The sequence below is a fragment of the Strix aluco genome, chromosome 7, assembly GCF_031877795.1.
Source record: "Strix aluco isolate bStrAlu1 chromosome 7, bStrAlu1.hap1, whole genome shotgun sequence".
NCBI classification, from domain to species: domain Eukaryota; kingdom Metazoa; phylum Chordata; class Aves; order Strigiformes; family Strigidae; genus Strix; species Strix aluco.
In genome coordinates this window covers 11,971,291-12,548,006 of record NC_133937.1, presented here as the reverse complement: position 1 = coordinate 12,548,006, position 576,716 = coordinate 11,971,291, and the positions used below count along the sequence as shown (strand labels likewise).

At 36.9% G+C, this 576,716-nt stretch overlaps 1 protein-coding gene across 1 annotated transcript; it reads left to right on the top strand.

Annotated features, from left to right (window-relative positions):
• The first annotated feature begins 93,494 nt into the window (after window positions 1–93,494).
• On the top strand, window positions 93,495–511,448 carry NRG3 (neuregulin 3). Its single transcript, XM_074830488.1, has 9 exons — window positions 93,495–94,188; window positions 266,161–266,290; window positions 397,505–397,578; window positions 436,732–436,758; window positions 480,965–481,067; window positions 486,164–486,290; window positions 494,523–494,650; window positions 502,261–502,431; window positions 508,200–511,448. Exons 1-9 carry the CDS (start codon window positions 93,495–93,497, stop codon window positions 508,705–508,707), a joined length of 1,962 nt encoding a protein of 653 aa, XP_074686589.1. The 3' UTR covers window positions 508,708–511,448.
• The last annotated feature ends 65,268 nt before the right edge of the window (window positions 511,449–576,716 follow it).

Below are 576,716 nucleotides of genomic sequence, written 5' to 3'. Positions count from 1 at the left end.
TTTACATGAAAATCAGTCTTGTGGTCTCAGGGCAAAAGTGATTTAGGGGTGAAAAGGAATTTATTGGTCTGTGAATCAATGTAATGCTGAACTGATTAAGGGTATGCAAAAAATCAATCATATTAATCTTCATTGAGGAATTCATGAAGTCAAAATATTTTTAATTACTGGCTGTGGGCAGAAAGTTAGCACTGGTTGTTTATAATCATCACAAGGATTCAATATTACTATTGTTATTGGACTTTTCTTCCCCTCAAAATATGTTCAGTAAGACCTAACTTGTTAATCAAAGCGAGTTTGATTTCAGCAACTAAATTATAAAGCACAGCAACAAGACTATTTTTGTCTCAATTGTTTTTCTCTTCATTTTCTCTGCCTCTTTAAATATCCATCTTTAAAAGGTAATATTTTCTCAAGACTGAGGCTCACAGTAAGCTGTATTAACTGAATGATAAAAGAATGCTTGTGTGTAAAACCAGGGAGTGCTGGTGAGAGATCTTCCTATGAAGCAAATGGCTTAAACACCTCTGAACCAGCAGTGATACTCTGGAAAGGCCTTTTACAGCCTCAGGGTATTTTTGCCTCAACTCCAGCGTAACTATTCTGCAGTCATCAAGTACGCTTCTGTAGATAGCCAAGTTTTCTGCATTCTTAACAATTACACAGGTTATTTCTGGAACAACAAATATAAACTCACTCCAGGCTCTTGACAAACCTGCAAATAATTGACAGTCAGTTTGGCACACTAATAATACCTATAATAATACAAATATAATTTCCAGCTAAGGAAAAAGCTCGTGTACTTCATGCCAAAACAGTAATTTGGGAATGGAATAGATCATTCTGCTTTAAAAGTAAAAAAAAAGGGGGGAAAATTTTGTCTTAAAAGAAAAGCAAAATAAATTGTTATTCACAAATCTGTTGGAAAAGGAAGACTAGGAATAGTGTTCACATTTTAAATAGTCAAAGTAATATTGTTTACACAACACAAGATGTAAAATGCTGGCTTCAGTTTGCACTTCTCAAAAGAACATCTTGTTCCTTTACTATGGTTTCAGCTGCTCTTGGTCAGTCTTCTGTGGATTCTCTGCCTGCTTTTGGAAGTAATAGCCATTTCCCAGAAGATGATCTGGAAATTTTGTGTCCTATGTTGCAAGTAAACACCTTAGGGAATAAATCTTTTCTCTTGCCCAATTTCTGACCAGTGTCCAAGGCACAATGAAGAGAGAGGCTCAAAATGCCTCAGGGGAAGGGTGGCACTGATGTCAAACTTGCTCTGCCCAGGGATTTCTTTTGGGCTGTCAGTTAAATGGAAGTTTCAGAAACCACACTACCATTTTCCCCCCTCAGTTTCTTCCTTTTTGATAAAAAAGTCAGACTTAACTCAAATTCCTAAATTTACCCAGAAGTTCATTAAAAATTGCCCAGTTTTCTCTCTCAATCATACTATACTGCAGTTTCATTAGAAACTCTGTGCAAGGAGTACTTCTAAGTAATAGTATATGTAGAGTTAATTTATTATTTTTTATAAACAATTAACCAAACACTAAGATAATTTAGTAGCTATAGAGTAGGAAACCTTTCACCAAATCCAGATCAAAGTAATTATGGCCAATGGCTGTTGTCTTGTGGTCTGTGAAGTAAATTGCTGAGAACAGCAATAAAAATAAAATAAAAAACCGCAAAACCTGTCCTCTCCACTGATTTACACTTCGCACAAAATATATACTGCTATTCTAGGGATTTGTAGTTTTCAGATTATAAAGAATGTTTTGTGGGCTTTTAGCATGACATCAGACAATTTATAGTGTTATCACATCTAATATGGGCAAAACATTTGTCAGTTTACATGGATGAAAATGCAGAACAGTATGAGAACTTACTTGCAGTTTAAACTGAATAGAAATTTACTTAATGACTTACTGTTATTATTTGAGAAATAATAAAGAGAAGTAGTAATGAAGTCTTGTTAAGTATTACAGTACACTACTTTAAAGAAAGGCTTAAGATAACAGAAAAGATTATCAGATGTTGTCTTTCCCCTTTCACCTAATAATCTAAGACTGGTAGCTAGTCCTGTCCAGTGCAAAAGAAGACCAAATTTTATCATGTAAAATGTTTTGGGGTGATTACATCCCCATGTTGCTAAGAGCTTCACCCAGTGGCTCCTGAAGTGCCTTAGTTGATGTGGGTGCTTTGGACTACTTTCCAGAGTGTGGCTTGTAAAGATGAACAGGGATTTGGTTTGGGGTAGCTGGGTGGGTGGGTGGGTGGGGAGGAGAGGGCTGAGGTTTTCAGCCATCCCTAAGGAGGTAAAAATGAAGGCAGGACTGTCCTTTCCAGTGATGTTTGTGGACTTTGGTGAATGTAAACCAGCCTTGAGATCATGTCTTCAAGGTACTGTCAGTAAACCTAGAGTAAATTCATGAAAATTACTGGGATCACCTGGAATGAATTCAAGAACCAAACTCAGAATATCTGGACCTTCAGGAAATGGGTTTCCCAGACAACCTCTCCTGGGATTTCTATGAGTAGAGAGAGTTTGAAAATAACTTTCAGATTTTTGCTTTCTTTTCCTTAATGAGACTTAACTGCCCTTTTATGCAAGTTATAATTTTGTTAGTGTATTCAGACAAGTCCTAGTCAACTATTAGTGGTTACTTTAATGAATGTATTATTAGTTAAAATTAGCATAGCAGGAAGGGAGGCGAAATAAAGGAGACAAAGATGTCTATCAGCACTTCCAGTTAAAAATACAGGACCTACCACCAAAAACTTGAGTTGAAGCTTTTAATGGTCTACCGAGTTCAACACAGCAGATATGTAATATGCATAGCACAGCTCTCCAAGTTAAAAATCGCTAGTAGTGCAGATGGTGGTTACTCCACTTTTTTTTATTTTGTTTCCATCAGAGGACATTGCACTGCATTAAGAGCTGTCGTCAGCTCTGCCCTAAGGGCTGGGGGAGATCCAGTTGACCTTCTGCATAAACACAATTGTACAAAGCTGTACCTTGCACTGATGTACAAACTGCATTGGATGAAAGCTGCAGCTCTGGCCTAAGGATTTTCCAAGCCCTTGTGATTGTTCTCCAGAAATACTCACAGGTTCTGACTAATGATATTCTTCTTCAGATCAGATCTTCTAACTATATTATATGTTAATTAAATTTTTTAAATTTTTGTTTACATCTTTCTCCTTCAAAGGTATACTTACTTATTCTATTTACGTGTAAAGTTTCTACAGATCACAAACCTTTTAAATTTAATTTACTTTTGTTCTCTGGGACTTTTAGGATTTCTTGGTCACAGTCTCCAGTATGTTTTGTCTGGAAAAATTCTAACTGAAAGGAATAACCTTTTACAGGGTGCTCAGAATGCTCTAATTTTACTTTCTTTCGTCCTCCCTTTTTTCCTAGCAATTCTGATGCTAAGCTGTCCTCTCTCTTGTTGGCCTTTTCTATTTTTACAGTCTGTACTGAAGCCAAATGCTGCGATATATTTAGAATATTAATGGATGTACAAACAAAATCAACTGTGCAATTAAAACTTTATGGGAATCTGTGGCCTTTGCTTACCTAATTGCTGTTATTTGTTGTTCTATGTAAAGTTCCTTTTTGTTTATATAAATGTGATCAAAAAAAGTGAGAAAGGTCCTTTCTCATTTTGGCTTTCTACCTTCTTAGGTGGGAAGAGGATCACATGCTATGTCAGGGAGAATGTGGCTGTTCATGAATGAACCCCACCTGGATCAGTGACTAAATTTCTAATGAATCTTTGCCTGTCATATCTGAAATCTTACAAAAGCAGAGAAATTGTAGTTTTAAAAATATGGCTTCAGTGATATTTTTTTTATTCAACAGCAGCAATTCTTTCTCCTTTCAGACCTTCCTGTTTGTTGCAGGTTCACTTTTCCAGTTATTTAGGATGAAGTATAATTTATCATATCTACCTATCATCTGTTACCTCACCCTTCTTAGCATCATGTGCATTTCAATGATAAATAAAGTGATCTAAAAAAAAAAAAAAAATTTACTTTTACAGCGATGACCTAATCTCTGTGTTTACAGCAGATTGACTGTGTAAAGGATGTAGACAAGAACCAACTCCTAAACTGATTACAAACAAATAGAATAGCTTTAGAGGTTAAGGTTTCTGCAGTGGGTGTTTACTAAATATTCATTATTACATATATTACATATTTTTATATGTTTATATAGTTCATACTATATAGAGAGCACTTTGGAAAATTGAAGAGAAGCTTTATCTGAAATTCATCACAAAATGGCAGAAAGCAGTATCTGTGGTGTTTTTTCTCACAGTTTCCTCTAGTTGCCCCCCTCCCCAGTTTATGTTTAAGAACATAAGGCTTAAAATGCTACTCTGATATGGAGGGATTAGAATGTCTAAATCATAAATGTCTATCTATAGCCATAAATGTCTATACATGAAATTAATGCAGAAAAATAGATGTCTCTATTAGTAAATAATATTTTAATGGGAAATTTTAGAAAGAAGTTGAGTTTAAAGGGTTCTGAATATAATAATAAACAGTTAAAGAGAACATAAATGTTTACATTAATGGTTGGGAAGAAAGGATGTAACTCTTGTTATTGACAACATACAACTTTTGAATTTCATAATTCTATAATATTTTAGAAAACATGCTCTACATCAAATCTGCCACCTAGTTTTTTACAGAGCGAGATTGTCTTCTAAAATATCTAGAATATAGAGCGTGTCAATGTTGAAAAAAACCTTTTATCCAGGGTATTTCTCTCTGTCACTTCAGCCAGTCTCTCAGCCAAATTCAGTTTCCTCCTGGCCTAAAATGGCAGCAGCATCTCTGGCAGGATCTGGTGGCTAGAAGGGTGACAGCTACTGCAACTGTCCCAAACGTTGCTGCCTTGCTGTATGTGCTGGTCTCCCAAGACAGTTCCTAGTGCTGCAGGGTGGGAATGTCTTCAGAGAAATTTTACAAGGATTGGTGTGTTGCTGCTGTATTCCAGATAAATTGCCTTGGGATAATAAAGACAACATAGTATACAGGATATATAGTACAGGCAATAATCTGTACTATACTTTATTACTATAGACAATAGTAAATGCATGAGCTGTCTGCATGTGAAATACATAGCAGTTATTAAACACTGAAATGGAAGGACTTAACTTTGGAAAGAAACTGAAAGTGCCTCACCTCTGGTCTTAATTAACTAACTCTGAATTAAAATATAGAATTGACTGATTTTAAATTATGTCAGTCATTCTGGGGGGAATGCCATATTAACACTATTAAGAAGAAAATTCTCCTAGAAAGCCGTTGTTGCCACAGTCCATTTTGGATTTGGAGGCTGGGCTTGAAATACAGAATGTTTTAATTATTTTCCAGATGCTTTCTAATACAAAGCTAAAACCCTTCTGTTATCCAATGTCAGAGTTTTACACTTTATTCAGCCTAAAACATAACTATGTATCTGACCTTATATATTAACAATCTTTTAAAATGGAGATTACTGTAATAGTCAAAGAATCATGTGGCTTCAAAATTTACAATCATATTATATTTTTTTCCAAAAGTTTTTTGCAAGGAATTGAAGCAATTATTTTCTGGGCATACACATTGTTTACTGAATTATTTTTAAACAAGTTACTCAAATCTCAATTTCATGTTCCTCAAGGCTCAGCCTGAGCATGGTGTTTAGGAAATGAATAAAACCCCAAATCACAGCCTACTTATTTACATGTCTTTACTCTCCTGCTTATAATATAATTTTTAGACTTATTTCATCATCCATCTAAGATATTACCAAAAAATGTTTGTAAAGTATTAGTAGCTAGGTGTTGTAAGTAAAAATGCAGTCATCTTACTAGTTCTACTCAGCAGTATACTGAAGACTCTGAACAGCTGTCACTATTCTCTTCATTGGTATCATACTGTCTGAAGACTGAGTTTTTCTAAGTATTTGATTGCTGAAGTGTTGAATTTTGGAAATCAAGATTTTTCAGGGGAAAATTGATTTGAATCAACTGCACTGTAGAAAATCTGCTGTGAAGAATGGGAGGTCTCTAAAAGATAATGGTAAGAAAAATATTTTCCTACAGTTCTGAAGCCCATGAACAAAACTGAAGCCAGAGTGAGTAAACAGTAGTAGCGTGACATTTGTTTCTAGAGAAAGGTTTTAAAACACACAGTTAAAGATTTTGGATGTTTGAGAATGAATGTTTCTTCTTTTTTAACTGCAGTTAAAATTTTGATAGCAACTATGTAGAAGAAAAAAATTCCATATTTGTGTTTTCAAAAAAAATCAAAAAACATGGCATGGATAAACACACAGAAACTAACCCAGGTAACTGGGGAATTTAAAATATTATGACAAATACATAGTTTATACATCAATAGAAAGACCAAAGCAGTAATAACCCTTTATCCCTTATTAACTCTCGTAGATCTGGAATCTGAGATAGAACTTTTTTCAAACAGTGGGAGAGCTGCAAGATATGAAAATAACTAGATCCAGCACCCACCGTTAAGCAATTTTAAACTTTACTGTTAGGAAGGGATTAAGTGTTATATTGTCTTCTCATATTTTTTCAGGTGCCTGATATGGACTGCAGTCTCTGCACTAAATTCCCTGTTTTCAGCTCTCTCTGCCCTTTCATCCAAATGACACTAACAAGGTGGTGCCTTTCCTGCCTCTTCCCCAGCTTCTACTACAGCGTTTTTCTCTTTCTTGGCTAAATGGAAGGTTGCTTTGTGTACTGGAGACTTTTCTCTCTCTCAAACCTTCCAAAGTCTTTACACATAAGAAATGATAATGAGCAACAGTAACATGACAAGCACCCCAATACACCCACCACAAATGCCCACAAATAATGGTTTGATGTGTGAGTTTCCAGCTCACTTCTGTGGTCCTACTCCAATATTAGTGCTAAAGATAATGCTTAAGTGCCTTGGTGATTAAAGACTTAACACCACGATTTCGTTCTCTGTAATAGGGACCAAATTCCAGACTCCTTATTTGTGTGGGTCAATGAATCAGTATGAGGTTAAAGATTATTAATGTTTATTTACATTTTATGTCACTTTCCACTCTGTTCTTCTCTTTACTCATAACTTCATCTCTCTCAAGAGACACTGTAACTGGCAGACACGGATGTATGTGGAGCGTCACTGGAAAAAACAATGGTTATAGAAATGCACACCTAATTTAGCAAATACCATGTGAATAATAGTAGCAATTTTATCTAAGTGATGAGACCATACTGCAATACACAGGTATAAATCTCTGCAAAAAACTTCCTAGATTTTCTTTTTCTAATAGTTCAGTGGATTTTAGTAGAGAATCCTTAAATACTTCCAAAATATTAGTATGTCTGGTCCTTCCCCTCCTCCACAGTGATGTGATTGAAGCCCAAGATACATATTTTAGAAAATGAATTTTGTCCTTGAATTGGTAGAGCATCTCAAGTGGAAAATCACAGGTAAGGATAAAAGACTCACAAACATATTTGTTGTAGCTTTAAATACTTTTAGATCACCTTACAGTCCCATATTGGGAAATACCATTTTCTGATATTGTAAGATTAAGGAATATCAAATTTGGAAGACAACTACTGTACTTACAATACCATTAGTCCTGTTTCATTGGTACTAGTTCTAGGTTCAATTTTAAAATAAACTTTCTTTGCTTGAAAAAATTGACATTTTTGGAAAGAAAAAATTGTTAACTTCATGTGAAGTTTTTGATCAGTGAACACCTTTTTCTGGAGAAATCCTGGAGAAATTTCTTCCCTTATTTTTTTCAAATGAAAAATAAATATTTTAAAACTGCTAAGTGCTTTCCTATTAAAAGAAAAATCTATTGGCTTAAAAATGTTACCATATGTTATCATATACCCATTCAGTAATTTGTTTTACTAGGAAAGATAAGAAGTGAATATATACAGGAATATGCACATTAAATCAAGAATTTTATTTAAGGTACAGTATAGTTTTAGAGAATGGCAAATAGTCATTTGCTTACCTGTGGGGGTGAATAGTCAGTGCGTTATAAGGGAGAAAGGAAAAGTCCTTGGTAATTAATGCAGTGTCATCATGGACATGTTTGTAAGATTATACACAAAGGTATAAATGTTATGTATGATTTAGCATATACAAATAAATTCAATGTGAACACTTGGTTTATAACAACTGCTTCTCCTGAGCCTGCAGACCTGGTTGCTAACACTCTAAGCAACAGCCAGATTTTAGGGGCTAGAGAGAAGCCACTCATGAATTTGGGAACATCCACTTCTCACACACCCACAGATGCATTGGAGTTCTTATAGATATGCCCTCTGCAAAACTTTTCGTGTCTTTTCTGTATGCTATTCTTCCCACCTACTACTTTTGTATACGCTGGTGTTTCCAAAGACCTTACGTAGGTATCATTTGAGCAATTTAAGGTGTTCTAAAGTCTGTATTAGTGTTTTGACTAATGTAATGTATCGAGCTCTAAGTGCAGAAATATGACGTTCTCTGAGTTTTTCAGAATCATAAGACTTTTGTATAAAGTTTGCCTCCCCTCAGTTTAGCCTTATTCTAATTTGGCTTGACTTTTTTTTTTCCTTCCCCTACTGAAATCTATCCTAAATCCTAAACTGTTTAATCTTTCATTGTCTAGTTTCTGTTTTGCACAGACAAAAGTGTGCAGTTAAGCATGTGGTTTTGTTTGGCTAGCTGATCTTTAATACATCTGTATATTACCTAGTGTATATTACAGCTATTATTATGAACAAGCATTTACATAAAATGTAAACTTACAAGGTTTTTTAGATCAGTAAAACATGTTCTCTGCCTCAAGACACTTGGGATCTGTATTAAGCAAGACAAACGCTGAGGCTCAGGAGAAGTATTTGGGAAATGTGAAGAGTGCATTAGGATAATTTAAGAGGCACTGAAGGGAAGAATCTTGGCACTAAAGGCTTGGGAACATGGAAAGAATTCTTGGCAGATGAAGGCAATAAAGGCATTCCAAGTGTGGGCAGCTAATCTGACAAAGCTTAGGCAAAATATTTGAAGAAAGTAAAAGGTTTAGGAAAGTCTAAAAATTAATGTGAGAAAGTTGGAGAAAGCTGAGGTAGAATTGAAAGCAAAAGGATTTGTGTGATGGAAAAGCCTTATACACAAAGCTTTATTTGTATATACACATATTTCTGATGTCTATACATCAGAAAGGTAAGTTTTGAATTTGATGCAATCAGAAATAGAAAGTCAATGGAATTTTCAAGAGGTAAGTCAACCTTTTATGCTGTGCTGCAGAATCTGTGCTCTATACGTACTCCCAAGACAGATGATATGCAGAGCTGACATGCTAAGGTGGCTGTGCGCTTTTACTTGAGCAAATACACATATTTCTGGATTACTGTACAACATGGACAATTCATATGGATACAAAATGTACATATGTAGTGGAGGAGAAGTGAAGGCAATAGCTATACATTCTGAAAAAAATGTTGATCCTATTGATGAGATAGTTGTGTGGTGTGCAACAATTACAGAGTATGCATATATTCAGCATAAAAGCTAATGTATCTCATTTGTCTGTTTATACTATATGAGTCAAAACAACAGTCTAGCTCTTGAAAGACAGTTGCTCTAACATGGGCTTCTGTAGACATTCATCATGTTAAGAAATGGAAAAGGAAATAATATAAGTATTCCCACATACATCATACAACCTTTGTTGACCAGTAGAAAGTATTACATAAATACATAAATAAATAAATTCAACACAAAATCCTTTCAAAGCTAGGTTATTGTTGATCTATTGTTGCTTTGACTTCACAGGCAAATTGCACGTTTGCATATGCCATTGTGATTATCCTCCACTCTGCTTTATCACTCAGCCAGTCCAAACTGTTAGAATAAGTTTGGGATTTATTGCTAAAGTTCTTGTTACCCTTATCCATTATCACTGTGATCAAATCCTATTCCATCCTCAAAGTTTAAAAAAATACTAGTCAAACCAAAGCCCTTTCTTGTGGTTTTTCATATGTCATAGTTTATCCTACACACAGCCAGAATGCCTCACAAAAATACTCCTGCAGGAATCTGTATTGATTGTCATACTGTGTGGCTTTGCTATACTGGCTGTTGTTCGGTAACCGATGTATAGTGTATATCTGCTTCGCTGAAATCAGTATGATCAAAATTCTATTTTGTTCAGCTATTAGCATATATATCTTCCATTTCTTCTCTCTCTTTATCTGAAGCAATGCATCAGAAGGCCTTTTTCTAGAAGGAACAGTGCTTCACCTTCTCTTCTAATTCAATTTGTTGAATGCAGGCAAGAGAGGGAAATTTCAAGAGGAAAATTGCTAATATAGTATCCTGTTGAGAATATTCTTCAACTGCAGGGTGGCACACATTTCTTTGAAGGCGCTTTAAAAAATAACTTACTATGAGATCACTGTACCAAATTAGAAATGGACAGCTGTACTCATCTAGTAATTCCCTCTTTAAGGGCGCACTCTTCTGTTTTAAGAACTTGAATTCTTCTTCATTTGAATCTGGTTTAAGAATTTCTGTTTAATTATTAGGTAATAGCTAATAGAATTTTAATAACATTTGTAAATTGTATTTGAGACCAAGAGGTAATTCTATAAAATGAGAGAAATAGTGACATGACTTTACCAGGTTAGATATGTCTGTCTCAGAAAGTGTGTTGTTCTGGACTCCTAATAGTGCAAACAAAAGTGGCTTACTGCCTAAAACTGATGGTAATTCAATGATGTCTCCTGGTTCAGTTTTGCCTGTGGGATTTCCAGATGTATGTACTATTAAGAGGTATGAATATGAGATACCATCACAGAACATTCCATTCTGATTCATCTTCTGACTTCAGTGTGAGTGAACTGATTTAGGAAAGGATGAGGATTTTGGATTACATGTTGATTTAAATGAAAAGCTTTAATAAATAGACTGCAGAGGTTGGTAAAAATACAGCCTTTCTTCATGGTTGGATGTATACAATTCTGAGTGACTCTATAACCACATAAATATTGGTATGATCACTTATTATCCATCAAATCAATTGGTCTTTAGTTCCCTGTCAATATCTCAAGTTGTTCAATATACATAGCTGTCAGTGTGTATTCTATAATTTCCTGCTCAACAGCAAGAACGTCTATCCAGCTTCTCCAGGCCTGGGACCTGTTATATCTTCTGAATGTCTTGTTGTCACTGTGTTTTAATTTTGATGTAACTAATCATGTCATCCATTTTGCATTTCCTTGAAATGAGGAGGATAATGCTTTCATGCTTCCTCAGATTATTTAAATTATAAATTCTTTGGGACTTTTTCTTCTTTCTGGTTTCCAAGTGATATCAGGTATATTTCAGCTGGGGCCTCTTGGTGTGTAAGTAGTGAAATAGATAGTGAAAGGATTCAGTTCTCACTTCTGTTTCATCTTTATCTGATTTATGTATTTTCATCGGGGATTTTTCATTAAATGAAGTACAACTTCCAACACTGTTTCATGTAATCCTTGTTCTTCACCAATTCCACAGTGTTTACTGAAAACAAAACTAGGATTTTTAGAGAGAAATAGTGTAGCTTGGTCATAAGTGCCACAAAGACCACACAACGTGAAACCAATCCACGTGGGTGTTTATTATTTTAATTTTAAGTTAGCATCATTCTAATGGTGTGCTTCATGGTAGGTGCCCTGTCACCTTTCCATTGTAGGTGTTATGACTTGGTAGAAATTGCTTTTTGTATTGGAAACTGTTGTCTTTCATGATGATTAGCATTGTTTAGCAACAATATGTTGTACATGAAAAAGGTTTTTGTCCTGAATTCAGGACCTTAGAACAGAGTAGTCTTTTGTGTTTAGAAGAGCAACAGAACCTTAAGAAAACTGAGAACAGTAACCCCTTGAATTGTTCACATGTGCCAACTGTCTTTATTACTCCGTTTCCGAAAAAAAGGATGAATTAGTTCTTAAAAGGACAATATCAATATTGTAAGGGGAGAATAAAAGCTGTGAGTAGCCAGGGTTAGGACTGCACTACCAAGATGAAATTTACCTTTACATCCTGGCTTTCCAAACTCTGTGTAATCATCTTTGATGCCAAAACCCCCAACTTTGACTACCTAATAGCTATGTGATATATATGTGAAAATCATAACTTTAAATGAGGGCAGCTTGCTAGCAAACCTAAGCAAAGGGAGCCACCTCCACCCACCTTCAATATCTTTACTTGCTAAAACATCGTTTTAAAATCATGCTGTTCTTTTTCTGTTGACTTTTTTAAAGCTGTATTTTAAAAGCCCCAGCTGAACCCAACAGCGGTCAAGACACTGCTGCATAGGTACTGGACAAAACATCCTTCCAAAAAGGTATCATCTGTGCCCCGGAGTCTAAGCAGACTGAATAGAAAACATAAGCAACTAGGGGGAAAAAAAAGAAATGTAATCCTGCTTTGCAAATGGGAAGAGAAACATGAACAGATCTAAGGTAATGATGTAGACAATATTTCACCTTACCACTGAGAGTAGTTCAAACAGCGTTAAATTGCCATGGACTGAACCCTGCAACACTGGCATGGGTTAGCTCATTAGTTCTGCTGAGAGAGATGGTGTAATACAGATTTTGTCTATTGGACACATGAACTGGAGTTTGCTGCATACTTGATTTGGACATTCCAGTTTAAGACTCTGCACTACTCTCTGGTGAGCTGTTTAAACATGCTCAGAGGCTGTATAAATAAGTCTATGACAAAGATACGAGTTTTCCCCAGATCCCCCAATGTCCTCTTCATTGCCAAACACATCTGTTTGATACTCTTGCTGCTGAATTTCCCTTTTGTATTTTTCTGTTGATCATACTATTTGCCATCTATCGAACACACGTATAATGGGGTAACACAGACTAACAAAAGCCATGGTCTTATTGCGTTGGAAAGGCAATAAAGAAGATATGGTGAGACAAAAAATGTCTCAGTTTAAAGTTACAAATAAATTTTCATCTTATCCATCTGTGGTCTGTCTCTCTCTACATGTGTATGTTTAAGATAACAGACTGTTATCTTAACAGTCTGAATAATCTGGTTTTTGTTTGCATATCTGTTAGCAAAAGTCATATTATCTGGCTGGCATTTTGCTTACTAGGCTAATCTCTACCTGACTACTTATTGACCTTTTTCCCTCTGTTTTTACCTGCTTGCTTGCCTGCCTGCTGCTGCTTCTGAATAGTGTTGTTTTCATTTGCTACACCAACTTGTCTGTATAATGAAAGAGCTTTTTTTGCTGGTTTTAAACACATTTCTGATGCATTTCAGGTAGCTATTCTTGCTTGCTTGTTCAAGTCACTGCTGTTGTACTAAAGGGAGCATGAGAAACACCATAGCTGCGATCAGCTCACTCTAGGTGGCACTAGTAGACACAGCAAATGCCTCTAATTCACTGTAAGTAGGGTGAAGTTGATACAGCATTGCAATTTCACTGCAGCGACATATGGCAGACAGTGCAAATTTCAGGTAGGCAAGCACTGACCTGTCTCTGTCTAACCACAGTCTTTAACACCTGCAAAACGCCAGTTAAAAACGTTCTGGAAATAGTGATAACTGCTTGATGCAGCAGTAGGCATTTGCACAGCTGCATTATTATTTTTACTATAAGGTTACTTTCTAATTTCCTTTTCTGTCTGTTTTATGAAACACCTATTTTATGATTAAATGTGACTCTTCTATTGTACTCACATAATGCCTTTATCTTTTAACACTTCAACTATCCTGAACTTCCTTCTTCAGAATATCAGATTCCATGCAGGGAAAAGGGGAAAGAAATTCTCTTCAAAATGACAATGAGGAGAAACCAGGGAGGGATGTCAGCTCAAAAAACAAGCCTGACATACTATTTCCTCTTCATATTCTGCAGTCTTCCTTCACTTAAAATTGCAGACTGGATTCTGCTCTGAGGAGAGTATTGTCTCTTGCTGGTTTGGTTTTTTGTTTTTTTTTGTTGGTATTGTGACACATTTCTGCAATGGTAGCCAATCAAATGAAATATTGAACAAGTGTTTTAAAGAATTATATTTTATGTAGTTTTCTCCCAATTCTTTTTTCTGCTTCTATAAGGAAAAACTGCCAATTTTGATCTCGTTTTCACCTCAGTTAAATCAGATAATACAGGACTGGGTACAGAGGTTTACAAAGCCAGGCTGATACTATGTAATCTGTTCATGTGCCATCAAAAGAGAAAGCATGTCAAGTATTAAGTGCATAGGTTAGATAGGATAGTGATGATTAGGGCAGGAACTGTAAAAACATGAACACGGACCACTAGTTGACCACTTACCCATGCAGCTATTGAGGGGATGTTGAGAAAATTCCCTTAACAATCTTGTTAAACCCACTTTGATTGTAAAGGATGACTATTGCATTTTACCTCCCTGAGGCCTTAATATGCTGAAGCAGGCAAGCTGTGCAGTTTTACAGGAGGATATAGACTCCTAAAAATAAATTAATTGTATATGATTTTTCATGCTGACAGATGCTAGAGTTCTGATGAACAGTTTTATGCATGATGTTCTGGCTTTTCCAACCTAATTTGGCCATAATTTTTTACTTCCCATCTGAATATGTAAAATAATGTACAGAAATACAATCTGTTGTTCTTAAAGTCAGAATAATTTCTGCTAGTCATACGCTCGGAAAGAAGCATTATCCAGAGCATGAGGCTAAGACTGAAGGAAAGTTCAGTGAATGTTACATTTTCACTGTGGCCTCAGATAGGTATTTAGGATTGTATTTGAAAATGTTTGAAGATACTGGCAGAATTTTCAAAACCACTCTCATAACTTCTATGGAAAACCTATTTTTATCAATCTGTATGTTTAGGTACCTAATTACTTTTGAAAATTTACCTTTATCTTTTCTTTGATGTACTTTCTTCTGCATCTTGTCCCTTATGAAGACAAAAGACTTCTGTTCTGAGAAATCTAGAAATGGATGAGATGGAGGTGGAGTACAGTCTGTTGTTGTAATTGGATTGTGGCTCCTGTAGGTTCTTCAGCATCTATATTAGGCACTTATCATGCATTACACATTATTTTTTTTTTCAATTTTTCTACTATAACCAGCATAAGGGGAACTTCAGATGGCCAACACCACAAAAGACAACAGAAAATCTCCCAAGAAGTCTGAGATCATTCAGATGACGTTCACTTTAGACAATGCGTGTGAGGAAAAATTAATACTAATTTTGCATATAAAAGAATAGTTTCTGAGAAGACTACTAACATTAGATATGAGACCTCAAGTTTTTCACAGACAGTCCTGTGAAAATATTGGCTCAGGTCTTTGTAGTCATTAAATTATAACCAAATTAAATGTAAGGATTTTCCAATTTCTTTTAGAATTTCTTATATGGAATAAAATAGATATCATTATTGTTTTACTTAGTAAATTCATGGTGTGACCACATCTTGTATGCTTTATAGTTATTGTTTTCAACTCCAAAAAACATATATAAAAGCTTAGACAGAGGATTAAAGAAGGATGACAAGGTCTGTCAAGTATATGGAATGGCATCTGTGTGAGGGAAGACTACGTAGGATTTCCCAAGCTAAAAAAACCAGATGTGGCAACTAAAAATATATTTATGTATCAGTTAGGGATATGTGATATATTGCTATGATGGGAATGTTTAGAAGACTGACAAATTAGAATTGCTGTAGGTAACTATCAGACTTCAAGAGTGTATTGAGAGAGATTCAGCAGGAATCTGACTAGGATCCAAAATTTTCCTTTAATGATACAGCAGGGAAGGACTTTTAAAACTACAGACAATATCCAAGGCTTGAAAAAGTAAAGAAATTGGGTTTTTTTAAAAAAAAATAGGCAATTTTGTGATAGTAAATATGAAGTTACAGACTTAGCAATAGTCAATTGCATAAATATAAAATTGGATGTGACTGCCTGGGTAATTTTTCTAAAGACAAAGGTCTGATTACATGTCAGCCATGATTTCTCACTGAGAAAAAGGTGACCAAAATCATTCTGAGATGCATAAACAAAAGTATAATTGGCAAAATGTTAAATAATACAGCTGTAAATTCTCAGTTAAAAAATTGTGGTGAGTCTACATTCATCACAACGTGAAGCAATTGCAGAAGTACTAGACAAACCAATGAAAACAATTACAGTTACAGAAAATTGAGCTTGTGAAGAAAGGTTGCAGAAATTGATGTGAAGGTGACTGAAGGAAGGCATAAATTTTAAGTATTTAAAAAAAGATTTAGGAAAACTATTTTCCACATTTTAACCTAAGTTATATACCTCCATTATGCAAGTTAGTTTGGAATAGGGTAGGAGATCTCTGCTTTAAAAAAGTTTAATGAATTACACAGCCTGTCTTCAGCACCAGTTCCAATATTGTTATCTTTGATATAGCTGAACCACTATTAGCAACTGCAGGAATGGTTAAAGCTAAGGTAAAGCTAAAACATCACTGATCAAAATTCATTCATTGGTTGTTTTCCATGAACAATTATAATCTTTCCTGTCAAGAGCCTCTCAGCTGATACACAGTTTCATGGTTTCAGTTGCCTGGGATGGTTACTGGTTTCAAAGCCTAATTTTGCCTGCCTTTGCAATAACCATCACCCATTTGGAAGCAGGCAAGCCACAGGGCAAGTCAGGCACAACAAGGGCCACACAGGCCACAGGGGCACCGACTGCCTCAGCCTACAGGGCAGAGCCTCTTTTGGTGAGTTTTCTCCATATCAGCAGTGTTCAGCCTGCCTTTGGGAAGGACCCTTCATTCATGGTTCCATCATTCACATCAATAGCAGTTAATAGCTCATGTTTACTCGCACAGGATGTTGCTGAGAAGGCAGAGGCTCTTTATTTTCCAGGCTGGCAGTTTTTTGGATCAGCTCTGATCTGACTTAGCGGTAGTTTGCAGTACAGAGCCTGTCCTGCCAAGAGTGATCAATGATCTCCTGTGGGTTATCAATTGTGGTCACTATTCCATCTTGATCATAGCTGATTTGTCATCATCTTGGGATTGTACAGGCCGCAAGATCTGCTGTTGTAACAAATTTTCAATAATTCCGCATACCTGGTGTTAGTACCCCGTTATGATGTTCCAGCACTATCCCATGTTGTTAGGATATGAACATGCAGGCTGCCATGCTGTAAATCTCTTCACAATTTCTACTTCTGATGTCTGTTTATTTTCATATTAAGATTACACATGCCTTGGAGAATGCTAAAATGGTAGAGAAGAGAGGAATCATTTTCACTAATTCCAAGTCCACGTTTTCTATTTCTGCAAGATAACACTAATAATTTGCTGTGTCTGCTATTTTATTGTCCATGCTAGAATTCTAGATGACTGATGTAATATCAGCTTCTTTTAACAGGCAATGTCTTCTGTGTTATGTAGATCATTGCTGTACCACAGCTTCACTACCAGAACTTTATTTGTTTCTGCAAACCTGAACTTTTTAGAGCTAATCCTACCGGTGATTTCATGCCAGCATATTAGACACACATATGTATCAGGTGATAAATACTTTTGGCTGACTAACAGTATACTTTGTTTAACTTACTGTTGCAATATGCAAACTTTTACTAGACTGAAATCTCTCAAAGGCTAGGCATAGTTTTCGTGTGACCTGCAGAGTCACTTCAATATGGCTTTTATATGAAAGGCAAGTGCACTATGAATTGTACCAAAGGCAAGAGTGAGACAATGAAATGGTGTGGCCAAGTTATTTCAATTCTTTACTTTCTTTGTAGTTTCCATGTATTGTAGGCAGGATTGCAGTTAGAATACGTTGCTTATGTGGGGTATGGGGCACTCTCTGAAGTTGATGCTCAATGCACTGGAACTGAGGCACAGCTATATACCTGGCATATAGGTGCCTATCTTCAGTTAGGTGGTAGGTAGGGTCCTAACTATTTTTGAGGCTATAGACTTCAGTAATTTGGATGACTGGCCAAATATTTTTATCCTTTATTTCCCTTGAAATTGCTAATGCTCCATTCAGAATTCCATACCCACTTATCCTCAGGAATGAATTGATATAGTTGCAGGAGGTTTATGCACAGGGCTGGATCATGTTGTGTCCAAACAAAGGATCACTGGTAGGAAAATGAGCTGGAGCTCTGTCTTATCTGTCAGGAACAAGTCAAGTACAAGAAGCTTTTTTTGAGGCAGCGTGGGAATTGAATCCCTCCTCCTACTGTGTTGTTTGTGTAGATGATTAGTACATGACTTTGATAACAGAACTTATTTGTGGGACAGAGTTTATTACTGGATAGAAGAACACCTGTGTATCATCTACCTTATGGCAAATTGCAACAAAAACATTATTTTTCTCAGGAGCTCCTTTGTGGGTACTCCTTAATGAGCACAGTGTTACTTCCTTTATCTGTATTACTGAATGGAATAACCATCTTTATAATATGACTGTATAATTTAAGCTTGTTCAAATGTTTTCGGATCATACTTATGATTTCCTGATAATTTGTGGGTTTATTAATCAAAATTTAGTGTTGAAGGAACTATTAAGATAATAATGTTAGAAAGACTATATTAGGAACTGTACAGAGCCCTCAGCAGACTCAGTCTGAGTGGGGCAAGACAGGACCTTCCTGCATACACAGTCTGCTGTGATATGCCCTGTGGTGGGTGTGATGCACAGCACCAGACAAATGTTAAAGAGAGGGATTCTGCAACCTCTTGTAAATTTACATCTACTAGAAGACAAAACAGAGATGGTTGCCTCATTGCACTAAACTTTCTTGGTATATCATGTCAGAAGTAGAAAAAATTCCTTGGTTCTGTTTTACTTCTGGGTAAACTTAGCTCCAAGTCATAGTAAAAAAAGTATTGTATATAAATTTGATACCAACTGGAGCAATAAGATTGCTTGGTCCTGTGGGTTGTTTTTCCAGCAAATTGATCCTGGCTGTGCTGCAAAGTCAACGCACCTTAAGGTACAGCTGAGAGGACTGGGACTTGTGGCTGTATAATACTCTAACTGAATTGCCCTGAAAACCCACTAAATATACTTTGCTAAATATAACTTGCCTTTCTAGTTTTAAAGTTACATGAGTAGACAGAACTACAGACATTGTGAGTGCAACCAGTGGAGGTGACATGCTCAGACACCTCAGTTACCATAAGATCTGAGATTACTAAATAACAGGTTAAAATGCTGTTGTAGGAATCTCTCACACAATGCTCAGTGAAGCAGTTTTATATATGAACTGAACACTATGGACAGACACTATTAAAAAATTTACCAAAGTTGGGCTCTTAAATCCATATTTAGACAGCCAACAAAGTGACTTGTTTCCCCCCGAAGTGCCAAATACCCAGCAATTTCCATTAAATTCCCTTAAAACTGTGCAAAGTCACCAGGGCCCCATTGGCCCCTTGCTCAATGTAAGCTCAGCATCCCTCAACAGCAGTGTAAGTCAGTGTGGAACTCGCATATTTCAGTCAAGCCAGAATCAAGTAAAGCAAATAATCCTTACTGGTTTATTAATCTGTAGCTGTTTGCATACATTTAGTTTTCATTTTCCTCCCTTAACATGCTAGACTGGTGCAATTAAGTCTTACACAAAAATTTGCAAAAACACACGAGAGAAAAAGCAAGCAAGACATGTAAATATGTTAGAAAAAAACTGAGTAAGGAAAACTGAGAGAAGAATAAATCTTATTTCAATGAAATCAGAGTATGAAAGGATTTTTCACTAAGAATCTAAAGAAGAGGATAAGCTGAGATAGCTGGCTGAGTATGTGGGCAAGTTAGTGCTTATTGTGATAAATGTTGTTTATGTACACACCAGCAGGAAGTAAACTGAGATTGCTTTTTCTTTACTTAAATCCTGGGAGTGAAGCATTTGAACACTTGCTGATCTGAAAGTATTGAGATTAATAGGGTTAATTTTTCCTTTTAAAAAAAGACAAACACCCCCTCACCCCAACATTCATGAAGCCACTAATGAAGGACTAGAGACCCAGAACCTGCCTAGGGATTGAAATGAGCTCTTTGGCAGTAACTAACAGTGAGCACTAGCAATAGATTTTATATGGTTGTGAACTAATGTGTAGATATTATAAACGATCAACACAAGTAATCATAAGATTATTAACAGTTTAACCAGATAGCTTAAAATTAATGTGTTTTTCTTTTTTCTGTATACATTGGAAGTATGATGAACCTAACTTATGATTTCATATATTTTTTTTCAGGTGGCAATCCATAGTATTCTAATGAAACAATTTAAAACTGGCATTGAATTTCAGGTCTTAATAATAAAAATTACAAAATGCTTAATCTGGTGTTAACGTAATCTTAACCTAGATCTTGGAGAATCTCTCTGTCTTTTTTCATTATTGTTTCCTTTATATTTGTTTTCTAGTTCTATAGTGAGAGAGTTAAGAAGGTCGTTCTGACCAAATGGCTGTAATATCTCATATTTCTATTTGGCAATTCTTCCAAGTGGCTGTTTGATCGTAGCTGTATACTACAGATGTCTTCCCATTTAGAATAAACTGCAACTGGCTGCATGACTGTTCTACATAAATCTGAGTGCATTTAGGCTTCTGATAAAAGTGTCCAATAAACTTTGGGCTCCATCATAAAAATGAGCTGGGGTGTCATTCTTTCCAATGTCTTCTTTTGGGACCAATATTAGCAACATGAGTGTTCCAGGGCTTGTTATAACAACTGGAATTCATTTCTATATGTTGCTGTAAATATCTATGCCTTTCTGCCCCTGATTTGATGTAATGTTACTAATAGATAAAAGCAAGATATTTTATTTAAAGAACGTGACAAGACTCTATTTCCAGTGGTTATAAAGAATAGTCTAGCACTTGCTAGTGAACAATATATGCTGTTGCTTCCTGTGTAGATTTTTAATAGATGTTTGCATTTACATTTCCTACCTGAAGGCGAAACGGTAGTTAAGGAAAAAAAAAAAATCAAAAATCATATCAAATATATCTTTCTATATTGAAAACAAATGTATAGAGTCCCTTGAAAAGAATATATTTCAGATGTGTTCTTTGCCAGAATAGCATTCAGGCAAATGGCTATTTAGGCCATTACCACAGATGCAAAATGATTGTAGAATTCCACAGCTATGGGGAAGACTTTTAATTATATTATCGTTTACAGTAATAATTACGTGTAAAGAATATACACAGAGAGCTACAGGCTGTTATTTGTACACAAGTATTTATCTTTTTACAAATACTTATTTGTGGAGTATTGCTATATTTTATATCTACAAAAAAGATCATATACTTGTCTGGCATTTGATGAACATTCTTAGATTTGAGTATAAAATGTGGACTGTTGTCTACTTTTATGTCTAAAACTTAGATTAGTGGGTTAGTTAAAGTGAAGTTTTATCTATTTTTGGAACTCTTGGATTCAGTAAGAATAATAAGCCAAAGTCTAAACAAAGTTTTGCCAAATTTTGTTCATTCAGGTTTGGACAGTAGGACTGAAAAGAATAAACACTTTCAGGTATGCTCTCTTCCACAGAACTCCTTTCCTTTTTTTTTCCCTCGGGTTTGAGCACTAGCTTTGTAACTATCATCCTGATACCTAATTTAAATATTTTAGAATAGGTGTTTGAAATTTTGGATTCATATGGAGACCAATGAAAGATTATCTGCAACATTGGAATACTGTTCAGCAGGAGGGTTATGACTATTACTTGTTTCCTTGGGTTCAGGTTGTTTTTGCTTTAGCCTGAGATGATACTGATTTGTAAGGACTTTTTTCCTTCTTGTAGTTGCACACAATGAATTATCTGAACAAATAATACTGTTCTTGACAGTACTACTGGGAACTCAGTTGCTAGTAAAGCATGCAGTAAAGCTGCCTTCCAGCATGGTCTTGCAAAGTCTATAGAAGACAAAAATCTAGTCTTCAGTGTCTTTCAACACACAAACATTCAGTAAACCAGTCTGTCCTGGAAAATGCAGCTAAATCTTTTAAGTGCTGTATTTATTCACTAAAAAGGCTTTTTACATGCTGCTAGTAGAAACCAGAATCTATAACATAAGGGAATTAAAAAAAAAAAAAAGTGGGAAACATGGACTAGAATCACATCTGAATATATAATGTAAATTAAGACATCTCCAACAGGACATTATCCTACTGCTGCTTCCTTTTTTTTCTTTTCAGTCAGGTTGGTATTATATTGATTGTCACATTACTCTGAGTTTTTTTGGTTTTTCTTTTGTCCAGAAGCTTGTACAAGGAATTCATATGCATATTGCTCTAGTTAGATAGGTTAGGCTTTCTTGGAGCTCATGTATTTCCTTTTGAAAAACAGAATCTACATGTGGTCATTTTTAGAAGTTATATTGTTAAAATAGTTATAAACTTGTATCTCTAAAATGTTTGTTGATGATGCCCATATGGTATTAGGAAGGCTCATTAATCAGTTTTTCTAATAAACTGAAGGTGGCTCAGTAAATTTCTAGCTAATGCATTTTGTAAATACTACCATGATTATACATTTCACTGAGTTGTTATAAAATGATTTGTTCCCCTGACATTCTTGTAAGTGAGAAGTACTAGCTCAGATGTTCTTATCAAGAGGGAAAGGTTAAATTAACAACTGATTCAGTCAGTCTTTCACCCTTCATTAGTAGTGAATTAATTTCTTAAAGAAATGAAAGATCCTCTTGAGTTGTTTAATGTGTAAAATTCATTTTAAACACGCATAGGTCCTCATCTGTTTACAGGATAATATGTTAATGGTGAGGTTTAAAAAGTATGTATCCTTCACAAATGGCTAATCATGCTAAATTGCAAGACCTTCACTCTACCCTGGCTCTGCAGTAAAAGCTAAAAACATTCACAGGTTAGTAAAGTTGGTTTTCACAAGGAGGCATTCTATTTGGAGTAAACATTTGCTATGTTAGTACTGTATAAATAGGATATGGTATTTTTAATTAATTTATAGGACTAGCATTTTAGTGTTTCAGAAGGTGGCAGTGATAGGCCTAGAAATTATTACTGTGGTTTTACTTACAAAGTACTGGAGAATAAGGGTTCTCATCTGCTTCCATAATAAATGAGGAAAGAGTGCTTTCCATACAGAAAATATTTTTAAAACCTATTCAAATATTTGACTAAACATATGCGATCTCAGACAGTTCTCTTATAAATAAGATAAGATCAAATAGTAGAGCAAGAGGTCTTAAAGGTATTTCTTATGTTTCCTTAAATGATACTGGTGACTCACTAGGTCATTCTTCTTTTGAATCAGTTTTGAACCAATGTTTCATAAAGTACTAGTGGGAAGTTAGTGTGGGAAGTGCTCTTTCAGATGAGACCATATGCGGCCATGAAAGTTTCCCCCGTTCTCTCTTCAAGAGTAAGATTCAGAGGTTTGGATTTTTGTTTTGCCTTGATTCATTTCATTCCACCTACTGCATCTAAAAATGACTGCTGTAGTTTTAATTACAGTAGCCATTCCTTTATTTAAAAAATGAACAAAACCGAAGTCTTGATTAGTGTTTTCTCATGTGAGGTCCATTGAATTGTATCCTTTATATGTTTGCAGTACTGTAAAATGAAACTGGAATCCATAATTCAGCCTACAAAATTTTTTTATTTCTTTAAGACTAGGAAGAGGTGCTGTCTTTTATTATTCTTATTAAATACATGTAGGCCATGCAACAGCCTTTGCTATATTTTAAATTATGGCAGGCTATGTGAAGGTATTTTTGTTCTGTTTTTTCCAGTAAGGTTTGTTGCTTCGATTAGATGAGGATTTTTTTTGATAGAAAGATGTTTCTATCTGTATAATTTATAATTCAGTGTGTGAAAAACAACACAAAGAACATGCTAATTATTTGATATTTTCTTTTTTTTATTGGATCAAATATGCATATATCATTCCCCTAAGGCATCTGAATAGATAAAAGTACTGTGTATAATGGCACACTTACCTGGTAAATATTCAGCTACTCTGCATAGCAGTTTGTTCTGTTCAATACCATCTGGCAGCTGCAAGAAGGAAAAAAAATTGCCAGCTATATCTGCGGGTAACCTTCCTGTTACTTCACTAATACCATCCAGTATGTCATGGCTGAAATATTTTTCATGGTTAATTTATTGACAACACACAGAATGCACGGAATTTCTTTCAGAGTGTTATTGTTGAAACAATTCTGAGATCCTTGATTTGATAGCAGAATCATGAAGTTGAGCTAATATGTCAGCCTTCATTCATATTATTGTTGTGATTAATCAAAAGAGGCTAAAAAGATGAGGCCTTTGGCATGGTTTCTATAATCTAAATATAGACATTGAAAAAGCAAGCAGCAAGTTTTTGGAAAAAGACTTGGAAGGAGCAATGAAACATTCAGAAAACCTGAAAAAATTTAGGTATATTTTAGGATCAGATGTTGTTGGGTTTATGCTGCTCCATCTGCTTCCATATTAGAGAAGCTGAAATGAGACAGGGAGGGAAAAAAAAAAATCTTTAAATGTTTATTGATATTTTCAGTTGATGTGTTCAAGTATGTTTGTATACTGACTAATTTTGATGAACATTCGTGTATTCCAATTACACCAAGTCATGAGTTCACAGGCAAACATTTTGAATGGAAACTTATGAATGTATGAAATTTTGAAATACAATTCAAAATCAAAAAACCACCATAGATAATTTTCTATATAAAGGTGAAGAAATTTATCAAATTCTTTTTCTTCGCTTCAGGTTCAATGCACAGACCTGTTTGCTTAGTCAAGTAGTTGAGGAGATGAGAATTGGAGGAAATTGAGAGAATTGTGATAGGAGTGAAGGGGAACATGGGAAAATGTTGGGAATATAGTGGGAGGGAGAAATGAAACTTTCTCTCACAGAAAATTAGATTACTTATACAGGAATTATAGCAGACATTGACCTAAAGTACTTTGTGAGTCACAGTTTGATTTTTGGGCTCGATTCTCTAACTCTGTGTGTAAAACGGCTGTCCACACCTGTATATGGTACCACAAGCACAAACCACAAGCAAACAAGAAAGGTGGCTAGGAGCAAACATGTATACTGTGATTATTCAAAACTTTGAAGAAGATTAGCCCTCTGTTAATATGTCCATGTGTCAGCACAGCAGGTACTTTTCAATATCAGAGAGCGAGCTAAGTTGACAAATATCAGCGTAAACTAGCTTTGGACCTTCCTGCCTAAGTTCATTATAAAATGGTGGTTTCAATCAATCTATTTCACTTTAATTCAGAACCTGGTATCCACATACATTGCTCTAAGGTATAATGCCCTCTCTGTGGCTGCTAAGGGACTGACCCATAGACTAATTTAATCATAGCACTGTACATCTCTTGATGCATACGGAATCCTATGGGATTACAAGAGAGAACAGTGTCATGGACAAAAATGTAACTTTGTTTTGGTGATGACTGCAAGCTCCTAGAGTAAGAGAATCTTTTCTTCTTTGTTTTACCTTTAAAAAAGAAAGCAATTCTGTGATAACTTAGTTCTTTTAGGAATGTCTTAATCACTGTGATTTAAATCGATTCCACTGTCAGATCACTGAAACTTTTGTGTATTTCCCTAGCTACTGTTACATATTAAAAGTCCAGTGATACTGAATCTAAATTGTGAAGTTTCTCACAAATGCAACATATTGTTCAGCAAGGAATAAAGAATAAAGAAAATAGACAGAGCTTGTCAGGACACGTTACAGTTCTGAATTGTATACCCTTCTTTGCCTAATGTGGGGGTTTTATGCAACCTTAATTGGAATGAAATGTTTATAACAAATATTTAATCAGGATTCAGTGATTAAATAGGCAAATTTAATTTTGCTGTCATTATTTTTTCCTAGGTAATCAATGCAGATGTGATTTAATGACAAAGTCTAATTGAGTACTTTCATTTTGTGAAAAGAAAATTAAAAGGAGAATATTCACTTTTTAAATTAGAAGTAATGATGGAGGAACAGGACAATTCCTGGGGATTAATGACTATCTGAGAAAGCTTAAGGCTCAAGCCTTAGCCGTGGGCTGTTAACCTCAGGTGGTCATTAATTCTTCAAATAATGCTCCATGCCCTGATCATTATTACAACTAAACAGTGATGGAGTAGCAAGTTTCAGCAATTAAACCATCAGCAATATTTTTAAATGCACATTTTTCTCTCCCACTTGGATATCCTGACACAAAGCAAAGAATGAATCAAACCATTGTTAGTATTCAGGCAAACCCTTGGTGTTTTTCTTAATTTGTATGATCTATCATTGAGGACATGCCACATTATATGACTGCATTTGTTGAGCCACACGTTGTTGTCCCGGTAGCTCTGCCCCACACACATTAAATATATGACTGGATGTATACATCTCTAGGGAGCCTTGAAACTTACACAGATTCTTGTTCTGTCTCTCAAGAATGATGTAGATGCCACTGGCTTAGCTGGTATCAAAATTACAGCGTAAGTAGCATCCTCCTGTCTTCGCTGTTCTACATGCTATTCTCCCCATTCTTCTGCAATTAACTGTGTAGCTAAACCTTATATTGCTACATTCTTTGAGGCTGTTGGGCGGCCTCATTAGTCAAAGGAGAAGCAAGACAGAATCCCCTACAACCTAAAGCTAGAACTTGTTAAAAACAGTGTACAAGCCTGTACCAACCTATCGCTGGTTTGGTATGGCTTTTTTGATACGGCTTCACGCAGCAATTTTGGATGATCTGCAGCTAGAGATTTACTCAGTTCTATGAAGAGGCAAAAGATCTCATACTATTGCTTTCAGTTTGAATTCTAGCCATGTTAGGCTAAATTTTCCTGTAACTAGCATTACATTTACACATACTATATACTTGGTTCACATACAGAGAGTTTACAAATACCCCCAAGTCTTGGCAAAACATGCAGTCTTCGCTAAAGTCAGTCAGTAAGTGGTTCAGAAACAACTGTTGAAATGTTTCAGAATTTTACTGCTGAAACATTTCAGCCTATGAGTCAAGGCCAGATTAACAGACAAAAGCAGCTAATCCAAAAATCAGCACTTTATGCCTGACTGGAACAAACAGACTAATGAAGCGTGTAGAGGTAGGTAGGTCTCAGTAAGATGTTAATAACATATCTGCAAAGAGGTGAGCCAGTCATGGTGAGCCACTTTCTAGACCGACTTCAGGTGAGAAAAGGACCAAGAATTGCTGGAAACATATCCTAATTAGCAAAATCATTATCACAGTGTCATTGTGGACATAGCACATACAGCATAGGTAGCACACCAAAGCATTTTGGTGTCATCTGCTGGTTTAAAGTGCAGCATGTATGAGAATGTATGGCCTGCAGAATAAGCATATGAAGGTTAAAATGTATTATGTTTCTTGTTTTACATAACTTTGAGTTTTAACTTATTAGTTTCATTTACATTAATACAAATGTGAGTATAATAGAATAAATTATTTTTGAATTAATGTAAAACAATAAAAACTGTAAGGCAGCTTTGATTATTTAAGTTGATTATAATAGTTAAATGTTGACAGGATAATGCATTCACCATTTATTCCACTGAATAATAAATCTTTTGTTGCAGTTCTCTGCTTGTCAAAATAACGCTCTCTATTTTAAAATAGTCTCTACTGAAACATGCATTTGTGGTTGTGATCTCCCATAGCTGCTGCAAGGAGGAATAAATTGTATGCTTGCACATTTTGCCAGTCCATCAGCATGTTGGCATCATATACAACATAAGCATTAATGGCAGCAAAGTTAGAGTTATGGTTGCTACTATCTCCCCTGACTACATGGTCCATCTTTGTTCCATGTCAGTCATAATACTTGGAAGTTAGAATTTTTAAAAAATATTTCTTCCTGAACTAGTGTTTAATAGAATTCTTCTCCTTATGATCTTCCAGCAGAGTCATTAGTGGGAAAATAACAGCTGCCCTTTAGTGATTACTATGGAGATCCCAGCATACTGTGCTTGGGGAGAAGGGGAACGACTCCATGTGTGTGTATCTGTGGCAATAAAAGTGTGGTTTAAAATGAGAAATAAGCCTAAACCTACTCTGATCCATCTATTTCACAGGTATTTTCACAGATTTTTTATCTCATACCCCCATTTGATCTTGTTCATATGGGTAACACAGCATGGTATGGGCAGCAGGTCTGAGTGTAATTTCTTCAATCTCTCTGCAATAAATGACAAGATATTCAAGGCCTCATTTCTGTGTTGGAGTTCAAGTAAAGTACTGCTACTTATCTAGCTGTTCCCTAAAAATGGAGGCAACTTCCAAGTAGTCCCTTGGATGGTGTGTGAAAAGAATGTCTTGCAGATCACTTGTGATTTTGGAAGATTATAGCATTAGTTTGCACCCACGATGGACTCTAGATATCTCTGATAGTTTCTGGCTAAGTGAAAATTATTGTAAAATAACAAAATATATCAGATATGTCTATAACATGAAAACAATAAACATATTAGAATTCAATTCCTTACTGTTGAACCCTGAATGTTTGAATTTCACAAGGGGTCTTCTTTTTACTTTTTGTAAGTGAAATCTTATTTACCAAAACATATTTCAATTACCAAAAGCTTTGATTTGTATATTTTCAAATTTTTGCTAGATTGATCTCTCTGTGGTAATATTTCCTTTTTCTCCACAGACAATGTTTGATAGTCTAGTCAAGCAGAACATCTGATACTCAATCAATTTTTTTAGGGAGGTGAGGGTGGTAACAAAGAGATTTGGGGTTTCTAGCTCTTTCAAAGTCCCGAGTTTCAAGAAGTACTGAAGGCTATCCTCCAGAAATGAAGCCATATAAGGGGGGTTAAATAAGCCTCCACTGCCTTCCTCCTCTTTCATTCTGTGAACTTTGGAAAAATCATCATGGTCATCTGAGCTCATGCCAAGTCACACAGTGATTAAGACTGGTTTGGATGCTGCTATCAGTTCTTAGACTTCCAATAAAGTATATCTTCTTAGCAGTTAGGGCATCTTAGCCAGTTATCTCTGTTTATATATTTAATGTTTTGCTCTTCTTTCCTAGTATTCAGTAGGTTTTAATAGTAGTTTAGACCTGTGTATTGGTGCTTCTGATAATATCTATTTTTATGTTTGTGATTACAGTTAAAATGATTATATTTCTGTAGATGGCCTGTGACACTCAGGCTCAGACTTATATAAAAGTGTCAGGCTTGATGGCTGTGGAATATTTTCTCTGATTAAATTAAAACTTTGTAACAAAAAAAGGTTGGGTTTTTTTTTTTTCTCTTTAAACTCATGATTTAATCCTACTTTGTTTGAAATTTTTTAAAATTTATTTCCCAACAATAGGGAAACTCCATATTCTGTGTATAATCAAACATACTTTTTATATTTTGCATTATAATTTAAAAGTAATTAAATTAATTTAAAACAAGCATTCAATTTTATAACTTTCTAAAATATATTAAGTATAACAAATAAAATTCATTTTTACAATTATAAAAAGAAAGGGAGAAAGAATTGCTATCTGTGTTGATCTGTCCCTCAGTATTATCAAGAAGGGGTGCTTAATTTTTAAAAACATCCACAAGACTTCTGGTGCTGTAAATGATCTTTATTACACAAATTGACCAAAATCCACCAGGGAGCACATTCAGGTTAATACTTGGAGGAAAGACCCTAATGCGTCTCTATATGGCAGAGATATGCATTATTTTCTTTCCTGAAGAGTACATAATAAAACCTTTCATAAAGCTGGCTTTACTTTTATATCCACAAGTTTGCCACCTTTCACAGCTCTCATTCAAGGAAAAAAAAACCTTTATTGGTTTGATTCTTGTCTATTATCTTGATTCAAAGTCTGCTAACAACAAGAGAAGGTCTATTATTAGTTTAAATGAGTTGAACTGGCCTGCATCACTGCGGGTATTCAGCAGCTTCTGTGGATTTGTGTGTCAGACGTCATTCACAAACAGAAAAATATAAATCATGGTAGTTTACTGAGTGCTGGTGAGGGCTGGTATACAAAATACAGTAGAACCGAGGAGCTTTCAAACATACATTATGTCAGCATTGCAGCTAAGGTATCTGGCTGTATGCGGCTGCAGGTATACAGATGTGGTTTTGATCTCGTTAGCTTGGGGTAACTATAGAGGTGGCAGAGACGTTGGCTGAGGAGCTGTTGTGAATCCTTTTACAGTGCCAGGGGCCAGCTTGTGCAGCTGCGACTACTGTTGGCAGCTAGGTAAAAAGTAGCTTCATTTTGTCATCAAAAACTTTTCAACAGTGAGAACTGGGAAAAGAGTAATTCCAAAGATTAGTTTACTGAAAGCGTATAATAGCAAGCAATAAATCCTAGACAGATTTGGTGAAATAATTTCCTACAAGTGTGGGAAGTAACTTAGAGACTAGGAGTAACACTGTGTGGTGTCTTCTACCTAACACGCTGACAAGTCACTTCTATTTTCTATGCATTAGTTTGTTTCTAGAATAATTGGTATTGACTGTCTTAATTAAATTCATTAGCTAAGTTGAGCAGAGGTCACTTTATAATAACTGATGGAAATTCTCTACTTTTCATTTCATTTGTCATTCTATTATAGAATAAAGATCAGACGGGGGAAGGAGAAGGCAAAAGAATTCAAATGCTGCAAGTTCCTCACAGTGTTTCCAGTTGCAGCTGGCAGAGATATATTGACTTCAACTTGCTTTGACTCAACAAAAAAAGTGAGTTGCATAGCCAATGAATATACTTGTGTCCAAGAATCATCAGTTAAGACTCATGAATGCCAATCCATGAGATTAGAATCTGACTTTAAGCTATTGTTCGTGATATTAAGACTGAAGAGATGTGTTTTCCTTCTCAGATAATGGACCCAAACAGGAGCGATTGCAAAGTAGCGTGGGAGACATTATCTGAGTTCAGTTTATACTATTCTGTAGATAGGTAGAAGTGTAAGGCTATAACTTCATGACTCCTTATCTCTTACAGGGTTTCAAGTAACAACATGTGAGTTTGACTTTCTCTGTTTTACGCATTGGGAATGTAAGAAGTGACAATATGTTTAGTGTTTATAAATGCAGAAAGTAGTTCCCAACACTAGCTTTTCCTTCCCTGAGGCAGCTCTGCCTCCTCTGTTTCCTTCTTTATCCTGTACAAGGATATTTCTGTGCTCCATGCAAAACAATTCCTTTATACCAGAGAGTTAAAAGTAATACTGAATTCTGTGTGATCATATGAAGTAAAAATTAAAGCTTTTGCCCATAATATTTTGTTACCATTGTGTGTTTAGTCATTGCTGAACCTATAAATGAGCAGAAATCTTCATCAGAAAATCTAGTTGACCTATAGGGTATTTTGACGTGATTAATATTCAGGCACTTGAAAGATGAAATCATAGAATGGATTATGTTGGGGAGAGCTCACTGGAATTTATATATAGTGAAATTCTGGAGTGTAACCATTCATACTAACCAATGCCCTTTCTGTAAGAGACTATCTCAACTTATAGTGAAAGATACAGAACACATTCCTCCTTCTTCTCCTTTATGGGTCATCTTTATCTTCATTAAAATATGGATTAAGATTCTTATCCTCCTTCTTTATCTCCATTAAACCACTATCACTTAAGACAAATTTTGTCCCCCTGGTTGGTTTTTAGTGTTATTGGGCTTTTCTGGTGTAGAGGAGTATATGAAATTTTCAGCTTTCAACTTTTCATCCAGATAGTTGTTTGGAAAATCCTGTGATGCTTTTGTGCAGAGAAACCAAGATTTTTCTCTTTTTTACTTTTTCTACCTCTACAGTATAAGTGATCTTTTCCTCTGACCACTGATCTCTTCCCAAGAAATTAAAAATTTATAAAATATTAGGACATTGTGCTGGTTTGGGGATAGAGTTAATTTTCTTCCTAGTAGCTGGTATGGGGCTATGTTTTGGATTTGTGCTAAAATCAGTGTTGGTAACACAGGGATGTTTTTGTTACTGCTGAGCAGAGCTTACACAAAGTCAAGGCCTTTCCTGCCTCTCACCCCACCCCACCAGCAAGGAGGCTGGGGGTGCACAAGAAGCTGGGAGGGGACACAGCCAGGACAGTTGACCCCAACTGAGCACAGGGATATCCCAGACCATATGGTGTCATGCTCAGCAGATAAAGCTGGGGGAAGAAGAAGGAAGGGGGGGACGTTCAGAGCGATGGTGTTTGTCTTCCCAAGGGACTGTTACATGTGATGGAGCCCGGCTTTCCTGGAGATGGCTGAACACCTGCCTGCCGGAGGGAAGTGGTGAATGAATTCCTTGTTTTGCTTTGCTTGCCTGTATGGCTTTTGCTTTACCTGTTAAATTGTCTTTATCTCAACCCACGAGTTTTCTCACTTTTACTCTTCTGATTCTTTCCCCCATGCTGCTGAGGGGGAGTGAGCAAGTGGCTGGGTGGTGCTTAGTTGCTGGCTGGGGTTAAACCGCAAGAGCCATTCATTCAGTTGGCTTTTTTCTGTGTGGTTTCTTAGCAAAGAAGGCATTTCTTCTCACACTATATGTGGAATGTACTTCATATTGTGTGTTTCAGCCAGCAGTTTAAACACACCTCTTGATGGGTAAAACATGAATGGCAGTCTTACTGGCCCATCTGCTTAAAGTATTTTTGAAGTGCTGTAGCACAAGCCATAATATTTATGAATTTTGTATTCATTTGGATAGTGACAACATTTTTAACTTTAGCTCTTATTTTGTTTCTGGTTTTATTGCCATAAAGATGAAATACCTCAGAAAGGAAAACATACTGGAGCCTAATTCTGCAGAAAAAGGCAAAACTTTGCATTGAATAAGCAATTGTTTGAGGTTTTTTCCTTTGCATTTTCCTATCAAAAAACCCCATATGCCCTGAAAAGTTTGGGAGCAATTTTCATACCTTTGGAAGCATAAAGCCTAAGTCTGCCTAGTTGAGTCATCAGAGTTGAGAGTAAACCCACAAAAACTAATATAGCTCCAGCAGCGTGCAGCATACAGCAGTATGTAACTAATGTAACAGAGCTTTGAAGTTGGGCTTACTGATAGTGGTCATTCTCTTCAAATTAGTTTATAGACAGTGCCAGATAAGATTATTGAAAATCAAAAAAGCCTCCAGCATAATGAGTATTTTACTGAGCCAAATATTCATAATGTAAAAACAAGTTATTCTAGCTCTCACACCATGCATCCAAAATAAGTATAATGCAACCAAACCTGTCTTTGAATAAATGCAGCAGAATATGATTAAAAGTACAGTAATCAGTAGGTTATTTAGCTCTCATTAACTTTCTTTTTTCTGTCGTCATATTCTTCTTAATATGCCTTCAGGTTCTTCTTAGCAAAATATATTTTTAATTTCTAAGCACGCTTTCTTCAGCTTGCATCATGCACTACAGTTTATGCATATATGAATCCGGAAATTAATGTAACCTGTTTGTACATTTATCAGATTATATCTACCCCATTAGTCTCCATTATGTAATGGTTCCTTATGTATCTGCTGTGCTGACCTCATCTATCAGTGGGCCCACAATGGAAAAGATTCTCCTGTTTCCAGTAATATAAATTACTCTTTAGCCCAGGTTATGCCTTCAAGTTGATATAACAGTATTATTCAAGAGTGAAGTTACTTGTGTTCAGACATATTTTTAGTATATAACATCCCAATCCTACACCAAGTCTAACAAGACAGGAACATGGAGTCCCTAGGGTCCAACAGCAGGATGAGTGTGTAAGTATAATCAAAATTGACAGTTTTGAACATTAATGATTAGAAAATTAGTGGCTAATTCATTCAAGCTTCATTCGTGTTTTTTACGTAGCAGATACATTAAAGGCAAGTTAGAAAATTAGTTCTGAAACAAAAAATATTTTCAGGACTTTTAAATTCTAATCCTAAAATAAAAATTATTTTATTTTACATCAAATACCTTAAAATCAATTCAAAGTGAGCTAAATATGTTCTGGGGATTGCAAAAATGTATATATAGATGTGGAATTGTCATGTCCATTTTCTTCCAATTTGGTTTAAATATATTCAAATGAACACTCAACATGAAACATTATTACAGAGAGTAACATGGTCTCTTTGTGTCATTAATGTGCATCTCTTTCCTTTGTAGTTTGATAGTTCTTAGGATAATGGAATGTTTTTTCCTGCAATTTAAACAGTTTGAATAATTTTTAGATATATTTCAGCTGCTTGTATGCCGAATTAGAAGTATGATTGTGAAATGAATGTTGTAAACTCTGATTCTGTTCTGTCTTAGGAACTATGAGGTAAAATATACTCAGTGGACAAATAACAGTTTTACATGCGATGAATACCTAAGTATTTTTGCAATTATAATACTTCATTATTTTCTTCAGTTTAATGTTATTTAGCTGTATGCTGTGTTTTAATTCTCTGTGCTAAAGACTAGATGGTTGGTATATTCAATATTTTGTGAAGTTATTGTAATATATGAAATTTGTTTAATTTGGACAAGGTCTGGGATTTTTTTTTTCCTTAAGCTTAAATTCAAATCTCCCTATAAATTCAAATCTCTACTCTTACATAATGGCTACTAGACATATCACACCACTCTTTGGAGGTAACCATGGCATCCATGTATTAAAAAAGTGTCAACTGTTTATTCTTTTTCTTCTTCACCCCACTTTAACTCCTTATATGTTGGATTATAAACAGGACATATACTGTCCTATATCCTCTGTATATATCCTTTTACTGTCCTGGGGACCTGTGGCACCTGCAGGCAGTAATATATGTGAGTAAATTTCAGAGGGACTGTTTTGTAAAGGAGTTGGAATAAGGGGTCCTAGTTGGTGTATTACCAATAACTTGGGTTTTTTTGCATTTGGGTCATCTTTTCCCAGAGAGGAAAATGACTGCTTTAAAGCAAATCACAGCAAGCACCATCACACGACAGTGACAAACACCCTCCCCAGGCAGTGGCCTCTGATTAGTGTCAGACTCATTCCAACCTGCATCTCACTCCTACTGTGCTTCTTTAGGCAATGTTCAAAGCCAGATTTAGCTGATTAATGCCAACATAACTGACTAAAGTTTCTCATAGTTCAAATCCTTTCAGTAGTATGGATGTCATGCATCATCTTAGGTATGAGTAGCAGTGAATTAAAAGGTAAGAACCCTGCTTGCTCTCCAACCCTAACTACTTAGCCAGCAGAAACAATTCCATACTGAAATAAGAAAGCTGTTTTTATCAAAAAAATGTCATACAACATTTTGTGTTTTGGAATTCACAATGTTATTTTTTCACTTAGAGAAAAAAATAATACTTACAATAAACATTTTCAGCCAATACAGGAAGAGGATGAGAGCAAATCTTCAGATCATGTGATTTCCATTGAGAGGAGAATTAGGGATTATTTTAGAATTTCTCACAAGTTCTTACTTTTATTGCTATCATGCCTGGTTCTTCTTCTCCGCTGACACATCTGGCACCTCTTACTTTTTCTGGCATCAACAACTGACTCTGTCAGTGTACATAAGAAGCTGGTAACTGTCTCGTGTCCCCTTATAGATTATGAATCCTAAGCCAAGGCTTCTTCAAGTCAGAGAGGGATTTCTAAACTAAGAAAGTCCTAGGAAATTAATTTTGGGGAACGTCTAGTATAACTCAAGTCCTGTGTGGAATCAGCTGAAATAAAACATGCTGGTACCTAGCTTAACTCCTACATTTGAATAATTAGTGATGGTTTTTAATAGCTATTTTTTATAGTTTATGGTTGATTGTGCACTATGATAGTGACTTCTTGTGTCTTGTATACTTTTTCCTATTTGAAGGGCATCATTCAATATAGTATCCGTATGACTTCATTAAAATGTTATTTAAAATGGAATATTCTACAGCAGTCATCATTTTTATAAAACAGTCCATGTATTTATTAATGTTTGCAAAGATCAAAAACTTGAGAAAATAATATTGCAAATATAAAATATCTAGCTTACTGTCTCAAGTATTTTAAATGTATTGTAAACCTCAGATAGAAAGAGCTAGTAAACCAGCTGACATAAACTCCATTATTCTATTGACACTGTGAAAAATATATAGAGAACTAAAAATTAAGTATATTATCAGGTAATCCATAACCAGATACCATTGTAACAACAGGCATGTGCTTTTTGTGGTGTTCATGATAAAGCAATACGGACAATCAGTTCACTTCATTAAAAAGGTACACCATAATGAAGAGATGAAAACCCAGTGCTGTTTAATATTATCTTTACAATGGATTACATTGTGGTATTGGATTTGTTTTTTTGGGGTTGGGTTGTTTTGGGTTTTTTTGCAAGTGAAGATTTTGTAATTTGTAGAATAAACTTGACAGGCAAAGGCAATGTTAAGATTTTTCAGACAAAGGCAAGCACTGTTTCAACAGGTATGTTGGTATGTATGGCCCTTAAAGAAACAGGAAAAATTTGTACATTCAGGACGATTGATGAGATGATCCATAGCAGACTTTTGCAAATTCTTTTAAAAAACAAAATAGTAAGGGTAGTTTTGCTGTTATGGATGGTACCTGAGTTGTTTTGGCTTGGTGATGCCATATAAAATACCTTCCCTTTCCTTCCATTATTTATTTATATGGTATTTTGCACTATGAGAGCATTAGAGGCAGTTACAGAGGGCAAGCCTTCAATGTTATTTTCTCATTCTGTCTTTTCTGGCAAATCTTCTCTAAGTGAAATAATTTTGGACTTAGTACTATAAAACAGTTGCCAGCACAAGTGGCTAGAAACTGTTTCTTCTGATGGTTTCTCAGGTTTTCCTTTCTCTTTTTGTAGGAGCTTTCTTGCTCATTTTTATTCAAAATAATAGAAAAGAAAGACTAATTAGCCAAGACAAAGCTTCCCTTCCCACACACTTACAAGAGCTCAACCCAAGCCAAACTTTATTTAAAACTGGAAAACTAACTATGTTCATTGATTCATTCTGAAAAAGGAAGTGGATACACAGAGAAAATCAGGGGGGTTTTAACCTATATTTGCAAAATCTAGTATAGTTGAATTTAAACCATCAGGTTTTAGGAATTTTACAGAGCACTCAACCTATGAAATCCAATTCTCAAAATTTTTAATTTACTCTGTAATTAATTTATATTTAACTCTTTATTTCTGATTGGGTCTTTATTTTGTAATACATAAAGGATGATATCCACTAGTCTAAAATGAATTCAGAATTTGAATTTGTTAAACTCATAGTGCAGTTCTTAATTGGATCTGGAAATGTTTGTTCCACTGGAGAGAAACTATGCAGAAACTTATCTCTAAAATTAGGATTTTGTGAAGTAATGAAGGGCCTAAGGATGTTTAGTTCAGGATAGAGTAGATGAATTGAACTGTATATTTTTAGTCAGAACATGGAAATGGACCATAAAAAAAAAAGGTGTTGTCAGTGTTAGGATATGCACAACCCTTTCTGATGGCCTTCTGTATGAGAATTCCCTTTAAATAATTGATTCAGAAACAATCTAAAGGCCATTCAGCTGTATCGCCATCCAATTATGTTGGCGATGTTTCCGTTTTGTAAAATGTTTTCTTTATTTCTGAAGTAGGATTTTACATGCAACTTGATATTTTTGTTCCCCTTAATAATGCACATTTCTTGAATGGTCCTTTCGATGAAAAAGAAAATATACCTGAGTTGCTAAGGTAGTTTATCTTGTCCCACAAATTCTTATTAAAGAGGAGAAACAAAGCACCTTTGTGGGAAAAGTAACGACACAAACAGCTAAATTAGGATACAAATTTCTGGAAAACAGTAGCTCATTTGGCCAAGAAGAAGACAAAGAGAATACTGTCTTGTGAAACAAAGTAAACAGAGTTAAGAATGGATTCATGACCAGATTTATGGGCAAAGAGTGGAGGCAAAAAACCCAAAACACCCAAAAGCAAAACAAAATGAATATGATACAGGTAACTATAAGTAAAAATTAAACATGAGGCTGCATTTCGATTATGCTTCCTTGAGCACCATTTTGAATTAGGTTAGAAGAATAATATTGAAAGTCTATCGGGAAATAAATAATGGTGGCTTAGTACTTTGTGCCCAGTATAACCTGATAAAATGCTTTTATATTAAGGATTTAAAGGAAAAACATCTTGTATCCAGTCTAATATTTATTTCACTGTTCTGTACCCTTTGGAAGTATAAAGAGATCATCCAGTCTCACCTATGCGTCACAAACTTTTAAATGTCACCCCATTATCATTAACTTGATACTACAACTGCGTTTAAACTAAAATCTTCCAAAGGCCAAAGAAAGAAACCTGGGCACCACCAATTTAAGGGCAGAGAATTTAGAAGATTACTTATACCATATAAAAGAACACCACGGTGGGTTTTTAATCCATTTTAGTTATGGACAAGTTCTTCTCAAGTTTTTTTGTATACCCATGCTTATCATCTGGATTTTAGCTTGATTAAACTCTTTTCCACTAATTTATCACCTGGAAATTTGCAAGGACAAAGTAGCTCATTGTATCCAGTTAAAACAGGCAATTAAAAGGAATTGTTACTATGGTCATGTCACACGATGAAATCCAAAACAAACGTACTGAACATACTCAAGGAGTAAAAGGTAGTACAGCCACATTGGCCAACCTGAGGTAATTAGTTTTTGCCAAGAGTAAGTGCACTTGTAATACATTTGGTTATGCTGCTTCCAGGATGTTTGCAGCTATTCTTCTACTGCCTCGTGTGGGTGTATCAGTTCAGCTGGCACCAGATTACAAGTCTCTTCTCTGTGATCTGTCAGTGATTCTCCCAGTGAACACAGGGTTTAGAGTCCTAAAGAGAGATTTTAGTGCTGTAGCAGTTTAATCACTCTCAGTGCATATTTTATTAACAAAAAGAGGTTTGGGTCCTTCTGAAAACAAATCTTATGTGATTGCGCTTTTTGTGTATCTCTGTGCTTTCTTATAGAGACACTTGAATTTGATATATAATTTCAACCAGAAGGCAATAACGGTAGGAAGACAAACCTGAGAGGGGGTGAAAGATAAGAATTGGAGGCTAGGTTTTCACAAACTAAAAAGATTTAACCACAAATAGTGCAGAGCTTCTTACAGGAAAATCAGCATTCTCACAGGAAGACCAATGCTTTTTAGGCAACTAGGCACTTGTTCATGCTCTCTAGTTCACTTGTGAGAGTGGGTAGCAGCATGTTTTCTTCAGTCCTGTATAGAAATGTGGATCATCATGGATTTCCATTTTGTACGTCCAGGAAGGAATTGATACAGGACTTGCTTAGTGCCTTGAAACTTTCCTTGATGCTTCCCCAAAGCTGTCCTTCCTGCATTGCACAGTGACAGTGGCTGCAGGTTTCCAGTCTCACCTGCCCTTGTCTATGGGAGAAAGTCTAGGCTGACCCTGACTTAGAAGACAAGAATATATATGTCTGCCTGTCATCCTTATTCCTCCCTTCCTCCATTCCTCTTTCCTTTTCCTTTTCCTAAGAGCTAAGCAACTTACTGACCTTGCTTAGCAAAAGTTGTGTCTAATTTCCACTGAAATTAGTGACACAGTTCCTACTAGCTTCTATGGGAGTAGTAGCAGGTTGCAAGTTATTGACTGCTTTCTGAGGTTATGGCCATAATCTATGGAAATTGGCACATTTCTAATAACTTCAGTGGAGCTTTGTTGATTTGTAAGTGTTGGTCTGAAATCATCACATGTTAATGCCTTTAAATTAAAAAAATTGAAATTGTAATAGCATAAGGATTCATCAAAGTAAAATGGAAAAGAAATAATTTAAATTTTGAGAGAGATTTTTTAACATACTTAGATTTAATGCTTCAGATACCACATGAAGAAAATTCCCATCTAGCAGCTAGCTGCCTTGAAGTCAGCTTCAAGATAGAGAGTAAATCCCACATGAAGAGACACCTAGCTTTTAGTGTGCATCTCCCATGGTCACTCACCAATAGATGATCCAGGACTTGTTCTTCTGAATTAAGGTCTGAGCTTAATGAAGGTGAATTAAGCATTCATTCCTTTTAGAGCAGTGCTCTAGTTGATACCAATGGCTTTCAGAGAGGCCAGCAATGAACAAAAATGGTGGTCAGCCTGCCACCAGCCTTTCTCTTCATTAGATCAGTGCAAGTCAACTTGGCAAGATATAATGCTCAACAGAACAAAAATGTGTATAGGATGACACTATCACATCACTTCTAAAGAACAGGTATTCCAAATGTGCCAAACAGCATTCTGAGACCAACTTAGCTTTTTGACAACGCCTTTTTCAGTATAGAGTTTCCTGTCCTCTATGTTCGTTCTCACCTCTGCTGTCTTTCCACCTTGGACACAGTCGCTTGTTCAGGAATTTTCTCCCTTTTCCTTGTTTCAAAATTTCTTAAAGTATATAACCCTTCAAACTTTTTTTAAGTGAGAGTCACCATTTTTCAGCATGTTATGCTACCAAATTAGGAACAATGCTTCACAGTAGTTATCAGACAGTAGTTACTTTCAAAACAGAATGATCATTGGAAGTATGACAAGTTTGACTTTGTCACTTTGGCAAAGTATCACAATTGGTAAACATTGATAAAATCTGAGGATTAACTTGAACAATTTAAAGTTACCAGTCTGACATGGGGAAGCCTAGCATGAGATGTGTTTATCTTCCATGTTTGGTATCTTAAACAAGAGTCACTGCAGATGGTACTAGCCTTTCTTGGAGAGTTTAAAATATCATTTTACTTATTGTAGCAGTTAGCTAGTCCTTGGAGGTCAGAATTAGGTAATCCTCCCATTCTGTTTAATCTATATAAAGGTGTGTAAAGCTACATGACAGTTTTACAGAGAACTTTAAATATGGTAAGTATGATTGTCTTACTGACCACAAAGGTGAAGTGTGGTTAGTGTTGTGCGGAAATCATGCTTCCTTCATTCGAAACTGAGTTTAAAAAGAGAAAGGGTCATCAAATGAAAGATGATTCCAGAAGGAAAATACAGCTCCAACAGCTACCAGCAATAAAAACTGTCTGATAAGTATTTTAGGAAATTCAGAAATATTAGCTGCTGAAGGAGTCTGTAACAGAACATGGGACTGTGGATAGAGCAATCATTCATCATTTAACATCTGAATCATTTCTTGCTGACTAAAGAGAAATACATATCAGAGAAGTCAAATAATCCTTTCCCGTTATTATATATGATTCATGAATTCCAGATATTATACAAATGCATCATTAATCTAAAAGGAAGTAGTGTTTGTCAAAATAGCATTTAAATAGTGTTTAAAATAGCATTTAAAATTATTTTCAAAGTAATTGTGAATTTTTTTCAATATGTTTACATATTTAAAACCACCCTTTCAGACAATATCAGGATTTTTGTAATGTAACTGCCATACAAATATTCAGAATCTTGTCTGCACTTTACATTTTTACAAATGTTTACATTTCTCCTGTGGAATAAAAAACATACAATCTCCTATCAAAGATGAATAAATTTTATAATTAAAAGTGTGAAGGAACTAACATTAAAACCTTTTTGTGGCATCTGTACTTACCCTTAGTTTATTCAGTGCCTATATATTCAGAGATTTAGACTGAAGATACATGATATATGAGCAAGATTTTTTAGACGTTTGCAAAAATGTAGTTGCTGATGATACAAAAGGAGTTAAGTTCATCTATGAGGTCTCCAATTGTTTTGTTTGCTCATGAAAGCGAGAGAAGGTTTTGGCACTTTGTCACTGACAAGCTCCTCACAGCTGACCCTGCTTTCAGCAGGAAGCAGCACTAGATGATCTACTGAGGTCACGTCCAACCTGAATTTTCCTCTGATCTTTTTGGTACCTAGTTAGGAGTGAAGGAAAGAGATTCTGGGATGAAATGTGATGCTGTTTTATATCCTTAACTGTCCTAAGAGGGTTTTTGCATGTGTTTTAGAAGCTTTCGAGATCATCCATGGAAACAATTTTTGCATGTAGAAAGTAATTTAGGTAGTTATTTGAGAGATAGCTTTGACCTTGAGGTTTGTTCGTCTTATGTGAAAGAGCAAAAGTAGTTAATTGTCAAGCAATTCTCAAGGTGACTGAAGTGTTTGTTAGGATTTATAATGAAGTGTTATGTAATCTAGTCATAAGGAATATTTATTTTCTAGCTGGGGAAGTATGAAACATAGAAATTGGAGCACATGCATCCTGACTTGGTCTTAATCCCTGCTTTTGTACAATGCATGTGCTATGATGAAATACAGTAGTAGCAGGATTTGCACTATATTAAATGTGCTTTTGCTGATAGGGAAACACTGTTTGACCAGACTTTGGAATTATTTTGATACCCATGTGTAATTATTTCAAAGCATCCCGTAGAAATTTTTGGGATTTGTTACTGTCACTAGATCTGAATGTAGTAAAGTGAATCTCTGATGTGATATCTAATACACTTCTGGGTTTAAAAAGGTTAGCAAAACTTCCAGCTTTGCACCCAAATGCATCAGTACCTTTGTGTTCACAAAAGTGGATCTGGAGGTTTCTTTCTTTCTTTTGTTGAAAGGAAGTAGGATCCTACTACACTAGGCACTAGACTGGAAGTCAGGACTTCCCTGCTTGTGTCACAGACTTTCTGTGTGGCCCTGGACAAGTCATTTGATTCCCACCACTGCTGTTTTCCATTGAAACTAGAAATGTTGCTTTTCTATTTCAAATAGTAGTTTAAGAAAATATGTATTAATCATGTTTGAGATATTAAGATGTAATGCTGATAGGTGACTATAAAGTAGTGAACACATTCTTATTGAAAGTTGAGTTTTGTATGTAAATTACTTAACTCAGTAATTCCTTTAGGAATTTTCTATTAGAAAGGAATCCAACAAAAAAAATTCTTATCTTGAGCCTAAAAATATTCATAATTTGGCAGCAGAAAACAAAATCAGGAATACCTTTAGCCTTAAATCTACCTGTTGAGTTCATGGTATGTCTAAAAACAGGTTAATTTCAGGAAACAAATCTTGATACTTCTGGTTTAGAATTCAAAAATCAGTGAAAGTCACCTGTCATCATCTTAACTCTCAACTGAAGGTTCTCAGATAATGCTTATATTGTAAAGTAAAGAGGCAATACTTATCCTGTTACCTGCATTATTAACACAAGTAATATATATGGTATGGCTTGTATCATTAATACTGTATTACTTGTATTACAAGCATTACGGTTCTAGGTCTCTCAGTGGCTCAAGCTGGAGAAAACTATTTAAAGAAGTCCCTGACTCAGTGGTGCCAACAAAAAGTTTATATTATATTCTGATGTATAGATTTATGAACATCTCAAATTTTTGGTGGCTTTTAAGAACTCTTCTCCAATACTCCTCTATCTGCTGATCTGGCAGAGGCTTGTAAGTGAGACTTGCAGGCATTGAAATGTTGCTTAGCAATTTGCCGAAGCCATAGTTTTTCTATTGCTCTCCTGATGTGACTGAAATTCACCCATTTATGTTTAAGTATGACAATATGAACAAGCAGAAATAACCACTATTTGTTTTATCATGTCTCTGGGACAAATTTGTTAGTTGTATTTCTGTGATGAAAGGACTGCTGCATTTAGTGCTTTGAGTTTTTAAATCTTACACACTCCGTGCCTGAGTATTGACAAATGCAGTACTCTAACACCTTATTTATTTTTTGTTGAAACTAGAAGCTTGCTTTGCCTCCCTCTTCTTGATTCTTGTTGATGTCAGACAAATTTACATGGATGATTGCTCCCTTAGCATGCTTATCTATCACCATAACTGTGAGATATCACCATCAGTGCAAACCAGAAGAGATCACCCAAATACTGCTATTTATTTAAAGGACACGTTAACCTTCAAAATCTGATTTATTCTTTATTTACACATCCATGGAATTCCATGCATTTGTAACATTTTTATATACACTGTTCCCATGAAGCAGGTGACTTCAGTTCTAATGCCTCATTTTTCTGAGTATCTGAATCTTGTTGCTGCTATATCAAGCCTGCTGAATTTCTGGTTTTGTAGGAAGATGTGCAACCAAAGCATAAAAGTCTACATTTGTTTATATTAAATGTTTGAAACATTTTTTTGAATGAGATCTCATGGGAAATTAGGAAACAGTTATGTGATGTCAGAATTTTTTTTCCTATTTGCTTAATTTCTTGGGGTTTTTTTGGTTTGTTTATGTTCTTTCTCCTTGTGCACAGAGTGTACCACTTACCTGTAACTGAATCCGGCAGTTTATCTGGTCTGATAAGGGTTCTGTTCAGTGTGGTGTTGTCAGATGGTCCACAGTAGGTTCCTGTTTCATTCATGCAATGAGAGGTCACCTGAGCACCATTATCTGTGGAGGAATTGCTCATCATGATCATTGTTGTTCTGGTAGGAATTCTCCTTATTGCTCCCTCCCTCACTGACACAGTATGATGGCACTCTGTAGTCCCTCTGAGTCAGCTGTCATCTCCTATTTATCATTCCTCTTCAAATAGGTCTGTGCATTTGACTGGTGCACATTCCCATGGGATATGAATAAGCTTCGGAACCTTCCTCGGACCAATAAGTCTGATCCTTGTGCATGTTCATACTGAGCGTTCTTCATATTGTCATCTGAGTTTAAAATTTCCAGGTTGAATAAGTTCGTTCATGCTGTTGAGGTTAGTTTCTACTTATGTCTCTTCAAAGGCTAAGTAGATATACAAGCAAAAAGAAATACAGCAAAATAAATAGAGTGCCCTTCAGATTTTTTTAACTATGTAAAATTCACAGAAGTCTTAATGGCGAGAGTTTGAAAGGAATTTTAATTATCCAACTCCCATTTGAGACTTTGAAAAATCTTCCTTCTGTCTTTAACCATTATAATAATTCTTAAATCACATGTTCCTCCCCCACTTCCTGGAGGCAGTCAGCACACCAGACAGTTGAAAATACAGTACAGTTTCAAATATAATGACATCATCATTACAAGCTGACCCAATCAGCACCTGTTTTGGCATCCTCTTCACAAGTAATCTTGAAAAGCTACAATACTGTATTGAATAGTAACTAGAGAAGCTGGTCAAGGAAAAACAATTTATTTAGTGACAGCACTGAGGTTTCTGGGTTTTTTTCTTTCATGATAAAACATTCTGAATGTTTCCATGTATCTGAAATAGAATTAATTGAAAAATTTAGATTTTCAGCTTAGGTCTCCTCTGTATATCAATTGAAAAAAGACTGCACCCTGGACCAGTTAAATTGCTATTGTTTTATGGTACTTTTCTATTTGGCTGGAAAAACATTATTCAATTTAAAAACCTTTAGATGAAACCGCTTTGACCAGCTCTTAAAGGTAATCCCTTTACCATCTATTTTAATAAGTAATTTTAATAGCCGTTACACAATATGTGAAGAAAAGGGTTATCCTCTAAAAGAAGACCCCAAACTAATCATAATGGTAGACTAGATTCAAAACGAAGACTAGTAAGACCATAACTGTCCATAGTAAAACTATACATTGAAGCTTTTTACAAAATACACAGAGAAATGTTAGACCCTTATAAATGGCATTTACACAAGCCAGTGCTCAAACAAAATGTTTAGTATTATGCGCTTTTTCCCAATGAATTCATGCACTCAACTGACTTGACTCAAAGCTCTGGACCCTCTTATGGAACTGGATATTCAGAGGAAGCAAGTCTTTCCTTCAAAAAATATCTTGAGGGTTGAAGTTTTAACTAAACTGTATTAGGAATGTTAGTGGCTAGAATGTTTTCAAGTGCTATGAGGCTAAGCTCTTTCATTTGCTTAATGCGGCTTTCTTGTTCTCTCACATCCTAAAAGAGTGTCCAAATTTCCATGATATACAGTAATCCAGGCAAGACATCGCCAAGATTTTCCAGAGAAGCAGTTGGTTATGTATGAACTGGCTCCACCCACAACCCAAATGTTTGCGTAGATCACTGGTCCATAAAATATTTGGGCCCTAATTGCCACACCTTCTCCATCTCTCAGCAGATACAACTGCTGGGCTACTAGAGAGAAAGGATGTAACCATGAGCAGCTTACTGTTTTGAGTGGTATCAGAGAGATAGATCAGCTTTTAAAATCATCATCATTCTTAACATATTTTCTATATTCTCATTTGGTTAGAGTTTAACCTGTCTGATTATATCAAGGCACTTTCTTAGAAATGTGGCAGTTCATCATATACCATGATAGAAGGAATATAGTTGCTAACACCCTGTTAACAGACGATAAAATTGGAAATTGCTGATCTGATTTTGAAAATTATTCAAAAACTGTTACCTCTTCTGGAGTAAGACAGTACTTTTCTTTGAGCTGTTCATGTGAAAATCTTTGGTTTCCATTTTAGCAAGGACACCCAAGGAATTTTCTGATGGCAGCCGGCCGAGTCTATTTCCATATCTCTCTCTTCACTCTGGGGGTAAGGAGCCTGCAGTTTTTATTAATCTCAGAACAGAGAATATCAGTGAAGGGCTGCCAGGATGAGTGACAGACGAGAGATCAACTTTTAAATGCATAGTCAAATCAAATATATGTTTTCTAGAAGACGAAGAAATGGGAACAGAACCTCAGACATCTTGTTTGGATTGAATCTTTATCATTCATTTAAAGTATATTAACTTGAAATGATGGATGTAATTTACCATAAGTAGAGTTGTAATTTCTGACTGACTAGAAGCAGAAGGAAAACTTTTAGAATAAGGCTGAACTTCAGAAACCTACATCTCATTTGCATTTAACAGGTATATTGAATCCCTCTTTCTCAGCAGAATGATAGCTAGTGGTGCATCAGGAGTTCTTAAGTGTTACTTGTTGATTTGGTGGTAGCTAAAAAAATGATTTTCCTGTCATTGTCAAAAAAATATTGATATATAAAGTAATTAGCTACTGTCATATAATAGGATGCATTTTAAACTTATAAAATTGCATATTTAATTATCTTTTTCTTGAAATCCACAGTTACAAAGTTCCAATAATGGATTGTAAAATGTCTACAAAAATGTTCTTGACTTTTCAAGAATGTGTCTTGTGTCTATTTTCATTTGTTTTTACGGCTGCAGGAAACCTAGATTTCAAATGAGTCTCTAGCATGGACCAAGAACCCTTAACAGTGTGTATTGCTCATTTAACACCACCACAGATGATGAAAAATACACTTTCATCCTAGTTTTGGAAGGTTTCAGGGGAATCTGTGTTCAAAAGTAGCCATGATTTATAGTCATAATTGAATGTGCCAATACCAAATCTGTAGTTCAGACAAAATTTTGCGTTTACTGGCAAACTAACACAAGTGATTGGAAATCTCAGTTAAGGTGAAGTAGCAACTAAAATATGATTAGTTTTTATTATAAGGTGAGGCAAATGGAAGATCAACTACAATAGCTGCTGCATAATTAAGGTGCAGAGTGTTGTTATGGGAAAAAGATATATTTTGAAGCTTTCAGAATATGATTTTAATGACTACACCTGGGTTAAAGGTTAAATTCTCTCTTTAACATTTGTCAGCAAGACCTTGAGTGTCATTAGCATAGTTGAAAATATTAAAGATCACCATTTCGCTTTTCTTCCAGAAAATGTGGTGCAGCCCAGCTGGTGTTCTAATTTCTGTTACTTCAGTTTCTTTGAATAACTATCTACTCTTATAAGATAGATTCTTTTAAAAGAAAATTTTAAATGAGGGTTTTAATTGAAGGTAGAGTGTTACAAAATATATAGATCAAAATATAAACATGAGTGAAACTAATTCATAAATCCTGTTTTGGAGTAACACCTTTATGTTTCTGCTATTACTGTGCTGAAAAACAGTTATGACATATCATGCCTTACTTTCCTCTTTAGAGTGGTTTTTTAGCTTAACATATAGAAAGTTCTTTGTAGTTATTTTGGGTTGGCTTTTGTAGGAGTATGCTTCCGTAGCCTAAAGTAAAATCTCTTAATTGCCGGCAGGACAGAATGTGTAGTGCATTTTATGTATTGAATCTTAATTATTTCATCCATATGTATAGTCCCATCTGCTTAAGCATGCTGCACTCAAAGAACAGGGGGCCTTCTTCCTTCTTCCCCCACCTTGAAGATGATTTCAACAAAGCAGCATAATTTGTTCCAAAGAAATGCAATTCATTCTTTCTTGTAACGGACCTGGATGGGGTGATCAATGGTTAGCTGTAATTGCAACTGCTCCCTAGTATGGTACAGTTTAATTCCATTGTTTGTAGTGACACATATCTAGCAGTAGGGTTACAGTCCTATTGGCTGTCTCCCCATGTTAAATACAATATAGAAGTTTATAGTATCTGAAATTTCCCTCCCTAAACAACTTTGCAGATCAAAATCTAAAGCCACTCTGGGAAAATATGTGAGGCTCTTTCAGGAAAATATTGAGTAATGTGAGTTTGCTTGGTATCAGTTATACCCATATTATTCAAATCTGTTCATTGGGCTGCTTAGAGCAAGCAGGGTGGGTCATTCATTTTTTAAGCTCTTCTGCTGAGATAATTATTCACAAGATTTGCATAGGAGTGTGTCAAGACGGTGATGATATAAGATTGTATTTATGGGTGTTTAGTACATTTAGATCTGTTAGAATTTTGTGTGTGCATGTGCATAGAATTTCAGATAGGGATTTTGAATAAATTAATAAATATTGTGAAAAACACCAGATGAATTGGTTTTGCCATGGAAACCTGAGAATTCACTTGAAATTTATATAAGTAATATAAAATGTTTTACCATTTTTATCCTGTGGTGATACTGTTGGTAAGACGTGTCATTTATGGCATGCTATTTAGAAGGTATGAGAGAAACAGAGAGCTTTCTACATTCTTGAAGGTTGAATGGATTGCTAAACAAATTTTAAGCAGCTTATGCATTCAAGCACAGCTGCAGAACTTCAGTAATGACTGTATTTATTGTACAAAAAGTACTGAACCACAGCAACGTTCTACACTGATTTGACCATAATATGCTCTTCTAAGGAAACACAAATGGTGGATTCTTTGGGGGGGGGGGGGGGAAGTTTTGGGAATATGCTGTTTGTTGTAAGAAATTACTTTTTTAGAGGAAAATATTTTGCTAACCTGTGTTCTGAATTCACTGCTCAGGTTAAAGCCCTGGACATTTGACTGTAACCACCAGCATTGTTACATACTCCAGAATTTTCAACATTTGATATAGCTGTCTTGATATAAATTCTCTGTTTTCCTAAGCAATAGTGTTAAATCTACACCTTTTTATAATCCCCCTTTTACTGAAAAGGACATTGAGGTACAGTAATTTACCCATCTCATAAGTTCATTGTAGAAATAAGTAACATGTAAATTTGCTAATTGGTTTCCATTTTTTCTTTGGATGTTGGTCTTTGATAGATCTAAGCCAGACCATACAGAATTTCATTTTTCCAAGTTACTAGCATCTTACACCTCTGGTCAAACTGGAAATATCAAAAGAATGGGTTTTTATATGGTATTTTGGATTATGTTTCTATTTCTGATTATACCAATACTTATGCAGGAAGCTGAAAATGGGGAGGGGGGAATGAAAATGGGGTTTTTTCTTTCAATCATCTTTTATTTTTTTAATACAGTTGGACCTTCAGAATTAAAGATCATGCTTGCTTTTCATAGTAAATATGAATACCTTATTTCCCTTCTATTTCTAGAAGGAAAAAATACTTTTTTATTTTCTTAGAGTCAAGGTAATTATTTTGAAAGATGAAGCAGGAACATTTTGATTACTTTCAAAAGGTTGCCAGTTCTATTTTGTCAAGTTTTATCTCTTAGAGAGGACATGCTCCTGAATTTGTTTCCCTCTGAGCCTCAGAAAAGGAATAGCACTCATGTCCTTCTAACTCTAGAAACATGCACATATCTTGGACTTTTTAGCAAAACCCAGAAGATGTATACATCTCCATGGATGTTTTAACGGTGTTGTAGAAAAAAATGTATTGCACAGAAATAATATAACATGAACCCAGCCCACAGTTATGAAAACAAAACAAGAGTCATTGTCAGAAAAAAATTTAAAAGTAGAGTTCCATATGGTCTTTCTGTAAAAATTTTGCAATAGTGAGAGAAATTTCCTGGGGTTTTTTTATTATAAATATAATCTAAGATTTCAAATAGAAAACCAAGTAAAAGAAAACCACTGAGGAAGTCAAATTGTATTGTGAACTAGTAATATTGAAAAAATTTACTGGGTTAGAAGGACTGTTAGTGAAAATCATAATTATCCTTACTTTGTTATTCTGCCACGATTTTGCTGTTATTAGAAGTAGTACTTAAGATCATTGGAAGAACTGAAGGTCATTAAAAAACATAGAGGAAAAATTATTTGTCTCTATTTTTAAAAAGAGGATGTCTTAAGTTCATCGCAATTTCCCTATTATTTTCTGTCACACACAGAAATTAGAATAAAAAAGAAACACTGAAGGATTTCTTTAAAAAATCTAATAGAAGGGGTTAATAGTGTAACCTGGTTTCGAGAGTGTTAATAGTGTAACCTGGTTTTGAGAACATGTACTGAAAGGTTAAAAATACAAGCACACAAACACACACATACAAACTTTATCATCCTAAATCAGCTTTAAAAACATATGGCATTTTATTCTCTTAGTCTGTCAGTTTGAAGATGATTGGGATATTTAATATAAAATTTATTAATCTTTAATAAAACTTCTGGTTAAAAATCTTAGTATTCATGTAAAGTAAAATTAGTATGCACGTAAAGACTTCTCTAATTCCTCTTGCTCTTATAACTGAAAGGTCATGCCTGGACAAGAATGTGTTCTCAGAATAACTAGGAACACGGTCATGCATCACCAGAAAAAGTGTAAGTTACTCTTTTCTTAAAGATTCAATGACAAGCTATCTCCATGCATTCAAATACCTGTTCTACTGGTAAACAGGAGAGATACCCTGATATGTTATGGTGAGCCAAATGAAATGCTTGCCTATATTTAGTCATTGAGAGAACAGTTGTTTTTGTAACCAGACAATAAGGACAGTCAGGTCAGTTGTGATGAGCTAGAATTTCTCATTCTTTTCACATCTTTCACATCTCAGTTCAAATGATGACTTCTAACCCTCAGGTTTTCTTCTTGATTCCCTGATTAGCTCACATAGTCCTGGTATCTTAAAACTATTTACAGAGAGAATTATCAGATAATTTAGCTGCTCTTCAGGTGTTGGATACCTATGATACAGTCCAAATGAGTGTGTAGTTTAAGCAAGATCTTCTCAAATGACTAGTTTTGCTTTACTTTTTCCCCCACCACCTACATGTTTCTATTCCCAGCCTTCAAAAGGATCTTTCAGTATCCAGTATCTAGAAAAAGAGTTCCTGTCAGGTTAGAGAAGCTGTACCACAGATACAGGTAGAGTGTAATAAAAGTCTATCCTATCAGGTTTTTCTGCTCACTGGTCTCTAAACATGACAGAAATATGTCTATTTTGTAACTAGCTGCTGCCTTCTAAATCTTGTAGGCTGTAAGTAGTTTCTTTAAAAAGCTGTTCTAGTGTCATTTCTTTTTCTGCCTGATCTGGCCTTGAGTAAAAGGGCATAAAAAGATGGTTGCAAAAATAAGTGGAAGGGAAAACATAGCAAGAAATTTAAAATGTTTGCACAAGCAAATTACAGGAATCAAAAAAAGCATGAATCTGCATACACATTTTTTATCATTTTGACACACAAGAGGTAGGGGGTATGCTATCTTGGCTTAAAAGGAGCTTTCAACAATTAGCCCTCTAGTAAAGTAAAATAGCATCATGTAAGATAATAAAAATTACAAACGTAATGCAGAGAAAGCAAAAAAACCCCATTTTCATTTAATGGAAAAGAAATTCAAGTAATTGCGTAGAGCCTTGCTGTTCCCTGAATCATCAAACCAAATAACCTTGTGCACTATTAAATAACATCATTTAATTATATACACTTTTCTATTAAAATTTTACTTGTCCGTGTAGAAGAACATACCACTATGTTGAGCATAACCGCATTCTATTATTTCTCTTTGCAAACATAGTCATGTCTTCCTGAGCTATATACACCTGTGACTTAGTGATGGTGTCTATATCACAGTTTTACCGTAGTTAGTGTTTGCAGAACTCTAGTTCAAGTGCTGCTCTAATAATCTGATGAAAGTCCTTTGGAGATAATAGCAAGAGGTGAAATGTTATAGGGGACTTTAAAGTGTGAAAATAGAAAGTTACAATAAAGTGAGGACTAGTCAGGGATTTTTAATTTAAAAGTAACTGGATAACTGTGAATGTTAAAACTTTAAGATACAGACATGATTTCTTTCAGCTGTATACATAACGTTGCCTTTCTCCTACATTGCCCTTGAATTATAGCTTTGAAAAATTCAGAAACTGTACATTTTTACATCTAAATCCTAATATCTAACAAGGAAATCTTCTACTTTATCAGCTATCAGTTTATAGAACATCATATTTCCTTGGAACCTGCCCCCCTGCCTTATCACACAGAATGACATTGGACTCTCATTCATGATCTGTTTGCTATTGATTTGCATTATGGGAACTTGTGAACTTATTAGGGGAATAGTATTCCTCTTTCTCTCTTTTTAATGAAAAAAAAAAGAACTGTTTGCATGGGCCAAACCAATGCCCACTGTTCCTTTCTTAAAGCTTCCACAGACCTTGCATGTTCCTTCAGCTGTCAGGTGTCTAGAATAAAATCATAATATTAAAGAAAACACTGTTATAATTATTTTGACCGATTAGCACATAGGAGAATGGATTTAATTACTTTTTTTTTTTTTTTTTAATGTCAGACTTAAAGTAACTGGAATGGCAATAGATATTGAGCCAAGTAAATAACTGTCTGGTGTGATTTGTTGGGGGGCAGAGGGAATTATTTTTGGATGACATGAACTTTCATGGTTTTGGTTTTAGATCTGGAATAAAATACATTGGAATAAGACATGTCATCTATTCTGTTGGCAAGGCGTTTATATGCAAAGCAGATTTTTTTTTTTAATTTCATACTTCTGTTAAACTAAATAATTTGTAATCATACATGTTTATACTTATATACAGGTAGATAAGTATATTACAATTATAGCAGAACTAGAAAGGGAATATTGAAAAGCATTGAAGATATCGTGATATAAGATATCATGGTAGATACTGTTCAAAGTATTTATGGTAGTAATGTCATGATTATATACATGCACACAGTATATAATTTTAGTCTGATATTTTACAAATTATTTTATAAAAGCTGCATACTCCTTCAGTGTGAAAGCACAGTTAAAAATTAACATTTTCATATTTCATAAGTCCTAAAGCAAAAAAGTTACAAAATTATGCATGCTTTAAATGATATGTGACACTTTAAATTTTCATTAAATAATTTAATCCTCATTGAAAAGACAAATTTGTTTTTAACAATCCACTAATTTCACTAGAGTCAGAAGTTTTTTAAATGCTAATGATGACCAGAAAAAAACTGCAGTAGGGGCTTATTTCTGATGTATTTGAAAAATAGTCACATCTTTACATAATACTTGTTCTTTCTTAATGGGGAAAGATGGAAGAAAAGGTAATTTTTAGTAATTTTATGGGGCACTCACTTGTTAACACCTTTTATCTGGTTGCCCATCTTTTTCCATTCCATCAACCCACACTTTCCCTTTCTTTTGGATTCAGTTTTTCTGAAATGCTTCATGCTTTTCTGTGTTTGATTCAGTGTTTTGTTCAGATTCTTCACTGTTGTTGCTCCAATAAAATTGGTTATAAAATTTTCAGTACCAGGTTTTTGTAAAGCATCTGATTGCCTACAGCAATATCACCCAAGGCTGTTGTCTTGCTTGATTTTTATTATTAGCTAAGCAGAGATTGACTAGTCAGCATTTGTATAGAAACCCTCTAGGTAAGAAAGAGACGCTGTGAAGCACGAAAAGGAGGATTCATTATCACACACCCCTTTTCTATTTCCTTCAACATTGGCTTAATGCTGCAGTTTGGTCATATTGGTAGGGTTATACATACAAGAGTATGATCAGTTAGTTGATACGAGTGACAGAATCATTTATCAATTAAGGTTTTAAACTAATGCTCAGAAGTCTGCAAAATATACAGTTTCTCTGTATTCAGCTATAAAATAAGCAGCCTATGTAACACATTATTTTTCACAACCCTTCTCTGTCCCCTCTGTTCATATTCCTCAAACAAGATAATGTTTATTCCTTTGTGAGTATGGGAGCTCTAAACCAGTAGAGGTTCAACCTTATTCAAGGCCCCTAGAAATTAACTGTAATCTGTACTGTGAGGATATACAGATGTATGATTTTTAAGGTAAAGCAGGAGACCCTTAATTCCCAGTGCCAAGTTACAGAGTCATTCTATTTAAAAGTATTCTTAGGCTTGAAATTGTGCCTGTGTCCACACTTCAGGCTTTTTGCTCATGAGTGATCTGATAAATTTCATAGGGATAACTGGCCCATGGATTCTTCAAGAAGTTATGGATGCTTGTACAAAAAGTAATTTTCTTCTCCCCCCATAATAACTGAATCCCAGAGGAGATATCAATGAGGTCTTTGTAAGCAACTGTAATACTGGCAAAAATGCCATCTATGGGATTTTTCATGGGAATAAGGGAAGAGTAAAGGAACAAAAAAATTAATGAACAATTTTGTGAGTTCAGAGATGGTTGAAATTATGGGTAGGTGGATTTCACCAGAGTATAAGGTGACAGTGTTTCATCTTTCTTTGGTTTGAAGTTGTGCTCACAATCTCGATATGGCTGAAGTACTGCCACGTGGTTACACTACCACTTACTTCAGCTCTGTGGTGCTTGCATAATTGCTGATTTAAGTGGCAAGTTAGCATATGATAATATGACTCTTCTCTCCTTGGCAGATGAATAAACTGGAAACTGAAATTTTTCATCCTTTTTATTTGAATGTAGATTTTCCTCTTTTCTAATCTGAGGAAAAATTATGATCCTTAAGTGCAGAAAATGTTGAAAAAAAATCACTTTCACAACTCCAAATTTGCTAACTCCTAACAATGATAAGTAAATCTGGATATATGATTTAATTAATATTTTTTTAAATTTTCATGTTAATTTTTCTCATTTTTATTTCTTATTCATCATGCATTCCTTGGATCTCATAATGGTCTCTCTCATTTTTTTCTGTTTCCATCCCTCCAGTGTATCTATTTGGAGGTCTGGGTTTGGGTTCCGGTGTCCGTCCCCCTTATTAAAGAAAGCAACTCGACAGTCACAATTTCAAACAGTATACTAGAGCAATGATGATAGATTAATGAAACATCAAAGTGTGGTATGCTGAATGTGTTTAAATTTTAATTGATTCTTGAGTTAAAAAGAAACACAGCTACTATCTTATTTCCATAAATGTATACATAAAGAAATAGCACCTATAAGAATGTTAACATGAAGAGTGAGTTAGAACAGCAAATGATTACTAGCATGCACAGCTTTACAAGTTATGGTAATTCTCATCTCACTTGCAAAGGAAATCAATATATCTCAGATAAATCATTTTGCCTTCTAATTATTATTTGCAGGAATTCAGTACTTCCATTCTTTTGCAGAAACACTGACAACTGAGTCATAAATGCATTTGAATAATTTCTGTCCATTTCTATGTATTGCATAAATCAAGACTAACAACCTGCAGGTTTTTGGGATTTTGTCTTTGTCCAAATTACAGACTTATTATATTGCAAATAGTTTGCATGTTTATTTAACATTTTCAGAAAGTTTATTGAAAACAAATTATACATTGAAATAAGACATCTGATGCTTGATTCACAAAGTAACATTTTGATACATTTTTATTGTGTTACAATGTTTTGTGTATCAATATTATAAGGTCCCTAGCGTAGTATAATTTTCATTTTGTGATGTTAGACCTACATACACTTTATTTTCATTTGTAGGTTTTAAAAATTATTTAATATAACACTGTAAGAACAGCAATATTGATTCAGCTTAAAGGTGTTGACAAGGAGTTGTTGATTTGATAAATATTTCTAACATTGAGATATTAAGTAGCTTAAATACTATACATACATAATCATGAGTTTTAAATTTGAGTTTCCAAATATTTTTAAAGTCAATTTGTGTTGTATCAATTACCAAGTGAGAAAACTTTTGCAAATCTAGATTTCTACCCATTTTCTGGTGATTAATATGGAGGTATAATTGCAGTTATCACACACTGGACTTACCTGGAATTTCTCAGTATTCAGGTGTAAACCACACTGCTTTGCAACATGCCAGAGAGGTGTCGTGACTGGTACTAGTGACCAGATGATACTTTGTTTCCTCAGTCCATGATGCCACCTCTAATGCAAGTCTGCACAAATATGCCAATGCACATGGGCAGCAAAAGCAGAGCATGCCTTTTTATGTGCCAGGTCATTCACAGACAGGATTATCATGAGACAAGTTTAAAGGATCAAATATTGAGGATCAAATATTTAAAGGATCAAATATTGTCCTTTTGCAATAAGAGAGTAATGTTCTAAAAAGAGGAAACAACAACATGTATTAAAATATACTTAATAGCTATACTTAACACTCTTTTTATGAATGTCATATCATATGTAGGTCCCTCTTTTTTTCTTACAGTAAGCCAAAATATCTCTCAGTTTTGTCTCTAGTGTTTTTCATGTCCCTTATCTAAGATGTTACTGGCTCCTCCTCTTCCTGCCTCTGTACCATCATTCTTCCTGTTATGGAAAAGATAGGATCACAGGCATGTTGAAACTATGCTCTTTTTTCTTATGTTCATTCTAGTCCTCATTTTTCTAGTTTCTTGTGACTGACAGGGAGTGCTTCTGGACTACACTGGTGTGCATTACTTGTTTTCCCTTTTTTCTGGATGTTCCAATTACATATTCAAATGGTTTTCCTGGTTGCAGGTTGCTACAACGCTTGATAAAATCCTTGGACTTTTGAAAACTCTTGTTAAAATGCTATGCATAATATTATGAAAATTAATAAATGCACAGTTCTTAGTAGATGCAGAACTGTGCCTCCCTGCGCATCATACAATGAATTCACATGATATCCTGAGTGCTGACATTTGAGGGATAGCAGCTTACACTGAGTTCAGGTGTCCCCTCTGCCTAGCTCTGAGATACTGATGTTTTTACAGAATCTACTCAAGGTGCAGTGTCACAATAATATACATATTTAAAATCTGCAATAGGTGCATGTAACCCCTAGTAGAAGGGGTACCAAGGTAGTAAAGTGTTCTCTCTATTCTGCCCAAGAAGAGATTGAAATTAGAGATAGATGATTGATTACAACAATGATAATGGATAAGGAGCTGACCTCAGCTACAAACAGGGGCAGAGCAGATGGTAGAGGCGTATGTTATGTCCTCTTATGTTAGGTAAACACAATGGCTGTCTCTCTCCCTTCAAACACCATTTATTTAGCAATAACCTTACCCATTTTCAATAATGGCTCAATCTGTGCAAGAAAAGAATTCAGTCTGTGCTACTACCATCTTCCCTCCCCCTGATGAATGCTTTTACTTCTTCCTCATTTTCGTTGACTTCAGTGCAGCCTTTAGCATCATGCCCCTTTCTAAGATATATAGAGATTTCTTTCTTTACAGTTTAGTTTCATTTTTGTGCACTTTACTGTTCTGCTATGCTTTTGTGTGTATGTTTGTATGTGTTGGCTTACCTGCACCAAGACCTTCCCTGCCGATGTTTACAAAAGCTTATTTTGTGATCTGCATTAACCTTCATCAATTTATTGTTCCCTGCAACTCCACATACACAGAGATAATACAGTGCACTTCTGGGTTGAAATTTCAATGTCTTGTAAAAAATCTGAGCTTTCTAAAAATGCAGTAATGTTAAGAATGTTAGTGAAAGGCTATGTGCATAAGTTTAGTGCAGGTTTCTTTACTCTGCATGTCGAAATACAGCACAGAGATTTTGGGGAACATCTGTTTTCATTCTTACCTCTGTTTTGGCTGGTCATTTTCTACTGATATTTATCTGTTTTCCTATTTACCACCTTGCAGTTGCTGCTGTGAGAATCCCTGGCATCTGGGATAACTTTATGACATCTCTCTGCCTTTAGAAATCCCCTGAAAATATATGCTTCCTCTGTCTTCTTAAGTATTCACCTTTCTTTTTACTTTTACTTACTTTCTTACCATTGCTATTGTATCATTTAGCCTAAAGCACTCTGAGACATAGTTTGTACACTATGCAAAATAGTTATATTGTGTCTTATTAGGGAACCATAGGTCCTCACATGTAGTAGTTATAAAGGAAATCACAAGTTGGTTAGATACGGTATTCAGGCAGTCATTATTTCAGTATTTGACAGAGAAAAGAATAGATAAATATTAGACAGTTAATACTGTAGATTCTTTGACTAAACCTTTTTTACTTGATGTTACAGCTCTCTTCAACTACTTTTTATTATTTTCCTTTTCTTTCTTATGAGACATATAAAGAAAAGACTATTGCCACCTGAGACAAAAATGAGTTTGTCTTGAATGATATGTAACACCATTTAAATGCAATCATTCTATGAATGAAACTTACTTTAAAGATAAATTGAGGAAATTGTTTGGAGGGAGTCAACCATTTCATAGTAATAAAAGAGAGCAAACACTGTTGCACAGAATAATACAACAGTTGGATAAATACTTACAAGATAGCAAGAGTTAACTATTTTGAATCAATTTCTGAGCCTTTTCCTTGATATCCATAATTCATGTCTGAGGAGAAGGATTTACACATTAAAGTTTTGGATAAGCTACCACAAAGAAATGGGTTGTCTGACATAGAAAGAAACTCAAAGGGGAAAATATGGGTTAATTAGGTATGTAGCAATCTGTAGATATCTGATCTCAGGGCTCTTGAAGTGAAAACCTGAGCTTATGTGACTTAAACATGATATTCAGAAAAAAAGGTGACAGCTAATGAAAATAAATAGGGCAATTTTAAAGGAGTGTTGTGGATCCACTATTTTGTTTAGAAGTTTGTGGGGTCTGTGGTAAAGCTGTATAAGTTTAAATGAGCTTTAGTCAATAGATTCACTAGATAGGAAAAATATGCTAGAGGGAGTTTCAGTTCTCATGCTGAGTGAGGACGATATTAATATATCGTGAGCATTTAACATACACTTACTATGATGGATTTCTATGTGGCTGACTGTTGCAATCTGCTTCTCTTCTGCTTTAAGATTTTAAGATTTTTTTCCCAATCTCCTTCCATCCAAAACAGTTTTCTTGACAGCATTTGAAATCAAATCGTGTGCCACAAATCTCTCTACTTCCTTAGGTGACTGGTACTGGAGCTCAAGCCGTGCAGTTTTGGGGGGAAAGAACAGCACAACATAATCCCTTGTAATCATCTCTTGCTCCCAACAAGGCAGTTCAGTGTGCTGTGTTTCTTCCTGTCAAAACCAAGTTTTTGTTCAGGTTCAGGATATTCATCTGTGGATCAATGTCCAGAAAAGGAAAAAAGGATAAGAGAAGAGATAGACAGGAAATTGTAAAGACACAAAAAGCCTTGCAGAACTTTGAGCAGTTATGTGGGTTTATTCCTCAAGTGCATTCGTTCAGAAAAGCTGCAGCCTATGCATTTCCTAGAATTGTTCTGAGAGTTTAGTGTGTTTAATTTTTGGTCCCTGTCACTGATAGACATTTATTATGTTCAGAAATTCTACACAGTTAAATTTTTAATGTATCATTTTTAATGTTGGGGTTTTTAATTTTTTAAGGAACTTACGAGTCTGGGGTTCAGTTTAACAGACAAAGGAAATGAATCAGCACTGGTTTGAAACATAAGAATTTGGAGATGTTTGCTCAGTAAGATGCCAGATTCAGAACAGATTAATACCTAGTAATGCAAATGGCATGCAAAGGGTGTGAACACCTGAGAGATACACTGACATCAAAATCTGCTGTGACTTAGGCTGATATCATCAGGGAACGGATTTGGGGCTTTGATTCTTGCTGGGTTTTTTTCACATATTCGAGGAGAGTGCTTTAATCTTTAATGTTAAATAAAAAATGTTTGGAAAGTGACTCCTGGCTCCAAGGCAGGCTGTGCAAACTGACCGACACCCATACAACTAGAGCAGACTGTTTGCAACTACTGATGCAGGCCTCGGACCAGGATGAGGACACAGGAAGCAGAAACACTACTAATATAAATACTTAGGCATCCCTCAAAGCTTGCCTAGGATATTGTGTAGGAGACAGTTTTAGCTGTCCCAAACGGACATGAGAGCTAAACCAACAGTTAAGCACTGTAAATGACAAGAGGTCCAATACTTGACTTTCTCTGTAGCTCACCTTTATTTATCAGTATTGATGGAGCCAGAGTGTCTGCTGTACAAGGACCTACACAGTCCGGGCTTCTTGTAGTCAGTGAACCAGACTTTTATGAGATATCTGAGGAAGCAAACTCACTGATTTGTTTATCTTGCTGAATAGATAGGGTTCTCTTCATCAAGGATCTAGTCCCTAACGAAGTTTCCATCAGCATTGTCTTAAAGCATATGGGTATGGAAAGACCTTATTACAAAGACTCAGAAAGAAGAGTACAAAATACCAACTGTTAGGTTGCTAAATTAGCTAAACAGGATATAAGTAAATATATAGATATTACTATCTTGTAGTTAAATACAATACAAAATGTGTGGGTTTTGGCTTTCCAAGCAACAAAAGAATAGTGTAATGCTGATTCTGCATTTCTTCCTTGCTGTCTAGAGCATAATTATTATAGAAACTAAGTACTTAACCAAAACACCTAAAGTCATTCACCACCTAGAATAATTTTAATAACTATTTCCTAGGTTTGGGATTTTTTTTTCATCTTTTCCAGAGAGGTAAAAAATCTTTTTTCATCTAAGTAAGTGCACTATATTTAAACCCTGTGTAAACATTTATTAAGGATAAGCTATATGGATTTTAGGAGCTAAATGGATTTTTCCATCGGAATTTTAAAGTTCCACACAATTAAACACACATTGTGGGCAGTGTGGTGTGTTTGTTTGTTTGTTCTGCAATGGACTTTGGTTTGTATGAGGCATTTCCAGTTGACTACATATTCTTTATTAGCTCAACTGATCTTTTAGAGCCCTTATTGCCAATTCTATGCAAACTGCATGTAATTAATCAACCTATTTCTTTTGTTTTGTTCCATCACAAAACACATCTTTACATTCTTTAAAGTCTTAAAGATGTTAAAGTCTCTGAAATTTTGGGGGGGAAAATTATTACATAAATGGAGGACACAATTTCATGAAATGTCTCCGTGTGAGGTGAATCAGCTGGTGTATGATTACTTATGTTTTTTCATGTCTACATAAAGGCTAATCAAATTCTTAAGGCATCTGTGTAGACATGCATGGGATTGTTCTGTGGTGTACAAGACCAACATTTCTTGACAGATATAAAAGAAAGACATAATATCTTTAACTGCCTTATAAAGAGAGGGATTTATCAGTGGGCTTGGATGCAGAATATTCCGATATGCTGAAACTGAAGTTTCTTTTCTAGGATGTGTCTCAGCACCTACCAGACGGAGTCACAAGTCCATCAGCCCCAAACAGATTTTCTGTTTATAGTACCTTAGTTGCTCATGCTTGAAAAAGCTGCAGTGAAACAAGGCTACCTTACAAGTGGTTGTCTCAACCTTTAATTTATGGCAGCAGTAGTGGAAGGATGCTGATTCAAAGACCTCTAGTGTTTTCTTTAAGTCAGTATTTCTCCTCTCCAGCTTAGTATTTGTCTCATCATGAGGATTTGTCCTACTTTTCTACTCTCATCTAATGGATCAGGCATGCAGGGAATGAGAATTAATTTGCAAGTAAATATAAATAAAATTTAACAAAACATGTTAACTCTCAGGCAATCTCCTTTAACTGCCATGTTGTGAGATTGAAAATAACTGTGTATATGTAACATTTTAAATGACATTATAAATTGTTATAAATCCAGGCCGGGTATATGCTTATAGAAAGGTGGGTACTTATGAATATAGGACACACAAGTAGTTATTACTGGGGCAGATGCTGCATTCTACTAAGAACATCCTAATTATATAAGAAGGCCTACACGGTTTTGATGTCATTTCCTGAAATGGCACCATGTGTGTAAGATGTGTAATTTCAGGGATGGAGTGACAAATAAGCAGTTGGCTGATTACTAATACAGTAATTTTAGATTCTCTAATTGTGATGAGTAATAGTCACCCAACTTCACCTCTTGCCAAAAATCTGTCTCTGGCACCTAACTTAATTCCATTGATATGTGTTTTTTTGTCACTGTTCTAAGTAATCCCACTGGAAAGCTTTTGATACAAAGTAGTCCAGGTAGGATGCAGTACAATGAGGAGTAAGGGCAGAGGACAATTCAGTGATGATAAGGAATGTCAATCCATTGAGAATCCCCTGCACATTCATGAAGCTCTATCTCTAAGCTACTTGTCTCTTTGCCTTTCGAGCACTCTTTCGTAACTACAGTATCTCAGGATTTGGAGGGACTGGTGTTTATTCCTCTTTCTTTTTTCCTGTACTTTTGAAAAATATGAACGGTTTTGATAAGCTGTGGGAATGAGCAAGCAAGAGGTGCTACTGTTAAAGAAACATATGGTGATGGAAAACAAGTGGAAAGGGAGGACAGAAGAGGATAGGACTCTGAGGCTCGTGGGGAACTAGAGAGGATCCATAAAACAATTGTATGCCTGTGAACAACAAACACAGGATGATGTGAGGAGATGCACTTACATAGTGATATCACAAAGAATGAGACCACTGTGCTAACCTTGAATGTCGTGATTTCCTTGAAAGGGTATTTTGCTTTGTTCTGTCACAAAGGATATTGCATTCCAAATGACATTTAAAAAGCATCATTCAAAACAGCATTTTTTATTTCCTATAACAGAGCATGCAAATAAATTTAGCAGGTGTTATTAGAGCTGGTAGGGGGTGGAAGACGAATTAAAATTGCTGATAGGGATTTTCTCAGTGTGCCACTGCTGGGATCCTGCAGAGACTAGACAGTCTTAGTTAAAGCTGCAGTATGCTTGCTCTTTATGGGAAATCTATCTCTTTTTATATTATCTCACCTGTGAAATCTATTTACAGAAGAGGAATTTTCCATTCACCTTCCCCTAAGATCATTTTATTTTGTTGCTCAAAGTGGAAGGGCAGTCTGCAGCTATGTATGTTAAACCGGTGAGATTCGTTATCAGGAATATAAATGAAACATTTTCCTACAAGCTCACCTTTCTCATTTTCTGTGTAGGTCTAGAAAGTTCATTGAATGGACTGTTCACACACTACAAGCTATTACACTCTGTCACTTTTAGCTTGCTTTCATTTTCTTTTCTTTTTCCTTAACACATGTTTGCCTAAAAGTAGGCCAGCATGATAGATTGTGGACTAAAATACTTTTATATCCCATGTTCTGGATTTTCCAGATTTAAAAGCACTCTGAAAAACACTGTGCTTACAAGAAAACCGGCATATTCAATTTATTGTTTTCTATTGTCTTCAGTAGAATTTATTCTGAATATGAAAAAACAGTTCCTGAAACAGGAAAATTTGCCTTAAAGTTCTTTTGCAGATTCCTTATTTTTTGGGAAGAGAAGGATATTTATTCTCAGAAAATATACACTTCTTGATGGTATTGCTATGAAGAAATGGGTAACAACTCTAGAATGAAGTTGACACTGGTGAAATGACATGACTCTTTCCTGCTGAAAAGATATGGTTTTTCAGATCCTTTCTTTTCTGATGATTAAATTCCCATTCTGCTCTCCTGAAAATATCCCTGAACTCCTCCCCCCCACACACACTTTTCCCATCTTGTTGCTGAAGCTTGTTCCTACTTTTCTGGAGCAAATCCATCTCCCACTGTCAGTGGCTTAATCGGGATATCTCTTAGAATAGGAACTTGACCAGGATTTCTGTGAAGATAATGAATTGTTTTCCACAAGCAGCATTCTGAATGCTGAACTCATCAGTACAGCCCCTTCAGTTACTTTCCTAGCAGGACAAGAGACTACAGGCAGGGAGACATTTTCTTGCTCTAAATTCACTTTGTGCCTTAATAATACTGTGCAGGGATGAGTTTTTAGCATTTTGACTGTGAAAGGGGTTAAACTGTTTGCAAACCTCTGCATATTCCCTGTCCTCTCCATTGCACACCGCAACCTTATTGACACTACTGACAGAAGCCTCTGCAAGCTGCTGGGAAAACACAACAAACCTTGCCCTTTGAGTCAGGCTGCTGCTTCTTGCAAAATGCCACACCATGACCAGTAACGTCTGTGTACTCGCAGGTTAGGAAAGAACACGTTGCTATTGCTGGTCAGTAATTAAACAGCCAGCAGTGATTGAATCTGACAAGCAGAAGCTAACTGTGCACTTGCTATCTTTGTATTTTTTTTAAAAACTATGCAAAAGTAAATGCAAATTACATTGCCTGTAGGCATTTTGGATAGTGTCAGTGGGACCACGTTTTCTGTAGAGCATATATTGTTTTTTAATGAGCCTCATATGCCCTTCCTTTCGTTTTTTTCCTCTCTTTCCTGGTAATCGAGAGAACAACTGTGAACCATAATTGCGCCTTTCATATTTACAGTGTTCATATTGTCTGTGTCCTAAATAGTTAGCTTTATGAGCAAAAGAGGGAGTGTTTTTCCCCCTCCTATTCTTTGCCTTACTAAGAAAACACTTTCTATGAAATCTGAGTTGATGTCTCCCCTGCTATCACACTGCTTAAGTGACACTGAGAGAGTGTGGATTAAAATTGTGAAGTGAGGAAACAGAAATTGAAAAAACTAATCTTAAGTTACTTTTTGGTCTTGGCTTCTCTTTGATTCATTAAATCTTTTTTCTGAAATTGCTGTTAAGGAACAAGAAAATAAGCTATACTGAGCAACCCATTTGCAGGCAGAAATAATCAAGAATTGTAAAATACCTTGTTTCTTTTGCTACTCACAGGAGGAAATATTTTAGCATCTCTTGTGGATTAAAACATAGAAACAAATAAACAAAATTCAAATTATTTCCATGCCCTACAAAAGGTTTTAAAGGTATTTTTGATTTCATGGAGGCAATATATGGACTCATTCTTCACTAATTACTCTGTATTATGCTGTTAAACTATTAAAATCAATGCGATTCAATCTTAACTCTTAAAATTCACATTTACTCGAATAGAATTGGACCATTTTTTCTATTTCAAAGTCTGTCCCAGTAGAATTAAGTTACATAATGTTATGCAGAATTACAGCACTGATTTCACCCTGTTCCAAACTCGTTTCTTAAAACTAAAGAAACATTAATAAGGCAATAATGAAGTGGAAAAAGATAATACATTTAATAGAATTCAGTGAGGTTATATACTCACTGGTACAGATAGTACTATGCATTTTTGCAGGAAAATAAAAGAAAGAAAAAAGAAGTGTTACTTTTGCCCATCAAGGTTGACACCTTGGACGTCTCCATATGCCTTCTATTCCTTACAAAGCTGCAACATCACAAAGATAAATGTTCATACTTCCTACATGTTTCTGTTGAAATGACTTTGAAGATTTCCAAATACAAAATATGTCCTTTATCAATAAAGAACTTATACTAAATAAGAGTATTTCTAAATCAGTGATTCAGAATATTTATTGACACTTGCAATGACCATAGAGTTTTTTGTACAAAATATTCATATTTCTGTCTTGAAAGATAATATTAGTGCTATATTCATATTTTGCAAATGGAAGCCAAACAGAAACCTTTTTGTGCAGAAGCCTGGCATTTGCATTTGTGCACAGAATTATTTTCTGAGATGTATTGAAAGCTTTTCATTTCATGATCAGAGCGTTATTGATTGTTGGAAAGGTTTTATATTTCTTGCTTTTTGTTGTGTTTTGGTTTTTTTTTTTTCTAATACTGTAGTGTTGTTGCAAAGATTTGTTTTTCAGTGATTGCTGAGAAATCATTGTGGAAAAATGTATTGAGAAAAATAACCAAAGATAATTTCTATGTTTTCAGCAGAAATAGTGGAAGACTAAACTGTACTTTTTCAGCATAAAATAAGAAAATCTAAATCCCTTTTTTCCCCTTTTATATTGGATTTTCTAAATACAGAATTGTGCTACAGTCAGGAATGAGTGCCTACTATATTAGTACTCCCATCTGACATCAAGGAGAATGTAGAATAATAAATTGCTAAGCACAAAGACAGGAAAGGCAATGTTACAGTTGGGAAGTTGCATAAGACTTCATAGCAAAAAAAAGAACATGGAAAATACATAATTTTCAAAAATAACACAAGTGAAATAAGCATTTTAATGCTTTGAAAGAATACTGACTGCCAAGTTGAGAAGGATTGTGTTGATTCATTAATCATCCTGAACCTATAATAGCATTTTCATATGAAAATTAGCAATCTGAACTTTTTTTGTATATGTAAGGTCAATCCACATAGTATATTCAGTTATGTTGTAGGAGTTCATCTAATTACAACATGATAGTTCCACAGAGGAAGTGAAACTAAACTCTGGTAAACCATGTGTAATTTGTTAAAACGTAGAATAGAATATCAAGGTTAATGTGCCTGTTGCTATAAAAAAAGGGTTTGGATTCATTAAAGGATAGTTTAAAGATCCATGTTTTCAAATACTTACAAATTTGCAAATCTTTAGCAGTTCTGGATGAAAATATGTTGAGCGCTTCATGGAAGTTTATTTTTATTTCAGCCATTTTCATTCACTTGAGTAAGCCATTTATTTTTCAGGCATACAATGGTCAAGTGTGCGCCAGTGGAGAGAAATGACATGACACATAAAGACTTTTCAGAAATGTACTTAATATTTTCATTGATGAAAAATTTAAATAAATAGATCCAAGAACAACTAGAGGGTTCATGTGGATCCAGTATAATTGGACTATTTGGTACATGAGATAAAAGACAAAAGAAGGATATGCATTGTGAACAGGTGGTTCTTATTAGGCTTTTATTTTGTGTAAATGCAATTAAATATTGGGTGATGCTAGATGACATTAAATCAGGGAAAATCCATCATCCGGAGTTAGGTGGGAAGTTACGGCTCAAACTGAACTATACTTAGAGAAAGGTCTGGAGGTCTCGGTGAAGTGGCAGTGCACATTAGTATATGTAATTCCGTCCAGAATATTTTTTTGGGGGGGGGGGGGGGGGGGGGGGGGGGCAGAAGAGAGATATTCTAATAAAATGGTAACAACAGCCATTATAAAGCCATCCCCATTTTTTTTTTCTTTTTGGCATGCTGACGAAGGTGAGACTTGGTAGGAATTTCTCCAGTTATCCTCAAGGTTTAAGCTGTTCTCATATCTTTGAACTACTTAATCATTCTGTGTATAATTCAGAATTAGGACTTTCAAGGAGTATTAGCTACTTAGCTTCTTTTAGCTTTAATTGGAATTTGGAAAACTAACTTCTGGCTCTTTATAATGATCAATGAATAGCAGCATCTTTAGCTGTTTAGCTTATTTATAAAGTGTGCTATTGCATTTACCACTCATATGCTCTTCATACTTCCATCCTCTCTGTGATGACACAGGCATGTCTGCTCAGCAGTCCTGCAGGCAGACTTTAACTGGTTAGTCCAGCTACTCCAGGAGCTCACCACAGGCTGGCAGCTGAGAATTTATGCAGCTTTTCAAGGAGGTTTTGCAGCTATGCTGACCTGTATACCTCTGTAGCAATAATGATCTATATAGCCAGCTAATTTAAAAGGATCTGGGTATCCTTACAAGAGGCAGTATAGACAGAAAAAGAGGGAATTGTTTTGCTAGTTGTTATATGATCTTGCTAGGTCATGATTAAAGTACTAACACCTGAGAAGATAAAGGAGACCAGAGCATGCTAGTAGTTCAGAGGGCATTCCCTGGGAGTTTGCAACTTTCCTTATTGGACTTGGAAAATATGTAGGCAAGAGATTGACTTCACAAGCCTTCACAAGCAGCTGGTATACCTGGAATATAAAGACACAGACAAAAGTACAACCACAAATCTGTTTCCACAGTCTGTAGGATTAAGCTGTGCTGATATTCTCTCACTTTGCTTTATTTAAAATTCACACACCATTAAATTGAATTGAACTTGCCATTAAAAGTTGCCTTTCTCTTAGGACTCAATTCTACTTGAAGCTGGCAGCAAAATCTCTGTGGTTCAGAACATTCTGTACATGACAGAAATAGGTGGAGCTGGTTGGTATAGATATGCTATATTTAATTTTCTAAATTTTTTTCATTCTAAATAAACTATAAACATACATGCTTCTTAAACCCATGTGCCTTTTATTTGCAGTCTTCAATTTCACTTTACACCTTGCTCTCATAATTAATTTGACTGTTCTGAATGTGTGATAGTCAAAACTACTTTTCTGTGACTTAAATTACAGTTCACATCAGTATTATTGGGAAAATTCCTTCTTCTGGATAACTGTAAGGTAGTATCAGGGTTGGAATATGACTTTGCAGTTACAGTAATTCAGATATTCCTAAATGTTAGACTTTGTTACAGCTGAGAAAGGTTAGACATAATGCCATGCTGTTCAAGGATATGCTCCAAATACTCAAGGAACAACTTGTCTCTTCCTAAATATGTTTTTCAAAACTGCATTCCTAATCCTCTATTGATTTTGGTAAGGATAATATGTTACATAAATACTAAACATCATACTATAAATGAAATCCAAGCTTTTAATGGATATAATAAACATATAATATTTATAGTTTAAACTCAAATATTGTCACACTATATCCAATACCTGTATGTGCTTTTAAGTTCTGAAGAGTTGTTCTCAAGACAGCAGGAGTCTGTTCTTGTCTGAGATATTCTGTTGTGTGTAATATGGCATCTTGCTTAATCAACTAATGTATATATGTGGGCAAGCACAGCAGGTGACTTTTGAAGACAGGTGGTAGCACAGCTACACCTCAGATTTTAATGGTGGTGAGGGGAGTGGGAGGAGAGAAGAAAGTTCCAAAGAATGCTCTACCCACCTACTTTGAATTTCATTTTTCAGGCACATAGTGATGAATCAAGTTTGCTAATTTTTCAGTTTCTGGTGCTTATTCCCTGTCCTGTATTCTGTTCCTCTCAGGGATGCTAGAAAGGGCAGGTTTTGTTTCTTGCACAGACTTGTAAAAAGTCTTTTCTTTGTTTGAACAGAATTGTATGAATCTAGTCAACTCTTCAGTATTGAAAACTGGAAAGTTCAAAGTTTCCTTTTTTCATTCAGTGGCCAAACAGGAAACAAACCAAAATATTTTGAAGTTAAAAAAAAACAGATTTTTTTGTGAATTTGTGAAAATTTATATATTTTGGTGTTGGCGTAGAGTGCTTTGTAGTACCAAGAACAAGGTGTTCTCGCTCATTTGTGAGTTATCAATGCTTACTCTAATTTTAGAAGCGTTCAGGTTTTGAAAATACCATCACATATGAAGTCTTTAAATATACTGTTTAGAAAAATGTCAGAATTTTCAGCTAAAGCTATTTCTCAAAGTCTTGCCAAAATTAAAAGAATATTAATCATTTCAGCATCCTGTCATCAAATAGTTTGCATAATTTAAACAATAAACAACCATTGTTTGACTAGTCTCAAATGTTCTAGTATCTTTTGAGGGGTAAGTAAAACCATATCAGCTGTCGCCAGCAAGTATTACAATTGAGCGAAAAAGGGACAGAAGGTCAGGCTAGACAGATGCCTGTACTTTGTTTAAAAAAGTTAATACTCAAATAGAAAGTTACGAATTAATTTCTATTTAGCTTTATTGGAAAACTGGCAACCATATTTTGGAGAGCTTTGTTTAAAAACATTATCAAAACACTGCTATGAAATTGTGGAAATAAGGGTACTTATAATATGAAGGGTTTCCTTCCACCTTTTTGGCTTATCACCTGTTAAACTGACAGAACAGAACAATTGCTGCCAGCTAACAACAGGTTTTTGAAGCTTGTTGCCATTCTCAATGCGATACATGAATTGGTCCTTTTCTCCAGCTGTCACATTTTATTAGCTATTCCAATTCACTTTGCTTGCACGAGGTCTTTTTTCCTTGTAGTTTTGATATAGTTCTGATGCTATTTTAAAATCGCACCAAACTGTGAACTCGTAGTAACTAGTAACACTTGAAAGACAAGATGCTACCTGCAAAATGTGATACTGATTTATTATTGTGACAGGTTACAAGAATGCTTTTTGATGTTTTCAAAATATGCCTCCCACTTTGGACATGGGATTTCATAAAAGTTCTTTCAAGAATTCCCTTTGTAATGGGAATTCCAGTTCACATAAGACTAAAGTGAAAGCAAAGCAAATGACAAGAAGACAGATGACATAGGCATTTTTAAAAGCCTCATGTGTGCTGGGAGTTAACTTTTGTGTTGCATTCTTTATGAGCAGGGGATGTATTGGATAGCTGTTGGCTGGGACAAGATGTTTAATTGGATGGTACTTTCACTAACTTCCTGCATACTGTGGATCAACTTACTTAAAATGAGAATAATGTATATCCTATCCTCCATGCATGTTGCATTTAGACTTTTCTATTTGGACTACAAAACTTCTGCCACTTCAGGGGATGTTCACATTGCAGGAATACTTTGTTCTCCTTTACACATGAGCAGAGACAGTCTGGGTGGAAAACATCAAGTCAGATAATCTGGTAAGGATGGTAATGGGCGATGGAACCTCTGTGACTGTAAACCCCAGTGCTGCTAGTGAAATGAGTATTCATTCTGTCAACTGCTGACCAAAAGATTTTCAAGGCTTTTTAAAAATTTTCATCTTTCCCCAGGGAGTTTTTTGTATGTGTGTATGCTCATACTAACCAGGAAAACCTAGTCACAGATTGATGGAAAGAAATCTACTTACATTTCTAGATTTTAACTGCAAATTAAGCAAGATGTGTGTATGCAAAACATACACACTGTGGGATCATGATCCATAATTAGGGCTCCTATAAAAGAAATGCCCATCCATACACTAATGAATTATATTTGCTTTAAGTGTGTATGTGTATCTAGAAATGTATACAGTAAAACAACAGTAGGTGGGGCTCTATCATTTATTCAGTAATTAACTTTTTTGCTTTTCTGAGATGAACTAAATGCTGTTTCCACGGAGGACCCAAGGTGTAGTCATGGATATGTAACAGAGCCAACTAAACTGCTGGGTTATCTAACATTTTGCACCCTGATCACCCATGCTCTCCAGCCTTTTGTGGCTGCTATCTACCCTTTTCTTATTTACCTTTGGAGAGGAAGGCAATTAAAAAAGCCTTCAAAAAGCTTCTTTTTACTTTCTTTATCGGTTTATAAAATGCTATTGAAGACTGCCTACTATGAAGTATGAAACTTTCCAGAGAAAAGAAATTCATGTTTTCTTCTCCTTAAACATTAAATGCCTCAGAAAACACCAACTAGCATGTGATGGCTGCTTGTTGTCATTAAGGTTAAAAGCAGCAGGCCTTTGGCTGTTCCATGGCATCTTTTCTTTGGAAAAGCAGTGTTTTCCTTACTAGTAGCAACAGGCTTTCCAAGAAGCAGCCTGTTCCTTCCCATTCTCCCTCCTTGGCTGATTCTCTCTTTAAGTCTTTTTTACTAGGAATACTTCTCACTAGCCTGTTCCCAAGATCTGATTCCTGTTTACCAAAAATATAAAGCAATATAAAATACAGCATTTTTACAGAAGAGGCTCCAAAGCCTCCAACATTTAATAGATCTTTTAGATCTTTCTTTACTCCTCACAAAGCTGTAACAGTAATGTTCTTTAGTGGGGAAGGACTTGGTGAAGATTTGCTTCCCATGGGTTTTTAATCTTTTAAAGGTAGTGACAACCTACCGTGACAAGGGGCTACTGTTGCCCTTATGTATATTTGCAAGCTATTCCTTGATCAAAAAGTTGGAAGGATGTATATTCATCATTCCAGAAAGTTTTGTCCAGCACCTCACTGATGTGCCTGGATGGGACATCAAAGCTCAGGAACTGAGAACTGTGAATATGTGTTTGTGCAGAGAACTGTACCCAAACCCCTGCCTTTCTTAGTTCTTTTAAATTCTGAATCTTTCTATGCTTTCAAATTCCTATTTTAATAAGATATTTTTTCTAATTTTGAAGCTCAGATATGCAGTATGACAGAAATAATAAAACCTCTCCATACCAGAGAAACATCACAGCAGTACTTTGTGATAAAGGTAAATGGTTCTGATCCCACCTCAAATCCTTCATGAAATGAGGGGATTTTGCTGTTGGGAATGATCATTTTACCATGAAAACATTGAACATTCCCTCTGACAATTGCAAATGTATGGAAATTCGCACCTGTGCTCTGGAGGTGGAATTTCACAATTCTTACAGTGAATATCTGCTTTCTCTGACAGAAATGGCAAATGTTTCACCCTGGAGCAATTACACAAGTGCCCATGAAAATATCAGTTTTCACACACAGGTACTCAGAGAGGAATAGTTTGAGTGCTAGCCAAATGAAGCACCAGAATGAGGCCACATCTGGGAATAGAATACTCCATTCTTTCCTGTTAAAGGAAAAAAATATATTTTAAATGATTGTACTTCTCAAAGACAGGGTACACAGGGTACTACTCTGTATCAGCCGTTCACTAAGAGTGATAAATGTGTATTACTGCAAGCGTCTTTCTATACGTCTCTAACTACATTGGATGACACCACTTCAACTGTGCTCTGACTAAAAATACAGCTTTACATCTAAAGTTCCATCTGTGTTGTTGTAATGTAATTCAGCTGCAGAATGCAAACTCCTGTTTCACTGACTCCCTGTATCTTTGTACTGAGAAATATCAAGGAGAGTGAAGCAGAGAACAATTCTGTCCATATATGAGATATTCTCATATAATGTCCTAATCTGGAAATCGTTTTTGTTGAACAAGGGAAAAAGTCAAACAAATGAGGGGAAAAAAACCTAATTAATAAAAAATTGGGCTCAGGAGGGCCAATTCAATATTTCTCTTTAACATTTCATCCAGCATTTCAATCTGGGTAGAGAAAAGCAATTCCATTTTAAAGAAGCTTTAAAAAATTTGGTTGCCTTCCAATTTGAAACAAATGCTCAAATCTGAATATTTTCTACTGGGCCCAATTAGAATTGCAGGGTGAGCCTGTCTGGGAGGCTGTGCTTGAACACAGAAACTAAAAGGCTGGAAATTCCAGACTCCAAAAATACCTGCGTGGCTGCAAGTGAGGTAGCTCAGAGCTGCTGGCTCTAAAAATAGGAGCAAGCGAAAGCCTGCTGCCTGCTGGTGTGTCTGATCTAAGTTCTGCTCAGCTCCAGCTGACCCTGTGAGTGTTCATTGTTGACTCTAATAGACACGAGACTAAGTCTCAGATAGTACAAACTGTTCTAAATCTCTTCTTGATCTTTCCAGATTTCTATGTGAATATGTGGATTCCAATTTGGTTTACCCTGATTTTTCCTTCAATTGAATTGTGGAATTCAATTTTGGAAAACAAATAAGTAAATGCCTGAGGTTACCACAGTCTTCTAAGATTTTAGATGCATTTTATCTATCTGAAATGCTTTACTGGTTCTTATCGTGATTAGTAACACAGGTTACATTATGTTTTGGAAGCATTGGCTGTAAAACATATGAAAGACTGCTTGTAAAAATGTTAGAACAGTAAAGGACTTCTTCCAATGAAAAAATTGGTCCAGAATGTTGTGGGGTCTTAAATGGATTCAGAAAACAATATTCTTTAAGGATTCTCATTTCTGTTGGGTGAAGATTTCCTGGTAGGTGCTGTCACTGCAGGTATATATTAGGTGAGATTAACAGTTATAATAACTTCTACAGGAAGGTGCCGTGTGTGATATGGCAATTGGTATTTGTGAAAAGCTATCTGGCTACTTGAAGACCTGCATACAGATGTGTGGTCCTATTCCCTACACAGACTTAAAAAGGCATAATTTGTCCTTATTCCCTGTATTTATTATCGATTATCCCTTCTAAGAATCGTGTTTCCCATTGACAATTTACATTTCCCTTCAAGAACTTTTTGTGTAGCTTTAGGATACTAAAACTTCATTAAGCTATTAATCATTTTTCAAGCCTTTTTTTTTGCATGATATGCCAATACCTAATTACCACTGCTACTCTGAGGTGCTTCAAGCTGTGTGCCTTTTTCTTTACATACAGCAGGTGAAAACACCCACATTGTATTAAAACTATCTTGCTTTCTCCTGCATTTAAACAATAATCATGCCATCAAAGCAGAAGTTAGTGACTAGAACAACATTTAAGGATGGATCCTGCCCTGCTGAAATTATATTGAAATTATGTTCACTGTCTTATACCTCATTCTTCTGTAAAAGAAAGTTATACATGGATTTAGTCTACTGCTGTCCTTTCTATGACAAAGCAAGAATAGTATTTAAGAGGTTCCCAAACTCCTAGCCAAGACCTATTATAATCCCGAAAAGAAGCATACAAAGTGTAAATTAAACCAAAAGTCTTTGTTTTCTATAAAATTGGGGGAAAAATGGATCTAAGAATTTTATCAAATGCAATAATATGTTTTACTAACTGCAGTAATGTTATCCTGATTCACACAGTGACTGGAGAACAGTGTCTTCCAAAAGATTCTAATACTGTTCTAGTAAATAAACTCTCAATAATTATTCATGTTATAGAAGAGCCTGAAGGTCTAGCCAAGATAGACAACTGATTGTGTGAGGAAAGTTTGCGTGCAACAGTTTCACCTTGAGGGCTTTGTGACCTGTACTAACAAAATGGAAAAAGAGCAGTGAAAGTACTTGCTCTTTCGTTATGCAGCTAGGCCAAGAGCTTTCACGTAGGAAACGTGGAAGCTAGCAGAGAACTGAACTGTAAACTGAAGTCTGCAATATTCCTGCCAATGGGTTAAGCTTTGTAATGGACACCAAGCCTTGGGTTGGCTCATGTCTTGGTCCTGGCCATGTGAATGAAGATGCCTGTAGATGGAGAATCTCAAGGTGAAAGCTGGGAAGTAACTGAGTCAGGGCCACTGCAAGGAAACTATTACCAGTCCTGGAAGTAAAAGGCCTTGCCAAAGAATGAAATTATGCTGTATTGGAAATAGGACTAAATTCCTCCTTTTGATCAAATTCACTTTCCAATTTTAATTCAAAGTAGATGAAGCTTTCATTCTCTTCAGTACAAATAATGATTTTTCCAGGTTATCCTTTTTGTTCGTTCATTGTCAGTGATTAGGTCTTGATTAGGTCACTTCTTGAATCTTAGACTTTCTGTTAAAGGCCTGTACCAGAGTAGAAGTGGCACTGAGGGGGAAACAGTTAATTCTGATAGGAGGATTTTAGAATGTCCAGTTGCAGACGCACAGAATGATCAGGTCAAAGCTTATAGATCAAAAAGCAACAGACAATTTTACATTTGTACCATCTATGGCAAAATGATTAAACAAACTCTGTGAAGGATTCTTGGTTGGACTGAATCCACCAAGTGTCCTAGAAAGCAATTAGTCTGTTCTGTAGCACATGCTGCAGGCCAGACACTTCAAAAGAACAAAAAAAAAAAAAAAAGTAACAAAAAAGTGGAAAGGGAAAAGGGAAAGAGAGGGAGAGGAAGGAAAACAGTAAATGCCTCTGAAGAATCTGAGTCTCTGCCAAACAAATGCCTTCAGTGTTAGATGCAACCTGCCAGGTAGGTATTTGACACCGTATAAAAAATGTGTTGGCAGTGTACAAGAAGTAACATTACAGATCTGATAGGCATACTGCAAAACCTGCAAGAAAAGTTATCTGTGCATTTCATAGCATTTTGACACAATTCACACACTAACAGCAGAACTGTACTTGGCATCACCTCTTCAAAATGCACACCTCGCTGAAGAATCAAACAGGGAACCTCTATTAGTCTCTGCTGAGCACAATGTGTGATGAAGCCACGCATAATGACATACTCCTGAACTCACACATAACATGTCCTCTGTGCATTTTGGTCTGTGTCTGCGCAAGGTTAAAACTCTAGCAACTGGAGGGACTGTTAGTAGGCCAAACAGATTGAAGTATCACTCTGCCCTGAGCTCCTTATTCGGGCTTGTTGCATTAGAGCTGTGGTACTGGGTAGAGGGCTCATGAGCTGTTTCCTCAGGGCAGAGAGGCCTTACCCCTGATTCTGTGGCAACATCAAAAGCTCTGTCTAGATGTATAGGATAGCAACGTTTTCCAGATTCTTACAGCAGCATTTAACTTGGGCACTGTGATTACAATTACAAGGCAAAATGCTACTTGTCTGAGGGGATAGAAGGTTGCAAGTGAAAGATAATTTTGTCTTGCTACACAGAAGGCACATGTGTTGTGTAGTTAGATGACTTTTAGGATTGCTCTGGCAAACATGTCTGCTTAGTGTGTTAAAAGAATGCTAGCACAAGTGGTTTAAGAATAAACGGGTACCATTGGCTAAAATCTAGACAGATTGGATACAGTTGCTCAGGATGATATGGATCTATGTGTTTGTGGCTGTATAATGGATGTGTAAATTATGTAATGTCCCATGATGGCAGACTGTACATCAATACTCTTACATTTATGCATTAATACAAAACTATGGTTTACAGCCTGTCAGGATGATATGCTAACAGTTTAAGTACAGAGACCTCATACAGTAAGGCAATTAGGTAAATTAAGTACATAAGCTTGTGTCTAATTTTATGCCTGGGACCAATTACAATGATATCAAGAAAACTGCTTCCATGTTAAATTCTAGTCACTGCCCAGCCCTGGAAGTATTCTACAAAGAGCATTGCAGTAGTACTGTATATGCCTGTGACAGGGTTTTCTGAACTGAAATCCACCACAGCTCCTTAAATAATATACACTAGGAAAGACTCTGCCATGTCCTGGCACTTGATGCTACCAGCTACTAGTCTGTTTTTGCAGGTTAGTGGGAAAAGCACCTCATCTAGATTTTCTGAACTCATGTTAGGTTGTAGACAAAAGAGTTTCTGCAGCCCTATTATTTGGCCATGTTGTTTCCCAGAGAAACATGTCTCTCATTTACTACCATTATCAGAGGCTTCTCAGTATGAGGTAAAAAAAAAAAAAAAAAAGTGTTATTAATGATAAATTTAGCAACACAATGCCAAAAGCAAATTGTAAAAGAATAGGAAATTCAAATGAAATCCATCATCAGCTTCTTGTCCTACCTATGCCTTTTTTTTAAAGGTATCAGTCTACTGTGGAAGCCAAGACGTCCATTCAGCAGTATCCCATCTCTGTAATAACAGTTACCATCTTTCAGAGTATTCTTCTGTCACTAGGTTTCCTTCCTGCAGTTTTTGTTTTCTACCAATTGCTAGTCCTCTGTAACTAGCTAAAACCTCCCTCTGCTAAACTGGGGGCTCTCAGTCTGCTGTAGTTGTAGTTGAGCTGTGCAGACATATTGATAGCATATTCTGTGGACATGTTAATAGCACACCCATGAGCTTTGATGAGGAGGATTCCCATGTAATCTGTACAGAGGATCGTTGGAATCCTGATTAATCTATGCATTTACTTTTTCTGTTAAGAAAAAGTCAGTTGAACTGCATTCATAAACCAATGAAGTAATATTTATTAATCATAAAAGTTATTCTTGTCCTCAGCATGCCACAGTTTCATTTGTCTTTTGTTTTAGTAGCATTGCTTAGAGCACCCATGATGTATTTATCAACAGTGCTGTTTTTAGGGTTAGTATGTCATACAAATACTGCAAAAATACTGATTTAACTCAGTGCCTGTTAGAAGGCTGAGATTTGGTTGACTAGATATTACAGTTCCAACACCAACATTTTTATAGGAAAGAAATACCATTTTATACACCAGATGGTGAGAGAATGTTACAGGGTTTTTTTTAAGTCCATTACCCATGCAAAAAGGCACTAGTTCTATACACTTACTTCCACTTTCCTTAAAACACACTATGCATTCTACAATGCTATTGGAAACCTGAGTTTTCCACTAGTTCTACAGATACCAAAATGTTAATTTTGCAGGCTTACTTGCCTTGAGCTGGGCCTGTAGTATGAGTGGACCATGTGAGCATCCAAGCAGCAGCTGTGTGATGAAATAGAGCTTGTCAAGTATGACTATTAGAAAATATTTAAAGTGCTTTTCAGCTGCATCTTGCTTAAAACTATTCAAGTGTTAACCCCCTGAAGTCTTTTATTACTGACAGGAATTATTAATAAATGAAGGTAAAGGTATATGAACAAAACACTGTATATAATAACTTAGTCTACAAACTACAAAATATTTAAGACCGAAGAAACTGATTTACAGGATAGAAGAAATGAAAAAGTGGTGGAAGAGATTACTTGTCTCATTGTCTCACCCACTCATACACAGACTGTGCCTGACCTAATCCATTATCCTGTCATCACTGCCATATAGCAACAGAATATCATTTTTTTATTAAAAGCCAGAAATTTAAGCTTTAGAGGAAACAAAATAAAAATGCATAACTTAAAATCTCTGCCACTAGCTAGATTTGTGTTCTGCTCCTCAGGAAAAAAAATGCACTGTAATTTAGCTTTAGAAAAATGGCCCTTGGATTCAAATAATGGGTCAGAACTCAGCTAAGTTCTGCTATGATACCACGTATCTGTAAAATATTATCCAAAATATATCCATTACAAGTGGAATCTAATTAAAAGTCTAAAAATTACAATTTCTAGTATATGAAGTGGCCATTTTTTTCCCTGTGGACAATTTTAATTTGGCCATAAATAATATGTTGAAATACTTCATTCTGAACACACAACCTTAGAGAGTTGTTCCATCCTCCAGATATTTGTATTTAACTCTATAAGAGAATAAGTTAGGAAAAAAAAAAGTTTGGAAGTGTAGAAATATCTCTGTATGCAATTCACTATTTCAGTGCTTTCATGTCCACCTTTTCAGTCACTCAGCATCCCTTTGATGAATTCCACAAAACTAACCAAGTAAAAAATAAGCTATATTAATATATTGGAGAAAGGCTTTTGGTCTCTACATATTCATTCTTTGGGAACTAATTAAAATTGATTTTGCTGCTCTTGGCTTTTAATGCCATCCTACATTGTTACTGCTTTTTCCTATGATTATTTCATACTTCTGAATCAGGGATCTCATGTAACTGGTGCCTGGCAGGTTTGACACCCATAATTTTTTCGTCATAAATATTTAGGTTTTCTGAGAGAGCTTAACTTTATTTAAATACATTGAAAAAACTGTTATGGTGTAGGTGTCACTCAATTTGATCTAGTAAGTTGTGTGGTGTGGTGTCCTAACAAGCCACTATTTGTATGCAAAGCACTGCAATTAGAGTCATTTTCTTTGCTAGTGATTCTGAACTTGAAAGAAAAACAAACTAGAATAAAAATGCAAACTCTTTATACCCCAGTATACTATACATTATTTGAATATAAAACCTGACCTTCATAGCTTCAGAAGAAAGAAGAAATAATACTTTGTCCTGCTCTCAGTTTGAATATGCTCTTTTTTCCCCGGAACTATTTTTCTGGTTCTTTTTGATTTCCAGCTACCTTGACCATAGATGTATCTTCTTAATGTTTCTCAAGATTCTCAGAGAGATGAGGACTTTACAATACGTTTAAAACTGAGCAATCTAAGTCTCTTGTTATTTTCTGAAAATAGTAAGCATGGCCACTCATGAGCTAACAGGTATTCAGATTGTGTAGGAATGGCTCTTACAGTAAGTCTGACTTTTATCTGAGTTGCTTGACCAAACTGCAAACTTCATAGAAGTTTGATAATAAGAATATAGAATGTTCTACATTAATAAGAAAGATCCCTTTAATTCAATAGACTCAGTATGAAACATCTAACTCTAAATTACTGCATTGCTATAGGTGACATTTTGGAACAATTTCAAAAATACCTTATTCAGAATTTTTCTGTTTAGAATTAGCTCAAAAGGGTGGGTATTTTTTGTTTGTGTCAGTTTATAAAAATAAAGAAGACCCAATAGCAAAGGCAATAACCTGCTGCACAGCTCAGTTTGAAAGGTGACTGCCAAACCAAAAATCTCACTGTAATAAGAAAGATGACAGAACAAAAGAAATACATTTCATTAAATGGTGATTTTCCTTATCTTACTGGCTTTGATGAAGAAAATAATTTCTCATTAAAAATCTTTTTGGTTCAGTAAGTAAAGGCATGGAATGTTGTGGAGAAGGAACCCCCCACGCCACCACTCAGAGAAGTACTCTGGTTAGGCTGGGAACACTTCTGCTGGCTTTTTGGGGGATACAGCACATATCCTGAACAAGGTAGGGGGAAGTAGGTTTCCCCACTGTTTATACAACTTATTCTTCATATATCTGAAATAGATGATAATGATAGCTGCTGAACAGCAAGCAGCACCTTGCCTCTTGGAGGACACTGCTGCACCACCACGGTCTTGTGGCAAGGAACATGGCATTTGTGTTGCTTCCTTTTCACAAGAGAGAGTACTGTCAAAATATAATAACAATGACATCATATGATGTACAGTACAAGTCTGTCTTACTATCACTGTTTTGGTTTTAGCGCATTTTGCTTCAGGACTTCCTGAGCTAGTAGCACTCAGTGAAAATTTGCTGTCTCCTCCTACAGACAAGTAATCTCAACAGTTTCACTTTTAAACTTGAGTCAGTTCTCAGTTGCTCTGTGAAGAATGTAAGTAAAATCATGTTCCTGTTGAAATACAGAGAAGCTCTGCTATTGACCACAGCTGGGACTGGATTTCACCCTATGATGCTGTCAAGTTTTTGACATTTATATGCTATCCTCACTTCTTGAATCATGATTGCAACTAAAATGTAGCAATGTTTAAAAAGAAGGAATGTGTTTTTCCATTTGCATAACTTTAATGATTGAACTGATTGAGCTTAACATTTCCTTCAAAGTTCCCACTTTGGCTGGCATTGCTAGCATTGAAACTGCAAATATATATCTCAAAAGGAACATATTTTTAGAAAGTTTTATGCGATAGGAAATGGGGTCTTAAGATGAAAAGTGCTTTTCATCTTGGCAGTAATTTTTATCTCGCTTGTGTATGTAAGCAATGTGCTGTGGAGGAAGTCAGACTGTGTGTATGTTATTAGCTATATGTACACATTTTCCTGCTTGATTTTTTTTTCTAACTCAATCGAAAGAAGTTTTTAGGATGAACAAATAGGAGATGAAGCAAGGACCAGAGTCAAGACACCCTTCTGTACATTACCTCCTAAGAATTAATGGTGAGACTGTTACTGGGGAAGTAATTAAAATTATATCACTGCTTTATCAAAAGGATGCTTAATCATTAAAAGCTTCCTCATTTAGAATAGAAAGGCAGCTCAGTATTTAAGGACCGTTTGCACAAAACCAGTGAATGAAGATAGTGACTCTGAAGGATAGATTTACAACAACTAGGATACCCCAATGTTTGTGAGATGCAATAGGTTTTCTGAGACCAAAGGTTATAGATTTTCTGTTCTTTGTATACTTTTGAATTTATATACAGCATATGGGGGGGCGGGGGGGGGGGGGGGGGGAGCAGTTTTCATTTCAAAAGCTGCTTGAGCTGGTTGTCTCAAGCTGCTAGAGGAGTTTCTTGTAGGTGCCAGTACAGGTTGGCCTGTTGCACAGCAGGGCTGAGAAATGGAGGCTGAATTTGAGGACTTCGTTTAAAACAGCTGAATCTAGGGCATATCCTCAAGAGCACAGAAGTAATGAAATCTATAAGCTGATCTTTCCCTGCCTTCAGAGGGAGGGCAGCAACATCTACAGTAGAGGTTCTTCTTCATTCACAGCATGAACAGTTATATAAGGTAAATTTATACCATGTATTGTGCTTGCCAGCTCTTGATGCCGAAAACTAAATCAGGGTTTATCACCTAAAGCATGCCTCTGCCTCCTGGTCACACATCTGGTTTTGGCCCAAACTATATACAAGAATGCAGTATGTAGGGTAAAATAGCTCAGGGATAACAATACATCTTGACTTCTAAAATTATAGAAATAAAGTTGACCTTTACTTTCAGGCACCTAAATTTGTGAATGTAAGGTTTATACAGAATTCATGCAATTGACTGGTGATTTTAATGGAAGTAGAAGATCTGCAGCACTTTTGACACTGGTGCTTTATATAAGATGTTCAAATAAACATTGAAAATGAGGATTTAAAGCACTCAGGTTTGAACAATGTTTTGCTGTATTGTGAATGTAATTTTGTACTACATTCTACTGTAGAAATACAGCAAGTGAAGAAATAGCAGTAGAAGCTTATGCAGAGACCTTGGGGACACTCATGATTCCCTGACCACAGGTCTGGATGATCAGGGAGCTAGAGCAACAAATTTTGAAATCTTTGTTTCTGGTCTCTGAGTTCTGAGTACAGATTTACCATTCTGCTGAGCCTGATTCCCTGATTATAGACAGATTCACTGGAGAGGTTTCCCCTTAAAATAGGTTCGGTTTCCCAAAACAGATGAAGGGAAATGTGGATGGCTGTAGAACAAATGAATAGCCGAGCAGTGTATGAAGTCTAGGCACTTAGCCTTTGCTGACAGCTGTTTTAAATAAAAATCTTCATTTTGCACAGAAAAGAGATACAGAAATTCTGATCCTGCTTTGTGATTGGGAGCTTACATGATTTTGTTCTTGAAAGACCCATTTTATAGCTGTTTGTTTAGGAATTCCTCCATGCATCCCAGCTGATGGCGAGAGACTCACTTCAATGTCTGACTGCCAGAATAGCCTGGTACATCATGGATGTGTAATTTGACCTTAAAATATGATTCAATAAAGCGGTTCTGTATTGTGTTGCTTCTAAAACCAGGAATATATGTACATGTGTATTTGTACGCAAAACTGAGCTGTGTGACTTTGTTTAACAGCTGATTGGTGGCTGCTTTGGTATCAAATGGGACAAAGTCATAGAGGTTTGTTCCACAGCTATGGTATGTACTCTTCTGTTTACTCCACAGCTTTAACATCTTCTTCCTCAAATACATATCTACATTTACAGACACATACATATATGTCTACATTTATATAGATGGATACATATATAAAAGCTTTGCCACTCTCCCTTTAGATCTGTTAGTAGCATTAAAAATGTAATTTTGTAGGGAAAGAAAGGGTTTAAAGTAAAGCAAGCCTTGTATGACTGAAAGCTTGTTTTCTTTAGCCAACTAGCTCAGCTGATCTGGTAAAAAAAACCCCAAAAACAAACCCAAAAGAAAACAAACTCTTTCAATAAACCTTACATCTCTTTGTTTATCATGCTTACTATTATTAAAACATCAGAGTATGCAAGGTATATTATTATTGGTATAATATTGTTTATTAAATATTCAGACCCTGATTATTGAACTGTAGAGAATTACTACCATGATGAGGGCTGTGCATAGATGTATTCATAGTATACACAAAGAAATACAGTATTACAATTCAGAATTACTAACTGGGACTTTAGATCAACTAATTCATCTCTAGTTTTCCACTGGACAAATAAATGTCAGCAGCTACAGTGTTAGTAAGTGGAAACATAGACTTGTACATTGGTACTTAATTAGACTAAGGTTGAACCCTAGCTTTTTTTTGAAAAGTCTACTATTTTTAAAGCTCTGAGGTTGAAAGTTAGACTAACTGTTGGTATTTCTATTGCTTTCAAAATGCTAAAATTTTCAGAGTACATTCTTTTTTTTTTTTTTTCTCTCTTTTATCACAGCTTTTTAATACAATAAATTTTGTATATAAAAAGGCAGGTATTTATCAATTAACATTTCATCTCTTGTTCTCTTTGAAATATTTATTCAGCAGCTCTCTTGCTCTAGGCATTGTTTTACTTCTTATTGTCCCTCCATAGTGTCTTTCCACGTGCAGTTAAATTGAAATCATAGAATCACAGAATCGTAGAATCATAGAATACTTTGGGTTGGAGGGGACCTCTAAAGGTCATCTAGTCCAACCCCCCTGCAATAAGCAGGGACATCTTCAACTAGATCAGGTTGGTCAGAGCCCCATCCAGCCTGACCACGAATGTTTTCAGGGATGGGGCATCTACCACCTCTCTGGGCAACTTGTTCCAGTGTTTCACCACCCTCATAGTAAAAAATGTCTTTCTTATATCTAGTCTAAATCTACCCTCTTTTAGTTTAAAACCATTACCCCTTATCCTAGCACAACATGCCCTGCTAAAAAGTTTGTCCTCATCTTTCTTATGGGCCCCGTTTAAGTACTGAAAGGCTGCAATAAGTTCTCCCCACAGCCTTCTCTTCTCCAGGCTGAACAACCCCAACTCTCTCAGCCTTTCTTCACAGGAGAGGTGTTCCATCTCTCTGATCATTTTTGTGGCCCTGCTCTGGACCTGCTCCAACAGGTCCATGTCTCTTCTGTGCTGAGGGCCCCAGAGCTGGACACAGGACTCCAGGTGGGGTCTCACAAGAGTGGAGTAGAGGGGGAGAATCCCCTCCCTCGACCTGCTGGCCACACTTCTCTTGATGCCGCCCAGGACACAGTTGGCTTTCTGGGCTGCAAGCACACATTGCTTTTCATCCACCAGTACCCCCAAGTCCTTCTTGGCAGCACTGCTCTCAACCACTCGCCCAGCCTGTATTTGTGCTTGGGATTACCTCAACCTATGTGCAGGACCTTGCACTTGGCCTTGTTGAACTTCATGAGGTTTGCACAGGCCAACTTCTCAAGCTTGTCCAGGTCCCTCTGGACGGCACATCCCTTCCCTTCAGCATGTCCACACAGGTTGGTGTCATCTGCAAACTGAGGGTGCACTGTCCATGTCATTGATGAAGATATTAAACAGTACTGGTCCCAGTACAGACCCCTGAGGGACACCACTTTTCACTGATCTCCATCTGGACATTGAGCCACTACCCTCTGAATGCAACCATCCAACCAATTCCTCATTCACCAAACAGTCTACCCATCAAATCCATCTCTCTCCAATTTAGAGAGAAGGATGGTGTGGGGGACTGTGTCAAAGGCCTTACAGAACTCCAGATAGATAACACCCGTAGCTCTTCCATTGTCCACTGATGTGGTGACTCCATCCTAGAAGGCCACTAGGTTAGTCAGGCATGCTGGCTGACTAACCCTTGGTGAAGCCATGCTGGCTGTATTGAATTACCTCCCTGTCCTCCATGTGCCTTAGCATAGCTTCCAGGAGGCCATGATCTTCCCAGGCACAGAGGTGAGGCTGACAGAACGGTAGTTCCCAGGGTCCTCCTTTCTATCCTTTTTAAAAATGGCTGCAATGTTTCCCTTTTTCCAGTCACCAGGAACTTCACCTGACTGTCATGACTTCAGCCAATTCCCTCAGGACTCTGGGATGCATCTCGTCAGGTCCCATAGACTTATGTATGTATATATAAGTTATACATAAATACATACATAAATACACAACAGTGATGAAAAGACAATTCTCATCTCATTTATTTTTCATGACTAAGCTGTTTTAGGCCAGATACAGAATAGTTTCTCATAGTTACACAGGGGTGCTAAGAAACAGTTTAACTCCTGTGTTGGAGAAAGAAAAAAAAAAAAAGGTTTTTCTACATAGCTGAAATCCACCAAGAGGTGAAGTGCTTGGAAAATTTGAATGATTTCATGGACGTCGCAAAGCTTTAAAGATGAAAGATCCAGCTTTTCTTCCTGATTAAGCTATGAGAATTATGAGATCCTGTGGGCTTTTTCTTCTTCAAAGGGTCATTCAAATATAACTCTAAGGACAGATCCCACGAAACTATTTCCATGAAGTTTGATAGAATTAATTCCTTTTGTATTACATGGAAGGATAAGGAGACTGCTCCCCTTGGCTTGCTCTACCTGTTGCTGTTCTGGACATTCAGGGCAGCTTTTAAAGAGGTACCTGCTAAGCTGCTGAAGCTCCTAAGTAGTGGGAGTCTGATGTCCAAAAACACATTAATAGCATTCATTACTTTTGATATAATTCTTCCAGGCAATTGCCTTACATTTGATATCAATTAGGTCATTTCAGGAATAAATGCTGCTTAACTGATGTATTAGGGTATGGAAATCTGGCCTCCATGGAACAGATTCTGTCCTGGAACATTTGGAAGCAGCTGCTGTCGTCTATGGGAGAGCCAGACCGGTACATCAGGGAAAGTATGGGTCAGCGTTGTTCAGCATTGCTACCTTTGAACAATTCAAGGTTAAAAACATGAATTTCCAAACTTGTTACATACAGGTTTGAATGTCAATGGCTGATTCTGACATTTTGAATACAAGAAGTACTGTTTCAGGTTGAACTCACGCAAGCTGAATATGACCAATTCCCCCTGACAACAGCCCAAACAAACCACTGATAATAGAGCTGTGAAAAGCACCATTACAGAACTTTACTAAAGTGAAATGAAAGAACTCACAACAACAAAGTAGTAAGGAAACATCGTTCTAAATATAAGGAAATTGTGATAAAAGAACTTAACCAAGACTTAAAAGCAAATCCATAGCTGGACTGGCTTACTCAGTCTGGGCACTTAGTCTGTACCACAATAAAACATTCTGGTAAAAATAAATTTCTGGATGAATGCTAATACTATGAAGAAAATTCCAAGTTCATTTCCTCAGGATTTACACAAAATTAATTGCTCATAGCAGTTTCTCTTGTCACTGCTTTTCTATGTGTTAAAATTGGCAGCAATATTTGGATTGATCAGTCATTTGTTTGGTCATTCTTGGCAGAGAAGCCAGTCCTTTTGGATGTAATTTAATTGCTGGGGCTGATGAGGAAGTTTTAATCTATCTCTGCTCCTATATACTTTGGACCTCGCGAGAGCATTAAATTTATTTGAAGTTATACTTTATCCATCGCTATGTTATTCCTCCCTATGATATAGATTTCCAGTGCTTCTGTAGCCCTGCTTTGTCTTTAATCACTGGAATCACTTTACAAAATAATTGAAATAATTTATTTAAATATAAAATATTTTTAACATAATAGCTATGATGAATATACTATTTATCCAAAGACTGTGACAGAAGGTGATTTTATTTACCATCAAAACTAATCAAGACTTAAAAAAAAATCAGTATTAGAAAGCAATTGTAGTTTTAGAGAAGGCAATGATTTAAGGCTTAGTTCGAAGTCATCTGGAGGTGCACTATTTGCCCTGTGGTGTTACCCTTGCAGATTTACCATTTTAAAGATCATTCATCTCTGAAACTGAAGTAGGTGAAACTAATTTAGCATCTGGATGCCTCATGCTCTTCTTAAATTTGACAGTCTCTGTTACTTTGGGTTAATTTCCGAGGAAAACTCAGAAAGAATATGCTGGACGCTTCAGACCTGTTAGTGGAGGAGTTTCCAGGGTTGTGCCTCTGCAACAGAGCTACTGCTGGAGGCTGCTGGCACACATCCTTGCCCATCCCTGGGGCTGTAGGGGAGAGGAGGACCCAGACAAGCACTCACCTTTCTCTCAGGTACATTTTAAGAGTTTGTAACTTACTCTCTTTGCCCCTTTGGTAGCGTATGGAAATCACTGCAAAAACAATAGTTTCTTTGTCACCTTCCTACAAAGACTAAAGCTTCTACAATGGACAGCAGAACTAAAGGTATTTAAATCTTTATCCATTATTCCATGCAACAGACTGCTAAAAGCGGGAACATTTCCAAAATGTCCCATGTCATGTGACAATATCCACAGCCAGACCATTCACCAAGCAACACCCAGTAGCAGTGTTCTCTGCACTAGGCAGCAAACAATTTTGGAAAGGAAAAGGAAAGATGCCCAAGTCTGAAATACAGTATATATTCCCTTTCTGCCTGATGAATTGGTATTGAGTGTACTAATTGGGATGGAAAAGTGTAGATTTTCAGGAAAAAAAAAAGGAAGTGAGTCATAATAGTAAATAATTTTAATTTTCTTTTCTGTTGATGACTGATTGCTTCATAGGCTTTCTCACTTGGTGTTGTCATAATTTTCTCCTAAATCTTGGTTTAGGGCTTAGTCCAAGATAGAGTGCAATATACTGAAAGATTTCTGCTAACTTCATCATGCTTTGGAGAAAGCCCTTTTGATGGCATTTTCCATCTTTGCTTTCAAATATTTCTTCCCCTGGCATCCTAAATTCTGTTATGTTGCAGTGACTTCAGTATATCGCAAGGGCATTGTTAAGACTAGTCACTATATTTCTCAGTCTGAAATCATTAAGTGTGTTCTTAAGGGACATACAATAACACTAAAATCAGAATTTAAAAATTACTTTGATTTTACTCTTGACAAACAGAATTTCTCCTATTGAGTATTTGGCTTGATAAAAAGTGAGTCAGGACTTCAGGATTTCAGTTATTTAGTAATAAATTCCTCCAAGGAAAGTATTCCCTTTACTAATATTTCCTGATTGAAACATGTTTTGTAGGATTTGGGATGTGGGATTTTTTGTTAATGTCATCACGTATTTCAATTAATCATTATGAACCATGCCAAAATAAACATTTGAATTGTATATATTCATTGGCATACACTCAAGTGTAATTCTAAATATTTAGTGGCAGCCCTGGCATCTGCAAATAGGCTACACATGATTTGAAAAACTGACAACATGCTGACTGTTGAGGAGGAATCAGCATACCTGCACTGTTTGAAAGGATAGCTATTTTATCCAATTAATCCATTAGCTATGGGATTGTTATTCAGAGTTTATATTGCAGTGAGAGAGAGCAGACTCTTCTCCTTATCCCAAAATTAACTGTCACTCATCTCACACCTGTCCGAGACTGACATAATGCTGACTGGCAGCTTACTAACGTCCCAAATGGCTGCCGTGCTTTTGAACTCTGTGGTGGATTTCTCACTTGCTGCGTCTTGTGCCATTCCTCCCAGGTATCAGGAGTATTCATAACATCCTGTGTAAAAATACAAGGAGGAATACTTTGGGCTCTACGTTATGCACAGGTATGTAGCCCAAGTCTTTTGACAACAATAAAACTTAGTCAGTTTGTCTTGCCTAATGGCTATTTTAGCAATCAGAGTGGGAAAGAGTACTTGTTCTCAGCACTGGTTAATGGGATCAGTGGAATGCTTTTTATATGTTTCACGTGGAAGAAAGAATAGAGTTACACACCGACCTCAGACAAAAAGCAAGGGTTTCCTTGACAGTGAACCAACCATTAGGGACACATGTATGTTGTAGCCGAGCTGGGGTTGAAAGCTAAGAGGAAGAATGAAGTAAAGAATATTCAAATGCCTAGTTTGGGAAAATACCGCAGCAGCATAACACCTATTGATATAATCAGCCCCAGTTCTAGCATCCTTTATTTGTGAAATCCTGTTCTGTTTGCCACATCCAATTGCCAAACTGCCAGAACACAGCAAGTGAGATGGGTGCTGGAGGAACTCATAACTTTGAGAGACTGTTTATGCTATCAGCAGCTGATAGCACCATAAAGTGAAGTAACTGTAGAGGTTTTGTTGCTCACAGCTTCAGGTATTATTTACATGAATTAACAATGAATGTCTTCAGAGATTTTGTAAAGTTGGAGTGGAAAGAAAGGCTTCTAACTGCGTGTATATGTGGGATTGGAATATCGGCATCTCACATGCATATTGTTTTGGTGCCAAAAGGGACGTGGCTCCAAAAGGGTCTTAAGTTCCAATTTTGAATTTCTGTTTCTTTTGTTGGCTATTCTGAGAATAGTTATCCTGAGATTCCTAGGACTGATTCCATTATAACGGTTAAAGAAAATCTAACTCCTTTAACTCATCTATTACATTTCACTATCTGAAGACTATGTGGCTGTACGTGGTTCTGCTGTATGGAGGCACGTGTGAAGCCAGTCAGGAACAGCACCCTTGTAAGAGAACCATTAGCTGTGGCATACCTACTGCACAGCCAAAACGTAACCCCCCTGTGACAAACAAAGTAATATATGCATAAACAGTGTATCTGTTATGTGTGTGTCACACCAGTCCTTAAGAAAATACTTCTGACTCCACCGTAGATAAATAATTTTATTCCATCCCAGTCACAGATGTTCTTGAGGAGATACTAAGGATTTCTTTGCATATTATGAAGAAAAATCAAGAAAAATAAATTCTATGTTGTTTTCGGATCATGATAAACATATTTCCAGAAAAAGTAGAAGAGTTGGCCTATGATACAGAATGAGTAGGAAGAAATGCAAGTGAAATTTACCAAATACCTACGTAAATTAGAATTAATGCACTGCACAGATTCGGTTTAACAAGAGTGGGCTGATTTGAAAAACTGATTATGATTTGAATATTAATTTTTGAGGACAGAGAAATCATCTAGAAGCATTCAGAGACTGTATTTTTGTACACATCATAACATTTTGATTCATGACTAAATTATTACAGGAGGAGGTTTCCATACATTGCCTGCACTCAGGTGTCTGTCTAGGCGTATGGCATTTTTTATTTTTTTTAACTGAAGGATAACCTATTTGAAATACATTTGCATTTACTGTGGGTTTAAGGGAAAGCTGCTTTGAGCTTCCTGTATCAAGATCCATGCCATTTCATATTTTTAGACCAAAGAACTTTCTTCAAAGGGGATAATAGTAAGATCCTCATAAACTTATCAGGGTAATACCTGTTTTCAAGTAATTCACTTAAGTAAGGCATATTGAAAGCATTCCACAATCAATTTCAAGAATAGTTTGTCAACCCTCAATGATAAGAATGGGAAATTGTAAGAAAAGAAGCCTGAAAATCTTTACTCATAATACGGGAAGTCTTTCAATATTAAACAATGAAATGACTACACTAGAGTCATCTTAATGGTATCACATCCTGATGTCCATTAGAACCATTACAAAATTTAGGAGCTGACAGCTTGAAAATCTGACTGGGGGGAAGAAATGCAGCTGAGACAGATGAAACACTGAAAGACTTCAGGACATACTTGTGAGAAAAATAAAAGCTCTCTGTCTTGTGAGGGTTGTAAAACATTTTTGTTGTGTTCTGTTCTTCCAAGAAGCATGTACAAATTGTTTGAGAATGAATACAAAGAATGATTTGTATCGAGCTTAGTGGACAGCAATATGGTTGTGGAAGAGGTAAGAGCTAAAAGACATTTGTACAGACACTGCAGAGCCCAGAGCAGGACAAAGGTATTCACAGTTTGCAAGGAAGGTGAGGACAGCGCAGGACAGGCGCTCACCGCTGAAAGCACCTGGTTCTGGTGCACCTGTACAGGGCAATGCTCGTGTGGCTGTTTCTAAATGCTTTCTCCTAATCTTTCTGCCTACTCATTGTTTTCCAATGCCAAGGTGCTTTTTGATGAGAAAGAGTTTAACAGTACACTTACCTGATAAGCCACTTCCACAGGTTTTCCTGATAGCTGTTAGCATAGACCTTAAAGAAGCTGCCAAACCCCAGTTGGATTTCTTGAAGTGACAACAATCTAGGCATCTATTTGTAATAGGCATGATTTATAATATCTATATAATATATATTGATATTATATTATAAATTAACATTCATTCTGAAGAAAAATTCAAGCAGATGTGTTTCAGTTGCAGTATTTTATTTTCTATATTTGTCTGTGTATATACAGAACAAATGTGTTTCACAGTTTGTTTCCAACGTCTCTGCTCAATTATTTTGTATAAATATTAATATGCTTTTAAATACACGACTAAGGAAATTATATTTATGTGTCAATACCAGGAAATGACACCGATGAGGTAACATATGAAAACATCTGTACATCTATCATTTTAGAGACCGTTTTCTGGAAGTTTGAAAGTGATGATAAAACCACTTTTTGGTAGACTGCTGTTAACCCTTCAGTGACCACCCTAGCAGTTGAAATGTGTGACCAGTAAGTGAATGGAAAGCACACACCGTGTTGACCACAGTGAACTTGGAGTGCACCTCGGGAGCAGCTCAAAAAGGTAGTTTCAATAGTAAAACTTGTCTGGCAGCGTCCTGAGAGCTGCAGCCTCCATACGTGCCTGCGCCATCGGTCGCCCCCGGCTGCTGAAAAAGACTGTCCTTGTGTTGCAGGTGTCTGGTGGGTTTTGTTTTCCTTTAGGGAATCCCTTTTAGAAACAACAACAAAACGCTGCTTATTGTTAGTTATCAGACAGCATCAGCGTCGGAAAACATCTGGTCCTGAGCCCTGGTCTTTCGCCCGCAGCCCTCTCCCAAGGCGTCTCCACCTCCCTCACGCACACGCGCACCCCTCGCCGCTCCCTCCACTCGGGGCTTCTGTCACGGAGAGCCGCAGACGTTGCATTGCTACCACAGGATGGGTTCAGGCGCTCCCCCCCGCCCCTTCTTTTCTCTTTTTCTTTTCTTTCCTTTCCTTGGCTCCGCTTGCTGTAGCATACACCCTCCCGAGGGGTTTGCCTGGATCATTTATTTATCCTGTGCGCATTAAGAAACCACCATTAGGCTTTGGTGGGAGGCGCCTTAGTTTCTGCGCGCTAGCCTGCCTCCCTTGCGCTGCGATAGGAATACACAATTGAACACAAGCTGCAAGCTTGGCAGGAGCTGCCTTCTGCGTGCCTATTTATTTGCCGGATCCGTATTTTTTTGCCGACTGGGTCATTGCCGCCCCCCCCTCCAGGGTTTCAGTCTTTGGTTGTGGTGGTTTTGGTTTTGGTTTTGGTTTTGTTTTGGTTTTTTTTTTTTTTTTTTTTGTGTGCGTGTGTGGATTTTTTTTTTTTTTTTTCCGGGAATCCTCGCCGGAGTTTCGATGCCGGGTCGGACTTAGCGCGGGCGCGGAGGAGCTGCGCGGAGCCGTGCCTCCTGCCCCCGGGCCCCGCCCGCGGATCGGCCTCCCTGGCCCGGCGCCGGCCGCGGGTTGGCCGCGGGGCCGCGGAGTGGCGGGTGCGCTGCGCCGCCGCCGCCTCCCCGCGGAGCAGCCGAGGATGCTGCTGCGCCGCGGCCGGGCATAGGCAGGAGCCGAGCGGGCGGGGGAGGGAGCGGAGGGACGGAAGGAAGGAAGGAAAGACGGAACGAAAAGCTCCCCCAGCCCCGAGGGGAGAGGAACAGGAGGAGAGGCGAGAAGGAGCGTGAATGTGAAGGAATGTGCCAGCCCGCCGCCGGAGCCGCCCGCTTGGGATAAAAAAAAAAAATAAATCGAGGAGGCTGATTCTTGCGACTTACTACACGGAGAAAAAAAAAAAAAAAAAGCAAAAAGCAAAGCAAAACCTGAGAGCGGAGGAAGAAGAAGGAGAGCGAAGAGGCTGAAGCGGGCAGCGCAAGAGGCGGACGCCCAGCGGATGGCGCGGCCGTCCCCCTGACTCCGCGGCCGCGGGAGGCTGCGCGGGGCGGCGCGGCGCGGGCCGTGCCATGCCGGCGGCGTGACTGAGCGGGGCGCTCCCGCCGCCCGCCCCGCTGCGCCGCGCTCCCCTCCGCCCCGCTCCGCTCGGCTCGGCTCCGCGCCGCTCGCCTCCGCCCCCCTCCGCCGCATGCCGCCGGCAGCCGCGGCGCGCTGATGCCCCGGGGCCGCGGCGGCCCTGCGGACGGCCCCTAGGATGAGCGAGGGGGCTGCCGGCGCCGCGGCGCCCGGGGCGGCGGAGGCGGCCGCGGCGGGGGGCCCGGGCGGGGATGGGGCCGGGGCGCCGCCGCGGGAGCTGCGCTGCAGCGACTGCATCGTCTGGAACCGGCAGCAGACGTGGCTGTGCGTGGTGCCCCTCTTCATCGGCTTCATCGGCCTGGGGCTCAGCCTCATGCTCCTCAAGTGGATCGTGGTGGGCTCCGTCAAGGAGTACGTCCCCACCGAGCTGATGGACGCCAAGGGCGTGGGGCAGGACCCCTTCTTCCTCTCCAAGCCCACCGCCCCCCCCCGCGGCGCGGAGACCACCGCCGCCGCCACGCCGCGGCCGCCCAGTCGCGTCAGCCCCCGCCTCACCACGATGAGCCGGGCTCCCCCGCGGCCCCCCGGCACCCGCGGCCCGGCGCGGAGCGGCCCGCGGCCCACCGCGGCGCGGCACCCCGCCGCGCCCCACACGGCGCCGCCCGCCAGCGGCCCCCCCGGCACCGCCGGCCGCGGCGCCCGCCCGCCGCCCGCCGCCCCCAGCACCCCGCCGCTGCCCGCCTGGCCCACTGCGGCACACGCTACCTCCTCCTACAAGATCTACGTCCACGACTCGGCGCCGTCCTGGACCTTGTCTCCCTTCCAGGAGTCCACCACCACCACGCCGGAGGCCAGCACGACCCCCAAAACCCGTAAGTAGAGCAGCCGCCCCGCGCCCTCGGGGCGCCCGCGCCGCGCCGGCCGCTTCCTCGCCTCTGCCGCTCGGAGCGCGGGGTCCGCCGAGCGCCGGCGGGGCCGGGCCGATGCCTCGGTCGGAGGCTGCCGCCGCCGCCTCTCGGGGACGCGCGGGGCTCCCGTGCGGCCGCTGCCCTGCGGGGGGCCGGAGAGCTCCCAAGTTTGCGCTTCTTTCCTCCCTCCCCCGCTTGCGCCCCCCCCAAGTTCCCCGCTTGTGTGATGGATGGTGAGGCAGGAGCAGCCATTTGAAGGGACTAGAGTTCGCTGTGGTTTTTAGGACAGATGCAGACCCCCCCGCTTTCCCCTTCCCGGCTGGGCTGCGGAAAGCGGTCGGGAGGTGCTGGGAGGTGCCTGAGCGGGAGGGACAGTTGATGACCCTCCCGGCAGCGGGTCCCACGGGGGCCGGTGGGGAGAGTGGACCTCGGGAGGTGCGGGGCGGGTTGTGCCTGTGCCTCTGCGCCGGTGAGGGAGTTGGGCTTTCACACAGTCGTCTCCCTTGAAATAGCTGGGAGCGGGCTCCGGAGGATGCTCCCTCCGTCCCAGCGCCCGGCTCCTCAAAGAGCCGCCGCCAGCTTCGCCAGGAAGGAGCCCCGGCCGCGCCGCCAATATGCAGACGCAGCCAAACGCTTTCCCGGCTCCCGTGTGTAGCCACAGCACTGTCTTGCTGTAACTGAATATTTTTTTGAAGCGGAGGGGGGGCTGGATCCCCGATTGATGCTCGGTGGCTGGCCCTTCCCACCCTCCCAGGCGCTAACCTAAGGATTCAGGCTCAATCTGAAAATTCATTTGGTCTGGGTGCATCAACTTTCAGCTTCTCGTAAAGGTTATCTAGGACAAATGCAATCCGTGCCAGAAGAGCTCCCGCGTGGTGCTATTTAGTGAAATGCTCAATTATAGTGTATTGTAGTCATCTTCTGCGTTTTCTTGGATGCAGCAGAGGAAATGAGGAGCCGTGTGTCCTCCATTAACTCTTAGTTGCTTCTGCTAGGAACGGCGATTCAATTGAATGCTACCACCTGAATTGCTTCTACAGCCCAGGGCTCGCCTTTTGCATGCTAATGTATGGCTATTCTGCTAGAGGATTTTGTTAGCAAGTCATTTGAACTTTATTTTGTCCGTTAAATCTATTTGCTGATGAGCCCCAAGGCAGAGAGTGTATGCAGAACGAACCGATCTTGTGAATTGACAAAATCGGGAGAACAGCAAATTGGATGTGTATGTGTGGGTGGGTGGGTGTGCAGGTGGCGGATGGCTGGGAATGATTACGAATAAAACTATCACTAAATCAGAAGAGCAAACAAGGCAGTGACTCGTTTCCCCAGTGTCTGCTACAGTAATTGAGAGAGAACTGTCCCTTACAGGTGTGTCTCAGCCTGCCTGCTCTGTAGGTATAACCGAAGCAAGTCAGATGCTACCAGAAGGAAAATCTTTTGTGGAGCTGAACCCTACCCCTTTCACTTAGGCGTAGGGAGCTTTATAGGGCGCTTCTTAAAAACAAAACAGCAAAGGGAACCTGATTTTCAACCTGTGTCTCTGTTGTCAAGCCTTGTGTGAACCAGAGATGTTCGTTCCATGGTGTTTCAAACTGCTGTGACCTGTGTGTGTCTGAAATGCTGCCTGGGCTTGCCAGGTGGGATCTGCCAGGGTCTAAATGCTCCCTTGCAATCTCTTTCTTTCTCCCTTTTCCATCTTTTTGGGTATGTAAGAGAAGTCTACAGCAATTTCCGCCCCTCTGTGCTGTCTCCTTACAAGGTATAGAAGGCAAGAATATCCTGATTAATAAATAATGTCCAGCTGGCAGGACTCTCCTCCATGCAAGACGCACGAAGGAAGCAGAAAACCCACAATCTTGAAAATGTTCCTGGCAGTTGCAGAGTCTGGTAACTATTATTTGTTTTAGGGAGACTGTTAATACCAGTTGCAGAGTCTGGTAACTATTATTTGTTTTAGGGAGACTGTTAATACCTTTTACAGCAGGGTGTTTCCCCTCATTAAGTACAGCTCAGTTATAGGATGAAATGCAAGAAGTGAAAATCCGGCAGAAATTGACCCTGTTTGGGCACATTGATAGCAGAGATTATCATTAATGGAAGATTAAATAGATTACATAAAAAAGGATTTGAATTTTTAGGGCATGTGGAAATTTTTTTTAAAGCCTACAGCTGTACTTTCCTGATACATACAAGCACCTCAGGATACATGTAAAATTCTCTGAGGCTGCAGTATCCACTGGAGGGGAGAGGGAGAAGAAATGCAGTGTTTCTGCCGTGAAGTGCTGACACGGCGTGACCCCAAAGCAAGTGTCTGCATCTGCCACTAACAGCTCTTAGGAAGAAAGGGATTCTTTTTTAAACAAATTCATCCTCATTTCCCAGGTTGAGCTGCATGTTCCTTCTGTGCCCGTTGCTCCAGCTGCTATTGAAATGAAAGTCGTGGATCCCATTGTACCGTGTGAATACAAATCTGATATGACAAACCTGATGCCCCAGCTTTCAAAATAGTGCACGCCCTTGTGTGATCCTCTGGCTTGGCAAGGCACATATGTGGGCAGGAGTCATAGGTTATTTAGCATTTCACAGCTTTTAAGAAAAGAGGCAGCTGTATTTATGCTGGTTCATGTTGCAGTTTATTTAATTGTTTTAACACGTTAAAACGTGCTCAAAATATGACTTAGGAAAATGGAAGGCAAATCAGAAGTCGTTTCTCCAGAAAGCCAGATGATTGCCCACCTGAAGTAAATGTTGGTAAAGCCTTTTCTCTTGTGTGTATTCATCTGAGGAGATGTTGTGAAATCTCTCTTTTTTTGTGGGTGTGCATAATGACAATAATTCTTGGTTGTGTTTCACTCAAAGTCAAGCTATCTGTTAGCTGTTTTGAAAGTTCTTCATGAAGATCCTTCAGGTTCTGACTAAGCAAAAGCCACTTACTCATCAAATCTTTCTCTGTGTCTTGTGCCTGCATGTGTTTCTCATGATCATGCACGGACTATGGCTTTTCAGCATGAGCCTCTTTATCCAGTGCTCAACATAAAAATCAATCGTTGATTTAGAAGGACAGTCCAGCCTGTAGATCAGAAAAAGCAACCAACTGACTGGAACACACCAGTGAAGTTTTATTTTTATCAAGCCATTGGTTTCATTTCTAAAGAGTCATGCCCTGATTTTTCCAATATGCATTTTTCATGGTATTCTGGGTTCTTCGGTAATGTTATTATCTTTAAATTGAGATGCTGTACTTGTAAGAATTCCTGTGTGAATTCAGGTATGAAATAGCGCTGTGGTTTCTCTGGTGTTCATAGGACCAAAGGCTAACACAGAGAACTGAGGTCAGGCAGGTGGGGCTCAACTAATGCATAGTAACCAAGGAAAGAGATGTTACAGAACTCATAATCAACATGTCTTGTGAAGTCCAGTTGCGACCTTTTTTGATGAGTCCAGACTGCAGCCTGAGTGTACTTTGATTTCCTGCTAAACATTTTCTGGTCCAGTCGTTTATCCTAGTCATATCTCAGTCTGTTTCTTATGCACGGCATGGGTTCAAGTAACAAGCATCTGGCAGATGAACTGTTACCAACAATGACATTTTGGTAAAAGCTGTTTGTTTTATTTTGCACTGACTCAAATATCTTTTTCACATTAAGGATGACACTTAGATGGAACTGCGGGGTTTTCACCAACTGGAGGGTGTTGTGGGAGGTGCCAAACCATAGTAAAACCAGATCTACTCTTCCCAGAGCTCTAAAACGTTCTGCCAACAAATGACATGTATCTGCGAACACTTCACATTATGATCATGAGCTGTCATTGAAATTGAGGGGAGCACACATGACAGTAAAGCACGTGCCTTTTAGCATTGACTAAGATTACAAATTGATAAATAACTGACATATTAATGCATCAAAAGCTGTTGAATTGGAAAACAAAATACTGACGTGAACAACTGGGATTTCTAAAAGCATTTGCTGCTGCTTCATTCCCACTTACTTTCTATTCACATACCATGAGTCAACGTACCACAGACATGATTAGATTTGTTTCCCATCTTAAATACTTGTCAACAGGAGGGCTACCGTCAAGATAAAAATCATAAATACAGAATTGTAGTCACACCACTAAAGTGGAAGGTTTTGTGATTTTATTTTATTTTTAATATTTTACAGCTATAACTTGCTTCATCTGCTTCAGTTAAGTTGGATGACCCTGGACTTAATTCTGTTTTCCATTTATAATCCTCTTTATAGTTAGGAAGTAGTGCAGTTATCACTGAGTTCATAAGGAAGTGGAATGTCTAAGTTAAGTCCCACTCACAAATATGTACATTGATTCCGTTCAGATATATTTCCTCTCTGTTCCTTTTGTTGAAGTGTTTGTTGGAACCCCATGGCCTAGGAGAGCTTTCACAGCACTGGTATGATGAGAGGAAGGGATATGGCTGAAATTACTCCATGCTGCCTTTTATCCCCGAAGAAAATTCTTTTGGGGGCGGTAAGGATTCTCATTACATTGATTTAACCTGTGATCACTGGTAAAAGCAAAGCCTTGCATTTTATTTGGCATATTTTTTTAGCATCTATACAAGGACATTATGTGATATATTATATCTTGACAACAGAATACCATTATTAAATTAAAGTATTGATTCATTGCAAAGTATTATGCTAAAGTAATGTCAGTGGTTTGTCTAAACCCACAGAAAATGGAAATTAAAAATTAAAGCAAAAGACCTGTCTCTATCTACAGTATTGTGTCTCGTGTTACAGTACATTTATCATCTGACTCATTGCTTTGAAACCTCCTGCAAAGCCCAGTAAATACACGGATTGGTATGGATTTGGCTTTGACTTTATCTTTAAATTGTATAGCTCATGTGGCTTTCAGGAGGTACCCAAAACATACTAGTGTTTGGTTTTGCTGATTTCTTCCATGATTTGTTTGGAAACACACTGCACAAGGAAAAGTGCCTAGTAAAATCTTGTAGGATTAGCTGGTCACAAATATAAATAAATAAATTAAACCCAGGGACTTCTACATTTCTCTGAGCCTGGTGATTTCTTTTTGAGATTCATTGTGGTTTGAACAAGTTTGCAATACTCCAGTCTTAACTATGCACCTGTGCGCACACACACGTGCACACGTGTGCAGAATACAAGCAGGTATTTGTACATTTGCAGAGTACCTGTTTTCGAGGGGGATCAGGACCTCAAAGACTGTAGCAACTTCAGGATCGGTCTTTGCTAAGCAAAACAGCTACTTTGGTTGTGGTGCTTGTCTTTGCAGTGTAGTTCAGAAAAGAAACCTGGAGGTTGCATTGTAGCGAACTAGACTGAATGCCAAGTTCAAGTGCATCTTTTTTAATTTCGAAGTCTCTTCATCTTTTTTAATTTGGAAGTGTCTTTCAGGTTCTGCTGTGTGGAAGGGATTCATTGTTACTGTTAAGGATAGGTACATTTTCTTTTTGCATTGCAGGGGTAGGCAAAACACAGGAAAAACAGCGAGATACTTTGTGTTATGGAGATGATTTCTTACTCTAAGGGACTTAGTTCTTGGATCAATAAGGTGAGGGTTAGAAGTGTCATTTAATAAGGCAGCTGTGCTCCAGATCAAAACTGGGGCTCTGTTTTCTCATTGCTCAGAACTCAACTTCAAAGGCGGACAGCTCTTAAACCTGCTTTCATACTTTTACCTTCCCCTTCATACCTAATCTCAAGGCACTCCACCGAGTAAAGTACATTTTCAGTGAAGGAAAGTACTCCCTGTGAGGGCTGACCAGATGGACTTGCCAGGCGAGGGCACTTCTGACCAGGACAAGACAGGATGAGCGTTCAAATGGCTTCTAGGGAGCACACAGAGAAAGTAAATGCACATAGGTAAACAGGTGCTTTTTCAGTGAGTTTTTACTTTTTATCACACAGGTTTCTGGGGCCCCTTGGTAAAATGCATTCAAGAGGAGAAAAATGGTTAAAGCAGGAAAATTAACATAGCAACTGCATTTATAAATTTCAGTGTCCACAGAAGAAAAACCTAATTGGTCAGCTCTTCCTGGTGAAATTTGATGGTAGCAGGGAAAAATAAAGTTACTAAATGCTTATTCCTAACTGTTTAAATATTTGTTTCTGAAACTTTATCAATAAGCTCAATATTACTTCAGTAACATTTAAAAATATACATAAGTAAAACCTACAAAATTCTTCCAGTATTCCATATTTTCTGTCCCCCAAGGGCAGTATTTAGCATTTCCAAAGTTATGTTTCTCATCTGGCATGTAAATAGGAGGAGTCCATGACTTTCAGGTCTCTTTTACAACATAGTACTCCTGAATTTTTTTCTTTTTTTGTGGTATAGTTCTGATGACTGCTGACTACTATAGGAGACAAACTATTCAGCTTCAAAGATAATTTGCTTCATATCATGTTTAGCAACTGATTTTTAAGTCCAAATTGAATTATGTTTTTTCCTCAGAGCAGTTTGATTTTTGTATTTCTGCAAGAATTAAATCTTTGGGAAAAGCTCCGGTAGAATGGGAGAGGCTTGTTGTCCAATAAAAACGCAACTGGGTAAAAAGATGAAGTGAAGCCTTGGTCTGAAATACCTGAAGAAATTCCTGCTTTAGTCACTGTAAAATATGCCCAGCAACTTGGAAACTCTCCTCTTTTTGCTTTAACATCTCCTTTTTGTGTGTTACTTTTGGGTTTTATGGCTTTTCTTTTCCTTTTAAAATTTGAATTAATCTCTTGTCGGTTCTAAGGGCCCTACAGTTGTGTCCCCATCCCGCCCCCCCCCCCCCCCCCCCCTTGTATTTTGTGCTCACAGGGAAGATGCACATTAGCAATGCATATATGTTGGCAATGTGGTAGGTGCTCTTTTAGAAAAAAGAATTAGTATTTTAATTTGTATGAAAAGGGCTTTCACTGAGGCATTTTGTAACTTTGTTAGCAAAGAACTGAGGTAAAAATATCCGGTAGTATTCAGTGTAGAAGTTGTGTTTCTACAGCACATTAAGTAGTTTAGAGTCTTTGGTTTTTATAATGAGATTGGTTGCTGTATGGCCCAATTCTGCAAACATATAGGCCCAATTTAGAGTGTGCAAGAGATGCCTTCTCTCTTTTGTAGAGTTATGCATCTGCAGAATCAGGGTCAATTTATGTGAACATCTGTGTGATTAAGTCTGTTACTGTGTCTTAGATTGCAGCGTGAATGCTTACAAACATGCCTGTGTAAATAAATGTACATCAGCTTTAAAGTGCTGCTTTTAAAAAGTTGTCAGCATTATTTAAATGTGCTTTTTAGAACTGAGTTTCCATTAGTTGCGTTTTCTGTGTGTGTGTTTAGCAGTACCTGAAAAATATACCATTATCTTGTTTGTTCTTTGCCCTGAAGTAAGTTCTGTAGTAAAATCTTTGTACTCTGGGGGAGTACAGCTGCTTAGCTGTAGACTGTCACAAGACATGCAGGTCATGAATTTTTTGCACATCACTTAAATTAGTCCCTTACCCGATTTTTAATTTTTTTTTATATTATTGCAGAAGATAATACTTCTGCTTTTGTACAGTTTTCCCTGTATTACTTCCACAGCTAGATATATACCAACACTGACTTTTTCCTAAAGCTTATAGATAGAGTTTTCTAAAACGTTAGAGATGGCAAGTTGTTATTTTCTGAAACTAAAATTATGACATTGTTCATTTCACAACATCACTACTGTTAAAGTTCAAGATTCTAGTTCAGTAGGAACTGAGCCTTGATTTCTGGTTGTTACCAGATAGAGGGGCTATAGTACTGTGTAACAGCAAAGCATTAAATTAGTATTAATAGCAAATAGCCTCTTTTCCAGATCTGATTATTCTCCCTGATGTCAGAACTTGTAAAGCAAACGTTTGAGATAAGATGGGGTTATTCTCTTGGAAGGGCTTTGGTGGTCTGTTTTTACTGCAATGACAAGGGGGTTTTTTCTAACGTGGTTGGCAAGGAAGGTAGAAAATGTACCATCTAGCCTGCAGTTGCTGTGCTGCTTCTAAATGTAATCAGGACTTTAACAAAAACAAAACCCATGTATCCAAAAATGTTGCTAACCTGCAAAACTGTGCTGCATTGTGCAATGCTAATATTTACTTATGTCTCCCAGTTTAATGCATAATAAAACAGCATTTCCAATAGTGTGCTCAGAGTGGCTGAGAATTGTAGGTAGCTAACCTTTTCAGTGGTAATACTGTTGAATATTAAAAAAAAGGTGTAGGGAATCTTTTTTTCTTCTTTCCCCAGTGAATTACAATACAAGTGGTCAGAGGGTTATCATTATAATAGTACTAAGCTATCCCAGAAGTTTTGACTTGGGATTGATTGTGTAATACTTGCTAAAAACGATCTAATAATTGTCTTCCAAAGGGGTATGCTTTGTTAGTGGTTTTTTAAGAGTAGTGTTGTGTGGCGAGGAAATGAATTTTCTTGTTCACTGTGTCAGTGAATTTACAAAAGAGAATCAGGGCTTTTGTTTGAAACCTAGAGATAAGCTGCACTGAAATGGTACGGTGATTTTCCTGGCATTTAACAGTATCAAATATGAAGACTTTGCACTGTCAGGGTTCAGTGGGCAGAGGGTTCAGGAATTTAACTGAGGGGATTATTCTGATGAGTGTCAGTGCTCCTGATTTAGAAGGGTAGAGGTACTTTTATAATTATTTCATAAGTAGCTAAACCACATTAGTCTTTAGCCTGAAATCTGTCCCAGCTACATAAGGGTCATAGCGTTAAAGTTCAATCCTCTCTATTTTTCTTTTTTTAAAATAACTAAAAAGCCAAAATGCCGTGCATAAATACATACAACAGTGACTTTTTCCTTAAGCAGTTTGGGTTTCTTTAGGTTTTATATATCAATCTTTATTTTATAACTTGTGTTAATAGAGCATACCATGCATTTTACAGGGTCAGCTGCTATTTATAAGACTGTATCTCAATGTAATAAAGTTGATTGTAATTAGTTTACATCAATCAAAATGTTAGAAAAATCCAGATTGCAAACTAAAACAATTTATAAATTGTATTATCTAACAGGTGAAAATACTGGTTTTATAACATACACACTTTTAAATTCACTGATTACCTCAAAGCAATGTAGAAAATATGCAATCTGCTGCTAAACTGAGACTATGTACTTCTGCTGCAGATTTTGATAGTGCATGTAGGCTCTCTTCCTACCAAAGCTGCTCTGTTAGGAGGTTGTAACTTTGTCTTAACTGTCTTAACCTTCTGAGCTGTGAAGATGATGACCTTGATGCTCATAATGATAATAAAAACAGCAAAGAAAATGCAAGATTTACAGGATACTTCAAGTCACAGGATTTACAGTCCAAAGGCTCAATTGTACTGGGGAAGGTGAATATTTGCCACTTGGTAACTGCTGTCACCTTGCCTTAGAGAAGAAGGGTGGCAGATGGGCAGTGGAGATGACAGGGTGAGCTGTACCCGTCCTACACTCCTGCGCAAGAAGCTCTTCAGCACGTTTTGGCGTGATCTGGGAAGTCACAGCCTTTGCCTTGGCTCTGTCAGCATTAACTATCCTGCCTTGTTCTCTACAAAAGCACAGAGGGAAAGAAGTGTTTCTAATACCTTTTTATATCTGGAGCATATTCATTACAGAGGCTTACTTAGTCCTAAATGAAAAGCAAGAATAGTAACTTAATATTTTGAATTGGTTTTAGAAATATCTGCCTGCAATAGGGAATTCTTACAGGTTTTAGTTCTTGGATGGCTGGATTTAATCTGAATTTATGAAGCTGAAAAGTTAGTGTGTGATATATTTAAGAGGGGAAGAAAGAAGAGTCTGATACTGTAATTGTTATTTTATAGGAGATTGAAGAGATCACTTGCATCTACTGAATTTCAGTAATTGGATACACTACAAGGCTTGATTGCATCTTGTGTTTACATACATTTGAAAAGCTATCCTCTATTACCTTGGCAAATGTAGGGGATTTGTAGCCAGCCACAGCTTCACAGCTGTAAGGTGCATTTATAAATGTGAACAAACACAGTTTGAGGAGCTGCTGAGTAACAGCTCCTTATTCCTGCTTTGTTTATAGTGCATATTTTGGAAACATGAACGGGTATTTATTCAAGTTTTATAATTAAAATACATTTATCCCGGATTTTAACAATGATCCTTGCTGATGAGAGATGTACCTGTAGAAAATGAAGTGTACTGAACACGCCTAAGCTAAAAGTCCCTACTGTAAAGAGATTATTTTGGGTAGAGTCCTACAGCGAAGATGAGGTGTGCTAGGTAATAAAAAGATGAATAATTCTTGTGAGATGTTTTATTTGGATACTGTGAGAATTTTGTCTGTTTAAAAGCAGTGTGGGTTTATTAGGGAGCTTATTTTTTTAAATGCTTTTACGAAGATACTGTAAGATTAATTAAATACATTGCATTTGAACTATTTAATTGGAGATTATTTTTCAACCATCCCTTAATGTTCTAACACTCCTGTAATATTTTTTCAGGTTTGTAATCCTGTTTATAAATGCAGTCTATATGACAGCATAGACTCTTGGACATTTTCCTTAACAAATGCTACTTAAAAATAAATTTACTGTATTTTGTGTGATGAAATAGACTTAGAAACTGAGGAACTCATCTCATATGTAACTGAGTATTCAGTGGGAGCTGTAGGCTGCTCTTCAGTTCTGTAAGAATCACAGCAAGAAGCAGGGTAGACCACAGACAGGCACTAGACTGAATGTTTTACGTGAGAACTAATAATTAAAGCTTGTTAAAGAATTTAGAGTCCAAACATAATGAAGCTCTTCTAATTATCACCAGATTTTGGGCCAACTCTGCAAAGCGGTAATTAAAACCTTCTGAGTTCAGTTCTGCATAAATGAAGGTTGGAATAATCAAAACACATAAATAAAGGAAATAGGGAGGATATCAGATTAAATATATGTGATATGTCATTTCAGTAATAGTTATGGAAAATAAGTTGATGTAAAAAAACCCAACAAACCCCAAACCCCAAATGCAGTATCAGAGATTCAGCGTTATTTCATGTATCTGTTAGTTTGTATAATGATTTTCTACATTACAGAGCAAAATAGCTTTTCCCACTAGGTATTGAAAAAGCATATCTCATAGTGCATGGATGGAGCTACTTTGTGTGAAGACAGTGCTCAGGCTTGAATAAACTTCTGTGCTGCACTATTGTCTTTGGAACTCTGCCCTGCTCTGCCCTTTTTTGTTACAACTGACTGAAATTAAGCTTGGCTTTCCAATTCTACCAGAAAAAGGGTGACTTTGACAGTATAGAGCTATTATAATAGACAACTGCTATAGAATGACTTCATTTTCACAATTTCAACTTGCTTATTAGTCTGCAATTCATCCCCAAAAGTTGTTCAAGCCTCCAGGAAAGTAACAGACCATAGATCATTGTTGCAGGAAGTTAGGAGACCAGGAGTGGTCACTTATTTTTCTTAAGCTCAGGTTTTCTTATTTGTGAAATAAAGACATGGTGAAGAGGTACAGATGAGAAACGAGAGGTTTGTTGTAATGAATGTTCAAAGAATAATAAGGAAATACACTTCACAAGTCTTATTTTAAATTTCAGAAAGTACCTGATATCCTTGATTGCGCCATTAGTTGAGTGTGTGATCATTTTCAATAATTTTCTGGCAGTCAAATCTATTAGACTTTAGTATTGAAGAGAAAGGGACAGAAGCTTTTACTTTTTTAGGTGATTTAAAAACACATCTCCAAATATAGCCAAGATATGTCCCTGAATAACAGGGGTGTATCTGACAGCAGGGTAGGGTTTTATGTGAGACACCCTAACAAGCCAGTTACTCTAGTTCATAATTCTTTATTTTTGTCCTGCAGTGAGTTGAATCAGGTTTGAATTTGGGACACTCATTAGGCCAAAACCTGCCATTATGACAACCCGATTTAAATCTTTTTAGCTTAACTTTTTAGTCAGTTGTCACTGGGAATTTTAGTAACTACTATGTCTTATATTGCTGTCTTGTTATATTTTAGAAGTGAAGTGTTATTGTTGCCATATCTCACATCAAAAGGAAGAAACACTTTCAGTATGGTGTAGTCTTCTATAGATAGAGTCAAAATGCTCTCTGAGTAGGTGGGATCCTTAGCCAAATCCAAACCCAATGAGATAAGTGAGAATAAGTGGGCTCTAGATAACATTTAAAATAAACAGTTAGAAAGGAGTGACTTGCTTAGCCTCGTCTGTTGTTCTGCATTTGCTCATAGTTGACTTTTATTAAACGTAGCTGTGCTGATCTGTTAAAAAAATAAATCTGTTCTAACAATAATGTATTTATTAGAGGGGTTCTCATATGCAAAATGAGACAAGGTTTGTAGGAAAGCTATTCTAGTAGACCAACTAATACAATTGGAGAAAAATTGGCAAATGCTTTTTCTGTGTCTTTTAGAGGTGATGTAATGGATTGCCCTTTCACTTTTCAACCTCCTTCCAATAGTAGGATTCTAACATCAACAGAGTTTTAGGTATTCTTTTTTAATTAACTGAAAGTGTTTTTCATAACTTGAACTGATATACTTAGCTTTGAAGTTTAGATAGGAAAGTGTTGTCCTTGCTAAGTGTTGTCCTGTTTGCTTATTTACCCTGCTGTTAGGTTTGGGGTTTAAAAACAATGTCAGTGTCACAGAAACTTACTAAAGGTGAGTAAGAAACTGTTTATCATCTTAAAATTCTCATACATTCAGATTGTCTTCGTAGTTCGGAGAAAGGTTTAGTATCATTAGTTATTACTGAAGATTAATACTGTGTTAACACCTAGATGTATGACCCCAACACAGGCATTCACGTTGAAGGCTCACTCTTGAATTTCAAAGCTTATATGAAATGATTTATATGTGCTTGAAAATATGTTTTGGTAATAGCCTTTTTAATGCCTTTAGGACATTTAATTGCCATTAAGTGGCATAATCTGCTGTTTGGAATGGAGAGCTGGGAGTATTTTGGTTGCAAATAGGATAATGAAATGGATTGAAAACAAGGAGGAGTAATAAATGAATGGATCTGTACTATTAACAACGAGCTTGGGCTCGGCATCCTATTTATGACCGGAGTATAAGGTGTACACCACCTAAGGTGGTGGGATGTCTTTTCCCCAGGCAATCATGCGGTTGACTACATGTAGTAGTCTGTCTAGGGACTGATCCTGTCCCTGCTGAAGTAGTATTAAAGCTGTGTTATTTTTAATATTAGTGGATTAAGCCTGCGAATCTTCATTTGTTACTACTGAAGTCAGTGGAAGCTCTGCATGTGGGATACATTCAAACTCTGTCTGGCACTGTCATGGAATGCCCATTTTACTGAACGGTGGGCTAGTATCTGTGTAAAAGGTTTTTGACAGGGTTTTTATATTCTGCATGACTCTCAGTGGTTCTGTCAATCTTCATTTGTAACACTTACATCATCATCTCATTACATGAACATCAAAGCACTGAAAAAGTTTGTGGTTTCAGATGGTTTTGCTTTAAAAATAACATAAAAGTTAAATCTTCCCAAGTGGTATGCCCCCTTCATTTCTATATATTTCAGTTGTGATCATGTTGCAGGGTACTCAGTTGGGACTCAGATAAGCATTAGGAGAAACTAAATTATTTTTGTGAGGGTCTCAGTTTGAAGTGCTTGCCTTGCCTTGGAATTTTCTTGGGGATCTGCAAGTGCAGCTTTGTTAATGCCATTTGTCATTTGTAAAGAAAGCTGCACTGTAAACTTCAGGTCTTAAAAGGATAGAGTATGTAAAACACAAAAAATTAAGTTTGTGAGATACATTGTTGAAGTAAGGTAATGCTTACACGTATTTGTAAGTTAAGACAGCATTTATCTAAGCAACTGCTGCACTGATCTTGCGGAATCAAAGACCTCCTCAGTGACTATTTTGAGCCAATATTTACTCTAGTATGAAACAAATGGCTAATATAGGTAGACTCCTGGTATCCCAAATAATCCTGCTTGTGTCTAATATTTTTTGTGAGCTTCATGTAAGAGGTGTGCGTGGTTAGATTTTCCCTTCAGAAGTCTCCATTTGAGAAAAGTCTTCAGAAAGCAAAGTCTTAGAGTTTTGCAGCTTCAGGTTGAAACAGTTCTACAAGAACCGAACTTCCAGAGTTTTCAAGGTCATTGCTTAGTAAGGATTTACATTAAAAAAGGTAAAAGTTTCAAGCTCTTTATTAAACAATTCAGACCCGACCTCCCCCCCCGCTCCTCCCTCTGCCCCGGTTCTCCGAAGTCCCAGGTACTTTCTCTGTAAACCATGTGAAACTGTACCAAATGACCGACTTCTCATAGAGGCAAGCAGTTGATTGTGTAACGAGTATGCATAGTGACTGTGAAATGTATCACAGAAAGTGGGATTTTTAGATGATTTTGTAAACACACCTAAAATAAAAAAAAAATCACGCAGTATATTTAGAGTTTTTTCATGAAATGAAGATATGATGAAAGGAGGATTTGGTACTGCACATTTTTAAAATTAACTGTAGTTTTGGGCTTAATCTTGCAATAGGCATGAAATCTAATATATTCTGCTATATTTGCTTCTCAAAGCACAGACTGTAATAATGATGTAGAAATTTCATTGATGGGTTCTGTAGAATCTTTTAAATAGGGACATGTAACAGTTATTCCCAGGTGATGTATTATTTGGAGGATGTGTACACAATAAACCTAACAGAAGCTGTCTTTCTGCATTTCTTTTTTTGATATATGCTATGCTACCTGTGTTTTAGTGATGTAGTGAAATTGTGAATGCTGTTTTCAGTGTTCTGAGCTGATTCTTCCATTGTTGCTGTTTCGTTAAGCTTTTCCAGAAACACCCAGAGAGAACAGGACAGTAGAGGTAGGAGTAGAGGTCTTGTGCTTAGAGGGAGTGAGAAAGACAGATTTAGAAGCTTAGGAGATCAGAAAAAACACTGGAATTGTATGTGTTGTGAAGATTTAGCATGCTTTCTCATAGGCTGAATTTATTATGATAAAACTCCTGCCAGTAGGTGAATTATTGAAGAGCTGAGAAGGGAATTGCCCCAGGACGATACACTGTGCCCACAACCAGGTTGATACAGTCTGCGATCAAGTCCTGTTGTTCTCTCCTGCAGGATCCTGTAGTATTTCTCCCAGGGATTCTCCTGGGATGGGTGGCACTACTGAAAAGAAAGAAATAATGTGAATTAGACAAAGAATTCCACATATCATGGGCCATTTTAGTGCATCTTTTCAATTTCCCCAACAGAAAGATTTCCTGGTTGAACCTGTTTTTTTGTCCGCGCTGCCTCTGCACTCTGAGTTGAATGAACATTTCATTGTCATCATTGTCACTTGAGTGTGGTATGCTCCACCACCCCTGAACCTTGTTGAAAAGCTGCCCTAAGTCTCATTGAACAGAGAATTGTGCCCCAGAAGATCATGCTCACCATAATGGTGCTCACAACATTCTTATTTTTCTTGCAGTGGTATTTCATCCAAAATGCTAGTTTTCAAACAATATATCATGAAGAGCACCCGTGTCTCTTAAAATTCTACCTAATAGGAAAAGAATTCTAAGTTCATAGTAACTACATAAGACACTCTGAAAGTCCAGTAGTGGCATTGTGTTTTGCCCTGTACCATCTGTTTTGCCTCAGTTTCCATTTCTCTGCTGCTTGCTGTATTAGAGTCAAAAATACTAAAGAAGGCAACTGCAAACCTTACATTTGATGCTTGCTTCCAGTTAAGCAGAGAGTAACACTTCTGTATTCAAAACTTGCTTAATTTTGAGAATTAACCTTACAGGTCTTTTCTAGTCTACAAAAATCATCTGAAAATCTTTGGAGAGAGAAATGTGTGGAATATCTTGGCCCACCTTTGTTTGTGAGAGTCAAAGGTATAGTTAGATATCTGTTCATGATTACCTGTTTGTTCTGGTTTTGTTTTTTTCACTGGATTGTATTTTATTTTTCGGCAAATGCCCTGGAATTCGCAATGAGCTTTAGAAAGTAATTTTCTAGAACCTTTTCCTGATGCTTCTTGTATGTAAGTGCTTCACTTTTTCTATAAGTGGTTCCTACTGGAAATATAAAGTTTGTAGGAGATGTTTCTCCATCATATTCTGTGGTAAAGATCAATGCACAGAAGTAATTTATTTTATCTGCAGTATCCATAATTTATGCCTGATCTTTTAGTGGAACATCTGATTCTTTCATAGCCTTCCTGTGACTGATACACTTAAATGCCTTATTTATTGCCTTTACCTAATAGCTTTTAAAATTTTCTTGGTTTTCTGAATAATTTGCTCAGGCTAGATTTTATTTTTGAAAGGATGTATTGTCATTTAACTTGCTGTCTTCCCCTGCTTTGTTCTGTCTCTCTCAGGGAGCGAAGAATTCCATACCTTCCTGAATAAGATTATGATGTTATTTGAAATTCTTATATTTTATATTCTCAGGCTTTCCCCCTTCCATTTAATTTCCTTTTTCCTTTTTTTTCTAGCTTCCCAAGCCTTTTCAAAAGCTTTACCTGTTATTTGTAATGGCTGTTGTCTTCTTTGTCATCCCTCTCTTCTGTCATAACTGAGCTGCATCATACTCTTAATGTTTTTGAATCAGCTTCTGATTTTCTGTGAGAATCCAGTCAAAACTGATCGCCTGGTATCCTTTACTTTCTGTTTGGAGAAGCAGCTGTTTAATGTGCTGAAGATTTGCTGCTAGAAATAACAGAATAGTCACTATAAGAATACAGTCACATTTTCCCCTGTTTATTGTGTTCTGTGATCTTCTAAGTGGTCACAGTGGGGTAGAATTTTCTGTATTTGCTTGCATCCGTCAGGTAGAAAGTTGTCAAGTTACCCACTGTCCTCTGAGTCTTTTCTTACCTTATTTTATGAGCAAGAGTTTGAAGACTTTTTTTCAGCTTTAACAATGTTCACGTTCCTGTCTGCTGGCATTTTCACATGATCGTTGCATTTAAGTGAGTAACTTTTATATTAACTTTACACATTGAGAGTGTATTTTCTGTTACACGTGGGGATAAAATATTTGCAAATGACCCCTAGAAATAAATGTTTTCTTAGAATAGATCTGTCTTCCAAATTCTATGTTGTGATTCTTTAAATGACATTCTTGCTATGAATCTACTGCATAAACGTGGCATTTTCCTAAGTATTGCATAGTGCTTAAGTAGATGGATTCATGCAGTCAGCCCTTCCGATAAGCAAGTCCTTATCCTTCATGTTCCCTGCCAGTTCACACATGGCTGTGGATACTTCTGGGGTTTCTTTTCTCTCTCTCTGGACATCTGAAAGCTGTAATTACAATTACATGAATGGTTTGATGACTGAGCAGCAGTCAGAGCAGTCTGACTCTGATGAAGGATCAATTTCCTCTTGGTTTCTTCGTTTAGAAGATCCTCATTTGGAGAGAATGCCAAGGACGCTTTGATATGGTTTCCTGTGTTTTGCCGCTTCAGCGCTTCTTTCCATTACAATACGTTGATTTTACAGTGGCCGAATTTGTCTTCTGAGGGCCAAATACATCACCAGGATAGCAGGTTAAATCATTCTATCCTCTCCTCAACATGTGGGGTAGTTTCTGTCTTAATTCACCTGTAACTGCTTCTTGGTTATATGTAAATTGGTTAGGATATATGTACTGCTACATTTTTACTTTGGAAGTTGGTGTTTGTGGGTGTATGTCTCTAACTTCAATAGAGAAAAAGGTTATATTTTTTTAAATTGTTATCCAGATAATTTTTTTAATGACTTTTCGTCACTTTAGATCATTATCTGGTACTATAAAATTCTAATATAATAATTTGGGTAGAGAGGATGTGTATTCTGAATGACAGATGTCTTCAAAAACACTGTTCCATAATTTTAAAAGGCATCCATTTTTCACTTAAAAATAAGATGTCCTGGCTTTATGATACTTTTCTGCTTCCCAAGGAATAATGCAAACTTCTCAGAGTATTTATTTTTATAATTTAGCACCTTTTTGACACTTTCCACTTTTGCATTTAATGTTCTTGCTGGTTTCCAGAAATTATGATCCAAGTGGCTATTTCAATGCACTAAGAACTTTAAGAACTACAGTAGGTTGCCTTTATTCCTTAGACACGATACTAACTAAGCTTTATTTTGATCAGTAAGTTTGTAGTGGCTTTATTTTTCTCTGGAGCAGGTAATTGACTGAAGAATAACACCATTTTGAAAGAAAAAGCCTTTTACATTTTCTTCACATTCCTCAACACTAGGAGAAGATACAGCAATATTGTATTTAAAAGGACAATACAGAATTTAAAAAATAGAACATTTTATTGCATATTAGATAGCACCATGTTGTGTTTAATATGCTCGTGGGATCCTTTTTTATTTGTAGATGTGTAACATGTTCTAATATGTATGAATACATTTGTTTTTTCAGAGGTCATTTGCAATAAAACTTCTACTGTACACAGCTGAACTGTTTCATACTGTACTTAATCACTTTTCTTGGTTATGTGATTAACACATATCGCCACAAGTCATATGCAGCCTTAACAGTGGTTCTGCAGAACTCAGCATAAACATCTATCAAGTAAAATAGCCCCTTACATGTAAGGTCATGAGTTAGAACAATGTTAAAATGGTAGCATAGAAAGTATGGGATTAGTTGTTTAAACGAGTGTCCTAATCTGTTAAAGTTCTGAACAAACAGTGATTCTTATTATGTCTAGCCCCAGCTATTCACCATCAAACATTGCTGATAAAAATGTCATCTGGACTTAGTCTCCATTCCTTTTCTTTATTGGAAACATTGGCCTATCTTTATTTCTTGATGTATTTCTCTGAGTAGTAGACATAACTTAAATAAAAACTGTATTTTCAAATTTGTAAAGGGTTCTGTGACATCATAAGCTTTAGTATGCTCATTTTAAAATATCTTTAATGATTTGCCCGGAATGGTCTCTGAAAATGCAGAATACTAGCAATATGTTTATCTAATTTGATAAATGTGGGTCTATTATTGTTTGCCTGTTGAAAAATTATTTTTGTCCACCAATTTGAATGCCCACTTATATTATTTTACTGTCTAACCTTTACATTCAATTGTTTTTTGTAGGCTAAAAATGTTATTTTCTGAGTTACTGTGACGTAAGGTTGCAATTTCCATGGTATGTACTTCATACAGTAGTGTGTGGCCTCCAACTTTTCTTCTTATCTTCTCTGACCGCATTGATTCACTTGAGTTATACCACTGCAGTTTTTTTAACAAAGTATTTGTAAGTTTTGTGGTGTGAGGGGGGCTGTGATGGTTTGGAGTTTTTTTGTATTTGCCCCTTTCTGTTTTGGAGATCAGTGTGAATTCCTGCAATCACAAAAGCAGAGCCTACCAACTAGTTCCTCTCCTTGTCTTCTCAAGTTTCATCTTCAGTGCAGGATCAGTTAGAAGATTTGTAACACCCTGTTGCCCAGTCTTTGAACTTCCACAAAGGCAGTTTTATTGTAGTGTTTCACAGTCCTTACTGTTGGAAAGTTTTTCTAATGTCTAATATGACACTACTTTTGTTGTTCTTTCTGAGGTGCACAGGTAGAATAGATGATACCCTTTGCATCAGTTTGGCATCCTTTTTTGTTGTTTATTTGTTGTCTCGCTGTTTTTAAGATTTGTTAGTCATTTGTTTTCTGTGCTGTGTGGTTGATCAGTTCTGCTTAAGCATCATACCTTGTGTTTGTCCTGGTTGAAGAACTTCGAGTGTTTTAGATCATTATCTGCAATCGATAATTTTATCTCTTTGTTGTCAGCAGAACTCTAATTGAAAGTCTTCAAGTGAACTACTTCTATGGCAATGGGAAGCAAAATGAGTTGTTTAACAATGTATAAGGGAGATATTAATGTTTTTAGTTATTCTGTGAAATGAATATCCGTATTCTGTGTTTTTCCAAGGTCCATCACTGTCCTAGAACCTTATTAATTTATATTAACTTCATACTAGTTTAGCTGTACCCCTTTTAGTGGTTGCATCTGAAAAAATTCTAGCTGAGACAATCAAGATTTTAACAAGGTGAGAAAAATAATGTGTTTCTATTTTACTGTTTATCTGGCATGATATGAGCACTGCAATTTTAATGAATCTCAACCACTTAATAAGAGTGTTTTATACCCTTTTATATAATAGGAGATCATATTACAAAGCAAAATTGAAACACAACAGTAGTCTCTTTAATTTTTATGAATCTTAAGAGGGTTTTTTTTTTTTACTATAATGATCCATTTTCCTGTGTAGTTTTTTTTTTTTTCTGCAGCACATAAAACAGGAAGGTGTAGACCTGCAGTTGACAATATCCATCTGATATATTTATTTTAACTGGATTTAAAAGTTTTAGTACTTTGTATGATCTTTAATGGGTTACAGGTTGAATAACTCTAAGAAGCCTTAAAGACCTGGTTTGATGACTTGCTTAGTGCTTCTTCCAAGAGCAATTTGTAGAGATTAGGATTTAGTGGGATATTATTGGAGGATTAGCAATTACTTTTTAAGGCATTCTGAGTTGACAGCTAATGGATAGCTTTCCCTGATAGCTCTTTTATAGTCCACTGCAGCTGGATAAAAATCAATGAGAAAGTGAACTTAAGTTTGTTTATACATTAAGTTTGGTTTTAACAGATGAGTTTGGCTGCTGTAGTAACTTGCTTAATATGTTGTCCCCATCTATCATGATCTAGATAACCTCAATTAACACACTGATTAATCCTCAAGTTCTTCTTCAGTAGTTCCCTTCTTGACTGCACAATGTGAAGGTGAGTGCTCCCGGCATGTCTGAGCAGACAGAACACATGCTCATCAATACCCAGATAAATAGAGCCTGAAGAAAGGAACACTCTTTTCCTCGTATTTCCTGCCCTCCCTATGTGCAAAATAAAACTGTAGCTACGTTAATTTTTGTATTTGTTTTTTCTTTATCTGTTCTACATTTTGCTATTTGAACTTAAAACAAGTATCTGCCTTGAACTTTAGTGTTAGCTGGGAATCCCAAAGCACATTTCAAATGTCATCATAGAAATAGCAAACATGGTATAAAATGGCTTTATTTTTAAAGATTGATAAATGGGAGTGAAAAAAACTATGTAGCTGTCAATTATGCAAGACTTTTTGTGAGGAAGCCACAGCCCTCATTTCGAATCTGCTAGTATTCCCATAGCTGTAATCTAATTTAAGCATTCTGGTTCTTAACTTTAGCTGTCATATCTATTGAATGTTGATTGGGGGGCAGTTCTTCCCTTTAAAAGTTAGTGACACACAATAAATACCATCCAATATTAGGTTGCAATATTTTCACCATTTATGTAGGAACAAGCATTTATTTATTTCTTTGTTTTATGCCTTCACTTAGTTTATAAAGGTGAAAAAAACCCACAATACATTTGGGAAGAGTCCAATAAAAATGTCTTTATTTTTTTTCCCCCTTCTGAGCAGGAACTAGCTATGGACCTGTTTCTCTGCAGTAGGAAGGATTAAGAAAAAAAGGTTTTAGTAAGAAATTTATGAAGAAACTAAATGTTCATGTTGAGTGAATAATATTTAAGAGAAGGCTACAGGGAAAATGATCTAGACATTTTTATAAATTTTTATAAATTCAAGAATTTAATGCGTGGGTGAGATATTACAAGAAACTACAAAATAAGCCATTTTATACCACAAAAAAGTATCCATTTTACTTTTAAAATTTTGCTTTAAGTAATAATGATCCAGAGCTTTACTGAATAACCAAACAAAAGCCTCTAGGTTGCTGTTGTGAGAAACATTTCCTGTCCTGCCATGCCTTTGTAGGATGCAGCTGTGACACAGTGTTAGCAATGCTACATCTGACAAATTGCAGAAATAGAGTTGGAATTTGCAATTTTTTTTGGTGGGTTTTATGATGCAGTTTCATTTGTACTTTCATTTGTTTCCTAATACTGATGGTGGATTCTCTTTGAAACACAACATGAACTAGACCTTAAGTCTGGGAGACTTTAACTTCCCAGACATCTGCTGGAAATACAACACAGCAGAGCAGGACCAGTCCCGGAGATTCCTGGAATGTGTGGCAGATAACTTCCTAACACAGCTGGTGAGTGAACTGACCAGAGAAGGTGCCCTGCCGAACCTCCTCTTTGTGAACAGAGAAGGACTGGTAGATGATGTGATGGTTTGAGGCCCACTTGGGCACAGCAATCATGAAATAATAAGAGTTCTCTATTCTTAGAGAGGCCAGGAGAGGGGGCAGCAGAACTGACATCCTGGACTTCCAGAGGTCTGACTTGTTTAGTCACCTGCTTGACAGAATCCCTTGGGAGATGGTCCTGAAGGGTATAGGGGTCCAGGAAGGCTGGGCACTCTTTAAGAAGAAAGTCTTAATGGCACAGGAGCAGGTGATCCCCAGGTGCTGTAAGAGAAGCCGGCAGCAGAGAAGACCACCCTGGCTAAACAGGGAGCTTTGGCTGCAACTCAGGGAGAAAAGGAGAGTTTACAGCTTTTGGAAGAAGGGGCTAGCAACTCAAAATGATTGCAAAGATGCTGTGAGGCTATGCAGGGCAGAAATCAGGAGGTCTAAAGCCCAGCTAGAAACTAATCCGGCTTCAACAATCAAGGATAACAAGAAATGTTTCTATAAGTATGTCAACAGTAAAAGAAAGACCAGGGAAAGTCTCCATTCCCTGCTAGACACGGGAGGAAACATGGTAACAAGTGATGAGGAAAAGGCTGAGGTGCTTAATGCCTTCTTTGCCTCAGTCTTAATAACAAGACTAGTTGTATTGAGGGAATCCAGCCTCCTCAGCCAGAAGACAGAGACTGGGAGAACGACCCCCCCGCAATCCAGGAGGAGACAGTCAGTGACCTGCTGCATCACATAGACATACACAAGTCTATGGCACTGGATGGAATACACCCAAGGGTGCTGAAGGAGCTGGCTGGGGTGCTCGCCAAGCCACTTTCCATCATTTCCCAGCAGTCCTGGCTGACTGGGGAGGTCCCGACAGATTGGAAATTGGCCAATGTGACACCCATTATATAAGAAGGGTCGGAAGGATGATCCAGGAAATTGCAGGCCTGTCAGCTTGACTTTGGTGCCCGGGAAGCTGATGGAGCAGCTCATCCTGAGTACCATCATACAACACGTGCGGGACAACCAGATGATTAGGCCCAGTCAGCATGGGTTTATGAAAGGCAGGTCCTGCTTGACAAACCTGATCTCCTTCTACGACAGGGCGACCTGCTTGTTGGATGAGGGAAAGGCTGTGGATATTGTCTACCTTGACTTTAGTAAGGCCTTTGACACCATTTCCCACAGCATCCTCCTGGCGAAACTGGCTGCTTGTGGCTTGGATGATCGCACGCTCTGCTGGGTAAAAAACTGGCTGGATGGCCGGGCCCAAAGAGTTGTGGTGATTGGAGTTAAATCCAGTTGGCGGCTGGTCACAAGTGGTGTCCCCCAGGGCTTGGTTTTGGGGCCACTCCTGTTTAACATCTTTATTGATGATCTAGACAAGGGGATCGAGTGCACCCTCAGTAAGTTTGCAGATGACACCAAGTTGGGTGGGAGTGTTGATCGGCTCGAGGGTAGGGAGGCTCTGCAGAGAGACCTGGACAGGCTGGAGCGATGGGCTAAGGCCAACTGTAGGAGCTTCAATAAGGCCAAATGCCGGGTGCTGCACTTGGGCCACAACAACCCCCAGCAGCGCTACAGGCTTGGGGAGGAGTGGCTGGAGAGCTGCCAGTCAGAGAGGGACCTGGGGGTGTTGATTGACAGCCGGCTGAGCATGAGCCAGCAGTGTGCCCAGGTGGCCAAGAAGGCCAATGGCATCTTGGCTTGTATCAGCAATAGCGTGGCCAGCAGGGACAGGGAAGTGATCTTCCCCCTGTACTCGGCACTGGTGAGGCCGCACCTCGATGACTGTGTTCAGTTTTGGGCCCCTCACTACAAAAAGGACATTGAATTACTCGAGCGTGTCCAGAGAAGGGCAACGAAGCTGGTGAAGGGTCTGGAGCACATGTCGTACGAGGAGCCGCTGAGGGAACTGGGGTTGTTTAGTCTGGAGAAGAGGAGGCTGAGAGGAGACCTCATCGCCCTCTACAACTACCTGAAAGGAGGGTGCAGAGAGCTGGGGATGAGTCTCTTAAACCAAGTAATAAGCCATAGGACAAGAAGTAATGGCCTCAAGTTGCGCCAGGGAAGGTTTAGACCGGATATTAGGAAGCATTTCTTTCCAGAAGGGGTTGTTAGGCGTTGGAATGGGCTGCCCAGGGAGGTGGTGGAGTCCCCATCCCTGGAGGTGTTTAAGAGTCGGGTTGACATAGCGCTGAGGGATCTGGTGTAGTTGGGAACTGTCAGTGTTAGGTTACTGGTTGGACTGGATGATCTTCAAGGTCCTTTCCAACCTAGATGATTCTGTGATAGATAGCAAACATATATTCCTAAGATCTGATTGAACGTTAGAATGTGTATCTTGTTTAGAAATAATTTTCCCTGGTGGACCTAATTTAGTTTATAGGTTTATTTTCTAATATATGCTTAGAATTTTAAAACAAATTACAATATATAATCTTTCTAAACAAACTTGTTATACTGAAATGGTAGTTCTAAGTGTCTTTAAGCTTTGTTTTCCACAAAACCAGATATTAATCCTTACTAAGCCAGAAAATGGATCTAAACATAAGTCTTCCCTGTCTTTGGTGGTATTTGCCCGAGTAGTTTCCTGTGTTTCTGCGACTTCTTACAGTACCAGATTGCAAAACTCTTACTCAGTTTCTAATGTAGAAGACCAGTGTGGTGCTCTCATCCATTCCTGCCTTTTGACCCCTGCAGCCTGGGGGATGCTCCAGGGGTTTGCGACGTGTGCTGACATGCCCAGGGCTTCCTGCAGCGCAGGCCTGCTCAAAGCATCAAGTGCAATCTAAAATCTTTAATGTCATTTGAACATATCTCTGCCTTTGCCACTTCACCTGTGGTTCTGCTGATGGCAGACACCTTTTAAGAGTATGTTAATGCTAGAAGTAGTTTTAAAATATTTTAAAAGCAATTCAATGATTAATCTACTGTTATTATTATTAGAAGAATATTTTAAGCAGAAACTAGGCAGTTTGTCTCAGTTAAAACAAGAGTTTGGAAAGCATTACTTCATCCCTAACAACAGAGAAACATGTCTGGAGCTTCTTTACAGAAGCAGTCTTTAAATTTAGCAGCACTGTGAGTGTCTCAGAGCCCTGCTACCTAAGAGCATGTGATTTAAATAGGACATGGAAGTCCAGGTTCTTAACAGGGAGGGTGGTACGTCAGTGATACCACAGCTCAAATGCTTTGACATATTTTCACCTTTGGGAGTTAACAACACTGAATTCAGGGTGTGTATAGCCTCCCTTGCAGAATTTCTGTAACTCATCAATTGAGCGTATTTGTTACTCCCAATCTTCTGCACTGGAAATATTTTTAATAAGCACACCCCTGATGCCATAGAGCCCTATTTATTCAATGATCGTAATGCTGACTTAGCATATTGAAGCAAAAACTTCCGTTAAATCTTTTGAGTCTAGCACCAAACTGAAAAACCTGCAGACAGGAAAGATGAGCAAACATTTCTTCTTAGGTAGCAAGTTTCATTCTAGCCAGGGGAAATCCTTACAGCACTGTTTGGTTTCTTGCAGGAGAGCACAGGTTAGCCTGGAGGACTGTTAAGAGCTGGGCTGTCAGCCTGCTCCACTGAATAGTTGATTTTCTCTTTCTTATTTTGTTGCTGTTAAGATGTTTTGTTTTTAAAGCACCTGAGGAAGGGACTTCCACTGTTGTAGCTGAAATTTTTGGTAGCAGAAGATTCTTTAGTGTAGTAGACAAAGTGAAAACATGCAAGAGTGGAGGCTGAAATTCTGAATGTTCAAATTGGAAACAGTTTTCCCAGCCATATAGAGATACTTGAAAGTGAAGACTTGTGGTGATAGGACCCAACCTAGTATTTGGTAGTGTACAAAATTCATCCTCAGCAGTCTTTAAAACAAACATTTAGAGATTATTGTTTTCAGTAATGTTTATCAACTTTGAGACAATCTGTCAATTTCTACAACAATACTGCTAAGCTGTAATGGCATGTAGGAATACATATAAAGAGCAAAACTTGTGCTTCAATCTCAAACCCTGTTTAAAGCTTTGTTGTAGATTTCTGTGACACTCCTGGTAGCCTTCAGTTGCATGTATGGATACATGTAAAGAACGAAGTTTGCACTTCAACCTCAGGCCATTCTAAAAGTTTCATTGCAGAGTGATGGCTGTGTGTGATGTTCCAGTAGTAGAAGTCTCTGCTCAGGAATGAGAGTTTTCAGAAGTGTTTGGGTTACTCTTACTAACAGGTATTTAGTCAGACTGGAGTGTCCTCTGAAGCATGGCATCTTTAAATGCCATCTTTGGAAAAAACTGTTTCTCAGCTCTTACCTGTAAAGTCAAACTTTTCCTGATTGTTTTCATTTCAGATCATGTGTGGGCTGTAAACCATACTTCATAAGTCTACCCTAATTCAAGCAGTATAATTCAGTTTCAACTGCAGGTATTTGTACTCTGTATCTAATTGATATTTTTACTTTTTTTCCCCCCTGAAAATGGTGACATTTGAGTTCATAATTTATTTCTAATGCAATATAGATACAGACCATTTTTTTCTAAAGAAATTAATCATACAGCTCTTCAAATTTGTCATGGGGCTAGGGTTTGACTTTCACCCCAGATAGTTGTATTTTTGATAGTTACTTCTGTAGATGCTTTAAAAAAATCAGAAGCACTTACAAAATATAAAAACTTAATTCACTATTCAAGTTTTGATATCTTTCCAAATAATCCTTTGCTGACTAGTCACTCTGATATAAAATTTCAGCTTACTGGCTGCCTTACCTCCTATCACTCTACAGTTTTAGGAGACCTGGGAAAGAGGTCCCTTTTTCATGACCCGTGTTTAATGTATTAAGAGGCAGTACAGAGATGGTGTTTCTCTACTTCTGATAGGCATTTTAAAGTCCAGGTCACGGAAGGTCCTTGTTTGGCTGCTGCTGATGAACAGTTGTGTCCTGTACCTTCTCTTTCTGCTTTCCTGGGAGGAGCTCAGCCTTGCTGTTGCTATCCCAGGTTGGAGGCAGCAGACTTGATGTTCTTTCTTACTGCAGTCTCTCGATGTTGGTCATTACCCAGAGATTAGTTTCAGATCATTAGCCCAGAAATAGCCAAACATCCCATCCCTTCAGCTTTCCTATCACTTTGGTAATTTGCAAGGTTCACCATGTCTCCTAAGGAATATTGTTTCTGGAGTTTTGTTATTTTTCTTATTTGCCTAGTAAATGTTAGTAATATCCTCACAATTTCATCTCTTTCCTTTTAGCAATTGTCAGCCCCACACTGATCGTTTTTAAGATTATCTAATTGTATATGCAAAACATACCACTTATTACAGGACTTAATTTCATTATATCTGCATGTAAGTCCATCATGACTACTACCATTATAAGGCTTTAATTTGAATTTTTAATAAGGGCTTTGATCCTGAAAATAATTACAAGCATTCAATTATAATTGTGTATTATCAATGTATATTATGTATGTATATTATTATGCAGAGAGCTTAGTCACATGCAAGTTACTAATGTACAAGTACTTGCATAATTAAATCCTTATTTTATCAACTTTTGGAAACATGCTATTATTACCATATATGCAGTAACATTTTTCAAGGGTACCCAATTTTCTTTTCAGTAGTGATTTAGACACTTAGCAGCCTTAGCCCTAGAAGGGGAATATTTATCCTCCTAAGTGTGTGTAAGTGATTTTGGTGCTGTGGCAGAAGCCATCCCTTTCAACTTAATGGTTGTGACTTGAATAATTGATTGATAATAGACCCGCATGCACACACATTTTGCTTTCTTCATTACTGAGGTGCAGCCTCTGCTGACAGAACATACACTTACATTTTAACTATTTGCAAAATGGGATCTAACAGCTGAGGAATATAGTACCTAATTAGTTCAGTAATACTACATTTTTCCTCATTGCAAATTAAAAAAGGTGCCTTGAAATATATCAGCGTACCTGTGCCTTTATGAAAGTGTAAAGTACAAGTACATGCAGTAAAACTTTCCCGTCTAGTTGGTTTGCTCCCCCTCCCCCCCCCTTTCAATATTTTTTCAATATGGAAAGAAAAATAAGGCTGAGAGAATTCTTTGATAAGAATACAAACTTTTTTTGACCTAGAGCATCCCTTTGCTTTTGGGGAGTATCCAAGAAGAATATTTATATGATTATATCTCAGCTCTCAAAACGTGAAAAGATGTTTCTAGTTCAGCTCAGTAGTTGGTTCTCAGGGAGCCTTTTTTCCCCAGTCTGCCTTTCAAGTTAGGTGTTATTCCTCATGGACCCCACAGGATTTTCCTCTGCCCCATACCCTGCCTTGGAAGACGAGTAGAATAAATGTAGCACACTTCTTGGCATACTGTCTCTCCCTTGTTTATCTCTTTTGAGAATGAGGAAAGGATTCATGTTGTCTTAGGTAATAACGTTCTATGAGTTCTTTAGTGTTTTATGCAAAATACTTACAGCTACCTTAGATTACATAGAAGACCCTCATTCTGCTGTGCTGCTGTTAATCTCAGTCACTGATCACTGAACTAAAAGTGCTTATGAGAATTTTGTTCGATGAGTAAAAACACAGTATGGTCAGTGTTACAGAGTAAACACGGCATACTTGCCAGTTTAATATATAAATATATGTATGTGAAAGCAGTTAGGAGGGAATGGAGTAGGAGGTAATACTGAAACATAAGAATACCAGTGATAATTGGGAACTGTGCAAATCTGATTCATTAGATGCCAAAGAATACAACTCATTAATCATAAAAGAGAATTTATTTGGATTAAAAAAATGTGATTAAAAAGGGAAGTTAATCAACAAGGGAGTAATAAGGATGAACAATAAATAGATAAAAATGGAAAAGCTGAGAGCACTGCATGTTAGGAAATGGGAAAGAGCTAAATGATATCAGTGTAACTAAAAAAACGGATATGAATTATTATAGTTTTCTTTACAAACTGGCAGCAATGAAATTCTAAAAATGGCATCAGTCTAATCATATCTAGGTTTGCTAAAGAACAGTGGAAACAAGGCTAAAAATAAAAGTTTTCAAAAAACACTTGAGAAGGGGAAAACTGTATTTCATACAGAGATAATTAAATACTCTTGATTTTTACAAGTAACTAACTAATGTGTTGAATAATTTGATATACAGTTGAAAAATTTTGGCCTGTAGGTCTAGGTAGCTTGCAGCAAAAAAGAATATTTCATCTCTGGATAAGGAGTTTTCTGAATGACTAGTGTGGATTTTTAATCAGTTAAGGTATCCTACATACGTTCAAAAAGTCTTGTGAATGACTACTAATATTTAAACCCCATAAATACTAGGATAGGTATAGGGGAGGTAAAGTGACAGCCATTTTGGAGAAAATCATGGTAAAGCTAATATCGAAACAGCTGGTAGTTAACCAGCAGTAATCTGATTGTAGTAGTGGAAAGGAAGTCCTGTCTGATCAGTAATATTCTGAGAGAATCTCAAATCTGGCCAATTTATGCCTTTGCCTTTGCATCATTCACTTCATTTTGTCACTCGGCATTGCAGAAAAAGGGACATAATGCTTTTGAGTGAACAAATGGTTTACAAAATTGATGTATGTATCATGTAAATCCGTGTTAAACAGACCAAAAAAATAAAAACCAGAACAACTGATCTCTAGAAGGTCTTGGGGGAGCAGTCTCAGCATGGTGCTTGCTCTGGTGTATGAAAGAAAGTGCAGGTCCTTCTATCTAATGAGGGAATTAGAGATGTTCAGATGAATGTTATACTTGTGTGCTTGAATTCTTCTCAAGTACAGATTTCCTCCAGGTTTGAATCTTGACCTCTTTGCACATTTTCAGTTCTGATCCCACTCAGACCTACTTAGCTAATGAGGTATAAGATCATTGCCAGAGGTGGAAAGACTGTGGCACATCAGAATTCACAGTAATGTTGTTTTACACTTGAGTGGAAGTAGCAGTGAAGGAGTTGCCAAATATGCTGTGCTTTACAATTAATATTTTAAGTACGTGTTGAAGATGCCTGTGTCGTTTTCTGTTCTTCACTACTCTGTTGCTGTATGATGCATTAAAGAGCAATAAATATATTTTTTTCAGGTATAATTAAAAATCTGTTATGCTGCATGTTACACTTCTCTGTTTTGCAGGTGACTAACTGTAATAGCTAAAGAATTTTGGTTAGGCTTAATGTTAAGTTGAATTTTTTTTAATTAAACCTGTACTCAGTATTTTTTATGACAGTTTTTCCTTATCTTGAGGCAATGTGCATGACAAATGATATCAAAAGAATCTACAGGATAACTTCTAGAGTAAAAACTGTGCTGATATCTGGTATAGTTAGCCTAAATTGTATTGGTAGTTTAAAAATGCTTTTTCTGTATAATTCTTCTCCATTTTATGTATATTCTTACCCTTAGGAAGGAATTAGTTCTTCACTCATAATCCATTATATGTATTTCTGCTGATTCTTATCATTGGAACATACATCTTAGCATTGATGTTGCTGATTGTTTTAGGTTTTGATTTTTGGTGGCAAATGACGTGAACCAAGTCAAATCCATGCCCTTTACAATGAAAGGAAAGACATACAACCCATGCAACATCCATCCCTTAGTTCTTTATTATCTCTCAAAGCGGTATTGGCACTGGTACGGAATAAACATGTTATCCCTGTTGTACTGCACTAAGCAGAACCGTCTGTTTCTTTATGCAGATTGTTTTAAGAGTGATGAATCGATAACAGAAGCAGGGAGGGAGCATGGTGCTTCAGCTGGAAATGTGGTCTGTGTGCAGTTGATATGTCAGTTCCCTTCAGTGGTACCACAGGAGCACATGATAAGAGCATGCTGCTCCTTTATTGAATGGAGCTCCCTGCAAATCACTTCCGCAACCGAGTGCTTAGTCCTCCTTGTGGCAATATGGGGCATTCTTCTGTGTGTGTCCCTCCCTGCTGGGTGCATGTGCTGCTAGAGCAAAAAATGTTAGGTGAGTGTGTGTAATTTTAGACAAGATAGCTAAAATTTAAGTGCCTCTAATTCAAAACTGCATTATATGTACCCAGCACGGAATTACGTAAATCAGTGGTAATTTAAACAGTACTGCAGTCAGTCTGTGTAGAATATTCTAGAGGAAATACAGATAGCTGGAACTTCCTCATTGTATGACTTAATTACGTTGCTGAGTGTGCATCTGTCAGATATACATGTAATTGTTATTTGCCACCTCGTTGACATTTTACAGGGCTTTCTTGTGTATCAGTGATAATGCTGAGCTCTCCAAGTTGGAATGAACAATTGAGATGTTTCAGCCTACCAGAATGATTCATTTGTTAGTTAGCACCTGAAAATTACTAGTCTCAGGGGAAGTGTTAAGGAATAATTAATAATTTTCATATAATTAACAGAAAATGCTACAAATCCTGTCACTTTCTAGATGCCAAGTCAAGTGGGGTGTGTTGCTGTAGAACATTGCAGCTGTGAGTAACTGGGTTTAGTAGTAGAATACTGGTTTAAACCTGATTTAGAAATATCACTATGCTCATTACTTTTAAGTCCCCCACTGGATTTGATTCACTCAGAAGAATTTGTCTTTCAGATACCACTGCTGATGCTCAGGGCACAGATCCCTGGCCTGCCGTGTCAAGAGCAACTATTCAATCAGAGGTAGGCTTCCCGTATTTCAGCCCTTCTTGATTCCAATTGAAGTGAGTGTTCCTGGATAAGAGCAGCAAATTGCAGGAATCTGGCTTAACGCATTGATGACTTTGTCCCTGTGCTTTCTTTTTTTCCCTAGGTATACTTGAATACTTTGAGCTGAATTCCTCACATAGGGTGCTCTCACATGGGAATTGTTTAAAATACTTCTCTAGAGTGTCTTTAAAACAGAATAAAACTTCCTTTTTTAGATCATTAATTTCTCTGAAGTTTCCACCTAAGAACAGTTTTCAAATAAAATTCAAGATGGAGTCACTGCCAAGCATTGTGTTTGTTATGTGGGTCTGGAAGTCATGAAGTACTGGGAACTCTGCAAAAGCAGGTTTGGTCCTACTGAGGAGTCTTTTAAACTGAATAAGGAAGATGCAGGAACCTCTAATCTTGTCTTCTGCCTGGAGAATGATGTGTAAAAAAACTTCAGTTGCTCAAACTGTGGTTTCAGGCTAGGGACAGAAATAGAGGAATTGCACTCATACGGATGGGTATATGTGATGGGATGTGTATTATACAGAGTAGGTACAATAAAAATGTTAGTCATTGGACTTCCACTTTTTCCATATCCTACCTTTCCTGGTGTGTGTTTTGCTGGAGGCTCACAGACAAGGTACAGAACTCCTATAAAATCTTCAGTATTGCCATGTCCTCAACTATTTTCTGTCTGCCTTTCCACCAGTCTCTGAGCCTCAGCTTTCTGGTATTTGTCATTTATCAAGTGGTCCGTTAGGTCTGTTTCCATCTGAGTTCTATGCTATAATACATCCATTTTATGGATGGAGAAACTAAGTCGCAGTTGATTTAACTTCCGGAGGGTAATCAGTGTGTAGAGTACAGAGGCTGTTTTGTTTACAGAACCACAAATGTAAATTGGTTTTCTGTGATAAATTTGGGAACAGTGTGAACTTGACAAACTTACCCTCATGTCACTAGTGAGAAATTTATCCTTATTTGCTCCATGCCTACTGCTTCTCTCTGGTTTTACCTGTGTAGAGATGCTGCCGGGCTGTGAGTATCAGCCGAGCACAGAGAAGGGGGTGAACATGACCGGGGACCTGGCAGTCGCATTGCTCTCTAAAATCCCAACTCTGAAAACAGAGACTGGACTCCGATTCTTCAGAAATACTTGACTTCTATAAAAACTGGCAGAACTTGAGTCAAACCATCTGTGGGTTAGTATATGACAGTATTGCAAACGTTGGTGTCTGCCCTAATGATTTAAGCTCCAACTTCTGAAATTGGACAATAATTTGATGAAAGCAAAGATAATATATTTCAGTTGGAATTTCTAAATGAGTAATATCCTTAAAGCCCTGAACACATTAAAAAATAATAATAAAAAGTTCTGATGTTTGAATGTTTGCTGTTGTCAGGAGAGCTCCTTGCAGTTTGTTTTCCCTTGTTCTCACACTCTTGCCATTGGTAGCCAGTGTTAATATTAAAAGGAAAAGATAAAAGGACACTAGGACTTCAAATTTAGTTGGTATTGTTTTATATTACCAACATCTTAGAAGATCATAGTATCATTTAACAGTTTGTTGGCACTGAAAGAATGTTACTTATAATGTAATTTATACAAGTATAAATGAACCTGCAGGTGTCTTGCCCAAAAGGTAACTTGGGCATCGCTTTAGGTCTGCTCTGCAGTAGTGGGTGCTGTTGTTACTATATCTGACATATGTCATTCAGATGACTACATCTGAAATAGGGAGAGGAAATGCTGCTATGGAGCTTTGAGGAGAGGTGACGGCTATTGATGCAATGCCCAGGATAAAAGCCTCATTTCTCACTCAGTGTCAAGAGGTGCAATAATAATTATTCAAGGCAGTTATTGTACAAACTGTGGTCTGAAACAACTGGGGGTTTTTTTGGCTTTTTTGTCAAAGAGCTAATACAAGGCTCATTTTTCATACAATCCCAGTCAGTGTATAAAAGACTTCTCAGTGCAGACTTTATATAAACATTAATATTTTTTCTCATAACATTTAATTCTCTGAACATTATAGCAGATTTTTTGGTGAATTTAACGCACACACAAATTAGCATATATGATTCACTTCGATAACAAAGGAAAATTCATTCTAATTTTTCCTGTTGAAGAGTTGGTTGTCCTTAGAAAAATGCCTATAACGAAGATAATGAACAGGAAGTTAGGTCACTGGACAGTATAAAAAAGTTGGCATCAGCCATATCCAAGGTCCTTACTCTACATGCTTAGTGAGTAATATGGTTATCTTCAAAACAGTAAAACAGGTGTCACATTGGTTTTGACCTGCCATATAGGATATAACTTTAGTTGGGACAAACAAACAAACAATGGATGTATTTTTAAATTTTTAGGTCAAAGCTGAAAGCTTTCTTAGCTCACTAAAGAGCCAGACATGCATGGAAATATTAGTTGAATATTACAAATAAGACACACATTTGTCACACATTTGAAAGGGTAAAGATTTTACATGTTCTGAAAATCTCTTTACTTGAGCATTCAAATTCTCACTGAGTTACAGAGGTAAAAATGCTGCATAATAATCTAGCTAAAATGCAGGTAACAGCAGCATGTTCTCTACGCGTTTTATGGAGACCTTGTAGAATATATAGGGCACCACTCTGAGTAGCATGAGAAATGAGAGGGATAGATGTAGTTCTTCTTTGCCAGCAGACGATGAGTGTGCTTAGGATTAAAAAAGAATATTCCCTGTACCTCCATGTCCTGCACTAAGAATGTGGTATTGAGGTCTTTAGAACATTAAAGCAAAGATGTGTTATTTTAGGAGATTAGAAACTCAGAAAAGAAATTGATCCATACTAGCACTCTCGTAGATTGAGGGAAATCCAGCTTCATGTTTGCATCTCCTGATTTATAGTCGGCAGAGGCTCTGAGGAGTCTGAAATATCCTGCTGTGTTGCCAATTTTCATAATTTCATTCTGATTTATCTGGTACTCGGAACTTTTTTCAGGGGTCCTGGGTTCTTTGTTTTATTTGAAAATCTAGGCTTTCTTTTTTTCCTTTTCTTTTTTTCTTCTTTTTTCTCTTGTTTCTGGAGTCAGTTGTTATCATGGTAACTATAGTCAAGTAAATATTTTTTTTCCCACTCTTCCAAATAGAGAAATAGCTACAGACTAGCTAATAAACTTTATAAACTTTAAATGAGGTTAACACAAAAATGTTAACACTTAATCATCAAGTGCTATGAAAAGAACATGAGAATGGAGAATCTGCTGAATAGCTGTTAGGGAGGGCAACTCTGGTGAAAAAAAATAAATGAGATTAACCAACCCCCATTTATAAACTTGTAGATTTAAAATCACCTGAAATCTTCATGGTGTTCTACTCTGGCCTCTGGTCTAGAGAGACATAGAAGTTCATCCTGTAATTTGTTCTTACTGGATCAAAAGATACACTTTTTGCAAGCCATGTTATAAAAGTTTTCCAAAGCCAACCAAATCACTTGGTCCATGCATCCTAGTAACTTTTGGGAAACTTGTATTTTTAGCTGCAAGAATACTTCTGGTGTCAATCAGGGCCTGATGCAAAGGTTGCGAAGTTGGATTTAGCTATATTAACCTGTAATCTTGAGTTAAAGATTTTGTGTGCTGGAGGTTGTGTAAATGTGTAAAACCTTGCACACTCAAGCTCATAAAAGCCTGCTTTTGTGTCATTTTAAATAGACCTGATGATGTTATTCTATTCACATTTAAAGGAAGATACTCTTACAAAGTTCAGTGAGAATCCATCCCTCAGGTGTTTATTTTGTTTTATGCAATTTTGAGGAAAGGTTGGCTGTCTTTAAATCATAGGGAAATTTTGTTTGATATTGACCCATTTTAATCCTGCGATATTCAAATTGTCATGTTAAATATTGCTAGTCATTTCATTCTTGCAGTTACTGTTTCTTGTATTTTTAAAAAGAAAACCTTTTCCAATATTGTTTTATAGTTTTTAATCTGTTTCTCTGCATGGTAAATTACTCTTACTCCTTACTAATCCCAGAAGTTAAGGGAAGCTGTTTTCTTTTTCCTTCAGGCTACCTGATGATCCCTGAGCAACCTGATCTCATTATACCTGCTCTGAGCAGGGTCTTGGACTAGGTGGCCCCTAGGGAAGTCCCTTCTAATCGGAACTGCTCTATCATTCTATCATATAGGAAACATTGATTCCATAATGCAGTAAAACCTTTTATGAGCTAGTAGCTAGTAGCCATAAGGGAGGATTATGGATTGGTCATTTATGATTAGTGAATGGCTGCTCTAGAGCAACAGGGCTAGCAGGGACAGGAATTCTCAGCAAGCATGGGCACAAATCAACATCTTTGAGATGTTTGGGGAAAATGTTCTTTTCAGTGCTTTGGGTTTTTTTTTTTTTTTTTTAAACAGCTATTGGCATGTATATTTATTTTGAGTCTGCTTTTGCAGTAATCTTATCTCTATGAGTGATTACAAGTATAAAAATACACAGCTTGCTGAAGTAATTAATAGTGTGAAGTGGTTTGTAATTTCAAATAAGTATAATATTTATTTTCAATTACTTCTTTAACACATCACACATTTTTTCTGAGATGTAATGGATCTAGTACATCAGTTCTTGAGCTCCAGGGGAGAAGCACTGTTTTCCCAGTGTGTAATGGTGCCTCATTTTGACCTGCAACTTTCATATATACATATATGTATATTTAAATATCATCCTTTCTTTTTTTTTTTACCTTATATTTGTTTACCTGTACTTATCCCATTGGTCATCAAAACAAACCCCTTACCAAGGTACTTCTGTTTGTTAACAGTTCCCTGTGTTGTGTTGTCATACAGAGTTGTTCAAAATTCTGGAATGTTTTCTGAACTTTAGAGTGTAAAATTGGAAGGGCAGGGTTCTTTCCTTCTAGCCTGAGCCCCTTTGCAGTCAGTGAGAACTCTATATGTAGTAAAGTCTGGCCAAGTACATCCATATACATCCAATGCAATTAATTTTTTATGTTGTGGTGATTTTCTTTGACATAAATTTGGGTGCTGTGCCATCAGAGGAGGGCTGGATTCAACCAGCTGTCAAAACGGGGATCAAAGTCTACTCACGTTATTGTTTGTTCTGTCCTTGTTGTTCCATGACACTGTTGGTTTTATTTTGGCAATGAAGGTGTGCCCTTTTAAAAAGAGAAGGTTGTCTTCAGCCCCACATCCTCAGTCTAGGTTGTGGCCACCTCCCCCTGCCAGATGTATTTCTATTTAAATCATTGAGTCAGATACAGTATTTTGCAATAAAACGTATATGCATTCACCATTCTCCCATTCATCATAGGTGAGGTATTTTTGTTTTGACTGAAAGCTGTTTTCTTTTGTTCCCTGATGCATTAATATTTCATAAATGTACAAGGTTGTTACTTAGTTTTGTTAATAGATTTCTGTCATCAGCCAGAAGCATGACATGGAAGTCTCTGTGCAAAAAGCAATTTATTCAGTTCACCATTCATCTTGTATTAGTTTTTTGTGTCTATGAAATGTATCAATGGGATTTCATCATTAACGCTGATGCTTGTACCTTGTTCCTTGCAGAGGTTTTGTTTGTTGTTTCAAACAATTTTAAAAAATATTACAAAGATAATTTTAAAATGTTGTGGTGTTTAAGGTGTTGTGTAATTCAGTGGGAGCATTAAGAAATAGTTTGAAACTCCTATTAAGATTTATAAAGAATTCTTCAGAAAAGAGGTTTCTAATTGTTTCCTAAGCATTTACAATATAAAGAAAATTTACTTGTTTTTTAACATTATTCTTAGTCCAAGAGATCAGGCCATAAAAAGAGCTGTTTGTATTGAAGTTCGTTGTGCAAATCTGAAATGTCAAAAATGACTGTTTTTAGAGGTCTGAATACAGATGAAGGAAAACAAGCTTTTCAATAAAGATTTATTTCCATCCTCCAGTAGGTGAAATGTAGGTAGGCGGATATCACTATAAACTGGTAGAGAGGAGTAAATATCAAATTAGGCACAAATCGGCATTTGCAACAGAGAACACTGGAGGAAAGAGACTAAACCACCCTGCCCAGCGATTTCTATTTCTTATTTTTTCTAGTTCAGAATGAAGAGAGATGTTGAGGAAACCTCATGTTGCTGCTTTCTGCTCAGTGGAGAGACTAGAAGGCTCTGTCTTTACTGCTGTCCATGCAGCATGTTGCATGAGCAGTAATACTAAGATAATTGTGTGACACACGGTGACTATAAACTTCCTTAACTAGAGGTGTGCTGTGTGTCTGTTTATCTGCTGAAAGCTTAGACACTAAACATATGGAGTTGTGCTGGGTGTATTTGTTATAAAATTAGAAGCTTTTCTGTTTAATTCATTTAAAAAGTGAATTAAGAACCCTAAAATGTTAATTTCACAAGACCTTATTAACAATTCTAATTCAGGGAACCTTTATTAAAGTTCTCCCTAATTTTCTGGCAGTGCATAGGGTCCTGTTGGGCACAGCTGAGATAGCTGGAACTTGCCTCTTCCATCAGTTACCGTAACCAAGCAGGAGTCAGGCATGATTTCTATGGGGAGCATCATTTACCATGAAAGGAGTAGCTGTTAGTCCTTATCTGGGGGACAGCAGGGTCATCCTGTCAAAGGCACCGCACTGACAAGGGGGAGTGCAGGTGAAGACACACTGAAACAATTGGGAAATGAGGAGATGGACTGGTCCCACAGCTGTACAGCTACCTGCTGGGCACCCTTCCCATATCAGCTGGTCAGTCCACAGCCTAGGAGCACCACCTTGCTTTTTCCTCACGTCCTTGAGACAACTGATAGAAACTGCAAATTCAGAAATTCATCTTAGCTCTGTACCAAGAAAGGGACATCAGCATTTGTGTGTCTACTTTATTAAGCGGAAGAATTTAAACTTTTGGGAGATTTGCTAAACATATGGCTAAGTTCTCCCCTGAAGCTATTTAAACTCGTAATATGGCTTCTCTCAGAAAAATTGCTATTGCTTGGGTATGTGCATATTGGTTTTTCAAGATGTATAATAAGGTAAAACTCTCCACTTTACTGGAGAGTTAAAATGAATCCATAAAGTTGAATCTTATAAATATTCTCTATTTTGACTGGCTAGATATTTCACCTCTTTCCTGCAGGTTGTAAACAGGAGAGAATAGGAATTGCCAACAAATCAAATTACAGAACATTGAAAGTGTCAGAGTGGTAGTGTTCATTATGCTCGTTCACAGAATATATGGGTCATTAAAATTCTGATATTGCTTCAGAAAGACAGAGTTTGTAATGAGAATTAAAAAAAGCCATTACTTGCATTTCACTTTCTGGCAATGATTGTTTGGAAAATTAAGGATAATACCAAAATGATTACCTGTTTCTCATGGAGTCTTAGGTTTTCAATCCTAAATGCCCTGCCTAACTGAAGTGCTAGATATAGCACATTCTGAAGAGGTGCAGTGAAAAAGTTCTGATCTTTCTGGAATTACAAGTAAACGGCTTTCACATTCTGGCTACAAATTTTCTCATCATTTCAAGTCCTTCAAGTTTCTTTTTTCTTAGGATGAAATGGCTCTTCTTTTTAAGAAAACTATGTTTTGAAATGTTTTTCATGCAGAATAGATTTTTTTTTTTTTTTTTTTAAATTTGAGATTACTTAAGCTTATGCTAGGGTTGTGCTAGATGCTCGCTTTTGATACAAAAGTGTATGTGCATACACACTCAAACCCCTTTTTCCAAGAATCATAAAGTCAGGTGAAATTCATCTGGCCCTTTTTTCTTTACAAATCAGTACATACAAGTTCATTACACAAGTAATTAACAGAATATTGTCTTAACCACCTATGTGTTAGTGATGTTCATGTTCTCATGTCAGTTATGAATGCCAGTCTGATTGTCTTTGCACATCAGTGATCCCTTTGTATGACTCTTTCAAGTGCTACTTGAAACAGTATAACTGCTATTTTACCTGCTTCTCTTGAGGAGACAAGTTTGTACCAAAATAGATGAAATGTCTGTTTCTGGCCTTGTCTGTGGACGTCACTGAACGATTCCATACTTCACACTTTGCAGCATCAGCTGGTCTCTGCAAGAGGTGTATCAGCACCAGCGAATTTGTGCAGTCCCTGAGTCTACAAACACAGCTGGCAAAATGCTTAAACATTTTAAGCACTTCTCAGCGGTCTGTTCATGGACACTTTCTTGGTCTGTCCCAGGTTTCTGAAATGCCAGTGCAACTCTCCACCTCCAGCTTTCTATCTTAAGTGGCAATAAAGTACTTCACATCCTTTTTATAATCTTGTCTGTCTTTAACAGTCTAAAATCCTGGAAACACAGCTCTGTGAATATTTCCTAAGTCTTAATGGGAAAGAAATACCACAACAATAGCTTTTTTTATGTTTTTCTGGAGTGGTCTAGTAATTTTCAAGGACTGTCGACATTATATAAGCTGCTGAACTGTTGTGTTTCTGTTGTGAAGAAAAACCTCTACTTGGAACCATCAACTTTTTCACCTTACTGAACATGGCCCCCTGTTGTATCAGGTTGTCCTGTGTGCAGTACACTTAATTTATTGTTTGAAAACATGCCTTGTCATTCTCTTAAGATGGTATTATGTTCAGAATAAAGCTGTAGATTGTTACAAGAATGCTTAAACTAATACAGTAAAATCACATAGCAGGTAATTTGAGGGCTAGGAGAGCCACTTATTTGCAAATTCTAAAGGAATGGTAGCCACTCTTCATGAGTCCTGCCTCTGTAGTGAACAACTACTGGGTAGTGAAAAAGCGGGACAAGTGCTGTTATTTCCTACGCCTCTCCAGATGCGATCAGTGATATGGGTAGTGAAGTGCAAACTAATTGCAGCTGCAACTTGGTCTGTGATTGATTTTTAACTAAGTGTGTAGAACAGAAATGAATTGCGTTTAAAGAAGAATGCAGTGTAAGAGGTTTTGCTTATTTAATGGGTTTCCACTCATCATAATTTGATGCATCAGGTATCCAACTCTGTGATTTTGTGTTTTATTCCAGAATTGCAGGAAATGTTTATATCCAACCCTTTTTATTTACACTAACCAAAAATTTCAAAGAGCCTTTTATTCCAGCAAATCAAAGCATAAACATTAGAGATGATCTCTGGGCATTTTAAAAGTGAGAAAATAAAATGTGACTGCTTACACTAAATTGTATTTGTAGATGGGATGAACACAGCTCTTAAAATGGAATATATTCACTGGAGGAAAAGGCATGTTTATGTTTACTGATCTGAAGTAACCTTTATGATAGGTCAGTAAACATTTCAGTGATTTTTAGCAACTTTGTAAAAGGATGTTTTTTTTTTTTTTAAACCCTAAGGTATTCAGGGAATGAAATTATTACTATACTATGTCAGAAAAAAAACCCCAACATTTTGTTTTAAAATGGTGCTTGTATAGATGAGTAAGAAAGAAAAAAAAAAGTGCAGTTTTGTACAGTGCATCCCTAAATATTATAGGATACAATCAATTTAAATCTGATGTAACTTTAAAACAGTTAAATTCAATCACTGTTGAAGCTTCCTGTTCACTGTCTCTTCGTGTCAGATTTCTAAAATTTTGTCATAATAGATATGTTGTGTAGAATGACCTTCAAGATCCAAGAACCCAGAAGAACTAGGACTGTTTAAGCAGCGTAGGGATAGCAGCATAGATGCATGATAATCGTTTGTCTTTCTGATCACTGGCCATGATGACTGCTGGACACCAAGGTGCATAAGCTACTTCTACTTTGGGAGAGTGCATTTAGAAGCCACCATATGTAAATGTAGCTTTATATTTTGACGGAATGTGGAATTATGTTTTATTTCCCTGATTCTGAGAGAAGGGAATTTGGATGCTAGTCAGCAAAGCCCTACATTTCAAGAAAACTTACAGTTGCCTTTGGACCTCAATGATTTACTTAACAGAAGATGCTTTTCTGTATCTATCTGTCTAGGATGCAAAGTGCCTGTAAATAGGTAACTTTGAGAAGTTCAGTGTTAGACTACACTGGAGAAGGGGGAAGAAGAAGGAAAAGGGACTAGGAGAGGTAAATAAAGTATGCTGGAGATGTGAAGACTATGGTTTTAATGTGTCTCACTATCTCACCTCTGTCTAAAACATTTTATCTCATCTCTGTCTAAAAATTCAGAAGAATTTTGCATACCTGCTCCTAATTCTCTTAATTGACAACAGAAAAAGCTTAATAGACTAGTTTAGATGTAGATGTGTACACCATAGATGTTGGATAGAGGAATCCCATGTTCTTTTTCTCTCACAAATCTTAGTCCAACTCAGAAGCAAGTCCTATGTGTGTGAAGCACACAGATAAACTGGTGGCAGGTAACTACAACGTGAGAGACGAGGCAGAGGGATGTTTTGCATCATTTGGGATACTTTACTTTCTTATTAAGCTGCACTTTGCAGTCCGAATGTATAAACCCCTTTAATCAATTGTGCCAAGCGCATTCAGTTTATGAGCTGCTGATGATTAACATGTCAGGCCTGAGGAATTGTGAATTCATGTTCTCAAATTTTATGTCCTAGTGGTTTAAATGATTTTGTTTTTTTTCTTTGATTTTTCTTGTTTGTTTGCTAAACATATCACAAAAATATTTACAAACTTATTGGCAAATATATTTATTATTTCAGACGGTAACAGAAAATCCATCAGCTAGCTTACTTGAGAATTTCAGCATAATGTGATGGAAGTGATCCAAATAGTTTGCAAGTATTGAGTATAAGATCGAGTTCATTCTGGATATAAATATCATTCAAGTTAATAGTTCAGTTTGGCTTTCACTGTGCGAGAGAGTCACCCATTTTGTCATAAATAATAACCCAGAGTAGATGAGAAGCAGAAATGAAAAGTTAAAAGGTAAGAGGTAAAGCACTAAAAAAAAAATATATTTTTTTTTTCTTCTCTATCTGTAGTATTTCAGTCTACTTGCTATCTCTTAATAGAGTGTTAATCCTTTCAAATTTTGCTGGATAATGTGTGATAGTTCCAGGATACATTTTTTTTTTTTTAACCTGATAAGGACACGTCCTTCAACTTGATTTGTGGTAGCGGAGGTAAAATGTCAGTGATTTATCCACTGTCCTTAGGCTTCTTGTGAAAGGTTTCTTTAACACACCTTTGTTATGTATTGTTTTGTTAACTCTTTCATTTATGTGTTAGACAGCTGGTTATTAAATTAAAGAAGTCTTTTGTTTCCTCATTACAGTTGATAATGCTGAAAGATAGCAATGCTGACATTTGATTTCTAATTTTCAAAGGTATCTTCAGGCCTTCTGGGGTCATGTATATCATATCCTTGACTGGAGTCTTTCCATGTAAAAATATCCCCATTTCAGACTTAGTTTCAGAGGTGAGACAGACAATAATCCTTTTGATTGTTCTCCCTTTGTCATCATAGATTCCCTGGGTTAATATGTCTGCCCATCTTCTCTGACCCTGTCTGTTACAGTTTATGACTTTGATTTCGGAGTCTGACCTTTTTTGTTTTGCCTTGTTGCCATCAAAGAAAAGGGGAAATGTTTTAGATTACTAAAAGCTATGTTTCTTTTTTTGTTTGTATAACTTCAAAGGAGACTTACACCTTACAAATTTACAAAAGTCCTTTATGCTTTTGAAATGCACACATGTAAAATTAGTGGTTGCTGTTGCTTTTCAGAAGACAAGTGGTCAGCTGAAATCAAAGAAGAGAAGGAAATAGGTGCAACTCTGGCTTGTTTTCTCTCACATTATGTAATATAATAACTCATTTATAACATGCAAAAGGAAACTAGATTACACTTATTCACAGATTTGCAGGAAACAGATATCCATAGCATTTTAATGTTGAATTTTTATTCGAATTTTTGAAGGATGCTTTTCTTGAAGCAGCTACTATGTAGGTTACATTCCTACATTATTAACAATGTAACTTGAACGAAAATCTAGGAAGTTTAATATTTTAAAAAACCTCTATCTGAAGGTATCTTACTATTTCAGACAAAGAATACTTGGTCTTTTGTTGATTTTCATACACAGATGAAGTTCCATGCTTTGTTCCTATCCAAGCGGAAGAGAGTATGTACTGTCCACCTTACGTCAGCAGTCTGAGTGATGTGAACCACTCACAAGGACTGAGCTCTTAGTAAAATACTTTAATATTAAACCTTCTGTTGAAAATCTTTGCTATGGCCAGGACATTAGTTGGCAGTATTTGTCTCATGTATCTGCTACTTCTAGCAGATACTTAATTTCAGTACCATTTACCTCAGTAAATAAGAAACTTGATGGTAAGTAGTTTCTCAATTATTCACTATGTATCAGAAATTTCAGCCATGTATTTTCTCTCACTTTTTTTCATAATACATGGATCATGAGGCATAATTTCAAAAAGCATCTGAGGAGGAGGTGTGTTACTGACCTTGACAAACCATTAAACATGTACATTTATTGAAGATTATAACTTTACACCAAAAGTTTTAGGTTTTGTGAAAGAAAGTAAGCTCTAGTGTATGATAATGCCATAGAAATATGTTTTCAAGCACTAATTGGAAAATGTAAATTTCTATTGAAATCAGAGTATGTTATTCTGAAATGTAGTATTTTTTTCAGAATTTCACTGAAAGGAAATGGCTTACTTTTATGTTGTTTAATGGAACATTTAGCTGTATTATGTCTATACTTAAGCAGTATAACTTCATAGATTAAACTCTGTGGATGACACCATATTTTAAAAGTACAAGAACTGAAAGATCTTTCTCTTTTATTGAAACAGTGTTTTCATTGATATTTAAACACGATGCTGGAGAGCCAGTAAGAATGTATATATTTGTCTAAAGCTCATGTTTTTTCATAGGTTTTCTCATAATGCTTTTTGTGCTATCAAAATGCAATTCACAAAAGCTTAATACAGTTCTCTAGCTTATTCTAGCATTAGGCTGTATCAAAACCGAAACAATATCTAAACATATGCATTTAAGATGGAATCTCTTTCTAGCTAGACTAGCCAATCCCACCTCCTCTAGGTCTAGGAAGATGAATTTCCTGTATTTCACAGAAAGTTTCAAAGATAAACATTATCTAACAATAAAGAAAGTTTGTAATAGACTCTGCACAGGATTGTTAATGTATACCTTTTTTGTTAAAAAAAGCCTTTTTTTTTTTTTTTTCAATTGTAAGACTGTCATCTTATGCTTTTCCACTGTATGATACAAACGCATACAGTTCCATAGCTGAAAATACTCTCAGCCTGTATGAGAGAAATCAACGCAAAATCACCTGGAGTCTCCGTAAGGAGTAACCAGAACGGGTGCCATTGCTTTCGCAGAGTGGAGTGAGGTACAGGGAAGAGGGAAGTGGTGCCGGTGCTCATCTGTTGTCAAGCTGGAGATCAGCCACTGGAAAAGTCATGTCCCAGTGAGTTGGAAGTCCCTGTACTACTCTCTGAGATCATTGGATCTTCACAGACATGACATGTATGATGTTCTGCATTATATAAAAGATGTTGTGGATTGGGTTTTGTTCAGTTTTTGTGCTTTTGAAATACTGAATAACTGTTGAAATATGATGTGCTTTTTTGAATGTCTTACAAATTTACTTAGAGCCTTAGGAATAATTGTTGCATAAGTCTCTATCAGACACATTTCCAGCAAAATACACCAATTCATTAAATGGCTGTGTATACATTTAAAGGACTGCAGGCTCTCCTAATTCTTTCCCTTGTTCCCCTTTCTGTAAACCTGAATTTAGTATTTATCATATTTTTTTTCCTTTTTTCTCTTCTGTTTTTACTCTTGCATCCTTAATTGATACCACCTTGCTACGTGGTTTTACAAACAAACTTCTTGTTTCATTGGTTCTATGTGCCAAGAAGAACCTGTCTGAATGAAAAATAATTAAAAGGGAATAGTAAGTTAGTCTTTTAGGCTGCATAAATTGGCTTTCATTTCCTAAACCATTTTAAGTGACAGTAAGTATTTCACTTGAATTTCGGGGCTCTGATGAGTCACCTTTTATGTGGGCATTATGATGGTACTGTTGATGCCTCACTATGACAGTCTTAATATAGCTGTAATTATGCTCAAACTATTCAATAAGTAAAATCATTGTGTTAATCTGTCTGTTTTCTTTCCAGGCTCCCACAGAAACATTTAACTCAGTTCTTTCTCATGTTCACCTTATTCTTACACCACACTTTTGCAGGGATTGGGGAGTGGAAGTATCAGATGGAGTTGTTCAGAAATCCTGATTCATACTTGGTAGCTGCTCCTTGCCCTCATGCTTTTGTTTTTTCCATTTCGGTAATTCAGGTGCAGTAACCATTGTATCTCCGTCAAACTCATACCTGTACCTGTCTATCAGTGATAGCAGATCAGTAGCAACCATGCTGGTAATTTCAGTAATAAACTCCTGTTTGACCTGTATGATGGAACAATAAAACTGCCTTTCTCACACTCTTGTCTAAATGTATTCACGAGGCCGCTACACATAGACTACAGCTGAAGCACATGGCTTTGAATATTGAGTACAAATATCTTAATATTTTGATAACATTAATAATCTGTATTTTATAATTAATTACTTAATAATTTAGAAGGGTAAAAGCCTTTAATAAAATTTAGAAGAATTTATTGCCCTTTCTGTGATTGTAGAAAGCATGAACTACCTTAGTAGAAATGCCTTTAATGCATGTACCTTGATTAAGTAATAGGCTCATGAATTAATTTAATAGTTATTTTGCAATCTTCTGAATTCCTTCTGACCCTGATTGCTATAAGAATTAGTTAAGTATGCCATGCGTGTGTATATTACATATTATTAAAAAAATAAAAGGAGACTAAAAATCTTGAAGTTATACCACTGACTTTAAAGGGACATAAGATAAAGTTAATTCTTTGCAATTTCTGTCATGCAATAATTTATTTAAGAATGTTTCTTGGAATCCAGTCCAGTAGACTACAAGTAGTATTTTTACAGATAAGAACCATATGGGATACAGTGCCAAATGGGGCTTTAACAAAGCAGAATGCCTCACATGTCTTCTCAGTTCCCATAGAGTGCAGCTTTGTTGTGCAACACATTTATTTTGCTGACTCTAGTTGAATTAGTAATTCCTTGCCTTTCTCATATAGCTGGAATATGTTTTCATATCTAAAACCAACCAATATAATGAACCTAACAAAGCAGTCTGTGAATTTATATATGCAGTGACCATGAATACTGGAGTTATTTTCTAATGTGATGTATAAAATAATCCAGTAATTCATTATAAAAGAATCATGGTTCCCATGTGGTTTATAAGGTAGGTTTTTTTTTTTAAATCTACTTTAGATCCTATGGAGTATGCTTACTTGATAATCAGTTAGCATTTATTGACAACAATGTGTGTGTTTGCCTTTATACCTTAGTACCATCATACTTGTTGCAAGCAACAGAAACCTAAGTCGTTTTGTTACTTTTTCTTATGAAGTCATCTCTACCTTTTGAATTGAAATAATAAAAGTACCTCTAATAAAAACATTGGAACTTCCACTGCTATCTTTTGAGGAATGAAATCCATCACAGATCCAGAGAACTGAAAGAAAATGCTTCTCTGTCCCATTTGGGCTCTGATGCTTAACAGTTGTCTAGCTGAAGGGACAAAATGTTGGATCTTTTTCTGGTGCTTTTAGCATTTTAAAACTGGTATGATCTCCTGTAACTCTTCCTGTGTGCTTACAGGAAATTCCTAGTGTCAAAAGTATAAAGTATATGAACAAAAGTAAAGGAGATTTTTTTGTATAGAGATGTTTTGGAGTACAGTCTCTCTGGTCCCTGATAGATATGTAAGCTGACAAAATGGACTTTGAATATTGTTGAGCACATTGGCACCATAGCCAAAAATGCCTTGAGAATAATTTCCTGAGGTCTTCCCAGATCTTTTATATCAATCAATAAATTTAAAAATAGATAAATATTAATTTTTAAATTTTAGATGAGTACATATATGGCTGTCACCAGAACTTACACTTTAGCAAAAGTTATCTGTTGTAAACTTTCCCTATGCATTGAGATAATTTTAATCCATTTGAACATAGGTACTTTATCTTTACATTTCAGTTTAAGTAGTCAAGTGTGATGACACTTCTTTATATATCGGTGATTAATCTATTTCTTTTCTTGTTACAGTTCTTGGATGTGAGATTGACTTTCATTGTCACAAAACTTAGAATATCTATTTTTTATAGAGTCTCAAGTTAGGAAGACATCTGCCACTGCTATTCATGCTGCACTTAATCACATTTTTTCACTGTTTTTAGAAGTGGTAATTCTGGATCTTTCTCTTTTCCTAAGCACAGATTTGATATAATTTACAAATAGTTCTCTGAGTTACATATTTATTGATAAGTATTAAATAACTTAAAAAATCAGGTTACAAAATATCTTTTTAGAATAATTATTACAATGGAGACACAAAGTATGTGGAATGCAACAAAGTTCCACATCTGACCAATATTCATGGCTGGTCATGTGCTCTGAATAAACTAAAGGCACCTATGTTTTTCTTGAATAAAGTATAATTTGATTTTCATAAAAATAAGCTTGGTAATAATAGTTTATTGCTTTGATTCAGAATATAGAATATAAAGAGAAAATTAGTTTGAATTACAGTAAGTCTTGAGTCAAAAGTATTGGTTTAAAAAAATGTCAGTGGTATTTATATCGTATCTTTCTAAATCCCTAACCTTGCAGTCAATTAATGTGTTTATAGGGTTTTGTTCAGAGTAAATACATTGGGCAGAGTCCTGGCTGCCCTGAAATCAATGTTAGTTCCATTCATTTCATTAGTGCTTATTGACTTAAGTAGATTTATTCATCTGCTCAAGGTAGACGTAACGTTTATTTTTCCTGCTGAATAAACACTAATTTTGAAAGTTTTCCTTTTATGAGTCTTAGTTTATACACAGCCTCTTCATTTATCTGCATGAAAATGTTCAAATATGAGGATCCTAATCTGTGCATGTTAGTTTATAAAGATGACTTCAGTCCTTCTGCATTTCAGGCATCATTGAAGCCTGTGGGAGCTGGAGGTGTTTAGTGCTTTTCAGAAGTTTTCAATATGAAATCTAATTCTAAAAGGACTGAATAAATTAGCTATTTTTCCTCCGTACAATATGGCTTTTAAACACTGAATGAGCTATACGACGTGCAAATGTGCACTGAACATGGTTTAGTCCTAAAATAGAAATTATACTAAACTGCTACCATACATTTTTCTAAATTGAGAACATAATTTGTGAATTACTGAAGAACTCTTGAGCATGGCTTGAGGGAGTCCACCATTGGTGCTGCAAAGCAATTGTACTTTCAAAGGGTTAAATAGATGATAATACAAGACCAGAAATTAGTTCTTGTTTGTGCTTTTCCCCATCTCCAAAGTTAAAGACTAGTTCTATGCATTTATACTTTCACTATGTGTGTCTGGTGTTTGTCTTGCTCATATTCATTGTCACAACACAGTGTAGCTGTATGTCCATAGCAACTTTTAAAAGGAAATTATGGTGCAATTCAATCCAGACACCCCCCCCCCCCCCTTTTGTTTACTCATTTAAGGATGAATCATTCAAGCTGTCCTTCAGTCTGTGTAGAAAAATAAGCAAACATCATTTCTCTTGTGCATGGCAAAGCAATGTTTTTAGGTCTGTGTCAATTACTTTATTCCAAATCAGTCTGCACTTCCCTCCAGCTGGCAGTTAGAGCTGTTATTTGATAATCAGCATTAACTCTGTCAAATAAAATGCAGAAGTTATGACTCCATCTTGACTTGAAATATGTAAGTATGCCTAAATCTTCCCCCCCCCCCCCCCCCCCAGTAGCTCCTCATAGTGCAGCTTGCGCTCAGCGGAGTAGGATTCCTAGCAGCAGTTCAGGTTCACACCTTCCTAATGAAGATGCAGTTATCTGTAACAGGTTGATCTGATGGAATGCATAGAGTATCTCATGTGCTAGCCAGAACATTTTGGAAGTGATGCCATTTTTCTTTCTTTGGTTTAGTTGATTTTTTTAGTTTCTGGTTTGCTGACTTAGTGTGAAATGGAAAATTAGCATTTCTAGGCCTAGGATTATACCTAAGTTTTTACTTTCACACCAAATTTCAAGAAATTATTAGTTATAGAAATTGTATGATAAAAAGTCTAGATGATAATTTTTAATGAAAAGGTCTCAATAGGCCACAAGCAAATCAGTGGCATTTTTATTTCATTTGGTTTTAACACGTTTAAATTAGAATATGTGCAGAAAGTTGAGGCATACAAGTAATTCTGACACAACTGGAGTTGATGTAGAGTATGTTGCAGATGTTCTTTCTACGTAGCTAAAGGGAATATGTTTATTTTATAACTTCTTGTTTGTCTGGAATATTCCTTTGAGACTTTGTGTTCTCAGAGTTAACTGCCTGGGATCCTGGTATAATTCTAGTTTCCAAATATCATTTTAATCCTCTCATAGGACTAAACAAAAGGAAATAAAAATACTTCCTTTATCTTTTTTTGAGGTGCAGATTTCAGCATGCTAATCCATTTGTTCAGGCTTGCAGAGCACAAAAAGTTTGAGTGATTTTGCTGAATCCAATTAAGTTATACATAGTGTAATTAGAGATATCACAACAAATGATGAGAAATGAGAGAGTTTATTTCAGATTGAGTACCTTAAACTCTTTAGCACTTAGTTTTTGAAACCTTTTAGCAGTATATATCTTGAAGTTACATTTTGTGATTTGAGGAGGACAAAATACATTTTTTTTAAAAAGCAACAAAGTCTGACACTTGAGATCCTTGCATTCTGAACATCTGCTTTTGGTAAAATAGCAGGATTTAATGACACTACTAGCATGTAAAGCTGTCTTGTCTCTGTTTTCTTGAGTATCCACATATATGAGGAAGACAAGTTTATATTGCTTCAATACGAAAGATAAAATGAAGCTGTATCATGCATGAAGATAAAAGATATAAAATACAATATGCAACTTGAAAATATATAAAAGTTTTCATATTACATTGGGAATATGAATATTAAAAATTGTAAGCCAGATAAGATTAGCTTGGCAATTTCTACCTGTAATAAAATAGGAAATGTAGAGTTAATTTCTATGTTCTTAGAAACCGGAACTTATAAGCAGTAAGAACAAATGGAAATTGTAGTGCAAAAATAATTACTCTGATCTTCATTCATGAGTTTGAAGTAGGCTTTGCCGATCTTTTAGTCCAGCTTTTCTCTATCCCATATTTTCATAAAATCAGAAATGTCTGATGAGGAGTCCACAAATACATCACAAATGGTGGGACAATGGGTGCAGTGTTTCTAGGATAAATTAGAGTACTTAAATTGGTTTTACCTAAAATCACCTTTACTGTGTTTGCTGCCATATATTTTATAGTTGTATTAATGCTTGAGTTGTAATTGCAATTAGTCTAGTAGTTGGCATGAAATAGTGAATAAAACTGCTGATCAGGACTAACTTTTCATTACATATACATAAGCATATATATTAATATATGTAATAGAAATGTCTGAATGTTTTTGACAGTTTTACAGTCCGTATATATAAATACAAGTATAAATATTTATATATGTATGATTTTATATATATTATATTTGTATATGTATGTATATACATTTCAGCAAAAGTAACAGAATTATTTTCTCCTAGAATATTTTTAGCTCTCTTCTAATCAGATCTTTAAATCCTAGGTCCAGAATCAGGCTTTATATTCACATTATCTTTAGCCAATAGTAGTGTATCCATATAAAATCAGGAAATAAGTAGTGGGTGTAAGCTATCCTGCGTGCAATGTTGAATTTTACCATAGTGAATAAACTTTATCATTTCTGTTGTATTCCTTTGAAGTTCATGCTCTCTCAGAAGCTTTCCTTGGGTATGTGCATGCTTCAGTATTTCATGTGTTCATTCACCAAGAAATACAGCAATAATTCTTCTGTATGTGCATTTATTGTCCATTAAGACACCCTGTGTAAATACTCCTTGAGCTAGAATAGTGAGAGCATAAGCACCCTGCTTAACTTAGGGTGGGTCTCTAATTACTTCAGTCTGTCAGCACCTTGGTTTTCTCTACAAATTCTGTCACACACTTCTCATTGACTGGCAGTAAAATGAGCGGAAGTCAACTAGAACAAGGGCTTCAGCTTCTAGAAGTCATCAAATGATAAATCTGCTTCTGTATGAAATATTTTTCTTAAATTTCTTTCTTTTGCTTCAAGGTAATACAGTTTTGTTTGGATAGGACAGTGAGGGGTAGCAATGTTTACCTTCACACAGGTAAAGATTTTTTTTCAAGAATCAGATTCAGTAGGTGCCTGTCTGACTTCATGAAACTTTTTGAAGTTTTCTAGCCATTGTGGAAGCTAAACTCTGCCAATAAACATGTAGCTCAACAGACCTGGTTGTGAAATAACAGTCAAAAATACACAGACATTCTTATATCTTTTTCCTGTGATTTGATATATGAGGAACCTTGGCTTACGAAGTTTACAGGATGTGCATTTATATGAACTTTATCCCTTTTCTGAGTTGTGGTATTTTTTGCAAGCAGCATGGAGGATTTATCATGCAGTAGTTTTCACATTTTGTGTAGCAGTGTTATTTTTCTAATGTATACAGATACGATTTTCCACTTCAGCAGGGTAATAATGCCTCAAGGGAATGACATGTATAAATTGAAATTACAGCCAAAGAGGGGACACTGTGCTGTTCTAAATGTTTCTGGTAAATATGAGGTTAGATATAGCCTGATTGCTGGCCATATGTTTGAACAGCTCTGGAAGCAAGATCACCACAAGGCCATCAGGGAGGATTTAGATGGATGATTTCCACAGCTTGCTTTGAGGAGGCAGAGATGAGTGAGAGATCTGACCATGCCTTTTTCAAACAGTGGCACTGGCTCTGAGTACTGTAAACTGATGGGACACTGCAGCGTGGGAGTATGGGGGTTCTAGTCTGGCTGCAGTTAGAACATGCAGATGATGAAAAGAGTAAGGTGATAAAATCACTATAGTGATTCGAGATTGTACACATTGTACTGCATCCAAGATAGTTCTCTGCCATCAAATGAAAGATCTTGTCTAAGCTGCTTTAGTTAGCTTCATGTTCAGTAAGGATTGACTACAAATCCTCACACGTGTCCAGCCTATATGGCAGAGTCAGGGTTATCAAGATTTGCAAGCTTTTGGAACAAATAAATCCCCTGTATTTATACAGACAGATAGAAATCTCTATGTATATAGCTAGCAATTTGTCTCCTGACTAATCTAAATAACTACCTTTGCATCATGTGAAATGTCTGTAAGATCTATAAGATTTTGGTACAGCTTTTCTCAGTGCTGGGATTGGAACGTACAGGGAAGGATGCATTCAGTGCAGCTGGACTGTAAACAGGACAAATAGTCAAATAAGGAAAAGTTTCTGGGTGGAAGTATTGACAGTAAAAAGGCTCATACTGAAATCAGTCAGGCATACAATTATCTTTTGAAAGTAATGGTTGAAATCATGTAAGAATTGTTATACAAGATTATTATTAGTCCATTTTTCAATATAGAATTTAAGACAAATTTCAAAGGAATGACAGAACTCCTTATGTTAGTAGCAATACAGGCTTGAAAGTTTTCCTCAAAGTAGAGGTCAGGTCAGAGAGAGAGGGTGGAGCTGACTCCTTCATCTTGCTCTGGAGGAGATGGCAACTACTAGTCTTCATGAAGAATTGCTGTCATTGAGAGCAGCATATATTGTGATACTGATTGAGGTCTGTTTCTGCAGACCTAAGAAAGTAGGAATAGTATCAAGATGTTGAGTATTAATAGTGATATGAGCAAAATTAATAGATGGGAACTTTTTTGAAAGCTACATGAACTCGAGGTATTCAAATTGCAAGTAATTATGTGCATGAGGTTTTTTTTTTTTCAGCCGCAGCATAATAATTTGAAAAATTCCCTGTGATTTTAAGGCTTTTATTATATTCTGTAATTCACTTTATAAACTGTAACTGTTAGCTTTAGGGAGGAAGTTTTGTACCATGTTAAAAATGTGCAAAATGTAGAGCCATTATAAATGAATTTTCTTTTTCAGATCATATATGTTAAAAAATTTCTTCCTTGGAACTGCTTTGAATGCTGATAAACCCACCGATTTCAATTAAATTATCCGTAGCAGCTTGATGCATTTTTTTTGCAAAACATTCTGGCTGTGTCTGTGACCTGCTTGCATTTAATAAATGTCTTATTTTTGTTTTGACATTTATTTAAAATACTTCTGGTTAAAAAATGAATTTAGAAGATACTTAATGAAATGCAATTTTCACATACCTTGTAAAAACAAATCAATCTTTGGGGTTTTTTTCAAATGAAATTTAAGTCAACATAATGTTTTAACAGACATTGCTAGGGCTTATATTCTTTGGTGTGTACATTAAAAGTCTTCTTAGTAGGATACTATCTATTAATTAATTCTGCCCATTATCAGTATTTTGCTGCTATGTAAAATGAGACATGTCTACAAAGTCTAATTCATCAGAAATACTGTAAAAAGTCTGTGGAAGATTCAAGATTAGAGTCCAAATGTTGTTGTGGTAATACAGTACTGACAATTTTATTTCCTCTTGTAAGAAAAGGCAGAAGTGAGATTGGCCTGTTGATCACAGGAGAATTGAATTTAATGCAGATGTAGTTGTTAGGGATCAGTCATACTTTAGCAATTAAGCACTCTGTGTAAGATAAGGATTAATCCTAAGAAAACATTACTGATATTAAAATCCTAAGTTATTACTTACTGTTGTAAGTCACCTAGTAAGACTGAAGAAGAAATACCTTAAAACTTATTTTGCCTGTGCTATGGAACTTTGTTAAGAATACACAAAGGCACACAGGAAAAGTTGTACTGATATGAGCTGTGCTTTACTAAATGTCCTTGAGATCCCAGTCTAACTTTTAAACAGGCAAACAAAATTAACCTAAAAACCCCCACACTATTTCCTCTTGTCCAATGTTTTCACTATTTAAAGAAAAAATTCAGAAAAAATAAATAAGAAAGAAATCATAGAATCATAGAATGGTTTGTGTTGGAAGGGACCTTAAAGACCATCTAGTCCCAAACTCCTGCCATGGGCAGGGACACCTTCCACTAGACCAGGTTGCTCAAAGCCCCGTCCAACCTGGCCTTGAACACTGCCAGGGAGGGGGCAGCCACAGCTTCTCTGGGCAACCTGTCCCAGTGCCTCACCACCCTCACAGGAAAGAATTTCTTCCTTATAGTTAATGTAGATCTACCCTCTTTCAGTTTAAAACTGTTACCCCTCATCCTATCCCTACACCCCCTGATAAAGAGTCCCTCCCCAGCTTTCCTGTAGCCCCTTTAAGTACTGGAAGGCTGCTATAAGGTCTCCCTGGACCCTTCTCTTCTCCAGGCTGCACAACCCCAACTCTCTCAGCCTGTCCTCATAAGGGAGGTGCTCCAGCCCTCTGATCATCTTCATGGCCTCCTCTGGACCTGCTCAAGCAGGTCTGTGTCCTTCTTATGTTGGGAGCCCCCGAGCTGGACACAGCACTGGAGAGGGGGGCGTCTCATGAGAGTGGAGTAGAGGGGGAGAATCCCCTTCCTCGACCTGCTGGCCACACTTCTCTTGATGCAGCCCAGGAGACGGTTGGCTTTCTGGGCTGTGAGTGCACATTGCTGGGTCATCACCCAGCCTGTATTTGTGCTTGGGATTGCCCTGACCCATGTGCAGAATCTTGCACTTGGCCTTGTTGAACTCCGTGAGGTTTGCAGCGGCCCACCTCTCCAGCCTGTCCAGGTCCCTCTGGATGGCACATCCCTTCCCTCCAGCGTGTCGACCGCACCACACAGCTTGGTGTTGTTGGCAAACTTGCTGAGGGTGCACTCGATCCCACTGTCTGTGTTGCCAGCAAAGATGCTAAACAGCGCTGATTCCAACACTGACCCCTGAGGAACACTACTTATAACTGGTAGATATATAAATCAGAAATAAAACAGAAAATTTAAACATAAGGCAAAATTTTGCTAACTTGTAGCAACTGTGTGGTGTGTCAAGTGGGGAGGGAGTGGTGACCTCTTGGAAGATGTCATTTAAAAGAAAGTCTCGTTGTTAAGAATAACCTAGAAACCAGGAAGTAAAATTTTATTTGAAATTTTATGGGTGCCATCTCACATATTTACCTTTATGTACCATAAAATACCTACTTGTATATAAATAATGAGAGATAAAAATTATTTTCAGATAAATATTACTTATTCTATATTCTATGAATGGAGAAAATATTGTTTCAATGTTTAATTATTACATTATTTTTAGTCTTCTGAATAATTAAAGCATGCATTTAAAAATAATTAGTCTATTTATAAAGTAACTGTACCTCTTTTTCAGTATGCTAGCATCTATCAATTTATTAAAAAAGAAAATCCCTAACTTCATTTAAATAATAACAGATACCTTTTTATTACTTCAGGAGAGTGATATGTTCAGTTAAAAATAAATCCCTGTTTTATAACCCTGAGACACTCAGTCCTCTCAAACGTTAGGTGTTGTCTACTGACATGCCTTGGTAAGGAGAAATATTCCCCTTCACAGCCTGTCGCAGCCTGCATGTTCTCCCCAATTCCTGTTTGAAATGCCACGTTTTCCTAACATTATACTACAACCTGTATGAACAGCTATAAAATGCTTCAAAGAAGACGGTGAAGAAGGAGCTTTATAAGTGGTATGCACTTACCCATCTCACTTATGGGGCAAGATCCAAATGAGAGAAAAAAGCGAAATGGGACAGCTAACTATTGTAGACTTCAGCTCACAAAGAAGATTTTGTTTTTAAGTAAGATGTCCTGTGGACATCATTAGACCGTTATTAGCAGTATACAATTATCAAGTAAAGGTCTGAGAACGTATAGGATTCAGGCATAAATGTTAGGTCAAAGCTAAGTTTCCATAACACACCTGCAGTTGAAAAGACTTTCTAACTATGGAAGAAGCAAGTTTGGAGCAGTGGAGACACAAAACCTGTCCAGCAATAACTTTGAGAGTGTTTGAGATTATTCTCAAGAGTGAGAAGGGAAAACCAGCATGAAGCCTGATCCATATTATATTTTTCCTCCAAGTCCTCTTCAATTTATATTGAAAATAATATTTGTCATACTGGGCTTTTTGAGTGAGAGTTTCAGTAGGACACAAGGAAAGGAACCATGAACAGGTATCATTAAAGCTTTAGCTATATACAGAGGTCTAGTCAAAGCACATACCTTAAAGAGGACTGATCTAATGGTCTCAAATATCCAAATAGTTGCTTTGATTTTGCAGTATTGTTACAAGTGCGGAAGATAAGCAGTTTCACTAAGTGAAAAAAAAATCTGTGGTGCTATTGATGTGCTCCAGCTGAGATGTACGTGGCATTTAAAAGATGTAGTGTGGAGCCAAAGCTGCCAATTTCATCATAAAATGTACCAATTTTGCCTAGTTAAAACCCATTAGTTGGCTGAACTCTTGCACACTGGTTATGTTTCAGGAAGTTATTTTTGAATGTCAAGTACTTGCTTGGGCAGTCAGATTTTTCTTACAAATTTCTCAAGGTTAGTGAGGCCATCCTGTGTTTCTTGTGAGTGCTTTGCCAATTCTCATGCAGTGTGGAGACAGACAGAAGTATTGGAGGCAGGTGCTATTTTGAAGTCTTTGTTTTAATAATAGTATTCTTGGATATCTTTATGAGGCTGGTTTTCTTTAGACTAAGTATTGATTTACGTATTTAGTAAACTGGTATAAAAGAGTTTTGTATAACAGGATTGTCAAATAAAGGAAGCATTCTGAAGACATTACTGTATCATTTCCATGTGTCCCACTGATCTAGGAGACAATAATTATTGTGTACCAGGGATTTGAAAGGGCCATAAGCATGGCATGATGCTAGAGCAGGAATTGCCTCATGTTATCTATCTTCAGAAGATGAACTCTCTCATTTCATTTACAAGAGAAATCGAGGAGGATATTAACCAAGAGATTGTATTAGGTAATTTTCAGGGCTCATTTCATTATTTAAATATATAACAAAGCTAATTCAATATGCAGATGTGAAGACACCTTTACTTTTATCTTCTCTGTGCTCTGGGGTTTATTCTGGCATCTGGCTTACACTCAAGTACAACTGAACTTTTTGCTAGTGTTTGCAGCAGACTAATTAGTCTCCTCTGGGAGGCATCTGGTTAGCTCTCTTTAAAGACCTGCTACCTGGTCCTTCCCAAACACGTGGTGACATATGGAAGGGCAGCTGCAGAATAGCTTAATGTCTTTCTGGGCAAGATGTGGAGAAGGAAAGGAGATTGTGTGTCTTCCATCCCAATTTACCTTTCTTCATGGCAGATAATGAAATAAGTGCCTAGATGTACATGATCTTCCTGTATTTCTAAATTGTTTTTAAAAAAGATTGCTGTTGTGCTAGTCAAGAATGAGGACAAATACCCATCTTTGGGTCAAACTTTTGGTGTTAGTATACATATGGAATTCCGCAAACTTGTTCTGCAGGAGGAAGATTAACACTGATACTGTCATGCTCCTTCCTGTTAGTATGTTTCATGCTTATTTTATTAAATTTCCATATTGTAGCATGTGCAACATTTACACAAGGTAAATTTTATAAGCCAAAGCTGATTCAGTGTGTACAATACAGAAATAATTGATTAGATGTAAGTCTAATAGTCTGACAACTTTGAAGTCATTTACAGGACTTTTTTCGTCTTTTAATGACGTTTGATTCCTGAAAGAACTGTGGTAAGTGTTTTCACAGGAAAAACAGTGAGGTTAGATTATTGGAGTGGATTTTGTGGTTGTTGATTGGTTTTGGTTTGTTTGGGTTTTTTTAATAGCAAAGTGAGTAACGTGATGCCGGCACAAAGCACTTATTGAACTGTTATGGAGAAAAGTACAGGTAGACCATACAAGCTAACAGTGGATGTTAAATATAGAGAGGTATAATTTCAAATTATTTGGGTTATAAACCAGGACAAGTATGGCATTTCAGAGGCACTGAAGAAGGTAAGTATTTAAATGTTTATACCTATAATCAGCCACATGAAGATTGTCATTCACACGTAATACATGTAAATGTAATACATCACAGTGGTGATTGTATTTCAGTGTTGATATTTGATATTGATGTGAATTGATATGAATTGAGTAAGAAATGGCAGTTTCACTTCAAGTGAACTTTAAGTATTTCAGGAAATTTTATTCTTGTGAAGAGTCAACCCTGAAAAATTTATGTCCCTGAACATTATAAAGAAAAATTAATGATCTTAAGAACATTAAAAATGTGTTTGTGTGAATATCTATTTCATATTTCTCATTTAAATTTAAACCTTTTTCCTTAAAATATAAAAGGCTTTGAAGTTTGAATTAATTTCAGAATTCATGTGATCTAGCTTTACTTTCAAAATGTAGAAGCAGGCTATTTATGAAATTAACCTTATACCATAAATGGAGTTCATTTAATCAATTAACTCTTCCAGTGAAAAATGCTTGTTAAGAAATACATAAAGAAGAAATATCATACCTTTAGCAAGCAATGCTCTGTAGGCTGAGAAGGAAAGCTGACATCTGAAACAATTGGAAGTATTTGGGTTTTGCACTCAGGAGTTGTTTAGTTGTCAATGAGATGCATTTCACTGTATAGTTGTGATGTTTGGAATTACCCTGTCCTCTATTTGCAAGTAAGAAAATACAGCTAAAGAGAGGATAAGATAATCTTCATGTCAAGTAAGATAGGCACGATAAGTAGGAAAATCATCTCTCCCCATAGTACAGCAGTTGTGTCCACTTCAGGGTTATGCAACACAGCTACAGATGTTACATTTTCAGGTTCAGAAGCTTGTGAGTTCTCTCCTGTTGGTTTGGGAGTAGTCTGATTTTTGTTTTAAACTGCAATTTTTTTTGTGACTGAAACAAAAGAAACTTTTAATGTGAAGTGCACAAAAGGTTTTTACTTTAAAAAGGTTTTTTAAACATGCCAAAAATACGAGTTGTCTAAAATCCGCATGATGGCCAGCAGGAAGGACTCGATGGATGTTTACAGTAGTGGCATATGTAGCTCTGTGGATGTGGAGGCACTCTGCAGTGTCTCAGTTCAGGAACCACTGCTGTGAGTTTCATTTAAAAGACCTGTCAACTACTTCTAGGTAAGTTTTCATTATTGGATTCCAGATCTGCTGGAACAGCTTACTTTGACCAGTTCTTGTTCCCGCTGCAACTAATCACAGACTCTTAAGCACTTGGACCTCACTGGGAGAATAGCTTCCTCCACATAGGGATTATTGACTCCTCCTGCCACAGACTAACGAGATCAGCATTCCAGGAGGATGTGTCAGAGTTGTAGAGGGAAGCCTTTTGCAGTAAACCATTTGGTCCTCAGGTCTCCTCTGCACCAAATGTTTTTAATAAAATATCTGTGCCTGGGGATTCTACAGACTGCAAGAAGTAATCTTCTGACAAACCAGAAGGAAATCCCTTTCTTCTTGTCATTCTTGAAAAAGCAATAATGATGGAATAAAATGTGGCCAAAATTATAATTTTGTCTGTTGCTATTCTTGAGTACTACCAGATTCTTGCAACTTCTGTGTTACTGATAGGGAAAGTGAGATGTGTTTTGAAGTGCAGAATATTACTTGTTCCAAACCTTCACTTTGGTTTCTGAAATGGGTAAATTTAGAGGAGAAAAAAGAAGCAAAAATGGACTAGGTATCTCTGTAATTGCTTTCATACCTATCAGCAGATACCCTGAGTGCAAGTAATTTGGCAGAACTGCCAGGTTAGGTGAAGAAACAATAAGCAGCTTTTTTCCGCTAGGCTGGACTCTTCCAGCTAGTAAGAATATTAGCAGATAAAGCTAACAAACTGTAGCTGTACAGGGAGATTTAAATCAGCCTAGTATTATTAAAGGATACTCAGGTATACATACTGCGAAAATGAGAACGTGCCATTTCTTGTGTTTTGCATCTAGAGGTTTACTCATCCTGTTACCAGTATAGTGTAATGGGAGAAGATGTGGTGGACAGGATGAGTACATTCCAAGCCTTGCAGAATCTGTTTTCTGTGTTTGTGTGCCCATTAGGTGCCTGGTTTGAAAATCCGCTAGAACATTTTTTGCTGAAAGCACAAGAGTATCTTTGTAGGCAGGACAAACTGATACTGAAGGATATACTCTAAAGTAATTTCTTTGTTGGCATGTGGAAGGAAGTCTTGAGCTCTTGAGCAGCTCAGATATGTAGGGAATGGATAATAAAGTGCTGATAATTTTACTTCATTCTTCTTTAAATCAGATACTTAAATGCTGAATGTATCACTCAAGAACATGTTATGGACTTGTAGCACCTTGTGGAGGACTGCAGGTCCAAAAATCAATGATGACGTTCCCAGGGATTGCAAATGTCATAATGTTATTTGAAGTGCCTTTTAACATGTCATGCACCAACCCTGGTGTAAGCTTTTAATGTGTCTCAGCACCGTAGTACTAGTGATTTGGAGGACAGTGCTAGACATTGTTAATGTTGCAGCAGATCTATAAAATGAAAACTGGACTTAGGCAAAACACATGTAATTTGACATTTTTAGTGGAAAATGTTTAATTTTCACATCTTGAAGCAACTTGCTAATGATAGTAATAAGAGAAGCAAGGATTCTTTATTTGCATTTTTTCATTTACATTTCTTGATTTAAAATTACTAATTTAAAAAGCACCTCATCCTGAAATCATTACCTGGCTCATTTCTTTAGGTCACTACTGCTAAAATTACAACATACTGATGGAATTACTAGAAGGATCTTTTTTTATGGAAAGGTAGGGAAGTGTGGGTAGATAACCTGGGGGAAGTTAATCGTGATGCTTTATTTGCTAATTGTTAGGATTTTTGCTTGTGTTCTTGTACATATAAATTGAATTCATTATGACAGTTATGTTCAGTTCATTAATGCATATCCAGCAAGTAGGCAGAAAAAAGGGGTACAGAAAAGTCATCTCATCTGTTACATCTGACTCAGATATTTAAAACCATGGGATATTTTTATTATTTAAAGGTCATTCTTGAAAGCTTTTATGAAATTTTAGTCACATCTGTTGTCACTAATTGGCGCTGTGTAGTTTTACACTCCACAATTCACTAAGGAGGTGGAAGTTGGTGTTAAATCTGATGAATGTGTGCTTATTTCAGTAGGCAGTTCCAGGACAATGATTTGAAATATTTCAGAAGTCACAAAAAGTGCAGAGCAGTGGGCAGATGCCATGTAGGCTTTTCACAGTCACCACTGAAAGACACAAATTGCCATCTCTCAAACAACCGTGTTGCTTCCCACAGTGAGGGATATAATCATATTAATGGAAACTGCCTTTGTATTTGCACAATCTAACACGAACTTTTGCTTGTATAGTTTTTCTAATCGATGTGTAGTAAGTAGAACAAGAATTTTTTTCCTTTTTTTTTTTTCTTTATGATAAAATCTCCTTTGATTGAAACTTAAATGTAGCTGCTTTTTCTCAGTGTCATTATTTACAAAGAGATTCAAAGCTGTGCCTCTGGAGTTTGCATGTGTTGCCGACAAACAAGATGTTATATGAAAATAGCCCCGAGACTTAAAGAAAGATGTTGAGTTGCATTTTCTTAGTAAATATATTCATTTCCTCTTGGAAGGGAAGATTTAGGATAGTTCTGTGTTCAGTCTTACAAGGCAATGCTAGAATCTAGTCTAAGAAAATAACATTTGCAAATGCTGTATCTGGGTAATTTTCTGATTGCTGTCAACAAGAAAAAAAAAAGGAATTGAAAACAGAATAAAGCAAACAAGTTAAACCTCAAACAAAAATAAATCCTCAAACTTCTAAATCTTAGAGATAGTGGTCTTGGTTCCTTCACAGGCTACTTAGGTGGATTGGATTCTGCTGAGTTTGTTCAGGAATTCAAGGGAGAAAAGCAGTATAAAAACTTACAGTGAAGTTGTCTGGGTAGAAAACTACTTTCCATGTCCATTAAAAGATCTGTCTCAATAATAAGTATTGGGTAAGAATTTGAATAGAACAAAACTTCTTGAGTTGAACTAGTTATATCAATTTATGCTGTGAATTCAGTTAATAAGCAACTTGATAGCGGGATCTCATGGAAGATTTCATTGTATTTGCTATCTTAAAATGAGTGGGACTAGTTTGTGGACAAGTACCCAAGTTTGTGGGATCTGCATCCTTGAAGGTATTTAAAACTTGGCTGATGGGTCCCTGAACATCCTTATCTAACCTGGCATTAGCCCCACTAGCAGGGGATGGACCAGATGACCTACAAAGATCTCTTCCAGATTTTCTATTCTTCCAGAATTATTCTGTGATCCTGTACTAATCCACTCTATTTCCACTTGCATCTTTCCCTACCAAAAACGTTGTACTGAGTTTGGTCAATATAGTATACAGAAGTATAATTGTGTAATCTCTTCTTATCTTTACAGGTAACACACTGTCTTGTATAGTTCTCCTGGAAAAATAGGTTCTGCTGTGTGTTATTTTTTTAAAAACTTCCTGAGTCAAACAAACAAAACTAACCAGGTCTGTCAGACTGGATTTAAATGTTAGGTACTGTTCATGGACAGAAAGCAGTATTATATAAAATGCTGAATTGTATACTGAAGGGTCATGGAAGTTACTGTACTTTAGAGCTTCTTGATTTTTTTGACAGTTACAGCTGTTAACGTATTTACTGCTGATGAGAGGAAGTAAGATGTATTTATGTGGTAAATGTAAATGTGACCTTAGAGTGAAGCCTGTTTTATTCTATCTTAAAAAAAAAGGGGGGAGAAAGGATGCCAATATCTTCTGCTTTCAGGTTTGCCAGTGTTTCCTAAATTCTGCTAGCTTCTGTTTCCTCAGTGTTGAATCCAAACACATTATTCATAGTAACAATTTCCATTTCTGTTGTTTATTGGGAGAGGCATGCTGATGTAATTACAGAGAGGGAATGGGCACTTCTAATCTATAGTGCTGTCCTTAAGTCATACCAGTGGCTATCCCAGCACGAAGACAGTGCAGACAATAAGAAGTGAAAATGTGATCCCATTATTTCTGCAGACTGCTCTGAGGCACGGCATTAGAAAGCACCACCATTCTTGCAAAGCCTGAACATCTCCAATGTTACTACCTCATCAGTCAGATCTGGTTTCATTTACTCAATAAGTCAACTAAAGTATCCTAGCTGGGAGCTCTTCAGAGAAATACTAAATTATGCTAACTTCAAATTTGACCTATCATAAATAATTAAGTAATGTAATTATTGAGGCTGTTTCCCTGGATGTGTTAACAGTAGATTTAGCATTCCAATTTACAGGCAGCTCTAAATCTATGTTTGTTGAAGATGCTTTGATCAGTACACTGTCAGATAAGATTTACAGTGGCACAAGAATAACCTGATAAAGTAGGACAATAGTTTTTCATAAATTAATACCAGTGATTACATACTGAAAATATTGTAACCTGCATGAAAGATCAAAGTAGTAAATGTACTGCATTGAGATAAACTACTTTGTTTTGAATTTAGTACTTTGAGAGTTTTTGTATTTCGTATTCTAGAAAAGCATAAATTCTGTGACATCTCACAAGACAGTCCTTACCTGCTGCCAATAGGTGTGGTGATTACTAGGGGGACCTTAATGCGTTTATTTATAACAGCATTTTTCCCTCTAATTATTATGTGATTGTTTGGGGTTTTTTCCAGTTTCTCCTTTGATTAGCCACCCAGTTGAGTTCTGTGAAGTGTTTGGAGAGGAAGGAACAGAACCTTGTGTCTGCGTACTTGTAAGATATGCTGCTTCACTTTTGTTGAGAAGGTACAGTGGTGTCTGCTGCCCCTCTACTTAATCAGGCACTGAGCTGGCCAGTCTTTCATTTAAAGCAAAGCCAAACCAATTTTACCAATACTAACAAAAGGGTGGTTTGTCAAGGGGATGAAATGCTGCTAAAATAGAATACATGATATAATTAAATCTTCATTAAACCCACTCTCAGGACATGGCACGCTACCTTTCAATCTGAACAAGTCAGGTATGTCTTAAAATTTTGAAGATTTAAATTCAAAGATTAAACATTTAAGCATCTAAATGCTTACAGTCAGACAGATATTTGCTGCCTCAATAAAGACTCTTTGGTCCAGTCCATTGATGTGTTTGTGCAGGGTGGGGTGGATAATCTGGCTAGTCTGGTGACTCCATACTGTTGGAGTTAATTTCTGTTTGGTCTGTCAGGACACACAGAGAATCAGGAGAGGGATGAAGATAGACGCTACTACTTTGCTTCTTCTGTGTGCTGTAATTTTAGGGTCAGGAACATAACGTTCTCCATTGTAATTGAACATGTGGCTATTGACATCTTAAACTCTTTTCTGCCTTCCTGCTCTACAGGCTCCACTTGTCTTCCCCCCACTCTCGCCTTCCACTCCTTTTCTCTGATACATCTTATTGTCATTGGGCTGCTTTCACCTTTAGGAAAGGTAAACACTGCTAGGAAAGATTATGGTTTCCCATTATGGTTTGGGTGGGTTTTTTGTGTGTGTGCTTGTCACTTTAGGACTGGGAGGAGGGGGAAGGGAAGACTGTACTTACCTGTCAAGAATAAACACCCTACTTTCCCACTGACCCGTTATCTAAAACTTCAGACAGTCTGGGAGTCCCAGGCGCACCATCCCACGAGGTAGTCCTTGCAACAGCTCGGTGCTGGATATAGCTGCTGCCCGGTGCCATAACTTCCTCTGTGTGCTGCATACAGCTGGTTGTCTTGGTTGGTGGTTTCCTGAGGGCGCCCTAGCACTGGGGAGCCCTCAAGATGCTGGTCTTCCTGTGAGGGCCCCTTAGGGCACTTGCCCTACCCAACATCAGGCTAATGTCATGGCCTATCTCCTTGTCACCACGGGGAAGAAGTCGACCCATGGGATGTCCCAGTCCCCAGAGGGGAGTGCTGGGGCTCTTTGTGTGGGGCTGGCTGACAGGAACACACAGGAGGCGTGGGGGAGTGCGTCACAGGGTCTCTTCTCTGCCCTGCTGCTGCATAAGCACATAAAAACACTTTAGCTCCACCTTCCCCTGCTCGAGATCTGATGCTGTGAATTGCTCCCACTGCAGAGAGGGAAAGGAGACAGCCGTTTGCAGTATGTCAGTCATACTTTCCCATCTTCCGACTGATAGGGTTTGGCTGATTTGAGAGAGCATACGCAATGCAGGCTTGGAAAAGGATGCGCGTGAGTGCGGGGAGCTGGCATGAGTGATCGCATCCTAACGTTGCTGTCGTTCTTCAGTCTCCCCCAGACAGCAGTCACTCTTCTTGCCTGTACCAGCCACTTATTCGTTCACAGCACAAATGTTCTTGTTTATATGACAATGCTAATTGAAAGAGCTGTTCCAACTTCAGTAGCTATTTGTTTGGTTATATCACAGACAGTAACTTCTAACTTAATAAACCAAACAGACAAATGTTCAGGAGTTACTACAGCAGTGTAAAAGTGCTTGTTGTTTTCCCCAGTGTGGCAATGTGTATCCAAAATACAATCCCCACCTGCAGCCAGTATGTACATGTTGAGAAAGGATGTTCTTAATCGCTCTCATCCCTGATCTTCTATAGAGTTAATTTAAATGAAAGGTAGCCTAGTTTGGCTTAGGAAAGTGTAGTTCTCGCAGATTCTACAAAGAGTTATTGTAGCCTCCTAATCTGTTTTTCAATTCCCCGTACCTTTTGAATATCAAATTTACAAAAAAAGTGATAGAATTCTTACTATCAATTTACTCATATTATTAAGCCATACTGATGCTTTTAAAAGCCATGGTAAGTATATACCCCAGGCGCGGCTGGATACTCTTGTACTAGAGATTGTATCCATCATTGTACACAGGCGAACCACCAGAAAGTAGGTGTAACCTGCAGGGTTAGATTTATGAGGATTATGTGGCAGATGGAGGAAAGCTTTGTGCCTTTTTCATTATATGCATCCTTCTTCAAATCCCAGTGCTTTCAGTGCTGCATCTTTCTGTCATGCGGACTTCAGGCATTGATCACTTGCTATTTTACAGTATGAAATCCTCAATTCTAGTTACAGATTTAATTTCCTGTAGAAAAGGAATTGTGGCCAAGGATGCTAATGTTCGATTCAGCTGGTTTATTTCAGACTGCAAGAGAGAAGGTGAGGAGCTTGGATCTAGAAATGAATCATGGCTACTTTGCACTATTGTCAGCCACTGTGAGCATGTTTTGACCTTAGACCAGGTTAGAGGTAAGTCTTATTAGCAGTACTGATTTGCAAACAGGTAGATCCTCTGACAACAGTAATGAAAGCCAGAAGACTGATTTTTTGCCAGTGTAACTGGAGCAGAAATGTCTACTTTATTGTTTTACAGCATGGTATTTGAAATACAGCTTTCTCATGCTGGTGCACACATTTATTAGTACTAAATCATACCAGAGGAGAAGGCATCTTTATTCTCCGTTCCATTTTAGCTGGGCAGGCAGTCTAAAAGTCTGGATGGTTTTATAGTGGTTACTTTCTGGAAAGCAGTGTCAGGGTTAATACTGTACAATGTGAGCTAGTATCTGTCACTTCTTAATTATTCGAGTAGTAGATAGCATTTGAAATTTCTCAGTTGCTGCTGTTAGACAAAAGAATTGCTAAAAATAATGTGGTGTTTTGTTTTGTTTTTTTTAAAAGGCCAGTCATACTAACTTGCTGTTTCTGGGATTTTTTGTAGATAAACCAAAGATTTTCATTCCATCTTCAGTTTCTTAGTGTTTAGTGCTGCCATCTGATAAACCAAGTAAGCATAGATGTACCAGGGAGATATAAATGTTTAATAACAAAATAGCTATTCTGAGTAGTTTTCTATATGATTTCTGTAGGTGCCAGTGTTTTCTATTAGCTGTGCATTTGTTTGAAACTTATTGGAAGAATCTGGCAGCAGGTGCTGTTTAATAAATGATGCCAATCTGCCAGACACCATCAGATGCTAGGCACAGCCTGTTTGGAAAAGGTGAGGTTTTTAAGGAACTGCCCATTATGGTTTCTTAAAATTTCCACTTTTTCTTTACCACATGCTGTCCTTGCTGAATATATGAGAACTACAGTAGAGTGATGATGTGGATACTTTGAGGAGAGTATCGTGTTATGATTTATCATATATATATGATTCAAGGAATCATTTGTTCATGTACTGACCACTGAGGGCAGTTGCACAGATTCAGGTCCAGCATCTTTGGGTGCTCCTAAGATCCTGTATCAGGGTCACAGAGAGCAGGTGCAAACACTGGCTTTTTATAGACCGTCCTTTGATGTGAGTTACTGCGTGTGTCCAGTGTCCCCTGACTGGTCTTGGGGATCTCACTGTGCTTCTGCCTTTTGGCCCTTTCCTGGGAGCGGCGGCGGTGCTGCGTGTGTGCCAGGGTGCTGGGCTGCCCCTGGGCCAGGGGAGCTGGGTCTGCCAGCCAGCACGCTGCTCGGCCGAGGAGCACGAGGGAAAGACAGTGGCTTCCAGTGGGCTGCTGACTCTGCTGCTCCCGAGATGCGCAGTTAATGTTGGCTCTGCCAGCGAGGTAGTTGCTTTACAGTCATTTAAAGCCAAGTTTTTTCCTCACAGATCCACCAATAATTCATCTGTACCTGGGTGTTTGAACACTCAATCACCATAAATTTGTGTAACCAGACAGCCAGGTTTCTGAGGCAACCTCAGAAGTCCCCGATGAGATGTTCAGGTATCTGATATGCATGTGTAATTATCGTTTTGGGTATTGTTGCAGCTTGCATAGGTAGACCATTAGCTGTGCTTACACAAACTGATAAAAAAAATAAACACTGATCCTGTTTTTAAGTGTAACTCCGTGTAACTTTAAAAAAATGACAAAAAAAGACATTCGACCTGCCCTGCCCGCCCCCCCCTCATTGAAATGTATTGCATTTAAATAGCAGAATTGAGTCATGCAGGTTAACACTTTTGGAAATTTTCTAATTATTTTTACATGTACAACAGAATTCCAGTGCAAATGCAGTTGATTTGAGAGAAATAATTAGTGCGCCAAAGATGTGATGACAACTGAGAGAGTGCAACGAAATGTTCCAACTTCCATTAGAAAATAATGACCTTCTTGGCTGAGTAAAAGTATTTTAATTAAACACCAACAATTCATAATAATAAGTGAACCTATTAGCCATGAAATTTGATTTGCTCATCATGGACTGTTCACTTCTGTATTTCAGACAAAAATGAATATGCATATCATTTCAAGCCTAATGTTGTGTACTGTTTTAAAATACTACTGTAGCATTTCTGTGGATTAGGCAAGTGAAGCTTTAAACACTTTTTCAGAAGAAGTTGCCACATGGTTGACAAGAATCAGTAGCTAACAGTGCTGTTCTTTATGTCTGATGCTTCAGTGGGAACTTGACTGGCTCCAATTTGTTGTCTGTGTAGCAATAGAAAAGCAATTGCTTCCTCGATTGGTTCCATCTCTTTTTGGTGGCCTTTACCATCAGGGAAGCCAAATGAGAAAATATCCTTAATGGAGTCAAAATATTTTCAAAATTGAAAATTATTTGCATGAATTGTACTCCAGTCTTGTTAACAGCATTTTGGAAGCCGCTAATAACAGACTTTCTACTTTATTACCAACAGTGAAACAGTAGTAGGGCTTTTCAGACAGACTTGTAGGAAAAAAAAAAAAGGATTCCATACTTGCAATTTTTGTAAAAAATGATTTATTTGCTAGAAGCTCAGCCCTGTTTTATGTAGGGAGATGCACCCTTTAGCTTCCTGCAGAATTATTACAAGATTTAACTGCTATGTGACCTCTTTTGTGGCAAGTTAAAAGAATGCAAATGTCAGGCTTTCACTTGCAAGTCTTAAGTTGTCGCTATGCGGGTTCATATGATTTGAAAATGTTTCAGGCACAAATGGGGCACTTGCACACTGATAGATCATCACAAATGATTAGTGGAAAAGTGAGGCATGGGCAACATTTATAATTGAGCAGCTTTGGGTCTAATTCTATTCCCACTGAAATAGAAAACAATTACAGTTTGCTTACTCAAAGAAGAATCACAGTTGGGAACTACAACATGACACAAGGGAGGTGCAAAGGGACTTGAGTGCATTTTCTGCTTCTGTGACTTTGTCTTTTATGTCAGGAGAGTAACTGAACTAAGGACATATTCAGTAATTTGAGGTTCTCTGTGAAAAGATTAAACTCTAGAATTTTGCGCTGAAGTGCAAGGCAGGGATTTCTTAACTAGAAGGGTGTTTGCCTGCTTTTGTCTTGGTGAATGACTTGGTTTTTCATTGGTTGTATAGTGAAGCAGCTGCAGCTCTACGACTCTTGCACAAGAGGTCTTTTCCCTTGCCACTATGAATTTGTATTTCTTTGACCAGCTGCCAGGAGCTCTTCTTTACCTCCTTGACACATGTTGCCGTGTCCTTTAAAAACAGTGGTTGTCTCTCCATTCACTGCTGAATCTCATCACCTTCAGTTATCTGTAAATTCTGTTGTGTGCAAAAATGCTATTTTTTTAAAATGACTAATCATGATCTAGAAAAGCAGCACTGAAATTGTTTTAAAAAACTTCATTAAGTATAGCTGACCTACGATTCAGGTGAATTTCTCATCTGTTACATGTGAGTAACAGATGTTATTTTGAGCATCACCATGTTGAATTCTGTGGTTGTACAATTGTTGCCTTCAGATTTGCATTTATAGTTACTGTAAGTGTATTATTAACTCATTATTGAAATAAATAGTGTGATACTTTGTAACCCTTTGGTCCTGCCTCTTCCATGAAAGCACTACATAATAAAAGCCAACTTTTAGAAAGAATAATGAAAGAAAGTTGTAATTTGCTGATCTAAAAAAGTCCCCGAAAATGACAACAAAGTAGGCCATCATTTTGCATTGCATTTTGAGACATTTGAAATGTTTGTATGAAGAAGGGTTACCTTGGTGTAATATCACTTCAGCTTTTTAGATATAGTTTAAAAAAAATAGGATTTTTGATAAAAATAATTTTAACTACTTTATCATGTTCAGATTTCCTATGGAACCTAAATATGTGTGTGTGGGGGGGTTTCGTGCTATTGTATTTATTGTTTCATATTTACCAAAATGTGAAAAACGTCCATTTTATGCAGACTATAAGGGAGACAAAGTCCAGGAGAGGAAATCATCAAAAAATTAATGAACTGGAAAAATGTAAATACATTGCATCTTTAATGCATAAATAAGCTGTTTTGTGTTCCTAAGGCCATTAGATCTTAAGGCCCAATGTTTTAGCTTCCTGCATAGAATCATCAGACTTTAATATTGGTATTCCCTTTCAACTCTGGAAGATTTCCTCTCTGATTTCCATATTAGCATTTGGTAGATACAGCATTTAACATTCAGTATGCTGTGAAGATAAGAAAGGGTTGAACACAGCTCTGAGGAGACTTGAATGATTGCTTTGTATGACCACAGATATATCATTTGCATGAATTGATAGCGAGAGATGTTTGACTACAGTTCATCTTCAGGAAAAAATAGTGACATTTGAAATATTAGCGTGACATAACAAATTGAGAGACTACTTCAAAACTAAGAATTAATATCTCAGTGGAAAAATTACATTTAACTCCATGGTGGTGAATTCAGTCATGTGAGTGCGCACCTTATAAGCATGAGTTTACACTGCAAAAATGGTCACTCTGCTTTGGTCTGTGTCTGCTCTGAAGAAGACTACAATAGTGTGCATGCATATGATCCTTTCAAATGCATCTGGAAACCTGAAGACCTTTCTAGCTGCTACGTTATATCTGACCATCATGCTATATTGGCAAATTGAAAGGCATTAAGACCCATTCAGAGGGAAATAACAATTATAGGGGAATAGAAGGATTTCACTTAGAATGAATGACTAAACTTACGTATTTATTGCACATCTTCATATCATAAATTACAATATTTTGAGTTACATTTTTTTAGAACTCTTACCAAAATATTTTTGATCCATACCAGGAATCCCTTAAATTCTACCTTGGTATAAAAAATAGTAGTAATAGTGAAGTCTGGGGGTTAGGGAACATTCTACAAGTAGTAGAAGAATATAAGCATTAAAATAATGTTAGTATAATAATACAACAATATAACAATACTAGCAAAAAATTGCTAATACTAATTACTAACAATAGTGGAAAAATCTGTGCTGAATGTCAAGAAAAACTTACTGAGGGGAAGGTTCCTGGAATGTCTTCCTGCGAAACTAAAGTACCAGTTCTTTACACCACTTGAGACTTCCTTAAAATTAAATATTTTTCTTATTGGAAATAGTCTTTGTACATAATATGATAAACTGTATTATTTAATAATAGTAGTAAATATTGACACTCACCAAAAAAAAAAAAAAAATGCATGCATCCTCCAGTGTATTCTGTTTATCTGATTCATTAAGGGAAAAAAAAGGAGTACAAATGTATATTGGCATACAAAGGACATGAGGAGAGAGCAGAAAGAGAAATGTAAAGATGAAAGAAACATTTGCTGCCTGTTAAGTTCCTGGAGATTTATTTTTCCTCTGTGCTTCCGTGAAAGAGAGAGAATGATGACACAGAATAGTAAAACGTGCATATTACCCTTTTTTATATACAGTTTTAAAGGTAAACCAAGGGCAATCAAAGCGTCTTTACCAGCACTGTTGAACCCCAGGCTTTGGGAACAAAAATCCAGGTCAATGCAAACACAGACCGACTGTCAGTGAAGGAAGAGTTGGTATGCAAACCATTACAGGAGCTTGACGGCTACAAATTGATGGGCCCTGACATTATCCACCCGAGGGAGTTAAGAGAGCTGGCTGACGTTGTTGCAAGGCTGCTCTCCATAGTATTTGAGAAAGCTGTGGAGATCAGTGAATGTCCCAGGAGACTGGAAGAAGTGTACATGTCACCCCCATGTACAAGAAGGGCTTAAAGGAGGATCTGGGAAATTATAAGCCCATCAGTCTTACTTCAATCCCTGGGAAAGTTATGGAATGAATCCTCCTGGGGGCTATCACAAGTCAAAAGAAGCATGTGATTGGGAAAGGCCAGCATGGATTCACCAAGGGCAAATTGTGCTTGATAAACCTGGTTGCCTTCTACGACAAAATAACCTGCTTGGTTGTTGTGGGGAGAGCGGCGGACATCGTCTACCTGGATTTCTCCAAGGCTTTTGATACGGTTTCCCACAGCCTCCTCCTAGAGAAACTGATGTGTTATGGTCTAGACAAGTGGTCTGTGCAGTGGGTGGGGAACGGGCTGACAGGCTGCACCCAGAGGGTGCTGGTAAATAGCTCCTTTTCAAAATGGCAACCTGTCACACGCGGGGTCCCCCAGGGATCAATATGGGGCCCAACACTGTTTAATATCTCCATGAGTGATCTGCATCATGAGATCAAGTTTACCCTGATGAAGTTTGATGGTGATACCAAACTGAGTGGGGAAGCAGACACTATGGAAGGGAGAGCCACCCTGCAGGAGGACGTGGCTAGGCTGGAAGAGTGGGCTAACAAGAACTTTATGAAGTTCAACAAGGACAAGCGCAAGGTCTTGCACCTGAGAAAACATAATCCAGGAGTGCAGCACAGGCTGGGATCTAGGTGGCTGGGGAGCAGCTCTGTGCAAAGGGCCCTGGAGGTCCTGGTAGACAACAAGCTCAACAGGAGCAAACAGTGTGCTGCTGCGGCAAAGAAAGCCAACAGGACTCTGGGTTGCACCAACAAGGGCATCACCAGCAGAGATAAAGAAGTCATTATCCCTCTCTACTCAGTGCTTGTCAGGCCACAGCTGGAATACCACATTCAGTTTTGGTCCTCGCTACACAAAAAAGCCGTGAACACGCTGGAGAGGGTCCAGAAGAGGAACCCAAAGATGATCAAAGCCTGGGAAGCCTGCTGTATGAGGAAAGGCTGAGAGAACTGGGTTTGTTCAGCCTTGAGAAGAGAAGGCTTAGAGGAGACCTTCTCACCATGTTCCATGAGTACAAAGAAGATGGAGACTTCCTTTTTATAAGGAGTCACGTAAAAAAGACCAAGGGTAATAGGTGCAAGTTAATCCTGGGAGATTCTGCTTGGACACAAGAGGAAAATTTTTCACCATGAGAACAATCAGCCACTGGAATAATCTCCTGAGGGAAGTGGTGGATTCCCCAGCATTGGATGCTTTTAAGGTTCAGCTAGACAGGATGGTGGGCCATCTTGTCTAGAGTGTGCTTTTGCCAAGAAAGGTTGGACCAGATGATCCCTGAGGTCCCTTCCAACTTGGTATTCTATGATTCTGTGAGCCTGTCTTGAATATTATAATTTGGCTTTAAATTCAGATGTTGAGGAGAACAGTTTCCTTAGCTCAACACATCTGTAAATTCTTTCTGTATTCTTACTTCACAGGCATCATGCTGAAAAGTAAGTAGTTAAAAGAAGTTGCTTCACATTTTTGCATCCTAAAGGATTTTCTGATGTTTTGTTTTTGTCATATCACTGAGGATGTTCCTAAAGAGAACTGGTACTTGATCAATAAAACATTTACTGAATACACTTTAAACTGAAGCTATACTGTTGCTGGAAAAGGAACGCATTTGGAGTTAAATTAATAATTACTATTAGCTAAAATTAATAAATATTTTAACAGAGATAATGCAGAAGGGCTGTATAGGAAAACAGGAATTTCCTATTTTAAAGTCTGCCTACAGTCAGCCAATTGCGATTGCTTGACTTTCAGCTGTGAATTCGATTCGCCATATGGCATGGGAATAAGAGAGTTAGGCTTACCACAGGAAGGTGGTGTTGATATGCAGACTAAAATGGAAAATCAGATTTCCTTCCCAGATCACTGTAAAGAGTGTGTTGGATGTTGAATTGAGACTCTGTTGTGGCAGGCAAGTGTACAAATTCTGTTTAATGTGGGTTTCATTCTTTCAGACCATGTCTTGAAACCTGCTGATGCTGTTAGGAAGACCATTAATGCTTTTTGGTTATTTTGTTGGATGGTTTGTTTGTTCCTGGTTTTTCTGAGCTGTCTTCTGAAGTTGACATGAAGAGTCCAAGTGATGCTACTTATCCTTGTCTGTATAATTAAACTTAACTGGTCCAGTATAGAAATAATCTTTTCAGGGTTTTTTAAACCCCTTTTTTCTGAGCTTTTTTCTCAGTAACTAAAGATGGAGTGTATGACAAAAATAAAAGCACAAATTTTATTCTGGTTGGACAAATACATTGATACACATCCATCCTATGAAGTCATGCTTTTTTTAATGGAGACTAGAGCTTAGTTCCATTTAATTAATCACACTGTACAGAGAATCCTACTTCAAAGCAAAACAAAACAACATTATCGTCCTGGTTTTGATTGGGATAGAGTTAATTTTCTTCCTACTAGCTGATAATGGTGTTGTGTTTGGGATTTAGTATGAGAATTATGTTGGTAACACACCAACATTTTTAGCTGCTGCTAAGTAGTGTTTATACTAAGTCAAAGACTTTTCAGCTTCTCATGCCTTGACAGTGAAAAGGCTGGAGGAGCACAGGAAGGCAGCCAGGATAGCTGACCCCAACTGGCCAGAGGGATATTCCATACCATATGATGCCATCCATGCTCAGTAAATAAACTGGGGGGAAAGCTGGCTGGGGACTGCTTCTTGGGAGCTGACTGGGCATCGGCTGGCGAGTGTTGAGCAATTGCATTGTGCATCACTTGTTTTGTATATTCTAATTCTTCTTCTTACCGTTATTATTATTTTCTTCTTTTTTTGTCCTACTAAACTGTCTTTATTTCAACCCACAAGTTTGTTGGTTTTTTTTTTTTTTTTCCCGACTCTCTCCCACACCCCGCTGCGGGGGGGGGAGTGAGCGAGTGGCTGTGTGATGCTTAGTTTCTGACTGGGGTTAAACCATGACAATTATGCAGTGATTATATGCATCAAAGTAGCTTTGTTGATAATCCACTCTATTCCTGTCTTTTGAGTATATGATGTTTCTGAGCTATGTAGAGAAGAAAATCACTTTAAAAACTCTGAGGAGCTATTATAAATGAGTGGACGTGTCTGGACATGTTAAATCCCTTGTCTTGGCAGTCTGGTAAGCTTTGCGGTGAGCCTTTTGTTTGTCAGTTTTCTGGTGTCAGCATGAGCTGTGCCGGACAAGCCTAACGTGATGGATGACTTCGGTTTTGGCTGGATCAGACTCTGTCTGAAGAGGTCCATCTGGAGTATTCCCCTAAAATTACTTTCCACTCCTACACTTGAGATTTTTAGCATGGAAGTTGACTGCAGTGTAAACCAGCAGTAAGCAGAAGGCCTTATGGGTGGCAGGTTCTTGTTTGGAGATACAGCCTCTGATGCACTGTTCTACAGTGTAAAAATTTTGTAGATCTGTTCGTGTACTCTGAAGCTCTGCATAGCAAAATTAAGCCTGCAGACAGTGGTTATACTCTCAGTTGTGTTCCAAAGATAATAGATTGAAAACCATTTTTTCTGATGTACTCAAACTTACAAATCCTTAAGCATAGAGGGAAAAGTTCTAAACCAAAATGTGTTAGATCTAGTCTCTTTGAAAGTGGGAATTCTGCTGCAGTATTTATTGTACAATATTTGACTTCATAAAAAGAGCTGAAACAGCTTTTAGATTTATAAATGCATCAATGTTATAAAAATGTGCTGGTAGTTGCAAAGTTTCTGTATTAGCAAGCAAATACATTTGATTAAGTGACCATCTGGTAAAATGTTTGTTACCAGTGAAAACACTGAATTTTGGATTTTGCATGTGCCAAGTAAAATGTGGGTAAGAGTTATAGCTGCATAAATTGAGTGGGCAGTAATTGGACCATATACCTTTCAAGCCTACTCCTATCAATCTAAATAAATATTGTTATTCTCAAAGCCATTTTGCTTAGCTGATCTACTCCATCTACAGTCAGTTATTTCACCACATTCAGTTTGGTAAAATTTCTGTGAAGAATGATTTGGCTTTGTGTATTTGCATCTGTACAAGGTGGATGACCTAATTTTTGGTAGGATTAACACAGACATAATTAGGCCCAGTGTTCCATGCATAAACCATGATCTGAGTGAGCCCCATCGTCATACACACCAGACCTCAGTGTCACAGCGTTTGGAAAGGTTCTCACCGATGTGGTAAAATGACTTGTGGATAAAAAGGATGTGTAGTTTTGGCTACCGTATTGTCCTTCCCAGAGCTCCCCTGGTGCTGTGGCTTTTGTTGCCTGGCATGCTAATAATAACAAATTCAGTAGTAATTGCAAAAATTGTCAAAGAAAAAAACGATTTTTGGAAGAGTTGCTGTGACTTCAGTTCATTGAGAAGTGTAGAAACATAATATGTTTGCTGTTTTCACCATTAACACATCAATGGCTGTGTCATCAATAGCAGTTATATTTTTCTCTCATAGCCCCTGGAGCACCTGTAGCCTTTTCAGGAAACCTTCAGCATTCATTTGTAAGATATCAACATGTCAAAAAGGTAAAATATTTAAAATAGGAAATGTCACAATGTGCTGTTTTAATATTTCTATAAAATGAACCTGGAACCCATACTTGTCCTCCTTCCTTTTTTATTTCTTGCTGTTTTGAACAATATGTTTTTTGAGGCCTATTATTTTATTCCTATAAAAATGAAAATATGAAAAAGGTTTAATATTTGTCCTGCATTGTATTACATATTGATACCTGTGGGAGAGTGGGAAAACTAGATATCAGTACTATATTCAGTTTTATCTTTGATCCCAGCCAGTTTTGAAGTGTGATTGCCAGAGGTGAAAACCAAATTGTTTTTACAGCAAGAACTATTCTAATGCAGGGAATGCAGTATCAGTTGTTCTGTTCATAATTTACCATGTACATCACTATGTCTTCATTTCATGTACTCATGGAATGAGTAATGAAGTGGTGGTTATTTTATAACTCCATCTCCTTCTCCCTGACATTAAATATTGAAGCTACAAGCCCTTTCTGAGAATAATGAGATGAGGAGCTTAGAGTTGTTTCTTTGATAAACAAAACACTGCAGTAAATACAAATTAATCAGAATTCTGTGGATTCCATTTATAAATTAGAGGACACTTTTAGAAAAGGTGCTCTGTGAATACTGTGCTCCTTGACATCCTATAGCACTTTTAAAAATAGTTATGAAATTGCTAGAAATAGTTGCCTATGGGTTGCTGAACTTAGCTCTTACTCAAACTGAAAGATGCTGTGAGCAAGTAAGAAGAAAGCTGAAGACATGGCCATTAGTTTCTTTAAAAATGTAAAAGGAGTGATGAATAGATGCATTTTATTTCCCACTGCTAAGAATGCAATTCTTGCTTTCCTATTATGAGTGTTAGAAGTCTATAATCTCTGTTATTTTTCTTTAAGTGGAGGATGATGATAGAATACCTTTCACTAGTATTTCTGGTGCAATTCTATTGAAAATGTTCAAAATGAGGTCTTTGGATTTATTTCAGCCAAGCTATACTGACTGACTTGGAAGTGATGATCAGTCGCAGGATTGAATCCAGGGAGGAACCTAGATGAAAATCTTGTAGCATACAAACCAGTGTTGTCTATATTTTGAGGTGTGTTGCTTGCTGTGAACCAGAGTGGATTTGTACTGTCAGTGCCTTACACCATGATGCATGGGGATTTACACATCACACATCAGCTAGGGGCCATTGCAATTGTCAGTCTGGCTAGCCAGCTGTCAAAATGCTTTCAGTCCACTCACTGCTTGGTTTTAAGGAAGTGGGCAAGAAATTAACTACAGAGAGGGCAAAGGGCTATTCCAGTTTACTGTGACACTTCAAAACTCAAATGCATTGAAGCACTATGCCACCAAGTCACACCTAATGTATGACTTGATCATCAACAGTTGCAGAATGCATACAGTAATTCAAATGTCTACTACAAATAAGCAAATTACAGTGAAGTGAGTTTCAATCAGATTTTAAGCATTCTACTGTGTTGTTTCTTGGATCCTTGTGTTGTTCCTTGTCTTTAAGTCAGGACCATCTCTTGTTTTTTCTTTTCTCCTTTGATTCCATCAACATTTTAAGCTCCTGGGTTAAACTGATTTTTATCCTGTCCAGTCAGTGTCCACCACAGGCAGCTGACTCACTTCACATTTTCCCCCATTTATTGCAGTCTTCTGGCTGCCTCAATCTAGTTCATGTTATCACTGAATTCAGTTAAATGCAAGAACACATCCTTTGTTGCAAGGTATGCTTTGCCTTTTCTTGTTTAGCAAACGTATGACCAGGTTATTCTGGGAGCTGCAATACGTCTAAATTAACAGTATCTCCCATTGCAGTACAATATGATGAAACTTGTGACATTCTCCAAACACTGTTAGGAATCTTTAACACTAATATTGGTGTTTTCTTTCTTTTTTTTTTTTTCCCACTCATATGCAACATTTATAGTAAAGGAAACACATCAGATTAGTGTGCATTAAAAGCAGCATTTTGCTTTTTGACAACATATCTCAAATTATGTAATAAATCACCCCCCCCAGCTGCAGTAAAGTGCATTGGATCAAATTACATATATTTTGCTATCACTTCAAATTAGAATTATAGCATACTTTCTAATGACATCCCTATGTATTTCAGCTTTTATACAGTGGTATATGTACATATACCATGCAGATACTTTAAAATATCATCAATCAAAATTTCCAGAAATACAGAGTTTTGGGCAACTGCTGACAATGCATGCCATTCACATTTTTGGACTTAGTGCCTGATAGTGTCCTTCTAGAAAACAGTGCTAATGAAGATCTTCCAGCTTACAAATATGCTTGTTTTTCCAATAATGTTCACAAAATATACACTCTACATGGTGACTGCAGGATGCATAAAGTAAAATATAAGATAGCCACCTGTGTAAATATTAATTGAAGTAACCTGCTTGGAGAAGGGGTGTGTGGATGGGTGGTGTGTGTGTGTTTGTGTGAGAAATCCCCAAAAGGGATATTTCAAACTGAGGCAGGAATGTGGCAGGGAAAAGAGTGTTAGGACCTTGGAACTTTTCTGGGGAGGGAAAAAACCCAAAACAAAACAAAAGAAAAAGACATTGCAGCTATTTGAAGTGTGATGTTCCATAGCAGTCAATTCTGTGATAATTTAGATAATTAGGAGGAAGCCTTGACTGCAAGATCCTTGCTCAGCCCTAGTAATGCCCCAGGTAGTTTGTGCTGTGCATCTGCTTAGCAAAGCCCAGACCATTTGTGTTGGTGTATTCCATTCACAGCCCAGGCTGGGATGTGGCATCTGCAAGATAAAATGCATCTCTTTTAAGTCATTTAAGCCTTGTTGCAATACATTCATTGTTCTTTAGTTGCCATGTAAGCTTTCTTCAAGATGTAATGTTATACTTTGCAGCTACTTCTGTGTAACGAATAGAGTTGAGTAAAATTAAGAATTTCCTACTGAAATGGTGACATTTCAACTCAAGAATCTTTTTTCTCTTCTGTTATTGTTTTTCCTTGCCATGCCAAAAATTCTCCTTAGCATTTTCTAGCCAGATGAGAAGTGCTTAATTCAGACAGAACATTTCTTTTTTTAATACTCATATATTAACAGTAGTTTCATTGTTTACCTGTTTCTGTTGGAAAACTTCCAGATTTCTCTCTCCTGCTTAAGTTATGCCACAAAGAGATCCTCTAGAAATACAGAGCTGTAAACAGCAGACTTTGTGACAGGAGCTCACCTGAAAGTTCATGCCTCAGAAGTTCCAGTCTTTCAGCTCACTGATGAATGGTGACTAATGAACTGGAATGCTCTGTCTGCCAGCAGCGTGCACACTTCTCAGCCGCCTTCTCTGAAAGGATACGGACTTTGCTTAGGCATGGCATCTTGTGTTTGGGTCAGATCATACAACGTGATTTATCTTCTATGAATGCTACTTTATATTTTGTTTGTCTGGGAAATAAGATTGAGTTGAATGGCTAAAAAGGTGGAAAGGTATTGACTGTTATTGCGTTCAGTAAACAATGCTGGAATAGAAAAAATTTTGCCTTTTATATGGTTGTAGTAATAAAAATGTGTCAAAATAGCAAAGGTAAAGAGCTCTGAGATTTTCAAGGAGAGGATCTCTAAAAATGGATATTTTCTTGTACATTCAAAAAGTTAGCTCTGAGCGGAGACATGCTAATCTTTTTCATAAATGTCAGATTTATAGGTGGTTCTTTGGGCCTTTTCTAAGCTTATTTTAAAAATCAAATGGGTCTAGTCTTCCTTGATGATAATCCTATGCAGCTACAGAAAAATGAATTGACTTTCAGTATCGATGTGCCTATTTCTGCCCAGGCTGTAGAAGGAAGACATGTTTTTTATTGATTTGGCTATGAATTTCCCAGATTCTTGATGAGCACAAATGAAAGAACCACTCTGGAGGTAGTTCTGAATCAGCAAGGGAACTAGTACCACTGCCTTGGCCAGACTCTTTTGTTTCTTCACTGTATGAATTATACATTGGATTACCATCACAGTAATTAGAACAGGATCCAGCTATTAATGCATGACCTATAGTAAGAGGGTTGTTCCTTGGAGTGCTACATCTCTGCATAATGGTAAAAGAAGAGGTTTATATAATTATAGAGGAAGGTTGACAGGGCTGAAACCTTTAACAGTACTGGAAGTTCTTGTGTGTCCAGAAGGATGTTGTGCTTGTTTCTGTCAGAAGAACAAATGAAAAGGGATTCAGGAGAAAGATGCAGAAGAACTATTAGCTGATGTTTAAGGCCATGTTAGGGCAGAATTGCGCAGTATTTTGCAGTGGTCTGACAGAAGGCAGCTGGGTTGCTTGGGGCTTTAAAAATTCTGGATACTTCACTTACAAGCCTATTGGGAAACTGTCTGTTAGGGTACTGAGGAGTGGTTTGAAATTTAACCTCCAGGAGATACAGAGTTACTAACAGAGATACAGGCCATCTATAGGACACTTTGCAGGACCAGGCATCTTTCTCTGAAAAAATACTGTATTGCATAAGACTGGATTCTCTTCTCTGTCACTATGGTCAAATGGTTTCAGTGCTACTACTCCTGATGACTCACAGGTGTTTTTGTAACAGAGGAAGTTAATGCTTCATAGATAGCTTCTCCTGCTTTTTGTTTAATTTGTTTTTCTCACACACACACATATTTAATATGGAAGCTTGATGTTTTTGAAGCTTTTGTGTTGATAACAGAAGAAAACATGAGTATGTCTTTCAGAAAGAATAAAATCTTAAATAAGATGCGGTGTCATTCTCCAAAATGGATCCTTCCAGTAATATGGTTGTTCTCCCACTCCCTCTTTATGCTAGTAGATAAGATGAACTTATTATTTCAACTTTGTCATAAACTGGATTTACTCTCTGGTTTTAAGCAGATCTAAATCACATTGTCAGCATGCTCCTTTGTACTAGCATCCTTTAAAAAAATAATAAATCTTTATAGCTTTGTTGTATCCAGCCAAAGGCAGAGATAAGGCTGAGCCATTTCTTTTATGTATGTAATTTAAAAATCAGCAGAGAATATTTCTTTCACAGGAATCAATAAAGTATGAATATAAAATGGTCAGGTGATAGCAACAGTGTGATGCAGAGGATTAGTGACTTCTCCTTTTATTATCAGGGACTGAGTTCAAGCTTACATACAACAAATCAGAAATAATATTGTGCTGCATGGGCTTTAGTAGTATTGAACGAAAAGAGCTAATGTGTATAATACCCCAGTCCAGCTGGGAGATATTAAGCACTACTCTAATCTCTTGCTTTCTGCTCAGATCAACTATGGATTCTCAGTCTAGTACTTGGTTGTTGATCATTCTTTACCATCAGGATAAGTCTTCTCCACAGCAACAGAAAATTAATTTTAGCAAATTCATATTTTTATGTGCTCATGAAGTAGCAGTTCTTCTTTTAGGTGTGGTTCCAGGCAGGCTCTTGGCAGATGCATCAATGATGAAGTGAAGAGGGGCTGAGCAGTCTCCTGCTGGGAAGGGGAGCGTAGCTAATTCCAGTTCATTAGGGAGGGACCCCAACTGGCACCCTTCTCCTCAATCTTTGACAGTGGTGGTTGCTATGGAAACTTTCCTAGGAATGAACTCTTTTAGCGTTTAAATGAATAAGCTGAAAATTCTGTCTTATTTTTCTAACAGTATCTAATTTTCTTTGGGATAAGCAAACTACGAATGGATTCAACAGTCTATCGATCCAGCCTCCAGAAAATACATTAAATAGATTCACTGTGCTGTGTACATTTAAATATGGCTGTTTGCTTGTCTAGAAAGCATACAGACAAGGGCAGAGCATGGCCTTGATATTCTAACTCCACTCACAGTTTTAATTACACCTCTGAAAGAACTATGAATTACCTTGTGAAACATCAGTTAATACCACAAATAATTAGCTTTGATAAATCCAGTGAGTTGGGCACTCCTAAGTAATTGCTTTGTTTCACCTGAGAGATTTTTGCATTTCAGTGGTGGGTTAGCAATTCCCATGCATGGTTTGTAAATCTGCTTGTAAACACTTTGGGAATGAATACAATCAGGAGTAGCTAAGGAGGAGTACATGGGTTGCACGGGTACCCATAATGATCTGGGAGAAGGAAAAACGTTATGTTAGCATGAGATTGACTTCAGCGTGAGCAGTGGCAGTATTTGAATAAGTAGGAATTTAAATCAACTCTGATTTATCAGAAGAAGTGGGACATGAAGGATCTCTACAGCTTGCCAAACCTATTTGAGGTAATACTGCCTACTTATGCAGTTCAGTTCCACAGAATGATAGCATCTCACCTGTTCATGTGCAGAAGTAGGCTTTGAAGAGGCCAGCCATAAAATACTTTAACTTTACAAGTGGATCATCAATTTCAAAAATTTCTGAAGACAGAAATGGAACATTATCTACTTGTGGGCAGGGGGAATTTCTGTGTGCAAGCCAAAGTTCATATTACCAGACCAGTCTTGATGAACAAGCACAGACATTTATAATCAAGCAGTAATAATGGACTGATGACTGATGGCTTCAGTCACCTTCACTTAGGGTGTTGTGTTGTATAGGATAGGTTTGTCTGATAACCTCTGCAACATCTGGCATAGAACACTTATTAAGTTGCATCTGTTTTAAAGCCATCTGAGTTTTTAGTCAAAACTTTTAAGGCAGTATCTGCCGCATTCCAAGTCTTGACAAAACAGGCCTAGTCGGGATAAACACAAGTCATGTCTAGTGGAGATTTTTTCAAATGTGATAGCTTCTAGTTCATTATTCTGGAGATTTACATACAAAAGAAATAGGAAGGCAGTAAAACTGCAGTAGTGCTGACACCAGCGTAAAAGATGAATGCTTAGTACAGCAAAGTGATGGAGAGCGCATAATTGTGTTCCCAATCACCTGAGCTGAAAGACATTTTTAAGTGAAAAATTCATTCAGAGACCCGAATTTTGGCTGCACTTCCAGTGTCGTGCACTGTAGAGGGTAACACAGAAGATTCAATTTATGCTATAAGAAACTCTAAAACAGATCATTGCACAAGTACAATTTACTGTATTAAAAGAAAAAGAGCAAAAAATTCTCCAATAGAGTTGACGTGAGGGACTTACATAGCCTTCTTTCCCTATATTTGAATAACGTTTCAGAGATTTGCAAACCTATTGAAAACTGTTTTCGTGTTCAAAAGCTCTGTCAACTGGAATAATAGAATTATCGAGTAAACTGTGCTTTTCCTGAGGTTTATGATGTTTTTGTCATGCCAAATTTATCTGCCTTTTTTCTGCACCTGAAAGTTAAACTCGTGTTCTCTTTTTTGTTGTTTTGCTTTCTTGTAATTCCTTAAACAAAGAAAACTATAGTTATCTATCAGCTCTGGAGGAAATAGCAGTTTTACCAATTTAAGTTTTACCTCCTTTTTAGTTTCTTAAACTGATTCCATTGTTCTGATTAGTTAGTACCTTTTAAAGATGGAATTCAAAGTAGACTCTCCTAAATTGTTTTACATGTTTCCATTATTCCATGTAAACAATGAGATATCAGGCTCCTACTTAAGGAGTTCATGTGACTTAGCCTTCTGATAGACTTATCCTTCTAACCTATTCCCCCAAGAGGGAAACACTTAATGCATCAAGAAAAGGTAAGGACTGCACAGGAACTAGAGTCGAGTCATATGTTCCCTGATCCAATAGAGAATCATTGTCATTCCCTACGTCGTGGGAAAATGGATGTTCGGTCCTGCGAAACCATTTTTACTCCATTAGTTTACTTCTTCTAGCTGTTGGTATGTCTGCTGTTCTAGCACCCCGTGCTCTTCGGTGGAGTACAGTGGATAACCAGGGGCCCATGCCCACGGTAGGGGGAGGCAGCACTGCTGCCTGCAGTGTCATGACCCTGCCTGCTCTTCAGCTTCCTTCCCTCAGAGAATAAAACCTGTTAGAAGCCTGGCAACATTTTCGATGTTAGAAAAAGTATAAAATTATCAGTATAATTCCTTTTTTTTTTGATCTCCAGATAAGTATAAAAAGTTGAGCTTTCTTCTGTGTAAGTAATCAATCTTTTATCTTTATCTGCTTTTAAGATTTTGACAGGCTTGTTATTTTTTATCTGTTTGCATTTTGTATGAACTGTTTCAGCCAGCATAAACTTACATAACGTTTTTAATCTTTCCTTGTTTTTAAAGATGAAGGAATTCAAAAGTAAGGAAAAATAATGACTGTTTTTATGTAGGCTTTGCCTTTTTATAAATGTTGGCTGTTTAAATCTCCAAGAATTGTTTAGACTGTAAACCTGAGGTTTTTTAGGGAAAATGATTTGTGTCCTGTTTATCAGTTGACAGTTTGCTGATTCCACCCATGAAGGCTTTTATTTAGAGAAACAACAGGACTTGATACCACCTGCTTCTGAGTAATTGCTATCTCTGCAGACTTGGTCTGATGCTTGTGACTAGTAGCTGGAGATCAAAGTCTCCCTTTTTATTCTTAGCATGTACAAGAATCTTCATCTTTCTAGCTTGGTTTGTGAGTATCTCACACAAAAAGCATGACTTGAGTAAAGTAGCTCATTAGTAAGAATGTGTTATCTAATCTGAAAACAAACCATACTTTTTGGAAAGAGTTTTGGTTATGAAAATGGGGCGGAGGAAGGTTTCAGTAACTTGGGGCATCAATCTGTTTTGGAAAAAAAACATTAGAAAGTAAGAGAGGAGCCTGCAGAGTAGTATATGGTCATTGTGTGTGTCTTTATTTTTATTCACAAATATTAATGGTTGAGTGCAAATTAGGTGTTGTTGTATGACTATAAAGATTTGCCTGAATACATTTGTCCTACACAGTCATCTGTGCTTAGTTATAGAGGGGGAAAAAAAGTTAAAAGGCAAGCAGATGAATTATTTTATTTCCATATTTGGACTTACAACTTTGTCTTTTTTCTCCCAAAGCAAAAATTGCCTTGCTCAGATGGGACAGGAGTAGGTCAATGGCACTGTGGTCCTGAGAGAGGCGCGATGCAGCTGCAAAGGCTTCTGCTGCAGACAGGCATAATCTGCACCCAGGAGGTTCCCTCCTGGGATGTCAGTCATGTGTAGCTGCTTGTACAACTTCTGCTAGCATGCAGCAGCCTCCTCCCTACTGCTTGGCTGGGTGAGGCTTCATCCATGAAACCACTCCTCTGTTCCCCCAGTATAGTGCGCTTTCTTAGTAACCAGGAGCGTGGTTTTCTCCCATATATGCGCGAGGGACGAGATCTTGATGATAAGTATCAACATTTCTCTCTTGGTAGCTTCTATGTGATAGCAAGGAGGTTTGGAGATAGATTGATTTCTTCAAGAACTGAGCATGCTTTTCGTTTTTGATCTAATCTGATCATCATCATATGTATTTGCGTACATAGCGTCTTGTGTTTGGAACACACCTTGAAGTGCAACACGGGACAAATTCCGTGTTTATAGCTCTTTTCACTGGCAACTTCCCTATATCCAAGACTTTGTGAGAAGTCTCCTTTTCTTTCTTTCCTCCCTTCCTGCCTGTCTTTCTTTCCTACAATTGTTTATATTAAATCTTGTGTTTATGTAAACCAAGACAACTCTTAACTCTTATTCATTGGTTTTGGGTATTATTAAAGAATCGATAAAATATATATAATAGAGCCTCCAGTGGGCCTCTAAACAGCTGACATCTTCCAGGGACTTAGCTCTATTTACCAAGTAAACAGAGGGCTTGTGCCAGTGGGCAGAACAAAAAGTTGGAGTTAAACTAAAGAAACATAATACATTTTATCTAGAAGTTTGAATTTCACTGCTCAACAAAGTCAGCCAGATTTGAATAATTATTCCGATGAATATTTCATGTCCTTAATTTCTTGGTTACTTGGTAAGAAAGGTCAAAAGACTGGAGCAAGGCTTTTATCTTACATGCCAAAAAGAGCTTGTTTGTTTGACTGTAGCAGTTGAAGCAAAGGATCGTGGTGATACAATTCTTAGCATCTTACCTGAACCTGGAGCTTCAGTCCATTTGGGATTGTCATCATTAACAGACACACTTTGTTGTCCCGTTGGATTTGAAGAGATGTCTGAACTGTGGAAGTGCTGTCTCTTCACTTGCAGTTTTAAACATCATGAAAAAAACCCCATGAGCAAAGTATTTGGAAATAACAAGTATTGTGAATGGTGATACCAGGCAGATGCAATGTGACTTATAAATAGATAGCTTCTTTGTCTCTTAAAAACAGATGTGTACAGCAAATGCTATCAGTATTCCATAAGGATCTGTGTACTTTGTTCAAAAATGCAGATGACATGAAGCAATAAGCCTACTAAAGCTCAAGTTGCAATAAAGCAGAAACCAGAGTGCGCTGTGCATTGTGGATAGTATTCCTGTGGATGGGTAGTGTATATGCTGTTTTATAAAGGTAAGGCATAGGTGTTATTGAAAAACAAATAGGAGTACTGCTTTTTCCAACATGCACCCTTCATCAAATATTAAGTTTGGTTTTATGTTGAGTGTTACCTTTCCCTCTGTCCAGACTTCCAGTAATTTCCAGTTAGTTCCCTACCCCATCAAAGTATTTTTTCTTGCTGTTCAGTTAGAGCTTTTTAAAAAATTAGTTTTTCTCTGAATAATTTTATTCAGTTTTTTAAATTTGTGAAACAGGACTCATTTTTCAGCCTTACTCTTTTTGTCTGGAATGCATATAAGGAGATTTTTAAAACAAAGCTATAGATTCCCTTTCCCACCTAATGGCTGATTCAGAACTGCATTAATGCATATGTGGAGTTTTATTTGAATTGTCACAGGGACACTGAGTTGTCATGTTTCTTTCAACATTTGTGAATGTAATTCAGTTGTGCCTTGCTTCTGTGGTACATTTGTGTTTAGTTATTGTTATTAACCTAAGGTAAAAAGCCCTAACAGGGACAACCAGGACTCAGCTTTCCACTTAGAAGAGGTGAACAAATAGAGCTGGGTTCTTTTCTGGATTTTTAGTTTTATAAACCAGCCTTTACAATCTCTTAAATAAATTTTTAGTAGCTTTTAGAAATAATTTTGGACAGATCTGGAGGAACCTCTATATTTTTAAATGAAAAGTTGGTTGGTTGTGTGCAAGCAAATACAGAAAATTTATTTACAAAAATAAATTAGAAGTAATTTATAGGAGCTTGTGATGCTAGTCAAAGTAAACTGCATTTAATTTTCACGATGATCAATCTACAATTACCCTCTACAACTACCTGAAAGGAGGTTGCAGAGAGCTGGGGATGAGTCTCTTTAACCAAGTAACAAGCGATAGGACAAGAGGTAATGGCCTCAAGTTGTGCCAGGGAAGGTTTAGACTGGATGTTCGGAAGCATTTCTTTACAGAACGGCTTATTAGGCGTTGGAATGGGCTGCCCAGGGCAGTGGTGGAGTCCCCATCCCTGGAGGTGTTTAAGAGTCGGGTTGACATAGCGCTGAGGGATCTGGTGTAGTTGGGAACTGTCAGTGTTAGGTTAATGGTTGGACTGGAAGATCTTCAAGGTCCTTTCCAACCTAGATGATTCTGTGATTCTGTAATCTGAGCTTTATCAATCATCTATCAATAACATTTTGATTTGAGGTGTTATGAATCAAAGTTGGATTTATAGTAATTCATGTGATCCTGTGTAAGACATTTGTTTGAATTATCAGTGACCAAATTAAATTCAAGAAGTGTGTTTCTGTTTAAAGCTTTAAAATCTCCTAAGTGAGCTTGGAGTCACAGAGCTGTCATTTTCTGCCCAAACTGGGAGTTGACAGAACTCGTTGGTTGAAGGACTGTTATTGCTTCTGGCAATACTTATTTATCCAAATAAAGTGACAGTTACCTAAACCCAAAAGACTAACAAATGAACTCAGTGGAAGAAGATGTACCTTTTGTGTCTCGCAGGTTTAACACATTTGATAATGACGAATTGTATTAGATTAATTGTAGACCTTAAAATTTACAATCAGTAATTCACCTCCTTATCAATAGATCTGAACCATTTCAGATTGTTTCAGAAAAATAATGAATTTCTTTACTATTTAGTCTAAATGCCTATAGTTTTTGCAAATAAAAACACTACTTCAAAATAAAGTAATTCTAAGGATTTTTAGGGAGATTAAGGCATCTGCATACGTCTATGAAGCAAGCATTTCTTTTCACAAAAAAATTAGCAAGAAGGAATTTTGGATAGTGTTTTTTTCATCTGTGTTATTATATCTTGAAAAATACTGCTTGTCAAGCTGTGCCACAGCTGTCCTTTCACAAGCAGGATAAGTTGAAAAAAATAATTAGGGTCGTGGATTTTGTTACCTCTTCCGTGCAAGGTAAAATTTGTATGCGTAGGTTACATCAGCTTGGTTTATGTTCTGTGGCCACAATCTTTTTTTCCTCATAGGAGCAGTGGTTTGCTGGAAATAAGTTGTTTGTGTTTAGAAAACTGAAGTTAGGTGAGAATAAAGTGGAATATAATTTTAAGAGGTTTATGCTGGATGCTAGTCCTAAAGATCCTGGCAGTACTGTCTGCTTTGATCACCTCCAAGCCACACGTGTCTCCAGGGGCTGCCGACAGCACTCCAATGTTCTAACCCCCATGTATTGGCTCACGGTGCCATGTGCAGCTTCTGCCTGGGCTGCTGTGTGCTGCTCTCGTTTCAGACAGAATCTAATTATTATTCTGTATTCCTCTTCACTCATAAGACTTTTTTTGCTAGCAGTTACCCCCTGGCAAGAGTCTGCCTCTGTGTTTAGATTGTACTCCATCCTTTTTGTGCCCTACAACCATTCAAAGAGATAACACTCCCCCATTTCCTCAGTTAAGTTCTTCCTTTATTTTTAGAACCTAAAACATTCTCTCCTGAGATCCTATTTACAAACAACTACTGTGCTAACTACGGTAAAGCTAAAGGCAATTCAAGATTTCTCTCACCATGATGCTAATATTCCTTAAAAGTCCTAGATGTAAAAGATCCAAAAAAATGTTGCAGGTTCTGTTTGTGTTTATCCATTGTTCAGTCTCCCTGCTGGGATTGCCAATGGGGCTGGTGCACCCAAGCAACCACTGGAACATTAAATTAAGAAAATAGTAACATTGTGAACCTATTCAGTTATTTTTAAACCAAGTTTGAATATAGACAATGTACTACTGGGCATAGAGATGAAATACTTTTTTTCAGTTTTAGTACCTCACATCTATTGTATCACTGTCTTAAAATTTTGAGGTGGGGTGGTTGGGTGTTGTTTTGTTTTGATCTCCCTCACTTGATTGGTTTGTATTATACCCTCTCATTTTCACTGAATATTTTCTTCCTCACATATTACAGGCCAGAGTTTATCTAAAAATATTTAACTAATAACTCTTACTGGTGTTAGTCTTACCAAAATCCTTACTGTATTGCAGGGTCTATCTAGAAAAAAATAAATGCTTAACAATGTGAATGCCTAAATTTTTGCTTTGTAAGCCAGGCTGGAATTCGGTTGTCTAGAGAATTGTGCACATAAAAACTGGTAGTTAGATTTTGTGTATTTCTTAAATACCAAGAAACAACCAAATGACAGACCTAAAACTAATTCTGGATTACCACCTTGTTTTAACCTGAATATCCCATTTCAAGTTAGTATGCTCTGTAAGAAGTATAATTGATTTTGGAAATAATGTTAACTACAGGAACAAACCCACTCCTGTCAGTGTAGATGCTGAAAACTGTTTTCAGTTTAGTAAAATAGCTGCTCAAAATGCATTGTGCTTTAAGGTGCATACTTAAAATTCTCTTTTTGTGCTTTGAGACTGTAAAATGAAAGGCGCTTTAATTGCAGAGTTATTATGAGGCATGTGGTGGATTTTTCAGGAACTGTGACAGAAGAGTGGCAGACAGTAGGTGTAAGTCTTTTCCAAGTGATGGACATAGTCCAGAGTTATTGTTCCCTGGGACAAGTGATGTTTGTTTTCATAACAAGTGGTAGCATTTATCATAGGCTATTTACTTGCCCAGATGTAAAAAAAATGATGACAGTCAACATAGCATTGCATTACAGTACAACAATCCAGTTAGGAGGAATACTTCAGTAAGTGCACGAACAGCTATGACAAGTGGCTTATATGCTAAATGCAATGCCCTGTGAGTGGCTACAAACCAAACAGCTGTGTTACGGTGTTGATCTCTTATTAGTTTTACAGATCCTATTTTCTTCTTAAAGTGCTCATACACTTGTTTGTCTATCCCTGTGCTGGTTACCAGCCTTTTACTGGATTAAACGATTTGACATGACTGAATATGAAATCATGGGAGATTTAGAAGAAATTTGCTTTGTCCTTTTATAACATGATTTCTATTCCAAGAAGAAGAACTTGGTATTTGATACATGTTTTGAACTGAAATTAATTCCCTGGAAATTATTTCAGCATCCTGCTATGAGCTCTCTCTGGTTTACTTCTATCTTCCAATAGGAAAGCAGTTAGTCATTGCAGTCATAAGGGCCATAAATAATGATATGTTAAGAGAGAGAGAGGGGGAATTGACACACAAACTGTATCTCCAGTACCATTGCTTGCGGCTCTATGGAAAAATAAGCTTGATAGTTTACAGAAGATAGTCTCTATATATACCAAAAGCGTGGTTCTGCAGCCTTCACAGTAGCTGGTTAGGCTAGTTAATAACTAGTCTTTAACCTTAGAGTCTAACAAGTGGGCTTAATAATAACTATTCACTTTAATTGGTATTCTGACTGGGAAAGAAGTACTTTTCAGTGTCAGAAAATTTATTGGAATTGGATCAATTCACTAGATGCACTATTTTACAGGACTTTTTTGGCCACGTCTCACTGGAGAACTCCATGCAGAGACTGTCTCACATGACCTATCCCACACAGCTTATTAAGGAGTAGGAAAGATGGGCACAATCACAGTCTTTGCTGTAGGGCATTACAGCTTACTTTTGCTTTGAACAGTCACAGCACACAGTGCAGCCTGCCAAGAGGCCACTATAACATCTAAGCATACAATTAACTGTAAGAGTGTGAGTAATCTCATCGTTTTTCAGTGAAGCATTTAAGCACGTGTTTATGGTTAATGATTAGGTCCAGATGAAAGCTGTAAGATGATCTATGATTAAAGTTAAACATATGTTTGTGTGCTTTCTTGAAGAGGAATGAAATTATTCAAATGCTTTAGCACTGTGGGTCACCTCACAGTACTATATTTGCCAGATTTAGCTATCAGATTCTCCAGTGGAATAATTTTAAAAATGTTCTGAATGTGTGAGGTTCAAATACATTATTCTAAATTCTCTTACCTAGCTGTTTTGGTCTGAATTTTGGTAAGAGTATTTGTACTCTGTCCCTAGAATGAATCCAAAGTGCTGATGAGGAATAATTTGGCTAGTTGTGAGGAAGAATTTGGCTAGTTGAGGTCCAGTTCCTAGACTCAGAATCTGACCCTGTAATAGTATACTAACTAAAACACTCTCCACCAACTTCTTTCCAATAAGTCCTTTTTGAAAGTGTGGTTGGCAGTTGCCTTTCAGTGGAAAAAAGCACACACTGCTTTTATGGGGGTAAAGGGGAGAATTCAGGAAAGATACGGATTAAAATCACTTTGGGCTTTGAGTTGTAATATTTTTTATGTTTAGAAATAAAATTCAAAAAATACACTGTGAGTGAACTTTCCTAATGAATACTCTAAGGCGAAATGCTATGTAAATGATGGGGATTTTGAGGATAGTAGTTGAAAATAGGTTAAGATAGTCTGCCCTCCCTAACAAAAAGTGCACTATAATTTCTTAATAACAGTTCTGGGATCTGCTGATGTTGTGACAACTTTTCCCCAGGCTGCCAGAAGACACACAAGTGACTGCCACAATCCCATCCCTAACACCTGACACACATAGGAGAACCTGAGAGGAGTTCCCCATGTACTTGCTCTATTGGATTCTTTTCTTGGAGGCATATAGGTTATTTTGTTGTTTAGAAGGGGTTTTTTAGTGTTGCTCTGCTGCTTCTAAATGTATGTAGGAAGGCAGAGAGGGAACGCTCACCTTTGGCACTCTGCTTCTTGAGAGTTGTCTTTGGCAGACCAAAAGTCAGCAGTTTTTGTAACATAGGAAACCAATTAATAAAAAACTGGATGTATTATATGAAATTTTCAAAATGTTTCATTCAAAAAATTCAACCCTGTTTCTTTGAAAGTCAGGCTTATAACTAGATTGTTAAGAGTAATTTCTTCACTTCTTCAAAGTTTTCAGTGAAATATGGCTGATCTTATACCTGATCTTCAAAAGTTCATTCCATTTATTTTATTAAATACATTGTCCCTTCTGTAGTATTTATGACACAAAGCATTTTTATCCATGTAAAGTGAAGAAAGAAATAGAATGATGTGAGAGTTATAAAAAAAAATATTGTTGTTTTTGTTCTTGGCAGACACTTAGTGTAATCTATAGGATACAGGTTATAAAATATGGGGATTAAAGAGGGGCCTAAACCCCAAACTAGGATTTTCTGAGATCCATGTGTGAATTTTCTCTGGAGGCTGGATCTTAACACCAACCTCACAAGGGTATGATAATCTAGAGTTTTGCTTCTTTACTTGTCTCTTTTTATAAATTAATTATGGGTCTGCTCTCTGTCCTAGAACAAAACCATCTCTTTGTTGACACTAAATGCAAAATGGATCCTCAAAGTCGTTTTTTTTTACATAGGTGAGCTAGAAAGAGGGACTAGAGCTTCCTAATTATACACTGGGACTTCCTACTGGTCAAGCCTGAGTATTTGTAGAGCATGTTAAATTTCACCAATTCAAAACCCCTAGCAGTCCTTCCCCAGGTTTAACCTGCTTCAGAGGCCATACTCTGGCTTCTGCCTAGTCAGGGGAGAAGGTGGAAGTCAGGGAAACAGAGCCTGGAAATTTTAAAGGCATCTGACCAACTTCATAATACAAAAATTAAAAAAATGAATCAAGGTACTAAGTGATAAGTCAATAATTTTAATTGCTTATGCCAGAATATGGATAGGCAAGAAGGCCATAATGGTTTTGTGGGCTCTTTCCCGCAGAATCTCAGCTAGCTCTGCTGCCTTGGTGCACTGAAGAAAACATGCTGCATTAAATAGGTTTGATGGAAAATGTGTTTTCATTGTGCATCAATTTAGGATATTAATTCTTACTGAATCACATTCTGTTTTCTGGCTGCATTTACTGAATGCCACTATTATGTTGTAACAGTATTACAGACTTTTATTTTACGTAAAACTGCTTACACATTATTTGTGATATTTATTTGGAGACAGATGATGGGAAAAACATATTAGGTAAAACTGAATTATGTTGCCAAGCTGTAGACTCTCAGTGTTTATAAACTGAGACAGTTGAAAACAATTTAAAAGCAAAATTCATACTTCTTACAATCTTCAGTTTCCACGCTGTTGTCACTCTCAAAACAACATTTCATATTCTGACAGTTAAAATTTGATTCACATTCTTCCCCAAATAAACATAATCTTCAGGTTCGTATTGGATTTGTTGTTTTATTTTTATGGACCTACACGCGAGTGTTTTCAGTGAGTGCTTGTGAGTATACTTGCTAACACTTTTCCACGGTAGACACCAGTTAATGTCTCCACAGAAGATAACAAAATTGTAATGGGACCTTTTGAGGCTCAGTCTGCACTGTGTACAGGGATGCGCACTCCTCTGTCTACTGCCTGGGCATGGGCTCCTCTCACATCCAGGGGTTTCTCACACCTATGGAGATAGCTCAGCTTCAGGCAAGGATCTCATCAGCAGCCTTGTCATGTTCTTGCAACCCTCCAGGATTTTTTTTGTTCCTCCTGAAAGCCAGTAGCCAAGGGCACCGGGAGCCTCTACAAAGAACAAGAAGCATGTGGCTTATTTGTCCTCCTGCGACTCGGAAGCACTCAACCTTTCAGCCCACCTCCAGAAGGAGAAATCAAGCATGCCAAGATTTGGATATGGTAGCAGCAGCTCAGCTCTTCCAGGGCAGGGAATGGAGAAGTTATTGGTAGCAGGTATTTACCTAACAAGGGAACTGTCAGTAATCAGAGACAATTAGCAGTTCGTCCAGCTCCAGATGCACTTCTAATCCACAGTCACAGCTCCTTTGCACTCTTGGTCACTGAAGACCTGGCTGCTGCTTTTGTACCCAAGAAGATTCTGTGTTTCTGTCTAAGGTGGGGACAGGCTTCTCCGTGTAATTTAATAGTGCACTACTGTAGGTAGTGCACACGTATTTAAGTGTGAAGAAATGAAATAATCTGTGTGGCAGATTATAAAACAAGGGATATGTGATGTGGAGTTTATGTCGCCTTGGTTAGTGGTGAGATTCATTCTGTAATGTCTCCTTGTAGAAAAGTGTTACTGAGATATCTTATTCAGCAGAAAGGTGGTTAGTATAAAATTACTCTATGAATGCTTCAGAATGAATTTGAATGAGCAGGCTGAGCCTATGCTGGATCAGCACTTGTATCTTGTATGACTGTATTGATTTTGATCCAGCACTGTCAGCTTTAAAGCCAGATTTACTGTACTGTCAAGCCACAAACTTTAAAAGCTATCTAATTGAAGAGAACTTTAATGTGATATATGTAGAAGAAAAATCATTAATCAAAGTTTTCTTACATTCTGTCTATGAATGGAAGAAGTGTTGTAGCAGAGGCTCCTAAGGCTCGGGCCGCATGTATTCACATTTATTTTAGCCCATTCTCCCCCATACCCACTAGAGGAAAGTTCTGCCAGGATTCCCTCTGTGGTTTATTTAGAACTGTAAAATCTGTGGCAAAGAGCATGTCACATGTAAGCTAAACACCATTGGTTAGTTTAAGGAAGAATTTCTAGGCTAGATAGAGACTGATCTAGTTAGAGGAGAAGAAGATGGGCTTGAGGAGGAGCAAGGACTGAAAGAGAACAACCTCAAGGAATAGGTGTTGGTATTGGGAAGATATCAGCACAGAACCAAAGAGAAGAAATGAAGAAGGAAATGTCAGTCTTATAGCCCTGGCATGCCATATTTTTTTTTGTCTGTCTGTTAACTGATTAAAATAAATCAAAATAGGGAAGGAATTTTTGAAAAGGAGTAAAATACAAGTTCCTATTGTGTCCTATATGTTCCTATTCCTACTTATCTTTTGTATTTTACTATTATGCTTCTAATTATATAATTGGTAGGACTCTAATTACATTGCATGAAGCTGTGTCTTTTTGAAGGAGTAATTTACATTTAAACTCTTTTGGAGTGTATGCATTTTGTTTTTGATGTCCTTTGATTAGTAATTGCAGCTCCTGTTATCAAATGTTACATTTAAAGCAAAGCACTTTCATATGTCTCTGCTTACTTATATTTTCTTGGCAAGTCTTCCACATGGTGAAACATTCTATAACTTGTCCTATTAAGCTAATCTAAATGACTTTTAAAAATATTCTCCTGTTTTTGAGAGTTGAAATCAAGAACTTCAAATTTATATATTCATTACAGACACAGATGAATGTGAACCCATTGACTTTGGGCAGAAGAAAATTCTGTGATTTAAAACATTGATATGGGTATGCCGATGCTCTCTCTTCCTGTGCTGTTAGAATGGTATAATTACTAGTTGTACAACTTTATGTACACAGTTATGAACAAACAATGTATTGCATATGGATATTGCAAGAGAGTAGGTTCTTATTTCTCCTTCATTCGAACTGGGGAGCAGAGCGGTGTCTCAAATCAGACAAGGTTTGAAAACCTTCTCTCGCCTATGACAACTGCTGAGTCCGTTTGTTCAATGCATCCTAAACATCACTGCATCCATACCAAGCTTCTCTCTGCTTCAGCTCATTCTTTTAAACTAACTATTATTATAAAGATAATTACATTAATAAACTTCTATTTCCAGGTTATATTTCTGTTTCCAGAAATTATATTTCTGTGTGTATTCTATCTCAGTGTTTCCAGATTTTGGGTAAAGTTAGCCTATGAAGCAAATGTTGTACTTTACATCTACTATTTTGTTAAATAGTCCATATTTTTATAAAGAAAAACATAACGTCTTTAACATTCTTATCTTCTGACATGAATGGGCTTTCTGTGTTCCTACATGATAGAAAAATTGTTCAAAAAATCTAGTATTAAATCACTGAAATACAACATTGGCCATTTCAGTGCTCACCTAACATTTCCCCTGTTTTTATCAGGAGGTCCACGTAAACACAAAATGCTGGAAAATAGTTTCTGAAAAGCATGACTATGTTTGTTTATTCTGTCAGAAGTGAGAAAAAAACGTTGCCTGAACTTTCTCAAAACAGCAATTTCAAAATTTGATTCCTCAGAGAACAAAACAGCCATTTAATATATTACTGCATTTTCAGCAGGACTTTGTGCTTCCAGATTAATTTACATTTTAAATTGCGCTGAAAGCATTAATTTACTGAGCTAACATGGGAAGTACAGACGAAAGAGCTATTTAGTTTATAAATGGTACCATCTAGTTTCAATACAGGAATGCTTAGTGGCTTTAAAATATATAAAGACTTGTTGGCCCATAGATTTTGTAACCAGTCATGTTAGTAATGTTCAGTTGTACTATTTGCAGCATTGACTGTTATGCACATGATAAACATGGGTCAGCCATATAAGTAACACTAACAATTTTGAAATCAGCCCAGTTGAAAACTGCTGTGCCAGAATTAGTCAACTCATATTAAAAAATGGTCAAACATTAGAACAGCTATGAAGAATAAATTCATTGCAATCCTTGTATGTATAGTTAAAAGTCTGAAAATATGAACATCAATTAAAATTTTTCTTAATTTTGGAGGATTTAATTGTGGCTACAGCCAGGGTGTTAGTGTGCATTTCTAAAATAAGATTTTCTGAAATTCTGGTGCAACTCAAGTAAACTTGAGTACATAAATAAGTTAATCCCAAATGATGATGACAGTTTGCTTACATGGTAATATCTTTGCTTCTCATTATTTTAGTTCCTTCTCCCATCTCTGTTGTGTACTTCTAGTCTATGAAATACTTGCTCATCTTTGATCCCTGTAACTCTTTTGATGAGCAGCACACAAATAATCAGTAAATGTTCAATCTTATTAAGGCAAAGACTAGAAAAATAAAAATTAAATCTCTTACTCCAGCAAATTCAGTGGCAGAATTTCCTGTAAGAAACTCCCAAGTTTACAGAGCCTAACAGCCTCATTACTAGGGCAGTATCTTTAAATCCTCATATCTTTATTTTTTAGTTTTTATACTGGTTTTCCTTTTGCTTCCAACCTTCTCGGTCTTGTAGTGGGTGGTATGATCTGGTGACTTGAAATGGGAAGCAGTGAGCAAGTTCTTTTGCAGACTGTTCCAAAAATGTCCTTTAGTAGAACTTAAGAAATGAATTAAACCTATTTTTTTAAAGGATTGAAGGGTGTAATAGCATTCGGGTCCGCAGATACCGTAGTGTGTAATATACATGATATGCAGTGGGGAAAAAAAAAGTCATTCTAAACATACTTGAAGATGGTATGATTTCTGAGACCAGGCAGATCAGAACAGTAATGTGAAGGCTCAGGAATGGTTTTACCACTTTTCCCTTCATGTGCAACTTCAACAAAACATTATTGTGCATTTGCTGCTTTGGTATTCTGAAAATATGGAAAACAGTCAGTTAGGCCATTTTGCCCTTAAAACCACCAGTAATTTTTATGGAGCCTTGAGGTAGCCTCCTTCAAAGGATTCTGTGCTGGTCCTTTTAATAACCTGAGCATAATGGAGAAGTTTTTTCACCCCACCTCTATTTGGTGGGGCTTGAATTTGGGTCTCTGAAAGTTGTAGTTAAATGAAACCTGTTTTGTATTACAGGATAGTCCACATTTTGCTCTTCTCCCTCTCTGTCATGTCTCAGATCATAAAGATTGCTTATACCAAAGCTTATATTTAAACAAGCTTCTGTCTGCAGCAAGGAAATCTCTGCTTGAATATACAGCTGGCTTTGTGCATTTGATTGGAGGCTTTTCTACTTTGACAGATACACTGTCTGTGAAAATTTTGCTTAATAATTGATGCAAGTGCAAGTAAATATGATATAAAGCTGTATGTTAAGAAACACTGCAGTTACATGCAATGCCTCTTTCCCATGGAGGCTGGCTTTTTTATGCTAATTTCTAGAGTGCTCTGTGGGAGTGTTTTTTTAAATTAATCCATAACAGAGCAGAAGTCAGAGCTGTGCCTAGCCACTAATAAAATCTACAGGGAAAAGAGGCAGGTTTTGTAACAAACTTTTGGATGGCAATCTCCATCATGTCAGAAAATCTAAGTGAGATTTAGGTTTAATCTATTTTCTTTGGACAAATGTTTGTATATTAATTTTACCCCCCTCCTCAATATTTATAAAAATAACATGGTGGTTTGTCTGAGTTTCATGTTGGTTTATCTGCAGTAAAATTCTTTTAATCCTGCTTGTTTCTGATGAGCAAGATTATCTTATATATGTAATTTAAATTTATGGGTATGGATACAGAGGCAAGGAATAGATTAACATTGTTAATTGATCAATAATAAAGAGAAAAAGGAATGGTGTCTATAGGTACATATATTCCCTTCGAAATTTATCCCCAACTTCATGGAAATAGTAGACTCATATGATTTAAAATGTAAGCCTATATTTAAATTGTTTATTTTGATGAAAATGTTTTAGGTATTTGTAAAATTGTATACTAAATCATCCACAGTTGGGTCTGAATGCATTATTTTAATTATTTATTTACAGATTTTTTTAAACTATTGACTTTATTTATTTATTTGCTATGAGTGAATCCCATGCAGATGGTGCAGTTATCTCTCAATTAGGAGGGCGGTAGGTAGTAAATGGTAAGAACTGCTCAGTTCTCCACTGATACAAATGATGACGTTGTGTAAGAATAACCCGCCCTGAAGTGTCCAGCCACAGCAGACTCCCTGCATTACTCACAGGTATGATTAATCACCAAAGTAAGCAGATAAGTTCTTGCTGGTTCTTGTTTCCTGTACTTTTGCTCTGAACAGGTCTTTTCTTCAGGGAGTTGTTTCTACATTCATAATTTGCTGAAAACACAATCAGTGAGACTTATCAACATTTTGCTCTATAGTTTCTTCTCCAGGATGTCTAGTGAGATGAAAGTTTTAATATAAACCCATTTTATTTTTTGGTGAAAGAAGGCTGAGCATGCCTAATGCCTTCTCCTAACAGACAGCTTTTCCTTCCTGCTTGGGTGTGTAAGGATATACTAAGTCCCTATGAAAGAAGGCTTTGATGTGTCTCAATTAGTATAATTAATAAAATATTATTATACAGATATACCGCGTTTCCTTCCTGTTTGCACTATAACTTCAGTGCGTAACCTTGAGGGATAAGTGACCTACTCAAAATTAAAATCCTATTTTCATGATGAAAGCACCCTGAGAGCCAGTGCTTCAGTCTGAGTAGATTACTGACCTTGCCACCCAGGTGTGATAGTGGTGTGTTTAAATATTTGAACATTTGTAGAGGGAGGTCTGCTATACATGTTGCCCAAGCAGCCCAGATGAAGTTGTTGATGACCTTTTTTACCCCTTTGACCTATGGCGGAGCTGCTGACCAGCCTCAGCTGTGCCTGGAGAGCAGCCATGTAAGGGCTGCCAGCTGGCCAGGGGGCTGCGCAGGGAGAGATGCAGGACATCTGGGTGCAGGTGGAGAGTTCAGCTACTGACTTGCCTCTGTAGGAAACCTGCTGGGGAAAGAGCCTGGGGGCTTTTGGCTTCTCTTAAGAGACCATTAAAACTTGGATGACTAAGGGTGTTGGTGACCTGAAGCCCTGACCTAGGGAAAGATTCAGGATAGGCAATGTGACTTGTGGATTTAGAGATGTCTTTCACCATCAGAGGGATGAACTTGCTGTTTTAAAAATATGTATGAGATTACTGATGGTCTTAGAGCTGCTGCATCAGCCCTGGCAGAGGTTTATATTGCAATTTGAGCATGAAAGAAGAACAGCCTGTGAATCCCATTGTAAGTAAGAGTTATTTTGTGTTGTGGTATTGTCATTTATTTTCTTGTTATAGCTGTGGTCATGCAGTGACCCACAGGCTACGTTTTATGACACTTTGTTTGTCCTTTAGCCATCTTTCCTTGCAGATCTTTTATGATGAAGTGAGGTCTGGGTGAATTGTTGTGGTAATGGCAGTAGGTGTTGATTCCTCATATGTAATGTGGTAACTGAATATGGTTCTGTGCTTGGAGGGGGTTGCAGTGAAAGAGAGATATAGCGCGAAAAAACAAGTATTTAGTGCAAGTCATGTAATCCACTGCCATTTAAAACCTGTGGATTGTCCTAGAAACAAGCGGTAGCCCCTGGCAGCAGCAGTAAGGAGAAAACTTACTGTGGGTATCTGTGTGCTGTGTCTGAGTAGAGGAAGCTGCTATCTTTGGCTCTGCTACTTATGCTTTAAATATAATGAAGGCTGATGATTGTGTTCTGCCTTCTAGTGCCATTGCTCTAGTGTTATGTGCCTGTAGGAGACAACGTGTTAAAATGTCAAATATGACTGAAGGTATGCTGCGTGCCTACTGCAGAATTACTTTTGATAGCAAGTTAGGAAAATTTGGGACATAGTATGTATGTCCTGCTGGGTGGTGGTGTAGAGGGTTTGTTGTAACTTGTGTAACATCAGCTAAATGCAGCTCATGAGATCACTAACACTGAATTATTTTCATGATGCTGGGTAAATATTGATGTCTCTAAAATATAGAAACTAGTGGGTGTTGATATGTGTAAAACCTAGTAAACTGCTAGGAAAATATTTTAATCTCTTTATTGTGTTGATTTCTTCATAAATATTAAAATATTACCATAGTACCCCTCTTCACAGTATCTAAAGTGGTGAAGAGATTTACTGTACAGAGCCTGAATTGGTATGTGTTATTGCTGAAAGCTATGCAGCTGCTTTAACTTCCATGGACAAGAATCTTTCATCTCTGGGACTCTCCCTCTAATTTATGCTCATCCACAGTGTGCTTCATTTTAAATATGCTCTGTGAACGTAGAGATGTGTGACCACTGTCACCTTATGTGATCAGAAGCGTATGTACCACCTTTTGTGGCTGTGGATAAAGCTGTTTGCTTCCTCATTCAGCATAGCTTTGTAACATATTTAAAATGTAACTTTACATAATATCACATTAAGGGAAAGCTCTCTTATATTTGTGGATCAGGGAGACGGTTTTGTCAACTTGTACCTGGAAGTCAGGGAAAAGGAGTAAATGGGAAGGCTTGGATCAAGCTTGCAAATTAAGAGCTGGTTTTTGAGCAACACTCAGCTAAGGTACTTGGAATGAAGTAATCCTAGGAAACAGAGATAGATGTTTTATTTTTGAGCTGCAGCTTATTCTCTGATGCTTTTTCTGAGTTTTAAAAATGGCTGTTTCTACACAGAGAGCTGTGCAACAGGGACAAAATCATATCTTCACTGGAATTGAATGCTAGAGAAACACTATCCTTTGTACAAAGACAGTAAGGTTCCAATGTGTTTTGGTTTTAGAGAGAAAAGAAACGTGTTTACATTTCCCTACAAGAAGTTTGTGTCCTTTCACTTTTCTTCTCAAGGTAGCTTGTTCAGATGTGAAAATTTCTCAGTTAGGCTTTTAATCCAGAGCAGAACAAATTACCCATGCTTGTAGAGAAAAGTATGAGTTATTTGGTCATGTTCCTTTTTCTACATCATCAGAGTGTGAATTTAAAATTTATTTTGCTTAACTGACAACTTAAATCCAGAAAAACTTTCATAATACAAGATTCACTCTGCTACATGTTTCAAGATTTGCTCTAATATGAATAGTCTACCATATGAATATGCATGACTTGAGAGATGAAGCAGAGAAATTGATCAAAAGTTATTTTTGTAAATGTTCTTTATAAACTCTTATTTTTGAAACACTTCAATGCAAAAGCTTCTAAATGAATGGGAAAATCCTGAAATATGGCTGATACAATGCTATACTAATGTTCTTATTCTGTGAAAGTAGACTTTACAAACTGAATTTCTCTGTCTCCCTCCCCCCCAGCACTCTTTACTCATACATGATAATCTGAGAAGCCAGGAAAAATGAGTAATTGGACAGGCTATAGAAGATCAAACTTGCAAATTAAGGGCTAGTTTATGATGTAAGGTGCAGTATTCAGCAAGGGTAGTTAAAACAGAGTAATTCTGGGAAAAATTTGGAGAAAAAGATTTCTGAAGTGCAATTTCTTCTCTGCTGCTTATTTGACTTGAGGTTGACTGAATCAAATTACTGCTGGGTATAGATTATGGAGCCTCTCCTTCCCAAAAAAGCCTTTATAATCTCTACTTTTATTGTCTGCTCTGCAGTGACAGAAAACTACTGGTATTTATATATTCCTTTCCTGGGATTCAAAGTTTACATATGAAATGCAAATGGGCAGCGATTTATCTTTTTTTCTCCCCATTATTTGGACAAGTAGAAAATTAGTTTGCCAGCTGGTTTTGGGGAGCTTTTTGGGGATAAAGCAAGGACAGAGAGCATGAATGAAAATCATGGGTTTTATCTAAAGTTTGGAGTTTTTCAAACAGAGTAAGCTTATGAAATGCACAGATTAAACTTAATCTTCTCTGTGTTTATGAGTATTTAAAATTGGTTAACTCTGCAGCGTATATTTAAGTGATATGAAAAAATAAAATCCCCCCTAGAGAGCAAAGATAATATCCTAATGAATGTGTCTAATATCCTGCAATAGTGTTCCATATATCACCATAATTATTAAATAGACAGAAATGGATGCCTTAAGAACATATCTTGTGTGCACCATGCTTCACTAGATCTCACAGGCCTGTCTTGTAAACACTAATTAAAACTATATTGCAATAAAGAGAAACATTGCAATAAAGAGAGGTGATTCACTGCGAACAAGTACCTGTTAATGTTACTTCCAGTTTATGATGGAGCGATTTAACCATAATCTAAAGTAGTATCTACACTATTGAGCACATCCCGTAGGAGGCATGCCTGTCTTTGGTCATCATGAGGAACTAGCAGTTAACTTGATACTAACGTGTCCTTTTTCTGAAAACGGGTACCATTTAACTTGATTCTAGACACTTTGCAGACCAAGCTGCTGAATGTAAATTGCATGTCAATACTGATATAGTTGGAAATCTGAGATACTGCCTTTATGAAATGAATGATGTTCTCTAGCACTCAGCCTGTGCTTAAGTGGCAGTTCAGATTAAAGTGACTTTGAGATGGTTTTCTCTGGTAAGTGGAAAACAAGTGAACTGCTTAGGTGACAGCTCAGACACAAGGGTGCAGGTGAGAAAAGAGATCCCACTTTGTCTTGCATTAATTAATTAAAAAAACCCCTGCAATTGTTAATTTCACTGAAAAGAAGCTTTTTTTTTTTTTTTTGGAACTGTCAATACCAAATAAGTAGAACAACTGGGGTTTTTTGTTTAAAATTAATTTTTTATCAAAATAGCTTGGAATTTGACTCATGCTGCTGAAGTTCATGTACATGCTCTCTGTAGCCTCATCTATAGTTCAGCTGGTTTTGTCACATGTGCCTCTGAGCTTCATAGATGCATCTATGCTTTCCTTGTTGAAAATAATCCTTCCTTTATTTAAAATAGGCATAAAAGTACCCCAAAGTTCTTATGAGAATATATGTATGTGGATGTCAGTGGCCTGTTATGAGGGACTGTAGAAGGAAGACAATACAGTGCTGAATAAAGTAAGCGAGTAGTCTCTGAATGTAATTAGTAATTTTGTAATTATACAGTTGAGATGTCAGCATCAAGGCCTCTGACAGTTAATATTTCCAGTTCAAAACATCTTTCTTAGATAGTAAACCTCAGTTCATAAGTTTAGCTGTTGACTTCCAGGTTTTCAGTATTGATTTCAATTTAAACTTTCCAGACTGTGATTTTTGCTATTCTCTTCTAGCTCTTTCTATCACAACTGTAACAGTTGTCATGTAGCTGCTGTAATATCACATGCAGAATGTTTAGGCTATATTTCTGCAACAGAGAATTAATGTAGGCAAAAGTAACTGGACTGAAGTCAGTTACTCAATAGTGTATCTTATATGTCTTATATGAAAAGCTGTGAGGATCTGGCTTCAGAAGTCAATGGATATTGTAAGCACTTTAAATCTGTCTGTAATTGGAACTACATGGGCCTCTAAATACAGAATATAGCTGCTCATGACATCCAGTTGGACATGGCAACTTAAGAAACCCTTTTAATTTTGAAAGAACTTTTAAATTTATGGGAGTTTCTTTTTAACAACTTAGTTCAGTTTTCCTGCAACTCATTTTAACAGTCCTGTGTTTTCCTAATAAACTTGTTGACTGGCAGTTCCATTAGTTACCAAGGTGCATATCTAAAAAAAGCTACGGAAAGATTGTGAGAAGGGTAGAGGACTTTTCCTGAGTCTTGTTCACCACCAGTTGGGTGATGGCAAGTGATCACATGGAATAGGTGAACCATCAGTTATAGTGATAGTAAAGTAAACTTAAGTATCTGCCATAAACAGGGTTTCTGTGCCATAGAAAATAGTGATACTAAAAATATGGTCACAGTTCAGGAACAGAAACACAAAAATCTAAATGCAAGACAATGTGATCTTAAATCAAGCAAATAATCAAGCAGCGATACAGAATGTGTGCTTTGGGATTTTGCTTGATTTAGTTCTGAGAGTTCTGCCTTTCTACTCCTGAAACCAAAGTTTGTGTGCAGTCTTTCAAACACCACCAGCCATGCTGTTCAAATATTTCTGCTAATGACAATTTTTTTTTTCCCCAAGTATTATTCTCATTGATAAATCTAGCTCAAGAGAGGAGGTAGGATACTGGCTCATGGAAGCATACCAGTGGTTTTAGGGGCTAGATGCCAACTACAACGAGTGGGGAATTTTTACGGTGTATTTGGAAATTGCTTATTAAATATGCCAGGTCTTGTTGTAGTATCCACTGTTATTGACCTAATAAACCCAAGACTAATCCCTTTTCCAGTAATAAGTGAGGAGGTAACAGAGCATTTCTGGGTATAGATTCTTCATCCTGTGAGCAGTAATGATTGAATAGTTAGCTTATATATGTGTGTGTGTGTGTGTTTCTTTTAAGGGTTTTAGTGGTTTAATGTATGACTTTTCTTTACAGAGCTGCATCTTATTTCTTAAATGAAAAATCGTGTTTATAACGAATATGGATGCTTGAATCATTGATTTCAGTTTCACAGCTCAGTCCTCATTTCAACTATCACAGCTATATATTAGCTTTAATCTTTTTCCACAAATATGCGTTTTTAAAGGCCAGTTCTATACTTAAAATGTTTATATAAAAATTACAGCAATATTTCATGTGTAAGCAGTACAAGAAAATTACTAGTAAAAGCAAATGAAACCTGGAATCTTGCCTCCTTTAGCTGCCATTACTATTTAACAAAAACACAACTTTACAGTCAACAGGTTTAATCAAACCTGTCTTTTCACAATATACTGCATCATTCAATGTACATAGAAAAGGAACACCTTAATAATTTTCAGCCATAAATTTTTAATAGCTTTTTAACTAAATGGGAGAGAGAGAAGGAGAAGGCAAGCTAATGAAGGAAGGTTGTGAGTGAAGTGTGGAAGGATAGTCTTGTATAAATTTTGACTGTGTGATACTATAATGAAAAGTAGACTAGAACCAAATGTAAAAATCTTAAGCATTTCTGGGCAATGCCTGATTTGGTGTTCGCTTTCCATAGGAGACTTCATGACCAAGTAAGCTAAGAGCATTATTTACTATATGGAACAGAAGTGCTGGAATAGTTAGGCAAAATCCTAATATAGTAGTATTTTTCCATCTAAGATATATGGCTCACTTCTGCTGTAGCTGCTTTCATGCGATTTCTGTTGCCCACTTTTATACTTCCTCGTTGCGGGGCAGGGCTTCTACTAAATGAATGAACCAGTGTCAACCAAAACTTGAACAAGGCATACTTAAATTCTTAGGCTGCCACACAGAGAAACTATAAAGTATAAATTTTCTGTAGTTGCTTGCTCTTTTGCTGTATTGCTTCTGATACCGTGTTCTTGGCTGTGGATGATGGCACTCGCCTCTTCTGAGAATAATAGCTGAGTAGATGTAGAATGTGCAGCAGTGGCAGATTCAAAGAGCATTTTCTGTAAAGCAGTGTAATAAAATATTTACAAGATTTGATGTAATGAACTAGGCAATTATGTGTGAATTGTACTGTCTTTAGTTGGTTTGAATAGGCAGCCTGCAAGCATTTACAGAAGCTCCTTTAGCATGGTTTCAAAATCATGTTTTATGGAGCGAGAATATTGTTCCCTTCTACATAAGGTTTCATTTCATCATGATTCTTATGATGGAGCACACAAATATTTACAGTTGAACTTTGAAAAAAAGGAGGTAAAGAATTTTATTACCACTCATAAATGAACTTATATAAAGATGTGTGCATCTTGAACCTGCCAGAGATGAGAGAACAGGTGATGAGTTTCTCATTTTGGAAGGTTGTGGGCAGCTTCACATTCTCCAGGCATCTTTCACCTGTCTTTCAATGCTTTTGATGTGAAAGTGCAGGAACTTCTTACCTTCCCTGCTTAGCTGGCCATCTTTCTGGAAAACCTGTGCTGCCTAGCTGTTTAGAGCCTTGTCCACTTTCTTACAGCTTCTATGCTTATGTTATAAATGTGTGCTAGTACTAGTGTCTGTAGTGTTTCTTGGATTACAATTGAACTGATCAATTTTCTGAGGTCGGGATAAGATTTTTTTTCTCTTCACGGATGTGACAAACCTTATTCTGTTCTAGTTACCCAGTCTTCCATTTATCAGCCCAAGGGATGTGGATCTCAACCAACAGGCTACAATATACTACCTATTTTGTATTGGAAAATGAGTGAGAATTTATTTGGTTCAGCCCTCTAAGTCCAGAGATACTGGTGTAACAGTGCAAAGAGCAACTGACTAGTTCTGCTACAACTTTATTTTTGGCTATGTAATAATACTATACACATTCACTTACAAGTATTTTTCTGAACTAAGCAGAGGAAGGACCTTAAATGTTAGAACGCAGCCTGCCAGTTCTGACACATACTTCTTATGTAAAATTGACTAAATACTTTAATGCTCAGTTCCAAAAGAAAATTGATTCATCTTTCATCAGTCTTTGTATCACTTTTACTCTAACACTGTAATCTTCTCAAGGCAGACAGTACAAAGCTTTGATCTTCATGTTAGCCACTTGGCATTGCTTTCTGAAGTTACAATCAGATTCTTTGTTTGAAGAAGTTAATTGGGCCACTGAATGCAGCTTCTTTTTGTGAAGAGAAATTTTACCTAAATGACAACTCTACATTCTCTTCTCTCTTTGGCTATTTTTGATTCTCTGTAGAAGGGATGTAAATGCAAGTATGTTTATTAAGAATATCATGTCTAACTTTATTTATAAATGAAAAAAGGAAAATGACTTATCTATAACTCTTATAATTCCAGTAACCTATCATATTTTTCACTGTTCTGGAATGATCATAAAATGTGACTGGTGATCTGTTGAAGTCTGTGATTTAGTACTGCAAGGGCATCTTAATTGGAGTTTGATCCCTTTGACTGTTAAACTTTCTTCTGCATATCATTGTCTCTTTCTTCTGTGGCCTTGCCTAATGGGAATGAAGCTGCTGAACAGTAGTCTGTGGGAATATATAGTAGGGAAGTACTGGCATGCATTTAGACTCTTCAGATGCTTATTTGTGTGCTGCAGTCTGATCAGCTCAATAATCCAAGACACTCAGTTTTATCAGTTCATATGTTATGGATTTACAGTTGAAAAATGGGGAGTGGGGGCTGGTGGTGGACTACTGTTATATAATCATTTAGATGAAGAACAAAAAAACCCCTTACATTTGTCTGTGAAACCATAGAAATTAGATCCACTGATATCTCATACTGGCTGATTTGAAATCCCCAGTGTGCTTGAAAGAGTTGGTGGATGCTCCAAAAATAATGAGAAACATTTATAGAAATTTCTTCCAGCTTTGATCCATACTCTGGAAGAGCTATGCACCCCTTCAATACTCATTTCTCTTGACATCTCATTGATTTTTAAATGAGAACCTGGAAGTTAGTGGAGGAGCAAAACTTATTTTTCATAAAATCAAGGAATGAGTGAAGTGTTACCAGCTTTAGACAATGAGGAGATACAGGCTGAAGGGAAGAGAAGTTTGCTTTTTACTGTCTGTGCGTTTTTTTTTCCTCGCACAATCTCATTCTTGTAACGTATGCAAAGCATTATTAGTGATGAGCAGATTCTTAACTTAAACCCCAAAGGGAGGCAAGAAATTAAAATTGCTGTGCCCAAGAGATGTAGAACAGCTAAGTCATTTATGAACCTACATATTTCTAAGGGCTTCTGTAGTAAAGCAGAAAATAGGCAGTGACCTTTAGGCCTCTTTAACATTGACTTATTTTCACATATATCCCAAACAGATAAACTAATATTTTTTTTCATTTTACAGTAGGAACTGTGGCACATCTGTTTCTTTCTGAACTCAGTAGAAGTGTGGTGAATATGATTAAAATGACTGTAAAAAAAAGAAAAGCTGTATAACTTTGTGCTGTGAATTGCTGAGTCTAATGGGAAGCTGTTCAATACTTCTTTTTCTTTGTTTTTAAAACATTAAAGGATTTCTGTGTGGTCTAACAGATAACATTTAAAAGTCACTTTGAATTTTTGTTTGTCTCTCTATTAAACTGCTTAGCAGTACATAGTATCCATGAAAAACAAGGTAGTTTCATCATGTTGGTGTAGGCTAGATATTTCTATTTAAGTGATTCCTTAAGAAGCGTATGTGAAAGCAGTGACACCTGCTCTTTGGCCATTGGTAAAAAGTCTAGTGTTTTTATGCCATACAGCGTGGCTGCAGGGAGCTGTTACAAGCAGTGTAGTAAGTCACTTGAGTTATAGGCTACCCACTGCAATTAACACAAAGTGAATTAATTCATGTTCCTGTCTCTATTCCTTTGGAATATGTGCCATGCTAAATTTGAGAGGTATGAAGTACTTGCCTGCAGTTTCACTCCTTTTGATCATTCATTATTTTTTTCTTTAATTCAAATAATGACATCAAGAGATCAAGTAGACACAATAGTACTTGGAGATTGATACATTTATTGCATGTGTCTAGCTATAAAAGTGCTGATACGAAGTTCCTAATGACTAATATTGATATCACCATACATGTAGAGTTTTGTTTTGTAACGGTTGTGTGTTGAAAGCATTAATTGAATTACAACCTGAGAATATTTGTGACATTTGACTGCTTATTTGCAAGTCTGTTTCTTGCAGACAGGGTGATTCTTGCTAGATATGTTGCACAAAGCTTTTTTAAGTCTCTAAGCATACTTGCAGTGTATGCCTGTCTATTGTTCAAGATGTTCTAGATATTTTCTTACGGTCCAGTACAAAGGAAGGATAGCAAATCTACCAGCTCTCGCATATGTCCAAAGCAGTGAGACATCCACTCCTTTCAGCTCTTAATGCACCCCTCCTCATGTCTAGTGTGGGTTCAAGACTTTGCCTTGAGTTATATGCATTTATAAGAATTAATGCAGTGTGACATCACACCTGAAAGTGGTGTTCTAATAATGCTACTAATAGCTTTAACTTCAGAGAAGTACAACACAACTGTTTCTCATTATGTTGTGAGACTATTTTTGTCAGTATCAAATTTTTTTCTTGTACTTCATTAATGTTGTCCATGTTTTCACGTATTTCTTTTCTTTTTTTGACAAATGCTACTAGTTTTATCTTGTTTAAATTCTTTCAATTCCCCAGTGTGATCCACATTTATGAGGGAAGTTAGGTTAATGCCACTTCAGTCCCACTCCTCATTTATTTTAATGTGCATCATTCTGGCAGTTTTTTGTATTGGAATATGCCATCTTAGATCACATAAAGTGCTTTTGCTTGGGCAGATAGTGAAACTAAGCTCTCTGAACTGATCTTAAAAGATAGAATTGAATGCTTTTCTGAGTTGGTGTCTTTGAAGTCCAAGGGTACTACAGAATAATAAGTTATGCTGTGGGGTTGTGGCATTTTGTTTGGTGGGAGAATGCAATTATTAAAATGCAGTGGCTAATGAGATTCTGAGGTCTGTCTATCCTGCTGGCAAGTACGAGTGCAAACATTATCTAGCTCAGGTTTCAAGAACAATTTAGCATGGCAGTTCCAAGCTCTCTGTATAGTGGCAAAGCCCTCCCAAGACATGGGTAAGAAACTTTAGGGCTGTAGCAAATTCCATGCTATTGCAATTAAATTGTGGCCGTTGTGTAGGCACTGGAGATTTGCAAATGTGACCTGGGCAAACGAGGTGCCAATGCACTCTGAAAACTTGTAAATCGTTTGGAGAATCTCATAGGGCTTGCTTGCTTCCCAGCCCATGCCAAACCCTATCCAGGATTTACCCAGTAGAACTAGATGAGAACTTCAGATTATTTTTTTCCCCGGGATACTTATGGAAAAAGGTCAGTTTTGATGGAATATCATCTGAACTTCAGCAACATTTTGCAAGCACCAAAATATTTCTTTTTTTCTTTTAGTTGCAAACCAGAACATGAACTTTTTGAAAACAACTTTTATTTGGTAAGTCTATTTAATGTTGAAACTGTGTTTGTGGGTTGTTACCCTCTACACCATTCCATGCTAATTTTGGAGGCAGAGAGAGAGTAGAGCATAGCAATGGGAAGGAACACTTGATCCTGTTTGCTATAGGAAGTTTTGTTTCAAAGTCTCAAGCTTTCTTGACTTCTGCTGAACTGTGTGGTAACATCACTTCTGAAAATTGTGGTGTATGCTGCAAGCTCTGGTCTCTGAGCAGGTTTGATTTAATAGATGAGTAATAGACAAGATCTGGATTGATCTCTATCAGGGATATTAGAAGTATCTAAAAAACTTAGAATATAACTTTTACTTGTAACTAGAGCTGCATAGGGAACTGGAAAACTTTCTAGAGAGTGAAGGTTAAATGTACATTCTGATCTGGTGTGAGAGGAGAGTCAGAGCTATAACTGCTCAGAATAGGAAGTTTTGAAGCTACTAGAGGAACTGAGCACATGTTCTGGAAAATGGATGAAGACTTGGCTTGAGCTACCTTAGTGGGAATTCTGTTAGACAATGCAAACGGGGAAAGATCTTGCAACCCTTTCTGGCTTCTGCTGAAGCTTAGATGGAGTTAATACTTTTTGACCAGAATTTTTGTTTCTTCTGACAAATTAGGTGACTTGCAACCACAGCATAGCATCCTCATGGAGTTTTAATCAAATAGGCAAAAATTGGGCCAATAAGTAATAAGAGAATGGTTTCAAAGAATAAAAATGTCTATGACAAAGCTGAGAAAGCGTATTTACAAAATCTTCAGGTCTGTGTTTATCTGAAGGTTGTGGAGAAGGACAGGGTTATTTGAAGGCATGGCAAACTGAATGTGTCCCAACTTTTCAACAGGAAGGATTTGGGCCTTCAGGATGTAAGTGCACCGGTGGGTGGATTTCTGTTTCCAAGGGTTTTTATCTACTCTTTCAAAACCCATACATTTATTAACATACTTTGTTAGAACAAATAGGCAAACATTTCTTTTAACAGTGCGTAGAACCTGCCAATGCAAAATAAGTGTGAATACTTCCCTGCTGGAAAGATAATTCTCTAATTAGCCTCCAACCATTCAGTGATTGAAAATTTGTGGATGCAAATAATTTTCAGATTACTTAAGTCACTTAAAAATAAAATAAAGGATTCCTGCAGAGCTGGTAGAACTTACTTGTAGCTGAGGTGTTTCTGACTTCATATCGCATCTGGCAGGAGGAAAACACATTAATTCTCCTTATTATCTTACACACAGCACGTGCCAGAGTGATGAAAAAAACACATGTAGAGGTAATTCTTTCCAATATTGAAATGTGCATGTTTTACTGGGGGAATAGAGGGAGGAAGAGAGAAAGGGGATCAGGAAAATAATACATTGGTCTCTTATGTTTTCCTCTTGTTGATTCTTCCATTCCTCTTTTCCTCAAAGCCTCTACAATTGATGACAATGCCTGTCATTGGGTTCTCTCTTGCTTAGTGACCATGCTTTTTAATTAAGGAAATGTGCTCCTTTGTCTCCCTCTGATGGAGAAGCCACCTGTCATCTCCATCACCCTGCTGGAGGTGTAGGAGTTGGGAATTATTTCTTCTAGCTTCAAAGCCTGAGGTTAGTTTTTGCAAAATCTGCTATGGCCAGACTCCAAGTATAAGTAGTTAGTGTTTACTGGCATACAGAACAATGCTTTTTAAGTGATACTGGAAGAAAAGCCACATGTCAATACTTGTTTGACAATACTTCTATTACACTGTTTTTGTTGTCTTTATCTCACCAGAACATTAACTTGGAATCATTGTACTGGTATCTTTTTATATTACTTTCACCAAGCTTTTGGTCTTCTGGATTTTTGCCTTTTGAAAATGCTGTGCAATACTTTTATGGAAATATTTTTATTAGGAGCTCTAGCTTTCACTTCCCATTCTTTACTGTGAAGTCAAAGGCTTTTTTCACTCCAGCTGGTGGTCCGCTGATAGCATACCACTTAAAATGATTCATAAATGTATGTCTCGGTGACAGATTCACTCTAGGCAGGCTTGATATGAAATATTCTTCTTGTCATTTAGTGTCTGTTTTAAAATAGAAAGTGTTGAGGGTCTCAGCAGCCTAAGTTTGAAGTGGCTCTTAAATCCATTGCAGCTTGAATTTTAATCATACGTCATCAACAAGGAAGCCGTTGGACTTGCCAGTAGGATCATATTGCCCACTGTGCTTTGGCAGTACTAGTGTAGCTTGGGACACCTTGCACATCAGTCCTGGGTACAGAATAAGCAGCCTGCCAAAATCCAGATTGCCTAAGGAGGATAGCTGGTGTAGGATGGAAAGTGTGTTGAGCTGTTTCCTGGATGTGGTTTAGCACGTGCTAGGGGACATGTGGCATTGCATTTCGTGGGTGACAAAGAAGGTTAAAGCAAACGGAATGCATGGTTTCATTCTGTCCCCGTTACTGCTGGTGTGTATGGCACTGTGAGGGAGTTGTTCAGCCAGAGAGCTTGGTGTTTGCCGGAAGAGTGTATGTGCAGAGAAAAACCACCTCAGCTGCAAGAGTGGACAAGCATAACTCAGAAGAGGATGTGTCTGAAAGTGGGAAATCTGGTTGAATAGCCTTTGGCCCTGTCACTCAAAGGTGTGAAAGGAAACGGGACAGTGGCAATGCTTGAGCAATGGCTGGGGTCAGAAGATCTGGAGGTGGACACAGGCACTTATGCATTCATGTGCACTAAATCTCCTTGTTCTTTTTTCCAACATAATCCCTTCTTGGACCAAGGAAACTTTTTAATGCTAGTTTATGCCTTGAATTATATGTAGTTTTGTTACAAAGGGCATTGCAGCCTATCACTATGTGTTCCTCTTTAGTTCCGCGTCATCCCTCACCTGCATGCTGGAATTGATGAGCAAAGCTGTTTCTTGTGCCTTTGTTGTCAAGGTCATCTTACCCTACAGCTTTGCTTATAACTTTTTTTTGTGCTCAGTTTGAGGGCTTGTAATGTAGGTACTCAGTTTTCAAAATATTCCATGACCATTGTTTCTCTCCCCTTCACAGCCAAAAGTGATTATGCCTATTCTAAAAGTTGGCAAAGGCAGGTGTTGCTCAATATAAGCATTAGAAGTGTTGTTACTGTAAGAAGACTTCTAAACAAATAAAATTTGTTTCTGGTAAAAGATTTCTTCCCTTACTGTATTGCTCGTAAATTCATAATTGCTTTTAATATATAAAACATTAAAAGAAATTTCATGTAGTAAAACCAGGTGTAGGCTAATTAAATTAGAAGACTTGAACATTCATTATAATTATGTTTTAATTGTTTTTATGATCTTAAAACAATTCTTACTACCGAGTACGTGATTCAGAGAGACATGTTTGCAATACTAGATAATGGCAATATTAGATCAAAGCTGTTTGAGTCTTTCAATTACTCTGTGCAGTATTGCTGAATTTGCAATTGCATTAGTAGTACATTAGTGGAGTTGAGTATGCTGCCTTTTCAGTACACAACCTGTTCCTGTTGTTTCATGTAACCTGTAGGGCAGGAGAGCTCATTTGTTCAAAAGAACTAGAACTGGTATTAGTTAACTGAGGAAGAAACAGTTTCTATTTACATTGTAGTTTTCAAGAAATGTAGCCTGTAAAACCATCAACCCTGTTTCAGATGTAGTTATTTGCTTCCACATAATTATGAAGGACTCTGACACCATGTGAAGGAGTTCTGTGTACACTCCGATCTGTTACAGCTTGCTTTACTGATCTGCAGAATCTTGTTCATCTTCTCAAGTGAAGGAAGGAACAAGCCCTGGATTCCTTGCACTGAAAATATTGTTCTGGTGCAAAACGGATATCTTAAAATTGCTTCCACTATGTTCTGTTTTAGTAATGATTTCTATGTGTGCTGTCCTCAGCTGCTCAGCTTATAATAGAATGAAAAGTCTCTATTTTCTTCGGCGCTTTTTTAAACTTTCTGCCAGAAATGTCTATATGTTCTAGCTTTCATTCACTACAGTAAATTTGGCTGCAAGCAGAATGAATCAATTTCCATCCAGACCACCTTTTCTTCAATCTTATCACAGTGTGTAGTCTAAAGACTATAGCTAGATGAAAGTTTTGTGTTACATGCTTCATAAAAGCAGGGTAAGTACTTTAAGCCTCCAAATTCTGCAGTAAATATGAGACAAAAGGTTTTCTGTGACCTTTTGCATGTAGTCTGTGAGAGACCTCTAAGCTGCTTCCAAGTAAGGTTTGACTTCATTTTAGATATGCTCATTTTGAATCTCTTTTGAAATCCATTAAAAATAAGAGCAGGAGGAAATTTTAAGGAGTGATTTACTCTTTGTTATGTCCTGATGAGAACTTATTTCAGCAGTGCTTTTGTTTATTTAGAGACAATAAAATATACCCTCTATTATCAGAATTATATTGCTGTGATCTTAATCTATAAAGCTAGAAATCTTTGTACGAAGGTGCCTTGAAGACTAAGTGACCTCTCTATCCTGTCTTGCCATGGAGTAGTTTCCACCTTCGATCTTCTCACACCAGTGAGGCGCCCAGAATCAAGTCCCACTGAAGAATGTTTGTAGTTGTAAAAGACTGTATATTTTTACACTTTCTTGTTCCTTAAAGTGTGTTGGTTCCGAGTTCATAATTCCACATACCTCACCTAAACATTTTTCTTGACCGCTATAAGATACATCAAGACAATATTGAATTTGTTGTGTTTTGACATAATGGGTAAGGGTTGAAGATAAATGTAAATCTCAGAATGTATGAAGTAAATTACAAGGAAGAATACTTCCCAGTAGTTTTCTCACAAAAAGTCTACAGCTAAAATACAAACAAGCATAGAAGGAGTTAGTTAATTTAATCCTTCTTTTTAATCAGTGGCTACAATCTTTAGGAAAACAATCCTAAAATTATATTTGCACGTAATTTTAAATGTGAAATAGAGAAAAAAGGATTCGAATTGAAATGAAGAATGCAGCACTAATGTGTATGCTGACCAAAATCTTTAGAAAATCAAGCAGGAAATAATTATTTCAAAATAGGTACTTACAGATTATTTTTAAATAGCTATTCTCATTTATCACTAGAAAAATTGACAGCCTTTTAAGGCTGTCTTTTTCAGTGTTCCTCGCCTTAACCAATGTACATTACTTCTGAAAGTCAAGTCTGAAAATTTCACCTAGGTATAAGACAAAATAATTCAAACCAGCACAAAGTCTGCATTCTGCTTCCATAGGCTTAGGGTCATCTTAGAGCTGATTAGAAAGGAACCAATCCATTTGCCTTTGGCATGGTCCATGCATTCCCTGCTGCTTTTTGTGAATCTAAATACAGTTAGAAACACTGTAGAAAGTACACCTCTCTTCTAACACAAGTGGATCAACCTTTTCTGTGTGTATACATGTGTGTACCCACAGGTATATTCATATGAATCTCATTGTTTATCTGTTGTGGTAGAAATTCAGCCCAACTCTGTGGGATTGTGTAGTGCCCATGTGTTGCTTAACCCTTGTTTTGCGGACACTTGATGCACTTAAGTGATCTAGGAGTAGTGCTGAGGTGACTCCTCACCCATTGTCATTTGGCTAAATCCAACACATATCATATTGTAGCTTCCAAAAGTTCCCATGGGAACGTTTACATTACTTTGAAGTCACTGAGCCTAGGAATTAAAAAGTTCAATAGAGCATATAGGGCAACAGACTTATGAAAAACCTGATCACAAAAATGGTAAAAGCCTGCTGGTCTGAAAAGGGGAAAATTAATCTTTTGTAACAGCCAACCACAGCTGAGTTGGAAATCGTTTGAAACCACATTTTATGAATGGGCCTATTCCACAAAAGTCATGCGACTCCTACCTTGTTAAACTCTCTATTAAAAAATAATGTGCAGGTTTGATTTTTCTTTCTTAGTTTGGAAGACTTTTATTATGCAGTGTTATAAAATCTTAACTGCTGTTGCCATCTTTACTTAACTGTTCGAGGAGACAAATGTTAATAATGTTTAAATCCATTCTACATTAGAAATATTTGGGGTAAATCACATGTGATATAGAGTGTAATGTAGTGCAGTGGGATCATCTATATCCCAATTAATGTGTTCTTATGAGATTCTGTTGTGCTTATTAAATTATAACTCCATTCTGCTAGCTTTGCTATTTTGCTTGGATGAGGATATGCAGCATAGGTAAATTAACTCCCTTTGAAATTTGTCAGGATAGATATTGAAATTAACCTAGATGGCATGATAGACACTGAAGGTGATCTAGATGACATGAGTTTTGGCATGAGAAAAAGAAAAGGTGTTTTGAGTATCATCACATTTCTCTTAAAGCAGAATTCGGTAATGTAGAATGTTTCCTTATCATTAACACGTCCTAAACAGGTTATATAATTTTTAGAATTTAACTCTGGGGAGGTCTCCACCAGAAAATTATTAGTAGGTATGGAATGATTTTTTTAAGTAAATTTTTGGACCTTTCATCTATTTTGGAACCTTTTTTTTCCCCCTGGTTTCAGTGAGTTCCATATGGATGACCCATACAAAAACTATTCTATAAATAGCAGTAGGACTATAGGTATCATTCCTTGACAAACTGAGTAGATACAGTCACACTTCAGAGATACATATACTTCATTTCTATTACCATAATTCAGTGACTAGGAAATCCAATGAGGCCATATAGCAAGACATGGATTGTTTGAAAGCAAGTTTGTGATAGCATTCAAGATTAAATGATATAGCTGAAAAGATGATGTAACAGCAAGGCTTCATAGAGCTCTAGCGTAAGTTCTGGGCTTGTACAGTATCTTGTTGGCCATTTGTGATGTTGCCTATGTAGACTAAGTAGGTCCAAATAAATTCAGTCAGATTTCCTATAAAATGGTGGATTTTTTTGCATGTATGGAAGTGCTTTAAAAAAAAAAAGGCCATGGGAGAGCTGTATCCCGTTCAACCAGAAGGGCCCCAAAACACAAAAAAAAGTCTCTGCTTTGACAAGACTTGTTCTATAATTATCCAATGTGGAGAAGTTTGAAAAAATACATTCACGTAAGCCAAATACAATCAACATTCAAACCCCAGTAGGTTTGTCCAAAGCTATTATTAACTGCCTTATTCTTATGTTTCCTTTAAGGATTTTCGAGTGAATTGTTTTGGCCTTTGAGGGAAAATTAGTGTTGGTTTTGCTGTTAAATCATAAGATCTTTCCCTCCTCATGATTAGTGAGATAAGCTTCTTGAATGACCGCTTAATTTAGTGATCTATTTTTAAGATTTAGAGACTGCTTTGGGAGTATTGGTAAGTATGAGAGTTATTTATAATTACAGCAGTAGCTTCAGAAAGGCTGCTTTCTACTTAAGGATGTAATGTTGCTAATACAAGTCGGTTGTGTATGGAGCAACTTCAAGTGTACGTCACACTGCTTCGTTTAGAGCAGCTGGTTATAACTCAAATTGATTGCAAAGTCCCTTATTGCAATTAAAGGCCAATTTCCCAGTTGCAGTCAGTGTTGATCCTCATATTTTATTGATTATGCAGTCTCTGAAGGCAACAGGAAGGGAAGCCAAAAAGTTCTGCCATGCCACGGGAGGAGCTGTTTCCAGGTGCAGGTCTTCGGACAGTATGACTGGATTCTGTGATTTGCACAGACTTGGTCCTCTTGCCGTTGCCATTTGTAGGTCCAGCCAGTATACAAGGCTGAGCACAGTCTCCAGAGACACAGATGGACATGTGCATAGCACAGCCATGCAGATCAAAGCAGAGAGTCTGAAAGCAGTGCCATCACTGCTTTATCATCTCTGTCCTCTCCTTCTTAAGGTTTGTACAGCTGGGTGGTTAATTTATTACTTTTCCTGTCTTTTGTCTTTTGCTGAATTGCCCTTAATCAGATATCCTTATATTCCATGCATCCCTGCAAATTTTATGTTCATTTCAGTTTAAGAGTAGTCTTTCAGAGCAGCTAACAGTCTTGTTGCCTCACCAAGGTGTCATATGTTCTTGTCCAGCCTCAGCAGAAATGCACATCTGTGTAGGATTGTAGGCCCCAAGAGCTGGAACATGTTTACATAAATGTCAGCTTTTACCACTTCCTTGTCAACATTTTGGCTGGTTGTCCAGGGGTGTGGATTGCCATGGCTCTGGACTTCTACACCTTGTTTCTAACAGTTTTATACATGGTATGATCAATCTGACAGGGGTAAAGAAACCTGAGATTAAACGACAGTGCTCATATGAATTGCCATGAATTTTCTGTCTCTTCCTGAAGTTATATGAGCTATTTGTCAGCCAATGCTCAATATCAGTAACTGGATACTTGGTTTGATAGGATAGTTAAGAAAAATGCCAAGTGAGGTGATGGCATCCTCTGTTTCGTTTGCTTGGACAAACAATACATAAACACCTTGCTGCTGAATTTTGATCAATGAGGTCCATTCAAGCTGATTTTTTTGCCTGTCTTGACAGAAAGGGCCTGTCATGTTGGCCCAATGAATTACTTATACTATACAGTATTTGCTAATTTTTGGTTGGTTTAATCCTTATTTATTAGACATTAAATACTAGATGAATGCTTTTATAGTATGCAGAACTTAAATTAAAAAATCTAAACTAAAATACTAGTTCTATTTGGGTTAGCTGCTTTTGATAGGTATCTTATTTATAGTCATCTACTATTGTTGCCAAAAATTCCTGGCAGAAGGCAGAAGAAAGAAATAACTAGGTCTTTAAATGTAACAGACCAAATACTACAGTCCTGAAAACTTCTTTCACATATCTTATTTGTATTTGCCTCTTTTACTCAATAGCTTGTAAGGGGCTGTATCATCAGTTTTGTTTACATCTTAAAAATTAGTGAAATGCAGTTGTCTCACTTTTCCCAATGCCTCCTTTGAATATGAGTGTTGTCTAATAATGTGTTCCTACTTTTATAAGACCTGGGTGAGTTAATATGAAAAATTCACCAGCAGACCGGAGCAGTGAGTACTTGTAATTGCCCACCTGGTGTGCAAGATATGCTCTTATTTAATGCAAAACCTGAAAAGCTCAGTGAGTTTAATTAAAGTGTATGGAAGAACAAAAGTGAAATTAAAAAGGCAGCTAAAGTGGAGGAAAAAAGAAACAAAAAAAATACAGGGAACTGCTAAGAATGTGTTGCAAACTTTAAGGAAAGCATTTTTAGGTAAATTCTTGAGCATCAACACAGGACATGCTTTAGCTGAACACTAGGAGTAAAAACGCAGCTGTCACACTTGGTCCTAATTCCCAAGCTTGTCAGAACTGGCCTACGTGTATTCAGCGTTTTTCTTTCATTGCAAGTGCATAAAATATCTTTCCTGATGTGAAAAATTCAAGCCAGCATGCCTCTATGGCAGTTTCTGAATACTTAGTGGGTCACTTGAATAAGGCATCTGGTAGGTTGTTTTGGGGAATTTTTTTCTTCCCACCCATGAATTCAGGCAGCAGTATATTCAATTAAAGACAGTGAGTGCTTCAGGTAGTAAGTGTTGCTGGGGTCTGAATGACTTCATATGTTGATGTCTCCCTGCGTGATTCTTTGTTTCATTGGAGTTTAGCATTATAGTCTATGTAGGAAAACGTAAAGAAAGAAATCAAAATGGCATGGAACGCCTGTTGAAACAGCGTGTATGGTAGTCTTTCCATCTAACAACATTTTGGGATTTCTAGTTCTTGGGTTGTTTTTTTTCACCCCTCAATTTTGGGAGAAGTTGCTCTCCTGACTCTGAGGATAAGGAAAACTGAAACTTTGCAGTGGTTGTAAATTATCTTACATGCTCACAGCGTTTGAAGTCCTTTATAAGCTCTTGGATATAAAAGGGGTTATGAGTGCTAATGTCAGCAATAAAAGCTGAAAGAATCCTTAGTTGTTTCTGTAGGGGATGGCTTTGTGTCCTGGTTCAAACTCAGAAAGAGATAGATAGGATCAAAAAGAATTGCCGAGGTTGTCAAGCTGGAGGTGTTTGGAACCAAAACTTGAAGATGCTGGTTATAGCTATGACACAGAAGAAGTATATTCTTACATACTGCAAATCTAAACCTTTGCAGTGGAGATTAAGTAAAGGTATACAGTGGGTAGCTACTTGCTGCTTTGGGAAAATGGGCAACACCCTCACTCTGTGAGCTCTGGGGTCAGTCCTGTGGTCATTTGGGCAAAGTGAAGTATGTCCGTATTTGCTTATTTCTGTATACATGGTTTTAAAAAGGCCCTTAAGTGATATTGTAATCCAACGATGACTTGCTGATATCAACAGAAAAGGCAGATGTAAAATGTATTAAGTATGAAGAATTAATACTTGAAAGTTGTCATTCAGTATCACAGTTTATACTGTGTTATGGAACTATAGTAGTAGTAAAAGACAAAATGGATGACTTAACAGCTATGAAATATTAATTTGAATGATGTGGAAATTTTCTATGGTATCAATATGAATACCAAGACAGCCAATTTAGTTCAGGTTCAAAATCCTACATAAAATCCTTCTGTTTGAGAAGGAAAGCAGGAAGGAGCAATGAAAATAATGAAGTAACAGAAGTTAAAACAGATAAACAACAAACTAGGGAACAAAAACTTTATAAATAAATAAAATTCTGGTATCTCTGGAGATAATGAACAGATACTAGTAGGGTAAGGGGAAAACCAGTGCTTCAGATAGCAAAACACTAAATCAAAACATGCGTGTGGATAACTGAGTCCATATATAGACAACTAAATGCAGTCTCTGTATGCTTCATATATGAAGATCTGAATATAACTCCCATTGAAATCACAAGAGCAAGGTTCTCAAGATGTTCAGGAAGCTTTTAGGGATGCACAACATGGCAGGTGATAAAGAAGGATCACAGAATATGTGTCCAGCTGTAGGTTGTTGGGTTTTTTTAATTTGGCTATTAAAAACTTGTGCATCTTTAGCCTTCATAGAGAAGGAGGAAGAAAGGTTAGGATGAAATTCTGGCTTCTGTGAATTTATTCACCCAGTCTCAGTTCCTTTTTTTTCTTGATGTGTCTTTTAAGTAGAAAGAGAAAACTAAAAAAACATACTTTATTATTTTGCAATATGTAATGCCTTTATAGAGTTCTATATTTTGCTATTACTGTCTATGCATGTAAAATTACTATAATTTTTCTGCTATTATTTGCAGGGCAAATTAGTGGTCTTTGCTCTGTTTTTTATTGTTGTCCCCGTCCCCCACACTTGGAGTTCATTTGAATTAGCAGATGTGAGATGATGGAGAACCCATGCTAGAAGCAAGAAATGTCATTGTTTAATGTTAATTTACAGACCTTTTGTTTCATTCCCAACTTAACCAGAAGATAAATGTTCTGATTTACTCCTCCCACACACAATTATCAAATAATTCTTTCCTAAATTGTGCAGGATAACAGTGATATGAAGTAGTTGAAACAGGTTTGTGTACCACAGTCAGCAAGGTGTGGCATGTGGTAAAGATTAAAACAGTGCTGTAGGCACAGCTTTTGCATCTGCTGCAGTGTTATTCAGTGCTCTGTTTGCTGTGAAGGTTCGGGTCAGGCAATTTTTTTTTTAAACAATTTATAAGGTAGAAATATGCTTCTATTTCTAGGTCTGTACTGATTTTTTTTTTTTTTTTTTTTTTTTTTTGCCTTGTTTGTGTATATGTGTGGGATGTGTGTGTTAAACTATAATAGTAACTGGTAGAATCTGGCCACAGATACTATTTTCTGATAGATGACATGTCATAGGAATCAATATAATGGAACATCTTAGATTTTTATTATAGAATCATAGAATCATTTAGGTTGGAAAAGACCTTTCAGATTATCAAGTCTAACCATTAACGTAGCACTTCAAAGTCCACCACTAAACCATGTCCCTAAGCACCACATCTACACATCTCTTAAATACCTCCAGGGATGGTGACTCAGCCACTTCCCACCAGCAGCCTGTTCCAATGCTTGACGACCCTTTCGGTGAATAATTTTTTTCCTAATACCCAATCTAAACCTCCCCTGGTGCAACTTGAGGCTGTTTCCTCTTGTCCTATCACTTGTTACTTGGGAGAAGAGACCAACACCCACCTCACTACAGCCTCCTTTCAGGTAGTTGAGTGATAAGGTTTCCCCTGAGCCTTCTTTTCTCCAGGCTAAACAACCCCCATTTCTTCAGCCACTCACCATAAGATTTGTGCTCTAGACCCTTCACCAGTTTCGTTGCTCTTCCTTGGACATACTTCAGTGTCTCTTGTAGTGAGGGGCCCAAAACTGAACACAGTATTCAAGATGCAGCCTCACCAGTGTGGAGTACAGGGGACGATCACTTCCCTAGTCCTGCTGGCCACACTATTTCTGATACCAGCCAGGATGCTATTGGCCTTCTTGGCCACCTGGGCACACTGCCAGCTCGTATTCAGGCAGCTGTTTACCAGTTCAGATCTTTACTTTTTGGTCACTTATTAAATGACTTGTTTGTTGTGATGATAGTGATGATTTATGATGTTTTAATCTTTCTCCAGTTCTGTCTAGTCATATGAATAGCTGTAAATGGATTTTATGTAATGAAAGTGAATTTCCTCAATCACTCTAAGACATGGAGTTGAATAATATGTGCTAAAATGGCTTGGTTTACTGACAAGTTATGTGAGACACTTGTGGGGAAAAAATCAAATGTCCCCTTACCATAGATAAGTAATTTTTAAAGGAAAGTATTGGTTAGGCAAAAGATTAGGAGTTAGAATTAGAAAACATTTCAGAGCAGTCCGTGTTTCGTCCAAATTCTTTCTTAAAGCACACAAGTACTTAATTCTGTCTAAATGCAAATATATATAAATTATTGGACACCTGTCTTAGACCCAGCAGAAATGGTTGACATCAGTAGCTGCTTGGGCATTCAGCCACCTTCCTGATCTTAATTCTGTTTCTATCTCTTGGTTATGTTGCTGCTAATAACCTGCTGAAAAACTCATAAATGTTACTGTGTGTAGAGCACTTCACTGTTTGTTTTCATTTAGGCATTCTTAACTCTTGAACTGAGGAGACCTGAGTATCAACTGAAGGAGCTGGCTTACAAAAAAATGGATTATCTTTTCAAATTTTTTTTTTTTTCAGTTGTCCAGGCTTCTTTAACAGTGGCACAGCACCAAGAACCACACAGAAAGGCTTTTGTCTACCTCTTAAAGGAAGATGTGTCTTTGTATACAGCTGAGATGCGTTTTAGATTTGTTCAAATCATGTTACTGAAGTGGTCATAGACATCTTTTCTTTGTCTCTAGCTGTTAACTGTAATATGTTCTTTTCATCATGTCCTTCAGTTTTGTCGTTTAGTAAGATTTTGCTCATTTTCTCAGAGTCCAGTTGTCTTTTTGCAGGGGGATTTATTTTTGTAGTATATTCTTTTCTGTTGGCATTGGTGAGACTCCCTTCTATTTTGTATCATCTCTGAAATTGGTATCTGGTTTGTTTCACTTGATGATCTGATTTAAATAATGAAGTTAGGTTTAGGCTATCTGCAGTTATTACCTAACCCCTTACACTTATGTTCAGCAGTGTAACAGAGTCCTTGCCTGATGGCTTCTCTGCAGTGGTGAGGAAACTTAAAGAGAAAACAGGAGGTCTGTTCCTTTCTGTGCCTGATGGAAGAGGTCTGTGTGGTTTGAAGTAATAAATAATACAGCCTGAAAGATTTAGTGTTGGATTCTCTACACGTGTACAATAGGGAACACAAATATTCCTCCCAGATCCCTCACTAGGAGTGATGCTGTTCTGTATTAGTCCAGAATTTTACTGTTCTATAAAGATTCATCTGATTTTTATCTTCTTTTTCCATTTTTACACTAACTGAGATTTGAAGTCTGTTCAGACAGGCTGTTGAGGTGAGGCATTCTCAGTATCGTACATCTTGGCTTGCCAGACTCTGGATGCTACGTTAATTTTTCTGGCCTTCCAAGGTTTTTATGCCTTCCTAGAACACGAATTATACAGTGAATTTAGATCCTAATTTCCTTGTCATCTTAACTGATCACAAGGCTTTCTGCTGCAAATGTTTATGTAAAGATAATATATTTATGTAAACTAAGTGACAAATGCTGGATACATATTTTTGGACTCATGCAAACAGTACCATTATTTACAGCTATCACTAGGCTGATTTTTGAACTGTGTTAAAGTTTACTGTTGATATGAATTCAGGTCAATCTAGATATGGTAAAACAGGAGCAGCAATAACATAAGAGCACACTTGATGTGTCAAATAGAGCATCTTTTTGATCAAACGAGCATTTAATTTTTGTAATAACAGATGTTTGTGACTGTTTTGGATTAGATAAGGGACAGCAGCAGAAGCTAATGCCCCTTAGAAAGGGAGAGAGAGATGAGTAGATTTTTTGACAAGCTGTATTTGGTTACAAAAGCTGTGTTTTGCTTTGTTGCTATTACAGTGCCAACAGGAGGGAATAGATTGCTGTCTATTGTTAGAGCTGGATGCAAATTGCACTCTTGTTACACGTGGAGAAAGGTACTCCTTTAGAGACTTAATGTTTCATTAAATTATACTAGTTTTTCATAGGGTTGGAAGGACAACGGAGAACACCTTTTAAAAAGCTTTAAAAGGTCATATATCAGCATTTTTTAAAAGAAGTTTGGATTTTTTTAACACAACTATTCATTTTGGCGTTCTGAGTTATATAAAGCAAAAAAGTTACCATTGAAACGGGATATTTATTAGGCCACTTTTAATGGTTTCTTTTGGAATATCCAGTTTTCAAGTTATCTTTAGGAAGCATTTTGACACTTCTGGATTTTCTTCTTAGCTCTGAGGGGGACTGGGTGGGAAGAATGATGGCTTTCAAAGAGATCTGCAGAGTAATTTCTGTTAACTCACTTTATACAAAATAATGTTAAAATATTAAGGTTGCAGATAAGGCGCCCCATCCTCCTTTGCAAACTAGCCCTGTGTAATGCATTCTCTGAGTTACAAATTCATTCCTGCTGAAGTTTACAGAATTGACTACTTTCTTGTTTTCTAAACTCTTTCGGATTTAAATCATGTGGGGATATTTCAGTAGTAATAACTGATCATGCAGTTTGTTTTTATTACCATTTACGTTGGGGTATTTTATTTCTTGGTTTTGAGCCGCTGGTTTCCAATTTTACTTCCTCTCTTACCTCTACTGGAGAGGTGACACAGAGAGAGAAGTTTAAAAATCTCACTCAAAGCCAAATGGTGCATTTGTGGTGAGATCACATATCTGACGTCATTTATGGCTGTAAAGAAGTTATGTCATTAGGGGACAGACTTGCTGCTCCTGTACAGAAGTGCTGCTTTCTGACTGATACACAGGATTAATTGCTATTTATATAGAAAATAGGCTATTTAGGGTTTTTTAAATAAAAAATATGAATAGAGCAAGTATTAGAAAAATAATATTTAAACTTCAGGACTAAAATACTTACCTATACTTCTTTAATGTGTTTGTCTATTTGGGTAAATTTTCCCTGAATTTCCAGTTGATGCAGAGAAACAAACGAACTATCTGTACAGCACAGAACACCATTGCAAAGAAACACACTAGAAATAGCTGATGAAATGGGCTTCAGCATTATAATGACGAAAGCACAGCACTGTGTTGCAGGGAAAAAAAGGTTATTCTTTTTCAGGAGAACCACATTACTTTGCTTTTGCTTTATCAAAGGATCATACAGAGTGATAGACTAATATGACGAGAATGAGTGTGGCACCTGTATTGTTGGAGAAACTCATGCAAGCACAGCAGCATAGCCTTTTTGGTATGTGAAAAAGGACCTTTCCTCTTTCAGCTAGGTTTCCAGTTCACAGAAATTCAAGCTGAATGGAGGAGAAGATGCAAGACTGAAGATGAGAATTAAAGGGTCAATAGAATGGACTTTCAGAAGCAGAAGGTCTGGTTGACTATTTAATAATACAAGCCCCTACTTCTAGGCCTTGCATCGCACATGGAATTGTGTAAGGCCCATCTTTCATTTCAGGAAGGCAGAAACATTATCTTTTCCCTTGGACTATTCACAGTATTCAATCCTACTGCAGTATCCTCCTGTTGCCTTGAGAGAGGGCAAGTGTTTGCAGTGTTCCTCACCAACTTTATCCTGCTTAATTATGTGCAAATGCTCTTCCAGAATTTGAAGCTCTACCTCTCAGACACAAGCAATTATATGAGAATTTCATACTTTAAAAACAAAACAGTAGTCAAAGAAAAAAGTGTAGAATACAAAATGTGTACACAGATGCAAGCAGTAGAAGTAAAAAATATATTAAAACGTGACCTCCCTGTGCTTGTCATCAACACTATTTGTACGTGCTCACTTTGTCAGTATAGGAAAGAAGGTCCTTCTAGGAAAGGATTTGGATTTTTAACTACTTTTTTTTTTTAAACTCAAGAAAGAGCTCATGGTTTTTATGACATACAAAACAAGTATATACAGATCAAAATGATAGAATAAGTAGTCCAAGAAGCATTAAACACCTAATCTTTGTCAACCTGTTTTCCTTTAACACGGTAATTTTTTCTTAAGAAATCCATCTGACTCTGTACTGGATCAAAGTTATTTATTTATTTTATTTTTTTAAAGAAGTCATCCTTCTCTTCTGTTTGGAAAGGCTGTTCTAGTTCCAATAATCAAAATAGTAAAATATGGTATATGTGAAATGACTTGCATGTGAGTATGTGACTGATTGAAAGAATACTGTAGTATAGTTCTTAAGTCTGTTATCAAAATTAAAGGGTTATTAAAATTAGAGATCTAACCTGGCTCCAGTGTTGCTTAGTATTTTCACTAGTAATCTGAATGAGGGAATAGAGAGTCTATTACATTTTTAAATAGCAACTAATAACTGGGCAGGATGGTGTGTTCTAGAAGACAGGATTGCAAGCCAAAAGAGTACTGACAACTTAGAGAAATGGTTGGAGAGAAATCAAGTGCAACTGAACAGGGACAAATGCAAAGTTGTGTGTTCAGAGTAACTCCTCTTCAGAGAGAGGCTAGAGAGAAACAAGGTTGGCAACAGCTCTGCAGAAAGAGTTTGACAGTTTAGAATGGTAATGGCATTAATAATGTCATTAATACTGAAGTCTGTTATATAAAAAAAAAAAATCTAGACAAGCGTTTATCAGAAATAACATGGGTATTGTTGAACTTCTTGGGGAAGGGGTGGATTGATTTACCTACTGAGCTTCCTTCCAGGTCTGGTTTTTGATGAATGTTTGACTGAAATCCTTTCAGCTTGTGGTTATCTGTGAAAACCCTACTGGACTGCGGGCAGACCTATGGAAGAGAAGGAAATATATATTCCAGCCTATAGTTTAACACCTATGACATTACCGTAACAAATTGTCTGTGAAGAATTGCAATTTAGTAATGCTAATAGATTTTTAGTGTTTTTCTTTTGTTAGCACATACTTGAAAATACAAAAGTAATCGCTTGAACAGAATGAATGTGTATACTTCCTACGTTTGCTGAGATTCAGTTTTAATGAAACTTTTGAACCTTGCAGCAAGACCCATATTTGCATATTTCACCCCTGGGTGTTTCCCCTTGGCTATTTGCCTAAGAAAGTTTCTATTTTAACATTGTAGCACTTCTTTTAGATACAGGTTTTTTTTAAATTGGATTTAAGCATGCAAGTCAGTGCTTTCTATTGCAGAATGGCTATATTAAAAGCACTCTTAATTGCTTTTAATTCAGCAGTACAGTAAATGTACCAATGTCCGAGCAATCACTTCAGAGAATAGAATAACACTGTTAGTTTAAAAAAAACCCTTCAAACTTTTCAAGTGATTTTTGAATCAATCTGCCGGCTTTTGATAAAGCCAACCTTCACCAGCCTCTGTCAGACTGCTCAGTGCTATTCGATAAGGTAAAGCCAGATATACCCCTGTATTGTACTGCCGCTATATCTCAGTCCTCATCAGTATTGACCTTTTTCTGGAGGACTTGTATCTCGAAGACAACACCAATCCTGCTGTGTTTTGTGTTTTTAACAGATGTGTCTTGGATTATGCTGGCAGCACTAGACTCATCTCGTTTGTCACCTGCAGTATGTTGCGCTCTTTCCCAGGTCACTAAAGGCAAAATGTGACTGTGTTTAAATCCCTGCACTGCTGCCTCTCTTTTGCATACGTATCTGCTTCTTCAGCATTGCTGTTTAGAACTTCAGAGTCAACAGGGTTACAACTATGAATCCTTGCAGCAACCACAGTAAGATTAAATAGGAAAAACTGCAGAGCAGGGAGGGTGAACCTTTTCTTGTCCTACCTCAAATTAATGGTAACTATAGGTAAATGAGTTCAAAGAATAAGCAGAGCTGCACAAAAATACTGGAAACAAAAAATATAGCATGTAGATAGTATTAATTAATTAGTAACCTATATAACTGACACTGCTAGAAGTTTTTTTTAAAAAAGCAACAGCAGTGAAGAACAAGTAGATTCCCCTTTACTTCCAGAGCAGGGGGGAAATACACATGAAGAAAGCAGATGCTGGAAAGTAAGGGACTCTTGGCTAAGCTTGAGTGGTTTAAGATACTGTTTTTGTAACCATTCATTTTCCCTTTGCTTAAATTTGTTTTTAAAAAGATATGCAATAGAGATTTTTTTTTTCCAGCCTTCAGGAAAGAGATGGTCTGATATTGTGGCTCAGTGTGACAGTGAAAAGGTGGATAGCACAGGGATGTTTCAGGAGAATATAAGCATTGTAACTGTGCAAGTGAGCAAGGGAGTGTGGAGAGAAGGATTGATTGGGGTTTCAAGGAGGGGGGAGAAGTCCATTATAAAACCCTGAGGATGATCTGTTGCCCTTCAACTGAAGAAAAGCATTTTTGGGTTTTTTTTTTTGTGCTACAGCCTTTACAGGAGGAAACATCATGCTATATATCTTGGGTGTGTCTGTATTAATTGTATATCACACACTGTGCCAATGAACTTATTATAGGATCCCAAGCCTTATTTTTGTACATTTGCTGATCAAAAAGCATAATAAAAGACTCTCTGGAGAAGTGTTACAGCTGCACATCATAGCCTTGTTTGGCAAGAGTATACAAATCCTACCAATCTTGAGCGAGCCTTCCCCTTCGTTTGGGAGTGGTAACAAAAGGATGAAAATAACTGGTAGTGCTTGTCAGTCCATCAGCTCCACATAATCATGACTATCATACTTTAGAGAAAGGTCTATGATCTTCAACATCTCAAGTTATTGTTCTAATTACACCATTGTAACACAGCACCTAAATTCCAATTCAAAAGTAAGCCGTACTTGCAGTGTACTGCAGTTCACAGGTACACGTGCCACCTGACCATTTTCTTCACTCCATTATTGTTTAAAGCCCATTTTTCTACTTGTCTGTTTAATCATGTTTTACAGAGGAGTCTGTGCTGAAATTCTTTATTTTACCATTGACATCTCTGAAATTGGTTACTCTGCAAATATTTTCATTGCTGTTTGCACTGTATTAATATTAAATCTCCATAAAGCTATGCGATGGCAAATACAGCTGTGTAGCTTAGTGGTTTCCTCCTATGGTGTTTCAGACAAAGAGCAGTGCAACCTTTGGCTTAACGGTTGTTAGGTTTTTTTTCTCCTGTCAAAATGTCAGCATATTCAGAAGGGAAGTGGTATAATTATTAGATGAGATAAGGATGCTTTCTATTTTTTTAGACAAAAAGAAAATGAAAATTATTTACCTTCAAAAGTTCTCATCATTAAAGAAAAAGCTAATAGTGCCTTGGTGTTGTGTTTCTGAACTCCAGCAGAAATTTTTTTGCAGCAAAGGACCATCCTGAAAGTATGTGTGTGAAATTAGAGTTGAAACTGATCTGAAGGATAGACTTAAACACTTGGGACCATAACAGCGTATATACAATTCAGAGAGTTTGCTGGGGTGGAGTGATTTTATTGCTTTAGTAATATATCAATTAAAAAAAAAAAGTTGCATTAATATTTTGTATTCCCTTGTTCCTTAATCAGAATATCATACACAGATTTTTCTACTTTATTAACAGTAAATGTCTTAACTTCCGAAAGTGATTGCATAAGCTTTTACTAAAACTTTTATCTTAATTCTTACTGTGAAGAATATGAACACTGCTGGGATTCCTGTTTCACATACAGTCTGCTTCTACAAAGATGTGCCTACAACTTATCAAAGAATCATTTGATTCTTTGCAATTTTTTTTGGCAGATCATTGGGCCATGCATAGATTTGACCCTAAATGCTTGTAAATATCATAGCTGAAGCTAACCACTTCATTCTGATTTTTAACTATTAAAGTTATGATCTTATCAACCAAGATTGATAGATTCTTCTAATCTGTAAGTGGTCAGTCAAACATGTTGCAAATGTATGACCTTGCAATATTGAGTAACTTTTTAATTATTCACCTTTATCATGTTGCTTAAATGTTCAGAAAAGTAGTATGAGAGTTATCAAAACCTAAGTGATTCTTCAATGACCATATATAATTAATGTGCCTTTGACTTGAGTGTGGGGTATACTTTGAAATTGTTCTTATGCACAATGACCATAAATACAAATAAACTGTGGAACACTTGTGCAGTTTGTACACAGCAATTCATACAGAGTCAACTTCTTAAAGTTTTAAACAAGGGTTTGTTGTAGAATGGCTGTTATTTAGTTTTGTGAACTAAACCATATTAAGGATGCTGTATAATGATTATTACTTTTTATGAGTTAGTTTTATAAGGAGAAACTTGCAAGTAAATATTGTGGTGGTTTGACCTTGGCTAAATGCCAGGTACCCACCAAGTCGCTCTATCACTTCCCCCTCTTCCCCCTTTTCTTCTCAACAGGGCAAAGAGGGGAAAGAAAATAAGATAGGAAAAAAACCCAACCCTTGTGGGTAAAACAAAAGCAGTTTTAATATAAGCTAAGCGAAGCAAAGGTCCGCGCACGGAGGCAAAAAAAAAGAAAACAGATTTATTCTCTACTTCCCATTAACAGGCGATGTCGGGCCTTCTCAGGAAGCAGGGCTCTGATACGCGTAGCAGTTGCCTTGGAGGACCAAGGGTGACCCCACCCCCTTCCTCCTTTCTCCCAGCTTTATACTGAGCAGACGTCATATGGTATGGAATATCCCTTTGGTCAGTTTGGGTCAGCTGTCCTGGTTGTGTCCCCTCCCAAGATCTTGCCCACCCTGTCCCACTGGGGGAGGAAGATGTCGGAAAGAGCCTTGGTGCTGTGTAAGCACTACTCAGCAGTAGCCACAACACCAGTGTGCTATCGACACCCTGCCAGCTCCCAACATAAAACACAGCACCATGAGGGCTGCTATAGGGGAAAACCAATTCTGGCTCAGCCAGACCCAGTACAGTCTAAACAGATGAAGGGAAATTTTAACTGAAAGCTGCCTCTATCCATTACTGCTTTGTTTCAGTATTCAGCCTTGCTTCTGGGGACTTTTTCCAATCCTTTTTCTTTTAGTTGATTATCATTTCAAACTTATTTTCCACTTTTAAAAGCATGTGGATTATGTGGTGGTATCAAAGTATATAGCTATAACATGGTAGTTCACTTCAGATTCCTATTTTATATTTATTTGGAATAATTTTTGGTTTGTAGGCAAATCCAAAGACTATCCTGTAAAAATCAAGTATGATCTCTATTGACATACAGCAATTAATTAGAACAAAACTTTCTTTTGTAATAAAGCTATATTATGTACATACTGGTTTCTTCCCTCTAAATGTATTCTATAATAAGTTTTAGATTGAATGAGGCTTGGGTTTTGCTATTTTTCCCCAAAAAATGTGTTTAAACATTGACTGTCTCCAGTATCCTCAAGTGCCAGGATATTGCTGGACTACTTCCTAATCTTCAAACAGAAATGTAGTATCGAATCTCAAAATGCCTTGGTATGTAGTATACGCACATGGCACTGCCTTCTATGTGCTTTGTACACCAAAGTAATGTTAAACCCATGTTTAACTTTTTATGGGATTATGAACTCCTCATTTCGTAACTGAAGAAGTGAACTCACACAATGAGACTGCAAGGATGAGATCTCCAAACAGACTAAGAATTTTTACACTCTTTAAAATGTTTTACCTACCTATTAAAACTAAATTCTACTGCTTTCTTTTACCTATACGCTAACTCCTCTACTGCCTTGTTGTTTATTCAACTTCATGTCTTAAATACTCTTTCCTTTCTGTATGCTGGAATTTAGCACTTTCTATTTGTGTATCACAGTGACTGCAATTTGAAAGCCCTTAAACTCAGCTGGGCTAAGATGAAACCATTCTTTAGACGTACAAATACATTGAAAGAAAATTTAAAGGAATTATTTTGGTTTAAAGTCTATACTAGTAATAATAGCCTTATTTATATTTAGTTTGCTGGCATGTTTATGCAAACTTTAAGAGAAAAGCTTAACTGCATGTTTTGTTACTGTATCGTTTCAGCAGTTAAGTAGTTATTTGCAGAAAAAGCATGGTGAGGGGACCAAAACAGATCTTGATTTGCATAGACTGGTATTTGAAATACTGATTTTTTTTTTTTATTATTTTTTTCCTGGACCAAAAATGTTTCACATATCAGTGGGACAGCTGATAAATGCCACTTTAATGCTAACATTCTTTGGTTTTGTTTTCATTAGGGCTGAAAGAGTTTGCTATGTGTATCTTATTTATTGCAAGGAGAAATTATAATAAATAAGGCCCCAGCTAAACAGACTGCTCTACACAATTATGGAATAAAAAGAAAAATATACATTTTGTGGCACGTTTGCAAAAATGCAATATTTTCCTTTTCAATCCCAGTGAATCTGTAGTAATGGAGAATACTGCCCTAGGATGTAAGGGGCTGCATAAATTGTGGAAAATTTACTGGGAGATATTTGCAAGTTGCAGAAGTTCTGGAAGCATTGATTAAGATACATTGATTAAGATGCTAGATTGTTTTAACACTCCAAAATAGAGATTTTCTGTACCTGTTGGAATAAGTTTACTGTAAACAAAGAAGGTAACCACATCAAAATGATCCCAACTGTAACAAAAGTGTGCATTAATGGTTTCAGTGATGTCTTATTTTCTTGAATTACTGTGATTTCTGTGATGATCAGAGGACTATTTATTTAGTACTGCAGAAACGTACTTTCTAAGTAATTCTTCAGATTATGTATTTATATGGTTTCTGACATGCATTCTGTTGCTTAATATCGTATAATTAATGTTAATTGACCCTTGCATCAGTTATACATGAAACATGTAGAAAATTGACATGTGGTGTTCCGATCAAATACGTAGGAAAAGTCAATTACTTGCAACGGGCAGTTACAAAGTTGGGGGCGGGGAGGGGAATGTATGTTCACCAGTACTTCCTTTGCCAAGGTCAGAATAATTTGAGCACCTCAGAAAGCTTTTAGATTTTTTTGATAACACGGTTTCAGCATCTCTAAATGTGGATGCTTGTCCCAGAACTGTAGTAGTAATCAATTAGTAATGTGGTAGTTCATATTGATTACAATCCAGTGGAAGCATCTAAGGTAATTGTGGCAGATCTCTTCTGCCTTGCAAAGGAGAGAATCAATATGCAGTCCCTTTCTAGAGATTTTAGGAAATGAAATCGGTACCTTCGGGAGCCACATCAAACAACAGTATGTTGGGAAGTCCCCTCTCTTGGAAGCCTTAGAAGAAGTATTAAATCTTTGCGTGCAATTCTTGCACACAACCCAACAGTTTAGCATTGTGTTTGCTGTATGTGAGTTATCTGTCATTGAACCATTTCTGTATAAAACTCATAATCATGAATTAAGTCACACACTGAAGCATTTCATGTTATCAGAGAAGCGTTGAAGTTAAAAGTGAGAATTTGGTATACAGCAAAGGATTAATGAATTCTTATTTTAGGAGCTGGTGTTCCTAGTGAAGACCAGTATTTACTAGAAGTATTTACTTGTCTTTAATCATAGAATACCAAGTTGGAAGGGACCTCAGGGATCATCTGGTCCAACCTTTCTTGGCAAAAGCACACTCTAGACAAGATGGCCCACCATCCTGTCTAGCTGAACCTTAAAAGCATCCAATGCTGGGGAATCCACCACTTCCCTCAGGAGATTATTCCAGTGGCTGATTGTTCTCATGGTGAAAAATTTTCCTCTTGTGTCCAAGCAGAATCTCCCAGGATTAACTTGCACCTATTACCCTTGGTCTTTTTTATGTGACTCCTTATAAAAAGGAAGTCTCCATCTTCTTTGTACTCATGGAACATGGTGAGAAGGTCTCCTCTAAGCCTTCTCTTCTCAAGGCTGAACAAACCCAGTTCTCTCAGCCTTTCCTCATACAGCAGGCTTCCCAGGCTTTGATCATCTTTGGGTTCCTCTTCTGGACCCTCTCCAGCGTGTTCACGGCTTTTTTGTGTAGCGAGGACCAAAACTGAATGTGGTATTCCAGCTGTGGCCTGACAAGCACTGAGTAGAGAGGGATAATGACTTCTTTATCTCTGCTGGTGATGCCCTTGTTGGTGCAACCCAGAGTCCTGTTGGCTTTCTTTGCCGCAGCAGCACACTGTTTGCTCCTGTTGAGCTTGTTGTCTACCAGGACCTCCAGGGCCCTTTGCACAGAGCTGCTCCCCAGCCACCTAGATCCCAGCCTGTGCTGCACTCCTGGATTATGTTTTCTCAGGTGCAAGACCTTGCGCTTGTCCTTGTTGAACTTCATAAAGTTCTTGTTAGCCCACTCTTCCAGCCTAGCCATGTCCTCCTGCAGGGTGGCTCTCCCTTCCATAGTGTCTGCTTCCCCACTCAGTTTGGTATCACCATCAAACTTCATCAGGGTAAACTTGATCTCATGATGCAGATCACTCATGGAGATATTAAACAGTGTTGGGCCCCATATTGATCCCTGGGGGACCCCGCGTGTGACAGGTTGCCATTTTGAAAAGGAGCTATTTACCAGCACCCTCTGGGTGCAGCCTGTCAGCCCGTTCCCCACCCACTGCACAGACCACTTGTCTAGACCATAACACATCAGTTTCTCTAGGAGGAGGCTGTGGGAAACCGTATCAAAAGCCTTGGAGAAATCCAGGTAGACAATGGCCATTAATTCTTTCCAGAACATTTCAAAGTGTGCAGTATTATACATACTTCACTCTGCATGGTATATGTATGTGAGAGAGAATGTTAGGATGGGAAATCAAGAGGCTTTTCAATAGTTACTTGCTACACAGTATGTGTGCTTATTTTCCCTTTTTCTGCAAACTTCAGCATTGAGAAGTTGCAAGAGTTAATAGAATCACTGAACTGGATGACAAAGGTTTTATCTATTAAAGTTACCTGTTTTAAATTTCACCCGTTACACGTGATAGGTATTCAAATACATACCAGTTATAAGGCAAACTGTTCAGCCTCTCTGCTTTATTGCAGTAGCTTTGTGTTCAGTAATCTGTGTGCAATCTATATCCTTATTGCTTATAACCTTATCTTCTTTGCTTACATGTATAAGTAAAGGTGGTATCTTGACTGCCAACTACAGTTCCCGTGGCGTAGATTTTTGTGGATGAATAGGGAACTTTACTTCTGAGTCCTTCTATATATGTCAACTTTTAACACATTAAAATTTTCTGAAAGAATAGTGATCTTGTTGTCTGGAGTGTATCAGCATGGGGTTTTTTCTCGTTGCAACAATAATGATTTAAGATTTCTGTCCCATAAAAATGAAGGTTATAGCTTGCTATGTGTTTCATTACGTAAGTCTGAAGTCTGATTTTTATCTTTTAAAGATAATGAACTCCAGGAGAGACATGAGTAGCACATGTTTTTTCTAAAAATGGTACTCAAATCTGCAACAGACAGCAGATTCAGGTGCAGCTCTGATTACATTTGTGAAGGTTAGAAAGAAGCTAGTAGAGTGTCACAGGAGACTTAAAGATGTTTTCATCATGAAAGCAGGAAGGCTAGTACACTTTTCTTAATAGCTACTTTAACGATAGGGACCACCATATTGTAACGTGATCATCTCCACAGTTGTCCAGATGGGTTTTACAGGAGGCAGTGACTTTGTTAAGCAGATGTTTGAGTGCTGTATTAAATTGTTTAATTTCTCTGGGTGATGTTAAATGAATACATCAGCATACTGCTTGACATGTTCTGTAATTGTACAATTACACTTTTCCTTTCCTCCTTTCACAAGAAATTTTATTGCCTGCCCTTAGCCTGTTTAAGTCACAATTAATATTTGTGGTGTTTGCCTTATTATGGGGGTGAAATGTACAGAAATTAAGAGAAAATAAGGTATTCAGACAGAGCAGCAGACATTTTCAGAAACTGCCCTCAAGACCTTGGGCAAGATACAAAGCTCCCCTTCCTTTTTTAAAGTGAAGGAGTGTGGGAAGAAAGGATTTCCTTTATTTATAGAGGTGTTGTAATAATAAATAAAATCAAAGTGATGGCAGTACTGTGGTGGGACTCTCATACTTAACAGAGGCTAGAATGCATTATTCTGCTATTTTTAGAATTTAAGGGTGTAAATATATGGTTCTGATTCCTTTTACTTCTTTGTTGTGTGATTTGGGATTTGAATGTTAGGTACTTATGGCCGTTGCTAGAAATTGAGATGCTCGGTGATGAATGGAGCCCCACATGCTGCTTCAGCTTACATTGGGAATTTGCTGAAGACAAGCAGAAGATGGGGGATGATTTAAGAAGGTGGCATAATTTCAGAAGGCTTAGCAACGGGTATTTTAGCTGCTGTCTTGGATTTCAGAGTAGTAACTGTGCTTTTTTGGTTGACAGTGAGGGCAGCTGTCTTGTCTCCCCACTTCTTGTTGATGAAAAAGTAGTTCTAAGTATGCATTTGTGTGTAGGGGGCAGGGGGAGTACTTATTTTAATTGTTGCTCTGATGTCCTGGTGATTACCCCTATACTGTAACTTCAGTTATAGTAGAGAAGAGTAGAAAAATAACAAAATTACAAGGCTGTAACCACTTACTCAGCAATAAATGTCTGTGTCAAATATTTAAAACTAAAGATTATCTCCTGGAAGATACAAGTATCCCTTCATTTTTAAATACAGACTCACTTTGTTCATTTTTTCTTTAAGTTATTCCAGTTACAGGATGGCTACCTGCCATTTCTGTCTCAGAGGTGTTCATTGATGTTCTCCAGAATGCTTTGCCCTTACTACATAATACCTTTCACTGAAGGTTCAGTATGTGTAAATGGAGAAAGGGAAACCCATTTCAGGGAGCTCGGTTAGTCTGTAGACTCCAGATACGACTCAGTAAGCCATTGGCATCATACAGAGTACCTGCTGTTGCAGAGCTACAAGAGCGCTTGTAGGAAATGAATGATAATAAATATTCCCTGAAATATCTCTAGTTATACAACTGCTTAATACATTGTTGTTACTTTGAGCAGACTATATGTAGTTGTTATAAACCAGATTTTCTTAGTGCATGTGAATTTGTTATTTTTAAATGTTCAAGGGAGATATGCCTATGCATTATGAAACTGGCAGAAATAAATCCAGGGAATTAAATTAGAAGAAATAAGGGAGTGAGTAACTACTCTTAAATACAGAAAAAAATTACAGGTTTGACGCTTTCTGAATGTATCAAGAACATGTATGGTGTTCCAGTTGAGAATGAAATGATATTCAGCCTGTTAATTTTTTAAGGGTAAAATGGCACATGCAAAATTTTATGTATAAAATTTCAGTCTAGCTGAAGTTAAATCTGAAAATCATTGCAAGAATAAAATTTTTGATTATCCCCATCTATAGACTGGTGTGGCAAGAGAACAAAATGATGAAGAAATAATAATTTTAAATATTATTCAGACAGACATCTTTGTGAGTAACAGAAGGTGTACTCTCCAGAAATCCTAACTGCAGCTGAGCAGAGCCAGCAGGTAAATCATGCCATGCCAATTATCTCAGGTTTGTCGAAGTCACTGTGCCTTGTGCAGTGTGTTAGCCAAACCTTCTCATCCAGCCATATATGATGCGTTCAAGAACACGTGGGTTCATCCTGCTACAAATGTGTTGTTAAAAAAATGAATTCAGAAAGAGCAGCACAGTATGGTGTATTTCCTGTCATCTGAGTGCAGCATCAGTGTCCCATGGAAGCAAGAATTAAAAGTTTTCCTCCTACTTGTAATTCTTATGCCAGTATTAGCTTGGATGAAAGGCAAATGAAAGGCTACTTTTTGTCCTCACTACAATTTCAAAGGCTAAGATTTTTCTGGGTTTGGAAGAGGTCTTTGTAGGTAAACATAGTATAGCTCAAAGAATACCAGCTGTGACAGCCTGTGTCACACTGCTCACTGATTCTCTAGACTTTGTTTTAGCTTTCATGCAGATTTGTTTATTCCATAAATTGTACAAAATAGTAACATACAGTTACTATATAGGATAAAAATCAAAAATAGTCAAGTATTTATACTCTCTGTAACAACTGAAAAAAATAATTTGAGGAGTATTTAAAAACATTTAGACTTTATTTCACTTATGAGTATGAGGAAATAGTTTGCTAATGGATTTTCTGATTACTAAAAATAATTAAGACCTCAGTTAAATAGAATAGGTTGGAAAATAAAGTAGCATATCGCATTTAAATTGTCAAAATAGATATATTAAAAAGTGTTTCTGGATTTTCATTGTGTTTTGTTGTGGAAAGCAAAGTGGATGGGCTTAAATATTCGAAGTAGGTTTTTTTTTTTTTTTTAAATTCAGTTAAACTAACAACAGTGTTACTGTAAGGCAACCCTGCCAAACACATGCTTATTTCAGATGCTCTACCCAGAGATTATTGCTCTGAGGTAAGGGGACAAACTCACTGCAAACCATTGGAGGCAGGGAACAGGGACAGGACAGGGATGATATAGCAAACAAAAAACATATAGAAACGCTTTCTAAATGAAGTTGTTGAAGGTTTTGATTACACACATAGCTTTTTTAAAGCAAAATATGCTAGTTTTCCTATTCCTATGATTATTTTATATGCACCTATTTAAATAATAGAATAATGTAGCAATCAAGAGATCATCTAGTCTGATGAAGGTGTCATTGCCTCCTCCTTGAAGAATCTGTTCCAGTAGCCTGTCCTTAACATTAAAAAGTTTTTCCCCTAATGTCTAGCTGTAATATAAGCTTACTAATTCTTGAAAATCCTTTTAAATTTATGCAAAATCATACATCTTAGCCATGAAATTGGACCTTCAAAGACTGTATTCCAAAGCTGTCTAGATTCTTTTCTAGATCCTGTTTATCCTGCTATCTGTATCCTTAGAAATTACATTTGTCAGTGTTCCTTGACTGGGACCTAGACTGACTGAAGGGATGGGCCAGCAGGAATCTTACGAAATTTGGTGGGGACAAATGTAAAGTCGTGTGTTTGGGATGGACTAACCCCTGGCAGACATGCACAGCAGGAGAACAAAACATGGTGGTCAGAAATGTTAACAGGAAGGTTATGATGGAATGTAAGGAAGATAGCTTTGCTTTGAAGGTAACTAGGCATTGGAACAGGTTGTCAGGGAGGCTGTGGATTCTCTTTCACTGGAGGTTTTTGAGATGTGCTCAAAGCAAGCCCTGAGCAACCTGGTTAAGTTCAATGCTGCCCCTGTTTAAGCAGGAGGTTGGACCTCCCAAGAGCATTTTCAACCCTAATGATTCAAAGTCTCGAATTGAGTCACAGCTGCATGCTTTCTTATGGCATTAGCTGCAGATCTGTTTTGCCTAGAAAGCTATCAATGACTTTTCACAACTTAAATATATGTGGAATGAAACTGACTGTTTTTATAAATGAAAATGTCAGATTCCTTTCTTGTCTGTAGGTGATATGGAGAAGCTAAGTCAAAGGAACTAATTTAACCTTTTTTCTTTTTCTTTCCCTCCTATTATGTTGTAATGTTTATTACCTAATGAACACTTTAACATGACCTTTTTTGTAAGTCTTCTGAGATTGGAAGATTTTTTCATTGTTCTGGTAGAGTGCTGGGAAAATCAGCACTGTAGCTGGCCCGGCAACTGCTCTGCTAACTCAGGGTAGTTCTCTGCAGGGTATAGAAAGTCAGAGGCAGGTTCTGATTCACTGCTTGAGTGGAGAACTGCTTGCAACAGAAGAATTGCACTGGTTTTAGAAAGACCTCTGTTACTGAGCAAATAGCTGCTACGTTTTGCACCAGCTGATGATTGTGGATTTTTCTTTCTGCCTCTTCAGCTGTTTGGCTATGTTCCCAGACAAACAGAGCTGAGTAGCGGTGTCTATGTGCATGGATCACTGAGGCTGGGCATTTGTAACAGAATATAAGATGCTCTACTAACCAGCACTCAGCAGGAAAGGGTATCGCCTGCCAGTTTATCTCCTTCAACATTTGAAAGCATTGAGGGAGAGCAAAGGGACAGAGCACAGCACAGTGAATAAGCAATTGTTGAGTGGATGCGTTTGATCAAAGGAGATGCTGAGTAAAGAGACATGGGTTCTGCGGAGGAGGAGGGGGGCTGTAAACAGTATTTCACAAACAGGCAGATATTTACAGTGATCTAATATATTTGGAGTAGCACAGTGAAGTAGTTGAATCCAGGACAAACTGACCTAAACCAAAGTAGACTATTTTGATTTGACAAGTGGGAAGACTCTAGGAAAGAAATTAGTCTTTTCAGCAGTTTCTTGGCTTGCTGGTTTTTGGTGGGGTGGTGGTTTGTGGTTTTTTTCATAGTACACATTGGGAAGTTATAACTCTTCCCTTACAAATTTGTTTTTATAAAGATCTAAGGTTTTTTTTAAGGCAAAGTTAGAGCGATCAGCTTTTCCTTAATGATTGTAGCTACTTTCCCAGCTGATTTATACATGACTTGAGTTACAAGAGATCTGAATAGTGATTCTTAAATCCAAATGAAGTTATATGACTAATGTAACGTGTATCTTAGTTATACTTTATGCCGGACTTATTTATGGACATATATTTATTTGGATTTTATTCATACGATGAAGCATTCAGATGAGTGTTCAGAATTACACACATGAGTACTCCCATTGACTTATGCATCTTAAGAGTTACAGAATTATTGCAGCACCTGTTCTATGCTCTTAAATGGGCATTTAAGGCTACAGATAATGTCTGGACTTCCATGTGACTCACTTCAAGTTTCCTAATTTAATCCATACTGTTATGCTTTCTTTAGCCAAAGAGCATTGTGGTGCTGTGCAATCAAAACAGTTCAGAAGTATTGCTAAACATGCACAGGACTGATATTGCCTGGTTATAGAACAGCAGATGCACTGTATACCGGTCTGTGGCCATATATGTGCATAAAGATGTACTGTTGCAATAGTACATGCTCAGGCTGTCGGAATAATAGTGCTAATGACCTTCAGGTCACTATGGAGTGAAGTTAAAGGTGCATCATGCTGCTAATCAGCTTAAGTTATTGACTTTTATTAGGAATTCCTGTAATGAATTTTTGGAACACAAATATGGATCTGCAAGTCTGGCTGGCCGAAACTTAATCTTATCTGTAGAATGGATTACAGTCCAAAAAAGGGTCCAAAAAAGTCTAAAAAAACACTTGGGAAACTTTCAGCTCAATGCACTAGTTTTTTGGAGAAAGCTTCCTTCATCATATACGTCTAATGCAAAGGAGCTATTCTGACTTTTACTGAGTAGATAGTACAGAATTCTGTTTTGTTTTCAGCCACGTATGCAGCTCCTGGGGAGGGCTTGTTATGAAGTGCTTGCTTAACCATTAAGCATATACACCCCACTGCTTTTTTTTTTTTTTTTGGCCAAGTTTTCAATCCTAAAACACTGTTTAAAATTCAGTCATGTGCAGTGAGAGAGATTAACTTAGAAGTTCACCTACTTAATAACAGACACTTGAGCCAGGGTTTTCAAAAGGAGCATATTAGCTTCTTTCTGAGAAAAAAATTCTTTTCAATAGTGGAAATGAACTTTAGACATACTGAATGCTTTTCAAAACTTACCATTTGGATATTGACTGACATGGAAATGTTAACATTATATGAACTGGCATCTATTTCAAAGAATGTTTTCTTGGTTGGCATCTAGTGTTCATGGAATAGGTTGTTTCTGTATTGTTTTTTAAGTGTTGCTCTCATAGAAAGACTGATAGTTTATCTGAATTATTCAAATATAAGACAAATTACAAAAATTGTTCTAGAAGCTGAACCTGTAAAAAGCCCAAACAAACCAACAACAAAACCCTTTGCATAGCATTTTGTTAGGATATTATGCTAAACTAGTGAGTACAGACTGAGTATCACTCGCCTGCAGACATGCACTTCTATTACTAACTGATGCAGTTGTCTCATATTTCATAAATGTTTAGTGATATCAGTTTATTGCTTTTATTTCATGAAGAGTGATTTCATTTCTGGAACAGTGAGTTCTTAAAATACTATGCATAAAAATTCTTGTTATGAATATAGGAAACCATAGTTATTTTCTTGTTGAAGAATGTGAAGTTGAAAGATCATAGAATCATGGAATGGTTTGGGTTGGAAGGGACCTTAAAGACCATCAAGTTGCAACCCCCCGCCATGGGCAGGGACACCTTCCACTAGACCAGGTTGCTCAAAGCCCCGTCCAACCTGGCCTCGAACACTGCTGGGGAGGGGGCACCACAACTCTCTGGGCAACCTGTTCCAGTGTCTCACCACTCTCACAGGAAAGAATTTCTTCCTTTAATGTAATCTACCCTCTTTCAGTTTAAAACTTGTCCTATTCCTATACTCCCTAATAAAGTCCCTCCCCATCTTTCCTGTAGGTCCCCTTTAAGTACTGGAAGGCAGCTATAAGGTCTCCCCACAGCCTTCTCTTCTCCATGCTGAACAACCCCAACCCTCTCAGCCTGTCCTCACAAGAGAGGTGCTCCAGCCATCCTGTCATCTTCATGGCCTCCTCTAGACCCGCTTGAGCAGGTCCATGTCCTCCTTATTTTGGCAGCCCATTAAATAATTGTTTCATGAAAATATGGGCAAGCCCTACTGTTTACTTGCCATTCAGATTCTAGTTAGACTACAACATATTAAGTGTCAAGCCATTCAAATTACTTTGGCCATCAAAAATCATGCAGATTCTAACTCACAGCTAGAGGCAACACAGTGTATTATATACCATATTTCTTTATATACTACCAACATGACCACTTTAAGACACCGATTATTAGAACTATATCTAAAGTATCTGTATGCCAGGCTGCTAAGTACTAAGGAATAGAAAACACTATTTCAGTTAAACTTCTTACTATCTCACTCAAAGTAAATTTTTTTTCTAAAGGTCGGTAGATATTCTCATAAAATTATGAACAAAATATTGCATATCACAAACTGGTGGAAAGGATACCAGTAGTGTTGTATAGATGTACACTAACTCTGTCTTTACTCCAAACTAGTTCTGATTCAGAGCTATGTTGGTACAAAAGTAATAACTGCACTAGTAAGTCCATATGAATTGCAGGCATTAGCATGGACATGAAAATTCATTGTACTCCATGTCCTGATACCTAAAATCTTTTTTTTTTTTTTAAATAGTGTTGGTTTCTTTTTCCCTCATTGTTTCCAACCAAACGTAAAGAACATAATCAGCAAATGGGTATCACACTGAAACATGGGATCTTAACTCCACTAATTCAAACCAACATATGATAGTTGTGTGCTGGGCTGGGTGTCACATGAGATAACTGCAGTTCTCACTGTGATTTGCTCTGCAGCCTTGAACAAGTCACAAACCTTGCACAGTTCTTGCTCTTTTTAATTTCTTCTAGATTAAAACTCTTGAGGAGGACAGAAAGAAGGTTGCACGCTAAAACGCTTCTTGATTGTCATTAGAAATTGTAGGTGTGTAATGTAAACAACTTGCATCTAAAAAAATGCTGATTGAAATCAGTTTTGCTGTCTTCTCACAGCAGATGAGAGCAGTAATGAATTCAACTAGTTTGCATATACAGCTTGCTCTTAACCACAGTCGCTCATCACATGCTGCAGTAACCTGAGAACTCAGTGAACATTTTTCACACATAGTTGACCAGCACTTCATGCTTCTGAGAGTGTACATTGCCAGCAGAACATGTACTAATTAGTTTAGAATTCATTGCTGTCACTGTGGTGTAAGCATGCAGAGCCAGAGGCATCGTCTGTAGGCTAAACTCAGCCCCTGTAGCCCTTTAATCTGTTCCACAGTCTTCCCATGAATCTTCAAACCTGTGAATGGTCTGTGGTAAAGACTGCTGCAGATACCCCCCCGAGTTAGCATGTCTTGAATGTGTAAATCCACAGGCAGTAAACTGAAGAAGAGATTCTGGTATCAAGGAGCAACAGTAACAGTAAATGCAATCTAAATATGAATACCAATATACTTTTTTTTTCCTTTCAAAACTTCTCTCGATATTGGTCACACAATGGCCAGACTGCTGGATCAGGGCTAGTTAATTTTAGGCCTGGATTTTTCTTCACCCCTTTTTCCCACAGCTAGTATTAACATGCTGAAAAGATAGTCCTGTTCCCCAATTCCAAGGACCATTTAGGGTTAAGACTTACGTGCTGAAGGTACTTCAACGAAATTTAGGACATGGCCCAACAGAAGTGATGCTTTCAGGAGTTCTGCCTTTGGACGGGGGATACATTGCAGCTCATCCTCATGTAACTGCCATGGAATAATTCAGTAAAACAACTTAAGAGGTACTTACACTTGCAACTACTTAGTAAACCAGACTGCACAAGAGCAAACTGATTAGATGAATCACTGACTGTACAGATGCACTGGAATAGAATGTCATGTGATTTTATTTTTAAAATAAGAGCATTTAAATGAACACGTGCAAACCTAAGCTCCTAAATAATAACTTCTGTTTCAGATGTGCAAGACATCAGCTTTCTGTGTGACTTTTTATCAGACAGTGGACAGTTCTTGAAGTACTTGTTTCTTTAACTTGAGCACATACTCCGGGTGCTCCTCCTGTCGGTTTCTGAGGCTTGCGTCCTGTGAAATCTGGGCAAGAGGACAGAGTAGCACACTTGCCTGCTGTTACCAAAGTGCTGGGCATCATTGTGCCATATGCTACTGTACAATCTAGTATACTGTAAAAGCCTGTCCTAAAGAGATGGGACACCGAAACCACAAATTGTAAAGGTAGTCCTGATTTTAGCTGTGTGAAATCAGTGGTGCTTTTCATGCAGGTAACCTAATCTGCAGGCATGATACTTAACTAAAGATTGGGCCTTAAGGTTTCCCAGACTAGATGAGTAAAATTGATTGCTTTTTGTAGCTCACTGTCATTTCTAGATTCCTTGAATTAAGCACATCCTGATTAATCAGCAAGTTAAATCAAGACTACACTGATGTACAGCGATCTTTGAAAGCTCAGCAGCGGGGGCATTCTCTGCTGGAGATTCTGATCTCTATGATATGCATAATGTAAAGATATATAACCTAGAGATATAAATAAGGAAACCAGGGCTTCTGCATTGTCTGGAGAAGATAGCATGCCAGCTGGCTAAGAGGAGGAGCAAGAAAACGTTCTTTTTTTGGTTTAGCAAAAGGAATGTAAGAGTTCGAGGTTTTCTTACTTTCTTTTTTCACCCAACTCTTATTACCATATAACCTTGTTGCATATTTTCTGATTAAATTTCTTATTTTACTCTTTGAGCTAGGTGGTGGATTTTGTGGGTGAGTGGGGTTTACTGGTTGGCTTGGTGGTTTTATTTTTAACTAAATTACAAAGCACTTCTTATCCAGGGATTTGGCAGAGCTATTTTGCAATTCTGTAAACTAGGACCTCAATACGTGTCATAGCTACTCAGCACACCCTCCAGTCTATCAGAAGGAGAACAGGACTAGGTTACATTTCGGGTGTGTAAGAGTTAGCACAACAGAGGTCAAAAAAGCAAGAGGATATTTCAGTTGCAGATGGTAACCAAAAAGGCTGTCTGATGTGCAGCAACATGCTGGGCTGTGTGCTTGAACCCCATGGGTCACTAAGCAAGTGTGTTCTGTTTTGGTTGGTTGGTTTGTTGATTTATTTTTTTTAAAAGTAAATATTTGGCGGAGTACCTATAGTAATTGACAGGGGTCTGTGCTCAGAATTCGTCTTTCATTGTGTCCAACAAACAAATATTTACTGCTTCATCAAAATACTTTTATTCCACAGAGGTGAAAATGTATGAACAACAATCCACAAATCCAAACCAAATGGGTGTAAGACATTATGCTTTTCAGTATGTGGTAATTTAGATGTTCTGCCTGGGAAAATTACTTTATTGAAACCAATCAGGGGAGCAAAATAATGTTTACACAGGCAACATCGTGGGCTCTTTAAAAGGCATAAATGACAATGATTGCTAGAGAGTATGTGTAATTTTTTCTAAGATTTACAGTTCACCACCATTATATTATCTAGATAACATACTTTTCATAAAACAAGTTTTTCTTAAAATATTGATTTGTGTTATTTTTAAAAACAATTATTTTTATTTTGTTTTTGTATCGAAGGAACGAAAGAATGACGATACAGGTCTTGTAGTAGAAAAACTTTGTCTCCCAGAATATTACAAAATACATCATCTTGAATATATTAAATGAGCATAGATAGACTAATGTATCTTAAATAAACTATTATTTCATAGTAATTTCCTTATAGTACTCTGTGCCCTTGTTATCATTATTTCAGCTAGTTGCTTTTCTAGATGCTTCCCAACTGAATGGTTGGAAAACCTTTTTCTGTTGTATGAATGTAAGAACATGGTTTTCCCAAACACGGGACAAGGGGTGCGCATATTCATATACATGCAGTGTCTGTCAAAACAGCTAGCTGATACGAGCCTTTTTGGTTTGGGGGTGAGGTGGATTTTGTATTTTAAACACAGTTTGTCATTACACTAAATTCAAATTAAAAGAAAAATGATACCTGAAGAGAGATTGGATTTATAATTTGATGTTTTCTGTGTTGCCTTTTTGGCCTTCTGTTGTCCTCGCTTGCTGCACAGCCAAGCCAGGTCAACTCTTTCAAAGATTGAGGTAATGTGAAATAGAATCATCTATGGTCAGAATGAATGTGCCTGCTTTCTTCAAAAGGTGCTTGATAGGTTATCTCTTCAGGATATTTTCTCCTTGATATATTTCATGTAATTTTCATTTTAAATACACAGTTCTTTGGAGGTTTTCAAGACTATGCAAGACAAAATCTTGAGCAACCCAATCTAAATTCAGTGTTTGACCCAGCTTTGAGTGGGATGCTGCACTATCTAACCTCCCAAGGTCCCTTCCAACTTTGATGATTCTATGACTGTTTTCTGTGGTTTAGGATGAGGAATAGCTGATTAATTGTCAGTACCTTTTACACATCTCTTAACAATTACTTTTGCATTTTAAAGAGCTTATAGCTACACGAAGTCTCATGAAGGTCCATTGTTTCGGATGCACATTCTCATTTATTAAAGCTTTGGTGAAAATGAAAATTATGAGACAGCAGATCTAGAATAGTTCAGGTATTCTTGGTTTGTTTCCTAGCTCTGCTATAAACAATGTATGTCACATCCAGTGAATCACTGAGTTTCCCTGTGGCTCACTTGCATTTCTGGTAAAGGTTAATAATGATACTTTCCTCCTCTTTATTTTGGTTTCTGTTACCTTTTTTCAGGACAAGGTCTGTCTCCATGTACTTTCTTGAAAAAAAAAAAAAAAAAAAAAAAAAAAAGGGGAGGGAGGGGAGAAAATAATTTTTTTGTTGTGATTCCCTGTTAAATGTGCTGGGGGTTGCCAGAAGCTGCTGTCACTCCTGTGCTTGGAGTGGTCCAGGTGGGAGTTTGGCTGGAACCTCCTGTTGAAAACCAATCCTGTTTGAGCAAAAAGGTCACTTTTGGAAAGCTGTTCTAAAATAGGCTAAACTTTCTCTGTCCCAAACTGTGGGCTGTTTTGTCATGCACATTATTGTGATTTTGATTCAATTTTTTTTCTTTTTACGCCTCTGGAATGGCAAAAGTTTAGTTTTGAGTTTGTAGAGAGAATTCTCTGTGAAAGATGTGTCCAAAGATCACATTCTATCTTTGAAGATGTCCCATAGAACTAAGGGCAAAACAAAGATGGAACCGGCAGGAAAATGATGCTGCTTGAATTCATACCTTTCTAAATGGACTTGGGCTGAAAAGTGATTTTTCTTTTTGTATTCTTTTCACTCCTTTCATAGTCCTGTAGGGTATCAGTCACTGAGGCCAGGGAGCTGTGATGATATGGAGATATATTCAAGATGTTTTTTCCCCAGTGAATATCTAAATAAACTTGCATCTAGTGGAATAAAGTAACATTATTTATACAGACGTTTGCCTTCTCTAGTTAAATGAAAACAAGCCTAGCATGTTAACTACTATTGGCGGTGTTTTATAAACATTGCTTGAATATGAAAGTTTAGGTCATAGCAAATAAACCCAGAGAATATTCTGTGACAAACAGTGGATCTTAAAATATTTCTTATCATTAGAAAGATTTAAGATCATTAGCTAATGTACTGAAGCCTTTAACATACCGTGTTATTTTTGGGATTGAAAATAATGAATTAGCTTTTTGCTGGGTTTTTTGAGTATCTCTATCTAAGTGAACTTGTAGTTCTTAAAATACTACCATTGCCAGAGGTACTCAAAGCTCTGTTGGGGGTGTGGGATTGGGGGTGTGTTGTATACTATAGCTTTAAAATACTAGCTGAAGCACAGAATAGTTCTTTAGTCTTTCTTATGTTACTGCCTCTCCCCAGATAAAACTGAAATGAGAGGCTGAAGTTGTTTACCAGCGATCCTGCCCGTAGATCTTTTCCCAAGCAACTGATGTGTTCCTAAGCAAGCAAGCCGGAGCACTTATATGTAACTGTAGGCATAATACATACGTGTGACTGAAATTTGATTAAAAACCAAGTGAATGATAAGATTATCAGATTTACAACTTCAATTTATCAAGCACACATCCTGCAGATGACTGTCAAAAGTTATTACTGATGGCACTTGCATGGCTCCATAAACAATCAGACATACATAGGAGTACCCCGCAGTCTAAATTTTCGCACTGCTGCAAACAACCAGTATATAATATTCGCTATAGCAGGTGTTCTAGGGAAACTACTGTGCAACAGTGTTTGTGTATGTATAGATTTCTGTGTACCATAATTATATGAGAAGGAGACTCAGTAACAAATGTCAACCAATGAAGTATAGCTTCCAAAATAAGACACCTCCAGTTCAGAATGGAACTGGGAGGTGGGTGTGTGTCTGTCAGCAAGCCCGGATGAAAGCAGTATGGAAGTAGTGAAATTAGAGGATGGGGAGAAGATTATAAATTCTTTTGTGGGTCTACAGGAAAAAAAAAATGGTGGGTTTTTGTTGTTTTGGTTTATTTTTATCATTGAGATGTCTTAATTATGAATATGGTACTAAAATCTTAGATGTTTGAAATGACTTCATATGTAATTATTCAATTATAAACCCTGTATTAAAGGCCATCTGTAATGAGAGAGGAAGATTACCTAAGTGGTCCTCCACAGTTTGTGAACCTCTATACGGTGTTGTGGTTTTTCACTAAAACTGGAGAGGCAAACTTCCTAGGAGTAAAACTTGATTTCCTGTATTTTGTGAAGTACTTTGCATATCTATCGCACTAGACAAATAATATCAAATATAGCTCACAGCAGTATGGAGCATATTAACATCTACAATGTGAGACTTGTAACTGTTCTTGATTTTAGGGCGGGTTCTGTACTGGATTTTGCTGTACTCTGATTTTTAGGATAACTCAGAATGCTAAACCCTCAACCCTTGAAAGCTCTCGCTATGTAAAATGTGTCCCAGATATGAAAACTGGTAAAATTACTGATCTTCAGATTTCTGCTGGCATTTCAAGGAATGTTCAAAGTACCCAGCTTTTGAAATAATGCCATAATCTGAATTGCTTCCTGATTTGGTCCCAGTTTATTCATCTGTCTTAATTCTGTGAAGAGATGGGAGGGTCCTACACTATGTATATTATGCCTCCAGTGCTGAAGAGGGAGGAAAGGGAATAGGGAAGAGATTGTTGCTGGAGCTGTAAGCCATGCGGGGGTGGACAGAGGGTGGTGCTTCAGTTCTTAATTACAATTCATTAAAAATTAAGCTTTACCCTGAGAAAGAGAGATGTGAAGTGATGAGTCCTTTCTGAGTCCTAAAATAGGGCAGCAAAAACTTGCACACAAAAGCAAATCTCTGTAGGACTGCAGTTCAGATTTTTTGAAAATGTCATGAACGTGGCTGCAGCTGTTAGAAGGCTGAATTTCAGCCAAAATTTTATAAATGTACAAGCTTTCAGCTGTTTGCCTGGTTGTTTGCTCTCCTCAGATATCTTGCATCTGACTGATAATGCCATGGTGAAGCGTGAGCCTAGGAAAATCTGCAGAAGTTTTTACATTGCATTGCTGCATGCGGAAGGACGCTGCGGGTTCTGAACTGAAGTGCTGTACAAAGTGAGATTTCTTAGACCCATTGTCTCATGGTGCATGTGCAATTGTGTTGGTGTGGAAAAATACAGCATCAGTGATCTGTTTATTTTCTGAAACAATCATTAGCAACACTAATTGGCCATGTTAAATTAATTATGGATGCAAAGATTTTTAAAATGTTTCTTGGAACATTCCAAATACTAGCAACACTTAAGATATTGATCTAAGTAGCCACGGGGTATGCAAGATGGACAGACATATCTGTGGGCTTTTCTGATACCTGCTGAGACTTTGTCCAGCCATAGAGGATGTCTGAAAATCCTAATTTCCTTCCATGACTCTTGGTGATTCTGTAAAGTTTCAATTTTTAAATAGTCAGTTCAGCTGTGATTTAGATCTTGGTACTCAAAGGCCACTTTCTTCTGATTTGCACTTTGATATACCACTAAAATGTGCAGAGATTTTCAGTAATATCCATACCTCATGTGTACTCATAGATAAGCCTACAAGCCTTATGATTAAGTGCATGTCAGGGCATACCACTCCTTTTGTGTTTGATACTGAATTCCAACAGCTCATCTGCATTGACAGGATTTGCAGATACTGGTGTGCTCTGTGTCTTGCTTTGCTATCAAGTTGCCACCTCAAGCAAAGTCTACATGCAGCGTATGTGCAAGTGGGGAGGCTGGGTGCTAAAGACTCAAGATGAACATTTTGTCTTCAAAGTCCTTGTCATCTAGTAGGAAGAGAATAAGCTAGCAGAAACTATCATCTTGGATGTTTGACAGTACTAAGGCAATAGAATAAGAAAATAGAAAAATCTAGTGAATAACCATGAAACATACTTAACTGGAGAAAATAGAAAGAAAATAGAGTAGCTGGCAAATTGGGAGATACAAGCTGCCAAAAGGGATGTGAAACATTAATTCCACCATCTAAGGACTGTTTTTTTGTTTTTTTAAAAAAAATATTTTTAGACGCACCAGATGCCAGCCACATTGCTCATGCAAACTAGATAATCTGAAAATTGTTCTAGCTTGTTCTGGTTTACTCCAACCCCCAGTGCCCCACAGAGGCTGTTGCAGCAAAAATGAGATCAGTTTGGAAGAAAGAAATTCTGACTATCCTTCTCCTAGATGTGGGTATATGCATTTTATACATGCCAGAGGCTGTTCAAGGAGACTGGCATGGGATCTGTTTAAACAACTTTTGTACTAATGAGCTTTTTCCTGTGCAAAAGATGGCTAATTCAATCCAACACACTATTGAAGCCAAAGATTTTCACTTGTTGATGTGCCAAAGAACTTTGATTCCCCATACCCCCAAGTTTTCCAAGCTTTTGCTGAGGTTTTAAATAGGTCCAAACTATCACACGTTGTCTGCTGCTTTCTGAGTGCGTTCAGTCTAAATTTACTGTTGGCAAAAAGAAACTGAACACTGAGGCAATGCAAAAATAACTCCTTCAAGAAAAAAAAAAAAAATCCCAGATTCAAAATGAACTACCTTGTCATTTCAGTCTGAATGAGTACTTCCAAGCCAGGATTTTAACAAGTGATGTTAGTAATCTTGGCTTCATATTGGATTGGTTTCATAGGTAAGTCTAATTGGAGAGAAAGCAGTGGTACACTTAATCTGCTTTAAACTGGGGTATAAGTAAAAGCTTCAACTGATTTGTGAAATTATATTTCTATGTAGATCTAAATTGATAAAATCTGTAAATAAATATTGGATTCCTAAATATATACCTGCTATTTAAAAACTTAATGTAGTCCACTGTTTAATGATTTATACTTCTGCAGTCTTAAGGTACTCCAAATTATGCCTCTGCTACGTAAAAGGTAGGCTTACATAGAGATGTTAGGTGGGTTTTTTGGTCATTTCAATGTTTCTTTCTTGAAGAGATCTGTTATCTGTTTGTGTGAGCAGGTTTTCTTTCAGCATCCTGAATTGTAACCATTTTTTGTTTGTTAGGCTTCTTCCTCACTTCTCATTCCTCCTAATTTATGTTGATTTTAAAACGTGCTACCCTATGTCATATAAATTTATAGAAATTATGCATTAACATCTAAATGTTTTAATATTTTTTTTTCCCTTTCATCTTTCCCTGACCTTCTCATTTCACACCCATTCCTACTATCCTTGGTCAGAACTTGCACAAATAAAGCAATCTTTGCCTTAAGAGGATTTACATAGGAGAACAATAGGACAGATGGTTTGTAAAGGAAATGATCTTCATGTTTCCTTGGGAATGGTTGAGAAGCAAATGCATCTTGGTTAGGGCAGCCGTTTGTCTCTTGTCTCTCCCAGTTGAGCACTGAACTTGAACCTGTATGAGCTAGGTGATATGTTGCTGTAAAGAATGACTGTTAGAATCCACTTTTCCTGTTATTTAAGGACGCAAATATATAAGTGTTTCCGTGTGTTACCTGGGCAACATTACCTGAGAATTATTTAAAAAGCAACATGGCTGAGGAAACAAAGTCAAAAATTAATCATTCACTGCAAGAAGAGGGAGAGAAATACTGTAACGATCAAGTATTCGTGTCTGGACTTCTTTCCACAAACTCGAAATGGGATGCTGTTAGAGGAATTGATTAACATTAGGGTTCATCTCCTCTGAACTTCTGACAATGATTACTGAAGTATTTTGGAACCAGTTTATTTGATTTATCAGCTGATTTATTTTTTTTCTTGGCCTTTTCCACACTTCCAAGAGTAGCAGTTGTGCTCTCCAGAGGGGATATTACTAGGATTTTTGCTACTGCTGCCAAAAATCTTCTGGCACAAAATTGCTGTCTGAGTCAGCTTTGTAACATGGCAAATTCAGAGACAGCTGCAGCAATGATACGTTAGCTGCCTATTGGACAGCTTCTGAGTAGACAATAAATCTCCTATTAGTTATAAAATGTCATTAAAAATAGCCTAAAACAATAGATGATTGTGAAATATTGTGCTTATTTTTCTGGTTAGCAGGTTGAAAGATGTATAAGTGATATAAGTTAGAACAGTTACTCAGTTGTGGCTACATATGTTGTATATATTAGCACTAAAGAACAATTATAAACAATCAAAAGAGGGTGATGCACTTTTTCTGTTATCCTTTATTACTCAGCTGTTAATTGCTTATATTTCAGTGATCACAGCTGGGTTTTTTGTATTTGTTATTCTCCAATGTGGTGGCACTGGAGTAGTGAATACAATGCATTTTCCAGTGGAGAGATTGTAAAATGGAATTAGGCTACCATTGGAGGTGTTCAGTGTTGCATTTACAGAACTGGACTTCTGTCGCTATTGTCTTGTAATTCTGTGAGTATTATTAATGCCGCAGTTTGTAAGTTAAACTACTAGTTTAATTGTCTTATTCTTTACTGTACTAGTACCTTCAGTCAACCAGAGCCTGCAGCCCTACTTTTTTTATGTCTAATTATGTTCCATTTCTGTGCCCCAGCCTACATTTAATTTGCACAGAAGTGGAAATGAAGTTGTCAGTGCCATCTTGCAACCACTCTCCTCCCCCTTACTTTAGCTATATCAGATGCCAACACTGCTGATTTGTTGAACCTCAAGCTGTTTTGTTTAGCAGTGGAAAGCTGACTGCTTTGCAGCTATCAAACTGGTACAGTGAGACACAAAGTGCTTGTGATATTGCCCAAATATCTCATGGGTAAAGGTAGGAGATACCATTTCAATTATATACTGAATTAATCTAAGTAATAAAACAAGGGTGCAACTTTGATGTGTGAAATCTCATGTTCTGTACTAGCTAACACTGATAGATGCCTAGGTTAACATGTATTTGTTTCAGGGGTGTAGGAAAGCTAAGGAATACTTCTGTTTTCTACTTCAAGGCTAGTTTCTTGCAAAGACTGGTTTACTGGAAGATGCATGTTACAATTGTGCTTAGTCTGTATTATCTAAACTAAATAATTTTAGAGTGGAGAGAACTGAAGGGTGAGACTGCACCTTAATGCTTCTCAGAGCGAGAAGAGAGAAGCTGCTACAGATGTTTCATTCCTCTTCTTAATAAGAAATAGGGGAAAATGGTGAATTTCATAAAATATCGCAACAGTGCAAATTTGTTGATGCTATTTTAACATCGACTTTACCCTTTTTCGCATGCAAGTAGTGGTCACTTTGTTCTGTTATGCTGTTTTCATTGTAACTTCAGTGTGAATGAAGATTGCGGTTTCTGTGGCATTGCAATTTATACTGCTAGAAGCCCACCCTGCAGACCTTGTGTTTTCTGAGTTTGTGTAACATTGGAGGGGAAAACTGGCTGTTTAATTTATTTTCTCTTAGTTGCACTGCTTTATAAGGTACATGAATTACAGTTGCTTTTTTAAGCTTTAATTTAAAAGAATAAATCATATTTTTCCTTAAAATTAAAAAGGAGGAGAGGCAAAGCATAAGACCTACAAAATTTATTTAGTCATTAATTTTCTATTCATTAACCTGAATGTTTTTAAGAACTTTAAAATTCTAGTAAGTATTAATTCTCAGGAGCATTTTTTTGCTCATGATCTTCAGTGGAGTTAAATAATTAGCGGAATGCTTTTAATCATAGCTTTCACAACTATTTTGTTGAAGGGTGCACTGTAAAGGCTGAATAGGTTATTTAAAACCAAAAAATTGTAACTCGTACCAAAACAAGCAGATTATACTGTAAAAAGCTAAGGGAGAGTATTTTTACTGCATAGCACTGTGCTTGCCTGCAATAATACTGCTGTTGCTCAAAACTGAGTAAGGATGAAAGATATGATGCCCAGAAATAACCATAATATCAGAATGCTCTGACAGCTAGAATTGGTGGTGAGATGCAATGTTGGTGAGGTGCCATGCTCTTATACCATGGGTGCCTGGAAGTGACGTATAAGTTCTATAGTAATGGTAATCAAAACTCAGTGGCAGTTAATATATATGCCTATATGTGCATATACAATGTTATAATCTCAGTGTATGTAGTAAGTAGGAATTATTAGAGAAGGAGTAGGTGATAGCCTGCTGGTGTGGGTTTCAAATTGCTGACTAAATAGAGACTCTAAGGCTTGAGTGCTTTGTGTGCTTCTGGCTCTTAGGTCTCAGAAGGAGCTAATGGATTGTGAAGTATTCGGAGAAGAGTGACGATGACTTATTAGTTTACTAGCTTGTTGTCACTGTTGGAAGATTGAATTAAATTTCCTCTCTTGATGATAGTGGCAGGATATAGCTGCCATAGAGATTACTAAATGTGGTAGGCAAATAAGTTATACTTCATTTTGGTAGATAGCTTTTGTATTAATTGAGTTTCTGATACTTTATAATCTTCTCAGTAGCATTATATAAAAGAGCTGTGTGTGTGCTTCTCTTGCCTGCCAGTGAGCCATGCTGTAAACCACCTGCACTCTAGAAAGAAAATATATATTAACTTTTAATATAACATTAAAATTAATGAATTAAACACACTGCAATGGGACATGCAGATTTTAACTAATAATTACATCTCATGAAACTTGCTAATCAAGCACTGAGTCCATATGATATGAGACCTGTGCTACTTTACTCAGGGTGGGTATGCTAACAACTTATAAAATTAGAACTATAGAGCACACTGGATGTAGAGAGTACGCTTCCAAATACAACTTCACGGAGTACTGTGGCTTGTGGAAACTGAAGTGAAAACAGGAGCCCTGACTGAATATTGTTTGTAGTGGCCATGGTCCCAAGAGAGATTTCTGAGGCATTATACTCTGCCTCTACAGAAGTGTCTTTCCTTATAGTTGCAAACTTCACGTCTTTTCCCTTTACTCTTTTGTTCATAGTTAGCAAGACTATATGTATATTGGTTTATTGTGGGAAGGCTGTGTATTCTTTAATAGTAAAAAGCCAAGCCAAGAAGTTTCAACTATTTTAAACTCCTTTTGTACCAATGTAATAGTCTCAATTGCAGAGAACTTAGCAGAAAAATCTGCCTTGGTTATTAGGCAATGACTTAGATTTGAATCGCAGATATTGAACGCATAATTTTGTTTGTATTAAATCTAAGACCAGAGGGAGATGCAAGTAAACCTGATTTGAGTGTGTATCAAAGCTAAGGATTGAGGAAATAGGAAAAGATCATGTTTATATTGATCTGTGAAATATTACAAAATAATCGTATAGATGTTGTGATAGTATATGTGGTACCCTTGACATCTGTACTGAAACTCAGACCTAACCCAGGTTCTGTTGATGGAAGTCTAGCTTCTGAAGTTGTAGTAGCCCACATGAGAACTTCGTTATCTGGCTATTCCTTATTACGGTTCACTGACACTTTGCTAGGTTGAAGCACTGTGGATTTAAATTATAAAGCTGTGTGTAATTTACCTAATTACTTGCATTAGAAAATGCTAGTCTATAGACTTGAGCAGTTTATTATTGCGTACTGGTAGTAAGGTCAAGGGGATTTTCAGCATTGCACGTCTCGCAGTGCCATGTCAGAAATGGATAGAAAAGTGTTCTCCTTACCTGAGAAAAAGAACAAGAGAAATCTTGCGAGGTAAGCCATACACAGGAACAGAGCGGTACAGAATGAAGGAACTGTTGCAAAGATACTTTACCTCCTTATACCTATTCCCTTTCTGTTCTGGAAGACTGAATTGAAAGAATCAAGGTGAGGAAATGAGATTTAAAAAAAAAATAATAATGTAGGATATATGGACTTCTTTATGAAAGGAAATGCTGAGGGTAATATTAATGTTTCATAACCTGACTTTGCGTGTCATGCCACAAGGATGTCAAAATGATAAATGCAATAGTGAATATATTTTAGATTGCATGCCTTGGAAATATGCGCAAGCGTAGGGTTAAAATTGCATTTCTTATTTCCTTCATTTCTATTCAATGCGTTACTTGACCTATTTCAGTTCCTTGGAGAAAGAGCATCACGCTTCCAGTCAAACATACTACTCGTAGCTTCTTGATAATTAATGTTTTTACATTGCAATGTAAAGTGTTTTCCTATATAACTAGTATAATCCTTTTATTCCATTAGGTATCTATTTTTTAGCCTACAGTACTTTGTCAGTGACTGTAAGAAACGATTTAGTAAATGTTAAAAACATAGTACTGGATAATTCTTGTACAACTCTAAGGAAATTGTAAATGATCCAGAAGAACTATAAACCATAGAAACTTAGAACAGTCCAGGCTGGAAGGAACCTCAAAAAATCATCTGGTCCAACTTTTCATGGAAAAGGGAGCCTAGATGAGATTATCCATCAGCCTGTCCAGTTGTGTCTTGAAAACCTTCAGCAATGGGGACTCCAACCACATCTCTGGGGAGGTTGTTCTGGTGATTGATTTTTAAATTTCTTTTTATAAACTAAAAATTTCCTTTTTTATACCAAGATGAAACCTCTTCCACTGCCCCATTTACCCATTGCCCTTTGTCTTCTCTATGTGGCTACTTGTGAAGACAGACCCTCTGTCCTCTTTGTAGCTGCCCTTCAAGTGCTTGAAAACTGTAATGAGTTCCCCCGAGCCATCTCTTCTCCAGGGAGAAAAGATGCAACTCTTTCAGTCTTTCTCCATAGGGCAGGTTCTCCAGCCCTTTGATCATATTCATGGCCCTCCTTTGGACTGTCTTCAGTCTGTCCATGTCTTTTTTTGAGTTGTGGGTACCAGAACTGGACACAGTACTCCAGGTGCAGCCTGGCAAGCACTGAGTAGAGTGGGATGATCACGTCTCTCTCACTGCTAGTAATGCCCCTGCGGGTGCAGCCCAGATTCTGGTTTGCCTTTGCTGCTGGAGCAGTGTGCCACTGACTTGCCTGCAGCTGCTTGTCCACCAGGCCCCCCAGGTGCCTGTTCCCCATCCTGGCCTCTGCTGGGCTCTCAGGGTATGTTGTCCCAGGTGCAGGACTCTGCACTTGTCTTTGTTCATACAGTTCATACTTTGTACGGTTCATACTTCATACAGTTCTTGCCCACTTTTCCAGCCCATCCAGATCCCTCTGGAAGATGTCTCTCCCTTCTGATATGTCCGTGTCACCACCCAGTTTAGTGTCATCATGCTTTGAGTCCTACTGCCCAGGTCACTTATGATATTGAGCAGCATGGGGCCTAGTGTTAATGCCTGGGGGACCCCAGCTGTGAGAGGCAGCCAGCCTGAGCAAGAGCCACAGGACCTGAGCCCTGGAGCACGGGCTGTCAGCCAGTTGCCTGCCCACCTCACGGACTGCTGTCCGGTCTGTGTCTGATCAGTTTGTCCAGGAGAAGGCTGTGGGAAACAGTGGCCAATGCTTTGACAAAATCCAGGTAAACAATACCCACTGCTTTCCTCTTGTTGACCGAACATGTTACTTTATTGTAGAAGGGCATTGGGTTATCAGGCATGATTTATCCTTGCGTGTTGGGTTTTCCCAATCACCTGCTTCATGTTTTGGTTTGTAATAGTTCCTAGGAGACCTGGATCTGTTGCTTTCCCAGGGACTGAAGTAAGACTAATGGGCCTGTATTTTCCTGGGCCTATCTTGTAGATAACTGTAAGAGGGTAAATGTCGTGCTTATCAGGCACATCCCCTGATCACCAGGGCTTTTTGAAGATTACAGACAGTGGGCTTGCAAGAATGTCAGCCACTTGGGTTCCCTGGGTGGGTTCCCTCCAGGCCCGTAGGTTTGCATGGGTTGAGGCCTTGTCGCAGCCGCCTGATCCTGTTACCTGGCATCCAGCTGCACCAGTAAAGACAGAGGCAAAGAAGCTGTGGAGAACCTCGGCCTTGTCAGCATTGGCCAGTTTCCCTGCCCTGTTTAGCCATGTGACTGTGTTTTCTCTCTGCTTCTGCTTACTATGAAAATTTATAAAATCACACAATACTTTGTTTCCAATAGAATTTTCCTATACTATAGTGTATATAAAGATTATTACAGATCCATGATTGAAAAAGTGTTGGTGCTCAGTGAATACACTTGTCAATTACCATCAATGATGAGGCCTTCATTATCAATTTTATAATTTCTTTCCTTTAGCAATAGCTGGAAAAGCTAAAGCCCCCTACATCTACTAAACAGCAATATTTACTTTTTAACACTCTTCTGTATGCATTGTGCTGCTTATTTACATACAAAAACCAGGAGCTTTTGGAAAAAATACCCAGTCCTTTCAGGAATGCCCAGATCGTCAGAGCTGAAAGCTTTGTAGGTTGTTTGTGGAAAAAGTCTGAGTTGTATTTTTATGTTCAGAAGAGAAAACCAAACATGTTTTCTCTGAACTGCTTGTTGTAGTTAATAGCCTGAGCAGATTTACAGTTGTGTCACTTGTAATTTCATAGTGAAATCAGTAATTTCTCAGCAATGTCTGGATAAGTTATATATAACTTTCCAAATAATCTCTATATAAAATTGGGCTTTGCAATGAAGATTACTACCAGCGTCATGGCAATGAATATCTTTGTATTATGACATAATGTCTATTCCTCATATTTTCCATAGCACTTTTAATTTCTATTTGAACCTTTGTATTTTGTGAATGTTTAGAAGGAATAGTTTATTAAGTCTTTAAAATACAAAGGTGAGTAACTGAATTCTTACCACACTTTAAGGAATTTGCAGATGGTCCTAATGAGCTGTAAATCACAAAATAATTGTTCCCAGAAGAATTCCCTTACAAGACAGTTATTCTCAGGAATGGAACATTGCTTCAGTGTTGATAATTGAATGCATACTCATTGTAACTTTCCATTACTTTACAACACTACAGCCTACCTAGTTGCTATCTGTAGTATGATTACTATGTAAGGACAAAAAGTATTGGAGAGGCCTGAGCAGTCAGGAGTCAATAATATGAGTGAATGTCTGCTCAAGCATTCATCGGTATTAGTTTAACAGATTTTTGAAAGCAGAAGTCACGCTAAGCCGATTGCTGATAACAGTGTAGCATCCTTTTATACTAAGCAATAAAATCCCCTTTCCTCTTCTCAGAAGTGTTTAAGCATATCTGCAATGGTAAAAGTAATATCTCATTTTCTTATCATTTTGGAAAGCTCTTTAAGGGTATTTAAGTCAGAAAAAAGCCAAAACAGTTCCCATCCTTTATTTGGCATATATTGAACTTTTAATTTCTAATAGGATACTCTTAAGGAACTGTTTCATACTTCAGGGAAACTATTTCAGTTGTGTAGCTTTCCGTTTGCTATGTTTTGTGGGTTTTGTTTGTTTCTTTTTTTTTTTTTTTTTTTTTTTAATCCACTCCAGGGTATTGTCTTATTTATTATCAGAGTTTGATATAAGGAGGCAAAAAAAATTGTGAATGTGAGTGACTGTGCACTGCAACAGGTGGCTATAAGGGGTCGTAGAATCTCTATCCTTGGGGATTTTAAAAAATCAGCTAGACTTACTGCAGCATCTTGATCTTAAAATCGGAGTTAACTGTACTTTGAGCAGGAGGTCTGATCAGATGTCTTCCAATTTAAATTATTTATCATTTTGTAGAAAAACGTGTTGGCAATAGTTTGGTTTGCAGAAAAAGGAGAAATCATTCATTTCTTTCTTTTTTTTTTTTCTCCTTCTGTAAAACTCTCAAGTGGCAGTTATGTGCCTGAAAGTTAATTGAAGGTTTCTCAGCTGTGAGGACATAATTTGATCTGGTGATAGCAGCAGCAGAGCAAATGATGGGTGACAGGATGCAGGGAATGCTAAAGGTCAGATCAGTTAAGCTCCAGGAGCTAAGACAATCAGTGTTTGGGATCTTTCAGCTAGGAATTTGAGCTATCACAGACTTTTACGCATGCATCTCGGCTTTCCTGAGCAATGGGAAGGGTGAAGCAGGCTGGGAAAGGGGCACCAGAACAGCGCACTCACCTCCCTCCTGAGACCCACAGAAACTTTTATTCTCCCCTCTGCCCTCACAGTGTGCTGACGAAAGGGGTTGTTCGATACGCCGATGAAGGAAAAAAATCTTAATTGCTTTATCCAAAAGAAAAGAGTAGATGATTTAATTAAGCTTTCATTTTATGTTGAGATAAATTTCAACTACAATCTTAATCTGGTTCTTTTTTACTAGTATCTGTCTACTGCAGAAATATTTTTCATAGTTATCTATTACACAGTTTTCACATAAAAGTGAAGAGTCTGTGGAGTCTAACTAATCTGGATTGGTGATTGGAGTTCGTAGAATGAACTGCTGAAGGTTTTATTGCCAGGTTACGATGACAATGTATAAAGGATAAAGAAACTGAATTGTTGATGTGACTTGTGACGGGAGTCGGGCGATGTGGAACAAGACAGAGCTACATGTGGGATCTGCTGGAATCAGGCTACAATTCATTCCAGCGCTGTTGCCTCTGAGCTGTAGTGCAGGTGGGTGCAGGATGGAACTGCCTGTGCATACCAGCATAGACATTGAGATCCAAGGTTTCTGTCAGTATCTTTCTCTACCCTGGTCCTTGTGTCTAAACTGTTACCCGACACTGTGCTTCACAGGCAGGAGGAGAGAGAGGACAACTATGATGTAAGAAAGAAATAGATTTTGGAGGACTGTTAATTGGATTTTTTTACTACATGTAATTATGATTATAACACCACTTTTTATACTCCTTCTGTAGCAATATTGAGTATTTAGTTCATTGCACTTCTCTTGTATTTTCTTTACTTGTATTTCCTTCTTCTCTATTTCCTCTTATATTTCTTTTTCTTTGTATTTTCAAATATGTCAGATTTGAAAGTGCAAAGTTCTGAAACTCTTTTCTTTAACTTAGAAGGCACTCCAACCAAATCCAGTTAAAGTAACAGTTCTCCCTAGGCAATGAGATGTGAATCCTCCTGAGATCACTTGAAGCTGAGCATGAAAAGTAAAGGAAAACTATTTTCATTTAAGGCAACTTTCTTTTTATTACTATTCTTGATAAACAATGATCAATCATTTCTTCAAACTAACATTTTCTTCAGTAGCCAAACTAAGCCAAAAATGTTTCATCACAAACTTCTTGATGTGCTCTACTGTAGATTTGATACACCAGGTTTCATTTGAATTTTATTACTTTTTTTTTTTTTCTTCATTGCAGAGGGCTGCTGGTTGCAGACATCATAGATTTAGTGTGTTATGCTTGCTTTCTTCTGGTATTTCTTAACCTAGGCAGAAGTGCTCTGGTTTGGTTTGTTGGCTTTTTTTTTCCACTAAGTTTTGATTGCATCAGCAACTTTTGCACCCCTGGAAGTCCTTTTTCTAAAAAAAAAAAGAAAACAAACTATTTTGCTTTCGTGCTGTGAAGTCACTTAATTTAACTGTATTTCAGTTTCTCCATCTATTGGAGAATATTTCGTAGAGCTATTTCTACATCCTCAAAAGGGTGTCCCCTTTTTGTGCAATGGTGCCATCCAATCTCAAGGGCTTTTGCTGACACCAGTGACATCAGTATACTGAGACAGGAGGAACTGCTAGGTGTCAAAGGAGGGAGAAGCCCTGGTGGGGGTGGTGGATGCACTTTTGGCACAACCTTGAGTATGCCACTTTTTCACTGAATTCCCCTCTGAATTTCTTTTAGATCAATTAATGAGAAGTTCTCCCAAAGGACAGCTGAATACATGTCTGATTGGCAAAAGCACTCTGCACCTAGAGTGCCCATCAGAACTGTCACAACTCAATTTTCAAAATAACTCTTCACACTGAATGCTAAAACCCTTTAGAGTTTTAGTCACTCGTGTTTCTTTGGTTCTTAGATGTTGAACTTCGCAAAAACCTTGGTCTTTTGTGTCTCACAGGGCTCTCTCCTGAGTCATCTCCCATTTGTTCAGCTTTCACTGATTTCAGTTTGACCTGTACTGGAGAATGCAGCCTCTGATGTGCAATTCTGTGCATACATAGATGAATTTCATTGGTATTCAGAGTTCAGTATTTAAGTTCTGACAGATGTGATCAGATAATACATTCTGAAGTGATGCTAGCTTTATTTGTTTTTCTGCTTTTGAGTTTCAGTTGCAAGATACCATTAGGTGGGTATTTTTTTTGGATGTTGTTTTTAGAAAATGTGGTTGCTTGGTTTGGATTTTTTTTAAGTCATGAAAGAAAAGACTTTATGTAAGAGTTTTGCAGCAAGCAAGTTGTTCTCAACATATACTTCGCTAATAATGCACTAACAGCTTGAAAGTTCTTTAATATGTTTTTCAAGGTATGGATTAGTACTTGTGTTTTGTGATTTCAAACTGATAAAGCATTTGGAAAATGTGAACAACATTTATTTCTGGAACAGTAACACATTAGGAATTAATTTTGGAGTCACTGACAAGGGAGTGTGCGCTGATTTTTGGAGAGATGACTGTCTCTTTAATTGCATGTACACTTTTGGAGGTTGAGCCATTATTTCAGTGTGGATGTGATGCTGTGGCTGTGTTCTGGTGATATGGGGAGAAAAACAGTCTGTTCAAGGATGTGGTTGGTTGTACCCACAAAAAATGTTTCACAGGAATGTGCTTGTTGAGTTAATATCACATGAGCTTTCTTATATAATCTTCTGAAATAGATAAAAAGGAAAAACATTTGGACTGTCTCTCACTGATAACAATTTCAGCTACCTCCACGGTGTGGCTGGGGAACCAACTAGTGTAAATGACAGTGTTTTGATGCATCTGCTGCTTTATCAGTTTCTTACTAAATTATACTGATGGGTTCATTTGAATCTGAAGGATAATAGAAAACTCCCAAGTATTGCCATATCTAAAGCACAATTTTGCTTTATATCACAATGCAATCAAAGCCTTTAAAGTGTTATTGGATTAAATAAATTTTTTTCTGGCACAAAATGGTTAAGGGGTAGCTCCTTGAATAATCAGCATTTAAAACATAATTGCTAGTTAATACAAAACTGTCTCTGTAAATGCAGTAAAATATTTTTCATACTTTCATTAAGTTTTGGGTTTTAATCACAGATAAATGCATGCAAACAGCTCAAGTTTAGGACAATAACCCTTTTATTGTTTTAAAAAATAAAGTTTTAATTTCTAGATATCTTTAGGTTTTTCCTCATAATCTATTACTAGTACTTTTAAATTCAGTTATCCTATCAGTCTCCCATGGCTAACGCCATCTGTGCTGTGCATTAAAAATTCGTCTGTCTTAAATGTTTACTTTACAAATATTGACAACTTAAGAAAGAGTTACCGTTAGCTGAGGCTAAATCATAACAAATACTTGCAAGTAATATTTAAGTTTTCCACCCCTTCTCCCTTAATGAATATCTTTCTAGGTCTTGATATCTTCTCCCCCTACCCACATTTTGTTTACTTCTAAAAGCACAGGAATAAAAGCTTTAGGTTATATGTGGTTTAAGATTCAGGGTATTGTGAGTAAACAGAGTTTACTCACAATATATAAACTATTCTGTATAATCTTTTTTTTGCAAGATACTTTCTAGTAGGGCTACCACATAATTCTAAAGTATCAGGAGAAAAGCACTATGTCATCCTGTAAGAACTACAGGGAACCCTGGTTATACTAAGTCATTGTAAATATTTTGCTGTTGACTTCACTGAACGTAAAATTTAACTCTCTCTATGCTCTTAAATGACCTTTTATGTTACCTTCTTTATGAAATGCAATAGTGATATAAAAATATATTGTAAAAGATGTTGGAGTTTTTTGATAAGTTCTTTTTTTTTTTTTTTTCCCCAACTGGACTTGCATTGTCAGAGGAAGTCCAGTTGTTTGTAATTGGCTTTTTTGTAGTGCATTTAAAAATGGGATCTGTGACTTAAAATAAGCATCTCACTTTTTGGTGCCTCAGTAAGTCAGTGGTTCTCAGATAAATGATCTGTTATAAATGGATAACAAGATAAAGGAAAAGCTAATTTGCATGTTAATGCTGAATCTGTAAAGCTGGCAATACCCAATGGTAGTCAAAGTTTGCAGTATTTTAAAAAAAGTCTTTCAGTGTGTAAACTGTGGTGTTAAACCAAATATGTTGTCTTAAATATTCCTCCTTGGTGATACACTAAGTAGTTGCCATACCTGTGTTAATAAGTGAATGTTACCATGTAGCTCCAAAACTTCAATGCCTGTCCACTAACTTCAGTAAAGTTGTGTTTCCATCCCTTGTTCTCCTAGGTCAATTTCTTCACTCTCTCCTTAGCAACTAAGGCTGTCTATATGCAAAAAAATGTTTACAATGAAGTGCATGCTTTAAAGCTAGCATCAAAAATGTGTTTTATTTTGAGATGCATCCAGTAAAATCCGTTTCTAAAGCCAGAATGCTGCGAAATAGATGGGATGGCTGGGAATGGTTGCTGCTGCAGTCAGCGCAGAAAAAGCTGCCACAAATGCCACTGTTTCCCCAGATATTTTAAATCTTGCATTCTCTCTTTTCCTGCATTTGTCCTTTGCAATTACAGGTTTATTAATATCAGACCATAGTACTGGAAACAATGAATCTGGTAGCCTTGCTGGAGGTGATAGTATTTATAGTATCCATATTATGTCTTGAAGATCATTCAAAAAATTAGCTATAATGAGCCGTCCTGTGCTGGTATAAACATGAAATAGATTAATGAGACAATACAGTCACTAACACTTCTTTAGACCAAGCTTTAGACCTTCACAAAATAACATCTGAAAACTTTCTACTGAATTTTTTTCAACATTCCCAAATGACTGCATTTTTTTAACCAGCTCCATGCTTCTAAATAAAAGATCTTGAAGTCTCCCTTTGAAATGTGAACTGAATTCTTGTTCATTTGATTAAACAATGGTATCTGAGACTTGACAGTGGTATATCCACTTTTGGAGTATGGGAATCGTGCATAAAGCTTTGCTGATAAAGTGAGATAAGAAAAATAGAGCAAAAATGCCTAGCAATTCTTTACTCCAATTTAGTTGGAAAGACTCCAGCAGAAATCAATAGCCCCTGCTGCTTTTACATGAAACACTTGGACAGTTGGCAATAAAAAAAAAAACCAAACCAAAACAAAAAAAACCCCAAAAAAACCCAAAAACAGCCAACTTCAAGGGATTATGGATTATTTCCATTTATGTACTGAATTCAAGGACATCTGAATGCTTAACAGAAGTTCCCCTTTGTTACCTATAAATGTGTGCATCTGTTACGTTCAAAGACTAGAAATAACTTAAGGGGCTGTACTAGTAGTTCTGTGAATGCCTAGGTTTTATCAATTAAAAAAAAAAAAATCAAACCTCAATAGGATGGTGGATACTTAGCAAACTTTTGAAGCTATGAAGGACAATTCCACCATGGAAAAGTCAATTCGGTATTTGGTTAGGAGCTCAAAAAAACCAGGGGGAGGCATGGGGGGGAGCAAATAAGATGATAGGATTTATTATTTATTAGGAAAAGATTCAGGAAAACTATATAGTCTCTACAGTGTTTTCCATTGTCTTGTTTTTTCTATAGTTCTGTTTAGAACAAGCTTTTACATTTTGTTTTTCAGTATTTAATGAAGCTGTAACAGTGTGTTTCGTCATGAGTCCAGCATGAAATAACAGCAGGATTGTAACCTTTCAGAAGACTCACATATCCTGTATGTGAGTATATCCAGTAGAAAGTACCAAACAGCTCTAGGGATTTCTAGGATGTCAATTAGTAACACAGCATTTGAACTTTTGAATGTTAGTGAATGACCTTTGTAGCTAAGACATCTGATCTTTGCAGATCAGAGATCAGCTGTACATAGACAGGTGTTTCCATGTGCATCAACCTGGTTAGACTTGCACCAGTATTTCCAAGACAGAAAAGGCTCTAACTGAAAACTGACATCTAATGAGACTGCATTCATTAAAAAAAAAAAAGTTACAAATTATTGTGTACTTTTCAGCATAAGTAGTGCTTTCCAAGGCTGTCATAAGAAGCCGTCAGCATCGTTGTTACCTACAACTGTTGTGCTTAATTTGAAAGACCAGAGACAGAACTCAAAACAATGCAAGAAAAACTTTAAATCGTGTCCAAGAGGGGAATATGAAATATTACAACTTAGGCCTGTTTATAAGTAAAACAGACTGGGCTTTGAGGGTAACATTTTGACTCCAGCCCCACATTCCTCTGCATGAGCAGAGCACCAAGTCACTCCTCTGGAAGTGTCAGAAACTCCAGTTCTGGAAGGATGTCTTGCTGCAACGGCTGACCATAGTTAGCAATTTATATCAGCAGAGAAGTCCAATTACTTGTGTAACTTCCATTAGTACTCAAATTAAGCTATGCTTAAGCTATGCCATTATAAAATGTCACATGGTCCATCTTGGTTCCGCTCTGACACTGCTGAGTTGGCAAAAGTTTCTGCTGTGGGCTTGATTTAGTATTGAACAGAGATGTGATTAAAGCAGGACAAAACCTTTGAAGAGTATATTTAATCTAAAACTTTAAAATGCTGACCTTGACAAGGTATTTTTGGGTTAATTATGGTAGAAGAGGAGTATCCTGCACTTCAAACACTATGAGAATTCAGTATGTCACTACCTCAGAGACACTCTGTGATACCGCGTGTCTCCTTAGTTCTGCTCTCATCCTTTGGGAACATCTCAGATTACCTTGGTCTATGTAATGCAACTACCTTCATAAATGTATTTGCAACGATTGTTTCTTCAGAGCAGGCTAACAAATATAACTGTTCTGATCTCTGAAGCCATGTTAAGTTGAATTGCTGCTCATCAAACAGTTTTAGTTATGTTTTGTAATTATCACAAGTGCTTTCAAATACTACCTTCAGCTTTTCTTATTTAAAAAGGATAGATATATGTCTGATTACTGTTGTTTAATTTTTGCCCAAGATTTTAAATGGTTATTTAAGTGCTCCTGTGTAAAATTGACCTTAAAAGGTAACTGGGCTACCTTTTTTCTACCTGAAGATATTTTCTTACATGAATTCTTGAATTCAAGCACTTCATTCTTGAAATGTCAACAGTGATGTGCTAGTCACTGTTTGCATTTACAAACATTTTGTATTGTTTCCAAAATTCAGTTTGATACATTTAACTTCAGGTTTGTTGTAAGTGCTGCTATTGGGGAAAGTGGCAGGACCTTTCATTCTGAATCTGCAAAAACATTTGAAGGAAGACTGTTTGGAGTTTATTGCCAGGATTTTTTTTTTTTTCTCTCCACTGAAAACTTTGAACTACAATATTTTATCTCGGGGGGGAGTGTTATATACAAAGATTAGGGTGTGAATTTTCTTATTCTATTAAATGTATTTTATTAATCTTTCTTCATTTAGTCTTGATAACAAGGAAAACTTATAGCACTATTTTCTTTAAAATACACTAAGAATGAAAAAAGATTTTTTGGAATTATCTGCATTTTTTTGCAGAACCATACTTACAGGTATCTTGTATTTCAGTGTTTTGGTTTTCAACATTGGTATTAGCTTGGTGGACATTTACTTTGTATTGAGTCATGACCAAAAAGCAAGTTAATGTGTTTATATAATTTTGAGTTTGCCAAGTTCCATGTGCATTGAGCACTGCTTTCTTCCTTTAACAGCAGGCAACAGAGTATTTTGTGATCGTCTGTATGGTATATAATGAAATGTTCTCTTATAATTTTAATATATATTAGTATATTAGATTCTGGTCCTTGTCCCTGCAAAGTGAGTAGGAATTTAAACTTTGAGAATGAAGATTGAACCATGGCGCCATGGAAATCATTATCTACTTTGAAAATCACACTTCATTAGAAAAATCTTGTCTTAATAAAGAAAATTAAAGTATCTGTCAGTCAGACATCTTCCTCTGAAAATTTCACTTTATCATTGATTTGTCCACCTGGATTGGAAAGGCTAAAGAGATATATTAGAAGATCGGACTGATAGTTCACCCTGACATACTGTCAGCCTATTACAAATCTCATCTAACTACATATCCAACAGTCCAAACTGTAATCAATTTTTTGAACTGTGTTGTGGGGGTGTTTGAATGGACCTATAGAAATATACAGATGATGTACCTGAAATGCCACAATCTGTGGTGCATTGCTTGTGTTTAAATTTTGGGCAATTTTTGTGATTGGTGAATCAAGTTAGCATAGTCCTTAGGTTTTTGACTTTGTCTTTTCTTTCATTGCTGTGGGTTTTATGGGTGGGGGTTTTTTTTTTTAGGTTGTTGCTATATTAACTAATTTTGCTCATTTTTCATGAAAAAAGTTGTGTATTTTAGTTAAAACCATATTTCAGTGTATTAATATGAAAATATTGTTCTGGTTAAAGAATACAAAATAGGTGTGTGTGTAAATTTTAGAAGGGATACTTTGGAAATTGGAAGTGGTTGAAATTATACTCAGCTGCAGTCTAGTTAGTTTTCCTGCTAATATTTCCAAATATAAATTTCCTTTTGTAAATCTTTTTAAGAAGCTTGATTGCAAATAGTATTGCAGTCACATTGAAGTTTGCTCACTCTGTGCTTTTAATTTCTATTAATTAGTCTGTCTTTATCAGTTGATGTTACTGAGACCAATTTGATCAAATTCATTTAATATATACTTTAAGAACATCCAATATTTAGCCTTACAGCATTTCTTTCCTTTTTTTGTTTTCTTCATAGATACTACAACGTATTCCACTGAGCGATCTGAGCACTTTAAGCCATGCAAAGACAAGGATCTTGCATATTGTCTCAATGAAGGGGAATGCTTTGTGATTGAAACCTTAACAGGATCACATAAACACTGCCGGTAAGTCATTTGTAAAGAAGTTGCAAAGAAGTCTTCTGTCCAAGGGAGACAGCATTAGAAAAAAACCAACATTCCAACTTAGAAAGTTATAAAGCAATGGAATTTGCCTCTGATTTGATTGCATCCCTCACAGTTGACGCTTTTTTTACTAGTCTGTAATATTTATAAATAGAAATACAGAAATACAAAAAACATTTTGATTACTTTTATAGGTAAGAAAAGTCTTCAATATTCTGTTTTCTAATCATACAAACAAGTAAGGATTAATGGGGTTTTTTTTGGTTTTTACATATTAAAATTTTATGGTCCTCTACATACCAGCAGTGTTCATTTATTTTGGGTACTCAGAGCTCTGACAATAGCTGTATGCGCTGTTCATTGAGAGAGAGGAAGAGTTGTTCAGTTCGTAATTTTAAGAATTAGGGTTTCTTAAGTTTAATTACTGAAAAATAAAATGGACTGTAATAGCCATCTGAACCTGCTGTATAGCTGTTGTACAGTTTTTATACTCCTGAACTTCTGTTAATGTCTGTGACCGTCCTGAATGTATTTAAAAGAATATCAGAAAATAAAACCAGATCACCAGATACAGTTATTCTAGATGTAGTGGCCAGTAAGAGGGAGTGATATGCAGAAAGATAACCGTAATTTCTTCTTAAAGGTGAGAATAGAAAAAATTCTGAACTATTCAAACAATCTCTTAAATAGAAGTGGTCCAAAATGACAACATGTACTTACGATGTTTTAATTTACTCCTAAGATATTGTATATGGCATACAGAAGGTGTATTTAAGATGCTTATATGCCCAAATTCTAAACTGAGCATCTAAATATATAGATATCTCTAATATACATAATAAAAAGCACCTAACATACTCCGAAGCTTTCCTGAATGATTTGGGACTTAAGCTGCTAAATCCCACTGAAAGTAGAAGAAAAAGTCACAAAATCATATGTGCCTAGTTTGAAAGTGATTTATGGATTTGAAGACGGATGAACATCTGCTTATCAGAAGAATATTCTTAAGATTTTTATTTTTAATACTGTGCTAGTAATTTTTTCTCATTCAGTTGTATATGCTTCAGTGACCATTCATTTCCTCTCTGTATTTCATGTTTTCTTATGACATGCTTATTACATTAAATATTATGAGTCATTAATCATGGGAAAATGCTTACTTTTTCAGCTTCAATCATGAAACCGTACAGGTATTTTTTTCTCCAAACAGGTGTGTGATTTTCAGTCTCTCCTAAAGTGCCATCAGCTGTTAACAAGGGAATTATATGATTCAAATATTTAAGCATTTGTCATTGTTAGAATATTTAAACTGGACAAAACTGATACAGATTAATAGCAGGGAGAAATGGATATATGAGAATGTTTAATTAGGTTGGTGAGTTTATTAGCTAATTTCTTTGAACAGACTACTTTAGTAAACTGTATAGGTTAAACTTCTAAATATCTGCAGGAGTATCTCACAAGAGAGCTGTCTTTAGTTGTGTTTTGTTTGTTTCAAAATCTTTACTGTTGTCTGCCTTTGCCAAGTTCTTGTTTATTTGCTCTGATTCTAATGCCACAGTCTGACTAATGGTTAGAAGCTTTTCCATCCAAGGTTTTCCCCTTAACTAAACAAGCCACAGTGTGGAGTTTTCATTCCTTCCAGCAGAGTGAAATTTTTTCACACCTTCTCTTGTATTATTCTTCCATAGGGAAATATGGGTATCAGTTGTGAACCTGTGATCTCCCCTGTGTAACAGATATACATCACTTGTACAAGTTTCAGGCATTGACACATTCTCTGGGAATTAAACATCTGCTTATTTCAGTGGGTACTTTGAAGTGTGCAACACAAAAAGACATGTATAAGGCAATAAAAATTCATCTAACAAGAGAAGACACATTTTAAAATTTAAAAGATGATTAAACTAATGCTTTGTTTAATTCTGTAAGGACCTTCAACACTGCAAGCTGCTGCTTGTTCAGAATCACTTTTATGATACTGATATGTATGTCATTAATGAAGAGAAACCTTTTAATTTGACCTTCAAATTCTGTATTTATATCTTGATAACAGACTATATGTCTTTTTGTCAAGGCCAGTGCTGTAGTGAGTGGGATGCAGGTGTTTTTCTATCTGTAGCCTAGAACCATGCTCTGAAATAGCAGCTAGAATGTACACGTATAGAAAAATATTGATGTACTGTATTTGTCCTCTAACTAGAAAAAAAGTAATTTTCCCTGAGAATGAAAGGGTGTTGGAATTCCCGTTGCAATTAAAAGAATCATTTGAATACAGAATTATGAAGACTTAGAGAGTGAAATGATACTTTGTTCTTAGAATCAAGCTGCATTGTGTATTCTCATTGGGAGTTTGATTTTGCATCTGTTCTGGGAACAGAGCACCAATTTACTGAAATGGGAATTTGCCATGTGGAACAGCTGCAGATAGAAGACTTTGATGTAGCAAAAAACTTTTGTCCCACTTTGTCAGGTTTAAAGAGTGTTAGTAGATGATATGCTTAGGCAGTTGTGCAGTTGTTCTTGTGTGTACGTGTTTAAGGACAAATATGCTAATGATTGTTAAATAAATTTTAAAAATACATTTGATAGCAATTAATAAATATTTGAGTTACATCCTGGACCTCTTCTGTATCCCCATGAACCACACCGTCAGTGCAAACAGTCTCAAGTGGCAGTTCAAGCATCTTTCAGAGTTGACAAAATTCATCACACTCTTGTTCAGCAATAGGAGGAGATGAGCATGTTGAACTCCAGTAGTCAGTAATGACATTAGCAGCTGGATGTTGTAGAGCACTGGCTCTATAACTTTTTTTTGTTTTGTGACATACATGCCTTATCTAGTTTGAACCTGTAATTGTGGAGAGTGGGACTAGCGGGCACCCCCAGTAAAGGTCAAGAGGGAGGCCATGTTGCAGGAGACCACTGGGAATACAGTAAATGAGGTCTGAAGCAGCCCTGCTTGTGTGTCTTCCATTCTTATCCACTTACAGAGGAGGTGTCCTAAAGTAATGGGATTTTTTTTTTAGCTTAGATGACAACTGGAGGAAAAAATACAGGAATGGTTATTATTTGAAATTATAGAATTCCATTTTTGTTTGAACTTCTACATTTTATGTACTGTCTCTTGGTGAAATTTTGTCTGGGGATGTCAACTGGCAGAGTTCTCCTTCATGGTTAGGTAATAAACAAGATACACGGGATGTTGTTTGTGCTATTTTAAAGGTATGACTTCAGTATTTATTTTTGCGAATGGTTTAACACGAGCTTGTTTTAAGGATAGGGTAGGTCAACAGTAGGGAAACTTCATATTTAGTTTCTCCATATGCTGAATTTTTTTCTCTGTTGCCTTCTTGAGAATTTAAGCTGAATTGAGGATGCTTTTATTTGTTACTTACACAAAACAAATCAAGTACACAGTCAACACTGACACTTACCTGGATATTACATAATGCAGCCTTTAAAAAAAGAAGTTTAGGTTTTACCTATAGAATTTTATTTCAAAGACCCTATCTCAAGTCACCCTGGGATTTTGGGGTTGGGTTTTTCTTTCATGTGAATATTTCTACATTTTCTTTTCTTTTTAGTACCTTCATTTTCTTCTGATTAGCCATTTAGGACTTGAAAACACTGGATGAATGAGTGGCTAAAACTTTTGAGGGGAGAGGAGGATTGCACTTCCTTCAGAAATTCTCTTCTGAAGGAAGCCATTAAGACTGTTGTATATGCGCTGGAGATCTTGGTGTTGGCAATGAACTCTAATGTACTCTTGTATGTTGGATGAGATATACCTTCTGTCCTTTTTTTCCTGCCCTTCATCTCTCCTTCATGAAGCAAGCAGTATAAAACCTGAATAAGCTTTCTAACAACAGTGTGAAAGAATAGATTCACGAATGCACAGTAAACAAAACATCATTCCCAGTTAACCAAATTGCTGCAGGTTATATATATGCATCCAAAGAGTACTACAGTAGTTACTGTCCCAGAGTTTTCAGATTTCATAGGTCAGTCTGGTTTTGATGCATCCGTCTTGTTCTGATGAATTTTGAGCTTGGTGATCTTGCCTGCTTTTGTGCATAAAAATTTCCATTTATACACTTAGTTGATTAAAAAATGATACCAGCGTTGCTCAGCTTTGTTTTAAATTTGTAGTGAGACCAGAAGGATTGAATTCCCTTTTAATGAAAGTCCAATTTGGATAAATGTTTACATACTGTCAGGTTTTATTGTGAGTCTTTTGCATAGTATTAACTGTAATCCAGGTGTAGTCCTTCCTGTCAGTAAAAGCAGGAGAAGGGGATCAAACAAATTGAACTTTAGAATAGCTCTGAGCATGGCATAGGATACATGCACTTAATGGGAAGTTAAAAATCTAAAAAATTAAGTATATGATTTCCCTGTTACGTGGCTTGTTATCTAGGTTTTTGCAGTCTGACCTAGGTGTTTTAAAATAGCAGGTACTCCATTTTGTGTGTTCCCCCCATCTTGTATTACAGTGACAATTTCCCAGGGCGCTTCCAACATGTAAAGAAAGCAAACCCAGAAAATGATTCACTATTGAATAGCATTGAATAAATAAAACACTTCATTGATGTCACAATATTACAAGGTTAGTTTCATCAAAAATAATCCATTGTATTAAGCTGACAATGTAACATACAGCTAGAAGAATGTAAAGGATGAAGAAAGCTGTGCTTAAACTTTAGGATACTTTCCATGTCAAGGGCAAGCAACAGACCTCCTGTTGTGAAAATTATTGGTTTATGAACATAGCTGTAGCACATATCTATATTATAGTTGCATAGTTGCACACATCATTAGTTGGAAATACTGCCATTTTTAATTTAACATTTACTTTAGAAAAGCTGAGGTGGACTTGAAATACCACATTAAGTAGCTCCAAGCTGTTGTTAAGCAACTATATTTTAATATAGATATCACATTGCATTATTATTACATCACTTGCTTATTTAGCACTGCTTTCACAACTTGTGGTTGCCTTCAGCAATGCAATTGCTTCTGTTAGCTCAAATGAAATAGCTTGTGTGCCTAAAGCATTGTGACTGTGATTGTTTGCAAAACTCAGGCCTTTAAGAAGGCAGGAAGCAGAAATTATGGCCAAGAAGTCTGTCACATGGACTGTACATCCCAAGGGTAGAATGAGCTCAGCTATATTCACATACTCAAGACATGCTAGTAAACAACAAATAAGTAAAAACCTTAATCACTTTAATATTAATAACAAAACTGAACTTTGACAATTTTTCCATTTTTTTATTGGAAAATCTCATGCTTTTCTTGTTTAGTTTTAGATATTTATTTTCCTTCATGCAAAAAACCCAAACAAAAAACACCCCCAAAAACCAAACCACTTCTGTGCATTCTCTTTCAAGCTCCTGCCCTTTGAAATTACAGGAAGATGTTGCATGACTTTGCCGTCACATACCTGTTTCATTCTTTTAAAACTTTTTATATACAAACTGTTAAGAAAAATGGTTTCCAAGCCTCAAAATGAAATGGTGTACAGCTCAAGACATCTGTAGGACTTGTACTTGTTACCTAGGTATTGTAACTTTTTTGCTATTAGCCAGTCTCACATGATTTTTACCATTTGGTCTGTAATCAACACCTAAGATTTGAGCTCATTTACTTAGAATCAGTTAATCAGAATCAAAACTATTTTGTTCAAATACTATACTTCACCAGCATAAAATTAGTACTTTCTCAGTTCCCCCTACTCTTACTAATAGCCCTCTAAAGCTCTTCAAGTCTCATATTCTGGTATAACAATTCAATAAATAACAAATAACGTTTAAATTTAAATATTGAGTCTTTTAATGTCCTCCCCTGGTGAAATAGTGCAAGAACATATTATGTGATATACACACTAAACACGGCTATATTCAATAACACCTGATTCATGCTTTCATAAGTTAACGTTCAGAAGATAGAGGCTCTCGAGAAAGCTTCTTGTCAAAGTACTTTAACTCTTTATTAATTTTCACAGTCTCAACACTCCATTTTAACAGTGGTTTTTATTTACAGATTTTCACCTAAATTATTGCATTTAGCAGATACTTGCCTTCTTCAATAGTCTGTAGCTTCGGTGGTAGAACGTACTTTCAGCTTGAAGAATATATAGATATGCAAATTGAAAAGTCTTACAAAGTTCAATTACTTTCCGATATCTGCAAAACTGAGTGTTTTAATGCAGCCGTGTAACAGGCTGTATTTCAATGTTGTGGCAGACGTTTCCCTTGATGTGTTTACAAAAGCATGTGCTGAAGGGTGAATTTAAGTTCTTGAGTACTGCAAAAAATCGGTGTTTCTTGCTGTTGTTGCTGTTCACGTAGTATCATTCCTTCAAGCAGCTCTATGCACTGGAGAAGTCACTGGCAAAACATCTATTATCCATTTATCCCTCTTAAACATTTCCTGAAAACAAATTTGTATTAGTCTTATTTTGGGGGAAAGGATAAACTAATGTTAAAAAGAAACACAGACTAAAATAAAGCTTTACAGTTAGCATCTCTATAGAAAAAAACTATCACTGTAATCTGTATTCATAGTATTTCAGATTCTGTTTGCTTTCTGCTGAGCACCTTCAACAGGACAGATTTTCTAATTATTTCCCTTTGAAAAACATTGATTACTAAACAGTATAATTTCCTGGTTCCATTTCTGTCTTTTTGAAGTCGTGAAATTTACACTTGTGCTTCAGGTTATGATGAAGATATACTTTTCCAGTCAGAGCAATAAGGTAAAAGCTACAAGACTGCATAAAATGCATGCCCAGATATTTAAATTGCACACTAATTTAACTTAATTCACCTGTGATTCATTTGATTTAAGCAAATATCCATAAAAATAAAGTAAAATTCAAAGTCCATTTCATCTTGTTTGAAATGCTTATTCAAATTAATACTCTTGAAAGAGTTTGAGGAAGAAGAAACAAAGGAGAACTTGCATAGCTATGCATCCAAAGTTAATGTTGAAGCTGAAGAGAATGAATGTTTTAAACTTATGTCAGCATAGAGGACTGAAAAACTGTGGAATCCATTTCTCTTTACCAGAATACTAAAAGACTACTGTAAATCCATTTTCAGTTAACATAAAGTATGGGAAAACATAGTTAGAGGCTTAGCATGTCCCGCTGCCTACTTTTTTTTTTTAAGGCACACATTTGTAATTCACAGATAAGAGCTGTCAAATCAAACAGTGTTAATTCTTTCATTTATGTATGTACACAGTTATTTCCAAAGCATGAGAAGTACCATTTCTTAGAACAACCAGTAATGCGAGTGAAACAAAATATTTCTAGAAGCTTTAAGTAAATTATCATCTCTTTCTGGAGGACTGGAAGAGAAAGACACGCAATTCAGTTCCCTTTACATTTGGCAAGATCCTTTCAGGCTGAAGCAAGAGTTGGGCTATAACCTTGAATTTCAGTAGAGGGAAGTGAGAAATGTAGTTGCCAGCTCAGCAGCTGAGATAGCTTTTTCTTGAGGCTGCTAATAATTCTTGGATTTCTTGATTTGGCACCTAAGTGGGAGATTAGGAAGCAGTGCTGTGCTAGCATTTATTCTCATGTCTCGCTAGCAAGAATACTTAAAGCTTGTGGAACCTTAAATTTTTATCACCACCTTTTCTTGTGCCTACACATGTTTCTGAAGCTGTGTCTCGTCATTATCAGATAGTGAGGCATCTTGATTGTATAGCACATCTCCACTGGTAGAGATGACTCAAATCCATTCTATATAAAATGCAAACTTCCATGAAGAGAGTTGATCTGTTAATGGAAGAAACTGCCTCCTGTTTCCTAATCCTAAAGGAAAATAAAGTTATGTGACCTACAGAAAGCTATTACTCAGTACATGCTGTCTGAAACTAAATACAAGATGAACAGGTATAAAATTAGAAAAATATAAAATGGTAAAATCCTTCCACTGCCAAGGAATATTCCATCAATTTGTAAGAATTGGGGTTTTCTCCCTTGCTTTCCGAAACCTGCCAGTGAAAAAAGGATAGCTTTTACAGTACACTCAAAGTATTTGTAGAAAAGAAAACCTTAAAAAGTATGGGTGCAAATATCAATGGCATATATTGCATCTGTCTTGAAGCTAACCTATGCAAATATTCTGCCATCAAACTCTGCTTTTAAATTAACTTGGAAATGAGTTAGGGTTTTTGTTGTTGTTGTTACCTCCCTTAGGCAAAAAGGAATTTGTGAAGTGCGTAATGCAGACATCTGAAATCTCTCATTTAAATTCTCATCCTTGCCAGTGTCTTAAGTACACTGAAAGCAATAGCATTTCCAATCTAATCCTATCTGCAGACATTCTCCCAGAAGATCTGCTGGAAAATATCTTGCTAGGAGAAGAAATAAACTCTGGACAATTGAGTCATTTAAATAGAAACAAATGCCAACTATATCAAAATGCTAAGTACCAAAACTTTAATCCACCAGTACTCTAGATTAATCTAAATTGGAAGAACAAACAAAACCACCTGTTTCCTCTATCTCTTACTCTGCAAAGGAAACTCTTCCTATTTTCTCAAATAGGAAGAGGGGAAGTGAGGCAAAAATGTGTGGATTCTGTACTGTTGTGAAAACCAATATTTAAGATTAGACAGACAGGTAAACTTTGTCATATGAGTTATGTTAAAGAGATAAATGTTCTCATTATTATCCTGTACCCTTTACTGTAGTGTTGAGGAGTGAATGGGTCATTTGAATTTGAAACAAGTTTCTTGAAGTTAGCACAGTGCAGACAGGGATGAACTCTTTAAGCAACCTGCCAAATAATCTAATAAGAAGCAGATTTGTATAAAGTGTATTCAGAGATATCTCAGAAGGTTGTAATGAAGCATCTTTTGGGCTGTATTTGTGCCTTATCAGCCACTTTGTTAGATAGCAAACTGCATTTTTACAAGAATTATGCTGTTGAAGAAGGCTAGTGTCAGAAGCCTAGAGTAATAACTTGACTCCTACTTGAATCAGCATACAAATGTGAGGTCAAACTCCAAGCTGCTTAACATAGTTATGATGTGCCAATGATATCTTGTTAATTGCATTATTAAAATATAAAGGATATATGACAGAGGAATGCAAAAGTCAGAGGTTATCACTGACTTTAGAATTATTTCTGAAAGGCAAGCGTCTGCAATAAATAACTGAGGCTATATAAAAATTAAGTTTAAAACCAGTGAAAAATTACTGTTTGCTGGTTTTGCAGTCTAGATTATCACGGTGGATACCATAGGACTAAACAGTTGGGGAAAGCATTCTTGCCTGACATCAAGCCTCTTGAAAGAACAGAGGAATGTGTTACTGCTTTTAAACATGGTTTCTTTTAACTCTTCTGATGTTGCAACTCATGGAGGCAGTACAGATGTTTCAAACTTAAAAAGCAACTATCTATAAATTTCTTCAAAATTTGTAATAAAAGGAATTTTGATCAACAGTATTGGAGACTCTTTAGGTAACTCTTTCTTGCTGTTTACAGCTCTTTTCTGTGTCACACATCAGGTTGGATGGATGGATGGTTGGATGGAGAATTTATACGGGGATACTATTCCAGTGAATAAGGAAGACAGTTCATTGTTTTTTCCCTTAAATCTTGATATTATTGAAACCAGTTCAATCCACAGTAGCTAATTTAGAGACAAAAAAGCATTAAGATCATCTTTCTTCAGAGACTTTTCACTTATTTCCCTTTCAGAGATAGTGGCTGGTATAGTCTAGGGCAGAATGTTGTTCAAGATATATTTACATATTTATTCATAATTTTAATATATTAAAATATTTATATATAGAGATATGACTCCTATATATAAATATATATCTAATATATAAATATATACTTTCTAATTCATGTATGTATATATAATTTATATATTTCCAATGCCTTGCTAGTCACTCAGTGTATGAAATTAAGTATTTAGATTTGCAACTTGGGAAAATAGACACACCAGAAAATATAGAACGTTGCAGAACACAAATTTCTAATGTGTACTATTTAATGTTATGGGCGTTAGACAAGGAAGATTTATTTCAGGCCATGATATGACTGTATATATGACTTTATAGTTTATACTTCACTGTGTAATTATCAGAATAACTTCCAAATAGGGTTTGTTGTTATCTGAAACTAAAATTTTGGTCATTTCCAGAAGGTAAATGTTCATAACTGGTCATACATGTACTTAGTAGAAATACTAGAGTTGAATGAAATCTGAAATTTCCATTGTGTGTTATATTAGAATATATTCTGGATCATTAGTTTAAACAAACTGATAAATGTTACAACTGCCTACGCTTTTCCCTGTACTTCTCTGTTCTGCTCAGTCATGGTAATCTCAGTTACAAGTGACTTCTGCATATTTGGTTATGTGTAGCCATCCATTCTTCCTCTTTGTGTTCTTAATTTTGCACATAAAGAAGCAACTTGAAGAACAGTAGCTAGGATAATTAGACTTAAAGGGATCCCCTGTCATGTCTTGCTGCCTTATGCTCTGAAAAGTTAGAAATTTTACATTAAAAGTTGTCCAACATGAGGACAAAGGAAAAAATTATTGGTAGTAATTTTAGGAGAGTGGGGACTTGGAGTGAACTTATCTCAGAAATTTTTTTCTTTGAATTGCAGAAAATAGAAGCAAGCTCCAGAGGTTTGATATGTTATTAGTTATGCTATGCATTTTTTTTTTTCTGGATGAAATCAGTCAGATGATTTTTAAATATCTAGCCTTTTTCTCTTTTTCTACAGGTACCTCCCCCATGCTTTTTTTCATTTTACCCTTCAAATTAAAATTGGACCTGTAGGAAATTCAAAGGCAGAAGCTTGTTATTTTGTCTTTTCAACTAAAAAAACAAACAAACAAACAAAAAACAACCCAAAAAACCCCACCACCAACAAAAAAAACCCCAAACCCAAAACCCCAAGGCTTTTACTTTCTTTGCATTTGTAAACCATAGAGGACTATGTTTCTGCATAGAAGAACAGAGGGAAAAGAGGAAAAGAAACAAGAACAGAACTGTTAGTTTATGGTATAAAATAAATTTCTGATTTGTAAGATTTGTAGGTCTTGTATGTAAGTATTTTGAGAAAAAGTTACAAATTGAGTAATGCTGACAAGCCCAGAAACAGTGAAGAATTTTGGTTTCTTTAAGGCCACTATGGGTAGGATGGGACCCTTTCCCAGTGTCTCAGGCTGTTTGAGTCCCAATGTGAATTCCTATTTTTATTATGCATTTATTAAAAATTATGGGTATTGGTGCCACAGCATAGCACGAATGTCCATGTGCATTGAACAAGATGAGTTTTTTTGAAGACCAGCAGTATGAGAACATGTCTTGACAGTAGACACTGTAATAGACATTTCTCTTAAGTATCTCCAATTAATATTGAATATACAGTTTCAGTAAGGGGAATATTATATTATTAGAATCACTTTGGTGTTAAAAATTAATTGATAACAGACATAAAAAAGCAATATATGCAATAAATATGGAAATATGGAATAAGGTGAACAAAAAATGGTCTTTACAATGTACATTTGTTATGCCTTTTTCAGTCTTATTTTCAGCTATCTCCATTAATGGGATTTTTTTTCTTTTTAGAGTTCTGTCATCTTTGGTAGATGTCTAATAGAATTGTAGAAAACTGGACTAAAAAAAAGGATCTGGGGATGTCATTCATGGTTAAACAAAGGCAGTGAACTTCAGACAGATGTTTGTCTGACCTGCTCTGAAAGACATCTGAGATGGGAGATTTTAGAATGTTCCCAGGCAATACATTTGGGTGATCTTTTGTTTTTTCATTGGAAAGATTTTTTCCAAGGTCCAGTCTAATGCTTTTTTAGCAGAAGTTCAAGCCTATTACAGTTTGTTCTATTCAGCATGGAAACATTATCACTTTCTTTATAACTTCTTATTACAACTATTACAACTTATTTAAATTTATAATTTTCTTCACACAGTACACCTTTCTGGAGGCTAACTTTTCCAGTCTTACCTCAAAAGTGATGCTTTTCAGATCTTGAATTCTGGGTATACAAGGTTTAACTAAGTTTAACTCATGAGAATGGTTTTACAAAGGAGTTTACATCACTTTTGGGGCAGAAGATGAAGACTGATTCAGTCTCGTAAGCTGCATCCATGCAGATTGGCCATGTAGCTGTTACACTTCCTGATTTCAGGTGTGCTAACTTCGCAACCATACCACAAAGCTTACTTTGAACTAACACTGTCTATGCAGTGTAGGATCAGCTGCTGCTTTCAGTCATTCATATGGCTCGTCTGCATAAAAATGCTTATTAATAGGCAAAAAAACCCCACTTTGCATTCTCTAAGATATTTCAAATTGGAATGCTAAAAATAATAAAGATGGGATAAAGAACGATTGCAAACAATAAAATGCTTCAGAATATTTTCTTCAGAAGCTCTTGGGAATCAGTTTTATTTTCTGAAATGAAATTGTCTTTAGTGAAAATTTGAGCTTATTTAATCAATTTCATCTTCTGTATATTGAACAGACTTTTTTTGTTTGGGTCCCACCCCTGTGGTGTTCTTGTCGAACCAAAAATATTTTTTTTTTGTAGAAGGAAAATGAACAGCATTGTGGCTGTTACTTAAAACTCAGTGGTGCTGTAATACCGGTGACTGTATTTTTATAATAGAACTCTAAAACATCAAACATTCAAATCCCATTTTTGCCTGATAGATGAGTTGTTCTGCAAGCTGTTAGCTAGTAAAATATTTCATCTGTGTAAAAAAACCTATTGTGGAATGACAGAAAGACGACAAAAGGCAGAATCAAAATACCTCTGCCTTCTAACTTCTCACTAAACTCTTAAAACAGACATGTGCAGTGATGACTTCTAGATGTTGGTAGGGTTTTTTTTTTTTTTCTTTTGTTCCTTCCAAAGTTGTATTAGCCACAGCAGATGACCTGCTGTGATCTTAGTGCTACATGTGTTGCTCATCTGTTGTTTTCCAATGTGATCATCCTTGGAGTAAATGTGTAACTTCTCGCTGTATTTTAAATCGCGTTAACACAGAATCAATTCCCACTGGAAGCAAACCTGAGCATCCGCATGTATCCTAACATTCTGTTTTGTATTGCGTAGCTTGGCATACTGCTTGTGATCCATGAATGTGCTGTGCTAGATCGTGGACCAAACCTTGTAATTGAGCAAGTTAGAACAACAACAAAAAAAACCCCACCAACCTACAAATAGGTCAGCGTATACACTATGGACGTTTAACACTTGTCAGAAAATTCTTATGGTGTAAGGTCATTACTGTATCTGCTGAAAAGTACCATAAGACTCAGCAGAGCTTTAATTGGGTGTCTTTAAGCAAATCTTTAGTTCTGAATAGAGACATAATATTTTATTTAATATGTATATTTTAAATCTCTGAAGATTATCACAACCAAATTAATTTAAATTATGCATTCTTTTTTTATCAGCAGTGAGTCTTGAATGTGAAATCTAGCTTTAAAGTACTGCTTTTCTGTATTTTGAACATATCACTAAATGTTTATTTTACTCTTGTTGAAAGGTGCAAAGGAAGCACTGGATATTAAATATAAATTGATTACTAAATCACCATGTTCTTCTAGAAAGATGACTGAACATGAGCAAAAATTTGGACTTGGCTTTATAGCATTTACCCCTGTCTTAGCTTTGAAATAAATACAAATAGAAAATTCAACGTCTCTGCACAAGTTATTGCATTTTTAATTATTGTCTTCTGCTGATGTTAGATCAGAGAGGAAATTTGTCCTGACCTCCTCAAGTTGTTGATGTGTGTGGTTTTCTGCATACCCGTGAGTCTGTATTTCTTAATATCGTTTATTCTACTGGCAAAGACCTGCAAATGCTGCAGTTCCCTCCATGAAAGTGCAGAGCCTGCATGGTTTAGGAGGACTGGAACTGGTGTGCGAATTTTTTTGAGTATTCAGCTGGTTCCAGTAGTCCTGATCAAGGCCTTCTGACTCAATGCTGGAACAGCGAAAATACAGTAATAGGAGCAAAATTAAAATTGTCCAGTAAATCATAAACTTTGAGTACACAACAAGTCACTGAATTTCTTTTTACAACAGGCTGAAATTACATGATTTTTAATTAGGCTTTATACCTTGAATGGAAATGACAACACTGATTAATTGCAAGGAAATACAAAAGTTACAAATTTTGTAAAATTTTTTGACCATTTTTTGGTGAATAAAGATACAAAAATACAAACTAAAAAGAAATTATCAAAATCAATATGTTCAAACTCAAGACATCCAATCACAATATATAGCTTTCATGGTAACAGTCTCTTGGTCTTGGAGCAAAATATAATGAAACCATGAATGTTAGGCAATATGAAAATTTTCTTCATAAAAATGTCCTTAAATGTAGATAATTTAAACATATTGGCACATTCAAGGAGTAAGTTTAAATTTCAGTTTGTATTGGATCTTTTAGTCAAGTCTTTAGTTTCTGTTCTTTGGTTGAATACAACCAACCTGAAGTCTGAGCTGTGATATGAAAAAAGTACATTGCTGTTAAAGAAACGATATCAAGAAAGAAGACTGGGTGTAAGGTGGAGTTGTGTGCTTAGAACAAAGAAAGAACATTCTGCAACATAAATTATAGGCCATGCTGGATGTTTTTTCCAAGCCGTGTGGGACTGTGTTTTATTTTTAATGATCTGTATTAAAAGCCTTCATATTTTGATGAAAGCTAAGTTTATATGTATGTGACAGAATTTATCGTCATTGTGATTTATGCTTAAAACTGTCTGAAAATCCTTTTTCTAACTTTGAGTTTAAACTCTAAGCTTGCCTCATTATCTCTTCATGAGGCAAATGAATTCTCCATGCATTATCTTTTTTTAGATGATATACTTGCTAGTTCTTTCACAGGAAGCATCCTGCTTGGAGTTCAGTACTTCAATGACTGAATAAATCTCAATAGTATCATGGAAACCAAATACTTTTCAAACTGAGCAGATAAATACCTTATAACTAAAGTACTAGCAAACTGGAAAGGCTGAAGAGAGATGGTAGCTTTTTTCCATCAAGTACTTTATATTTCTTAAAGAACAGTAGTACTTGTTCTTTTTAGTGAATATATAAGGTCTTTGCAACAAGCATTTTATCTGTCTCTTTCCTGTCCTGTGATGCTTCATCCCAACTTCGTGGGACAATTTTATTTTTGCTTTAAAAGCATGTCACAAAAAAAAAAAAAAGGTAAATAATACTTCTTTTGGTTGTTTTTATAAAAAGATTATTGAAGATGGGAGAAAAAATATTTAGAAATGGAGTGAAGCCTCAGTTTGATCTTGCCAGCCTCAGGAAGATCCCTGCAAACAGTCCACATTCCTTTGGCCTTGTTTCATACAAAAATATGTGAGGATTTTTTCTTCCATCCTTTTTGTTATTTTTATTTTGAAAAATAAAAGCTAGAATAATAAATACAATATTTAAACTGACGGTTAGGGGGCTGGAGTTGATGGGGTCACTTTGGCAGACTCTTTGATGCTGGAGAATGGAACTTTGCACAAGGGCTGAGCTTAAGTCACACTGCCCCTTCTGCCCTTCTTTGTGACCCTTTCTTCTCATTTTTCATGTATCTTTTAGTTCCTTCTGATACCATTCAGATAATAGTGAGGTTCTGGCTTTCTGGGTCTACTACCATTTGAGAAGTCTGGAGGAGAGCAGTGTAAATTGGACTGCCTTCTGGAGCAATTTTCAAGTTTCTGCTTAGATTTCTCACTGTGACTGAAGCTCCTGATAGAGCTCATGAGGATGACCAAATGAGGTTTTCTGTAATCTTGTTAGGGAAATGCTAACAAAAGCCTGAAACAGATTTCCACTCTCCCATCCCCTCCAGTGGGAAAAGTTAATTTCAAACATTGTCTTGCCAAATTCATAAGAAAAGGTGAGCAACATTACCTGTAAAGACTGTGGTTGCTGGCTGAGCGGCATGGTTAGGGCAGCAGACTGAATAGATGCTGATCGTCTTTGAGGACTCCAGAGGAAAAGCTGGAGAATGAGAATTATGGTGAGTTGGTATACAGAGAACATGGGAAACTAAAATTAGAATGTGATGAATTAATAAGCCAGCAGCAATTAAACAAGCCTAACTGCCTAAATATAAAGGTTTTTGTATTCAAGCACCATCAAAGTCTTTGTGTGCTGAAGAAAATTACGCATAAGGGAATGCTGTCCATAAATCTATGGTGCTACTTTCATGCTAAATTGCTTCTGTGTCCATATGACTCGCTAACCAAAAAACAGTGCAGAAATTATTGGAACTTCATGTTACTGCATTGTCCAGGGTCTATATGATTTTTGTCTTATTAGAACAATGGGATATTTGTTTTATAAATCATTCAGCATGTTGCAGAAGCTTTACAGTTACATGCACTAAATCAGCTCATATTACTGAGCAGCAGAACACGACATTGCAGCTGAACTGGCAGAGTATGTGTGAATGAGATATTGATCTACTGTGATAGAGAAAAGTTATGCTAAAATGGACTAAAAAAGAGGAGCATTATCTCTATATTGCAGTATTGGTTCAAATTATACAAGATGTTAAAAAAGGATAGTAGTACTGGAGAAGCGAAAGCTTTAGAGTTTTCCTTTTCTCCATTACTTTGACAATTTTGATCATTCAATTCAGGAAAGAGATGTGTGTCTCATTGTGGGTGTCTATAGAGCTGATAACTAAATGTTTGAGGATTTTATTATTGGTATTTATTATTTTGCTATTACTGCATTTGGAGCGGGACTGAGAGTTTAGCTCTCTATATTGGAGCTTTAAAATTGCCCACTCTTCTGGAACCAGGAGTCGCTAACTTAGCAAAACAAACTTCTGTCCCAAAATGTTGATTTCCTGAACCCAAATGTTTTATCCAAAATACTTCGTGTTCTACAAATATTCTGCTAAACTGACATTAACATTCTTTTCTGAATCGCTATGGAGGGCTTTTGGTTGCTTTTCCCTACTTCCCTCACAACAGCTTCTGGATCCTTGACCTGTTGATTCTGACTGGCATGTCCCACAGGGCAGGATACCCTGCATTTTGACTAAGTCTGACTAGCCTTGTGGGTTCTGTTTGTCATTAGCGTCCTTGCACAGCTGCTGTAGCATCCGTTCTTCCAGGTTCTACACTACGTAGTTTGTGCCAACATGAATTTATAGAGTGAGAAACCTGCTAGAGAAGAATGCCAAATACTTAAGAAAGATGGCTCCTTTTAGCATATTAGTCTGTCCCGTTGAAAAGTAAAATTAAAAAACATAAAAACAAATGGATGGCTTGGACTAAAGCAGGCACATAAAATTGAAGACAAGTTACTACTACCGTGGTTTTTTGTGCAGTAACTTGGTGGCTTGCTATTTATGGACAGAAGCAGGATTTATATGTGACTTGTGATGATTAAAAAAAAAAAAAAAGTTCACAGAAGAGTAGAAAAGAACATAAATCTGTTATAAAATACCTTAAAATTAGTATGTTATTTCTGAGAAGAGTAAGCCTGTAGTGAAATGTTCTCATACCTAAGAACAAATCACAGTTTTATTCTGAGATCTGCTGCTCTTCTCAAAGATAGGAATTGTTGAGGTATCTGACTGCCTTGCAGTCGGGGTATGAGGGCCATCCTGCTGTAGAGAGGAGGAGGCAAGTATCAACTGCCATCTGATAGGGGTGAATTAAAAGGCCAAGTGGAGTTGCTCACAACTGCTATTAAAGACTCTGTTATTAGATTTAACAGAAAAGGGCGGCCTTGAGAGTCTTGTATCCATAGTAAAACTCACCAGTTTCTACATTGCAGACCAATGCAGCTTCATTTTTCTTCATCATTTCTGAAATAGTGAAGTTATTCGGCTCTCTGCATTACTTGTGAAGAATAGTTAGTGTTTCAGTTTACACAGCTTGTCAGTTAGTCTAGAAAATGAATCTGAGTAAATGTAGAGCTGATATTTTATTGTTGCTGTTTTTAAAGTAGGAGAAGTCAGTGATCAAAGTTCTCTGGGAAATTCATGACAAGTGAACCCTTGTGATTAATCCTTTATAGGTTGATGTAATACTTAGGAAAAATGTGTTTGTCTGGGGAAAAAACACATTACCAAACTGCTGGTGGAAGAAATTTGCTAGTGGGGAATATGCCAAGGCTTTGCTTTGGGTCATGCTTATGTCAGTCATCTCCTAAGGTGAAGACCAAACATAATCTAAGTAATGATGCTAATGTGTGTAACATTTAGCCCTGTGGGGTTTTCTTGCTTTTGAGTCAGAATTCAAAAAACATAATCATGATCTGTGAGACACAGAAATTGTCCCTACTGTCTTTTATGGAAAAGACGCCTGAATAAAACTCAAGAGAGGTTTTCAGAAGCAATAAGGGTTCTTAGACATATTGCATAAGCAATTTTTTAGCATTTCCTTTTAATGCAAACATTAAAAAATTATTTACATATCAAATGCTGTTAAATAGCAACTTAAAATTATTAATTAAAAATAAGTCTTTTTTTTGATATGAAAACTGAATTGGATGGAATCCTCTAGAGTAACTGTATCAGCACGTTCTGTTTTATCAGTGACTGAGAAAGAAGGCAAATATCGCCTCTCCCCTAGCCGCTGAACAGATATGTGTGGGTGCATCTTTATTATATTTTAATCCTGGCTTTAGAGAAATGCATCAGTATAAGGGAGATAACACTTTTCATAGACACAAGAGCTATTTCCTACTTGGAGTAGTATTATAGTAACCGGTGAAGCTGAATTGGGTTTGGGTTTGTGTCTAGTAGATCCAGCTCCTGTATATCTTTTTTAGCTCTCTTGCTTCTGTCTCACATCTGCTAACCCAATTTTGTAAAATGCTTTACACCCCAAAGTTACAAAGAGTTAGTTTACAATTTAAGATTTGGAAATAAAGGCTAACAAGAGAAAAGTATACTGATCTGATGCTATACTTAACTAGGTTCATTCAGTGTCTCATCCGTTCCATCCCATCTCCTCCATGAAGAATGCCTGATTGTAGGAACTCTCTTTGACCTAACTGTTGTGTTGCTTGAAAAGGATTCATCTTGTCCACAGCTCTTTTTCTCTTCTTTTATTCAATAGGGATGAAGGTTTAAAAACAGAGCTCTTAGTCTGACAGGAATGACTGTGCCATACTTCTTGTGTTATTTCCAAAAGTGTGGAGGTAAATCCTACTTGTTTAAAAGATCAATTTGCTGTATGTTTTTTGAAAACTGTTACAGCATTTTATAAACCATTTCTGATTAGAAGAAATCTTTATAAATAAATCTTAGCATGTTCATGTTTTTTGCCTCCTCATAGAGTTCGTGTTTTATATTTATAACCCAATTAAAAATTTGGTATCAAGAACACTTCTTTTCAAACCACGTTTTCTTCTAATTTATTATAATTTTGAGTTGGTGATGTTACAGGTGACATATGACCAGTTGTCCTGTTACTTAGTTTTAACAGTAATTTTGAATTCATGTCAAAAGCTTAACGACATGCATGCAGTCAGTTGGTGGCTTGTTACTGCGTTAGCAGTGTGGTCAGTATCTGCCATCAACCCAGAATTAGCACTCACTTGACTTTTTTAGCTGTTCACATGGATTAGCTTTTTTAGTCAGGATAATTTTGTCTCTCACTTTAGAAAAGTCAGAAACAAAAGTATGTTAATTTGGCAATAATAGTTATTTTAAACCATAACTTTTTAAAAACTATCAGTCAAGTTGAAGACATTTTTGTTTATGTCTGTATGTTAAAGCTGTATGCAGCATGGTGTCTTTACAATGGTAGTGATAGAAGCTAGAGCTGGAGGTAACTGCAAGAAACTTCATGCGTCACCTTTCCTCAGGACAAAACCAATTCCATTAAAAGACATAATATGTAGATGCATATGTGTGTCTTTATCTAAATTTTGCTTTTGTTATCCTTAAAGCCAAAAGAATATGGTGCTAGCCCTTTGAAGTCTCTACTGGAATTAATCAATCCATTGGGAGGAAAATACTGAAAACAAGTCACGTTTGATGCTCAGATTCTAGTGTGTAAGCACTAGAGTGCATAAGCACTTCCTAGAACACACTAGTGTGCAAAAGAACACATTCTGCCTATGAGTGCAAGATGTGACTATCACTTATTTCAAAACTAAGCCTTCAAAACCTACAGGAAACACGTGCTTAAAAAAATGACAAGTGCACAAATTTTCTAAGCTAGGAAGAGTAAGAAGTTCAATATAGAGAGGAGTAAGAAGGAACTTCCGAGAGGAAAGAAAGTATGATAGCACTGCTCAGTGACTCTACTTCCTACTGAAATTGTTTGCATTCGTGAAATACAAAAGCTAATTGATTGTATTCAGTGATCCTTTGTGATAATGTTTCCTTAAACTGCGGAGAATAACTGGTTAAGGAAATGTACATGTGTTTGATTGCAAGGTGGAGCTAAGTAAATGGGATAAAAGAACATTTGGGAAACACCATCAATGCCTAGAGTTTGATGTGGTTTTTCTGTAGATACAGCTAAAATAAAAACGTCACAAAGAAAGAAGCAAAGATATTCTCTTTTGGAAAGAACTATCATGGCAGTGGTTTTTAAATGCTCACTTCTGTAAGCCCCTGAGCACTCTCTGTTTGAATGGTAATGATTTCTACAGCAGTGGAAATGTTTAGTACACTGCACTATGAAGATTTTTTCCTACCTCATTTTTTTCAGGTAGTGCACAGTAGAATATTCCTGAATACAAGAAAATGGATGAGATAGCAGTGATATATCCAATATGTCAGTAGAAAACAGACTGTGTGAATTTTAAATGAAGTGCAAAGTTAATTCGTTATGCATGATGGATAACTATAATATTTGCAGATATGAAGTTTCTAGTAAATCTTATTATATGCTGAATTTTGGGCATCAACATACTTGTGCTCTTCTCCAGAGGGACTTTGTACTTCCTTTCTTTGTGTCATTTGATTTGTTGATGTTGTAAACATAAATCAGAAAACAAGATGCTGCATATTGAGAGAAATTGAATTAATTAATTTATTTGGATATTATCGCAGAATTATCCCAAATACTGTGGTTTGTTGGCTTAGATAGAAGGAAAATGGTGCTGTCTGTAGCTGCATTTGGTAATTTTTTCATAGTTTTCAAGAATAAGTTTATCTGGTTTTGGTTCCTCCCCCACCCCCATAGTTATTTTCAAGAAATAATCTATAGTCACACCAAATATTTGGTGAAAACAAACAGATCACAGATCTGTTGCTGTAGTCCAAAGTGCTCTCCTCCTGTTTAAACATTCATTTTGGCTTGTTCATCTGGTATTTTGTCAGAGATGTCTAGTATTAATCTCAGGCTCGCCACAGCACAGAGTTGTTGTTAATCTCTTAATTATTTGTTCAGTTAAATCTCTTTCTGAACTAGATCCTGGCGGTGCATCCTTAGAGCCATAGTGTTCCCAGGGTCTTAAGGGGAAAATGGTTACTGTATCCCAGACATACCAGTTTCACCCCAAATACTTATTCTTCAGTTTATGTTGTCTATCAGGGAACATCTGTTATACTCCTCTCTTGGTGAATGTACTTATTGGACAAAAGCCTTTTCTCCTGTGGAGAAGATTAATCAACATTTCCCCCCTACACCACCCCCTGCCCCCCCCCCCCCCCCCCCCAAAAAAAAAAAAAAAATTTTTAGAACAAATTTCACTGAAGCATCTGAGAGGTGTTAATGAATTATCCTAGGAGCAGAACTTGGGGGAGAGTAGCCTGGAATAAAGAGCTAGGAGGGACAGAAGTTAATGTGTTTTCACTGGGTGAGGGTCAAATCTCTGACCATCACAAAACTTGTGTTCTCGCAAGCATGTTTTCCAGGAATGACAGAATCCTGCTTATACAAACATTTCCAGAATCAGAATTTGTGAAGGTAAATGGTTTTTGTGCATGGAAATGGAGTGCCGGTCAAAGCGGTAAGTATTTTAAAACCAGACAGGTTTAGCACAATGACTTGGAATTTTGGAACACATTGTCACCCTTTTTTCCTGTCAGACTAACAGATTGTCCAAGCATGAGAGACCTAACATTAAAAAGCATGATAATTACAATCTGACATAAATTCTTAGGTGGGGCTATATTGCTTAATTATTTGTCAATCTCCATAATTATGAAATTATGCTGGAGATTATCTGCTGATCTTTTCCTCCTGCACGTGAAAAATGTTTAACCTTCCTGCAAAAATAATTGGAAAGCCAGTAGCTGATAAAAGAATTGTAGTAACTCCAGACAGTATAGCTTCAAGGAATAAATAATTGTGTATATGTACTTAAAAGTATAAAAATTTTATAGATATACACACACAGACATGTATGTATGTATATATATGTGAAGGGACAGTCTCAGTTATTCAGGGATAAGTAACATATGAAAGACTTTGGCAGTAGTAACAGATTGGAAAATTCTTTATTACTTAACAGAGAAGTAAATTATGCACAGGATCTAAATTTTTAAAAATACTATAATGCCATGCCTTGCACACAAGAATACAATGCTCACAAGTAAATTTACAAGTACACATGGCTCTTCAGAATGTCAAGCTCTGCTTACATAGAAAATTTCTTAGTGGCAATGTTAACGAAGCTAGAGGACCTTGTATTTTCTTTTGGAAATTTTGAGGGATTATTTATTTATCCAGGCATCCTTTTTTTTCTTTTTCTGCAAACACTTTTTGTCTCTTTTCTGTAACTCCACATTCCTTTCAAATTTGTTGCTCTGTGTATAGTTACTGAAAGGACCCAGTAGTTCACAAGCATTACAGAGGAAAGTAAGAATGGATAAAAGTGACCGTGATCAAGTTGGATGGTAGAGTCTTCTCTTAAATCGTCTCCTGTTACTGCTATAATTTATTTTTGCTTTTAGCCCTTAAGTGGTGTAACCTTAAAAGAGTAACCATGTTAATCCTGGAACACAATTTTTAGGTACAGAGAGAATTACAGCATTTCATGACAGCATGAGCTTGTATCATTTGTGAGAAAACATGGATTCATGCTTAATGAATCGTTATCCACAATAGGATCAGAGTAATGTAACTCTGTAGCAGAAAATAAAAACTTAAGCCTCAGCCTTTTACTGCTTGAAAATATTTGCAGACTAGCCAGGAAAACTCCTTAATGTCTGTAAATGGACAAATTTCGAGACAAGCTTTTCCAACATTGCTAGCACTGAAATTCAGCTATTTCCTATAAGAAAAAGCAGCAAGATGGTAATACCCATCAGTTGTTTTCACTAACTTAATCTGTTGACATCTCAGAAAACAGGAGAGTAATGTTTTGCTGTTTTCATATTAATTACTGAAAGATGTAAGCTTTTCCAAGCCTCTTCACCCTCAGAAAAAAATACAGTAACTGCAGCCTTTGTGACCTTGACACTTTCTCAGTGTTTTGTGGGGAATAAGGAGATTGACATATTTTTCTTTAGATTTGTTCTTACAGCATAGGTGTTAATTTGTATTATATTTTTGTTACACAATGGTGTTAATTATCTTTATTATCATCTGTAAAGTCTGGGTATGGAAGCCCTGTTCTCTTAATTTATACTCAGATGGAATAACAGGGAGGTCTAATTAACAGATTAAAGATTTACAATTATGATTCATAAAATGATTAGGCACTTCGTGTGTAGCTAATAGGGACTGCGTATTATCTTTTATTAAAGATAATACAGATTATAAAGATAATAAAGATTATTATTTTTTTCTTAAAAGGTGTACAAGTATAAAAATTAAAACACATTCATTTTCTTATGTGGAGTTTGTTGGAGTTGACATTATGCTGCGGTTCATTGTGATAGAGAACTCTTGCTCTTCTGTCTAAATCCAGAGGTGCCTTCCTGGGATATCTGTTAGAAGAATGCGTGATATGCATTAAATCTCATTATTTTGGTTCCTTCTTTTCAGGAGTGATGTAATCCTGAACTTCTCAGGGCTAGTCATCTGGTTCTAAAATAGGCTACATCTTTTTACCTTATGGTCCAGACAACATTTATACTTGCTTGCCTGTCCTGATTTTTGAATAGAGTCAAAGTTAATTTTGCCTTTGCTTTTTTTGCCTGTCTTGGTACTTAGACTGCAGTAAATCTGGGACTTTGATTCCCTTCTGGTGAAAGTTTGCACTTGCCATAGGGAGATTGTGATTTCATGGGATTTGTAGATCAAGAAAACAGTGTCACAGTCTGAGACTTCCATGTACCTTCAACCCATCCTCGGTTTCTCTGGGTGCTTAAAATACATTTATGCTCTAACACCTTCCTTATAAAATAGAATATTTTGTAGTATTATCTCTCAAACACACAACTCCAGTGACTTTCTAAAGTGGGCTTATTAATTGCGTTTGGAAATGATTACATATTAGAGACTTTTGTCTAATGGACAAAACTAGATGGAGTTACCTATTTACTTTTTGATATTCTTTGTTATGCAATTAGCTTGCTGATGATTAGTATTAAGGACTGATGGATGTGCAAGTCCAATTGGGGAGATACCTGGTTTCTGCTGTCATATGAGGTAGAATGTGCATGTTGCACTGCGGATTGCTGCAATTATTTTCATTTTCTCTGATGTTACATTAATCTGAGCTTGATCAGTATCTTAAATACTATTTAATCACAGCAGTAGCTAAATAAATAACGAGAAGTGGCTTTTAATGAAATTAAAAGTCTACATGCATATGTATCACTCACTGAATTTTTGACAGCTCTCCTATCTTAAGACACTAATATTTGGGGAGTTCTTTTAGTCTGTTCCCATTTATCTGTTCTTTTCCTCTTCTTTGAATTATAAGCCAATCTATTGAACCTAGCAAGGTCAGATGTAAATCTTCATGACTGAAGCCTGCATTGTGTCTTGACTTCAGATTTTATAGATACTTTTATTACAGGTATTATCTTTTTTTCAGCTCCTGCTGGAATTGAATCCTTTGTGATTGCCATTTTGTTGTTTTAGATGTAATCGGGGACAAAGCGCATACCTTTTGCGTAAATAGAATATGTTCAAAAACAAACGCCAAATCAATTCTCTGCTTTTTCACTTGTCTCTTTGAGGATCTGGTCTTAGAAACAAACATGAAAACAGAGAAGTGGCTTGTTTTTTTCAGGTTGAAAAGTTAGGGTTAATCAAATTAGCGGTTTTTACACAGTCTCTTTGGAGCTTGTGGGGGTTTTTTGTCAATTTTTTTGTTTGTTTTAATTGAGGTCAGTCCATGCAAAATGCCTTTGATCTGTGAATGTGTTACACGTCAGTGCTGGTTGGTCTCAGGTCAGTATTACTGAGAACATTCTCAGACTTGTATTCTGTTTAGCTCCACTTGGATTTTCTGCACCAAGTGCATGAATATTTGCTTAAGTTTAAGCATCAGGATGGTGGTATATGGCTTCAAGCCCCACGTTCGCAAGTAATCCATATGGCAAGTTTCATTTTATGCATGGTATTATGGTGCAGTAATTAAGGTGGAATTCTGTAGTCATGGTTAATCACTCTTCTTAGCTATCATGAATAGTTCTAACTAAAGACCAAGTTTTCATGTCTATCTAAAATCATGATGAATAGGAAATCTATCCTCTCTGCTCACCTATTTCCCTTTTTAAAATTTAAGATCTTATATGTGATGATGATGTTTTAATTTAGGTTTCTTTGCAGATTCAAATCTCAAAGTACTGTCTTCAATTTTTATATAAGTGCACAACTCCACATCAGTGTGCAAAATCCATAGGTTAGATGTCATTTCAGCAGTAGAACACTTACTTCAAATAATGAATGGAACTGTGGCACATAAATCTTGGCCAAATTCATTAAAGCCAGTGACTGAAAGCATGAAGGGAACAATACATAGAACAGAAAAGACAGATTAAAGTTCCCTTTGTGCACGGCAATGTAAAGAGTGTCAGTTGTTTCCAAACTAGCTTCTGTTTCTAGTGACAGTGGTTTAGCAGAGGCCATGGTCATAAGCTGAAACGGGAGGTTCTGACTTAGTATTGGGGTGTGTGTGTAAAAAGTCTCTCTGAAGATAATTAGGTATTGAAAGACCGATCTAGGGAAGATGTGCAATCTCTGTTCTTGAAGGTGCTCAAAACCTGACTGGCAAGAACTCGAGACAACTTGTCTGAATTCAGTGGTGACCCTGTTTTGAGCAGAGATCGGACTATGTGACCTTCTGAGCTTCTTTCAAATCTGAATTGTTCTGTGATTCTTTGTGCAGACCAAAGGATGTCAAAAAAGGAGATTAAGATCCCTTGTTTCATCCTGCAAAATTGTATTTCTAAGAAGCCTGAAGAATTTCCTAAAAGGAACAGAAAACTTTGTCTTCTGTTTCACTTACTTTTGTGGAATAGTTGTGTATTAGTTGTGCATGTCCTGTGGCATCCAGTTAATTAAAGATTAATCACTCTTTTAGCAAATGCAGTGATAATCATCAGTAGCCTGAGGTATTTTTACTTGATGGGCTAGAGATTTCTATATGCTTTTTCTGTACCTGCCGTTATGTAAACATATTAAATATATTAATTATTTAAAATATATTTAAATATTTTTAAAATATTATGTGAAACCAATAAACGATAAATGGCCAATGAAAAGCATCTTCCTTGTGTAAAGGTATTCCATGAGCATGTGTCACATTTAGATCTCTATGTAACTGGCGTACAGTTTTTCCTGTCTTATTCTGGTAAGTGGGAATCCAGCATTTACTGGAGTTCTGTTCTGTCTGTTTATGTCCTCATTGTGGATGCCGAATGTAGCCTTGTCCTCTAACAAATTTTTAGTGCTTCAATTTATGTATAGTCTGTAGATAGTTTCTAAACCAGATTATAATCACAAAGAATTAAACATTCATGAAATCTGTTGCAATTAGTTTTCACTGTATCCGTTGGACAGTTCAGCAGTTGGTAGAAGTCAGAAGAGCTCTGTTAAAATGGTAACTTTGTAAGTTTACTCCAGCTGAGAATGCTGTGTGTAATGATGGTGCTAATGTATGGCATAAGACTATATACTAAAATAATGTGTTAAAATAAAGCAACACACCTATATATTGCATGCAAAAATATTTTCCTTTTGTGAAGTACATATGTGGAGCAGCAACAAGATCTCACATGTAGGAGAAAATTTCATCTAATAATTCTGTTGCCATCTAAAAGCAATCTAATTATTCTTTTTTTATCACACTTTCTCTGCTGGAGTTCCTTGCGTGAAAAGTAATTCCTGAATTTCAGACTGTGAACGCTATAGTGAAGTGACACTACACTCCTAGTTTTAGTAATTACTGAATATCTTAACATGAAGAAGGCATGAGATTAAGTTTTGCACTTGTTTAATTTCTCATATGTCAAATGTCTTAATCTTTTACTTTTTCCTTAACAGTAGGAAAGATGCTAAAATAGATACTGTGAAGGATTGCTCGTAAAGTGCAATGTCTGTGCATGTGCATCTATGTATAACACAGCTGTTTTATAAACACAGGGGCTCATGGTAGCCCGGTTTGACATAATCTGTTTTAGGCAAACACCCTGCAGACAATTCTGTGTATTCAGACCACATGTGCTATTTACAGTCATGCTCTTTGTTTGGTAGGTGTTTTTATCTAAGACATTTGCCAAGGGTGTGGGCCCTGCAAGCCTCTGTGCTATTAAAAGGATCATCATTTAATCTTGGTCCTTTGAGTCCAAAATCAATACATGCTTAAGAATCGAAGCATTGTCAATTATCAGGCTATCAGAGTGTACTTTTGGAAGATTTTTCGTGCCAGGTACAATATTTCAGGTTTGCTTTTTTAACAGAATTAGCAACTCGGGTAATTAAGCTTAGATCAAGCAAATGAGCTCTGAGACTGGAGTGAAAAGCTGAAAGTTTGTCAGCGTAATTGTAACAAATTGTTGGTCTGACATACAAGGTTAACAGCAGCAAAAGCTTAGAAGGTGAAGAAAAAGGCAATCAATAGGGAAATCCTTTATAAAAGAGCTTTGCTGGGCTTGAGTATATGAGGGAAATGGGGCACACACCAGAGGACAAAGAGAAATTTTGACTTAATATTTAAGAACCTTTATAGATTAAAAAAGCCCCAAATGTACAAGATTTAATTAGAAGCTAACAATTTGATGTTGGGGGGAGCTGAAGGGAGCAGAACTGGGAATGGCTTGTTCGAAATGACCTTGCTGTCAGGGTTTCACATAAGCTGTTAAATGTATGCAAAGAACCACCAGGAAATCAATAAAATAAAACATTGCAGTGGTCCAGTATGGAAGCACAGGACATAAATTACCATTTTAATTTTCAATCATTACAGAAACAGATATCCCTGAAGCCATAAAACATGATCTGCACACAGATGTTCATTGCAGGACAAAAGTGAGTACAGCAGATATCCATAAATCTCTCATAGGTGTTTTCAAGAATAGCAATTGTGAGTGCATTGGTTCTGTGTAATTGGTACTTACCTGGTCCTGATGAGGAATATCCTCTCAAAACAAAGAAGCTTTCTTCATCATTTATCAGTTTTACAAAGCTTTTTGGCAGCTGGCTTTAGAATTTACAGGATGGCATCGGATATGCTTTTTTTGTTTTGAAGTTTGCAGATTTGGTCAACGTTTGAAAGCAATGTCCTGTGTAACTGTCAACAGGTGTCAGAATGATGCTGCCCAGAAGATACTAATGAGGGAAATTGAGTAGCTCAGAGAATTTTACCGAAGGTCATAGTTTTGTAAGTGTTCAAGGTTGATTGTTGCCATAAGCTATTACTTTATGATGGTCTTTCATGTCCGTTTGAATGAGTTAAGTAGACTCTTTTGAGAGGGTAAACTTGTTACAGTAAAATCTGATTGCTTTTCAGTTTGAATGTGAAAGTAAGGGAGCTTGAAAAATCTGATCCATTGATACCTTTGATTAGCTTTGAAACCTATTTTTAGGACAGCATTGAAAAAGTTTGCATTGCTTTGCCTGTTCTTCCAGATGGTCAGCACATAGTTTGAAGTGTTTTAACCACTTGGCTTATATTGAAAGGCTTCTCTGAGTACCCAGTGCATTTGTGTTTGTGTTTTCCTAGAAATAATTTCATGTCTAAACCACAGCTACAGAGACTTGAAACTCTGCAGGATTTCTGCATGTGCTATAAATTAAAACCCCATGTAGAGTATTTGCTCATCTCATGAATTTATTTTCAAAATACCCATTAAGGCATTAAAAAAAAAAAACAACAAAAAACAACCCCAAGAAACCCCACCAAAACAAAAAACAAACCCCAAAACGACAAAACTTTTCAAATTGCAGGTGATAGCACTTCGGGGTTAAATAGGATCTGTGGTCCTTATTGACCTTCTAACTCAAATCAGGGGAAAGACAACTGATATGAGTAGGACCAGGGTCACCATCAGTGGCTATCATATGTACTTACAGTTAGTGTAGTTTCCACAGAATCAAGCCCCTATCATAGGCTATTCAGTTCAGTGAGAAAAGTTCAATGGAGTGATGTAATCAATAGTTTTCTGCTTGTGTTGAACTAGTGAGAAAACATCTGTGGTATGGGTGCCGGACCTCTGAAGGGCAGAGGCAAGCAGTGCCCGGAAGGATGAAGTTGGGGGTTGACTGGCTAGGTAGCAGTACTAGGATATCTTAGTGAAATGGTTTAGGTAAATAGAGCTTTCTGAAATTTGTTGGTGGGTTTTGTACCATGTGGTTATTTATGTCATACAAAGCAGCTCATCCATATGAATTTTTCATTGAATTTCAGATTTGAATGAAATCAGAATGAAAATAAATGGAAGTTATTTCCGTTTATCTGATTTTTGCAGCAATTCTATCCAACTGAGGAGTTAGCATAATTTCTTTCCTGAGACACAAATCTGTCCAAATAAAACAAATCAGTCATAAACTCACTGAGTAGTTCAGTGTGTCTCTTCCTGACGTTGTAATAAAGCTTGAAGCCAAGTGACAAAGATGCATGTGGCTTCATTTTCAGGTTTCATATTGTAGAATTCTACCTATAATGGGATCATATGGTTGTAGGTAACCTCTTTCTTCCATCAGGGAAAAAGTCCTTGAGAGAACTTCATGTACTCATTTTTGAAAATGGTATCTTTGCATAGCAGAATAAATCTTTCGGGGTTATACCATAAGAGGTGATTTCTGACAAGTTAATACTATATGATAATCCCAGCATGTAATTTATCTTGGTAATACTCCCCATCTTCCCTGCTAGGAGAAAACAAGTTTCCTCTTCTCTGAGAGTGTTATTTGTGAAAAGAAAGACCAAATAATTACCGGTGAAACAAATTCAAAATTTTAGGGAGAAGTTTGCAAACCCTGAAATGCATTTTATTTTGTTTTTATTTATTTTATATGTGGATATTGGTAGCAAATTGGTAAAAAACACTGGAAAAGTATTCTTGTGTATTTACCATATAGCATGGGTTGAGATAGGAATTGTATATTTTAAGAGGAATAGAATGTTAAATTACAGTGAAATAAAATTTTAGAAACTGAATTTGAAATAATGACGATAATTTCCTATTATATTTGGTGTCCTTTTAGTTTTGTATCTTTGTAACTTTCAGTATTTGTACTTAGAAAAATATCAGAAATGTATTAGAAAAATCAAGGGACATAAAGTTTGTAATTACATTATGCAAACTTCTTAAATCTTTGTATGACTAGAGAAATTATTACATTTTAATAAAAATAGATAATACGTAGATTTATTTATTTACTTTTAATTTCCAATAGATAGTTTAGAATTGTTCAAGTAAATTCTAGCATGTGATGTGTGTTGGTTTGGTTTAGTCACAGTTTGCCATTGGGAAAGATCAGATTTCTCTCCTGTAGTGCATGTAGATACTTACTAAGCAGTACATGTGTGCTAATCTCACTTCGTAGCAAATTAGTTTGATTCTTTTGACCTAAAAAAATCTGTAGTAGTAGCAATGTTATAAAGTGGGGTTAAGTGTATGCCTTAATGCATACATTTTGTATAGGCTTACAATTTTTCTTAAGAACATATCTATTTATGGCTATTTTCATGGTAAAATCTTGATCTCATGAGAGTTAAAATTTGTTAAATTTCCCCAACTAGCGCTCCAGAAATTAGAAAGGTTGCACTATGTTTTTATATACTTCTCAATTAATAAGGTTTTTAAAGATCTTTCTTTTTCTTCATTTTACCAGCTATTCTAATGTATCTTTACCTCTCATTAGAACAGGTAGTAAGGATGTAAATTATACATGTCACATCATCACAGCTGGTTGTACACAGGCACTTAAAACATGTCAGAAAATCAGACTGAAGATCCCAGGTACTAAGTGTTTAGAGAACTTAAAAACATGTGTATATACCTTGCTATATCCTTTTATACTTCATAGAAGTGTAAACAAAGAAGCAGTAAAAAAAAAAAAAAAAAAGAATGTAACTGTTTAATCTTTTAAAAGTTTTTTTTAATGTTAAGAATAATTGATTAAGAAGGTGGATTACATTTTGATATTCAAACTGCTTGTGCTGGAAAAGCTATCCTTTCTTCATTACACAATGTAAAAAGGGTCAAGGTGGAAATTTGAAGTTTGGTTGATTTTTTTACTTCAGCTTGCTGCACTTGGAAAAACACAGACTCATGGCTGAGACATAAATAAGGATTTGAATTCATTCTATTCATTAAACAATGGAAAATACACCTCAGCTGCTGTATTTATAAGTATGGAAACAGCTTTCTGATGTTGTCTTTTTCCCCCATTTTTCATATCTGTTGAAAAGTATTCTATCTTTCTTTCTAGAATGGTATTAACAACTTTATTTTGGAAGGTTCAGACTGCTGGTTTGGGTTTTTTTTTTTGTTGTGTGTTTGGGGTTTTTTTTTGCTTTTTTTCCAAACCCTCCACCCCCCCCCAAACAAATTTTTAAAAAATTTTTAAAAAGAAGAAAATTCCTGGAGATGTAGTGTGATGTGTAGTCCTACACATTTAATTCCATGTAGGGAATGGAAAGCCTATTTTATCATCTTTGTTCCTTCACTCAGGAGGATCCATAAATGGGAAGAGACTGCTAACCTTTATACTTAGGATAGCAGCAGTGCCTGAAGAAAATAGGGAACAGGGAAGTGGCAGATAGAGAGCCGAGTCTGGCAGAGTAGTGAGTGTGCTCTCTGTTTGCATGTGTGAGTACTGCAGGAGCAGACTGGTAACTGGTAATTTCCATTCTTAGTTGAGAAGAGGCAAGAAAGATTTATGTTATGTGTGAAACAAGCTTGCTACTTTGGCCTATTTCTGAAGTCATTCTCTATAGCAAAAAAACCCCCTCCAAATATAAGCTAAAAAAACCCCCAAAAACCCAAAACAAAAAAAACCAAAAAAAAACCAAACAAAAACCCAATTGAGCAGAAAAGTGGTAGTATTCTAATAAAAATTGTACGTTCTGTTGCACCAACACATCTGATTTTGCACATCTGTTGATGCACTCTGCTTTAGAGCTACTACAGAAAAATGTTATAAAAAATAATTGGCTAAAAAATTGGAAAAGGTCACTAGTTATGTGAACTTATTTATCATGTTGAACATGCCACTGGCAAATATTATATGGTTTTACTACTCTCCCAAACAACCTTCCAGTGTCCCATGTATGGTACCTTTTATTATCTCAGCTTGTCAGATAATTTCTAAGGTTCAATGTGCTAGTAATATACAACCATATACATATGATGCCAAGAAGTTTCTAAACCCCTTTTTTCACTAATCTTTATAAATAAGGTCAACTGCAGCGAATCGGCTGCAATTAATAAAGTGCATGAGGGACAATAATTCAATCTCCAGTTAGAGAACACCTCAGTAAGTTAAATGTATTCAGTTGGTTAAGTACTTAAACAGCTGCTAATAAAATCTCAGGTCCATTGAGAATTATCTTTGTGAACTCATGGATATATTGAACTTTAAAAAAGGATGAACTTCATGCTTGTCTTTAAAAAGAGATGGAGGTGGGAATTGCATATCAATTTAGTCAAGGTATTGGGAGACTGGGCATTTATATATTTTAAAGATCCTTTTTCGGTTTTTATGCCTCAGATTTTATCTTAACAATTGACACAGCTAGCAAGTGTTTGTGTATTATGTGAATACTAGTGAAAATACAATTGTGAAACCTCTCTTCAGATGTAGCATCAATTTCTTGGTCTTCGTTCTAGCCTAAACAAGGTAGGGAAAGCTTTACACCAAAAAAAAATGTGGGGCGAGCAGGAGGGGTATGGTTGGGTTTCACATTACAGCAGAGAACAAGTTTATCCATTTATCTGAATTCCATTAAATCAGTTGTTCTGCACAAAAATAATGAAACTTTCTCTGTCAGCTAGTAGTTTCACAAATGTTTATTGTCTTCAAAAAGAGGGTGAAACTACAATAGCTAGTTTCAGGTCATAAGCAAGTATTGGTCTCTTTGTGCATGTGTGCTCGCAAAAAGTTCTCACCACCTGGGGCCAGAGCATGCTGTGGTATTCCCCTAAAAGCAAGAAAATAGAAGGTTCTGTTTTCCATAAATATGTAGCAGAGCTGGTACTGCCCTCTGAAACTGCGGAATTATTGCACATCAGGTTTCTAGTTTGCAAATAGGTTTGACCCTGTCTTTATTCTGTGGTGTATATGTAGAGATTGGAAAAGTCATTTGTTGTAAGAAGGAGTAGAGATAAGAAGGAAGCGTTATGAGGTGTCCAAAACAGCTTGCAGCTTTACCTTGGCAGCAGAGTTTCTCTGGGCTGTCTGTGATTCCTGGGAAAGTGGTACCATCTGCTCTGCCCTTTCTTCTGAAGTCAAATAAGCTCTCCCTTTGCCTACGGAGTCTTGGGAATTTGGGGAAATGGCGATTTAAAGAGATAGATGGTACTTTTTCTACTAATCTCTGGTTATGTTTCTAAAATTAAATCACTGTTCTGTGTAAATTATGGGTTTTTAAATTTCAGTTACTGATTCCAAACTCATACTGCTTTAATGCTTCCCTACTCTGTTTATTTAACAGCCCTACCTGAATCTCCCAAGAAAACATAAATAAGCCTTTTAAGTAGACAGATTGGTATCAATGTTGTTTCTTTAGATACACATCAGGTAATCTGACTTTAAAACCAAATGCTCTGAGACAATAACGTTTCATTTAGCCACTGCATTTTCAATCTTTAGTCTAGGTCTTTGTTGATTAGTAAGGTAGATGCATAGTATCTAAACTGATTTTAGCCATTAGTTACTTAATCTATGATGTTTAGGTGAAAAGAAGTTGAGATAAACTATTGTTAACAACAGAAAGGGACCCAATTTGTATTAATAAATTATTATTTTCCTTATTTCAAACCTAAAACTTAAACAAGGAGGGGGGAAAAAAAAAAAGTCTTGTTCAGCAGTTTTCCACATACGATACTAAGAATAGGTTCAGGTTCGCGTGGATGAATGATGTTAATTTTTGTTCAGGAAAACAAGCAAGTAGGCACAAAGAATGAGATCTAGGACTCTTGTGCTCTTGATAGGAACAGTATTGTAAAATATGGCAGTATTTTAAAATTTAACAAATTCCTCTTTGAACCTAAAGAAATATAAAACCTCTATTAATGTGATATTTTTATGTTCAGTATTATTTGAGGTAAGATATAAAACTATTTACATAATATAGTTTTCTGACTATGATTTCATAGGCATATCTGTGTATAGTATAAAGTGACAGAGAGAAAACTATGAGGTCAAACATTTGGCAGTATATGCAGTTGTTAGAACTCCATTATATGTCAGAAATATCTATGTGCAAAACATTTGTGGAGAGGAGTACAAGTGGGATAGTCTCATCCAGGAGTAATACTCTTTAGTTTGTTGGGGGGGGGGGGGGGGGGTGGTAAACACATTTTTTCTCTTTCCTTTCATGGAAAAATTGCAGTATGTGTGTCTAATTTGAGGCAAAGTAATTTAAAAATTACTTAAAAAGTAATTTAAATTACTTTTTTTTTTTTCCCCTCATTACTCTTTTAGCAGTAAGACATATTGATTAGTGATCAGCACATAGGACTCCTGGGTTTGATTTCGTGCTCCAGCTCCTAAAGAAATCTAGTCTTTATTGTTAATTTAACCTCTTACTATTTCTTTCTTTGTAAAGTAACACTGGGTTTTCAAAAAAAGAAAGAAGTCCTAGTAAATTTGAGAACAGATGACTTTTCTTTTAAGAGTTCAAACTATTCATAATCTAAAATGAATTTTAACATTTTCAGTTCTGTAATCCAGGAATTATTAAACCTACCTAAGATGCCTCAGTACAGTATGTGAGATCATCTGACATTTACAGGGTATGCATTCAAGAAAAATGGAAATTGCAAGCAATTTGACTTTTCTTATGGCAGGCTGAAACCAGCCCCCTGATGCTGTTTGCATGGAAAGGAGGATTTTTTGAGAGCTCTAGACAGCTGCCTACTTATGTTGGGTTTATACTAAATACATTATTTTGCAGAAAAGGGTATTTGCTCACCATGTCCAACATAATCCTTTTAGGATAAGGCATTTTAATAAATCATAGCACTTTTATTACTTGATCAGATTAGGTTTCATTAGTTTCCTTTACTTACATGATGGAAGAAATATCAGGAGAAGTGAAAGAGTCAAGGGATGAAGAGGGATACACTACCATAACCTCTTGCCATTTTGCCAAAGCTCTTTAGCCATTTTTGCAGTTGAATTTTTTTTTTTACTTTTTTGTTTGTTTTTGATAGAAGTAGGTAGGGTTATAAATCTATTCTGATCACATCTGGCAAAAGTTAGATCTCCTCTGAGTCAACAGATGCAAATATATATTCCACTCTTATGCAAAGAATGTCCAGAGCAGCTGAATATTTATATAAAAATCAGTATTGGGTATAATATTCACTGAAAAGATGAAAGGAAGAGAATCACTAACAGATACTGATTGACACATCCTACCCAGTCTGTTTACAAAGAACAAAGAGCGTTAATACACTATGTCTGCCTTGCTGCTCAGTTCCATCGCACATGATTTTGGGTGTATTTGATGAGGTGAATCTCCCAGAGGAAACTCTCCATAAAGGAGTAACAAGTTGCTTGGGAAATACAACCTCTGCCTGTTCTGTTGTTCGCTATCTTGCACTTGCACTGCAAAGACAACTGCATTTGGCAAGACCTGTGACAGCAACCTTTGAAGGGAGTGTGTTCAGTTAAGGAAACTGCACCTCTCTGCTTATAGTAACAATATCATTTATTAAAGAGAAGCAACTTATTTGTTCATTAGTCAGGGTGTATATTTAAAAACATTACAAATCATTATTTTAAAAGGTGAGTTATGCTCTCTGGTAATGGCAGTTGCAGTTAAACGTGTAATTAGATTACTGTGAAAAGAAACGTATAGGCTTCATGAAGTGGATTTATAGTTTCAATTTGTTTCTAATTTTGAGTTTGTTTTTGTTATAGCATCATTGCATTTGTGGCAGAGGCATCACTGCATGGTATATTTTAAAACATGTGAGGTTAAGTGTATTTAAAAAGTTAGTTCTTTGTCTAGCTTGTCTCAAGTTGCAGGATTTAATTTAGGGTATATGAGTGTATTTATGCTAGGGACAGCAGGGGACAGTCTAAACCCCCAAATTCTCTGCAATTTCATTGTGGATTTTTCTACGTATGCAGCAGAGCTAGCTATTTTCACATCTCTTCCGTTTTGCCAACGATCAAGTTTGAGAGAATGCTTCAAATGCTCTATGTTCAGTGCACTGTGTATGATTTAAGACTTTTCATGCCATTATTTCAAAACGTCACTCTGGCAAATGTAATGATCTCAATCTGACCACTGTCTCTTGTTTCTAGAGCATGTTTAGCAAGAACCTTTAAAAAAATCTGTGTTAGGAGTTTTATTTACAGCAAAAAGTTTTATTTCTTTCTCCCCAGAACTGACTTCTGTAAATTCAATTAGTCGTTGCAGTATATGACATAATCAAGGCATGAGGTCTTTTAACATGGAAAACACTCCACATATTTCTTAAAATTCCATTTTCCTCTCTCATTTCATTGTCTAGTTCAGTGGTGGGGTTTTCTTTTTTTTTTTAAAAACAGTATCTTGTTTATCATACTATATATGATAATCAGGTATGTTGCCACTTCACATAGTACTGAGGATTTTCACAGGAAAGATTTCTTAGGCTTTTTTTACTTTTAGGTTATGTAAACTGTAGATTGAGAATGGACTTCAGTTGTCATTTATGAACCTGTACTTGAATTCTGAACACACTTGCTTGCACAAAGAGTTCTTGGTTGGATGTACTATTGAAAGAAGTAAAATATGTGAAATTATAAAAAACAAAATCATTTGGGTAATTTCCTTCACAAAAGTTTAAGTCATCTTAATCTAGTTCTGATTTTTTGCATTCCTGTATACAACACAACTAACATGTATATTCTGCAAAAATATTTGTACGTGATCCCATGCTTATTTTAATTCTCTGAAAAAAACCCCTTCAGCTTCATTAATGGCAAATGCACATGTTCTGGATGGTCAGGTGGTGACTGTCCTGTTAGGACAGCAATACATGCATTTGCACTAAAAAACAAAGATGAGAAACAGATCGTATATCTTAATGGTATGTATTTTACATGTGGGTTTCATGTTTCTTCCATGAAGAAAAAAATAATTTCCAAACACTTATGAAACTGCAAGCAGTGACACATTTGAAAAATTCCATTCTGGAGAACTTTACTCATGTTACACATGCGCATCACACATGTCTCTGTATTGATGGCTTACTGATGTACACAGCATTTTATCAGAACACCCATCTGTGTTCCCTTACCAACATAACTAACAAATTGTTCCCTGATGGTGGGCAAGAGCTATGTTTGAAGATCAGAGCCTTGCTTTAATCCCTGTAATACCTCTGTATCATCTTCCATCCTGTGTGATACATACTGTGTAAGAGAATCAAATGACATAGTTTACAAGGGCTTCAACTGGGTATATGGAAAAGCAGGAGGGTTCAAGAATTTACATCCATTATTTCATAGACAATTTTTAATAAATTGTTATAAACGTGTAATTTGTAACCTAGCTGCCAGCTTTCTCTGGCAAATAGAATTTCAAGGCTACAGACCAGTTAGTTTCCTGTTGCCATTTTTTGGTGCAAAACCCTGGTGTGGTCTTCTGAGGTTTTTAGACCTAAAACTATTATTTTCTGTGTAGGGTTCTGGGCTGTGTGCCAGTTTGTTGCGTGTCTGTGCAGTATTGTATCTCTTGCTGCCTGGCAGTTTGCCTCTGCTGGGTATGTGCCTGCCTGTCTTTCAGTGCACATAAACAATTTGGAAGAAGAAATAATAGGTTAGATGCCTTGTATTTTCAGCCATGCACAAACGGTGTCAGGGTTTAAGAGAATATCCTCTGCAAGAATCTACCCTTTCATCAGAGGCTGAGGTGTGGACTTTAAGTCAGAGACGATGCATTTCAGTCAGCCTGGCACACGGTGCTTTAATCTGTAGAAGGGATGCTTGGGTTTTTATTCCATGGCATTGATCTGAATTACTGCTAGTAGGAGAAGGAATCAATTCTCTTTGGTGCTAGATTTGAGCTGCCTAAACTATAGAATCACATTTTAATTTAGACTTACTTCCCACTGTAAAAGATAAGGGTTCCTTCCAGACATACTATTAGGTCTCAACCCTGAAGGTTTGTGTTACAATTTCAACATTTATCCACTTATCTTATGAATAAAAGGTTTCTGTTTTAATTCTAGTAATCCCCCATGTGAAAGCCCCTGGCACAACCAGATTCATTGCTGAGAGCATACAAATCAGCTACTGAATTCAGTTATATTGATTTCTCCTGCTTACTTAAGGGAGGGATCAACACCCAGCTTCATTAACAACACTGAGCCAGCACTTGCCTGTTCTGTTGTTCTGTATGACTTTCACTAGCTGATATCTCTTGCCTTCAGTTTGAATCACTGATCTTATACAATGGAAAGCCCATAAACGGATTGAAGCAGTGACACTGAGACTGACGTCTTCTCACTGCCTCACAGAGCAAAACTGCAGAGCTTCATCATAGCAGCACGGTTTTTCTCTGATTTGTAACTGTGATTTGACTGTGTGACGTTTCTTATGCTGACATACTTCAAATAATTAGTTTTTCCAGTGCCTGCATATCATTCAAGTCACAGGGAGAAAATCTTCCCTTCTGTATTTTGTGTTTAATTGTGACTGTCAGAGGACTTACCATCACCTTATGAGTGCGTGGAGTTTGAACTGCTGAGTTACAGTTGCTCCAGATTACAGTTCAGTGAAAGTCTAGGCTAAACTCCATCTTCCTGTCTGGTTTTGGGTCTTTAGATGGTCTACAACTTTATTGCTTCTTTTCCAGATCTCTTGAGTCTGCCAAGTTAAGCTTGAATAAATGGAGGTGATAAATTATATCAGCTCATTCTTGTATTTGCAATTGAGCCATAAGAGCCTCCAGAAGAATTGGGAGTATTTTTGGTAGCTGTGCTGCTGGTAGTACCTAAAACCTAGAAGCAAGGTGCATATGGAAATGAAAAATAACAGAGGAATGGAGGAAAGTATTGTTATCTTTAAGATGATAATGAGAGTGCAGTTTGATTTTCATTCTGTCTCAGTTACTTAGTGCTTGATCATACAGATGTTTTGAAAACATCTGAAGTGAAAAACTTCCTTGTTTTGAGGTTGTGGTTATTGAGATGTTGTTGAGGATTGTGTGACAACTCCCAAACAGTTCAAAATTAGCCAAGCTAGCTTGGAATTGCTGAGGGTGAATTTAGCAAAGTTAAATGACTTAACAGAGAACTGGATGAAGAGAATTGCACAGTTGCATTAGAAGCATGAGCTGGAGCACTGTGTGACCTGTGGTTGTTTCTGAGGAATAGTGGCCCATGTGGTCACATTCTTACTTAAATCTAAATGAAGTCTTGAGTGAGGATTGCCTGACTGAAATTCCTAGAGTCAAAAGTACCGTGTTGAAATTTTGCTGAACACACCTCTAACTCAAAGCTAAAACGGTTTTGCTTCAAGAAGTTAAGCAGTACATGAGAAGTAAAAGTTACAATTTAGTGATGTACTTTGTGTTTTCTTACCAAAATTGAATCAACTTATTTCTCTGATGAACTGTGTGGCAAGAATACTGCCACTGTTGAGGTACAGCCTTTCATTTTGTAATGGATTAAAATCAGATTTATATATGCTGATGTTGGTTGAAATTTGATGTGTCTCCCAGGTAGCTGTCTAGGCCACGGAGTTAAGGACATTCATCTGCTGAAACCAGCAATTCTGATGGACCTTTGATTTCGTTTTAGATGCTGTTAGCTTATTCTGTGCTGGCAAAAAATAAAGCAGCTGTGACTTGCTTGCCTTGGGGCACTTGTTTCTTGTAGCTTTAGCATTGCTAGTCATCGTGGAGGTTTTTATTTTATTTTACACTGTGAATAATGAAGTTTTATTTGTTGTAGAGCTCAGAGTGACTGTTGGTTACGGGAAGAAAAGAATTAGGCTACAGGGAAGCATGCTGTGATAGCACACCTAAACTTTTCCAATATGCAGGATAGTTCCATAAAACCAAAAATTTTGTAGTGTTTAACAGCCACTGTTTTGCCACTCTTTTTTTACAGACTGTATGTCTTCTCCACAGCCTCTTCAGGAGTTAATTTTAGTTTTTCAGTCACAGGTGAAACTATATGACCTGAAATTTTTGATAACTCTTGATAATTTTTGATAAATCTTGATAATTTTTGATAGCCTGAAAGCTATCCTCATGCCACATGAAGAAGAGTAAGAGCATGTAGATAATGTTCTTTGATATACAGCTCAGTTAATTTCCATGTTTCCTATTAGGTGATACAGTTTGGTAATATGTTTTATTTGCTATTCCTGCCTCTTGAGCAGAGTTCCAGATTATTTTTATTAGCATGCTAGAAGACCTGTGTTCACTCACATCATTTATATGTATCTGCAGTATTAATTTGACTTCTGCTTTAAAAAACCCAAACAAACATGGTTTTGCAAAACTTATGCATTATTTGACACATTTTTAATTGTTGTAAATCACTGTAGTGTATCTCTAAGCAGATTTTTCATAAGTTTTATGCTTCAGAAAGTTAGCTCTTGCTGTGGACACAATCTCAAAATGAATGTGTGTATCTTTTATAAGGTATTATGAAAAAAAGGGTGTCTTCAGTTTGCTTATACTTTTTAATCTATTCCCTGTACTCTGCTTCTTTTCTGAGACACAGTTTGACAATGTGTTGTGCAGGCATGACACACATAAAGGGTCATCTTACATTTTTACATTTAAACGAGTATGTACTATTCCAGGTTTAGACATTATCTTTCATCTAAACCAAATTTATCAAGAAATAGTGCCCATCTGCTACCACAGACACAAAATACTTAAAGCTCTAGGCTGTGTAAATATTCTACAAATACACCAGGAAAAAGTAAGATAGTATCTATTATCACTTGAAAATTTTGCAAAATTTTATTCTTGTATAGCTTTGAGGGTTAAAGATTATCTAGGGCCATCAAAGCCTCCAACCAGTAGGCTGTAAAGATACCATGTTCATAAATTGCTCTTGTAAGTAATGTTGTCTTTCTCTCTTCCCCCCCACTTCTAGATTTAATGCCTTTCCTTTATTATTTCAAGCCGCCTTCTGATCCTCATTCTAGCAGAACATTTAAACTTTTTATATGTACAAGTCTCTGCAGATAATCCATATCCATAAATATTTCATATATCACCAAAAAAAAATCATATTGAATCTTCTTTCAATTTATCTGACCTCTGTGCATATTTATGTGTTACTTTGTGTTACATAATGTGTGCTGTACGTTAATTATTTGGTAGTGTATAAAATAGATCTTAAATGAAGATATGAGTCTTAAATTGGAAAAATTGTCTAGTATTATGTTTATTTTGATGCTACATATAGCAGTAGTGTTCTCACTGATGCGTCTGGAGCTGTAGTGTCCACAATTGGACATGATGTCCCTGCTTGGAGGATAATTTTTACTTAGTGGCATTGGTACTACATTTAGTGTTCGAGATAGTTTACAGTACAGTGCAACAGAGACGGTAATGATATTGAGGGCTTCACTGATGTCTTCATTTTGGAAAGAAATGGGAGACCATTCTGATTCTGAGCATATTTGGAAAGTACCAGACTTTCGAACTGGAGTAAAAGAAAGAAGGTATAGATTCCATGCACAGAAGGGAATACTACAGGTTCGGGTTCAGAGGATATTCAGCCTTCTGAAGTCTAGTCAGCTGAAGTGTGGTGTTGGCTAACGCAGTCCTTCCACACCTATAATTATTTACTGTATGAGTTGCCTGGGTGTCTGTATGCTGTGCTCTGTTGGTTTCTTTCAACGGGGAACATAAGGCCTGAACAGAGTAGCTTGAGTGCAGCTCATGTTGCTTAATCTTGAGGCTTTGGTTATGAAGCTATATTTGATCCTTCATGAGAAATCGATTTCATTCAGGTGATTGTTATCCTTTTCTGTCCATCTTATCTAGGATTGCAGATATGTTCAACAGTATGCCCTTGAGCAGTGTTTACTGTGGAGAATTTAAGTACCATACATTTATTTATCATTATGGAAGGGGTAACATTATTGTTTGGGGGGTTTATTGGTTTTCTATTTAAAGAAAGTTGAGTTATCCTTGATATCCATTGTAATGGCATCTTAATGTAACTCTGCACTAAACAAAGCAAATAACCAGGAACTTTTTTCCTTTCCTTTAAGGTGGTAATAAAAATTCCAATTAACTACCTGTGACTTCGTTTTCCTCCATGCACTTTGCCATTTAGCACTGTAGTGTTTTTTATTTACTTTGATTTTTATAAGGACTATTTTTTCAATTATTCAGCCATTTCAAGCAATTTTCGTATCACAATTTAAAAATATATATTGTAAGCACCATCAAGATTTTTTTTTTTCTTAATCTCAACAGAGCTCTGCTTACTTGTACCAGTTGGGGTTGTGGTTCACAGATTTCAAGATAGCTGTAGGGCTGGGATCAAGTACTACTTCAGTGAAAGGAAATAAATTGTATAGGAGTTCCTCAGGTGGGGGTAAAATAGTAACCGTAAATTAAATATAATGAAAAAAATCTTTGTAAAGTAATCTAATTTTGTGCAGTACATGGTCTCTAGTAAACAAACAAAAAGCAGCGGGGGCTGTCCTTTGAAAATCACAGTGAGTGGCAATAGCCAGTTTAAACCCTAGCACTTACATATGCTCGCTGACAAAGTAGCAATTCAATTTCTAAACTGTCTGATAATGTGAGCTGGCCTTTTTTGACCCTTTTAGTGAAATATCACTTTCCTTTGTAGTTGCTTTCTAATTAGAATTTTCAATGGTTCTTTGCTGATAGAGGGATGCAAAAATAAGTAATGTTGCAATTTCTGATGGGGAGTGCATTGTTTGTAATTGTTTCACTTTTGCAAAACACTGCCAGGTAGTCCCCGGTGAAAGAATATAAATATAGGTACAAACTGAGCAGAAGAATTAATGTTCTACAGTACCAACATGAGGAAAAAGACCACTCTGAGTCTGACTAACCAGCTTTTGTTTTTTTTGCCTTTGGAAAAAAAAAATAGTAAAAGTAAAAAGTAATAGTTTTTCTGTCTGCGAAGAGGAATTATCTAGTTATGTATTATTTATCAAAAATGTATGTTAAGAAAATCAAATACCAAAGACATGGAATTATTTCATTGTAAAAGACATTTAAGCTATTAGCATAATTTTTTTTCATTTTAATTTTTTTTATAATGCATTGCCAAGGTCACTGACAAGCCAACAGATTAGTTTGCTTTTAACAGACAGATTTAGTGAAAAGATATGATTATGTTTTAGAAGTAGCAAAGTAAAATTAACAGAACCTCTTACTTCCTGAAGCACTACTTAAAAAGTAGAATTGGAGACCCTAGGAACAGGTCTGCTGTCCTCAATAAATAGAGGAGTTAGGTACACCTGCCCATGTAGTAGATAATGCCCAGTAATGAGGAGTGAATAAGCTCCTTGTTTCTTAAAGTGGCATTTACCCATATCTACATCCTCAGCTTTACTTACTAGGGCTTTATTAGATCTAGAAAAGTTTTGTAATAATCTGAGGATATATTTCTGGAGCAGAACAGTCTGCTCAACAGGAAGTTGAGATGGGAGTCTTACTGAAAACTTAAGCAAATTGTGTGATTCTCCTAACTTTCAGATCCATGAATCTACACCTAAGGCCAGTTAAGCAGAATAATATGTATTTTTTTCTAGTAGAGTGGGGAAAGCTCAATGGTGACTGATACATTGCAAAAGGAATGTGTTCTCCAGTGACAAACATTTGCTGAATTAATCTCAAAAAAACGCAACTCCCCCTGTTTTATTATTTTTTAGCTGCCAGCTTATTGTTAATGTTTCTCAACTTTTTACTAGTTTCCAAGTTCTCATAGTATAACTATGTGTACATCTATCTAGCAGATTAAAATATTCAGGAAAAATTAAAGCAGATCTAATCAGTTTGGTTTCCTTTCTTTAGTGGTTGGAAGGAACTTGATTCCCTCTTCCCCCCCCCCCCCCCCCTTAAAGCATGAAGGTTACTTTGGGAAGGAAGTTGATGTTTGGTGGTTTTTTTTGTTAACATATAGATTACTTCGGGGGATTGCAGAATATAAAACATTCTGTTTTCTGGTCAGTTTTGAAAATATAGTTCTGCATTTTTTTATTAATACCATTCCAGTTGGGTGCTTTGTGTTACACCTGTTCTATTGCCTGTGTATTTAATTACAGCTTGCTCTGTAAGGGTGTCAGGGCTGGCATCTAGCAGTTTTGTGGCTGAAAAGCATTTCTAGGGAGTATTAGACATACCTCTTCATTGCAAATAGAATGTGTTTTAGAATATGATTTGTAGAATACTGATATTTACTGGAATTGTAGTCAAAATTTTTTATTGTTTATACTTGAAGCAGAGCTTGACATAAATGCTTTGAGTAATTGCTCTTTCACTGAGATTCTTCTCAGTGTAAATTCTTCACTGCTTTTGGAATACACATTTGGTGAGGAGACTTCTCAAAAGAAAGGCAGATTAGATACACTAGTTCATCAGGGTTATTCTATATCCATGTTATATGTATACATACATGTATGCATAGCGTAGGTTATATATATTCTAATAAAGGCTTTGCTTTTTTCTACAAGATGCCCTATTCACTGTAGAGGAAGGACTGGGAGAATGAGAAGTGTTGAACTGAAAAAAATGGGTGGCATACAGAGTGTTAGGGTAGAAAGACATGAGTTGTACAACAGGCTAGATTGACGACTTTTGAAAATGGGGAAGAGGGGTGTCCTGCTTCTGCTATGTTGTCTCCACAAGGTCCTAGTAAAATCACTTAGAACAGACTTCTCAGCTCTATCTCTAATTATGCATTTCTTGAGTGCCTCACTTAAAATGCTGGACCATATGAGGGGTTATATACAGCAGTTTGTGAGTCAGCTGCAGGTCTTTAGGGTATCAGGAGAAAAGAAATGCCAGTTAATGGCTACTTAGGAAAACTTTCCTAGCATTCTGAAGTCAGAGACATCTTATTCAACCTCCCCTTCAAAGCAGCGATGACTGCTTCGGTTTAACTCGGGTTTCTCGGGACCTTTTCCAGTTGAGTTTTGGTGACTTTGAGGGACAGAGATTACACCACGTGGTTTGAACAGCCTGGTGCAGTACTAAGCCACTCCGTAAAAGTTTGGGTGTTTTGGTTTTTTGTTTTTTTTTTGTTTTTCCTCTTAATGGGAAATGTCCCAAAAAAGATGTTCCAGAGCAGTGTTTTAGGAGCCTGAAATTTGAAGACAGCTTTAATTTTGCGTATTCCTGGTTTTTGGTAAAGGTTGTAAACACACATTCTCTTAAGCAAGTTTTCCACATGTAATCTTCTGGTTTCCATGTATGCTATATTTATTCTTATCTAAAAGAGTAGCAGTTTATACCTGTTTCTCCAGTTGTGCCTTTCCAAAAGGAGATGTGTATCCCACATACTGGAAGATGAAGCTTCTGACTGTAAGCGAAGTGTTCTGAATTTTGTAGTTGGAAACAATGCAGTTCTCACTTAAAATACTCCTTGGCTGTTCGGTGTAACTGCTAAGCTGTTGAATGTGTCATCTTCTAAAGTTGGTTTCATTAATTTGGTATGCATACTTACAGGGTAATCTAGCAGGGCTTGAAAGCTAAATAAAGCGGAGTCCTTATATTGAGGAAAGAACATCTTAGGAGTGCAAGGTAAGCCTCAAAGGGGTTGGATGCTTGAGATAAACAGCAACAATTGTTGCCTTGCTTGTCAGTATTTGAAGTTTTCCTCTTACAGGAGCTTGTGTCAGCAGTGTTAAATCCAGAAGCCCTTCAGGAAACACAGAATAAGTATCTGAGACAGATATCCAGAATTTAGGCCATCTGAAAGGTTGCCCTGAGGTAAATTAAAAATAAAAATGTCATTTGATAAGAAAATTCTTCTCCCACATAAGGGAGATATAGTAAAAGTGTATTTTCCTGCAGGTGCATTCTTTTTTTCCCTTGGAATAACAGTGAACAAAGTACAGTGTCAAAATCTGCATTTAAGGTAAGGTACTTCATATGAGAAGGTATTGCAAGATAAATCTTTAATACTAAGTATAGCCATCCTTCTTCTGTATGTGGGGGGAAAAAAACTGCTATTGCTTCAGTGTTAGCTTGTATGTGATTTAATATAACCAATGGGAGAGCATCTTAAAATCTTGTTAATGAGCACAGAGATGTTTTGCCCTTTTCAAATGTTCTCTTGTGCATAAATTAGTTGAGTAGTACATGAAATAGTATGGTCATGGTGTTGAATAAAGTGTAGATTGCACAGTTTAGAAATAAGCTACTTTAAGAATTAGTTTCCTTTGTTTCACCTTGAGCACAGATAATGTGGTTTTTAAATTGATGATGATGTCTTTCTTTGTATGACCTGTAATATCATATAAAAATCCCACTGGGCAGTTATCCTTAGATAAACTTGAAGAATTCATTCCATTATTACCCTGCTTACCCCATTGCGAAAATGATCAGAAATCTATGGTAAAATGGTAAATAAGTATTAACCAACCTCATCAATAAAATTCAAAGATTCTAAAAGCAAGGTGGGGCTTTTTGTTTGTCATGTACTCCAGTCTGCTGTGTAGCTTCAGGTACAAGACTCTGACTTCATGCAGAAGTTTGCTTGATGTGGGTTGGGAATAAGATCCTACATCTTCTAGGAAAACATCTAGAATTTCACATGCTTGAAGAATCACTTTTTGACCAATGTTCTGACCTGTAAATATAAGAAGAATATTTGACAAACCCCAGCATAAATAATTAACTATTCTTACATTTACTAATCATACTTCATTTAAAAAAAAAAAAAAATAATTGTAAAAAAAAAAAGATAAAATACCATTGTAAAAAAAAAAAAAAAGGCACCATCTCAAAAAAAGGGTGGGGAAAAAAATAGCTGGTCAGGTTGTTATTTCTAATAACCTATTCTTATTTCTACTCTCTGCCATGTCATTTGTCATTCAGGTTTTTCTTAATGTTACTATAGTACAACAACTGATTATCTTAGTAAGCTTTATATTTTCCCAGCAGGCCCTTGAAGTTCATATGTTATAATTCGCATTTTAATATTGCCTGTAAAGGGTTCAGATACATCTGACTGAAATATCGTGTGAGTCAGTGTTAATTTGTTGTGCAAAGTGTGCCAAATTTGTTCATCAGCTCTAGTGTTTTAATTCACATCTTTTCAGGATTGTGGGAGAATTCAGAAAGAAAGGACTGTTTTAAAAAATGAAAAAGAACTAAAAGTCTTTAGGATTATGCATAAAAGATTTTATCACCTCTGCATTAAAAATCTCCTCCTTTTATGTATAGCCATATTTATATTTAAATCTTCCTGCACTGAGAACTAGCTTGAATAATCTGACAAGCCATGAAGGGGGTTTTTATTTTTATCAGTAATGCATATAAGAAGAATCTCACTGACTTTCTTCTTATTTTTTTAACCTTCTGAGTGTTGTGAAGTGTTTTGCCAATACCGTTAGATAGTTCTTTATCTTCAGCAGAAAAGAATCCTTTAGGAATAATTGTAGGCTAAATAGTGTGGACTCACACTGTGTGGTGCCATCTTAAATCTTTCAGTGTCTTCTTTTTGATAGACTAATCTAGTATGAAGATTGGATGATTTTGTTAATTTCCTTTTTTGAGGTCTTCATACAATTATTTTCTTTTTATGAATGTCATCTGCTCTAATAAGTTTGTGTCAGTTTTTGCTTTTAATGTGTTGAATCTTTTTAACAGAGTTAGTGCCTGGTTTTGGCAATGAGATATGTATAATTGCTGTTTAAAAATGTATTTATCATATCTAATGCTAGTCTTCAAGTATATATTTGGATCAAAAGAAATAAGATGTAAGGATCAGAATGCTGTAAATTAGTATTTCAAATATATTGAATTGTAATTATTAAAGCTAATCATTATAAAATAATAACCTTCCAGTAATGATTACTGAGCATAAAATGAGAGCGAGGCAAAGCTCTGTTGGCTACTGAATACAAATCATGGAAATATTTATGTAAAAATAAGGAAAAGATATGGGAAAAACACTGGGCAATAAGTAGATTCTTAGTAAGCTTCCTTTTCTCAGCAAAGATGTTGTTTTCTAAATAACGTAAGCGTATAATGTTTTAATAGAACGGAGCACTTAATCAGTAAAATTTTTCAATGCTGCTTCTACAAATAGAGATACCTGTTATTTCACCCCAGCATATTAAAAAATAATAATAAAAAAAAAATTCTAGCTTTTAAACAATTATCTACATAAAGATTATGTACTTTCTAGTCTGTGGTGAAGATGACTTGGCATATGCGAACGGGTTGGAGACAGAACAGTAACATCTGCCTTTTTAGCAGCATCTGACTGGTCAGCAACCAAGTAATGGAATATGCAGCAGGGCTGAAGTTTGTCAGCTGTCTTCCTCTGTCACTTCTGGGGTGGTTTTCCCATCAGTTTTACTTGTGGCAAGAGGAATCACGGATTTAGGAAAGCACAGAGATGATGCACTATAAACAGATTTTTACAGGCTGCTAGAGGAGGAGGATCTTTAGCCTGAAAGCCACAGAACATCTCTCATTTTGTGTTCAGGGGTCCCTGAAGCAAGGAGCTCTTGCAAGATTTCAGAAGTTTTGTTACTTAGACGTTTTGTAGTTTTTTAACATTTACTAAGAATTGTATTTTGTTTTTTTCCTCATTTACTCCCTTTATTTTGGGAAGGTCTGATTTCTTTCATCAGTAAGATCTTAACTTTGTGCATTTGTTTTACTTGATTCTTTTGCCCAACATTTAAAGAATAATAAATGTGTTTTATGGAAGCCAAGCTATTGACTTAAGTGTGTAAAGTGAATATTCTGTTGGCTGTTTCTGCTTGTGGATTTGTTAAAGACATTTTATCTATATATTGAGTGGCTAACCCAATCACTGGAAAAGTCCTTTTTCACACTGATGGAGTGAATGTGGTTTTCACATAGAAAACAGTTTTTCAGCTTTGGACACTATTCTATATCTGTTTAGTCTTGGATGCTTGAATGAACTCAAGGTGAATTAGCAGGCAGGGACTGCAAGATTGAGTAGTAGTCAATTAACCTACCTGCTTTACTATTTCTGGTTTTCATTGTATGTATTAAAATGCATGGTTCATATCGCCTTCAGTAACTTTAGATATAGAGACTCTTTGTTGTGTTAATTTTTCCAAAATGGCTTTACTTTCATACTTAGAAATGGCTTTGAAGCCTATTACATATAATAAAAGTTATGAACAGCAAAACAGAGTAATTTAGACTTTTTTGATACATTTAGTTTTTCAAAGACATCATATATGACACATTAATAATACAATGATTGATTTGGCAGTTGGGATGGTTTGTCAAATGGTTTTGAATGTATGAGAACAGTAATAGTTTCATGCCATTACATTTACATTTAGACAAACATGCAGAACTAGCAGTTGCTGTTTTATATTCCTCATAAAAGCTAAAGCATCCTTTTGAATTCTGTACATATACAGTAAGAGGGAAGGAAAACATAATATCTGTAAAGCGTTTCTGTATCTATCAGCCTGGATGTGCTGTGGTCACTGTTTAATATTAGCATCTTGATGCATCCTTGATGTTCTTTCTGCTTTGTTTTTTTTTTTAATGTAGACACCAAATTCTATAAAACAGAGGAGGTTAATGCTAATGTTCGGGGGGTTTACAAAGAGGAATATAGTTCTAGACAACTGCTAACCTGTTTTTCAATCCTAAGTAGGCATAATTCTTTCGAAAGTGATAGAAATAAGTGAATGGTATTCAACTCATCCATATAAGTAGTTTGATTTTCTTTGGGAAAATAGGTAATGTGAGTGATTATGAAAATGCATGTGGTAGATGTTTCTTTGTTGTTAAAAGTATGATTTTTTTTTTCCATATTTTAAGGCAAAAAGTATAATTAAGTTAATAAAAATTAAGGTCTGAGTTTGTATTTTATTGAACTTAGTGCTGAAAGTTCATTGTAATACGGTATTCTTGCTTAAACATAAGCCAGTGTAACTACATTTTTCTGTTTTATTAGTGTCTGCATGGAATTCTTCCTTCTGGTTGTGTTTGTGGGTTTTTTTTTTCCCCTTGCCTTATTTTCTAAGAAATCCTGTTGAAATCGCTAATGTAATGTTTCTGCAAGAGAGAGACTTTTGACATTGGATTCTTATTCATTCCAATAGACACAATGCATAGTTTAGTGGAGCAAAGGGTAGGTGTGGTACTATGACTCATTGGTTTTGCAGATTAGATTTGCATGTTTCTAGTGCTGAGATATAACAAACAAACTAGATGAGAATGGGAGCTTGAGTTGAGTCTGGCTAAATGGTGTCATTATCACAGTTCATAAGATGGGTGCGGAGATTTTGGAACTGATTCACATCTTGTTTTCTGAATAGTGGGAAAAAACTTTTGGTCTCTATCAGCTGTCTCTTTGAGAAAGCTGACACTAATTTCCTAGAAGGTATAGTAAGAAAGAGGCCTTCTTGCTGTTTTGGTTTATTGACTAGTTGTGTTACTTGGTCACGACTTGTCTAATGTAATTAGTAGCCTAAACTGTGTTATCAACACACTTTTTTGTTTATTGACAATAGTGCTCTACTTTCGAACAAGTTGTATCTGAACAGCTGGAAGTTTGCATGTGACCATACACTGGAATTAAATACCAAATACACTGTGTTGTTAATCAAAGATCACTGGCTAATGTGCTGGAGGTTAAGCACTTCAATCTTTGAGAACAGTTTTCTAGGTGTTTTGGTTTTGCTTTGCTTTGGTTTGGTTTTTAAAGCTCAAGACTTATAAGGGACATGCCCAGCTGAGTGTTGAGTATCTCCAGAAATAGTGACTCCACAGCCCCTCTGGGCAACCCATTCCAGTGTCTTAGCAGCCTCAAGGGGAACAAAATTTCCTTACATCTATCTGGATTCACCCACATTCCAACTTGTGTCCCTTGTCTCTCATCCTGTCACTACACCTTGGAGAGGAGTCAGGCTTATACCCTCCCACTACATAGTTGGAAGACATGATTTTCCCTGAAAATTATCTTTTTAAGCTCACTCAGCCTTACAGATGATGTGCTATAGCAGTCTGACCATTCGGTGGCCCTCAGCTAGACTGATTTCAGGGTCTTTACTCTGGTCAAAAATAGCCACCACTGTATGCAATTAAAAGAAAAAAAAGATAGCTTGTTTAGGCTGATATTTTATTGGTTTTCCTTGCTTGCTTGTTTGTTTGTTTGTGTTTGGTTTTTCTTGTTTGCTCTTCGTCATTTTGGTTGCACTGCTTTCAGTAACTGGTTCCGGCAACATCATTTTGTATCTCAATATGCCATACTACCATGTAATCCCTGTTTTATGGGCCTGGTGCATTTCTACATATTTTATAATCATTGAGCATATTGCACTTGTCCCTGTTACTCTTGCTTGGGTTTTTTTTTCCCTGCAAGTAAACTGTATGTTTCTTATGTTGAATAACAAAACCACAGAAACTTTGATCTGTCATAATTCTAGGACAAAAACCAAATTGTTTTCCATCATGTTAAAAAATAAGATAGCTTCAGAAGAAGGTCCTTTATTTAGGACTTAATTTACAGTTTCAAAGTTATGAGAATTACCAAAGCTGAGAAGAAAAGGTGTTTTCTGGGGTTTGATCCTTCTGTTTTGTCAACTAAGGTTTGTAGCAGCTGGTGGATAAAACCACTTTTATGTGTCCAGTTAGTGGTTTATAGTTTCAACATCGAAAAACTTACCTTCAGAAACTTCCTTTAGTGTGGATTAAGGGGATTAATTTTTTGTGATGTTACACTTTGACTTTTTGAAAGTTTGCAATAAGGTTATAATAAAGTATTTTGAGCTGAAATACTGATTGATTTATTTTTATAAGCACGTAGTATTATTTGTCGTCATGTTATCTAGGCTATTTATAAACAACTTGAATGCTTCAGGAAGATGAATCCTATTAGAATACATTCTAAAGTAGCATAATTGTAACAAATCATCAATAGGCAAATGTTGCACCAGCCAGGTTTAAAATGTCCAGTTTACAAAAGCCAGGTCATTCATTTATCTGAGGTACACAGATCAAATCACTTTGAGGGTGTCTGTGAAAAGCTTTGTCTGGATTTTCCCACTTGTGAGCTACAGCTGTGAGAGTATTTATGTAGAGAGCCAGTTCCACTTTAACATAGGGAGTAACCTGACAGCCTGCCATGCTGTGTATTTCTCAGTGACTTAGAATTTTTGATAGGTGATGTGTGACTACATAGAAAGCGATGTGAAATATTTATATTCTCTCTTTCTAACCACTTTATTTCCCAAAATTGGATAATGATGTTGGTATTATTCTATGAAATAAAAATAAATAAAATTAAAAACCTCACCAGGAAAGGGGTGTTGTAGAAGAAGGAATCCTGACCGTTGTCACATGAGTTGAGGTTAAAAAGATCAATAATTCTGCCACAGAAAGGGTCTGCACCCAAGAATTCCAGTAAGTACCACAACAAGCACAGGTAGTGAGTGCTTCATCCTTAATGATCAGCTGGTTTCTTAAAAACATTATTATGCCCTTCCATTTTTTTCTGCTGAGAGGAGAGAATTAAAATTTGCATGTGAAGCACATTTAGTTTCTCAGCCTACCTATCTGAACAAAATGTTCCTTCACGTGTGTCATAACGATTTGGAGCATTCGGGCTATGAAGACAATTGCACTAAGAGCTCAGGTTGTTCCTATTTTCAGTGTGCATGTATATACAAAGGTGGGGATGGAGCAGGGAGCAGCATTTAACAAGGATGCAAGCTAGCCAGCAGCATTTTACCGCCATGTGCAGTGGCAGTTCTTGTCCTTTCCTGAGCAGGACTTCTCCAAACCAGGGATTTCCATCTGTACTTTTCACAGATCTTGAGATGGTCTCTGAATCCAGTCATCGTCCTGCACACTACCCTCCTCTTCAGTTCCATAGGCATGTGACTGCCTAAGGCATATTCTGCTTAAAAAAATACAAGAAAACTGTAGGTGCATGTGACTCAATTCTATCACTGCTGTAGGACCTGGTGTGTAGTGCAAAGAAAATGTTCTGTATGGTAAGCTTTGCAATAAAAATATTTCTTGTGTTTGTCTAGCTCTGAGGTAGCTTTGCTGACATGATTGTTTCTATCAGTCTCTTATGATTCTGCAGTAAGCTTATTTACCAGATGCTTTCAGGATGTGTGTTCTTGGGTAAAAAGTGATGTTTCCAGCTGTTATATGCTTGATAGTGTTAGGTAGAGAAAATAGCAACAAAAAATGAGAAAAAGCCATTAAAAAGTTGCTTCATCTTATGTAGAATATTTTTCAGAATGCAGTCTTCTAGTTATTAAAGTTTGAAATGCTTGAGGCATGGACAGGCAGATGGGATATGATCCTTTGCCTCTTAGTATCTTGTGCAAGAAGATATGATTTTTGGGGAGACATTTTTCTATGTTCCTTCATTCCTCCACCCAAAACGTATACTGTACCTCATAAAAGAAGAATGCAAAAAAACCCCACAGTTGTTCTGAGTGTTGACATACTCTATCTATTTTGCTTTGTTTCTGTGAACAAGAACTTTTGCTCTTATCAGTAATTTATAAACATCCGTTTTTGCTGTAAAAATGAGAACAGAAGTCTGTACAGGAGAGTGTGGTCATGGAAAACTCACTGAAAACATTATTTTGTGTTGCATCTCCCCTGTTCACCCCATCACCCCAAAATCTAGATGTAGCTTCCTGTCTGGATAGTCTGTAAGATCTGCTTGAAGACTGTACATTTGATCAGAGAGAGAACAATGTCTAATAATAATTGATAGATTCTTCTGTATCTTATTGTGAACTGAAATAAACAGCACCAAAAAAACAAAACACAGGAATGTGATAAGAGATGGCCAGATGTTGCTTACAAAAATCAGAAGCAAATCTCTTGTCTTTTCCTAAATACTTCAGCTTCTATGACAAAATAATTTTAGGTGAATTTCAGAATTAACATTTCTGTTAGAAGCACAAATAAAAAACCCCAACCTCCTAAAATGAATGGCCATAAAATTCTACTCTTAGAAAGTCTGTGGAGTAATAGAGTAATACAAAATTCTTAAATACATGGCAAAGATGTAAGATTTAAAAATCCTTTCACAGCTAGAGTTTTATCAAGCTGTGCAGATTACCATTCTGTTCCACGTTAAATGTAGCATTTTTTGTTTGTTAAATTTTCTTTAATTATACAAAAGGATGTTATTCCTTTATCACAATACTACAGTTTTACATCCAGTGTACCATCAGGATGAATGTAGCAGGTCAGTCTGGAGGTCCATTTAATCCCTTATTCTGTTTACAATGAAGTGTATCTATGTTACTTCTTAATAACTTTCCAGCCCTTTTTTGATCAAATGCCGCAGGACTGGATGTAGTTTCTATGTATTTATTAATCTTTAACAACCTTCTACTCAAATGTGTTCAGTCTCCCTTAAATCTAGATATAACCTTTACCTTTCTAAACGTCCATTAGCAAGGAAGTTCACAGCTCAACTATTTGTTGGGCGATGAGTCATGTCATCTAGTTTTGAAGCTGTTTCCTGTTAGTTTTAGCTGATACCTCCTGCTCCTTATTTTGGAAGACAGAACAAAGAATCAATCACCTTGATCTTGAAGAGCATGTTTTTATAGGCATTTGTTATTTCTTCCCTCAGCTGTGTCTTTCAGGTAAGAGACTGAAGTGGTTTTGCTGTATGTGGGGATTTCTTGCAGAGAAGTTATTCTTTTACCTTTGTCAATTTAAGTTTCCCTTCTCCAAATCATTTTCAGTTCTACTGTATCCTTTTTTGAGATGGGGGACCAAGATGACACACAGCACTGATGTTGACAAACCATGGATTTATACAATAGCAAAATGAGCACTGTGTCGTTGTGTTCCTTTCCTGAAAGTTCCCAACTTCTACTTAATGACTAGTGATAGGTTAAGATTTTTTTTTCCCCATTGATACTTCTTTCTGTTTCCCTACAGAGAATTTTATTTTATCTGTCATTTGATTGGCTGCTCAGTATCCTGCATTGCTTTATGATTGATTCTTATCTTTTTTCCCCCGTAACTTATTAGAGAAGCTCGGCACCTCACCATTCAGCTTGCTTTCAGTCCCTTCATGATAGTGCTGAACATCACTGGTACCAGCATAGATATTTGCGTGGTTCTTTTCCTAGAGACCAGACCTTCTGCTGTGGGAACCAACCATTCACTGCCACTTGTTGTTTACTATCTCTTACTGATATTATCTCAGCAAGGATAGAAAATCCTTTTGATAACCTGGATGCTGAGTTTCCTGAAAAGTTATTTTTGAAATCGAAGTTAATTGCTGCCTTCCAGGTTTTATTCTGCTACTTCTGTATGCAAAACTTCCTTGGCATTCTAAACTTCCTTATTTTATATTTTTGTGTGACTTTTAAAGATTAAATAAGTAAAACAATGATTTGATTTAATTTTTCTAATGATTTATTCAGAGGCTATGGTGCAAAGTTGGACTGTATGTGGCCAAGTAAAGTGTGTTAGTAAAAGTGGTAGGGAGCTCTATTGTAGCCATTGTTCATATAAGCTTTTCTAAGCACTTGCCGTGATAGTTCTGAAGAATTCATGTAACACTAAAACATCATATGAAGATTTAAATCACTCCCTGTGCATGTGTTGAGAGGGAAATAGAAATTCATAGTTCATGAAAGGAAGTGAATGAATGTTTTTAGAAAGTATAAATCTATTCAGAACTTTTAATGAAATGCCCTCTTTATGATAATACTGTGGTGTGATTTACACAGCAGCAATTTTACAGTACCTATTGACTTCAGACACTGCAGATTTCTTTATTGTGTGCATCTCCTCTGTCCATGGCTGCACTTTAAGTTTTGCTCATCATCTTTTCTAAGTGGTGCACAGAAATCTTGAACTCTATAATCACTGCTTCTGACTTCAGTCAGAAGTCCCAGTGATGACCTGGCTGTCACCTATCTTACTACAGAAGTATTCACTGGTGTTCTGAAGGGGGTGAATGGGTGAAGTGTTGCGAAACGATGCCATTCATTAGTTATTTGAAAGTGTATGGAAGTAAAAGATTAATTTATTGTTTAAATTTTGATATAGTAACAGTGTAGCTAAATTTGACTAATTCTGCGAACATAGAATTCAGAAGCTACCTCTAGTACTTGAGATCTTGATTTCATTCAGGTATATTAATATATAGCACCCATCTAAGATTAGAAAGCAATACCCTAGAATTGTGTTTCTCAGGTGAGGGAAATTTGCAGGAGTGTATTTTTTTTTTTTTCATTAGTATCTGTGTGACTATGGAGTTGTCCTCAAGCTCATCCCACCATCTTTACAGTTTATCAGTAATGGTGTTTCTACCAGGACAGATACTTTCTTCAGTTCTTGTAATTACAGATGATGTGAGTATACCCAAATTATCTTGCTACATCTGTCCATGTATTCATAGTTGTAGCTACAAAAAAATGACCAGATAAAAAACCCTAATGTTCATGCTTTTCCATAGCTGGTACAACAAGCAACATCCAAGTTAATTGGCTTTGAGCTGCAAATGTTGCTTTGGCTTGCCTAGAAGGATCAGATCAGGTTTACTGTTGCTGACCTGTCAGTAATCTAGTTTGTGCTTTGTGGTCCCAACTCTTACTTGAAAGTCATACTTAAGACTACCAAAATGACTTTTTTTCTTCCCCAAATACTTTAATAAAGGTCGGGACAACCATGTAATCTTTTAGCACACCCAACCTTTATTCTTGTTACAGTTTCTTTACTTCGTGTCTCTTTGGATTCACATGTCAGTAAATGTCTAAAAGAAATTAAGTTAAAGCATGTATCAAGAAATCCAACAGAAGAGACATTTTCTCCCTTAGTGTACAAGAAGTAATGGCTGCCTATTTGTTTTTCTCATATATTGAACATCAGGTAGAATATAAATGACAAATGGTAAATTTCTGCTATATACTGAAAACTATGTGGAATAATAACTGAATTACCTTGCAATTTTTGCACTCGCTATTAACTTCAGAAGTGTCTAATTTGATTGTGCTATTTTAAATTCTGACTTTAAGAACAGTCTTTAAGTGATGCAGTTGAACTTGGAATTGAAATTACAGAAAGATATTCCTGGAATAAAGTCAAGTCATGTAGTACTTCTGGTTCCAAGATGCCTCAGAGTACTCTGTCAGTTTCTTGTAAATATTGCATGTATCTGACCTTACTTTATCAGTTGCTGAGAACAAGAAAACTCTTGGAGTGAGTTAAAGATGGTGACAGAATCTGTGGACAGGTCTAAGGCTGAAATTGGGGCAGGTGGTTTGTTTGGCACTTGGCCACACATTTAACTTCAACTCTTTTCACTTGCGGAATAACTAAGTGTACCTTCTGGAAAATGGGCAGGTCTGCCCCATCAAAGGAAATGGACTAGAACACATCTTTCAGAAAAGCATCCAACTGTAATTCAAAGTTTTAACTGAAAGGAAAATCCAGTAGTTTGATCTTGGTTTCAAATGTGTGCATTATTTGCATTGTGTATCAGGATTGTCTCGATATCCAGACTCAGCTTTTGCTTATGTCTTTTTTCTATTAAACTGAAGAGTAAATTTTCCTCTTCTCATTAAAATATTTTAGTGCTGTATCTTTTTGGACAAGAGGATGAGCGAAATGACAAAATAAACCCCTCAAAATACTGCAATGTGTGAACATTAGTTCTGGCTATTTTCCTTCTTGTTAATGGAAATAAGGATGTTAGAAGTAGTCTAGCTATGAAATGTGTGGATACAGTCATATATATTTAAAAAATTGTGGGTGATTTTTTTGTGTCTCAATTCCAGTCATGCTATTTGACTGTGGTCCATACAGCTGTGCCCAAACATAGCCACGTGGATCTTAATGCCCATGGAAAGCCGGTTTGTAAGATTGGCATCCTGATTTGCATGTGAAAACCCAGTGATTACTGTCAGAACGCTGCAATCAAAGATACGAGTTGGGAGTTCCACCTTGTCTGTCCTATATCATTTCAACTTAGAAAATCAAGGTGTTATGCATATGTACTTTTAATGCAAAAATTGCAAATAGATACTGAAATGATTTGTTAAAATTGTTAGACAAAAAACGTTTAAACAGTCCTACAGACATGTTCTGAGAAAGAGATCTGTGATGAACTCAGCTCAGGATTAAATCATAATTTTAATGATTTACAATTTTTGTTAAATGTGTGATGTGATGTTAAATGGCACTGTAGATTGGAGAAGCAGATGGAGGGGTGGGTTCCAATAATGCAGAAAAGAATATGAGTTTTACTATGACAGGTGAGTCAGAACAGCACTATTCTGGTAAAATTATATATAGCCTATTTTGAATTGGTTATTTTACTCATCTGTAAAATTTTAATTTGATAAATGCTGCCTGCAGTATAGATATCTTTCCAGAAAAAAAAAAAAAAAAAAAAAAAACTTGCAGAAGACTTCAATTGCCGATAAATTCATACTAGTGTTTCCCAATCTCAGTGGTTCTTTCTCCCACCTGCACCCACATTGAATCAAGCTTTAATCTCATTTCCTTTCTGCTACTTTAGAAACAGAAAATGGTTTCACTGATATCCTGTGTTACTGTATTAGAGGCATTTCCTTAATTTCAGATCTGTTTCTATAACAAAATCATCGCCCTGCAAAGACTGCTTAGAAGCTGACTTTACTGTTTCTGTTGGGGGGGGGGGGGGGTGTATAGGTTTTGTCAAATCTGAGATGAAATATATGGGGTTTTAAATCTGATTTTACTTCTAGGAAAAGTAGACTTTCATAAGTAGGAATTTCTTTTCACTTGTAGCCTCTTCATTACAAATATCAAGTTCTTAACCTACTGTTAAGGCCTGCTATAATTACTCTTGTTAACAATTAAGATAGGACTTTAGTGCTTTCACTGCAGCATTTTCAATTATTATTACTTCTGTTTTCAGTTATAGAGTATACACCTGGGTTGTGTTTAACTGTTTTCAGTTCAGACTTTCTAAAAACTCGAAAAGAAGTCTAAAAAGAACTGAAAAGAAATGTTCAGACTGAAAGACTACTGAATACTTATTTCTTAAATGCTTGAGATATTTTGTTGTATATTATTTTTTAATGCATTCCCACAGCATAACTTTTTACTTCAGGGCATGTTATGGTATGTTTTTATAATGAGACTGACTGTGTTCTTTCTTGCTCTGGTGCACATGACTCCAGTGAAGTCAATGGGCTTACGTGAGACTTGCTGAGATAATATTCAGGCTATTAATCTTTACTTCAGTCTCACATGAAAGACTAGCTAATATTGAAGACTGAACTTATGGTTATTGCTGCAGGTTCCAGAGTTATTTTATTCTGCATTTTATATTTTTCTTATTTTTCCCCTCTTGCTTATTTTCTTCCTTTGGAAAAGGATTTTTTCTGAATATCAAAGACATTCAGTAGAAGAATATTTTTTTCTGGATACATTCATAGACAACATGAATTGATATTCATGGAATATAGTAAATCAAAACTGGAGAATTTTTCAAAGGGAATATGCAGAGTTAGGTTGAAAGGGTAAGGAGAATGTTTCTAGACAGTCTGCAGGGTGTAACAGGCTCAGTGCGAGATTAGATATACATTATTTGTGTTGTTGCTTGCTCTGGAAGGAAAGTAAAAGAATCTTAACACAGAGTTCAAAAACAGGTAGTAAACCAGATATTGAAGAAATAAGGTTTTTTGAAAAGGTATCCCTCTTAGATACCTATTTATGCAGAGTATGAGTCTGACTGGAAGCAAGAGAGTTTTAACACCAACTCTACTTAGGGATTAATTAAATAATCTCTTAGTTAATGATGCGCCTCTCTTATGCATTGAATTATAGGGATCGTTTCTGGTGGCAAACTGTAGGTAATAATTTATGATGACTCCTTTAGCTAAAGCTGTGTGATAAAACTACAGAAATTCCTGAGTTGTTATTCAGAGAAACTGTCAGGAGCTGTGGACCTGAAGAGAAGACAGTAAAGAAGGAAGGTCATTCAGTATAAAATCATGTTTGCTGTTGGCTTTTATTGTAAGGAAGAAGGGACAAGGAAGAGTTGAAGGCAATATGTGGATTGCTCAAAAAAAAAAAAAAAAAAAAGCGCTGACTAGACTTTTTTAAAAGTGAATTGGAGATGTAGGGATGTATTACGTAGTGCTATGCTGGGTTTGTGTGAGTGGTGGAGGAAGGACAAAGGACTGTCGTGGTTTGAGCCCAGTGGGCAACTGAGCACCAGGCAGCTGCTTACTCACCTCTTCCCCCTCAGGAATGGGAAGGAGAAAATAAATCAAAAGAGTCTGGAATTGACATGAGGATAGGGAGGGGTGACTCACCCATTATGGTCACGAGTAAATACAGATTCATTAGGGGAAGAAAAAGAATGTCAATTTAATTCAAACGCTAACAACAACGCTTATCAAACCGAGTAGGACAGTGAGGAGCATTACCACATTTCAAAAACATCTTCCACCATCTCTCCCTTCTTCCCGGGCTCAGCTTTGCTCCCAGTTTCTCAGCCTCCCCCTCTCACCCCCAGTGGTGCAGGGGACGGAGAATGGGGGGGGTGCGGTCAGTCCCACTGCTTCTTCCTCCTTGGGGTGGGACAACTTCTTGCGTTCTTTTTCTGCTCCAGCATGGTTCCCCTCTCACGGGAGACAGTCCCCCACAAACTTTCTCTAACGTGAGTCCTTCCCACGGGCCACAGCCATTCCCATGCTACTCCAGCATGGGTCACCCCTGCATGTTGCAGTCCTCCTAGCGCTAAACTACAACAGCAGGGGTTTCTTCCCACAGAGTCCTGGCCTTCTTGGGGTGCAGTCACCTGCTCCAGCGGAGGGTCCTCCACAGGCTTCAGGTGGGCATCTGCTCCATTGTGGACCTCCATGGAGGGCAGGGGGGCAGCCTGCCACCATGGACTGCAGGGTAGTCTGCACCAGCGCACCTCCCCCCTTCCTCCTCCTTTTTCCACCGACCTGGGTGTTTGCATAGGTGTCCTTCTTGTAACTCCTTCTCACAACTCCAACTCCTCCTCCCAGCTTCCCCTTCTTAAACACGTTATTGCAGAGGTGTAGTCGCTGTCTCTGATTGGCTCAGCCTTGACCAGAGGTGGGTCTGACTTAGAGCCTGGGGAGCTTCGAGAAGCTTCTCACAGAGGCCACCCCTGCAGCCCTCTCCCCCGTTACCAAAAACCCCGTCACACACACAAACCCAGCACATTCCATTCCTCGCCTCTGCAAATCACATATTTAAGAATTGTCACTAAAATTCACATTCATTACACAAGACAATATTCACAAACTTAATTCATATCAACACAAAAACAACAACAAAAAAGAAAACCAAAAAAATCTTCCCCACATTAAAAGAATAACATTATCACAAGACTGAAACACAATCCAGAAAATCCACCCCTCGTCCCTCCATCACAATTTTAACAACAGAAATTCCCATAATCATTCCACTAACAGGGTTAAGTCTGTGTTTCGCCTGTTATTTCTCCCAATTACTATCCTTATCTTCTTGCATTCCTCTCCCCATGTTAGGCACCAAAAAGGACTGTCATGGTTTAAACCTGACCTGCAGCCAAACACCACAGAGCCACTCGCTCACCCTCCCCCACCCTGGGGAATGGGGAAGGGAATTGGAGGGGTAAAGGGAGACTCATAGCTTGAGATAAAAACAGTTTCATAATTGAAATAGAATAAAACAGTAACAATAATAGAAAATAAAAATGGGTAACGCACAATGCAGTTGCTCACCACCTGCTGACTGATACCCAGCCTGTTCCTGGCTAGCGATCCCGAAACGCCAGGATCCCACAGGCGCAGTCTCAGAAGTGAGAGAACCCCCTCACCCCTTCCCGACCACCCCTCCTTTATATACTGAGTATGACATTACATGATATGGAATATTCCATTGGCCAATTTGGGTGTGTTGCTCTGGCCATGGTCCCTCCCAGCTTCTTGTACACCTATGCATGGGCAGGACATGGGGAATTGGAAAGTCACAGAATCACAGAATGATCTAGATTGGAAAAGACCTTGAAGATCATCTAGTCCAACCATTAACCTAGTACTGACCGTTCTCAACTACACCATATCCCTGAGTCCTTGATCTCTTAGCAACAACTGAAAACATCAGTGTATTACCAGCATTCTTCTCATACCAAATCCCATACAGAATACAAAACACAGCACTATTTTAACTACTAAGAAGAAAAATTAACTCTGTCCTAGCCAAAACCAGGACACTTGCCCAAAGAAGAAATCTGGCTACGTTTAAAAAAAAAAGTGCATGAATAAATATAAGACAGATGCAAGGATAACAAAATAATATTTTTTAATGAGAAACCTGAATAAAGAACCATGTATTAGGGCAACAGCTGACATGTTTCACTTGAGGAACATGTGTAATTTCATCCAGTTTATCCTTTGGGAATAATTTGCTATTGGTTTGTACTAGCAATTTTAATGGCTTTTTGAATCAAGTCAGCTTTCTCTTTGGCTCTTCCTGCCAGATCTCTGCCTGCCTTCTCTGTTCCTTGGAATGAATAGCCAGCAAACAGCATCAGCTTATCACTTAGATCAACTGCGCTCAGATTTGGTGTACTATGTGTTGTATCATCCGTGTTCCAGCTCTGAATGTCAGGTACAAAATAAATTTTACTCTTCTGTTAGATCAGGGCGATACAGCAGCTCTGGCTCTACTTTGAGCTTTCATTTTGTCAATTCTTTCAATAATCCAGTCTCATGTAGTCAAGTCAACATACGGGCCAGGGAATAAGAGAAGAGGTTGTTTTGAGGAGGGCAGGAGAGAAGGAAACCATTAGCAGTAACTCAAACATTTTTACTATCTTAGGTTGATAGAGTGCTGTCTTTGAAAATGAAATGAGCTTTACCTGGTGGTGTTATAGGGGTGGGGATAACTTGTTATGCACAACTCCTGTTTGCAAACGTATATTCTAATTTTGAATAGTTAACAGTCATGTAACTTAGTTTATTAGCATGAAACATTCACATTGGTTTTTGCATCTAAATTAATGTTTAGTGAATGATTGCAAACCAAAGAACTATATATTATCAACACACGGGTAGATTTATACACAAGGAGGAGAAGTCACAATTTGACTTGCTATCTGTATCATCCAGTATTCAGTAAGGGCAATATAAGTAAACATTACAATTCTGCTGTCTTTATGTCCATAGCTGCTGTACAGACTGTGCAGAATCTACCTTCAGTCCAAACTGATAGCCCAAATAAATGAAAATCTATTCATTTATGAAATGAAGTTTATTTGGGGTATTTACATTCAACAGACATTATTAAGAATGTTCACCTTGAGCCAAAGTGTGAAACAACCGATCAGTTACTAGTCAGAGCAGGTAACTTGTGAAACCATCACAGCTTTCTTGTTGAATAAAGGAGACTGAAAACTTTCCTGGAAAAGTAGTATTGAACTACACCAAGTACTTCTTTCTTGTAGCTGACTGCTGCACTCTAGTAGGCTGCTTTGTAGAAGTTGAGTGGAAAGAAAACACCATTTTAAGTTTAAAAACAAAACAAAAACCCCTGCCATATCTATCAAGTATAACCTAAAAGGTCTATTTAAATATGTTCAAGAACCAAAAGGTGGTATACCTAGTCATTTTACATCATTCAAACTTACAAAAACACAATTCCTTTCCAGTGCAGGCTTCACTTCCCGTTTTTATTTTGGGTCTCGATCAATGATGTTCTGTTCTAACACACCTTAAAGTTTTCTCAAACTGTTCTGCAGGAAGAAGTACACAGTAGATGCCGCTTCTGTTATGATGGGTTGTGGCTGGGTTTGCTTGTGTAATGCTGTTAGAGGACATGTTTTCACTAAGTCCATAAGAACAGATCAGTAGTTGTTCAAAACTTTTCCTTGCTTACATAAAATCTTTTCTGTAGAAGGAGGTGCAAATCCATAGTCAGATTTGAGCTAAATTCTTGATATTATTTTGCTTCTTATGCAAAGAACTGTTTGCTTTATTTCTTGAGCTGTTGTTATAGATGACTGTGGTGTGAATACTGAGTTTTAAATACTGCTTCTTCCCTTCTCTGATTAAATCTTATAATTTCTCTGCTTTGAATCCTAGAATACTTGTCAGATCTTCTCCAGCAAATACAGTGCTATGTTTTAGCCTTCAACTAAATGCTTTCCATGCATGGAAACCCTGGGAAGCTTAACTTGGCTGTGCTTACACACTGTTGAAACGCTTAGAGCCACTATTGCATGAAATGTTTTCCAGTATCTCTGGCAAACTCAGTTTTTATCACTTTAATATCAAACAAAACTCTATGCTTGTGAGCTCAGAAGGAGTGATAGCTAAATTTTGTCATTTATTTTAGAGTAGCACAGGCTCCAGATGAATGGACTAGTCTTCCTTATCTCTACAGATTTTTTTTTCTTGAATATAAAACATTTTATTCTCTATCATTTTTGTGTTATAACTTTTCCATGATATTTTCATGAAAATAAAATGATTTATAAATGGACTTCTCGTCAGCTCATCCTTTATCTGTTTTACTTTATAGAGATGACCATAAATCATAGTTAATTCTAATGCAGTGCCTCTTCTAGTTCATCCCCTCTTTTCTATGTTTGTAATTAGCAGAATTTCATTTTATTACTGTGATAAAACTATAAAATGCATCATTGCATTTCCCCAAAGAAGTAGGTGTATGCAATCAGCTTAGTACATTAAGGTTAAGTGTTGGGGCATGTAAGAGAGAAGGACAGATTGAAAAGGAAGTTTATGACATGACTTGCTTTTGACATTTTTGTCCTGTGTTCTGATCAGCAGTCTATTGCCTTTTGAGACCAATTTTGTTTAAAACTCTGCCCAACTTCTGTAAATATTCTAGCACTTTAAAAAAGTCTTATTTTTGCTATTTTTTATGCTTTTTCTGTTGTAAAAAATGGATTCTGGTGTCATACATCAATTATATAGGCTTCGGAGATGGGAAGGGGAAAGGACAATAGGATGTTTCTGAGACCTTTGAATAATGTACTCAAAATAACTTTTCCCCCAAATAACATTTCATTATTTTGGTCTGACCTATATAGGCTAGAAGCAAGAGCCATGTCCTAATGAAAAAAGAAATATTCTTATTTTTCTAATGATATGAAAGTATTGGATTTTACAGGATATCTGTTTAAAGCTGCTTGAAAGGTTTGGGTGAGTGAACAAAGGTGTGCTTGTCATAGGAACTTTCATTATGCCATATGGACATGAGCCCCACACTGGTGATGCATTAGAATCATATTACATTGCCTTTAGGATGTGTATTACTTGTTAATGCTGCAGCATAGCTATTACTAAGTTTGGAAAGATGAGACATTGAAGAATAAATTTTGCATTACTGGGCAGTATATTTATTTTTTTGACAGTTAGTTGAGGAGCCCAGCTACAATAAGCTTTTTTTTCATAAGTTGATACTGAAATGAAAGAGGCAAATAAACTTGTATCTTAATATGGTTTCGGAGTAGCTTTTAGAAGAGTTCAATGTTGAAACGAAGGAAGCAACCCTGTAACATACTGTTTGATAAACTGGTATGTGTTTATTGTTAAGCAGAGAGAAATTCATAGAAAGTGGCTTCGTGAATCCTGAAGGATTTTGTGACTCTCCAAAATAGTGTTTGTCTTGTGGCATATTTTCTGAGGTCATCAAGTGAATAATGAGGCTTTTACATACAGATATACTGTGGCCATAATCTTCACTTAAGGTTATATTTTTTTCCCTCATTTTGCAACCTGATAAGGGCTAAGAGCTTTACCACCCACTCTGCTGCATTTCTTGATGTTTTCCCTTTTCAGCTGTGAAACAACATGGGCTACTGAGAAAATAGTCTTCATAAAATCAAAGCACCTTTTTCAATAATCTGTTGGAGGAAGGTGTGTGCATGTGTGCCCAGAAGTTTAGCATTTTTACAAAATGAGTTCAAAAGATACCTGTGAGATGGCTGCCCATAAGTATTTTCCCTTTTTTAGTATTTTCCATTATTTTAGGTCAGCCTAGTATAATTTCCCATGCAATCCTTTCCAAAACTTTGGGAGTGTTGCTCTACAATTACCTTTGGATCCTGACTTCTGAATATTTTTCTGAAATACTGCATCTTCTGAAATACTTGCATCACTACCCACTTCTCTTGGAGGGTTCAGTTTCTGGAGTTTTTCAGTAAAATAGGGCTTTAATAGTTGTAGGTTTTGTATTACATGGGTTCAGGTATTGAGAGTTTGATGCCCAGAGTCTCATTGTAATACCTTCTTGTACATGCAATTTTTGAATGGTTTGTAATCTAGTCTTCTGCTGTTTCCTTACTGAATTCTGGATCTTATGTCATGTTTGTTACTGAAAATAGCTTCCCCCCCCCCTTTAAGACTACAAGTGAAATGGTGTGGAAGTCACTGAAACTAGTGATTCATCTGAAAGTATTTATTGTAGAATATCAATTTTTGGAAATTGTTCTTTACATATTTTGTTATGTTTTCTCAGGTTTTCCCTCCTCCATTTTATATATTTTATTACTAATCGAGTTACAGAGAAAGTGAATACGGAATGCACAGAAGATATAGAAGAACACCCAAAACACTCTTTAAGAAAAGTCCAAGATAAAGCTAGTGAAATAAAATGATAGTACTGATTTTTTTACATCACAGATGAGAGGGAACAAAAGTGAAGAAAGAACACTTCAGGATGAATTATTCAACAGATATGATACTATGGTACACTGTCAAGTAATTTCTGATTGTTTTTATTAACTGGCTTTTGAATCTTTGGAGAGGTTAGGCTTTTTCAGTCTGGTTGTTGGGAGTGGGGAAAACAATTATCAGAGACACAGTTGTCATCATCTGCAATTCCTGTGTGTGAAAGGAATGAGGAATAGAAGACTATAGCTTTACTGTTGGTAAGGGAAGAAGGCAGTGTATTTTTATTCTTGTGAGGATGACCCGTATTACTTGCAGATGACCCATATTATTGTATCTAGTAAGGGACTGAGGTTCTGTTCAAGCTTGGCAGCTTAAAACATTAATTTTATTTACAATGTTGCTCTACTCTATTACTGGCCTGAATAACATTCACTTCTGGTCACAGATGACCAGAGGGAGTATGATAGGGCAACGGTGGCAATAAGACCACAGAAAATGAGTGTTTCTTCCAATTGTCCTTATTAAAGGCTGAGTAAATGCATTGCAGGTGCACCAAAGCAGCAGTGTCATGCACTCCTAAGTATTAAAAAAAACCCAACCCCTCTTTGTGATGAAAGTTTAAGCCAAAAGGAATTCATCATGAAGAATTTCTCTGTTCTTTCTGGCTCTTCTTAAATATTGAGAAAAAGTTAGTCGGTAAAAGATTTAATTTGTATTCTCTTAGTCCTTTAAACATGCCCTAAATTTTTATTCACCAAAGCTTTCTGTCCCTGCAAGATACTGAATGTTGATTTTTCATTTTGGCTTTGTATTTGAAAATGATTGCTCAGTCTTGTCTTTTCTTTTGGTTTTCTGGTTTTTAAGTATTTCATTTGGAGAGGTTTAATAACTGAATGTTCAGGCCACTTTGTCTTGCCCCAGTCTGAACCATTGTACAATGAAAATCAGATTTAATTACTTCATTTTGAAAATTAATGAATTTCTGAAACATCAGTGGAAAAATTTTGTCACTAAAATGTATTTCTTCATGGTTCAAAGCAAAGGCCTTGTTGAAAGTGACACAGATGAAACAGGTAATCTCTTCAGAAATAATGAGTTCTTAGTAAATTTGAATATTATTCAGTTGTTGAATTGACAGGTTCTGCCCCAGAGTTCTCTCTTCAATTCTGTTATGCAAAAGGAGTGCTCAGAAATGTTACAATAAGTTACAATACAAAAATCTTAGGCAGTAGAATAAGTAATAGTAATATTGCTATATCAGATTTATATGCATAATTTTCATTTACTTTTGATGAATAAAGTGGTAAAATGGCAATAAACAGCAGTGGCAATCGGTGTTGCTACAGCAATTATTTTCTTATAAAAATAACACTTCCAAAAAGCTGAAAAAAGTCAAAAGCAGATTTATCAGGTAATTGTTGCAAAATAGATAAATAGACACAATTAATAAAAATCATTAAGAGATAGATACAATTGTTACAAAACGGATCCAGTATAATTAGCTGTAAAGGTTCAGAATGGTAAGATGGGCATGAAGATCTTTATCTGTTATACAGGTGCTGATGCTAACATTTTGTGTCCCTTGCCCTGAGGATGCTGTTTCAGTGTTGGAAAACGATTAAAGGTCATTAGAGTGGATTAGAACAGCCCACTTCTCACTGCTTGCCTGTGGGTGTGTACAGGTGTGCTTGTAATGGAAAACATTCTTACTCAGAAACAGTGGATGAAAATAATTGTTGATTACTTTTAACTGTTTTCTTTCCATGCATATTTGTGTGCGGGTTTCCTGTATCTGTCTTCTAATTTAGTACTGTTTGCTATCAAGATTATTGTTTATTACTCCATATGAATCAAACTTGATTTGTATTCTATATATATTTTTTAAAGTATGTTTATATGCATATACTTTATACACACGTACATCTCTATACCCTTTCATGTGTGTGTGTATGTATATACAGATATACACAGAAATATATGTATGCATACATACACATACAGAATTATGTTTTAGAATGCAACAGGAAAAAATTAAACTTATTCAATATATGTAAAGAGATAGACGCTTCCACTTTTTCCTCTTGCAAAATGTCTGGAACTTGTGAAAAATGGAATATAAATCTCCACTTTATTCAAGTGTTACAGCTTATTTGAGTAAGTAGAATTGTGCCTGGGAATAAAGTGCCTGGAAAAAAAAGCAAGCCTTTTAATCTTCCTGACAGTTGTTAATCAAAATAGAGAAATTAACAGTACTTGTTATAACAGTTCTTGAAATAATGTGGCATACATTTATAAATTTTGAAGTTACATGGAGCTTTCTAAATAATTTAGGATTATCTGTTACAATTAATTATATAGAAAAACACAGTCTCTTTTCAGTTCAGATTTTTGTTGAAACTTGAGGGCATTTTATTCATGGAAAGTATTTTTCTCTATGCATCAGAAAAAGGTGTGTGTTTTGTTTCCAAGTAACAAAATGGTCCTATGTATCAACTGAACAGATATCTGTGAAAATGTCATCTTTTACATGCAAATACTGTCTCTCAGATTATTTGAGATTTCCACAGCTTTTTACAAATGAAATCATCATTTAGTTCTTTCCAACCAACCTAGGTCCTGCGAACAGAATCAAGGAGGTACAAGAAAAAGTTGCCTTAAATGGGGTTTGCTAGGAAAAGAAAGTTATTATCAGCCAAGAGAGTCTTGTTTATTGGCATTGTATTGGGTCTGGCTGAGATGGAGTTAATTTTCCCCATAGCAGCCCTCACAGTGGTGTGTTTTGTATTGGTGGCTAGAAAGGTGTTGATAAGACATCAGTGTGGTGGCTACTGCTGAGCAGTGCTGCCACAGAATCAAGGCTGTCTCTCCAACATTCCTCCCTCACCAGTAGGCTGGGGGTGGGCAAGGTCTGTGAGGGGACATAGCAAAGGGATATTCCATACCATATGATATCTGCTCAGCAATAAAAGAGAAAGGAGGGGCGGGGCGGGCAGTCGTTATTACGATGTTTATCTTCCGGAGCAACTGCTACAAGTACTGAAGCCCAGCTTCCCAGGAAGTGGCTGGATGTCCCCTGCTGATGGGAAGTAGAGAATAAATCTTTTGTTTTCCTTTGCTTCCAAATGTGGCCCTTGCTTTTGCTTTTTTTAAACTACCTTTATCTTGCCCTATGAGTTTTTTCCATCTAATTTTCTCCAGTCACCCTCCCTCCTCCTGCTGAGGCTTAGTGGGTGCCTGGTGTCAAGGCCAGGTCAACCTACCACAGGTGTAAATCTCAGGCTTTTCGTCTTGGGGTGTTGCTAGTTTGCCTGCAATGACTTACAGGTTAGCTGTTAGTGCATAAGGATTTTATTTTTGTATCTGTTATTAGCCATGTTTACTCAGCTTGCACTCTCAAAAGACATTCAGATGTAGAATTTCAGCTGAATTTTACCTTTATAACTCATTCACTAGTATGTGGGATTATGGAAGACCTACTACGGCTCTGTTAAGAGGCAAACATATTATGTCTTCCCATGTAAAACTGAAAGCAGATATTTTTTTTGGAAAAGCCGTCCTCATATAACGCTTTCCAGAAACTTCTGTTTACTTGTGTAACAAATACTTTGTATATAATCTGTGCTGTCCTGCAGTATGATTCCTTTTAAATCACACAAGACTGGTAACAATATTGAAAGTTATTGAACGTTTTATTCTACTTGCAACCGTCATACTTCTCTGATTGAAATGTTACTCCTGTGTAATCACTTGCCTGATCATGTACCAACACACACAGCTAACATGAATCCTTCCTTATAGATGCAGCTAAGAACTGTAATAAATGTGCTGCTCTGTGTCCCCTTCCCAAGGTTAGACCTAGCTTGAGTTTTTTTGGGTTAATATACCTATATGTGTCAAAATAACTGATTTTTTTCAAACTCACTGACAGTGGCCTGAGTATACCTACATCACCTTTTTCATTCAGCAGAGGGGAAAGCATTTTCTTTGGCCTCAGGACAGAGAGGTGTTCTCCATCAAAATAGTAATTTTTCCTTCTTCTCAAGTGAAAAGTACCTCTCAGCATAAAAGTACCTCTCATAAGTCCAGAGTAGGAAACTACCTCGCATAAATCCAAAGAGGACTCTACTTCATTGCATATTCTTGGATAACAAAGTGATGGGATAAAAAGCTGAACAGAGGCAGAGACAATTTCTCTTGATGCTACTGTGTTGTAGAAAGGGATGACAAATACTTGCTATCTATTTACAGTATAATGTACATAAGACTTTATTCTTAATTGTTAAAGAAACAATAGAAAACACTGTTTTCACTATTAACATTAATACTATGTGGCTAAGGATGCATTTCAGCTGTCACGTTCTTGCTAAAAATGTTAAGTCATTGATCACACATGAGCAGTTAATCATTCTGGAGGTACCAAAAAGCTCATAGAAGCCATTGGTTTCAGAGACTACTTCTGTGGCTAAGTATGCAATGGCAGAAAAAGTTGGATGATCTCATCTGAACCCAAAATTTCATCTCAGAGCTGCTTGTGTCATTCTCCTAGAGAAGACAGAAATTCTGTGTGAAGAACTGTGCTCCAAAAGCTGCTTGTGGATCAGAATTTTTTGAGTCCTACAGAACTGACAGTTCTGTATCATCTTCATCATCATTGCAATGCATATTGTTTGTTAGCTGCTGATATATGCTCTATTCCTTATGTGGTTATGAGTACTCTTATATGTAATTTTCTTTTGATTCATACGGTACAGAAGAAATAGAACGGCTTTTTTTAATTGCTGAATCAAATTTATATACAATTCTGAAGTAAGTGGAAAGCATTGCAGAGATTTGCTCTTAGGTAGACAATGCAAGGTCTTTATAAACTATTTTGTGTATGATCATGGCACAAAACAATTTTTGACATCTTATGCAAATCCCAATCTGATCTCCAGTCATTAAGGATATTATCTGGATTTGCAATGATACACAAAAAAATATGGTTCTTTCTAAATGCTGTTGGCAGGTTTTGACAGACAGTCCTGATTTTATCCAGTATGTTTCATGCTATTGACAAGGAAACTATTAATTTTCTTACTGTTCATGTACCTGAAGCATGAATTTGAAATGTTCCGAGGTATTTGTCTTATTACAAATTCTGCTTTTAAACGTATACAAAGATTAGCTTGGTGTCACCATTTGAAATATTAAACTTCAGGAAGAAGACAAGCAAAGAGTTTCTTTTAATTACAATACTAATATGCTTAAGAAAATGTAGTAAAAAGGTTGTGTCCCTGCTTTTCATCTCTGACCCTTTTCCATGCCTAAATTGGTGTGAGGTTATATCCAGTCATTGTTCCTGTGATGTAAAAAAAACCGCTCATGTTGCAAGCAACTAGACAGCAGATGGCTTTCTGTGTGCAGTGCCATCTTTTTCTCTTCCTATTACACCCCAGAATTAGAGGAGATCAGGGTATTAGGAGGACTCAGCCCTGTACTTTCTCAAATGCTTGTTAGGACCTGCAGGTCAATGTCATGAATTTGGAGCAATGATTTCACAGAATCGGGGAGACATCTCTCAACTTTCTTCACACATAATTGTATGGATGCTCATTTAAGACTTCGTGACAGTGCCTGTGGGACCCATTTTGCAAATGCTTTTGCTTTTCATGTTACTGGATATCTTAGCGGGAGAACTGTATTTTACTGCATATACCACATGCTGTACTGTGTACCTTATCTGTAAAGTTACAGGGCTCATTAAGTAGTATATTTTGCCATATAAATGTACTCCTAATCTGCTATTTTTATCTTCATAATATTGTACAAAAATGATCCTTCCTTGTGAAAAGGTTTTCAGAATTTTTGTTAGGCTGCCCATCTCTCATTTTCAGGCTGGAATTGATTGTGTCCAGCAGGAGGATACAGATTCTGCAGCCATAAGCACCAGGTGCTCATTTTGTCTGAGACTATACAAAGCTGTTCAGAAAAAGATGTGCTTTGAGAATCTTCTTCTTTTCTAATGTGAAATGATGCAACTCTTACTCATCCTTAAATGCCAGTCTATATGCATAGGTGCAAAAGGTGATTTTTGGTTGTTCGGAATGAGAATCCCTTGACTGGATGCTGTGCTTTGCGATGTGTCAGGGTGACCTGTGGATGGGTACGTTGTGTCCCACGACTGGCCATAGGCTCTTGTACTGGCTCTGGTCTGCAGATCATACCCCGAGCAGGATTTCCCAGCAGGAAAGACAATGCCAGATGCCATACCTTGTTATCTTAGATCACATCTTCTTACACGAGCTCCAGTTAAGGCAGGACAGAAACTGGCTCACTGCCCCACAAATTCGTATTTGGTTTGAGGGCGGGAAGCAGAAAATAGAGGCCTTGTACCACTAATACAAGTCTCGGCAGACTTACTGTTGTTCCCTGTCCCTTGTGGGTAAATGCAAGTAAGGTAGATGACCATTCTATCATTGCCTGTTGTTTCCATCATGTGTTTGGACAACCACAGTTCTATGTGAAGTGTTTAGATTGATTTGCAATTCTGTTAGTAGTCTAGAAAATACAGCTTTGATCAAGAATAAGGGGAAGATGAAAGTGAATGAAAATTTTTATTCTCTTCATGAGTGTTCAGAATCAGCTATTTCAGTGTAAAGCTGTCCCAGTCTGCTAAATAGCTGCATGAATTTTGTGACATCTTGTACTTCAGATTCTGCACACTAAGCAATAAAAGCATTGAGGAGGCATAAAATAACGCAAGATGAGCAACTAATGATGGTAACTGTATAATAGTGTGAACCTTTTGCCCTCCCATGCAGACAAAATGTAAGTCCAGTAGAGTCTGCATTCTCTATTTAATATTTCAGTTCTCAGGTAACTCCTGTACCTAAATTGATGCAATGGGAGTAAGACTCTAGCTGGGGCTTTATCCATCACATATATTGATCCCTTGAAGGGTGAAAATATATCTGAAGAACATGTAATTATACTTAAGTCACTGTAGAAGTTTGTGTTCCAATCTGTTCTCATGGAGAATGTAGAAAAAGATAGCTAGAGACTGTTGATCACAGCTTGAACTGAATAATAGCCTTACCAAATATTCCAGTAACATTTTAAAATGCACTTCAGCACATCATCCTGTTTACTTTCTTGTTGTCTAATGAAAGGACTGTGGAGTCACAAAAAGAGTTTCTGAGGTTTTATCCCTCCTTTGCTCATCTTTGTGTTTGTTCTTATATTATGTGACATTATCACGGCTATGCAGCCATCCAAAGTTGGATTTGATTGCCTGTGGTATGTGAACTAATTCAAGGCAAAAGGACATTAATAATTTTTATTACAGTTGGTAGATTTTGTTAGAAGTGATAAGTAAAAAAGCTGACTAACGCATGCAGGAATTATTCTTTCAAAAGAATGAATTTGGTTTGGGGTCCCTGTTGGTGAAGTAGGAAGTATATTTTAATGGGGTAATGAAGCATCCCAAATGTAACTTCTTTCCATTTTCACACTGGTACACCATTGTATTGCTCCCTGACACCCAAAGCAGTGAGTCATCTTTGTCCGTATTTTGATTGACAGACATGTAACTTTTAGCCAAAATAAACATAGTATAATGTTCATCTGATGAAGAAAGCTGCCCAGTTTATAGTTGGAGATGTAGCTAATACTGATCCATTCTTAAAATGCCTACAAAATACAGTTAATGAACAATGTTTGTGTCATATGAATTTGGGTCAATGAATAGAAGTATGATCTCATTTATGTTAAGTATTAAACGAGTTACTTTCCCTGTTAAAAATGACACTACATGTAATGAATGCTGAAAATTTGTTTGCTTGTAGAGGACTTCTTTACTAGGAGGGAAAAAAATAAAGAAGTTTTGCTTTTATGGAGTTGAATGTAGCAGTCTTAATGGCAGGGCCATTGCTGTCAACTCTTTTGGTGGAGCTTTGGTACAATTATGCTGCAGGGGAGGTAGATTAATTTTTCTGTGCTGGAATATGTAGTCTAGAGAATAACGTCAGAGAATGTATGTATCAGTACCTTGCTTTTAATAAGGATCTGTCTGCTTTTCTTGAGCAAATTAGGATATGTTCCAAGGTGAACCATGATAAAGCAAAGATACATCTGGTTGGAAAATGAATGTCAAGGAGTAATTGTCAGCAGTTTTCTTTTGCACCAAGATCAATATCCTGATCTAGTTCTAATGTTTTATTTTTATATTTAATTTTATTTTAATAGTAATAGTGAAGCTTAGGATTTGTGAATGATGCCAATGTGAAAGGAGTTGTAAGTATTTTTGGTTATAGGTAATAATTTTGACAAATTGAAAGGACAGTCCATGGAAATGCAAAATACTGTAATTGGGAAGTTGAACTCTAAGGTGTAAGTAATATTGAGTAGTAAAATGGTTCTTAGTATTTTATGTCTGACTCCCTTAAATAAATTAATAATGTGATAGTTTGAAAATAAGGTAGCTACCATCTAAGGTTATATTAACGGAACTCCAGTTTGCATTTAGCTAGATGGCTTTGCCCAGATTTTGAACCCCTTTAAAGAAAAATCTAGTAAGTGAAATGGATTCCGTTGAAGAACAAGAGCAGCAACAGATGATTTAAATAAAGTAGTACATAAAGAGAAATTAACGGATTACATTTGTCCTGTATAAAGGAAGACTCCATAGAGTATGAGGAGAACTTTAAAAATGTAAAAATTGTGACGTGATTGATTGTTCCCCAGGGAGGCTGTGTTTGGGAGGGGCAGAAATCATCTGTTTGCACTAGCTCATATGTTTGGATATTATAAGATTAACCATAACAAATTTTTTTGCAAATTTTGGTGTGAGATTTTTAAGGTAGTTACTTAAATATCAGCCATAGCATTGATATGGTTGGTCACTCATGATCCTTTTCCAGTACTACACAATGTATAAAGAGATTTACTTCTGGGATTAGTCCTTTGTTTGCCGTTAGTTTCTTTGATGATATTATTTTCTCTTTTTCAATGACAAAATGTTCATTAATTATGCTTGTCAGCATTGCATAATTCTAATGTTGTTTAATGTTAATGTTAACATTAGTCCAAGCTCCTTGAAAAGCAATAGCAGTGGTGTATGATTTTGGGGTTGCTTTGGGGGGTTTTTTGTTCATTTTTGTGTTAAGATTTTATACAGTGATATTTTTTGGTAGATTAAAAAAATAACTTGTATAAAAAATAGCACAACTGTAATTTGTCGATTCAGAAACATCTAGAAAAGAACAATAGATCTTAAATGATATTATGCTTAATTTATAAAATCGTTATAGTAAATATTGTAATATTTATCATTTTTCATATATACTGCTGCTGTTGAAGATGCTATTTCATGTATAAGTATAGGTTTTCTTAATCAGCTTATGAAACACTTGAATATATCATAGCCTAATCATTCTGTTGTTAAATCAGGCAGACCTCTAGAGGGAATAATCTGACAGCTCATGATCATCACATTTATAATCAATTAGTGATATTCAGTGAAGCAGTTTAAGGGAATCATTTTAACCAGCTAACATATTGCAGGACACCATCGTTACATACACTATAGGTCACAAATAAAATAGACAAACATATATCCTGCAAAAGCTAATAAACAGCAGTCATCTGCAAACGAACAGCTAAGTAGCAGATGTTAGGGCTCAGGCAAAAAGTCTGAGTGCTGTGCTACATGAGTACTCTTAATGATTCATGAAAATGGAAAGAATTTCTCAGTAGGGTCTGAAAACACAACCAGTACCTTCTTAAAAGCACCAGACCCAAACATTTCTTTGTAAGGTGGATTGGATGTATTTCTCACTGAGGGTGTCATCTGCACCTGAGATGTGGACTTCTCAGAGAAGGTAAATAAAATGAAATGAACTTTGATGCTGTAATTTATAAAGCAGTAATATAAATTGTCTGTGTAACTTTTGTAATTGACTTGCTGAGTTGAGAATGCAGAAAATAAAAGGCTAGCCAGGAATGTTTCAATGAATCTGGCAGATATATATACTTTTTTTGCAGTAGGCACTTACTGTGAACATATTTCTTTCAGGAACTTCTTTAGCTTCTAGATGAGATTAAAATAGGGAGAAAGATTGATTCACCTTAGAAGTAATTTGGGGAGATGTGAATTAACTCTTCAGATTCAGGAAGTAAAAGTCTTATTGATTGAACCACATCTGTCATCATAACTTTGTTTCAATTATAAAAAATGTGTGCTCAAGAACAGTCTCAAGCCCCTGAGTAACATAAAAAGCAGAATAGCAGGGCAGCGACTGCGGCGTACACCTCTTGGTTGCTAGATGGGACTCCTAATCGCTGTGGTCTGGTCTTTTGTGCAAGAGTGAGGTAAGTCTCTCCATTCTTCTGGATGTTTCATGGTTACAGCTAGAGATGTGAAAGATAACAGTTACAGCCTGCTGGAATGAGAACAGTTTCTGAAGCCTCACAAGTTTCCTGTGGGCCTTATTTTCATATGGATTTCAGTATATTTTCCAGTAGCATCACTTGTCAGTGGAGACTTGTTTATTCCAAGAGCTTTTCGATGATCAGTAAAGGGAAGCCTTTCTGAGAGAGCTCACAGGTGTGCCCTTCTAAGCTCAGTAACCAGTAGTATAAAGCTTTTATTTCTTTGTTCGATCCCATATCATCATTGTCTAAGGACTGCAAGTTTGCATTCTTACATACACGCCCTTGAAATTTTTAATGGGAAGTATTTTTAATTAATAGAATATGAAAATGTTAATGAGTGTTACCGAATAAATTCAATTGTCTCCAACATCCTACGAAGGACTTTGAGGATCTAGCAGTTGTATTAATTTAGTTAATTCCTCTGTTTCTGAGCTATTCCTTATTTTATGATTTTAAAATATCTTGTGTCTGACATACTTGACCTTTCTCATCCACTTACCACTCAGAGCTAAAACTATTCAGTAGAGCTCTTGAAGTATCCAGATTGAAGACTCCAGCAATCTTACACTGGAAAGAAACGGCACACTCTCTTTATAATTGGTATCTTAGGAAGAAATAGACCACTTGAAGACCCATTTGACAGAAGAATCCTGATGAGTATTCTTACCTCTTTTAATAAAGATGATGATAAGGATTAGGAATCCTCTAATGCAGGATCTCTCTACAAAATCTGAGCAATTCTGCAGGACTCTTTGAGAAAGACTTTATACAAAACCTTTTTTTTCCCCTGCTTTTTGTCAGAATTCTCCTGTTTTAATGCATTTTGGCTCAAGTGCTGTGTTTCATTCCTTGCAATTCTTTGTCTTTCATGCTTCCCTTGGCTATTAAAAGCTTGACTGTTTGCTTTAATCTACTGCAGTGACCTTGGAGTGAGTGACATAACATGTATTTGAATGAAATCGTATGATTTCTGAGCTCTTGCAGGATTGAAATATGAATCTCAAAATGCTTAGCTATGCAATTATGACTCTGAGTCTTTATGATTGCATGAAATGTAGTTAAATGTCATAGTTCTATGAAAGTCTCAGAGACCAGTGGCTAAAATTGTTGAATTTTTACACAAAATTAAATATCTTTCTTTAAAACCATATGTTCCCAACAATGTATGAGACATCAGATATATCAGACACTTGTTTATGTCTCTTTCGGAAGACAACTGCTGTACAAGCCTGCTGGGAGATTCTCAGTGCAAATTTCTGAAGACTAAAATAACACTGCTTCTAATAAAAGTCAATGACTATTACAAAAGTGAAAAATACTTAGGCATTTCATTCTTTGTATATTAACTTGATACGTTTATGTCAGTTATGCTGCCTAAGAACTTTTTCACTGTAAATCAGTGTGAAAAGAGCAATAGATTTTTTAAGCACCATAGTTTGTTTTTTAAATTTAGCTTTAAAACAAGTTATTTTTAAAGGACAACTCCTCTTGTATTTAGGCCAGTGTCCTGATCCGAGGAGAGATAATTTCAGTGCAAGATCCTGTTCTTTGTCCCTGAAAAGAGGCCTCAAAGAATTTCAAGTAGCTGAAAATCTAGAATTATACTGTCTCTTATACTGCCTAGTCTAGTTCTGACCATTGTGGCCTATGAATATTAGTTCATTCATTTGTTTTCCAGAGAGAAAACAAATGCTTTGTGTTCATAAAGCTTTGTTTAAAGAATGAAAAATATTGCCATGTATTATGAAGGAAATGCCAAGAAGTGGAATGAGGTTTGGCCTCAACTATCACATTCAAGTCCTTAACTCCAAGTCTGTGATCAGATTTCTGTGACATTAAATTTGTAGTGAAAAAGTCTATCACTTTTTCAAAGTAATAAAGAGTAAATTCTGTCATTGAATAAGTTGGCAGAAATGAAATCAGTTTCACTGCATACACTGAATATCCAGGTGACATGAGTCTGGAAACTCTTTGTGACTGTTGCCTTAAACCTGTTAAAATCCATTTTTTTTTCTATTGCAACAGTGGCAAACTTGTTCATTAAATTATTTTGCACCATTCTTCTAAAGATGTCATATAAAAATCACAGCAGGAGATAGCGCAGAGGAGATCACAGTCTAAACAGGTAGCACAAGGTGAAAAGGAAGCTGAAGCTCAGTATTACTGAAATGGGGGCGGGTATAACATACTGGCATCCAGGAGTGGAGTTTGTTCCTCATGAGCGACTGCTTTTCCCATGAATCTTTGCTGAGGTACCAGCTATGTCCAGGGTTCTTCTGGTTCTGCTTCCAGAGTTCATGAGGCTGCCAAAGTAGATTCTGCAAATGCTCCTAATATCTCATTTCTGATGCATCTGATGTCCCTAGCTAGCAGGAGTGCTTTAAAAGTAAACCCCTCATACTAGTGAAGAATGCTAGCACAGGCTCTACAGTGGGTGAAGAGACTTCAAACAATAGGCAGAGTGGGGCCCACAAAGAGCAGCGTTGCTGGAAATAAAACACTTGACAACATGAGGTTTTTTACATTGCCTAGATCTTTGTACAGAAAACAACTTTTTCACTTAAAACTGCTATTAATATAAATTTTGCTTATATCCTGACTTCCTTATGGCCAGAAACTTGAAATTACTGCAGTCCAACTATTTCTAAAGGATTGAGGCAGCCATTTGCATGTCACCATCTGACTTTGTCCTCAAATTTGAGGAAAGATCACAGGGACCACAGGGTTGCATATGGTGTCTCTGCCCAAGGATCATGCGAAAGATGTCTTGAAGATGTTGCACATTATTTGCATTACTTGTTTTGTCCCTGGCAAAATTCCCCCCAAAATCATGCCCACAATCATCTTTAAATTCGTAATACATTTTAAGATGTTGATTTTTATAATTTTATAAATACATCTTTGGTGTTACTTGTTAAAATCTATTTTTGGAAAATATAACTTCCCTAATTAATTCTGACTAGGTCTAAATTCATATACAGAACTAGCCTTAGAATTTAAAATGCTGTGCCTGGTTTAGTATGTATGTGAGACACACTTCTATGCACTGTCATTTAAAATAAATTCTCTATTCCCCAAATTACATTACACTGTTTAAATTACTATTCAAGCTACCACTTACTTTGACTAATCAGGTTAACGGATTTAAAAATCAGCTTCAGAGATGACATGTAGGTGGAACAGAAACATCACACTGCTACTTAAATCCAAATAAAGGGTGTAAAAGAAAAAAGGTCAGATTTTCTTCTGCAGTAATCTGACAGTTTAAGAGTTTCTGCTACGTATCTTTAGTATAAGTTCTCTAAAATTTTAATCTTTCTACATGTTTCACAAAAGGAACAGACAAAATTAAACATTGACATTACCCATTTGTATTTAATAATTCTAGCTATATATAATTAGTAGATGATTACTGCTTATTACTGGAGGAATATTTGGAAAAACAATTGAAATTCTATTATATTTGAGTTCTGATTAGATTAATTTATTAACTTTGTAGACCAAGTGTAGTGATTCCATGAAAAGGAAAAAAAAAAAGTCTTCCTACTTGGGTAGTTTTCAGACCATTTGTGATTCATAATTAAGGGCCTTTAAAATTTGGTACATGCGTAGTAGCTATATCAGGATTCGGAAATATGTGACTCCAGATGTCAATGATTTGAAGGTGATGCTAGATATTCCAGTACCTTCTTAAAGGTCTGGGTAATTAGCTATCCCATAAAAGTTCTAATTGATTAATATATTATTCATTAGTTTTGCTGGCAGTGCTACTTTCCTCTATCTTAAATGCAGTAGCAGTTTTAGGAATACATCTGGAAGAACTCTCTAGGACTAATGCAGTGAACAGATGATACAACCATGCTGCAGGATGTAAGTCTCTCTAGACACAGAAGAGCTTTAGCCTGATACTCTCCAATCCCCTAAATGTCAATGTTGAGCACTCAGATTATGTCAGCACTTTTATACATTTTTAGTGCCCTGGAAATGCTTCCTCACTGGTTCAGGATGAAAATACATGAGGAACCACTATGCCATTTGAAGCTCGGAGAGCAAAGGCACAGAATTGCTGCAAGCTCCACATTTTTAATAACCTTTTTTCCCCTGAGTTTAGGCAGCACCCTAAAGACAGAATCTGTCCATATGAAAACCAAAAATGTAGTTGCTTAGTCACCATAATCTCACCATCATATTCATCAGACTGCACTGTATTTATCCTCCTGAAACCTCTGCATGGCTGAGCCAGTAAAGTTGCTTGAATCTTATTACTGAAGATGAAGAAATGACTTGCAGGCTTTGGAAAGCCTGTAGTCTTTGCAGATAGCTGCCCGTTTGGGTTTTCTGAAGAATGCCAGTGGTTCAGGCATCCAGACAGATTTCATTTTTAAAGAATGAAAACTTAAACTCATACATAGTACCTCTGTTCACTAATGGTACACTTCTGTATTTCATCACTGGGCTCAGTCCTGCAAACTGAATTCAGCTAGAACCTCATGCAGGTGGAGAAAGCTTGCTCTCATTTCTTCGGACTTTGATGCATAGTTGGAACTAAAGCTCTTGTTTGTTCTTAAGTGCCTGACTCATCTACTGCCTCATAATACAAACTGATTCAGAGTTGTTAATACTCAAGAGAGTAGAAAAATACTAAAACAGAAACTCCAGGGAGGAATTACTGTAAGTTACAGTCATGCAATTATATATAGTATATGTTATAGATGTGAATTCAGATTTCTTATTTAACACTAGGATGGCCTTAGGGAGTCAAATCTTGTATCAAAGCCTTATTTTCCTGGGCACAGTATAAATTCAGGGAGAAGCAGTTAATGCTCCAGAGACACTATAATGATCCTATCAATAGATGCATTTTCATACTCACAAACAGATCTACATTCTCCTTTGTGTTTCAGAATGAGCTGAAACAGCAGTCTCAACTTTTAAAAAGGTGCAAAGCGTACACATTGAATAATAAACAGTATAGGTATTCTGCAGATATCATTGGTTTTACTTTACTCCTACATACAATGTGGAAATCAAAGGAAGTGAGGTTTTTTAAGAGCTTTGAATGTTTTTATGTAGCAGGTCTAGTCCAGTAGTTCTTTGTCATGTTTGAACATGGCAGATGCTGTAAAAGAAAGTACAGTCAAGCTTACCCTATAAAGGGTAGTGAAGGGTTAATCTTCAAGTATATATATATTTTTTTTTTTTAAAGTCACCCTATTTGTTATTGGCTGGCTCAGAGCCACTGAAACATAAAATTTTTGCTTCTCACCGAAACACAGTAGATGTTTCCATGACCCATACATCCTTACTTTTGAGTTCTGTCTAGATGCTGTGGCAATGTGTTCCACTACTTCTGAGTTGTTTTTTTCTTCAGTATTAGATTTGCTTGTGCATCGTATGCACTGCTTATCAGTCTCTTTGGATTCTTCCTTGATGTACTGCCTTTCGCAAGAATAAAACCAAATATATTCCTGAATTAATATTGCTATAAAATTATATGTCTAGAACAGATTTGAGCTACAGGAGATTCATTCTTCCAGAGTGATTTGTTTTGCATTGATTCTAAAAGGTAACCTGTTTGTTATGAATTACAGAGGCTTTCATAAAATTGAGGCCTAATTAGGAAGAAAGAAGATGCATGAGTAATTTGCAGTCATGTAATGAAAGATAGCCATGGGAAGCCAAGTAGATCAACAGATGCTGAAACCCTTGCTATGGTTCTTGCTATGGTATTTATTTTTTCACTTTACTTCTAGCCTTCTGAGTCATGTTGACCCGAGATATTTGTAGATCTCCGTGTAGTACAACAGAAAATTAACATTGCAGCAGATATTCAATAGTAATAATTTTCAATGAAAATAATAAGGATTACATATATCAGAAACCTGAGTTAAATGTATAGGCTTTTTCTGTGTTTAAACTTCATAGGCAATAATAAGTTGAGTAACAGAGACTATGAAGTATATGTTTCTCCGGATAGTTGGAAAGTGTTTCTGAAGAGAACTGCTTATCTCTGTAAAGAGACAATTTCTTTGTTTATTACTGTAGTGTTAAACCCATCCCCATTGCCTATATCAGGTTTAGGAAAGGTACGTAGTGATAAACATATGTCAAAAAAACCCCAAACATTAAACCCATTTACTTATCCCAGGTGTAGGAAAGAGATATACTTGATGTATATACATCACAAAAATGCATAAAACCAAGCAAATAGTTGGTGTTTTAACTAAAGAGATGGTAGAATGGAAGAGACACTTGGGTAGTGTTTTACTGCGACACGCTGAATATGTTCAGAGAAAGGAGTCTTAAAAAAATAAATGAATCGCCTTTCTTGATAGTAGCACTGTGTTCTATAGTACCAAATCCCAATAGTTTTATCCAGTTTGATAGGACTTAGCTAATATGCTTTGATAAAGCAGAGGCTTAAAGGGACTCTTGAAAATCTTATGTTTTAAAAGCACGGTTGTGTGCTTATTGCTGTTTCCAAAAAGATAGGCAGTAGGCAAGGTGAGAGTGTGGTCTGCTTATTTCTGCATATGCGGAAGGACCATTCAAACTTTGTAGAAGTTCTGTTAAGTTACAGTTCATTTAAGAAATTGCTTTTAACACAAACAGTGAATTTACTGAAAGAAAAGTATTTGTAATAAGCTTGATATTATGACTATTATTCTGTAAAATGCGCTTCTTTTTTGCTGGTGAAGACTCAAAAAGCAATAATGATATTTTTGCTAAATCAGTATTATAAGACATTAAATACAGGCTCAGATAGTTAAAATCTTTTGTCTTTGTCCCTTTTTGCAATCATAACTTATTGGGTTCGGGTTGGAACAATTGTGTTTGTTCATAGGAAAGATCTGAAATCTTCAGAGAGGTCATCTTTTCATAAAATGTTAGGGAAACAGCATGACTGCTGTCTTTATTCAGCAAAGTCCCTTTGAGCTGTTTTGGGGACATTTTTCTTAGTCATTTCATCTGGATTCTGACTGTACAGAAGATCATTCTCTTCTGTTCTCTTGACAGAGCTGAGCAAAGGCAACTTACGTTACAGCTTGCTGCCCAGTTTCACTTTTATATTAATAGAACATTTTTGCCACTGACATAGGAAGAATAGGGAAGCATTAGGAGTGCTTGGTTGTCTAATGACAAGCTAGAAACCCACCCCCCCACCCCTAAAAAATGCAACTTTTAAAGCTGGAGCTGATGAGAGATCCCTCTTTACTGTGGCTTAACCTTACTGTTTCTGTCACATCTTGATAGAGAAATGAATCTGACTTGTTAGGAGAAAAAGTGTTTCTTTAGCTCCAGAAACAGTTTTGCCTTTGTTTTTTAGTTTGGAAAAAAAGTACCTTGGTAAGATTACTGTAGCCACCTTTGTACTATGCTATAACTCGTGTATGAAACAAGAGCTTTTGTAATCCATTATGAAACTAGAGAGGAAAGTTCAAAGTATGTATTCAATCACTTAAACACTTTTCAAAGAGTATTTAGGAAAGTTTTCAATATTATATATCTGTATTGGTTGACAATACCTCAGTTTTTTCTGTTTTTTACAAAAGCTCATACTAAAGCTCTGAAAGACGTGAAGCAGATTACTACTCTTGCTATTTAAAGTTAAAATATCTGCCATGAGTCTTATAACTACTGTGATAAAGAAGCAACCAGCCTTTCCAAGTTGTTCAAGTCTGCATGCTGTGAATGTTAGACTCTTCTGAGAAACAAAGCCAAAGTTCCTATGTGCACACATTTGTGAGACTCTGCATCATGCTTAGGAATACTTGTTCAAAAACAAGTGCTCTCGTAAATCACGTTAGAATGTTGTTGCCTCCTTGAGAACAGAAGAGAGAGTAGGGTTTATTGTCATCTGTTGAATTAGTGAAATTATGGTTAAAACATTGTTAAATGGTTAGAACATTGTTAAAGCCCTTTGTTAACTAAGTTAATAAAAGAGTAGAAGTCAAGGTATTAGACTAAAAGAAAAGCTGGTAAGGAGCAGAGGCAAAAAATGTCTTAGAAGTCTAGTTAGAGACTCTGGGAGTATGTGTGTCTCTGGATTGCAAAGCTGGCCAAAGACAATGGAGCCTTCACTAACTCCGTGCAAAATTCTAATACCAAAAACAAGTTCTTGGGAATGTGAGCCACTTTTGGACAAAATGCTGTCTGGAAAAAGATACAAAACTGAAAAATGAGATTGCCCTGCTTAATAAGAGTTAGGCTTACAAAATTAGACTTCATATTATTGCTTGCAAATTAAACAGAATAGACCCCATCATTAATTCCTTATAGCACACACATTGTGAGGCCTCATATATGTGACTTTCTTGAGGCAAAAGGGGTAACAGTTGCTGTATCTAAGCCACAGGAGAGAGGAGCAATCACAAGCTCTGGGGCTAATTAACCTGAAGTTTAAATGTGTTCTGGTATGTCAGGATGGGACCTAGTTTTCAATTTCCTCTCCTGCCAAGCAGGGTGATTTCTATTGAAAAAAGAAGATGGTGCAGGATAGTGCTGTGCTGCAGGAGTGAGGTACTCTGCTGCAAAACTGGCCCTTTCTACCCTTTCTGAATAACTCCTCCCCTATCCCCCTCTTAACCAGCGCTTTTGAAATTAGAAAGGAGGATGTCATTGGAGACAAAAAACGTTACTTGAAATGTGTTTTGTAACTGTGACAGTGGACAGCAAATCGTGAAATTCACACTTAACCAGTCTCTTCTAGAGTTTGTAGAAGAGAAATACTCAGTCTTGTTCTCTCTCACCGCCGTCAATCTAACCTTCATCTATCAGACCAGATGTAACCTGGAAAGAACTTCATGCTTTTCAATCAGATTTGTTGCACCATGGGGTCAGTCGTTTCTGTGCCAGTTCATATGGAACAGAGGTGAGACAAATCTGAAAGCAGTTATAAACAGATAATAAAAGAAACTCCTATCACATTGGGGAGCTGCTTAACAAGTACCAGTCTATAGTAGTGTGTACTACTATTAAGAAAAAGTTAGCGAAAAGCACAGATTTAGTTAAATAAATAAATCTATACAGGGCACAGATCTGTGTGAGAGTCTGTGAGGAGTGGACAAAAGGTATTACATCAGAATTAGCTCAAAAGCCAGAGTCTGAGTGCCAGGTAGAACTGTGGTCGATCAATTAATGGGGAAAAAAAACAAGAGGAAGATTGTTGTTGTGACTTGTTAATTAAACAGAAAGCAGGGAACTGCTTGGAAGATATCAGAGAAATGGTTACAGTGAGAGAGAGCCTAAAATCAGCTGAAGGGTGGGAGAATGAAGCACTGATAAAGAAAAGGACAAAAAGGAATGAGTTTATTCTCAGTAGGTAAGTGCAGAAGCCAGAAAAGAGGTGAAATGATATTAGAAATATACCGATGGGAAAGAGGATCTACTCAGTAGTTCATATATCATTACACTTTTTATGCAGTTACTCCTCTTGGTTTGTTCAGTGTTGGAGGACAAAGAGAAGAGATCGTGTTTTAGACTGGACAGGCAAACAAGCAAGTGCCAATATAATTTGCTTTGGGAACAAAAGGAAATTGTTCATTATTTCAGTTCATTTGTAGTCAGTTAACTTTGGTGTACTGTTATTGAAATAAAAGTGTGGAAGTACTGCAACAAAGTATTAAGGAAGAATAAAATATATTGGAAATGAACTCCCTTTGACACTATAATAGCATTTAATTGACATTAAATAGCTCCTTTGGAACCATTATGAATATGATATGAATACAAATGTATGAAACATTTCCATCATATTGAATCAACAGCTTCAACAGATGAAGTTACATCATTGGAGCCTTTAAGACTTTCACTTTTGCAGGTGAATTTAGTACCTATGAAAGTGCCACGCTGACATTTTTGAAGACTGAAGTCTTACTGTGTGAAGCTTGTTTGTCATAGCAATTTTGCTAACAGGGCATGAACTGGAGGAGCTGATCAGAGCTTTGTGCAACTTGTCTAGCCTCTCGTTGAGGCTGCTGGTACTGTCCTCAGCCATCCAGTGATGGACACAGTGCAAGAAGAAATAGTAGCTTGGAATACAGATGAGTAGAACCATGCAATTGTCACAACATTGTGTCCATGCTTTCTTCCGTAATAAGACTTCTAACAATCATGCAAAGAAATCTTTATTATGTTTTGGATGCAACTTTCTCAGGGGATACAGAAGCCTGGGTGAGAGTATTGTGAGTTTTTAGGGTTTTAGTGTTACTTTCTTCTCACTCCACTGATGATCATTGCATCAGAAATAGCGTGGCCAGCAGGGACAGGGAAGTGATCTTGCCCCTGTACTCGTCAGTGGTAAGGCCGCACCTCGAATACTGTGTTCAGTTTTGGGCCCCTCACTACATAAAGGACATTGAATGACTCGAGCGTGTCCAGAGAAGGGCAACAAAGCTGGTGAAGGGTCTGGAGCATGTGTTGTACGAGGAGCAGCTGAGGGAACTGGGGTTGTTTAGTCTGGAGAAGAGGAGGCTGAGGGGAGACCTCATCGCCCTCTACAACTACCTGAAAGGAGGTTGCAGAGAGCTGGGGATGAGCCTCTTTAACCAAGTAACAAGTGATAGGACGAGAGGTAATGGCCTCAAGTTGTGCCAGGGAAGGTTTAGACTAGATATTAGGAAGTATTTCTTTCCAGAAGGGGTTGTTAGGCGTTGGAATGGGCTGCCCAGGGAGGTGGTGGGCTCCCCATCCCTGGAGTGTTTAAGAGTTGGGTTGACATAGTGCTGAGGGATATGGTGTAGTTGGAAACTGTCAGTGTTAGGTTAACAGTTGGACTGGAAGATCTTCAAGGTCCTTTCCAACCTAGATGATTCTGTGATATTTTCATCTGGCTCTCTTCATCTGGTAGAATTGAACCTATTGCAAGTACTAGTACACACTGTGTATAAGAAAGAATGGGCTGGATCATATTCTCAAGAGCTCAAGTCATTCTGAGATGTAATGAAACCAGCATGGAAATAAAATGAGTCTTTAACTGAGCAAGCTGTTGGTGTTTGAAGTCTCTAATTCAGAGTTAATTGCAGATACTGGAAGGTGCTGCATGGCTTTGCTAAGCACGTTATTGTGTGTGGTTCTCTGTCTGGATTTCTCTATAATTTGCTCACTAATAGGCTAATGCATGTGGTACAACAGATTAAGGTATTAGATCTGTTAATTTTGGCAAGGTATTTATCTTCCAACAAGCAGATTAAGCCATACCCGTCTACTGATCGGCATAATAGAAGAGAGCTCTTTTATTTGTACTCTTAACTTTTTGGAAGCCTACTGAATTTTGCATTTGATTCTTAATTAGAAAAGGGAGTACTTTAATAGGAGGCATATTCCACTTACAGCGGGATGCCTTTGGGAATCCTATCAATGCACACTGGACTTCTTTATGTATTTTGAGTAATTACAGAGTGTCTTCTTCTGAAATAAACCCATGCAGATACAAAAGCACCCTTTTGTGCAGTTAATCTACAGCAATGAATCGTTATTTAGGCCTAGTTTGCTATGGACATGTAAGGCATTTTAGGGAGAGAAGTCATCCCTGTAATAGCAGATGGAGGATTTCTTTATATATGCTTTGGTGCAAAGTAAGAGCTAAAATAAATTTCATGATTTGAATGAGATTGTCATGTCAACACTTATTTAAGAAAATCCTGGATATGTGTGCATATTTACAAATGCAATTGTAGTTATGGGGTCCTGCTAGTTTAGGACTAAGCTTTTCAGAAAAATCCACTGACTGTCAATGGGAATTGCGTGTCAAAATTCCTTTAGGTTAACAGTCTGGTCTGGAAGCTTACTTTAGAGAGATGTTTGTAAAGTGTTGTCTTCATGCTGGAAAAGGTGATAGTGATGTAGTTTGTTCAAGATAAAATAGCTAGTAATAGTTAAAAGATACACAGTTTTTCATTATAATCAGAGCAAAGAACTGCTATGAATATTTGGAATAATTATTCTAAATGCATAGCATTTTCCAAAACAACTGGATTTGGAAAACAGCTGCTGGGTAACTTGAGTACCGGAGGGACAGTGCTGCCTATACCTCTAGCTCTGGGTTTTAGTTACTCTTCTGAGCTACTGTGGTTAGCAAAGAAAAAATGAAGATTATTTATTTCTCTTTTCAAAACCTTTGGATAAATTAATCTCTCTGTACCACCTCATCAGCCAAATCTTGTCACTCCCATGAAAACTGAACCCTGTACTGAGGGCACAGATTGCTGGTATGTGCTGGACCTTGGGGCTTTGCAGTATTCCATTTCCAGCATAAGGAGCCACAGGTTGTAGAAGTGATACAAGGTACAAGGACTCTGATTCAGCAGTGCCACGTATGAAAAACACTGTAGTGTTTACTGCTGCTGAAAATATTTTTTTTCTTGTTCTGAATGTGAATATAAGTTTATATGTTCCAGTTTAGCTCCCAGCTTTGAAAAGGGTGGCATCTATTGCCAAAGAAAACTTATGAACCCTTTCAAAACGTAATTTTTTCAGAGTGGAAGAAGGCCTTAGTTCTCAACTGGGGGGAAGGTGGAGTGTTGAAGATAGAGGATGGAGAAAAATCACTGCTTCACCTTTCCTGATATTAATACTGAATTACCAGGATTTCACTGAAAATAGGTATGATTTGAAGTAGGAAGGGACCGTAAAACCAGTGGCAAATTTGGAGATGAAGTTGCATGCCCTAAGAAGCATGTTCTTGGATCATAGGTAAGAGCTGTGCCAGCATTGCATGCTAGGGTTCAGATTAAGCAAAGCATTTAAACTCATAACTCCTATTTAAGCTTTTCAATAGAAATTTAAATATTTTTGGCTTGGGGCCTGGAATTGTTTGTTTGTTTTGTTGTTGTTTTTTTAATATCTAAACTAAGGTATTGAGGACCTCTTGGAATAGTAGAATTTTTACTAGGCTGTCCACATTAGAGGAGTGCTGATTTTGCAGGCAGGCAGGCCAGCCAGTAATGTTATACAAAGTTACACCAGAATGTCTGTAATTCTAGGTTCCAGCTCCAAAGGTTCTATATCCTATTTTGTTTCTGGTGTTTTGCTTCTTTTGGCTTTTTTTTTTTTTTTCCTGCCCAGTTTTTTTTTTTTGTTCCAACCAGTGCAATGGTTCCAATTAAGGGTGGGATACACGAGGGAGTTATAATGCATTTAGAGGCAAATTGTTCCAGGATAATATTTTTAAAACAGATAGGTGTTTGCCCAATATTTGACCACACGTCCAAAGCATTAGGCAGTTATATAAACCTCACTTGTTCTGGGTTTCCTTAGATTGCTGTCCTATATATGGATGTCTATTTTTAATATTGTGATAAGTTATTAGACTATCCTTACGTATGCTTTGAATACACCAATATATTCTCAGAACATTTACCTGCTGCACCTCGCTTACTGGTTATGTTTGTGGGGAATGCTCTAGTGGATGCCATGTTACAGAGAAAGGACTTGGCATGTGGTCACGTTCTGTGACTTGGGGATGTGCACACTGCACTGGCCGTGCTGATGGTAGACCCTGTGCTTCCCCTCTGCTCAGTAGAGCCTGTGCCACTTTTTTAATTGCTTCTGGGTACAATTCAACGTGATGAGTTTTACCTGGAAAGCCTACTTTTGCAGTGCTTGGCATATTGGAAGTAAATGAGTTGCTTTCAATAGCATCCTGTAAATTAAAACGTGTAACGACTAAGGGCAGAATTTTCTCAATGGAGAGCCATCAGCTCTGGAATTCTTTCCTCCATTAATGCTATAGTTTAGTGACATTAAGAACATGACATGAGGTTTGTCTATTCACTCTAGATTTTATCTAATGAAGTGGTAATATAGTGAGCCTAGAGACTTCTCTTCATGAGACACCATTCAGATTGATGTTCGAGTTATTTCTAATATATGTTTAGAAGCATCTTTAATGAGGAAACTTTTTTTTTTATTTATACTGATGGTAGATTATTAATTCTTTGCATAGATAGTGTGGTGCTTACCTCAGCCAATACTTGCAATAAGTCTGAGAAAGCTCAGTAAAAATTGCTGTCTTCACTTGTAAAGAACTGATGCTGTCACCAGTGCACTCTTTAATTTCAGCCAGTGTCCATGGAAACCTTTGTCATTTTGTATTTTCGTGTGTGGATACTGGTAAAGTACAGCTTGCAGGGGGAAAAGTCTTTGGCCACTCGACCTCCTGAAGAACAGCCGTATGAATTGCCTACTTTTTGCAAGCAGGCCATTTCTGTTGCTCAGGGAACTGTAGTGCTACATACAGCTGAAAATGTGGGCAGCTGATTGTGCCCTGTAAAATTTGGGGAAGAACATGCACATTCCAGCTTAGCTTGTCAGCAGCGTTCCGTGGCCCTTCCCCAGTGTCCTGTTACAATATTGAGGAGGAGGAGGAGGTGTTTTGCTATGCCATCTCTTAAGTGCAAGAGTTTTTTGAAAACAGTAACAAGATATTACAGGGAATCAGATATGAAGCAAGAGAAGCAAGTATGCCTGACATCTTCATAATGGAAGTAATAAATACAAATTTATACATTTGTACAGTAAATACAGAGCTGAGGCTGTCCGAAGAGATTTTCCTTCATGTGTTAAACACAGTGCACAGTTTTTAATCTGGCGTGTTTGGTTCTGAACTTAAAGTTTCATCTACCTCAAAGAAGAGGGTAAGGTTTTAAACCCTAGAACAAATGCACATATAAATGCAACTTAATATGCTCAAACTGGTGACGTGTACATCGTCTTTGTGCAGCTTTATATATTTTTGTCATAACTTTTTAACATCCATACTTTTGCCATCTTGCCTGTGAATTCCTTGGGACAGGAGTTCCAACTTTGGGTTCTAGAAAAGATCTACCACATGATTTAATATAAAAAGTTCTTAGCAGCTCTCTGTTGTTTTTCTTTAGTTATTTGTTCAATCTCTCTATTTTCTAGCTTTTACATTACTATTTACTTTTTTAAAAAGTAGAATTTGCTTTCAGAGCTCTGTTTAAATTTTTCTAGTCAAAACACCAACCGGAAATACACTTCGACTGGGGGGAAGGCTTAATCAGCAGCTACTGTTGCTGTTGTACAGAGCAGAGAAGGGCTGTTAGAATAATGCTCAGCTGATTAGAAAGGAGATGTCATAGTAAAAAAAATATAACCTGAGACATTGAAAATTGAAATGAGAATATTTACTTTATAAAGCCAGACAGAGATAGCAAAGTCCATTTAATGAGAATAATTTTTACATATTTTTAGACAGTTCAAAAAATGAAAATTAGTTTTAAGTGGTCCACAAACCCCTCTGGTCTGTTGTAGGTACTTGGATGTGATGAAGAACAGCCACTGGGTGCCACTGTTGAGTTTCAGAGCACTGGGCAAAACAGGGTTTCTGTGGCAGCCAAAATTTGTAGCTGGGAAGGAATGTGTGGGTAGTAGTTGTGCAACAGAAATAAATTATTTCTGCAGTTTTAGGGTTTGTGAAATAGAACCACAACCAACATTTTCTTCTTAGTGTTTCACCAGATATTATCATATCTGACAGTAGATCACTATGACAGGTCCAACAGGCCTCTTTCCCTGCATCCCTGGCTTGCAGCGCAGAGCAGAAATGATGCTAAATGAGAGGACTATAAATTCGCTTTATTGTTATGAAGCTTTTTATCTCTTATTGCAGGCTTTTTGGCAAGCGCATCTAGTCAGCCTGCAAGTCTTTCTAAATAACATGTTTACTTGTTTAGAGTGGTGCTGAAGTGTAGGAGACCCCGCTTTTTGCATACCTTTCCGTCAATGATTTTCTTGGTCAGCAGAGCATAAATATGTTTTGGATATAGCTTGTCTGTGCTTAGAAAAACAGGAAGAGTAATGGTGACTCACAGCGTGATCGTCTTCTGACTAACTTACTTGAACAATGAATGTGGTTCTAAATAGTTTTGATTTGGGGAGTAGATAATTAGAGCTTTCTGAATCGTAAACATATTTTTTAAAATGGAAAATGTTGCATGAAACAAGATTCCTGTGTTGAGATATGCACTTCATCCTATGTTGTCCAGAATAGCAATATTGTGCAGTCTGTTTTTATGAAATATTTTGCATCATTTACTTTAAGCCAAAATAAAGAAAAGTTGGAAAGGTATTTGTGTGCAATGTGCATGGCACATAGAGTTAAAGGAAAGCCTAGTTGAGTTTTGAGTATATTTTGAAGCTAGAGACTAGGATTTGGATTTTAGGTTCTAATCTAAGTAAACCACTTAAAGATAATAAATAGTTCTCTTGAATTCACAGACCTGGTTAACCTGTTTTGCTGGATTTTGCTGAAATGGGGACTCACATATTGAAATACTTCTGATAAATACTATGCTAATAGCTCTCATGGGAAATCTGTCAAGCATAAACAAACTGGTTTTGAGCTTTTAATATTTAATATCTAATTTATTTTTAATATTTTTATTAATTGTACGATTTGTATTTATCATTGTATGAGTGACAAATGCTTAGGCTGATTTGCAGTGCAATGGCTGTCCAAAATAAGTGTGATGTTACTCACTTTGGAGGAGCTCTGCCTGATTTGTGTTGTTTTAAGGGAGCTACAGGCATAGCTGGTCCTTGCAAAGATTTAGAAAAGGCAAGTAAGTGAACAGTAAAGCAGAGTCCATAATCAGCTACATGGTTCAAAGTACCCTTTTTTGCTGATTACTTTAAGACCATCATATAAAGGATGGAAATGACTTTCCACAGAGCTCCATTTTCCTTTATTTTTCTCTCATTTTGTACTGTTGCTGAGAAAAAAGTTATTCTAAAAAAAATAACAAAAGCCCCATCACAAACCCTTATATTTTTGTCCTCACAAATTTTAAGGCTCAATTACACCCGAATTAAAACATACAATTCTGTTATCGTGACATTTGAATTTATTTCTCTTATATGTATTTTAGATTTGCGTTTGTATTTTGCTATGTTCTTGCATACCATACCTCACTGTGGTGCTCTGATTAATTGATTAATTCACCTTGTAAAGCTCTTTGACACCCTTAGTGAAAGTTGCTATAGAATTTATATGCTGAATTTATCAGTTTTAAGGGAAATCATGTAGGAAAAAGGCAGTAAAGGGACAGTAAATCATGGTATAATTTGTATGGCTGTTCATGTCAGGATTTCAAAGAATAATGATCAGCCAAACACAGTAGATTGTGTGTTATCCTGCAGTGAGAAAATTTCTATATTCATTTACTTTTCAGTTAAGTACCCCACTTAAACTCTAGCACCAATTTTCACTGTTTACTGATCTGTCGAGTTCAATGTTAATCATAATTATATGGTGTTACCAAAATACTGTTTTTACTACTACTAATGAATTCATTGTCATCATAGTTGAGGCAATAATCTGCAAAGAATAAACGTTTGTGTGCAAGTATTTGTAATAGGAACTAACTTCAGCATTCAAGGTCTGTCTTTACCTCTCTGACTCTGAGAAATGCTGTGGTGTGAAGATGAAGACATGTTTCTTATTCTCTCTAAAACTTCCCAGGTAGAACATGATTCGTTGAAACCAAGTCTCGGACCTGAGCTTCAGACCATACTTTTAATCTTTAGGGCCTGAGATTAAATGTCCCAGTTTCTTAAAGATCATTTTTAAATGGTCATTTACAGCTACCTTAGTTAAGTCATTAAATTTGACCCATGTCTCTATCTGTATTTCAGTAAGGTGGAATTCCCATTTTTGTCCTTGTATTTAACTCTGATCTCCTTTGTGTGTCAATTATAAATTGGCTTTTCTCCAATTAGATTTTGCCAAAGTAATTGAAGATGCATTTATTTCTCGCAAATTAAAAATAAAGTATCCCAAATCTTGTTTTGTGAGAAGTAGGGTTTTCTTTTCAGATGTGTTTGGACATGTGAGGTCTTAAAATGTGAAACAAAATAAATGTGAAAGAAAAATCATAGAGAAAGTCTAGTTTATGTGATGATGAGAGGACATTCAATTGGCATGTCTTCTAGGAACTCCTTCTGGAAATAATAAATACTCCAAGTGATCTGTCTGCAGCAGCAGCAGTATAGCAGAGGCACAGCAGGTCAAACTGAAGTATGTACTATATTTCCTTTCTAACGTGGTGGTGAAAGACATTGCTTTTGCTACAGTGAGCTGCAGTTTACTGGTCTCCAAATAGTTGTTAATTGTCATGGCAGAAGCAGAAAAAATAAACTCTAGGTAGAAGTGTAATCTCTAGAGTGTTGCAATGGAGTGTTGCAGTGCTGTGTTTTAAGAAAACTAGTCTCATCTGGGCTCTTCTGAGCTCCTGTTACAGTAGTATTATTGTTAGGAGGTGTGTTTGAACAGGGATGAAGGCTCTTTCACACACGTAGTCTGTTCTCTTTAGGGTTACTGCACTGTACGTCAGTATTGATCTGCCGAAATAAACCTTACTCGAATATAAACTGGTGTAACCACTGACTTCACCCCAAATTGTGTCCAATCAGTAAACCAATATAAATTGCAGAAACAGTGTTTATTTCTTCTTATTATGGGCAGGTGTTACACAAATGATTAAAACATAGCTACCTCTATCCCAAAAGATCAGTGGCTATGAAAACCCTATACTTCATCTGCTCTGTAAAAACAGACCATTTCCTGCTGAATTTAAAGATTTTTTTTCATTATTTCCCTAATACAGGAAGGAATTGGAAATTGAGCTTAATAACTACTCCGTTACAGAACTAAAAATAGCTAACATTTCTGGTTTTTGTTTGATGAATTGGGTGTCCTAAAGAGAAATTATTCCCAACACAAGAAAGAAGTGGCTTAAAGAGGATATTATGGTTTCTAGATGTGTTTTAGCCCACCCTCTCAATTACTTTTTAATCTTTGCCCAAACTCCCGAGCACCCTACTAATTTGTAGTGGTGGTGTTAGCAGGTGGCTGCCAGCAAGCAAATTCTAAGCCATAAAAAAAATGTTGCTGTTGACAGAAACAGCCCCACAGAGACCTATTCATCGGAAACCTGACGGCAGATTTAGACACTTGAAACATATGGTCTATCGCTTTTGCCTGAACCTGGCAACAAAAGAGGACTTACCTAATTAAAGATTTACTTTGTTATTTCTTCATTCGCTTTGTCTTTCCATTTTAAAACGATCTGTCCTTTATTCATTCAACAACAGAGAGGTCAAGGCTGAAATCTTAATGAAATCACTCACAGAGCAAAAAAATTTCTGTTTTGCTTGGCATTGCTGACAGTTCAGGTTCCTAATCATGTAGGGTTACACTAAAAGACATCAGTGTTAGATTATTTCATTCACAATCTGGCCAAATAAAGCACATGCTTTTCAGTCCTGTGGTTGCTTCAATTTTTTGTTTGTTGAGTTGGCTGGAGGAGGTTCAGGTATGTGATTCTGGTGGTGTTTATATGTGACGAGTATATCATTGATACATATATTTTTGTTCAATTAACAGATTGTTCCTTCTGGGTTATATTTGCATTTGGATAAGTTTAGCAGTGACTTATTCTCTGGAGTAACTCCTTTTCTCAGTGACAAGTAGGGCTTAAGTGATGAGTATTTCACAAAATGTTCCTCTGAGTACAGTTGGATTTGATCAACTGTGTTTTCACCCAGCTCACTTTTTCCTGTTAGAGATACAGGCATGAAATCTGTATTATAATTTGACATTATTCTAGTCAATGTCACACCATCTTCAGTTAAAAACCTTTTCTTCATTTGTCCCAATGGGATTGACAGCATTAAATGTTCTTAAAAGAAAAAAATAAAATACTTCTCTTTCAGAAAATTCAGCTGCATTATATGAACCAAATATGATAACCTGGCTGAACTGAGGCAGCAACTCACCAGCTTGGCTATAAATGAGCCTTGATTTTTGTCAGCAGGAATGCAGGAAGTTAATAAAATCCATAGTGATGGCAGTTGATGCAAATCACAAAATTAAAAGTTAGAACTGATTCTTTTAGTCAAGGTAGAAAAAAGATGTGGTAAGGCAGGAACATCATAAACTTGGAAAACCAAAGTGTATTTACTTTTTGTACATCATGTATGTAATCATGTAGTGTCTCTTATATTGGTTGATGTCTAACTTTGCTTATATGATATCCTATTAAAAAAAAAAAAAAAAAAAATCATTCCCAACTTAAACATTACAGTGCATTTCCTCAGGCCTGTGAGCAAGACCAATAGGATTTAGAGGAGCTTCTGGACTGCTGTAAACATGCTGTGAGAGTAGGTTTTCTACTGAAGCTCCTCCAAGGAGCAGATTTGCCATAGCCGACCTTCAGCATGTAAAGAACCTGTCCCCTCATCAGCCTGTTCTCCCACCATTTCTGTCCCCCAGAGCAGAGCCTGGAGTGTGCCCACGCTGAATTCATGCTATTGTACTCTTGCCAGTCACCACTGACATCTTAAATTATCTGAAAAACAGATTACTTGGGCAAATACTTTCTCTGATTATTTTGTATTTGTTTCTTTAGTAACTGGTCAATATATAACTGGCTAATAAAACCAGTTGTGGCTAACACCAGGCAGATGTGTGTCAGTTCCCCATGTGTTACCTGTGTTTTTCAGCCCAACTCCAGAAGACGGAGGTAGAAGTGTGTGCCAAAACAGTGCCAAGCTTTTCTCAGGAATATAAAATGGAAAAAAAGGTTTTTGAGATACTGTAATTAGTGTTAAACAGAAAATGGATCTTGGCGTAAGAAGCATTTATAATGACAGCAAACTTGCCTTGGAATTCCTGAGCTCACACTGACTTACAGCTATGCTACCACTCTGTGTTTGGGTCAAATTCCTGTGTCTCCTTTTCACTCACACTTATAGTCATGTTTATTGTGATCTCTACTACGTTTTGTTTTAATGCTGAAGGAGTAAGTTGAGATTTGGAACCCTGGAGCATTATTGCTAAGAGATACATCTCACAGTTGTTTTTATGGCAGTTTTTCAAGACTTTTAATATCTGTTTATTATTTTCATGTAGGTAACTCTAAAAAACCAAAAAGTTTTATTAAAACGTTTTAACAACTATCTTGTAAAAATCTAATTTATGTTTTTTCAAAAATTCTAAATCATGAAGAAGAATATAAAAATTAGATCATACTGGATATATTTCAACAATAAATGATAGCATGAAAAATGTGCCTTTGTTATATCAGTTTAGAAAGAAAAACCCAAGAGTTGTGATGTGGTACTAATACAGTTTTTGAATTAAGTTAGAATACTTACAAGTGGTCATAGAGCACAGTGCAAAAATTTTGAGCTCTCCATTAGTTTGAGCTAAAAAATAAAAAAGACTCCTAGCAGAATTGGCAATATTTCTCCATAAGGTATTACATGCTCAGATTATTAGATTATAAATAAGAAGGATTTGGGAAACTATGAATTACATTTTCCAAACCTTATGTAACTACTTTCTTATGCTTTCATGAGAAAAATAAGATCTAAGCTGGTCCATTTATATGGGACATATCTTGTTTTGCTATATCCTTGCAGCACATGTTTAATCCAACATAGTCATAGCTGTGTGATAGTAATTAGGATATTTAATCCAGTATATTTTTCATTTGTTTGAATGTCAGTTAAGTAAGGGATTTACTTACTGGTAAACCTAGGCAGAATTATATTCTCTTGCATGTCTGTCTTTTTGTGTCTGTTGGGATTAAAGGGCTCAGGAATTCCTCTGTGGCAAAGTTAGGCAAGCAATAGCAAAGGTTCTGTAGGAGCCAGGTTATTCTTATTTTTGTAGAAAAATCTTGAGCTCTGTTATGTGGAATGGGTAGGAAGGAAAAAGCTTTCCTTCAATAGGTGGTCTTAAACTCTGTGTTTTGAAAATTGGTTTCCTAGCCTCTGGAAACTTAACTCATTTTGCATGGTAACAGTGAAGAGAGTAAGAAACATGAGTCCACAGAGTCATCTGATGCTGAAACATTGAGCACGCCAGCAGTTTGTGTTCTGGTGGAGGTAGGTAGACTGTGGGACACACACATTCAGAAAACTTGTGCCTGTATTGATTTTTAAATACAGGCATTTCTGAATGCAAAATAAGCTACTTCATGAAAGATTGTTTTTGCTTAGGTTTTACTGCCTCAGTGTTCAGAGTTCACAGTTGTGGAACCAATGTAGGAACTTCATTAATCTTCTTGGTTTTAATGAGTGTGGTCCTCAATACTTCTCAGCTAAAAGAAAGAATTCTTTCTATCTGCAGTTCAAATATTGGAAAATCGGCTTCTCATTGATTACTGCCTGCGTGTGTTGTAATGGATTCCTTTTTGTTCTTTTTTTCTTTAAAGTTCAGATTTTATTTCCTTGTACTTTCATTTCTCCTTCCTATGTATTTTCTACCACCTCATTTTATTTCCCTGACACAGAGATTCAAACACAATTTTCATCCTTTTTGTTGACACATTACCCTTGTTTCCAGTCCCTGTTCTCTGCTAAGGTTTGTGCGTCCTCATGTGCACTTACTTCCAAACCTATCCTTACCTCTCCGACTTCCACGACTCTCACTGAAGCTGATTATTCCAAATTTTCCTTCTGCAGATTGTAAAATGTCACAGAACCATTCTTTTTGCCATTTGATGCAAAAGCTGATTTAATCTGTCAGGAAATTGACATGTTCTGTGTTTTAACAGAACTGAATTTATCAAAAATATACAGAAAATATCAATGTGAGTAGGGATCTTTAAGTAAATCATTGTATCTTTGAATTTATAGTCACCCAGGAAAGCAATTTATTTTGAAGATATGGGACTATTTCACAGCATTTAAGTATGTTTTCAGCTTTCATTGACATGACAGATCAGTAGTGATCGACTGATCAGTGGCTTTTCTTAGTAACAGACTAGACTTTTTTGGTTCTTTGACTCATACTCTTGAATTTTCTCCATATTTAACTTTCAGGGTAAGATTTACTTCTTTATGGAATCAGCTGCTCTAGAGGTAGCTGGTGACGGTTTTTGTCTCTGTAAAATTCTTGTCTAAGGGCACCGACAACTAACCCTTCTGTGCTTACTTTCTGTGATGTTCTCAAAGTGTGTGTCCTGGCTTCGACTGGGGTAGAGCTACTAAAAAGAAAAATTAGCTCTATCCCTGCTGAAACCAGGACAGTGTGATAATTAACAAAGCTGATTATTTTTCAACAATTTCTGTAAGCTTGGAATGAAGGAATAACTCTGATTTGCAGTAACTGCCAATTGCATACCACTGTGTCCAGTGCTGTGCCAAGAGCATACCTCTTCAGTTTCTCTAACAGACTGTAAAGACATGGATCTGTTAGATTTAGTATGCTGAAAAATTGACATTAGTGTTGCCTAGGGTAACTGTTTAATTGTTTAAAGTTTAACTTATGCATAGGCATTTGGTTGCATTAAGATCCATTTTTTTCCTATTTAAATTATAAAAAGACATCTATCTTCTGTCTTACGTAGTGTTTGAAAATAAGTAACAAATATGAAAATAGAGTGTAGCTGTCAAATTTGGAGAGAATCAGGAAAATACCAAAGCCAAACAAGCTCTGTTCTCCCAGTTTCCAAGAATCCTACTGCTCTGCTATAAGGCTTCCCCAAGTTCATTGGTGGTATAGTCTCAGCACCTGAAGAATCATTTCCAAAATTGTATAAATAATGTTAGTATTTCTTCATAGAGAGTAAATTAGGGAAAAGATTTAAGGCAGCATTTTATGTTGGTAAGGTGTTACTACAATACTAACCCTCAACTAGTAAGTCCATTCTGTATTTGAAATTAAACAAGATGAAATATGTCTAACTTACACAGTGTTTTGGAGTGTGGAATTCATGTGAAGTTTAATCTGTGTTATGGGAGAAGATGAAGCAATGCCTGTTAAACATTTGCAAATTAATTTCATGCTCCAGTTTTTTAGATTGCTATCCATGAAGATCCTTGAGCCATGACTTTTACATTTTAAAATTCCTGCATGTGTTAAAAAGCCACATTAGAAAGGGTTTTGCATTAAAAGATCAAAATAAACTTTAAGCAGGTTTAGACACTAAACTGATATGAGTTTAAACCTGCTTGCAACTACAACCAAATGTTTGACTAAAATACAATTTAAATCTACTGCATATGTTAAAAAAAATGCTGGTGCTTGAACATTTATCCGTTTTTAAATCACCTATTTAGGGGGGAGTATAATGCATACGATTTTTCTTAGTTGATATAAGGTCATCTGATGTATTTATTCCAATTTGTATTTTGTGAAATAGGTAGATGAGAGAGATTTGAAACTTCCTCACTGACATGAGTTAGAAGTTCCTGGTAGCAGTGGTTCCTGAATGGAAACAAACTGCAAGAAGAGTAATCTAGAACTGGAATAAGATGCATCGAGTAAATGTCTTTTAAATATTTCTGTAACTGTAAACAATAGTAGTTAAGCTGTAGTGAGATTCGTTTTCTTTTATATAGCAATAAAGTATTTTCAACATTTCTATATAACGAAATTATTATTCTGTCTTGTAAACCTTGTACCAATTTTATGAAGAATTTGTGCAATACGGAACTTAGAGAAACTTAATGGAAAGAAGAGATTGATTCCCCTTGTAGTTTTGCCGTTATTTTCTACATGATTTTATGCAAGTGATTTCTTTCTTATTCCAGTATAATAGTTCCAGTGGGGTTTTTTTAATACTATTCTTTTCTCTTTCAGAGCTATCAAAGGATTTATTAATCAGAATTGAATTTTATTCAGAACTGAAATTTATTATAATTTCTTATTAGCCTAGCTTCAGTTTCCTTCTAAGACACCTACTTAGTTCTGCCATGCTCATCTTTCATCATGAAAGTTTTGAGTATTATTTGTATTTCTTTTTAAAGTTCCTAGTTGACCCCCTTTTTTTCCCAAACTAGTTCAATAAATATGAGCCACCAAGCCAATCAAGGCAGAAGACCTGAGTAATTTTACTTACTAAAGTCTGAGAGGCAGCTTTTAATTAACCTAATGTATGACTACTTACTTCCACATAATGAAAGTTTTAATCAGTATGTCAGGTGCTATTACTTAAAATACTTTGCAGAAATCCAGATATACAATAACCTTTATTAAATAGATCTGTAATATTGAAAGGGATTATCCTGCCAGGATGCAGGATCTTCTGTCAGAAAAAATGTAGCTTCTGAGTCTATGTTAGTATCATCAAAATATGAAGAAGTCTGAGTACTCATTCATCTGAGAACATTTTTAAGTGCATGGACAATAAAATGGGGTATTCATTCCCAGTTCAGGATATTGTTGCTCTGAGTGCAAGATCTATTCTTTGCATGATTGCAACACTTTCTCACCATGGGGAATTATATTTTTCAGTTCAGCCGTTCTGTCCTCTTAATGCTGATTGTAGTGGGAGGTTTGGAAAAATACACTCCTGTGGTTCACAACTGGAGAAAGGGTGTTAACTAATTCCACATAGATTACTTGCCAGGCATTGGCAATTTTGTTATCATCATTACCATTTGGGTAGTAAGTGGTAATTGGAAGCTAAGAGAAATAAGATTTTCTAGGACTTCCCACTCTGAGGCTCATCAATCCCTTTATATTGTATGAAATGCTTCTATATAAGCAGGCAATGAGTAAATTGTGAGGGCATGGAGGTGCAATGGTGCCTGTATTAAATTAAGATTCAAAAGTAGCAAACTTTCTTACTGCTCTATACTGATAAAAAGGCGACTAATCTAGGGTAGGGATATATCTGTCTGAAAGCAACTGGATGTTTCTTTATAAACATGCTTTAGTCTCCATACACATTTTTTTCATTTGTGTATTTTCTTGGATATTTTCCCAAGAAACAAAATTTACCAAATTGCTGTTGGCTATTATTGCTGTTGTAGTTAGGATTATGGATCCATTTCATATCTACAACATTGGGTATGAAAATGTGCAGAATGAGGAAAGTTCAGGCTTCTGAAATTAGGGCTAACATTCAGTCTGAAAGCTATGAAAAACCTCATTGTGCATAGCTGAAATATTTGTTGTATTTTCAATTAGCATGTTACATCCCTGAATCTACCATGTAGGAAAGTAACACTTTTGTAGTTTTATCATGAAACACTAAAGTTTAACAGCCACCATCAAATCAGCAATGCATTTTACTGATACTTTTAAGTCATAATCAATAGAAATTAATAAAAGCAACAATGGGAAGACCCCTAAATATTTATATTTAGTGAATCATTGCCAAATACCTGTTTATTTCAGATTTAAAATGAGAATATTTTGGATGTTCTAAATTTCTGTGGGTCTGTGTGTTGCTAGTGAAGAAAGAAGTTACTCATGTATTTCTTTGGGATTAAATAATTATCCTGAAGTCATTGTTGCTTTTTATCAGTGTCATGTTGCAAAGACAGCAAAAAGAAATCAATCTATGTGTAGTGACAAGGATTTGACATCATGGAATCTTTTGTTTCTTTTATGTTTCTGGAAGCTGACAGAAAATAAACTCTTGGAAAATCAAATAATAAAGCAAAAGGGACTGGGAGGTGATCCTCAGGGATTGACATAAAACTCCCATTACTTGTCAGCAAGTCTTGAGTCTCTGCTTTCTGTCAGCAGGCTACGAGCACATTCAGTTGAACACTTCTACCAAACGTAATAATTTAATTTTCTCACAAGTAAACAATGATTAGCTCTCTACCACCAGCCTTAGACAAAGAATTAAGCACAGTTCTTTCAAGGTGTTTTGTTGTTTGATGCTATAGTTCCTTTAATAAAATTTAGGTTTTAGAGGTTGTTGACAATTTTGTTTTGCAGAGTAAATTGTGAGTGCTTTTTCCCTATGAAGTGTTTTCTTCAAGTAGAAAAAATACAGTACGGGATGAAGTATTTTTATGTTTGATTGAAGAAAATGATAGTGTAAGATTTCTCAGTTCTTTCTGGTATTTTTTTCTGGTTGATGTGTATGTAAACCTATCCACTTGCTGTAAAATAGAGGTCTTTAAATAATTTACAGCCACTTTGGCAGCTTGCTAGCCAGAGACATGTTAGCCCTTTACACAAGGGATTTTTTCCTCTTCCAATCTTTGTGAAATATGTAAATATATGTATTTTCAGTATGTAGTGTATATGTGTGTATATATATATATATATATATATATATAAAAAAACATACGTCAACTAGTTGTAAATTTCACTTAGAATTGCTGGTGAAAAAGGTACTGCCATAGGAAGAATGCCAATTTAATATTAACTGTTCAGCCCATCTGTATTTGGTGCAATTGTTATATGATTGTCATCATATTGAAGCATGCAAAGCTCTGCTGTAATCCATAGGAGTCTTAACTGCCTTGGGTCTGCGGTGAAATTCTAGGGAGCTCTTGGAAAAGGGGAATTCTCATCTGATCGCTGGGTGTCAGTCTTCCATTGTTGCCAGTTTGATTAGCATTCAGTTTCCATTTGAATTTACCTCTAGTCAGAAAAGTGTGGCACAGTGACATATAGAGAAATTAAATTTTGCCCAAACAAATTTCCTACGTTTACTTTCTTTTCATACAGCAGAAGTATTTTTTTTTGAAAATAGCAAGAAAATGATAATGATAAAAATGCCCAGAGACAAGTATGAATGCAACATTTATTTTCTGTCTCTTATTAATGGTAGAATTTGGGGGATATCTACCAGGTACCTTCTTAAGTGAATGGAGTTCAAATTAGGTACATGATTTTTTTTTTCTGAGGCCTGTGTGTCCGTCAGGAAATTACATTCATACAATGGTCGTGTCCTCTACATTGAAATATCTGTGTTATTTGAATAATTGGCTTGCTATCCCGCTGGCTATCAGTGTATACGTATGATACAATTGTTGGGGCTGTTACATTCTTACAGAACTTAAAAGAAAGCAAAAACAAAAACCCAAAGCCGAAGAAAAGCACCGAAATGGTAAAACTGGTATTCAGGTAGCTAAATTGGGAAAACCACTACTGGAAAAAAGAAAAGATGATTATGGCTCTTGTGACCACATCAGTCCTTGCTACCAGCGGCGTTGCCTGTTGCGTCCAGTGAGGCAATTCTTTTCTTTCTCTTCTGCTATCCAGATTGATAACTTCAGGCTTTCAAGAATCCATAAAATCAACCTGTTTTCTGTTGTCTTATTTTATGACTCTCTACAATTCTTTTAGGGCAAGAATGTAGTTAAATTCATAATTTGCCTGGGGAAAAAATGGAGAGGTGGTTCCCCAGTGCAATATCTAAGTGGAACTTCTGAGTTTGAGACTTATGATATAAAAACTTCACAGAGAACTGTGAAGCATATAAGAGCATTTATTGTAGACATTTTTCTCTGAGAAAGCGTTTTAAAATATGAATCATTCCTAAAACAGGATTTTGTAAAAAGGGATTAAATGACAAAGTTTATTTTCTTTATATACAAGTGATAATTTTAGAGTAGCAATGGAGAAGCCTTCCATGCAGTATTTTTCATTGTGATTCCAGGTTAGTGCTGAGACAGAGAGGAGGGAACCTGATTCTGCCTAAGGTGCTGGTGTTCCTCAGGGAGTTAAAGAACAAGGGGATTGCTGCACTGAGGTTGGCTCCTAGCAGAATACAGAATTAATTTAAATCAGAATGAGAGAAAAAAATCTTGGAATAGCTAATGATAAAGTTATCCGGGAGAGGGATGTCTCCACTATTTTCTGGTTAGGTAACTTCATCTTTGGGCTAAATACACGTTTGTGTGTATCCATATTGCATTTCAAAAGGAATAAAGGGCAGTGAATCTTGCAGTGCTGTAAATGGGGGGAGGGGATCCAGATGTCTGTGACATGGTTTTTTTAATTTAAGATTTGAATGGTGTCATGGTTTAAACCTGGCTGGCAGCCAAACACCGGGCACCCGCTCACTCACCCTCCCTCACCCCAGGGAATGGGGGAGAGAATCAGAGGGGTAAAGGTAAGGAGACTCGTAGGTTGAGATAAAACAAGTTAATAATTGAAATAAAATAAAATAAAATGATAATAATAATAATAGAATATACAAATGCGTAATGCATAATGCGATTGCTCACCACCAGTTGACCGATGCCCAGCCTATTCCCAGCTAGCAATCCCAGAGAAGCGAGAATCCAAAAACCACAATCCCAGAAGTGAGAGCAAGCTTCCCAGCCAACCCTCATCTATATACTGAGCATGATGTTGTATGATATGGAATATTCCATTGACCAATTTGGGTGTATTGCTCTGGCTGTGCTCCCTCTCAGCTTCTTGTGTACCTGCACATGGGCAGGACGTGGGGAGTTGGAAAGTCCTTGATTTCTTAGCAACAACTGAAAACATCAGTATATTATCAACATTCTTCTCATACCAAATCCCATACTGAATCTAAACCACAGCACTATTCTAGCTATTAAGAAGAAAAAATTATCCCAGCTGAAACCAGAACAAATGTATATTTAAAAAACAAAACAAAACAAAACAAAAAAAACCAAACCAACAAAACAACACTGTACAACTACATGCTTGAATTTCTTGAAATGGTTGGGTGGCTAGTTTTGTTATCCAGGTGTATTTGTGAGGTGATCACGTGGAACTGGCGCAGATGGTTCGCAGCCCATGAAAAGGATAGCACCTGAGCATGCTTCAGGCACCTTCGAATGCGCTTTTTTTTTTTTTTTTTTTAGAATTACTGTTTTACACAAGTCAGCCAGCTGTGCAACTCTTGGTTGATTGCGGCTGAAAATCATAGCACAGGGTTTGATTGTGCTTTCCACACTTATTCTAGGTATTAATATTTTAATATTCTTACTGTCTTTCCATGTATGTATAATGAATGACTAACTGTAGCTTGTTTCTGGATATAAGCCTTTACAAAGAAAATCTGTCAATGCTAATTCTTGGGCCTCTAATATCTTAGAAGCCGCAGTGGCATGAGATTTATGAGATGTGACATTTTAATTTAACATAACAGGAGGGAAAATCTGTTGCCAAAGGATGCAAAATGTGATGTTGTAAGCATTCTCAAAAAAACAGGTTTTGTAACTAAAAGTTTTTACAAAGAATTGCAGTATTTCTAGTAATTTTTTTAATATTCTCTGTGCATGTAATCTTTATCAAAGGTGCTCTGTGAAATTCTCTTACAGCCCAAAAAATAGTGTACTATTTTGACCTGTTTTACACATGTACTTATATCGAAGCTAGCTTCACTGAGGTAGTTTGCAAGACTTGAGATCCTCTGCATAATGTAATTTTGTATGTTTGGAGCCTGGTGGGGTTATCTCAACCCATTCTCAATCAATACATTTAGTATTTCAGTTAAAACAAGCAAAACTGTCTCTTTTTTCTATTTAAAAAACAAAACAAACCAAAAAAAAAAAACAACAAAAAACCAACAAAGCCAAACATTACTGACTAAGCGCTAGAAAGTGGCTGAGGTTAGACTATAAAGATGATGATTCTGTGTTTTACTTCTGCATGGTAAATTGAGTATAAAAATAAAACACATAATAAATTAGAATCATAGGTTATTTCCTGTTATTCTTCTGAAAGAAAAATTGGCAATATGTAAGGAAATAGCTATGAACTACAGTCCACTTAAATCTTAGCTTAAGGATTTATATTACAGTCCATTTAAATCCTAGATTAAGTCAAAATTCTAGAGGTATGACTTGAACTGTTCTGAGACTTCATTGTTTATATTAGTCTTGTGCAGCTTGTCTGAAGCAGTGGGAACCTCCCTGTCTGTATAAACATGTATGATGCACTTCTCAGGATGAATGAATGGATTCTGGACACGTTTTCATCAAGTGTTGAGAATTTGAGATTTTTTTTCAGGGAAGCCTTATTTTGTCCAGTAGCGCGTTGGGAGAGAGTTTATAATTGGGAAATATTTTGTGTTACAAGGGAAATTGCCCATCTAGCCTTTCCAAAAATCACTTTAAACTTTGGGAGTGTGAGTGCTCCCATTGAAACATCACACTGGAAAATAAACGTGGTTAAGCGCTTCTTTGGATCAAGAAGATAAGCTCAGAGGCTGACAGGATCAGCCTCAGATGCCAAGTGTCAGTTCCGTTGGCAGGTAGACCTTTGTATAGTTAAGCTCTGAAAATAAGGACTAATTATTCTGATACCTAAAAATGAGTTTTTTGGTGTTTTAAATAAACAATTTTGAAGCCATCATTTTGGGACCTTCAGTGACATTGTATATTTGAAAAAGACATTTATGTAATTCCTGTAGGCTCTGTCACTAAGCATAGTTATTTTAGGGATAATGAAAAATTCAGGTAAGCTGTGGAATATCCACATCATTGTAAAAATTCAGTTTTCAGCCTCAGAACAGTTACAGGATTTAAAAAAAAACATAGTGGAATTTTAGGAATATCTTGGAAAAAGCATCTCATCTTACTCTTCTGAAGTTATTTGTTGTGTTGTGCAGTCTAACATCTGTTCAGAGTTTTGAAATAGAAATGACAGCAGTCTTCTCCTGCTAGAGTATCCACAGGTGTGTTGAAGTGCCACTGGATCTATGTTTACAGAACTTAGGTACATAAAATGCATATTAGGAAAATGCAGAGGGAGGTGAAATCGTAGACAGCAACATATTTTGTGTATGCTTTATAGTTGTGAAACCTGTGTTTACTTCAGAGCTGAAGTAGGTGCATATACAGGCAAACAAAACTTATAAAATACAAAACCACTAGTATAGTGTTAGCATAAAAAGACAAGAAAAAACAATCATGAACCTTTTGTTCTCTCTTCAGTTGTAGTTTGCTTTCTTAAATTTGTTACCTTGCTTATGGAGAGGACCCTGACTCACATGAAGTAGGAAGGGAGCCTGACCACCCTGCAGTACATGAGGAAATCTTAACATAATTAACAGGAGAGTTCTGAGTGGTGTAAGTGCTTAGCCTCATAACACAGTGTACAGGCTGTAGGAGAAAGTGTTAAAATCAGATGATAGCTCTGGTGACTTCATCTGCATCTTTGCATTTCTATTGGCTTCTAAAAACTTGATATTCCCATGAGAGGTGTGGGTCCACAGTCCACGCTATGCTTTAATTTTTACACTTCATTCCACCTAGAGAGACTTGCCCATTTGAGCTGCAGGCTTTCTAAGTTAAATACAGTTGTCTTGCTGTGCCAAAAAGTCAAGGTGGCTATAGCCTGAATTCTGCTTCAGAGTAGCCTGAGTAGCTGTAGCCTGAGCTTCTTCCTCTCAGGAAGGTCCTGCCAGGCTGCTGGTCAAGAAAGCTCTGAGAGTGAAGAACTGGTTTCACTCCAGAGGCATCATACTGTTAAGTATGTGCATCTCAGCTGGGCATAGTTCCTTCCTGCTGTAGCAAGGAAGTTTTATCATCTCACCAGATGGCTAGAAATCTTGAAACATTGATTTAATTAACTGAAATCCCACCACCAGATGGCAGCTTTTGTGGCTATATCAGTAAGTAGAACAGAATGCTTTAGAGGCAGTATTGTCCTTCTAAAATTGAATTAGGCACATGTTGGGTCATGTAGGGGTTGCTTAAACATCTGTGGTAGGTTGGGAAGGGAAGAGTAAGTGTTAAACTGATAAGGGGATTAGAGTGCAAAAAGTCTTTAGAGAGTACCGATGTTTGTCCTCCTAAAGACAGCCAAGGCTGTGCCGAGTTGTTGAGTAGTATCAGTTGCAGTGACTGGAAGTCAGAGTCTGTTTTAAAAATTTTGGAAGTGTGGTAGGAAATTGGACATGAATAATAGATTCTGTGTTTAATGCATGTGAGACTTGCAATTATGTTAACATTTGACTGATAGGCAAGCTTCAATTTAATAGAAAAGAGTGGTAATTATTCCAGTTGCCTTTTAATCCAGCTGTAGCTAAGTGAGCAGTATCGTATGATACCAGCTAAAACCAGGATGTTATCACATACTATCCACAATCTATACATGTACCCTCTCCTTATGAAAACCTGTGAATGGATAGTACATAGGTATCTTTTCCTACTGGGAATACAGGAGCAGTAGAAAGGCTATGCAAAAAATTCGATTCTCCATGTATGATTAAGATAATGTTGGATACTGGTTGGACGCTAAGGTGATGGGGTAAAAAAACAAAGCTGTACTTTGGAAAAAAGAGTCCCATGACTAATTCTTATTTCAGTTTCTGCTTCCTCTGAGAAACCTTTGCCCCGTGTACATGTTTCTTGTTGGCAAGGAGCATATAAGGCTTGGATAAGCTCAGTTATATACAGTGGACTTCAAAAGTGGTTTTGCTGCACTCTCGTTGTAATCTAACCAGTGCTGCTTCACTTTATGAATTGTTAAAGGCTCTCCTTTTACTGAAATCCACAGCTCCATATACTGAGATAGCAGGAACATACAGAAAGAAATTATGGGTGATTGTTGCATTAAGTGTTTCTTGAGGAAAAAATTCAGTAAGCCTCTGACAGATGTGGTTGAAAAAAAAAAAAAAAAAGGTGCAATGTTTTACAAATGCTTGTATTGTACTGATATTTTTGGTAGCTGCTTTCCAATAGTGAATTACTGCAGATCATGTCAGATAGGCTTCAGAAAAATGTCTTGTTTTTTTACAACCATCTGCTTTGCTGTAAAGTGCTTTCTCCAAGCTGTATGCAATCTTTTGCTTTGCCTCTGTCTCTGATTTATCTCTTGCTTCCTCTTTTTTGTCTCTCCAGGGTGCAATTTACTGTATCAATCAGAATAGGATAAAAAGGTCAAAAGTCTTCAAATGTTTTTATAAAACAGGGAAAAAATGAAACTAATATAATCAGCTCACACATGGCATTTCATTTATGTCATTTATTCTTTGTATTATAGCTCTAAGTAAGGTGAGTTAAAGCAACGATGATGAAACCAGGCCTTGAGCTTTGGGGCATGGGGAGGAGAAAACAATGTCTATATATAGATCCTAGATCTTTCTTTAGTAAGTAAAGGAACCTGTATGGTTGATTTCCATGACTCATACGAACACTTCATTTAGAAAGCAGGGAATGTTGTTTTCAGATATGGAAATCTGTTTTCCTCTCATCTGTCTCCCATGATGCCAAATGTTTGTTAACAATAATACTGGGATTTAGGAAGTATGTCGGGCTTCAGGATTTAGGAAGTATGTTGGGCTTCAGGTAAATTTTGCTTCTCTAGAAAGGATTGTATTGGTGGAGATTTTGTTGTGGGGTTTTTTTGGGGGGTGTTTTTTGGTGGTTGGTTGTTTTTTTTTTTTTTAATGTGGGAACTCTTGTAATTCTCAGAGAAATTATATTTTCATTTATCACAGAATTGTTAAGGTAGGAAGATACTTCTGCAGATCATCTAGACCAGCCCGCTCTCAAGCAGAGTCAGCTACAGTGTGTTGTTCAGGACTATCCACCTGAACTTCGAATACCTCAAAGGATGGATACTCTGAGCAACCTGCTCCAGTGTTTTGCCACCCTCACAGTAAAACAGAGGGCTTTTTAATGTATAAATGGAGTCTCCTGTATTTCAGTGCGTTCCCATTGGGTCTTGTCTTTTCACTGGGCATCTGTGAGAAGGGTCTGGCTCTCTTTTGCAGTCCCCCCCACCTGGCACTTCTGCACATCAATAACATGCCCCTTGAACCTTGTCTTCAAGCTCAACAATCCCAGCTCTCTCAGTCTCTCCTCATGCCAGATGTGCCAATGCTTTAACCACCATACAGCTGCTTCTGTCTCATACTGACTTTGTGGATGAAAGTTCATACATGGTATTCTACCAAGAAAGCATCTTGCAGAGTTGAAATTCTGGATCAATCTAGGTGGGGACATTTCAGAAGATATACTGCTTTTGAGGTAGGTTGTTAAACCTGTAGAATAGAGTGAGTCCAGCTTGCAAGAAATAAATCAGGGGAAGAGTTCCAAACCTGCTGCCAGGGATTCTCTTTTCCCAACTATGAGAACTGGTGAAAGGTAACTACAGAAAGCTGTAGGGAAAGGAGAGAAGGGCCTTGGTCTTCCAAAAGCAAAATTCAGGAAGGTGCTGAAGGAAGCAGTTCTTTCCAGTGATGACTATATTGTTTATTCATTTCATTGATTGCCTTCTGTAGCACTCTGGGACTCAGGTTATTAATAGTGATAGATATGCAAAACTCTGCTAATTACTTGACACTTTCTTCCTGACACTGGTAGAATTTTTGAAGTAAAGTAAAAAAGGAAAACATTTTTTAGGATTGATGGATTTAATTTTCCATGATACAGCTCTAGAGACAGAAGCCTTTATATTAAGTTGTAAATCTTTGCAGGTTGAGTTTGTTTAAATAAGGCATAATTTTATATTTCATATCTGGGGAAACCATTACTTATGAAACCAAGAACATGTTTTTGTAGATGATGTAGATGAACAATTTTCTTGTGTTTATGATTATCACCGAAACACAAAAGTCTTGAAAAGAATTACTTGGAATACAGAAAAATATCTTTACCTGTCTGACTTCTAAAATTAATATGGATATGCCTATTAATATTAGTGAAATGTAGTACCCATATGCTTTGGAATGCATAAAATGTATTCTAAAGTTAATGGAATAAAGTCAGTTTCTGATATATTAGAAGCCAAGATGGGTTTGGGTTTTTAGTGATTTTTTTTTTTCTTTTTTGAGCATTTAGCTTGTAATCGGGCCATGTAAATTAAACGATAAAGTCAGGAGTTGACATGTCAAAATGACTAAGAACAAACCTAAGTACCTAATTTTATGCATAACATTAGATTATGCTAACCTGAGGCTTTAAAGTGCTGATTTTTAGCTCAGGTTTACTTGACTTTTGCCCCAATATATCTGGTTTCATTCATGTTTTATTCTAACTCCAGAGGAATGCTAGAAACAAAGCAAATTAATGAGAACATGGATTTAAAAACCATGGATTTAAATGAGTAGTGCAATCTTTAAGTTTAGTAATCGTATAAAAGGAAAGGACAACAGTATGTATCTTCCTTAATGTATTTTTAAGACTTCAAATTATTAATCCTTGTGCTAGCTTTAAGTTGGTTATACTGCTGTATCAATCGCTGTTGCATCAGGGTACCTTTTTTTAATTTTACATCAAATCAAATGAAACCACTTCACTGTAAATCCCATGCAAATGTTTACTAATTGATTAGCACGAAATAGATTGAAAGGGACACCAGGTTTAAGTTCAATTGATGTTTCTTTTCTTACAAATCTTGAACTCAAACTCATATGAGGTAAATTAAAAGAGTATTTTAAACTGCAAGTATGTGGATTCCCCCACTTGCTTTAAGCTGCTTATCTTTTCAGTTTCTTTAAAATATTATTCATAGTCATATATTTTGAGAAGTTCTTTTCCCCACTAAGTGCTCAATAGGAACATACTGTGGCTGGAGAACTGGTTTCTTAACTCTTCAAGTGGATGTAGTAAGGCATTATTATGTTTCTGAATCTTATCTCTTCTCTGTAGAATGGTATAGCTGTAAAACAAGTTTTATTCTTATTTCATATTTCAAAACATAAGCATAGTTTTGTATGCAAAATGAATCATCTTTAACAGGGTAGAATCCAAATTAAGTTTAACATATAGATCATTTAAGTGGTGGAGGGGAGTAAAGGGGTGGATACTTCTAACAGGAAGAGCCAACATATTTGGGCAATAAACAAAACATGGTGAGGATATTTTTCAGAGGGGTTCTCTTCTGTTTAGAAACACACTTAGTTGGTAAAAAGAAATAAAATTAATAAGCATCTCATTTCTAATACATGTGAAAGGCAGTAAAGACAACCAAAAAGAAAAAGGCTGTTTGGTAGTATCGGAAACAGCAAGCCTGGTCATTTTTTATTTTGTGATTTGTGTACTGATGTTTAAAGGAACTTACTAAATACTTACCACTGGGTAAAAAAAATTCACCTCATTAGAGGCATAGGTAAACTTACAATAATGAGGAGTTTGTAGAGTAATGATTCTAGTCATAGTTGATATATGAAAAGATTTATATTCCATGCACAAAACTGGGATAAACATGTTTCACTGCAGGGCTAGTCTGACTTTTGAATAATCAATTTATATATAAATGTAGTTAGTTGTGCAGTTATAAGGGAAGGAATACCAGTAAATAGCAATGGTGCGAAAATATCAAGGGTGGCAATACATTATTTAGAATAGTCTGTAATAAAGGGAGTAAAGAAATGTCCAAGCTAACCTTAGATTAGCCAGTTCAGTTACTCCTAATAAAATAATTGCTGCATCATGGAACACACCTCTGGGTGCCAAATTGTACCAAAAAGCTCAGTAAATATGTGGGTAGTAATCTCTGTTGAGCTGTATGCTACTGTGTCATGATATAAACAGTATTTGAATAAGCTATACTTAACTTTTGTTTAACAACAAAACCTTCGGTTTCTGAAATGTTTGTGGAATTGAACAAGGTCTCAAGAGAGGCAGAAGGGTGAGACTTAAGTGGGTTGTCACAGTGGTTATCCTGACAGTGAAGTATAACTAATTTGTAATTTATAAAGTTACTAGTGCCATCCTTTTGGCATGTTGAAGACTGGGTCAGGTGCAGAACTGCCTTGGTTTCAGAGTGCTTTTTGGGCATTCAGCTGGACATTGTACCTGCAGGAGTCCTAGGCTGTGCTGTCTCCAGTTACATTGTTGAGATGCTCTGCTCAAGAGGCAGCCCTTGAAAGTTGCTCTGGTTTGCTCCCATCTTACTCTGCCCAGGTGGAAAACTGGAGGGGTGTAGGAGGGACCAGGCTTCTTCCAGCAACACCTGTTTCTCTGCAGATTTACTCCAAAATGATCTGGAAAGTTGCCTGTGAATCTCTCTGGGTCTACTAGCATTAAGACCCTAACAAAGGAGGAAGAACAGTAAAAGTCTTGAAGCTGAAATGGAAAAGGTACGCATGTCTGAAATAACGTACCTGTACTGGCCTTGGCACATGTATGGTTTAGCTGATACCCACAATATCTGCATTCACTATCCAGCCTCAGAGGTCATCCAGACAAGGCTTTCCTCCCTTCTTACTGTTCTGTACTCCAAATTCCAAGGAGCCTTTATATCCTATTTCTAGAAAGGAACTCATATCCTGCATGAAAATGGATGGGAGTGCCAAGCTTTGCTTTGTTGTTACTTGACATATTAATGTTTTAGAAGTTAAACTTAAAAAAGGAAATGAGAATACCCTAAATTTCCTTATAACCAGTGTTTAATGCATATTTAATTAATGTAGCTTCATTTTTTAAAAAGTCTCAGTATTTTTCCTCTGAAGAAAAACATGCTGAATGGATGAGTGAACTTGACAATGCAAAGATTGCTGCTTTCTGCAGGAACTGACAAAGGTATATTTATTTTATTACCTGTATAGCTTTGATGCTTACATTACCACCATTACTGCATAGTTTTTGATTATTTCTCCTCACAAAGTTCCAGCTGAGGGGAAGGCTGTGCTGATGCTACTGCGCTGCTATTGCAGCAGCGTTGTGAGCAGTAATGGTGGTAAGTGACTGGCTGAAGGTCACACAAGAGGAAAGCAGCGCGGCTCCCAGAGCAGAGCTGCGGAGCAGACATCCTCTGCTTTCCCCCTCATAAAGGCTTTAGTCATTAATATTTATTTCCTTTGAAATAAGAATGAATAAGATCAGAATGACCTGTTCTGCTCTTTTTGTGTGTATGTGATGAGAAAAATTTGGTAGCACTGTCTAGAGGCAGTACGAGCTAGTCCGCTTTTCTTTTACCTGAATTCAGAAGAGAATTATCAGAAACACGTTGCTGAGTTCAGTTGATTTATGATTAGGAATTCAAAAGAAGCAAATGTATTCCTCAAATTTCATAGGGACATCTTGTCAGAGACTAATTCTAATCTACAAAATGATCTTAAATGGGACATAATGACTTTCCTGATTATTGCTCTCAGCTGCCATTATTTTGAAAGTGGAATCAAGCAAGAGTCTTGCATGTATGACCAGTATTTTCTGGCAGCAAGCACGTCAGATCAGTACTACCTGTTGGAGTTACCATTATTTAGTGAGATTCCAACTCTCAAAGTTTTCTTTTTGGTTGAGTTTGGCAGGTGGTGGCAGATTAGTGCAACTGCCTACTTTTAAAAAAATGGTGAGAAGAGATGCAGATTGTCAACTCGAACGTAGCAGGTCTTTTTGTGAATGCTGTTCTCTTCAATGCATAATTATTTTTCATGTAGCTTCCATTTATTTGCATGAATTTAAGCACTTTATATACCTTAATGTAAGAGAGTTTGGCATTTTGCAGAGCTGAACTGCTAGGAAGGACTTAATCCTGTCAGTAGTGTTATCTTGGTTATAAATATTGACACAGTTCTTGGGAGCTCCCTTGTGTCTAATAACGTTTCTGTTTCTGCCGCTCTTACAGAAGCTGCAGGAAAGCCAGCAAATTAAAATGTCCTGGTTATACTACTTTCTGTCCACAAGTAACCATGAAATAACATGTTTTGTATTCCTGTACATTAACACAATAGCCAGTAGTGAGAATTCTGTCAGCCCGAGAGCTGCTTTGCATGTTGAGCAAGTATTAAAACATAAATCCAACATAGAACGACATAAATTCACCCCTACTTGCTGCGTATCACATGTTTTGGGTAGCTAACCTACTTGGAAGTAATATATTAAAAATAGCTTTTAACATGCTTTCATCTCTGCTAAAATTTTTGAAAATCACTTGCCACCCTTATTAGAAATGTTTTCTATTAACAATATTTATTATATTGGGTCATTCTTAGTCTTTGAGTCATACATTTCTTCAAAATACTGCATTGCTTGTGTTCATCAGCATGTCTCCAACTATTTCAGTGATCTTCTGAGCTAATCGAGATTTGCCAGGTAACTGAATTATTATTTTTAAATGCAAGCTAAGCAAAAAAACATTATCCTGATTTTTTTTCTTTCTCCTAGCATCATGACATCCTTGGGCTTTAGTGTGGTTCAGTTCTTCACTCTGAAGAAAATCTACATTTTAAAAAGCTTGAAAATTTTATCCTATATAGAAAATAACTGCATTCAATTCAAGTATATTGTTACAAGACTTGGTGTTGTGTAAAGAAACCCTCCACAACTGATGGGCAGTGAAGTACCAAATGTGTTCACAAGAAGTAATGAAATAATTTTTAAAAATTCTTGAACAGATCTGCAAAAAGTGGAACTTGAGCTGAATTCATAACCTAGAATTGTGTTACTATTTACAGTTAATAAATTGACATTCCTGTTTTTTCCATTGGAAAAGATTCCATTTTCTACAAATAAAGAATGGTGTCACTGATGGGTCAGGTACTGTCAGTAGTCAGATGGAATTTCTTGCAGTTAATACTCATCCTGTAGTCTGAAACATGCTCATCCAAACCCTACTAAATTACAAATACATTGTCTGGTGAAGCTTAATAAACTTGCATTAATAACTTGTGGACAAAAATGCTTGAATCACTAGTACTTTTTAGTGATGTGGGTTCTTTTAATTCACAACCAAGAAACTATTTAAGAAGGCTTCAAGTCAAGATTCCACAGTGGAACAAAGGGGGGAGTTTTCTTCCTTGTTCTAATAACATTTTGTGTAAAACTTAATATGGGTTGGTGGGGTTTTTTTTACATTAGACATGTTATTTCAGCTTCAGTTGATTTTCCTGCTTATTTAGAGTAGTAAGAGTCTTGCCATATTGCTCCTTGGAAGTCCACCTGCATTTTATGTAGATGATAAGGTAACTGGGTTTTTTCTTTTGGGTGGCGCTGTTCCTGTTGCAGGTTTGTGTTTCTCCAATGTTAGCTCCTACAGACTTTTGCCACTGTACTAAGGAGAGAGCACAGTAAACTCAGAGCAACTTTGGGCTGGAGTCTTCCTTGCATGTTTTGAAGCTTTAAGCTGGTGGATTGTCAGCTGCAGTAGGCACTGTAATGCAATGAAGGCTGCAGCTTCCTGCCTTCTGTAGGAGTTAAACTTGCTAGGTTTAGTGAATTGACCCCAAGACTTTTTGTTGATTGGTAAGCTGTTGATCCATTAGCAGGAGTGCTTTAATTGCTAGTTTTATGCTAAATCTACATGGTCCTACATATGCCATAATGTCTTTACAATACATATAATTCTCTTTTCAGATAAAAACTATTCTATGCAAGACTTGTTACTAAATATTTCTGTATAATGGGGCAACTTTAAAGATTTGGAGCTTTTCAGTTAGAAACTTTAAATATCAACAGAAAATGGCTTGCTTGAATTTTAACACCATGCATTTTCTGCGTTCTAAATTATACTTAACACGCTAAGGAAGAGTTATTTTGGAAAATGTTTCTCTATTTGAACTTTGCTAGGCAATTACATGTCAAATTGTTCTTATCTATAAAATGCGATGTGTGTTGATCATATAAAATACAGTAACAGCGACATGTTTATTTCCTGCCATAAAGTGAGAGGGCATCATTTTTGTAGACCATCTGTTAGTAGTTAAGGATATTTTAACTGGCACTCCCGAGTGGCTTCATTTATTCTTTCCAAAGCAGGTATAAAAACAGGTACAAAACAAATACCTCACCGAATTACTGAGGGGTTTTGAGTGTTTGGCAGAGGCACTCTGTCTCTGTAGATAAGTATTGGCTTGATGTGGCCTTGAGCTGTTTGAGAGGAGTCTGTGACAAGTGCTATTCCATACAGATATTATTACTAGACAAGCGTCTGTGTTGCTATATGTATTTTAAATTTTGTCAGAAAAATTAATTGGAAAGTTTTGCTGAAATTTGAAAAATGGTTTTGAATCTGCAGGGCTGGACTGGAAATCTTGCATGACTTTTTCATGATAAGCAAAGGATCCATTGTACTTTTAGCTTGGGCTCGAAACAGAGAATTTCATTTCTCTGAGTATTTTTGGCTCTATTTTTGAAATGGGAAATAATCAGTGAAAAAAAAAATGAAAAACATATTGAAAGTTCTTGAAAGAAGTCCAGGGATGTTGCTTTCGTTAAGTAGCTGGAAGCAAAAGGCATTAATGCTAAGCTTGTAATATGTGTGGGGAGGGAACCAGGAAAAGAAATGCATTCAGCAAACCTGTCCTGCTATTACTAGTGAGTTTGCACCTCTCTTTAGAATTGCCTCATTTATTGTTATAATTGCCATCTTTAAAAAATGGCCACTTGAAGGTGAGGTAAGTTCCTGCTGAACACTGTGATAAATCTGACATCTTTTAGTCCTTTCTTTATTGATTTTCAGACATCTTTTTTTTTCCTACTGAGGTCCAGTCCTTAAAGATGTTTTCAAGAACAGTCTTGAAGGGCTTTTATAAAGATGGTAATCCTGGGTAGACATGATGTAAAGCAAAGGTCTCATTTTCATTTGTTTTTTCAAGTATTGAATATGTCTTTCATCTATGCCTTAGCTGCATGAGGCTTTGAATATGGTATGAAATCACTTTCTATTTATTCAAAAGCTTTCTCATAGCTGATGAATGCCATACATAATAAAAGACTATATTCATTTATCATCCATAGTAAATCATTTATCAGACAGCAGAGGTATGTTGTGGAAAAACCTAATCAAAGCTTTTCAGGTTTTCTGGTTGGTTAAATCCAAAACAGCAGAGAAATGATTTCTCAGTTAGTTGGTTAAACATTTTGTTTATTAGGTGATATTCAAAGACAGTTTCTAACGCTATTGTGGTTTACAGATTGAAGTTTGTCATTAAGGAGGAATTTTCTTTTTTAATTTTATTTTTAATGGTGCAACATGGACTAGTAAAGTCTGTTTTGATCATCCTATAGATTTAAATTAGAAAAATAAAGCACTGGGGCAAGGACAGTATTATTGCATTGTGCCATACTTGGGGCTGGTCAAAACGCTGCCATAGGTAAGTTGGTTTGTTATGGATATATGAGATGAACTTGCATTGAACTACTGGAATGAACAGGCTGTGGCAGCTTGCACCTGGTATAGGTCAGCACTAAAATCTTCCTTCAAAAACCAAAAGCGAACATAGAAACTGCAGTTCTGAAGTGGCAGTCACTTCCAGGGTTGCTTCTGAAAGGTCCTGTTAAATGTTTGCCCATCTCTACTGAATTTTATCTAGCATTTGCAGATTTTAGAGTTAATATTGGCATTCAGGACTTAGTTTATGCAGCACAGACTCTAAGTGTCCTTATTTCAGCACTAATATCAAGTAACAAAAGCTAACATGACAAAATTTAGATTCTTAAAATGAAAAATGTTGATTAAGCCTATTCACATTTCATCTTTTCAAAAAGATTTTTCCAGATACTAATATTTTATTTGATTTGGAGTAGTATACTTTTTTAATGATCAAGACTTCCATATTGAAAATATTGTGCTGCCTATCCAGTGCTGTCTGACCTAGACAGAGTCATAAAGTACTGCAATCGCTGTTTAGGTGGAATTAGAAGCATGTATGAACTTTCGAGTAAAAGTTACCACTTGTCAACCTCATAACATTTGATTTTACTAGAGCACAGCTGTGAAAAATTGAGCTGATACCAAAGCATGATTTTCTAATTGATATAAGCAAAGATAAGTCTCCTGGGACAATGGTTTTAAAAGATTTAGCATAAGGTGAGCATGACCTTGTGCTTGGCAGTATTGACTGTGTGTTCTTGATTACTTTTTCCAGTTTTATTGTGAAAAATAGAAGTTAAAGTGCTCCTCTATACCCTACTCTAATAAAGTTTTTGGGGTTTCAATTATTTTGTTTAATAGTAGTCTTAATCCCAGAAGGAAGTGTTTCATCTTTGTTCCTTTTGTCTTTCTTGTCCACTGGAATATGTCAAGAGCTAAACATTTGGCAATACGTCAGGAGGATTCTTAGATTTCTTCTACAGATGGGTTATTTTTGGTATGTAAATGCTGGTCAGTCTTGGCCCCTCTATTTATTTTTGATAACTGCTTCTGCCCAGTTCTGTCTGTGGTGTGTATTTCTAGCCATGTTTTTTACAGCAGAGTAATGCAGTGCTGTCAGATTTGAATTTTTCTCGCCAATACAATAGACTGCTGCTCTGTATTATTGAGCTAAGAATGGAGAGGGAAAGATTTCATTTCTGTTGATGACTGAACAGGCCAGATGATTGTTGTGATGTCTGTTCTCTAGTCATCCCAATGTGCTTGGGTTTGATCCTGAATAGGGTCTTACTTAAAGACTGTTCTACAGCTGAAAGGGAAACAAAGGACTTCAAAACTAGAAATTCTGTCGTTAAAATATATGATGGAAAATTAAGTATAGAGGACAGGAGAGGAAGTTATCTCTTGAAATCACGGAATTCATCTTAGCTCAATCACAAGTAAAAGGTTTGTTGGATTATTTTTTTTCTTTGAAGCTACATAACAAGATTTGACATACATAATAGATATGGTAGCAGCCCAGAGATGGAAGCTCACGTCAATTAGGCTCCAATCAGCCCTGAAGTTAAGCATCTATATGGATGTAAATAAATACATTGATTTTGATTGGACAAGCAGCATAAGTAGTTCTCTCTAGATCCTGGTGCCTTCTACATACGTGATTATACGGCACTCACTAGGGTTTGAAACATGACTGTATTCTAGCTACCTGTTGCTGACTTGTAACTGTACCCTCTTCAAATTTTCACATGCTTGCTGCAATAAAAAACTAAATGCGAAACCTTTTTTCCACCCCAAATCTGACTGTTGAAACTAAATTACAGTCAGTTGCTAAGTTGCCACTTCAAGTTGTTGCGCATAAGACTTGTATCCAGATATATGTATTATGGAAACAAAGGAGAAAATAATTTCTTAAGGATTTCATTATCCTCAGTGGGTGAAGGTAATTCTTATCCCACAAAAAGCCTAAAGCCTGTGTATTAGTGTGAAGTGTTGACCTGCATGTGGATATGTCACAAGTAAATTTGATAGCAACTATCAATAATACAATAAATTTGTATCTTTGGATAAAAATACCTAACTGTAGCAATTCTGCATGGGCTATATGCGTTGATTTAGGTATATAAAACTTTTTTTTTTTTAAAGGGAACACCTTCAAATAAAAAAAGCTGGTCTGTTGTTGAGGGGAGAGAAATGATTATTAGTTCAGGTGCTGCCATAGGTCTGGGCAGCTTGAATGGCTTTACTAACACTTCTTGTTAGTTTTCATTTCTTTTTCTGACCTACCTTTTATGAAAGACAAAGAAGGAAAATGGTCCAGATCAGGGGAGGAATGATAATTCAGTAGTTCCCGCATAACTTTGGATGAAACATTTAAATCAAATCCACATAACTCCTTTCTAAATGCTAAAAGCCTCATTTAGTTCAGTGGTTCCTACAGAGGATTTAGAGAATTCAGACTTTACTAAAGTATCCCCATTTAGTTTCTCCAAGTCTAAAGGATCCTGAAACACTGGGGCCAACAAATTAGTTGAAAGTTGTATTATCTAAACCAGGGCAATGACTTGGGTTTTTGTAGCTGTGACCTTTAATCTCTATGCCATTTACACCAAGAGCATAATAGTACTTCAGAGAGGTGCACTGACAATATACATCCTGAAAAAATATAGTGAATTATACCAGTGATGAGTATGATTTTTAAAAAGTCTGATTCAATTTCTCAATTGATGTTAGAGTGTTTCAGCTAACCTGGTTCTAGGGCAAATGATATAGGAAAAAAAAATCTTTTCTTATCCTTCTTTGGCTGCCTTTTCAATATAATTTCCTTTGTGGTTACTTGCTCTACTTATTTTTAACAGCTGCGACATTTTAGAAGAAAATTGACAGAAAAGAGATTTTTTTTTTTCTTTCTTAAAGTTGATATTTTCTGTTCTGTAAGAATTGTTCTATTTCTTTACACAGGTCAACCTTATGTCTTTAAGAAAAGAAAAAAAAAAGGCAGATATGTATCTTAATCACATAATAGATTGCAAGGTCTTCAAAAATAATGTATGTTCAAACCCTGATATGAAACCTTTATTATACAGTAAATTGCATATCTGTTGTGGAGATTATTTTAGAAAAAAAAAAATCTGAAAGAAAAGAAAGAAAAAGAAGAGAGGGTTGAGTGTCCTGGGTAAGTGTTCTGGCCTTCCCATCTGAAGGGATTCATGTTTGTGTTGAAGAAATACTGTGTCTTTACCCAACTCCTCATTGGGTCCCCAGTTTTGTTCTTTCTAATGCCATGCATTTATTTTAAGTCAGTTGATTTTATCTGTTTATATTGACTTCAGTTTAATTTTAGCTAGTAGGTTATATTCTGTGCGTAATATAGACCATAGGGGCTAGAATTTTATGCTGGTCACAGAAGTGCACATATTGCTGCAGTCATAAAACCACAGTGTTTTAAAGACCCACCTATCTAAACATACCTTTTAATGACTGGTTGTGTTTATACTTTTTTGCACAGAAGGTATCATTTTTGCTTCTTGGTGCTAAAAGCCTCTGACTATTTGTATTTGAGGTTACTAAGGGTGGTCAAAAATCCATGTTTGCTTTCTCTGCTTTTCTTACGATGGTGTCTGTAAATTCTGGGTAACCAGATGGTTCGGCTAGTGAAATTGCTTTACTATAGTGATATAAAATAGTGGAGGCTACTGGACTTTTGTGGTCATATATGACTGGGTTATAATATGGGTTATAATAAAATTACCACAACCAAGACCTTAAGGCTGTGTTAGTGAATCCGTATGGAAGATCTCACCTGTGCGTTTTAAAGTTTTGATTACAAAATAGCTACCGTTTGTCATCTTTGGACAAGGAAGAAGGATACAGTCTGCCAGTGAGAAGCATATTTTAAAAACTGATTCTCTTTAATAGCTTGGAGTGTGATGAAGTAGATGTACTGTATCACTCAAGGAAACAATTGAGGAAAAACTGCAATTTTTTTTTTCATCTAGCTTTAAAGTTCCATGTTTCATTTCAGGAAGAGATTGAGCTTTATTCAATTATATATGTTGGAGTGTTAAACAGATTAAGGGAGGAATTAATGAGGGGCAGCTTCCCCTGTTGCTATGGTAGGCTTTTGTAACTGGTTTTGTATTAGGCACTGTCACCCTTCCTCCTACTCCTCTTGCTGTCTGTGCCCTCTGCCCCACGTGCTTACTGCCAGCAGCCTGCGCACACCTACGATCCAACACCCACAATCACTCTCACAATTAAGAAAAGCCTTTTCCTTTCAACAGTTTGCTCATAAGTTGCTGCATGATCCTTTTATGAAACAATATGGGAAAAGTCATGTCAACTTGAAAAAGTCTTTCCATTGTGAAACTACAGAAACAGATTTGCAAAGAGAAAAATGTCATCTCTGCCAGCACTACTTGATATATACCTTGTCTCCCATGTCCTGCAATTTCTGGAAGAGTCTCCAATATCCATTAGCTGATTTGCTGTTAAAATGTTACTTCTGGTTTGTATTTCACCACAAACTCTGTTGGGTGTAAACAATTACCTGATAACAGTAGTATCTCTGTCCAAGGCTTGACACATGACTGTTTCTCTTGCTTACACATGAGTACAGCTCTGTTGGAAACTTCTTTTCATTGTCTTTTTTTTTTTTTCTCTCAATCTATTTCGAGATGAAATGGAGTAATTCTGATATTTTTTTTTTCCAAGAACAATACAAGAACAGTCTTTTGCAGAATAGATAATAGTCAAGTGATCAGAACATTTTCGCAATATAGGAAACCTGGGTTCAAGTCTTTAATGCTTATTTTTCACACCAAAAACTGAATGTGAATCTCTTACTTCTCAGGTGAGTGCCTGACCAGCAAACTATTGATTTTTATGAAGGGTTCATTTTCTGTCTCGCTCTGAGCATGGTATCCACTGAGAAATGTTCTTAACTGTGATTCAGTGGTCTGATCTGTTGAATCTAGGAGGCCTGTTTTCTGCTTATAGTGGCACACTGCACAAGTTAAATGACAAGATATCCTGCCTGACCCTCACTGTTAAGATCCCTTTTTTTCTTCCCTTGTGAATAAAAGTTGTACTTAATAACAGTCATGATAATAAGTACAAATTTCCCTTTATTTCAGTTAAGGTCATTCTGGTTGCAGGCACAGAAGCCTACATTTAGATTACCTGCAGACCAGAGGAATTATTTTTCATTGTTTACAGCATATTTCAGGCTAGATTGTGGGACAAACCAATGGGCTGTACAATGTCATAGCTTGCTACTGTATATTTATTGCATAACTGGCTCTCTAACCCATTCTCTGTGTGAAAATAAATACTCGACCAAAATTTATAGACCGTTGGAATATTTCTTTATCATGATCTCAAATTCCACTCTTGGAGAATAAATAAGAGATGCAGTATGTACTCTTATTGGCATCTGATCATCCGTACAATGGCTGTAATGGTGTCACAAGAAAATAATTTGTAACTGATCCAGTGAAATTATGAGATTGATCATTCTAATTAATGGCATTTTTGAGATTGTAATTTTGTAGCTTTTACAAGTGGAAGTAACCATGCGTTGGTTGGGACACACTGCAAGAATGAACTTTCATTTTTCATAGGTACTATTAATTCCATCTTTTAAATTGGATAACTTCTGTTTATGAGGCTAGGATTGGATTATAGGTTTATGTAAGTTCATCTTTTGGGCGCTGCACTATTAAGACATTTCTGTTAAATGTCACAAATCACTTTTGGCCTAGCATACGGTTCTTTTCCTGATGTATAGTATTATAGCTTTGTCTTCTGGCGTAGTCTGTCACTGAGGTTCCAAATGCCATTTTCAAAATTTCCATTTCAGAGGAAATCCTATATCTTATGGTTGCCAAATTCTGGACTTTGTGCAGAGAAACTATTTTATGCATACTTCTTCACATGACCAAAGGCAATGTGATCACCACACTTAGGGAAAAAAAAAAGAATTATTCCCATTTCAAATGGATGGGCAGTATCATAGGGAAGGAGGAAGGAGCTGGGGGTTAATGGCATTATCATCTTTCATAACCTCTGCAGTTTGCTGGTGCCACTCTCTATCCTGCCTTTTATACATTACCATCCCTTGAGAACTGAAATATTTCAGTTTAATAGGGATATGGAGCTCTATATGGAAGTATTTAGGGAAAATGTAAACTGTGATGGTAATGGCTTCTTGGCCATAAGCTTTGTATGTTCTTCCCTAACTCTTCTAAGTAGGTTCTTTGTAATATCTTCCCTTTCTCCTTCTGGCTTTAGACATACTTTATTCTTCAGCTTCGCGTAACGTGCAATTTGCCACCCCCTCCTCCCCCATACACTTTACTTTTTACTAGTGTGTCGCATATGAAATCTAGGGATTTGGGGTGCTGTGTTATTCCTACACGTGATGGAGTCATCTATTTGAAATCTCCCTTGGCTCCACAAGGTTTGAATACACAAGAAACAATTCTGAAACATGTCCACAGAACATGTCTGTGATCTCTTTGACTAGAATATACATGTATTAATACTATTTAATATTTAAAATGGGAACAAAAAGATTGAATAAATGTTCATACTCTCCTTACTTTTTAATACTTAAGCACAAATCTGCTTGAGTAGAAAAAGAACTTCTCACCAGGAATGAGAAATGTGTTTGTGTGTATGTTTTCACACAAAGGACATTGTGGCTGACCATGAAGTGCAATGTACAAATGTACAAAAAACATAATCTAGAGAAAGTACATTGCCAATGAAAGATGTGAAGAACACATGATAAAATAATCTTAGTTGAATTTAGCAGATACAATTTAGAGATGTACTGTTTGCAAGCATTTTAGCAGCTGCAGATTAGCTTTACCTGTGATTCTCTTTTCATAACATTTAATCAGAAATATTTAAATCATTCCATTCATCCACTCTTGTTGATATTTTTGGTCTAGAGTACAGACAGGTACAGTTATTTTGGTGAAAATCTGAATGTAAAATAGAGAATTCCATTTTCGTATTTACTTTGCAAGGAGGCTGTAATTAACACTATTTAGAGAGCTCTTCACCATGTTCTGCATTTAGGCGTGTGTCCAAGCCTGCTCATACAGTACAGCACTTCAGCACAGAAGTGACTTCTGGTGCTGGAATGGAGCTTAGATGGTCCTTTCCATCCTTTGCTGTGGGGGTCCCACATACAGATCAGAGCTTTCACTTCACAGCAATATCTTGTCCTCATCTCATTTTCTTTTTCCTTAAAGGCATAAAAAATAAACATTTGCTTGTCAGATGATCAAATAATAATTTCTGAAACAGTTGGCTGCATCAAAGCGTTTTCCAAGATTTTCCTGATTACTCATTGCTTTTTTAAATATATCTATAAATATAAATGTGATCATTCACACTGCATATGCCAGTATTGAACAACCTCAGTTAGACTTCCCTGAACTTCTGTATGTGACATAACAGTGCTGTTTTAATAGGGTTTTTTGTGGTGCATTACTTTTTTTGGTTTGGGTTTATTTTTCCTTAGAGGTGTGATGCCAATTAGCAGCATGAGTGCATGTCAGGTATTGTGGGCACAACTATGACATCTGCTCATTTAGGGTGGATGGCAAATGCTTTAACAAAGATTATAGGATGCCACAATGTGGTAAACTTTTACCGTATTGTAACATTATAACTGTCAAATGTATATTCTGCAAGACTGCAATTTCACAAGACTTAATTACAAAGGTTTGAACTTTGGTATGGTATGGCAGAGCAGTTATTGCTATTATTCGGTGTCTTACGAATTTCAAAAATAATTTGTTAATGAAACTATAGAAGACAGTTTTTATCTTTGTTAGTCTTTGCTTAAGTTAATATAATTTTAAAAACAAGTTAGTTGTTATCTTAGAGTAAGATTACGTTATTACATTAAAAGATTATATCTATTCTTTGATATATCAGCTACCTCTGTACTAAATTTTGAAAGTAACAAAAATAAATTCCTCTTGTGGAATGTTCATAGATGTGTACAGCTAAGTGAAAATATTACTTTAAATTCATCCAGGTCAGTCAATCAGCTAATTACTGTATGATCCAGTTTCATAGTGATGGAGAAAAGCAGCACTATATATGATAAAGTCAGGATAAAAATAATAGTTTGATATGATAGCCATTACATTTTAAGAGAAGAAATCCATCCCCTATCATTATCTCTAGACTGCATAGCATAGTTGTGGCAGCATGCAATTCAGTTAGGTACCGGGGATGCTGAGTTTTGCAAGAGAGGAGTTGTAAATCAAAGTGACTCTGTGATATATTCTGTTCCAACCCATTTCTCTTACAAAGTCGGGAAGAGAAAGACACAGAAACACATCTAACTTAGTCTTGTACTGGGGCCATACTGTATCAGTTACAGAAGTCTCCTATGAGATTGTTTTTGAGGCCACCAACATTATTGGCATCTGCTGTATTTGCAGCTGGTAAAATGTAACCCTTGTGAACAACACTAAATGGAAGGTGAAAACGTCTACGGCACCTTTTGCAATTTTTACGAGACACAAAAAATATTTTCTTCAACTAAAAGACTGATGTTTGGTTTGGCCCCTGACATGGTAGGATTGCAATAGAGACCCCCCCAAATCTACCCTAGCAGCTAATAGTAGCAAAATTTCTCTCCTTGAATTCCGGCATGAGAAATTAATTAGCTGGACCAAAATTAATTACCTGGGCCATCTGACAGATGGAATAAATGGTACAAACTCTGTTTCTCAGCTGTGAAGTGAGATAGTCTAAATTTCTGTTCTGTTATGTGAATGAGGAAAGGAAGACAGCAGAACTTCTGGCTCAGATGTGCCCTGTCAGCCATCAGAGAGGAGGGGAAAGGGATTGCTCCTGCTGGTGTGAGAGTACTTGTAGCACTGCTTTCCTTGCTCCTGGCTGATGGGTATTCCCATGTGCTGATGAGCATTTGGTACAGCTCTTCTAGGAGATACCAGTCTGTGACTCTTTATCCTTACACATAGCATCAAAGTTTTCAGTCATGAGATTAGGGTATGTGATGAACACTTTCATGACTTGCAGACCAACAGTTTAGCACAGAGTTGTAAGTGTGTAATGAGGTAATAGTAACCAAGGCAGGTACAAATGTATGTCGAAAAGTCAATAGAAAATGCTAATGTAAAGACAGGAATATCCCCACCCATGGAGGTTGTTCTTAAGCTTTGAAATGAGGTCTTCCGACTCTCCTCAAGACTGTGGAGAAGAGTTTCTGTTTGATGTGAGGCAACTTCTGATATTTCATAATCAGAGGCAAAAGGTGCATGCAGCAGTGACTGAGGATATGGAGCCTTCTTCAGTTTTTCTGACTAGTGGACAATTTTATTCAAATATTTTGCATTTCAAACAAAAATAAAACATTTTTTCCTTGGCTAATAGCTTACGGCCACTGCCATAGGATCTGAATTCACTTTTTTCCCAGTCAGTCATTTTACAGATAGGCGAGTACCAGTACAGAAGCTGATCTCCATTTAGTAGCACTCAGTATCCACCAGGGAGAAAGGCAAAACGGAGGTTTTGAAATGATACCTGTATGTTTTTTTAAATCTTTTTCTCACTGCAAATTTCTACTACATTTTGGGGTCTGATGGGAATTCTTATAATTACATATTTGCTCACAAATGTGCTTACTAATCCCTGAATCAATGCTGGTGAGATGCACTTCTGATTGAAGCTTTAATTTATTAAACCAAAAGCATTTTAAAAGGCAACTTTTAGAGGAAACCTGAGTAGAAGCATTGTGAAGGAACAGATAACTTCTGCTCCTGACAATATCACATCATTCAAGCTGCAGTTGTCAATCCTAATGAAAGGTGGTGATGCTGATTTGAGCATATTGTTCATATGATGTGCAAGAGCTTTGGGAGATAAGGAGTCCCTGTTGCTATCATTTATAATTAAAGCGTCCATCACTTTTCTCTGAAAAACTGCTTGGCGAATAAATAATTAAAGGTCTGATTCTGATACACTTAGTTGAAATGAGAGAGACTTCTGAGAACAGTCCAAATGCAGTAAATGGAATTTCTTCAAAGTAAGGTTTCAAGATAAATAACAGTATTAGAATCTCAGTCAAAGCCACCTCTTTGTTAAGGCAGAAGGATACTCTGGTTTATGTCCTTTAAAATATAATCCCACAGACATCTAAGACTGTCCACTTACAAACAATGCCTGATGTTGTCTATCATGCCTAAACATGTTATCTTCTAAGCACAGTAGAAACTAGTCTTAAAATTAATGGCTAGAGATAAGTATTCCCTGCTTATTCAAACAGCTGAAGACAAGTTGTTAATCTGATGGTTTGTACAGTACAGAAGCTTTATAAAGCTTTGTGTTACCTAATAAGTTTATATTATTACAAATATGTCTATTTTATAGAGGAATTGATTGTTTTACTGAATTGATACTTAAAAGAAGGGTTATGCTTAAATGATATTTCTTTTCATAGCTTCTAAAGTAATCAAAAAGGTTTGGGTTCAATTTTTTGAAATACAAATTATTTTACATGCTTCCATTGTGTTTCAGTAATAACCTTGCTTCCATAATAGTTGAAATAACTGTAAATATGCAAGTCCCTCACAGCATTGGCAGGGAGAATTTCAGTTGATTTTGCTACCTTGAAATTAACCTTTCACTACCGCATGCGTATGTTTGTCATTTATCCCCTTTTTCTCAGGTGCAAAGAGGGCTACCAAGGAGTCCGCTGTGACCAATTTTTGCCGAAAACCGACTCAATCTTGTCAGATCCAAGTACGTCAAATGTTTTTCTTATATTTTTAATCCATGCTGGAGGCTGTTCTTGCTATGCGAGATGACCCTTTGCATATTGTCAGAAGGCATATTATGGATCACTGCAGCTGTGTGTAGAGAATGGTGTTGCTTTTGTTGGTGGGATAAAAACACATCCTCCAGTGCCTGTTCTTATAAAATATCTGCTGCCACAGCAGGGCATGCAATCGGAGGACCTGATTCCTTATGATTTGGAATAATAGTGTCCCTGCTTAAAGCCAAAATATTCATGTTTCTGTACTTTTGATTCAAGAACAAATAAAATTACATAATCTAAAAGGAAACAAAGTATAGGCTGCAAAGTGGTTCCTTCTAAAGAAAATAAATTCATATTGTCTGGCACTGCAAAGATTATAATCTCCTTGGAAATATTTGATGCCAGTTTACATAAAACTCAATTTTTTTTCACTTTTATAAGTGAAGTTGCTATCTGTTTGCAGAGTAAAGGTGTACTTTCAGGTAGTAATGTGGAGACAAAGTACCTTTGTATTACACTGCTCAGTATATGCTGGAATACCACCTTGCATGTATGTTCTCCTACTCCACTGTTGCCCTTTTAAAATTCTGTTGACTAATAAAACTATGTCAAAAACATTATCCAAGATCAATTTCTTAGAGGTGAATCCATTTAGTAATTACTGTTGCTTATCTTAAATTTTTAAATGAAGTGACATACAACAAAGGGTCATATCCAATCTCTTGGTTTTGTTCTTATACCTGGAAACTGTAATGTATTAAGTCTTTTGGTTTTGGGTGCTCTTTAAAATTTGATTTGAGTTGTTTTGTTTCTGTTTTTTGAAGAATAATGTTTGTTCTCCCAGTCTTTTTTTTTTTTTTTTTTGTGCTTTGTTTATTTTCTTGTGCTTTTCCATGTGAAAGCCTGTTGCCAGACACCTGTTGTTTTGTAGGGCTCTATGTTGTATAGCTCCCATTATAGTTTGCTTTGTATTTGGTTTAGCTTTTCCTTTTCCTTGACCTTTTGTGGTAAAGTGCAGAACCTATAATGAATAAGCAGATTTTATCTCTGCCAAATTGTATGTGCATGTGTCAACATAGAAGTTGTGTCTATGTCAAGGGAAAAGATACTTTGTATTCTAAAAGTGGGGGAAAGGACAATCAATTAACAGCACAACAAGGCGGTCCTATTCTGACTCGGTTTTAACAGGGGACTCTAGCTTTACTCTCTCAAGAGTAGAGGTGAAATTCATATAGATGCAATACAAAGCCCAGAAAAGACTCCCAGATTAAGCTTCATCTAATAAGACCAAAAGCCCTACAGTGTTTATATATTGCAGACAGAATTGTTGTTACTTCTTTGCAGCATTGTGTTGGTTGCACAGATTTGTGTCTCTTTACTTGGGAGATGCTTACTTTAGTTGGTTTCTGACTACATTGTTTCCATAAAATTCCACCTGATCCTGCTCAGTAAGCTAAGGTTCTGCTGAAATGTCCTTTTTACACCTTCTGACTACAAAGGCAATTTTATTTTATTAAGCCTTTCTTTCAAAATTATATTATTTAGCATATGTAAGACCAGGGGAACTTGGCTTGATGTTGATGTCAATCCACTGGACACACCTGTGGCCCAAGAAGGGCCCCTTTTCCAATATGAATAGAGAAGGTTAATGTGAGTTAGGTACTTTCCCAGTCCGTTCTGAAATTTAACTTATATTTGATTCTCATCTGTATTCAAAAGAGGAAAAGCTTCTGTTCAGCTACGTTTCTGTGTGTTGGCATAGTGTGATATATCTCTGTGTATGTATGTGCATATGCACTTGTTCTAAGCATGCCTGGCCTGAAAGGGAGATCTTTGAAACTTTCTGCTGCAGCTGGACAGTGACAGCATGAGCATTTTGCTCAGGAGTTAAATCAGTAATGTATTTATCTTCCTTCTGGAGAAGAAAAAATTTATACCACACTGATAATTAGCACTGAGCAGCATAAATTTTTGCTATTTGCATAACCTGAGAAGTGTAAAAAGTATTTGACGCAGTAGTCAAGTGCAATATGATCATCTCCAAAGGCACTGGTGTTGCTTTGTAAAAGCTTAGTTTTGTGGTTGAATGTGTGTTTGGTTTAGGAAGAGAAAGAAGGAATTTTTTTAAATGCAAGGCTTCATTTCCAAAAGTTGAACACTCAGATGAGAGCTCTTGCGTCTGGACTGCACGTAGCCAACATTGGCTGGTGTCAGTCAAGCTTTATAAAAAAGTCCAGGTTATTTGAGTTTTGTGGGATTGCTTAGGGTTCTCAGTAGTAGATGTGTTCAGAACTGCTAATGATGCATCTGATAACAGTATTTAATTCCTTTGAAGTGTGCATGCATGAAATACTGAAGCAATATGTTTTTAATCTTACCTTGTCTGTTACAGTGCAGGTTACATTTTCAGAACATTCACTTGTCATTAAATGTGAAGTGAATCTGAACCACAGTCACTTGAAAACTAGCAACAATATTATCTAAAAATTGTTAGTTATTTACATACGCAAGAGTCGTTTTGGTTTTGTTTTTTTTTTTTTTTAAATAAACCTCTGAAACAAACCAAGCTTGTTCAGCGTAGCTATTATCTGAGGTTGCATAGTGACAAATAATGTGATATGGCTCTGCGATAGTTTTAACAGTATCAGGCCAAACCCAGCTTCTTAGCTCATTTTAGTTGTATGTTAGTCAGGTCTTGACTTTACATCACAGATATGAATACAAATTATGTAATACTTAATACAGATTAATGCATGCTAAATCATGTACATGCAGTTTAATTAAACTAAACAGTCAAGATATTTAAGAGTCAGTTTTCAGGAAACCTCTTGAAACTACTTGATGGTGTTTCAGAATTCCTGAATTGGCATCCATGGCTTCTTGCAGTCAGATCTGCCACCTGCCTACCTTCTTTCAGCTCAAAGTTAGGATCAAATTCATAAGAAAATGGATGTAGGACACACATAGAGCAATGTCAGAACACTCCAAACACAGGCCCTTTTACTGGACCTTCAAGACTCATAGATGTTAACAGCTTCCACCTCCCTTAATTTCTCCACTCTTAACCAGGTTTTCTGGCTAAGTGAAAGATGTTTTAAAAAAAAAAAAAAAAAAAAAAAAAACCACAAACAAAAAAACCAAACCACACCAACAAAAAACCCCAACCCAAATGGAAGTACTTTGAGAAGAAGTTTGTTAATCTTGGAATATCGGAGAAACATGCCTAAATCATGGGAGCCACGAGGAACCTAACAAAATTAATAACATCACCAATAAGGGAAAAGGCTGCATGCTGCACGACAATGCAACCCATGCTCCCAGTCGATATCAAGAGGAGGGCATCTGTCAGCCCTGCTAATACTGGGCAGGACAAGTCCCTGAACTCTCTCTCAGTCATCTTCTTCATCTATGGAGGAAGTACTAATGGGACAAAGAGAAAAGAAATAGCAGTCACATGCTTGAAGGAAAGGATAGGACTATATTTGAAATGTTGCTTTGGCTTTCTCCATCTGGGCTAACTTCTCTACAAATACAGTTCATGACAGTGGTAGAGCACTTAAATCTTCAACATTATAAATACAACTTTATGTACAAGTCATTTTTCAGGCATGTGTAGTCCTGTGTGTATCTATAGGATTGGGAACTTATATACAACATAAATTGTACAAATGTACTCATGTACTATCCTTTATAGTGTTCTGGAGTAGACCTGCCTGACCCAACGAGTCTTGAAAGGTAAGTTGTATGTAGGCTGTAGATATTTCTTTTGATCAGTTTTTATACTGAGACAAAGTATAACCTTTAAAGCTTTGACTGTTCTGTGCAGATATTCCAAAGCAGGGAATAAGGCATTGAGAATGGGTTTGTCATATTACCCCTTTTTTTACCGAATTGTTGAACTCCACCTTCAACTATTTTGTTCTTAACATTGAAAGCAACTATCCTATGCAAAAAGTGTGTTTCAGTTTTATAATGTGCAGTATTAATTTTATATTTGGCATGTTAATATTCAAGTTGTCCCATTTGACCTCAGAAGCTTAAGTGTAGAGGGATCCCCTATTATTGCGAATGTTATCCGATCCTTTTTCAAAATAAATGCAGTATTTTCTAAAAGAAGAAAAATCGGATGGAAAGCTTATAGGTCATTAGGCCACGCTTCTGCTGTTGCAGACAACCCCATCATGTAATTCCTTCCGTAAGCTGATCGTACTTCTGTAAACCACTTACAATCAACATGAAGTAGCCACTAGACACAGGTTTTGTTTGTCATCTCTGCTCTGAGGGTTTCAAGTCTTTTCAGCTTCCACACAAAATTTATGGACAGCCCAAATTTGTCAATTACGTTCTTTGTTAAAATGTGCACTTTGTTTCTACATTGATATATTTTCCTATTGGTTTCCACCATGTTACAATTTGGGTCTGGCTTTTTTCAGATGTCAAAAGTCTTATTCCTATAGAGCTAGCTATAGCCTGTAGTCTTATAATACTTCAGCCTGTGACAGCATAGCACACATCATGTTTCTTTTTGAATCTATAAAAGAGAAACCTGCAACTGTCATCTGCAGTTACTCATTCTTAGATTACCTCTTTGCATAGCAATGGATCAGAACCCCTCTTCAGAAAGGCTGGGACTCTAAATAAGTAAAACAACTCCAGATAGTTTAAAAAGGAGAAAACTGTTTTTCCAGAAATGTATTTGAAACCTCAAGACCCACACTCGCCTCCTCCTGTAAAAAAGCCGCCAGAAAACCCAAACAAAAATCTTGGGCTTTTTGCCTTTTTTTTTCTTTTCCTTTTTTCTTTTCCTTTTCTTCTCTTTTTGTCGTCCGTCCCCATCCATGTGTCGTCCGTGTGTGTGTGTCCCCTCCAGTTTTGTATTTGTAAGATCATAGGATAATTTAGGTTGAAAGAGGAGTCTGGACAGGGGAATTCAGGAAGTTCAGCCTCCTGCTTTAAGCAGAGCTGGCTTAGAAGTTTTTGCTAACTGTACTGGACACCACGAAGGTAGTCTGTGAAATATTTATAGAATATATTTTCAAATAATTTGAATAAATAAAAGAAATGAAACTTCTGAGTCTCTTAATGATTGATTTTCTAGAACCTGAATAATTTTTTTTTCAACTTTACTTAACCTTTCTGAATTTGTCAACATTCCTCTTGAATTTGTTTTTTCTTCCTTTTTTGATTTCTAGGAGGCATAGGGGAAAATAAGATTTTGTTCTTGGAAAGACTTTGAAGGTTGGTTGTAGATAGGGGCAGTTATGAGTGGAAGAGAATTTAGGGAAAATAGGACTGACTAGCCAGAGGTGGATGTTGTGGAAGGCAAATCCTTCTAAAACAAATTTGACATGGGGCTTGTTTAACCCCAGATAGAACTTTTGAAATCGGGATCTAAATCTGAATTTTTTCTCTAAATCTTAACTTTCTCTCAAAAAGAAAAGGTTTTTAGCCCTTCTGCAGTAATTATGTCATCTGTTTAAGACTGCTTGTATTCAAAAAAAGCATATATGGAGGGAGAGGCTTCAGACCAAGTTTCTTTTGCAGTGATTGTCATTTTATGCTGTTTTATCGATCTAATTGCAAAGAAGAGTGCCACATCAACTGTGTGTTCACAGAATAAAAATTATTAATGTTGCTCTAGGATATTAAGCTTTCACAAAAATGAAATAATCAAGGGGTGATATTTTATTGCCTTGCGAAATTAGATTTTAAGAGCTATGCAGTGACAGTGGTCAAGTGAAGTCCCTGAAAGTGACAAGTTGGTATAAGATCTGTTAGCATGCATTCAAGTGGGTATGACATATCTGTTAACTACAGTTTCTTTATAAGGATATATAAACAGAGTCCTTCCAATTCAAATACATCACAAATCAACCTAGATTAGTGTTGATGCATTAAAGATTCAAAGGAAGGAAGGAAGGAATTGCCTTAATAGAAATAGCAATATAGGAGAGAAGCTACATAGTCACTTCAGAAGTTTTAATGAATTTATCTACAGATGAGGAAAGATGCATCACATGAGAGACAGGCTGGGGAATATGAAACCTCAGCAACGTAAAATAAGAAAGAAAAGATATCCTTGGGGAATGAGGGACATGTTTTCCCTCCTCTTTGATCAACTGTGGGTAGAGACCTCCGGATGCGGACTGTAAAAGACAATGTTTTTTCAAATTTTAGTTGTGCTGAAGCTGTAAAATTTTACTTCGTGTGAATAGTATGAATCTTCTTGATTTTTTTTTTTTGTTTTTTATTTCCTTTAAAATAGGAACTTGGGCTTTATTCTGCAGAACTCGAGTGAAATGCTCAAAACCAGAAGTGCAACGTTAACAAAGCATTAGTAAAATGGTGCGCCAGTGATAAACGGAAAAATGAATGCATTCGTTGTCAGAACATATTGAAAAGTTAAAGCCCAAGAGAGATGAATTGAAATTACAAATGCAGTGGGCAAAGAAAATCACACTCAAAATCACTATCAGTTTTGATAATATAATTGTTTCTTAAAATCTTAAAAACAAAACTTAAACAACTGGAAATAATACTTGTTTCTATAGGTAAGCTAACAGTGACTTGTACAGAATGTGCAGTATAGATGTTCAGCGGGGTTTTTTTATTATTTTATTTCCCTGCCAGTACAGCAGAATAGATTTTAAAAATCACAAGTGTATTGGTGATCTTCATGTTTCTAATATAAAGGGGGGAATATTTTAAATTCATTCTAGGATTCTAAGTTTGTGTCACTCTTTTCAAAAATGAAAACAACAACAAAAAAATCCACTAGTGTGAGAGCTGTTTCCAAACAGCATTAAACAGAATTTCTTTAATTACTTTTGCGTGCAATAACAGAGCTTTTTTTCCCCCCCTACTTTCATTGAATTTCCAGTCCTTTTAGAAAAACAACCAGCAATGAGTTTGTACAACACCCCCCACACACCCCCTGGCTTGCTTTCTGGAAAGATTGAAGGGGGATTTACAATTGATTTCCATTTCATATTTCAGTTTTAAATGAATTGTCAGCCTTTACCAAATTCATCTATCTATATTTACTATTAGCTAAAATAACATTTAAATAAGAAGTCACACAGGTTTATTTGGAAAAGTAGAAAAATTCAGTCTGAATTTGACCAAAATCCTTCTATTAGTTTTAAAGGAGCATTGGTTCTTTGTTCTTCTCTGTTCATCTTTTGTCCTGGAAGGTAAGAATGTATTGGCATCTGGTTACTCTGTTATTTTATTTTCAAAAATTTTCATTTAAAGTATTGAAGTATGTCTTGTTTTGCCAGGACTTTTAGGCCATAGGTGGTCTTCTGTAATTCAGCTTGTGAAGACTGCAGCTCTGTAGAAATTTGAGGAGAGAAGCTGGAATTGGGTAGATGCAGTATCTTTGACAGCAGGGAAAAAAAAACAAACCTCAAAACCACTTGTTTCCTTCTCCTTTAAAAACTGCCTATATGTAGAAGGATAATAATGAAATAGAAAATTCCGTTTATTTGATCTCAGTATAAATCCCAAAGAAGATAGAAAATGGAGATGCCTAGCAATGCAAATCCCAGTCAACAAAACATTTTAATCAGTGTATCTTCCTGTAAGCCATACATGCTCGAAATCAAGAAAGAAATTACAGCCACCCCATACAGAGGAGTTTGAAGGCTGCCTTTCCAATCTACCATTCATCTGTGAAATTTGGAACTTGCATCTAGTCAAAGAATTTCTAGGTCTTTGTGTAGTGATTTTTGCACGTGTATTTTAAGGAAATTTACCATATGATGGCAGAAACACTCGGCTACGGCTTGTTACACAACAGCCACAGCAGATGGCTGTGAATAGAGGTTACAGTCTTATGTAAGGGACAGAGCTGTGAATCGCGCTCTCCCGCTGGCAAACTCGCTATGCCATGAGCGCTGGGTTCATCTTGGTGCCTGAATGAGAGGCGGTGCAGCGCTTTCACTAAACAAGCACCTTCTGAAGTGATGAGCCTCTGAAACATCAACTTCTATTCACTCCTCTTACGTTATGATTTCCTAAATCTGCTGTTGGCCATCCCATGTCTGGAAAACCGTAAGTTTAAATATAGCTTGAAGTATATGTTCTGTGACACTCTGGAAGAGTCTAATTTAGCCTGTTGATCTGAGTAACTAACTTTTCTGACTTGCATACTATTCATACCAACGATATGTTACTGTTGGTGTCAATCTCCCGCTGTCTTTCAGAAGGACTTCTCTGATTTTTGCCTGGATGGACAAGGTGCAATCAATCATTTGACTGGTCAGATCACATTTGCAGGCCTTCTGAGAAGAAAATTCAGCAGTGCAACAAGCATAGCTTCTTCATGCTCAGGGAGAAGAGTATAAGCAAAGATGGTTCATCGCAAGATGACATGACAGTGATTTAGCTGAAAAGCATTCATTTCACCAGGTTCTGTCTTTGTAAATTAGCTACTCAGTTGTCCAAATAGCATTTCACTTTAGCAATACCATTTCACTTTATCTCAGTGATTTAGTCACACTTCTGATGTTAAATGCCTCAGGATTGGTTGAGATGATATGGTACAGGTTTCATAAAGATGTCATAGCCTGTTGCAAGAGCTATAAGAACACATGGAGAAAAGATGGATTTTTTTTTACTGGCAACTAATCTTATATCTTTGAATGTATCTCTCTATTAAATCTAAGCCTGAACTGGGTATTTTGCCTTCACCTATGAGTGGTTCTGTGTTAAAATGATTCTAGTAAAAAACGCAGCAGTGCGCGTGCAGATAAATTCCAAAATTGTGGGGTGCCTGATATTCTGATCTGTCCTGTCTACAGTACAGTTATGTGACTGGTAAGTGATAAACAGCAGGAAAACAGGTTCTGTACGGATTCTTACAGGCACAAAGCTTGAGATCAGTCCAACGCACACTGTCTTGAGAGTAAAAACATTAAGGGTCTCATACACAAGAGAGAAAGTTTCCTCCAAGGGGGTTTCTGCTGAGTGTGCTGATCGTCTTCCCAAAACTTTGTAAGAGCCTCTGTGCTCTATACTGATCTTCACTCTTTGTGTTAAGTCCATACTCCACTACAAGGATGCTTATTAAGGCAATTATTGTTAGACTTTTCACTTCACATGGAGCTTCCACCAGTGTTGATTCAGCTCATTTGAACAATCTCTGCTTATTAAGGAAAACCTGGAATAAGTGTATCATTCAATATTAATGTAGTAAGTGCTCTGTGTTGTTGTGAAGACCAGATGCTTTGGGGATAATGTGTGTATATATCCTCCTAGGATAATGGCAGTCTTATTGACAACATTAGGGGTCAACATTACTATGAGTTTGATTACCACATCAAAGTAATTATGTTCTTCTAAGAAGATAGTACTGAGACACCTAAAGGCATTTCACACTCATTTCTCAGGCCTTCTGTAACAGTGATATTTGACAACAGGGAACATCTATTTCTGTTTAAAATTTTACTATGCAAACACAGCAATTTATGAAACTATTACTGCCTGGATCACAAAGATCAAGTGGTAAAATCTTGGTCTCACTGAAACTGGTAAATGTTTTATTAATGAATTCTTCAAGGTTACATTGTCCTAACATGACTTTTATTCCATGTATGACTGCAATTTTGCTAGAGATTTTTGTATTGACCATTGGGGGGTTGAAATTGCCAACTGTAAGGATATGTATTATTTTCTTCAGTGATAAATTTAATCATGGAAATGGCAAACCAGATCAGTGTTGTCCCAGAAGTAAATCAACAGGCAGTTCTTATGAGATTGTTTATATTGGGAGGACTTGATTCACTTCCAGCCTTTTCAGAGAGCACCCTGTTCCCAGGGCTCTGGGCTCTTTGCTCTCGCTGCACGTACCAGCTTGCTGTACAGAAAAAGTCCAACTGTTTGCTGCCATCATCAGTCGCAGGTTAAGAAGGGGCCTGGGGAACTGTTGTGGATGGAGTCATGCAGTTCACTGTAAGAGAGAAACAATAATATACTTTATGGATATAAAGTAGTGAGTTAACAAAGTTTAATAGTGAACGTGACAGTGGTTTAACAAGATTTGATGGCAAAGTTCACTTGAGATTTACTGCACAGAGGACAGGGTCAGACAAAACTGTCAGGGAGACCCTCCCATTGAGTCACAAAGTTCAGAAAAGACCCCCTTGCTTTCTAAACTCCTCCTCAGAGAGGAGTCTAGGTGGGGCTGGATCCACCCCTAGTCCGAGACTTGGTCAACAGTTTATATCTAAAGGATTATATATGTGCATTCAATCCTTTATATGACTTAGCTAAGTTTTAGCATGCTATTAATCACTTACTGAGAATCTGTTGCAGCAAGGACTCTACCTCGAGGAGTAACCTTTAGAGGTGTCCCTACTCAAGGGGACACCCTCGTGTGCAGCCTGCTGCTGTGCAAGAGAGCTCAGTGAGTCCTGGGCTGTCCATGATTTATGGAGTAAGATAATCGACTTATATTTGCATAACCAGCAAGATCTGTGGGTCACCGTTCCAGACCGCCCTTGGCTACCATGTTGCCCTCTGTCCCCCAAAGTCCAGAGTAGCTGGATGCAGCCATCACAACTGCTACTGGTGGTTATCACTTAAGCGGAGTGGGGGGGAGCACACTGCCCCGGAAACAGAACGTTTCTCTTCTCACTTCTGTACACAGCCTGAGTAACAGGTTTGACAATCTAGCTCTGAATAGTCATCTGAAGAAAACAGTATTGAACCACTGAATGACTAAACAGAATAGCCAACCTCTGTCTGTCATTGCCCATTTGATTATTTTTGCAAGTAGTTCTGGTCTTTGATCTTGTTTCCAACTTCCCTAACCATTTTTGGCATCACAGCTGGGTTATCATCATCAAAAGGATGGTACTTGATTATACCACATATTCTGCTGTTTAAGATACCAGTTCTCTCTTTCTTGGCCCACTTGTCTTAGTTTCCTACTCTCTAGTTTCCTTTCTTCTTTCCTCTTACCTTCTATTCCAACATATCTACTTTATTTCCTTCTCCATTTGAGGGGCTTTTTCCCTTCAGCATCTGAATTACATTTCTGTTAGTGACTCTTCACACTCTGCTAATCTCTGCTACCACTCAATATTTACCACATGCTTTTGCTGTGATTTCTTCCCACATTGCCACTGCCTATGGCCTTCACTCTCTTTCTGAAACCAAGGTTTGACTCCTTGCTCTGTCTGACCTGTTTCCCATCTTCCAGATGAATGCCTAGATCATAAATTGGTTTTCATGTGCTGTCTGGTCTGTCTCATTTAGGCTTCCCTGTCTTGCATATATATAATTTTCACTTTTGCCACATAATGGAATAAGAAATATAATTTGCAGTTTAATTTAGTGTCCAAAATGTTCTTTACATGTTTACAGTGAACAGATGTCCACATTCCATTTTGTTTCCAAAGGGGTTGGCTTCAATTATCTCTGAAGATACAGAAAGAGGTTAATACCTGATGCTTATCAGGAGAAAATATCCACTGTGTGGGCTGTTTGTGAAAGGCAGTGTCTAAATTTAACCTGATTTGTTTTTTTGGTTTTTTTTTAATAAAACGGACTTTTTCTTGAAAAAAGGTTGCATTTTCAGCACTGAAGCTTTTTATGTGCCTCGACAGTACCTTTATTGGGAAAGCTTTCTCAGGTTTAGAAGAAAACAGTTCTGATCTGATACAGGAAAAACAGATCCCAAATTAGCAGAGAACAGAGTATTTGTCCGTAACAGGTGAAACACAGGTTCAACTCCTTGGTTCTGCTTGACCTGATTTTCCTCTCTTCCAAATGAATGCCTAAATTATGCCACAGAAAAGAGAGTGGGTCAGTGTCTTGTCTTGTTTCTTTTCTGGAAGAGAAAGACTAAGCTTTTTCTGCTATTTCCCAGCTAGCTCTAGTGATGAGCTGGTAGACCTGGAATCGCTGGTATAGTAAAACATATATTTTTACAGTATTACCCTGCCTTAGAGAGAGCACAAGACAAAATTTTGTGTTACAGAAGGTGCTGGAGTTTACAAAATGTATGATATTGACAGGTCTTGATCCTGCAAAAAACTATATTGATACATGTTGTTTCTCAGGAGAATTACTTGTGTAAAGATACTAAGCAGATTTGAAGCATCCAACTGAATTATTTGCATTAATTTGTGGTTTATCTCACAAATTTGCAGTTTTCTTGATAGTGAGATGATCTGCCATATTTTAATTCTCTGGATTTGATGAGTCCTTCTGAAAAGACTTTTTCTATGAACCTGAGCAGCTCTAACATAGGAACCTGGCTCCTGCTGGTGGAGGAGCTCCCCCTGAGCGGCTCCATCTGCAGCTGACGGATGATTCAGTACACTGACAGTGGAACAGTGTAATTTGAAGGACTTTGTTGGTCTGTGGAGATTAACAGTTGTAATTAAAAATATGTGTATATAGATATATATAAAAATATATAAAAACAAAAGGTAATTTTGTTACTGTAAAAGCTTTAAATATTTCAGTCTGGTTTAGTTGGCTTGAAAGTTTCAGTCTAATATTAATGCCATATTAATTTGCTGTCTTTATCAGCCTCCAAGTTCTAAGCAATCCTTTTCAACCCTTACTCAAAGGCTTAAACGCTTTTAAAGCCTTAAAATACTATCTATACGCTTTCAGGGAAAAGATGACTTGTTTCAGAAGAAAGTTGTGAAACTAGGATAAGCTATCTCTGTAGATGTCTGAACAATTCCAAGTAAAAATGCTACTTACCAATGCCGTACTACCATTCTCAGAAAATTCTTATTCAGTTTCTAGGTATTGGAAAAATGGTGACTAAAGAAGTAAGTCAGATAAACTGATTCAGTCTTGTATGACAGTAGTCAATGCCACTGGAAAACGGGATTATTTGGCTATTTCTGTATTTGCAGAGCCAGTCAAAATAAATTCATAATTTCTTTTAGAAGCTAGGACAGACTATTAGAGTAATCTAGAATTTTGCATATTACAGATCAAAGATCATGTCCAGTTCTGTAATATTGATACAAATTTTGCTGCAACATTTAAAAACAGATGGCAGGGTAACTTAGTTTTTAGTTTTGGTTATGTCTATGTAACAAGTTACTGCAAGTTACAGTGTAGATTTACAGTGCAATTAGCTATTCTGTGGTAACTGCTATCACACTGCTTGTGTGACAAAAGCAAGCCAGTGACCTGTAGTTGCATTGGGGCAAGTCTCCCACCATAACTTTATAACTTGGCTGCACTCAATAACTTGTTTGGTTTGGCAAACAATGAACTCCTTGTAGCTTGGTGATGGTAGGAATTAACTGAAGCTACTCTGAGTCAGGTACACATGGAGCAAGGACGACCTGCTCAGTGGGCTCCATGAGATGACTCTTTGCCCCTATGGCTCTTTACATGGTAGTAGCAGTAGGGGTTTGGACCAAGTTTTTACTTCCTATGTGCCTGTTTGTGTTGCAGTCTGTATATAATTGACCTGATTTGGCAGATTAGTGCAATCTTGTTCGAAGTAGGATAGATTTAAGTTTAAGTAGGAGCATCCAAGAGAGTAGCAGTTACTTTAAAAGGAAGAATGTAAATCTGGGCATGGAAAGAGAGGCTGAGGCTTATTTTTTAATTAGTTCCCTAATTAGGCTAACCTTGTCTAGCCTGCAGAAAAGGAGGCTTCGAGGAGACCTCACTGCTCTACAACTGAATGAAGGGAAGTTGTAGCAAGGTGGGTGTTGGTCTCTTCTGCCAGGTAACAATCACTAGGACAAGAGGAAATGGCCTCAAGTTGCACAAGGGGAGGTTTAGATTGGATATTAGGAAAAATTTCTTCAAAAGGGTTGTCAAGCACTGGAACAGTCTGCCCAGAGAAGGGGTTGAATCACCATCCCTGTATTTAAACGACATGTGGATGTGGTGCATAGGGACATGGTTTAGTGGTGGACTTGGCAGTGCTAGGTTTACAGTTGGACTTGATCTTGAAGATCTTTTCCAACCTAAACAATTCTATGGTTTTATGATTCTAAGGGACAATGCTACTACATGGGTTTGTAAGTAGAAAGAGAAGTTGGGTGCAGTTGTGGTAGTGATAAGGACACTTTCTGAAGGTGTCAACAACTATAATAGTTGTTGCTAAATATAGAGATGCATCTGCTTAGAGAGATTGTGACCCATTTCAGTTGGTTCTTGTTTTATGAGCTCTCTGTGCTTTTGAAAGTACATTCAGAATAACCCATTTCTCCCTCCAGGACTTCTTTCCTCAACCTGCGTTAGTCAGAAATCTCATACCACAACATGTTGTGAAAACAGCTTAGGCTCTACATGGTTTTTCATACCACCCTGCAGATGTCTGAATTAAGATAACCTTAAGTTCCTTGTGTAGTTAATGGGGAAGATGTATTCTCCTGCTTCACCAGAGGCTAATTAGAATATGCCAAATAAGGCAAAAGCCAAATTCAGATGTTATAAGTGATATATAGAGGATATTAGCTCTTCTGACTATTTAAGAAGCTTCAATAAGACAATCTGAAGAAGACTTAAAGTCATAGCTGCTCTGTGTCTGGCTGCTTCTTGATAGAGGAAAATTATTTAGTATCTGCTAGGGCAGGTCTGCACTGAGAACAGGGACATTGACCCTGCTGGGTCCACAAAACCTCTCAAATCCAGAGATGCTTAGCTGAGTTCAGTGAGTTGGCAGCACTGTGAAGCTGACTGCCAGAATTCAGCACTTATAAAGATGAAAATATCTTTCTTTTTTCTTCCCTTTTTTCTCTTAACAAAGTTACCATAAGAGGAAGCTAAGAAAGAAAATGAAAAAAAAAAACAAAACACCTCTATATATATGTGTGTGTATATATATATATATATATATATAGTCTTGGGGTAGGTTGAACCTAGACCTTGCTTAGATTTTAATTTAGGATACTTTAGGTATATCTCAACTGTGAGTGGAATAATGCAACATCAGCAACCTGCTTCTTGGGTTGATATTGCTCCATACTTGTGAAATTAAAGACTTTTTCTAAAACTTGAAGAGTGTTAATAGTTAACCTCTCTCATTCATGTGTGGCACATAATATCCAGATCTTTCTACACTACCCTGCCCAGGACTGTCAAGATGGGACAATGTGGATGAGGTTTAAAAACAAAAAATAAAAATCCAGTGAGTAGTGGGGTTTGGGTTTTTGGGTGGGTCTTTTTTTTTTTTTTTTTTTTTTTTTTTTTTTGAAGCGTACTGTGGAATCAGTTTTTACCCCAGTGGGGAGAGACTTGCTGAAATGAATTCCAAATGAGCCTTTGCTTGCCCAGAATAAGACCTGGAAAGTCTGCTGTATATTTTAACTTCCCAGCCAAGTTTGTCCTGAAAATGAAAATTACTTAAGCTTAAAGTGAGAATGAGATTTACTAAAATGAGAATAAGCCTTACTTAAGCCTTAAAATGAGAATTACTCAAGTTTAGAGTTGTCAACAGGTATAAAAACAAGATTGATCTTCCCTGCTTTCTAGTCCTGACCCTAGATCAAGTGGCTCTAAAGTTTTTCCCATCTTGTTCTTTCATATCTAAATGTTCCTCCTAACATCTAGTATGTATGTGCTGAAATAAAACAAAATTTTAATAGTTACAGCTTATCCTTACAATGTGCATTATTTTTGACAATACTGTCTTTCATCAGCTGTCAAATTGCCTGTTAGAGCTGCAATCCTTAGCATTACTCCATTAGAATTACTCCAAGGTTTCTGTAGTTTGATTAATTCGAATATCTGCACATTTTTCACTGGAACAATTTGTATGTTTCGCTTAATGAAAATGGACCAGTTTGGGGGGAAAATCTAAAGTGTATAACTTGGAATCCTTTGCTTAACATATAGGTGTGCTGAAAACCATTTAAAGTTGATTGCCAGAAGAGAATTTGAATAAGCTTGTAATAAGTGGTAGGACGTGCACACTGAAAATTTATGGTACGTGTCTTCTGTCCTATCTTCTATGGGCTTTTGGTTTTTCTTCATAGTTAGTTTCTCATTACAATACAATACTCTCCTTAACCTAAAATTTAGGAAGAAGAATATGAAAGTAGTTCACACCTATAATATCCGCCAGTGCTCACAGATATTAAAGCTGACAAGTAGTTTGGTGAGTGGGATGGCAGATGGTCTCTGTCTAGGCGGAAGAAAGAGCAGCAGCAAAGGAAATAATATTGCCAAGAGTTGATAGTAAAGTTTAAAAAGCAGTAAGCGTAGCTGTGTGCTAGGCATTAGCTAAGAGATTCTTCAAAAGGAGGGAGTTTGGAAAAATATGAGATCAGAGAAGGAATTACTGTTTACTGCCTAAGCACATCCCTTTTTATTCTTTATTCAAAATCCCTTACCAGCAGATTATAATATATGTGGTAGGAGTAGCTAAATATTTAAGTAGTAGGTGGTTGGCTCAAAAAAAAGACAAAACCAAATCAGGGAGAACACCAGAAAAGTACTACATTTTAAAATGAGTTTTGTGGGGGGTTAATTGTGTAAGACAATGGAGCAGGAGGGGTGGAAGACCAGGAGGAGCAGATGGAAAGTTGTTCTCAAGGTGATGAATGTGAACAAATTTGGACTTCAAGTCTGCAGAGCCCTGACTGCTAATGCTGCCTTGGGGTCATGGTCAGGATCTGGCTCTGGGGTCAGGCAGGATGCTGAAAAGGGCCTTTGAGATGTTCTGAAAGGTTTCTGAGTGTCTTAAATTGCTGGCCATAAAAAGCTAGAAGAGAAAGGAAAATTAGAATAGACACAGCTGCTTTGATCAATGCAGCAGGAATGTTACTCCCTAGGTTTTGACCACAGGGTGCCTCAATTTATATCTGCTCATCCCTGGCGCATGTTAAACTAAAAATGCCATTTCCCCCCGAGTTGTTAATGAGAACTGTGTTCAGACACCTTTGAATTTTGGTACAGGTTTACAATCAAGAATTTCAATTCAGAATTCTTCTTTATACTATTATTTTTATTTCAGTGGTTTTGATTGATAAAGACTGAAAAATAACTGCATAAAGTTGTCAAGTTTGGATTGGGACTGTGGTTCTTTATTTTGGTCTCTTTTGTTCATGAAAAAGGCATACACAGAAATTTTTACTGTTTTCATTTGTACAGAATGTGATACTTACACCAGAAAAAAATGCAAATATTAGATGTCAGAGTAAGTGGAGTGACTGGGAAAGAAGCAGTGTGTGCCCAGTACAACAGTTACTGTGCGGATGAAGTGCAGTTGTTTTGTGTGCAAAGTGGGATGTGCTAAGATCCTGACGTTGTTACATCCTTTTTTCCTTGTTACACAGACTGATTGATATTGTTGCTTTTTTTTTTATTGATAGCAAAGCAGAAGAATGACTATTCTTTTCTGCTTTAACACGTTTGTTGGCTTGGAAAACAAATTTCTGTAGTATGGTTTGTTCAAAGAGGAAAGTAATACATTATCCATGTCAGTGCAGGACTATGAAATGTATAACATATTTTTCTGAAGATGCAGTCTGCCTGACTGGAGAATTTTATTTTGTTTTGCATTTATCTGTAGACCTGGATCAGTTGTCCAGCAGTTTGATTGACTGATGCAGATTCTGTTCGGTATGCATCCAAATGTACTTGTTTATTGTGCACTCCTGTTATTATCCATAAATCTCTCAAACCTTAGGTACTAGTAGCTGCACCACTATTTGAATGTAAAACAATGCATCTGCTGTGTAAGAATACAAAATCTCTTACACAAAAGGAAAAAATAAGGGCAGAAAGTGAAAAATTATTAGCAGAATTTTGGCACTGTGGACATTTAATAACATTTACGCTCCTATATGTCTTAAGTCAGTTTTTGAAATTATACTTAGTGACAATTAACTCCTTAATGCCTTTGAAACACCTGGAAGTAAATTAATGGTTGATGAAAATGTTTGTATACAATTTTAGGGCTTGGGAGTTTTTTCTTTCGAGTCCCAAATGGTATTTGTATTGCATGTCTTGGTTTGGTTAGCTTGGTAGTGAATAGGGTATTTGAGAACAGACAATGCACAGGATAACTGGTAATGGATAGGAGGTGAGATAGCAACTTTTTGTATCTGATACATATTTTAGCTCGTGACTCAGTGTTCTGCTGCCTTCACTAATGTCCCGCACAGATGCAGGAGCTTGATCTAGAAATAAAATGTGGTATTTTTCCACCTCATAACATTGCTTTCATATAACTCAGGTGGCACAAAGGGAATTGGAACCAGTGTGATTCCCCTATCTAGAAATTCTGTCTTCATGACACTTCTCTGCTATCAAACCCATCATGATACAAGGGGATAGGAGCAGCTTCTTTTTGGCCATTTGGAGACAGCAAGCAATCTGTAAAAAAAAATTGTTATCTTCTATATGGCAAAGCAACTCAAAGGCTTTTCTAGCTTATGCATAAAAGGAAAATATGGACAGTTGAGAAATCAGCCTGATGAGTACAGTGGAGAAAATGAGGCCTGTCAGTATATAAATGTCATGATCACTAATGCTGCAAAACACTTGGATATGTAGTGTCCTGTGACTTAGATGCTTATTAGCTTCTTGCTAATTGCCATTGACAGTACATTTAATCTAGCCTTTTCTGATTTGACTGATCAATTCTGTGCTGCAACAGTGTCTTATGAAGTTTTAATTTGCTCATGAGAAATTTATTTGGCATGGGGCTGTGTGACTTTCCAAGATCATTTCTGCAGTGTACTGCATACTATGCTTGTCCTGTGGTTGAATGAAGAAATACCCAAGCAAATTTGAAATGAATTAGGTCAGGTTGTGGAAGCAGTTTAGCTGCAGCAGCAGAGAGCTCAGCAAAAGCCAATTAATCTGCCTGTTTGCATAAATACTGCTCTGCCTGCCCCTCTCCCTAAAGAAGAAAAGCAATTTTGTCTGTCTTCAACCCAGTAACTCTCATGGGTCCCTTTTTCAACATAATTTACGTGTATTAATCACAGCCCAGTTTTCTTCCCTGTCTGTCCTTATTGCATTATTCTGATCTGGTTTGAGTCGTTGACAAATCTAACAAAAAAAGCACAAAATTCAAGGTCAAGAAGCATCTTTTGGGTCTTGAGAAAAGTAAATAAAGACTAAATCTGTAGAATAATGAATCTGAAGAACTTCTATCACCATAAAATCACTTCAGGAGAAGAACTGGGTTGCTGTCTTCTAGAAACTTCTCTATTAGTGAATTAACTTACCCTAATGAGCTTTATTCATTATTGGCTAATTAAGCACAGTGTTTTGTTCTCTTATTGCCCTTATGCTTGCAAAGCTCCTTTTAGTATCTGTGTTTAACATGCCCTTTAGAAAATAAATTTGCTTGTTTTTCTAGTCTTCCATGTAAGTCTCCTTTCTGCATCATCTGATAAAATAGAGGCTTCGTGTCTGTTGCGTATAATAACAACATTAGTTTTGACTCAAGGGCTTAGCCAGAACTGAAGATTCTGTGAAATTAGCAGTTAAGAAGACAAGCTGGTAATACCCGAATATATTTGATGCATTTATGGTTACAAAAGAATGAGCAAATTCTCTTGTCTGAACAGGACACATCAAACAAAAGGAAGTTGTTCACAGCTCCAGCACTAAACCTGCCAGAGAAGTGCCTTTCCCACCACTTTTTCCTAGGCCCATACTCTGTGTTTTTCTGCCTTTTATACTCCTCCTTTGATATTTCCTTACTGCTTCTCTCTCACATAACTTGCAAAGCTTTGCGTATGCTGTGTGCACTGGTTTGGAGGACCAGAGGTCTTTTGTTCTGTCATATTGATCTCACTCTCCCCTTGAGTGAAGAACAACCAGAATGCTTTCCTAACCTGTAAGGTTGTCTTTTTCTTATGTGCCCTGTATCTGAGGCTAAAATAGAATACTTTTATTAAAAAAGCTATTACCGTCACCAAATCTTAGTTGTGCTCAGATGGGCAAAATACCTCCCATTTCTAAATATGTGCCATTTCTGATAGATTTCTTTAATCCACTTTGCACAGCTGTAGCAAATTACTATTTTTTTTCTAACACATACTTTATGCTTGCAAATGCGCTTGAAAAATCACCAAGAGCTCTGTGGAAGCTGCCATTGTAGTAATTGTAAACAGTTATATAAAATTATGCTGTCATGCTGTGTTCCAATTAAACTTATAACTTTCTTGTATGGGGCATACAAATCTATATAGTAAACTGGAGAGAATGGGTCCTTGATGGTTCTATTAAAAGACAAATTATATTTCTTCATGGCATAACATGAGAAAAAATATAAGCAGTGAGCCTCTTTTTCTAAGATGAAAATGCACTAAACCACACAATTTAACAGTACACTGCAATCCAAAAATACTGCAAAGATTTTACCTTTCCATCACAATCACAAAACCATCTTTTTCAGTTACGTTAAACACTACCTGAAAGTGAAGGACCAGCATGTAAAAATGGGACGAACTTAATCTGCTTGTACTAGCATGTTATGCTGCTCACTGCTGAGTGCCTTCTGGTTTTCCTTTCTTAGCATTCAGAGTGGAATAGTGTCTGACAAGACAAGGCACAAGGTGTGGTGTCCATTTTTGTGTTTAGCAGATCTGCTGTTCCACTTAATTTATACAAAGGAGTGGTTTTGTGGCAGAGCAGAGCATACCATGCTGACACGGAAACTTTTGCAGACACTTAAAATACCACTGCCACATTTCTCTCACTAGCAAATGTAAAAACGTGGCAAGTCATGTTCCATTGTGGGGTTTTTAAATGCAAATAAACAGTAGAAGGTGGAGGGAAAGGAGCACTAAGGCAGAACAGAGCCTGAACAATCTGATCCTCAATCCAAAATTTCCTGCATGAATTCATTACAAAGCAGTGGAACAATTTGGCATTAAAATTATTTCAATGTGCAATCATTTTATTGGCTGTCAGCTGATTTAAGCACAGTGCATGCTGGCATGTCTAACTTTCATCACTCTGATTTTGTAATCTTTTGAGTAGTAGTATAAAATATCCTGGCAAGACCACACCCCCTTGAAAACATTGAGTGGCCTGTGAAAAATGCCATCATCATTTCAGGTTAGTTCATGGTAGACGAAGGCCTCAAATCAAGTATGTTAGTTGTGTCAGAGAAGTTTGTTGCAAAGAGAACAAAAATGAATGGATTGGAATTTGACATTGGTTTACCATGCATGTAATGAACACTGTGCTGCAAGGGGACTGCGCCATGGTGCTTGGAGAGCCCTGTCTTTCAGAGCTGCTTTGGTAACACTTTCAGCCAGTGCTTCATCCCTCAGTGATGGTACGCTCCATTACCTTTAAAACCTAGAAATACCCATCAAAGTGGATGAAATGTCCTGACTTGGTGGCATATCCTGCACACCAATTAATTTGTTTCTAAACACCAGTTTAGAAAAAAAGAGAAGAAAACTCTCATTGGTACCAGTGACTTGACAAAACATGCATTTACTGGTAAAACACGTAGAAGGTCAAATGCGAATGTAAGCTATCCCTGTCTGCTGCCTTCAAATGGCAGGTGAAGCAAATAGGTCTTATTTATGTCATTCAATATCTGACCTACACTCTGATCCTCTTGAATGCTTAAAAGGTGATAGCATTAAAAAGGTGTGGTTCATTTCTTATAATTCACTACAAATGATTCTTTGACCTAACATACTTTGTATTTAATAGCCATATAGGCAGAGAAAGCAGAAATTAGCACAACCAATGAAAGGCAGGGAATAGAATAAATAACAATAACTTAGCTGAGATACATGCTAATTAATCTAGTTCATCTTATCACAGTAGATTTGTATTGTTATGATTAATTTTCCATTGTTATGGTGGAGATATCATTTAGTAATATCCAGTTAGATGAGTTGTATTTTTGATGAATGCATTTCATAGAAACAAAGTACCTCTGTTCTCCCCTATCCCAGCTCTACAATCATCCAAAGGGGCGAACTGGGAAGAATGGTCTCTAGTTTGCTCAAGAGAGAAACATTTATCCTTAAAATTGCAATTTCTTAAGAAAATGTTTATAAACAGTGTAAGTGTTTTGTTTTCGTTATTTTGCCCTGGAGTGTGTTTAATTTTGTTAAAGTCAGCCTAATGGACTGTACGAAAGTGAAAATGTGCAATTGCAGAGCAGCTAATGAGACTCCACCACAGTGACACCGACTTCAACCCAGGCAGACTAGGGCTGTGTGCCTGGGTTTTTTTACAGCATTTAACATATCTGCTGTCTTCAGCCACTTATGTTAGTGCTTAATATATGACTCTACCACTGACTGAAAATACCTTCCAGAAGTAAGGTTCATGTTGTAGGCCTCAACTTGTATTAATTCATCAGCAAGCATTTCTTCTCCAGGTACTGTGGCAGTTGTTAGGGAAGTATTTAATAACTCATATGTAATTACTCTGCCTATATTTAAACTTGCTTAAATGGCATACTCAATAGGGAAGAGAAGTTAACGAGACATCAAAGCTACTATTGTAAATTGTCCAAATAATAAAAGAAATAAAGTAAAAAAGTATTTATATTATGATGATCCTGTGCAGAAGTGTTTAGCACCTGCACAAAAGACAGAGGAAAGCACAGCGCATGACTGCATTTCTTGTACGACTATATGTATACATAACCTGTAATTATCACAACGTGATTTTGTAAAAGTTGCCTTTAGAAATGCAATCTTAAGACCTCTGTCTTCAATTTTATATGCCATTCTAAAACTTAAAATATTTTAATTCTGAAAATTGTTCTTCAGTGCAAAACTTGATTATGGAAAAGAGTTAGAGCTATAATAGTTTTGATTTGTTTTATCTGGAAATTGTCGCACAAATATGATAGGATCACATTTTCTCTGTTAGAAATGTTCTCTTCATTTAATAATTCTAGATAAAATCCAGTTAGTTGGACAGAAATTTTCTTGCTAGACAAAAGGGATTTAAGGAAAATCTCCAGATTCATTATAACATTTTTCTCAGAGCTGGACACCTGGTAGTGGAGCAAGCAGCCATGCCAGCCAGCACAATCCTTAATATACCAGTTGGGATGAAATTGCACTTTTGGTGACAGATCTTGTATTCTCCTGTCCCTTGAAGAGCCTGACTCAAAGGTGCTAGTCAAAGCTTTTTACCTCTTTTATTCTTGCTCAATGGTGGGTTTTTTTGTTTTGTTTCTGTTGATTCTGGCAGCACCAATATATACATGGTATGGTTTTTGCTCTTTTCAAGTGCTATGTTTTATAGGTATGTAGGAAGTGATGGTAGGAACAATGATCAGTTTTTTTAAAAGTATTTGAACAACATTGTTTCTGTGAATGTATTGCTGATCCAATATAGTAATTGATAGATGTTCCAATGTCTGTCTGGAAATCACAGTGGTATAGAATGATGGCCTGGGAAGTATGTCAGAGAGATATGGTTGGGTCTATAAATATGTCAAGTGGATAAATACAAAGGAAAGATAAGAATGATTGAAGCTGAAAGATATCTTGGTGCAAGAATGAGTGGGTTTAAATTGGTGCAATATGAACTGAGGCTGAAAATCAAAAGAAAATTCTTACATGTTAGAAAAATCAGGTTCTGCATCTCGGAGCCTAAGACATGTTTAAGACCTCAGCTGGTCAACATAACAGTATGATGATAGTACAAGTCACTCAGAATCACAGCCTTTTTCCTGCCAGGGTTGCTGGACCTCCAGAGAACTTTCAACATGTGAGTATGCAGACTGCAGCTTTTGGTGCCCTGCTAGCTTTATGCTAATGCATAATTTGTCAAAAGTAGGACAAGTTGTCTCTGCAGGATGGGTATCTCATAGCAAATTTAGGTGTCTCCAAGCTAACTTGATCTACCAAGCATAAGCAATAATAGCAATGTCATGGAAGAACCAGCTGCAAGACCACAAGGTGTTCCTAAGACCATGATAGTTCATGAGTGGCTGTTCTTCCATGCTGCAATAACCTCATGCAGGTATACCTCCTGCTGACTAGTTGAATGTGCGAATGTACAGCTAGGTGCAAGAGTCACTTGTCTCTCTTACAGTGTAGATATTACCCCAAAGAAGTAATATTTTCAGGAGAGATTGAGAAGTCTGAGCCTAAGATGATGGGTTTCCATTTTGAAAGTGACTTCAGCTTTGTTTTACAAAGGTAAAGACTTGGAGTTTTTTGTATTTTACAAAGGTATTTAGGTGCCTAAATATGTTTTTAACCATGTGTTAGACTCTCTTTAATGTTTTATTTAAGAAAAGAAAATCGCTACTCCTCAATGGCAAGTGCATTTGGCAAATGAAAAATAGAGACAGCTGCTTTTTTAGCTGAAAAGACTCCTGAAAGTTAGTTATATGAAGCACACGGCTTCTGAAAAAAGGAGGGGCCTACAGTTTGCAATGAACAACTGTTTTCCTTTGAGGAAAACAATATTGTTGCTGCTGACAATGTTCTCTGATATTAAGGCAAAATACTTGTGAATTCTTCACAAACCTGTCTGAAAAAACCTTTGTTTTTATCTCCATGCCTGATAGAGGTAATGGTATAGCAATATTAGGAAGTACTTTTTCATTGATATAAGCTTATTTCCAGGATATTTACTGATTCTTTGTAAAGCTACTCTGAAATGTAAATACCTGTTTCTGATGCTGCTGTCAGCTCAAGCAGCAATACGGTCCCTTCTGTAACACAGATTTCAGACCACGTTTGATGTAGTGGATGGAGGAAACAGCAGGATGAGGTTGTTATTCTGTACAGCATTTTAGGGAAAAAGACCACTTCTGGTAAATGCAATGAATGGAACAGCTGACTGGGAAGATCTGCATTCAGAGTCCCAGAAAATACAGACGTTATTTTGCTGGAGCCTTACAGCTCCTCTGAAGAGCAATATTTCCCCTTCTTTAAATGTTCTGGAAAAAGGAGGATTTGAGACAGAAGCATATTCTAGACCTCTCTTTTCTGCTGTTTACTGACACATGCATGCACCAAAGAAAAAGTAGCTTGTTTAACAATCTGATTAATGAATTTGGGTTACAGTGATGTGGGTGGGATCTACTCACTGAACACAAACCTTGGCCTGTATTTTTCACTGTTGTCTGGCATCTTTATGCCATCATAAGGAGACTTGGCTTTCTCACTGATTATAGCCCCTTTAAAAAGTCCTTCTCAATCCTGCCACCAACATGACAGTAAAATAGATGTGTAGCTAGAGGAAAAAGAGGTGATAGCTGGACTTCTCAGTTTCGAGACCATATACAGGTCAAATAAAAAAAACAAAAAACAAAAACAAAAACAACAACAAAAAAACCACAAACAAACAAAACAAAATGCCCCAAACCCAGTTTTAAGGAGACTCAGCTTAACAAACAGACTCAGCTTAACAGACAGACAGCTTTTTTGCTGTGAAATCAGTTTTCATCTCAGGTCAGCAGCAATTCTACTTCATTGGTGTTTGGAGCAGGCACAGGAAAATTGTGCTGCTCAACTTTGGCACCTTTCCACCATCTTTGAGGTTAATTTTCCTGCCTGATCTTATTCCGTACCTGAAATTCTGACTCTCAAGTAAAGTAAAAATATACTGGAAATCACAATTATGTGTGTCTTTGTCTCTTTTTCCCTTCACTGTTTTAAGCTTTGTGAACATTTTACAGTGTGTCTGACAGTTCTATAACTATTTGCTTTGTAATATTGCCACTGCAAAAAAGGAATTTTCCATGTAGGCTCCCAGCCCAGTAATTATGGTCTTGTCAATTGAGAGGTCACCTGTCAGTTTGTGCCTCCATTTTAGCAGGCTGCATTGGCAGATAAAATGCAAGTCCATTTGATAACCCAAAGCTTTCCGCACCTTGCTGTGGTCAATGTAACTGTATTCATAAATGAATGAATTCATGATGCAGTTTCATTTAGCAAAAATAAAATAAAATTGTGCACAGGTATCAGGATTGTTTACTTTCCTCCTGAAATGCTGATATAGTATGTATTTCTCTTGTAATTTGAAAGCATTTTCTTCTTGTGGGGTCATATACACATTTGTTTTTATGACTTGCTAAAAAGAGAAGACCTTTCAGTAAGGTATCCTGTACTTCTGCTAGAAATTGTTTGTAATGTTTTCTAGAGATTTTATTGGAATTTACATGAGATGCAGTAGTTCTTTGTGACCATATACACATCTAATTTCTCATACTAGTACATTTCAAGGGAGGAAACCCCATTTCATCTGGGTAGCAAATTATCCAAGGACTGTATTAGTTGAAGCTGTAGTAGTGTTCACTCATTTTCCTCTGGTACAGACCTCGGTTCAATATTCATTTAGACCTCATGTAAAGGTGATTTCCATACTCCTGGCTCTAATTCACCAGTGATGATAGAAAAAACCAGATGTTTTCTATATTTGCTTTATATTTACTTTTTGACAGTACAGGAACAGTTAATGCATTTTAATCCCACCTAGGTATTTACCTACCCTCTGCAGTGTCTATATGACAGTGTTTACCCTGCACTTGAATTGCAGTTTCTCTGGGTCAGTACTTGCAGAGCCATACCTGCCCAGCTGCATGTTACCAGCTGTGTTTCCTCCCCCATTTTACAGAGCTTGGGAGTTGCTCAAGTTGTCAGGTAAGGTGCAGAGGTGGAGCAAAGCATGGAAGAGGCAAACTCCCCTTTCCACGTTGATAATTCGTGGAAGTTGAATAGCCCACGAAGAAGTAAAAAGTTTTGACTTGACCTCACAGCTTTGCTCTGAGCAAACTCCCACTGATTTAAAACAAACAAAAACCAAAACCCAAACCTCAGCAGGTTATAACATTATTTTATTTCTGTTTTCTAGACCATCCTACAGAACTCATTTACTTACTGATATACCTAGTTCGTTTGTACTGGAGAAGAATCCAGACCTTCCTTTTGCTCTGTTTTTGTTTGTCAAAATAATTTATGCTCTAATAGAAAGGTCTTATAAGGGAAACATTGAATTCCTCAATATTGTTAACATCTAATTGAAAGTAAGATAAAGTTGTATCTTAAACCTGGAATGAAAGATCTTTGATGGCAGAATGTTCTGAGATTTATTGGGAACCATTAAATCCTTTGAGGCCTCTGAATGTTTGTGTTATGGAGAAGCAACAAGAAGAAAGAAAACAAGTGCACCTTGGTTGTCCAAAGCACAGGTGTCACTGAGGTGTCTCACAAAGGACAGGCCATAGTGGTCCTTCCAATCTTTCCTACTGTCTATCTGTTGCCTTTTTCCATGAAGTCTTTTAACAAATGAGCTCCACATTCATCTAAACCACTTTGCCTAGCTTTTAAATAACGGTTCATGTTTATGAAGGTCATAGAACGAATTCTCCTCATTTTTACTTTTTTCATATGCTGCTCTGTGTGGGGTGCTGCAGTAATTTGTGAGTTGGCTTGAGGGCCAGAAGTAAACTGCCAGTGCTGCAGGTATCAGCATATAGCTACCATTCTGGTTGTTTTGGTTTGCATCTGATCCATTCACAAGCAATTCATTTGTTTGAATAGTTCTGACAGAGTGATTACATTCGATGAGTTTAATATTTCTATGTATGGGGCCCTTTGGCACTATTCTCACATTATATTCATAACAATTAATTGCAGTGTATTACCATGTACAAATGAGGGCAAACAGCAGCTTTAATTTTACTGCTCTTGCTGTAGGTGTTTCTGGGTTGTGTGCACATCATATGCTTTTGTTCCAATATGCTATTTTTTATTACTGTTGATAGCAGCTAATAATTCTTTTTATCATAGTCCTATGTCTGCTTCAGATCTCATGGATGAGTCATATTATCCATCCCAAATATTAACATTTTTAGACCACCTTTGTTATGTGTATTTATAATAGTTAATGTGGTTTTAATGTATTTATAGTAGTAAAGAATTTGAACACCTATGGTATTCAAACAGAAAAGCAATTAAATATTTTTTCAGATTGTTACCTAAGTATCAGAAGTCATAAATTTATGTCATGTGTCCAGAATTACACAAGAAGCTCAGACTCTGTAAGGAAGATCTGATGGTCATTTTTTGCCATCCATTTTTGCTGTTACTTGTTTGTTTACATTATTAGCTAATGACTTCTAAGCAGAATATATTTCCATAAACTTTCCATAAACAAGGCAGCTTAGTCATGGAGAAAAGCCGTGATTCCATTTGTACGTAGTATATCTGACTGCGTGGTAGGGGAATTATTTACTATGCTATCTGTGAGTTCATAAACATAAGTTGGTCTGATGTTGTATGGTATGTGTGCCAACACCCACAATCAAATAGAAATGGCACTATTTGAATTGTTACAGCTCCAGGTAAAAGATACATTTTCTTGGTGCCTTGATTAATATACCTCAACTCTGTAGTTTTCTCATCTCAACATATAACTCATCTCATTATCTCGCTTGAAAAATCCTGCGATTCAGACGTAGTGCTCTGTACGCTCCAGAGCTGTTGTCCAAATCAGTGTGCTTTTCTAAGCATACCTGGCTTAGTATTGATTAGCTTAAACAAATTATTCCCAGATGTCAAGAAAGGATTTTAGCTTGGAGATAAATGGAGCTCTTCTGTGCCCATCTGCTGTTTGTGGTTTGATACCATAAATAGGCTGACAGTTACCAGTATATTTCCATTAAGACTGCTCATACAGTGCACCAGCCTCACAGGGCAGGGTTTGGGGAAGGCATCTGGTAGGTGTTTTGGGAGAGCACTCAGATTGGAGTACTGAAGTGTCCCTGTGCTTCAAGGAGCCTTTCCTTGTATCTGAAAATACTATATAGTAAAATAATCACCTTAAGTATCTGTATGTATTCACCAGCTGTAAATAAAATGTAACTGCTTAAATGTTTTGGTGGAATTGCAAAGTTTTTTGGTAGATATTTCCCAGGTAACAAAAAGCAACCAAAAATAAAACCCATTAGTTTCTCTAGCAAACCACTTATACCTGAACTTTTGTCCCTCTGATGTTTAATACCACATACTGCAGTGCAAGCAATGTTGTATATGCGAATGGTTTGCACACTGTGACATCCAACAAACACGTAGCAGCTTTTAAGCTATTAGTTGAGTTGTAGAATGAATAGAGAGGGAGTTAGCATTGAAAAAATGGAGATGTGCCTATATTTTGAGTCGTTCCCTTGCTATACATACTACCTTCTTGCACATACGGAAGAATGGCACAGTAATGGGAGTATTTTTGTGAACTGGCATTCAGTATTTCCTCCATTGAATCATGAGAGCTGTTGGACAAATGCTGTGTTTTCTGATAAAGTTCACTGCAATAAGTTCTTTAAAGCTTTCAAGTATATAACCCTGTGAAATTGAAACAAATAACAAAAAGGAGGGATGCTTATCTCCTTCCTCACTATATAGGTGAGACCTACGTAGCTGAGAACAACCTCTTATAAAAAAACTCCTTTTAAGAACCACATATGTGTGGATTGCTCACCTGCAGCTGGATCTGAGGTGTAAGGGACTTCCATGCCTAGTTTCCTAGAGAAAGGTGTCTCAGTAAGATCTGGATGAACACTGGAGATTTTGGTCTTTAATAAACTTCTGATGGTTCGGGAAGGTGCATTGAGAGACTCCTGACACACAGTAGTACCTATTGCACAGGAGACTAGTGAGCCCATAAGGCAGCAAATGCCACAGACATTGGGAAAATTTTGATTAAAGCTTATGCCCTTTTATCATCATCTGAGCCTGAACCACAGGACTACTGGAAATAAGGCTCAGTAATGCTGCTGTGTAAGGCAGCTACTTACACGATGTGCAAGACACGTGCACAGAGTAATCAGAGTAAGTTCAAATAATTCTCTTGCTACGTTCTGTGTTATTTACAATGAAACAATATAAGAAAGTGTCTTCCGTGTACAGCAAATATGGTTACTGTTGTCAAAATGAATGCCTAAAGAAATGTGGTTTCCCAAATCAAGGCAGATAAAAAACAGCATCTTTCTAAAAAGGTCTGAGAATCCCACATCTTTGAGTCTCCTGAGTCCTTTTCTGCAAAACTCAGACCAGTTATCTACACAGCTAAGTAAGGATATAAATAAATACGGCAACTTTCTTGTCATTAGAGATGTATAATTCACAACCATTAAAACTTTCAGTCAATATTGTAAAAATCTCGGTGTAAATACCTGTACTCTGCTGCTGCCAGTTTGTTTTTTGACTGCAGTAGAACGAAATTACTTGGTGCATTTTTCACAAATTGATGTACATTCCTTGTCCTGAAGTTGAAAAAAAAAATAATTAGGTTTTAAGAAATTGACAAAAACTTACAAAATTTTCTGTGCCTTTAGAGAGCAGTAAACACGATTGCATCTGAAACATTTTCCTGTAATAGGCAAGTGAAGGACAGCTTAATGATCTGTGGAAGGAGTAAAGTAACATTTAGCATGAGAAATGTTTATTAAATGTCATATGCTCATAAGATGAGGGAGCTATTAGCAATTCCTTTAATGTTTCTGTGAGGCTGGTTATATTTTACAGACTCATATTATCAAATACCTATTTGGAAATAATAGTGCGCAATTCCCTACAGTAATTTTTAAGAATCTCGTGGACTTATTCCACCTTAATAGACATTTTGTGTCATTTATTTAACCAGAAGAGGATTCTTTCTCCCACAGAACGCTGCAGTCAATTGAAATCTTTCACGCCTATGACAAGATAAATAATCTAATTCATACATGGTTCCAAAAACTTTCCAGACCATGTGTTTTGAAATTACTGAATATGCTTTTGATGTATGGCTTGTACTTTTTTCTGGTTTTTGACAAAATATATGATTCTCCTCCCCTCTCCTACCTAGCTTTATGAGACCTTGTCACAACTTAGTTGAGAAAGGACCAGTTTCTCTAATGCAGAGGTTGGCATTTTCAAAGGACTCTGCGTGACTAACCATGCCAATTGCTACTGAAATTCAATGGAAGTGCCTAATAACTTAAAACATCTAAGCTCAATTTAGATAAATACGTTCAAACCAAGTTGCCAGCATTCCTGCAGATAAAGGCAAGCCCATCTGCAGAGGCAGCATGATGCCACTGTGCAAACGTGAAGTAGATGTAAGGGGCAGGACCAGGATTTTATGCAGTGCAAGTCTCAGCTCTGCAGGAACCATTGCGTTAATGACACAGAGAAGGATAGAAGAATATATTGCTTCATAGCCTAATTCTCCTGACAGTTCCTCAGTTGTGACAGTGCCATAATCACCTACTATGTGATTATGACTGTGGGACAACTGTAGTCATTGTCATAGTTGCTGCAGAAGCCAGGGAAGAGTTCTGAATTGTAAAAGTAGGTCAAATAGCTACGTCAGTGTTTTGTCTTTGTGTAGTTCTTGGCACAGTCAGAGATCCTGGTATGTGAAACTGGGCTTCTAGATGGCAATATGAAACAAGTGTGATGTATGGAGCCAAGGAAAAAAAAAAAATGGAACTTTACAGGAGATTATAGTCTTCAGTAATGAACAGGAACAAAGAAGAAAATTTACATTTTTTGCAATTACAGTGCTAACACGGGGTTTTACTGATCTGTCAAAACTGCAGAATATCAGAGAAATCTTGATTTTTCTAGAAATATCTATCAGAATCATTGGTTATAACAGTTGCTGCTAATATCAGTAATCAAGTAACCAGGACATAATGTGCAATGTTTATTGCAGTCTCATTGCAGGGGAAGGCAAGGGGTGGGGGCAGAGGGGAAGTTGATCTCTGAGTGATCGTGTTGGTTTATCATTTTCAATATATATTTAGAGAAAACTTCATAAGCAACCTTGTCACCATGAGCTACAAGGCTCTATTCAGGCAGCTTCATTTTCATTTGATGCAGTTAACTAACTTTCATGGAAACAGCAGTACATTTTTAACAAATAAAATAAGAAAGCATCTTCAAGTTGTCTGACTGGAGACAAAGTGTTCAGAGTGGACTTACTGTTTGCACGCTGATATTCTGGGATGAATTAAAGTCTTTATAGGTGTTGAGCAGTTCTGTTGATTTATGAATGTTAAGTAAATCAGCAAAAATATATCTGCATACAGCAGCAGCATCTAATATTTACCTACTCTCTCCTTTCATTGATGAAAACAATGAGTTATTTAGAGAATTTTGAGTGACACTAAACATTTTGGCCTGGATCTGGTAAAATTCTTGAACACATTCTTCAGGCATTTAGTAAGTTTAATGGAGTAATTTCAACAGGCTATCCATAGATTTGAAATTAAAGAGATGTTTATTTGCTCTGCTGAATTTATAGCTATAGTAACAAAAATTAACCTAGGGTTAAAATCTGCAGATTTACAATACCATGGATATCAAGTAGAGATTGCTTACATTGTTTGATGAAACTAAGTTTTTTCATTAAAAGCCAACATAGTGCCTCAAAGAGAAGTAACTTAATCTGTTAGCTGTAGAGATGATAATTTAAGGTTTTAAAAATGATAGAGAAGAGACAAGCTTAATCCTGTGAGCCTGCATGCTGCAGATGAGGTAAGTAGTTGAAATTTCCAATTTGTCTTGAATCTGGGAAGATGGAAGTATTGCTGTTATTTATTTTCAAAAGTTAGAAACAGTCTTTCAACTTTGGTGGTATAAACCACAACCACAAGTTTTTGTCATTCAAAGGGAAAGAAAATCAATAGTTTATTCCATTATTCAGCACTGTGTATTATTTATATAACAACAGGTTTTGCTGTATGTTTTTCAAATGTTCCTCTGTTAAGGAATTGATGGGGGGGTGGGGGATTCTGTCCTGAGGCTATACTACAGCCTCTCCAGAGCCATACAAATACTCACAGCAAGTCTAGGGTTTTTTTCCTCCTTTTCCATTTTTGTTCTTTAAAAAGAAATAGATAAAACAATTACCCTTTAGAAGTTGTCTTCAATATTTAATTGTGTGGATTGAGGATTTTAATTTGGTTTAAAATAAACTTAACCCTATCTATATACATTGAGAATGTAAATCTTCTGTCATTGTTTATACTGAGAATATATCAGATTGTAAAATTTTCTATAGATTTATGTGGCCTTCTTTCTATTTTTTTAAATTATCATTTCTGTAACCAAGATTTATAAATTCATTGAAAACTGACCAAGTAACTTGTAAGGGATGTGTTTATTTATGATTTTCATCACTGTGTCTTGACATAGGTTGGGCAAATTACTGATATATTCTGTGTACTTACAAGCTAACAGGTAGTGAAGAGCCTGTCTATTGCCAGGGAAGTTTTACATCTCAAAAAATTTTAATAACCCTCTTTTTCAGAGAGGGTAAAAGGAGGCACCAGGTATTAGTCTATTCAGAGTCATTCTCAGGATTTAGTTTGGTCCCTTTTTAAATGTCCCACAGAGGGAAATTTCTATCATGTCTTTCAGTGAAGATGCTTTGAAAAATCAGTAGTTGAACTATCTTGATTTTATGTCTCTGATTCTCCTGAACCATCCTAATCATTTCTTCCACACCCTAAAAAAATATTGTGAAGAGTACTTTTGTGTAAATTAATTACAGAAACAAATCACCAGAGTCTCTCTAAAACAAACAACAAAATCAAATTTTGAGCTTTCTAATAACTGAGATTTGTAAAATATATTAATACTCGCTGGTGCTTTTTCTTTTTGATACTGAAAAAATGCCAAACCAACCTCTTGAGAGTATTTGGCCCGTTTGCTGATAACCTCCTGTGGATGTCGGAGAGAAAGCGGGAGCAATGTACCCTTCCTACTGAACAGAGAAATCCCTTGTCCCATATCTCTGTGTGTTCACATGCAAAATGAGGCACCAAAAAATAATATACTTGAGGATTCAAAAAATAATATACTTTCATACGTGTGTATATATATATAACCAGTTATGGTTTTACCTTCATTAAATACACAAATAGGCTGATAACTGTGTGCTGTCAAATATAATAAAACATAATGGATAAGATGTCAGCAGTTTGTATGTTTAGGTAGTATCCTAATCTAGCTGCCTTTTGAATGGAAGGATTTTTCTTCCTTTTAGACCAAGTTTGATACGTCTAATACTTAAGAATTAAACTTTGTCCTGTTCCTTCCAACCAGATAATCTGTTCAGAGAACTTGAGCTGCCTCAGAGTAGCTTGCAGCATATTATCGTGTTGCTTTTCTGTTCAAGACAATAATCTACCAAGGACAATTTAACAAATCTTACAAGTTTATTGGAACAGATAAATTTCATTTGCAGACCAAAATACTTTGCTGTTGCACTGATTTCCTAAAGCTGTCTCCTTCATGCCAAAGTCAACCTGTCCTTAGAACAGATTAAAATGTCTGTGGTGGTCTACAATGAGTATTTTCATGTCCAAGATTTGTATTCTATAAATCAGTGAGATTTACATGTTTGGATTGTATTTCTATTAAGAGTGTAGTTTATAATGTACCTGGGATAATTAAACCTGTCTTTAACTGGGTAAAAGTCTCCATGTTAATATGACTAAGAAAAAAGCCCCAGCAAACCACAATCCAGACACAAGGCTGTATGTTCTTTGTGAGGCACTAATAATCTATTAGTGAGTGCAAATTTATCTTCTCTTGTGCTTGTTATCAAGTATTCCCAGATGTATATGTATTCATAAAGTATAAATTAAAATGGCTTTAATACTAGCAACAAATTCACATAGTGCAAGGACCATAAGGCACAGTATTTTTCCCACATCAACAACAAAATACAGAAATATTCATAAAATAAAATATAAAAGTGAATAATCTTCCTGTCTGAGTAATATATTAGTTCCTAAGAACATAACAATACCAGAAAGAAAGAAGAAATCACAATAACAAAAATAAAATACACTCGCATTATTTGGTTAATGACCCCCATCTTGTGGAGCAGCGCCTATGCTTCAGCACATTAATAGCTCTCATATACATTTTTGTTGAACTGAGTCCTTAAAGAAATTGCATCGCTTGATGGTGAATTACTTGGCATTGCACTCACTGTGTCCAAGGAAGTGCTCTGCAGGCAATTTATCATTTATATATTACAAGTGTATAGCAATATAACAGTCCTTTATTACACTGTGTCATGTCAGGGGTCAATACTTTACATTTTTGTGTTTGGTTCAGTCTTAGGTCACCACCACAGCTGGCTTTGCCCCCAGATTGACTCTGCTGTGCAATTCCCTGTGCCATGCCTGTCTCTCACATGGACCTGCTGGGAGAGTTTCTTGCTTGTTAAGAGGGAGGAAAGCCATCTCCAAAACTGGAGCTTGTAAAATATTTTATTTTCATCACAGCAGTGCAAGTGAGAGTGACCTCTGGACTGATGGCTGGTCACCAAGGGGCAGCCCGATGATGGTCATAACCTGTTCCACGTACTTCTCCCCATCCCTCCTTTCCCTGCCACCAGCATGTGCTGAGCACAGGGCAGGGAAAGCAGCCCTGGGGACTTGTCTTGCCGCTAGTTTCCAGCAGGGTTTCTGACCCCTTTTGCCTGTATGAGATAGAGTCCAGTCACTCCTCTGCTGGAAATGGCAAGCTGCAGTGTAAAGACCTTACTCCAAGAGAGCCAGCATTCGCTTTGTGCCTTCTGAAAAGGTGTGTTACAGGCCAGCTCAGATAAAGGCTTGGGGATTTGAAGCAGCCATTTTCTCTCCTTTTATGATTTTTTTCAGATGCAAAGTTGTGGGGTTTGGGTTTCTTTATTTTTTGCAGTATTTTGTTGTTTTGGTTTTTTTCCCTGTACCTAGGGAAGTAAACGTCTTCAAATGATAAAACCGTTAAGAGCCAAACAACAGATATGATTAATGACTGCTGACATTTCTTCTAGCACCTTTCCCTTGCCTTGGTCCCTGATTCAGTATGCTGAACACTTTTGGTAAACACCATTGCTGCAGGAGCCATATTTGTATTAAGGAAAACAAGTTTTATAGTTAGGGTTTTGATAACTTGTGAGTGCAGATGAATTTCTGCAGTGTGGAGGGCAAGGATGGAAATGTAAGTACATTCAGGCTATTAAAAGGATTTTTATTTTTTTTTCCTTTTTGCTTCTGAAGTCTCAGAGCAGCCCAAGTAGTGCTGCTGTTTCTAGGATCAGAATGTCTTTTGTTTTTTAAACATAGAGGCTTGACACTCAAACCAGAGAATGAGGGGAAGGATACTGAGAATGGTTGTGTTACAGACTGTCTTCCTGTAGTTGTAAAAAGAGGGAGGCTGGGAAAAAAGGAAAAAACAAACCACCAACCATGGTCTACTGCATTTGAGCAGCACTTGCATGGTACCTGGTGCTGTGGAAGGCTTGTTTGCAAGGTATAGTCCCTGAGGTACCACTGTCACCTGTGGCGTCTCCCACTGTGCGGCCAGCAGGCTCAGCCTGGCTCCCAGCCGAGCTGCCTTTGCGGCCTCCCAGCCATGGCTCCTCTGCCGCTGCTGGCTCCAGTGCAGGATCCATTCCCCAAATGCGAGGGTGAGGCTGAGGCTGGTTCCCAGGCTTGGGCACTGTTGCCACTGTACGTGTGCCACGGCAGCTGGGCAAGAGGACTGCACCAGTGTTACTGGGCGCTAAATCCACAAGAATTATAATTTTATTATTTTCTATTCCCAGATAGCTGCTCACAGAGATTGTTGAACTATGCTTAATGATATAAATTGGCAGCTTGGATATCTTACTGTAAAGGTTTATCCTATTAGACATCCTTTCATCGTAATCTGGGTAAATCAGCTTTGTCAGCAATATATGTTACACTGGTTGCTGAAGTTGCTTTCCAGGCACATGAAATATTTAAAATAAATAACCTGACGTGTTTACACCCTCTCCAGTTGACCATGTTTCCCAGGAAGTCTACAGATACCCTTGACTCTCACTTACATATAAGCCACTCAAAGATGAACTAAAATGCTTTTTTCCATCTTTTTAAAGGAATGGTGTATTTTGTATGCACTTTTTGAGAAAGTGGCTTTTAACTATGTTCGTGAACTCAATGAGGAGATTGCAGGCTGCAAATGGAAAACATGTAGAGAACATGTATAGCCCAGTTAGCAAAGGAGGATTGTTTTTTCAGCTGTTCTACATATACTTGAAAAGATGATATTGCATGATCTTGCTTCATGTGTGAATATCCTAAGTTCCTTGGAGACAAGATTACAGTGCTTTGATCTCTGTCATCATTTTTTAAAGTAAGCAGTTGTTGACTAGTTTACTAGTTGTTGATCTAGTTTACAGAAGGATGCAAGGTGTGAATTGCATGCAGATAAATATTTGCAATTTCACCGATACAGAAAACTAAAGGAAAAATCCCAAGTTACAAATCTCTGTAAATATAGTATGTTGAATGCACTTTTGATATTTCTGGTCGCATGCTCTTATAAAAATTACATCCATGTGTCAAATGTACCAGGGATGTTTCTATATGATACTCGTACAAGAATGCAAGAATTCAGATTAGAAATTGTAATATAGAATATATATATGTATGGTTTTGTTATGTATTTAGTACCAAAAAGAAAGATTCATTTGGGTGTCACTAGACTTGCATAATGTGCCTGTCCTAACACCATGCTAATAACGTATTTACACTGCATAGCATCATCTTACGTTCTTTTCTTTTGAGAAGCTTATTGTGTCTTCTGCATGAAGATAAATATGGAGTTTAGCAACTATTATATAGATTTGTATGCGAAGTGAACTAAGCAAGCCAATACTCAGTGCCTTCTCCTGGAAGGATTGAAAGGTTGCAAAAAGTGAATCACTCCCAGCATTTTAAACAGAAACCCAAATATTTCCTATTCTTGTCACAGGTACCAGAGCTGACCATTCGTACAATAAAGTGTTTAAAATGACTGTTGATTTATGTTGGAAGATCTTCTTTTAACTTTGCTGTATGGTTCTTAAGTAGACTTTTGAAAGTTGCAGTATGTTAGTTAATGGGACTGAATGTTTCACACAGCTCCCAATAGTACCTCCTAGCTCCAGGCATGAGCCAAACACATCAGTCTTGCTCTGTCTTTCTTGTAACCCTCCTACTGTTTCCTTACTGCCTTCCTCTCCTCAAATACTGCTCTTGGAAACTTTGTCAAAATCATGTATTAATATGTTTTGTATTACAGAAATGTGACTATAAATTGAAAGGAAGACAAACACAATTAAAATACTTTGCATTTATTATGTTTTAAAGGGAAATGCTGCATTTTCCTCAGAAAAAAATCCTTCTTTGTTCTTTATAATGCAAATTCTCCCATGGAAGAGAAAAGTATTTCAAGTCTAGCATAGAAGAGAATTGCGTTTTGCAGTCTTTCTGAACATCTGGCCTTCCACAGTTTCAGTTTGGACTCGCAGCTACTACTTCTTACATGCTCAGTTCTGAAAAGTCAGTTAACATTTTTTTCTGTTGCCCTATCCATGCAGGATGGAGAGTTTGTTATTCTTCAATCACATACCAACTTAAACATACTTCCTATCGACTTAAAATTAGTGTTTTATATAAATCTAAATCTGCTTTGCACTAAAACATCTGTCTGTTAGACATATCATATCATATCCTACTTTGTCATGTGAAAAAAGGATCCTGAAATTTTTTTAACTCCATGTAAGTTCAGTCAATATTGTAAAAATGTTAAAATTTTTGCTTCAGTTGTAAATGTCTTGAAGTTATTGCATCCTGTCTGTCAGATGGCTAAGTAGGGAACATGGCTACTACTTCCTGAAGTCAGATTTTCTGTTGCACAACAGATAGCAGTTATGCAATCATACTGGGTGCAAGTGTGGCCACTGTGCTGTAGTGAGAGCTACAAAAATCAGTAAAAACCTTCCATTCAAAACCATTAGGTTTTGATCTCTGTCAGAAAAAATGAAGCAAGAACTTTGTCTAACCAATAATAGAGTTAGCACGTTGAGAGGAGTTTCAGGAGGAAGAGAAAATGAAATTCCTGTAGGTAGCTGGCTTGAGGCACTTCAGTTGAATATGAATATAATGAGTAAAGATGTTTGTGTCCTTCCCCAAATACACTTCCCTTCTGTGACAGCTCAGTGCCCTAAATTCCTGTCTTAGGACTGCCCTTTGAAGGGGCTTCTTTTTGACCAGTACCCACAGAGTGGGCCCCTGACCCTGCATTGCGTTCTGCAGCTCTGCCATATAAATATTGAATGCTACCAGTGATGATAAAGGACATACTTATATTTTAGTCTATTTTCTAACATTTCTGTCTCTTTTTTCTTTCTTCTTTTACATGCTTTCTTGGGTATAGCAGACCATTTAGGAATTGAATTCATGGGTAAGTTTTCATTTTTCTTCCTTTCACTTGCTAATATTTATCTTGGTGCCTTATCCCAAAGCACATGGAAGTTAATGGGAAGACTCCCATGATCTCCATCAGTGGATTTAGGATTGGGGTCTATTATATTTACTGAGTACATTTTAAATTATATGAAGATTTGATTTTTCTCTTGTACACTGCTGGGGGGCTTAAAGACTACATAATGATGTTTTGGTATTTTACTGGTGTTTAATGAAATATAATATAAAGATTGTGTGGCCATATGACATTTGAGGAATAATATTTTATATGAGATTTTAGGAAATAATTAATGCCTATCTTCATGTAAAGGAAAGTAAATTTAAAATTAAATTATTTTATTTTTCAGAATTTGATGTTGATTACAATGTTAAATGTAACTAGGTTCAGTATGAACCATTTCATTAGCTTTTAACAGACAAGTCAGGGGAGTACTTTTTCAAAAAGGGACAAAAGTCTGTGATTCTGTGAAATAAGTTAACTTTAGGTTAGGAAAAAGTGAAAGCAGGAATAATAATTGCTTCTTACAATTTTGGAAAGGAAAAGATGATGTTCTATTGACTCAGTTGCTGCCCTGTAATGTATTCATAGCCTGATGGAATGATAGGCTTAACAGGTCACTACTTCACCTCTCAGCTCGTGATCTGCAGAGAGCATAGGTAATTTCCTTGAGGAAGCCGAGGTTTGTCCTTAGCAGAGTTGCTGCATCATTTGTGTAAAAACAGCTTGTGTAAACCGTTACATACAACCGAAAACACTGTAATAAAAACCTTGCAAATTTATGTTGAAGTCACTAAAAAATTACTTTTAATGTCTGTCCTTTCCCTATGTTGAATTTTACTTAATTTTTTTAGATTTTAAAAATAAAAATATGATAGCCTAGTGATTATAAGTGGTGATATGGGGATTTTGTTGACAAGTTGAGTATAAGTTGTCATGAAACCAGTATGGTGATGAGTATTAGCTGTGTAGCAGGCTGCATTAGCAAGAGGATAGCCAGCAGGTTGAGGGATTTTTTTCTACTGCTTTTGGACTTGTGTGACATAGCTAGAGAATGGTCCCTTCTCTAGAGAAGAGTTCTCTCTAGAGAATTATTCTGTGATCTCCAGAAGTTTAGTGTTTCACTTCACTTTATTTGAAACTTTAAAAGTACCGGTGGAATCAGTGCAAGTGTTTTTACAGACTCAGTGGACAAGCACAACTGAGAAATGGTTACTTTAAAGGCGCTGCATAACTATCCCAGTTACAGTGCTTAACTTAAATTGTAAGCAGCAGTCTTGAGGCATATGAATTGAAGGACAAGCATAGACATAAAAGAAACAGGATAAGGAGTATGTATAAGATTCTTAGAGTGAGCCTTTCCATAAGAAGCAGGAAAGTGTTACCCAGGAGGCAAAGCTGACTTTTTTTAAACTTTTATTTTGAGCATTTTAGTTTCTTCTGTTTTTTTTAAAGACATCTCTTCAAGGCTTGAAACAGAGCCAACCCCTGAAGTCTTGGCTCAGAGTAGTCTTCTCATATGAGTAGCTTTCTGATTGTCTTATTTAATATTGCAACAGATTTTGATGATATAGAAATTAATGAAATCTTGTGTCTTGAGCCTGAAAGTATTATGACAGCAGTCTAAAATGAGGCTTGAGGTCATTTTCTGTGGGATAGAAAAAAGCAAGTTCCAGAATCATACTCAAAAGTGAAATGCTTTTGCTCCTTAAACCTTCCTCCAATTTTTTTGAAGAATTACTTAGGAAGTGTAAGCACATATGGAATCATTAGTGCACACACAGCAAAGTACAAATCCTCACCCTGTATACAGAGAGATCAGGTGACAGCATACTTATCAAATTAGGGCCACTTATGCAAAGCCTCTCCAATGAGTTTACTTCTGTACTGTAGATATTAATTGCAATTAGTGGGAAAAGTATTTTCCAGTTATGAAGAATAACAACGTATAGATGCTGCAGAGCTTAGCCTTGTTTGTACGTGATCCAGAGAACACTCTTTCTTCTGTTTTTATTGCATTTGTGGACTCAGTTGCCTTAAGAATTCCATTTCCATTGTCATCTTCCAGAAATTTTGCTTGAAAACCCTGTAAGCCTGGATTCCCTGTGAAGGTTGAACTCCTTCCACAGTAGGTAAAACTAAAATCTCATGTAGATAGGAAAATCTGTCTATAGAGGTGCCCCAGGGGACAGATGAAATGTACACTAACTGCACATCTAGCTTAGTGTGCATTTGCCAAGGAAAGTAGATGAGCATAGTCATTTTTTTTTTGCTAGACTCTCAAGAATCATTGGAGTGTATATACATACCCAGTCCTTTTACTGTCCTATTAGGGATCTATGGCCCATGAATTTGTGTATCCTTTTGTGAACCAGCTGATACTGTCTTCTTCCACAAGCTCCTGTGGCAACCAGGTCCAGAGCTCAGTAGTTAAGAGGCTATGTACATTGTTTTTCCATTTCCTGCTGAAATCCACTTCCTACCAGATCCTTAGCTCTCACGTGCAGGACGTATTGAACAAGAGTTATGCATTCAGTTTATCTACCACACTGACTGTTGTGTTAACTGCTGTCATGCTCTCACACCCCCTTCCCTTTTTGGATATTGTTAGGTTTATGTTCCATACAATATTCAATATTGTGCATTCCCAAACATGAATACCTGATACTTTAATATTGTTGCTGGCTTTGGTTTGCGGTGTCTGTATATGGATAGCAGAGATAAATGCAGGCATATTAATGTGGCATATTAACGTGGCATATCTGTTTTAAAATGTTGCAAATGTAACAATTAATGTACGGTTCTGATGTATGCATGTGCAGCTTCTCTTGAATTAAGTGAAAACCAGGTATGTGTTCAAGGAACACTATGTCCTTAAAAATGTGGATTTATGTATTATGATTTGAGTGGCCAAGCTTTATGAAATTTCTGGTGATAAGGAAATGCTTTATACTTCCTAGTACCTCAAAAAAAAGAAAAGTCTTGTGAGAGCTAGATTCAATTTCCATCTCTGATGTGATCTTCCAGAAGGGCTTTGGGCAAGGTATTTTAATCTCTCTATGCCTTAGATTCTCAGTTACAGTAATTTTTGTCAGGCTTTCTGCATTTAGATTCCTCAGCTCTCTGGGGAATATCTTTCAGTAGTGTGTAACACAGAAACTATTTCTTCCTTGCAAGAGGGTGCAGACTTCGCTGCCTCCTTGCCAGTGCTCCCTGGTTCCTCATAAGAGAGCACGGCAGTGTGGGGGGGAGAATAGTGTACAGCTCATGCAGGAGGGCAGTGCACCTGGTTTGGATTAGTGCACATGCCTGCATGGTTCCCCATGTCTTACCAGTGATGATGCATGCAATTTTATTTAAATTTCCAACACAAAGGTAAGTAAATATTATCACAATGTTCCTACAAACTGGAAATCTACTAATTGTATTAACAGTTTCCTGTCAATTGAGAACAGGCTGGCTGTTGGTAATGCTCATGTGAGGCACCGAGCTTGTAAAAAAAAGAAAGATTGAAAGAAGCAGCTTTTATTCAATGAGAAAACTAAATGATGTATTGTTAGCATTAGATAGCATGGGGATATGAGTATCTACAGCTTATTATCATTTTTTGACTCAAGTGGTTAACTGCACTTGCAGGCTGAATGGTTTATTTTTGTCTGATGGAAAATTTGGTGATGAAACCAAATACCTCTGATAGCCAGTGTGGCTGATCAGGTTACTTTGGTGCTACAGGTAGCAGTTGAAAGCTGAGTTGTGGAGACTGACCTCATGCACGTGGTCCCAGCTGCAGAACGAAAACATTGCTTTAACTGCCAGATAAAAGGAGATGCAAAAGCCTCAGAGTGATCTTTGGAAATAAGTATTCTGGGCAAAGAGTCAGTGCCAGAGACAAGAAGCCATCAGTTTTACTCATTTCTTACACTGAGAATGAGTAGAGTTAAGGTGTGTTAAGGGATGAACCATGAAGGTGAGTGAGTATTGGAAAAACCTGCTACAATACATGAACAAATATGAGTATTTCAGCAATTCACCTACACTGCCTAATTGATGATCCAGAATCTTTGTCTTTTGTTCTGTAACTAATTTATGATGGTACAGTTGAAAATAAAATGTCCTGAGAAAGTGCAATAGGCAGGTTGCTACAGTTTTGATGGAAATAGTCATTACATGAAATAGTCCTCGTTCTTAGGCTGCTTAGCAGTTAAACCAATATCAGTGGCGTAAACAGTTACAATGTGATAACTTGAATCTCCCCATGCATGAATTGCAGAAATAACGCAGCAGTTGCTATATTTAGTTGCTACGTTTAACTTGCTGATAACTTGGGCCTTACATAGGAAATTACTATTTTTCCTTAGAACTAGTTATCTTTTCTGGAAAAATCAGAAGTTTCACTGAAGTCAATGGAGTATGAATGATATATAATACCCTTGTAAGCAGTGAATCATTAAATAACATTTAATTGAGCAGAGCAATAAAGTAACTCAAGAACAGGATCCTATTAAAATTTATGTATCTCCTTGCAACGACTACAATGTGAAATGTGTTCAGTTTTCTGTACTCAGAGCAGTTGTTAATATTGGAGAAGATGGTGCATGCTTTATTTTCACTATGCTGATTCACGCTGCCTCGTCATTGCCATAAGATGGTTGTATGCCTAATACTCCAGGAACACATGATCCAGTTGACTAAATTGACTCTGTGACCTTGTGTCACGCACTATAACAGATGCATTTTGATTTTTCCAAACCACAAAATTTGCTTTTGCTGATGGGCAGTATAAGCAAGACTGCAACAATTTAGTATTTTTCCTGTTTGCGAAGAATAAAAAGGCAAAGTTCATTAGTTCATGCACAGCTCACAAAATGTGCAGCTGGTGAGCTGTCCTCTGAAACTCAATGTCTTGTAGCAGCAAACAGACAACGAAAACAAATAAGCAGTGTTTGCATGGATGGTCCTAGCCTTAGTTACCATTTAGCAGCTCTTTATCTATTCAGAAACACTCTTGTCCTGCTGGAAGAGAGGATGAATGTTCATTTACATGAGCAAAGAATGTACATGTTCTAAAGGACATATGTTTAAAAAATAAAGTTCAGTTTTCCCTGTATTCCTTTTTTAAAGTATGAAGCAGATAGATCCTTTTCTGGTAATATGGCACACTGGCTGGTTTTATGCTACTGTTTACACAAAATCTGTTATTAGGGATTCTGATCACAATCATCCCCCAGTACTATCAAAGCATATCTACCTAATAATTATATTGTTGTTAATCATAAGCATTTAAAATATTTCATCTGTACTCCTTCAGAAAATCCTTGAAGAACTGAGAGGGGCTATTCTGATAGGCATTGATACTTCTAATGTTTACTGCCATTGTTGTTGTCACTCCTTGAATCCCTTTGTTCTTCATCCTGCCCCAACTTTTCATTACCCTCTTCTGATTTTACCTTTTCAAATGTAGTAAAGGCTTTGCTCTTGGGACCTTGTCTTTCTGTTTGCTTTGTGAAATACCTGTCCTTTTTAAGGATGCTGCAAAGTATCCTGAGGCATGAAATGGCTTAAGATCTTTAGCACTTTCCATGGGATTCTTTTAGCTGGGAAGAAGAGTCATTTATCACCTCTGGAGAAAAGAGACATGAGCACCAGAAGAGAGAGTTTATAGAAACAGCCGATGTGTAAGTGCTAGAAGAGTAATGGATGAAGCAGAGGTTCCTCTTTCCTGGAGGAAGCTCTGCCAGTGGTTGTACCTGTTTAGGAAAACGTACCTCTTAAATGAAAGTCAGTGTGCATCTGATGAACTTGTTGCAGGCTGCCTTACAACATCTTGGCTCGGTTTGGGGGATATGGTTTGGTTTTGCTTTAGTGGGAGGGAGAGATTTATCCCTAGGTGTTTTGTGACTTAGCTACCATCTTGGTTCAGTGCTACTGTCTGTATTTTTCTCAGTATGTCATTTTTCCAATTTATCTGCATTTTCTGTATTGATAATGAACTGGGTTGGATTAACTTGCATTATTTTTAAAAGGCAAGACTAAGATTTACCATGTGGTTAACTTATATGTGCTGTTAATCGCCTGTAGTGCTTTATCAAAATAGTAATTCTGTGAACTATGTGGATAAAATGGATAAAATAGTGTTAATATATGTAACTGATGACCTTCCTCTGTGTTTGGTTTCTTCTGCTTTCCCTATCTGAAGCTACTAATCATTTGTGATGAAACTTATGGAAACTAAAAAAAAATGATAACACAGTATATTGACAAGTTTAGAAAGCCAGAATTGATCTGGGTTTCTCTGTTTTTCTGGGGGCTGAGTTGGGAGGAGGTGCTAGTTGCATTAAGCCAGGTATCAGTCTGTAAAAGTGGGTGTATGTCATCAGTAATTCGACATATAACCATTTATCTCTCACTTCCACTGTGAATGTGTACTCTGTACTGATGCATGTGCTGATCAGGGACATACTAGTAAGGTCAGTTATCTGTGGATTAGAAAAGAGAATTTGTGAAGGGTTAAACATGGATATTGTGTACAAGCATCCAGGTAAGTTTCCATGTAACTCCTTGTGCCAGGTGCAAACCTATTCTGCATGGTGCTGGTTTCAAGATCGTTCATGCGGTATTGTCACCTTGGGGAGAAAGGATCTGTGCTTTGAGGCTGGATTTCAACTGAGGACACAGCATCTCATCTGCATACAGAGGGGCTTTGCTGTATTATGTCTCTATGTATGCAAACTATGTGTAAATTCTGGTTTGGGATTAGGCATGTGCCATAGGTTCCTGCTTGGCTGGTGTATCTCAGAGGTAAACACTTTTTATCGTGAAATACAGGTAACTGGATGGCACCAACACTGAACAGACAGCTGTGTATTTAAATGTGACCTTATATCCAGTCAGTCTCGTAGCCTGCATTTTGAATGTGGTATTTAGGTAAATGCTTCGCTGAGCTTGAGGAATTGTTAAAACTGACACCACAAGGGTATGGTAATGCAATTAGATGACTTGCAATGTTGAGATTTTACTCTTGGCCTTGTTTGGTCTCGGTTGCAGTTTAACCAGATGCAAAAATATGTAGACAGTGACTCATATATATTGTATGCTACTGAAACAAGCCTAGCAGAACAAAGGCGAGATCTGTATGTCAAAGGTGATGGTACAGATAGCTGCCAGAAGACTTGCCAGTGAGACTTCATATTTCCACTTGAGAGAGGACCTGGGAGGAGGCTTCAAAGCAGTAAGTACAATCCAGACTGCCCACGAGAACTTGGAATCCATTGTTAGGCTACTAGGGTTGGGTTTTTTTATTAGTAGAACGTTGTTTACTGTGTACTGAAGTTATCTTGCTACAGGAGAAGAGACTCCAAATGCCAGAGCTGTGCCATGTTTATGCAGCCACAGTGAATCAGTGTTACTTTGTCCTTTTCCTACTTGGAGGTGTTATGTAGATGTCAAGTCTCATTCAGTAAATGATGCAAGGATTTGAAAAGCATAAGGTAAGTATCGCAATAAATGTTCCATGACAGTGGTGCGCTTGTAATGTATATTATGGTTGTATAGAAAAAATGGATGTTTCTGACAGTGAACTAAATCTTTCTGTGTCCTCTGTGCCTAGAATGAGTAGAGACAGTGTCCTGCCAGTAATTGCTGGAAGCAGAGGAGAAGGGTAAGCAGTGTGGAAAAATTGACAATGCACTATGTAGAGCACTAAATTATTTTTTCATGTACTTCCTTTTCTTTTCTTTTGCAGGAGCTGTAGGATATTGGCATGTGGAGAAGTGCAGACATTATTCCTACTCTGGCTGATTGTTTTTAATAAAGTTATTTTTATAATTGAAAATTGTCTCATGATCCCATTTCCTGTCCCCATCAGCATGAGTTTATCCCCATTTAACTAACCTGTCTGTGATGAAAAAGTTATCTATCAGTATTTGCTTCTGACTAAGCCCAAGAGTTATCTGGGAAACAAGCCTGAACAGCAGAAAAGGAAGGGGAGAAACAAGTAGTGTGTATTAGTGTACACGTATTGGTTTTGCATGCTCAATTCTTAACAACAGTTTAAATAATCACAGAACTGCAAACTGCTGCATGCAGATGACAGACAAGCTTTTTTGTTTACCAGTGCTGACTTTTCATCTTTGAATGATAAAACTAATCGCCATGAAGTATTTTCATTTAGTATAGTTTCAGGATTTTCAAACACCATTTGGATCATGATCATGTAGTTTAGTCACTGTGGTTATATTTATTATATCAGTCATCCAGTAATTTTCATATGAATTAATATGGTCCTTTTTTATTTTTGTGATAAGTTAATTATGTACTACTTCATGCCTACATTAGCAAGTAAACTCTATTGAATATAGTATTAATCTATGGTTATTCTTTCAGGGTTCTTGTAATTTTGCATTTCAAATTCAAATAGAAAGGAAAATAAAAATGGAAATATAAAATAATAACCTGGTAATGGAGCAGAATAAAATGTGACAGTACTGAAGTTCTCAGCAGAATTAACTGAAACACTTTAGGGTCTTCACTATTTGACAGTGCAATACAAAAAAATCCATTCATAATAACAGGTAGAGAAGAGCTAGACAAAATGAATTAGACTTAGACCAAGCAGTATGTAGAGGAGGCAGAAGTGAGAGAAAAGCAGTTTATTTGCATTTAAGAGCATTAATACTTCTATTAGTAGTTTCCACACATTGCTGTTAATGGCTAGGACTGCAAGCTGTTTACGTCGTTGAAATAATGACGTTAGTCTCCAAAAGTACAACTTTTAAGTCATGAAAGGAACATGGAGTTAAATCAACTGAAGAACTTCCATACTGCCGTGCCGAATGCTGCCCTGCGTAAGCCTTACCTTCGTTGTGTGCGGTGGCCAGCTGCACTCTCAGCCTTCTTGCCAGTCTGCCATGGCATGGGATAAGCACCAAGTTCTTCAGCGCTGTAAAGACTTAAGTGTCTCTGTGCAAGCCAAGAATATTTAAAATTGATGCCTACAAAGACTTCAGGTGTTTTCAGAGTATTAGTTGACTGGAAATTTTGAGAATTGCAATGTTGAACTTAATAAAAGTTACTTTTGTATTGCTCATGATTTCTGGCTAAAACACATGGAAGTCAGTGGATATGTCAATATAATTTCTGTTATTTCTAATATAATCTACAGCACTTGAAATCAAGATCAAATGTGTGACTGGATTCACATATGAAGTGAGCTCATCCTTTTCCTGATTGGCTCCAAATCTTCTAAAGCTGAAAACCAGATAAATCCCTCAGCAGTAGTTACAAAACCTAGCATGTATAAGTAATTTTGTCTAATTGTGCAAAGCTAGGAATATCTTCCTTTCCTCTCTTGAACTTTCATTATTCTTCTTCTTATCTTTTCTCTTTTGTACCCACCTCATTCTTTTCCTTTTTCTATACCCCTGCAGACTTTCCTTTTCTATTAGTTTCATAAATAAATTAGTTTCGTAAACCCAGAAGTGATACAGTGTTTGAAAAACAGGAGTTGCAATATACACTAACTTGCCCAGTTCATAAAATATGAATGCTCAGAAAATTAATGCAGCACTGTTAATGCAGTTAATCAGCTTTAGAAAAACAAAGATACGTATTTATCACGATAATATACACTTACCTGGGATATTAATGAAAAAATACCAGCTACTTTGTTTTCTGTATTCTACACTGTGCTTGTCACTCTCATTCAACTAATTTCAATTTGTGTTCAGGATCAGGACAATTTGCTTCTGATGAGAAAAGTTTAGCTGTCTTACTAGTCACTGTTTTCTTTGAGGTAGGGTAAGGTAGAGTCTATGCACTGAATATGAATATGCTGGAAATTTTGTATGTTACGATGGACTTACAGGGTAGACCTTTAAAATTGTTGAGCTATAAATAGTCACATGTCATGCATTGTTAAATGTGTAGCATGAAAAAAAATAAGACTTTATTAAATTCAACTGAATAACCTTCCTCAGCAAGACTAGCACTGACTCCTGCTAATTTTGCTGCATGAAGTTTCTTTATGCTTCTATACTTTCAATAATGTGCTTAAGACAAAAACAAGAAAGTGTCCTCAGTTAACTGTTAATTTAATGAATGATGAAGGGAAAATCACCAAAACAAGTAAATGTTTTATTTCAGTCATTTTTCTTTTCTTGTAAATTTCTTTAGTGTGCTTTTAAAGTTTCACTTGCCTGATGGAGTCTCTTTTCAAGGTAAGGTAGTACCAGAGCATTTCATTCTTCCAATTAGTAGTGAATCTTGTCTTGAAATAAGATGGCTGACCATTAGTGGGAAAAGGTTGGGGAATCCTATAAAAATCCTATAGAAACAAATCAAACCATTTTAAGTTAATTTATTCCAAGAAGTGACTGAATGGTGAACTGGAGAGAAAAGGTGGATGTACTTGTCTTAAGTGATGCTGTTTCTTTGAAGTTAAATAGCTATTCATGTGTTTTTCCCAAGATTACTTATTTTAAGCTGCATGTACTACTCAAGATTTTGCTCCAATAAAACTAAATTATCTCATGAAAACCTCAACAAAAATATGGAAATTCTATTACTTATGAATGGTTTGCCTAATGTAACTAGTGATTTGCGAGAACTACACTGGAAGGGGAATATCTTACTTCTCAGTATTGGATCAGAGTTTTCTGATTGACTGTGATACAATTGGTGTGGATAGAGGACATTTGAAAGACAATTAAAATGCATGCCTTGTCATCAATGCTGCTTTATTCAACTTTTATGGCAGGTGTTGTTCTGCTCAAGGGGAGGGTAATATAAAGCCATTGGCTTGCTTTTTCAAGTGATTTGTAATTTTTTCTATATCTTTTAGGACTTGGTTGTATTCATGTATCAGCTATTTTTATAGTTTCATTGCCTCAATACCTTTATGGATTGGATTTAGCATCTGTAGGCCATGAATCAGTTCAGTAATCATCCTGTTCACTCTGCTCATTTGTGCGTAGTGAGGATCTAACAGTCCTTGTGCAAAGAAAATTCAGAATCACCTATAAGTTTGCAGCTGTAACTCTTACTGATAAACTGCCTTGTGAATTTAGGATTGAAATGTGCTCCAGATACCTTGCTGCACATCTAGCCTGTGTTCCTGGATTCTGATGGTGCTGGTTTACCATCTTACCCATGCAGCAAAAATGGGGACAGAGTCTGTTCCCCTTTTTGGTGCTGTGAAGAATGTGGTGGGGAAACAGTTTGCTTTTTAAGAAGCCCATTCCCTGCGCCATTTCCCCCCAAATTATGCTCAGTTTTCCCAATTCTCTTATAAATTTAAAGCTTCAATTTATATTTGTAGAGTTTCTTCTCTCAATAAAATATGCTAATAAAAATTCATTAAAATAGCACTATATGATTCACTTGTCTTGGATCCTATGATGTAACATTACTGTTCTCTCCCATTCTATACTCCTTATTCTTTATGGTATCAAGGTGTGTACCATCAATCATTTAATTTATCCTTTTGTCATTTTTATTGCTTGCTCGATCTCTTTGATATCTTTATCTTATCCTTCATTCTTTTGCTCTGGGTGTTCTAAAAAATATTGATGCTTGTGTTGATAGAACCGCTGATTGACCTGCTTTGCAAGGTCTTCTGCTGTTCAGAGGAGTCTGTCTCTTGCTGTCATTACTCTTGTGTCACTGTTCTTGAGAGAATAGCTTTCTAACTGTTTACTTCCTTTAGGTATTTTTCCTTTTATTTTTCATCATTTGGCACCCCTCTGTTTGCAGCCATCTCTTAATCCCTGATTATTTTGGTATTGCTATTACTTCTGCTGTTGATGTTATCTTTTCTTTTCTTACCAAAAGTCTGTAATGTTAAATTTTCTGAATTATTCATAAGACCATATATGAACACTGCATTATTCAGCACTTCTTATTTCTTTTATGCCAGAGCCTAAAACCTCTTTATGTATAAATCAATAATAAATGCTAGCCCTCAGTTTTTTCAGAGTTCTTTTTGCCGACCTCATGCCGACTCCAAGGTCCCACCTGTCTTTTAGTTATTTGTGAGGAGCACTGCAGTGCAAGGAACTACATACTTGTTAAAATAATTTAGAGTATCCCTTCCCTCTTTGCTATCTCTTGTCTTTATGCACTAACCTTCCTGTGCAATATATTTGACGTGATTCCTGATTTATAATATATTATTTACTAGCATACAAATCTTTTTTCTCTAATTCTTAATCTTTTATCTGAGAACATTACTTGATACTTACTGTCTTTTCAGATTTAAAGAGGTGGTAATTAAAAAAAAAAAAAAAAAACAACTTGTTTTCTTTTGCTTTATGCCACCTGTTTTGCTCCCTCATGTACTTTTTTATTTCTGTTCCCTGCTTGTCTGAAACTTCTGTCCTCTAGAGCATTACTTGGCATGCCTTTGAGTTTTCCTGTTTACTTAAAAAGTATTTGTAGAATGGAAGCCACAGAACCACTGAATAATTCCGGGGGGAACCTGAAGACCTGAAGGTCTCTAGTCCAACCTGATGCTCAAAGCAAGGTCAGCTCAGGTGCCACCAGGCTGCTCAGGGCTTTATCCAGCTTAGTTTTTAAAAAACGGGGACTGCATGACTTCTCTAGGCAACCTGTTCCAATGCTTGACATACCTAATGGTAAAAGATTTTCCTTATTTCTAGTTAAAATGTCTCAATTTATTATTTGAGTAGAAATATTCTGAAATTATATATTTTCTACTATATTTATTTATATTTCAAACAAATAATTGCTTATTAATACTCAATTCTCTGCTTATTTACGATGTTGTGCTTTTGGTAGGTAAAAAATTATTTAGTCTTGGTTTTGATAGTCCTTTTCTTGCCCTGTCAAAACTCTACTAGTCCTCATTTATTTCTGTCATCTTACTACTACAGAAAGTATGTGATATAATTCTAAAGTAAAGCTTCCTCTCTGGCTTTGTATTATCCAGAACTACAATACATTTTATCAGCTTTATGCAAAAGCAGGTTCTAAAATTAATGAGATGCAGGACATTGTTTTAGGTTAGATCATCATAACTGAAAAGCTAGGAAGTTATTCTATTTTAGAAATCTTTGCTCATGTAATACAGGTTTGTGATACAGAGAATTTGTCACCTAGTACCTGATTTCATGTTAAATTCTGTATTTAGACAAAAATGAAAAGAATTAACTGGAAGTGTTGAGATTTCTAATGGCCAGAAAGATGAGCAAAGCAGTTCAACAATCTTGACAGTCGGTTTATGGAAATACAGTATGTAATCTGCTCTGATTCCTGATATAAGACAATTTAACAGAATTCAGCTGTAGGAGTACCAGGAATAGTAGGATTCACCATCAGTTTATCAATGTTCTTGAAAGATCTTTTGGGTCTAGCACAACAGAATTAGAAACTGTTGAAACAGCTTCCACAATGCAGTCTCATCTTCAAAGAGCCAAAGTAAAAGAGTTATAAACTTTAGATAATGCCCTCAAAATAAGCTTGAAAATTTATTTAAAGCATAGGCCTAGCTTTAAGCAAACACATACTCTATTCTGTAAGTGATTGATAGATGTATACTTTCACAATAGCCTGAATCAGGAGTATAATCATGAAAGGTGGATAAACAGTCAGGATTGACTCATGCCTCGGTGTTGAAAATCTATGATAGGTTCTTTTTTGATTGCTCTTATGCTGTTGCCTTTCTAACATTGTCTGTATTTAAATTTCTTAAATTGTATTGTATATTCCAAATCTATGAACTTTAAGAGAATTTTAATAACTTTTAAAATAAATACCTATTTAGATAGTATTTCTACTTTCATATCTTACTCTTCTTTGTGTTTTAGTGAATATTTACATAGCAAATATGACTAGTATTATTAAAATGTTTTGCATAAGATGTTTTATGACATCGTTCTTCTAGACTGAGATGCATCTATTCCATTTTTATGGTGAGTGGTGGCAGTGAACAAGCAACTCAGTAAATCCAAGTGGAGTTAATAAGAGTATTCTTTCTTTCCTGGTGTTTCTGCTTTTTCTGACGACGCAATCAGCAAAAGGAAGAAGACTAATAACAATCTCCCTTTAGGGACAACTTTTCCTTTCCTACACCATTTTGCATCTTGGCCAGACTTCTTTTTATAAAGTAAGATGCCTATAAAAAGCAGTTTGATTACTAGTTATGATTATTTCATTACGTATTTCTGCTGGCACCCAAAAGTGCTAGTCACTCCTCAAACAAAACAAGGGGCGTGGATGTTTGCTTTGCACTAACCTAAGACACAAATAAACACAAGAGGTAACAACGTGTGTCAGGTTGGGTAAGATGATAGGATATAACCTGGCTCTTCTGGGCTGCTGATCTGACTCCCAGTATGAGAATATTGCAAGATTCTGGGTTACGTTGCACAGATATGCTCATGAAAATATGCAAATGCTCGTGAACGGGAACATACTTGGTTTCAACCTGACATAAGAATGCATATCGAGTATAAGCTTGAGATATTACTAGCACAAGTAAAATAAGTTGGGAGATCGAATGATAGTAACCAAAATGTACTGAAATATGGCAGATGCAAATCTTGACTTCTGAAATACCCTAAGATCACCTTATCAGTGATCACACTGCCATTCTGCATTGATGTTACTTAACAAGCCCGGTAATGCCTTCATATTACACTTCCCCATTCGTATTGTTTGCTGTCTTTTTTGCGTTCAAGACGGTGGTATAATCTCTGGCTTTTGTAACAGGATGTTGGTAACTAAGCATCCACTGGTGAAATGAAAGGGTAATGCAACTTCAGGGAATCATCAGAAGTAGTAGCTCCAATCCATTACCAAAACCATACTATAGCAGGAGGATATCTTTATGCTTTGGGACAAATTTCTACAGTAATTTAGAAGTGGTATATAAATCAGCAATGCTGTTTTACAGAAGTGATTGATAATCTTTTTTAGTTCATTGTACAGTCTAATGGATCAATAGTTTGGGTTTTTAACACTCTGCAGCACGCTAGCACTTTGGATTAGCTACTGTAAACATAAGTTCATAATGTACTCTAGTATCTATTAATAATGTATTAACTTACGCAGATAAAAGTACAATAGTACAAAAACCTGACCTGATTGTATTAGTTTTATTCATTAATAGTGTATTTACTCGAAGTAAATGTCGAAGAAAAATTTACTTCTCAAGTAGTATCTTAATTAAACTAAAATAAAATTTATTAAAAAAATACTAAAATTTCAGAATGCAGTAAGTTTCCAGTCAATTCATGAGCAAATGTAAATGTCCTAAAATTGGATTTAACTCTTATTGAGATATGTGCAAAAAAAAAATAAATTAAAATAATTTGCAGGTGTTTAGAATTGAATGATGATGCCTTCCATGATATTATTTCCCAAATTTTACACTACACTAATGCAGCAAGTTGCAACACAGCATTATTCTAAAGCAATTATTTGCTGGTACTAATCTAGATCTTTAGTGTTACAGCTGAGATATGAAAGGAAGATAATCAGACATTTCCTCTACCATAACTAATTTTTCAGTACTGTTCATACCTTAATCTGTGACATTTACATTTAAAGTCATTTACAGTGATAGATTCTCTGAATAAGGTGAGGGCTTTTGAGCATCCTTTTGTGACAAGGTTTTTTTTGGTGGCCATTTTAGCTTTTTTTTTTCTTTTTTTTTTAATTGCAAGGATTACATAACTGAATTCCTTCTATAAGTATAGCGCCTTTGTGTAAAGCCTTTTGTTTTAATCAGAGATCTTTGTGCTATTCTCTCTGTCTTCCTGACAATGCAAATATATTTTAACCCTGCCATGATGCTGATGATTTGTTTTGTTTTCCTGAGTTCTACAAATCATTTTAGAATTGTGTGATTCCGTGTCTTCAACTTTAAACATTGTGTTGAAGGGTCATGTGGTCATTTTTTCTGTTCCACAGACTTTGTAAACATTGCCATGGCCTTGCTTTTCCAATGTAGCTTCTGTATGATTATCAGCTGGTGCAGCTGAGTTTGTCTTTCTTAACAAAATGCATAGAGAGGATTTACATTACAGGTTATGTGGTCTTAGATAGTCTTGAGCACTTAAGTTTTGAACCAGTATCAAACTGATGATTATTTTGAGATTATTTTAGTAAGGGTGGGTTATGGAAGTAAATATGGTCTGAAGGAAAGAGTATTTTTTTATAAATGGAGGATAAGAAACTTGTGAAATCTGTTCCAGCTGCTTAAAAGGGAAACAGTTTTGCAGATTGGAAATGTAAAACAATGCAATCAAATATTTTGATAGTTTAAAAAAATGTATTTTCCCCACCATGATAGGCGGTAAAAAGCAGAAAATAATATGTTTTTTCCTCTTTTTTGTCCCTTTCTGTGTTATATACGTTGATTTTTTTCCCTGTCATTTAGCTTGAATGTAAAAGGATATAGTCATTTTCTTTAATGTTATTTTCCATTTTCTTCAGCAAGTGATCATACATTAAGATCTCTTATTCACTAAGTAGTCTGAATGCAACTGTGTGAGCTTTTTTAGTTAGCCACCCAAAAAAATTAATCGTAGAACATCTTTCAGTTTTGGAAACCAAAGGTAACCTTTTACGCTTTTAATGACTGTACTTGTATGTTAGGTTTGTTAGGAGGTTTTTTTAAGTTTCTCCCGCAGTTTGTTAGACATATCTGATGGTAAAAAACTTTGCCATCTTCAGTCATATCTGACCTGTCCCATTTAGATGGGAATAGCAGAGTGATACGTCAAAGACCAGAGTAATCCCCTACACAGCAGAGGGCTGCCAGCTGGCAGCCAGTGTTTCCATTAGGTTTAATGAAAAGGTGAGCTGGTACAGCTGGTACAGTAGCACAGATGAGAACAGAAACAGAATTGCAGGCAGCTATGAATTCATTGAAAGAGTGATGGCAAGAAACAGATAAAGAATTTTGACCACAGGTTTACTTTCCTAACCAAGAAGAAATGAGTCTCTTTTTGAAGAATTTGGTTCTACTGAGTACCTGGATATAAATGTGAGATTTCTGTTGTGCAGTATGATAAAATGCATGGTAGCAAACTGATTTGAAACTGTATACTTAGTTAACAGAAATGATTTCAGATAACATGTGCTCTCAGTTACTAGTTGACTGAATTGTCTCTGAAATGAATATGTGATTAAAAAGTATCAAAACCATATTTTTGTATCCCACGTACCACAACAGATTCTAACTTGTACTTCTAATAAGAATAATTCCTAGAAGTAATGTAATTTATGTAACCTGGCATTCACATCTTTTATCACTGCACCTGTGAAAAGAACTTCATTTTACACTGGTGGGGGATTAAAAGATATAACCTGCAAATGCACCTATACCTTACAATAATCTGTTAAGTGGCTAAATGTATAAATACATGACTATATTAGATGAAACAAAGCTTAATTCCTGACAGAAAATATCAGAAGAATCAATTCTAAAATCAAAAGTTTCGTGAACTAAAATGCAACTCAAGTAAAATGAAATAAGGTTGTTAATGGAAAATTACTGAACTCACGATTTTTTTTTTTGTCTGTGGAAATACCTAAACCAGCTATCTAGTGTATAGATTCCTATTCTATTTTCTGGAATCCTTTCTAGTTTTGTATTTTCTATTCTGGCTTCTATTTTTGCTAAAGCATCTGCACACCCATTTAAAGTCACTTTTTTTTCATTTGTGTTACACAGAGGAAAATCCCCATACTGTCATTCTAATCTAACCTACTGATCTAATTGTGCGCTATCTAATGATGCATCCCATTTTGTCCAGGCACAATTATAGCAGTTTATGAAAGTACATTTTCCTTCCCTTAAGAATGTTACTGATATGGATGATCGTGTTGTGGGTGCTGTACTGCTGGTTTCTGTTCTCTGGACAGGAAGTGGAAAGGAACCATTTCAAGTCATCTACTACTAGGAAATATTACAAAGGAAAATGGTTTCTTACTCTGAATTTAATCATTCTTGGTTAATAAGTTTGTCATTACTCTAAAAATCTAAAGTACCACGCAGGTAAGAGGTTATGCAGTTCGTTATTTTAATGTTGTTGAATTAGAAAACAGCTCCTGAGATGAACCAGTCATACATAGTCCATTACCAGAGAAAGTCGGATCCTTCCACTGCCTGCAAGGTTTGGCCATGGTGTGATAACCATAACTTAAAATTTGCTTCCTTCTCTACGGATGGAGGGGACTGATGTGAAGACAATCTAATGATATAGGAATGCCATTTGATTCTTAGAGGACTTTGTAGAAAGCTTTGCAGTTACTTAATAACAGTGCCCACCTGCTTTTTTGGGGTGCCTCTTTATGCCCACCATCCTTCCCTGAGGCAAAGCACACATATGCTCAGCAGCTTTCTGGCTTCCCCCTGCTGAACGCAGCTCTCGCCACACATAGTCTGTGGTGTCAGAACCGCTTTGGCAGCTGTGCTTGGATTCTTCCACCTCCCTAAAGAGGCACAAATGCTGTGCTGAGTAGCTCACCCACTCACCCATGCCACACATGCCAGGGTATGCTCATGTGTACCTCTGAGGGTAGGTATCTATGCGATTTTAATGGTTGTAGTAGGTTCAACACTCACAGGTAGAGCTGCCAGCCTTTTTGTGAAACTGCTGATAGATACCTTTTTGTTCAGCGTAACACATCTCCATAACTGCCTGATGGAGAATGTGCACCCATTGCTCCTTTATGACCATGTATCCCCCGGTATCTGCCTAATTTGTCTTAGGTAGGGATAAAGAAACCATTGAAGCTCTGTACAAAACCACAGGGGTACCTCTATAAAATAAGTAAATTCCAGTTATTTTACACTGTTAGTGTTACGCTTGGTGTTTTCAAGAGCAGTTGTTATGAATATAGTGAAGAAATAATGTTCTATCATCCAAAATACTGTGTGTGATATGTCTGAACCCTTGTCTTTGCTGCTGTGCCCTTCTGCACCTCCTGCTAAATTGCTGCTTTTTAGGGAGGAGACAAGTAGTGACTGAAAAACACCCTTGTCTGCTGGATTACTTCCCAGGGTTGTTTGCTCAGCATGGAGCATGATGGATCGGTGTTGTAAACTGCTGTAATCCCTCCTGTTGACCCATGTTTGTATGCTAAATCGATTAAGACAGAAGCTGATGTAGGCAGGAAAGGTAAAGTTAAAAACAGAGGGTAAAGTCCAGTGCCTCTTCAAGAAAACAAGGAGAAACCACTTCAGTGCTGGCTAGGAGACAGCGTACTCAGCTAGAAAAGGCAGCAGTGATTCTGTGAAACGTGATTCTGTTGTTTCCTGTTACCTAAAAGCAAAGTCTGGGAATGAAGGGTGTCATGGTGGAAGTGAAGCCAGGAGTTTTGCTGAGGGAAAAAGTCAGTAAGTGTTACAGCCAGTCTGCTTCTGAGTGAGAAAATCAGTGTCGGTCTGGGGAAAAGCATCAATAAAATGTCCCTTTAAGTGAATGTTCAGATTTTAAGACAAATGAAGGTTGTTCTAGTGTGGATGGTGACCTGTTGTACATTGGACTACTTCTGCAAGTTTCTGTTTTTGCAAACATGAGGAACCTTTTTCCTGGCTGTTCTGTTAGGTGAAATATGAGTGTCTGATTCAGAACAGTTCATGGCTTTGTACAGCACCTTGTAAATGTACCATTGCTAAGTTTCATATTGGGATTTAATTAATTTTGTTTTTCATGTGGTAGTATTTCTTATTTCTGCATATTTCTATAGGCATTTCTGTCACTGAAAATGAAGTCATTTTTTTCTTATTTAATTTTCATGACATGGTGCATTCTTTAATTTAGATTTCCAGTTTGCCCAGGTAAAACTCTTATATACCCCTTTGCACTAGTTTTAACACAGTCTAAGTATATAATCATTATTTATTGGACTTTATTAGTGGATAAATATGCTGAACATCTACTAAAAGGCTTTATAGGTTTTTAACATACAAGATTATTGTATTATGTCATTCAAAGCCATAAGAGCAGCCCAGTTTTAAGGGGAAGTGTAAACTTAATTGCTCCTTTCCATGTCTTCCACTAGAAAATAGTTGATATTATGCACACTTTGGAGCATGTCACTAACTTGCTTTTTTCAATAACAGCAGATGATTGGGCACTGACCCCAAACTACTTATCAAAGTAAAATTTCCAAGCTGACATTGAATCAGGGTTGTTTTACATATGGAAAGAATATAGCATGTAAGAAAAATGACACTGTAGAAGAAGTTATAATATGGAAAGTATATAGCATGTAAGAAACATACCAGCACTGTACAAGTAGTTATAATAGGGAAACCATTTATCTGTTTATCCATCACAGGTGACTTGTAGGGTGAAAGCATGCTATGTGGCACATAGAACACTATGCAGTACTTGCAGCATGAAGGAATGAAGCAACATCTAAAGAAACACAGAAAAGGAGTCTGCATTTATTAAGTGTCTTTATTAAGTGAATGAATCTTACTTATAAGAAGCGCCATGAACCTTCTCTGTACAGAGAGGTGCATCACCATAGAAAGTACAGCTTGAATTTAATAGGAAGATTTTGATATTGACATTGGGAGAAGGCTTGGTAAATATTCACTTCAACAGAGCTATGCTCACTTGCTCCCTTTGAGGACCTGCCCCTCTTATTTTAATTAAAAGGCAGCAGACAAAATCTGATCATGCAGAGCCTGTTCCATACCAAACCCAGAGTCAAAATGAATCCTTCATGCTCAGTGTAAAACTGAATTGAGCAACCATGTCATGTAACCAGATCTTCCGCAGCACACTCTGAAAGGCAATGTCATGGGAAGAGCATCTCAGAAGACTGTGAAAAGGCAGCAAAAGAAGCAATTACAGCATTCATTTTTCCCTTTTATTGTCTGAGTCATGCCAGAAATGTTGTTAGTGAGCAACATTTAATTAAACCGTTATCAACTTAACTTTGGAGTATTTCATAATCTCACCCTTGGCATTGTCTTTTTATTAGGAAAAGGCTTAAGTGACTATGAAATATAATGAAAAGCCATGGGAAGGGCTTGCACACAATGAAGCTGCTAAGCCATTGGAGACCTATGTGGGAAACTTTCATTTTTCAGTGATAGAGTAGAGCTTTGAAAGTTATCAGGACCTTTTATCTTCTAGTCAGCTTTCTCTGAACTTGAAGCCCGATATATGCAAAGTACGTCACAGCAAATGTCCACTGACCTTAAGGTGGAGAGACTAATTTATTGCTGCTTTTCCTCAAATGTTTTAGATCTTTGTTTATTTGTTTTATGTAGTGTGTAAGAGCCAGAGTGAGAGTCCAGGACATTAAGCACAATGTGTCCAATGCCCCAGAGAGTTTGGTGTGTAAATTGTTATTCAGACAATGTGGTTTTGACACTGCAAGCATACAGATGTGTATTTTTCTCAACCTCAAACTAAAATAAAAGATCGGGACTGATCCGTAATAGCAGGGGTGCAATATTTATCTCTCAGGTTTGTTATTTTTACATAGGAGTCTGTTCATCTGATGAACCAGGAAGCAGAACAGTACCTGCAGTTCACTTTCATATTTTATTTCCTATCATTTTTTCTTTTTATTCAGCATGGAAGAGTCTGAACCATAACTGGGAACAATGTGTCTGTAAAAATACTCAGTGGCTTTGACACACATACTTAGTCAGGCTGTTTTTATTTAGTTTTGCAAACAGTAAGGAGAGTAGTTTGCTTTGTGAAGGAAGAAATGAAGAGCATCTGAGAGAATTTAATTATTTGAAAAGAAATGGATATGTAATTTTAAAAGAGCCTATTGGCAGAATTTGGAGTTTCTGCTGCTCCTTCTTCTGCTCCTTTGGTTTGAACCTTGTCATTCATAACCACACACTACCAATGATCACTCTGGGAGCTACCATCTCAATCTTTTACAAAAATGCCCATGCCAGGCACTTTAATAGGGTTGTAAGTGAAAGCAGTATTTGTCTGTCCCCAGACTCATTTACTGGTGAATAATCACGTCATGCAAAATCTGTTACTGCCATTCTGCATCCACAGTGCTGTGCCTGCCCATCAGCAACAGTTAACAAAGAAGCACAGCATAAATTAACCACTTAATTTAAACCAGAAAGCATCTGAAGCCTTCAATAGGTCCTTGGAAAATATCTTAACTATTTAGGCTAAATAGTTTCACCAGTCTTTTTTTTTTTTAATAGTTAAAAGTACTAATTCTGAAGCCTTGACTGAAGCTTGAGATCTTAAATTTTCTGGGAAAGAGAGATAGGCTGGCTGTTTTATGATTTTTTTACTGAAAATATAGTGTCTCAGCTTAGGACAATAACTTACATAAATATTAGTTCTGGCTTTTTAACTCTTGTCACTGTTCCTCCACAGAGCTTCAAATATTGTTGTGATTTTTATCAAACACATTATTGTGAGAATTATATAGATCCCACTAGCACGGGAGTACTGAGAAGTACCATAAACCAGAGCACATGTTTTTCATTTATTATTTAGCTTGAATCATTTCCCCATATCAGAAATACTAACATCTGCCATTCAGTTGAAGAGTTAACTGTGACTGTGATTGGTGTTTACTTACTATGTCCAAATTGCTCCTAACATTAACAACAGTTGAGCAAACATTTAGTAGAACATAATTACCTTTTTTTGTGTGTTTTCTACTTCTAATCTCAAATCCTCACTTCCTCTATTTTATTAGCACTCTTACAAATAGCTCTTAGAAAAAATTCAGTGATTAGTGTTTAAAATATCTAAACTGGGGTGATTGGATGCCACTGATCATGATGCCAGAATGTCGTCTTAACTGAACTTAACTGAATAATGGCTTAAGTATTACTTAGCTGAAATCCTCAATATAAAGAAGTGCTCCCTAATTTATGAACTGAAATTTCTCTGCTCGCCAACTGAGTTCCTCCTAACTGTATTCAGTCAGAGTAGCAGCATGATGATGGGAGTCACTGATAGGACACATGCCCTGGGGCCAAAGACATTTATCCCTGGGATGCTGTACAGAGACATTCTTCGAGGGCCATTGAAGTATTCACGTCCATGGGGAGTAAACCAAGTCTTGCACTTGGCAGATGCGGAAACCTATTACAGGAGGAGACATTGAGACAGACTCTGAATTTTACTTCTGTGCCAAAGAAGACAGTAGATTGGAGAGAAGAGAGTACATAGCAGAACGGATTCTTTCTGACTCATTTCTTTGTTAGCCACAGGGGTTTATATGGGGACTGCTTCCTTTTCAGTATCCCAGACCCCTGTGGCTGGGAATGTGGATTCCTCTTCAAAAAAATGGGTTTTCTGTGGTTCACTCAGTTGCTTCTCAGCTTCCTAGAAGGGATCCTGCAGGATCTCTGTGCTTTGTTTTTTGGAAACAGTGTTTACTGTGTTCCATCACATAACATGAAATATATGTGTTATAGGAACTTACATGAAAACAAATTGAAATTTACTTCAAATACTTGCAGTTCTAGAAAATTGTGCAGGCAAGCAATAGATATTCACAGGGAAAATAAAGTGGAATTAATACAACGGAAGCTAATTCAGTCTTCTTCCTTTAGTCAAATATTTAGATACAATTTTAGTTAATCAACCTGCTCTTCAAAAAGTATTGAAAAGGTCATAGAAATTAATATCCAATTTTGAAAGAGCATTTGCATTAAAAAACAGGAAGGAGATGCATGTCTTACCAGAAAGGAGTGCAATAACTGTTAAGTTAAAAATAATTAGGATATGAGATAACAAGTATCTCTAAATATATGTAAAGTACAATTTTCAGTAAAATACATGAACTAAATTTTTACCCTGTCTCTTCAATTAGTATACAGGTTGATATTGGGGGCTCGTTTTTTTTCAATTAACAGAAAAAAAAGCTGTTCAATAGAATCCAAGTAGTTTACCATGCATTGCATTGCATGGTAAACCAACTAAATTTATTATCTGCATCTCCCAAATAGCTTCACTTGCTCATTAGTGGTAATTACTGCTCATTAGTGAAAAAAGTTGTAATCGATGTGTTAACATCACAGAAATAGCAACAAAACCTAATGTCCCTGGTGTAGCATTTGCCTAAAGTTCTCCTCCCTTGGCAGTTCACGTAAATAGCTCTATATTTTGTTACCTGATAAGGCTTGCTACAATTTAAGCTAAAAAAATCGTTTTCCTCATAACATCTCTTATGTCACATGGCCATAAATTTCTGAAATGTTTCTTTCGATGCTGTGTTTTTCTCTGGAGAGGAATTTTTTTTGGAATGTGTAAGAGTATTCAGTGGTCCAGTAAGCAGTGCTTACGCATTATTAAAAATATATATATATAAAAATCTTATTTAATGGTGCTATTTATAGTTTCCCATAGACTTGAAATCTTTCAGTAGAGAAAGTTTAACAGGGTACAATCTGGCTGAGGAGGTAAAATTTATTAGGATTGAGTCTATTCAGACATATTTTTCCTTCTTCCTTCTTTGCAGCTTCTATGAGCTGCTAAATAGCAGAGCTATTGCTGACATTAGGTTATTTGATTAACATAAAAAGGCTTTTGCCTCATTTCATTTCTGAATATTTTTGAATATATAAAAAGGCTTGTATTTCACACTGGTTCACAGAAACAAAAATTATTGCATTTGGTTGCATTGCTAAATGTCTCTATAATCTGTAGTTTTATGGTATGAAAAGAATAGTTTGTGCCTGGGAGGAGCAGATGGTATTGTTTCTTGTCTTTAAAGAGATCTTATAAGATTACAGACTTCTTCAGTCACCAGAGTCTTTCAATGGAATGCTTTAGGGCCAAAATTTTGATACTGAATAAAAATGTATAGTAAATAAAATTTATCAATGATAGTAAATAAAGCAAATCCTAAACTCAAAAAAATGTTTCTGGGCCATGTTGAATTCATAGTTCATGCAAGGTTCTTGTGTCCTGAGACTTCTTTTACATCAAAACGATCCAACTTTGTTGCAAACCAAGAAAAAATATTGAATTGAATTATTAAATAGGAAGCAAAATAGGTAATGATTTCTGGAAGCTTCAGAACTCACTTCTTATATTTGAAGCTATTGCAGTTTTTTATTAAAATTTTTTATCAAAGACAATAGATTATTACACAGGTATCAGATGTTTGGATTAAAGAGAAATACACATGGACTCAACTATGAGATTTTTTTTAATGTTTCCGTTAAGAGCAGAGTCTTTGTGGTCTAATAGGTAGAATTCATCTTATCCCACCAGAAATAGAAAAAAAAATTATATAATTAATTCATTATAATTATTTGAACTCTATAAGTTATTAGCATCCTATTTTTCTGTACAAATAAAAAGCGGATAAGGTCATGAGAAGTCAGGTTAGATGTTTGGTAATTTTAACAGTAGGCAAAGATCTTGTACAGAAAGGTTGAAATAAGTTTGTAAAGTTCTTCAATATAAAACGATGCATTATTCCTGAGAGTTCCATTGCCACTTGGAGAGCAATAGTCTAATATTAAAGTAAGGTGTCTCTTGATTTTAAACTAGATAGATAGGGCATTTTAAGATAAGGGGACTCAGAAAACATTAAAAAGTCAGATTATATCCAACTGGGTACCTATAAAACTTAACTATATTGATGCTTTGCCTTCAAGGGTATTTATAATTTAGGAGTGAATCAAGTGTATTGTTAACCATATAGGGTAAGATACATTAGGGTACCATGTTGTACCAATGCATGCCTTTAAAATACATACGTACATGAGCTAGCTAGAAATTCCATGTTTTCTGAGTTTATTTAGAAAAAGAGCAAGTTGTTTTTTCTGGAGAGAGATTTCTGGCATCATCCTTCATTTTGTTTCTGCTAAACCTGAGAGGCTTTCCAGGTAGCACTGGAATGGCAGGAAGCATAGCAGATGGGAAGAAGTAAAAATTTAGACAATCAGTAACAGATTTTTTTTTTCCTTATTACTCCTTAGTGTAGGGTGGTAAAAGGAGAAATGCCTGCTTTTACTGTAAGATGTTAAAGGATTTTTGTTTAGACAGGTTTGTCTTCTAACATACTGTTGTAAGAAAATGTTAGCATAAATTCACTGTTGATCTCATACTATAAGCAATATAATGGTGTAATTATAGCATATTAAATATGATGCTACAAGAAATACCTTTTATTTCTTTTTGATTTGTCAAATAACAACTTGTAAGGAAGCGCTACAGGTTTTCATCTTAAATACAGAGTCTATTCATATATTTCACAGAGTTTAAGAGCTAGGTATCGAACAATAGTACTATGCCAAAAGTATGGAAACACTGTGCTAGGTATAGCTAGGAAACTTTGTTTGCCATGGAAATGTGATATATTCTCTTTGTTTCAGAAACATATGTGATTTACATGTGTGATTTGTTTCATGGAAACATATATGATTTTCATATTAGGAAGAGCAGGAAAGAAAAGCCAACCCACACTTCAACTAACATTACAATTTTTAAATTATAGTAGTTCTTCAGTCTGTCTTCACTGAACTAAGAGAATGAAAAATTACTCTCAAAGAAAATATTTTATGAGATGAGTTCACTGAACATGCAAAAGAAGACTTGGAGTGAAATATGTTGTTCCACTGAAAAAAATCAATGGCTTTTTGGACTATTGACTTTTCTCAGGAAACATACTACTTGTTTTGATTTTACTAAGAGGAAGTTTTCATCATGGGTGCTTGCTTCAGTCACTAAACTTGGTCAAATTATTAATGATGGAGTCATATTGTCAGAAGACATAATAGTGCAGAGGAACAAGAGCACTTGAGAAAGACTGACAGAGATGTCTCTGTGTATGTGTGTCTATATATGTATATATAAAAAATATATAAAAAAACCTAATAATGCCTGCTGGAAAAACCCTGGTGTTTAGCTCAGTATTATGTAGCTCCAGCCTTTCTTAAAGACAAGCTAATGTATGTCCATGTCATATATGTCATGTGCATGTTACTCAACCTCTCTTCATTAATAGCAACACGATTACTAAATTTACAAACATGTAAGCAGAAAAGTCTGTTGCATTTCAGCATCGTGAGAAGTGATCAGTATGTGTGTGGGAAGCTCTGAGAAATCAAGTTTTCTCATTTTCTTCAAACCCTTCCTCCTGTCTTTAATCATTTCATCCCTGTGCTATCAAATTCCCTAAATTAGAGGAATGCTTACATATGTCTCTTAACTGGTCGTTTGAAAAATTCTGTTCTTCGGCTCTGGAAGTGTAATCTAAAAAAGAGAAAAAAAAAAGAAAAAGGAAGAAAAAAGCAAAACTGATTGCCTCTAGACAGGAATTTAAACCTTGAGATCTCTTCTTTCTTTGTGATGTTTCTGCTCCATTTTTCGTAGGAGAGGGCTTTATATCACTTGCACCTAGCTGGCCACACATTTGTTCTGTCAATTTTAACCCATTTCATATTAAAGATTAATTAGCAAGATTTGAAATTTAACTGTTGAGGAAGCTTCGGGAAAAATCCTAGCATGTGTACATAATTGCAACACATAGACCACAAGAACTTAAACAAGATAGTTAAGGTAGCAATAGGATTCATAGAATCATTGAATACCAGCTTGGAAGGGACCTCAAGAATCATCTGGTCCAACCTTTCTTGGCAAAAGCAGAGTCTAGACAAGATGGCCCAGCACCCTGTCCAGCCAAATCTTAAGTGTCCAATATTGGGAAATCCACCACTTCCCTGGGGATATTATTCCAGTGGGTGATTGTTCTCATTGTGAAAAATTTTCCTCTTGTGTCAAGTCGGAATCTCCCCAGAAGTAACTTCTAACCATTACCCCTTGTCTTTTTCATATGACTCCTTGTAAAAAGGGAGTCTCCATCTTCTTTGTAGCCACCCTTTAAAGGTCTCCTTTCGACCTTTCCTCATGCAGCAGGCTTCCCAGGTTTTCTTTGATCATCTTTGGGTTCCTCTTCTGAACCCTCTCCAGCCTGTCCACAGCTTTTTTGTGTAGCGGGGACCTACTGAGCAGGGACTCCCAGGTCCCTTTGCACAGAGCTGCTCCCCAGCCAGGTAGATCCCAGCCTGTGCTGCACTCCTGGATTATGTTTTTCCAGGTGCAAGACCTTGCACTTGTCCTTGTTGAACTTCATAAAGTTCTTGTTAGCCCACTTTTCCAGCCTAGCCATGTCTTCCTGCAGGGTGGCTCTCGCTTCCATGGTGTCCACTTCCCCACTCAGTTTGGTGTCACCATCAAGCTTCATCAGACTACACTTGATCTCATGATCCAGATCACTTATGGAGATATTAAACAGCATTGGGCCCACTATCGATCCCTGGGGGACCCCACGTGTGACAGGTTGCCAGTTTGTAAAAGATCTATTTACCACCAACCAACCTGTGGGTGCAAAACTTACAGACTTCCAAAACATCCTATTTTTAGCTGATTTGGGGGATGACTTCACTGTTCTTTCCCAGACTAGAAAAAGTAGAAGGATGCGCTTTTATCCAGGGTAAGTTTTGACCTTACATCTGAAGAGTGTGTCACATGTTTGTGGTATTAGATGTTAGTTACAAAGTTTTGGAAATGAATTTTGCAGAGAAGTGCTTTCAAAATAATCTGCAATGTTCCTTTTTGACTTCTGGGTTGTGGTTCTTCTCTCACTAATAGTGAAATGATGACAGCCGTCATTGCAGCTTGTTTAGTTTTTATCTGAAGAATAAAACTTAAGGACTCTTCTGAAAAAAAGCTCACGTCTTTCTCCATTTAAAAGTTTTTTCTGTGAGAAGGACTTCAGTGAGAAGAATCGGTGAATAGCTTCTCTCTATCCTGTTTGCAGACTTTTTTGAAGGAAAGAGGACAGTTTCATGTAATTTTACTACTAAAAATAATTGCTGTTGTTTTTTTCAATTATTTGGCCCTGGTTACTGTAAATGGGTCTTGGTTATCATAGGTAGGTTTAACAAGTTAATCAATTATGTTACTAACAATGTGCAATTAAAAAAACCCTATTTCAAGAAGGTAGGAAGTTTCCTACAGATTTAGTGTACTTCATCAGTATTTACGGTATTTGACAGAATTTTTACAAATTGAGAGTTACTTTTACAAATGTAAAATGATATGTAAACAACTCTTACGTAATAGGTTGATTTATAAAAATAGAAATAATATTTTGATCATCAGAAGTACTCTTTTTTTATATTTTCCAGGATTTGAAAGGGGTTCACTTCCAAAATTATTTTTGCAGAAAAGCAACTTTTTCATTAAACTTTATAGTAGGAGATCTTGAGTTACTGAAAACCCTTCCCACAAAAACAAACAAACAAAAAAACCCCCCAAAAAAAACCCAAAGCAAAGCATGGAAAGTCCTGGCTAATGTATTAGTTGATTTGTATTTATGTGTTTTAATTTAGGGGCCTGTCAGAAGGAAAGTTTGACTTTCAGACTATTTTGTACTTGAATTAGATATAACTGAGAATGATTGTGCAGACTGAATTTTGTCAATGATGATTAGCATCATTAAGCTTCAAAGACTGGATTATTTCTATAGTGTTCATAGACTAAAAGTTAATAGTTACTAGTCTCTGCAAGTACAAGAGTTACCCCTAAATTTCTTCCCATTGGCTGGCTTATGCTTGGAAATTCACTGAAGCAAAAATACAGACTTTGACACAGTCACTTACTGAATTCAACATCTCATAAATGACCTCAGTGGCTCAATGAATTTGAAGGCACCCACAACATTTGGTGTAGATGTCAGTTATGATTCTCTCTGTAAATTCAAGTAACATAGGTCAGAAATCATTGCAGTGTTACGGTACTCTGCAGGACATAGTTTGGCTCATAAAGTTATGGAAATTTAAGCTGATTTTAGAATACCTAGAATATAATATTGTTTTTGTCAAAAGGTTAAAAAAAATGTTAGTGAAGAAATGACTCGGTATGTAATTTCATTATGAGATGGCTAACAGTAAAACAAGGAGCAGGAAACAGGTGACCATAAATTCACAATGTATTGAGAGAGCATCCTGCTCAGCATTTCAAAATCCTTATAAAATGTCTTGTCAGAGGATTCACAAGCCTTTGCATGGAAAAATATCTGTTTCTTCAAATATTGCAGTTGCTTCAGTGAAAATATTCTTAATGAACTAAAATCTGGCATTACCTAACAGAGGCATGATCAATGAAGGCTTTGCTTAATTGGGACACATAGCTGGTAGTTGATTCTCTTATCTGTATTTTCTAAGCTCTGATTCTGCATTATAGGAACGTTTGATGTTCCATGTGCCAGTTAAGAATACCCGGAAATGGATTTTTGGTTCAATAAGAACCATTTGAGACAAAATATAAGAGGAGAAGTCATATCTGAATGAGAGATCTTCTTTCAGCCAACATATAGGAATGGCGGGTCATGCATATTCTGGGTTTACACCAGTATGACTCTTAAGTTTTCAGTGAAATTTTCTTGCATGTTGCAGAGCAAACCAGAATCAGTCCTAATGTTCCTAGTGATTTTGCTCTACTCTGCACAAGAGTCCCAACGGGTGGATTTCCCAGGTTAATCCACCCAAAACACTGCCTAAATGTTTCTAACTCAAAACTGAGTTTACAAGGTGGAAATACCCAGAAAGATTTAATAAAAGCTGAAGTGAGAAGCATTGGGGGTTGAGGAATGTCAGTCTGGCAGGTTCTTGAATCTAGTTCCCAGTTATTAACACAGTATAAACATATATTTATACATTTGTTATATATATAACGTATATAAACAAAACTGTTCTAGAAGAAAAGACCTCTGAACTGAGATTTGATGTCTTCTTTATTGTTAGTAATTGAGGAAGCTGTAAGTCCTTACCTTTTCAATGACAGTTTATTTAATTCCTTTCTCTTAGTTCGTAACTACCATTTTTGCATACCACCTCTGCATTCTCTGCCCATATTGTGAAAATGAAATTGTTGATGACAATATGTTGGCAAGTTGATGAATCATATGTTTTCTGATTGTTTCTTAGAGTAGGTATAAAATGTATACCATTAAGATGATGAGTAAAGAAGGGTCATCTGAAGGAATCTCCTCTCCAGTGCTGCTCAGAGAAGCAAAACAGATAGGAGTTGTCAAAGAGGATGTATGAAGAGAAACATGGAAAGGCAATGCATTTTCCTTGGCTTTAGCAACAGCTGACAGCAAAGGAAAAATTCAAAGACAGTTAAGATGTGCAGAGATTTTACCTAGCTGCCTTCTTAATAATATCACAAACTGGATTTTTACTGAATTAGTGACAGGAGAATTAATCATAACTATTTAAAACTGCTAGGAAATATGAAGACATAAAATTTTAAAGTATGAGTAACTTCAGATGTAGGGGAGAACACAATGGCTTAGAGCCACAGGCAACAGGTCGGCCAGCAAGGAGGACTTTCTGTGTGGAATTTCCGTCGCAGTCCTAAAGGCGTCTCCGTGAACTCTCACACCTCTTCCACAGTGTTGGGATTGTAAACGGCACTGTCTCCTGCAGTCTGTTCTTTTGTGTTCTTTCACCTTTTGCTTTCATGCCATGGCAGTGCAGCAGCTGTTGCTTCCTGCCTCCCCGTCAGCCCGCCCTCAGTCGCTCAGTGCTATCCGAGCTCTTCAAAATATGTCTCACCCAGGCAGAAGAGAAAACTGGATCACAGGCAGGCCCAAGTAGGCCAAGTTATTGCATGCTATTCAGCTGCCTTTGTTTGGGTTGTTCTGTTCAGCCTCTCCAAGTCTGCTTATTCTTTTCATTAAGCCATACTTAGAGCTGTGATGTTTCAGCAATGTTTGTTCAAGGCTCAGCACCCATTTGGCCCTATAGTCATAAGCTGTCCATCATGACTGCCACGGAACTTAATGCGAATATTTTTAAAAGACTTGAAGCTCAGGGGTACAGAAAGGGGCTGTCGTATAAAGCATGAGTCAGAAAACACTGCCATGACTGCTTGGCAAAGTGAGCTTTATGATAAAATGTTGTGATGAACCAGAGGTAGTGCTTACTTCTGGCATAGTATTTCCATTTGCAATTTTTAGATAAAAATCATGACCAGAGATGTTGCAAAGCACATCAAAAGCTGCCCTGTGCTGCCAGCATCACTATCGTATATGACAGCTCCTGGCTTGTAACACCCACCCAGGCACTCTGTGTAGAAATGTTTATTAATGGTACCACCAGTCAGGCTTCACTTGAAAACGTTTGACATTGGTGTAATATGTCCTTCAGCTTGCCACACAGTGACTGTGTAAAGCTGCTCCCTTTCATGCAGTCATAAAATAATTCAGGTTTGGAAGGACCTCAGGAGCTCCCTAATCAACTATCTGGGTGTCAAAAACCTCCATGGATGGATACTGCATGTACTCACTGGGCAGCCTGGTCCGCCACTCAGCTGTCCTCGTGGGAAGAAGTTTTTCATCACATCCCATGGGAAACTCTCTTGTTTCAAACATTGTCTGTTTTGTCTTGTCCTCCTGCCATGTGGCACTGGCTCCATCTTTTCAATAACCCCCTCAGGGTCAGAGATAATTTGATAGTTATTTATTTTTTTAAGTTACTTTTACCATTAGACTCCTTGTGTGTGTCATTCTGAAAATACTTTTGCTATTGCTGAGTTTAATTTCTTATTCTATAGATTATAAGAAGTTACATTGTATTCTATGGTTCTGGATAACCATGCATCTTTTTGAAGTGGCAAGTTTATGGATATTTTTCTGATGCTTTGTGTGCTTTGCTCTTGGGGGAAAAAAAAAAAAAACAGCATATGTGCGAGATTTTGAAATTTAAAAATCTATTAGTAAAAAATGTATTTGTGTTTATGTACATACTTATCTTTAAGCATGTGTTTGCATCCTTTTGAGCTACAATTTGCACAAGTGTTTAAAACCCACCTAAATATATTGAGATTTGACTATGTATTGCTTTTTGTATATATCTGTCAGGAGGCCAGGAAGAGGAGTTACAAGAATAAGTAAAACTGTATTCTCAACTACTTTAAGAACATTCTTTTAACTAGGAGCACAATTAGGGTGGATTGTTGATGTCATGCAACATGTCAGTTGCTAAAGATTTTAATCCCCTTCTTCAATCCTTCTGAAGCAAAGGAATGTGATAAGGCTCGCACTGTGGCAGCCCCAGCAGTCACATACACATACAAGTTGGCACTTGAGCAACTTGGTTTTGGCAGCTTGATGCCTACCTGCAGCCACTGCCAAATACACGAAGCAGATCCCTCAATGTGGGTGAGCACAGGGAGCGCTCTGCTAGACGTTTTGTGGGCTGAGGGCTTAATTGTGTCTTAACACCGCTACTCACGTTAGTAGGCTTTAAGTATCTGCCATTGCTCAGTAAGAACAACTGGATGCATTATCCCTCATGTTGGCAAAAAGCCTCTGGAGGATTAAAGGAAGAGTGTAGCTGCTTACAGTCACCATATTTGCTTTTTTTCTTCTGCCAGCGTAGTCTGGTTTTCTCTCTGATCCAGCCTAGACTTGAGTGTCGTAGTTATTATGGTGAGCGACCATGCACTTGCTGTGATGGGGACCTGACTGATGGAAACATTTTGTGACAAGGTGAGGGGGGTGCTGGTGCACCCACAGAGGTGAGGGACAACTTGCACCAAGCCAGATCTCTGTCTTCAGTTTCCCCTTCCTCATGGAGTATGTAGGTAGGTAGGGAAAATCAGCAGAACAAGTAATGGGTGCTTAAGTATACAGTCCCTTAATCCTCCATGTATCTGGGAGCTTTGAGTGGGGATAGCTTCGAGGGGAACATAAATTGACAGAACGCTCTGTGAAGAAGGGCATTTCTCTGACTCCCGCTGCCAATCTCTCTCCTTGTCATCGCATCCATCCCTGGTCACTGGCTTGTGAGGACAAGTCAGGTCAAGGAGTTGAGGCTTGGAACAAAAAGAAGGCAATGCATAAATATGTAGTCCTGTGCTTGAAGAGTCTTGCTTAGAAACTGTTGTACTTCAGTAGCAACACAGTGTCCTTTGTCAGCTCTTTCTGGAGCTGGCTAAGCCCTTGCCCTTATCCTCCATGCTCTTACCCTCCAGAGCCTTCCCAGGTAGAACACCATGTTTCTGTTTTAGTGTATGAAGAAGTAAAGCAAAAAATACTTCAAGTTATTAATGAACATTTTGTATGGTTCTTCTGTAACTGCTCACACCATATTTTTGTTAATGATTCTATAGAAGCACTCTGGTTAAAACAGCAGCAGTCAAAACAGAGATCGCACTTCATTATAGTATTGCTTGACTTACTGTGACCTGCTGACAATGTAGCCATCAAAAATATCTGTCAAATATACTTTGGCAGTTTTGATGTTAGCTCGAGATTTGAGTGGAATGTTCAGTACTAGCAAGTGAGCAAGATATAGAATATATAAGCCTCACCTGTGGGAGAAATTCCAGTGACAGGGCTTCGTTGATAATAGCAATACAAGCTCTGAGATCAAATAAAATATCAGCTGGGAAATTAAGACATTATATTAGATGCTTAGGATTTTAGGAATAACAACCTTCATCAGCTAAGGAATTACTAAGGCAGAATTAATGAATGCTATTGCTTTATAAAGTCATCATATTTTATGTAATAAACCTCTCAAAAACTGTCTTTATGGAGTTACATATAAAACAATTTAAAGTGCAATGATTATGTGTCTGATCCAACATCTGTTGTACTTAAAGGTCTTTGGATTAATCCCTATATATGCGTATCTATCTTAAGAAACCATGATAACTCTACAATAACTCATGCAAGAAGCTTGTGTCTAAACGTCCTTCTCTATGCTTCCCCCATTTACCAGCACAAAGTATAGCTGGACCAGGGCCTCAGGAGAGCTGGAAAGCTCGGCTGAGCATGGACTTTGCAGAAATAGAAGGTCATATTACAAGAACTGAATGCTGAACGGAAGTTTCACTTTGGAAGGTTTTTCATGCTGATGGTGGAGGAAAAACAGATGATAGCAAAGACATTTTTGAAGTGCAGAACTGTGGTTGGTTATAAGATTTACAATTAAGAAAAAGGAAGGAAGATAACAAAATCAGAGAGGGAAGATGAAGAGCTGTGCCAAGAAGCAGCTAAAAATTAAGATAGGAAAAAGGGGTGAGTCATTCTGGAGCAGGATAGTATACCATTTCTCCCCCCCCCCCCCCCCCCACCTTAAGAGTCTCCTACAGAATTGTGGAGCTTACACACAGTGTCAGAGAGCAAGGGAATAATACTTTCTGTGGGAAATCTGTGGTATGAAAGGCCTCTAGGGCCTGGCAAATAATTGATAGCCTGAAAGAATATACATGGAAACATAACGACCAAAAACAAACAAAAAAAACCCTAAATCTCTCTGGAAATAATATTATTTAATTTAAAAATAATAATTTAAAAAAAAAAAAAAAACACAAAAAAAAATTCACTGTATATTTGTAATATTTTCCAATCTTTAAGCTTTTGTGATTTATGCTTTCAAGCTTTTTTCTGTACAATGCAGGAAATGTTGCAAATTTCTTTGTTCAATGGGAGACCAGTAGGTAACATGCAGACTTCGTAGTGTATTGCAGTTTTGTGGATTTTCTTACCTAAGTTTCAAATGGTTTCAAAACCATTATATGAGAACAGTCAACAGTGCTGTCAACACAAAGATAGCTGGAACAATGCAGTCTGCTTGGTTGGTGCTTGACTGTGAAACTAAATTATCATCATCTTGCATACCCTGCTTGCCTGCTGACAGTATGATGCTGTCACTGAGAGTGGTCTGATGGTGAAATACTTTAAGTGGTTGACTTTGCATCTCTTGGACCTGCAGTAGAAGCACAGTATTTTTGCAGTGTATTTTTGCAGTTGGCTTCTTTGTTACCATTCCATTGCTATTCATTTTCTGCTGGCTGCATGAGTCTGCTGCTGTGCTGCCAGTGCTGTCCCGTCCCTGGTGGGCTCTTGGTGCTGCCTGTCATGCCGTCCATCGTGCCAGGAAAAGCACTCACACAGCACTGATGCTGAGGTGCCGTGTGAATGCACACAAAGAAAAAGCATACAAAGAGGAGATACAGGGCTAAAGTTTCTTTCACAATCAAAGAATGAGAGGGCAAATTGTTCTGCGTCATTGTGATGTTAAGATTTGGATGTTCCTATTCACTGGTGTCTACTTCCTCTTGCTATTCTTAATCTCTTTTTTTTTTTTTTCACTTATGGTAATAATAAAGGCAGAGCTTTCTGTGACCAGAAACCAGTAAGTGGTATACTGCTTATGAGACTTAATTGCTGATGGCTGATTGAGTTATAACTAAATTGAGTGAGTCTGGCTTGGTGACTGGGGTATCATTGTTGGTCAGTGCCCTTCTGCACCAAACAATAGGAGATGACAAAGAGATAGGTGCTCTGCGGGGTCCCGTCCCCCTCCATTTCAGACATGACATGGTCTTTTTGGGGAAAGAGACATGGTTTCTTTGAAAATGCCTGCTGCTTCCATCCTCTTCTGAGAACTGTGCATTTCTTTTCTCAATTGTAACTCAGTTTCAGGAATACCACAGCATATAGGGCCATGTGCAATCCTTCTGCCCAGGAAAAACCTCAGTAAGTCTTCAGCTTTGTATCTCAAAAATGCAAGTTTTCATGTGAGATTAGGGCAAGAGTTCATCTCATTTAGGTGTAGCTGGTTTGCCCAGAATTTCACACTGATTACCATGATACTATTTCTTCAGTGTCCTGATGCATTTTTAGTAGAAATGCCCTCAACAGTGGTCTAATATAAAATAGAAATTAAATGATGTTTTAGTAGGTTCTTTTTCTCTCCACCAGATATCGAGTTTCTCTCCTTTGGGACTCCTATTCCTTAGGGGGCTGCTCCTTAGCGGCTTATCCCTTTCACACATCAGCAAAAATCCAGGCAGCTATCCGGCAGGGAGATTACTGTCAGAGAATCACAGTTTTGGACAGCTTTACCCTTTTTATCATGAGATTTTTTTTTCAGTGTGCTCATTGCCTAAAATATCACCGTAGATTTTTAGCTGTTAACTTCCATGACCCTCATAACTATTTTTCCCCTATATCCAGACTGGAAGTTAAGTTGGGGGAGGGAGGAAGAATGGCCTTCATATTTGTTTTTCTCTTACAAGTTAGAACGTTTATATTCAGGTTGTGTCAAAAATTAATAAGATTAAAACAAGGTTCATATGTAATTTTTATTCTTATTAGTATATAGTAATAATGTAGTACAGGTTAGTTTACTGGATGTATTTTTGTAGTAATAGAAGGTCTTAGAGAAATTTAGAATTGCTGTAATAAATTCTAAAACTGAATCTTTCAAAAGGAAAATTAGTGAATCCACACAGAGGCTGATGAGACTTGGGTAGTGAATTTTGTTGATAGATGACTGACCTTACCCATCTTAAAAATAGAATGAAAATAGATAAAATTTGTAATAGAATCAGATTGTGCTACTCGTAAATTGTCAATACATGAAAACTCCTAACCAGACTTTTTCTTAAAAAGGAAGAAGATACCTCTCATCCCTTAGCTGCCTATGGAACTATTTCAAGCCTAAGATTTAATAAATATGTTGTATTGAATGTACTTAACTAAGGCTTTAAAAGTTTGTTAACTTTGAGTTCTGGTTATAGCTGACACAAATTCCCAGGTTCCCTGCAGATAAAAGGAAATTATTGTTTCTTAAGAAACCAAAGTTAAAATTAATTTGCCTTCAGAATTGTGATCTTGCTGTTTAAAAGTACTTATCAAATTTTCACATCATAACAAGTAGCGCTTACTAAGAATATTGGCACCTTCACTCCTGTTGTAACCATAGATAACACTAGACATTTTTATGTAAGGTTAGCCTCTCTTTTTTCTCTTTTGCAGATAAATCTCCACTGTTCGGCTCATTTTGTTTTGTGGGTTTTTTTAAGGATGGGTTTGATGGAAATAATTTTTCAGGAAACTTCGGTTCATTCATTTTTGAATGATATTTTGCCTTTTACTCACCAACCTAAAATAGTTGGTTGAGAGCTCAGGGTTAGAGCACATACCTTTGCATCCCTTTTCATGATGAGTCTATAACATTATACTTCATTCATTGCTTCACTTTTAATATTCCATGCAAAACTAGTGCTAATTTATCATTAATATTGTAGAATCAAGTACACAAAATATGTCAGTCAAACACAGAATCACAGAATCATTCAGGTTGGAAAAGACCCTTGGGGTCATGAAGTCCAACCATCAGCCCTACTCTACAAAGTTCTCCCCTACACCATATCCCCCAACATCTCATCTAAATGACCCTTAAACACATCCAGGGATGGTGACTCCACCACCTCCTTGGGCAGCCTATTCCACTGTCTGACTACTCTTTCTGTGAAAATTTTTTTTCCTAATGTCCAGTCTGAACCTCCCCTGTTGCAGTTTAAAGCCATTCCCTCTTGTTCTATTGCTAACATGTTGAACACTAATCCCTTCCTTTTCTGCCTTCTGTGTATGCAGAAAATGATCTCACTAGTGTTAAATACCAATAGTCAAACAATGTATAACATCATGTAATTATAATATATACTGGGTACATCTGTTTCACTTTGCTCTCATTAAGATCCTTCTGCTGTGGATGTTCCACAGGTAGAAGAAAATGTATTTTGTTAATCTTTGTCAAATCAGAATCACTGAACAGTTCTTCCCAAGAGAGAATTGCTATCGAAACTATGAAATACTTTACGAACTTTTGCTGGCAGAAGTCAGCTTGCTCTGATTCCAGTTTGAAATGTGAATCTGTGCAATTAACCTTGACTCTGCCCTTTCTGTAAATGATAGGAGACACAAACTTCTGCTCGTAATTTGTGAACCTAAGTGTTTTGAAGCCCTTGAAAAAGGGAAGTTCTACCTACGCAGACAAAAGTTGAAGGAAGAAAACTCAGTGTCTAATAAAGGTAGCTGAAAATTAGAATACAACATGGTATTTTATCTGAAGTAATGCATATGCTCTTAAAGATGTTGGAACAGAGTTATCTGGGGCAAGTTCATCTATTTCATCTATTTGCATAGACTTCAATCCTTTAGTGATTAATATGTTTATATTAAATGTTATCATGTTAATCACTGAAATGAAAGAGGCAATATTATCCTCATGGTTACAGAAAGAACAAGGGTCTTGACTTATCCAATGTCAAAGAAGAAATTTGTGAACTGTGGCTTGTAGCATTTCAACTGTTAAATCGTTCTGCCTTAGCACAAGCTACAGCATATGGCAGTGAATCTGTACAGTAGGTTTTTGCAAGTGAAAGAACAGAGAAAACTCTTGGGAGAGTTGGAAGTCTGATGCTGAGGCGATCACAGATTTTGTGGAACATGCAGGCTTTTTTTATTCTCTTCAAGAAATAAATTTAGAATGCCATATATAGTTCAGCACTTGTCACACATAAATCTAAGTATATAGAGAAATATGCTTTAACTACCCTCTTTCCTTTTAACTTATGGGAATCCGTATTTTATTGGAAATCTTGACGTTGTGTAGGGGTTTCCATGTAGTCCTCTGCTGTTGTATATGGGACTTTGAGGATGCAGGACACCAGTAAGAGTATAAGTGGCAAAAAAGTGTGTGGCAGTGAGCTTAGAGCAGAGGTGACAGTGAACAATTCGCTGCACCTGTGTGGCTTAGTTTATGCATGGGGACAAAAAGAAAGCCTGCCTTCATGCTGTCTTGTAATTTATTGAGGAAAAGCTGGTTTTATGTTCTGTCCATTAGGCCTTGCTTCCTCTGTTAACTTATAAATGGCAGGGATTGAGAAGAAGTTGAAGAAGGACATCTCTAAATTTTCTGGTGAAAAATAAGTCATAGAATTATTTTCATAAAATTTTCATTTCATCAATGGGAGAAAGCACATGGAAATACTAATAACAAGATGCTGGGCTTTCCATATTTATTCTGTAGCATGTTGTTACTTGCAGCAATGCAGAGCAGGTCCATTTAGTGGAGGGAAGTGAGGAAGGTAAGGGAATGCTGTTAGGGTTTCTGGTGCTTTTTGGGCTGGGAGTAAAATCTTCAGCAGAAAAATTAATCTGCACATTTATTTAGGGTTTTTTTGGTTATAGAGCAAAGCTTAAGTAATGCATTTGTATGGTAAATGTAATTTCTCAGTTGGCTCAGTTTGAATATTCAATAATTATTCACTGTGATGCTTGTGGCCATATTGAGATTTTATTCAAGAGCCATTGAAATAAGCCACAAAAGGGGAAAAGCTACTATTTTTGTTTTGTTATCGTTTTGCTTAAGCCACATGCACAATGCTGTTCTTCGTATTTGAAATACTTTAAAAGATATTTCAGTAAATTCAGAAAATACACAATAGAACTGGATGATCCAGTAATTATGGCTGGTAGTGATTTGTGGATTTAGGTGCTAAAAAAGCCTAACATAATCTGTTTTACTTAACTAAATTATTTTTTTCTCAGTAATATGGTTTGAAACATACATGGTTGTTTCTTAAGGACCTTGTACCAGTGTTCTTCCTTTTATAATAGCCACAAAGAAGAGGCAAGTTTCAGCTTATTTATACAGCAAAACTACCATATCCTTTAGACATAATGATCATAAGAAAAATGTGTCTACCCTACACTTTTTAATCCTCTGAAGACTTACATGTGTGCTTCAGTGGGTCTTTCCACATGCATAAAGCAGACAGATGACAGCCTTTAAGAGTAAATTTTAAAGAGCAAGAGAATAAAAAAACCCAAACCCCCAGTACCTAAAATATGGTGTGTACCTTTTTTTAGTAACAGGCAGATGAAATTTGACTGTGATGTGAGTGCTGGAAGAAACCTTGCTTTCATGGGTCACCAGTAGTCATTTTGTGTTTCATAATGGTAGAAAATGTTTTGAGATAAGCTTAGAAGAAGGAGCACTTGAGGCACAAGAAGTTTACGTTCAGTGGGGTGACGTGACAGAGGTGAAGGGAGAGAGACAATTTTGTAGCAGGAATGAAAATAAGAAAGAATCAGTAGTATGAATAAAAATAGGCTACACGTGACAGCGCACACAGTGAATGGGGACTTGCCTGCGAGAAACCAGCTGTTCAACAGGCTTCATGTCCCATGTGAGTTTGTCTTGTCTTTATGTTCTGGGAAGACCTTTCTTTCCATAATTTTTATTAAACAAAATAGTCTGCATCTAAACACTCTACTATGTGGCTTTTCAGCACTGTGGTCTGTGGTTCTATTTCTGTTGTTATAGGTTATGTATTTTGTATAATTTGAATGCTTGGTGGAATTTGTGTTCTGTAGTCTTAACTCCTCAACTGGATTATCCAGGAATGTCCGTGGCAGTTTATTTTTTTGGTTTTTAGCTGAAATATTTTATTGGCTGCTCATTAAATGAGGAATCCTCCTCCTAGAGTATTTATTTCAATAGAATATAATTAAGGTGATTTACCCCACAAGTAAACATATGAATATATGTGAATAAAGAGAGATTTTTCATAATTTCAGTCACTTTAGATTACCTTTGGAAGTTTGTTTCAGTATGTAAATACATGTATGTACAAGTTGATGCACATCTTCAACTAAGGAGGAGGAATTTTCAGTTCTTTTCTACGTGTTGAATTTCTACAGCTTTCTGTTTTGTGAGAGCAAAAGTACATTAGAGTACTTAACTATAGCCTTCTGCCTTATTTAAAGGCCCTATTCAATATGCTTTGGCTAGAGAAGGTCTCAGCTGTGCTATATGTGTTCAGAGCGTGAGGTTAAATCAAGGCAACAGGAGACCTTCAAAGTTTGCAGAGAGAGACAGATTACATTTCTATCAGTAAGAAGGTGTTTTTTTTAAAAAAAAAGCCAGTGTGAAAGATTAGAGAATGGAAAAATGCTTAACTGATTATATTTTAAGATGTGGAGACAAAAAATGGTGGAGTCCAATACATAAATAAAGATTTAAAGCACATTAAAAAATTAACAAAGGTGTCTAAGAAATGGAGTAAAGTTAATCAATAAGTAGTTCTTTAAATATGCACTGTACAAAATAAACAAAAAGGAAAGAAAACATTGATCATCATGTGTTGAAAGCTAGTGACAGGGATTAATCTGACTACACAAAAGACTTAAATCTTTACATAGTTGTTTCAACAAGATAATATTGTCCGGTCTCTGAATTGCTTTTATCTTGGTAAGATGTATTCTAAAGTATCTTTAACAAGACAGTGATAGCATTCAGGACTGACAAAAGACCGTAGCTGCATGAAACTCACCGTTTCAAAAAAAAAAAAAAAAAAACAACAAAAGGAAAAAAGAAAAGAAAGTATTTGATGAGGACTTAGGTTGAAAGGAAAGCAAAATAAAGCCTGTTTGTACACATTGCTTAAATCAGTTTCTTTTAATAAATAGAGGGGTTTTTTTAGTTATATGCAATGTTTGAGTGAAATTACAGTTCATAATTATGTATGTTTTGGTTGTGGTCTTAGGCGGTAGATGCTACAGTTGGTATTCAGGCAGAATAGATTAACAATTAGGGAACTGAACAATTCTTTAACTATTTGCAATGTGGTCCAACTTAACTTAAGAATTCAAAATTTGTAAAATTAGTCCTTTGTGTACTGCAGTGGAAATGGAAGGTGGATAATTGTGTTTACACAGGCTACCAAAAACAAACAAACAAAACAAAAAAAGGAAATTAAAACCCAAACCTTTAGTTCATTGCCAGTAAAGAGTTACTTGTCTAGATCCAAATTTTATACGTGCCAATGAGGAATGGGCCTAACGCTCTACTGGACTCAGTTTTACAGCAATGTTATCAGGATTTCCTGTTGAATTACAACCTTTCCAGATATATTTTTGACATGTAGAAACTGTAACTTGCTACATTTGCTTCTTTTTATTTTTAAAACAATATTTTAAAAATGCAACTTTTACAATTTCAAAATTAAATGAGGGGGAAAGTCAACAGGAGCTGAGGACATTTTGCATCTTAGAAATGGCTTCTGAATCACTGTGGTGTTCTCTGAGCAAGTAAAAAAGTAATTAAATAAAGATTTGGTACTTGTAATTTTATTTGAAATAGATTATGAAAAGGGACTGGGACTTTTACAAGAGACAAATGACTATATTTAAGATTCAAAATGTTTAGTAACAGCACTGTGATATTCATTCTTAAGAAATTAATAATTGGTACTGATGAGGATACTGTACATGGTCTTCAGTCATTATAACACCAGGTAGTATTTGATTGAAGTTCCCGTTAGGTGTAGATTTTTTTCAGTATTTGCCTAGATTCACCTTAATGTTGTCATACAATATTTTCTTCTTATGAACCTGAGACTCATGAACCTGAACAGTGCTTGTACTGTGCTTTGATAATCTTACATGTTTGTTTTCTACCTAAAATATATGAATGAAAATAATGTTTTGTATGTTGCATGATAGGAGAAACTGATCTTAAAAAATAACAATCTGTTTAGCATGTTAGCACTTTGGACTAGAGTAGTTGAAATAATAAAAATAAAATATAACACTTAAGGAGCTGTTGATGAATTCAGTGTGTGAAACTCCAGTTGCCTATCAGCTTCTGTCTGCTGTCATGAATGAATGTTTTCTCTTGTTTTCTTAGAATTTTCTTTTTTTTACTTTCATTCTGTGCCTATTTTAAAATTAATTAGAAGATTATGATTTATTAAGGAAATTTATTTTTAAATAAATGGACTCCCATGATAGCAATATATGGTGCATTGTAGCATAGCAGTCATTGGAGTCCATCCAAGTTGATTGAATTAATTTTTTACTGTGGTATGTTGTACATAAGCTTCAAGTAGAGGGAATGACATGGGAGTAAGGCATTACAATCACCATTCAATCAAAAAAAGCCTTACATTTTTTGGGTAGCTAAAAAAGAACTCTGAATCTTGTGGGACCTTGTGAGAGCTCTGATGGGTGTTTCCTTAAGCCAGAAAAACTCCATGGTTGTAGGGCTCTCTTATCCTTTCTAAAGAAGCTGAAAAATAACATGTAGGGCAGCGAAACTACTAAACTATCCTGATTTTTATTGTTATGTATCTCGCAGTGTGCATTGGAACCATTTTCTAAAACTTTCCTAGGAGGCCACCATTCTATGAACCTTATCTAGATGAGAGGTTCAGAGAAGCATCCATTCTGTTGAGGAATTAGCCAACCCAGACCTCCAGATCTCTCGTATCTGTCCATCATTAGTGAAACCATGATGTGCTGAAATCCACTTTTCTCAAGTATTGTTTTCTGATGCTTTCATAATTCTCAATTTTGCTGTTCACAGAGAGCGAAGAAGTGTACCAGCGCCAGGTGCTGTCTATTTCCTGTATCGTCTTTGGCATAGTCGTAGTGGGCATGCTTTGTGCAGCGTTCTACTTCAAAACAAAGTAAGAGCCTTCGTATAGCGTGTTTGATATTTAGCTTCTGTACTTTTTACAGCTTTACAATTCCTCAGTTTCTTCACTCCTTTTGAAGCTGTTGTTGTCTCTGGACAGGCTAGAACAGTTCCTTGTGGCTACACTAAGTAAAACAAAAAAATAAATAAACAGGAGTACTATGTGTTCTTGTTTCTATTTTCTGATACCAGGAAAGAAGAGATTGTGTCCTTTCCAGTTCTTTTTTTGACAATAATAATTTTGTTTCTTTTACTATCAGTTCAATAATCACTTTCCACTTTTGAAAATAAAAGTTTAAACGTGCCATCTCCTTTTTGCATTTCATTTCACATCCCTGAATGTCCCTTTTGTTTCTGTATGCTGAGAACAAATGTAAAGTTAGAAATGCAGAAAAAGACAAGTTCTCTGTAGATGTCTGTAACCTGTAGCTAATAGTTGTAAACTGCTAATGTAGTTGCATAATGAGTATCTGCAATGCACAAGCACATTGAACTATCCAAGTGTGGTGAAATCATATGTACTAAACTATTTTCAAGTGAAATACTCACTTTCCACTCTCTTCTTTATCTTTCCAAGTGAGCATTATTTTATAATGTTTATTGTTATGTGTGTAATTTGAGTTGCAAAAACCTCATAGCAATTACATGACATGCTTGTCAGTGCCACTGTATCTATAAATATGTTCTGTATGGTTGTCACCCCTCATTCCTATTCCAGCCAGAGCTAATGAGCATATATCAATATAAATAGTACCTGCATATGATTAGTCATGGTGGCTGAGCATCAAAAATGTGGAGGTTTGCACTATTTAAAAGTTTGGATGCTTATCTGAATCCTCCTTTTTAGAATTTATTTTAATGTGTAGGAAATCTGATGAGGACTACTCTTTATTTAAAAAGAGAAAGAAATTAACATTTCTATCAGGAGAAAAAAGTTGGAAAAGTCACCAGGCCTCCTCCCCCCCCCCCGGCTTTTTTTCTTCCTCTCAGACTTCAGGGGTAGTTTGTGTATGATTTGAGTGAAGATTTGAGTTGGTTCATGTTTCATCTAAACAATCCTACCTGTTCTAATGTCTTGAGGGATTTTGTTTAATTGTTCTTTGGACATAGAGTATGACAGTGGTGCTGGCTGGGAGGATGCTGTGTCAGGACAGTTCCTCTCTGCAAACTCCTTTGTTGTAGTATAAATTGTGAGCAGAGACAGCCGTTTTGCCACTGCATTAGCAGTGTCATTGTGCATTTTAGATGTGCAGAAGAAAGAAAGTGAGAATAAGGTGTTACTGTTCTTCCTGGAAGGGCTTGGTGATGAAGAGAGATTCAGAAAAGGCAGAATGGGATTGTCAGTTGGAAGAACATGCAGTCAACAACTGAGCATAGTGTGAATAAGATGTCCCTCTGTTATTCAGCCGTGTCCCTCTTGGTTTTGCACTGTTGTAGGGAGTGGTGGAGAGCTGGGTTGGACCAGCCTTCAAAATACCATGACTTTGATGAGGTGGAGAGGAGAGCTATGGCTAAAAATAATGAGTAGAAATAATGCTTCAAAGATGAACTCACAGGACAATAGTGCTTCATATTGCAGCAGGAGGTGGGGGTGTTGGTTTTGGGTTTTTATCTGCATTATAAAGATGATAGTTAAGCATTATTGGGAACAGTTGAAGTGTGCTTATACCAGATTCTGGGAACTGAAGTTTGAAGAATAATGAGAAAATAAACACTTCCTGTTCAGTCAAGAGGTCTTATCAAATATATGAAACACAGTAATGGTAAGATACTAATCAATCCCTACCTCCCTGGCCGTGGCTCCATCTGGCAAACTGTACAAAAACTAAATAGTGTCTAGACTGGCTTGCATAGAGGCCACATAAAACAGTATCATAACTGTGACATTGGCCAGTGTCTTACAGGTGTTTTTACACCCAACAAATTTAAAGTGCCTCAACCCTTACATTAGCTTTTAGTCAGCAGATTTTCAGGAGCTTCTTCATCAGGCAGATGTATCTTGATCATGCTTAAGAGTTATCAAAGCATTCCTCCTGCATGGGGGGTAATCCCTGGGTTTAATTTGATATATCAAAAATTTAAAATATTGCTAACAGCTATAAAAACTCTGGTTGCACCCTTTAAGAAAAAAGTTTCAGTGAAGACATTGACACTGACTTTCTTAGTCTGACAATTGTATAATGCCTGCTGCTAGAAATATGCACTTCCCTGTGCACCATTAAATTAAGTCCTCCTTTAAAATAAATTCCATCTGAGGAATTTTAGAACAATAATTAAACACTGTGCCCTTCCAATTATTCCTTTTAGGGTAATCAAGAAAGTTCTGTAAGTGTTAGCAACAGAGAGAGAGTACAGTAAGTTGCTGCTCTTCATGGCTTAGATTTTTATAAATGACTAGTGACTATTTCTTGCTGAAGTAACAACGCTTCATTGCCAAATATCTGTAAAGTAGAACACATAAGGCCTATTTGTTTTGCAAACAAAAATTATAAAATAAATAGATTAATCAGTGAGTAACTTTGAATTATTAATAGTTTCTAGTTTTATAACTGTGCATCCTATAGTTTGGCAAAATGAATATGCATAAACCTAATATTAATGTTAGGTTGCATGAACATAAAAGGAAATTAATTGTTAGATTGTTTCTCACAGCAAATTACCTTCAGGAATCTCACTTGTAATGTTAAAGATTGCAGCAGTGAATCTGAATATTCCAGTTTACTTATATAAGTTTATAGATGTAGAAACAAGTCTAAACCCAGGTTCTCTAAATAAATCCAAATTAGAGTTAAAAAAATTTGTAATTTGTTTTGTTATCTTCCTGGTTAAATTCTAAGAACATTGTATGTATAGGAGAGATTCCCCAAGTCTGATGCTGTGATCGTGTTGCACTGTCATTGTTTAGAATTTACATGAAGTCCCTACTTGAAAACAGTAATCAAAAGACTGGATGTTCCATAACCATTGGAGACCAACATGCAAGTGTCAGGCGTTCCAGTAGGACATACAGATATATATGCTTATTTCCTCAGTGTATGTAATTTAGCTGGTCAGAAAATAATTATTCATACAAACTCTAGAGTTGCTTTTACGAATTTCCCCTGGAATTTTATGAGAAGCTAAAGAGTTCATTCTGACGTATTACAAATTAAATTATTCAAGTTCATTGGTTTCAAAAATGAGTAGATATCAAAAAATGTTTTTAAAAGAGATGTTTCAGAATCAACTAATTAATTTAATTTGGCATTATAATCCTTCAGATTATATATCTGTTCATATTATTTTGATATTAACTTTACAAGTTGTTTTGGCTAACTAAGAATTTTGAAAGTTTAATAAGTTTCTGTGATTGAGAAATTGTTTCCTCAGCCAGCCATATTCAGAAATCTTACTAATTATGAGCTCCTACCTATACTTAAAATGTGACACAAATTTGTAACATGCTTACAATGTAAATTCATTCTTTTTCATTTGCCATGCTGTTTCAAAATAAGATGTAAATAGAAAGCATCAGAAATACTTAGAGTTCAAGATTTATTGTAGTTTATGACTTGTATTCAGGAAACATGCTATAACAAAATACCTACTTCTAAGCAGGTGCTTACAGCTTGTTGAATTTAAGCAAAGCTTAAATTGTGCAATGCTGAATGAGAACTAAGGGACTCAAAGACAGAGGAGATCCCATATATTTATTTTAATACATTAAAAAGTATATTATTAAAATTGAATATTGAACTGTGATACTTCTCACTGCTTGCTTTCATATTGAGGGAATTTGTCCTTTCTCACAGTTTCCCCTCTTGACCACCTAAGTCATTTTCCTCTGGTTTCTTACATTTTCTTGCACTAGACACAGACTCCACTGAAAGAAGTTAAAATTACTTTTGTACTTCATTTGGTATAAAATTCATTAGCCTGAGTCGAGTAAGATGCTATCAAACTTGATGATATCACAAGGCTTTTAACAGTAAAATCACCAGAAATTTTTCAAAATGTTGTTGAAACTTCTTTGCTAAAATTTCAAATTTCACTATAGAAAGACTGTATTTCCTTTATTTCTATGGACACTTCCCTGAAATCACTTCCTTCTGAAATTTGGCTCTGCACCAAGTGCCGTCCAAAAGCTGCTGGTGACACAACAAAGGGCTGCTGCTGTTGGAGAGTCCTTGACCTTGCTGGGCAGTTTCCAGAGCCTTTGTAGGCTCACTGCTGGAGATGCATCTGCTAGGGAGAAAAAGGAATATGGGAATCAAGGAAGGAAAGAATTAAAATAGCATTGTGGAGTTATTTCTTGTGATCATGTAAAACTGATAGTCTCAGACAATGTAGCTTATCAAAAGAATGGAGACTGATAAAAGACCTTAAACATATTTTGCGCAGCTGAGGTATCTGTTTGCATAAGATAAAAGAAATATTTAAAATAAAGTTTGCTGCCTCATATCCTCAGTCGTACAGAACTTTAAAACTCAGTTTGTCAGTATAGTGTGGCAGAAACAGAAAGCCTTTATTAATAGTGTAGTTATCTCCTGAATATTGCGAGTGATTCATCTAGTGGTATTCCTAGCTCTGACATAGTGGGTCATAGCATAATATGTCAAAAACACAGCCTCAGATACCATACTGATGTTTTTTTTCGGGTTTAAGCGTGCAAGCAAATGCTGGTCCATACAAGATACTGGGTTATAGGTCAAGTCTAATCAGATAGCAGAAATCTTTGATTCTTCAACACCTTTTATAGCCAACAGGAGCTAATGCCTGCTGTATTTGCCAAAATCTTTGTTCCAAATCAGAGCAAAATGCTTTTTTAATATTCAGGCCTACTTGCAAGCTATTGTTAAATATGTAATAGATGATCTTACAAAGTTCTGCACTAAAACAACTAGCATGCCATTATAGCTATTTTCCTTTCTTAATCCTCTCCAGAAAATGACCACTGCTTTGAAATCTTAGACACTAGTGAATTAGCTCAGCTGGTTAATCTAATACGGTGAAGTTTTGAACAAAGGGAACCATGGCTATAAAAATATCGTGGCTATAGTAGAAGATCAAACTAGCTCTTTCTTACATGAATTTTATTTCTCTCTGCAGGAAACAAACAAAGCAAATTCATGAACAGCTGAAAGAAACACAGAATAGAAAAACCTACAGCCTAAATGCTTCCAGCATGATGGCAAAGTCAGAGTGTATGGCACAAAGCCGAGTCCAGCTGCAAAATGTAAGTAATCCTGCCAGCTACAACACTTAATAGCCTGGCTGAGTTCCTGCTGCTGATGGCAGCACATTGCCATGTTGCTATTAGCATCTGAGCAATGGGAACAAGAATTCTCACCTCTTTCATAAAATGTTTTCTATCAGGCCTCTTAATGGAAAACACCAAGCAGGGATTTTTTTCTAAAGTTATTTCAATGGCTCCAGGTACATTTTGTTCATGTAAGACCTTCCTGAGCCCCATAGCTCTGCATCCAGCAGTGGAAATTACTATTATAGCTTCTGGCAATACCTTAGCTCATATGTATGGTTTATAGGTGAAGTGTGTGTCCTTGATCTTGAGTGGTTTCAAGTCTTCCAATCGTTAATGAACCTGCATGAAAAAATGTAGAGATTTGTCACAGTTAATTCAGAGTAAATTCAAAATCTAGAACTAAATGTACACATGTAAACCAGTCCCCAAGGGAAGGCTCTGCAGGTGGTCTTTTTCCTGAGTCTTGAGTTAAAGCGATTTTTGATACCAGAGATTAGTCTGTTCAAACTAAATTTGAAATGTATTTATTCTTTTTCTGTACATAGTGGTGTGTACAATCCCACAATCATGAAATGTATAAAGCATATTTGAAATAAATAACTTGAAGATGACCGATTTATTTAGCCCTGGATGCAAAGTATTTTCCAGTGCTTGTCATTCTCTTCCCCCTGGTCATACATATTTAGTGCTGTCTTATTCTGAACAAAGTCTTTGGAACAACTGAGAAGGATCCTGGTAGCAATATAATAGGAAATCATAAAAGATGTATTGAAGCCTTTCTAAATGCTTAACTCCTTAAAAAAAAAAAAAAAAAAAACCACAACTGTCTTAGCTTTGCTTAAAGGGCTGACTACCTTATTTGCCAGATTCCATTGAAACAGTGAGAGTTTAATAAAAGTGAGCACTCATGCCCGCTTAGCCACAGATGTCTCAACTCCTGGTTTACATCAAATTAATGTAGAAATAAGTATAAGCCCTTTTAACCAATTCAGTGTAAGCAGAGCCTCCATGCAATGGCAGAGTTGTTAGAGCATTTCTTGTGTTCACTAAAAGTTTTGTTTTATAGGAGCACCATTGTGGTCATGATATGCTTTGTGGTTCAGGAAGAATATACTATTTCAAGAAGGAAGATAGCTCCTCTAAATTGACATATTCACAGCTTAGGGAATCGTGTGCAAATATTTGTTTTGCTTTCAGTTCATTCAGTCATATATTACTTCTAGCGCCTAAAAAAAGCAGTTGGGAGTGTTGTTGGGTTGTAATGATGGCAACAAAAGGTAAAGTTGTAAAGAGCTTTTGTGATCCTTCTGTTCTAACATATAAAGTAGGTCTTGGTTAACACTAAGAATATGTTCTTTGTCTTTTTCTCACTGTAATTCAGTGCAATGTTTTGTCAACTCGTCATCACGATGAATATTTGATGTCTTCTCAGCAGCTGACAAACACATCAACACGCTTTATTTAAGTCTTTTTCTTTTGCCATAACAATAGCCATAATGGCTGAAGTAGTAGTTTGTAGATTCCAGATATTAGAGATTGAAAACCATTTTTATTATTTTAGTCCAAATTTGCTTTTCAGCTTTTAATGCTGTTCAGACTGGCATTATCAGTGCTGGTAATTAACACACCGTTTTCTTGTTGTTGTGGCTGCTTGCAAGCAGCTGGTTTCTCCTTGCCGTTAATGTATTTTCCCTTTGGGGGCAAAGATACTAAAGAAGAAAAACAGAATGACCTTGTGCAGGATGTACTGTAACAGTGAAGGGTAATAATGGTTTCTATTGTTAGCAAGATTTTAGTGCAGGAATGCATGTAGGCAGTTCATGAAATATTTACAAAACTTGGCAGATTGGAGGGGAAAAAAAAGGGCAGGGGGTATGGCGAGGCAGTAGAAAATAACTTTGAAATGGTATTTTGTAGGAATGGCTAAGTGGCTCCCCATCAGAGACCAGAGATCTCCCCAAACCCCAGGTGTATCTGCTGGGGGGGAAAGGGACCAGGCAGTAGTATGGGGAGGAGAGCGCTCCTCCTGCTCGCTCCTGCGGCTGTGCTGCCGCCTTTCTGCCAGTCACTTCCCTGATGGGACCTCTCTGCAGCTCCCACCTCAGGGGTTTGGGGAGAAATCTTAGTTGTCTTCATTTCCAGGAGCCAATAAAGAAACTTAAATAAATTAAGGTGGTTCTCTTCTGGAGACTAGTTCTCCAGTATGGCATTTTGGTTCATGTAATCCTGAAAGCAGTTTCTTTTCTGACCTCAAGTGCTCCTCTTACATGGGAAAACTGCCTGGTTTGTATGTTAACTTTCTCTCTTTCCCTAAAGGATTCTCTCATATTTTTCTCCTGACTATTTTGAATGGACCTGGTGATACTTCTTTCAGGTTTTTCTCCCTGCTTTTTCTTCTTCTATAGAGAAGAGTACATTACTGTTGACCTGAGAATAGTTGCATTCCTTATTCTTGATGGCTATTCTAATAACGTCTGTCCTGAAAGAGCCATCATATTTTGACTCAGAGGTTGCTACATTTAGTAAAGGATGCATGGATCTCTCCAAATGCTGTGTTGCTCTAGAAAGAGGTTTTACTTATTTCCCAAGACCCAGGGTATAGCAGATAATGTGTCAAGTGGTTTGTGGCTCTAAAGAGCTTGACCAATCTCAGTGAAATATTTTTTGTCCTTGTCATTCCTTTTTTCCCTTTTTACTCTTGACTGGACTTTAGGAATTATTTTTCATTATTTATTTTCAAAGCCAATTTTGAATCTTTTTTTGAATGAAAGAAGCCATGTGAATGTATCAAAATTGCTGTTAACAGAAAAACCGGACATTTCCTTTTTGAACCTAGTATTAAAATGAATTACAAATTTGCATTTTATTCTAGCCTAGGTCATTATACTTGCAGCTGTTTGCATTACTGCAGAATGAAAAGGACTTTAGACCTCAATCCCTGTGATATCCCACCTCTATGCCAATTAAAGCTTCTTTACAGTAGTCTGATTATGAGACCTGTATACATGGTTAAAAGGTCTGAATGTTTGCTTTTAAAACACTCTCCATTTGTATCAGAATTCTTCTGCTGCACTCTAGACTACAGGTTACCTTGCAGCAATCCTTATTTCAAAAGGCAGCATTCAAGAAATGGATTTGAAGTGTTGGATATTCCCCCAAGTTCATTAAACATCCATAGGGCAGGATTGCTCTTTCAGATGTGGATATTCCAAGTTAAGTAACAGGATATTAACGAAAAAAAATGTAGCTGACTAACTGAAAAATGTAGGCTTTTTGGAACTCCCTTCATTTAGAAGTTACTCTCTTTGGGGTTTTTGCCCTCTCTGATCAGCAGGGTAAACACAAGCAAGGAAGAATGGCCACATCCCAGCACCTCCCGTGGCATGCCCCAAGGTTGAGGAAGAACGCAAGGAGAGTTAGGCATTTAAGTTAAAACAGGGATGCCTCCCTATCATTTGCTATATTACAGGGAATAAAGCTTTTTGTTTGCATTGACAGTATTTTGAAGTATCATATGCTTTTCCTTTCCACACTCAAATGCATTACATCTCGTCCACTTCCTTCCTCTGCTCAGTTGTGATTCTTTAAAGTTAAAAAAAAAAAAAAAAAAAAAAAAGGGTTAAATTTTGTCAGGACAGCTGTATTCTCTCTGAACTCCTGCTGCTCATAGCTGGTAATTGTGTTCATCTGTGCCGAGTCTATTTCTCTTGGTACCAATTCCATTATTTTGTTAGGGATACAAATTAGATGAAAAATACTGTACACTGTAAGCAGTATTCACAAATAACTGTTTGAACACAGCTCCTAGTATTTGTCCTGAATCTCCTTCAAGTCCACTGCTTTTTCCAAATACTCTGATGACAACATACTTAATTTCTTGCTAGTTTTTCTAGCATCTTGGATTTGGATACTAATAAACTGGTAATCTTGCTATAATTCTTCAGGCAGGAAGAGACTGATGTGCCAGTTTTTAATACAGGATCTTTGAGGGACTCAGAAGATTCAGATTTATTTCACCTAACGCATGAAACTTAGGACTTCCTAGTATTACATGCTCCTTCCCAAAGAGATTATATTATCTTCAAGAGATATTTAGCCACTATCCTCCACAAGACTGCAGCAAAAAGGAAGGCAAAAGGAAGTAAATTGTCATTCTTAGCTGCCCCTCACAGGAAGACAAGTGCTCTGTGCTCCCTCATATATTGTGCAAGGGGCAAGAGGGGGTGTTGTGGCCCTCCTTCTATTTTTCTGTAGTTCACCAGTCTTCATAAGCCTTAATTGTGCTCCTGATTACCAGCTCCTTTTTCCACCTTGACTAGAGGTTTTCTTTAAATTCTCATAACTTGACAAATATGCCATGCAACAACAAGAAAAAGAAAAGCGGCTGAAGCCTTGCTGTTCCTTCAGTGATTCTGAGAGTTGTCATGGTTGTTTTAAGTGGTCCTTTTCACCTTTGTGGATATTAATACCTTTTTCCATAGTACTAAGTGGATCTATTAATTCCCCATCACTTTCCCTCTGAGGTGGTTAATATGCTTTTCGTGCGGTAGTGTGTGGTTTCACTTTTCACTACACTTGTTTCTAATAGCTTGCAATCATTATCTTCAGGTTCCTGATATTCATATAATGAGGGGAAAAAAATGCTCTTTTTGTGTCTTGTTGCTTTTTGTTGATAGTAGGAAATAAATTATTTTTAGTCACTGTGATAGAAACGCAATTAATACATGTTGAGAAACAAAGACACTTAAATCTTTTAAAAGATTACTGTGTGGTTTTGCCTGAGTTACGATGTGATTTATCAGATAAGATCAAGAGCAAATTCCTCATTTCTATATCGTGTGACTACTTAGAACTGCCAGAACAGACAAACTTTAATTTACTGGCCTCTGTCTAGAGCTAGTGTTGGCAAGAAAACATATAGAGCATATGGGAACAGCTGTAAGGATGTTAAATATACCACCTAATGGGCTTTTGTGCAAGGTCAGCCCATCCAGAAAAATCACTGGCTCTTTACCTCCTTGAGGCACCCTCTCTGAATGTAATTTAAAGTTGACCCCTTTGTCTTCTCAGTCCTTTTTGAAATGGGATCCCCATATCACCTCTCTTCCAGTGCCACATGTGTTTCTGGACTTTAAATTATTATTATTTTGGGAAAATCACTGAGAAAGAAGAGCTAGGAAAAGCTGGGGAGAGGGATGGGTGTTTTGTTTTGCATAATACTAGGACAACAGTGTCAAGCTATTCTGTAGCACTTGAGTGGCATTTGTTACCCATGGATCCTACCTTTTAGAACAAAGAATAGAAGGCATGGAGCAGGGGAATTATGTGCTCACAGTTGTACAGCAGGTCAGTGGCAGAGGCTGATTTCTTGTCTCCTGACCCAGGCTGCCTTTGCAGATTTACTTAGCATTAACTAGCAGGGGGTAGAATTTTATTGTCAAAGAGTTGAGTAATTGTACATTACAGATTATTTTCTCCATGAAACTGTGAAAAATGAAAATTTGCAAAATGGTTTATTTTTAAATGCTATAATTATTCTTTAATTTATTTAGTCATATGCATCAGCGTTTCTCAGTAATTGCTCAAACAAGCACAAATAATTAAGCAAGAAGACAATAAAACCATAAAAAAACAAATAATACAGATAAGCTTTCAGTGATGCTTTCAACCTACTGAAACAGCCCTTTGAAAGTGTTTCACAGCTTATTCTCCACCATTGCTGGGTATTCAGCAGCTCACAACAGTCAGAGGGCTCTGCAGAGCTCAGCCCAGGTGAGAACCAGGCTGTGGAAGCAGCAGGATGGGCTCTGCCGGGATACAGATGGGGAGTAATCCTATACAGTACTTCTGGAGGCACCAACTGATACTGCTGTAAATTCCCCACAGAAATCTGAAGGTATTTTTCTACAGAGAGGATCTCAGAGAACGGATGCGGCACTTACGGTTAAGCTAAAGGAGAATAAACCCAACTGTGTTTAAACCTATTGAAATGTATGAATAATGTGATACATCCAAATAAGTTCAATTACATCGTTCAAATTCTCTATGTTCACACCCTCAATATAAATTGTGATTCACATTTTCATTGTAATTAATGTTATGGCTGTTACGGTATTTGTTAAGTGGTGTATCTGAAAATGGCGTAAAAGAAGTGTTCGGTTGGGGGAAAATAATATCCTTTGCAGGCTGTGCCTGGGTGGTGCTGGGTGTTGGACCTTCAGTATAGTTTGCTAGTCAACATCAGAGCAGCTTCTGGGGGTCCTGGTTTTCCTCAGTTGTGATGAGGAAAGACTCTCTATACCATTACTGCAGCCCACACCCGCCTTAACCATGGATATAGCAAAAGGTGCAGATAATCTCTAATTACCCTTCATGATTCACTTCATACTTATGGTCTTACAAGCCATTCGGACCTTCAATTTAGTATCATGAACAAACATAAAAAAGGACAGAAATAGTTTCCTAGCACTAACAACCCATTCTTTACATAGCTCAGATTGATTTATTCAGGTCAGAAATCAAAGACAGTTTCATTTCTGCAGCTGGCAGGATAACTATTAAAGTTTAAAATCTTCACAGACATGAGTACCTTAAAAATCATACTGCTGTCTGAATATTTTATCTATGACACAAATGACAACTAAGATCATGGTAGCTGAAAGAAGAGTGGAATATGTTTCTTATTATTTCAGTTGTATTTATTTCCTGCATGTGGCAACATTTTGCGTATTGTCACTCTCAGCTTTGCCTTTAGAAACATGTGGTTTGGGCCCTGTTTATGTGGGTATTTCACACAACAGTAAGAGGGAGAAGAGCATGGGAGAAAAATTTTAAGATCTGTTATTTTATCTATAGAAATTAGTCATAACAAGTCTGAGTAGGTGGACTAAAATTGCATGTAACCTATTTTTAAAAGAGTAATCTTGTATGACTTTGATTTTGCTGAAGTCTGGGGAAATGTACATAAGAATAAGTGAGAATCAGAAAATAATTCTGTATTTTTAAGGAGTTATTGGTCTTTTGTTAGAAAACAAAATAATTATGAAGTGTGCTTTGAAACAAATTTTACTATCTTTTCCACAAATGATTATGCTATTGTATCAGAGCATGGCATTTTTTCACCACTGTGGGTTTTTTATATTATTATTAATTTGTATTTTCTTTCTAAAAATTTAATCATGTAATAGCTTCCACAATTCCAGTTTATTGTAAAGATAACATGGATATCTATGTATCTAGTACTAAAAATACAAACTCAATACAGAAAGAAATGGATTAAAGAAAAACAGACCAATTAGTTTTAGTGCAGGTCATTGTAATGCAACATAAAAAATCTGCAAAGCGCAGTATTTTTTCATACCTGAGTGGAAATGTGGGTTAATGTCTCATATCTCTGAGATATTGCCTAGTAACCACTACCAACATTGATTCTTCTTTCAAGCCAAAATGCAGCTTTTTTTTATACTTTGACTTTCTGGCTCAATTCAGGATAAGAGGCACAATTTTTTCTGAATTTTCAGTTGAGTCACAAAGCAAGAAGAAGAAAATCTGTTCCTGTTCATGTTCGGTGTCTGCTTTACAGACCTTTGTGTCTCACTATGTGCTAAGAGACTGCCCTACGCCTACAACTGTCACAAGAAGAATTATGTTTACACTGTTCTTACTAGCACAGATACTCCCAGGTCAAAAGTTTCAGACTTGTTCAGAAGGGATATCTGGCTCTGTGGATAGGATTCAAATATTTTTCTTACTTATCTGATGCTACAACTGCTGTTTCAGTTTGGTTTTCATAGTTATGCATGCTGATAAAAGCAGTGTTTGACTGAAATCACCAAAGGACCCAAGAAGTTGCTAACCGTCCTCCGAGGTGCATTTTGTGATCTCAGTCTCTGCATGGACAGCCACAAAAACAGGCTTTTAGTCAAAGGGATCAGTGTTCCCTATCGTTATGGGCAGAGCAGTCAGTAATTTTCCTACTAACGCAGATATCAGCATTTTGATGTGGAGAAGGTAATGGGGATAATGAGTACCAGCACTTTCTGCTATGTAAACAATAGTGAATGAATGTATTACTTGCAGTGCTTAATTTTAATTTAAAAATGCATTAGAGCACTTCTTACCTTGCTCCAATATGAATTCTGATTGAATAGCACCAACAATGTACTTTGCCTTTTGTGTATTAATTATTTTTATTCTCTGCCACAGTATTCAAAAACAGATAGGCATCCTGGGCCTATTCTGGACAAAGTTATGGAATCTAGTTTTTCAGGCCCTCAGTCTTTCCCAGAGGCCTTGTCTCCTGACAGAGGAACCCAGCCCATCAAGCAACATAGGTAAGCAAATGGCTGTCTGATGGGAGATTTGGCAGGCTTCCGAGGGATGTCGTTGGACTGGTGGTACGTGTGCAGGATTACTGTGCCCTGTGACCAGGAGAGGTATGGTATGGTACCAACAGAGCCTCAGCTGACTCATTAAGCAGATGTCCAAGCATTTTCTTCGCTGCAGACATAAAAGGCAATAACAGTGCTCACCAACTTTATCTGCATTTTGTAAAAGTCCTAGAGGAAGCATTTAAAGACACCATCCAAGCTGTAGAGACAGACCAGTGAATGAAACAACTGTAGTTTGAGAAACCATTAAAAACAAGACTTTCTTTATTGGTGTTCATAAAGTTAATGACTCATTTGCTGCAGAAAGACATGGTTGCAAACTTCCAGCCTTTCTCACTGTTTCTTTAGACAAATAATACATGAAATGAATAATGACTTAATTATGAACACATGGTGGCCTTTGAAAACTAGTCTTTAAAAAGTTTGGATATTTGTTTCCAAGAGAAAAAAAGAGGAAAGTCACCCATTACTGGATGGCATTTGGATTAGAATTCTGCTTATAGCATTTTTGGATGAAAAAGAGTGCAGATGCTTCATTATGGGACTAGAAACCGAATTCATGTCTGGTATAAGAAACAGTGTTGGTGGAATGGCAGTGGTAATGTCTGGTCCAGAGCACACAGAGAGGGAAAAAAGGCTGAGAAAAGCGAGTTCAGAATTTTTTTAGCTAGATAATCTGGAGGGGGAAGACTTCTTTATTAAAAGGATCATTTTTTCGAATTACTAAAAAAAAAGTCTGGAATTACGTGAGGTTATGATCTAGCTTCTGTAGTATTTGCATTTGCATTGCAGTCCCCCAGTCAGCTACATGTTCCTTCTCTTTTGAACAAGTGATTTGCTTAACCTACCAAAGTGCAGCGTATGAGCCAGGAAGGGATATTTGGGTCCTATCTACTTTTACTTTACTTAAGCCTTTAATTTGGCATGAAAAAATACTGGCAACTGTCATGTCAGATCCATTTCTTAGGGCTTATTCCTTATTACACAGAGATTTTCAAAATATGCTTAATAATTTTACTGAACGTAAATGAACTATGGAACTGTTGCCTAGAATGCTTTCTACAGAAATTCTGGCGGGAATTTTATCTCCATTTAGTCAAAAGGTGAAGTTCAAAAAAACCACAGTGACATTCCCTTACCTTTAATAACGTGATTGCAATATCCAAGTTTGAAATGTTTTAGGTGTGATACCATGATATTACCTAAGCTTAAAAATGTGGAAATAAATTAAAGATTGAAAATATTTCTTCTGGTTCTGAATGTCACTTAAAATAAAAGCTGAATGGCTCTCTAGACTCCCTGTTTTCCACAGGGAAATTACAGAATAAGCCACACTGAATTTACAGTGAACTAACGCAGAATCCCAGATTGCTCATTTTAACACCTTTGCACACTCTCTCTTTACCGGGGGGCGGAGGGGGTGGGGGGGGTGGGAACAAAAAAAAAAAAAACAAAAAAACACAACAACAAAAAAAACCCACAAAAGAACCCCAAAACCCAACAACAACAAAAAAAACCCAAACAACCCAACAGTCATATTTGCAGATGTCAAGCACCAGACTATCTTAAGTCTTTGCTTCAGAACTATTTTAAGATGTGTAATGACTGTGTAATGTGTAATTTATAAAGGATTCTTTTTGTAGTTTTATAACTTAAGATTTATTATACAAGGCCTTTTGCTTTATAAAACATGCAACAGAGTTGAACTGTCTTATAAGGCTTATAAGGCTGTCTTTAATTTATACAGCATATGATGGCTTCCTAATTTACTTAGTTTCTTCAGTTTCTAAATAGTGTTCAAAGTTGTCAAATGTGGCCAAATGAGGAAACTTCTTTTGTTACTGGGATACATTTTGTCCTGAACATCCCTTCATTCCATTCCAAACCTGTCACGAGCCTGGAAAAATTACAGCAGCTCTGCAGGTTCTCTGTTTTATGCTATTCTTAAACTATATTATTGTTTTATTTCTGCTTGCCACGAAAATATTGTGTTCCACATCCACACCTGTTTTCTCTGCTGGTGTTTTCAAGGGCATTAATGATGGGTGATCATTTCTTAAAATCAGGAGCTGTCTGCTTCCAGTTCCTAAAACCAATACAATTTTGGCCTGGCAGTAAGGCTATTAAGGTGAGGAATCATTTGGGGTTGCTGAAGTTTGACTGACAGAGATCACCTAGTTATTTCACTCAGATTACTAGATAATACCAATTTTCTGTCTCTATCAACATCAGCTGCATGCAAAGGGTTACTGCAGAGATTGAATTGAAAATTTGAATCTCCACTGAATCTTACTCCTAAAAGATTTTGTCTGCATTATGTACTGTTATTATGGTTGAAGAATTTTACATCATCTACTTGCATATGTAAAACGACTCAGTGCTGTCAGAACTGGAAAGTAACAAATGTGTTTAATCAGTAAACTTCCTGTAAAGTATACAATGTACTCAAAAATTCATCTTGGATTATCTGTTGATTTTAGTAGGAAGAAAACCCATACTGTCTTAATTTCTAAAAGATAGAAACAAATTAGAGTTTTGTTAATTATGGGATTGAGTTGTGATCCCTTTGAATAGCAGTTTTCTTGGTAATTAGTCATCCTGACTTTCATTCATTGATTCAGTCATCATTGATTTTAGAGGGATTCATTTCAGAGAATACCATGATGAAAGCCAAACACAAAGGCTTTCAGCCTAGAGCAGTTGTGCTGTCTTACAGAAATGCCAAAATAGGATAGACTTACTCTAAAATTTAAAATAATTTGTGTTTGCATTTTTAATTAACTTTTAACACCATAAGAACCATGGTAAAAACAACTTTTTTATTTAGTAAGCATTTTACTCTTTATGCTCCCAGTATAATTGATTTATTTCAAATTAAAAGAAAGAGTAAATAAAGTTATTCTGTAAGTAAGGCTATTGAATTTCAACAAACAAGTGTTGATAAACTAAAGCAACTAAGAATGTAAAGGCAGAGGAAGCCCAAAAGGGAGAAAATACAAGGAATCTGATATATTCCCAAGGAAAGAGCATACTTTTCTGGAGAAATTTACTTAAAAGAATGTGTAAAAGGAATGGTGTGTAGGGAAAGAAACAAACTATATCACAGAGGGCAAGAAGTCATACTTGAAGTGAACATTTCCAGGAATCATTGAGAGTTAAGAATTACTGGTAATACTGAAAGCAATCAATTGTTCTTGCTGCATAAAGGAAGAAACAAAGCTGATGGTGGGACAGAGATAATATATGAAGCAGTTAGGGCAATCCTGAATGAATATATTTCTTTTTTCAGTTAGGATGATTATTTGAGGATGGAGGTAGAATGGGAATAGAATCAAATGTATGAAAATAGACATTACTACAGTCAAAGTGGAAGTAAAATGCAGAAATCAAAGCCCTTAAGATGGTCTGGTTAATATTGATCAAAGTAGTCTGGAAGGAGAACTGTCTCATGAAATTTCAAGTCTGTTAGCAAAATCTATCAAAATGGGAGTTGTGCCATATGATGATGAAATAGAAAATGTCAAATATTTAGGAAGAGGAAAAATTTATCGAAGGAACCGAAGATCTGTTATGATGAATTAGACTAGTCAAGGCTTTACGACGAATGTGTGGGAAGCAGATTCTTTGGGTAGATATTAAAAAGGCTAAAAATTGTCACGAGGTTTACCAGCAGCATGTCCTGCAATACTACACTGATGACTTTCTTTGTATTTGGTGTAGGCGATCTAGATCTCTACTCAGCCTCAGTCAATGTTTGTTGTCACATGTATCTAATGCCTTTAATGGGAGAAAGTAGGGAGAGGCAGAAAAACTATAATGCAGATACACAGAGGTGGTTAAAAGGGAGATAGTAAGGAGTTACACTGAGAAGGTAAGTGCTGAGCTGAAGACATTCACCAGTGGAGCACTAATGAAGTTCCCAAAGAATTAGTCAACATCGGGGACAAATTTTGTTTAATGCTTTTGTGCATGATTTTGGCACAAAAAATTTGGGATATACTGAAAACATTAGTTAAAAGATAGTACAGATAAGGATCTTAGATATAAAGAATTAATTGAATAACTTTAAAGAGTGGCATAACAGAGGTGGATTGAAGCTCAGCAGTACTAAATTACAAAGTCAGGCATTTGGAAACTAATAACAAAGTTTAAGAAAGAAATGAGGAAGAAAAGTTTCAGTATATACTACTTGGTTAAAGGATAACCAAGTCACAAAGTGATGCAGTTGTGCAAAAGATAAATGGGATGAGAGGAAATACTAATCAAGACATTTCCATCGGAAAGTCAGAAACATTAGAACCACTTCATGAGACACTGTTGTCAATTCATTTGAATATAGCATGAGAATACACAATTATCTCACCTGCTTAATTAATTGTGCATATTAAACAGGAAGGGAAGGATTGGGATCCCATCTAAAGTTTAACACTTTAACATCCTCTTGTTCATGCTTTTCATGTTCCTGTTGACAGAGTTGCTTCTGAATGTGTTCATAATGTGATGTATAATCAATTTTCTTTAGTAATTAACTAAAAAGTGGTAAAGGAGGATTCCCAGAGTTACTGTACATTCACTGCAAGTCTTCTCTTCTGGAACACGGTTAACTGCGCTTGGAAGTTGTGTATGTGCCCTGAGAAGAGAATACTCCACCTGCTGAGACAGACTGTTTTACTCAATTGCTCAACCTAAAGAAAATTTTCACACAAAATTTTGCAACAATGAATCCCAGGTTTTTAAATAACTTTAGAGATGATTGAACTACTTCTTTCAAACTGTTAATTCATTTCTCCCTAGTTTATGCATTACTTGTAAACCAGTTCAAGCGTATTCTGATTTTTGTTATTCTGGAGTAATTGATTAATAGATTTTAAATAACTATCTGCTAGAGCTTTCCTTATTGATCTGTTTTATTGAATAGCTCAGTTACATGGGCTGGTTTCTTTTATGCAGTTAGACTGTAGTACAGGAAGGAAGAAATTGTAACGGTGGCTAAAGGAGCATAAATTCCCTGAAGAAATCCAAAAGGCTTTGTTTGCCTCAAAGACAGGAACGTTTCACATAAGCAAGGAGCAGAAGCTTGAGAAGGACTGTATTAACATATTTGGAGGAAGAGTATGCTGATATTCATAGCAGTTTTGTGAAAAAGGAAAAACTTTATTATGCTGGAGTTAGTTTTTCATAGAACTTAAGCCAAAAATTGTTATTATCTTGTCTTTGGTGCTTCAAGAAATGAGCGTTATCCTGCAGCTTGCAGCTTATAGCTGTAAATGTTTTCTGGTCCTTCTTAGTTAATTTGTCTTGTTTATGACCACAAATGATTTTTGTTCATTTTGCCCTCCCATTTTTTCTGTCAGAAATGTTGAAAAAATAAGCCACATTAGCCAGGTTTCTTAAGCTCTGTTGGTGCTAGAGCTGCTGTGATGGCAGGATGATGTTGGGATGTACCATATCTCCTTCAGTCTAACCAGCCCATACACCTTTAGCAGCCTGTATGATCCAGTGTTAGATGTAGCAATGAGAGGTTCTGTGCAAGTTGGAGGAAGTCCAGATAGGTGGTTTATATGCATCTTTGCTGCAGTTTATACGAATTATCTCAGGTATACCTGAATGCATTGCAATTATGTCTATTACAAATGCAGAGCTCTTGCGAATTTGCATGTGCATGTTATTAGATGGGAGACCATGTGTTCTCATCCAACAAGGAAGATGTGCGGGAGCATCAAACCAAACACAATTAAACAATGCCTTTCTAGTTTCAAATATTTGTAATCAGTCTAAAGTCTGTTAAGTTAATCAGTTTGTTGACTTTTGTGGTACATTGATGAATATACTGCAATCAGTAAAAAACCCTGAAATTCATTATCCATCACAAACTATTCATTCAACTGCATCTTTTAAGATCCCCTGCAGTAATAATCTAAAGTCTCTCCTGAGCAGAAATTGTCAATCGTGTTGTGATGTGGCAGTGTTATTTTACAGAATATGAACTGTAACTCACAACGTGAACTCATCCATCAGAATTGAAAGGCCAATGCTTCAGGTTTTTAAAAAAGTTTTTTCGCAGCCTCCTTAATAGCTAAGGAAAAACCTATTTAAGGAAGCATCGAAAACCCTTGAGGGAGTGCTATTGCTATGGGTTATTGATCTTTTCAATTAAAAAGCACCAGGAAAATAAAAGTGTGGAAGAGAACAGAGCGGAGACCATGATGGAACACTGCTAGCCTGGGCAGTAGGATAGAGACCGTTGAATTTTCTTATGTTTTGACTTTGGGGAGAAAAGGTCAGCTTTGATGGAAATGTACACTCCAAGAGGATTCGTCCAAGATACTTGGTCCAAGCAAGAATTGCTTTGGGAGTAGATGTGGCCCTAACTATAAATAAAGTTCCCACTAGGTATTAAATGCAGATTGCTTTAAAGTCACATTATAATAGGAAAAGAGATGCAAACTTATCAAAAGTCATTTGCATAGCTGAATTGTATCAGAAGTTGAAATTATTCATGTAACCAAAAGTAATGACTCTCACAATGCATCTACAAAACCTATATTAAAATATCATTAAGGATGTGATAAAATATTGGGTAATACATATGCATTTCCTGGACTCAGGAGATGTCAAGAGAAATAGGAGTAGCTGGAAAACAAATAGCTAGTCACACCATGCAGTACTGTGACCTGTTAGAGTGGAAATTGGATATCACTTGCCTTAATTCTGTGTTCCTTTATTTTTGCATTAGCAACAGCTGAATTTATGGTTAATATACCAAAACTATGGATTCTAGATACCTTTTAATTCCTGCACAAAATGGAAAAAAATCCATTCTCCTTCCAAACACTACAAAAATGTTTACAAAAGCAATTTTCTAAAATAAGTAGAAAACTATTACTTGTTTTTATCATAATCAAGTTTGTATTATATCACATAAAGGAACAACACAATATTTATCACTGTATATAAACAAGAAAACAATCTGTATATAAAAGAAGAGTAAAAGAATATAGAAATCTTAATTCAGTGTGGAGAAAACTTGTGTCATAGATGGCGTCTTGAAGCTGCAGTTCATAAGCTTCACTTACATTTTTCAGTTATATTTTTTTCCCAATTTAATGTTGTTGTATCAGGAAGCAGCACCTCGTAGGCTGATAGATGATATAATGGGCCCCAAATTTAAGATCTGTTTCTGAGCTCAGCTGTAGGTATAATGCAGCTGTGCTGATGTTTATACTGTCTGAGGAGTCAACTTTATATAGTAGGATTATGGTATGAAACACTGAAAAAAAGCATCCCTCATCAAGCACAAGAAAACATTTGATATACCAGGCAATTATTTTAATTCGTAGAAGAGAGGTGGTGTGTTAAATATGACGTAAACAGCAGCTAACTGTGGATTATAGCATTATATTTCCATAGAGAATTTCTACTGACATCATAAACCACCACAGCAAAGTTTATAAAAACAGTAATCCATGCATTATTAATCCCAAGTCTTTACTTTGCAGAAGTTTACGCTTTTGCTGTGATAATTTTTACTGTACTCTTGGTGTTGTTCCTAGAAGTCTCTCTTCATGCTGCAGCCCAGGACAAAAAAGTGGGATGCTACACAGAAATGCCTTTCGGAGGACTCCTCCCTTACCTCGGGGCAGGTTCAATGGGATTACAGGACCAGCATATCAACAGCTAGAAGAGTCAAGGATCACAGACCAGGACACAATACCTTGTCATGGGTAAGTAATGATGTAACTGGAGTGAGCCAGTTTGTGAGTGGCTGCTGTTACGTGGTTAATATGCTTGGTCATTACAGTCCTTCCCACTTGGTTGTAGTGTACTGTGGATCCAGGGTTTATAATACTGAAAGGACAAGAATGTTTTCAGCATACTGGCTCTTTGAAGGTAATACGTTTTTATTTGGCTGGCTGCTCTTTTTAAGCCTTTAAAAGGCTGCAGAAGGAGTGATTAGAACAAACTGTAAGTGATTGACAATGTTACTTTTTATAACTGACACTTTTTCTAGGGGTGGTGTGATGTTCAAGTAACTTTCACATAGCATGTTTTGCTTCCATCAGCACTGGGCAAATAAGAGGAAATAATATAGAAGTCCAACTTCCACATTTTTTGTACATTGTGAAGTGTGTTTGCTGTAGACTGAAGACCGATCCCTTCACATAGGTTTGTCTTTGAAAATGCACAAAGGTTCCAATATTTTTCCTTTTTTAATTCAGCTTATTAGAATATTGAATGTGAGCTCCAGCTGTACATAAGGTCTGAATTTCAGAAGTGCTTCTGAGCACCTACATACATTTTACGTAATATTTACATATCCCTATAGATTTCCAAAAACTTTCCAGAATCACTACATACATATTATATGTAAAACTAGGAGTGATATCTAGAATGGAACAAAACAGCACGAGTTTCATTTGGACACATGTAAGTCCCAGCTAAGTCCCCCAAAGTGAACAGTTACACTGCAAGAAGGCAGCTGTACATTTTTGTACTGAAACTGGATTTATGAAGTGCAGACTGAGGTCACCTACATTTTTAATTTTCCTCAGGGAAGAAAGGAGCTATTATCACTATCCACTCTGAGCTCCTGGGAAATGACGGCCGCAAATGCTGACTAAGAATAAGTGTCGTTACATGCGTGTGTCATTGCCTGTGTGGGCACACACACAGGCACACATTCCCCCGCCGCCTTCCTCGCCATGCTTTCCAACCTGCAGCAGGATTGCCCAGTCTGGGGTACTCTAGGAGACGGAGACTTGGCTCACTAAATGTTTTGTAGCTGAATCTACCTCACAAAGTTGGCCAAAGTAGTTAGGAAAGACAAACCAAGAACAGGGCTTACCTAGGAAGGGAGAAAGCAAAACGGCAAAAGGTTTGAGTGTCTGGCGACTACTTTTAAAAAGTTCAAATTTGTCTCATACTTCTTTCACTGTAACTATTGGCTGCTTCTAAGGAAAAATTTGTTTATTACTTCTTGCAATAAATATATTATTGTTCATTTGTATGATAATCTGTGTATAATTCCTTACCAGAACTGTGACTCCGAATGCAACCTTCCTGAAAGGGGCAGGCTAACAGCCTTCCCTCTTCAATGCCAGCGTCTTGTAACACAGGCTCTGGAGAGTGCTGCAGCCTCATCCTAGGTTGAGAAGTGAGGTAGAAAACAGCAAAGCTGTCTTGGGGGTAGTTGCATTTACTCTTCTCTAGGAAATCAGTGTGTGATATTACAAGTGCCATCTTGTAATGGGCTATATTTTAAATTTACAGTTCTGATATTTGGACCAGACTGTGACCCCTTCTGGCTTCAATCCACTAAAGCACTTCATCCACATTTTGTGTATTAGGGATCTCTGTAGAGTTAGACCTTCCTACTATTGACTCTAACGATGGGACCTTTCTCTGAGGGAGTTCTCCAAGTACTCCAACAAGTGATGGTGTGACAGGGAGTCACAGCAGTCGGTGTGTATCACAAATACGATACCAAAAGTCTTCAACCTAGTAACCATGGAAATGAATTTTTAAAATGTCAATGGTAGGCATGAAAACAAAAGCAATTCTTTGATCTTATTTTATTACAGTGTTTTAATGATGACAGTTTTTATGAAAATGACATCTTTTAAGAGTAACAGAACTTTTTGTAAGTTATTTTATATTGCACCAATGAAGTAATCTCTTCAACCAAAATATAAGTACGCATCTTATCTCTGAACGAAAATAAAAAATAATCACTAATTCTACTTTATATGGAATTCTTCTAACTTAGGAAGAGGTTTCCACAAAATCAGATGCCTTTTTACCACCTATATATCTGCTAGTTTTCATAGTGTTTTTATTCTCATTAGACTTCCAGCCCAAATGAAAAGTTCCATTGTCCCCTGCAGAAGGTACACTACTTCCTTTCTTCTCCCTTTTCACCTCCATCTTTCCCTGTAGGGATGCACAAATCAGAGTGGTTTGTCTCCCTAATTCTGTTAGCCTTCTGAAGTTCATCCATCAGCAGCACCGGCTGAAGTTTAGTCAGATTTTGTATGTTTATATTTGATAGGAAAAAGGCTAATTTATCTTACTAGTTTTTCTCTAGTCCTGTAAAAGTGCTCCTTTTCCCATTCCATATTGAGAAGAAAGCTTTTGCTGCCTGCAGGAAGCTCCAGATCTCATTATTTGCAACAGGATCTAGTATTTGCAGAGTTTGAGTCAAATACAGCTAGTATCAGTTATTTAATCAGTATTCTACTTGAAGGAGTAGAAAAACCTGCTTGAAAGGAGGGGCCTAAAGAAAACAAACCATCTCCACACCAGTCACATCTCAGAGACTGATTCAAGTCCCTCAGGGTGTGTCATGAGTTTACATGCAGTTAAGTAGACAGCGGTTGGATCGCATGCTTTCAGTATCAGCTGTTTGCGTTACATGGTACGAAGTGTTAGAAGTAGCCTGTGAATGTGTACGTATACAGGTATAAATGTGTTTATGTACACAGGACCCAATATATGCTGTCAACAGGTAGAAAATGAAGGCTGAACCAAAGCCTGGTAATGCCACTGGAATGACTCCCATTCATCTTAATGGACCTCGCTGTCAGGCTTGTACACTGAACACTTAGAGCAATAGGGCTTATAGCAAAGCTATTGGTACTATGCTAAATAAAAAACATTCTGTATTTTAAGTTCTGATCCCTTCTGTCTCTTTTTAGTATCTGTTTTAAGGGGACAGTAAGTTTATTATGCTTCTTTCAGTTTCATCCTTTCATTTAGACTCTTAAACGCTGTATAACATAAAGACTGTTGCATATTTATAAATGTTTGAGTTTCTTTTTTTGCTTGGTTTTTAGGAAGAGGTTGGAGAGAGAGCTGCACTTTGAAATACATGCACATGAATGAAATTATTCAAACAAAATAATTTTTCAGATAAAAAACCATATCTTTGTTAGGAGGAACTATAGGTCTGGGAAGGTTAATTATAGAAATATGTAATTAAGATTCTGCAATTATAGATCTAAGTCTCATCTATTGAAAAGAGCAGCGGACACAAGTAGAAGCATAAATCAGTTTGTAATTAACCAAAAGCTGAGTCTCGCATGGTTTGGATGTAATACCCCCACTAGTTTAATACCTTGCCTATTGCACAGTGTATGTGCTTTAACTCAACCTCAGTCTTCCTTTGAAAGCCCTGTGAGCACATGTCAGAAGCACATAATTCTGGCATCAAATCAGTATGTCTATCTGTACTTCAAAAAATAGTATGGAAATATGCCAAGCATTGCATTAAATGTTACTGTTGCTGCCAGTTAAGTTTTCAAAATACCAAACATAATTGAATCTCTCTTACGGAATTGGCAAATGTTACTGTTTTCTCACCAAACCCATTTTAATTCAGTCTTTTCTTGTTTTTGCTTACATATCATCCATATAATACATCCATTGCATGTGAATTTCATTAAAAACATTCACTCCCTTTGTTTTCAGGGTGCAGCCCAGAATATATTTAGGGCCTGAATTACCAAAAAAGGGACTAATACAACTGATGCGATCTCTCCAGCTGTAGTCGTTTGAACAATTATATAATAAGCAAAGGAAACAAGAATGGGCACAACCCAAAGGTCTGCACTGTTTTGTTTTCATTTATTTTTTTTAATTGTCCTCCCTCGGGAATAATAGCCCTGATCAGTATTTCTGATTCTTGAAAACTGTTCTAAAAAGGCCCTCCATAAATGGCTACAAATGCGTCTAAGCGTAGTACAAATGTAATTAACCAAAAGCTGAGTCTCAGCTGGCTCAGATGTAAAATATAAATGCAGCTGTATAGCATGTACAAGTTCTAGCACATATCCAAAAAATCCGCTTGCTATATTATTCCCTTGGGTACCACTTCCCAAAGAAGTATCTCTTTCCATCAGATAGCAGCAAAAATCACAACACCTCCTCGTTATCGCAGAGCTCCCAGCTGCGTTTTCTGCTCTTTTGGGGATGCCTGGAGAGTTTTCATACAGCGGCTGCACAAAACTGCATGCGTGCACGTGTACAGGTTAATGTGTCAAGCAGTTGTACAAGCACGGTGCCACCATAGACGACTTAATTACAAGTCAGCAGTGCTCTGCTGGAAATGAGCCTAAAGATATCTCCTCCTCTCTCTCCTGCCTGACAGCTCATCAGGAGGATGGGGCCAAAGGAAGCCTTTCCAGTTAATTAGCGTTTTGTGCTAATATTGGACTATGGCTGCTTCATGCAATTCTCTTTTTTTTCCTTCGTTCTCTTTCTGCTAATGCCAAAAAGCAGCAAGGCACGTATAAGTACAAGGATATCCCTAGTGAAGTCCATCAGGCTTAAGCAGCTTTCAGAAAAATACCCTTCAAGTCAGAGCTCAGAGCATCTGCTTCCACACCAGATCTAAATGTTGCTTTCCTCATCCACGGATAAAACATACTAGACTTCACCATTAGCTTGCTCCATTAAATAGTGATATGATCACAGAGCTGATTATAAATAAAATATGTTCCTGTACTGAGGTGATGTCTGTGGTCCTTGGCAATCATGTCTAGTAGCTATAGTAACTCTTGGAGCATGAAATTTCTAGTAATACTACTTCTCAGATGGGAAACATCTTTTTTTTTTTTTGTCATTGTTCCCTTTATTTTTTATTTAGTATACTTTCCCTTTCTGTTTTTTAAGTATTTCCTGTAAACAAAACCACCTTCTAATCAGAATAATTAATTTGGCTTTGAAACAAAACAGAAATGTTGATAAAAATTCACTAAGTTGCCTCACAATAAATAAAATCATGCTATGATATGTATTAATGGAGGATAAAGGATTTTTTTTTCTGAAACACAGGATTACAATATCAGGAAAACACAGACATTTGCTCAAGCCCAATATATTAGCTCTATTTCCAGATGAGATCTAAGAAAACAAATCAGGCCAACATTATGAGTAAGTGCTATTGAAATAAGATATGTTTTTCAGAGGTACATTGCACTTAGATGCTCTGCTTATTTGAAGGGGAGCGCAGGCAATCATGTCTGTGTAAATAAAAGACTACACAACCATTTTGTTTTTTCCTGCACCTTTTTAAGTGTTTTCCTAAAATAGCCATTTGACATTGAGAGTTCTGATGTTGAAGAAAACATTAATCCATTTCCCCAGTTAGGAACGCAAGAATGGAATTTCAAATTTAATTTCAAAAGAAAATTAATACTACAGTATAACTCCTGAAACCTTTTAAAAAGGGATTGTCGTTATTCTCTCATACTGGTGGGCAAAATGAGACTGAGAGAAAAGCAGTGGTTTGCCACCAGCAGATCTGAGAATCAAAAACACATCTCCAGAGTCTGTTGTTTTCCCCAGGGCCACACTATTACCAAGTACTCCTAGTATGAGGGAAAAATGACATGGATCTTTTCAGCACAGTTCACTGAATCTCATACAGCGTTCCTGCTGCCGGTTGCATCTGACCACTTGATATACAACAAAAACTTCTTTTTACTCTTTCCAGGTATTCATCCAGTGGTTTAAAAACTGCTCAGAATACTTCAATAAATATGCAACTGCCTTCAAGAGAGACAACCCCTTATTTTAATAACATGGATCAGAAGGACTTGGTCGGCTATTCATCTTCAAGGGCCAACTCCGTTCCTATCATCCCGTCTGTGGGCTTGGACGAAGCCTGCATGCAAATGCAAAATGTTTCTGAAGTAACAGGCATCAAATGGTGCAAAAACTCCTACTCAGCTGAACTTGTCAATGTGAGTTCCCCAGTCAGTAATTGTCTTATAGCAGAACAACATGAAGTGAAAATATTGCTAGAAACTGTTCAGGAGCAGATTCGGATTCTGACAGACGCAAGGCGGTCGGAGGACTATGAACTGGCGAGCGTAGAAGCAGAGAGCAGCGCAAGTGAAAACACGGCCTTTCTGCCCATGAGCCCCATGGCCAAGTCAGAGCGAGAGGCGCAATTTGTCTTAAAAAGCGAAACGCAAAGAGACTCGGTATTGACCAAGTGACTTTGTGTGGGGGTTGTGGGAGGGGAAACGAGATCTGTGCATTTGATGCTTTGCTAAACAGGAAGGGAGGAAATGAAATACAAATTATTTATATGCATTAATTTAAGAGCATCTACTTAGAAGAAACCAAATAGTCAACCGCCCTCATATCATAGTGTTTTTTAACAAAATATTTTTTTAAGGGAAAAGTTCCAGGAGGGATGAAATGTACATCAGGTGCTTTCTAGGCAGGATTACACATACAGTTTCAGTTACAGAGCATTTTACCATGGTCCCGTTTGGCTGTCCAAAGGCTTGGGCTATGCATCTTTTTTTCAGTAAAGGCCAAGACCATTCTTAGATTCATTTCTGGTTTCAGGGCAATGCTGCAGTAAGCTGCTGGCCAGGGATTCAGACCCTAGGAAGCAAGTTCCATGGCCCCAGCACAGACCTGATCCCCTCTGCCCCTCTGCTTTTGGTTCCAGGTTCATACTATGGAAACAGGCACACAGACATCTACTTCTGAGGTCTGGTACCTGCTGTGGAATGACAATAAATCCCTAAATTGACCCAGATTCTTAACTCTCTATTTTACTTTAATGTATCAGTCAGCCCAAGAAAATCAGTGGAAACATTTAGGAGTTTTGGGTTTGGCCAAGTGTGGAGTGGGATTGGGGTCTGTAGAGACACAGTAGTCAGGAGCCCGCAGCTGCTCCATCTTCTGTGCTTTGCCTATCAGAGCTGCCTTGCTAGAGAGTGAGGAAGAACAAGAAAAAGTACAAAAGTATGTGTTACAACAGGTTTGGTTTTGGTTTTTGGTTTGGGTTTTTTTAAGTGGGAACATAAACTGTTGTTTGTTACCGACCCCTCAACATTTCTAAACTGTTATACTTTGAAGACATTTGTAAGCTCTCAAGGAGCACTTCTGAGTGTGTGTGTGGTTTTTTTAGCTTATTTTTTATTATAGGTTGTTCAGAGAAGAGTCAGGGAGATCCAATATGATCAAAATCCAGCCAATAAGTGTCCACACTGCCCTAATTTGTTCCCACTTTCAGTTCTCCAGTCACTTTAATTAATTGTGGCTTAGGCTTGTGAACTTTAAAGCTTCAACCCTGCAGATGGTTCAGTATGGGCAGACCCACAAGCACGCACAGATCTGATTCTAATGGGGCTATATAAGAGCAGATGTTTTCCACCAAATCACTCCCTGCAGGGGATCAAGGCCTTAGAGAAGAAATGTCATTTCCTGGTTGCCGTATCCCAATCACATTTATAAGCATTTTTTGCATTTGCTTTCGAGTCCCTCTTCCCCCCATAAATTGTACACAATATGCCAATAATGCAATTAATTGGGTTCAGTGACACACACATTACTGTTTTTATTAGTATTAAAATATCTGCTTATTCGTGGGGAAAAAGAAAATCAACGATAATAAATAACTGCTAAATAGCCTTCCCTGGTTAATGTCAGAAGATTGATTAAAAAAAAATTTACAGTATATACAGAATGTATTAAAATATTCCTTTGCAGTAAATTAATGTGCCCCAGACTTTCCAGTTCACAAGTCTCAAGACTTCCCAGAATAGCACAATCGATCACACAGTGCTGTTGTATGTTGAGTCAGAATAAAGCAATATTTTAACCTCTGTCAAGTAAATTTGGAAAAGAAATGCTGAAGGTGTATGTCATTTTTTTTTGTTAAGGCAGTAAAAAAATTACTATTCACAGTCTTCATCCAGCAAGTCTTATTTTGGGTTTCTTTTGCAGTTTTGGTTTTGGGTTTTTTTTAAGATAAAGTTGATGAAATTGTCTTGTTTACAGAACTTTCTATGGCTGTAATCTTTGCTGTGTGTTTTCAATAAAAATATATGTGAGGGCAAACTGTGCTTTATGCCCCAGGATGGCGCATGCCTCATCCGGACTCCCTTCTTCAAAGACACAGAGCTTTTGTTGTAGCAGTAAGGTGGGATCACCATGAGGAGTGGTCTAACCCTGATGTGTTTCTGCAGTGTGTTGTGGCTGGGCACAATCTCACTGTGCATGAGCTGAGCTGACTGTGGTGGGTATGGCCCCAAGCCCACACCAAATAAACCCTCTGAAAGATGAGGTGTGTTAGGTGGGGCTCAGCTTTGCATCCCTACAGTTTTGTGACTTTTCTGTCAACGCCATTATACATCCCACCAGCTCAGGACATGAGCAGAGTGAGCTTGCCTCTGCCCATAAGCCCTGTGAATCTACCTGTAATGTAAAAACTGGCTGCTATATAAAGCTCTGATTCAATAATTTGTGAAGTGCAATCACAATTAATTAATTGTTCACCATTAATTTAATCAAGAGATGATCTCTCTGCAGTAAAGTGCAGAATCCTGCCCAAATAGATGTTTCAAAATTAAATCTTTTCAATCCAGATGTAAGGCCTTCTCGCCCCCAAATCCTACCAAACTCTGCAAATTCAGCTTTGGCAATGTATTGGAAACACACGGCAAGATTTCTGTTGAAGAAAGAACCATATCATAAGCAATGCCTTTATGGAGAGAATGTGTTCACTCAGCACCCCCAAGAGACCCAGAAAGAGGGGAAGAGCGATGTATTTAAGAGAATGAAATGTTTGACTGAATGACAGATGAAGATCTGAAATGGTGAGGATATCTTCAGTTCATGTTAGATCTTGTACTCAGCAAAGGATGTGTGACTGTTATATGTTAACTGTTCTATTCAGTTTTCAGCATGTTTGAATAGAGAGACGTTAATATTAACCATATGACAGACTAGTGTATTATTTGTTAAGAGTACCACTTCAGATCCTATTGAAACTGTCATTGTTTGCAGAGGAAAAGGAAGTTTTGAAAACATCAAACTAGGTAGCCTTAATATCGTTTGTGTGTTTCTCTAATGCAACTGTTTTCCTCCATGGACCCTCCTATTTTACAGTGAATGGGACAACATCTTCTCTGAGGTCTGGTAATTAATTATGTAGAGGACACACAAGAAGGTTGTACTGAAACAGACAAAATGGTAGGCCAAATTTTGCTTTAGTTCTGACCCCTGTGGTCCCATTGAACTCAGTGGATCAGAAGGGATGCAAGTCAACGCACAATGCAGTTCTTTCCTAAAATTACATCTGTTCCCAGACTTGGAAACAGACTGTAATCCCCCTAAAAGAGGCTCTGAACTCAGTCGTTTACCTGTAACATAAATAAAAGTTATATCTGACCTATGAAGTTCCAAGTGTAGTCTGGTGTGAAAATTCACACATGCAGCATTACACTCAAATAAACTGGGAGAACAGCTAACTAAATAAATTGAACTTTCTCTGAACTGAACAGAGAAGGTCTGTGTCTCTTCAGCATAATACTGTGGAGCAGAATTATGGAAGAAGTGTATATCCTGATTTTTTTTTCTTCTGTATAGGATTTATTTAAAACAATCCAAAATAACCCTAAAAAACCCCAGTAGAATGATCCCAGCATTTGAAATAGGAAATGTAGGTGAGTATGGGTGCATTTCATAGCGTTAACCACTGAAAAACTCTTCAGTACACCCATGACCCAAAGCTGAAATGTTCTAATTCTTGCACGATCACATTTAGATCAACAAATGCATCCATGGAAAAAGAGCTCTTCAGAACACACTTCTCTTCAGCCACCTAGCCATGCTCTCAGCTGATGTAGTCAATGCAGTAATGACAGTTTATATCAATAGAGGATCACATCGAGATCTCTTCTACTTGATGTCCAGTGTAGTGTCACAAAGCTTAGTAGCCTACCACATGATGTAAGGACTTCTACACTGCTTTATGGAGCTGCCTTCATTTTGCTTATGAAAATCATACTCATATCAGTGTATGAACACCCTCACTAGAATATGGTGCAAGGTTCATTGGCCAAGTGATTGGTTTGCCAGGTCTATCTTTTACAAAGTCTAAGTATCACTGACCAGGCTCTAACAGTAGTGAACTTACCACCATGTGGCTCATTCCAGCGTTATTCATCAAAATCCTACAGCTTCAGGTATAAACTGAAAAAACAATGAGGCGATGGCATGTGCTTATGACCAGGCATGTGCTAGATATGCTTCTGAATCAAAATGTTGAATCAGATAATTCATGTCTACTTCTCAATGTAAGTAGGGATAAAATCTGGATTCTTCTCCCTAATTTATCCCCAGCTTCCTTTAGTCTAATTTTGGACATTATTTGAACATTTCTTATTCTTGTAAGAAATTATGAAAATGAACACCAAAGAAGAACACTTTCGGAGTCCTAGCTGCAGTAAATAAAATTAAAGCTTAAAGGAGTAGACCTGGAATAAAAAATGGTTTTGAAAATGGCGTTAATAAAATGGAATTTCCCTAAAAACTGTTTTTCACTTGGGAAAACAATGAGCTTATGAAGTCATGTATTATCTTGGCATGAATTTAAAATGCTTATCTTTAAGCAGATCGAGAAAAAGCAAATATTTAGTATAGATTTTTCAGCTTTTGTGATTTTTTTTTTTTATTATTTTATTTCAGTAGCCCAACAGGTCAATAATCCCATTATCTGTATTGTCTGACACATAGTCCCTTTTTGTGGTCTACATGCTGGACTGTTAGGTTTCCTCAAAGAAAACAAGATTTTATCTAAATTATATTTTTAAATGATTCCTAGGATAATATAGTTCTTTATCTTGCTGAAAATAATGTTATGCAAATGTTTTTCTTTTTGTACTGCATTATTACTGTAAATTCATAGCGAGATTATACTTCCTTTGTTTTGATGTCTACTCACATGAAAACAACTACAACACCCAGTTTTCAGGTTTTAGACTTGGCACTTCCAAATCATAATATCAAACAGGATTTTTGTATTTTAAATAGCAAAGTTCAAACGATGTATAAATGAAATAGCTACAACAGCAGTAAACTTTTAATAAAGTGGTGGGTTATTTTCATTCTTATTACATAGCAATTAGATGATTGGACCATAGGAATCAGTAGTCTCTTGCAAGAAATACAGTCACAGAATATATTAATGGCAGTGGAAAGCCACTGCTGTAGCCCAGAACTGGGGAAAGCCACAACAGAGGAGGAAGCAGTCATCCACAGTGTATGCTGCAGAGGTAAAAGTGCTTTCATCTTAACAGTAAAAACCAGTGTAGTTGTTCAGATGTTGAAACTGCCAAAAAGTTAAACTATCTGGATTTGTTAATGACCATGTTAGTAGTGTTTAAGGAAAGGAAAAGGGACAGAAATTTCCAAATTTGTAATGCTTGTACTGTCCCTTGGAACAAAGGTAATTATGTTTTGATTCTTTATTATTACATGGTTTTCAATGTCTGCTGCAGAGATAGACTGATCACATGACACTGACAGGCTGCACTGACTTTCTTGAAAAGATTTAGCAGTCTCCAATTTGGTCAACAGTCCTGTAAACAAGGAGCAATTTCCTAGTACCCCACAAAGCTATTCTTGTGAAACTTTTCCCAGATAAATAATAAAGGAAAAATGCAGCAAGACAACCTATAATTTTTTTTTTTTTTTTTTGCTATGAGGAACTATAATATTTTATAGCTATAATGGAGAAGAGGTTACTGATGACTGAAGAATGTAAATAAAGTACAGGATATAACATATATAAGTGACATGGAAATCCTGTATTTGTACTGTAGCTATTAATAATATATTCTCTAACACCATCAGGAGGAGACCTACATGCAATTAATACTTCTTTTTACCTTAACAGTGACCATGGTCTGTACCACATCACTATAGCGACTGGACATTGATGTACTCTCATCCATATTCCTTGCTCTTGCATTGCAAGGGCCACTTCTGTGCTGTCCTGTGCCCACTCTGGTTTTACTGAAATCACTGAATTTGCAATGGTTCAGCATCTTTTTTCACATTCAATTTTACCTTGCCCTCAGAATCAAGAGTACTGTGAGACTTCAGACCATAAGCCTCTGACTTCTTTCAGAGTACCAAGAACAGAAGTCATCTCAAGTGTCCTGAGATATAGCTTCAGATGCAACTTTTTGCCTCTTAATACTGAAATGTCTCCAAAGATTAAGACCTCCAACATGCATGGCATTAAATTATGTAATATAAATAATGCCAGAGTTTATAAAATTAAGAGTTATATGGCAAATATTATTGTCTTGATATATGTCTTTCTTTGAAGGAGTATGAACAAGAGCTCTCAGTTGTGTAAATATTTGGAAACTAAAAATACAAATAGTACAAGAATAGAAAAGGATACAAAGAATAATTAATATTCTAAAATATTAAGACCTTTATTTAAGGAATTCAGGCTTAAAGTTTCCCTTGCTTGATAATACATTAAGATAATGTTTCTTTCATAACATAAAGCTTACTCCTATACAGAGCCGAGGCAATTATCACATACCTCAACATCAGCAGGACAGAAATGCAGTATAGGTTTCACTTTGGCGTTTTGACTCAAGTTACACTCATATGCTTTAGATTATCTCTGATTTCTTGACTATCCCCAAAAAAGAAATGAGGTATGAATACTCAATGACTTCAAAGATCTACCAATTGATACTAAGATTGGAGCCATATGCTGAACTTGAATTCCTAGAAATAGCTGAGATTTTGACTGTTCTTGATGGGGGAAACAGCAGCTAGCAGAAGTATTACCACCCCCACCACCTCAGCAAGATGCACACTGTGAACTTCTGGAGAAAAGGGTAGGGAGCTTCTCTTGGGTATGGCACAGCTTTTTCCATGGGTGAGGAGGGATGGATTTTGAGTTGGGCCAGGTCACGTCATCTGAGAAACTTGCTTGACTTTTATTTCTTTCCCATATCTCTCTCATATCAGTAAAACTGTGGTCATCAGCACTAGCTTGTTTTTTAAGTTAGTGATTCCCAAATTCTGGGATCCTTTAAAGTGTTGAATTTCGGAAGCAGAGACTTCTCAAAAAAAAGGTAAAATTTCTTCTGTGATTTTTTTTAAACCATCTTTGCTTGAAGTGCTTGTATTATGTTAACTATTTTTTAAAAAATTAGATGTTACAAATCTAAATTACAAATATTTATATTTACATCATGATAATAGGGCATGGGTAAGATCCGTGTTTCATGTTTCTCTCCTGATCTAGTTGAAGATGTCCCGGCTCTTTGCAGGGGGGTTGGACTTGATGACCTTTAAAGCTCCCTTCCAACCCAAACCATTCTAACCATTCTCTGGGAAGCATGTTCAAGTTAGTTCTTTAATGTATCAGATTGCCCATAAAATGCTGGAGATTTCTGTGCGTATCAATGGCAACTTTGGGTTTTACATGGAGAGGTAAATTAAGCTAATATATTTGCAAAGAAAAAATGGATTACTTAAGACTTACAGGTCAGACTCTGGTATTGTACAAGTGGCAGCTGTTTCAGTGAAAGCACAGTTAATGTGAAGAGAAGGAGGCTCCCAGAGGAAGATACTTATGGTGGCTCAGCAGTTGAGCTGACTGAAATAAAACCCAGGTTTCCACCTCCGCAGTGCTAACCTGTGCTGCTCTCTGAAGCTGGCCAGCCTGAGCCCCAGGGTGTCTGTAGCCCCTCCACTAGTGACTGTACCAAAAGGCAAGTGTCAGCACTGACTGCTGTGAAGGCTCCTCTCATTAAATCAAAATGAAATAGTATGAACTAAAAATTGATGGGACTGATTCTCAATTGCTGTCGGGTTATATGGAGTGCCACCAACAGTGTTGATTTACAGTTTCTGAGGCTGTGGCTCATGGTTTGACCTCACTGGTTAGTTCCCACCACCTGAGCTGGAGCAGCTGATCTCTGCCTGTCAGGGTAACTTTGGAACAGTGCATTAAAGCAGTTTGATTCCAACTAACCTAATTTTTTATACTTCATTGCATATTCTCCTTGATTATTGCAGAGGTGAATCCACTTCCGAAGTCTTCTTAAAGTTGTCATTGCTGATCTGTCTTTGCCAGAGTAACTGGTTGTGATCACTCAGCTCCAATTCTGACAGTGGTGTAAGGCCCTCCAACTCTACAGATCAGAGCTGGGTCCCGCAGTCCAAAATCATGCATATGTACAAGCAAAACTCTCCATACTTGTTCTGCAGCAATCATATGCATTCAGATCTAAGGGTGGATCAGCTACCAGGCTGATCTTTCACATTATCAGTCTTATTTAATAAAGCTATCTTTTAAATAAAGTTTTCTGTGCTGCTTCTCTGTATGTTGTATAGAGAAGCAGTGAAGGCAAATTCAGCCTGTCTGCATTTTCATCTCCGCTAGCTGTGGTAGGGTTTTTTCTAAAGCAGGTCAGGAGACCAAGTCTTTAAAATTCTGACATCGGAGAAGGAACTGATACCCTGACAAGGAAGGGTTATTCTGAGCAGGTTTTGTCCATGTGCATGTTTATCTAGTCTGTCTTTCTTCCTAAGAAACCTTCTTTCTTCCAAGAGCTGATGTACCTAAAAACACTTAAAACATTAAGCAAAGCTAAGGCAAGAGATGTGCTCTGCCTTCTCTGCAGAGGGGATGAGGGCATAAGTAATGGCTAATTACCAAAAACCTTTCCAGCTAGTTCCACTAGTATTTGCACAGACTGGTAATGCTAAAATGACTCTGGATGGTTTGGTCATGTTTATTTGCAGTCTGTGATGCATATAAACTGGTAGCCTGTTTTAAAGCCTTGGTGGTTTGTAGTATCTAAGGATGGACTTTAAGAGTGCTCAGGACAACATTTACCACTCTCCTTAACCTCCATCTCAGTTTCATTTGACTAATGGACATTTCTATTACGTGGGTGGCAGTGACACCCCATTGCCAGAGTACCAAACCCCACATCTCATTCCGGCAAGCAGGGCAAACCAGTCCTTCCTGCAGCCTTGCAGGCATCACTCCAGGCTGTGAGGGAGCATCCTGCGGGCTCAGCCCCTTCATCAGGTGAGGAGTAGGGGAGGCCTCCTAAACTAAAAATGAAAAACTCTCCCAAGATTGAGATAAAAGGGTGACTTGGAAAAAAACATAGAAATCACAGTCCTTTAAAACTCTGCTACTCTGTAACCCCATATAGACTGGCAACAAAGTTGTGATTTGCATTTCAATTTCTCCAGTTAGTAGTAGGATAGTTTTGCATTTGTGTTAATTTAAAGCTGTCTCTAGATGGCTTCAGAGAATAAAGAGTATGCATCACTGTGCAAACGCCCGTGCTCTAGGCAACCTTCCATCCTTGTGGGTAGGATCTGGGCAGCAGCACTTTGCCTGTCTTCCTTGATTAGCTGAGAGAATACCAGGCAGTGCCCTGCACTCCTCGCTCACAGGCTGCCAATGCAGCCTGAAGCAAATTCCCATACTAAAAGCACTTAAAAATGGAACAAAGGTGATGGAAATATGGTTTGTTCACTGTGAATATCCAGCTGGGATAGTTGGAATAACTGCAAGGGAAGAATTGCCTTTGCAAATCATGTGCCTGATTTATTCTTTAAATAGTTTTTCAGTCCTCATTATTTAGTCAACAAGGACATTAAGAAGTCCGGAAATACAAGTGGAATGATTAGTTCCCATAACTAGTCTTAAGGGTCACAAATCCAATATTTCAGACTTTTTACTGAGCACTTATCAAGTATAGTCAATCAGGCTTCATTTAAATAGATGAATTTTTATTGCAGAGTTATACCTGATTTCATGCTTTCCTTTATTGATCACTAGATCTTTTCCATATCACATAAAACCATGTTTACTTTAAAACTGATCTGTAGATATGCATGAACAACACCTAATGTGGACATAAGTCTGAGAATTCTCAATGCATAAGGCAAGTCTTGTGAAACCTTTTTAGCAGCCGAAAGTCTTGAACCATTCACTGAAATAAGACAACTATTTGATTTCAGCAAAATTGATTCTGCTGTCAATTAAATCACTAATAAATACCTGAGTTGGATTTGGGGCTTCTGAATAATATATATATATATATATGTAAAGCTACATACACAAACTTTTTACAACACAGAAATGAATGCTTCAACTTAAATTTATTCATCTAAATAGCTGGAGAGAATATCCACTTAACCACACAGCCTAAACACATTGAAGAAAGGGGGAAACGTCTTTATTTTCAACTGTGTTTATTTTTTCACCGGTAAAATAGAACTAAAAACAGAAGAAAAATAATCATAGTGTCTATGACAAAGATTGTGTTTCAAAGAGTGTGCAATGTGTACCATGATTATTTTAACTGCGAATGGAAGCTGCTTTTAGACTGAGTGTGATTGAAAGGAAATAACCTTATTAAAACTGTCATGCAGCATCCCAGGAAATGTTTTGGTTCAGTATGTTTAGCCTCCGTTTTTGTGGAGCTGTACATTCTTGTCCATGGTTTTAAAGGATAAAAAAAGAACTAATTTCAGAATCAATCTGTATTTTGAGTCATTTTTATACTCCCAACACCCAGGTTGATTTACCATATATGTCAGTGAAGCTGAACAGTATCATTTTTCTACTTAGTGTCACAAACTAGTTTTATTGTGTTATTGAATTCAGTCCTTTTTTTCCCCTGCTGAAGTGGTGTGCTCCTGCTGTTGTGAGCCATCTCTCTCTTAAAGGAGAGGTTTCATTTGTTAGCAAAGCTGCAAGGAGATCGAGACTAATCCATCTGAAGGCAAAAGCTTTCTTCATTCAGCCTCACTAGTGGGAGGATCAGCTGGGGTTAGCTAGAGTTTGAGACAACAAGGTCCAGGGGTCTCTGGTGTCTTACCTGCAAGTCTTTCAGTTTTAGGATAAACGAACTAGGTGGAAAGGCTGAAGTGTCCAAAATAACACATTTGCAGGGAGGATCAACTGAGAAGAGAGGCAGAGGTGGCAGTATCTTTAACTCTGGAGTCAGAGCAAAAAGAAGCACAAGTTCTTTGCAAAAGAACCGCTGAACAGCTCCATGCTTAGATTATTCATTAGCCAAAACCCCAAAGAGATTTTCTGCTTGAGTACCTCCAAAAACACCTCTAAAGTTGATGTCAGATAGCCCCCAGGCAAAGCCTCAAGTTGCCATCACCAGGTCTGCTCACAGTGCTCCAAGCATCCTAAATCTCAGCTGAGGCCCAGCACGCTCCCAGGTGAGGGAAGAAGGGTGCAGTGCTGGGGGCCGGGATGGCAGCGGGCACTCCCCAGCTCTGCTCCACCTGGGTCACTCTCCCAGCTTCCTCCACATCACTCCTGGCCACTGCCCTGCAGATCCCTGCTTTCCTGGCTAACACTTGGGCTTTTTTTTTTTTTTTTCATGTAGCTCAGAATAGCTGTCTGAATCTGTCGCTTGGCTTCTGCTAATGCATGTTTTTTGCTTGAAATCTGCCTTACTTTAGTGGTGTTAGTCCAAGTGCTTTTGAACACACTGACATTACAAAACAGCAGAAAAATGTTTTACTTTTAAAGCTGCTCTTCCAGGCACCTCATCCCCCGGGCACAGGCACTCAGTTGAGTTTGATGCCGAACCCTGTTGGTCTAACAAGGTTTTTCCTTTTGCCTAAGGCTAAGGACAGGTTTGGGTGGGAGTATAACACTGCCACGGGTAAGGCTCCCACCCACAGGAAACCCACACACCTGTGCTAGATGAAGCTTTTTCACCTGGTTTGTGGTCACAGCTGAAATCACTGAGGACACCCTTTATCTCCCCACCAGTAGCCACACACTCAGGTCTCCTCCTTGTGTGCCTACACCAGGAGGGTCTCATTCTGCTGAGAGGAGGCAGCTCTGGAGATATGGTTCTGGCAGGAGGTTTGTTTCCTAAATGTACCATTTCTGAGAAAACGTTTGTGTTAAGAAATGCTTTTTTGTTGGGGTTGGGGTGTTTTTTTGTTGTTTCTTTTCCTTTCCCCTTTGGTTTGTGCTGGATATTTACTGTAGTACCTATTTCATTTGTTCTCTGGCATGGTAACTGAGTTTATTAGACTGAGCAGGGATTAAGGTATTAGAGTACAATAGTCTTGCAGCTTTATCTTAAAGCTTTTACTCCATTAAGAGCTATAGCTGATTGTTTTGAAAATGTACTTGCTTGGTAAGAGAGTATCTCCTTTGTTTTCCCCTTCACCCAAGGGTAAATTGCAAGTTTCTTGTCTGCTGTTTTCCAGAATGGAAAAATCTGAAGTGTATTTAGAGCATAGTTTATACCACAAGAGGCACTGCATACTGTCCAACCATCCAATAAAACAGCCTATGTGTTTGAGGAACTATGCTAACTTTCAAGGGTGCAACTTAAAATGTCACAAATAAGAATGTAATGAGAGCAGCTCATAAAATTCACATTAAGAGTCATGTTTGATACTTGTTTAAAATTTCATGTGCTTATGGAATGCCATTTGCCAATGTTAAATACTCATTAATTATGACTGCTTTCTGAAGCAAGGCTATAGTATGTATTATACTGTTTCAGAAATTTCCTGTGACAATCTGTATCCTAATAATTCAAACCACTTTGCTTAGGCAATCATCTGCAGAACAAAAACTTTCCTCAAATCACTTAAATACTTCTCATTCATACTCTTCACAGATCCATAGTAAGCTGTTAAAAATCCTAACAAGTACCTCTCAAGCTGTATTTAAAGTTATGTCTACTGTTACTGGCAGCTACTGCAGTTACTAACTAGCAAAATCCTTATAGGAATGTCATTGGTACTGTGCAAAATAAGAATATATCTTATTGTAAGCATCTTTTTTGTAAGGACTTGGTAAGCATATGCACATGCAGATCACAGTGAAGTGCTTAGTTACTTGTGAAATGTCTCTCCTTCAGCTGAGGAAGCAAAGATGACTGTGAAGCTATTTTATTTCAGGAGTAGCGCTGCTCCATAATGTGAAGGGTTTGTTACTAATTTAATAATACTTAAAATAGTGCATTTTCGTCTATAGGTTCTGGATATTTTCTAATCTTGAGTAGAAGAGTTTGTTTCTCTTATTCTCCTTCAGTACAGTGAGATACTAAGTTATAGGTGGTCAGGCAGAAAAAGAGCAACTACTCACAAAATCCTGGTTTGACTCTTTTCTGGTGACTTCATGGTTGTCTTTTTAATTTGTTATTCATCAGTATTGTTACAACAGGGTTTACCAAGGCACAAAGATGTGAAGAAGAGGCTGACACTTTGGGAGGTTCTGTCTGTTTGCAGCAGAGGAATTGGAGGAAGCTAAGGTCTGGGAAAATGGTGGGTCCCACCTAAGCTCAAGACAGATTTTGGGAGATCTGTGTGCCAAGTATTAATAAGGACTTAGAGAACAAACTCTCTGAGAACCTCCTCCATATTCAGACAGACATAAGCCAGATGGACAGATTCAGGTCAGTAAAGGAGAGCTACTTGCAAAACTAGGTGGGGGGATCTACTCTGAAAATAAGACTCCTTGGGTTTTTTTCTTGGCAATTATCTGCCAGAAAAAGAGGTGGCTCCAAATACAAATTTTTGCTCAACATAATCACAAGAGAGCAAAACTAGAGAGGGATTTGCAGGTAAAGCCTGTGGTGTTTGGTTCCTGGGTGTTCTTGACCCACAGCTGTACCTCCAAACTCATCTGTCTGTCAAATGGTTTGAGCTAGGAATGGTGGATGAAAGAGATTGACTAATCAATTATAAAGGTGATGTTTTCCAGCAGAGCCAATTTCTTTTTAAGGAATCAAAGTGGCTAGAGGAAAAAAAAGTGCTATTATTGCTAGAAATAAAATTGTCCACTTTGAGAGATTTGCTTAGTTATTTCCTCTACTTTTTCTCCTGAAGTCAGGCCAGCGAAAGCTACAGGGATTTAATTTTAGGGGCTAACTTCGGGAACACAAAGTTTTAAAAACTAGTTTCCTGTAGCCTGGGATGGTAGATAGATGGTGATTCTATAGTCAGATTGGGTGCTGCAGGCATACACGTGCCTTTCTCCACTCAAAATCTCTCATTTATAACAGTCTCTTCCCACTATTTCTCTCTCCACCCAGAAAATCTTCCAATGCAGTGGATTTGGGGTTATGGGAATGGAGGGAATATGGCTTCTCTCCTACAACTGTAGTATGCCTCCTGCTTTCTTTTTGGTGTCTTATATAAAGTCTCCAGTTGTCTTTCTCAGGGTTTCTCCTATGGTATCTCATGCTCTAGATCTTTTTCTGTCATGCTTGATAGTTTACTGCTATTCTTCTAAAAATAGTGCTGCTATTCTAGACTGTGATTTATACCAGAAATAACAGACATGACAGCTATTCAGGACTTTCTTGAGGAAAGGAAAAAATAGTTTTGGTTTTGGCCAAGTCTCCAGGCAACCTGGAGGGCCAGGCTGGTCCTGATAGCCAGCAAGCTGCGCTGGGTAGAGGTGTCTGCATAGGGGTGGCAGAAGCTTCCTGGGATCCTTCCTGGGACATGCTGGGGTGTGGGGACTCACCTGCTGAGATCACTTATGAAAACACTGCTGAGCCAATGTTGTAGCAGTAATTTGGTAGGGAGGATTTTTTTGGTGAACCACACTTTATGGACATCAGTTGTCCTCTTTACAACCCTCAGCGTAAGGAACACGTGAAGCCAATGTAGTGCACAACACATGAATGAGGTGGGTGGGAACAGATGGATGCAGGTGTCTGACAAGCCCTGGAGCTAGCAGGGGAATTGGAAGAAGGAGAGATCTTGCCTTTCCCTCTGAGCTGTGCTTGATCTGTGAGCTTTCCAGAGCACTGCAGAGATAGGGTGCTTTTTGGCTGCTACTCTTTGTTAACAGTCTGTATTTTACCATTGGATGTAACAGCTTCTTGACCCAACCTCCATAGGGTATGCCTTGCTCTAGGAGCTTTTGCAGTTTGAACTGAACAGTGTTTATAGATTTATTGGTGATAACTTTTACTGTAAATGTAGACCAGTAAGATGTAGAGATGTAACTTTTGATTTCAGATCAAATGAACCTTTTATTCCTATCTAGTTAATTGAGCCAATAGATATATAGTTTAAGTTCTCTAACATACAGCTTTTCCTCTCCATGAATTAAATGGATTAATCTTTCTTAGAAAGCTATCACTAATTATATTAGTGTACTTGGGCTATTAATTCATTTCTTCAAGAAGTTACTATTTTTAGATGGCTACACTGGCCTGAAGTAATTACAACCCCAGTATTACTTGAAGCACTTCAGTTTAGTGTTCTTCTGCTGAAATTTACTGCTTCTAATATCTTACAAATACTGGGAAGGAATAACAATGCATAGAGGGAATTCCAATAAGCATTATCAGAGCAATAGCTGAAGATACCCTAACATACTAGTATTCCTTTTTCACCCTACATAATCACACTGGGGTAACTGCATGCCTGTTTGAGAAAAGGAAGAAAGTGTTCGCTATTAGTATGTGTTAGATTTCTATTAGATGCTAGAAATCATAAGCTATTTATTTTATCTGGTTGATGATGGAAAAATAAGATGATGAGTTACTGCATGTTTGAAGTCTGAGATTGCCCAGAGTCCAGAATTCTCAATGCCAAAGGCTCAATTTCTCTTGTATTATTAGAACTGTAAAATGTTGGGCTGGTGTTGTGCCTAAGAAGCAGTGTTAGTGAAGTGCTTGCTGATTGCCTAATACCTTATTTCATAGGTGGATGAAGCCTACATCATCCCTTGTAGAGAAGGTAACTGGGAAGAACTAAAAAGGGGTTTGTTACCTGAGAGGAAAATTCCTCACCCAAGTTTCATGAAAGATATGTCATGAAGTCAAACAGGAGTGAATCTAATGATTTATGGATTAAATATCACTTTAATCAAGAAGCTGTTTTAAGTAGCCAGTTTAATCATTGTCATCAACTTCATCAGAGTGATTGAAACCATCATTACTTTAGCAACTGATTATCAAGAGCTGGATGTGGTCTTTCTACTAATGCCGGAGCTGTTCATTAGACAGGCATTGGAGGTCCCTGACAGTATCTCTGCATAATCTGTACCAGTGTTTTTGCTGTATTTTGCTAGAGAGTGTGTGGATTTTTCCTTAGATTAAACTTCTTTCAGTATAATTCAAATCAATTACTATTTTGTATTACAAATACCTAAGTATTTATGCATAAAGCTTGTTGATAAAAGCAGAGTGCAGAAGTCTATTTGATTGCTTCTTAGGCTTTATAACCAGGGCCAAACAAATCATTAACTATTTAAACACAGTTTTAAAAAAAAAAAATCTAAAAGAAAGGATTGGAGTTTCTGGGGGAAAATAAAAAATTGTAACTAAAGAAAGCAAAATCACAAAACCATGTATGCTGGAGTAGACAGGGGGTTAATCTGTGGTTGGACAGAAAAGGAATGTTGGGCAAGACTAACGAAATGATAGTCAGTTTGGAAGTTAAGGTATGAGGTTCCCCATCTGGAATAAGAAGATAAATTGATTAAAAATATGGTTCATGTGTAGCACATCCCTGGGGTACATGGGGCAGATAAAGGAAAAATAAGACTTTTTCTGTTAAGTAATTTAGAATAGGCCATGTAAGATATAAGCAGCAGCAAAATGTTAAGAAGGTTTCAGGAGCATAAAAATGAGTTTGAGAAGCAACTGAAATAACCATAAATTATATAGCAAGTTACTTGTAAAGCTGATGGATCCAGCTAGTCGGAGACCTTGGTGAGCGGGGCTTTCTGTCGAACTGAAGATAAGTTATGCCTAGTTAGGAAAGCAGCCCTCTTGCTCTGGCTTTCAGATTTTATCTTTTTCTAAAATAAAAGCCAAAGTCTTATTTTGGTTATTTAATTTCACAGTGCTAATGAAGACACAGGTACTAGCAGCAATCTTGAAAGAATTTATCTCAAATTAGTAAAATAATCTGGATTTTGCTTTGGATTCTTGATAGGGGTTAGCAGCTGGTCTGACAAGATTATACCAAAACCTGAACAAAAATTCTTCTAAAATACTTCCCAGCACACAGGAAAATCAAGCAGCTCTCAGCTGAATCTGAGAAAGACTTGAAGATTTGTAATCCAAGCATGGTGATTTCTGGTATAAACTAATGATACACCTCATCTGTATTCAGATGGAGATTGGGGAAAGGAAGCTAAGGATGTTTCTGTCATTTTGTAGTAACTGCCATGGGACAGGCAATCATTCTCACCAGCAGCCCTCCTGAAGAAGCAACAAACACAAATAATGAGGAGGGCCCTAGCAATGCACAAAAAAGTGCAGAGGGACACAGAATTTCAATTTGGTTTCAGAATGTATGGAAAAACATCAGTTTGAAACTAAAGAAAACCTTCTAATTATCTTTATGGTTTACAAACTGAGCTTAATGACAGGCTGCACTGAAGAGGAAGTGACGTGGAAAGGAGAACTTAATGAATATGGCAAAAGCAAGAATAAAGGAGTTGGAAGGGTTCTTGGACGGGGGAACAAGAAATGGATCCCCTACCTTTATTTCTTATATTGTGCTGTTGCTCCACCTCTCTGCCCTCCTGAGTGAGTAAGGCTGCATGAAGGCAGAGACACTGCAGCGATGCTGCCAGCACCTCTGCGAGGCTGGGCTGCTGCACCCTGGTCCTAGCCCGGTCCTGCTGTTGCAGCAGAGCTGTGGTTGAACTGGGAAGATATGATTCGTGTTTGTTATGGCTCATGTGTGTAGGAGAGTTTGAACTAAATTTTCATTTTATTCCTTGGTCTGATAATCTTTAGCATCACAGGAGTATTCCTGCTGTAGCTGCTGTTTCAAAGCACATACTGAAATTTTATTTCTATTGCTCCTTATTAGTGACAGTCTTTCTTTCTCTTCCTTACCATTGTTTCCTACCCTGCAGGTGGGCTTTACCAGGCACACAAACCCCCTTTCCACTGGGGTGGTCCTCTCCATGTTGCCTAGAAGGAGCATTTGGTACAATTAACAGGTTTTTTTATGGTAGTACCATTGTTTTGAGAGAGTATTTTGGAGTATCTGTATGCTTGGCAATTGCTGAAGCAGCAGCACCTGTGACTTTCCAGAGAGGAGAAATGAGCTGCAGACAGACTGACTGTGCTGGGGAGTGGCAAACCCTGGTGGCTGGCTATGCTGAGGCTGTGACTGCTTCAGTATCTGAAAATGAGGAGTCCAGGTTTGTGTTCCCATGCAGGATGACAAGCAAACCTTCTAAACATAGCAAATAACAATGGCAGCAGACTGTAGGAGCACCAAAAGCAGCAACGAAACACATCTGATGACTCCCAGTGGTCAGCAGTAAATAATCCTGCATGTGAGTTGAGAGGAGCTCCCAGCTCTGGAGGCGAGAGCTGTGCCACCAGCCGTGCTGGTCCATGTTTGACCAGAACCTGGACGTGGGGGTTGTCCTAGATCACATGGATGGGAACCAGTGTCTCCTAAAACACTGACAAGGAGGGAGTTTACCATAGGGCAAGGTAGTTCCCAGCTCTTAACTCTCTTTAATACTATTGCAGTGCGTTCACCAGATTAGTGGTAGTGGGCAGCATTGAGAAGGACAAGTACAGGGCAGGTCAGCCAGTTTTCTAAAGTATGACATACAGCTTTCTGAGCAAAAGGAGAGTGTGGTTGTGCTGTTGTGTCTGTACCTGAAGAAAAAATTTAATTGTTGCTGTAATGAAAAATGTTATTTAACTTCTCTGCTTCTGCCTTGTTCATATTTTTCCAACACACTTCCTTCTAGATTTCTTTATATTACTACTATCTGTTTTAGTTGATCTAATTTTGTGGTCAAAATGAGCAGATGGAGAGGGATGTGCTATTCCCTAGCATGTTCTAAATGACATCAGCCCAGTGAGTTTAAGCATCAGTGCAAATAGCTGAAGCTAGAATCATAAACAATTGCTGTATCTAACACAAATGCTAATGGAGTAGGCATATATAAACCTCCCACTGACATGGCAAAATTTCAGAAAGCTCATGCATATGTTGTCTTGTTGACCTGCTTAAAGAATAAGAGTATATATTTTTATAGGTTGCTGTGAAAAGAGATGGTGCATTGATAGCAGGAGTATTTTTTGAGAAGATATTAAATTTACTAAAACCTTTGAAAGCAAATCTACTGTTATCCATGATAAAAATAAATTCTTGGGTGGGGAGGGAATTAGGAGTCCCAAAGACACATAAACAGCATTATGCTAAAATTAGAGTTGTTTAAGGACTGCTAAGATGCAAAAGGCTAAGTTATCTGATTTTGGTCAGTTTTAGCATCATTCATACTAAGTGCTTCCATCTTAGATGTGTAAATACCTGTTAAATAAGTCATCCTTTTTTCTAAGGTTAAGGCAAAGAAGTCTATCCAGGAGTTTCAGGAAATGGGGCTGAGAAGGGACATCAAGAAACCAAAGTAACATCAACTCTTTCATCCCTTTCAATGGTTACTTGTCTAATTTTTCTTCAAAGGTTGTGTAACTTCCCTGGGCAACCTCTTCTATTAATTTCAAAATTCAATTCTGTATTGCCTTTGCTGCAAGTGAAGACAATTACTTTATATTTTTTATCTTTGACACGCAGAGAAGATTACCATTTCCCACTTTGTAGCTCTGTGACTTACAAATCCCTCTGAGCCTGAGGTGCCCCTGTCTCCCCAGAGGTGTTGCTCTGGAACCATTTCACCCTCATGACTCCCTTCCACCAAGGAAGACTTCAGTCAGTGCCTCCCCTAGTTTTGACAATGAAAACTTGATAATTACTGAGTGCAGAGTATTTTGCCATTAATTCAGCCTCCATGTCGCAGTGTGGTTTGATTTAGCCTGTGCTTCCTCTGGTTTATCAGAGAAGGTACCAAAAGGGCTTTTTTTATTATAATCAAGATATAATCTCTTCTGGGGCTTACCTACCTAAGGGTCTGCTCTCCTGTCAGGGAAAGAAATAGGACTGGTTTGGTACAGTTAGTTTGACAAACCCATGTTTCTTCTTAGTACCTGCAGACCCTTGCAAAACTTCACCCAAATAAATTAAACAAAGGAATTTAAGTGCAGAAATACCTTGATTTTCTTCTGTGTACCCACAAATACTTTCTTCCTTCTGGTATCCTTTAAGAAAAAAGACTTACTGGTTAGCCCAGACCTCCTTCTTCCCACCATCACTTCTTTCTCAGGGGCACTGTGTTTGAACTTTTCCAGTATTTCCAGACCATATGTGAGCTCTTAAACAGTTTGGAGAGAGACTGGCTGAAGCAATGTCTTCTAAGACAAATTCCATAAAGCCCAAGGAAAGTATTTGCAAAGGCGGGAATACAGAAGCTGATGTGCCCAAACAGTGGCAAGTATCAAGGGTCCTAACACTCAGTGACACAGAAATCCATGGCAGGCAGTAGGGAAATGTAGAAAATGGAGGCTGCTTGCCTTGCAAAAGGTCACCCCTGTCCTGTGTGCGCTAATAAACCATATAGCTTTATTTTATCTACAGAACAAAGGAAATAAAGCAGTTCTCTCTCAGCCAGTGTTCTGGCAGGCATGACCTGGCAGGTCGGCACTGACATTCCTCCCCCACCTCCTGACTGTGCATTGGAGCTCATCCTGCCAGGGTGGGCACTCCTACTGCCCAATTTGCACCAGGGTTTGAGGCTCAGGACTCTCTGGTGTAACAACACACACACTCTGTGTGGTGTCATAAGCAACATAGAGGTTGGTTGGCTTTTTGAAGAGAATGATTTAAAGTATGGATTTTGTGGACTTCAAAGAACAGATGCACTAACCCATAGTGATATTCATGTGTATTTTAAAAGCATATTTCCATGGATAGGCAGCAAAAGTTATTTAAAATTAATGTACTTGGAATTCATATTTTTAATGTGAGTACTGTGAGAGTTTCAGTTCAGAAGTATTTTTACTTAATTTTTATTGTGGCTACTGCTCTTCAGCTAGTTCAAGGTGATCAATTTATTAGACATTTGAAATGTTTAAATAAAGTTCATTGACTAAACACAAGCCTGAGCAGCATCTTCCACAGACTTTTCATAACTGCAGTATGACAAAATGAAGTTCCAAGAAATAAATGTTTGTGTCTAAGGATACCTATTGTGTAGTACACACTAAAATAAGCACAGTAAATGTGGAAACAAGGTTCTTTATGCTAAAGTGTAGTGAAAGCTGAAAATAACAACAATTAAAAAGACTCATACTTGACTTGAGTGTTTTCTGAGCATTCTCATGGCTCACCAGTGACATGTTCCATACTGGAGATATTACTTTATTTTTACTACATATACTTGTCTATGGAGACAGGCAATAGGGAAGGAACAACTGTTCATATTGTGATCATAGCTAGATTGGATATGAATGATTGCCTCCTTTGCTTCTGTCAGTAGGAAATTACTGAGTTGCACTGCTGAGGAATAATCTTGCCTGTCCAGTTAATGATCAAAACAAAGCAAAAACTGTTGTGTCCAGTTGAAACAAATGTTTCTGGATGAACTGAGATGAACTTTAGGTTACTTATCCTAACTGAAATCAAAGTTTCTAGTTTATCCATTGGTAGTTAATAGCACATTAGCACTGCTGGTGCTAATGAATTGTTTAATCAGAGTTTTACCAATCACCCACCAGTCACTACTTAAGGAATAGAGCCTCTGCATAGCTTCAGAGTTGACTGAATTTTTCAAAGCATATGCACGTTGTAGCACCAAGGATGGTTATTCCATTGGATGTGTTTTTAGCACCCTATTTTGACCTAGTTGGGTTGTATGTGTACCTACTGATTTTCTCTAAGCACTTTGAGTAGCCAGAACCCAATGAACATGTTACTTTTCTCAAGAAGAAATACTAGTGATCATGAGCTTTCCAGAAAACAGACTTTTCATAGGACTATTAGGAGACAGTATGCAGTGAAATACTGCGGCTCAGGTATGCGTCTACAAATTACATCTTGGACTGGAGGGGAGGTCTGAGAGAAAGACTGATGGAGTTAATAAAACTGCTGGAAATCTACAGCTTCAGTTTCCACAGGTGAAGTTCCCCCTGCCCCCACCACTCCTTTTAGGAAGGTCTCCAGCCAGAGGATTGTGCTTAGCATCTGCTGGGAAAATTGCATGAGAGGATCTTGGAGAGCAGGGGAAGTAAAATCATAGAGCAGGGAGAAGGGATGGGACAAAAATTAAAGAATGTGCACAGAAAAGTTTATACACAGAAAAAATAGCCTCTATATATTCCTACAATAGTTAGATTATTCCAGTAGTTTGGCAGGTGACAGTTACTTCTTGTTATCCTACTGAAAGTGGTAGGAAAGAGTGGTATTAAGAGTGATTGTAATGTTTTAATTTATTCTTAATCAAATCTTACTGCATTCTATTTCACTTTCAAATTTTTCTGTGTTCATGGGTGATTTGCAGTTCAGACTTACTGTTCATGCTTAAGTTGCCATTTATGCATGTACTTTCTATGGTTACTAACAAAAATTTAACTCAGATTGGATAGCATTACTTTTAAGAAAGGTCCTGAACAGAGTGTATAGTTTGTTTGTGTTTTTTGAATCTCGGACAGTGTTGACTGGGTTCAGAATTTAACCTGAAAAATCAGGAGTATCTATTTTCTTCTCTGTGATTATAACACTGTCATAATATGTATTTTGGTTAGTGTTTTGCCTTTGGACTGTCAGCTGAAGAAAACAAAAGGAACAGGGAATGGACTAAGAGGTGTGTGTTTAAAAAAAGCAGAGTTCTCCATGTATGTATTTGCTTTCAGTCATTAATCAAACAGTGAAATGTGATAAAACTAAAGTCAAGCAGAGATTATTTCACTACTGTTTGGCTCTTTGGCATCAGCTTGTTAAATGTGAGTCTTTGCCTTTTGTCCTCGTAGTTCTGGAATAAAACTAACTCATTTTCTTGTGGGGGGAGGACAGACACTGAATAGGAAATTAAATGTAGAAAGACAAAAATTAGTGATCATAGCATTAAACACTGTCAGGTTTCCATGTAAGAGCAAGCTTGAGATTGAAGTGATGTTTGGTTTTCAGCTGTGAAAAGACACTCATGGTCATCTTCTTGTCAGCCTGCTGATAGAAGTTTTGCTTGATCATAGCTTTCCCATATTGAGGTGACTGTCATGACTACTGTGTATTCATGTACTAACTCTTATCCAATGTTTGCAATCCACTATACTTGGAAATACTCAGATATGTTTGATGTAACGTACCCTAATGCGGCCACAGCTAAGTCAGGACTGATAGAGTAAAGCATGTCTTGGCTGTGGATGGTAAAGTGGGTGGGAAACTGGCTGGACCATTGAGCTTACAGTCATGAACAGTGGCACAGGTCATTATAGAAGTTGAAAAATAAATATGATTTTGCTGGTCCAAAAAGAATGTCATGTATCACTTCAAGTGAAAGAAAATCACTGTTACCAGAACAAGGCAAACAGCAGATGAACAGTCCTGAATCTAACTGGCCCAACCATGAGGTGCAGGTACCCCCAATAGCTGTTTGCATACTTGTTGATATAAAGCAGAGATAAGAATTACTTTCTGAGAGAAGCTACTCAAGACAACCAAAGGATAACAGATAGAAGTAGAGTATATGAAACATAATAGTTAAACTCTTATTTGCAATCAGATTAGCATAGTCTGGAAAATCCCCTGTATCTAGGACTAAAGCATGTAAAGGAAAGGATGAATTGCATTAATACTCAGGTGGCCTCTTAGACAAAACTAACTCCATCTGATTTTTCTATCTAATGCAGAACTGTGGACTTTGATGTGTCTCTATCTACCTTCAGTAATTTTAACAAAAAGTTGATATTGCAGTATATTTGACAGAACTAAATATTTTAAGCAATGAGACAGATTTATTCAAGTGAGAGCTTTGCATTTGCATTGTTTTCTAATCACTATGGAAAGTTAGTTATACAGAAAAATGTCATTTTAAGATTTAAATAACATCTCTAGAGTTTTCCCCTCTGTGCTTTCTTGAGAAATACTGGATGCCACCAAGAGCCTACATGCTAAGGCAATTCCCAACAAGGATTTCTGCCAAACCATTATGAATATTTTACAGAGCAGTTGACCTCACTTGTGCATTCCTTTCCATGGTGTGTGCATTTACATTTTAGAGGTTGTGTAGAAATAAGGGAAAACATTAATTTAAAAAAGGGGGGGGAGGGGGAAATCCCATTTTTATATCTCATTTTGAAGACCGGTGTTGTCATTTGAACAGTGTGGTGACAAAAAATGCAGCCACTGAAATTCACAGATAAACTGCGGCCAACTGATTTGGGGCAAATAAAGTAATATGAGAATTATGGGTTGTTGCTGCACAACATACCTTTGTCAGGATATGCTTTTGGTGGAGTGATAGCTTATTTCTGTGGCCCAGGGGGGTCATAAACTTGTCTATCCTTAACAGCCAAACACAGCTAGTCTTAGTGGATTCCAAATCTGTGAATCAGCATCGTAGAGCAGGAGGCCATCATAAACTTGTCCATTGCTTCAAATATTGATAATACGTGCCTTGCATGACCAACTCCCCCAGTGCAACTCAACTTCAATATATGGAATGATGTTTGTTACATTTACTTTAATGGCTTGCCTAAAAAAAAGTGTACTGGTGCCTTTCGGATTATATTTTTCTGATTTTTTTGGGAGGGGAGGGGGGCAGCGGGTATTTGTGTAGACAGTGTTGTGAGGTATACATCAACTAAATGGAGAGGAAAAATCGCTTGGGGAAACCTTGTCAGATTCTGGCTAGAGGCCAATTTCAAACATCTTATGACTGCAAATTTGTTGCAGAGAATCAAAGAAACAGTAGACAGAACATCCAGAAGCAGAATAAATTAACCTCTGTTAAATTCCATCAGAAGAGTCCATGCAGCAAGGGAAAAGAAAAGCCAGGAAAGTTTGCCTTTCCTTTGAAGCTTTTCTAGAGCATATCTTTAATGATGGGTGGCCTTAACTTCTTTCCAGATAATGAATCTATCGGGTTTTAGGGTGGTGAAGATGGAGCTAAACAGGAATAAACTCATGGTGCTGCTTGCACTGACAGTTATCTGTAAGTATTCCTCTGGCACATGACTTTATCATTACTCACCTGGAGCAGTGCTTTAAACTAGCATTTGAAAGTGGAGGGGGGGATGATTGTTCTCAGAGTACTTAAATCTGGAGTGACTCCAGTGGTGGGAAATGCAGAATCCTCCCTTCCGCAGAAGGCGGGGGGCAGAACCGCACAACAAAAGCTGGCTCCAAACATTTGCACAAATTTAGAGAGAGAGGCACTTAGGTAAAAATATGCAAGAAAAATTAATAGCTTGGTAAAAGCTCCTTTTTTTTTTGTCCCCTTTGTAGCAAATGTGCTTAGTAATAGGTTCATTTTGACTTCTAAAGAAATTTCTGTCAAATACAATTATCAGGGAAGACTACAATTGTAAAGGTATCAAAGCTATGTTTGCAGAAATTGGGTTTCAGAGCACTTATAGATGGAAACTGTTTGTTGAGTTTCTTTTCTTTATGAATCTTCCAGCTGTGGTATATGCTGTCTGTTTAAAGACAAGAACACTCCAGCAGTTTTTTTTTTTAAAAAAGTCTCTGGCAGCTGCATTGTATTTATTTATCTATTTATTTTGTTTTTTCTCTCTGTCTTTGGTTGAAAAGAAAGGCAGGAAAGTGAAACAAAGCACAGAAATGAAGCAGTCTATCACACCGAAAACCTCTTAAACATAAATAATAAACTTTATTGACTAGGTAATTCTCGTTGATACTCTTGCCTTTCATGTTTTTAACTGTTTTATGTTAAGATGGTGTTGCCCAAATACAAGGAAATTGTCTTGATATTGTTAAACTGAAAGAAGCATTACATTTGTGTTAACAATTGGGTTTGAAAGCATGTCAAAAATATTTTGAATGCAGTTAGAAAAGCAAATGTATTCCTTCAAAGTGTCTGAAGACTAACTTCATTTATATTCAGGATAAGACAGGGATGGATGGTATCAAGAAATGCATACGAATTGCTACTTTTACTTTTTGCATGGCATGTGTGTCACATGTTGAAGGTATCCTTTCTGTTCATGAGTCTTAAAGGACTTTGGTGTTCTATGTGTTCGGATATTGGTATCCACTCTATACATTAATCTATTCTTATCTCTGTGTAGCCCATCACAACAATGACTGCTGGCTGATGAACTGAGCATTATTTTAAGCACAGGGAGGGAAAAGAGATGAAATGGATTTATTTCCCATTTTTGGACTACTCAGCAGCCCACAATTCAAACATGCACCACATAATCTAGTGAGAATTAAATGTCATTGTTTAAATGTAAGAGGAATGATCCACTAAATTAAAATTATGAGGAACCCTGAATTGCTTTCAGCTGTCCTCACAGGTGCCACCATTCCTAATGATATGTCAAGTGTCCAGGTATGTTGGCAGATCATGAGCAGAAAAGGTGGATTGCATTTGCAGGAAATCAGGTGTTAATTAACAGGGGTACTTGGTGTCTTGTGTTTTGGAGCCATAGCCTGAATGTCTCCATCATTGCTGTGCCAAGGAAAGTGCTGTTCAGATTCTTTCAGAGAATCCATGTTGTGTTTGTTTTAAGGGCTGGAAGCAGGAGCTTTAAGCCGTTTCCATTATGCTTTTATGTAAAGTTTCCCCAACGGAAATAGCAAATCATACTGCTATTGTACCCTTACCCAGTTCTCCTGTGCTGCTGGGGTGCTATCAGCCTCCCTGGGTACCTGCAGAGACTCCAGTGGGATCTGGCCAGGGCTATGAATATGTAGAGGAGGGGGGTAGACCTCCCCAGTGCAGGGGGATCCTCCATAACCAAAGCAGAGACCAGAAGATTCCTCCACTCATAACTTCATATGGTATTAATTTAAGACTTGAACAGAGTAAGCTGAATACAGCAAGAAACTGCTGCTGTATTCAGTTTATGAACTATATCCTTTTTCTTTGGAAAAGAAAGTCTAATTCAGTCCCTAAATGTCTGCAAGCATCACCTTGCACAGGCATCAAATCCTGTTCTCCTTTAAAATTCAAGTGCGACTTGCTGAGGTTCAAAGCTGCAGTTCCTCCACCAGGCACAACTGCCACCATGTATTTTGTAGTGTCAGGACAGTGATGTAAGTGAAGAGGATACATGACAGAGCAGAAGGCAGGATCTATTGCTCATACTTCAATATGTAAATCAGTCAAAGATAACTTCAGGTAAGAAAGAAACCTCTTCTCTATGTTTTTAAGGTCTAGCTATAAATTCATGAGGACTCTAACTCCCTCTCATGCAGCAATGTTGACTAATGTGTTTTTCCTATATACAAGTGTGTATTTATCAGTTTGTTCTTCCCACAGTACACACATTCACAGTCCTGATCACAGATGAGGACTCCCCTCTCCCAAGATTTTTTCCAGGTACAGACCCACTTTAAAAGTCTGCAGAGGATGCTGTGACTGTTCAAACAGCTCTGTCAAATGGCACTCCAGGTGGCCTCAGAGCAGTGTTCTTCACAATCCAAAACTTCAAGATATAATTTTGTAAGAAAAACAAATTCATAGTGTGGAGTTCTCTATCTCCTCACAGGCCATTAACATGGTAAATATGATGAGAAGGTCCATGCATAGTTAGAGCTGAGTTCAGGTCACTCACCACTTTTCCTAGGTAGTACAACCACACACTTACAAACAGACCTCTCTTGCTTATTTTTTAGGCTTTGAAAGAACAGTATTCTGGAGGCTGTATAAGCCATATGCAAAAGCTTGCATGCCTCGCAAAAGGAACTGCTTGCTGGTTTAAGAGGGTGAGAAAAATTAGAAGCCTTTAATTACAGCAGTGTGAATTGTTGGTGTTTGTATAGTAGGCTACATTAAAATGTAGTTTCTGTTGGTTCACTTTCAAGTCAAGATCACAACCTCACAGGAAACTGGGCTTTTACACCAATTAATTTAAAACTGATATGGCTCCAGTGCAGCCTGCCCTCCCTCCCTCCAGTGCAGCCTAGATAAGGAGGCACTTGCTCCTTGTGCTTCCAGGCACTTGATGAAATCTGCCCTAGAAAGCTGAGCAAAGGCCAAGTATCAGTCATTGCTAATTCCCTGCTGCTGCTCCTGCAGGTAGCTTGTAAAGAGGATACAAAGGCTATTTAATTTCAGTGTCCCATAACAGCTTTATAATAAGCTATGTTCTTCTGTAATAATTTACTGGTTTAATTCCATTACATTGTTCAGGCTAAAAAGATAAGAAATAAAAATCTTATAGGCATATTTCCCTTTAGTACTCAGTTCTTTTAAGGCTGAGGGAACAGGATAGGAGGGGCACAAAACATAATTGAACTAAATCTCTCACTGGCTTGAACTATAGCTGTGGAGGTGGGTGAACTCATGCAACCATTAAACATTTTGACACCACACGTGGCACTAAAAATAACTTCCTACCATATGTGAAATTCCTACAGTACAAAGCAAAACAGTGGCACAAATAATGGGTAGCAGGCTCTGGAAATGGACTTTACAATTTTGTAGCTATAGCTTGGTGAACTGCGGCCTTGCTCTTTCAGGTTTCCCAGCCTGTGATGGGAGTGGGATGGCACTACACTAGGGATTAACACACTAGGGTTTTTTTCGTGGAGACCTTTTGCCCTCTCTCTCACCTAGTTTGGTAGTGGATAGAGCCAACAAGTGTACAGCCTGAGGTGATGCAGTTGCTGCTGAAAGGCTTGAGCCTTTCTGGGATGCAGCAGGATTTCTGAAAGCTGCTCTAACTGTCGTGCCATGTATCGGCAAGCAATAAACTGCGACTTCACGATGGGCTGTTTATTCACAGTGTTCTGTAGCTGCGAGGAGAAAGTTAACAATGGAAGAAATTACTACTTAGTTCATTAATACTGTAGACAGGGTTTGTTTTTAAAAAAAATTAAGAATTAGTAGGTACAGACTGCAGGATTTACTAATAAACATGTCAGTTCATTCACAAATGCTTTGTATATCTTGAGTTATTTCTGTCCAGCTACCTCCTGCATATCCAACTTGAACAGTCATAAATGAAAGAAATTCAGTGCATTAGCAGAGTGCTGCTGGGACTTGCCTCTGACTTAATCATGTGGGGATCTTTTAAAGGCATGTCAATAGGGGGCGGGGGGAAACAGCCAGCATAGATATGGGGAGATATTCAATGCCTTTAAAGCCCAGAAAATCCCTGCTGGTGGGCCACACAGAGCATTGTTTCCTTTGTAAACTGCTCTTGGAAGAATTCGAAGACTATGTTAAAGATCCTTTATTTGTAACTGAAGTAAGGGCTTCATAATCTATATCCAGTTACAATATTCAAAAACTGTTGATAGGACTTCTGCATATGAAAAGTTAAGCACAATGTCACGTACCAGGATAGTCTCTCTGAACTGGAGACCCCCGAGCGTGTTTGAACACAGGAATTTTTCCCTGTGTGCGAGCAGTTATGTCTCAGAGGACAACCCCATCAGATGGCACTGGGTTTTGTTTCGTGGTGCATTACAAAGGACAGAGGTGTGTGTTATCAATTCATAGAGGTGTTCAGTATCACAGTAAGAAACTTAAAGAATGGGGAATTAAGAAAAGTTAATAAGACTAGGACACTTAAAACTTTTAACCAACCAGGCATTGCCTCTGAGACTTTGCACTATTTACCTGTGATGTTCATGGGTGAGCCTAAAGGAGAAGAGAGCTACCAGAGCTCAATCTTGTTCAGGAAATTTGGGTTCAACAGCTCCTTCCTGTGCTGTCCTCTTGGCTTATGCTGCTGTCTGTGCCAGCTGAGCTGGGGAAGGGGTTGGGCGTGGGGTCCCTATCCTCCGTGGCTGTCATGCTTGCCAGCATGTACCTCCTTGTACTCAGCCCTCTTTGCAAGTGTACTCACTATGGTGTCAAAGACTTATGAAATCTAAGTAAGAATCCAACAAAATTGCTCAAAGGATACCTGCTGACAGCAGGAAGCTCTTGATTATACTGTCAATAGGCTCAGTTTTGTCCATTTTGCTGTTGTTTTCCTCTCCTTCTTTAATGCCCATTCACCATGGGCATTATTAGGAGATGGAGAAAAAATGTTGGAGCCTATAACAAACCTGAGGCTCTAGGGTATGTTTTTGCTAGAGAGGAAACAACAAATGCTTATTTTCTTTTGAAGTAGCTCATCTGAGCTTTGAGCAATCAGAGATTTCTCTTGGCAGGCACAAAAAGGACTCTTGCTTTAAATCACAGCAGAGAGATGGTTGTGCAGAGGAGACTGCTGGTCAGCTGAGCCACAGCTGCTGTCTGCCTGCAGACCTGCTTGATGAGCAATGTGAATGCTGCTGTGCTGCTGGCTCCCCCTCACCAGGCTCCTTGCTGCCCCATGTATTCCCAAAGTCCTTTCCTATCCCTCCCCTCCTACACAGGTACCTGAGCCGCCTTCTCCTCTCTGAAAGAAAACTGCTGTTTTGCAAGTTTCTGCAGCTTGTTTTGAATTGGTTACCAGTTGTGACCTGAGTGGAAATATTTAAAAAGAGTTTTCTGCCTCGAGAGCAGACTTCCATTACCACAGGGTTGTCTGGGATGAAGTTCATAGCAGCAGAAAGCCAAGGGTCAGTATATTAAAGCAGAATGCAATAATAGATTTGCTTGGTAGGCTATCTTGATTTCCATATAAATGCAGAGAATTACATTCGACTGTGCACCTTTCAGGCATGTGAAACACTAATGGTAAAGTAATTTTTGTCACTTACTTTATGTTTTGATTTAGTTATTTAATAAATGGAATTCTCTCTGACATTCTTGCCGTTCTGTCTTGCTACACTAATACCCAAGCAGGGATAATTTTAATTTGAATTAATGACTACCAATGGCACTTACACAGGTCCTTGGGTTTAAGTGCTAGCAAGCTAAATCTTGAAACATGAATTCCTAAAACCATTGCAGATGTTTAAAATGCCCTGTACTGCAAACTAATATTAATTCATAGTTCAGTCTGTTCAGAGCTATAAAGGATCCACAGCTTCTCTTCCATATATCCTTAACCTGGCCCACAGTTGTACCTTGTACCACTAAACTACTTCTAACAAAAGAGATTTTGTTGGTAATAACATGCTGTCAGAGCCTGCTTTTTTTTTTCTCACCCATCTTCCAGCCCCAGAAATGGCGTGGTTTGTCCTAAACTCCTTTAGTACCTAGAGGTTCCTGGCAATCACAGGCACCATTCTGGCTTTATTTCTAGGAAGCTTTATGATAAAGGTAATGATAAATTTCTGATTATCCTTTAAATAATTCTTACATTTGGTCATGTATTATTAATGAGTACAGAGTGACATCCTAGAAAATGGTATATTTACCATCTTACCATATTCTTATTTCTTATAAATGGGAAAGGAGTATAGATCACAGGTTACTATGCACAGACAAATGAACTACAACTCAGATGGAAAAAAAATCATAAATTGTAGCAACCTTCTTTGCCAGAGCCCCTCTGAGATGGTGGTGGATGGGAGAATTTGGGCCTCTGATCCCATCTGGAGCATGTGTTGAGTGATGTGTGGCTACTCTGTGCAGGGACCTGATGGGACTGATCCAGACAGAGCCTGGTGCTGCCCCAAGGCAAGGCAGCATGTGTCCACAGGGCATGGTTCTTGGGTTTGTTGTAGGTATGGGAGTGTGCATGCTGTGAGGGTGGCTATGATGGTAGGCAGGTCAGGACTGGCGGTAGCTGAGACAGAGGCTGCACAAAATCAGATTTAATTTCTTGTATGTAGCATCTGCTGCGGTCTTTTTGTGGACTGTGGTGACAAGAAATATCAGCGAGTCTACAGCTAAAACTTGTACTTGGAAAACAGTGGGTGATAACTTGCAGGAAATGGGCAGAAAGATATATCTGTCAGGATGAGCGTTATCTGCTATGTAAAGCAGTACCTCTCCCCAGTGACCACACTGGCAGGACAGGACTGCCAAGGCAGTTCTCATCCTTAACAAATGATTTCCCACTAACAGTTCTTATCTTGTATTAGTGGCTTTTATTATCCTGTAAGTGTTTCTCCTCTATAACAGAAGCAAGCTGACTGTCCATAGATAATGCTGATGTGGGTAATGCATCTTCAGGTGGGAGGTGCCCATGCTCTGAATGCCAAGCAATGGTTCCCTCTCTGGGAGAATGCAAGATGCCATTTTATTGGGATGCTGTCTTGTACGTTTGTCACTGTGCAGAAAAGCAGTCAAAAAGCAAGATTTCTAGCTAGTGGGGAGTTCTCAGAAAAGAAGCAAACCTCACCCTGCCCTCAGTTTCCAGAGCACCAAGGCTTTCAGGAAATGCTTGCTTTGGGAGAACCAACAAACACTTTCCAAAATGAAATATGCTCCCAAGGCTTCTGAGCCACAAAACTGAGCTTGTTGCCAGCTTCTCTGCTATTACTTCTCAAACTTGCTCTTAATTTCATGGGTCCTGTTCCAGTTTCTAGTATATATTCCAAAACAGTCACATCAACAGTATAATAAATCTTTTCTTATCACTAAAATTCTTTTCCTACTGCCTTGTTCCCAGAAGATACTGCTGCTGTTATGACAACTAAATACATAGAATAGCCTTAGAGTTCAAATATGACTCATGGTATGTTAACTTACTGATACAGTAAATCTAAAATTGAAGAAAGGAAAAGATAAGCTTGCTCTTTTGATATGTTTTTTTTTCAGATTGTCTGAAGTTAAATAATGCAGATGGTATGTGATTATAAGTTGGTTTTTTGTTAGAAAACTACCTGTATAAAGGGAATCTAAACTTTTCAACAAAAAACAATTTTTTGGTGAGGGTCTTGTCATTGCCTTTTCTGGTTCCTTCTCCTTTAATATTTATTACTGAATTTTGTGTAATTGGGAAATCTGTAGGAGTTGAACAACTTTCACAGTTTCTAATTTACACAGAAATTCAGCTTGTGTTATGGGAAAATGTTTTTCTTTTGTGAGATTTAAAAAAAAAAATTCTTTTCATTTTCTTGTAAAGAATACAAAAGGAGATACAGAATGGCAAAAAGGACACATTGAATTTCCAGTGAAAGTCTTGGTAGCGTGGGCACCTGCCTTTATCACCGCATCACCATTGCAGACAATGAAACTCTGACTCTAAGCAGTGAAGGGAGTTTTCTTTAGTTTCCAGACTATGGACTCTTTTATAAAATGCTACTACACATATAAAACTATCATACAGTGTGCCTTGTCCTCTGCTCATTACTTGCATATGATTTTTTTTGTCACTGCTGGCTACTTGTTTCCTAGATTAATTTTTTTCCCAGGGATGTTTTCAATGCCTTTTCTTTTTGCCATGTATCATTGGACAGAGATTACATTCAGTGCCTTCACTTTCATCATTTCCAGTTGCAGAAGGCCCACTAGAAATGTATGTAAGAATCATTAGAAAGATCACCAAGAACTATTCAGACAGAAGGATAAATCACACTACATCTCTTCCAGTTTTCAGCTCTGCTATCAAGCATCATCATCCTTTCTTTAGTTGTCTTGTTAAGTGAAACAGGCAGAACCAGCATGTTTGGCTCTGTTCTGCTCCTCTAGCTCAGCTTTCCTGATATTTTCTTGAATCACAACTTGAGTTGCAAATAACAGGTTGCTTATATGAAAAGATACCTCTTCACGTGTGTAGAGGCCATGCATTTGGAGTCCTTGAAAATGGTTCTGTGGCATTTCATATACTTTGTTCTCTAGTCAGAAGTTAATTGTATTTGATTTCCAGCTAAAATATAAATGCATTTCATTGACTGATAATCCTTGGAACTTTTTATGTGCTTTTAGAGTTAAAGATGTGAATGATTAATGCTTCTGCTGTGCTTGGCTATGAATCATTATATGATGCCCTGTTTTTTCTTAAATCTCTGTGGCTGTAGCAAATAAGGTGTTTAAGGGAGAGAGGGGAGGAAAAAGTGTAGAATGTGACCTTCCCATTGGTTGCACTTCAGATGAAATAATATTCCTGCAAGGATATGTTTCTGTTTGAGTTTCTACCTAGCTTATGAACTGTGACAAAGTACAGATCTATCATCCTCAGGCTTCTGTACGTAACTACAAACATAGAAATCTTGAAAGCTGAAGCAACAAACCAAGCTGTCAAGATTTAAGTTTTAATACAATCCCAATTAACTCTAGTATTATTTCCTCTCAAGTTCAAGTAGATATTTTGGGGGTATTCAAATGAGGTATTCCCCTGGGAAACACATTTGTCCCTTTCTGGGCCAATATTGTTTAAAGAACCCCTGAAACTCTCTTGTCTCCCTCCATCATGGTGCAGAGAGGCTCCTGCTGTGGGAACCTGCTTCTTGCAGCCCTCTCACCTGATATTTTTTAGCTGCTGTTGAGGGATGAGCTCCCCAAGATAGTGATCAAAAAATGCACAAAGTTAATAGCAAGCACCACACTGGGTTCAGGGTTTTGTCTAGACCTTGAGAACTGATGTTGTCTATTCTGTGTGTAACTAGTTCAAATTGCTGATTTGAAAACAATGGGGTGTGACTCATTTAAGTGTAGGTATGACTTCAGATGAAATGTGTTTTCCCAAACAGCCACCCGCATTTCACTGTGATTCATCTGCTCGCGTGTTATTTCACCATCCCAGCAGCAGAAAGAGCTACTTCTCCTTTGCCTGTTGACAGAGCATTTTTGTTCACTGAGCTCTTAATTCAGGTATCTGATGGGGTGGATGGAGTCTGGGAGGGGCAAGGTACCACAATGGACATGCTTCACCTCTGCTGCCAATTTAAATCAGAGCAAACAGCAGACCAGAAATTGATTTGAGAAGGAATGCAGGACTAAAAGCACTCTGCTGGGTCTGCTCTTGGGAGGGCGGATGACTTGCATTTGCCCAGCAGGCACTACCCTGAACAGAGCAACCATCCTAGAAGACATGGAGTTAATGGACCTTGTGATACTCATAAATTCCATTTGCCATATTTCTTCAGTGATGGGGCAAAGATGATTTACCATTTGTTGTCTTCATCTGTTAAGTGGAAAAAGTGCTTTATCTGATGCTGTTTTTATCATAAATACTGAACTAGAGCAGGAGAGCACATTTTAATTAAAAACACAAACATAATTTTGGACCGTCTTTTCCAAGATGAATCCTTTCTTTGCTGGGATGTTTGGAATTAAGCTTTCACGTGGAAAAACATTAAAAATAATCTGTGAGCTGGTGGCTGCCCACTGAAGAGGAGATGGCAGAAGTAATCAGGGGCATGAAACCATTCTGTTCTGCTTTGATAATGTCTAACTTTATACCAGTTTCTGTGCTCTTACTCAACTGCTGCCATAGCAAAAGCACTTGCTTCACCTTATGGCAGGCATCTGCTTCTCCTAGGGGAGATGGAGGACTCAAAAGAAGATAAGAAAATAATTTCAAATTCCCTTGGTCTGCCTTTTACCTTCAGTCCTTTTTTTAATCCCTCCCCAAAGTGATCGTTTGCCATAGTCAACCTCTTTTAGAGAGAACTATTTTCTTTCAGGTGCTTGTCATGTTTTTGTAGATTGGATCACCTCAGAACACAGCCTCATGTTACTTTGAGGACTAATTGCACAATTACTGAATCCTCAGCTCTCACAATGATTGTTTTATAAATAATTTCCTGCTTTATAAGTTGATCACACATATGCTTCCTGAAACAACTGTGCAGAGGAAATAATTCTCCGAGACTGTCATCATTTCTGTCATATGGCAAAGGAAGAAAAAGTCTCTGGGTTGTGTGAAGCAGCAGGTTGCAGGACAGGCAGGCTGGCTCCATCACCTGGCATGCCGCCGCCCTGCCAGTGGAGTGAGTTTGAACACAATTTGTTTCAGTGCAGTTGATGAGCTCTTCAGTTTTAAAGCAAAAATGACAGTGACACTCTGTTACAGAGCTCTGATGCTCAGCAAAACCTACATCTAAAGGCTCGCTGTAGATGGAGGGATGAACCTGCGTTTCCAATCAAAGGGAAAGGAGCTAAAGGGGTGTGTGTGTGTTTTCACTGAAATCCTTGCCTCAGGCTTTTTCTCCCTGCTTCTGAAATTCAAATAGATATGGCAATCCATGCACCATAAGGAGGGCTATGTAGGTAACTATAAATGTGATGGAATGAGAATTTTAAATAGTGAATGTGCAGTGGTTGTGTAAATGACATATTACGGATTTGGTTTTGCTAAATACATTAGCGTGATAGGTGAAGCAGGCTGACAGTGTTGTTAAAACCAACACTGGAGCGTTTGTACAGGGCAATCAATATCCCTTCTGGCCACAGTTCCCAATGTCAGGTGAAGAAAATGTTTTAACAGAAATTCAGTTTGTGTCTCAAGTAGAGGAGGTACTTGTATTTCTTATAGCAAATGTGTTTTTTCTCTTTGCAAGTATGTGTCAGGTGATTTTTTTTTTTTTTCCTTCATAGGAAAGGGAAAGTATTGTAATAGCCAAAAAGACAGAAGTGGCAGTAGGGCACTGGCCTCAAACATCAACCACAGCTGATTATCTAAGGCAGAGGGGTGTCTCAGGATGACTTCTTGCAGGTGACAAATGAACATGTGTGTATGTGTGCAGTCTGAAATAAGAGTGAATTGTGTTGAATAAAAGAAACATTTATAACCCTAGCCCAACAAATTATAACATATCTGCCTGCTACTACAGAGAGCAGAACCATAATCAAGAATACTGTTAGAAGTGACATGGGAGAAGGGTTAATGGGTTTCCTTTAGATTTTGACAGTTATCAGAAGTTACTATTTATTTTGTATCAATCAGAAGTGGCTTAGTGTTCAAGTTTAATAGTGACAATGACCTAACCACAAAGAACAGGATCTTTTCTCCAAACCAAAGCTTAACACACCTTTTTTTTTTTTTAGCCTCTTTTGCATTTACTTTACTTTTACCTAAAAACACTTTAGAAAGTAATCTAAAAGGCCAGATTAAGGTTATGGAAAGCTTAAATCTGCTCATATTGTTCATGTCTGGGAAGGAATAATATGTCCCTGCTTGCAGATTGAGATTTGTTTTACCAGGCAGAGAGAACATTGCCCTGTCTCCAGAGGCTTTGCAGGGAAAGGTCCAGAGTCAAGGCTCTTGCTTGAAGCTGCATTGATCCAACTCCACCAAGCACATGAGAGAAATGATGGCAAATTCCTTCCCCAGGCAGAACAGTGCCATTTACTACAAGATATGATCTTCAGAAGTCAATCAATTTTGTACTTTTCAGCGAATTCAGGCTGCTCCAAATTAAAGTGGAAAAGTTGACTGGCATGGAAGTAATTCTTTTAAGTAAATTTCTGCCTAGATCCCTGCAATAATATCAATGCAGACTTCATGAATATGTTTCATTAAAGGTATTTTCATTATGAATGAGTTTCAAAATTTGCTAATATGTCAGACTCTGAGGATGCCCATAATTATATCTATAGCCTTTCTAGATCCATCCTCTTTTTTCCTCCTGTCTCTGCCTGTATTAAGAAGCATTTCTAAACTGCCTGTTAGTGTAACAGTTTGGCACACTTTACAAATTACAAAACCAATTTTGTTTTCTTTATATTTGTTCATTCCCTTAATCTTCTTTCACTACTTTTAAGTGTATTATCCTTCTGCTTTTTTAATAAAGAAAAGTCTAATCACAGACAGTATCTAGATATTGGATCCTGGCCGTGCCATCTCTTACATTTTTGAACACATCTTCAGACAAAAGCAGGTGTCACAAGGAGTGAACATGTCCAAACCTGCACACTGAAAGACTCCCAAATTTCTGAAAAGGCAACTTTCCAGAAAGGGATTAGGGACCTTTAATGTGGTTGGTGGACAAACCAATTTAAGGGAAGGATCCTACTCAAGATGAGTGGCTGTCAGTGACACTAACATTCAGAATCCAAGAAATTATGGCCTTACGCTGCCTTGAGTCTCTTCTGGAGGTCTGCTAAACTCTATGTGCTGGTGGGTTGCAGACACTCTTTCAACCATAAAAAGAAGGGTCTCTGAAACATCAAGAGAAATGAAAATGTGAGAATTGTGGATGTTTGAACATTATTCTACTGGTGAGTTATTCCATTTGAAATTCATAGAGAACCTGACCTAGGGTTAATGCGCGTACTTTTTGTCTTTAAGGTACTGCTTATTTTGGTCTTTAGCTCAAAACTGTGCACTAATGAACTAGAGAACATTCCAAGAAAAATCTTGAGTTTTGATAAAATATTCCTTGTTCTGTGTTTTGTTTTCCTGAAGTTCATGAATTTATTTGCCTGAGATGATCTTGATGAAGCTGTCACCACTGAAAATATCAGCCTGAGTTTAGTGATCTTTCAAGAAAGGATAATAACATACCCTTACATTTTGTCACTGTATTTCATAATGCATATAATTAATTGAACAGTGCTCACAAGAGAGTTGGTTGATACTTTACTATCTAAAATGTTTTATTTAAGAAAATTAGGATTTTCCTTAAAAGGAAAGTCTTGTTATTAGAAAATTTTTAAGCTTCAGTAATTTGGCTGAGAAGTCGCACTCAACAATTGGAAATTTTCTGCAATTAAATCCCTCTTTCTTTTGAGCTTGTTCAATAACACTTGGATGAATAAATCAAAAAGGATGCCAGTGTGGGGAACTGGTTACACAGGCTTTCCTAAAGAACATATACAGTGGGTATCATTAAAATGCACTTTTTTTTTTTAAATGTGTATGAAGTTTCATGATGGGTGATGTTATAAATATTAGAGATTGAGTTTTTTACTTCTGTTGCATCTAAAATGTCTCTGTATTTTTATTAGGAGATAAGTCTTTCACAAACATCAATTTCTGAGAAATATGTATAGAAAAAAGTTACAGAAGAAAAATGTGTAATGTTACAATGATCATCTTCAAATGAGACAAGTTTTGGAATAAAATATAATTACTTTTTTAAAGTGAGAGATTCACACATTTCAGTACATCATATCAAAAGGACTGCAAATCAAAGAATATCAAGGTCAGCTGTTGCCGTAACCATTTCATAAACTTTTTTTTGATGCCAAGTGTCCTTTGGGGCAGGTAAGCTAAGAGAATTTGTTGCAGGAAGAAATGTTTGGTTCCAGAAGCAGAGGCAAAGCAGAGAAAGGTGGAGAAGGATATTGAGTAACCCAACATTTTTGCCTCTAGGAAAGGAAGATACTTACACATAATTTTACAGCTTTATCTGGTCCTGTTTCCAATGTCTGAAATAATGGGGCTGCAATCTGTTGCCCTTCAAAGATTTTTTTTTCTCCCCATTCAAATCTATCCATCAACATTGTTATGTTGTAGAAATAACTCTCAAATTATTTAAAAAAATTTGCCCTGTCTTTTCAGAAACAATTATTGATAGGACTTTTGCAGATAATGTGTATCAGCTAGCTTAGGTTTATTCTTTCAGAACAAGAAGAGTATGCAATTTAACTAGTGTCACATTTCAAATCCTTGAAAAACACTCAAATAAGGCCTTCAGAACTTCCAAAAAATAGGCATTTCTTGTCAGTGTGAAGTACTTGAATTTTGAAATGCTCCCTACAAAAAGCAAGGTTATTTCAGGATTGTTAGCAATGCTAGGACATGCTGATTACCTAAAAAATACACATACGTGCTGCAAACTTTTATTTAATTGTATGTTGTACCTGTTCTGCAAGATGCTAGATGTTTCTGTGATCATCTTTGAAGTGACAGTAAATAAGGTTTCCGTTCTGAAAATGTTTCTACCTAGCTTGAAATGTTTGAATAACTGACTGAAGTTTTATGTGCTCAAATTAGGCAAGAATTTAACGTTCTATTGGACTGAAGTATTTAATATAGGTAGTTTCAGTGCCTGTCCATAATTATTCAATAACAATAATCTTACTGACATAAGTATACTGAAGATTGGAACCCTACAAATGCGATGAGAAATTTCCCAAACCATCAATGTCTTATTAAGAAAGGACCAAGTTGATTTTCTTCCTCAGGGTGGAAATGTCCTGGTTTAATCTATTTTAAGCTGGATGGGCTGGTTGATGGGTTTATTTTTCCTTTCTTATTTTGAACTAATATTGATTCACTAATAATTTGGTGATAAAAATAGTAATAAAGGCAAACTGAGGCAATAAAAGCTAGGTAAAAATAATATTAAATGATTACATGCAATCTAAGTAGCTTGCTTTTGAATGTGGGACACATCAGGCTTTCCAGTCTTCTGAATAAAGTCTTTCTAAAAGCACTTTAAGTGCAAAGTAGGTTTCAGCATTTACAAATGCTAATTTTGGAGTTTACAAGTGATCTAACAGTAGTGACATTGCTCCAGTGCCTAACATCTTCAGTTCAGGCTCTAAGGGGAGAAGTAGCACTGCAGACTTTTATCTCCTGCTTAATAGGTATGGGCTAGGGAAGGTGGAGAGGGGATTATTTAGGTGCAATTACTAGTTATGGGTTTATTTTCTCTTATGGACAAAATGTATAACATTTGTAAAGTAAAATTTTTATAAGTATATGTTTAGAATTATTTTTTGCAGATGTAACAGTTGTCCCTTTGTGGTGAAATGATGAGTACATGACAGAACAAGGATTTCTTAGTTCAGTTTTTGTGGCCTGGATAATCCAGACATTCAAATGTCATCTCTAGGAGTGCTTGAATGTCTTCAGCCCTCCTAGAGGGGTTTTGTGCTCTTCTTTTGAGATGACATCCCTATCTGCAGGTTTTTACAATTAAGCATTTTCAAGCTCACTGAAAGCACAGGTTATTCTAATCAACATTTAATGTGTTCTGTCCCATATTACCTAAAAATAAGACTGTATTGTATCAAAATAGAATTTAAGCTTGAATTCCAGGACTTGAAAAAATACAGAGGAGTGAAAAGCATAAATTTATATATCTAAGGAGGAGATTATTTTTAAAGAGACTTTTCCTGTCACTTTCTTGGAGAAAGGAAAGCACTTACAGGATTTTTTTTTTAATTGGCTTGATTGAGGAAAAAATGTGTAATATAAGTACATGAATTTTATGTGTATGAGGAGACACAAAGTATCTCTTTAAATTCAAAAAAAGGGAAGAGGCATATTTAGTAACTAGGGGGTTGATGCATGATACACTTTAATTCACTTGTGTTCATATTCTGTTCCATTGCAAAACAGTTTCAAAAATGTGGTTTGGTTAACAGGTCTGAGCAAACCTCAAGCTTTGGGAAATTGACTTAGAAAAAAGTTTAAACATATAACCAAAACCTTGGACACCTATTTCTAATGTTAGGGAAGCTTTAGCTAGAGTGGGGTTTAGCTGCTAGATAAACTCAGTTATTTTTATAAAGTAAAATAGTATCTAACCTTTCTTTCACTTTATTGGATCTATGTGTAGCGAGTACTAACATAAGCCCAAGCATTTTTCTTTAACATCAACTGGTTTTGCTGGACAATTTTTTTCATTTATTATCACTTGTACATAAAATACTTAAAGTATTTACCATTGCTTCATATATTTTTTCATTTTTAGTTAGAAACGCAAATCAATAAAGAACTGTCCCTATTATCCTTTCCTTCTGGTTTGTTATCTTTTTTTCCAAGAGGAATTTGAAATCATTACTTGATTTCTGAAATTTACTGGTTTCTACTTCTGCATCATTTCTGTTTTCAATCCTCACTGTTCCAATTACATTTTCTTTTGACTTTGTCATTTTCTGACTGAAGCAGTCAGTATTTAGGATCGTGGTACATATGTAAGACAAACCCCAAATTTCTCCTTCCTGTTTTCATGGGAACTGGGAGGGGCTCAGTAGAAAGCTGCAGTGGCTGCTACATCATTGTAACCATGAACCATAAAACTCGGGTTCATTTGTTCTTACTGAAGACTGTAATGCTATCGGGATTCAGGATAATTGAATTGCTGCCCATTTCTTTCCCTGTAATTCTCTCTCTTACCCTTCTTTACTTGTCAACAGGACTTAGTGTGGCAATTTGCCATGACTGCATTCTGGATGTTTCACCTGGGATTTCTTGTCTGCTTGTGTCATAATGAAATTAAAACAGTTAATTCTTAACTTCCGCTGTAAGCACTACTCCAATTAATTTTTTTGTAGGTTGCATAGCTAAAACACAATTACAATTCATGATCTGTTCTTCATGTCAAAATACTTTCTCTCATTTGATTTCAATTCAGCTCTTTGTAACAATTGAAGATTACAGTAAATTAGGATTTTTAAAAAAATCCTTTCCTTGATAGAAACAATCCATTAACTCTTGAGGCTGCAAAGGAACTAAGATGAACAGCATATTTCAGAATTCAGCATGCTACTATGCTAGTAGTGGAAGTTTTCTATCCAGATGATAGGACAAAATCTACTTTATTGGCCATACCCCAAAAGAAAACAGATACCTGGTATCAGATGTGGAGGCAAAGCTTTCCCTACTTGAATGTATGGACTGACACAGGCTGTTGGCTTTTCCCATGAAAACACACCGTTGGTGAAGCCTGATCTCTGAGGTCAGGCACCACAAATGCAAATCAAAGTCTTGTGTGCTCACTACGGGAAAAAAAAAATGCTCTCAGGTGGCAGCTTCAGCAGTCCTCTTTCTGCCTCCTCTCTTCCTTTCCCTACTAAATTGCTGTAAAGTCTTTTTGGCAGTCTCAGAAATGGAAAAAGACCATTAATTATGACTGTTTGTAATGGCAGAGACCTACAAAGAAATGCTTAGTGATGTCTCACACCATCTGAATCACAGTCACCCAGCAGTCATAGGGTACATGCTTTCCTCCTCTTTGTACACTGCTGTGCCAGATCTGCAGAAAAGGAAGAGAAGGACTTAGTGCTACTTAGAAATTTAATTTGCTGCCCGTGGGGAACACAGTGATGATGGCTTTTGACTTTCACACAAATAGATGGGGATCTAAATGTTTCTCATCAGGACATGTCGCATCATTAAATTTTAAAACATCTCTGAAGAACACTGTCGCTGATTTTTTAACTGCTAATCTCCAACATTGCAGAGGACAAGAGGCTAAACATTGGGCTCAAGTGTTTAACAACTGGGCATGTGTAAAGTAATTTAGGAGTTGAGAGAGCAAGATAGTGTGTTTTATGGACATAACCATTGATGCAATTTAGCTGGAAGGTAGTATAGGAAGAATCAGGACAGCACAGTAGAAACTGAGACTACATGGTAGTGTCGATTTTTCACTTAAAAAGTAACAAAAATAATTTTGTCATAATTCTACTGACTTTAACAGACCTGGCATCAGTTGCCTGCTTGGTTAGCTCCTTTGCAAGCACTGTAGTGAAGCAGTGTGGCTTTGCAGGAAAGATTGAGAAAGATGTCCCAAACCTAAAAGAAAGTGAAGATCAAAGCATAATTCTCCTGAAAATTCATGGTAATCTCCACTAATGGAACCAAAAGACATTAATTTGCTGAGACACTGAAAAAGAAATTGCCCCCAAACAGTTGCTCAGGTTTCAAAGATCAGTTTATTTGGAATTTATTTCTTCCTTAATCATAGCTTATTAAGTCTAAATAAACTGGCAAAGGACAACAGGTTATTAAGACTATATTTTAAATGGCTTTGCAAGGCCTGTACAGAAATCTGTGAAGAGAAATTAACATGCTACAAATTTCTATGGCATCATGAATGGGATTGTTTTTCAGTTCAGGTGTTTATCTACCCTTCTAAGAATTATTTTTACAATATTATCATTTTCCAAGGTTAAAGCTGATATAAAAGTAATATAAAAATGAGAACTAAAGAAAAGTCTATAAGGAACAACTGAGAAATATTACTTCTGCTCAGCACTGGTTATTTAAAAATGAGTCCTGTTTCACTTCTTATAAGAGTGTTATGCTTTTCTTTGGATCAGACTTAGCAACAATAGTGAATTTCAGTGCTACAATAAAGTGTTTAGGTTCAAATGGAATGTTTACCTACACTTTAGTTACACAAAGCCATTATAATTAAATGCATTTCAAACTATGTAAACAAAGAAATAAATTCCTCTGTATAGTAACATTAAATAAATAGGCAATACTATTCTCTTTTCTCAGGACCAGATAACAATGAACCAATTATTCTTTACTGCTTTCCAAGAGGGCTTCTCATTGTATAGTGAGGCTTAACATCTGGATCAATGCTTGCATGGTTTTTAATGAAGTCCTTTAGTTCTCAGAAATTATTGAAAAAGCATCTCCTGTGGAAAACAAAGATTAGTTTAGCTGGATGCCATGCTGAGCAACGGATGTTTTTCTTGGCTGGCTTGCCACAAAACTGCTTCTGTTCTCTGTATCAAGTAAAGATCTCCAGGCTTTAGTCCAGTAAACAAAGATTATTTTCTTGTCATTCAGTATGTGTTGTATTTTCTTGGTTTCCTTTAAGGGTGAGTAAATTGGGCCAAATTCTGGCTGTCACCATTGCTTCTTTGCACTGCACTGTTCCCATAAAGGAGACTCAAAGGGACTCCTGGAGAAATCTATACATATGACATAGCCCTAGCTAAGAAATCCTACATCTCTTTCCTGTAAATCCCCATGCATTAAGATTTGCCAGGATAAGGATTAAGCTGTGTGAGAGGGCGATTGGCAAAGTGCTGAAAGTATGTGCTGAAGTGCAAAGAATGGCAGTGAGAGGCTGCCCTAAGATACCAGTCTTCAGTATTTTTTTCCGAATTACTGCCAGGTATGTACTCAGCTCAGAATTAAAAGCAAAAATAGCTTAAAAGATTTGTAGTGTTTTTCATGTATTTTGTCTCTCTTCCCCTTATGCTGCACTCCTGATTGAGAGCAATTTCTGTGAAGAGCATAGGCGCTCACCCTTAGCAACGTTTGCTGTGAGAATCAGCCGCCCAGTGACTTTGATTCTGTGTTTGCTCTTACTCAAAAAACATACTGTACAGGACTGCAAATAACCCTGTCTGATCAAGTCACATGTATACCTGGAAGAGCAATATTTTGCTTCTCAGTGTAAGGCATGTGAGCAGCCTGATGAGGCTGTGAGCACATCCTTTCCTTGGATCCCAGATTCCTAAATCTCTTCATGGCAGTTTTCTCGAACTCTTTGACAAGTCATTTCAGTTCTCTGTGGCTTCATCTACCCAGTGGCTTACCACAGGGGCCTCTATGCAAGGGCCTTCTATAATATTGCTAGTGCTGGCTCCAGCAGTGGTCAGGCTCGATAAATCTCAGTTGGTGAATAACTTTGATTTTTAGTTGAAGGGATAAATGATATCAGAAAAGCAATCATGGCAAAGTATTGTTCTGGTAAAGTGAATCAATGCACACTTAAAAATGTCCCATTCTGGGATGTGTGTTTAATAGGATGACCAGAGTATGCTGTAAGAGCTAAGCAATGAAATCTTTGCTTTCCCTCTGAAAATGAGGAAGAGTTCTACATCTGATTTTTTTTTTAATATTCTTTTTAAATTAAAGCATGCAAGGAGAGATACACTGAAAAAGGGACTTCGGCTGAAGTCTTCCTAGCAGTTATACCCACATTGATGAACAGCATGGCTCTGTGCTTTCCAACAGGGGAACTGGAGAAGTGAAATTACATCTGACAGGTTCATTTCTACATTACCACAATTTTTGGCTAAAGGCAAAATTGATTAAAAAGAGAAACGACTTAGGGTGTAAGGAGTTGTAGTTGTGTTTCTATGCTGGAGTCCCAGCATTAATCTAGACTTGGCAGCACTGGTTACAGGAAGAGAAAAGACAGTTCTCTACCAATTTGAATCTGTGTTTATAAATAAAAGCACTGATGTAATACAATTTTTTTTAATGCATGGGGTTTATGAATTCATATGTTGAGACAAGTGCAGCTGGGAGTGATGGAAGAAATATTTTTAGTAAGAAGCACCTGAGAATGGTGTGCTGAAGAAGGTAAATCATTGGAATAAACACAGCCACTCTGGAGAAAAAGTATTGTGCTAGTAAAATATCAAAGTGTGATTATTTTCTATAGAAGCATAAACACTTTTTACAGATCAGTGTATAGAGACACAGATGTGCATACAAGGACAAAAGCATCCACCTTGTACAAAGGAGCAAACTAAGAAGTGTTGGGGAAAAACCCAAGTGATAATGACAGATTCTGCTTTACCTTTTGTGTCAGTCCTGTTAGTCTGGTTTTGTTTGGTACTTTACACAAATAGCACTGAGGTTATGATGTGGCTCTGGCTTTTGTTAATTAGCTGAATTGACAAAGGATATTGACCAGTTAAGACACCAGTTAGGACCTGCAGTGTGAATACAGTCTGCATTACTTATAGTGTAATAGTAAAAGGGAGGGGATTCTGTCTTTTCATGTTTGGGGTGTAAATTAACTCAATACAAGACCCTCCGTGTAAGGAATTCTAATAACAAGTTAAAAGACTCTGTAAAGAAATACATTATTAACATTTTGAGAAAGGATGAAGCTGCAGAAACAACAAGATGAAGAATCTGTCAGAACTAATAATCCAAATGTTTTTGCATTTCTCAAACTGTGAGGACAGTCAATCTTTTAAATTATCTTTTTTTTTTTTATTTTTTGAAGTTGAAGTCCTATAGCAAGTACCCAAATGAAACTTTTTAATATTTCATGGATTGCACATCTACTCTGTTCTTTATTTCATTTTTATGAAAATTACCCTTCAAATTAGTTTTTTTCATCCCAGGAAGACCCATATCTTAGGCATTATAATTTTTTAATTATCTTGATTTGTATACAGCTATAACTAGAGAAAATTTCAGCTTGACTTTCCAAAATAAGTACTGTGACATACATGGCATCTAAGCAATGTTCCATATCTCTCACTGAAGAGCATTTTGGACTGTCTTTTGATATGTTTTCACCAAGTGACTTGAAGATTATTATTTCGGTTTTGTATTGCTTTCTCTAAATTAGCTTAATTCCATAGGAATACTGGTTGCAAACAGTTCAGATATTAATTGCCATGACTCCCCCTGCCCCCAGCCTTTCCTAACATCTTCCTTAAAAGATAGTGTTCTCCCCAGGGAAACAAGTGGAAAGGTTTCCTTTCATGGGGAAACTGTAAGTGAGAAATGAGGCACACTACACTGGTATGTGGTGGGAAGTGGCAGAGGCATTTGCATATATTTTCTAAACATGTTTAATTAGTCATTATCACTCCAAGTTTTATCCTTACAAAGTTTTGACATCTAGCGATGTGTTTGGGCTAGGAGGGCCAGCACAAGGTGTTCCAGACTTGCCAGCATTTTCTTACCATTTGTGTCAACTCCAACTGTTTTTCAATGATAGGGGTCAGGAAAGGAGATTAAGCTTCTCTGAAGTTATACTGTCACAACTGTTGTTATAAGGAAACTGGGGGATAGCCATGATAGCTAAAATAATCTGATAGAGAGAGAAATCAGGCAAACCTCCAAACTTCAAGCAGGCAATTGTTTGGCAAAGTAGTTCATGATACTAAATGATACCAGCTGAGAAAGCAAGCACTAATCAAACAGGTTAGTCAAGTGACAATATCGAGACTCTAATGCTGTACTTGTGTCTCCAACGGCTTCAGTCTTTGATGTTTCTTAATCTCCAAGGTGAAGACAGCTGGTCTCAAGACTTCTTTGATAAGAAAAGCCAGAAGCAAGATGGGGGTGTTCACTCTTCCCTAAACTATGCTATCACTGGTGCTTATATGTGCTTTTCTGCTGGAGAAAACCAAACTGGTCTAAGGGCTTGCATCTGCTTTTCACAGGCCAGGATCAGTCTGCTTCAGCTGGTTTGGATGGCCATTACCTCTAGTGCAGGTCCACCCTGGCATGTTCAGGTGAGCATGACCTGCTGGATGCTGGTCATCTGATTCCTTCTCATAGCTACAGACTGGAATAGCCAGCAGAATTAAATACCTTCATTATTTTTATGCAACTATGCCAAACAAGTATATGTTATGAAACATTTCACTTTCTATCTTGAATTGAGCAGCTTTGTGGTATTGCCTGGGGTGCAAGGCAAGCAGGGTACATTTCACAGGTTGCTACAGTGGTCATCCAGCCACTCTCCTGGATGGAACTCTCAAAAGAAGCCTCCTGTTTCTAGTCCAGATTAAGTCTGTCAAACAGAAAAGACTGTACACAAAGAGTTTTCAAATTAAATTACCCAGAGGGATGAAATCTGAAGCAAGTGTGAACCCTTGTACAGACCTGAGGATGTCTAAGTTAAGGGTAGGGGTCTGACCCTCAAAGGATGAAAAGCAAAAGCATGAGACAACACAGGGAGGTTAAAGTGGGCACCCAAGGAATGTAGGCTGAAACATGCGCTCACTAACAGCACTGACTGTAGCTGCTTTCAGCAGCTTTTGTCATGTTTCACACTGTATCTTTTGCCCAAGTATATTTTTCTTTTAGGGAAAGCTTTTTATACCTCTTCTAGCATACTTGCGGTATGTGTTTTATTAGTCTTATCTCCAGTTGGTTTAGACAATACTTTCCCCTGACTGCTCTCACTTCTGCTGGTTCACTTAGATGCTTCATCTCCCATACAGTGGCTCTAAAATATTTGAATTTTTTGAGTGTGCCCTGGAAACCTTGCTAAATCGGAGCCTTTCACATCAGGCATTCAGTTCCACCCCGAAACTGGAAATATTCAACAACTTTCAGTGATTTTTTTTTTTTCTTCTATCGGGAATGTAGAAATACAGAATCCTGTGAAAATGAATGAAAACCCTTCCTTATGTAAAGCTGGTAGAGATTTGCTGCACATTCAGATTGTATTTGAAGCAAAGATTAACATGTAGATGAGGTTTTATTATTCTTCATCCCTCCTGCTCTTCCTTGTTTCCCTGTAATGGATTTTGATTTATTTGATGATGGGATCAGACTTCTCTCCTCTGTATCATCAGGAACCTCCACATGTTTTCCACTAAGGAAGGGGAGGGGATGGTAAGATTTGCATTATGTTTATTTGTGATCTTCCTTCCACTACAACTGAGACTTGAGAATCCCTGGTAAGAAGAACCTTTTCTTTTTTCTAGATACAGGTCTCTAAACCAATGAGAATATATAAATATGTATATATGTACAGATAAGAATTATATAATACGTTATGTAAGTAGCTGGAGGTAAAGCAAATTATTTTCTGTGTAAGAATATAAATGTGTTAGGCAAATTTTCCCAGCTGAGAAAGTTTCTGCTGTGTATTTTTGTCATTGTGTCATTCTTGTCAGAGAAACACTGCCAAGAATTTTAATGTACCCTGAATTCATTAGTAGTTAGTAATGAATCTATGATTCTACAAAATGCCTGCAAAACCATAATCTCTGTATACATTTGTCTATTTTAATAGTCTTTCTATAGCTATCCTAGGTCAAATACATATTCATCGCACATCTGTCTTTACTTGCTGGCAAACTAAGCTAATAATATATGCACTAGCCTGTGCTGTACCAAAGTTTAGATATGCACAACTTTGCACGTGTGTTTCCCATAAAAAGGGAAAAACACGCTTACAATAGATGTCTTTCTATTTAGCTTACTTATTTTTATTCTGCATGTATTTCATTATTATTAACAACCTTTTAGCAATGTTACCATAGAAATGGAGAATGCTAATTCCTAGAATCATGCCAAAACTCATTCTCTATCCTGCTTACTTACTTGCTCTATTACAAACAATGACTGCTAGGTATCTGTGAATAATTCAGAGCATCTAGGTTATTTGGCCAGTTTATTTCTGTGTGCAATATCCTTGCATTTGACCAATACATTTCACACATTTTTTTTTTTAAATGACTCTTGTGAAAATATGCTGAATTTTAAAGGCAAAAGCATCAATGAATTTCCAGAGGGGGAAAAAAAATATCCATAAATGTAAAGAAAAGGAAGGACGGGGGCCTAAACTTCTCTTCACACACTGAGTAGTTCTTTTCTCTTTGAAAGTCATTTCATACTAATTCATAAGCTCTGTTTCTTCAAACTGGTACATGTATGTTTTAATGAAACTCAGTGATCGTTAGGCATAAAGCCTGTGCTGAAACGCTTTTTAATGTTTCTCCTGAGATCTCAGACTGTCAGTAGAACTTAAGGTGCTGCAGTTGTATCAGTTACAGCCATCCAGAACCTAGCTGAGTTATTTTACCATAACATTACAATTAATTTTGAAATACTAATTAACTAAGGAAAAAAAAGAGATTCTAGAACCATCTAATAACTACATGTGCAATTCAGTGCTCAGTTAGAAAATTAACTCTCCTAAAATAACATCTCAGTGTTCCATAATTAATATAGTTAGAGCACTCCACTATGAATCTTAAGAGTTTGGAAATAATAATTTCAAAATATTCCTACTGTAACAATTGAATCCAGTTAAAAATCAGCATGTTCTTTCTGCTTCATGCATCATCATCAGCTACTGCAAATTGCAAATGCCCTAAAATCAGAACTTACCAGGCAATTTTGTTAACATAGCAGAAAGTGGAAAAGAATACAATTTAGACTTTCACAGCAATATTGACTCTTGTGCTGACAACCTGCTTATGTTTTATGGTACTGTATAATTGGAAAGAGACAAACAAACTAAAGATGCACAGCAGACAGAGGTACGTATTTTTATATAGCCATCCTCTTGATTATTCTCTACCCAACATATACATTATGGCCATGAATAAAAAGAGAGAAGAGGAAAAAAGGAAGAAATGGTTACTTAAGTGCAGGATTCTGACTCTTTCTTCTGGCACTGTCAATAAGAGGATTGATTTCATAATGTACATAGCACTTGGTGATTCCCCTAGTCTGTGTTTACTGATTTGCTTTTCTATTTTCTATCCTATGCCTATTTCCTTAAAGACTGTTTAACTCAGAAGTGATATCTCTAGTCTTTTGGCATTGGTTATTCCTTTTGTTTCCCTGTATGGTCCATGCTGTAAACAGCAACAGCACCTAGGAGTCAAGTATTAGCACAATATAGGTGGTAAATAACTGGTTTAGCTCTTACAATGAACTTCACAACTGACAAGTTTCTCCAAGAGATAACTAAATCCTGCATTTTCACATAAACAGAATGTAAAACTCAATTTGTAACAGCACCATCTGGAGACACAGTAACGTTACAGCCTCTAAATCTGCACCCACACATTTGAGCATACAACTGGCGTACTTCATTATCCAACTACAGATCTGTAGTGGTTAGCCATGGTTATGTCCAGATATTTGCACAGAGGTTGTGTATGCAAAACTATCCTTAATGTCTCTAATCATTTCTACCTCGGAACTCCATATGCCCCTCTCAGTGTATTAACCTTTTTTAAAAACTATCCATCCTACAAAAAGTTATTGCAGTGACAGTTAATCTTTAGACATTATGACTCGGAGTTTTCACATCCTTTCAGTTTTTCAAACCTTGCAATATGTGGGAGTCTGTCTATGCAAGTAAACTAAAGTGATTACTTCAATCCGCCCTGGTACGGTACCAGTATTGCTTACCCTTCTCCCATTGCAAACAGGAAGATTTCACATACGTACAGAGTGACTGAAGCCAGCAATCTGCATGGTAACCAACCTTCAGCTGCGGTAAACGGGTACTGCTTTTATAATCAGGATTTTTCAGCTGTGGTTTGTCTCTTCACTTGAAAAAGTTTTGATAAAGAATGACTTTTAAAGAAAATCTCACTGTTCAGTACATGTATAATTATTAAATCCTCATCTCTATTCATGCTGTCTCTTCATATGTCCTCCTTTAAAATAAAAAATGGGCAACTCAACCCAAAGTTTCAAATAAAAGCAATATTATTGATGTTTGTAAAACTACAGTAAGACCGTTTTAATGTATATTACTAATATTTTTAATGCCCTAGCTATGGTCACACCATTCACAAAACGTTTAGAAAATGCCTATCAGTGCATATCAATAATCAAGGATTTATGATGTATACCATATATTTGAGTGCCTTTATAGCATTGCTTATAAAATTCTTACTTGATGGAACAGAGTGTGCTGTAGTAAGAGCATGTTTGCACGTGGTACAGCTTTAAGCAGAAATCTGCTTTCCCCTGGCAGGTTCTGTAACATCCGTGAAAGATAACGGCAGAAAGGTGGAAGATTTAGCTCTCTTTGCCATGTTTGTCCATGCAGTGATAGCTGGTGTCCAATGCTTGTCTTTGAACTCTGTTTCTAAGAAGAATGGGGTGGGCTAAAGATCTCTGTATCACTGGCTCTTTTTGATTAATCTCGTTTCACTGTGCCCCGTCTATGTATCAATGCCAGATAGCTGTTGTCTGCTGAAGGCAGCCCCGTCTTCAGGTTTTTCACTCCTGTGCAATTTGTAGCAAGTAACCCTGGCTCTCCTTCCTCACTCAGTGAACATTTATTGTTGTTTTTCTCTCCTGCATATCTGCAGAGCAACATATTCTCTTACTCAACTGTCCTCCCAGCAGACTCTGAGAATCACACGGTCTGACTGGTCCCCACAGTTTCATTCTTGCAGAATAAAATACAAAATGGTTTCTGTTGGGAGAAGCCATCCACATGCCCCCAGGAAGGGGCAGGAGTGCAAGCTGGGGCTCTATAAAGGGATAATAAATTCAGGTGCACCTAGGGAGGGGGAAAGGGGAAAATTGCTTTGTCTGCAGAAATGGACCATGAGGATTAGGACACCTCAGACTTATTTTTTTCCTCAATGATGCCAATTTTTAATCTCTATCTTTAGTGCTGTCTGTGAAGTGTTATCCTCTTGAAAGAGTGTGCATTTACTGGAATAATCACACTTTCTCTTCCCCTCTGTCAGCTATTAATAGTTATAAATTTTAATTGCATATGTAAATAAAAACACTGTGTACTCATTAGTTTAAATATGTTTTTCATTAGGCAAATGAACTGCTCGTTGTATATGATGCAAAGCTAAAAGGAGAATGTTAATAGCACTGAACAGTTTGGGAGGTATATTGACTTAATTTTTTAAAATAATTTTTAGGATAAAAATAACCCATGTTTTAAGGGATTATTATGGGCAAATTTTGCAGTACAGGCATCTTGGTTTTGGAAATGGAAAACCCAAAATTGAGTGACAGAAGCATGGGTATGGTGTCAAGGCCAATGCATTTAAAACTTCTGCTAAAACGGAGACAGCACATAAACTCATATTACTATTTATAGCATAGGCTATTTTGGAGATGGTAACTGCAAAGTGGGGAGCATTTTTCAGTTTCTATTTAGAAAAATCCTGACATGTCTCACATTTTGATAACTTGAAACATATTGGCCCCAAGTTACATCACTGCTTCATCATTAATTTTCAAAGTCTTGGAATCCAACACTCCAAATACACTTTTTGCTATTTTTAGGGGCTATGCAATTATAGTCAAGAGATCTAATTTTTCAGTTCACTAATCCATACTTTCAAGCTTGGAGTATATTTCTCTACCTATTGGGTCATAATTTGTTTCCTTTCTACAAACAAAATACCCAGAATTTTATAACCAATTTACTTGTAAACTGTCTTTACCATTTCCTTTCACTGTTCTGCTCACTGGGAAATGATAAAAATCTTATCAGAGAGACAGTAATTCAGCATAATTTTATACAAAAGCCTGGCCTCTTAACACTTCAGTCAGTGAAAAGATGCTCTGTGGGTGTGACTTTCTGAAGTTGTTATGTCTCAGAACAGATTAACAATTTCTCTCTTGGCATTGGAAAAGATCGCATTGCTTGTGTGGTTATCCACTGAGGTCAGTCATTTGTCATTATAAAGTAGATATATATCGTAATAGCCAAACACGTTTCCTGATTAATATGAGAATATAAAATATCTTTTCCTCCAAAACTTATACAAATACACTTTCTTCTCAATTGCTTTACTAAGAGAGCCAAGATAAAAGCCATTCTTATTTTATAAAGATAAGCTTGACTATCTTTGTCTCATCTATGCTTCCTCAGTTCAAATTCTATCAAACTTTTATATCTGAGCACAGTAAAATATTTATATGCAAGATAGTGTGAAAAAAAATGCAAAGGCTGGCTAGAGGGCAGTCTCTTGGAATTAATACAGAGCCAAAGCTTCAGTAGGCAGTCAAAAAAAAAGGTAATATATCAGTCTTCTAGATTCTTCATTTGCCAAACTTAATTGTAGCTAGCAGGATCCATTGCCAAGAGAATAAACGCAAACAGATTCCATTCTGTATGAAGAGCTATTGCACTTGACATGGTTGAAAACAGATTCATGGATTTTAAGACCAAAATAGACTACTATGATATCAAATCAGACTTTCTACATAAGAGAGGCCAGAGGTTTTCAGCTGCCAGTGCCCTGATCAAGTTCATGAATTCTGGCTGAGTTGAAGCAAAGTTTTGAGGATGATATTCAATTTGGTCTTGGTTGAAAGAGTTCAAAAACCAAAGAATCTCTTTCTCATCTTCTTGCAGCAAATGGTTAACTGCTCTCACATTTAAAAAGCAGTGCTCTGTGTTTGATTTTTCACTTGTCTGGAGCAATCTTCCAGTCATTGCATCAAGTTTCATTTTAGCCTGCTGGTGGGCCATCTGAGGAGAACAGGGATTATGAAATTGGGGGAGAAAAGATACAGGATGTGTCAAACAAGACAGTTTACTTTGGGTTCTTTGTTTCTAAGAGATTAAAGGAGGCTGTGATTTAATACATGATGATATCACATAATATATACTGGATCATGATCTCACTTTTGTCCTAGATGACCTCAAAATTCTGTTTTTTCCAGTCTGCTATATTAAAAACAATAGGCAGTGTAATGTATAAGTAACATTCACTGGATGTTCATGCTTACATACAGTAAGAGAAACCTACCAAAATGCTAGCTGAGTCTGGATCCCATGCCCTAATGAATCCATGGACTCATTTTCAAAGAATTTAAGCATTACAGCCCCACATGCCCATTGTTTACAGGCTAGGGTGAATTAGAAAGCAAGTAAGTCCTGACCTTCATTATTGCTCTAAATATTGTTTTTACTATTCAGGATGGAGGTTCTTGTTCATCTATAATCCATGCAGTGTCTCTCCAAAGTTGTCAGTATTCACAGAAAGCGGTTAGCTTTTATAAATGATTGCACTAAGCTCCAGACTGACTCCTTTGATTCTCATCCATCATCAGCTCCTCTTTAGTGATTTCTAATAGGGTTCTCCTCCCTCTTGCCACAGAATTTCTCTAGGCAGCAGCAGATGTACTTCAAAGATGCATTAAATCTTGTGCATAGATATCTGTACATACTGACACAACTCACTGCAGTATCTGACAACTCCTTCTTCAGGTTCCTCAAGAAGCTTATGGCAGAGGTGAGAAATTTGAGGCTATATAACGCTTTAATCCATAGTAAGATCTCAAATATTTAAATTGTAGCTACATCTAGACTGAGTGTTTTTAATGGTAAAATGTAACATTATGCAGATAGGTGAGGAAACATAATTTCTGTATAACTCATCTAAAACTACTTTATCACATTTTATCCACACTCACACTTCTTACCTGAAACTTGGCTCAGTAGGAAACGGTAACATGTCAAGGAGCCAATGAGCATTATCTAGCTCCCTTGTTATTTCTTTAGTTTCTGTGCTTTCATGGCAGTTACTTCCGGTTCTGTTGTTACTCACAGTGAAAGTATTGATTGACTTCCAGCAGAGTTCTGATTTGTTGATATCTTGAATACTACTGGGACCTCTGAATTTGGATGAGATATGAAGCTCCTCACAGTGGAAAATTCATTCACTAGGGTGCAATAAGGATCTGGATGGCTACTTCTTTGTCCAGTCTGGATTACTTCATGCAAACCGTGAATCCTTTTAAACCAAAATGTTATCAAATGGTCCATTTTGTACAGTGTACAACATCACCAGGAATGTGATTTTGAAGTACAGTCAGCTTTCCAAATTCAAATTTATAGTGAGACAACTGGAGTGCTTTATAATAGGGAGAGTTAGAAACATAATTGTAAGCTGCAGTAGACACAAAGGAATACAGATATTTATTTGCCCATTAAGACTATCAGTTATAAAAAAAGAGCCACTGTCAAACTGTAGCACATTAAAGAATGGAATTTTACCTCACTTCTACCAATGGCAACCATAATATCCTTGCATGGCAGTACCATGGAGCACCCATAAAGTGGTTCTTAGGTAAGCAATGCAAAATGTAAACTCTACATGAATTTTTAAAATGAATTGCCTTTCAGCAAAAACGGCAGTGACTCTCTGCTTTTGATTTTATCTTTTCCAAGATTCCCAGTTACAATACAAGTCTCACAAGTGTGCTGACGTGGAAAAGATTTTTGCCTCTGTTGTTCCAGGATAAATCAAACAATTTCAAGATAATTTGCTAGCCTCCATTTTCTCTTCATGTAAGTGATTGTCTGTCATGCACCTGTTAGTATAAATTTCAAGTTATGAAGGGTCATTCACCAATAATATAGAGAGTTGTAGGAGGTAGAACAGGAAAAGAGAGTAAATTTCTGTCTTTAAACTGTTTCCTTAATGCAGTCCAAGACAAGCAACTAAAGATATGGTGTGATTTAGGATCTGGTTTGTCTTATGTAGTTAAAACAGTATCTTGCCACTATATTTGTTCTACTGACTTATATCACTTTTGACTTACTATTTATCTATATTTCAATACCCCACAGCAGTAGCAGTTGCAGTTCAAGTCCCAAAATAATCAATTCGCTGTGAAGTATTTATTTACCATCTATGGGAAACTAAGGAGTATGAAAATTAGAATAGTGAACTCACTTGAACTTGGTAGCGTTCACTGCAGAGGCTAACCATAAAAAAACCCAAAGTCCATCATAGATCAGTTTTCACTCTCTTCCTTGTGCTTCTCCCCTGCTCATAACAGATAGAGGGGTTCGCCATGCAAAGCAGTGTGGAAGACAAGATTCCCCAGAGAGGGCAGCAGCATCTTTTTGAGATGAATATCCTTAACGTTTTGGGAGCTACTGTTGCCTTGGAGGAAGGCTATCCATATGAACATAAAACATGCCCTTCCCAGTGAGTCTGGTAATCTATCTAGCCCAATATATATATATGTATATAGTTGCTAGGCGTATGAATATAAATCTATGTCTTTGAAAATATGAACAAGAAATTACTAAACTTGTGCAAGATGCATAGCGATTCAATGTTAGTTTTATGAACTCAGTCTCAAGACGATTTGAACCCCTTCTGGAATGAGCTCAGCAGATGTATGTAAGCCATGATTCAAAGCATATGGAAAATGGCATGCAGACCATTATAATAAATTTTTGAAGAAATGCTGTATGATGTGCCTAACTGGCAGTGCACTGTGGTGCTGGTGAGATCTGACAAACCACTTAAGTGCTTTGCTGTGGCCTTGTGTTCAGGCCTTGGTAAATCCAAGCTGTGCACTGGCATTGACAGCCTTCTCTAGTGCTGTTGAATGTAGATTCACACAAAATAAAATGCAATGTAAATAACTCCCCACAGCTGCTGAAAGGTTGCACTTTGTTGTTTTATAAGCCTCTCATTGCATGTAGATATTTTCACTTTGGAGGTAAAGGAGCTCCCTAAAGGACCTATGGATTGTATTCCCCAAAAAAAATAAATTGTGAAATCAACCAGCAGAGGAAAAATATCTTATCACAGCTGTGGAGAGTAAAAGTGAGACAAAGTTGGTACAGAGTAAGTATCAAATGGAGAAGGACTTGACTCCTTTGTATCTAGCTCTGGTCATTAACTTATGAGCACATTATAATGTACTTCAGTTGGTGATGCCTTTGGTAATGAGGGTAAATTATGGAAATACACATGTATACAGCACATTATCCTCATTTCAATGTATTTAAATGCAAGCTCTGATGTAAGGCAACGGATGTCAGTTTGCAGAATGGCTGTTCAAATACTAAAATTCTTGGGTACTCAAAGGAAGATTACAAGTAACCTTTAAGATGCACAGTTTTAGGTACCAAACCAAATATTTACCATGCCAGCCAGGGAACGCTATGTAAAAAACCATCTCCAAGCAAATTAATTGCTGTGAAAACAAGCTTTCTTTGCATCATGGCCCTGTTAGTGCCACGATTTCTCACACGCTCAGATTTGGACTCAGCAAAGCTCTTAAGCACCTGGTAATGCCTGTTACTAGTCATCAATTTTTAATATTCAGTGATGCTTTGATTTCTGTGAGACCCGTCATTAATATTAAAAATGTTCTTAAACACTTGATTACTAAGGCTCTGCTCCAAAAACCATGGACCTTAGTGGGAAGTTTGAAGGATCCTAAACTACAGATAGCATGCTTAAATGATAGCCAGACATTTTTTATTTTAAGAAGTTATAGTTTGCATCCCAATACTTCCAAAGAATGCCTTCCAATTTGGGAAGGCATTTAAGCATGTTTTTAATTCCTATTAGAATTTATGATCATGGACCATATGTCTGAACTGATGCATTTTGAATAGGGAGGGCCATATAGCACAGATCTGATAAGGGTCATTCTGAGTCTGTGCCTAAAGCATTTCATGAATCACAAATGCTTCTATTCCCTCTAGAATACTTCATTTTCTAAATAGGTTGCAAGATCAAATAAAAGAGAAACTTGCTAGCAAGCCTTGTATATATTAGCCATTCACAATTAAAGAGCAGAAAAATCTTTGCAGTGCAGATACTGGGCATCCATTGATAGATACAGAGTATGAAGACTACTGCAATAATGTCTCAGCTCATTTTGAGGACAGAGGCATGCTAGAATTACATTGTGCATATGTATGTAGAATAAAAACTCTCTACTTTCAAAGCTGTTCAGCTAGTTGCTGTAGGCCTATCACATTAAATAGTCAAGATCTACTTCTACAGACATTAAATTTAACAGCAAATCTTGGGGGGAAAAAACTTCTGCTTTGCATGCTTTCTTGAACTGGCTTGCTTGCATTTTGTTAAACTTCTAACTTCGACTTTCCTAAACTTTGGTGAAATATTTCAGGACTTGTCCTTGAACCTACAGAATAAGAAATCAGCATAAGATTTTATCCTAACCAATGATATTTTATGACATAATCTACATGAAATTACTTAAGGTCTCTAGATAGCTTCTGCTGTTAAAAATCCTCTGAAATGTGACGAACAGAAGCTTTTAACAGTGACTTTTACTAATTAATGCACAACAAACCTGTCTTCAATCCCTCTTTATTGAACAGAGCAAATAATCTGTGTTGCATGATTTTATCGACTGTTATAGCTGTTCAATAGGTATCTCCAGAGAATTGTTGCCATGGAAAATTATACCATTTCCTTTCCTAAGTTTCTCAACAGGAGCATTCTGTTGAAAAACCTTTATAATGGATTTTGTTTCTTTGAACAGCTGTATGTTCAATTCTTACCAAAACCCAGAAGTTAGAATTTTAAAAGTGCAATACCAACTTAGGGAAACATGACCCTAGCATTGTTGTTCATTGTGGTTAGTTTGACCAGCCTTTTCTTTCTTTCTTCTAAATCACTAGAGAATGTAAAAAAAAAATAAAGTGGCATAATGGCATATACTGACACATAATTAAATTATTTTCTAAAAGTAATTTATTGAAAGAATATTATTAATTTGTAAATTATCTGCAAAGGATGCAGCCAAAGACTAGAGCTTGGATCCAACACAAAAGATAACTGAAGTCCACTGGGGTGCAGGTCAGACATCCAGATGGAAATGCAAATAAGCCAACCAAAGGTAAAATCTAAAAAGCTTAATAAGTCTAGGCATGTTGAGACGAGGGGAACTATAGCTGGCCCTTACTAAAAGAATGAAATTTCTCAATAAATATTGACCAGATGAAAATTGGTCAATAAAAATAGATGAAGTATCTTAGGAACAAGAAAAATGTAAGACATTTTAATGGGTAAAAGGTTTTACTATAAAATTTCTAAAGTGAAGTTGGTTTGCATTTTAGTTTTTTTTTTAAAAAGTCTAGCATTAGTATAAGGAAGAAGTGATTAGCGTATTGAAGGGTACAGAGTGCACGTATGATTTTTGTTTATCTGGTAAACTGTTTAGCCTCCTTTTTCTTTTCTTTCCCCAAATCTTTTGAGGTTTATAAAAATGCTGATTTCTGTTTGCATAGTACAGGGTTGGGGATTTTTTAGTGTATGAATTTCTATTTTTGACTTCTTAACAATTACCTTTCCAGTAAAGCTATCTGAAGTTATTGTGGCAATGTCCAGTTGGAGAATTTCATGCCTCAGAACTGGTTAGTGTAGCAGTGACAGGGCTCAGGACTCAGCCTGCCTTGGCATAAGTCTTTCAAGTTCCAGTTTTCAAGGATGTCTTAGACTTTGCAGGAAGAGGTCTCTGTTTATACAAACATCGTATTTATGAACATATGCCTTTGAAAATGTGCTTCTCTGTTCCTGTTATTGGGGCAGAAAATACAGAAAAGTAAACATATGCTTGACTCATCGTACAGTATGAAATTAAGTTAGGCAGAAGGCTTTGGGGCATTTGCTTAGTTTCACTGGACTATTTGTCTTTCCCTATCCATTTCTCTTTAAAGTGACACCCAGCTTCTTCTTAAGAGTTCATCAAATTTAGTGGAGAAGTAATATCTTCTATTAGATCAATTCATACAGGTGGAAAAACAAACAGGATTTTGGGCTCAGCCTGCCTTGCTGACCTCTTATATTTTCCTTATATCCTTAGACTGTGCCACTGTTATAAAAACATAATACTGGCTACAGGAAGAGATTTCTTTTTATCAGACACTTTCTGCCCATACGTGAGCTACATTATCAAATCAGAAGATAAAACCAGGCTTCATGAAATAGGTGAACCACTACACAGACTCAAAGAGGAGATTTCTTTGTTTTTGTTCTTTTCCAATAGCAGACATGCAAAACAGCCTTGCCAACCCAGTAGCAATACACAGGGTTACATATGTAGAGAAAACATGAGCTCTTACAATTAGTGAAAATCAGTAAAGCTGTAACTCGAAAATGTCATAACATAAAGAAATCATTATTTATAATAATTAAGTATGGGCATTATTTGAGTGAAAATAGTAAATCATATTATTAAATACCAAGATAACACACTGAGAATAATAAAAAAAAAAAAGCAAAGTTGCTCTCAACTATCTGTTTATAAGGTATTGATGTCCTCATAAAGAAATTAGCATATTTCTATATTTTTTCTTCAACATTTAGGGAACAGAACTTGAAATTTATTGAATAACTACTTTTAGTACAAATGTGCTTAAGGTAGGTGTAGGTTTAATAGTGGATCTGAGTCTCTGAAGAAAAGTATAATTATGTGGATTTAAGATATGTGACAACTATAAGCATTGTGATATTCCAGTACGTCTTTCATTGCCTTGTGCCTATTTTTTATACTGGATGTGAACTTATTTCAGTGGTCAGTGCAGAGTAGAGGACAAACCCAAAACAAATATTTAATGTGAGTCAGTAAAACAAAACAATTACGTCTTTCTTATCAGAAAGATCAAGAACTTTACAGTGGACATCGTGATGCTTACAGACTCTGCCTTTCTGTTAATGTGATACAAACACTGGACCCCACAAATTACATGACACATCACAAAATAAGACACCATTAAAATCATCATGAAATATCAGCCACTTTTATATGTAATATTGAACATTACCAGTGTCAGTATGTTTTGGATAATGAGAATTAGCAGCTCAGTCTAGAAATCATTACAAAGCTTTGTTAATTATTAAATATTATTTGGGGATTTGAGAACTGCAGAGTAAGGGGAGGGGGGGAGAAAAAAAAGAGAGAAAACCCATACTTCAGTGATCATAATCACCGCTTGAGATGTTTGACAACAAATCATTTATTTACTGAATCTTTCATGTCTAATAGCTATAAATGCTTTCCTTGGTAAAATGTAAACGTAGTATCAAAAATATCAAAGGAAAATACCTGTGCATTTGTCTAAAATCGACTATTTTAATTGAAGATACAAACTAGATTTTAACTGAGCATTTTGCCTTTCAGCACCAGGCTCCAGCCTTAGGACACCTGGACTCTAACAGCTGGTTTCCTTTGTAACTGCCTCCAGTTACCACTTCTGAAAGCACACTCTTTTTTCTGCTCACTACAGAAAAACCACAGCACTTTCTGCAAGAAATCAAAGGTATAGCTTTTTCTCCTTAGGTTCAGAGTGTAATTCATGGAGTTTTAAGATGTCTTCTCTCCAGGCAGAAGCAATGAATGTACAAAATTGTTTCATTTCCAGACATACACCTAAGGTTTACAATCCTTCTCTCTCTTTCTCTTCTATTTTTCTACCACTCACGTCACCCAAGAAACAAAGATGTATGCCAGGCAGACATTATAACTATCTTTGCTAACATCTGTTACAGGCCATTTTCAATGCTATTGCTACTTTCTTTCTCATTCTGTATGTATGAGCTGGTATTAATATCTCCAAGGAAAGTAAATGCATGAATCAATGTGTCTGAATTAAATAGGGCTGAATGAACGAAGCATATGTATGAAAGAGCACATGTTCTGTTTGTACATTCAGGTACTGTGCTGAGCATCACAGGTGGCGTGGGACACAGTGTGGAGGCCACGTCCAGCTTGACAGAGAAAGGCAGACTGGAGAGAGGAAGAGCTGGGGACACCCTCCATGCAGGGTGTCACAGCCTTCCTTGAAAATAAGGTGTGGAGCGGGGCAGACTCTGTGATGCTTGTCTGCTCTGCTGCCACATAGGTCTCAGAGGAGAGGACTGGCAAACAGCCACCCCATCCAAGCCAGAGGCCCACACGAGCAAAGCAGAAGAATGGAGGAGACAGAGGAGAGAGCATCAGAGGGCATCAGAAGCCAGGGTCAAAAGACCTGAAGACATGGTGGCTGTGAGGTTAGTGCCCAGGGTAAGGAGCTGTTCCCAAAGAAGATATCTTTGGAAAATGCAGTGTCCATCCTGGGAAGAGAACTGGGGAGTCTCTTTCAGAAGCCATTTCTGAAAACAGCTGCTGCATAGATATTGTATATGTTGCAAATGCCTTTCTAGCTGCTCATGTTTGTCTTGCAAGCAGCCTTTGCAGAAGCTGCGTATGGAAGTGACATTTGTTCTAGTACTGCTGAGGCGGGGGGGGCAGTTACCTGTTGGCTGACGTGTGGTCAGCTTGCTCAGAGCAGCTTCCAGCCCTGCATTTGGTTGTGCATGCCTGCACCTGCTGAGGGGACAGTGCTTTTACTCTCTAGCCTTCCCAGTCCAGTTCATCCCCTTATCAGTAAGGCAGCTCGCTGCTAGTCAGTGAGCAAGAGCCACAGCCAGTGCAGCATTGACACTGCCCCCAGCCCCAGTGGCTCTCCCTCCTCTGCTCATCCATCTTCCCCATAATGCAAGTCAGACGTTTCAGTCAGCCACCTCCAGCTGTCCTGTCCTAACAGGCACAGTCTGTTAGGAGAATTTTAGCAAAGGAGAAAGAGGAGATAGAAGCTAGTAGCTGGTTTGTAAGGGAGAAGGGTGGTTTGCCTGGAATGTGTGCAGGTGATAAATAACTTTTTGTACTGTCCAAATTTGCACCTTGCTCTATAGAGTATAGTGGTGGCTGAAAACTGTTCATTTTTCCATACCAAATGACTGTCCTGTCCTACACTGAGTGTGAACAGTGTATGGCCCAGGAGCTGAGTCTACTTCATGTTATATAATGTTATATAATGTTCTGAAGACTGGCGTCACTGCTATTTTGCTTTATGTGCTAGCAAGAGGCATTTTTGCAAGAGAAAAATATGTACAGGAAGTTCTCCAAGGTCAACATAACAGTGTAAATAGCCAGATGCTATTTCCCTGTGAATTACAAGGTTGAGCAGCCAAACATCTCTTAGCCATGTAAATTATGAAAATTCTGAGAACTGCAGTGCAGACAAGAAATCTACGGCTGCTGAATCATTTTCCCTGGTTCAAAAATGACCATGTTTTTGTTCCAGATTTGATTTGCATTGAATGACTGTGTTTCTTCCTGTCAGACATAGGAACGGAGCTATCATCTTTGCTTTAGGATATTGTTCTTTTATTATCAAAAAAGTCGTTCAGCAGACTTGCAGAGATTCTTTTCAAGATGTGGAAAAAATAATCCAAAATCAGTATTGAGCTACCTGCAGTTAAAGTGATTATTAAACCCCAGGACAGGTTTAAGGGTAATCCAGATGAATATTGTTTTCATCTAAGCAATAGTGAAGTCATCTGCTTTTTCCCTGTTGCCTCAGGACCAACTTTAGAAAAGGCATAGCATCAAGTGAAATTGGAATGATTTTGCTCCAATTCATTTAAAGTTCAATTTTTATCAGTTACTGCTTGTAGTTATCTGATGTAAGAAAGACTATTTGCTTTCTGAGTAGTACTACTGATAGGTAGGGTTTTTTCCCATTTTCACTTGGGAAGTTAGATATGTGCTGTCTTTATAGCAAAAAAAAAAAAACCAACCTCACAAGATGAAAATGCATTCCTTTTTCTAGTAAATAAATAAGGTCCATGCACAAAACAAGTGGGATTGATTTGAAAGACAGGTGACCAAAATACTGTGAATACAGAACAGATATGAGAATAGCAGCATGTGTTAATGCTACGGACTTCAGTCTTGTCCAAGAAATATGGATAAATGCTTGTCTTTTGTGGCTACTTCTGGTCATTACTGACTGTTGAATGCAATGGTCTGGGTGCTAACTCTAATCCCAGAAGACCTTAGAGGCTGAAAGCAAACTGGCGATTGCTGCAACACAGGAGTGGGATGCTACAGACACTGAGTTCCTTAAACTCATTCTCAAAGCTGCTGGCTGCTACTTGGAGCCATGATGCTGGCCCTGCATAGCCACCTCTGGAGGTGTGCAGTAAAAGTTGACTGTAGAAGTAGCACAAGAAGGAATTGGGAGATTGAGACAGTGTCGCAGATGGAGTCACGCACTTCACTCATAAGAGAGAAGTAGCAATATGTTTATTGATATAAAACAGCAATTTAACAAAGTTTGATAGTGAACGTGACAGTGGTTTAACAAGATTCAATGGCAAGGTTCACTTGATATTTACTGCACAGAGGACAGGGTCAGGCAAAACTGTCAGGGAGACCCATCCTGTTGAGTCATGAGGTTCAGAAAGGACCCCCTTGCTTTCTAAATGCCTTCTGAGAGAAGTCTAGGTACAGCTGGATCCACCCCTAGTCCGAGACTTGGTCAATGGCCTAAAGGATTATATATATGGAATCAATCCTTTATATCACTTAGCTAAGATTTCAAAGTTTTAACATGCTATTAATCATTTACTGAGAATCTGTTGCGGCAAGGACTCTCTCAGCCTCGAGGAGTAACCTTGAGAGGTGTCCCTACTCAAGGGGAGACCCTGGTGTGCAGCCTGCTACCGTGCAAGAGAGCTCAGTGAGTCCTGGGCTGTCCGCAATTTTATGGAGTAAGATAATTGACTTATGGTCATATTTACATATCAACTACAGATGTTAGTTTCTTCAAATTTGGCTGAGTTGGCCATTGACCAGCACCATCGTTAGGTGGGCACATTGCTCAGATTAGCCCTTGGTTATTGTGTTGTCATCTGTCTCCCCTGAATCCACTTTGAGTCGGATGCAGCCACCACTGGTGGTTGTCACTTGAATAGGGTTACGGGAAATACAGGTCAGGTTGGGTGGGGGTGAGCACACTGCCACAGACAGCCACCCTGAGGATCCTGCAGGGTCAAATTAAGTTTTGGAGCTATTAAAATTACTGGAGCACCTCAGCTGCTGCTCTTTGCCTTGGTGAGAACAAGAAACCATGTTACTGAGAGGGGTTGCTCTTTGCTCTTTATGAGGCCCTGAAGTACTCCTTGGTAATTGGGCCATGCCCAGGAGAGGTAACTTAGAAAATCCAGGCACCTACAGCTATGAGCGACTCTAAGAAAACAATCCCCAGAAATAATTAAAAAGATAAGCAGAAAACTGAATGTGCATGGAGCATACCGATTAGCACCAGCACACAGGTTGTACACATAGGGTGCTGCGATTGAGAGACGGGAGACAGGCTTGATGCAAGCAAAGTTCTCCCCTTTATTACATGTAACACTCATTTTTATAGAAAATCAGAAGATGGCGTGTGTTAAATTGATTGGTTGCTATGCTTCAGAATTCTTATCAGCGCGCGCTAATTGGTAGCTACTTAAACTTTAGCAATTGGACTAATAGCAACTAAGCCGCTCCTATAAAAAACTCTAAATTCCTTGCTGTCTGCACCGTCTTCGGCCGTTTATCAAGCATGACTCACAGGTTAGCAATTCTTCACCATATCAGCACTTCTCTCAGCGCTTTTCTCTTCCCTTTATCAGGCCTCCCAAGGTTTGTAGCCTACAAGTTCCAGTACATCCCCCTCTAACAACGGAGCAGTACAGGCCGATCTGTCTGAGTCCTTCAAGTCGTACCCGACATCTCCCCCTTCCTTTTGCACAAAAAGAATCTTTTTCACGGAGTGTTCCATCTGTCTGAGTCCTTCAAGTCGTACCCAACAATAGGGTGACAATATTCTGCATGGCATGTTTTCCTACAGTCTGCCCTCAGCAACTCTTGAAGTCTCTAAAGGAAACAAAACAGTAGTATGGTCCTTTCAGAGATTTTCAGTCCAAGGACAATCCCCATGCACCAGATTAGATGTAGCTTCTATGGCTCAGATTTATGCATTTGAGGATTAAAGCTAATTGGTAGCAAAACCACCAAGAATGGGTGCTTGGGCATAATTTCAGCTTTAAGAATATGACAATTATTTTTATTTACATCAGAAGCACTATCATTTCAGAAGCTCAGCTTCATCAAAGATAAAGTCAAATGACAACACACAAAGTGGCAGAGGAAAATATAGGGCACAACATTTCATGAAACAATTTAGAATATGACGACTGATCATCTCAGGACAAAGTGAGTGGAAAATGTACCTAAATTAGAATAATTAGGGCTAATATGCCCTTTGCATTGGCATGAATAATTATTTAATCCACAGGTCACAATCAGCATCTTTGGGTTCCTCTGATATTTTTATATTTAATAGAGTGTAAGAGGATAATAGCAGAAACAAACAGTACTGCATCCGGAGGAGATTTGTAGTCCATATAAACTTAATCATTTAAGTCAATTCTACTCCATTCACTGTTTCTTCAGCTTGATCAGCCTATCTGCTTTCCTAGTGGAAATAGCATTCTTTTTTTTTTTTTTCTACTCTTTCTGTTAATAATCTTTCTCACTCTTACATCGTTTCTCTCCATGCTGTCAGCAAGATGATGCTTAGTCCCAATTAGAAATTCAATCAATATTCACATAATGAGGGTTCTAGCAAAACCATGTCATTTAGTTCAAAGTCATGGATATATTACTGTAGCTATTCAGGATTCAAGTAATTTAGGGCACCTCAGCAAAAAAAGATAAAATAAAGCTGAAAGGCTCCAGAGGTAGTTAATTGTTACTATGGCAACTTCCTAAATAAGCTTTAGATTCTAGTCATTATTCAGTTTATTTGGAGGCAGAACAGAACTATTAAAGATGAAACTCAGTTAAAGCTCAGAACAGTTCTGGGATCTTATAGTTTCCTGCTGGTCCTTATAGAGTTACTTAAAGTTTGTCCATTTCAGCTTTGAACTCTGTCCAAGAGCAAGATGCAACCTTCATAGATTAAAAAATGGCAGCATGTTCCATAGCAACGATCTAATTTTAATAACTTTGGCAATTGAATTTTTACATTTTTATATCCCAGGGGAATTCTTTTAAATGTATTGTGGGGAAAGAAGTGGTTCCTCAGTGAAAAATGCTCTCATCTGTCCATAAAATGATTACGATCTGATTTTCAAAAACGGGCTCTTGACTTTGATGCACCTTTGTCATCTCCCAATATAGGGTGCAGTCCCCTCAAACATTTTGGGAACTCAGCTCCTATCAAATGCTGGCTCTCAACATCACTGTCCCATGATGAAATTCATCTGCAGAGTGCCATTAAGCTAACACTAGAGCTCTTCCGTGACACTTCCATGTGCAGAAGAGTGGGGATACCTTTTAGCCTGATCCCTAGCCAGTACTGTGACAAATCTGATAATTAGGAGCCAGGAGAAAGGTTGTCATATCAAAATCTTGCCATGCTGATCATGTCCATTTGTGTCCCTAATGTGAACTTGAGTGAATATATTCAGCCTCTGTGGAGCTGCATTACTGGAGTAGATTTTAAGAGCCTTACAGGCAGTAGCGGAAAGAGCAGAGGAGACAACGCAGTTGACTAACTCTCAGCCACTACACCTTAATTAGCTGAAGATCCATACCAGCCTAAACTTTTTGCGTTTTCTCAGCAGCTATAGATCCCCCCCTTAACTACTCCATAACAC

Coding starts and splice junctions, on each gene's coding strand:
- NRG3 (XM_074830488.1), top strand. CDS start 93,495: ATGAGCGAGGGGGCTGCCGGCGCCGCGGCGCCCGGGGCGGCGGAGGCG. Junction 94,189..266,160: donor CAGCACGACCCCCAAAACCC/GTAAGTAGAGCA, acceptor TTTTCTTCATAG/ATACTACAACGTATTCCACT. Junction 397,579..436,731: donor CTCAATCTTGTCAGATCCAA/GTACGTCAAATG, acceptor TCTTGGGTATAG/CAGACCATTTAGGAATTGAA.